At 44.7% G+C, this 576,716-nt stretch overlaps 2 protein-coding genes and 1 long non-coding RNA gene across 4 annotated transcripts; 2 read left to right on the forward strand and 1 right to left on the reverse strand.

Annotated features, from left to right (window-relative positions):
* The first annotated feature begins 74,110 nt into the window (after nucleotides 1–74,110).
* MSH6 (mutS homolog 6) lies at nucleotides 74,111–145,456 on the forward strand. The gene is made up of 10 exons (XM_030195825.1): nucleotides 74,111–74,527; nucleotides 87,247–87,449; nucleotides 91,605–91,777; nucleotides 104,252–106,802; nucleotides 112,795–113,063; nucleotides 113,473–113,590; nucleotides 122,968–123,057; nucleotides 124,602–124,756; nucleotides 137,153–137,352; nucleotides 145,298–145,456. Exons 1-10 carry the CDS (start codon nucleotides 74,271–74,273, stop codon nucleotides 145,368–145,370), a joined length of 4,089 nt encoding a protein of 1,362 aa, XP_030051685.1. The 5' UTR covers nucleotides 74,111–74,270; the 3' UTR covers nucleotides 145,371–145,456.
* FBXO11 (F-box protein 11) lies at nucleotides 145,439–409,021 on the reverse strand. Of its 2 annotated transcripts, none has more exons than XM_030195827.1 (23): nucleotides 408,576–409,021; nucleotides 292,085–292,212; nucleotides 291,684–291,765; nucleotides 291,160–291,301; nucleotides 269,541–269,670; nucleotides 261,171–261,254; nucleotides 260,682–260,814; nucleotides 260,154–260,260; nucleotides 259,955–260,066; nucleotides 240,782–240,888; nucleotides 233,107–233,244; nucleotides 208,085–208,302; nucleotides 190,398–190,483; nucleotides 190,213–190,307; nucleotides 180,659–180,781; nucleotides 180,466–180,551; nucleotides 158,762–158,838; nucleotides 158,525–158,668; nucleotides 152,251–152,361; nucleotides 149,050–149,157; nucleotides 148,447–148,555; nucleotides 146,900–146,998; nucleotides 145,439–146,809 (listed from the first exon to the last, which is right to left on the reverse strand). In XM_030195827.1, the coding sequence occupies exons 1-23, from the start codon at nucleotides 408,661–408,663 to the stop codon at nucleotides 146,680–146,682; spliced, it is 2,637 nt and encodes an 878-aa protein (XP_030051687.1). In that variant the 5' UTR covers nucleotides 408,664–409,021; the 3' UTR covers nucleotides 145,439–146,679. The 2 variants fall into 2 exon arrangements, with proteins under 2 accessions (XP_030051687.1, XP_030051686.1); XM_030195826.1 differs by having other exon boundaries at nucleotides 291,160–291,304; nucleotides 408,576–409,020.
* A 135-nt stretch (nucleotides 409,022–409,156) lies between these two features.
* LOC115465389 lies at nucleotides 409,157–450,211 on the forward strand. Its single transcript, XR_003941405.1, has 3 exons — nucleotides 409,157–409,441; nucleotides 418,427–418,479; nucleotides 450,069–450,211. It is a non-coding gene; the product is annotated as an uncharacterized LOC115465389 (long non-coding RNA).
* The last annotated feature ends 126,505 nt before the right edge of the window (nucleotides 450,212–576,716 follow it).

Below are 576,716 nucleotides of genomic sequence, written 5' to 3' on the forward strand. Positions count from 1 at the left end.
AGTCGCACATTGCCTGCCTATGCTCCGCCCACATGAATGCCCCCCTTTCACACACATGCTAAAGAGAATATGCATGCATTTTATAGAATCACGGCTAGCACATATGTGGCAATTAGTGGTATGGGGGCCCAGGGCAATCGCCATGTTTTCCAACCCCTAATGCCGGCCCTGAAATTTATTTAAAACCCAATAGAGATGAGCACTCAGTTTACAGATCTTATACAAGGGAAATGTGCCAGAATATAAATATTGCTATAAAGTCTATATTACTGATTGTACTGGATAAGGATGAACTCACCCTGATTGGGATCCAGATGTATCCTTTCTTCTTTCAGTTATTAGTTGAAGTAGTGAAGGAAGCTCTTGTTTCTGTGTGTGTGTGGTGGGTTGCTAGATGATGATCCTTTGCTGGCAGAGATGGTCTTCTATTTGCAGAGTGCAAAATGGAGAAGGTCTTATCTTGGGTGTAGATGAGTAGTCCAGTGAAGGTCCAGAGAGAGAGGAAAAGTCTGCTTTTATAATTCTTGTTGGGCTTTAGGAACTGAGATCACCTGGTACGTAGTAACCCAATCACAACTCAGGGATAGTTGAAACCGATTCTCTCTGGGTTTGGAAACAGAGGCCTAGAAAAGTTGGTTTGAGCTGGTTTAGCTGGTCACATGTTTCCTGGCTTGCCAGGTACTGAGATACACCTCCCAGAATGCACTTGAAGAGGGCTATTTCCTGGAAGTTGCAGGTTCTTTTGTAACACCCAGGCTCCTTTTGATTGCTATCATTTGCACATCCTGTCCTTGGAGAATGGTGGTAAGTAGCTCTTCTTTACCAACCCAGGCAGTGGTTGACCACTTAACAGTATTGTTTCAGGCTTTCAGGGGCCCTTTTGCTAAGACGCGGTAGGCTCTAAGCATGCGCAGCGTGCGCCCAAATGAGACTACCGCCAAGCCAGTGCACCCCCCCTTGCAGTAATTTCAGATTTGGTGCATGCCCATAATGCCTGAATGAATTATTTATTTATTTCCTCCCATGCGCCCCACTTCCAGCGGTAATCGGCAATTGCAGGGCACTGACCGGTCAACGCATGTGTAGCGCGTGAGCCCTTACCGCTAGATCAATGGGTGGCGTTAAGGGCTCAAGTTTTAGACATGCACTGGCTTCAGTTTTACCGCATGCCCTTTTCCTGTCAGATGTGGTAAAAACCGGCCCGGCGCGTCCCCAATACATGCACCTACACTGCCACAGGCCACTTTTTACCATGGCTTAGTAAAAGGGTCCCTCAATAAATAATTTGAAGGAGGAGGAGGCTAGATCTGCTTTATTAGAGCTGGGCTAGTTATAACCACAAAGTTTTGCAAACCATTTAAAAAAAAAAAATTTTTATTTATCAAGTTTCATTTTTTACAAACAAATATCCATTTGTAAGGCAATACAGAGAAATTATTTGAAGAAAAAATAAACAGAGAATTTCAGCTGAAATAAAAAATTTTTTTAACTCTTCCTCAGACCACAATATTACTGGGGGGGGGGGGGGGGAAGTATTCTGGAAATACAATTAAGGAGATTGTAACTTAAAAGAAACTTTAATTAAAGTTCAAATTGGCATAGTCCTGATCTTTATCTATATCATTCAGCTAGATGGTTTTTTAGAGTCCAGAAATGTCCTTAAGTGGTTTGGCTCAAAACAAAAGCATATTTTATTCCTGACATACGAATCAAACATTTACAAGGATAAGCCAATGTAAACGTTGCACCTAATCCCTTAACTTCTTCTCTCAAAGATAAGAACTGTTTTCTTCTTTGTTGCGTCGTCTTTGTAACATCCGGGTACATCCAAACTTTCTGACCACAGTATAATACCGAAGAATATTTAAAACACAGTTTCATTAACATGTTTACATCCTGTTCAAAAACCAAAGTCATTATCAGGGTTCCTCTAGATGTTATTTCAGCCATAGAGTCATCGCAAACCATTTTCATATTTCTATATCCAGCACAATTAATAATTCTGTAAATTCATCACATCATGCTACAATACAATTGTCTTTTAAGATTATAGAATTAGAGGATGTGTGTTTGTTAAGTAGCAAGCCTGTATATCACTATTTTATTTTGTAGGATTTCACTGTATCTTTCTGCATATACATTATGTCCAGGAGCTAATTTGAACTGTCTTCTCCTTGTAAAGAAGTATTCGTGGGAAAGCTTTACTGTTGCCCTGGAGAGAATGGAAGATCTGGTTTTTTTTTTTTTTTTTTTTTATATTTAAATTTGTTTTATTTCAATATATATACAAGCATACAAACTTGTTTCAGAAATACAGCAAGAATATAAACAAAGTAAAGTTCCTATATAACTAAACAAATAAATTTCACGCTTCCTTAGACCACTAAGTTATACAAGTGGGAGGCGAAATGAATAGAGAAGTTTACATATACATAATAAGTATTGTGAAATTAAATAGGCAGCATGTCTCTCAATTTCTTTTAAACTTTCAGTTGTTTCATTTCTATAAATGATTTAAGTTGTTCCGGAGAATAAAACACATATACTTTAAAAATGCGAAATCCCTCTTTGGAGGGGAAAGGATATGGATTTATCCCGATGTTACAAAACAGACCCAGATAAAGAGGAAGATCTGGTTTTTTCCTTTTGCAAGATGAGCTGATCTGAGAAAGCACACAAAACTAATGACTCTGCTTGATCAACTGACAACTGCGCTGTATTTTGCTGGTGTGTCACTGGGGAGGTCAGAACAAAGTGTTCCAATTAGTCAGGGAACCATGGGAATGTGTGCAGAAAAGCCTGTGACAAATAAAAAGCTTGTGAGTTATCGGAGTGAATATATAGTTTAGCAGAAGTCAGAAAGGAATGAATCCTGTGATACCAGCCTGCAGGAAGCAGGTCAGGTACCAACAGCATTGTGATTGGTATACTGGAAGTGGAGCTTACTAGATGGACAGATGCAAAGCATTCTGGAATTTATGCTGTAATTTGTACTTCAAAACATATTTCAATTATAGACTGGTTTCCCCAAAGGAGGGAGGCTTGCCAGGTGCCCTTGGCCTGGATTGGCCGCTGTCGTGGACAGGATGCTGGTCTTTTCCCAGTGTGGCATTACTTATGTACTTATGTGTCCCCGTTTATTTGTTTGCATCTATGCTATTCCTTTGTGGGAAACGAACTTGTCTCTGAGGTGAGGTAAGCTCCGATGTATGGAATCAAGAATGGACACAGGAAATGGGCTGTGTGACCATTATCTGCCTTCGTTTTTCATATTTCAGACATGACAAGTCACACGCATTTGGTGTGTGACACACACATTTGGACCCCCTTCTCTAACTCATCCTTAAGGGGCCCAATCTCACGCATTGGCTCCCTGCTCCACAGCTAGGCCATTTTTTGCCGCTCTAAACTCCCTGCCCCCATGGTCAGGCAACTCTCCCTTCTTTGCCTCTCACGGGTCCAGCAGCTCTCCCTCTTCCTCCCTCCCCTCCAACTCCAGCAGCATCTCCTCTTCCCTCCCCTCCCACAATGGTCCTTGAAAACCAACAAGTCGTGGGCAGCGCTAAAGACGCACTGCTGCTTCCAGCTGCTCTGGTCTTTCTCTCTGTTTGATCCTGCCTTTTTTGATGAAACTTCCTGTGTGCGGGACCAAACAGGAACTGCACACAACTCACTGGTTTCCAAGGTTGTGGGGGGGCCAGATGCTGGACCAGTAGTGTGGGGAGGGGGAAGAGGGAGAGCTGCCAGACCTGCAGGATTGGGGTGGAGAGAGGAAAAAATGCTAGACCCATTGTAGGGGGCGGAGGGAGGGAGAAATGCCAGATCTGCAGGGGGGAGAGGAAATACCAGATCATATGGTGAGGGGGGAAGAAAGGGGGCGAGATGATGAGCTCTGGGGGGGGGGGACGGAGGGAAAAGAGTAAGAGACTGGACTGTAGAGGGGGAGAGATCCTGGACCCATGGTGGGGGGGGGGGGGGGGGGAAGTGGGGAGTGGAGGAAAAAGAAAGAAAGAGACTGAGTGAAAGAATCTGAACCAACGAAAAGCGATAGTTCCTCATTGCCTTCCTTATCAGCGCTTTTTGTATTGTGACATTTTATAACACGGACATTCCTATGCTGCGACAATGACATTCATGTCCCTCGTTTTGCCCTGTTTATAGTTTAGACATTTCAGTTTGTAAAATGGATGTTCATGCTGGATGTAAACAGCACATGGACGTCCATCTCTCATGAGTTTTAGAAAAGGCTGTACATTACCAGGGTCCTGTTCTAAGACATACCGACTTGGACGTTCTTTCTAAAATGCTGCTCCGCATCAACTGATATCAGCAGAGCAAAATTGTTATTTCCCACTTAAAGCAACTTAGGATTTTGCATCGGTTTTTTTGATGAAAAGCATTTTCTCTCTATTATCTATGCTACAACTTTATGTTTGGATTAATAAACTGTATTGCATTTGGGTTTACCCACCAAGGCAGTGAAAAAGTTGCAGTACCTCTGCACTTGGCCCCTCGCTTACATGGTAAGCTGTGTTGTAGAAAAGCATTAGCGTCATATCTATGTTATTTGAATGTTCTAATGTGTGCTTATTAGATGTTTCATTAGTATTATGCTGACATCGTATTACAGCTCTGTTATTTGAATTTCAGTGCTGTTAAATATGTATATTTTTGATACTGTTTCATGGTAATTCTATTATTAGGTTTTAATTTGCTGTTCTCAAGTTTACCTCATTTTTTTTTTTTTTTGTTACATTTGTACCCTGCGCTTTCCCACTCATGGCAGGCTCAATGCAGCTTACATGGGGCAATGGAGGGTTAAGTGACTTGCCCAGAGTCACACTGAGCTGCCTGTGCCTGAAGTGGGAATCGAACTCAGTTCCTCAGGACCAAAGTCCACCACCCTGACCACTAGGCCACTCCTCCACGATTAAATTCATGTTTATATTTGGCCATTTTTACTATCCTTAGGCTGTTAACTAAATTGTAAGTTCTATATTACACCATCTGAACACCGCCTTGGGTGAATCTCTACATGAAGGTGGTTAATAAATCCCAATAAATAAATAAATATGTGTGGTGCTTTCATTTTCTTCAGACACACGCACAGACCTCTTACTTCCCACTCTGTCTTGCAGGTACTTGCTATGGTTGCAGACAAAAAAGAAAAAAATGGAGGTAAATCACAAACACTGGCATTAAATCCTCTCGACTATCCCTTCTATGCTGCCTCGGACCTGGCGGTGAATTTCTTCTGTTGCATGCATGTTAAAATCCCTATTTACTTTTGTGCATTTCAGAGGAATACCTAATTGTGGGACGCACACAATCAATAACCTTTTTCGGCTGTTGTGTCAGTTTATTAAGCTGTGTGGCCATGTGTACTATGCAAGTCAACTTCTGTACTGAACCCCTTTGTGTATTGTGCGTCCAGTAACATGCATGTGCACCTCACAGTAATTGAGCGTTCTGTTCGAGGTGACTTTTTGCATCAGCTCCTTAGGACTAGATTCTGTTAATGATGCCCAAATTTGAGAACTGGAAAAAAAAATGAAATTTCTAAGCGGAATTAAAAAAAGGTTCAAAGAAGATAACGGGGATAGAACTCTTCCAATATGAAGAAAGGTTAAAGAGGTTAGGCCTCGTCAGCTTGGAAAAGAGATGGGTGAGGTGGGGTATGATTGAGCTCTATAAAATCCTGAGTGATGTAGAACAGGTAAAAGTATTTGATTTTTTACTTTTTCAAAAAGTATGCAAACCAGGGGCTACTCAATGAAATTACATGGAAATACTTTTAAAACAAATAGGAGGAAATATTTTTTCACTAATCAAATACCTAAGCTCTGGAACTTGTTGCTGGATGATGTGGAATTGGTGATTAGCATATCTGTGTTTAAAAAAGTTTGGACAAGTTCCTGGAGGAAAAGTCCATAGTCTATTATTAAGATGGAAATGGGGGAAGCCACTGCTTGCCCTGGGATTGGTAACATGGAATGTTGCTACTGATTTGGATTCAGTCAGATACTTGTGACCTAAATTGGCCACTACTGGAAGCAGGATACTGGGTTAGATGGACCATTGGTCTGACCCAGTATGGCTATTCTTATGCTCTTATATTCATATTGGCGCTATTCAATAAACAGCACTCTGAGTTAGGCGCCGCTTGTAGAATACCGCATAGCGCTGGGATCCATGCCAGACTTTTGGAGCAAGCAAATTAGGCATGGATCCCATCTTTAGTGAACACCCCTGACCCGCCTATGCTTCTCTCATGTCCACGCCCCCTTTTCAGTTGTGTGCTAAAAGCTTTACCTGTGCCTCTTTATTTTATTTATTAGGATTTAGCTGATACCGTTTTCAGTAGTAGCTCAAGGTGAGTTATATTCAGGTATGTTGGATATTTCCCTGTTGGGCTCATGATCAAAGTTTGTACCTGTGAAGCTGGAGGGTTAAGTTGCAACAGTGGAATTTAGAACTGACCACCTCTGGATATCAATGCCCATTGCTCTAACCACTAGGCCACTCCTCCACTCCCAAATACAGCTTAGCAAGCTGCACACATAGATCCAAATTGTTGCCAATTAACACAGTAATTGTTAGCACCAAGTTATTAGACCTAATTGACTTGTTACTCAATTAAATTGCACACACGATTTTGAGCACCATATAGAGATCCAAGGGTTAACGTTTACCTCTCCTTGGTGCTAAAATGTGTTCTGTTTCTCTCTCTGTAAATATTTTTGCTAAATGCATTAATATCCATAACTTCTCCTTGTTAGAAAGAAGACAAGGTATGAATCCTTTTTTTTTTATTAAACTTAGCATAGTCGCAAACCCTGACATTTCCAACCTGTAATTTTTGCCATTAAAAAACGTAAGTGTCTTAATTCCCACTACCTTTGGATGACAGCAGGCCAGCAAACATTTTAAAGGCTATATGGATCAAACACTGGAGGAACAGCACACCGCAGGCTGTGTGAAAAGATAATGAGCAGATATTTTTAAATCAACGTTACGATTTAACTCACAAGGAAGTAAATGTTTTACCACAGCAGAGGCGATAGTTATTAAAGTGCGATAAAAGCTTGGCTTTTACCACACCTTTGTTTACAGCGGGAATTACTAACCTGCAGTGTCTCAGTATCACTTATTAGTTATTTCCGCAGTACATGAATAATGCAGCTTGCAATCAATCTCACAATCTGTGTTATTCATACTGCCTGAGAGCATCATGAAAAGGCCAGGCATTAAGAGATGCTTTTTCCCATTCACTCTGAGACCTCTGTGAACACAACTTCCCCTTCCCTAAAGCCCTTTGTTCCAACATCACCTCTCCTGAAGTCCCCATCACAACCACATCAACAAGCCCTCAATCATAAACCCCACCCCTCCCAAAGCTCCCCATCACAAATCCTCCTCCCAGAGCCTCCAATCACAACACTATCAGCTGAGCTCTTCCTGGACTCCATGCTTTGGCTTCTACTTTGGTAGGTGTTACTAACTCTGTAGTCTGCTTCTTATCTACTTGTCCCTCATTACTGACTTTGCCTGTGCCTGAATTACTCTTCTGCCTGCCCCCTGCCTTCTGACTTTGCCTGAGCCTGGATTACTCTCTTGCCTGCCGCCTGCTTACTGACATTCGCCTGTACCTGGATTACTCTTCTGCCTGCTGCCTGCCTACTGACATATGCCTGTGCCTGGATTACTCTCTTGCCTGCCACCTGCCTACTGACTTCCGCCTGTACCTGGATTACTCTCTTGACCTGCTGCCTGCCTGGCCAATACGTCCACCACCCCGTTTCCAGCTCCATCCCGTAAGTCCTGCAGGCCGCCCGCACCTAGGGGCTCAACCTCTGGGGAACGGCGGTCAGCACAGGTGAAACCCGGGGTTGTCCAGCCGCCAAGCAGATCCTGGTCCGAGTACCGGTCTCAGCAGCGCTCTACTTGGTACAAGAATTCACAAGTCTGACACTTACCTACTTATATGTTACTTCTTTCCTTTATCCTTCACTATCAATTATAATGCTCAATTACATATTGTGTTGACATTGTAAGTAATATACTATACCATACTTTGCATTGTTTTTGAATGTTTTTACTGCTGTAATTGCCTATTCCTCGTGTTTGATCTATTCTTACTGTACACCGCCTTGAGTGAATTCCTTCAAAAAGGCGGTAAATAAATCCTAATAAATAAATAAATTCATCCACTGTGCAAATGGTTATGTGGCTTAATTTAGGACAGCTTTAATTCTATCCCAAATTAAACCACTTAGCTAAGAACATAACCATACTGGGTCAGACCAATGGTCCACGTAGCCCAGTTTCATGCTTCCAACAGTGGACAATTCAGGTCACAAGTACCTGGCAGAAACCCAAATAGTAGCAACATTCCATGCTACCAAACTCATGGCAAGCAGTGGCTTCCCCCATGTTTATTTCAATAGCAGACTATGGACGTTTCCTCCAGGAACTTGTCCAAACCTATTTTAAACCTAGATATTCTGACCACTGTTACCACGTCCTCTGGCAATGAGCTCCAACGCTTAAGTATTCTTTGAATGAAAAAATATTTCCTCCTATTTGTTTTAAAAGTATTTCCATGTAATTCCGTTGAGTGCCCCCTGGTCTTCATACTTTTTGAAAGAGTGAAAAATCGATTCACTTTTGCCCATTCTACACTACTCAGGATCTTGTAGCTTCAATCATATCCCCTCTCAGCTGCCTCTTTTCTAAACTGAAGAGCCCTAACCTCTTTAGCCTTTCCGCATATTGGAGGAGTTCCATCCCATTTATCATATGTATAGTAGCTGAATAGGGTCACTATTCATATAGGACCCCTTTTACAGAGGTGTGCTAGAATTTTTAGTGCACGCTAAAACTTAGCCTGTGCTAACCGTGTAGATGCCCATAGGAATAATATGGATGTCTACATGGTTAGCACACACTAATTTTAGCGTGCAATAAAAACACTAGTGTACATTTGTAAAAGATCCCTATAGTGGAGTGTTCTAGGCCCCCTCCACCTTAACTCCATTCATATAGTTCCACTATCCAATATAGTGCTGCAGCGGTTACATGGATTTTTCAGAGACTCTAAACACATCAGCCATTAAATATATGTGCACTTTGAATATTGACCCATAAAGTAATAACTAGCATCCAACACTAAGTGGCAGCCAATGCACTTTAACTAACAGCACCCAGGACATTACCTTCTGGAGCTCTCTGACTCAATATATGAAGGTCATAATAGCTCTTGAATAAGCTTGTTTTATCACAGCTTTGTTTTAGTAGTTCTCAGGGCTTTTTTTGAGCGGGTACTGAGTACCGGCACCTTTTCCATTATCTGCTAAAATTGACCCATGGTCCCCAAGTTTTAATGAAAGAGCTCAGGCTCTACACACCAATTCTGCCTTGTCATAGTTTCTGTGAGTGGTTGCAGAGGGTCTGGCTATTGTGGGGTGGGTCCCTCAATGATCACCCCATCCCTGAAGGGTGGCCTGGCATTTGAGTACCGGCACCTTTTTTGCTAGAAAAAAAATGCACTGGTAGTTCTCAACCCAGACCTTGGGACCTACCTAGCCAGTCAAACGTTTAAGATATGCATTTGATTACATTTGTATATATACTTCCATGGACACAAAGGATCCAAGCAGCAAATAAAGCATCTTTTAAAGCACCATCTTCTGTGTTGGATTGTCCTTGGCCAGCCTCTACTCTTTTACCCCTGTATCCCATGTGCATATCATGAAAACCACTAGGTAGATCCTGAGGACTTGGTTGAAAACCACTGCTCTACCTCACCTCGCTCACGAGCAATGACATAATAGAAACAGGTAATGTATTCAGAAGTGCCCGCTGCTCACAATTTGAATTATGAATTACTTAAAGCCTTGTTCTTTAAACCAGTCTGCTAAAAGAGCCTACAGCATACATTTACCTAATTAAGATGTAAAAAATGTAACAGACCCTTTATGTTGTAATTCTGCCTAATAAGTAGATATGCTAATCAAGGAATAAAGAGCCACAAAACCTCATGATTTGTTTCTTCCAAAATCTTCTGGAAAAAGCAGTGTAGGACTTTTCCTGAAAGTGCTAAGTTTAAGGTCTTGCGTCATTTTTCTATGTCATTTGTCAATCAAAAATTGCAGGAAGCTAACTTCTCGTGATGTCCTGAGTAAAAACAATAAAACGAGCACTGGGTAGGTGGGTTATTCTGGGTGCATGGGTTGGGGAGGAGGTTCCTTCTTTTTGGGCCTGGAGAAATCGTTTATATGCATTGATGCTGCTGGAACAAAGGCACGTTAAGTGTGCGCCCAAGCGTTTGAAACTCTTTCTTGCAGTGTGGGATATGTACATTCAGTCCCTTCCGCATAGGGCCGGGAGCTTAATTTTAAATTCTTCTTGAGCGGATGCTTATTTTGTGGAACAGTGAGACACCCCTGTTTTGCTTAGAGCCCTCACGCCGCACACGTTTCCCCCTTCCTCTCTTTTTCTCTCTATCACAAAATTTGTAGAATAGATTAGGTACAAATATGGGAGGTAAGAGCAAACCATCCTGGATGGTGCCGTGCCAGTTTCTATTTATCCACGATAAGGTTGTGGTCCTGGATTTAACTGATCTTGTGAGTTTACTTACTCTGTCATTTTTTAGGGGGAGGAGGAGCTAGTTGGAGGGGGAAAGGGTATAGGATAGGGGTTTCCTGTTCATGGTAGGATTCTGGTATCAATAATAACAAGCCACTTCTGTTGCTTTTTCTTTTACCAGTACGTTAGGCTGGCCTTGCTATGCGTTACACTTCCAGGTTGGGTGGATATTAGGTAGTCCACAATAATGGTGTTATATGCCCTATCGGATTTGTCAGAGGGGGGGGGGGGGGGTTAGGAGCGGGAATATTGATGCAACCTTATGGAAAGTTTGATGACAGATTTATTTCATGGTTGTCTTGTTCACTTTATGAACGTTGAGTTATGACTGTTTCTAAATTTATCCTGCCTGTTCTGTTTTCTGCATTGTATCATCAATAAAATTGTTGAAACATAAAAACAATAAAATGCTTCCAGTGGCACTGCACTCATCATTGTTTGTCTCATCTTCCACTTCTAGATAAACTGTATATGCTGGTAATATTCACGTTCACCTGACTCCACAGCCTGCTTGGGCACAGCGGAATAATGGGCCACTGCTTGTTCTTTATCTTCTTTCCCACCAATATTCAACACTATTTAGCCAGCCAGGAATGGCTCCTGGCCAGCTAAACAGCACTTAACTGGCTATATGTGATATTTGACAGGGATAGCTGGCTATCTCCCACTGAATATTTGCAGCCAGCGCATACCTCAGATTCTATATAGTGCGCCTAGAGATCTGCATCAAAATCGGCACAGCCAATGATGATCCTTGAGCAGGGATGTGACCTGGTCTGATCTTTTGCCATGGCAAAATAAGCAAATAGCAGTGTTTTGTAGTAATTGTAATTTCTTGAAGGAAAAATTAGGCAAGGCAGAATAGATAATAGTGCAGTAAACGAGCTTCAAAGCCAATACGGCCAATAAAACAGCATGAAAAGAATCATGGGTAAAATGTTGCCTAATAGAACATAGTTATCAGAGTGTAAAGAACCCAGATTTTAGGAGAGAGGAAATTTGAGAGATAAACGAGAGCCGGGAATCAAGAATGACTCCAAGATGGCAGAAAGAGTCATCAGATGTTATAGAAGATTCTGAGGTTAAACGGTAAAGTCGGTTTTGAACATTTCCCAGTGATCCAACAAACAATGGTTTTATCTACATTAAGGAGAAGTTGATTGGAAGAGAGCCAGTAGGTGAAAAGTGTCGAGACAGTTCTGAAGTGGTGTTAAAACAGGAGCATCGGGATCAGTATAATAAAGAAACAGAATGTCATCGGCGTAGATATATGAAGAAATGGAATAGGATTGTAGTACTGTAGCAAGCAAGCAAAAGGTGGAGAGTTCCTGCTCCTCTGTTGAGGCTGTATCCCTGTCACCCGATGGCATTGTTCTGATTTACCCAACTTCATTTTATCTCCGGCCCTTGGGCAACTTCAATCTTGCTTGATGGATCTGTCTGGATGGCTAGCTAAGCACCAACTGGTTCTTAACCCTTCTAAAACTGTAGCATTGTAGATCACTGGTACACATCCTTCTCCTGCATCTATTCCAGTTCTCTTTGAAAGGCCCATTATACCGGTTCTCAGTTTTCGCTATCTGGCATTCAACTTGACTCCTAAGGTTGCACAGGTCATTAAACAAGGCTTTCTGACTGTGCAAACACAGGTCCATTTGCAGTTACCTTGACACCTCTTCTCTACAAACCCTTATAGGTGCTTTTTTGGTCTAGCGATTAGACTACTGCAATGTGGTCTATTCTGGTATTTTTAGTTCTCCACGTTATCAATTACAAACTCTGCAGAATGCTGCAGCTCGTTTACTCTTCAGAGTGCATAAATTTGTTCATGTTACACTGCTTCTTGCATCCCTGCACTGGCTCCCAATCCTATATCGTCCTCAGTTTAAAATTCCTTGTCTAACTCACAGAGCTTTTCTCACTGGCTCCCTTTCTTATCTATCCTCTCTCAATATACCCTACACCCCCAACTCATACCCTGAGGTCACTTAACTCAAATCACCTTATTTACCCTTGCCCTGAATAGCTCACTATGAATCAACAAGGTCTTCTGAGTTTTTCTTTCTGTCCCCTAATCTCTGGAACGGCCTCTGTCCTGTTATTAGAGGGGAACCTTCATTTGCGAAATCCAAGTCACTTTTAAAAAATGCATTTTGTTTTCGCCTTGCCTTTGGTCACGACCCAATCGTGGCCTGGCATTGACCTTGGCATCCTACATGCACAATCCCTAGCTTCTCAGCGATTCCTTCTTCTACGAATGGCCTTTTGGTATGTGTGACCCTGTCCCATCAAATTATGGTATTCCTTTCTTTTATGTTTTGACTAGCCGTTGAGCCCGTAAAAACGAGCTGGTATAGAGGTTTTCCTCCCCCCGCGGTCACCACCGCTCCCCTCCCCCCTGCGAAGTCGCCACCGCTCCCCCCCCCCCTCGAAGTCGTCGCCGCCGCCACCCCTCCACCTGGTCCGGGCCCTCTCTTCACTTCTGAACTTACAGATCCATTCGCCGAACGCAGCAACGCACATCAGCTGAGCTGCCCCTTCCTCCTCTGCCTGTGTGTGTCCCGCCCTCGCTGACGTTACCTCACAGGAGGGCGGGGCCACAGGCAAAGAAGGAAGGGCTCACTGCAGCTCAGCTGATGTGCGTTGCTGCGTTCGGCGAATGGATCTGTAAGTTCAGAAGGGAAGAGAGGGCCCGGGCCGGGTGGAGGGGTGGCGGCGGCGACTCCGAGTGTGGGGGGGAGCGGTAGCAACGTCGGCGGCGCAGTTTCCCTCTCTGTCCCGCCCCCCCCCCCCCGTCATCACGTATTGACGCGGGGGCGGGACAGAGAGGGAAGTCTCTACTGCGCATTTGCAGTGAGTACGGTCACTCGCCGTTTATATATATTGATGTTATTTTAGTTATATGTAAACTGTTGTGACCAACGGTGTTGCAACAGCGGTATATCAAGTTTTTATAAACTATAATGGATGCCTCCTCAACTACTGGCAATGGAGTGATTCTACCGGTTGACATAGCACTTCCTGCAGATGCAGTGCTTGGGGCCATTATGTAGATGGAGAGATCAGGCGGCTGTTCAGCAACACCACCAGACACTGCTGTCAATAGCTTGAGTAATGTTGGGAGACCTCTGGTGGACCATCCAGCTGAGTACAGATGAGGGTCACTGAAACAGGACATGGACAGAGCAACTGTGAATGCTTCTCCTTTTTCTTCCTCTGGTTCTGATGGTATAAGAGCCATAGAATAGCAGGTAGTGTTCTATTGTGGAGTAAATACTGGCTAAAAGATAAGAAAACAGAGAGTAGGGTTAAATGGTCAGTATTCTCAATGGAGAAGGGTAGATAGTGGGGCTCCCAAGGGATTTGTGCTGGGACCGCTGCTTTTTAATATTTTTATAATAATCTAGAGATAGGAGGAAACTATTTATCTTTTTATTTATTTGGACTTTGCTCACACCTTTTCAGTAGTAGTCCAAGGTGAGTTACATTCAGATACACTCTATATTTCCCTGTCCCTGGAGGAATCACAATCTAATTTGTACCTGAGGCAAGAGAGGGTTAAGTGATTTGCCCAAGATCACAAAGAGCAGCAGTGGCATTTAAACGAGGCACCTCTGGGTGTCAAGGCTGGTGCTCTAACCACTAGGTTACTCCTCCTCTCCCAGTGAGGTAATTAAAATTGACAATGGCACAAAGTTATTCAAAGTTGTTAAATCGCAAGAGGATTGTGAAAAATTACAAGAGGATCTTACGAGATTGGGAGACTAGGCATCTAAATGGCAGATGAAGTTTAATGTGAGCAAGTGCAACATGATGCATGTGGGAAAGGTGAACCCGAATGATAGCTACATGATGCAAGGTTCCACATTAGAAGTCACTGACCAGGAAAGGGATCTAGGTTTCATCATTGATGATATGTTGAAACTCTCTGCTCAGTGTGCAGAGGCGGCTAACAAAGCAAATAGAATATTAGGTATCATTAGGAAAGGAATGGAAAACAAAAATGAGGACATTATAATGCCTTTGTATTGCTTCATGGTGCGACCGTACCTCAAATACTGTGTGCAATTTTGGTCACTGCAACTCAAAAAAGATATAGTGGAATTAGAAAAGGTACAGAGAAAGGTGACAAAATGATAAAGAGATGGGATGACTTCCCTATGAGAAAAGGCTAAGTGGCTAGAGCTCTTCAGCTTGGAGAAAAGATGGCTGAGGGGAGATATGATAGAGGTCTATACAATAGTGAGTGGAGTGGAACAGGTAGATGTGAAACACTTATTTACTCTTACCAAAAATACTAGGAGTAGGGGGCACTCAATGAAGCTACAATGTAATAAATTTAAAACATATCAGAGAAAATATTTTTCACTCAATGTGTAGCTAAACTCTGGAATTTGTTGCCAGACAATGTGGTAAAAGCAGTTAGCTTAGCGGGGTTTAAAAAAGGTTTGGATGGCTTCCTAAAAGAAAAGTCCAAAAGCCGTTATTAAGATAGATTTGGGAAAAATCCTCCGCTTATTTCTAGGATAAGCAGCATAAAATGTATTGTACTGTTTTTGGGATCTTGCCAGGTACTTGTAACCTGGATTGGCCACTGATGAAACATGATGCTGGGCTTGATGGACCTTTGGTCTGTCCCAGTATGGCAACGCTTATGTTCTTAAGCAGAAAAGTGGCCTCTTGTTTTCAATACGGAAGTCATTTGGGAAACAAATCAAGTTATGTAGCTGTTCCTCTCTGTTCAAGTTCAATCTGTTTCCTCTCAGATTAACAAGATTTCTGGGGATTCTACTCAAATCAGATTGTATGTGAGGAGATTTGAGAAAAGGCAGTAGGAAAGTGAAGAGAGTCGCTACATTGGAAATTAATGATTCTTTGCGGATGAAGGACACTATGAATAAGTACATAAGTACATAAGTAGTGCCATACTGGGAAAGACCAAAGGTCCATCTAGCCCAGCATCCTGTCACCGACAGTGGCCAATCCAGGTCAAGGGCACCTGGCACGCTCCCCAAACGTAAAAACATTCCAGACAAGTTATACCTAAAAATGCGGAATTTTTCCAAGTCCATTTAATAGCGGTCTATGGACTTGTCCCTTTAGGAATCTATCTAACCCCTTTTTAAACTCCGTCAAGCTAACCGCCCGTACCACGTTCTCCGGCAATGAATTCCAGAGTCTAATTACACGTTGGGTGAAGAAAAATTTTCTCCGATTCGTTTAAATTTACCACACTGTAGCTTCAACTCGTGCCCTCTAGTCCTAGTATTTTTGGATAGCGTGAACAGTCGCTTCACATCCACCCGATCCATTCCACTCATTATTTTATACACTTCTATCATATCTCCCCTCAGCCGTCTCTTCTCCAAGCTGAAAAGCCCTAGTCTTCTCAGCCTCTCTTCATAGGAAAGTCGTCCCATCCCCACTATCATTTTCGTCGCCCTTCGCTGTACCTTTTCCAATTCTACTATATGGAGAAAATAATATATTAGAGCAGTGGCTCCCGAACCTGGTCCTGGAGGCACCCCAGCCAGTCAAGTTTTCAGTATATCTACAATGAATATTCATGAGATACATTTGTATGCAATGGAGGCAGTGCATGCAAATCGCTCTCTCAAGAATTTTCATTGTGGGCATCCTGAAAACCTAACTGGCTGGAGTGCCTCCAGGACCAGGTTTGGGAACCACTGCATTAGAGAAATCTTTGTATTATTAACTTTCCAAAATCACTTGTGGTCTCACTGTATATGTTCAAAAACTTCTTCTTGAGGTGGTTAAGTGTTGGAGTCTTCTTTTCCTTCTATTACAAAAATGTATTACCTCCCTCAGGGGAAGAAGTGGCTGCTTGTGGATGAGCAACCCTTTCATTCTCTGGAACTAACCAATCTCTTGGAAAGGTCATGCAAAGACACCGTGACACACTCTACATTGATTAAATTGTTGGCTTTCGACTCTGACAGGGAATGGCTTTTGACATTGTACTTTAAAATACAAAATGTGTTCTTGAATTCTAAAATAAGGATTTTTCCAGATGTTTGTTATGACATTTAAAAGAAAAGGAGGCAGCTTTTATTGTTAAGACCAATGTAACCAGATGAGGTTACATTTATCCTTCATTCCCAAGTGTTCTCTCTTAGAAGGGGGCTAGATATGTTTATTTTGTTTTTTAGCCTTCTTAGTCACCTGTATTTATTTTTGTTACATTTGTACCCCGCACTTTCCCACTCATGGCAGGCTCAATGCAGCTTACATGGGGCAATGGAGGGTTAAGTGACTTGCCCAGAGTCACAAGGAGCTGCCTGTGCCTGAAGTGGGAATCAAACTCAGTTCCTCAGGACCAAAGTCCACCACCCTAACCATTAGGCCACTCCTCCACTATTGCTACTATTCCACTAGCAACATTCCATGTAGAATCTCCAATAGTAGCAACATTCCATGTAGAATGTCCAATAGTAGCAACATTCCATGAGAATCTCCAATAGTACTATTTATTTTTGTTACATTTGTACCCTGTGCTTTCCCACTCATGGCAGGCTCAATGCGGCTTACATGGGGCAATGGAGAGTTAAGTGATTTGCCCAGAGTCACAAGGAGCTGCCTGTGCCTGAAGTGGGAATCAAACTCAGTTCCTCAGGACCAAAGTCCACCACCCTAACCACTAGGCCACTCCTCCACTGTTGCTACTATTTGAGATTCTACATGGAATGTTGCTATTCCAATATTCCATGTAGAAGTCGGCCCTTGCAGATCACCAATGTGGCCGCGCAGGCTTCTGCTTCTGTGAGTCTGACGTCCTGCACGTATGTGCAGGACGTCAGACTCACAGAAACAGAAGCCTGCGCAGCCTTCTACATGGAATGTTGCCAGTGGAATAGCAACATTCCATGTAGAATCTCCAATAGTAGCAACATTCCATGTAGAATCTCAAGTAATAGCAACATTCCAGAATCTCAAATAGTAACTACATTCCATGTAGAATCTCCAATAGTATCTATTTTATTTTTGTTACATTTGTACCCTGTGCTTTCCCACTCATGGCAGGCTCAATGCGGCTTACATGGGGCAATGGAGGGTTAAGTGACTTGCCCAGAGTCACAAGGAGCTGCCTGTGCCTGAAGTGGGAATCAAACTCAGTTCCTCAGGACCAAAGTCCACCACCCTAACCACTAGGCCACTTCTCCACTCTAATGAAATAGTATTTACTACTCTTGTGTCCCAGCCAAATTCAAGTCCTCCAGTACCTTCAGAATAATTCAATGTGACTATACTTGCTAGCATTTAGACATCTATTTCCTATATATTATAGTTAGAGCAATTTCCCACCTCTTAATTTTGGTTTGCGTCAAGGATGTTCTTAAATGTACCCTCCTCAAACTATTTTATTTTGTATCATTTATGTGCCTTCCTTGTATTTCTGTACAGTAATGTTTTACTTGTGATACAAACTGAAAGGAATCCAGACCATGGAGGAATAATTTGAATGGAGGGATTTACGCACTACAAGGGTTATGGTAGGGAAAATATGGTGGTCCTGGTGGGAAGATGGAGGCGACTGCCCCAATGCCCTCGATGGTTGACTGGCACCAAGAAAACTCTTCACACTCTTTCCAAAAATCGGTCCAAAACAGTTCTATCAGCTTCTACTCCCACCTCTCCAGTGGTCCTAGCTGGGTGTCTGTCACTAATCCTGCAACTCAAGTGAAGGTTCCTGTATTGATTGTTTTTTTTTTCTGATTTGGACTTACTTCCCAGTGGGGACGCTCTCAGGGAGGATTCTCTTGGAGCATTGGTTTTGGTGGATTTTCTCCATGACATGCTGTAGTTCTAAGATGAACAGATCCTGTCCAAGGTACAAGGTCAATAAAAATAAGAGTTCTATGATTTGAGAAGGAATTTCATGGGCAGTTGTTAATCAAGCTGAGCTGAAACATAGAAATAGTGGCAATATATTGAGCTTATTTTGAAGTTCATGATCCATTTGACAGTTGTGATTTTTGAGAACAGTGGTAATTACAAAAGATTAATCTTTGTCAATGACAAATTGAAGATTGGTATAAAATTGTGCTTGGATAAACCCTGATGCAGATTTTTATTGAAATATGGCTATGTCATGTTTTTAATATAGAATCCAACACAGCAAAAGCAATGGACAACACTATTAAGAACCAACGCAGCGTTATTCCAAACAACCTTAAAGTACATGCAAGGCCTATCACATTGAAAATAGAATCATAGTAACATAGTAAATGACGGCAGAAAAGACCTGCACGGTCCATCAGTCTGCCCAACAAGATAAACTCATATGTGCTACTTTTTGTGTATACCTTACCTTGATTTGTATCTGTCATTTTCAGGGCACAGACCGTATAAGTCTGCCCAGCACTATCCTCGTCTCCCAACCACCAGCCCCGCCTCCCACCAACGGCTCTGCCACCCAATCTCGCTAAGCTTCTGAGGATCCATTCCCTCGGACAGGATTCCTTTATGTTTATCCCATGCATGCTTGAATTCCGTTACCGTTTTCCTCTCCACCACCTCCCGCGGGAGAGCATTCCAAGCAGCCACCACTCTCTCCGTGAAAAAATACTTCCTGACATTTTTCTTGAGTCTGCCCCCCTTCAATCTCATATCGTGCCCTCTAGTTCTACCGCCTTCCCAATCTCCAGAAAAGGTTCGTTTGCGGATTAATACCTTTCAGATATTTGAACGTCTGTATCATATCACCCTGTTTCTCCTTTCCTCCAGGGTATACATGGATTGCAAGTGAATATGTCGAAAAGAAGGTATCGTGAATAAATTTGATTTAATGCTGAGGCCTTTGCAACTACATTCAAAGTGGTTTACATATATTCAGGTACTTATTTTGTACCAGGAGCAATGGAGAGTTAAGTGACTTGCCCAGAGTCACAAGGTGCTGCAGTGGGAATTGAACTCAGTTCCCCAAGGTGAAAGTCTACTACACTAACCACTAGGCTACTCCTCTACTCAAGTAAATATAGATATATATCGATCCACACCTCAGTAAGATCATTTCACTGTTGCTCAACCCCATTGACTAGATAGAAAGATGGAAAGATGCCCACATCAAAATGAATGGCAGTTCTCAAATTTTTGCATACACTGAAAAAAGAGTGACGGATGTGTTGCTAACATGCCATATTATGGAAGAAACCTATTAAAGCACTCCTTGATCATTCATACACAAGAATTTGAACTGATGATCTGGAGAGAATGAAAATCATAGAACAGGGAGCAGGCCACAGATGAGTAGATTTTCAAATAATACAAATGTACCCCTCCCCTTTTACAAAATCACATGGCAATGCCGACACAGCCCATTCACCTTCAAATGGGCAGTGTCAGTATTACCGCACAAGCAACTGCTAGCATGACTTTGTAAAAGGGGTGGGGGGTGGGGGGGGGGCTAATTAGATGGCTGAGTCGGCTTGGTGGGAAGGGAGTACTACCAGCTTCCGTTGCATCGGTATAGCAAGGTATATTTAAGTCAACCATCCCTGCATACAGGGGCAGCTGTCTAATGTGCCTTCTAATACTGAAACTTAGTGCCACCTGGCTAAGTTTACTGTACGGATCCTATTCTATCTCCAGAATTGCCCAGAATTTGAACACTTCAATAACTCTCCATCAGTGGCAGAACAAAACAAACAAAAAAAAAAAACCAACCCATCACCACAATTTACTTCAGTTCAAAAGTAACACCCCTTCATTTCTTATAATAATTTTTAACAAAGTGAAATGCACATATCTAGAGTTATTGGCTCCAAAGATGTTCTACCTGGAGCTCTCTGAGGCTTTTACCACCCACTTTTCACTTCGTTTAAATTTATAGATTTACTTCACAGACTTAAATATTTATTGAGGATTGTATTGAGTAATTGTAGTTGGAAAGGTAAAGTGTTTGTCAAAGCAAGCACTTTTTAAAAACCTATACATGCCAGAGAGCAGCTGCAAATCCTGACATTGAAACAGTAAGTCATATATTGCATTTCCTTCCCAGTGGCGTTCCTAGCCAGGATGGCACCCGGGGCGGATCGCCGATGTGCCCCCCCCCACCCCCCCGGCGAAATGACACCCCCCCTGGGTGCACACCGCTGGGGGGGTGCCGCGGCGCGCGCCTGTCGGCTCCAAAAAGTTTGCTAACTTCGCTCGTTCGCTGCAGCTCCCTCTGCCCTGGAACAGGAAGTAACCTGCTCCGGGGCAGAGGGAGCTGCAGCGAACAAGCGAAGATAGCAAACTCGGAGCCAGGCGCGCGCTGCGGCACCCCCCAGCGGCGTGCACCCGGGGCGAACCGCCCTACCAGCCCCCCTCCCCCCCTTGGTACGCCACTGTTCCTTTCCTGGAATGGGAATTATACCGGGGAATTCTGTATATGGTACTGAATGTCAGGCACTATTTCCATGATAAAGTTTTAGCAACGAAAAGTGTTCTAATGGATGGAAGGTGCTGAAACGGGGCAGAAATGGCAGATCCATGTGAAAACACACTTATGTGCCTATTTACAGAATAACGCCTAAGTGTTTCCACGTGGATCTTCAAAGGGGGTGTTGCCACGGGAGGGGCATGGGTGGTCAGAGATGTTCCCTTAAAATGCACGCAGTGTTAGAGAATATTACGGATCTGCACCCAACTTCCACGCCAGGATTTACACCTGGTTTCAGTTGGTGTAACTCCTCACACCCAAAGTTGAGCGCGGATCCGAGCGCTTAACGCTAGTCTATAAAGAGTGCCAATCCAGAATGCCCGCTATAAGAATACCATTCACCGCCGATTTTTTTTTTTCAAGTACCGAATTTTGAGTGCCATTTGCTGAATCCAGCCTCATGTGCAGATTTTTTTCCCTGCCCCAGCGTTGCCCAAACCATGCCTCTAACAGGCCCCCTTCCTATTTCTATGTGTTATGGACATTCATGTGCAAATTGATCCCTTTTTAAAATCAACTTTATACATGAATATCATTTACACATGAAAATACCAGGATTTCCATATATAAATCACGAATAAGGCTTCTAAAATAAGGCCTGTTATATTCACCGTGCCTATCCATCAAAAGTTTGTATTTTAACGTCTTTGTGAGTGAGATTGGGAATCTCTACACTCTGAATCTCCATAGCATATGCGCAATATGTGCACCCTTTGCACCTATGATGACCCCATCGTTCCATATCTCTTATACCATTATTCATCTATTCAGGAAATCTAGACTGCCCCAATTTGATTGACTGCACTTTTTTGTCCTTTAGATTGTAAGCTCCTTTGAGCAGGGACTGTGTTAAATTGTACAGCGCTGCGTAACCCTGGTAGCGCTTTATAAATGTTAAGCAGTAGTAGTAGTGATATTGTGGAAGGGCTGTCTAGTAAGGTTTGTCTCTTTGCGGATGACACTAAACTCTGCAACAGGGTGGACACCCTGAAGAGTGTGAATGACATGAGGAAGGACCTAGCGGAGTTAGAGGAATGGTCCGATATTTGGCAACTAAGGTTTAATCACAAAAAATGCAGGGTTATGCACTTGGTTGCAAATTCCGAGGGAATGGTACAGTATAGGGGCCCGGGGGTGAAGTGCTTCAGTGTGTGAAGGAAGCGCAGGACTTAGGGGTGATTGTGTCTGATGACCTTAAAGCTTTCAAACAGGTAGAAAAAGCGACGGCCAAAGCCAGAAGGATGCTTGGGTGCATAAAGAGAGGCATGACCAGCAGAAAAAGGAAGTGATGGTGCTGTTGTATAAGTCTCTGGTGAGGCCTCATTTGGAGTACTGCGTGCAGTTCTGGAGACCGCACCTAAGAAAAGACATAAATAGGATGGAGTCGGTTCAGAGGGTGGCTACGAATTAGTAAGCGGTCTTGAATGCAAAAATTATAGGGACAGGCTTAGGTACCATCAGCATGTATACGCTGGAAGAGAGGAGGGAGAGAGGAGACATGATAGAAACGTTTAAATATCTCAAGGGCAATTTATGTACAGGAAGAGAGCCTTCTTCAAATGAAGGGAGAGCTCTGGAATGAGGGGGCATATGACCAAAGTTAAGGGGGGAATAGGCTTAGGAGTAACCTAAGGAAGTATTATTTCACAGAAAGGGTGGTGGAGGCGTGAATGGCCTCCCGGTAGAGGTGGTGGAGTCAAGGACTGTTTCAGAATTTATAAGGCAATGGGATAAGCATGTGGGATCGCTTAGGAACAGGAATAATTAGGGGTTACAAAGGATGGCAGACTGGATGGGTCATATGGCCTTAATCTGTCGTCATGTTTCTATGTTGCCTGTGAAGGAGCGTATCTCTTTTAAAATCTGCTCATTAACTCATAAAATCATTTATGGGCAAGCTCCGGAGTATATGCTTGGTCTTATTGACCTCCCGCCCAGAAACGCAGTAGCTACCTCGCGTTCGTATCTCAACCTGCACTTCCCAAGTTGTAAAGGCGTCAGATACAATCGATCTTCTCTTCATCTTTCCATTACTCCAGTGCTAAGAATTGGAATGCTTTGCTGAAATACTTAAAAATGCAAATGGATCACCAACGGTTCACGAAGCTGCTGAAAACTTACCTATTTGGATTAACCTACTCCCCCCATAGCCTTACCGAATAATGATTCCACTTGCTTATTCTCTGGTTCTGATATGCCTTTCCATGCTTACTGTCTCTTAACATAAATCTTACTGTATTGTATCGTTATTTAATTACTCCTATGTAAGCCACATTGTGCCTGCATGTGTGGGAAAATGTGGGGTAGAAATGTACTATAAATAAATAATAAATAAATCGAAAAGACGAAGTTTCATTGTTCATGCATATATTCTGCTGCAGTGATCCTGAACCAATCTATACTACTACTACTTAACATTTCTATAATCTAATCTATATATTATATATATATATATTATATATATATATATATATATATATATATATATATATATATATATATATATATAATATATATATATATATACATATATATATATATACATATATATGCCTCTCTTTATGCACCCAAGCATCCTTCTAGCTTTGGCCGTCGCTTTTTCTACCTGTTTGAAAGCTTTAAGGTCATCAGACACAATCACCCCTAAGTCCTGCGCTTCCTTCACACACTGAAGCACTTCACCCCCGGGCCCCTATACTGTACCATTCCCTGGGATTTATATATATATATATATATATATATATATATATATATATATATATATATATATAATATAATATATATATATACAGTAATATAGATTATAATATAATCTATAGCAGCACTATTTGAAAATAAAGTGCTACCTGTGGCTTAAAATCATTTTTTTTCTGAATAAAATGAATAAGTTTAACATGAAGATAGTAATCAGCATTATTAACTGAGCTCAAATTAAGCATTGGTAACTATGCCTGATAGCACTTGAAACAGAGAAACATGACAACATGAAAAGCTGAACACTACAGTCACAGGAAGGCATGCAGAAGAGAGCGGGATTCACAGAAGTGAAGAGAGGCCATGTTAATAACAGGCCCCTGAAAGCCGTTCCATTTACACAAACTGTCTAATGGAATCAGTGCATCACCTGGACGATCTTCACTTGTTTTTCTGAGAAAACGCAGCACAAAATAAATAAATAAATAATGCATTAAAAGGCAATGGGAGGGATATGCCATCACAGGAAAATCAATGGAGAACCATCAAACTACTCGATTTAAAATACCGAGACCGCTGTCAGCTTGATTTCACTTTTCCCAGACCAGTTTGGAAAAAGAACACAGCGATGAGTCTAGGACTTCAGAAAGAACTTAAGCCATGCTAAAAAGTGGCCAGTGCCTAGTGTAAACCCCCAGGGGTGCTCGTGTGTGCTGAGCGCCCTCTTGTGGCTCCTGTCCAGCCTCCCGTGCTCTCCGCCCGGCCTTACCAGCACTTTGCTTCGGGGAACAACCTTCACTTTCCCCTGCTGTCTTCAGGCTTCAGTCAGTCTGGGTCCCTCCATCTCCTCCTCCAGGCAATCTCCTTCAGCAGGCTTCAGGCTCTCCAGGTTCCCATCTCTTCTCCCCTTCCTCTTCTTGGAGGAAGCTATTTATGAGGTGGCCAATAAACCTCCCCACCTCTTTAGACCTCGCCCTGCTGGTTCCAGAAAGATCTGGGTCTAGAATTCTCTCTCAATACCCAGCTATCTCCCAGGAGCTCCCTCTAGTGACCAGAATGGGCATTTTCCCTGTTTTCAGTTGGAGAGCGCCCTCTGGTGGCCTCCTCAGGTTAGGGCAGTCACTGTGTTTATCACACTAGTTTTAGCACATGGGCTTCCCTTACGCTCTGGCCACTTTTTAGCGTGACTCTGAAATGGCCAAAATTCTATTTCTACCATTAATGACCACGTGCTAATTTCCAAATTAGCTCGTGGCCATTACTGCCTGATCCCTTAGCGCCACCTATTTAGTAGGCAGTAAGGGATCACGTGCTACTCATGAGGTAATGGGGCAGCGCATGGCAATGTGCCCACGCTGTCCGATTACCGCTGGGCATGCCTACTCCCTACCCCCTGCGCTAGAAAATAAAAATGATTCTCTAGCATGGGAAACGGCGCGTGGCAAAAGCAGAGCTACTGCAGGGCACCTGGGTGCGACCGGAGGTAGTGCTGTTTTGCCGCCTGCTACCCTACCGCATCTTCGTAAAAGGGACCCTAGATTTGCTGAGGTCAAAGTTCATATGCATTTCATATTCATCCTAAATTTGCATACGGTATCTAGATTGTATTGTATTGTATTGTATTGTATTTATTAAAGCCTCACTGCACCCAAATCCTTTTATGCAATAGGTATAACGCCATAAAAATATGTACATATATTTGGTGGCAAAAAAGAAAACCAGCTGGAAACTCCGCTCCAAAATCACCTCAATGGTAAAGCAAAAAAAAAAAGAGCGAGTTAAAGTTCTAGATGTGTTAAACACACCTCAAAGCACAAAGTGAAAAAAAAAAGGAAGAAAACAGGGGGAAAGACCTCATGACCTGCTACTGCAAGTCTGGAGCAGTCCGACCATCTTGGTCATATATATGCCATTTCTAATCATCGGTCAAAAACCCCCAACCAACCAAGAAGGTTGTCAATTTTACTTTGTTGTCTTCTTAAATTAATTCTGAAAAAATTTTTTTTTGTCAATTTGCCAAGTACAACAATACAAAATTGCAGCATTAGTAACTATAGCGTTGTTGTCACTGTTTTGTAAACTTTTACTGCTGGTAACTCAAAAAATAACAGCAATCTAAATAACTTAGCTTTGCTGGCTTGACCGTAAGTGATTCTACTACTACTACCATAGGAGCCAACTCTGTGAGTGCTGTGGGTGCTTGAGCACCCCCAATATTATAGTAACATAGTAACATAGTAGATGACGGCAGAAAAAGACCTGCACGGTCCATCTAGTCTGCCCAAGATAAACTCATATGTGTATACCTTACCTTGATTTGTACCTGTCTTTTTCAGGGCACAGACCGTATAAGTCTGTCTAGCAGTATTTCCCGCCTCCCAACCACCAGTCCCGCCTCCCATCACCGCTCTGGCACAGACCCCGTATAAGTCTGCCCTCCCCTATCCTAGCCTCTCAACCACCAACCCCTCTTCCCCCCGCCACCCAATTTCAGCTAAGCTTCTGTGGATCCATTCCTTCTGCACAGGATTCCTTTATGCCTATCCCACGCATGTTGAATTCCGTTACCGTTTTCATCTCCACCACCTCCCGCGGGAGGGCATTCCAAGCGTTCACCACCCTCTCTGTGAAGAAATACTTCCTGACATCTTTCCTGAGTCTGCCCCCCCCCCCCCCCCCTTCAATCTCATTTCATGTCCTCTCGTTCTACCGCCTTCCCATCTCCGGAAAAGATTCGTTTGCGGATTAATACTTTTCAAATATTTGAACGTCTGTATCATATCACCCCTGTTCCTCCTTTCCTCCAGAGTATACATGTTCAGGTCAGCAAGTCTCTCTTCATACGTCTTGGAACGCAACTCCCATACCATTCTCGTAGCTTTTCTTTGCACCTCTTCCATTTTTTAACATCCTTCGCAAGGTACGGCCTCCAAAACTGAACACAATACTCCAGGTGGGGCCTCACCAACGTCTTATACAGGGGCATTAAAACCTCCTTTGAGAAAATATTGAGAAAATTGCTTGAATGTGTCCAGGGAAGGATTGTTTCCATTAGGCTTAGCACCCCCAATAATTCTGAAAAGTTGGCTCCTATGACTACTACTACTATAAATCCCTTCTATAGCGCTACCAGTCGTACGCAGCGCTTTACAATTGAACATGAAGAGAAAGGCAGTCCCTGCTCAAAAGAGCTTACAATCTAAATCAGGACAAACAGACAGGACCAAAAAGGATAAGGGAAGGAAAGACAGACAGAAGGACACATAAGGATAAGATAAAAGTTACAAGTCAGGAGTCGAAAGCAGCATCAAACAGATAGGCCTTTAGCCCGGATTTGAACAGAGTCCGAGCCCAACGAACCGTTTCACCCAAAAGGGCTTCCTCCGGGGACACAGGATCACCAGTTCAGGCTCAACGCTCAGCAATATAACTTAACCAGTGTGCAACGCAGTGATGCTATACCGAAGCTTGATCCGCAGAGGCACCGGCACCTATTTTTGATGTGATCTGTCACGTTTAAATTAAGCACCAGTGCTGTCGGCAGTCCACTTTCGCTACCCCCCCCCCCCCCCACACCCTCAACCTGGTGGCAGCACAGGAGAAACTTCAGAGATGCCAATGATCGCCCTAGTGGCATAGCTACGGGTAGGCCTGGGTGGGCACAGGCCCGTCCATTCTTGGCTCAGGGCCCACCCAGCGGCAGCACCCCACATCAACATCTCTCCTCCTCCGCGGTGTCCCGGCATCTGCCTGCCCGTCACTGAACCCCCTTCCCTGGTGTACCTTACAGGCATCCCCGGCGCTTCAGTGATTCAGTTATTGCTGCCTGTGCCGGCCCTGCAGGCTTCCATTGGCTAGGTCCCGCCCTCGCTTTCATCATTTCCTGTCTGGCGGGACCTGGCCGATGGAAGCCTGCAGGGCCGGCACAGGCAACAATAATTGAATCACTGCAGGTGCGGGGACGCCTGTAAGGTACACCAGGGAGGGACAGGGTTCAGCGATGTGCAGGAAGATACCGGAATGCCGCGGATAAGGAGAGATGTTGATGTGGGGTAGGTGAAAAAAATCTCTATAAATATCTCCGGGGGGGGGGGGGGGGGCTGTGGAGTGCCAGGCTGTGGAAGGGCCCATCTAAATTAGCTCTGAGCCCATCCAAAATACTGGGTCTGGCTATGCCACTGCATGGCTTGTCCCAAAGAGTGAGATTTAACATTCTTTACCACATATGCCTATTCATCCTTTTCATTTCAGTCCCCTTTTCCATTTTCCTATTTGCACTTTTCCTGTGATTCCACCTAGTATGTGTTTTTGGTGTGAATGTAATTTTAATCTGTGGCATGATTGATTTAAGAGTAACAGTTTTGAGATTTTTCATTTCCTATATCTGCAGATATGTTTTCACAGCTAGTGATTTGTCTGATGAATTCTGTAATTTACTGTACTTTTTGCTCGGCTTACAGTTACTAGCCTTTACTTTCTATCTCTTTGGACATATTTTCTGATGTGCTGGCTGCTGATTATTGACTTCTGTAGCACAGCAGGTAAAGGTTACTCTAGGACACAAGGCAGCCTGCAAAGTTCAGATTTACCATGAGAATAGAGAAGGGAAAGGAAAGGATTTTGGATTTAGATTGTGTCTTCTTCAGTAGAGGCTCAACATGAGGAAAGTCTAGAACAACTAGGGCTGTTCAGCTTGGAGAAGAGACAGCTGAAGGGAGATATGATAGAAGTCTATAAAACAGTGGCGTTCCTAGGGTGGCTGACACCCGGGGCGGATCGCCGATGCGCCCCCCCCCGGGTGCAGCGCACCCCCCCCCCCCACCCCCGGCGAAAGGACGGACAATGCTGCTGCACTGTTTACTAATAGTACAACTGATGTCAACTCAATATACCAAACATACTCGGCACTTAACATGAGTTGAGTGAAAATTTCCTATATCCCTCCTGCGATATCGTCCCGATCAAAGTATACATTCTCATCTGTCACACTGTACATCGGGCGTGGTGCACAAAGTTCACATCGAAGCTATTACATCCATGCAGGAAACGCTTGAAAAAAAATGCCACTGCCCTGCCTTAACATAACAACGGGATACTGATATTAAATTTGCATTTTTAATATCTAGTTTTAGCACAGTGTGTTTTTTTTAAATATTTAAGTATACAGTTCACAGTTCACAGTTAGGAACTGATCAGTTCACGAAATCTACATCAAACAGTATTTAATCTCTAAGTTGCTTATCTTTTTGATTTCCAGATGGGCAGACATACATAACGGATATCGTCAGACTCCTCGATTTCATACATAAACATGACTCATTCGTGCAAGATTCTGCTTTCACTCTGCTGTATCCACTAGCAACATTCCATGTAGAAGCCTGCGCGGCCACATTGGTGATCTGCAAGGGCCGACTTCTACATGGAATGTTGGAATAGCAACATTCCATGTAGAATCTCCAATAGTAGCAACAGTGGAGGATTGGCCTAGTGGTTAGGGTGGTGGACTTTGGTCCTGAGGAACTGAGTTTGATTCCCACTTCAGGCACAGGCAGCTCCTTGTGACTCTGGGCAAGTCACTTAACCCTCCATTGCCCCATGTAAGCTGCATTGAGCCTTCCATGAGTGGGAAAGTGCGGGGTACAAATGTAACAAAAATAAAATAGATACTATTGGAGATTCTAAATGGAATGTTGCTACTATTGGAGATTCTACATGGAATGTTGCTATTCCACTAGCAACATTCCATGTAGAAGGCTGCGCATGTTTCTGTGAGTCTGACTCACAGAAGCAGAAGCCTGTGCAGCCACATTGGTGATCTGCAAGGGCCGACTTCTACATGGAATGTTGCTAGTGGAATAGCAACATTCCATGTAGAATCTCAAATAGTAGCAACAGTGGAGGAGTGGCCTAGTGGTTAGGGTGGTGGACTTTGGTCCTGAGGAACTGAGTTCGATTCCCGGCACAGGTAACTCCTTGTGACTCTGGGCAAGTCACTTAACCCTCCATTGCCCCATGTAAGCCGCATTGAGCCTGCCATGAGTGGGAAAGCATGGGGTACAAATGTAAGAAAAAAAAAAGATGGACTTAAGAAAATCCACTGCTTATTTCTAGGATAAGCAGCATAAAATCTGTTTTACTGTTCTGGGACCTTGCCAGGTACTTGTGACCTGGATTGGCCACTGATTGGAAACAGGATACTGGGCTTGATGGACCTTATGTTCTTATTCACATACAGTACGCATTTTTCCTGTTGCTGGAGGGGCTTACAGTCTAACCCCTCCCCTCCCCGTTCTTTATGGTGTGCCAAATGTTAAGTGTGAATTTAGTGCATAACTTCCGCAGTGCAACGAGAGTAACACACCAAAACTGGGGTGAAATAGCAGGTAGGCGTAAGTGCACATAGGCGCTATTCTGTAACTTGGTGCCTAAGAGGTTGATATTCAAAGTCATTTAAATGGCCAGAAATGTTCCTGGCTGTTTAAATTGCTGGTCTGAGCCTAACTGAGCATATTCAGTGGCAATTAACTGGATAGTGCCATTGAAAATGTTCAGTTAAGGTTGAATTCTATATATAGCGCCAAAAAATCGGTGCAAAAATGCTGTTCTGTAAGCCATGCTTACAGTTAGGCACAGTGTGTAGAATAGCGCTTATGCCCGGAAATCATGCCTAACTTAGGTGTGGCCATTTGCACCAACTGAAACGTGATGCAAATATACGCACCTACATTAGGCGCGTATCTCCCCTCTTTCTATACCAACGCGCATAAATGTTAGGAATGCCCCCCATTCCGCCTATGACCCTCCCATTTCCACACCCCCTTTTTCAACTCATGTGTAAAATGTAGGCGTGGATACCACGCCTAAATTTATACGCATAAATGCCAATTAAATCTAATTAGTGCCAATCATTGCTTGTTAAAAGGCCAATTATTGGTACTAATTAGCTCACTATTCAAATTAAATTGCACATGTAAATTTGGACACGCAACTTTTGGTGACTTTTGTAGAATCAGAGAGTTAGTGCCTACGCTGAAACTGGCTACTTTATGGGCATTCCGTGAGCAGAATCAGAACTTAGTCGATATTCAGCACCCCATCCAGCTTGATAACCACTTCAATAAGACCACATAAAACACAGTCCTAGCTTTATTTATTTATTTATTTATAGCATTTATATCCCACAATATTCCCACCCATGGGCAGGCTCAAAGTGGCGTACAACAGTCTACAAAAACATACAACAATTCTGCAAACAAACAATCAATATCGTAAGAGAGAAAGGGAAAGAGCAAGGTGAGAAAAGGGGAAAGAGTAGCGGTGATCAGTATGTCGCTACGACGGTTGTAATTCAGAAGGAAGAGACACCAGGCGGGTTTGGAGCGTATGCTCTACCAAAAAGGAAAGTCTTGAGGCGCTTCTTGAAGGTCGGGTGATCAGGAGTAAGTTTGACCAATTGAGGCAGCCCATTCCACAATTGAGAGCTAAGATAGGAGAAGGTGGATGCGTAGGTGGTCTTATACTTGAGGCCACAGAAAACTGGGTAATGGAGATTTAAGTACGAACGAGCTGATTCCTAGGAGGCAGGTTAATTAGGGTGTCCATATAAGCAGAGGTTAAGGTTATGAGGTTCACCTTAGCTGGTTGAGTGCTGAATATCGCACTTAACTCATAGGCGCCCCGTATAAGAGGCTTGGGGAAGCCCAGCTGTGACCTTCCCCGCCTGCCTCCTTCTCCAAATGTAGCCCCGACTCGAGTCTCGCTGATTCTACTGCCGCCGCTTCTGTTGAGCAGTGGCAGGAACAAGCACCGCACTGAACCGCTGCTGCTGCTCCTCTCCACAGCCAGCATAAGAACAAAAAGAAGTGCGGGGCCGCAGCAGCCTTCAGGCATGCGCTGTCTGCTCTGCCGTCCTCTGCCTCCGCTGACGACTTAACTGGCTAGGGGTGCGTTTTATCTGCCTGCGTATGCTAGATATTCAATGTTGGTGTCCGAACATGACCCGGCATTGAATAACTGGGAATAAAGCTGCTGCCAGCTGAACATCAGGCCCTAATTACTCTAGCACCTAATTGCAAGGGGGCGTTCACATAGGAAGGGAATGGGCAGGCCCTGCACAACTTCTAGAATACTGTCATTTGCATGTGCAGGATGTCACATTTAGGCTCATGCGTTTACAATTGATATTGACATGGCGTTAAGTGAGTGCACCTAAACATTGGTGCATAACTGCAGGCTTAAACAGTGGCAGCCCTACCATTAGGCCACCTGAGGCAGGGGCCTCGGGTGGCCCTCTTTTGGAGCAGCATCCACCCCCACGCCCGCCGCACTCTGGCATTGCACCCCGCCCTTCCTTCCCCAAATTTATCTTCTTTTCTTGCTTTCCAAAAGTCAATGCGGCAGCAGTTCCCATACGTTGCCCTGCCGCCGACCCCTTCGCTCTTACGGCTCACCTCTCTGACATACTTCCTGTTTCCTCTGAGGCAGGTTGGGGGCCGCAGTAGAGAGGAGAGGCCGGGGCTGGCGGCAGGGCAGCGTATGGGAACTGCTGCTACCCCAACTTTTGGAAAGCCAGAAAAAAGGTAATTTGGGGAGGGAAGGAAGGAAGGGGAACGATATCAGACTTGGGGGGGGGGGGGGGGGGAGCGGAGCTGGGGCAGCAGACCATCCCCTTGTGTCAGGCAGCAGACTGTTGGGCCACCCCTGGGCTTAACGCTAGTATTCTCTAACAGATGTGCTGGGCAAATTTGCCATTATATAATACTAACTTAGCACTCTGATTTTTGGCGCCTTACTTTTTGCGCCATTTATAGATTTGCCTCCTACGTTTGTATCTGAAGTCAAAGAGGGTTACTTACGTGCCTTGCCAAGATCACAAGGAGCTGCAGTGGGATTTGAACTGTACGTCCCTGGTTCTTAATCCACTGCTCTAACCATAGCTAAATCTAAAGCAAATTATTAAATTTGATACATCACTCGCCATATGCAGTGCATCAAAGCAGTCGCCAATAAATTAATTAAAAATGACAGTACATTCCACTTTTCCTCCTCATATCACAATTTTCCATCTCTCCTTATTTCCCTTTATTTTGTATTCTAATGAGCAGGGCCGGTATTAGGGAATGGCAAGCAGAGCCCTGGGCTCTTATGCCCCAGGGATCCCAAGCACGAGAGCCAACTTTTATTCCATTTATTCCATTTATCTGTCACATTCTCAACCTCTCACTTTCCACTGCGACTGTCCCTGCTGCCTTTAAACATGCTGTGGTCACACCTCTCCTTAAGAAGCCTTCACTTGACCCTACTTGTCCCTCTAATTACCGACCCATCTCCCTCCTTCCTTTTCTCTCCAAATTACTTGAGCGTGCTGTTCACCGCCGCTGCCTTGATTTTCTCTCCTCACATGCTATTCTTGACCCATTACAATCTGGTTTTCGCCCTCTCCACTCAACCGAAACTGCGCTTACTAAAGTCTCCAATGACCTATTACTGGCTAAATCCAGAGGTCAATATTCCATCCTCATTCTTCTTGATCTTTCCGCTGCTTTTGACACTGTCGATCACAGCATACTTCTCGATACCCTGTCCTCACTTGGATTCCAGGGCTCTGTCCTTTCCTGGTTCTCTTCCTCCCTCTCCCTCCGCACCTTTAGTGTTCACTCTGGTGGATCCTCTTCTACTTCTATCCCTCTGCCTGTCGGCGTACCCCAGGGTTCTGTTCTTGGTCCCCTCCTCTTTTCTATCTACACTTCTTCCCTTGGTTCATTAATCTCATCCCATGGCTTTTCCTACCACCTCTATGCTGATGACTCCCAAATCTACCTTTCTACCCCTGATATCTCACCTTGCATCCAAACCAAAGTTTCAGCGTGCTTGTCTGACATTGCTGCCTGGATGTCTCAACGCCACCTGAAATTAAATATGACCAAAACCGAGCTTCTCATTTTCCCCCCCCAAACCCACCTCCCCGCTCCCCCCGTTTTCTATTTCTGTTGATGGCTCTCTCATTCTCCCTGTCTCCTCAGCTCGAAACCTTGGGGTCATCTTTGACTCTTCTCTCTCCTTCTCTGCTCAATATCCAGCAGACCGCCAGACCTGTCGTTTCTTTCTTTACAACATCCGTAAAATCCGCCCCTTTCTTTCCGAGCACTCTACCAAAACCCTCATCCACACCCTTGTCACCTCTCGTTTAGACTACTGCAATCTGCTTCTTGCTGGCCCTCCCACTTAGTTCCACCTCTCCCCTCTCCAGTCGGTTCAAAACTCTGCTGCCCGTCTCATCTTCCGCCAGGGTCGCTTTACTCATACTACCCCTCTCCTCAAGACCCTTCACTGGCTCCCTATCCGTTTTCGCATCCTGTTCAAACTTCTTCTACTAACCTATAAATGTACTCACTCTGCTGCTCCCCAGTATCTCTCCACACTCGTCCTTCCCTACAACCCCTTCCCGTGCACTCCGCTCCATGGATAAATCCTTCTTATCTGTTCCCTTCTCCAGTACTGCCAACTCCAGACTTCGCGCCTTCTGTCTCGCTGCACCCTACGCCTGGAATAAACTTCTGAGCCCCTACGTCTTGCCCCATCCTTGGCCACCTTTAAATCTAGACTGAAAACCACCTCTTTAACATTGCTTTTGACTCGTAACCACTTGTAACCACTCGCCTCCACCTACCCTCCTCTCTTCCTTCCCGTTCACATTAATTGATTTGATTTGCTTACTTTATTTATTTTTTGTCTATTAGATTGTAAGCTCTTTGAGCAGGGGACTGTCTTTCTTCTATGTTTGTACAGCGCTGCGTATGCCTTGTAGCGCTATAGAAATGCTAAATAGTAGTAGTAGTAGTAGTAGGGTTCCTAAACTCAATACAAATGGCCCCTTATTGGAAACAGTGAAGGAATTTGCTCAACATTGGGGGTGCTCAAGCACCCACAGCGCTCACAGAGCTGGCTCCTATGGTCCCCAAGCCTTCTTTGGGCTGAAAGAGTCATATATACAGATGAGTTTTGGGACTCCTCTCCAATTTCTGCCCTGTGCTCCCGCATGTCCAACACCAGCCCTGCTGCTGAGCAGGAAAACGAAAGTGGGAAGTAGCACAACAATCACTTCCTAATGTATCTTTTCCACAAATGTGAAACCATTGTAAAGTTTAATAACGGAGATCACGTAATGCTATGGGTGAGAGCAGGACGTGAGAGGCCTATGCCCCCCCAACCTACTACTACTACTTATCATTTCTATAGCGCTACTAGCATTGGCGTAGCCAGACCTTCCGGTGGGAGGGGGCCAGAGGCCGAGGTGGGGGGCACATTTTGGTCTGCCACTCCGCCGCCTCGCCACCCCCCGCCACCCTGGCGCTCCCCACCCACTGCAGCAGCAAATACCTTGGCTGGTGGGGGTCCCCAACCCCAGCCATCTGAAGCGTTGTCTAGCGCCGCCACGTTCCCTACCCTGCTCTGTCTTCCCCTCACGTCCTGCACGCTTCTTTTAGTGAAATTGAGTATGCTCAGTTTCACTAAAAGGAGCGTGCTGGATGTGAAGGAAGACAGAGCAGGGCAGGCAATGCGGCGACGCTGGAGACCAGCGCTGGACAACACTTCAGCTAGCGGGGCTTGGTGACCCCCATCAGCAAAACCAGGGCCCAGAGGATATTTGGGGGGCCCAGGCCCCCGTGGTCCCACGTAGCTATGCCACTGGCTACTAGACGTACGCAGCGCTGTACACTGGGCATGAACAGACAGCCCCTGCTCAGCAGAGCTTACAATCTAATTAGGACAAACAGGACAAATAAGAGATAAGGGAATTACTAAGGTAGGAATGATAAAACATAGGTACTGAACAAGTGAGTAAGGGTTAGGAGTTAAAAGCAGCATCAAAAAGGTGGGCTTTTAGCCTAGATTTGAAGACGGCCAGAGATGGAGCTTGACATACTGGCTCACCTGCATTTATATTCCTTTCCTTGTCGATACCCACCGGTGGTCTGAGCTTTGGGAAAGGGCTCTGGGTGCTGGGCTGGGAAGTCTGAATCCTGCTAGTGAAGAGATGCATTTTTTTGAATTTGTATTTTATATTTATTTTCTTATATATCACCTGCAAGCCTGAAGGATATGTCCCAAAATTCCTATACAAAGGACAGAGAAGAAGGTGCACCTGGCTGAATCCAAGATGACCAGGATGCTAGGTCCCTCATGACTGAGCTCAGTGTACAATCTAGCCTCTGAAATCATGAGAATGCACTTGATAAGAAATTTGAACAAATTAGAAATTTTCCGTAGCCACCTAGAAACATTTGGCAAGGACTATGTGAAGCTGCCACACAGGACCCTTTCATGCCAAGGATGCAGCAAATGCAGCAGGATGTGAGAGGCAATTGCAAAATACGAACAGAAAACTGAAGACTTGTAGAGCCATTAACGAGAAACAACCTCCCCCTAGTGGACATCCTAGACAGCTTTGGTAATAAGATCTGTGGGGATTTGGGGAGACAACAATTAAAGAGTACTGTGGGTATATTATAAACGGACAGAGCACACTTTATAAACCCAAGATTGAGACAATAATGCAAGACTCAGAGTAGTCATCATGAGGAGTCTTAACTATTGGACCCTTTACCAAGCTGCAACAAAAGGGGGCCTGCGCTGGGGTGTTGTGTGTTTTTGATGTGCACCAAAGCCCAGTGCTGTAGAGAGGGCGGCTGACACACGGGACGGGTCGCCGCTGCGCACCCCCCCCCCCCCCCTACCCTGGGTGCAGCACGGCACCCCCCCCCCCCCCGGAGCGCATTCTTACTAGCATAGGAAAGCGGGGAGCGGGCGGGAGGAAGCGGGCTAGGACTTCTTCATCTAGGGCAAAAACCTCCTGGTGTAAATCGCTTGCCTTCTTATCAGAAATTGAACTTAGCATAAAGAGACATGCAAATCTTCCTCTATGTTAATCTTTTATAAAAGGTACTCAGCTTAAGGAAACACGGAGGACACTGAAGAAAGACACGTTTTCCTTAAGCTAAGTACCTTTTATAAAAGATTAGCATAGAGGAAGAGTCCTAGCCCTCTTTCGGCCTTGTTTATTTTTTTGTTACATTTGTACCCTGCGCTTTCCCACTCATGGCAGGCTCATGCGACTTACATGGGGCAATGGAGGGTTAAGTGACTTGCCCAGGAGTCACAAGGAGCTGCCTGTGCCAGGGAATTGAACTCAGTTCCTCAGTTCCCCAAGACCAAAGTCCCCACCCTAACCACTAGGCCACTCCTCCACTGTTGCTACTATTTGAGATTCTACATGGAATGTTGCTATTCTTCCATGTAGAAGTCGGCCCTTGCAGATCACCAATGTGGCCGCGCAGGCTTCTGCTTCTGTGCTTGACGGGCTGGGGAGCACACTGCCTGGGACGGACAGCACAGGGGCTCTGGTCTCCTGCAGAGACGAAATGGTCCATCAACCCTCCTGGAACTCCGAGCCATTCCGGTTGGCGCTTCTAGAGTTTCTGCCGGTACTGGTGCTGAGGCCTGTACGGGTCCTGTCGGACAATGCCACGGCTGTAGCCTATGTCAATCGCCAGGGAGGTATCAGGAGCGCCCCTCTAGCCAAGGAGGCCATGAGCTATGCCTGTGGGCGGAGCGAATCTGGAACAGCTGTCGGCGGCCCACATTGCGGGAGTCATGAATGTCAAGGCGGACTTTCTCAGTCGCCATACCTTGGATCCGGGGAGAGTGGCAACTGTCTTCTCGGGTGTTCTTGGACATCACAAAACGCTGGGGGCCGGCCGAGCCTGGATCTGATGGCATCCTCGGCCATTTGCCAAGTGCCGTGTTTTTCAGCAGGGACCCTCGATCTCTGGGAGTCGATGCTCTTCTCCAGCAGTGGCCGGCACAGGAGCTTCTCTACGTGTTCCCGCCCTGGCCCATGATGGCAGGGTGCTAGGCCGGGTGGCAAAGCATCCGGGCCGGGTGATCCTGGTAGGTCCGGATTGGCCCAGACGCCCCTGGTATGCGGACTTAGTCAGACGGGTGGACGGTCCTACTGTCGGGCTGCCAGCGGAACGGGGTCTCTTACATCAGGGTCCCGTGGTGATGGAGGATCCCTCTCCCTTTGGTCTTATGGCCTGGCTCTTGAGCGGAAGCGGCTGAAGAAGGGCTTCTCAAATAAGGTCATCGCCACTATGCTGAGAGCAAGGAAGCACTCTACTTCCACCACTTATGCCAGGGTTTGGCACACTTTTGCGTCGTGGTGCGAGGCAGGCTCTATATCGCCCTGCACTGCTCCAATATCTTCAGTGTTGGCGTTCCTGCAAGAGGGGCTGGAGAAAGGCTGAAAGTCCAGTGGCGGCTCTAGCTTGCCTTCAGGGGTCGTCTGAAGGGGGCTTCCCTGGCTTCACAGCCAGATGTGGTACGCTTTCTCAAAGGAGTTATCACCTGCGCCCCTCTCTGCACTCGATAGTGCCTACGTGGAATCAATCTGGTACTACGGGCCTTGCAGAAGCCGCCCTTCGAGCCCTTGCAAGGGCATCGCTGAAGGACCTGACGTTGGGAGGGGGGATTGAGGAAACACGGGGGGTACTGGCTGGAAAGGGTAGGGGAAGGGGGAAAGGGTGTCCAAAGGGAGGAAGGAATAAATGGAAAGAGCAGAGAGGAGAAAAAGAAAGAAGAGTGAGTATGCTGGAGGGTACAGAGAGAGAGAGAGATGGGGAGAGAAAGAGGGGACATGGAAAAGGGCACGGGAGAGACAGGCTGCTGAGAAGGAAGGGGAGCAAGGGGGAGACCCTGGCTGGTCAGATGGAGAGAGAAAGAGGAGAAATGATGGATGAAAAGAGGGAAAGAAAGAGGAAAAATGCTAGAAAGAGGGGGCAGAAAGAGGGAAGATGCTGGATGGAAGAGGGGTACAGACAGAGAGAGATATGAGTGAAAAAATGGGGAAAGAGGGGACATGGAAAAAGACAGGAGAGACAGACAGAAGCTGCCGGGAAGAAGCATGGGGAGAAACTGGGGGAGACCCTAGCTGGTCAGACGGAGAAATGCTGGATGAAAGAAGGAGAGAGAAGGAAAATGCTGGAAGGAGGGGGCAGAAAGAGGGAAGATGCTGGATGGAAGGGTAGGGAGAGAAAGAAAGAAAGAGGGAAGACACTGGAAGGATGGGGTGAGAGAGGACATGCTGAATGGAAAAGGGTAGAGAGAGAGAGAACTGTCTAGAAGGAAGGGGAGACAGGGAGACAGGGAGATGGAAGGATTAGGAGGGTAATGGGTGGAAGGATGGGGAGAGAAAGGGATGACACTGGATGGAAGGGTAGGAGAGAAAGAGGGAAGGTGTTGGATGGAAGGATAGGGAGAGAAAGAGGAGGCGTTAGATGGAAGGATGGGGAGAGAAAGAGGGGGAGACACTGGAAGAATGGGGAGAGAAAGAGGAGAGATGCTGGATGGAAAGGGGGAGAGGACAGAGTTAATGAAAAACTGTAGAATAAGAGAAAGGGACATGGGGAAAACAAAAGTGAGGAAAAGATGAAAAGCCATAGGTAGATGAAGTAAAAAGAGGGAAATTAAAGAATGGATAGTAAGAATGAATTAAATCTGGACAGAGAGACAGAAACATAAATTGAAGAAAACAAAGAAAAAAGGAGAGAAAAATGACAAATGGACAGGAAACCCTGGCAAGAGAGTTAAGAGAAGACAAAGGAAAGCAGAACCAAGAGACTGGGACCAACACAATTAGAAAATGTAAATGGACAGACACCAAAGGTACAGAAAATGTTATTTTTAATTTAGGATAAAGTAATGTGGTAGCTGTGTTAATAAAGGTTAATAAATGCAAATAAAACACAAAATAGAAAAGGTGATACTTTCACTGATTTTTAAAAACATTTTTGATTAGCCTTCAGAGACCAGCACTTCCTTCTCAGGTCAGGAGAGGATACCATAACAGCATTATACTGTCCTGACCCAAGGCTTTAGGTTTTGGTCTCTGAAAGCTCAGTAGATCAGCTTGGCAAGGGGCGCTACTCCATTTACTTTGTGGTGCCAAAGAAAGAAGGATCTGCTTGGCTTATTCTCGACCTCAAGGGAGTCAATCAGGCCTTGAAAGTGCGGCACTTCTGGATGGAGACCCTCCGCTCCGTAATAGCTGCGGTGAAAAGGGAGAATTCCTGGCCTCCCTGGACATCAAGGAAGCTTACCTACATATTCCCATCTGGCCGCCTCATCAGCGTTTTCTGCGCTTTGCAGTGCTGGGCCGACACTTCCAGTTCAGAGCCCTCCCGTTCGGGTTGGCTACGGCTCCGCGGACCTTCTCCAAGGTAATGGTGGTCATCGCGGCCTTCCTCCGCAAGGAGGGAGCGCAAGTCCATCCCTATCTGGACGACTGGCTGATCCGAGCCCCTTCCCATGCGGAGTGCGGGAGAGCTACAGACAGGGTCATTGCTCTTCTGAGCTCCCTGGGATGGATTCTCAACTGGGAGAAAAGCCAGCTGCGCCCGACTCAGTCCCTGGAGTATCTGGGAGTTCGATTCGACACCCAAGTGGGCAGAGTGTTCCTGCCGGACAACCGGAGCGTCAAGCTTCAGACCCAGGTAGGCCAGTTCCTAGCCTCCTCTACTCTTCGGGCTTGGGACTATGTGCAGCTGTTGGGCTCCATGACGGCCATGATGGAGGTAGTGCCCTGGGCCAGGGCTCATATGAGACCACTACAGCACTCTCTTCTGCAGCGGTGGACTCCAGTCTCGGAGGATTACGCCATACGCCTTCCTTTGGATCCAGCGGTGCGAAAGGCGCTGAGCTGGTGGCTGAGACCAGACAAGCTGTCCGCAAGAATGCCTCTTACGACCCCGGAGTGGGTTGTCGTCATGACGGACGCATGCTTGAGGAAAGTTGGTTAAAAAAAAAAGTAAAAATCCTTGGATAAAAAGTACACATACTCTTTTCCCACCAAAGGCTGTTTAGAAATTGTTCCAAAACAATTAAACAAAGACTTGTTTTTTTCTGAACTTAACATCAAATATAATTCTGCTGCCTCGGTTTCCTTTTGATCATTCTGCAAAGAGATCAGCATCTCCTTTCCTTCCACAGCACCGCTGTAATCTATGATTCACTTGTGTTTTCAGGCAACATCATCTTTGACTTTCATCTGCTCATTTTATTTTGACCTTGTGAAAAGCGTACGTCTCCCAAAAGCATATAGAGAAATGCATTTTTAGTCCAATAAAAATTTATCACCTTTTTTTCCTACACACTCAAATGAACTAACATGGCAATCGCTCTGCTCCAGAGCATAACACGGTCTTTTATTCTCACAAAGGCACCAATACAGTAAAGAGTGTTACCACTAATACATTAATATCCATTAAATGCAGTTTGAAGTGTATCAGCATGTGTAATGTTTAACCCAGTTTAGGGACATGTTTCCCCAAGTGTAGTAAAGTTGTGCATTTACTGTGCACTTGTTCCAAAAATTAACATGTTGTAACTGCAAAGTCGGTATAGCAGTGGTTGGGGGCATAGCCAGCATTTTAATTTGCACCTACCACACAACACACACTTTTACTACATGGTAATTCCCACTGCAGCTCCTTGTGACTCTGGGCAAGTCACTTAACCCTCCATTGCCCCTGGTACAAAATAAGTACCTGAATATATGTAAACCGCTTTTAATGTAGTTGCAAAAACCTCAGAAAGGCAGTATATCAAGTCCCATTTCCCTTTCCCTATTGGAGATTCTAGATGGAATGTTGCTACTATTGAGATTCTGTTGCTACTATTGGAGATTCTACATGGAATGTTAATGTTGCTATTCCACTAGCAACATTCCATGTAGAAGCCTGCCCTTGCAGATCAGCAACGCGGCCGCGCAGGCTTCTGTTTCTGTGAGTCTGGACGTAAGGCGTCAGAAACAGCTGATCGAAGCAGGAACTTCGTTGAACAAAGGCTCTACTCCGGCGCTGAAGAAGACTTTCTTCGGCTGGGGTTCGGGGACGCCCGCCAGCAAACAAGGTATCTGATGTGGCGGCGGGGTGGGCGGCGACGGCGGGGGAGGGTTGGTGGCGGGAGGGGGGTTCAAGGGGGTCGTCGGCAGGCCAGCAGGGGGGGTCCAATGTGGCGGCGGCTCGGGGGGGCAGCTAAACAGTGCCCCCCCACCTCGGGCTCTGGCCCTCCCTCCCAGCGAGGTCTGGTTACGCCCCTGCTCTTAACCCCCATGGAGTGAGAAGGGGTGGGCTACTAGCCCAGGATATACTGAGGCAAGGGCCAGCCAATAGGAAAAGTCCCATAAGGCATAGGGAACAGGGACATGTGCTTGGGAGGAGCAAACTTGCCAGGGTTGCGGTTAAGCCGCCCAATTGGGCGGCTTTTCGGAAACGGCTGCGGGGAATTTTCTAATCGCGTGGGTTGCGGGGATTTGGGCGGGTTTTCGAGCGGCCGCGGTGCGGGATTGGGTGGGTTTTCGCGGCCGCCGATTGGCCGGTTTTCCCGCTGCCGAGGCTTCTATTGGTCCAATTTGGTCCAATGGAAGCTTTTCCGGGGCTTCTATTGGTCCAATTTGGTCCAATAGAAGCCTTTCAGGGACGGGGTTGACGTTAGGGGTGACGTCGGGGGCGGGGCTAGTGATGCATGAGGCGGGGTTAGTGACGCGGGAGGCGGGGTTAGGTGACGCGGGGTTCGGTGATGCGGGAGACGGGGGTTGGCTGCGGGTGGTTTTTGGGCGGGTTTACGGCTGGTTTTGGGCTGGGAAAATTTTTCCCAGCTGGCAACCTTGGGGAGGAGCTTATCACAGAGCACTGCAGGAAGACTAAGTCCAAAGGCACTTACTGCCTTTCTTGAGGACACAAACACTGTAAACTGTTACAGGCAATGCAATCTGATATAAACAATGTCTAATGTACACCTATAAACAACAGGCAACCTGCCTCCATGTAAATGGGGGCAGAACACTAATGTTCCACCTAGTGTACGATATCTGCTAAGAGTTAACACTTTTAGGAGGCACTACGTACTCTGTATTAGCTCTGCATTAACCTGTTAAGACCAAATTCTATAATTGGTGCCTATAAAAATCAGCGTAGAAAAAAAAATGCACTTAGAATTATTCTATAAACCTCGCCTAAAGTTAGGCACAGTTTACAGAATACGCATAGCAGCACCTGTCCCCATGACTCAAATTTACGTGTGGCTATTTACACCAATGAAAACCTGATGTAAATGCCAACACCTAACTTAGGCGCAGATCGGGCGTTTGACAGTTAATATGCATGCACTTACCGTGCACTAATCCTGAGTTAATGTAGGATCACTTACTACTTCCTACCATTACTACCCCGCATTAACTGGGAGCAGGTACCATGTATTAATCTGAACGTTAATGTATGTCCTGCAATGGAAAATACTGAGAACTCTCTGAATAGGTGCTGCATTAAATTTGCAGCTACTGTGCAGTAAAATCCCATGTTAAGTTGCAGCAACTACAAATGTTATCACAATTTGACAAAAGGGCCCTTTTGTTTCAATTCTACCTGCTTATAACTGATGACAGTTAAATTTCTCTAAAGCGGAAACAGGGACAAAACCTCTACGAGAAACCAAAGGAAGCCAAAACAGAAGTAGAAGATGACACAATGACTGCCCATTGGGCAGTGGCAGCCCTACCAACTGAGGTGGGGGCCACAGGCAGCAGTCTCCAGGGAGCGGCACTTTCTCCTTCCCTCCTCAACCCTCTTCCCACGTTTACCTTATTTTATTCTTTTCCAAAAGGTGACAGCGGCAGCGATTCCCATACGCTGCCCTGCCGTGGTGCAACCGGCACCGGCCTCTTCTCCCTATTGCGGCCTGCCTCTTGATGAAACTTCCTGTTTCCTCAGAGGTGGGACACAGTAGAGCGAAGAGGCCGATACCGGTGGCACCACGGCAGGGCAGCGTATGGGAATCGCTGCTGCTGTCACCTTTTGGAAAAGAAGAAAATAAGGTAAACGTGGGGAAGAAGGATGAGGAGGGAAGAGAGGAGATGCCAGACTGGATGGGGCGGCAGCGCATCTCTGCCTCGGGTGGCAGATTGCCTTGGGCTGCTCCTGCCAATGGGGAGAACAAACTTGAAAATTCTTCACTGAAGCACCAGAAGACTCTACATGGGGCCATGTTTCGGCAGACACAGCCGCCTGCTTCAGGGGTCACAACCAAACACTCAGGGCCCCTTGCACAAAGCCCAATGCGGGCTTACTGCTCGCTAAAAGAAAGTACCGCCGGGCTGCTACGTTAGCCCGGCGGTAATTCCCACACCCAGCGTGCCGTCATATCTGGCGTTGGTGTGTATCCGGCGGTAATTGGGTAGTGCCTCACGCTGCCCAGTTACTTCTGGGTTAGCGCAGCAGCCCTTACCGCCACCTCAATACATGGCGGTATGGGCTCTACCTGAAATGGCCACGCGGCAAGTGCTTCACTTGCTCCATGGCAATTTCCTGAAGAAAAGAAAGACCACCAGTGCAGGCCCCCTTTTGCTACAGCTTGGTAAAAGGGGCCCTCTGGTAGCTAGAAAGTTGTTGATAGTGTCTGGTGCAACAGCTAAATTCCTTACAACGAGAGTTACAACCAGGGCTTTTTTTGAGGGGGTACTTGGGGGGTACTGAGTACCGGCACCTTTCCGTTGTCTGCTAAAATTGACCTATGGACCCCAAGTTTTAATGAAAGAGCTGAGGCTCTACACACCAATTCTGCCTTGTCATACATTCTGTGACCGGTTGCAGGGGACTTGGCTATTGTGGGATGGGTCCCTCAGTGATTACCCCACCTCTGAACAGTGGCCTAGCATTTGAGTACCAGCACCTTTTTCACTAGGAAATACGCACTGGTTACAACACTGTACAGAAACTGTGCAGTGTATAAAGCAAATGCAAATGCCGAAATCACCACCACAACTGGGTGAAAGAAAGAGTGTCGGGTCTTCTTCTGACGCTTCAATAAAGAATTTTCACGTTTCTACTCCCAGTTAAATTTCCCCAACATCCTCTTTAGCTTTAGATGTAAATACTGTTTAAATATACCTGATACACGAAAGCATTTCTGGCAAAAATACTAAAATCCCACTGTTCTAATTGTTGTATCATGGTGATATTGGTCATTTTGTTATTGATATGCTGTTACTACAATCTATGAGGTGCTTTACTAAGCACTAACGCATGCTTACAGCAGGTTAAAAATATCTACCGTGGGGGTGCGCTGAGGCATCCGTGGGAGTTTGGGGACCAGCGCTCGCTTCCCACATGCTAAAATATTGAAAATATTGTTTAGCGTTGGGGGCATGTTTAGGGGCGGAGAGTAGACGTGCCCAGCACTAATTGGGTAGCGCAGCTGCATCACCGCACACTAACCAATTCATACATGATTAGCGTGGGAGCCCTTACCGCCTAGTAAACTGGTGTTGGTAAGGGCTCCCGCGCTAATTGGGAAATTAGCACGTGGTCATTAGTTGAACAGATGGAAAATGTGACCTTTTTACAGCCACACTAAAAGTGGCCTCAGCACGTGGGAAACCCATGTGTTAGTAATAGCACAGGCCACGTTTTAGCTCAGCTTAGTAAAAGGACCCCTATGTTTATTTAAATTACAAGCAAAAAAGCCCGTTTCGGAACAAATGAAATGGGCCCTAGGAAGGCTGTCGTGTAAGCATTTTCTCGTCTCTCTCCCCTGCCCTCCCCTCCATGTCGAGCGATTCTCCCCTCCCATCCCATCTCATCCATGTCCAGCGATCCTCCCCTCCATACCTGAGGTTGCAGCAGCAGCAGGCTCGGCTCGCGTCGCCTCCAGCCTTCCCTTCCTCTCCCTCTCAGTGTCCCACCCTCCTCTGACGTCATTTCATCTTTCCACAAGGGCAGGACACAGAGGGAAGGGAACGCTGGAGGCGAGCTGATGTAACCTCATTAGCATACGGTTACAAACCCAGTGAGCCAGCCAGCCAGGGACGCAGATTGACCAATTAATATATAGAGAGATACCAGTTGTGTAACTTCTGGGGTGAATCTCTTCATAAAGGTGGCAAATAAATCTTAAATAAAGAAATACAATAGAAGGGTAAAAAAAGAGAAGCCTGAAAACATAGGAATTTGTGTGCTTATTTGAGGGAGGGAGATTTGTTATGGATAAAAGTTTCTGTTTTAGGCTTATAACATAACATCAGTCAAAAGAGTGGGGAAACGACCGTGGATTCCAGAGATAAGACGGAGAGCCTGAGTTCTTGAAAGGAAAATGTATTGATAAAAAGACTCGACACGGCACCGTGTTTCGGCCAATGGCCTGCTTCAGGAGTCTTTTGATAGAACTCTCCAACATAGGTATCTTATAGCAAGAAACGTAAAGTAGAGTTCTTGAAAAAGACCGTGTGATCACATTCAACATCAAAGTCTGATCTGGTCACATGAACCAATGCAACAAAACAAAACTCATATCATAACATAACATAACATAACATAACATAACATAACATAACAAAAAGTCTTGTAGACCAGTAATATCCTATAATTCTGAGCAGTTAACAGAGGAAAAACAGGAGCAGACTCCTGGAATAATCAAAATTAATTCAAAACAATGAATAATCTAATATAAACATAAAAGAAAAAAATATATACATAACCATATCAGGCATTGAAATTATATAAAGCCATTCCAAAAAAGACTTCATAATACAAATTGTCGAAATAAAAAGTTTTCAGATTTTCCAAAAGCCAAAATAAGAACATGATATCTGATAGATAGAAGAGAGATCTTTCCAAAATCTTGCCGCTTACAAATGCAGAGAGAGCTCAGCCTGTTTTTATAGCCAGCGCTTCTGCCAACACATTTGGAAAATCAGCAAAAGTTCAGCTAGTGTAGCAAAAAAATGGATGATAGCTGAACACTGAGTAATAAGGAAGAACGTAATTAGGCAGGCCAGTGCTGAATGTGTTAAAGATTTATAGATGATCCTCGTAGGCCACCGGAAGACAAGTTCAGGGAAATGATAACACACATTATTTATTGTAGAATTCGTTCTGCCTCATAAAGGTAGAAAAGAGCAAAGAGAAGGAAAATCTACGGGAACTACGAATTCACGCTGAAGGACAGTATGGTTGAGAACCGTTCAGCTGGAAAATCTGCTAGTGCAAGGATGGCATTTTACATGACTGCACAGGGGCAGGTAATTCAATTACTCTTCGTAATCCAGCTAATCTACTAGTGCAGTGCTTCCCAAACCTGGTCCTGGAGGCACCCCAGCCAGTCAGGTTTTTAGGCTATCCACTATGAATATTCACGAGAGAGATTTGCATGCATCACTTCTACAGCATGCAAATCTATCTCATGAAAATTTATTGATACCAATCGTCAGGAGTAAATCTACAATAATTAGTCCAATAGCATTTAAATATCCAATTTAGCGACTAATATGCTAATCTTAGCTTTTATATTATTTTACCAATAGTAAAAATCTCAAATACTTTGTTCAATTATTCAATTTATATTTTTCTCTATCATTTGAATACAAAAAATACAGAGCACACAAAAAACAAACACAAAATCAAAACAAATGATGTCCAACATTGCCTCTGTCCCGTTGCGGATTCCATATAAAAGTCTTGATCACAAGTAAGTTTGTTAGTTATATTCCAACCTTGTCTGTATCCATCATAAAATGTTCAACTGTTACTAGTTGTGATAATTATTCATTCCAAACTCCGTGTATGCAGAAACCATAAAGAATATACTTAAGATTTCACTTGCAGCTGATCAATTTCCAAACGCTCTGCATCTGGCAATGAAATGTTCAACAGCTGAGTCGGAAGTCCAATTTCAAATGATTATCTCAATGTCGCACATCGTCTGAGTAGATATCTCAAGCATTGTATTTTTTGTATTACTATGTCGAATAATAGAGAAAAATATAAATTGAATAATTGAACAAAGTATTTGAGATTTTTACTATTGGTAAAATAATATAAAAGCTAAGATTAGCATATTAGTCGCTAAATTGGATATTTAAATGCTATTGGACTAATTATTGTAGATTTACCCCTGACGATTGGTATCAATAAATATTCATGAGATAGATTTGCATGCTGTAGAAGTGGTGCATGCAAATCTCTCTCGTGAATATTCATAGTGGATAGCCTAAAAACCTGACTGGCTGGGGTGCCTCCAGGATCAGGTTTAGGAACTACTGTACTACTGCATTAACCAGAAGTTGTTTCCATGCTTTGTATCAGTGGCGAAGCTACATGGGGCCTGAGCCCCCGTAGATTTGGCCCTAGCCCCCCTGCGGACGATCCCCTTGAACCCCCCTCCCGCCCACCAACTCTCCCCCCGCCCCATCGCCGCATCAGATACCTTTTTTGCTGGCTGGGTCCCGAACCCCGCCAGCCGAAGAGAGTCTTCTTCAGCGCCGGAGTAACACCTTTGTTCAACAAAGTTCCTGCGATCATCTGTTTCGATGCCTTACGTCCTGCACCGTGCATGTAGCCCCGTGCAGGACGTAAGGCGTCGAAACAGCTGATCGCACCAGGAACTTTGTTGAACGAAGGCGCTACTCCGGCGCTGAAGAAGACTCTCTTCAGCTGGCGGAGTTCGGGGACCCTCGCCAGCAAAAAAGGTATCTGATGCGGCGGCGGGGCGGGCGGGCGACGTCGGGGGAGAGTTGGTGGTGGGAGGGGGGTTCAAGGGGATCGTCGGCAGCCCGGCAGGGGGGTCCAATGTGGTGGCGGCAGTGGCGGCTCGGGGGGGGGGGGCGGCTAAAAAGTGCCCCCAACTCGGGCTCTGGCCCCCCCTCCCGGCGAGGTCTGGCTACGCCCCTGCCTTGTATCAATACTGGACAAGGTGAAAGAAGTCTAAGGGCCCCTTTTACTGAACTGTGTTAAGAAGTTAACAAAGCAATTGGCACATGATGTTAATTGACAGACATACAATAGGATGGGGACTGGGTAAAGATGGTTCCTTTTACTTAACAGGGGGCATAGTACTTGTGCATTAACTTTTAATGCAGCAGATGATGAAAAGCACAAAAACAGACTCTGCAAATGTTTTGTTTTGTTTTTAGCAATTTTTATTGTCCTTCTGCTAAGATTTCTGTGGTGCAATTGATTTCTGTCCTTTGTTTAATGGAGTTCCTTTTCAATTCTGTGGCACAGTACTTATACGGTTCAAATCCTATTTGTTAGACAGAGAACAATCAGTTCTGTTCAGCAACAGCACATCATTACCTAGGGCACTAAACTGTGGAGTGCCACAGGGAGCCATACTGTCTCCCATTTTATTTAATATCTACCTCAAGCCTCTAGAGGACTGAGCTGCTTCGGTCAATGGACACAAAATTCTACATCAATACTGATGATGTGCAGCTACTCGTACCCATTGAACCAGATCTACCCACAGCTTCGACTAAACTGTTTGCCTGCCTAACTGCAACTCAGGAATGGGATAAACAACAACAAACTCTAACTGAACCCAAGCAAAACAGAGGTTCGTTAGGTACCTATCACAAGTGGATAAATACCTGACTTCAAAATACCTTTTGGGAAGTATGAACTCCCCCTAAAATCACAGGTTAGGAATCATGGGATACTGCTAGACTCATTACTCACTCTGATGCCGCAAATTCAAATAACCTTTAAAAATTGTCTGTATCACCTATGGCAGCTGCGAAATCTCTCTCCACATATTGGAAAGACGAGTCTGACCGCAGTGGTCCATGCCATGATATCATCACAACTAGACTACTGTAACACCCTGTACACTGGTCAAAAACCAAAAAGAGTTTGTATCAGCTCCAGCTAATTCAGAATGCTGCAAACGGCATGACCAGATCACACCCTTTCTGCAAAAACTACACTGGCTACCAGTACCCTCACAGGGCTAAATTTAAAACTCTATGTTTGATTTCAAGGCCTTCAGACAAAATGGGCCAGAGTACTTAAAGAATAAGTTAGCCCTCTACACACCTTTGAGACCTCTAAGATCCTTTCAAGAATCATCACTATCTGCCCCCTCATCAAAAGAAATTGTACAATGTGATACCCACCAGCGTGCCTTCTCAGGAGTAGCCCCCATGCTCTGGAATTTACTCCAGAGGGGCTACATATAACTTGAAGACTACCTCTACTTCAGGAAACAGGTAAGTGGAGTGAAGGAGTAGCTTAATGGTTAATGCAGCAGGCTTTGATCCTAGCAACCTGGGTTTCAATTCCCTCTGCAGCTCCTTGAGCAAGTCACTTAGGGGCCCTATTACTAAGCCGTGTAAGCGTCTACTTGCGCCCAACGCATGCCAAAATGGTGTTACCGCCTGGCTACCGCGTGGTTCTTGCGGTAATTTCATTTTTGTTGCACGTCCAAACTAATTGTTATTTTCGGACGCGTGTATCGGACGTGCGCCAAGTGGCATTTGACACGCGTAGTTCATTATCGCCCGGTTACTGCGCGAGACTTTACCGCTAGGTCAATGTCTCACGCCCAAAATGGACGCTCGGCAATTTTCATTTTGCTGCACATCCTTTTTCGGCAAACATTTTTAAAAGGCATTTTTTTTTTTGTAGGTGCGCTGAAAAATAATTCTTCGTGTGCCCAAAACATGCATCCACACTACCGCAGGCCATTTTTTCAGCGCACCTTAGTAAAAGGACTCCTTAACCCTTCATTGCCCCAGGTACAAAACTTAAATTGTGAGCCCTCTAGGGACAGAATAAGTAGCTACATATAATGAATACAGCATTGCATACATCTAGTAGCACTATAGAAATGATTAGTAGTAATAAAAGCCTGGATCTTCTCCCAAGCCTTTAATACATAGGGTGACTGACTATCACCTTGAGCTACTACTGAAAAAGGTGTGAGCAAAATCTAAATAAATAAATAAAATATACACCCATTCTGCACCTGGGCTAGCTTGCTTATACCTTGATCAACTGTATAAAGAACTTGCCTTTAGTTTAGCCACCCATTTATTTATTCCTACTGACCCTGTACCAAACATCTTGTCCCCATCTCTATATCTGCATTTGGCCCCTCAGCTATATGGTAAGCTGTATTGTAGAAAAGCATTAGTTATAATACAACATTAATTTTGCTCCAGACAGTAATGGCGGAGAAAATGCGCTCTATTAGTTAAATTAACAAATGAAACCTCAACTGCCTAGGAACATAGGAGCCAACTTTTCAAAATTATTGGGGGTGCTAAGCCCAATGGAAATTACCCCTCCCTAGACACATACAAGGAATTTTCTCAATATTGGGGGTGCTCAAGCACCCACAGAGTCGGCTCCAATGCCCAGGAATGCCTACAAAGATGGCCTTCCAACATAGGCTCTTATCACAAGTTTCTCACGGTGCCCTGAAAAAAAAGCCAAATAGAAAAACAACTCCCTCTCGGGAAGAAAAAACTGTTGTAACAAAAAACTTGGCACCCAACATTAAAATATAAAAGTAGCAACAAATCTCCTCTCAGTGCCTATCAATAAGCTGAAAAAAGTTGAATAATACTATGCACAGTAAATGTCACTTAGCTGTCATTGTAAACATCCAGGAACTTCAATAATAACTTCAAACTTCCATAAGCCATGAAACTCCAAAACCTTGTAACAATACTGTAGCACAGAAAACTTAATCCTTGACAAGAGACCACCCCCCCCCCCCCCCCCCCCCGTGTTGTTTTGATTTCTTCATCAGGAGGTATCCAACAACTAACAGTATGCCGCATCTCAAAACAGATATAAAGGAATTAGAGAAGGTGCAGAGAAAGGCGACGAAAATGATAAAGAGAGTGGAACGACTTCTCTATGAAGAGAGGCTGAGAAGGTTAGGGCTCTTCAGTTGGAGAAAAGGTGGCTGAGGGGTGATATGATAGACGTATACAAGATAATGAGCGGATTAGAGCGGACAGATGTGAAGCATCTGTTTACACTTTCAAACAACAAGAAAACCAGGGGACACAAGATGAAGCTAGAATATGGTAGATTTAAAACAAATAGGAGAAAGTTTTTCTTTACTCAGCATGTAGTTAGACTCTGGAACTCGTTGCCGGAGAATGTAGTGACAGCAGTTGGCCTTACGGAATTTAAAGGGGATTTGGACAGATTCCTGAGGGAAAAGTCCATTGAACATTATTAAAAATAATTTTTTTTTTTGGGGGGGGGGGGGGGGGGTTGCCGAGTTCTTGATGCCTGGATTGGCTGCTGTCGGAGACAGGATGCTGGGCTTGATGGACCCTTGGTCTTTTCCCAGTATGGCGGTGCTTATGTACTTACTAGTAAAAAAAGACCCGTTTCTGACAAAAATGAAACGGGCGCTAGCAAGGTTTTCCTTGTCTCCCCTGCAGCCACCCATGTCCAGCGACCCTCCTCTCCCCCTGCGCCAACTGCAGCCACCCATGTCCAGCGAACCTCCTCTCTCCCCTCCCCCCCCCTAGCCACCCATGTCCAGCGACCCTCCTCTCTCCCCTGCCCCCCCTCCAGCCACCATGTCCAGCAACCCTCCTCTCTCTCCTGCCCCTCCTCCAGCCACCCATGTCCAGCGACCCTCCTCTGGACATGGATCAGCTGTGAGGCACGTTTCCCCCCCCCCCCCGGGTTCTGAAGTTGACATCATAATGGCTACGGTGATGTCAGCCTGATCTACGGAGCCTAGCAGACCAACTCGGAATGAGCCTCGGTCCCAGGCAGCAAGTCAGAACGTTGGAGGCGAGAATTATTATATAGGCTATGTACTTATGTACTTATAAGCAGTGGCATGGTTAAGAAAAAATGTATTTTCATTAGCAAATAAGGAATAATTTTATAACAGGATGTCTCCATGAGAAGGCCAAAAATATGGCTATTTCATACAGACTCCACTGCTTGAAAATGATAATAATAGAGAACTGTTGGTGAATATTCAACCTCTGCTTATAAATCTATTTAAATATTTTAATAGTGAAGGAAAAAGTCTCAAAGAGCTCCAAATCCTTTAGATTTATAGAGCTGACTGGATGAAATGATCCGCTCTTCATCATCGTCAAAAAAACCTTCACCACAACAGTATCGCTTTCAACTTATCACTTTTTAAATATTTTTTTCACCTATCTTGAAACCAAAAGTATGTGCAGATATTCTGCTGAACACTTGTCTTAATAGGCACTTATAGTACTCATGCTACTTGTGGAAGATGGAGCATTGAGAGCTGTGGGTGACTGTGTTTCTTTTCTCGCAGAGAAGCCCCGATTACCAGGCCCCTGAAGCAATGGTCCGCATGCCTCCCCACCGCCGCCGACCCTCTTCTTCAGCGCCGGTCAACTCCGGTGCCGTCACTGATGATCTGTTTCTAACTCCTCACATCCTGCGTGCATATCCTGTATGCACGTCCTGTGCGGGGCAAAGGCGCCGGAGTCGACCGACGCTGAAAAAGACTCTTCGGCTGGTGGGGGTTTGGGACCCCCGCCAGCAAAGGTACCTGGCGGCGGCAGCTGGAGATCGGCGGCGGTGGCTGGTGGCTGGGGGGGGGGGGTCAAATGTAGAAGGGGCCAGGGCTTAATCTGTGGGGCCCATGCCCCCGTGGCCCCATGTAGCTACGCCTCTATCCCTACCCTCTTTAGCCTTTCCTCTTTATTGAATGGATGTTTGGTCTCTTATTCAACGTCTTATCCCCTGTAAGATGCTTCTTACATTTCAAACTGTGATCGGTAGGCGGGGCTGGTGGTTGGAGGCGGGGATAGTGCTGGGCAGACTTATACGGTCTGTGCCAGAGCCGGTGGTGGGAAGCGGGACTGGTGGTGGGAGACAGGGTTAGTGCTGGACAGACTTGTACGGTCTGTGCCAGAGACGGTGGTTGAGGGCAGGGCTGGTGGTTGAGAGGTGAGGATAGTGCTGGGCAGACTTATATGGTCTGTGCCAGAGCTGGTGGTTGGGAGGCGGGATAGTGCTGGGCAGACTTATACAGTCTGTGCCCTGAAGAGCACAGGTACAAATCAAAGTAGGGTATACACAAAAAAGCAGCAAATATAAGTTATCTTGTTGGGCAGACTGGATGGACCGTGCAGGTCTTTTTCTGCCATCATCTACTATGTTACTATGTTACTTTGTTCACTGGTACTTCCAAAACAGATATCGCTGGATCTTTGGAAATTCCTTTATATTCTTCTAGATGTAATGATTAAGATTGTAATGATACACTGGAAAGATTGTAGAAGCAGGGTTCTCAACCCAGTCCTCGGGACACACCTAGCCAGTCAGGTTTTCAAGATTCCCACAATAATATGCATTAGATTGATTTGCATACTACGGAGGTAGGGCATGCTGCGACCTCCTGCAACAATCTCACGAGGCTGCCGTGGGAAGTCACGGCAGCCTTTTGACTGTGGAGCAACTGGGAATCTCTCTTGGCCTGACGATGCCATTAGACCACCAGAACTTCTAAGGTAGCCTGGGGAGGTCATATAGGTAGTTGAGAGGGCAGTGCTTGTGGTCGGGGTGGGGGGACAGAGAGTGGTCACACTTGTGGTTGAGAGGTAAGTTTTGGTTTCAGCTGAAAATGCTCTAGAATTTCAGCTGAAACCAAAGCATGGCTGAATCCAGATTTTGGACTAGTTTGTCACCGAAGCCGAAGCCAAAGCCAAAACCTGAACTTTGGTCATCCTCTATATGCATTCTATACAAGCTCTTTTCTGTCTGTTTAATAGGTTCTAAAAAAAAGTCCATAAAACTATCCCCTAAGTAATGAATTTATGAAAACATCTGAATTGTGACAATTGAGATAGGAATGGGTATGCCCTTCCCTTATGGCTTCAAACATTTATCCTAAGACAACTTTCTAAAACCAATGGAACAACACTAACCGACACGTTAATTTTAGAACGTGTATTTTCTTCTTTATCCTCCTAAAGTATTTCCTATCTTTTCCCTCAAACTATTGTTAGTGCCTTGTGGTATAGATAAGACATAATGATGAAAGCAAAATTGGGAGTAGCATAATACATTGATGTGATCCCTGTCTCCAGCTTCCAGCATCTCATGTGGTGTTTGGTGTATCTTTAATAATAAATGTTATGTTACATGAACTGCTATTTTGTGTTATACTGCCCCCCTGTGGTTATATCAATTTGTACAGCATCCAGCACAGTTTAATCTGTGGTATAGGTCATGAAAGTTGTGCATTACTGTAGGGCCCATTCAGAAGTATTACAGTGGGTTTAACCTGCTTTAACACAGGTTTTACTAGCTGAAATGGATTCTGTGAAGGTGTGGAAACCATTATCACACACTCCATTAAAATGTGTGGTAATGCCATCATAACAATTCTGCTGTTATGCAAATAAACGTTTTTGACACACACTGTCGTGGGAAACATACTGTCAAGTCTGGGCAGAATAGTAGGGTTAGTTGAGAGGAGCAGGTGTATAGTACACCCTCTCTCTCTCTCTCCAACCCAATCGCTGCGTCTCAGATTGCTTTCTGCACTGGTCTCTGCCCCCCCCCCCCCCCCCCACCATATGACTGACCTCCCCAAAATATCCCTTGGTGTCTAGTTCAACCCACCCCTCTCCCAACATGACCGACCTCCATCCTGCCCTCATCCCCCCCCCCCCTCCAAAAGAAATATTCCTGTGTCGAGTGACACCCCTCCTTGAACTAAAAAATAAAATCCCTTATATGACAGACTGACCTCTGACCTGTGCATCCCAGGACTTCACTCTGTGGGCAGGGCAGGGCAGTGCCATTTTTCAAGATAGTGGCACCCGAGGAAGAAGCAAGCATACTCATTGCTTATAGCATACCATTGGGATTTTTTGAGTTAATTGTGTGGTAGAACCTGCACCCTGAGCCAGCTCTGTCGTGCGTCTTTTTGCATCAACCCCCGTGAGAGGGCTCTCCTTGTTTTCCGTGTCTTAACTTCAGACGTAGCCTTTACCCTGATTGGTAAAACCTAGAAACTGGAGCAGGACATTTTGAAAAGATAGCTTTAAGCTAACCAACTGCTTCAGTCCTTCTGAGATACCAATGGTGAACTAAGCCAGCTGCTTCAATTCCTCTGAGACACAATGCAAAGTACAAGTATTGGCTTTGTATTCTGATTTTGTACGTTTGGGAAGCTCGCCAGGTGCCCTTGGCCTGGATTGGCCGCTGTCGTGGACAGGATGCTGGTCTTTTCCCAGTGTGGCATTACTTATGTACTTATGTCCTCTACTTGGCTCACTTTTATTACATAGAGCAGTGATTTAACCTATTGTGATGTCATAGTGGCTCATTCCACCAATAAGAGCCAACCTCATTAGTGATGTCACAATGGCTTGATTGTATAGAATGTTTGTACGTTTGGGAAGCTTGCCAGGTGCCCTTGGCCTGGATTGGCCACTGTCGTGGACAGGATGCTGGGCTCGATGGACCCTTGGTCTTTTCCCAGTATGGCATTACTTATGTACTTATATGTACTTATGTATTCAAGTAAATATTCAAAGAAAGTTATATCTGTGACACAGCTCAAAGTTTTGGTTCCATTTGTTCTTGCCTCTATTTCCTGTTTTAGTAAGTGCTACATTTCCAATGATATTTTGAATAAAGGTTTATAGAATTTAATTAGCCTATCATTGTGTATACAGTTGAATGTGAGTTTAGCTATCCATGCAGTAGTGTGGTGTGACATGCAGTGAGGAAAGACCACTGAAAAAGCAATTCAGTAACATAGTAAACGTTGGCAAATAAAGACCTGCACCGTCCATCCAGCCCGCCCAACAAGATGGCCATGGTTGCATCCGGCACTCTGCACAGGTTCCACTTCTTCATGTTTAAACATTCGCATGTTTAACCTAGTACTACTACTACTACTTAACATTTCTAAAGCGCTACTAGGGTTACGCAGCGCTGTACAATTTAACATAAAAGGTCAGGCCCTGCTCAAAGAGCTTACAATCTAAAGGACAAGTGAGTAGTCAGTTCGATAGGGGCAGTCAAGTTGGGGCAGTCTGGATATCCTGAAGGTAAGAGTTAGGTGCCGAAGGCAGCATTGAAGAGGTGGGCTTTAAGCAGAGACTTGAAGATGGGCAGGGAGGGGTCTTGACGTAAGGGCTCGGGAAGGTTGTTCCAGGCATAGGGTGAGGCGAGGCAGAATGGCAGAATGCACCTCCAGTACTACTAGTAGCGCTATAGAAATGTTAAGTAGTAACCTCTGTCTCTCCCTAACAATTCTGGGGCGCAGACTGTAGAAGTCTGCCACTGATCCTACTTCCCTACTACCGGAGTGACATCAAAGCCAACTCCAGCCTTGATCCTGACCTGTCTTGGCCATTTATGAAACCCAGACTGCCCAGCTATGGACTTTCTTCTCAGTAGAAGTAGTGGCTGTTCAGTGGAGATAGCTCTGGGGTGCTTACCTGGGTCCTGTCTGCGGTTCCGATTCTCTTTGGGTCATTCTTGGTCCAGTTTTTCTATTTCATTGGTGGCAAGTGTTTTGGAGCCTGAGGAGGCCCTGATACTGCTGGGTTGGTGAGGTCATTCCATGGTGTTCTCAGGTTGGCCCGGGACTGGCCCCGGATCAGTTCCCACCTTGTTGGAACCCATTTTGGGTCCGGTTTGAAACCAGGGGCTGTGGGGTGTAAAAACGCAGAAGGTGCACTTAGGCGCACTGCCACGAAATGCTGCTGACAGGCTGAGGCCTGGCCTGCCGGAGCTCCTGCACATGTGCAGTGGTTCACACATGTCGAAGCTCCAGTAGGCCTCAGTACTGACATATTAACATTTAACACATCAGCGCATAAACATAGCACTCTTTCTTGAGAAGCCAGAGATATTTGGACATAGCACATTAATTAAAGCATGTGCTAATGAGGGTATATGTGTGTGTAACATAGTAACATAGTAGATGACGGCAGAGAAAGACCTGCACAGTCCATCCAGTCTGCCCAACAAGATAACTCATACCTGACCTTGATTAGTATCTACCATTTTCAAGGCACAGACCGTAGAAGTCTGCCCAGCACTAGCCCCGCCTCCCAACCACCAGCCCCGCCCCCACCACCGGTTCTGCCACCCAATCTCGGCTAAGCCTCAGAGGATCCATTCCTTCTGAGCAGGATTCCTTTATGTTTATTCCATGCATTTTTGAATTCCGTGTGTGTGTGTGAGTGTCAGGGGCATAGCCATAAGGGGGCCTTAGGGCCCTGTGCTCAAGCCCCCTCTAAAATTGCAGCACCAGTTTAGTGGCTGGCGGGGATGGCGAAGCCCCACCAACCAAACAGATCCACTGCCTGAGCCTCGGCCCTTGCTGCCAGAGTTGGCAGCAACGTGTTTCAGCTGCTGATGTTGGCTCTCCACACAAGCTCAGTTCAGCAACTGAACTGATCATGCACCAGAATGCCTGTGTCAGCAGCTGAAGCACGCCATCAATCTCCGCGCTGCTCGGGCAGTAAGGACGGGACACAGGCAGAGAAGGAAGCCCGACGGCAGCTTTGCTGATGTGCCTGCTGCGTCTGCGTGGTGCGATGTAAGTTCAATAACAGACAGTGCTCGGCCCGGGGGGGGGGGGGCACCGGCGGCGACTGGGGGGGCGGGGCACCGGCAACCTCGGGGGGGGGCCTCGGAACCCCCCCCCCCCATTCCAAAACTAGCCCGTTTACACGGGCTCAACAGCTAGTTCAAGTATAAAGAGTTCATGTTCGGATTTAGAGATAAGAGTGGTGTTATAAAATTAACTCTTTTTATTCAGTTGTTCTTTTGTTTTACTTATATTGTCCTCTACTTTATCTAAGGACTCTGGAAAAAATTCTAAAAATATTTGCCTTAGATGGCAAAGTGCTTCCCATGTAATTCTCTTCTTCTGAACAAACTGTTTTTTTTCAAAGAATTATAAGGACTAAATTTTTACAGCTAAAGAAAGGATTTTAGTTTCTGAATTTTTGTTCCGTCATTATGACCCCAAATCATTGAAGATTATGTTGAAAGACTTGAAGCCTGAAGAATTCAGGGGCCCTTTTACTAAGCAGCGTAGGTGCCTACATGCACCCAATGCACGCCAATTCGGAACTACCGCCTGGCTATTGCGTGGCCTGGCAGTAATTTTATTTTTTACGCGCATCCAGTACGTGCGCCGGAAAGTATATTTTATTTTCCGGCATGTGGCTCTAACTGGACAGTAATCAACATTGTACGCCCGCTGACGATTACTGCCCGGTTAATGCGTGAGACCATACCGCTAAGTGAATGGGTGGCGGTAAGGTTTCAGGCCCAAAATGGATGCATGACAATTTTCATTTTGCCGCACGTCCATTTTTGGCCAAAAAAATGCCTTTTTTGCAGGTGCACTGAAAAATGTTGCGCGCATCCAATACACACATCTACATCAGCGAGGGCCACTTTTCGGCGCACCTTAGTAAAAGGACCCCTCAGTTGCTAAACTGCTCTTTTCTACATATGTGATTCTCAACCCAGTCTTCAGGACACACCCAGTCAGTCTGTCTTTCAGGATATCCACAATGAATATATAAGAGCTAGATCTTAACGTACTGCCTCCACTGAATGTAGATATATCTCATGTATATTCATTATGGATATCCTGAAAATCAGACTGACTGGGTATGTACCAGGGTTAGCATTGCAAAGTATGGGAAAATTAGGTTCTTACCGTGATAATTTTCTTTCCTTTAGTCATAGCAGATGCAACCATTACAGATGGGTTATGTCCATCAACCAGCAGAGGGAGATAGAGAGCACACTTTTTTCAGTGCCTCATACTACTACTACTACTTAACATTTCTAAAGCGCTACTAGGGTTTTGCAGCGCTGTACAATTTAACATGGAAGGACAGTAACTGCTCAAGGAGCTTACAATCATACCAGCTTGCTCCACTGCCTCTCTCCAGTATTTGAAGCTTCCAAAGCAGTATGGCAAACCGCAATGGGATTAACATAAGCTTTCCTCACAGCGAACGATGGCCCTACAACAAAGGGCATTAACTCAGAATGGAGGGAATGAAACATCCTCCCGGAGGGCATAAACTCATCCTCCACTGAGACATAACTGGAGGGAATAAACTCATCCTCCCGGAGGGAATAAACTCATCCTCCAAAACATGAAACTGGAGGGAATTAAGTCATCCTCCTTTAATTGAACAAGAATCCTGAAGACTGTTTTCCGACTTTCTCCCAAGGACGGAATCTCCAGGAAACAGAACCTGAAATAGATTTACAGCAGATAGCATCAGACAGGGAGGGATCATGGCTGCATCTGCTATGACTAAAGGAAAGAAAATTATCACGATAAGAACCTAATTTTCCCTTCCTTGTCATCAAGCAGATCCAGACATTACAGATGGGATGTATCAAAGCAATCCCTAGATAGGGTGGGAACAAGCCACACCACGCGCCAGCACTTGCGCTCCAAAATGTGCGGCCCTCCTGGCAGCCACATCCAGCCTGTAATGTCGGGCAAAAGAGAGCTTAGAAGCCCATGTTGCTGCACTACAAATCTCTTGAAGAGAGAGTGCTCCAGTTTCAGCCCAAGAAGAGGAAATTCCTCTAGTGGAATGCGCCTTAAAGGCATCAGGCGGAGGCCAGACGGCAAGCAAATAAGCTGAAAAGATAGATTCTTTAAGCCAGCGGGCAATAGTGGCTTTAGACGCTGGAGACCCTCTGCGAGGACCTGATAGCAAAACAAACAGATGATCAGAGGTCCTGAAAGAGTTAGTAACTCGCAGATACTACAGCAGAGTCCTGCGCACGTCCAACAGGTGCAATTGCCCAAAAGATTCTGGAAACTCCTCCTCGACAAAGGAGGGCAAGAAAATAGGTTGGTTTAGGTGAAACGCTGAAACCACCTTAGGCAAGAAGGAAGGCACAGTCCGAACCATGACCCCGGACTCTGAAAACTGCAGAAAAGGGTCTCTACAGGACAGCGCCTGGAGCTCTGACACCCATCTCGCTGAAGTAAGGGCCACTAACAAGACGGCCTTCAGTGTCAAATCTTTCTCTGAAGCACGCCGAAGCGGTTCAAAGGGAGCACCCTGAAGGGCCTTCAGCACTAGCCCCAGGTTCCAAGCTGGACAAGGTGCACGCACGGGAGGACGGAGCCGAAGCACCCCTCTAAGAAACCGTGCCACATCCGGATGAGCAGCTAAAGACACGCCTTCAACCTTGCCACGCAGGGAGGCCAATGCTGCCACTTGCACCTGCAGGGAATTATAGGCCAAGCCTTTTTGTACACCATCCTGCAAAAAGTCCAGAATCGGCGAGACAGGAGCCCGCAGGGGTGTGATCTCTCTGGAAGCACACCAGACTTCAAACTGGCGCCAAATCCTGGCATAAGCCACGGAAGTGGAACGCTTGCGGGCTTGCAGGAGAGTGGTAATTACTTTATTGGAATAGCCTCTGCCTCTCAATTGCGCCCTCTCAATCGCCAGGCCATAAGACCAAATCGGCCGGCGTCCTCCATGGTCACCGGACCCTGTGACAACAGGTTGGGAACCAGAGGTAACTGAAGGGGATCCTCTACGAGCATCTGTCGGAGGTCCACATACCAAGACCTCCTGGGCCAATCCGGGGCGACGAGAACCACTTCTCCTGGATGCAGCCGAATCCGCAGGAGCACTTGCTAGGGGAGATAGAGAATACTGAAGAGAGGCAGTGGAGCAAGCTGGTATGAGGCACTGAAAAAAGTGTGCTCTCTATCTCCCTCTGCTGGTTGATGGACACAACCCATCTGTAATGGCTGCATCTGCTTGATGACAAGGAATGCTTTAGTTTACATGGAAGGGCATTTTTGAAAGAAACATGAATGTTTGGATTTGGACGTCTTTGTAAAATGTCCAGATCCGGAGGCGGGGAAAACCGTATTTTTGAAACAAAATGGACGTCCATCTTTCGTCCTTAAATTTGGACGTCTTTGACTTTCGGCGATTTTCGAAACCAAAGACGTCCAAGTCAAAAACGTCCAAATGCTGTTACCACTACATCCTCCAGCAAAGAGTGAGATCCGTGTTACACTACTATATACCTGAATATACAGCACTTTGCAGGCAGTATATAAGAAAGAAAATAAATAATAAGTCGAGTATCCTTGGGCAAACTCTGGTGACCATCTACACTGTCTTATGGGGTTAAGTTGGCCCTAATATATAAGTTAAACTAATCCCGCTAGAGAACACTGTTATTCACTTATTACCCTGTAAATAGGAGTGAACATAAAGCTTACCACTCTCCCCACTCCACATCCATACCTGTGAAGTCTCCCGCATTCAGCGGGTCATCTCCCACACTCCCGCCAAAGCAGGACAGTCTCCTGCTGAGATCTGCCGCCACCACCGCTGCTTCTCATCAGCAGAGGCAGAGGACAGCAGAGCTGACAGCGCATGTCTGAAGGCTGCGGCACCCCACACTTGTTTTTCTTCTTTTGCTGGGGCTGCTGTTGCAACAATGGGGGGGGGGGGGGGTGAGGAAACACGGGGCACTGGCTGGAAAGGGTAGGGGAAGGGGGAAATGGTGTCCAAAGTGAGGCAGGAATAAATGGAAAGAGCAGAGGGGAGAAAAAGAAAGAAGAGTGAGGATGCTGGAGGGTACAGAGAGAGAGAGAGAGATGGGGAGAGAGAGAGGGGACATGGAAAAGGGCACGGGAGAGACAGGCTGCTGAGAAGGAAGGGGAGCAAGGGGGAGACCCTGGCTGGTCAGATGGAGAGAGAAAGAGGAGAAACGATGGATGAAAGGAGGGAAAGAAAGAGGAAAAAGGCTAGAAAGAGGGGGCAGAAAGAGGGAAGACGCTGGATGGAAGAGGGGTACAGACAGAGAGAGATATGAGTGAAAAGATGGGGAAAGAGGGGACATGGAAAAAGGCAGGAGAGAGAGAGAAGCTGCTGGGGAGAAGCATGGGGAGAAAATGGGGGAGACCCTAGCTGGTTAGACGGAGAAATGCTGGATGAAAGAAGAAGAGAGAAGGAAAATGCTGGAAGGAGGGGGCAGAAAGAGGGAAGACGCTGGATGGAAGGGTAAGGAGAGAAAGAGGGAAGACACTGGAAGGATGGGGAGAGGACATGCTGAATGGAAAAGGGTAGAGAGAACAGTCTAGAAGGAAGGGGAGACAGAGGGAGACGATGGAAGGATTAGGAGGGTAATGGGTGGAAGGATGGGGAGAGAAAGAGGGATGTTACTGGATGGAAGGGTAGGAAAGAAAGAGGGAAGGTGCTGGATGGAAGGATAGGGAGAGAAAGAGGGGGAAACACTGGAAGAATGGGGAGAGAAAGAGGAGAGATGCTGCATGGAAAGGGGGAGAGGGCAGAGTTAATGAAAAACTGGAAATAAGAGAAAGGGACATGGGAAAAACAAAAGTGATGAAACGATGAAAAGCCATAGGTAGTTAAAGTAAAAAGAGGGAAATTACAGAATGGATAGTAAGAATGAATTAAATCTGGACAGAGAGACAGAAAAATAAATTGAAGAAAACAAAGAAAAAAGGAGAGAAAAATGACAAATGGACAGGAAACCCTGGCAAGAGAGTTAAGAGAAGACAAAGAAAAGCAGAACCAAGAGACTGGGCCCAACACAATTAGAAAATGTAAATGGACAGACACCAAAGGTACAGAAAATGTTATTTTTAATTTAGAATAAAGTAATGTGGTAGCTGTGTTAATGAAGGAGTGGAACGCTGGTACTACCTGAATACTACTGAGCAACAGGACAACCTCATGTTTTGTGCCTACTGATGGACTTTTACTTATGCACTCTACCTCTGCTTTTGGCTGTTTGGCCACACCTTATTACTGCACTGGACATTTGTGCCTTATCCAGTTTTACTGTTTACTAACAAGACAAGTTTGCTGTTTACTAATGTACAGACAGAATGCAGGGCTATTAGATATATAGCTTGTAACAGTAGTTCGCAAGGCCTATACAAGACCAGCTTGCACGTAGCAACGCCATCTGAATAGGCGACCTTGGAGGGTGCTGACACCCCCCTGCATTCCTGAGCCGCACCTTATCTCCTGTGCTAGAAAGGAGCATTGTGTGTGTGTAAAGAATAAGCTGCTAAGTTTCGTTTTTCTTGCCAGTATCATTTCAGTGTTATGACGTGTGTACGTACTGGGACTACAATTTTGTACTGTAAGAACTACAAATGTTTACTGCGCATGACAGTTGTGACGTGTAAGGGGCCAAATGCGCAGGCCCAGTAGGGAAGTATAAATGTAAGCGTCAGATGATTTATGACACACAGTGTCCCGAGGCTACTCGGTGCTGTTCACTTGCTAGCAATAAAGTTGCCTTATTTGGAACCAAAATTTGCCTTTCGTCTCCTGATTTCCCACCTGTTTCATTGGCGACCCAGATGGGACAGAAGTAGAAAGGGGAATCGGATTATATTCTTCCCCTCCCCCACTGCAGTCGGATCGGGTCATCGATTCCCACCCGAGGAGGTGGTGAGTGGCCACCGCTGATTTCAGCGTCCATCTCCCGGAGGAGGGCCGATCCACTCCGCCTGACTGTAGAGGGGGCTGTGTGGTTCCGACAAGGCACCTTTTTCATTTCAGGGAGAAGCGCACGACGGCGCGGCCTGCGACCCCGGCGGACAGGCGAGTATACTCTACGTAGTGACCGGCCCAGTAAGGACCGAAGAAGAGGCGTGATCACCCTCTTTTAGCCAGTGACTAATACGGACTATTGGTATCCGACTAGGTCCCGAAACTCACTAGGCTCCGGCGACGAAACCGAGCGGCGAACGAACGGGGGGGTTTCTTGTGGCGTATGAAAGTGTGTGAGTGGGCTTGCAGTTCCAGGCCGGGCGACCGCGTCCTGGTCAGGCCGAGTGTTGACCCTTCTGTGTCTGGTGGAACGAGACCCCTTACTCCTCCACCTCCCCTTTCCCCCTTTGTCCGTCACCTGTCCTTTGGCACTCAGGTTAGGATGGGCGGGGGTGGGTCTTCACCGTTAGATTTAATGACGGAACACTTTAGCGAAGTGTTCGACCTAGATAAATGTAGCAGGGCCGGGATGATACAGAGATGTCAATTTATGTGGCCAGGGCTAGGAATTGCTGGATGGCCCCCGGAAGGGTCATTCGAGTATGAAAAAGTGGCGGCGGTCATGAATATTGTTATAATTGAGGGAAACCCAGGCTGTCCCGAGGACATTCCATACATAGAAGCGTGGTTGGATGTAGTCCGGGATCCGCCGGCTTGGGCCCAACGGAAGGTAGAAAAGGCCGCCCTTATGTTGGTAAAGCAGAGAAAAGGCCGGAAAACCAAGCTTAGAACCCTGCCGACCCATGCCTTCGCTCTTCAAAGCTCGGCAACCGCTGCCGTCCCGAAGGCCGCAGGGACCGCCCCCATACGGCCTACCGCCCCTAGCACTGAAGCCACTGAGACCACGCCCCCTGCTACCAGAGTCAAGGCAGGAACTACGCCCAGTACTACCAACACACTTTCTAGGAAAAACCCCCCAAAGAAAACCGCAGGGAAAGTTCAGGGTTCGGCCGAGAAGAAGCCTCCAAAAGCCCCGATACTTGCTACGGCGGAAGCATACGAAGACGACATTGCGCCGCCGCCCTATGCTCCTATGTACCCTGACCTTACGGGCCTAGCAGAAGGCCCCGCTGACGCCGGGACTTCCGGGTCAGAGTCGGATGCCGGGGAGACGTCCCGCCCAGCCTCACCTGAGTCACCTGGCCTCGCAACCACACGGAAGAGTAAACGGGTTGTGAAGAATATTACTCGGTTTCCCCAATCGAGTCCGCAACAGGCCCTTCCGTCCAGCCGAAAAGGGGAAACCTCTCACTTATTCCCAGTCCGACAGTCCACCACCTATACCCCTAACCCGGCAGAAGGGGGGGGCCAGCCCATCGAATCGACAGTCTATAGCCACGTTCCCTTCTCAAGTGCCGACTTGTATAACTGGAAATTCCATGGGCCGTCCTACGACCAGAAACCCGAGCAGCTGATAGAGCTGGTGGAAGGCATTATATACAGTTATAATCCAACTTGGGCAGACCTTAGGCAGTTGAGCGCCCACATCCTGACCTCTGAAGAACGCCGCCTTTTACAACAAAATATGGAGCAAGCCATCCGGGATGCGAATCCGGCCCATGCCAATTTACAGAACCTACTAGAAACGGAGGCGCCCATCGCTGCCCCCACGTGGGATTACCGAACCGCCGAAGGCCAAACCTTTATCCGCCGATACAACAGGCGTACCTGGCCGCCTTAAAGAAGGGGAAAGCAGAAGGTTACCAACATGGGAAAATCCACAGTGTAGTCCAACAAAAGGACGAGAGTCCAGGGGACTTCCTTGAACGACTTATGGAAGCATTCAGAAGGCACAGCCGATAAATCCCTGAAGACCCCTAAGAACCTCCCAACCGTGGTTATGAGTTTTGTTAGCCAGTCAGCACCTGATATACGAAGAAAGCTACAGAGAACGGAGGGTTCGAAGGGATGAGCCTAAGCCAACTGAAAGCTATAGCTGATCGGTATTCGGATATCGCGACCAGGAGGAGAAGGTGGAGGCCGGAAGGGAATCCGACCAGACGGATGCGGGAGAGGCAGATGTCTTGGCCACGGTGCTGGAAGAACGAATGAGGTCTAGACCAAAGGGGAGGGGCAGGAGAACAAGAGGAACGCGGTCCCCCATAGGGCGGTAACCAGTGTGCAAATTGCCGACAAGAAGGACACTGGTGGGCTGATTGCCCAGAGGAGATACGGGACAAACCCGATGAGAAGAGGAATCATGGGACCGGCAGAGAGAGAGAGGAGACCGGCGACCGCACGGGGGCCCCTAGGCGAGGCCGTGGAAGGGGCCGAAGAGAGAGAGGACGGGATGACCGGAGGGAATGGCAGATGGCTGTGGACGCTACCCGAGACGGCACAGCATGAAGAGACCGGGAGGGCAGAGTCCCCACTGACCCTCTGGTGGAAATTCGGGTGGGGACAGAATCTATGAAGGCCTTACTAGACACAGGGGCCCAGCGATCTGTTATCACCACAGCCATAGCCCCAGCCACGAAAGAAACTATACCAATTGTGGGAGCCTCCGGGAAATCCCCTTGCGGCCCCCTCCTCAAAGAGCGCCAAGTCCAGATCGGAGGGACGATGGTGTCCCATCAGTTCATACACATCCCTGGATGCCCGGTCCCCTTGATTGGTCGAGACCTACTCTGTAAGCTCCAGGCCACCTTGAAGTTCAAGACTACGGGTGAAGTGGAAGCTCGCTTTGAAGATCGGCCAGTAACACTTATCTGTCCAGTAAGAGAAGAATGGAGACTACATGTTCCCCCAACTGTGGGACCCGGCGACTGCCGTTACGACCAGAACACCCCTTTCGCCCAGCAGAGGCGGGCCATAATGGATGAAGTGCCTGATGTATGGGCGGAATTGAACCCCGGCGGACTGGCCGTTAACGCTATCCCCATCTGGATTGAGCTCAAACCAAATGCTCAAGTTGTCAACCAAGGACAATACCACATCCCCTATGCAGCCCGGCATAGTATGCATACACATCTACAGAAACTCCTTCAACAGGGAGTCCTTAAACCAATCAGATCCGCATGGAATACCCCATTGTTTCCCGTTAAGAAACCAGGAACATCCGAGTACAGACCCGTCCAGGACCTGAGGAAAGTCAACAACCAGGTAGCCGACATAGTTGCCCTCGTACCAAATCCATACTCCATCCTAGCCCAAGTGCCATCTCAGACCAAGTGGTACAGTGTCATTGATTTGAAGGACGCCTTCTTTTCCATCCCTCTTGCTGTCGACAGCCAAAAGTTGTTTGCCTTCACGTGGGAAGACTTGCAGACGGGAACCAAGCAGCAATACACATGGACCCGTCTTCCCCAGGGGTTCAAGAACTCGCCTACCCTCTTCGGCGACCAACTCGCCCAGGACCTGAAGACGTATCAGGACGAGTATGGGCCGGTCGTCCAATACGTGGATGACCTGTTGGTGGCCCGTGAAACGTACACCGAATGTGCTGAAGCTACACTTTACCTCTTGAAGACCCTGGAAGCCCAGGGGTACCGGGCCAGTCGCAAGAAGGCACAGATATGCGAGATCGAAGTCGAGTATCTGGGGTTTCGCCTCCGAGAAGGAACCCGAAGGCTCGGTATCCCCCGAACCCAAGCCATCCGCAACCAACCCACTCCTGCAAATAAGAAGGAACTACGGGCACTCCTCGGAGCCGCTGGATATTGCCGCATTTGGATCATCAATTTTGCTGTCCTGACCCAAGACTTGTACGCCAAACTGAAAGGACCTGAACTCGAGGGCCAAGATCTCCGGTGGGAGAAAAGCGAACTGAAAGCCCTTCAGGACCTCAAGGAGGCCCTTGTGGCCCCACCAGCGCTCGGACTGCCAGATGTGACTAAGCCGTTCTACTTGTTCATCGACGAAAGAAGGGATTGGCACTTGGAGTCCTTACCCAACTGGTCGGTACCTGGCAACGCCCTGTAGCATACCTCTCCAAGAGCATGGACAACGTGGCACGAGGATGGCCGGGCTGTCTCCGAAGCATTGCAGCGGCCTGTCTCCTGATACACGAGGCCAATAAACTCACATTCGGCCAAACACTTTTTGTGACCACACCCCACACCATCCGCGGCCTACTCGAGAGCCACGGACCCAGATGGATGACCAACTCCCGATTGGTCAAATACCAAGCCCTCCTGTGCGAAAATCCGGAGGTGCGAATCCTGGACACGACCAACCTCAATCCTGCCACCCTCCTTCCGGCCCCTGAACCACCACTCCACGACTGTGAAGAGGTAATGGCCACTGTGCACTCGAGCAGACCTGACCTGAAGGATCAACCCTGGCAAGGGGGTATCACCCTTTTTACCGATGGAAGCAGCCAGGTGATAGAGGGAATTCGAAGAGCTGGCTATGCGGTGGTATCTGAGGACCATGTGATCGAGGCTATGGCTCTGACACCCGGAACATCAGCCCAGAAAGCGGAGCTAATCGCCCTCACCAGAGCCCTCCTGTGGGCTGAAGGAAAAGTTGTCAACATTTACACCGACTCCAAATACGCTTTCCTCACCCTCCAGGTGCACGGAGCCTTGTACAAGGAGAGGGGATTTCTGACGGCTGAAGGGAAAGGACTTGCAAATGCCGCTGAAATCTGCCAATTACTCGAGTCGGTATGGAAGCCGAAGAAGGTGGCCGTGATGCACTGCAGGGCCCATACTGGAAGAACGGACCCTATCGCCCGGGGAAATCAGCGGGCAGACGACGCTGCAAAAAGGGCAAGTCAGCTCCCCTACTCCTCTCACCCTTCTGACCCCGTACTCGTCGTCCAGCTCCCTACGGAGACCCCTATTTACACCCCCCAAGAAACGGAATGGGCCCAACAGGAGGGTCTACAGTCACGCAATGGCTGGTGGATACTACAGGATGGGCGCATATGGATCCCCGAAGCCTTGGCCTGGACGGTGGCCAAGGAGGCTCACGACCGCACACACCTGGGAAGGGACGCTCTGGGGCGCTTACTTGAGAAGACCTACTACATCAACAAACTATCCCTGTGGACCAAAAACGCTTCCAGCCGATGCGCGACTTGTGCCCGGAACAACCCTCGAACGGGGCCCGGCCCTATGCCAGGACATGTTCTCCGAGGCACCAGCCCTTTTCACGTGTGCCAGATTGACTTCACACACATGCCCCCGGCGCGCGGCTACAAAGCTATCCTCGTCGCCGTGTGTACCTACACCGGATGGATTGAAGCCCAGCCTACTAGAACGGAAATGGCTAAAGAAGTTACCTCCCTACTGCTTCATCAAATCCTACCCAGATACGGCCTCCCCAAGCAAATAACTCTGACAACGGTCCCGCCTTCGCTAGCGAAGTAACACAACAGCTCAGTACCAGACTGGGCCTCGATTGGAAGTTGCATTGTGCCTGGAGACCCCAAAGCAGTGGAGTAGTGGAGAGGGCTAACCGATCCCTGAAGAACCAGCTAGCCAAGCTATGCCAAGAAGCAAAAGCCAAATGGCCCGACCTGCTTCCACTGGCCTTGCTGCATCTTAGGTGTACCCCCAAGGCTACCGGCCTTACTCCCTACGAGATGATGTATGCTAGGCCACCACCACTACCCTCCTTTCCCGACTCCTTGCAGATACAGGGTGAGAGTTCCTTAGTGAAACAGATGAGAGCCTTACACCAGGTAGTGCAAGACATCCAGCAGTACACTGAAAGAGTAGCTCCCTTGGTCCTCACCAATCCTACGCACAGGTTCAGGGTGGGAGACGAGGTCTGGGTAAAAGAGTGGGATGAATCTGACTGCCTAAAGCCAAAATGGAAGGGGCCCTCCCTTGTTCTCCTAACGACCTCCACCGCTGTTAAAATTGCAGGAAGCCCAGTGTGGATACATTGGACCCGATTGAAGCCTGCTGCTCCCACTAGCAGCACCCTGAAGCGTTGGACTGCGCACCAACATCCTGACGCTCCATTACGGCTGACTCTAAGAAAGACGTAAACCACCAGATTCATGTCTGCCCAGCAACAGGAACTCAGTTTCTGGACCCACTGCGTTTTTGGCTCTCTCTTTATCGCAGCCATAATCGTGGGCCTTATCATCTTCTTGCTGCAAAGGCTCGGATACCTTCCACCGCATATATGATGCTGAGCCTACTACTCCTCCTTTGCTCAGTCCCGAGCTATTACCCCTTGAGCCAGAACTGTACTGAATGTTTGCGCCTCGTGCGCCACCGTATAGAGGGAGGATATCACCTAGTCACTACCCTCATTCACCAGACGCAGCCCCCGGAAGGCGATTGCCAGTTTCTCCCGACCTGCGCCCTCATCACTCCGAATGGCCTCCAACAGTTCCACAGATGCCTCCAAGGAAATCTCACTATCTGCCACAGCCCTACCAAACCAAGATACTACAATATCACCCTCAGCGTAGGACTACCTGCGTATGTGGCCGGACCTCCGGGAGTCGAGGGAGATGGCATTCTGTATTACATTAATTCTACTCGTATCCTTGTCGGAGGCATCCAAACTGTAGCAACCCTCACCTTCGACGTCTGTGCCGCCATGGACAAGCACCCTTGGTCTCGCAAGTGTGGTAGCCAGAGTTGGCGAGAGGCGTACGTTAAGGACCACAAGTATGTCTGCCCCTTCAGTCCAGACATGAGATGCTGCTCCCCGTGGGTGTGGCTCCCATGCGCCGGCGACACTCGAGCCTCGGGCTGGGACCGAGTATGTGCTTATACAGGAGGAGGATATGCCGGATGCGCCGGCCTGGGCGAATTTCGTCGAGGTTCTGGTAACTATGTGTCCCTAGACTGGCCCATCCGGGGACACGACATGCCCTGGAGAGGAACGTGGGGCCTCGGCATTGACGGCGGAGGAATGGATCCGTTGACATATATTACCATATATCAGAGTCTCGAAACGAAGCCTCCTACGCACTACCAGACTACTGTTGTCGGCTACCAAGACGTATTTGATGAAATTGCTCGTGCTGAGCAGACCGAGACTAAATTCCCCATTTCCCCAGAAGCCCGAAATATGTTCCTCAATTTGGCTGAAAACATCGCCCTCTCCCTCGGAATTGCCAACTGTTTCGTCTGTGGAGGCACCGACATGGGTGAACAATGGCCCTGGGAAGCGAGAGAGATCCGACAACACACATGGGATGCACTCAACACCACTAACATTACCTTTCCCCAACGGCCGAAGCCGTACGAATGGGCCCTGAGAACAAATATCATAGGTACCCTCTGCGCTAGTCGAGCGCCATCGAAGCGTTACTCTGTACCAGTGGGAGACTCTGCTTGTACGGGGGTTCTTCAGTATAATGGCAGCCGGACGACCTGGTGGCAAACGGACAACCTGCCCGCCCCCGGAGCCTATCTGGACAGAACCCACCTTGAACATGACATGGACATACGGAGGGAACGCTTCCCTCAAGTGGGTAGCCCCGGCGGGCTACTACTATATCTGCGGACGCAGGGCCTATGAACAACTCCCGACCCGCTGGTACGGTACCTGCCTCTTGGGCACGGTCCGACCTAGTTTTTTCCTTCTGCCCATACAAGTCGGCGAAACTTTGGGTATCCCCCTATACGTGGAAAAGGGGCCTGATAACCCTACCCGACGAAAACGGTCTTTCCCAATCATCAAGCCCAAAGTACAGATTGGAGACTGGAAGGACAACGAGTGGCCGCCTGAACGTATCATTCACTACTATGGACCGGCCACATGGGCTGAAGATGGTACATACGGGTACCGCACCCCTATCTACATGCTAAATCGCATTATTCGCCTACAGGCCGTACTCGAAATCCTCACTAACGATTCTGCCCTGGCCCTCAATATCCTAGCTCGACAAAACACTAAGCTCATTACCGCCGTCTACCAAAATCGCTTGGCTCTTGACTACCTCTTAGCCCAGGAGGGCGGGGTGTGTGGCAAGTTTAACCTCAGTAATTGCTGCTTACAGATTGATGACCAGAGCCATGTCATCAGGGAGATAACTGACCGGATGGTCAAACTAGCCCACGTCCCCGTCCAGACCTGGAACAGTGCGTGGGATTGGACTTCCTCCCTCACCAGCTGGCTCCCAACCTCCGGGAGCCTGCAAGGCCTCCTCGTCATGGGTGGCCTGTTCTTGCTGTCTTGCCTAATAATACCTTTGTCTCTTCCCTTAGTTTTCAGGTGTCTCCGCTCCACCATGGAAAGCATCGCTGACCGCCGTGCTGCTGCCCAACTTATGGCTCTCCAGATGTACTCCCCCATTCCCCAGTCTGATGAAGCTGACGATGAAGCACCTTGTGGCTGATGTGCACTTTGAACCCCCTGAGTCACTAAATGGGCCATCACCCTTGTGCCAGCAAAAGACCGGCTACAAAGGGGGGGGGGATTCCACTAGGGGCCCTCCGTCTCAACCCCGGCGAAGCAACCACCGGCTGCGCAAGGGCTTAGGGCTCGCTTGCTGCCTCCCTCGCTAACTATCCTTGTCCTTTCTTTCCTTTTCAGGGTTTATGGAGGTGATACTCTCCACCAGAATGGATGTTCAAGTATCAAAAGGGGGGAATGAAGGAGTGGAACGCTGGTACTACCTGAATACTACTGAGCAACAGGACAACCTCATGTTTTGTGCCTACTGATGGACTTTTACTTATGCACTCTACCTCTGCTTTTGGCTGTTTGGCCACACCTTATTACTGCACTGGACATTTGTGCCTTATCCAGTTTTACTGTTTACTAACAAGACAAGTTTGCTGTTTACTAATGTACAGACAGAATGCAGGGCTATTAGATATATAGCTTGTAACAGTAGTTCGCAAGGCCTATACAAGACCAGCTTGCACGTAGCAACGCCATCTGAATAGGCGACCTTGGAGGGTGCTGACACCCCCCTGCATTCCTGAGCCGCACCTTATCTCCTGTGCTAGAAAGGAGCATTGTGTGTGTGTAAAGAATAAGCTGCTAAGTTTCGTTTTTCTTGCCAGTATCATTTCAGTGTTATGACGTGTGTACGTACTGGGACTACAATTTTGTACTGTAAGAACTACAAATGTTTACTGCGCATGACAGTTGTGACGTGTAAGGGGCCAAATGCGCAGGCCCAGTAGGGAAGTATAAATGTAAGCGTCAGATGATTTATGACACACAGTGTCCCGAGGCTACTCGGTGCTGTTCACTTGCTAGCAATAAAGTTGCCTTATTTGGAACCAAAATTTGCCTTTCGTCTCCTGATTTCCCACCTGTTTCATTAATAAAGGTTAATAAATGCAAATAAAACATAAAATAGCAAAGGCGATACCTTCACTGATTTTTAAAAACATTTATGATTAGCCTTCAGAGACCAGCACTTCCTTCTCAAGTCAGGAGAGGATACCATAACAGCATTATACTGTCCTGACCCAATGCTTTAGGTTTTGGTCTCTGAAAGCTAATTGAAAAGGGTATTAGAATAAATAAAATATTTTCTGAAATGGCCTGGGATCATTGAGGTTGCCAGGGGGCGGAGCCAATGAAGAGTGGGGCCGGGCTGGGGGGGGGGCGTGTACTAAAATATCCTCTCAAAAATTGGGACCCCTTGGCTTCTCTGCATATCATATTTCAAGAAAAATCGAAAAAGGTTTAAATAGTAAAAGATTCTCAGCTTTAATTTAAAAAGTATTAAGTTATGTCCAATAAAAAAGGTATCATCTTATTTTCTTTTCCATGTTTTATTTTGTTTGATTTCTATTGATAACCTTAAGAGTGGACTAACACGGCTACCACACTCCTCTAATTTAAAAAGTAAAACACATCTCATCTCACAGAAATACTAGTCACAAGGAAAGCCAGAAAAACAAATCGGTAACACAAACAGACCTTCTCCTGTTGCACGTTGCAACCCGAAGAAGGCGCTCGCGCTCCACTTCCGTCACTGCGCCTCCCTCCGCCTTTCTTTATTTCGCGCCATCCCGGCATGCTCGCTGAGGCTTCTGATTGGTCGGGCCGTTGCAAGACGACCTTTCACCCTGTGGTGGAAGTTTCCCGCCAGCTCGGAACGGGCTGCGTTGGCTTTGGCTGTGTATTTGGGATTTGGTGGAAGAGAGACATTGCAGGTTGTGCGTCGCCATGTCCAAGCAGAGCAGTCTCTTCAGCTTCTTTACCAAGTCCCCGACCCTCTCCAGCACCACCCGCCGCAGCAGCTCCGCTTCCCCGCTCCAGGGAGATGTGCCCTCCGGTGGCAAGAGCGCAGAAGGCTCGTCCCCCCAGGAGGGAGCCAAGCAGCACACCCCCAGCCGAGGCCGAGCCTCCTCCGCCTTGAACGCAAAAGCGGCCACAGGCAAAAAAACGAAGGCTGAGAAAGCAGCAGCCATCGCCACCCCCAGGTACCTAACATGTCCCCGGCACCGAAATAGAATGAGGAACTGAATAATGCAGACTGCATGGACCGTGCAGCTCTTTTTCTGCCGTCATCTTCTATGTTACTATCTCTGCCGCCTACAGGCTATATGTGATACTGGGAGCTGTTCACTCCCATCTCTTTATAGAAGTTGTTACAGGTGAAGAAACCCATTACCCCCACCCCTAACCTCTTCAACAGAGCATACCACAACGATCCATCATATGAACTTTAGTGCATTACTGCTTCAACTGTCATTTTGGGTTTTTTTTTTTAAATCTCTTTACACCTAATGCTTTTTTCCACTATGTTACTCATGTTCTTAACTTATTATTATTGTATCTTTACTCTGTTATGGCAATAGCCATGGCGAAATATTGTAAGCCACATTGAGCCTGCAAATAAGGTGGGGAAATGTGGGATTCAAATGCAACAAATAATAAAACCAATCCCCCCCCAACCCCCCCCCCCCCCAAAAAAAAAAAACTAAACTAAAAGGCCCGGTTGCACTAGTCAGAAGATACTGTGTTGCATTTTCAAAAGCCTGGATGTAGTGATCCAAATTAATGGGTCCTGTTTATTAAGGGTCTCCCCCACCCAAAAAGGCGACAATCCGTACAGACATCTACGTTGTAGGGTGCTTTATCTTGTTATTCAATTAAAACCGAGGTATCACTGTATTTTCTTCTTGGAGTAGGGGACATGTGCCTGGCTTTCTAGTCAGGATTGTAGGAGTTCCTTTTCTAACTAGGGTCTCACCTCAGCTGCATTGCACAAAGTTCCAGAAATGCATAAATGGTCAAGTGCTTGGGGATAGTCTGCCTAGAACTGCAAAAAAAGCAAATTCTGGCCTGTTTTTGCCCTGCCCATATATTTACTCTTATAGGTTTTTTTTTTAAATTGTAGATTCTTACCAGGATGTGTAGACCTTGCTGATTTATGAACAGATATTTACAGATCTGTTTCTGGTGCTAATTCTTGCTTATTGAGTGAAGTTAGGCTAAGCATGGATTGATCTGTTCTCTTAGGATGTGTATAGAGTTGTTTTCTTGATAATGTGATTGTTTTTCTGCATAGTCATAAAGTTCATAAGCTGTGTTCAGTATAGAATGTTGTATTATGTTCTCTTCTACATCACTACTAAAAAAGCAAGTTTTATATTTCTGGGGAAATAACAAGATTGAGTCTCAAGTTGCCTGATCTGTTTGTCCTCTAGAAAAATTTTTTTTTTCATTCTAGGAATATGGTTTTGCTGGTCTTGCATTCAGGTTGCCCAGTTTAACCTTTTTATACATCTCTGGTTTGCCTCCGGCTGCTTACATTACAGTTAACTGTTACAATTATCAGTCCACTATTTTTATATGAGGGCCAGTTGTCAAAAAAAAAAAAAAAAAAAACTTCACTGTGAGAGGCAAGACCACCACAGTACCAAACTGACACCCATCCAACCTACACCATCCTGTCTGCACCCCCATCTACTTCAAACTGGCTCCTCCCCCTCCTGTTTTTAATCTTCCCCTATATAATTACTCTGGAAGGTTGATTATATAGTGCCACCTTTTTAACACATCCTGATTCTTTGGGGGGGTTTTTTTCCACCAGCACACATAGCTTGCTGTAAGTTTCAGCTGCACGGTGCTCTCTGCCTTGTGAGAACAAAGTGGGGTTTTGTGCAGCACATAACTCAAGATCACCAAGAGCTGTGTGGTACAGATAAACAAAACAACTGTTATGGAGGTGTAATACTAGCAGCAAGTCTGAGGAAAAGGCAGAGGAGTAATAGGGGGCCACATTTAGAGTTGATGGGGGCTGCCTCTGGCCCCTGGGTCTTGTGGTGGTGTGCAGTAATTCTGGTGGTGCTCACTACAATATTCTTGCTGAATAACAGCTATTGCAGTTGTTTGGAAAATGCTAAGATGCCTAATAATAAAAATCTGATTTCTTTTTGCCATGGTTGGCAAGTGATAAGAAATAACTTAATCCCAAAAAATAAACTAACTTGGCCCTTCTGACATTCAACTATAATACAGCAGCATTGTCTTGGCCCTAATGGTTTATTTATTTATTTTATATCATTTATACCCCACATTTTCCCACCACTGGCAGGCTCAATGTGGCTTACAACATTTAGGAAACATACAGTAAGTAAAGTACAATAAAGTGAAAGGGATATGAATGGCGTAAAGTTACAGGGGCAAGATAAAGTAATTGAGTTCACAAAATCTTGATAGGATTTGTAGTCCAGGAATCACGGATGCAGGACTGGATCTTTAGGGTAAGCTTGCCCAAATAAGTAGGTCTTGAGAGACTTCTAGGTTGTCTGTGGTCACTAGTTTACATATAGACATTTTTAAAGCACTTAGCCTTCCAAAGTTCCATAGAAACCTATGGAACTTAGCCTCCCAAAGTGCTTTGAAAATATGCCTCTATGCCTCTTAATGTCTTAGAAGACGACATAGTACCTACCTTGTCATTTTGTTTTCCTCTCCCCCCCCCCCCCCCCCCCCCGGCCAACTTAATATCACATTGTGTGGTTGCATCATCGTGTGTTCAGTGCCTTTTCTGTTTAGTTAGAGAGCTCCGTGAACAGAGCACACCCCTGCCTTTGATTAGGCTACTTGGCAAACCTTCAAGTTGCTGTATCTAACATTAGTTATACTACTACTACAAATCATTTCTATAGCGCTACCAGTCGTACGCAGCGCTTCACAATTTAACATGAAGAAAAGGCAGTCCCTGCTCAAAAGAGCTTACAATGTGCTCAATGTAAGCTCAGAGCAGATGACATAATAATAACATAGCAGAATTTGGTATCCTCAAGTTCTTTAGGACTGGCTTGTTGCATCAAGGTATAAATTTAGCCTGATAGTCACAATCTGGGTTGCAGTTGCTGCTCCCTGGCTAAGTGGTATGACCAGGGTCATCACTCGATTTTCAGCAATGTTACGGTGTCCAACCTTAGTCCTTGAGGGCTGCAATACAGCTGGGTTTTCAGGATATCCCCAATGAATATGCATATTAACCAACAATAATTATTGTGCCAATATAAATGTTTATCAAAAATTTTACATATTTGTATAAATTTTGTTTTGTCAAATCACAGTCACATTTTCCTCTTTCAATCACAACTACATTCATACTCCTCCTTCCTCAGCATTCACCCTTCAATTCCTTTGTAAATGAAGCCCTAAGTGTGTCGCTTCTCTTGCACACTGTACGTCAAAGTAGCAAAATACAGCTACAACAGCTGCTTTTGCTTAAGTTAGTGACTGTGTTCACGCGTCCTCATAATCCTACCTGTGAACATATTCCCAAACACAATGCAGTGTCAAAAACCTCAAAATGTGTCCTTAAAGCAAAAAAAAAAAAAGGGTATAAAATGCCCAGAATTTAAGCATCCACTAATCCCAGTAGTCACTTATGAAATGAGTCATTTAACGGTGGCATAAACTGCAGCTCTACGAGGTTTCCCATTTCATATCACTTCTTCAGGAGCTGTAATTGCAGTCAAAAAGTACTTCATTCACTAAACGCAACCAAACTCCATGATGCCAAAGATGCGGGCATCGTGTACAGATTTATGGCTTTTCAAGAATTTGGATATTCAGCACTGGCCACTATCCATACCTGCTCTGAATATCTGGGTACTTCTTTGTGGCTGCTGGCATTAAAATAAATAAAAATAAATAAATAAAAAAAGACCATCCCCCCCCCCCCCCCCCCCCCCAGGCTGAACTTTGACCCATAGATTTACATGTTAGCCTAAGGTACGAACAGTGCCACTGGATAAGGGATGTTAATAGTGCTGTTATTTTTATTATAAACAGTTCTTCCTGCCTTAGTCTAAAAGAGATTAACACCGTAATAGTTTAGCAGACCTTCATATAAAGACCCACTGGATTTAGCACCCTCAGTTTATTTTATTTACTACATTTCTAACCTGTCTATACCTAGGCACAGGTCTATTGAATTGGAGAGTTGGTCGGAAACAGTTTTGGGCGGCGTCAGTCAGTAAAAATGTACCAACTCTGACTCCAACTTCAAAATAAAAACTTACATCATTTATAATATATGGTTACATTTATCATTTTACATAATTTTTGGCCTGTTTAAAGCCTAATATGAATTCACTTTTTCCAGGGCCACTAATCAATAGGAATTCGTCAGCCCGATGGCTGGTATTTAAGACCATCACTACTACTACTACTACTTCTATAACGCTACTAGATATACGCAGCGCTGTACACTTGAACATGAAGAGACAGTCCCTGCTCGACAGAGCTTAAATCTAATTAGGACAGACAAACAGGACAAATAAGATAAGGGAATTACTAAGGTGGGGATGATAAAATAAGGGTTCTGAACAAGTGAACAAGGGTTAGGAGTTAAAAGCAGCATCAAAAAGGTGGGCTTTTAGCCTAGATTTGAAGATGGCCAGAGATGGAGCTTGATGCACCAGCTCAGGAAGTTTATTCCAGGCATACGGTGCAGCAAGATAAAAGGAATGGAGTCTGGCGTTAGCAGTGGAGGAGAAGGGTGCAGATAAGAGAGATTTACCCAGAGAACGGAGTTGCTGGGGTATAGGGAGAGATGAGTGGAGAGGTACTGAGGAGCTGCAGAGTGAATGCACTTACAAGTCAGTAAGAGGAGTTTGAACTGTATGCGGAAACGGATAGGGAGCCAGTGAAGTGACTTGAGGAGAGGGCTAATATGAGAATAGCAACACTGGCAGAATATATTTTGGTGATGCTATAGAGAAAGAAACGACAGGTTTTGCAGTCTGCTGAATATGTTCAGAAAAGGAGAGAGAGGAGTCGAAGATTACCCCAAGGTTACGAGCTGATGAAACAGGGAGGATGAGAGTGTTATCCACAGAAATACAGAATGGGGGAAGAGAAGAGGTTGGTTTAGGGGGAAAGATAAGCTCAGTCTTGGTCATGTTTAGTTTCAGATGGTGTTGAGACATCCAGGCGGCAGTGTCAGATAGGCAAACTGATACTTTGGCCAGAACACCTACCTCAGTCAGTCTCTAGCTTCTTCAGCTTGTAACTGAAAGGAAGGGAAGGAGACACATTTGGAACTTTGACAGTTCTTTAAAAAAAAATATATAAATTCAAAATGTCAAGCTTCCCATGAATTCAGCTGTATTTGAACATTTCATCATAATCTAAGATGGAAAATATTTTGTGTGTCCGTGTATGACACAGGATCCAGATGCTGTGATGCCAAGATCAGCACATACTCTGGTAGCGATTAAAATGCTCTTACAAGAACTTTCAATCTCAAAAAACATTTACAGCGCTTTCGTCCAGAAGCATTCAAAGCAATGAACCAATGCCCAGTACTTCCAGTCAGGCAAAGGTCCAGGAAACTTCAGACATCAGTTACAAGATATTTTGTCAGTGACAGTTATTGTAACAATGACAGCAGATACATTCAAAAACCATATCATACCACTTGTAAAGGATAATCATTATTTTCACAACCAGCTTTTATAGGTCTGAATGGAGAAATGGCCTGTAAACGTGCCCCCCTGTGTCAACATTAGTGCATGGCAGCCACTCGTGCGGCTTAGTAAATGGGGTTAGTGTTTCTCTGGAAAGAGACTGTGTTAGAAAAATGGTGTGTGAAGAAGCCCTTAACAAAAAGGAAGAACTTTAAAAAAAAAAAAAAACAACTCTCAAGGGGCGCTTTTGCATTTCTTAAAATGGATGCTTGCACACGCCACAGAGTGAACTACTTTGCCATCAGCGTCGTCGTTTGCAACAAGAATGAAATAGTTACCAAGACACTGGCAGTAAAAGACACAGCTCATCACACCAGTGAGTTTCTCCATTTCTTAGTGGGAAATGTTCTGCAAGATTATGAACTTAAAAAAAGAACAAGTTATTGTAGAATGCTTCGAGTATGTTAAGTACAATTATACTAATGAATGCAGACAATGAAAGTAACCAACTGGAAAGACACTTCAGAGATATAGGAATGTTTGAAATTGAGGAGCAAGCTGAAGTTGCGATAGAACAACAACAAAATGATATTTTAGATGATCTTGTAGTTGCCTCAAAACTCTCCCAAATTCACCACATAGTAACATAGTAGATGATGGCAGAAAAAAGACCTGCATGGTCCATCCAGTCTGCCCTACAAGATAAACTCATATGTGCTACTTTTTGTGTATACCTTACCTTGATTTGTACCTGTCTTTTTCAGGGCACAGACCATATAAGTCTGCCCAGCACCATCCCCGCCTCCCACCACCGGCTCTGCCACCCAATCTCAGCTAAGCTCCTTAGGATCCATTCCTTCTGAACAGGATTCCTTTATGATTATCCCATGCGTGTTTGAATTCCGTTACCGTTTTCATTTCCACCACCTCCCGCGGGGGGGGGGGGGGGTATTCCAAGCATCCACTACTCTCTCCGTGAAAAAATACTTCCTGACATTTTTCTTGAGTCTGCCCCCCTTCAATCTCATTTCATGTCCTCTCGTTCTACCGCCTTCGCACCTCCGGAAAAGGTTCGTTTACGGATTAATACCTTTCAAATATTTGAACGTCTGTATCATATCACCCCTGTTTCTCCTGTTACCTCACACAGAGTATGCAGGTCTTTTTCTGCCGTCATCTACTGTGTTACTATTCAGCGTTTAACCAGCTATGTTCAGTGTTGTGCACACACTGCAACTGGCGAGAAGGATATTCTGCTGTGATCGGCAAGGTGAGGAAAGTCATCATTGCTGCCAAATCACAAAACGTCTAAGAATTTGAATTCCGATTTAGACGTTCTATGGAAAATGCCCCTCCACGTAACTTTGTAAGTCTAAGTGCTTTGAAAATACGCCTGAATGTAACTTTGTAAGTCTAAGGGGGCCTTTTACTAAGGTGTGCTAGTGTTTTTAGCTCGCGCTAAACGCTAACAACCATTATATTCCTCTGGGCATCTCAGTGTTTAGTGCCAGCTGACTTTTTTTTGTGTGTGAGCTAAAAATACTAGTGCACCTTAGTAAAAGACCCCTGAGTGCTTTGAAAATACACTTCCGCATAGCCCCCCCCCCCCCCCCCCCCCCGTTTACTAAGCTGTGTTGGAATTGCTTAGTAAAAGGGGGGGGGGGGGGTAAGTGTGTAACAGTGTATTGCATATTTTTGACAGCATTTATTTCAGGTTCTTTGTTCAAACTTCAAATAAATATGTTGTGGTGTATTAGTCCTAATTTTGTACATAAAGAAATAACCTGTGTTTCTGTAATTAATAGAATTTCTCTTAGATTTAGGAGGGGATGGGATGGGTGGTGGAATAGTGAGGAAGAGGAAACCCAGTGAGGAGGGGATGGGGTGGCTGGTGGAATAGTGAGGAAGAGGGAACCCAATGAGGAGGGAAGGAGGGGATGGGGTGGCTGGTGGAATAGTGAGGAAGAGGGAACCCAATGAGGAGGGGAGGAGGGGATGGGGTGGCTGGTGGAATAGTGAGGAAGAGGGAACCCAATGAGGAGGGAATGGGATGGCTGGTGGAATAATGAGGAAGAGGTAACCCAATGAGGAGGGGATGGGGTGGCTGGTGGAATAGTGAGGAAGAGGGAACCCATTGAGGAAGGGAGGAGGGGATGACAAATCCCTCCTCTCAGTACCCTTCTCCACCACTGCCAACTCCAGGCTCCGCTCATTTTGCCTTGCCTCACCCTATGCCTGGAACAATCTTCCTGAACCCCTACGCCAAGCCCCCTCCTTACCCATCTTCAAATCCTTGCTTAAAGCTCACCTCTTCAATGCTGCTTTCGGAACCTAACCTTTCGAACATATAGACTGCCCCAATCTGCCTGACCTATCAGATTGACTGTACATTTGTCTCTTAGATTGTAAGCTCCTTGAGCAGGGACTGTCCTTCCATGTTAAATTGTACAGCGCTGCGTAACCCTAGTAGCGCTTTAGAAATGTTAAGTAGTAGTAGTACATAGTAGGAGTAGAATTCATTGTTGGAAAGTAGAAAAATAGAGGAGTCAGAGTTGGAGTCAAAGGTCTGGTGTATTGACGCCAAGGCAGGGGCACAACAAGAACGTACATAATCATATATGTATGTGTGTATGTAGATAAAATATTGTTACACACACAATTTTTTTAAAATTATTTTTATTATAGTTTTGAAATAATTACAAAGAAAATCTTTGTGGAAAAGTACAGCACAGAATACAACTAAGGCATAAGAAAAATAAATACTTCAATCAACTTAAGGAAATATTAAATGTGATTGTTAGCCCACCATTAGGAGAATCCAAGACAAAGGAAAAGTCTAGAAGAAGATAGAATACTTAACCAACAACTCTAAAAAGAGAGGATAGAACCTTGGTCCACGTGGGTGTTGTCTACAGACCCCCGACACAATTGGAGGAACTGGATAAAGATCTGATCGCTGATATTCACAAGTTGGGGAAGAAAAGAGAGGTTCTGTTGTTGGGAGATTTTAATCTGCCGGATGTAGATTGGAAGGTTCCTTCTGCGAAATCGGAAAGAAGTAGAGAGATTGTGGATGCTTTCCAAAGTGCTCTGCTCAGACAAATGGTGACGGAACCCACGAGGGAGGGAGCGACGCTGGATCTGGTGCTCACAAATGGGGATAGTGTGTCAAATGTCCGAGTGGCTGCGCACCTGGGAAACGGTGACCATCAAACGGTTTGTTTTGATATAACAGCTCATGTGGTTAGCGGTCACTCTAAACTCAAAGTCCTGGACTTCAAGCAAACTGACTTTAACAAAATGGGAGAATACCTGAGGAAGGAGCTGATGGGCTGCAAGAACGCACAACACGTGGAAGGACAGTGGTCCAAGCTGAAAGAAGTAATAAACAGGGCCACAGACCTTTATGTAAGGAGAGTAAATAAAAGCAAGAGAAAAAGGAAACCGATATGGTTTTCAAAGCAAGCGGCTGAGAAAATAAAGGCTAAAGAGTTAGCGTTCCAGAAATACAAAAAATCTCAAGTAGAGGAACACGGGGAGGAATACCGGATGAAACTGAAAGAAGCCAAGAGAGAGGTACGTCTGGCGAAGGCGCAAGGGGAAGAACAAATGGCTAGAAATGTACGGAGGGGAGACAAAAACTTCTTCAGGTATATTAGTGAAAGGAGAAAGACTAAAAAGGGGATTGTGAGACTAAAAGATACAGCAAAACACTATGTAGAAAATGATGAAGAAAAAGCCAATTTGCTAAATAGATACTTTTGTTCTGTTTTTACTGAAGAAAATCCTGGGGAAGGACCGAGGGACTGGCAAAAGTACACATGAAAACGAAGTGGATAGAGCACCGTTCACGGAAGAGAGTATATATGAACAACTTGGAAAGCTAAAGGTGGACAAAGCCATGGGGCCGGACGGGATCCACCCCAGAATACTGAGGGAACTCAGAGAGGTTCTGGCGGGTCCTCTTAAAGATTTGTTTAATAAATCCTTGGAGACGGGAGAGGTTCCGAGGGATTGGAGAACAGCGGAGGTGGTCCCTCTTCACAAAAGTGGGGATAGGGAAGAAGCTGGAAACTACAGGCCGGTAAGCCTCACTTCGGTTATTGGAAAAGTAATGAAAGCCATGCTGAAGGAAAGGATAGTGAATTTCCTGGAAGCCAATAAGTTGCAAGATCCGAGACAACATGGTTTCACCAAAGGGAAGTCGTGCCAAACAAATCTTATTGAATTCTTTGACTGGGTGACGGGAGAATTAAATCAAGGACATGCTATGGACGTCATCTACTTAGATTTCAGCAAGACTTTTGACACGGTTCCCCACAGGAGGCTCTTGAATAAACTAGAAGGGCTGAAGATAGGACCTGAAGTGGTGAACTGGATTAGGAACTGGTTGACGGGCAGACGCCAGAGGGTGGTAGTGAATGGAGTTCGCTCGGAGGAGGGAAAGGTGAGTAGTGGAGTGCCTCAGGGATCGGTGCTGGGGCCCATTCTGTTCAATATATTTGTGAGTGACATTGCCGAAGGGTTACAAGGTAAAGTTTGCCTTTTTGCGGATGACACCAAGATTTCCAACAGAGTGGACACCTCGGAGGGAGTGGAAAACATGAAAAAAGATCTGAAGAAGCTGGAAAAATGGTCTAACGTTTGGCAATTAAAATTCAATGCGAAGAAATGCAAAGTGATGCACTTAGGGAGTAGAAATCCAAGGGAGGCGTATGTGTTAGGTGGGGAGAGGGATCTTGGGGTGATAGTATCTGAGGACCTGAAGGCGATGAAACAGTGCGACAAGGCGGTGGCCGTAGCGAGAAGGTTGCTAGGCTGTATAGAGAGAGGTGTGACCAGCAGAAAAAAGGAGGTTTTAATGCCCCTGTATAAGACGTTGGTGAGGCCCCACCTGGAGTATTGTGTTCAGTTTTGGAGGCCGTACCTTGCGAAGGAGGTTTAAAAAATGGAAGCGGTACAAAGAAAAGCTACGAGGATGGTATGGGAGTTGCGTTCCAAGACGTATGAAGAGAGACTTGCTGACCTGAACATGTATACTCTGGAGGAAAGGAGGAACAGGGGTGATATGATACAGACGTTCAAATATTTGAAAGGTATTAATCCGAAAACGAATCTTTTCCGGAGATGGGAAGGCGGTAGAACGAGAGGACATGAAATGAGATTGAAGGGGGGCAGACTCAGGAAAGATGTCAGGAAGTATTTCTTCACGGAGAGGGTGGTGAACGCTTGGAATGCCCTCCCGCGGGAGGTGGTGGAGATGAAAACGGTAACGGAATTCAAGCATGCGTGGGACAGGCATAAAGGAATCTGTGCAGAAGGAATGGATCCACAGAAGCTTAGCTGAAATTGGGTGGCGGGGGGAAGAGGGGTTGGTGGTTGAGAGGCTAGGATGGGGGAGGGCAGACTTATACGGGGTCTGTGCCGGAGCCGGTGATGGGAGGCGGGACTGGTGGTTGGGAGGCGGGAAATACTGCTGGACAGACTTATACGGTCTGTGCCCTGAAAAAGACAGGTACAAATCAAGGTAAGGTATACACATATGAGTTTATCGTGGGCAGACTAGATGGACCGTGCAGGTCTTTTTCTGCCGTTATCTACTATGTTACTATGTAATACAAGAAAGTGTAAGGCCTGCATTATAACTCTAACTATCTTGATTTGATGAAGAATATCAACACGCTGTGGTCAAAGAGACTCAGACCCTTTCCCCTCTAAGAAGAATTGTAACTGGGAGGGCTCAAAGAAAACATAATTTCCATTATTTAAGAAATTAAACATTTACAGGGATATCATTTTTTATTTTTTTTTTTTTGGTTACATTTGTACCCTACGCTTCCCACTCATGGCAGGCTCAATGCGGCTTACATGGGGCAATGGAGGGTTAAGTGACTTGCCCAGAGTCACAAGGAGCTGCCTGTGCCTGAAGTGGGAATCGAACTCAGTTCCTCAGTTCCCCAGGACCAAAGTCCACCACCCTAACCACTAGGCCACTCCTCCACTGTTGCTACTATTTGAGATTCTACATGGAATGTTGCTATTCCAACATTCCATGCAGAAGTCGGCCCTTTCAGATCACCAATGTGGCCGCGCAGGCTTCTGCTTCTGTGAGTCTGACGTCCTGCACATACGTGCAGGACGTCAGACTCACAGAAACAGAAGCCTGCGCAGCCTTCTACATGGAATGTTGCTAGTGGAATAGCAACATTCCATGTAGAATGTCCAATAGTAGCAACATTCCATGTAGAATCTCCAACAGTAGCAACATTCCATGTAGAATGTCCAATAGTATCTATTTTATTTTTGTTACATTTGTACCCTGCGCTTTCCCACTCATGGCAGGCTCAATGCGGCTTACATGGGGCAATGGAGGGTTAAGTGACTTGCCCAGAGTCACAAGGAGCTGCCTGTGCCTGCAGTGGGAATCGAACTCAGTTCCTCAGTTCCCCAGGACCAAAGTCCACCACCCTAACCACTAGGCCACTCCTCCACTGTATAAATATTGAAATGTGACACCAATTGCCAAAGCCTTAGCAGGGTAAGAGAGAAAATTTCTCTTCCTGGTTTGAATCCATCTTGAAACATCACCGTTTTAATTTTTTACACGCTTTCCAAAATGAAAAAAATAATACCATCTACTTAGTTGTATATGTAGAAGCTGTCAAAGTTAGACATGGTTCTGTGTTTTGTTAACTGTCTCGGGTACTCAAGCTTATACCACATCCTGCTCTGTAGTATGATTCTTTGAAGCAGTTAGCAAAAAATAAGACTGACTGATATATTCAGTGAACTGCTAGATCTATGGATCACTGGGTATGATGAATAATATCCAGGCGTATTAAAAATTAAGGCATTGGTCCCCCCGGATTGAGGCAGGTGGGATCGTATGTACTTAGTAACTTTTTAACATTTTACCAGCTGGCCCAGTGAAAGAAGGATATGTTCTATTCGGTAATCCCATGTGAATGTGTGCATTACGTTAAGCACTGGTTTTAAGGTGAGCATTTCCTAGACAGATCTGAAACTTTAGTGTGGCTTTTTTTTCTTAGAAAAAGTGGGGGGGGGTTTTTTTATTTTTTTTTTAAAGAATTGTTTGTATAGTTGCTGATTAAGTTGTCAAAGAATGTGGTTGATGACCTAATAGAAACCCAACATACATATTTAGTAGCAGTACCCAGAAGTATTTTTTTTTCCTTTTAAGAACATTGTTTTTGCTACTACTTATTAGTAACTAAAACCGTTCTTCTCTTTCTTCCTAGCATCTCTTGTGATTTTACACCTGGAGACTTAGTCTGGGCCAAGATGGCAGGTTACCCTTGGTGGCCATGTCTTGTGTACAACCACCCGAAGGAAGGGACGCATCTCCGAGGAAAGGGCAAATCCCTTCTTGTCCATGTGCAGTTTTTTGATGACAGCCCAACAAGGGGTTGGATTGGTGTAAAATATTTAAAAGCTTATACAGGTGAGAATTTTTGTTGTTTGCTAGAGCTGTGAGTTTGAATTATAGAACCAGGTAATAATACTTGTATAGCAAAGCAGACCCAGCAATAACAATAATATGAAAAAAAAAAAAAAATTAAGGAAACTTGGGGGACATTTTATCACAGCCGGGTTTGGGCATGGCGAATCAGCCCTACCGACTGACTTGCCCAGGAGACCGGTGGTAGTTCCAGGTCTGCCATATGCAAATACTTATTTTCTAGCACCGGTGGTTATGCCTTGTGGTAATCAGCGTAGCCCGATAACTGCTGGGTTGCTGCCTGAGCCCTCACCATCTCCTAAATAGGAGGTAGTAAATGGCCGTGCAGCAATTTTTTAAATGCCACACAGCCATTTACTGCATCCTTAAACCCCCCCCCCCCCTCCAAAAAAAACAAACCCAAAAGGTGCCCTTGGCACGTGACAATCCCAGATACCGATGTCACCGCAGGCCACCTTTTACCAACACTTGGCAAAAGGGCCCCTAAAACTTTAGCTTCAAATGCTCAAGTCCAAAATTTTCAAGAGACTCCAATTTCAGAAGGGAGAGAGGAAAAAAAAAGTCAAATCCTCAAAATGCAATCCTAAAGAAAAAGACTGCTGACATGCTTAAGGTTAAAGATTACTTTAGAGGTAGGTGGCATTGCCACAGACAACTGTTTGGAAGCTAAGAAGACTGAAGAAATACTTTGCCAATTGGATTTTTATAATGTATTTACATGTAAATTTTAGTACGAAAAAAGCACCCAGTTGTAGCACCCCTGGGCACAGCAAGAGAAACGGTCTGCTCCTTTTCTGTGTTTCTTTGGAGACCTTGGGGAATATTATAACTTCACAGTTCAGGAACGGTTTTTGCTGGTATTTTAAAGTTTTAAAAAGCCGTTCCTGATCTGAGCTTAAGGCTTCTCTTATTGACCTATGTGCATTCACTTTGCCGCTCCCCAGTACCTCTCCACTCTTGTCTCTCCCTACGCCCCTCCCTCGGGTACTCCGTTCTGTACATAAATCTCTTGTCTGTCCCCTTCTCCTCTACTGCTAATTCCAGACTCTGTTCCTTTTATCCCGCTGCACCTCACGCCTGGAATAGACTTCCCGAGCCTGTACGTCTAGCCCCGTCTTTGGCCGTTTTCAAGTCCAGACTAAAAGCCCACCTCTTTGACGCTGCTTTTGACTCCTGACTCCTAACCTCTACTCACTTGCCCTGTCCTTTTATCCCCACCTCTTTAATTCCCTTACCTATCTTATTTAGATTGTAAGCTCTTTGAGCAGGGACTGTCTTTTCGTGTATGGTGTACAGTGCTGCGTATGCCTTGTAGCGCTATAGAAGTGATGATTAGTAGTAGTAGTAAGGCTAAAGCCAAAATCAAATTACCAGGGGTTGCCATATGAGAGAACATTCCAGAAATAGCTAATGCATCCAGTATACCCATTTCTTGAGTAGTTAGGAAAGATAATATACCAAAGTAAACAGTGGTAGATTCTCAACACTCCTATCACCTCATTAAGATATTTCCTTAATGTATCCCTTGGGGAAACAGTAGGAACCCATGGAAAGTTCAATAAATACAAATTGCAGTGTTTGATTTTCACACAATCTACCAACCCACCCATCACCACCCGTTTGAACAGATTGACCAGAATCTACCATTTCTAAGGTTCCAACCCATTCATCCCTTTTACTAATCCGCATAGGCGCCTACGTGCACCTAACGCGTACCAAAATAGACTTACCACCCGACTACCGCGTGGCTCTTGTGGTAATTTCATTTTTGGCGTGCGTCTGAAAAATATCTTTTCTGGCGCGCATAGTGGACGAGCACCAAGTGGCATCTGACATGCATAGGTCATTACTGCCCAAATTCTTTACCGCTAGGTCTATGGCTGGCGATAGGGGGGGTACTGTGAAGAAACAGTGTGTGTTAAACCTGTAAAATTGCTTTTATTATGTCCTGACGTGCATTTCTCTAGTTTGGCCAGCAGATGTTGCATGTTTATACTTAAAACGGTTATAAGAGGACTGAGTTCTTTTTCTTTTAGTTGGCACATAGATAATAGGAAGTGCCTGTAGTGATGTAACCAGTTTTTATTTGAAACTTGACTGTTCCTGGGCTCTGATTGACCTGGAGTTTGAAATTACCCAGCAGATGCTGGCTGTTGCTTCAATTTCAGTCTGGGAGAAGAGAGAGAGACACATCTTTGCTGAGGTTCTGTGAACAGGTATATATCCTGACCTTCCTATTAACTGTTTACAGTATATGGATGTTTAGTTAGTGTTATAATTGATCCATTTTTCAGTTACCTGTTGTTTGCCGATTGCACATTTTTTGTTCATTGTTTCAGTGTGAGAATAAACACGTTTGTTTGTTCTGCCTGTCTGGACTGATAAAGAATCCTGGTGGTTTGTGTGTTGGGTCTGTGAGTGCTTTCTGATTTTAATAAAGGACTCCTGTTGTCTCAGTCTTGAAGGTGCAGTTGTGCTTTTCTTCTTGGCTTTGCTATTTGTGTATACTGTTTTTCCCTCTCTGGTTACTTTGTGTTGTTTGTGGGACAGCAAAGAGGACAGCCAGCATCTATGGTCTCGATTGCTAGATGGATTAAAGAGGCGGTTTTGTCCGCTTACTTGCTGTGTGATAAGACTGCGCCGGTGGTGTTGCAGGCGCATTCTACAAGGGCATAGGCTACCACATGGGCGAAGCATTCACTTACACCTCCACTTGATACTTGCAGGGCTGCTACTTGTTCTTTTCTGCACTCTTTCGTCCGACATTATAGGTTTGACGTTTAGTCTCAGCAGGACACGTCTTTTGGTGCTTCCGTGTTGATCTGGGATCTTTCCCACCCTTGGTGAGTACTGCTTTGGTAGTTTCCATTCATCGGGAGTGGTCTAGAGTCTCCTTTAGTTTTTCCAGGAAGGTGTGTGTTTTCCTCGAGTGTCGCGGGGATATTTTGTTTATTTATTTTTGCTTATTTCTTTTCCCAGGGTTCTGTTGGTTATTCCACTGTTTTAGGTTTTTCTGCTCTTTATTACTGCTTGGCTATGTGAAATACTGAGCAGGTCAGGGTTGCATAGTTCCTTATACAGATATCACTAGTCAGTCGTTCTCACTCTCCCTCTACTGGTAGGAGAGCATATTACCCACTTGTTGGGAATTGTCTGGAGAGACTCAAGGAAAGTAGCAGGTAAGATCTAATTTCTCCAGTATCTACATATCTTAAAAACTTTTTTCAGAGGATATGGTACAACTTACCTTATCTGAAAGATTTGGACAAGGTCCTGGTGGAAGAGTCCATAAACCACTGTTAAACAATCTTGGGGGAAAAGCTACTGTTTAGGTTAAGCAGTATAGAATGTAGTTGCTTTTTCGGATCTCGGTCAAGTACTTGTGGAAATAGTATTGGGCTTGATGAATCTTTGGTCTGACCCAGTATGGCAGTTCTATGTTTTTATGACCTGCCAAAACTTCTCTGACTGGTCCTCTATCCTGGGATGTACCTTGTCTTGCCCCTTTGGCTTTGTCCACTTTTCAATTTGGCAAGGTCCTCATGTATCCCTTCTTCTGTGAACAGTGAGGTATGTAGAGACCACATTATCCACTCTTCTATGAACATATGAGGAACTTACACACTGAAAATGGACACCGCTTGGTGTCTTAATAAGGTGCTCAAAGGTTATGGCAGGTCAGCTGAAGGATATATTGAATAGATATTTGGAGATTGGCATGGTTTCACATGATGGGAGAAGAGCACGCATAGTTCCTCTCCATAAAAACAGTAGCAGAAGAGGTTTAGAACTACTATGGCTTCCCATTTTCAGGTTTTCTTTTTCCCTTCAGACATGTTAACAGCAAAAATACGATTCCCAGGGCTTGCCAAATCTGTCCTGGGGACCCCACATCCAATTAGGTTTTCAGACTGTCCACAATGAACGAGTGAGTTCATTCTGCATATGCGGTGGACAGATAAGAGGGGGATAATGTAGGGTTTCCCAAATCTGTCAACCATGTAAATGTTTGACTGTTTCCATGTAGTCTTACTATCTGACAGTGGATAAAAATGACATGCTTTTATTCATGATGGTTTACATGTTTTATATTGCCGTACCAGCTTTCATGATCAGTTTTGTGTGTATAATTTGTAGGCTCGGATCATAAGGATGCCATGAAGGGCGGAGTGTTTTTTAACAGTAAGCCCGAAATCCAGAATGCAATGAAAATGGCAGATGAGGCTGTGTGCAAAAGCCAAGCCCAGCGACTGGAGCTAGCAGTGTGCAGTGAGCCTTCAGAGGAGGAGGACGAGGAAGAGCAGATGGAGGTAACTACTACTATTCTGCTTATTAGCTTTCTTTGGATGGAGGGGAAGGAAAGAGAAAGCTGTGGTTAGATAACTCTGCTACATAATTTATTTTCCTTGAGCAGAGAGCTGTTATCACACGATAGATAAAGGTCAAAGCCAACTCCAGCCTATCCAAATCCATCTTGTCATTTGTGGGACCCAGACCGTAAAAGTCTGCCCAGCACTGTCCTTGGTTCCAGCTACTGAAGTTGCCATTGAAGCCCTTTCCAGACACGGACCTACAAAGACTGCCTGGCACCGGCCTTAGGGGCCCTTTTACAGAGCGGCGGTAAGCCCAACACAGGCTTACTGTTCGCTGTTCCGGAACTACCAATGCGGCCACCAGCGGTAGTCCCACCCCCAGTGCGCACCATTTCCGGGGGAAAATGAAAACCCCTGGAAATAGCTTGCACGGTGATAACCCGGTGGTAATCCAGGTTTTGCTGTGCACTTCCCGGTTGCTGGCGGGGTAGCGTGAGATACCTTATCGCCACCTCGGTGGGAGGCGGTAAGGGCTCCCTGCCGCATGGCCGTGCGGTTACTATTCTCTTACCGCATGGCCGTGTGTGTCTGGGGGGCTTTTTTTTTTTTTTTACCTGTTGTGATACAAAGGGCCCTGGCGCAGGAAAAACGGCCCCCCGCCACTAGTGCAGGGCCTTTTTTCCCCGCAGCTTGTTAAAGGACCCCTTAGTTCTTTACAGCCAGAGTAGCTGTCCAAACGTCACCCACACATCCACCCCCCCTGCAGCCAATTAAGTGTTTTTTTTTTTAATGTATTTTTGTTTTCTACCATCTGTTTTGTAAGTAGGGTTCCTCTGTGTTCATTCCACACCTTTTTGAATTCAGTCACTGTTTTTGTCTCTACCACCTCCTTTGGGAGGGCATTCCAGGCATCGACCACCCTTTCCGTGAAAAAGAACTTCCTGACATTACTCCTAAGTCTATCACCCTGCAACCTCAGCTCACGTCCTCTGCTTTTATCATTTCCCCTTCTCTGGAAGAGATTTGTTTCTTTATTAATACCTTTCAAGTATTTAAACGTATGTATATCTCCCCTGTCCCTCCATTTTCCCTGGTACAAAATAAGTACCTGAATATATGTAAACTGCTTTGAATGTGTATCTGGATTTTCAAAAGGCGTTTTGACAAGGTGCCTCATGAAAGGCTACAGAGGAAATTGGAGGGTCATGGGATAGGAGGTAATGTCCTATTGTGGATTAAAAACTGGTTGAAGGATAGGAAACAGAGAGTGGGGTTAAATGGGCAGTATTCACAATGGAAAAGGGTAGTTAGTGGGGTTCCTCAGGGGTCAGTGTTAGGACCGCTTCTCTTTAATATATTTATAAATGATTTAGAGATGGGAGTAACTAGCGAGGTAATTAAATTTGCTGATGACACAAAGTTATTCAGAGTTGTTAATTACAGAAGGACCTTACGAGACTGGGAGACTGGGCGGCTAAATGGCAGATGACGTTTAATGTGAGCAAGTGTAAGGTGATGCATGTGGGAAAAAAGAACCCGAATTATAACTACGTCATGCAAGGTTCCACGTTAGGAGTTACGGTTCAAGAAAGGGATCTGGGTGTCGTCGTTGATAGTACACTGAAACCTTCTGCTCAGTGTGCTGCTGCGGCTAGGAAAGCGAATAGAATGTGGACTCATCACCCATGATCCTTCCCTTTCAAGCAGTGCATCACGGGAACAGTGAAGGCACAGGATTGGAGCAGGACTGCACACATCACCCTCCCATGATTCTCCCAGTCCTCTTCCTGCACTTGATCCTAGGAGAATGAGAACTGATGTGTTCTGAGTGTGGTGCGCTCATTACAGCCTAAAAATCACTATTGATATAAGGTCTGTAGTGCTTTCTAAAATGGCGGAAGAGCAACAAGACAATTCAATCAGTGATTATAGATGGAAAATTATTTTCATTATCTAAGCAAGACGGTAAAAAGATTAATGTAAAATGCATGCTATGTCCAATCAAGACTTCAAATACGCAGATAGGTGCTACATCGAATTTACTAAAACATTTGAACGTAAGAGATCTAATTTATCTAATTCATTTAATGAACCAACATTAAAGTTTAATAAAGTTATGCATTCTTTTTGAAAGTGTCTGTTTATAATTCTTATTTCTTACGGTCCATAAAAGCAAGGTGAATGCTTACACCAAGCAAAGAAAAGGAATGCAGAAGACCAGCAGCATATACATCAATTGAAAAATTGGCCTCAGGAACCTCAAGGGACTAGGAAAATCTGCATTTGTGAAAAACAGTCATTGACATAATTTCAAACCATTCCTGTTACACAAAACAAAGTTGACAAACTGGTGATGAACTATACTATCAGTGAAATGAGATCGTTGTGCACAATGGAGAGGAAAGTCTTTGAAGACTTATTTGCTGATTTTTCACCATCACACACTGTTCTGTGTTGAAAAACGTTGACAAAACGACTGGAAGACAACTTTAGCTTCCTCTTGTGTGGTATTTGCCAGCAGATTGCAGAAAAACCCGAATTTTGACAACAGTAGATATATGGAGCTGTGCGGGGTTTTTTTTTTTTTTTTTAAGTTTTATTGATATAACAGCACACTGGATTAAAGATGACCTGAAGAGAGAGTCATTTACACTAGCATGTTCCTGCTTCGTGGATAGCCATACCTTTGATAGAATTACTGAACATATCATCAGTGTTCACTCAGACTTTGGACTGGACCGCAACAAGATTACTTATACTGTCGCAGATAATGGATCGAATTTGATTAAAGCATTCGCAGAGTATCAGGAAAAAGAAAGTGAAGTAGAAGAGACGGATTTGGATGAAGTTAGGACTGGACTTTCGAGGATGAGTGTTTTTGATCTTGACGTAGCAGATGAAGTAAAAAGAGTAGACATGGACAACATTTTGTCTGGAGAATCAGAACAAAATGATGGTGCGCAAGCCATATGCTTAATCTGATTACAACCACCAATTTCCAAAAGTTAATAGCCCCTGATAGAAGCAGTTACAAGCTCCAGTTATTAGCAGAGTGTTCCAAACTTTGGAACAGCTAAGTAGAAATACAAAGGCTTTAGAAGCTGTCGAGTCTATAATAGGTTTGTCTGTTTGCACTCCTGGTGAGACTAGATGGAATGCAACATACGATACTGTCCAGTGCCATATGGAACCACGTGCTCGTGACAAACTTTCAGCTGTAAGAGATACTCTGGATGTGTCTCAGTTCAAGAAGATCGAATTAGATATTCTTCAGGAATACCTAATGATTGTTATCTATTGCCATGGCCTTGGATAAACTTCAAAGAGAGAATGACTGTTAGGATTACACATGCTGACTGTTAGCAGGTAGGAAAGAATTTCTGACTATTGCATCTTCTGTTCTGTTTTGTTGCAGAAGAATTTAGTAACTGTGTTGAAATACACTTCCCTCATCTTTTTGAGTATTTTAGTAACTGTAAGGTTTATGCAGCAGCAGTCTGTCATCCTAATTTCATGTTGCAGTGGGAATCACCTGACAAAGATTGGGTGAAATCAACCTTTCTAGATGAAGCAAGAAAAATCAGTTCACATGTTGGTGAAACAAATCAAGGTGACTCCATGACTAGAGTAGATGATCTCTTTGGTTTTGATGATGGTGAAAATCCTGGCACTGAATCAGAAAACTCAGCTGCAAAGGTCTATCAATTAGCAACATGCATAAATTTCCTCATCACTATTAATATTATAATGACTAAATATTTGCACATTTAATGTAGAATATAAATAATTTAGAGGTCAAAATCTCTTATTGAGCTTGTTTTAACTCTCTAGACATTTAACTTTTTTAAATTGAAATTTGAAAATAAACTACAGTAGAAATGAAATCACAATACAATTAAATTGTACCATTATCATAATGGAAAGAAAAAACCGACTCATTCAATTCTCCACATTACGGAAGCTAACAATGTAGAGAAGAGAGAGAAAATGTACAAAACAATAAGGGTAATACAGTCTAACTCCCCCTCTACACATCCTTTCCCAGAGGAAAAATATCAAAGAAACAAGTTATATTTACTTATTCAAAAGGAAAGCCTTCAGTTGAGGAGGATCATTAAACACATAATTAGTCTGTTGATAAGAAAATAATGTCTACAAGGAAACCGTAAGAAAAGGTAGCTCCAACAACTAATGCTTTAGCTTTTAATTGAAGAAATGGTGTCCTCAGCTGGGTAGCTCTACAAACGTCATTTGTTAATTTTTTAATAACTACTTTGAGCTTTAAACATTTTGATTTTTAACAATGTTGCATTGTGTTTTTAAGGTGACAATAGATTGCCTGTGCCATCTGGGGGAGCCATGCTCAAATTCCCTCAACTGCTTGAATTAGTATCCAGTGGTCAAGCTGCTATTTTTCAAGATAAATGCAACATTGCCATCCACCTTGACTGCAGTTGTGGATGCGGAAGTGCATTGGAGGGTTATAGGTTTCAGGAAAAGAAACCCAGTGGTATGGGGGTTTAGGCCTGTTGTAACGGCAAGTGGAGAAAAACTAGGCTGCCTGCAGATAAGTTAGTTTTTCAGGAACAACAGCAATATTGTACAAACCAGGTTAAATTTGCAAAAGCGGAATATTTTAAATAGCCTGTCATGCAAGCCCCTTGTCCAGCTCGAATTGTATATCGAGTTTTGCGTGATTTTAATCTGGATGTGCGTGTTCGAGTCATTACTGAAGCTGAATGTGGAAGCATTGGCGAGATTTTCGGCTATGGTGATGAGTTTACAGGAAGATATAGAGAAGGATGTTAATGTAGGGAAATGTGTTAAGGAAAACTCGATTAGACTTGAGTTTGGGAGGGATAGAATAGAGCGATAAGGAAGGATAGGGTGTTTTTCTTTATCCTACTCGGGAAGAGTTTGCCTGTATAGCTTTTAATCTACATGAGGGATCGACTATGGGTCTGATTCCACTGTCCTGGTTGAGAAATCTGTCTTATGGTCTGTTGTGTTTTATTGCATTTCCTAGTGTGTAAGAGCTTGGAGGAAGAAGGGACTGTTCCTGCTGAATGGGGGGGAAAATCAGTGGTTCATCCTATTCAGAAGGATTTGAATAAGGATAGTAGGGAGGTCACTAATTAGAGGACTTTTTCAAATCTTTGTAGCGTAGCGAAATTAGTTGAGAAGATTGTGGTGGGCCATCTGGACAGGTTGGAGGCCCTTAATCCCTATCAATCAGGGTTTTGATTGGGTCATGGGATTGAAACATTCCTGACCCTTTTGCTTTCTAATGTTAGAGGGCAGGTGGACAGAGGTAGGGTTGCACTGGCTGACATCTTGCAGAACTAGCTCTCTATATAAAACGCACCTCCAACGTTCTAATGAAGCCTCACTTTCCCAACATTCTAAAAGTGAAGTGGCTGAGATCACTTTTCCTCCATGAGTGTCTGCCCTGCCCACGTGTCAAACGTGATGACGTTGAGGGCAGAGCACTGACACTGAACGAATGGCATCATCAACCCGTTGCTAAGCGACGAAACGCCACTGCTCCACCACCCCCACTCCCGTCCTACATCAGCTCAGCGACGCTACCCCCCCCCCCCCCCCTCCATCCGATACAAAAAAAAAATGAAACTGCAAAAATGCTTTTAAAAAGGAAGCGGGGCACCAAAGGCAGCCATCGGTTGTCAGCTGTGCATCCGCTCCTCCTCTCACCTCTCGCGTCGCTGCGCAGTGCTGTCCTCTGGGGTTCTTCTCAAGGGGCAGTGACGTCAAAGGTGAGAAGAGGAGCGGATGCACAGCTGACAAACGATGGCTGGCTGCAGGGCCCCGCTTCCTTTTTAAAACCATTTTTAAAGGTACAATTTGATTTTTTTTGGTTTTGTATCGGACGGAGGGGGGTGGGGGGGGAGTGGCGCTGAGCTGATGTAAGACGGGGGGGGGGGGGTGAGCGGTGGCAACCTGTTTGGGGGGGAGGGTGGAGCACTGGCTGGTGCGACCTTGGGGGGTGGAGGGTGGAGCACTGGCTTGTGCAACGTCGGGGGTGAGTAGAGGGGGGAGCGGTGGCAACGTGGGTGGGTGGAGGGTGGTGAGGTGGCAACTTGGGGGTGAGGGATGAGGGGCGGCGACTTTGGGGGGCGTGGCGGAGGGAGTATACTGCGCCTCCAACGTTGCAATGGGACGTCATCTGTCGTCCTGAGGCCAGAGGGGAGGGGGGAGGGAGACGGAAGGGGGAGGGGTCCTGAGACCACAGGGGGAAAGGGGGGCTCCTGAGAGGAGGGGGAAAGAAGGGGGGAGGGGTCCTGCGACCACACAGAGGGAGGGGGTGAGGTATCTCCAGTGCTTTTTTTGTAGAAAAAAAGGTGCCGGTACTCATTATGGGCGGGGTCACCGCATATGGCTCCACCCCTATGATAGCCACACCCACATTAACCACACCCCCTATACCAGCCATGGCGCATATAAACAGACATCATTGAAAATATTATAGTACTATAGGAGAAAAAAATAACGTGATTTTTTTTCATTATAAATAATCTCTGTAAGCTCTTACAGCTCCAGTATACCCAGTTCAAAATAAGACAGCCAATGTAAATTCTCAAATTGGACATATTAGAAAAAACTCTAAAATGAAAATAAAATGATTTTTTTCTACCTTTGTTGTCTGGTGACTGTTTTTCTTTCCATATTGGGCCCAGTCTGTGATTCTGCTTTCCTTTGTTTTCGCTTAACTCTTCTGTGCCATTTGTCATTTTTGTCTCCTTTTTCTTTGCTTTCTTCAATATTTTTCAGGCTCTCTCTCTGTCCAGATTTAATTCATTCTTACTATCCATTCTTTAATTTCCTTCATCTACCTGTGGCTTTTCATCTTTTCCTCACCCTTGTTCTCCCCATGCCCCTTCCTCTTATTCTCCAATCTTTCTCTATTCCCCTTTTCCATCCAGCAGCTCTGCTTTCTCTCCCCATCCTTCCAGTGTCTCCCCTATTTCTTTCTGCATTCTTCCATCCAGCGTCTTCCCTCTTTCTCTCCCCATCCTTCCGTTTTCCCTCTCTCTCTCCCCATTCTTCCATCTGTTTTTCCCTCTCTCTCTCCCCAATCCTTCCATCTGTTTTTCCCTCTCTCTCTCCCCAATCCTTCCATCTGTTTTTCCCTCTCTCTCTCCCCAATCCTTCCATCTGTGTTTTCCCTCTCTCTCCCCATCCTTCCATCTGTTTTTCCCCTCTCTCCCCAATCCTTCCCTCTGTTGGTTTCCCTCTCTCTCCCCAATCCTTCCCTCTGTTGGTTTCCCTCTCTCTCCCCAATCCTTCCCTCTGTTGGTTTCCCTCTTTCTCTCCCCAATCCTTCCCCCCCCCCCTTCCCCGCGACACTCCGGGCGAGTCCTGCACTTAGTTTTTTTTTTTTTAAGACTCAGAACGTGCGAACGATGCAGCCGGCAGCGATTGAAAGAGGCTGTCTGGGCTGGCGTCTGCGTCGGAGCTTCCCTCACCCTCTGCGAGTCCCGCCTTCGTTGTTACAACTTCCTGTTTTGCGGGACTCGCAGAGGGTGAGGGAAGCTCCAACGCAGACGCCAGCCCAGACAGCCTCTTTCAATCGCTGCCGGCTGCATCGTTCGCGTGTTCTGAGTCTTAAAAAAAAAAAAAACTAAGTGCAGGACTCGCCCGGAGTGTCGCGGGGGGCGGGGGCGGGCAAAAAAAGGTGCCGGTACGCCGTACCGTTGCGTACCGGCACAAAAAAAGCACTGGGTATCTCTGGCGCACACACAGTGTCTCTCTCACTCTCATACACTGTCCACCACACACTCTGTCTCACACTGTCACATTCACACACTCGCACACACTCTCTCACAGACACACTCGCACCCACAGTCACTCTCACACACACTCTCTCAAACATACACACACCGAGGAAAACCTTGCTAGCGCCCGTTTCATTTGTCAGAGACAGGCCTTTTTTACTAGTTTTTAATAATATATAATTTATCTTTAAAATCTAGAATGGTACCAGAATGTAACGCTGATTTTTTAAAAAGGTTCCAGAGGTAACATAGTAAATGATGGCAGATAAAGACCTGAACGGTCCATCCAGTCTGCCCAACAAGATAAACTCACTTTACATGGTATGTGATACTTTATACCCGAGTTTGATTTGTCCCTGCCTTTCTCAGGGCACAGACCATAAAAGTCCGCCCAGCACTGTTCCTGTACTAAACGTTCTGAAGCTAACGTCAAAACCCCTTAAAATTTACACTCCAGCCTCTCCGTATCTATTCAGTCACGATTAAGGCACAGACCGTAGAAGTCCGCCCTGTACTGGTTTTACTCTTCAAATACCGGTGTCGCCATCTAATCTCTGCTAAGATTCCGTAGATCCATTCCTTCTAAACAGGATTCCTTTGTGTTTATCCCACACGTTTGAATTCTTCTATTTGTTTCATTTCTGGCCATATGCTAATGTTACCGTTAGCTTACAGTCATTTAAAATATTAACGCGGGAGCTCACCCTTAGGGTAGTCTCCTATATCAGTATATAGGGCTATCCTAGGGGATGTGTGAGTTGTGCGGCTGCACAGAATGCAAGAGAAATATGGGTCCAAATGTACTGGTCTAGTCATCCACTGATGACTAGACTTGGGAAATATATGTTGGTTTATTATTTCTTAGACCCCTGATGCAGGCCGATTGGGCCGAAACACGAATCATGTCGGGTCGTGTTCCATGTTTTTAGAAGATTTCTGAATAAACTCTGGTTTGAACATCAGCTGTGAGGTGTTTTGTTACTCTACTTTTTTCCTTTTGGTCCAAATTCACTCCCATTGTCTCTCCTGAGTGGGCATGATTCCAGCTCAGGACACTCATGTCAGCATAGTCCGCTATATGACGGTTATTGGCTGGAGAAACACACTGTCCTAGCAGTCATGCACAGGGGCGTAGCCAGACTTCACAGTGGGAGGGGGCCAGAGCCCGAAGTTGGGAGCACATTTGAACCGGGAAATTATAGACGGGTGAGTCTGATGTCAGTGCCGGGCAAAATGGTAGATAACTATTATAAAGAACAAAATTACAAAGCATATTCAAAAGCATGGATTAAAGAGACAGCCAACATGGATTTAGTGAAGGAAAATCAATCTATTATATAAGACTTGAATTGAATTACATTTCTTTGAAGGAGTGAACAAACGTGGATAAAAGAGAGCCAGATATTGTGTAGGATTTTCTAAAAGCGTTTGACAAAGTACCTCATGAAAGACTCCAGAGGAAATTGGAGAGTCATGGGATGGGAGGTAGTGTTCTATTGTGGATTAAAAACTGGTTAAAAGATAGAAAACAGAGAGTAGGGTTAAATGGTCAGTATTCTCAATGGAGAAGGGTAGATTGTAAGCTCTTTGAGCAGGGACTGTCCTTCTTCTATGTTTGTGCAGCGCTGCGTATGCCTTGTAGCGCTATAGAAATGCTAAATAGTAGTAGTAATAGTAGATAGTGGGGTTCCATAGGGGTCAGTGCTGGGACCTCTGCTTTTTAGCATATTTATAAATGATCTAGAGATGAGTAACTAGTGAGGTAAATAAATTTGCTGACGACACAAAGTTATTCAAAGTTGTGAAATCACAAGAGGATTGTGAAAAATTACAAGAGGAAATTACGAGACTGGGAGACTGGGCATCCAAATGGCAGATGATGTTGCTCCTTGGTGTGACCGCACCTTGAATATTATGTGCAATTCTGTTCACCGCATCTAAAAAAAATATGTAGTGGAATTAGAAAAGGTACAGAGAAGGGCGACAAAAATGATAAAGGGGATGGGACGACTTCCCAATGAGGAAAAGCTAAAGTGGCTAGGGCTCTTCAGCTTGGAGAAAAGACGGCTGAGGGGGAGATATGATAGAGACCTATAAAATAATGAATGGAGTGGAACGGGTAGATGTGAATTGCTTGTTTACTCTTTCCAAAAATACTAGGACTAGGGTGCATGCAATGAAGCTACAAAGCAGTAAATTTAAAACAAATCAGATAAAATATTTCTTTACTTAACGTGTAATTAAACTCTGGAATTTGTTGCCAGAGAATGTAGTAAAAGCAAAAGCAGTTATCTTAGCGGGGTTTAAAAAAAGTTTTGAATAGCTTCCTACAAGAAAAGTCCATAAGTCATTATGAATGTGGACTTTGGGAAAATCCACTGCTTAATTCTAGGATAAGCAGCATAAAATGTACTGTTTTGGGATCTTAACGGGTACTTGTAACCTGGATTGGCCACTGTTGGAAACAGAATGTTGGACTTCAGGACCTTCGGTCTGTCCCAGTATGGCAATACTTATGTACTTATGTGTATGTACTTCTGGTTCAGTGTTGATCACAATAAAGAGACTGGTCATTTCCAGGAAATACATAAACGATTGATACAAAACAGACCTATTAAACCTTATAAATCGGGTATGATTCAATACAAATTTCTTAAATTGTTTATCTGTTTCTGGAATTGTCTATAATTGATTATCCTAGAAAATAATGTGCGTTGGATAAATTTATCCAAGCAAGCTGCCTGGTAGGAAAAGAGTTACCTAAAATTTAGTCCTTTTCGTTGAGTATTGTATTGATTGATAAACTAATAAAGCTAATGATCTAGTAATCCTAGATTTCTGCAGCAAAACAAAATGATGCATAAGAAATGAAAGGGCAAAACCATTCAATCTTGTACAGGAAACAGTAAAATTTAAATCTTATTCTGGGAAGCCAAAGCTAGAGGTCCTAAAAATTCAGTAGCACACGGTGCTCAATTTAGCTCTTTACTTGGCTGCAGATAGTAAAGACTTGCCTGCTTGGTGTGAAGATGGTGGACTTTGCCTACGTAGTATTTTAGACAGCGCAGGGGAGAAGCTGGCTGTCTGTGAATGGCTTCCAGTGACATAAACTGCAGGAGTGAGGTTTGGTTAACCAAATTTAGGCTTTTAAGTTTAAAATATAGAACATCAAGATTAGCATTCTAAGAAATGCTCCCATCTACAGGACCTAGGAGGCAGGCAGAGCTCTGGAGTCTCTGTGCATAGATGAGATGATATTACAGGGAGGAGAGATTTAAATTTCTTAGTAGCTGGGCAACATCCTGAGAAGGAGGAAGCTTTGGTTAATGGGTTAATGGCTGACTAAGAATTACAAGAACTTTTTGTTTAAGAGCAGATTTTTTTTCTTTGATTTGGGGGGGGGGGGGGGAGACTAGGGTTGCCTTTGGCTTGTGCCATTTCCTGATGCAGTACTGCATAGCTTGCCTGATCACAGGCTGTGATCTTACATTTTAAGAATTCCCTGTTTTTTCATATATTGGTACACAAATGAGCTGTAGAATCAGAACACAAGTGGTTCCTGCTCATAGCATAGCTGAGTCCGACTCCGGACCCTGCATTTCCTCAGAACATCTATCGGCTGTTTTGACCAGAATTGCAAATTATCTTGTGCTCAGTGGAGGTTCTAGATGACATAAATGACTATTCCTCTGTTCCAGAGGTTCTTTACGCTGTCCTTGAGGGCACAGCCAGCCAGTCAAGTTTGCAGGATATCCCCAATAAATATGCATGAGAGATTTGCATACAGTGCTAGTAGTGCATGAAAATCTCTCATGCATATTTATTGTGGATATCCTGAAAACCTGATTGGCTAGGTGTGTCCCAAAAACTAGGTTGAGAACCCCTGCTCTTTTCCATTGGTGATCACTTGAGATGTTGCTACATGAGTTCCCGGGCCAGCATTGCAAGTGTTTAAAGCAGGATTTCTGGAGACCAGATTTGTGTTGATAAATATTGCAGTAAACTGTTCTCACCTTTGTGTGTGTGAGATTTTAGCCAGTTGATGCTGCCAAAATACCAGCCCTGAGGGGGATGGGGATTGGGTATACTTATGGTACTTTGATAGAAATAACAATGCATGTTGCTGCATGTATAACATCACTGGGGAGGGTAGACTGACATCCCTGTTTCTGGAAATTTTTGCCCATCCTGCTTTGGAGAAAGTTACTGAAAGATCTCACACTCCCTTGCAGGAACAATGACTTAAATAGAGGGATGAGAAACAGTTTGATTTTTATATTAGCCCCTTGTTAATAATTTATCATTAAAATAAGATGATCGTAAGAATACAATATCATTATTATAAATACTTTGCCTGAAGAGGGAGGGGTAGAATGAAAACATCTTGTGTTCTCTTTTTCCCTACGTTGGTCATTCCATGTCAAGTGGTCTGGTGGTCCCTGCGCAACCATCACGGATTTCGATGAAATTTTCTGTGAACATTCATACATGCCCCCAGTGAACATTGGTAAAGTTTTACGTTCGCCGATGCAATACTTGCTGAGATACAGTAATCTGTTTGACCCCATACTGCAGCCTTTGCGCAGGGACCACCAGACCATTTGACATGGAATGACCGCTATAATGCACCCATACATGCTAAATTATGGCTACATTCATCTTTTTTGCTTTTCTATAGGTGGATGAGAGCTCTTCTGTGAGTGACACTGGTGAGAATGAAAGTGATGAGGAGATCAGAACAAATAAGAGACAAGCTCATGAGAGCAGGAGTGCCAGAAAGGCCAAAAAACGAAGAGTTAGGCTGGAATCTGACAGTGATGCTGAAGGTTCAGATGATGAGTTCAAACCAGACACTAAAGATAATAGGAGCAGCGATGAAGCCAGCAGTGGAGTAGATGAAGCAGAAGTGTCTGAGGAGGAGACTGAAACAGATTCTGAAAGTCCAGTCAAAATTCCATCTAAACGAAAGAAAGGGAGCCTTGGCACCCCTGCAGCAAGTAAACGTTCACAAAATGAACTGTCTAATACACCCAAGAGGGCAGTGAGCGTGTCCAGTGAAACAAAGTCCAAGCTGTCAACCTTCTCTGCTCCTGAAGCATTTGAGTCCCAGTCAATTGTGGGTGGTGGAGGAGACACTGGAGCTACTGTTTGGGACCATGAAAGGCTTGAATGGCTTAAAGATGGGAAAAGAAAGGATGCAAAGAGGAGAAAGCAAGATGATTTTGATTATGATCCATCTACCCTCTATGTTCCAGAGGATTTCCTCAATAAGTGCACCCCAGGAATGCGACGATGGTGGCAGCTGAAGTCTCAGAACTTTGATGCAGTTATCTTCTATAAAGTTGGGAAGTTTTATGAGTTGTATCACATGGATGCTGTCATTGCTGTAAACGAGATGGCGTTGATATTCATGAAAGGCACTTGGGCTCATTCTGGTTTCCCAGAGATTGCATTTGGACGGTTTTCCGATGTCCTAGTTCAGAAAGGGTTCAAAGTAGCCAGGGTTGAGCAGACAGAAACTCCTGAGATGATGGAGGTACGTTGCAAATCTGTGGCACATCCCACAAAATTTGACAAGGTTGTGCGAAGAGAAGTGTGCAGGATAATTACTAAAGGAACACAGACCTATAGTGTTCTGGATGGCAACCCTTCAGAAAGTCATAGCAAATATTTACTGTGTGTCAAGGAGAAAGTGGAGGACTCTTCAGGCCAGCATCATTTGTATGGCATTTGTTTTGTCGACACATCTGTAGGGAAATTTCACGTGGGTCAATTTCTGGATGACCGGCATTGCTCAAGGTTAAGGACCCTGGTGGCACATCACCCTCCAGTTCAGATCTTGTTTGAGAAAGGAAACCTCTCTGTAGATACAAAAAAGATCCTGAAAGGCTGCCTTGCATCTGCTATACAAGAAAGCTTGCTTCCTGGCTCCCAGTTCTGGGATGCATCCAAAACACTAAAAGTTCTTATTGAAGAGGGCTACTTTGAGGATGTCAAGAATGGAGAAAGTAGTGGCACACTGCCTCCAGTGATTAAACACATGGTGTCCGAGAGTGATGCACTTGGTCTCACTCCCAGTGACAACAGTGATCTCTCACTTTCCGCACTGGGTGCATGTGTGTATTATCTCAAGAAATGCCTTATTGACCAGGAGCTATTATCAATGAGAAACTTTGAGGAGTATATTCCTGCAGATATTGATATTGCAAACTCTAAAGATGTGAGCACTTATTTCGCTAAAACCAGTCAGCGAATGGTGCTAGATGGTGTGACACTGGCTAACCTGGAAATTCTGCAGAATGGGACAAATGGTTCCTTGGAAGGAACTTTGCTGGAAAGGCTTGACACTTGCCTGACTCCCTTTGGGAAACGCCTTTTGAAGCAGTGGTTATGTTCACCTCTCTGTAATCCTCATTCTATCAGTGATCGTCTAAATGCAGTTGAAGATATCATGGCTATACCTGACAAAGTCTCTGAAGTCGTTGAACTCCTAAAAAAGCTACCAGATCTTGAGAGGCTACTTAGCAAAATCCACAGTATTGGGTCACCACTGAAGAGCAAAAATCACCCAGATAGCAGGGCTGTCTTGTATGAGGAAACTACTTACAGTAAAAAGAAGATTGCTGACTTCCTATCTGCCCTGGAAGGATTTAAAGTGATGCAGGAGGTTATCAGGACTATGGAAAACGCTGTTGATAGCTTCCAGTCTAAAATACTGAAGCAGATAGTAACTCTAAAAACTAAAAATGCATGTGGACACTTTCCTGATCTGTCCAATGAACTTAGAAGGTGGGATACAGCTTTTGACCACGAAAAAGCTCGTAAGACTGGAGTTATCACTCCCAAAATTGGGTTTGATCCAGATTATGACCAAGCACTACAGGACATCAAAAGCCATGAACAGAGCCTTCAGGAGTATTTGGAAAAGCAACGCAAACGACTTGGGTGCAGAGGCATAGTATACTGGGGAACTGGGAAAAATCGTTGTCAGTTGGAGATCCCCGAAAACGTTACAGAGCGTAATGTGCCGGAAGAGTACGAACTGAAGTCGACTAAAAAGGGCTTTAAGCGGTATTGGACTAAAGCAATTGAGAGGATGCTGGGTGACTTAACCAACTCTGAAGAGCGAAGGGATGCAGCACTAAAAGACTGTATGAGGAGACTGTTCTACAACTTTGACAAAAATTACAGAGACTGGCAAACTGCAGTGGAATGCTTTGCTGTGCTAGGTAGGTGGTGGTTGCAGATCATCGGCAGGTTACAGGTTAGAGCCATTGCTGCACTTGGATACATTACATGTTCATTGGGTTCTTGTAATGCTTTTGTTTCTTAGACATTAGTAAGTTGTGGTCCTGTCTCACTGTGACAAATTTCCCACCCCTGCTTCACTGGTGCTTGCTTGTGAACAGGGCCAGCACATCCATTAGGCAAGCACCAAGATTCTGGAAATGTCAGAAGGCAGCATGCACAGGGGAGTAGCCAGACACCCAATTTTGGGTGGGCCTGGGCCCAAGATGGGTGGTCAGAAGAACTGTGCCTTGTCCCACAAGTGATTTGGTTTCTTCTTCTCTCACCTACATATACCATATGGTCTCTCAAACATCCTCTCCCCCCCCCCCCCCACCTGCATACCTTTTTAAATAGCAGATTCCCACAGCCTTCCCTCTGATTCAATTTCCTGTTTCCGCATAGGCGGGAATACATCAGAGGGAAGGCTGTGGGGCCGGTGTGAGCAGTATGTGTCAGTCGCTTCTCGCTGCAGGCGAAGATCTGCTGTTTACAAGATATGCAGGAGGGACAGTTGTTGGGAGGTTTTGGCTGGTGGGGCTTGGGGATAATTTACAAGATATAGTAATGCTCAACTTGAAGGGATAAATTTTTTTTTTTTTTGTCTTTTGTCTACTTTTAGAAAACTACTTTATCCTACTAGACCAGTCCCAGACCAGTGGGTTATTTTACCCTACCAGTAGGTGGGAAGCAGAGAATTTGAATTTTTCACAATGATATCACCGATACAAAGAGTAGTTCTGTCTCCAGCAGATGGTGCAGGTCAGATTGGTGCAGTAGGATTCGAAACGAGTCCGACTTTCTAGGGTGCAGATTCCGGCCTGCTGCGCTGAGGTAGACCGTGGCCAGTGCAGCCAGGAATTGGTCCAGACACCATCACCTGGTGGAGCTTGGAGTAGCAGTGCCCTCCACATAGATGTCAGAATGGAGTGAGGCACAGGGACCATGGCCTCACTAAAATATTGAGCCCCACTCATCACATAGCAACTGAATGTCTCCCAAACTCCACCTTAACACACACTGGCTTTAACAATCAACAGACAGACGTTATAGGACATGTAACCTCTGGCTGCCTACTGATTGCCATGTGTACTCAGCCTGCCTGATACAGCAACCGGCTCTCTCTCTCACCCTCACCTTTAGTGCCAATGCAGCTTTCTCTTCCACTCTGCTGCTGTTTTTATTTTCAGTGCTGGAGTGCCAGGAACCCCCACTTCTGCTACAGCAACTGGAGGACTGAGTATGCCATGTAACAGGTGGTTTGAAAGGGAGGTAGTCTCTAGAAGGTGATAATTTTTCCACATGGCTTTACTTGAGGGGAAGGGTATGGGGGAATATAATAGGTTGTATGTAGATAAAGGGGTGGGAATGGGGAGGGAGGGGGAAGGGTTTTGATGGATTGGGGGAAGGGAGCAGGCTGAGAAAGAGGATTAATACGAAGGATGGGGATGATTTGATGGTGATAGGAATAGTAGGGTAATATTGGGAACATGGAATGTCGTGGGTGCAAATAATCCAATGAAAGTGAAGATGTTCCAAATGTTGTATGGATGTGCCTTTCTTCCAAGAGAGATGCATTAGCCGAAATTGGGTGACGGAGCCGGTGATGGGAGGCGGGACTGGTGGTTGGGAGGCGGGGAATCCTGCTGGGCAGACTTATACGGTCTATGCCCTGAAAAAGACAGGTACAAATCAAGGTAAGGTATACACACATGAATTTATCTTGTGGGCAGACTGGATGGACCATGCAGGTCTTTTACTGCCGTCGTCTACTATGTTACTATGTGGATAGGTCTGGACAGATGGCACAGTATATAAGGGAGAAAAGCCTGGGTAAGGCTATCAAAAGGCAAATGAGTAAGTTGGGTTTGAGAGTCATGGCGATGACATTCAACATAGATTATACTTTTTTCTTTTTTTTTCCCCGCTGATCATGAATCCTACTCAAGGTTGGATGTGTGGTAGATAGGGACAGAGAATATGTGTCAGGTAAAGAGATGTGAAATTAGGTCGACTACTGTCTCTGGCTATGTCCTAGGCCTACTTGAATTGAACCGGGTGGGAAGAGGGTGGTGGACCGGAGAAAAGGAGAGATGTAAACTCGAGCCATTTTGAAAGATGAGCAGATTTCCCAGGGAATTAGGGGAAAATGGTGGACGTATTTGGAGTTTAGTGATGATGAAAGTATTAAAGTGGGAACTATGTGGGATGTAAGTAAAGTTGCACTGCGAGGTCATTTAATAATTGGTTTGTGCCTGTCGAGGAAAGAGGAGGAAGTGGGAGAGTTTGGAGCAAGGACACAGTAGGAAGGAGGAGGCATGGAAAGAATCATGCTTTTTGCAGGGGCAGCTTAATGAATTGCTGCAGGAGAAAATAGCATATGCAACGGCATGAAGATAACTATGAAAAGGGTGACGGACGTAGGTGTGGGGGGTGAGAGTACATGCTGAAGTGAAACATCCAAAAAGGGGACAAGTTGATAAAAGTATCTAAAGATGTTGCAAATGCTTTTTTCAGTATTATTCGGAGCTGTATATACTTCACAGGGGCAGGTGGCAGAGGAGGCCTTGGAAGCCACCTTAGCCAAGACAGGATTAGTGACAGTTCACACCAACGTGAGGGATTGACCATACTATCCAGTGCGGTGTGAAGAGATCCTTAAAGAACATAAGAACAGCTGTACTGGGTCAGACCAATGGTCCATCTAGCCCAGTATCCTGCTTCCAGCAATGGCCAATCCAGGCCACAAGTACCTGGCAGAAACCCAATTAGTAGCACAATTCCATGCTACCAATCCCAGGGCAAGCAGTGGCTTCCCCGTGTCCATTTCAATAACAGACTATAGACTTTTCCTTCAGGAACTCGTCCAACCCTTTTTTAAACCTAGATACAACAACAGCCATTACCATATCCTCCGGCAACAAGTTCCAGAGCTTAACTATTCTTTGAGTGAAAAAATATTTCCTCCTATTTTGTTTTAAAAGTATTTTCATGCAATTTCATTGAGTGTACCCTAATCTTTGTACTTTTTGAATGAGTGAAAAGTCAATTCACCTCTACCCGCGCTCCACACCACTCAGAATTTTGTAGACCTCAATCATATCCCCTGCAGCCATCTCTTTTCCAAGCTGAAGGGCCCTAACCAGTGGAGGAGTGGCCTAGTGGTTAGGGTGGTGGACTTTGGTCCTGGGGAACTGAGGAACTGAGTTTGATTCCCACTTCAGGCACAGGCAGCTCCTTTGTGACTCTGGGCAAGTCACTTAACCCTCCATTGCCCCATGTAAGCCGCATTGAGCCTGCCATGAGTGGGAAAGCACAGGGTACAAATGTAACAAAAATAAAATAGATACTATTGGAGATTCTACATGGAATGTTGCTACTATTAGACATTCTACATGGAATGTTGCTATTCCACCAGCAACATTCCATGTAGAAGCCTGCGTGGCCACATTGGTGATCTGCAAGGGCTGACTTCTACATGGAATGTTGGAATAGCAACATTCCATGTAGAATCTCAAATAGTAGCAACAGTGGAGGAGTGGCCTAGTGGTTAGGGTGGTGGACTTTGGTCCTGAGGAACTGAGTTTGATTCCCACTTCAGGCACAGACAGCTCCTTGTGACTCTTGGCAAGTCACTTAACCCTCCATTGCCCCATGTAAGCCGCATTGAGCCTGCCATGAGTGGGAAAGCGGGGGGTACAAATGTAACAAAAATAAATAAAATAAAAATAACCTCTTTAACCTTTTCTCATATGGGAGCAGTTCCGTCCCCTCTATCATTTTGGCCGCTCTTTGAACCTTTTCCAATTCCACTATTTCTTTTTTGAGATACGGTGACCAGAATTGATCACTACTAAAGGTGAGGTAGCACCATGGAGTGATACAGAGGTATTATAGTATTTTTGATCTATCCCTCTCCTAACAATTCCTAGCATCCTGTTTGCTTGGCCACTGCCGCACACTGGGTAGAAAATTTCAGCGTATTGTTTACAATGACACCTAGGTCTTTTTCTTGAGTACTGACACCTAAAGTGGACCCTAGCATCAGATAACTGATTTGGATTTTTCATCCCAATGTACATCACTTTGCACTTGTCTGCATTAAATTTCATCTGCTGTTTGGATGCCCAGTCTTCCAATTTCCTGAAGTCTTCCCAATTTCTCACAATCTGCATGTGTTTTGACAACTTTGAATAGTTTCACGTCATCTTCAGATTTAATCACCTCACTCGTTCCGATTTCCAGATCATTTATAAATATGTTAAATAGCACCGGTCCCAGTACAGGTCCCTGCAGCACTCCACTATTCACCCTCCTCCGTTGAGAAAAATGGCCATTTAACCCTAATCTCTGGTTTCTGTCCAGTAACCAATTCCTAATCCACAGAAGGACATTGCCTCCTATCCCGTGACTCATTAATTTTGTCAGGGGTCTCTCATGAGGTGCTTTGTCAAAAGCTTTCTGAAAATGTAGATAACACTACATCAACTGACTCACCGTTATCGACGTGTTTATTCACAGCTTCAAAGAAATGAAGCAAATTGGTTGAGGCAAGACCTCCCTTGGGTGAATCAATGCTGATTGTCCCATTAAACCATGTTTGTCTACATGTTCTGTAATTTATTCTTTATAATAGTTTCCACTATTTTGTCTGGCCCTGAAGTCGGGCTTACTAGTCTTTAATTATCCTTATCACACTGGAACCCTTTTTAAAAATTGGCATCACATTGGCCACTTTCCAGTCTTCAGGTACTATGGCTGATTTTAACGACAGTCACTAACAGCAGATCAGCAATTTCATGTTTCAGTTCTTTCAATAACTTGTCAGTTTGGCTCAGTACATCTTCCAAGTTCACCATTTCCTGTACAGGTAGATCTTTTACATCTTCTTCTGTAAAAACTGAAGCCAAGAATTCATTCAATCTCTCCACTATGGCCTTGTCCTCCCTGGGTGCCCCTTTTGCTCCTTCCTGATCTAATGGTTCCTCTTCCCTCGCAGGCTTCCTGCTTTTGATGTACCTGGAAAAAAAGTGTTTACTATGCATTTTTTTGTGTCCACAGCATGGGTGTAATTTGACTGCTTCAGTTGGGGGGGGGGGGCAAAGGATGGATATTAGCATATTTATCTAATATAGTAATTTGCTCCTCCAACATTCCAATGTGTCTCACTGGGATCGTAACCACCTGCTGACATCACTCCTCTAATGTTCACCTCCAACGTTCCAATGAATGTCACTGGAATTGTAACCACCTGCTTACGTCACTCCTCCAACGTTCTCCGTCCCCCCTCCCTCCCAGTTCCATGGGACCCTGGAACTGGGAGGGAGGGACAGAGGGAGGGGGACACTGGAACTCGGAGGGGGGCCTGGAACTCAGAGGGAGGGGGCAGGGGAGAGATGCTGCACATGGATGGATGGAGGGGGCAGGGCACAGAGAACGTTGCCTGCATATGGATGAATGCAGGGGAGAAAGCATAATGCAGGGGAGGGAGGGGACCCTGAAACTCGGAGGGAGGCAGGGAGGTGACGACCCTGGAACTCGGAGGGAGGGAGGGAGGGGACGACCCTGGAACTCAGAGGGAGGGGGGACAACAATCCTGGAACTCGGAGGGAGAGGGGTGTTGACCCTGGAACTCTGGGGGGGGGGGGGGCCCCCCCTGGCGCGCGCACACACACACACACACACACACACACACACACACACACACACACACACACACACACACACACACACACACACACACACACACACACACACACACACACACACACACACACACACACACACACACACACACACACACACACACACACACACCGAGGAACACCTTGCTAGCGTCCATTTCATTTGGGTCAGAAACGGGCCTTTTTTACTAGTTTGTATATAGACACTTCAAATTATGTGTTTTTGTTTTTTTTTCTTTTTGACAAACAGATGTTCTGATATGCCTAGCACGCTACAGTCAGGGAGGTGATGGACCAGTGTGCCGGCCCCTCATTGTGCTGCCAGATGGTACGAAACCATTCCTGGAACTCAGAAGTTCTCATCATCCTTGTATCGCAAAGACTTTTTTTGGCGATGATTTTATACCAAATGATATTTTGATTGGCTATGAGGATGAAGACAAAGAAAGCAATAATGGAGCCTCCTGCGTGCTGGTTACAGGCCCAAATATGGGGGGGAAATCTACCCTCATGAGACAGGTGACTGCATGTTGTCTGGGGAAGAGGGAGAGTTTCAAAATTCTCAAGAATAGCACTTGATAAGTAACCAAAGGACGCTAGGGGTTGTTTTGGGGCTTTTTTGTTTCACACTTTTGTGTGTGTGTGTGTGTGTGTGTGCTAAAATATGAATAATGTGTGTTAATTTAACATATAGTAAATTTAGGACATGCAAATTCATTTTCATATATGCTAATGAATGCATACTAATGGGGCACAACCCTAAAGGATTCATTTCCTTGTCTAGGTGAGTTCAGTTATTCGATTCAGAATGGGGAAAAAGGCTGGAAGAGGGGCAAGGGGTTGTAAGAACATGATTCAGGAATAGAGTAGGAAGCGTACGTTGAATTGTGTGCACTGAATTTCTCCTCCCTATTTTCACGTTCCACAGGCTGGTCTGTTGGTCATCATGGCCCAGATGGGTTGCTATGTACCTGCTGACACCTGTAGGCTGACTCCAGTTGACAGAGTGTTTACAAGACTAGGTGCTTCAGACAGAATCATGTCCGGTAAGGAGCATTTTTGTCATTTAGTTTCTCATAGTATGAAGGGATAAATGAAATCCTACTTCTGTTAGCAAGCTTCCCAACATGAAACCAGTGTACCTCACCTGCATTTGTCAAAATTAACTGATTTTTGACAGGTGACACACCCACTTCCAGGTTTTCAGCCAATCAGAAGCAAGAACATGCCCACTCCATGTCCCTTTGATGTCACCGCCCAAGCCATGCCCCAGGGGCGTGGCCAGACACCCCAGTTTGGGTGGACCTGGGCCCAAGATGGGTAGGCAGAAGAACTACGCTTTGTCCCACAAGTGATTTGGTCTCTCCCTCTCTCGTCTGCATTTCTTTTAAATAGCAGATTTTCACCAGCAGAGAGCAGCAACTAATACACACTGCTTATGTTGGCCCCACAGCATTCCCTCTGATGCAACTTTCTGTATAGGCAGGAATACATCAGAGGGAAGGCTGTGGGGCCGGTGCATGCAAAGATATGTAATTTACAAGGTACGCAGGAGGAACAGTTGTTGGGAGCTTTCGGCTGGTGGGGCTTGGGGATCCCTGCCAGCCACATCATAGGAGTGCTGCTACTGGGTGGACCTGAGCCCAAATTGGATGGGCCTGGGCCCACCCTTGGCTATGCCACTGCCACGCCCACTCCGTCATCTTGGATGACATTACCGGATATGATGTCTTGACCTCACCCAAGCCCATCCCATTTTGCATAACCATTCCCCTTGCCCTGCCTTATTTGCATAAGCCTGCCCCTTTTTAAAAATCTCACCCCTGAGCACCACACTTTATGGTGATGCCGCAGGAAAGGACAACACAGCCATGTCCCTTTTTCAAGATGGCAGCCACTACTGCATGCATCACGTCACTTCCTGTTTCCACTGCTAGCCACCATCTTGGATGGGGTGATGTGCTGGGAAGTGATGTTAAAAAAAACAAAAAACCGAACACTGCCTCCTACAGTCTCGACAGAATTTAGTTGCGCATGCTCAGCTTAACCTTTTTTTTACCATAAGAAAGAAAATAGACATTTTTGTTTTCTTTTTCTTGTAATTTTTTTTTCTTTCAAAAGGATACCTTGTGCTTACTTTTAAAGCTGTTTTTACTGAATGACAGCCATTTTAGGTTTCAAAATGAAAGAATAGGCTGTCTTCCTCTCTGCCTTTAGCTTATGTAAGAAACCGTAGGCGTCTGACTTTTTAGGCTTTTCAAATCTGTTCACACAGGGGCAGAAACCCATGGGCTGTGCCTGCAAGAGCTGCCCCCCTCCTGTTTTCAAGAGACAACTGTGTGAGAACGTACCCTGCTGCGCGCATATACACCCACCCACCCCGTATCCTGGTCTGTGAATTCTAAAACACAGGGATAGTATGAGCAGAAAAAGTGCTTTTTTTTATACAGGGGTTGCCTGTGAAGGTCAAACAGCCTGTTGCTGAGCTAATTGTTTCTGCAGCCCCTCCAAAACAAAATCCCCTCTCCAACTCACCTCTCAAAGCACAGCTTCTGCTTTGTGTGACAGACCCTCCCCCTCTCCCTACTCCCCCTCCTGTTTTCAAGACCTCTGTGTGAGCTCAAATCAGGCTTCCAGACTTCACACAGCTAGAAACATCCACCCACATCCCAGTGGCGTAGCCAGACAGCCAATTTTGGGTGGGCCTGAGCACAAAGTAGGTGGGCACAAAATTTTCTCTCTTCCCTCCCCCATTGTCCAGCATTTTCCCTTTCTCTTCCCTACCATCCACTGTCTATCTTCTCTCCCTGGATCCATCTTCCCTCTTTCTCCCCTCCCTCACTTGTGCATCTCTCCTTTCCTCTCCTCTTCTCCACCTTCATGTCCAACTTTTCTCCCTCTCCCTGCCTTGAGCCCCTGGTTTGACATCTCTCTCTGCCCCCCACCACCACCATCATCATCTCTCCATCCTTCCTTTCCCTCACTGCCATGTTCAACATTTCCCCTCTCACCTCTCCCTTCCACTTCCATGTCCAAAATGTTTTTTTCTCTTTCCCCTTGCAGCATCTTTCCGTCCCTCCCCAGCAATACCCTGTCTCACTCCCTCATCCCAACAGTGCTCCTGTCTCTCCCCGACCCCCCACCCACACACCACCACCACACACACACACGTTTTTCCCTACCTTTCCCCAGCGACAGTCTGGCACCTGGCTGCAGGCCTTCTTTCCCCTCCCCTTCGGGCAGCGCCGCAGTCTATCCCTACAGCTGAGCAAAGCTGCACCGCACCGGGTCTGTCTCCGTCTTGCCGCTACTTCCGCCCTCCGGCTCCGTTGTGGTCTTTGTTTGCTCTTCTGCAGCGGTTCCGGATCCGCGCGCTCCCAGGCCTGTCTGTATGCTGCCTGCGACTGCTTCCTCTGCGCTGGCCCCGCCTACTCTTCTGAAGAGGCGGGGCCCAGCGCAGAGGAAGCAGTCGCAGGCAACATACACAGACAGCCCTGGGAGCGCACAGATCCGGAACCGCTGCAGATAAGCAAACAAGATCACGGAACCAGAGGGCAGAAGTAGCGGCAGGACGGAGACGAACCCGGTGCGCTGCAGCTTTGCTCAGCTGTAGCGATAGACAGCGGCCGAAGGGGAGGGAGGGGAAAGAAGGCCTGCGTGCCGGCGGGGGATCAATTCTTTTGTCGTCGCACTGCATTGTCGCTGGGTGGGCCTGAGCCCAAAGTGGGTGGGCCCAGGCCCACCCGTGGCTACGCCCCTGCCACATCCCCTCTCCTTCTCCCTATCCATCCACCACAGAAAGAAAATAGGCATTTGTTTTCTTTTTCTTTCAAAAAGATACAAATCTGCTTTATTTTGCTTTTAGCAGTGTTCACCTGAGAAACATACAAGTTACAGTTAAGCAAACCTCTCTGCATCCTCCACCTGCCCTCACCTTGTTCTCTGTCTGTAGCCTTCTCCCACCCCTTTCCCCAAAAAGTTGTCAGAATAAATGCTTTTATATAGGGATTGTTTTGCCCCCTAACAGTATTGATCTAGAAAGCATACAATGTTTCTTTTTTTTTTTTTTTTTTAACTCAAGTAAAAGTGCCTAGTTCTGCATCCTCCATTGTGACCCCCCCCTCCCTTTTTTTTCCCTAGCCTTTAGCAAACTTACAAGAAGTCCAGGCTGTGCCTCTGCGTCTCTTTTAGCAAAACCATCAGCCCAACTGGCTGCAGTCAGGCCCTTGTACATAGCAAGATGCAACGTGTACTTGCGGCTAATCCTACCCCCCCCCCCCCCTTATATGGCTCCCCCACCCACCCAGCTCTAGTGTTGAAACGCGCGCCACCTTGTGAGGTCACGTACAAAAAAAAATTTGTAAGCGGAATTTACTTTGATCCGGAGGCAGTCAGGAATTTGCATTTTTGCTATGGCTACTGATGAGTTTGGCGTGCATTTTGCCACCCTTTCACATGCATTATAGGGGGGGGCCCTCTAATAGTGGTAAAAGTTTCTTTGTTAAAAAAATTTGTTAGAACACGCCGATCTTACATTCAGTGTGAAACCTGATTAAATCATATGGTGTTAACACATGGTGGCAACCTATGTATGAAGAATTGTCAAAACATTACTCATTTATACATTTTATGGATTTGCTGCCGGTGACATTTAACGATGACCTTTTTCCGCCTCATAAAGTAAACCTGGTCATCATCAGTGATTTTATCAAGACTGGTTGTAAAAATGATGAGATTGAAAAAGCCTTTACTAAATATACACGCCACAGAAATGGAAGCATTATATACATCATCCAAAACATTTTTTGTCAAGGCAGAACAAGCCACACCATCATCTTAAATACAAAATATATGGTGGTGATTAAAAATTTGGGAGATAAACAGCAGATAGCTGTTCTTTCCAGACAAATGTGCTCGGGCAAGACATGTTTCTTTCTCAAGACTTTTGAAGATGGTATCAGAAAACTGTATGGCTATCTCGTTATAGATTTGAATTTGTTGATGCCTGAGGCTTACAGATTGAGGACTGACATCTTTCCCCCCACTTTGACGGTTGTATACGGTGAGAAAACAGCGGGCGTCTATAAAAAGAAGTGACAAGCTTCCGCTTTTTCCACATGCTGTAAGCTTTCATAGGCAACAACATGTCTAGCCATCTGAAGAGGAACTTGGAGCTTTTAAAACTTATAGTTCAGGCTTTGCCTTGCCAGAGAAAGGCCGTCACTGGTATTGCTTCGGATGACTTAATAGCAGCTATAGCGGAGATGGCCCTAAACACTGTGAAAGGTAACATACTGTTACTGCAGCACCAGATTAGCTTCCTGAAAAGACAGAGGTGTTCAATAAAGAGTCTTGGGGGCAAAAGGATACTTCTTAAAACAAGAAGAAACTGGTGATGCAGTCTGGGGGTTTTATCGGACCCTTGCTAAGCTTCGCCTTACTGCTGATCACAAGCCTCATCAGTAATGCAGTATGCTGAAAAGATGTACTTGGTCCCTAGCCAGCAGTAAGAGGTCCACCAGATAATAATAGAATGGATGCCATTCAAAGGTTCGATGATGAAATGAGTGGTATTCTGCTACAAAGCCAGATGGCACAACTGAAGAATAAGATCAGGAGGCAGTGCAGCAACACTGTCTCTGCCTCTTCCTCTCGTTTGGCAAAACCATCAAAGCCCCACCTGTAAGCAACTGTGCGCGTTTTCCTATGGCCCTGCTTTTCAGCGCCTACTGACTTAATGCAGATGAGGCCCTAAAATATGCTGCACATATATCCCCACATCCATCCACATCCCTCATGCCACATCCCACATCCTGCCTAGTATGAAGGATAGAGCGGTTTATTAATTGTTAAATAAATCTTTGTTCCCCCCCTCAAGTTAGAAAACTACAATTTATGCCATACCCACCTCTTCTAGTATGCCCACCACTGATGCTGCCCCCTCTGCCTAATATTACTGCCTTAGGGTCTACCTATCCTGCAGATCACAGGTCACTACAAATATGAAATTATTAGCTAAATCTGTAGGAAGTTAACTACTTCTTTATTCTTAGATGATTGAATATATATTTTTAGGATGTTAAAACTTTGTTGGATTTTTTTTTTCTTCTTCTTAAGTTAATATAGGACCCACATCCATTTATTCTTCACTCTATGAATAGATACTAGAATGTGTTGAAAAGTAATTTCAGTTCCAGGCTCCAAATAAACTAATGGATTATCCTTTGTACCCCCCTCCCCCCCACCACCACAGTATGTCTCATAGAAACATAGATCACTCATATAAACTTACTGAATATTCCACTAAACTCTTCAGCGGCGGAGTGGAGTTGAACGGGTAGATGTGAAGCGTTTGTTTATGCTTACCAAAAATACTAGGACTAGGGGGCATGCGATGAAGCTACAATGTAGTAAATTTAAAACGAATCTGAGAAAATCTTTCTTCACTCAACATGTAATTAAACTCTGGAATTTGTTGCCAGAGAATGTGGTAAAGGCGGTTAGCTTAGCGGAGTTTAAAAAAGGTTTGGACGACTTCCTAAAGGAAAAGTCCATAGACTATTATTAAATGGACTTGGGGAAAATCCACTATTTCTGGGGTAAGCAGTATAAAATGTTTTGCACTTTTTTGGGATCTTGCCAGGCATTTGTGACCTGGATTGGCCATTGTTGGAAACAATATGGCTGGGCTTGATGGACCTTTGGTCTTTCCCAGTATGGCAATACTTATGTACTTATGTGTACCTATGACATGCTAAAGGGGCCAAAAATACATCCACCAACTTGCTCAATGGTTCCAGTATTGTCCCTTTCAGGGCTACAATCGGTCTCCCTGGAGGGGAAGTTGTCCCTTTATGAATCTTTGGTACCAAATATAAACGTGGTGTTTTCGGGTGCTGCGTTATGAGAAAAAAAAACATCTCTTGTTGAGTGATCATGTTGTCCAGGTGTGTCCCAGTGACTGTATCAGTTATAAGCTCATGTAAATATCCTACCGGGTCTTCAGAAAGAGCAAAATACGTATCCGTATCTGCTAACTGTCTTGCCACGTCCTGAAGGTATACTTGAACCAGTTGAACTGTAGTCGCTCCCCCCTTGTCCGCTTTTAATATGATCAACTGGCGATCATTCCTCAATGCTTCCAATGCCCTTTGTTGTCATTGTGTCGTTATCTTGAAACTTCGTTTGATGAGTGTTCTCAATTTTTACCAATTGTTGCATAATCAAATCGTAATACACCTGTATGGTGGGGTCCAACTGACCCTGAGGCATCCATGTTGATTTTGTGTGAAAAAGAGAGACATCCGCAGGAGTTTCTTTCCCAAAGAAAAATTTTCTTAATTGAAGCTTGCATATAAATTGCTGCAGCGCTATTCTCATCCGAAACGGATCATATCTTTTCAGTCGGAACAAAACCCAGTCCCAATTCCAGGACCTCATATTGATCCTCAGTCAAATTACAGTCAGCCAATATTGTCACCGTTGTTCTCTGGTTGTGGGAGCTCTCGTAATGGGGCCCATCTGTTGTTGTTGATGACGGTTCCTGAAACCTTACCTTGCCTCTCCCACGAAGGCGTCCTGTGTTCTGCATCCCCATGAAAAAGGGGCCTCAGTTTGATTAGGATCTCTCTGTACTTGTTCCTCACTATGATTCGAGTCTGATGAGGACGTGTCATAAGGTACTCAGGTAGATACCCTAGACCTGTATTCTGTGGAGTTCCAGTTATAAACATTCTGTGACTCATAGTCTTTCATCTCATTTTAGTTTTTTAATTTTCACAGCACGTAGCTCCTCCTTAAATGTACGTATCTTATTTGATAGATCAGTATAAGATTTATCATACTCCTCCTGGGTCCTGTCCTGTTTCAAGGCCTCAGAAATCCCTCCTATTCTAGTATTTAATTCCTTTTCCAACACTGAAGTGGACTCAACCACCAACAACATTAGATCTTTGCTACATTTATTAAGAATCACATTCCATTTATTAATAAATGTTGCGTCGTTTGTGAATAATTTCGGCGGTTTATATATACGGAGCCCCCTCGGTATCATATGGTTCTTCACGTAGTGCGCTAACGTATCAGCATGTAAAGTGGCCCTCGTTAGTCTTTTTAATTGAGTTTCCAATTCCATCCACGTGTTGCTACTAGTGGTGGTGGACTCTGTACCCCAAATGTAGGAATGCTGGAGCAGCGACGTTTCTTGTTCAGTAAAGAAAGCAAACTCAACAGGGACTGTAACGGACATCTTTCACAGTGACTCATATAAACTCACTGAATATTCCACTAAACTCTTCAGCGGCGGGGGCCATATAGTTCTAATAACATCCAATAGTTGCCCAGCGCCTAAAACTCTCCTAATCACAATATTTAATCAGGACATCATTTCTTTTCTATTTTTTTATATACTACCTGATGTATATTTAAACATCATTTTATATAGCTTGTATAGAGCTACACATGGGTGGACCGATGAGGAGCCAATGGCACTTTAAGAAGGGGGAGTAATCGGGTCTCCCGATTAATGAAATGTTGCCATCATTATATTGAGCTACTGAGGTCCTTAGATAGATATATAACAAATTTATATGTAAGCCACATTGAACCTGCCATATGGTGGGAAAATGTGGGATACAAATATAATAAATACATTTTTTGAAGAATTTGAAGATCTCTGTTCTGCATGTGACTGCAAGGCCATGTGTCTGAATAGGGATCTGTTCGTTAGGTTTTGAGATTTTGATAACATATTGTGTTTCAGATTTGGCAAGACTGTTCTCCTAATTCCTGGTCTGTATGCTAATTTGGTTTGTGTCATTTTTGGTATACTGGAACTGTAACAGCTTACAGAAGTTATTTATAATGGAAAAAGAACACATCATTTTTCTTCTCTTATACTGGTGTAATAGGCCTAGTGGTTAGGGTGGTGGACTTTGGTCCTGAGGAACTGAGTTCAATTCCCACTTCAGGCACAGGCAGCTCCTTGTGACTCTGGGCAAGTCACTTAACCCTCCATTGCCCCATGTAAGCCGCATTGAGCCTGCCATGAGTAGGAAAGCGCGGGGTACAAATGTAACAAAAATAAAAATAAAATATATGTGCCATGGCTGGTAAAAGGGTTGTGGCTACTGTAGGGGTGGAGCCATAGTGATCCCACCCCTAAGGTTACCCATAATGAGTACCAGTACCTTTTTTCCTACAAAAAAAAGCACTGGGGGCAGGTGTCTGATAGTGGAGGAGTTTGTGTTGCTCTCATTGAGGGGAGGGGAGAGAGAGATGATGCTAGATGGGGGGGAGGGGAGAAAGGAGAGAGAGGAGATGCTGGACCGGTAAGGAGGCACCGACTAATAGGCTGCGGGGGGGGGGGGGGGGGGGGGGGGGGCGCCAGAATCTCTAGCACTGGCCCTGCCCGTCCTGTGAGAATATTAGCCTGCTTGTCCTCGGAGAAAGCGAAAATTCTCTGAGGACAGCAGACTAGGGCAGGAAGGCACTCGCTCATGCGTAGTGGAACGTGACTCATGCTCCAAAGAGCTCTGTAAAAGCTTGATACAAGCTCTGGATTGGGCAACGCAGACCGCACTACCCACATGGAAGAATATATAGCCTGCTGTTCTTGGAGAATACCTGCTACTGGTAAGTATCTTTGCTCTTATGTTAAAGCTTTCCTACAATAAAGAATATAGTGGAAGTTTGTTTGAATTATGTATATGGATCTCCCACAGTACTGTTGATGGTTTTATACAGTTAATACAGGGACCCTTTTACTAAGGTGCACTGAAAATGGGCTGTGCTAGGGTAGGCACGCGTTTTGGGCACGCACAGATCCATTTTTCAGCGCACCTGTAGAAAAGGGCTTTTTTTAAAATTTTTGACCAAAATGAATGTGCGGCAAAATAAAAATTGGCACACGTCCATTTTGGGTTCGAGACCTTACCGCCAGCCATTGGCTTAGCAGTAAAGTCTGCGGTAATCATCTAAATGCGTAGAATGACGCTTTCCGCACTGTTTCTGCTGCACGCCAGAAAATAAAAATTATTTTCCGGCAAAATGAAATTACCGCAAGGGTCCCGCGGTAGCCGGGCAGTAACTCAAAATTGAGGCGCGTTGGGCGTATGTGGGCGCCTACACAGCTTAGTAAAAGGGCCCCTCAGTGAGTTAAGCCCACCAAGATCAGTCTAATTCTCGTAATGGTTAGGATTCTAAGTCGATGGACATACATTCAGCAAGACCCACCAATGTCACAAGAATTTCACTTAGTTTTCACAAGATTCTCTTTAACTTGATGTATTTATGGCATCCAGCGTTCCTTTTGCACCAATATTTCAATATAGGCACTGTTTCATGTACTTCCCTGTTCGCCAGAGTAGATCTGAAAACATGGTTTGACCTTTGATGATGATCTTTTTTTTTTTTTTCTTTTTAGGTGAGAGTACATTTTTTGTTGAGTTAAGTGAGACTTCAAGTATTCTCCAGCATGCAACGGAGCATTCTCTTGTACTTTTGGATGAGCTAGGTACGTGCTTTCATAGAACTGTAGTAAATGGACAAGTTTTTGATTTAGAAAAACTTGTACGATTAATTATGAGCCCAAGTTCTTCTTTGTCACTACTGTATGAACTTGGGCAAAGCATTTTATCTGCCTGTAGTATGATTTACACGGTCTGGGCTGGGGCAACAGGTAAAATCTGTAGCAGTGTCTTCAACTGGTATTCTTATAAAATGTATTATTAATATGTTCCAATACATTGCTAAAGATGCCTTTTATCTTATTATCTCCACCTCTCTGTACTATTTAACCTCTAATTCCCCAGTCTTCCTCTGTTTCTCATTCCTTTGGCCTTGTTGCTTATCTATCTACCCTTTCTCCCCATTCCCGTGTGATCGTGATGACAGGAGATTTGCATACCATGGAGGCAGTGCTTGCAAATCTATCTCCTGCGTATTCATTGTGGATATCCTGAAAACCTGACCGGAGTTGCCTACCCCTGGGTTAGCCGCTTGCTGCCCCACTGCCTCAGTATAAAAATTCTCAAATCAACAGCTTTTCTTTTGGGCTGCCATACCTAGGAAAGATGTCAGGTAGATTTCACCAACACGTATTTGTGATCTGGATTGGCCACTGTTGGAAACAGGATGCTGGGCTTGATGGACCTCTGGTCTTCCCCAGTATGGCAATACTACTACTACTTGACATTTCTAAAGCGCTACTAGGGTTACGCAGCGCTGTACAATATAACATAGAAGGACAGTCCCTGCTCAAAGAGCTTACAATCTAATGGACAAATGTACAGACAGTCAAGTAGTGGCAGTCAAATTGGGGCAGTCTAAGGTTAGGTGCCGAAGGCAACATTGAAGAGGTGGGCTTTGAGCAAGGATTTGAAGGATTTAATACTTATGTACTTATGTATGTTCCTTTGTGGTGGATCATGGCATCTACAGTTTGCACAATAAACCAATGCTTTTTGCAAAGGGTTCAACCAGATCCTCGAAGCTAAGCTGTTGTCCCTTTCTGTGACATCTCTTGAGTGTATGTATAATATTAGGTGATCGTTAAATCTAGTTCTAGTGTATCCTTGTGCAAAAAGTACTACCACATTTACCTGTGCTAATGCACGTTATTTTACTGTAGGACCCATTTTATGCAGTGGCACCTAGTTACTATTAACATGCACAAACTGTTAAGGGCTCATTACCTAGGGCTACACTATGCAAGAATATGTATGAATATGCATACATTCTGCATGCAAAACCACCCCATGTGATGATAAATAGATGCAAATAACAGATGTTATGAGGAATATATATATATAAATCTTAGGAGATGCAGCATACTATTTAGTGTTCTTTTTCCCTCACAACTGGTCAAGTAATAAGTAATGCCACTTTCCCAGTGATGTTCCATTGCCTGCTGCCGATGGTCAAGTTGAGATTTCACACTGCTGTCCTATTTTATAGGAGCATATGTGTTGCCATACTGGGACAGCTGCTTGGTTCTAGTGTCTGAAGCTGGACTATCCTTGTTGGTATTACCTTTTTGTTGTGCCTCTTGTATTTCAGGTAGAGGCACAGCTACATTTGATGGGACAGCTATAGCCAGTGCTGTTGTTAAAGAACTTGCTGAAAATATGAAGTGTCGCACACTGTTTTCTACTCACTACCATTCCTTGGTGGAGGACTACTCACACAGCCTTGCAGTACGCTTGGGCCATATGGTATGTGTAAATACTCCACTTCAACAGTGGACAATCCCTGCTGCTTTATCTGAAGCACACACAAGCTTACTCTTGTACAGTTCAGCTTCTTTCATACATTTCCCTTTAGATAGCTACCATGGTATAACAATTATACTTCACAGGCATTGCTTAAATAATTTTTTCTGCTGGTGTTATACATATGCTGCTAAATAGAACATGCAGTCAGAGTTATAGGATATTGCACTTTGGGTACAGTCTCCAGTTCTTATGCAATTCTTCAGAACTTTGGGCTAAATGCCAGCATGCGGCTTGACTTGTTAAGTTAGCTCTAGCACCTCTTCTGCATTCACTGTGACTTCCTTCAGTTCATCTAAACAAAACACCCAACTTCATCATCCTTCCAGACCAGTCTAAACACCTGGGTATATGTTTTCATGCCAGCAGGTAGAGACTGTATATAGTATCTTGTGCAAATCACTGCCAACCATTATACTCTCTCTCCTGCAGATGGTAGTGAGGTATCGTGTTCAAGTTGGTCACTTCAGGTACATTGAGAATTTTTTATTTTTTTATTAAGGGACTAAAGCAAAGTACCTTGGGCTTAGTATCAGTCTTTGAGCAGCTTAGTCTACAGGTTATTTCTGTGGTTTGGGCGGTGTTGCACCTAAGTGTTCCTGGACTGGAAAAGGATCTAACCTCAATGGCTCTCTGGATGATAAACTCTAGAAGGAGAGGGAACCAACGTTGACATGGCCTGTAGGAAGCAATTAGGATCATGGTCCCTTTCTAAATGAGGTAGTGGGGGAAAGGTATATACCCTGTTTCCCCGAAAATAAGACAGTGTCTTATATTAATTTTTGCTCCCAAAGATACGCTAGGTCTTATTTTCAGAGGATGTCTTATTTTTTCAAGAAGAAGAATTCACATTTATTGTTGAACAAAAAAATGAACATTTATTATATACTGTACAGTAAGTGTCATCACAAACCAGCATAACCAGACAAACTGTGAATCCTATCAAGAATTTCTTGTTACTACCATTATTTCCATGTACAACAATCTATGGTACATTTACCGATCCCGATATTTATGAACACAAAGCAAGATTTATTCAATGACGATCATACCCCTTTGTCGGGAAGCGGTGAGGAAGGGTTGTGCTCGTTTTTCGTCTTTTCTTTTGAGAGGGAGGGTCTCTGTGCACTGACTTGGCTCTGGATAATGCAGGGGGGGGGTTGTTCAGCTCTCTCCACCCCTACCCAGCTCTGCAGGCCTCCAAGCTTTCCAGCTCCACTGACACGCAGCATCAGCTACGGTATGTAAGAGCTGCCTTTAGCCTGCCCCAGAAGCTTTCTCTGTACAGCTTCCCGCGTAGGCGGGACGTTGTACAGAGGAGACTTCCGGGGCTGGCCAAAAGCAGCGCTTATGTCACTGATGCACGCTGCTGGAGGTCTGGAAGTTTAAAGGCCTGCAGAGTGGGCGGGCGGCGAGGAGGGAAAGCGATACATCGCAGTGATCGCACAGTAGTTGGAGGGACGCCGGAACAGAACCGTCATGGCAGGAACACCAACACCGAGGGATGTTGGGTGGGCGGGCGGGCCTGTTCTTCCGCCGAACTTGAAAGCTGTAAAAGATGAAGGAGGAAGACAGGCCAGAGAAGGGAGTGGGTCCGTAGCAAAAATAGGCGCCGTTTTTGTCCAGGTAAGCGGTGAGGGTAAGCATGGCGGGCGGCGCCCTCCAGAGGTCGGTGCCCCCTGCGGTGCTTACCCCGCTTACCATGTTGGCACAGCCCTGCCCATCGGGGCCAAACAAAAACTTTGCTAGGTCTTACTTTCGGGGGAGGCCTTATATTTAGCAATTCAGCAAAACCTCTACTAGGTCTTATTTTCAGGGGATGTCTTATTTTCAGGGAAACAGGGTAGATGATATGTTTTCTAGTAGAGCAGCAGGAAGGCATCTGGGGCTGCACGGTTGGGAGCATATATTCTGGAACAAAACTAGGGAAGCTTGTTCTGAGGAGGTCTGTTGCAGGGATTCACCACTGCTGAAATATTGGATGAGCCACAGGCATGCTGAAGGACTCTGCTCAGTTGGTCTGCCATGGCATTCTGTTTACCAGATAGATAAACAGCTTTTATAGAGTTGTTTTGAGAAGCTGCCAAAATCCAGATGGTAAGAAACTGTTCCTCCTTATTCAGGTAATTCATCCTCAATCAGGTTGCGAAGTAATCTTGGAAAGTTTTGAGAGTGTGCCAAACCATTCACAATTCCAGGAGATTGATATAGTGTCTCTCCTGTGAGGACCAAGAAACCTGTGTATGGAGACCAGCAAGATGAGCACCCCAACCCTACCATGGAGGCATCTGTCATGAGGGCTTTGTGATATGGAAGGGGCTGAAATGAAAGTCCCTGGGTGAGATTCTGTGGAGCCATACACCACTGTAGAGAAAGGGTTAGTGGAGGAGTAACTTGAATATGGCTTGAGACCAATGAGAAGAGTGCCCACTGCGGTATTTAGAAGTGGAGCTGAGTTACATGGACTGTTGAAGCCATGTGGCTGAGTAGGGCAGAGCATCTGAAGCGCAGACACTTGGGTGGATCTGGAACTCTGAGTGGAAAGATGCATTATGTTTTCCATTCAGAGCTGAGGGAGGAAGGCTTAACCCAGAGTAGAGTCCAAGAGAGCCCTGATGCACTGTAAGGTTTGAACTCACTGAAGATGTGACTTGGGGTAATTTATCACAAAACCAAGGAGTTCCAGGAGATTCTCTGGAGGGTGTATGCCCCGCTTGCGGAACTTTGCAGCTACCACTATGGCACATTTTGTGGAGACTTGAGCTGAATGGCAGTACTTTGTATTGATGATGCAGAGTCTTACAGTGGAAGCACAGGCACTTTCTATGCGCAGGGAGCATAGGCATGTGAGTGTAGGCATCCTTCAGAGCTAGAGAGCAAAGCCAATCATTGAGTTGGTTCATAGGAAGAAATAATACTAAGGAAAGTATGCAAAATATTTTGAGTAGGAATTTGTTTAAATCTCACAGGTCAAGAATTGGTCATCCCCCACCCCCAAACGTTTTTTTTTGGTATGAGAAAGTATCTGGAGTAAAACCCTCAATTCCTCTCAGGTGGAGAAACTGATTCTATTGCATTCTGCTAGAGGAGGACAGAGAGCTTCTCTTGAAGTACTATCCTGGTGGATGGTTTGGGAGGCCTTTTTTTCTCAAAGCAGAGCATAAACATGCTGGATAACACAGCACCCAGCAATCAGAGGTTATGAGTAGCTACCTCTGTTGAAAGAGGATCAGTCCGCCTGCTTACGATAACGTTGCTTGGCACGGACAACTGGATGGTGGCAGTGCTATCTAGGTAGGAGTCAAAAACTGGATGGTGGTTAGATTGAGAAGGGGAGTTGTGATTTCTGTACCCGCTGCTGTTTGGGGCTCAGTCTTGTGAGATGGAGTAGGAGTATAACAGTGCTTAGCTATATAGTAGTAACAGCATCTACATCCTCTCACAAATCTCCTAGAAGAAGAGGAGGCAGCAGAAGGCTGTGATTTGGATAAAGTTTTAATTGTATCTATATGCTGTTGAATTAGGTCGGCCATTTCCTCGAACTTCTCACAGTTGACTTCATGACAAGGGACACCCGCTAGATGTTCCTGGACAGCAGCATTGAGGTTGGAAGACGACGTCACATTGTTACTCCTAAGGTGGAAATGCAAGAAGAAATATCAAAGGCCTGTCTTACTAGATATTTACGACAATATAGACGTTTCATGTGAAGTTTGAAGAACTCATCTGTCTTTTCAGGAGGAAAGAGGTCTGCAAGAGAGAATATTCTGTATTACAGACTGCAAGTAAAACTGTGGAATAATGTTGATAATCTAATATGGAGGTGCTGGTTGGCATAGAAGCTTGAAATGTTCTCCTGCCCCAAGTCTAATGTTCTAGCTTCTGTGCCTGGAAGAGCAGAAACATGAGATCTCATACTGTAAGTACATTTCAAACCAGATTCCACAACTAAGGAATGATGGGGTAACTGTGGGTCCCCCCCCCCCCCCCCCCCAAACCCCATTGCAGTTCTGTATCTTGTACATTGTATTAATTTTCTTTAGAGCAACTTGAACTGTTAGGGGAGTCTCCTAGTTTTTGAATAGAGTATTATTCCTCATGACTGTGTGTAGAGGAACAGTGATTTCCTCCCTAGGAGGAGAGTTATAATGTAGAATCTCAAAGAGCTCTGAATAAGGTATGGCTTGCGTCATCTCACAGATAAAGACAAGAAAGGATATACTTTCTGGAGGAGACTTACATCGCTCAGGCAGCAGAGATGCCATAGGACTCAGCTGCGAGGTCTGATATGTATTAAAGTTGATCTTGTTAGAATTGTATGTTGTTTTTTATTATGTATATTACTTTTTTAAGCTGGCAAGAGCATTTTGAATTGTGTGGGTTAGTAAATGATGTAAATTAAATAAGATGGCATGGCATAGGACTCCTCAGCCGAGAGATCCTGTGGATGCTGCTCCCTCACCCAGGAGAGGTCCAATTCTGACTCTTCAAAGCATTCGTTTTGGAAAGTATGTCGACTCTGCGTGAAAACATTGACATAGATGAGTGTCTGCAGCTGGAGAAAGTTCCTCTATCAATATTGACCCATGCGTCAGTAGGGTTCATGGTGCACCCAACAAACGATGCCAAACTGTGTGCAGGACTTCTTGTGGCTCGCTATCTCTCTCCAGTAAATCTACATGCTGGGCTGAGGCTGGCGCAAGCACCCTGTAAGCTTAAATAGACTATGTAGCCCTGAGAGCTCCTCTTTGAGCATAGCCTGGATTTCCTTGAGTAGGCGTCAGTTCTGGCTGAGAAACCTGTCTGGAGGCAGCCTGCGTTATAGCCTGTATAGGTGTGGGAGATATCAAAGGCTGTTGTAGAGAAGGAGAGTGGTTACTGCAGCATGGATGGTTCCTGTGTACAAGAATGTTGACGTAGGGGAGGTGTTGGCAAAATGCCTAGAGGGAGAATGATGCCAATACTTCTTAGGTGGGTCTTTTTTTTTTTTTTTTTTTAATGCTGCAGGATCCTCGCACATAGCACTGGCAAGGACATGGAGTTCCTACATGGTTGCTGAACTAAGTCTGATGTCGGACATGCCTGATGTTGCATTGGTGCAGCCAATGTCGATGCAGGTTCCATGTCCAATGCTGAGTCCCCTGCCATGCTTGATGCAGAAAACATTTTTCATGCTGGATCGCTGTAGGCTGTGTCCTCGTTTGTATGTGTAGACAGAGGCCAAATAATGTATGACCCAATGCTCTGGACCCTAACACTGAACACACCAGTTATGGGGGGGGGGGGGGTTCTGTGCCTGAAGTAGTCCTATAGCATTGAGTACCCTCATTGACATGAAATGAAAAATAGCTGCTGCAATACCAAAAGGGTCAATGGCCCAGGGAGGTCAAGTAGTTGTGTACCTGAAAATGGTCAGTGCTTCCTAGCCAAAAGAATGGCTCAAAGGCTGAAGAAAAAAAAATGAAAAATGTATTTCAAATTGATTAAAACTAAAGAAAAAGAAGAAATGCCCAAAAAACGGAAGGCACCAAAATGGAAAAGTTTAATGCACTAAGAGATAAGAAACCTAACCTCTCTGCTTTGCAGAAAACGCTAAACTGCTGGTCCCACGCTTGAGCATCAGGCGGGGAGGCACCTGCACATGTGCAATGGGGGCACTGCCTTAAAGTTTTAAAGTGATGGAGCATTGTGGCAGTGTTCACACTGGACTCTGTGGATGACGTAACCCACGTGAGAATATTATTTCTGCTTGTCCTTGGAGAAATACGAGTGCATATAACTCCATGATTGTACCTGATGTATGGGAGATCATTCCGGAGGTGCGTCCTGAAGGGGAAAAAGAGGTTAAGAAACATTGGTCTAGAGGGAGGATAAAGAAGGTTAAATTGGATCTTACCTGGTAATTTTCTGTCCTTGAGTCCCTCCAGACCAGTCCAAAACATACCCTCATGCTGTTTGAGCTCGTCAAAAGAGTAAATGGAGGGGTTGGCTTATTAAGCGCAGTTCTCTCCTCCTGTAGTTTCACACTATTTTTCTACTCCGTTTTATGATTGGTCTGTTTGTTCTTCTGAATTTTAGCCTGGAGAGGTTGATAGGTCTGCTTTAAGAAAATACTGGCTGGCATTGGGCTGCACAGGATACTGTACATACTGGTACAAACAAGTAGTTTTTCAGTCTCCACCTACTGCCAGGAGAATATATATCAGTGCATTTGGACTGGTCTAAAGCAGCGCTTCTCAACCCAGTCCTTAGGGCACATCCAGCTAGTCAAGTTTACAGGATACCAACAGTGCATAGACAAATAAATTTGCATACAAATCTGTCATATGCATATGCAGTGTGAGTATCCTGAAACCTGACTGGCTAGGTGTGGACTGAGTTGAGAAGCACTGCTTTAAATTACCCCTAACCACTATACCATTTAAAGCCCAATACAGGATCACATTTAACAATGGTTGAAGACTAATATAAATGATTCTGGTTTCTTATAGAAGCATTAAAAGCAGGCACAGACTGACCATTGGAACAATAAATAGGGCAGTGCCCGAGGACCCACAGTAGTAGGGGGTCCAATCCCTCCTAGCGTCCATCTAATTTAATCACTTTTGAGTCATAGGGGTCCCTGACCCTTATTGCCCAAGGGCCCAGTTCACCATCAGTATGCCCCTGATTCAAAGGGTAATTAAAGTAGTTCTTTTGCACTGAATCTTCTGAAGATCAATGAAAAATCTTTCTACTTAAATGGATTTTCAATTGTATTTTGTAAACACCATGTGCATGCAGTGTAAGAAGACTTTTACAAGGCAATATAGATGATAAATCTTAATAGAACAGGCCAAAAGAATGACAGGAATCAGACAGAGGCAAAAACTAATACTACCAACTCAGATACATGAAGTACAAGAATCCTGTGACTCAGACTGAGCATTGGATAACCTAGGAGCAAAACTAGATCTTACCAGCTATTTTTCTTTCCTAGAGTCCCTTGCAACCAATACTTCTCAAACAAGTCCTTGGGGCACACGTCAGGTTTTCAGGATATGGATAATGAATATGCTTGAGAGATTTGTATACCAAGGAGGCTCTCATGCATATTCGTGGCTATCCTGAAAACCTGGCTGTCGGAGGACCACTGATTGAAATATACCCAATTGTAGTGTTTCATAACCTCTTTAAGCCAAACTTAGACCAGTCTGTAGAGCAGTTCCACTCAATGTGGAAACTTAAACGCGTAAAACAATTCTTCCCGAGGGAAACTTTTCGTAACCTGGTACAATCAATGGTAATAAGCCACTTAGATTACTGCAACGGAATCTATGCAGGATGCAAAGAACAAACCTTAAAGAAATTTCAGACCGCCCAAAACACAGCAGCTAGGCTTATAGTTGGAAAAACGAGATTTGAAAGTGCAAAACCCCTCCGCAAACAATTACACTGGCTCCCAATCAACGCATTGCCTTCAAAATCTGCACCCTGGTTCACAAAATAACCTACCAAGAAGCCCCTGGATACATGTCAGACTTAATCGACTTACCTACCAGAAACACGAACATATCTAAATCTACACTACCCAAGCTGCAAAGGTCTTAAATACAAATCCATCTACGCATCCAAATCAACACGAACATATCTAAATCTTCACTACCCAAGCTGCAAAGGACTTAAATACAAATCCATCTACGCATCCAACTTTTCCTACATAAGCACACAACTGTGGAATGCGTTACCAAAAGCCGTGAAAACAACGTACGCTTACCTAAACTTCCGTAAAATACTGAAAACCAACTTAAAACAATCCATGACCATATAAGCTTCAGGAAATCACTAAAAACCACCCTCCTCAAAAAGGCTTACCCCACCGATCCAACAAAGTCCTACACCCAGCAACACAACACAACCAATGAATGTACTGGACAATATACAATCTTCATTCCCTTCGATCCCCATGATGCCTGATACAAAAAAACTATTAAAAACTTGTTTACTAAAGCCTACCCCGATGTCAGCAATGCTGTTTAACCCCCTTTATTTTCCCGTATTGGCAGCTTACCTGCTCTTTACCCTCAGCCAGCTTCTCCTTGGTTGCTCCTGTTTTCCCTTCCGTATTCTCTTATTTTAGCAACTCTGTACTTATTTGTAAATCTATTACTGGAACAATTTTCTCCTGTTGTAGTATGTAATTTTCTTGTAACTTTTGTTTTAAAGCCCCTCCCTATGCCCCGGGGAGACCCTTCCCATGGGTATCGCTGTTGGGGAGGCATCAGAAGGCGCAGTTCAAGTCTAATTCCCATGACCACAGCTTTCTGTCTTTTTGGGTCTAAATGAATCTTTGGCCATTTGTGTTCCCACATATATGCTTATTAGAAATCACCCCTGATTAAATCAGTGTGGAATCTTACTTGTGTATGGAGTATTTTGTAGAACAAATGACAGGTATAGAATAAATAGAAATAAAGACAGAGATAGTTTACAGAAATAAGATTTTTATTCTTACCAAAATCAAGTCTTCAATTCGGTACATTCATCAGACAGATTTTAGGTTCAACTGCACAGAGCTCTGCCGTCAGAGAAGCGTTGGGGAAAGTTCCAACAATCTGCCTAATTCTCATCTCTTTTATAGGCGCAGGTCTCAATACAAGTCAATGGCAAGACACTTTTTTTTCTTAATATTGCACAACCTCTGAATCATACTTTTCTACCGGTCAGGTGCCCATTTGTACCCTCCTCTCCTTTCCGTTTTAGCTATTGCAAGTTATTGCGCAATTTCCCTTTTTGTAAACAACTTTTTTTCCTTTTATAAAGATATCTTAATATGGACATATCAGTGTCATATCATCTTGTAATCTGGGTGCCATCTTATAGAAAGACAAACTCCATTTTAAAAACCAAACTTTATCCATTTTTGTCCATTATTCCTACATCATAGGTGCTACATTCAATTTGAAAGTTGTACCAGGTTTTGTTAAGACTCATCATGCAGTCCTGCTTTTGCAGGTTCTCAACTATAAGGCCATTAGCTGGTTATCAGGCCTAGTCAGGGCTTCTCAGCTGGTTAAAGCCGTGTAACTTGGCCCACCACTATTCCAGTGGATAGGTCTCAAGCTAGAACACATATTAACTTGCAGGAAAAGCAAGTCCTTGCTCAGCCAGTCATAGATTTTTAAACCTAGCTGGTATTTTTACAGCCTGAGTCCTAAAATCTGGCCTTCCACCCTTCCGGTGGGCATCCAGTGAGGGCCTCTTGCTGTACTATAATTATACACTTTGTTAGCCACATTGAGCCCGCATAAGCTGGGAAAATGTGGGATACAAGTGGACCAAATAAATAAATTCACAACCACTTCATTTGACCACAATATAACCTTGTATCTGTTATCAACCGATTGGTGAACATTACGGTACAATGTAAGCCACATTGAGTATGCGAATAGGTGGGAAAATGTGGGGTACAAATGCAACAAATAAAATAAAAACCCAGTCCTTGGGACACGCCTAACAGTCAGGTGTGTAGGATACCCACAATGAATATGCATGGGATTTACACACACTACCTCCACTGTATAAGTCAACAAGGGTACTTGGTGTAGAGCTATGACAATAACATACATAGTAACATAGTAGATGACGGCAGAAAAAGCCCTGCACGGTCCATCCAGTCTGCCAACATGCGATCTCATATTAACTTAGTTGCTAAGTTTTGTTTTTCTTGTTGAAAAAATTGCACTGTATTTCACCACCTCTACCTTCTGATTAGTGGTTCAAATCTTTAATTCTTTCCAGGATCGATTATTGCAACAGTGTTTTCTCAGTTTGCACCAAAGCATCATTGCATAGTTTGAAGATAATACAAAATTCAGCGGTCAGGCTGATATAGTCTCTGAATCGATTTGATTCAGTTACGCCATATTTGTTTGATAGGCACTGGCTGCCGATGGAGCCGAGGGTACAGTTTAAACTTGGGATTCCTGTTTTTAGAGTATTGCATGGTGAGGCCCCTTACTATCTTGTAAAAATGGTTAATAGTTCAACTGGTTTTAAGTCTGATCATTTAAGAGGACAGTGTCTGTTGTGTTTCCCATCGGTACATGTTAGATTTAAGGGATTATGTCTGTTGTGTTGCCCATTGATATGTAATGTTATAGTTAAGGGATTATTTTCTATTTCTTATAAGGCAGTATCATTGGAACTCCCTGCCATTAGAACTTAGGTTGAAATGGAATTATCTATATTTTAAGGAAGTCACTTAAGACTTTATTTTAGAAGTATTTCAATGTATAGAAACTGGTCTTTAGCTGACGTTTTTTCATTTTTACTGTACTGAGTGATATGTAACATCTGAACATGTCGGTTCACTCTTGTTTAACATGTAACCCACTTAGAACTATTCAAGGTAGTAGCAGAATATAAGTCTAGTATATATAATGTATCTATCTCTCTCTCTCGTGCGTATTCATTGTGGGTATCATGAAATTCTAAGTGTATCCCAAGGACTGGGTTGAGAACCCCTGCTCTAGAGCAGGTTCTAAAAACAGAAGAGAGGACTCATGGCCAGAAAACACTAGAAAAGGACAAAATCCTACAGGGAGCATGAAGCAGGATGTAACAGGCAGTGGGGTAGGGTAGATAACCACGTACTCTCCACAATTCATGCTGTATCTAGGAATAACCTTTTGGAAATAACTAATCTAATCCTTATCTCAACTGAAGTACATTACATAAAGGAATCCTGTGCAGAAGGAAGGGATCCTCAGGAGCTTAGCCTAGAATGGGTGGCAGAGCTGGTGGTTGGGAGGCGGGGCTAGTGCTGGGCAGACATATACGGTCTGTGCTGGGGCTGGTGGTTGGGAGGCGGGACTAGTGCTGGGCAGACTTATACGGTCTGTGCCAGAGCCGGTGGTGGGAGGCAGGGCTAGTGCTGGGCAGACTTATAGGGTCTGTGCCAGAGCTGGTGGTTGGGAGGCGGGGTTGGTGGTTGGGAGGCGGGGCTAGTGCTGGGCAGACATATACGGTCTGTGCTGGGGCTGGTGGTTGGGAGGCGGGACTAGTGCTGGGCAGACTTATACGGTCTGTGCCAGAGCCGGTGGTGGGAGGCAGGGCTAGTGCTGGGCAGACTTATAGGGTCTGTGCCAGAGCTGGTAGTTGGGAGGCGGGGTTGGTGGTTGGGAGGCGGGGCTAGTGCTGGGCAGACATATAAGGTCTGTGCTGGGGCTGGTGGTTGGGAGGCGGGACTAGTGCTGGGCAGACTTATACGGTCTGTGCCAGAGCCGGTGGTGGGAGGCAGGGCTAGTGCTGGGCAGACTTATAGGGTCTGTGCCAGAGCTGGTAGTTGGGAGGCGGGGTTGGTGGTTGGGAGGCGGGGCTAGTGCTGGGCAGACATATAAGGTCTGTGCTGGCGCTGGTGGTTGGGAGGCGGGACTAGTGCTGGGCAGACTTATACGGTCTGTGCCAGAGCCGGTGGTGGGAGGCAGGGCTAGTGCTGGGCAGACTTATATGGTCTGTGCCGGGGCTGATGGTTGGGCGGCGGGGTTGGTGGTTGGGAGGCAGGGCTAGTGCTGGGGCTGGTGGTTGGGAGGCGAGACTAGTGCTGGGCAGACCTATACGGTCTGTGCCAGAGCTGGTGGTTGGGAGGTGGGGTTGGTGGTTGGGAGGCAGGGATAGGGCTGGCCAGACTTATACGATCTGTGCACTGAAGAGGACAGTACAAATAAAAAAAGTAGCACATATGAATTTATCTTCTTGGGCAGACTGGATGGGACCGTGCAGGTCTTTTTCTGCCGTCATCTACTATGTTACATAATTTATTTCAACTCTAGTGAGGCAATTTCCTTTTTTTTTTGTAGTACAAGTTACAATCAATACTTAATCTTCATTCCCCACCCCCAAAAAACCTACCCTTCCTAGTCTGAACCAGGCCTGGACCCTAGAGCTTTAAGCCTTCATTCAAAACAGCTTTGGGATTTTTTTTTCCTGATGTTGTGTTCTAACTTAATCCAGTTTGTGCATCAGTGCTTTGCTGGGAATCATGTACAAAGGCTTGTTTTCAGGTGGTTGTTTTTTTTTTTTTTTTTTTTTTTTTGGGGGGGGGGGGGGGGGGTAATACTGAAAAACTGTTCTAAATCTGGCCACTCAGTCTCCATGTGCACCTTACCAACACCCAAACTTGTGCCTTCTGAAGGGAATGTGAAGCTTTCAAACTATTGGTTTGCAAAGAGTCTGTACCTGTTACTATTCTCACTCCCATAATCTAGAAGTTTATATAGAATTTAGTTAAAACTTGTTTGCTGTTCAAGCCAGAATGAAGCTGCAATTTCTTCATTGTGATATTTTGATTGATCCTAGGCCTGCATGGTTGAAAACGAGTGTGAAGATCCAAGTCAGGAAACTATTACCTTTCTGTATAAGTTTATCAAAGGTGCATGCCCAAAAAGCTATGGCTTTAATGCAGCCAGGCTTGCAAACATTCCTGAGGATGTCATTCAGAAAGGGCACAAGAAAGCCAGAGAATTTGAGAAGATCACTCTCTCCTTGAGAATATTTAGGTAAGCGCTCCTGTCTACCTTCTGTTCAACTATGACATACTAGCTGGCTTTTGTCTGTTTGTGTATTTATATGAAGAAATTAAGAGCAAACACAGTGGGTGGGTGTACTGGACTGACTTAATACAGCTATGACTAGTTGACTAGCCAGCTTATTTTCAAAAGAGACGGACGCCCATCTTCGGACACAAATCGGGAGATAGACGTCCGTCTCAAAAACAGGTATAATCGAAAACTGAATTTGGACGGCCCCAACTGCTTTCCGTCATGGGGACGGGCGAAATTCTCGGGGCGTGGCCGAACAGTAGCGAAGGCGGGACAGGGGCGTTCTGGGGCGTGGTTAACAGATGGACCTCCGCGTCTGATAATGGAAAGAAGCAAGACGTCCCCGACGAGCATTTAGTCCACACAAAGTTGGTCCTGTTTTTTTTTCACGACCAAGTTCCAAAAAGTGCCCAAACTGACCAGATGACCACCGGAGGGAATCGGGGATTGTCTCCCCCAGTGGTCACTAACACCCTCCCACCCTAAAAAACAAACTGTTTAAATATTTTTTCCAGCCTCTGTCAGCCTCAAATACCATACCTAGCTCCATGACAGCAGTATGCAGGTCCCCCGAGCAATTTTAGTTTAGTTGGTGCTGCGCGGGACCCATGCAGAGAGCAAAAATCGGAAGAGAAAAAAACATGCAAGTGCAGTCAGGGACGTCCAAATTAAAACAATAGTAATAGGGGGATTCGAACCAGCCACCTTCTGATTACAAGACTTGTGCTCTAACCACTGCACCACTTATTCAGTTGCTTAGACATTCCTTCCCTTTCCATTAAGTCCCTCCAAGTTTCTGTCAGCCAATCACAGCTCATTTACCTGGCAGCTGAATAAGTGGTGCAGTGGTTAGAGCACAGGTCTTGTAATCAGAAGGTGGCTGGTTCAAATCCCACTATTGCTATTGTTTTAATTTGGACGTCCCTGACTGCACTTGCATGTTTTTTTTTTTTCTTCCGAGTTTTGCTCTCTGCATGGGTCCCGCGCAGCACCAACTAAACTAAAATTGCTCCGGGGACCTGCATACTGCTGTCATGGAGCTAGGTATGATATTTGAGGCTGGCATAGAGGCATCTCAGGGGGACCAGTGCACTATGAATGCTGGCCCCTCCCACGACCAAAATGTCTTGGATTAGGTCCGTTTTTGAGATGGCCGGCAGCGGTTTCGATTATTGCTGAAAACCGCGGACGGCCATCTCTAGGTCCAGCGATCTCACCATTTGTGTCGTCTATCTCTAGAGTCGACACAAATGATGGGATTTCAGCGGGCCGAACCATATAATCAAAACCGAAGATGGATGGCCATCTCGTTTCGATTTTACGGTTCACTCCGCCTCTTCGCGGAGCCGTTTCCAGAGATGGATGTTTTTACACATGGGCGTTCTCGTTCGATTATGCCCCTCTAGGTGACTGACCAGAATTGGATCAAGTGACAGCGCTAGATGTGGTGTATTTAGACAATAAATAAACTGAGTACCTTCAGTAGGGGCCCTAAAGTGACTGGGTTAGGAATGGCTGAGGGGACTGTGACAGATGGTAAATAGAGCTCATTGAGGAAAAGGATGTTAGTGGTATGCCACAAGGTTTGATTCTTGGGATGATTCTTTAACATTTTTGTGATATTGCTAAAGGGCTGTCTGGTAAGGTTAGCCTTTTTGCGGATGATACCAAAATCTGCAGTAGGGTAAACACCTCTGATGGTGTAGATAATATGCAGAAGGATCTAGCAAAGCTTGAAAAATGGTCCAGAATGTGGCAGCTAAGATTTAATGCTAAAAAATGCAGGGCCATGCATTTGAGTTGCAAAAACTTGAGGGAAAGGTACAGTTTAGGCTTAGGGGATGAAGAAAGGGAGCAGGATTTAAGTGTGGTCATATGTGATGATCTTAAGGTGACCAATCAAACATATAAACGGCGAGTGACCGTACTCACTCGCAAATGCGCAGTAGAGACCTTCTCTGCCCCGCCCCCACGTCAATACGTGATGACAGGGGGGCGGAACACAGAGGGTCTGTACTGCGCATTTGTGAGGGAGGGACACCGCCGTCTAACGTTCCCCCCACCCGAGTCGCCACCGCCACCCACCTTCTACCCGGTCGGGCCCTCGCTCCACTATTGAAACAGCGAGGGTCCGGGAACGCAGCACTGAGCTCTGCTGAGCTGCCGACATCACCCTTCCTTCTTCTTCTCTGTCTCTGTCCCGCCCTCGACGACGTTACGTCACACGAGGGCGGGACAGGCAGAGAAGAAGAATGAAGGCCGACGTCGGCAGCTCAGCAGAGCTCAGTGCTGCGTTCCCGGACCCTCGCTGTTTCAATAGCGGAGCGAGGGCCCGGCCGGGTGGAAAGGGGGTGGTGATGGCTCGGGGGGGGGGGGGGGGGGGGCGCGAATTTGGAGGGGGGAGGGGCAGCGGCAAACTCGGGGGCGGGCCTTTCAACCCCCCCTTCCTATAATAGCCTGTTTTTACGGGCTCAAAGTCTAGTAAGGTAGAAAAGGCAACGGCGAGAGCTAGAAGGATGCTTGGGTGCATAGGGACAGTAGGAAAAAGGAGATGATGATGCCCCTGTATAAGACTCTGGTGAGACCTCATTTAGAATGTTGTAAAAGTCTGGAGATCACACCTTCAAAAAGATATAAACAGGATTGAGTCAGTCCAGAGGGTAGCTTACCGTCTTCTAGGGTTCCCTGTGGGTTTGCTCAGGGTTCACCCCTCTCTCCTCTTTTATTAAACATATATATGGCTTGCTTTTGAGTCAGGTTTTTCTGCTGTCAAAGTATGGTTTTATTCCTATGCAGATATGATGTTTATTTTAGTCCCAAAAACTGATGATCATCTTACTACTTGTGTTGAAGGTTGCCTCCTGTATCTCACTCATTGATCATCACAGTGTAATTCATGATTTTAAATTAAGGGCAAGATAAAAATTAGTATGGATAGATACTGTAACATTCAATTCCAGAAAAAAAAACTTAAAATCTCCAGTGACTTGTCCTTAAAGGTTCAGGGCACTGTTGGGTAGTGAGCTTTATTCTGGACGTCAAGTCTTTCTTTTGTACCACAAATTAGTCATATTATTAAGACAACTAGTAAAAAAGGCCCATTTCTGAAGCCAAGGAACCAGGCCCTAGGCAGGCAAGTCCTCCCCCCCCCCTCCCCCCCCTGCCATTGTGTACTACCTGTGCTGACGGGGGACCTCCCCCCACCCCCCCCCGGTCAGCCGAAGTGTTGTTGTGCCCTTCACGTTCCTTCCTCATCTTCTCTGGAAGTTCCTCTGCGTGCGTCTGTCAGTTTCTTCTTTTTCAGGTTTAATATGTGATTAGTCTGTAACCTGCTTTAAATCACCATTTCATTTGGGATTTAACAGTATCATATCATATGCTATGTCAGTGGTCTTAGTCATAAACCATATGGGGACAGACATAAAAATCTTTGGCAGGAAGGCAGAGAGACGAGAGAGATCTTTAAATATGTGGCATAAATGTATAGGAGGCGAGTCTCTTTCAATTAAAAGGAGCTCTGTAATAAGGTGGCACAGGATGAAGGTGAAAGGGCAAACCAAAAGAAAAAAAGCAGATCAAAAAAGACGAAAAAAAAATGGAACAAGAGGGTAACAGAAGAAGTGGTTTATTACAAGGTTACCCGACGTGGCCACGTTTCGCCCTCAGGCTGCGTCAGGGGTACAAGAAACTACAAAATAAAAATACAAAATGAATAAAACATATCTAAAAACACAATCAAATCATAAGATAAAAACAGATCAAATCAAACATAATACAATAAAATATAATATCAAATCAATCAGTTAAAAACATTCATATTAAATATGCATGCAATAAAATAATTTTAATACAACACATAAGATAACAAAAAATAATAACATAATATATATCAACAAAACTGCATAAGACAGATAGGTGAAGATATACAACACTAAAATAACCGAATGACCGTACATACTAAATATCACCTAACCTAATAGGGGTAAAAAGCAAAGTGAACCCCTAAAAGTAGTCATACAACCACCTAAAAAATACAAAAAAAAATCTCACAATGCTTGACCTCAATTGCTGTCTCTTATGCACATTCAATGATCTAAAAACATTGAAATTAATATTCACTTTATATTTAGTAATTTTTTGTTAAAAGTAAGAATCAGTGAAACATGCCTATTAGATGTGTTTCCATCTTCTAATAGATAGCAACTCAATAGAAATTAACTTTAGTGTAAACACTACCTAAAATCATACTGTTCTGCGACAATCGCATTTACCCTGATGATAATATTAAAAAGAACTACACAGTGACCATGAAAAAAAAACTGATTCAGAAGCAGTAATTACAACTCATAGGGAATCCAGCACTCGTTACTGCTGTTTGAATGGGTGAATATACAAACATCAATTGAAATTGTTACTGTTGCAACGTACCAGATTTGCTTACTGTTCTGTTACAAACACATTTACCCTGATGATTGTGTCATTAGAAAAAACTTTGCGGTGGATGTAGCAATACTGATTCAGAAGCACTCGGCAAAACTCACAGGCAATCCAGTGCTCTATGCTGTTATTTGAATGGGTGGATATACATACATCTATTTAAATCATTACTGTTGCAACCACACATACCAACTGTATCATTAGAAAGAATTTAGCAATCCCAATTGAGAAACACTCAGCACAACTGGTTTGTAATTCAGTGCTCTTTACTGATACTTGAATAGGTAGATATACCATCATCTATTTCAATCATAACTGTTGCAACATATCAAACCCCCTTTAAATATTAAAGCTAACAACATTAGGCTGATCAGATTACACAAATTTCAATCAAACAGACATGGAGCATAGAGCAACTGACTTAGAAATTGCACTGATAAAACATATATTTAAACCAAGCCGTTTAAACAGTACACACCACAATCTAAATTCCACTATATCCTACCTTACATAAGTGCTTCCCAAGCTTAGCAGACTTCGCAATGCTATGATGACTGGCAGCATTATAACAGACACTCTGGTCCTTTAAATATTCCCTAATAGGCATGTTTCACTGGTTCTTACTAAATAAAGTGAATATTAATTTCAATGTTTTTAGATCATTGAATGTGCATACAGAGCAATTGAGGCCAAGCATTGTGAGATTTTATTTTGTATTTTTTAGGTGGTTGTATGACTACTTTTAGGGGTTCACTTTGCTTTTTACCCCTATTAGGTAGGTGATATTTAGTATGTACGGTCATTCAGTTATTTTAGTGTTGTATTTCTCCACTTATCTGTCTTATGCAGTTCTGTTGCTACATATTTTGTGTTGTTATTTTTTGTTGAGATATTATGTCTTGTATTTATGCATGCAATAAAATAATTTATCTGTTTTAACTGATATTATATTTTATTGTATTATGTTTTTAGATTTGATATGTTTTTATCTTGTACTAGTAAAAAAGGCCCGTTTCTGACACAAATGAAATGGGTGCTAGCAAGGTTTTCCTTGGAGTGTGTATGTTTGAGAGTGAGACTGGGTGCGAGTGTGTATGTGAGAATGAGTGTGTGCCATGCCCCCCCCCCCCCCTCGGAACACGATGTCACACGCATGAGGGTGTTGTTGTCCCTTCCTTCCTCCCTTCCAGGTCCCCTACCTCCAAATTTTAAGTCATCTTCACTTACGAACAGAACGCATCACACGCCTCCCTTCCAGTTCCAGGCCCCCTACCTCCAAATTTTAAAAGTCAACTTCACTTACGAAGTCGGGTTTACGGCGCCCGGCAGCAGCGGTAACAGGTATGCAGGCTCTACCCTTCTCTCTCAGCTCTGGTCCCGCCCTTGCGGAAACAGGAAATGAGGGCGGGACCAGAGCTGAGAGAGGGCGAAGGGTCAAGCCTGCATGACTGTTACCGCTGATGCCAGCAGCCGTAAACCCGACTTTGTAAGTGAAGTTGACTTTTAAAATTTGGAGGTAGGGGGCCTGGAACTGGAAGGGAGGCGTGTGATGCGTTCTGTTGCCTGGCAACTCTGCAGCGTTCCCTTCCAGTGATTGGTCTTTACGAACACGGAAGTATGTGACGTCATTTCAGGAGATGGATACAGCAGGAGCACGAATGCTTCACTTTCACAGAGTCAGCTTCAGAATGTTGGAGGTGCTTTTTATTATATAGGATGATTTGATTGTGGTTTTAGATATGTTTTATTATAAAACTAGTAAGAAAGGCCCGTTTCAGAGACTAATGAAACGGGCGCTAGCAGGGTTTTCATCCCTGGTACTGCAATGATCAAGCTGGCTCGCTCCCTCCGTTCCACCCACATTCAGGCTGGCTGGTTGTTGGGTCGCTTCGCTCCCTCCCTTCTTCAGAAGTTCAGGCTGCCTCCCTCTCACCTTTAGGTTGTGTCTGTTTTTTGCAGCAGCGGCCGGACAGTGAGGGAAGGGTGGTGAGGGGGTTGATGTGGGTGGGGGGGGGGGGGGGGGGGGGCGTGCGGGCAGAGCGTTTCAGAGCCTGGAAGGGGCGTCGCTTCGTCTGTGTCTCTCTCTCGTCGTTCCGTGGGTGGCAGGCTGGAGGGACGGCGTGGGACAGGCATTGCAGAGCGCAGTATGTTAGTTTTTTGCATGATCCGCCCTCGACGTCATGACGTGTAGACGCAAGGGTGAGGCTGCTGTGCGATGCGTTGATAGTCATAGCTCCGCCCTCCAGGTCACGACATCGTGACGCGAGGGCGGGGCAGACAGTCCTGTGTGAAAAATCCAAATTTTGATCTACATCACCATGCAAGAGCAGAAGTTGCAGCTTCATTTAGAACGTTGAGGTTGCAAATTATGTCCGGAAGGGGTGTGGCTGTGGGTGGGTCTCTGATGGAGAGTAAGTGGTGCTGACAGCCTAGCCTACCAACACTGCAGGGCTTCAGTGTGTCCCTGCCACAGAGTGAGCTGCAGACTGTTCAAGGTGAGAATTATTTATATAGATATACGGTGATGTTTGTTTTATTCATTATGTATTTTTATTTTGTAGTTTTTTGTACCCCTGACGCAGCCTGAGGGTGAAACGTGGCCACATCGGGTAACCTTGTAAATAAACCACTTCTGTTAACCTCTTGTTCCATTTGTCTTTTTTGATCTGCATTTTTTTTCTTTTGGTTTGCTAGTTCTGTGGCAGATCTTTGCCTTTTTTTGTTTCTGAAGGTGAAGGGGGACAGACTCAGAAGTAACCCGAAGAAATACTTCTTCACTGAAAGGGTGGTGAATTCTTGGAATAGCCTCCTGGTGATAGTAGTGGAGACAAACTATCTGAATTCAACAAAGCTTGGGATAAGTACCATAGGCTGTCTAATGGAGAGGAAGGGGATAATAGATGGTATGGATGGGTAGACTAGGCCCAGATGGTCGTCGTTGGCTGACATTTTTCCTTTGCCAAGTTAGTGACTTACACATGAGAAAGTTAACTCTTGTATTTTTACATTGGGCTAACAGTACGACAACAGAGGCTAAATGTTTTCACACACCTTTCTGAAGTAAAATATGACTTGACTGAGATCATGAACATACCCCTTAATTCTCTAATTGGAATAATTTTACTACAAAAACAATAGTGCTGGAGCTGTACAGCCTTTAAGGTGGAAATTATTAGCTTATGGAAAATTAATGTCTCTGCTGGAGAAATCTTAAAGTAGTGGTAGTTCAGTACTGTGATGCCCAAACCTGTCTTATTAACCTTAGTACATGCACAATGAATATGAATGAGATAGTTACATTTGGTCTCGTAAGTAATGTACACTTTAATATAAGGTTGAAACCTGAGTTGTCACTCATGTTTGGGAACCAGCATTTAGATTTTCCCAGTTGAGGTAAACTTTTATCGTACAAAAGTTTTAAGATTTAATATATTTCTAAGAAATGAAGAAACTTTTTATTTTTCAGGGAAATCTGCCTGGCAGTAGAGGATCCAGCTCCAGCTGTGCACAAGCTCCTCCCTCTGCTCACTGCTCTGTGAAGCAGCCTCATTGGGTGCTAGATTTAGGCACTTGGCAAGTATTGACACATGGTTATGATCTAATAAACTTTATTTTTTAAAAATGACCATTTTCCATTTTTTCTTCTTTCCTAGGAAATTAAACCCTTTTCATACCTACCCTCTACATAATGGTTATTTGAATACTCCACAATATATTAAGTCTAGATGTTATGGTACATGCATACACTTTCAGGCTGTTCGATTACCCACTGTCACCAATACACAAATGGGGGGAGGGGGTGTTAAGGGAAGCTGTGAAACTGCATTTGGGCTGTATAATATATCTGTTGGAGCTGGAAATTTAATTTCCAGCACATTACATAAACCTTATGTCCAAACTTCCAAAATAATAGCTGTAAAGGAGTGTTCTGAAGAGACTTCCTCTCCTCCCCCTCCCCCCCAGTCTTACAACTGTGGTAATACATGACATGTTTCAGACCCAGCTGTCATAGCATTGTCTTACAGTGCATTTCTTCCTCAGAAGTCTGATTAAAACACTCTTGCTTCAGCCAGAGTGAGTGGCGAATGCAGAATGAGCGGCAGGGAAGGAAACATTCTCAAATTTTCAAAAGGATACCAGAAAAATTGCTGGATATAATTAAGATTAGTGTTCTCTTTCATAGAAAGAACGTAGATACTGGGACATGAGTACAGTTACAGCAAGTCTAAGGGAAAGGGTGCTAACAAAACCAGACATTCAAATACAATAAGATTTTTGCTTGAAATTAAAAAAAACAACAAAAAAAAAAAACTACATGAAAGATTAAAGCGTTAAAATCATAGTTCTCCGTCTGAATACATGTTAAAAAAAAATCAAAAATGCAGAAGTGCTAGCTCACATTTTAACCATATTACAAAAGCAATTGGTACCCATGTCCACAAAGGCAGCAACCAAGGGTGCTGCTTGGCTACCAAAGAGTACAACTGCACATTAACTGCCTTTCAGTGCCATGTGTCCAACACCAGCTTATCAAAAGATGGGATCTGTACAAAAACGCAGCTTATTCTTCCCCACTTTGTCGCTCCAAGAGAGTCAGAGTCTTCCTTCTGCACAGTAATGCTAAAATGCCCAGTTCTCTCTTATCCTGAGTCATATTGCCTCTCCTTTTGTACTTTGTTTTTGGTAGGTTGAGCTCCATTATGTCACTTTAACACATCCATTTCTTTTGTGGTTATTTTCATATTGTCTTCCAACAGAAATGGGCTTCTTTTTTTTTTTTTTTCCATTTCCTTCCAAAAAAGTTTGTAATGTTTCTAGAATGGCAGGATTTCCTCCTCAGAATGGAGTTTAGTTATGCTGCAAAGTATTAGATTCTATAGGTGGCGCAGAGTCATATAATGTATCTGTATCATGTGTTGGCTCTCCAGCTAATGTACAAGGATTAGACAAAGTTCCAGCACCACAGTCACAGAAAAACCTTAAAAAAAAAAAAGTATAAGGTTAATATTTAATAGAATAGCCCATAAAGATATAAAGAGCGCAATAATAAACCCTAGTAGTTGCATACCTATCATGTCTAATAAATTCTACATCATGACCTTGATGACACTTCTTAATGCAGTTCACACAGATAGCATTGCGATCAGTGGTATTACAGGTGTGACATCTGGAAATAGAAGCATGAATTACATGAAAAGTATTAGAGCTAGACATTATCCTACTAATCTCTGGCTTTACAAGGTATCTTTTTAATATCTACAAAAAAAAAAAGGATGAGGTTTGTAACTAGCATTTTAGAAATCTGGTCCTATATATGCATCTCTTAAGTTGCATGCATTTAGAACACTGATTAGACATTTAGGATTAAATTCAATAAATGGTGCCAAAAAAAATAGTGCCTACTGCTATTCTAGAAATGGCCCTCAAATTTAGACACAGTTTACAGAAGAGAGCTTAGCACAGGGAAACAGACTACTTTTAGGTGTGACCATTTACACCAGTGAAACCCTGGTGTAAATTCCCACATCTAAATTAGGCATGGATCCCCTTTATTCTCTTAACAGTGCAGATATGGCCACATATATTTACATGTGTAAATTTTAATTAATGCCAATTAGCACCAATAATATATAGCATGCAATTATCAGTTAGCACTAGTTGGCTTTCTTTAAATTGCACATGCAAATTGGGCCACACACGATTTTTTGCAACTTATAGAACTCGGGGGTTAACCTTTGGTGTAAGCACATTACATATTTTTCTGATTTATGCTCAAAATGCCTCCTATTCACAAAATAATTGCTGCACATGGGAGAAAAATCCTGATTTAGAAGTCAACGCTATGTTAAAAAAAAAAAATTTACCTTTAACATAGAATTTTAGAATATTTTCAAAGTGCATCTACATTTTAGCCCCCTTCAACTGCACACATTGACATTTTCAAAAGCAAGCATGCTGTGAAAATCTGCGTGTACTTTTCAGCAAAAATGGGAGGGCAAATTATAGGCATATTAGATAATAGTTTTGAAATATGCTCGCATTATATTACTGCTTGAGATTAGTATGTTGGAAAAAAGATGTTCAGTTTTTACATTTCTCAAGATTATCAATGGACCAGGGAAGGGCAGAATGTTGTTAACCTGTGATGCACTACAAGCTGTGTTGAAGTTTCACAGACAAAAATACTACAGGCATGTACATCTTCTAAATTTAATCCATACTGTATTAGCGTTGCATATTCATAGGCTTTCATTCCTCCCAAGCATTCACATTTATTTAAAAGGTCTTTTATAAAGCTTTTATCAGCATGTTAAAGTACCAACAGTAAGCATAGTCTCTTTCCTCTAAGGTTTACTGGGTCTGAAGAGCTACACTGATGTACACCCTTTAAAAAAAAAAAGAAAAGAGCAACTGTACGCTGTATAACCTAGCGGGGATTCTACGGCAATAGCCAGGGCAGAGCAATGTAAGCCACATTGAGCCTGCAAATAGGTGGGAAAATGTGGGATACAAATGCAACAAATAAATAGATAGATATTCCCTGCTCTGAGAGCAACATTTAATAGAAAGTTACCCTTAAGTCACATACCAGTAGGAACTACCTACTGTTATTACCTGTAGAAGTCATGCATTGGATAGCTGGTATAACTTGATATCTTATACAGACATTGGCCTCTGCTGACAGCTTTTTCTATGGCATCTTGATTGTTCATTATTTTATTATCTGCATTTAAAAAAAAAATAAAAAAGTGAATATTTGAGCTTGTTAATGAGTTTGTCCAGCAGCTATGAAACAGTAAAACTACAGGCCAGAGTTTGTCTCAAATTTTAAGAAAAATAACCGCACTGGTGCTTTGCTGCTTAATAGGATGTAAACAGAGGATACGAGACTTCAGCTGTATCATGTGACAAAACTGCTCCCATCTGAGACAAGAGCTGAATCCAGGCTTGGCAAAGCAACTGGTAACACTAGCTCTTCAGCTGGCCCTCAGAGTAAGTTTTCAGATCTGGCACATGTACTGCTTTCACATTCCAGATCTCATGAGTTTGGCAGTATTTTCATGTAGACATTCCTTTCAGGCCAATTTACAAGAAAGTGCCAAACATGGTTTTATAAGAGAATACTCTTACCAAAATAGCTCATAAATGGTAGTAAAATCACATTGCCAATTGACCTTGAAGCAAGTGTGAAACAAATATTTATACAAGTAAGCATACCTTTCATTGTTACGTTAACACCAGATGCTAGAAATAAACCTCCAAAGCGGTTGTTGAAAATCTGATTGCCTTCAAGTGTTGCTGTTGCATGATTTGTAATTTCAATACCTTTTGTTGAAAAAATACATGTCACCACCAAACAAAAGTTGAATATTAGTATAATTTCAAATTACTATATATATATATATTATGAACATGTTTTATACTATTATCTTCTGTTATAAAGACAGAACACAATTTAATGGCACATTATGCCTCTGGAGAATTTAAATTAAAGGAATGAAACATGACTCTGCAGCATGCTAAGAATGCACCCTGTTAATGTTTCAGATCTTAGAAAGCTTTAACATCTGACAAGAGTCACCATCCTCAGTTATAAAGAGTAGGTTCAAACTATTTGAGTTTGTCATTTAGGTATTTATCCCACTAATCCAATAACATAGTTGTAGCCTATGGTAAACTGATGGACAATTTGTAAATATTTTGAAATAAACAGTCAACTTGAGATTTGCATTGATTAGGCTCCACCCAACTGTCTGTCAACTAGCAAACTATCCAAGTCATTTCAATAATTTAATATTTTTAATGATGACATTTGAATATCACACACTCAGCATAGGAAAGGTTAAAAATAAATTAGATATTCCTTGAAAGGTAAGTTGCACTGCTTGAAGTTTAATATGCTTCAACTGACAAGCAAAACCATGTCCTTCCAAGGGAGATAAAATACCGAGCCTGCTCTGCTATTTTTAAATCAAAAGTACTGATCTTCAGGGATACCCCACGTCATGCAAGCATTATTTATATGAAGAATTGGGAAGTGGGCACAATAGAAATTCTAAAATAAAAAGTGGTCCATAAATGGTGTTGCCAAGCTTGACTTTTTTTTTTTTCTTTCCAATCCAGTGAAAGAATTACATAAAAGAGGGTTAAGAATGTCTGCCTGGTGCCAACTCCCCAAAACGTTTTTTATGAATGGGATGAAATGTGCCATTAGGGAAACACCAGTAGAGAGCAGTGCTTCCAGAGATATAAGCCCCTCTCCAAAAACAAATGGCAGGCTTCCAGTTGCTGCAGCATAGAAACTTGAGTGCAATATCACAGCAAATTTAAAAGGTGAAGTTCCCCCCACACCCAACAACCCACAGGTAACAGACACATTCACCCACATAGTTGGTTACTGGGGTTGGGCTAAATTGCACTAGCCATGCACCACCTGCTTTTCACTTGTTTCATGTGAAAGGTAGCACATCTTACTATTTTAGTTAACTACTCTCCCCCCTGGTGTATTTATATTTTGGATGGATAACAGTAATGCCAGCAGATTTCAGCATACAGTATTTAAAACTGAAGAGTAGCTGCTTTCACAAATCAAACACATTTCTTCCTTCTTGGGGGGGAAATGGCAATGCTGCTGTTTTTTTGCATGCAAGTGAAGCAGAGAGAAAACTTTCACTAACGTATTAGTTGTCTATTTTTGTGATGGGATTTAATAAAGAAAAAAATATGTACAGCTCTGTGCAAAAGTTTAGGTAGCCCTGGTTAAATTGTATGTTTCAATGAATCTCTAAATGAAAAAGACGACACAACCTATTTCTGTAACTTCTAATACACATCTGATTTTACCAATTTTTGACAGATTGAAGAATTTTGTGAACACAGTAAGTTCAAACATTTGGACACCCTTCCAATTTGTACTGTGTAATAAATAACTCCTTTTGCAGAAATGCTTTCCTACAGCCAGTAGTGTTACTCACTTTTTGCTTTAGGAATTTTTTTTTTCACCATTCTTCCTTGCAGAACTCAAATATTAGCTCCCCTTATTTGAACTGCATCTTTGAAGTCTCCCCACAGGTTTCCTGTAGCATTCAAGGATGGGGACTATGAAGGCTGTTCAAATCCTTCTTCTTTCTGTATGTCACGGTTGATTGTGAGGTATATTTCAGCTTGTTGCCTTTGAAATATCCACCTTCGCTTTCAGGTTTTTTTTTTTTTACTGACTGTAGGGTATTAGCTGTTCAGATAGGTTTACTTAGTTGAATCCATTCTTCTTTCCATCCACACTATTTCCTGTGCCACTGGTTGCTACAGAACTGTAGCACATGGTGGGCTGATGCAATAAGAAGAGACACTACCATACTCCACCGATGTCTTTCTACTGAACCTTTCAGGGTTTGTTTGGAAGAATCTGGTGACTTCTGACAAAGGCAAAGCTGAAACTTGGCCAAGTTGGGTCCCTCTTCAATAAAACTGTTTTGGTGAGCTTGCTTCTGTTCTTCATTCCCTGGCTCACCTTTACTGTCGGCGCCGCTTGTGTTACTGCAGAGGTTTTTGTGCTGATTGTTTTGCTTCAGAACTACATCATAACAGAACCAACTCACACTATACAATTAGCAAGATTTTCTTAATTTCAAATATTCCCACCTTTTTTCCTGAATGGATTTTGTGTGGTTGTGGCCAAACAATTCAGTTTTCATGTAGGTAGTCTAAAACACAATGTGTCTAGTAGTTTCAAACTTTATTTTAGAAAATGACTTTTTTGATGAATTTATAGAGAAGGTTCCTTTTGACAAGTTGCCTGTACAGGTAACTATTGTGTGTAAATACAGCTATTTAAACTACTGAAAAGTCTGAATGTGATCTACAGTGATTTGTGGGTTGTTTTACCGAGCTGACCAGCTTTAGGGCAGTTTTATAAAATGTATTAAACAGTTTTATATGCTCTTCATTTTTTAGCAATATTTTTGAGATGAAATTGCTAGCTGGAAGTGTTAAGTAAACAGAATGATCTGAGTATCTGTTCAACAGGGAAGAAGGCCAGGTGATAGTTTACCATTTGGGATTTTTTTTTTTTTTTTGAAATGGTCATGAATCAACTGCAAAGGTGTAGAAATGTTTGCACAAACCATATTTAATTTGTAATCTTTTAAAATCAGCAACTAAAAACCTAGTATTTTGTATTAAATACTGCAGCTAGATGTTTCTTTGTAATATACAGAGGTAGTGTCGGCTTCTGTTCATTTAAGTATTTGTTGAAACATACCCAGATCGGACCTAGTATGCCTATAGTCTTGGGTTTTAAAAAAAAAAAAAAGAAAGGTTAGTTGCTAACAGAGCTGGTGACATTACAATTCTTTCTAACCATGGATGTTGCTAGAGAATTGTTTTCACCAGAATAATAGTTAAAACAATAATACATACCTGCTGCAAATCCATCAAATATTCTGTTTTTCCTTAAGACAGGGTGGCTGTTGGTGCTGATGAGCACACCAGCTTGAGCATTCCTGAAGATGTCATTCTCTTCAAGAAGCCCTATTGGAACACCAACCATAGCTGTTAAACCATTTCTGCTTTATACCAGCATTAGCACTATACAAAACACAATAATAATACCCAGCTCTACTGTTCACAGTGTCCTTTAACACTGGAATGATGCCTACAGTTTTTGACTGTATGAGACTTTTCCAATTTATGGAAAGTTGCAACAATCTTATGGGTTACTGCCATGCAGCAGGTGACATTCACTTGCAGTTTTACATTAGTGAACTTTAATGGAGATCAACTGATTCTATTGCTTTGGATGTTGTTGCAATAAGGAGGAAAAGTAAAGCTGCAGAGTGTGATGACATTACTATAAATACTTTGAAACAAAATAAATGTAATATACCTACTGTTATGAGTGCTTGAAATTTCCATTTCTACTTCTATTCTTATTTATGGAAATGTAATGATGCACATACTCAAGCAGCAGCACAGGCCCGTTCTGCCAACGGTATCCTGAATAAGCTATATGTGCTCCTTTATGGCAGTCATTCCACCTGTCAGTACCATGTCCCTTTCACCATTACTGTAAATCCCACAACAATAATGTCTAGGAAACTGCTAGCTAGCGCTTTTCCTGTGGCCAAGTGCAGAATGGAAGAAGGGAAGGCATATCTAATGGCAAGAGTTGACATTTGTACATATTTTAATTTTCCTTCAGAGAGCACTATAATAAAAGCAATACTGACCCTAAATAATAGTTATATTCATGTTTTTTAACTTATTTACACAGAGTACTGACATCAAATTACTTCAGAAGCAGATAAAATTAAAAACAAAATTTACCTGGCTCTATATATTCTGATTGTTAAATAGGCAGACTATCAAGTTTGAAGCAAAATTTTCTTAAGATGTCACAACTGAAAAACAAATCTCCTGTCTCTGGTGACCTCAACAAAGAAACCTCTGCATGCACTGTATCATTGTTACATTTGCTAGAAGGCCATGAAATACAAAAGCAGAGCTACTAACTAACTAACTAGCTGAGTGCCCAGGTATACACTTGTATTTTATTTATTTATTTATTTTTAGCTTCAAAAGGTCTTTGGCCCTGGGTGGCCGCCCCTCTTGCCCATCCTTAGTTTAGTCCTGCACATAAGCCAAACTAACCATTGATTTACATCTAAGGGACCAGGCTGAAGTTAGAAAACAGAACCTAACCAACATTCTTTTTAGAGGACACCATCAGCAGATTAATCCTTAGGTAATAAAAGCTAAATACAATTACTTGGTGCAATTACTTTGCTTATAGCTTTTCTCTCCTTTTTTTCCCCATGATGGGTAAGGAAAATTCCTTTCTTCAAGCGAAAGTACAATGGACACATATGATACCTTTCCAATTTGTATATTAGCTGTCATCTATTATAGAAAAAAAAAGTATTTAACAGCTTTTTCCAGCTCTACACTTGCTATTCTGTGTCCACACATCTTAGCTTTATTTAGCAGAAAATAGTCACATCAATGACTAAGCGATGGAGCAATTTTTTTTCCTGTCACCTCAAATACCAGTTACTTTGGTATGCAACAGTATTCTAGTAGAAATTGTCTTTGGATAGTTTACCTATAGTTTTACCAATTCTAGGATATCGTTTGGATGGTGATTTTCTTTCTAAAGATATGTTCCAAAGAGGATGGCGAGTAATGTCTGGTATTTATTTTGCTAATGTTAAAAAATTAAACTAAAAAATAAAATTAAGGGGCCCATTTACCAAACAGTGGTAAAAGTGGCCTTAGTGTACATTTATGTGGGTCATTGCTGTGCGCTAAGGCCATTTTTACCGCTGGAGTAAAATGGATAAAAGAGATACCTGATGCAGGTATTCTCCGAAGACAGCAAGCCTTATATTCTCACAAGTGGGTAACACAGGCCGTGTTGCCCAGTCCAGATTTTATGACAAGCATAAGAGCTTTGTGAAGCACAAGATGCTCCACCACGCATACGCAAGTGCCTTTCCGCTCACTGCGCGAACGTGGTCAACTCAGTTGAGTATAAAAGGAAAAATAATAAAGGAGACAACTCCAAGGGGAGGTGGGAGGGATTGTGAGAATATAAAGCCTGCTGTCCTTGGAGAATACCCACTATAGGTAAATACCTGTGCTTTCTCTGAGGACAAGCAGGCCTATCTTCACAAGTGGGGAATCCCTAGCACCCAGGCTCACTACAAATAAATATTGGACAACTGGTCCTTGCAACGATGAGGACGTAACTCAGAATAACCTGAAACTATATACAAACTGAGTGAGAGTGCAGCCTGGAACAGAATAAAACTGATCTAGACGAGTGGAGTTGGATTCTAGACCCTAAACAGATTCTGCAACAGTCTGCCTGAACTGACTGTCACATCGGGTATCTTGCTCAAGGCAGTAGTGTGATGTGAATGTGTGAACTGAAGACCACGTTGCAGCCTTGCAAATTTCTTCAATGGAGGCTGACTTCAAGTGGGCTACCGACAAAGCCATGGCTATGATATTATGAGCCATGACATTACCCTCTATGGCCAACCCAGCCTGGGCATAAGTGAAGGAAATGCAATCTGCCAGCCAAATTGAAATGGTGCATTTCCCGATGGGTGGACTGTCTGTGGGGCCTGGTCTGTTCCATGTAGTAGGCCAATGCTCTCTTGCAATCCAAGTGTGCAAGTGGGGAAAGAATTTGCCAAGACAATCAACTGGGTCAGATGAAACTCAGACACCACTTTCGGCAGGAACTTAGGGTGCGTGTAGAGGACTACTCAGTTGTGATGAAAATTAGTATAACATGCATCCACCACTAAGGCCTGAAGCTCACTGACCCTACGAACTGAAGTAACAGCCATCAAGAAAACGACCTTCCTGGTCAAGTACTTCAGATGCCAGGAATTCAGTGGCTCAAAGGGAGCTTTCATCAGCTGGGTGGGAACGACGTTGAGGTCCCATGACACAGGTGGAAATTTGACAGGGGGCTTTGACAAAAGCAAGCCTCTCATGAAACGAACTAGAGGCTGTCCAGAGATGGGCTTACCTTCTAGACACTGATGATAAGCATTAATTGCACTAAGGTGAACCCTTACAGAGTTGGTCTTGAGACCAGATTCTGATAAACGTAGAAGGTACATAAGTATTGCCATACTGGGACAGACCGAAGGTCCATCAGGTCCAGCATCCTGTTTCCAACAGTGGCCAATCCAGGTCACAAGTACCTGGCAAGGTCCCAAAACAGTGCAATACATTTTATGCTCTTTATCCTAGAAGTAAGCAGTGGATTTTCCCAAGTCCATTTTGATAATGGCTTATGGACTTTAACTTTAGGAAGATATCCAAACCTTTTTTAAACCCCACTAAGCTAACTGCTCTTACCACATTCTCTGGCAACGAATTCCAGAGTTTAATTACATGTTGAGTGAAGAATATTTTCTCTGATTTGTTTTCAATTTACTACTCTGTAGCTTCATTGCGTGCCCCCTAGTATTTTTGGAAACAGTAAACAAACAATTCATGTCTACCCTTTCCACGTTATTTTATAACCTCTATCATATCTCCCCTTAGTCATCTGCATAGACTCTTGAGCACCAGCCTCGGAGGTGCTCTTCATCAGCCATTCATTGAGATATGGAAACACAGACTCCTAGTCTGTGTAGTGACGCTGCAACTACTGCTAGACATTTCGTGAAGACACGAGGCTAAAGGGCAACACGCGGTACTGGAAGTGATGTGTTCCCAGCCGAAATTGAAGATACTTCTGGTGGGCTGGAAGTATCGGGATGTAAGTATATGCATCCTTTAAATCCAGAGAGCATAGCCAATTGTGTTCCTGAATCATGGGGAGAAGGTTGCCTAGGGAAACCATCCCGATCTTTTCTCCAATCAGGAACTTGTTCAGGGCCCCATCCCCCATGTTTTCTTTTGCAGAAGTACCTGAATAGAATCCCCGTCCTTTCTCCCCTAGTGGAACAGGCTCAACCGCATGGGCCTCAGAAGGGCTGAGAGTTCCTCTGCAAGCACCTGCCTGTGCTGAGAGCTGAATGAGTGAGCTCTCAGTGGGCAAACTTGGAGGTTTCTGACACCAAGTGAGGGCGTATCCAAGATGGACTATTTGAAGAACCCACCAGTCAGTTATAAAGGCAGCTTTCTTGAAAAGTTTCAGCCCCCCCCCCCCCCCCCCCTTTAACTGTGTCTGTGCTCTGCTGGATCCAGTCAAAAGCTTGTCCCTTGCTTTGTCTGGGGAGCAGCAGGGGCCTTAGTTACATGCTGTTAATATGAACAAGTGTGCTGGGACTGAGTCTGAGCAGGCTGGCAAGCCAAGGGGGTGTACCTCTGATAGTAATAGGGACTCCTCCTGGGCTTGCCAAAAAGTCCTCCTGGCTGAGGAGGTAGATGCAGAAGGTGCCTGGCGGGAGACAGAAGAGATGGCATCAGTATGTTTCTTGGTTTGGTGTCCAACCTCCTCAACCTTCTCTTCAGAAAGGTTATCCCCGCGGCATGGGGCATCCACCAACCACTGCTGAACAAAATGTTCCATGTCAGAAACACACAGCCATGAGTGTCTGCACATTGCTGTACTGTGGGCAGATATCCTGGATGCCACATCAAAAGTGTTGTATGTGCCCCTGGCAAAGTACTTTTGACACACCTTCTGCTGCTTGGCCAACTGGCAAAGTGTCTCAGCCAGGTCCATCAACTTGTGCACCGCATATTGCAAGTTGACGTTCGTGAAGAGCTGGTAGGATTGTATTTGGAAGATGAGCATTGAGGCCTGGAACATCTTTCTATCAAAAGAATCCAGTGTTCTAGCTTTTCTACCTAGGGGTGCCAAGGCATAGTCCCTTAAACTCCTAGCTCTTTTGAGAGCTGACTCCACTACCGTGGCGTACTGTGGATCTGGTACATGGAATCAATCTTCTTGGGCAGTACCAGGACTGACAGAGGGGACTCCCAATTCTGAACGAGCACTTCCTGGAATACCTTGTGGAGAGGGACAGTCACAGCCTCCCTAGAGGAGATGTGTAGTCCAGGACCTCGAGCATCTTGGCCCAGGGCTCGTCCTCCACTTCTAAAGGAAATGGAATGGCATCAGCCATTTCCTTTAAAAAAGATGGAAATGAAAGGATCTCCAGGGGGAGACGTTCTCCTTTCAGGTGGTGGGCAGAGCGTATCCCATAGGACTCATCTGAGGAAAAATACCTGGAATCTTCCTCTTGACTCCCATGAGCACAGCTCATCAGTGTCAAACAAAACCTCTCTATGGGAGGGTCGAGACCGAGCCTGCCTTTGATGCGGAGGAACCATGTCCTCGATGAATCAGTTCTCGACTCCGGTGAAGCTTCTTCCACTGACATCGAGGGGGCCACAGCTTGGGTGGCAGTCGACACTGGGTTATAAGCCCCTATCACCACCTATTTTATAGGCGGTGAGACCGAAATGCTCAAGCTGAGCTAACCAATAGCACAGAACACGCCCCCAGCACCAAAAAGTAAATTTTATGGCACCCCATTATATGCTGCAATAAGCATTTATTTATTTTAGTTACATTTGTACCCCGCGCTTTCCCACTCATGGCAGGCTCAATGCAATTTATTTTTTATTGCAATTTATTTTTTATTATTAGATGTTAATTGACTAATATTAGATGTTGACTTTTACTGTCGTCCATTGCGATTAAGTTTACATTAAGGGCTCTTATTTCAAATGTTTGATTACCAACTAGAACAGTTTGCAAATGGTGGGATATAAATGTTTTTAAAGAAAATAAGTGTTTTTAAAAAATTATACCCTGTGAGTCCATGATGAAATTCTTTCAAAACACTTGGGGGCCCTGTTTACCAAGGTGCGCTAATGTTTTTAGCATGTGCTAACCGTGTAGATGCCCATAGGAATAGTATGGGTGCCTACATGGTTAGCACACGTTAAAAACGCTAATGTGCCTCTACCACAGGTGGAGGAGTGGCCTAGTGGTTAGGGTGGTGGACTTTGGTCCTGGGGAACTGAGTTCAATTCCCACTTCAGGCACAGGCAGCTCCTTGTGACTCTGGGCAAGTCACATAACCCTCCATTGCCCCATGTAAGCCGCATTGAGCCTGCCATGAGTGGGAAAGCGCGGGGTACAAATGTAACAAAAAATAATAAAAATAAACAGGGCCCTTGATCCTCTAAACAACAACAAATAATAATAATTTACCTCGTCCTCCATTAAATATACAAATGCCTCCATCTCTTCCATCATGGATTTTATTTCTTCTTAACGTAGGGTTGCTGTCAGTCTTGATCCAAACCCCAGCCATTGCATTATCAAAAATCTCATTGTCTTCTATAAAACCAAGCCCTGAAAGGGAAAGAAAATCATTTAAAAATGGATGGAGTTCAGTAAGATTTTCTAAATTTCTAATCCCAAAACAAGCAAAAAAAACTGACATACCAGAATTGTAAACAAGAATGCCGCCATTTTGACCTCCCCAGATTTTATTACGCCTGATTTTGGGATTGCTTCCTGTTCTATTAAAAATGCATGGGAAAAAAAGAAAGTCAAAACAAATATATTTCATTCCAAACATTTATTGATTCAACAAATTAATGCCTGGCAGTTAAAGGAGATAGGCTAGAAAACCAAGTTCTTTAATCTCCCAATGCTCAAATTATAAAAGTACACTTTATAAGAAACTTGCTGTATGAATTACTAAAGAATCAAAGTATATGAGAAGAAACTACTATGATAAAAAATAATTTTACTTGCTAATTATTTTATGGTATCTTGGAAAATTGGTCCATATAGTACAGGCAGACCACCTGCTGGCTCAGCAGATCAAATGCTAGTCTTTTTTTATTTAATTTACAAACCACCTGAGAAGTGCTGAGAGAAGACGACATTTCTCTGGTAAAGTGAACATTATTTTGCTCTATACTTTGGGAACTTAAAGATTGGGGTTTAAAGGAGGAATTGTAGGTTACTGATAGGCAGAATAAAAAAAGCAAACTTTATCAACTAGTCTCCATACTTATTCCCCCCTAGTTTAAAACTTGAACTTTGTACTACAGCATTAACAGATAGCCTCAACAAGGCACAGTAGGCCTAGTTTAGTCTTAAATCCTCGCCTATCCATCCCTAGCATAGCTCTTCATTCATAGTCAGTTATTCTAATTAGAATAAGAAGGGAGGAATGCCTTACTTAGGCTTTACTTTAAAAATTCAGCAAAGCTTTTTTGCGGTCAAAAGATCTGGATATTTCCAGATGTGGTAAAAACAACACAAGATAAGCGGAAGAAATTTTTGGCTTTTAGGGAAGAAGTTAAGAATATGGGTGCTAAATTTTTACTTGCTTACCCTTGTAAGTGCTGTGTTAAATATTTAGGAAACAAATATGTTTTCTTTGATCCTAACCAATTACAAATTTTTTTGAATTCAAAACGTATGGGTAACTAGATGGTATTGTCAATGAGGGAACAACAGATTAAGATTTAAATAGTGATGGAACTTTTGGACAGGCCTATTTCCTTTAAAATGTATTTTGAACTATTTTCTCCTCAATTTGCATCCGCCCCCTCCCTCCATTATTGTGGTCTAAGAAGTGTTTATTTTTCTATCTGTTTAGACATTACTTATTGTAATGATTTCTTTTCATGTTACTGAATGCAAGTTGTCTTGTATAAACATATAAAAGCATAATTAAAAAAAAAAGAATAAGAAGGGAGGAGAGTTTTTACAGAATTTTAATTACATTTCACTACTTTCTAAGAAGAAAACACTAAATAAATCACACATTATACCATATAAGCTAAAGACTTCTTTTACATTAGACTAATATCCTTAATACCTTAGTAAGTTTTAAATTATTGAAAAACTCAAAAATACTAAGATGGAGACAGCAGTCCAGAAGGGAGGGGTGCTATCCAGTGTTTTGCACCGAGTGTCACATGTATGATCATCTTCCAGTTGGTGAGCGGTTATATGAGTGTGCCCGATGCACACTCATATAACCGTTCTCTTGAGGCTAGAATAGCAGACTTGGAGGAGCTGAGGGAGACAGAGAGGTACATAGATGAGACCTACAGAGTCATTGTAGAAAAGTCCCACCTCCAGTCTGGCAGCCCCTGTGCTACGCTGGAGGAGGGAGGTCTCCTAGAAGGAGAACATCACCCTGATGAAGTAGAAGTACTCCTGTAGCCAGGACCTGCCCACCACGGGATGTTAGGAACCGGGCGACATTCTGGGAAATGGAGAAACTGTTCTGAAAGGATGGGCTGCACTTTAACTGGGATAGAACCAGGCTTCTGGCGCTAACTTTTAAAAAGATAGAGCAGCTTTTAAACTGGAATAGGAGGGAAAGCAGACAGTTGCCCAGGAGTGCATGATTCGGAGTGGAGTATCTTTGAAGGATACTATTGAAACAGGACATTTAGGGAATCCCGGTAGAGAGGTTTCAACAATGCTGAAAGTAAGCCAGGTGTGCTTAATGAGAGCACGATATGGGATGCAAATTATTCCCTTCAACTTCTAAGCAGCTAGTAGATCAAAGGGAAAAAAAACACAAATACAAATGCTAGAAGCATCCTAAAAAGGTGGGAGGGTTAGAATATATAGCACTAAATGAGGTAGATATAACAGGCATCGCAGAGACTTGGTGGAAAGAGGACAATCAATGAGACACTGTGTTAACAGGGTACAAATTGTATCGCAATGATAGGATCAAAGGAGGAGGGCTTGTGCTATATGTTAAAGAGGGAAATGAGTCAAATAAACATTCCACATGAAACAGATAGCAGCGTGGAATCATTATGGATAGAAATTTCATGTGTGAAGGGAAGGAGTATTCTTGTAGGGCTGTACTACTGTTCGCTGGGACAGAACGAACAGACGGATGAAGAAATTTTTACAGAGATTAGGAAAGCTGGCAAATTGGGCAACACTATAATAATGGGTGATTTCAATTACCCTGATATTGACTGGATAAATGTTACATCAGGGAGATAAAATTCTAGATGTAACAAGCAACTGCTTCTTGGAGCAACTGATCCAGGAACTGATGAGAGGGGGGAGTCATTTTGGATCTGGTGCTTGGTGGCGTGCAGGGAATAGTGCGAGAAGTGGTGGTGTTGGATCCCCTGGGAAACAGTAATCATAACAGGATCAGTTTGAGCTACTATCTGGGATAAACCCGCAAAGGAAATCTACTATAGCTGCATTTGATTTTTGAAAGGATGACTATAATAAAATGAGGAAAATGGTTAAAAAGAAACTAAAAGGATTGGATGCTGAGGTTAGGACACTAACAAGCTCATTTTCAAAGCACTTAGCCTCCCAAAGTTCCATAGAAACCTATGGAACTTAGCCTCCCAAAGTGCTTTGAAAATATGCCCATAAATCCAGCATGGACGTTATTCAAAAATACCATCGTGAAAGCCCAGTCCAGATAAATTCTATGTATTTGCAAAGGTGGGAAAGAAGAGAAAACGACAGCATGTTTAAAGGGTGAAGTAAAAGAGGCTATTACAGCCAAAAGATATCCTTCAAAAAATGGGAAAAGGATCCAAATGAAGAAAATAAGATTCAACATAAGCACTGGCAAGTCAGATGAAAAGCATTAATAAAGAAGGCTAAAAGAGAATATGAAGAGAAACTTGCTGCAGAGACTAAAACTCTCAGTAACAACTTTTTCAGGTACATCAGAAGCAGAAAGCATGCGAGGGAATCCGTGGTACTGTTAGATCATGAAGGAGCAAAAGAGGCACTCAGGGAGGACAAGGTCATAGCTGAGAAACTGAATGAATTCTTTGCTTCTGTCTTTACAGAAGAAGATGTAAGAAATCTGCCTGTACCGGAAATAGTTTTCAAGAGGGATGACGCAGAGGAACAAAGAAATCTCAGTGAACCTGGGAGATGTACTGTGCCAAATTGACAAGTCTCTCCTCATACGTCTTGTAACGCAAATCCCACACCATTTTTGTAGCTTTTCTTCACACCGCTTCAATTCTTTTTACAGCAGGTGGGGCCTCACTAACGACTTATATAGGGTCATCAACACCTCCTTTCTTCTGCCGGTCACACCTCTCTCTATACAGCCTAGCAACCTTCTAGCTACGGTCACCGCCTTGTTACACTGTTTCGTCGCCTTCAGATCCTCAGATACTATCACCCCAAGATCCCTCTCCCCGTCTGTACATATCCGACTCTCACCGCCAAGAACTATCAGTTAAAAGAATTCCTTTTGCTACCCCTCTGCCTGTGTTGACCACACAGAGGACTTAATGTTCTACTTTGCAAATTGTACTAACTCAGCCAAGTTATTCTTCGGTATGTCACATCTACTCATTTGCACCTGTTAATATCAGAATGTTTATTAAAGGTATTGTACCACCATCCAAGTGATAGCCACTCACGTCCTGTAACCTCTGACAAACTAAAGATGTAGATATATCACCCCCCCCCCCCCCCCCCAACAAACACACACCACCTTATGAACCTTATTTTAGCCATCAGGCGATGAAAGTCTTAGAAACCAAATTAATCATTTTGTTTGTCACAAACAAAACCAACGGTCTGGTATCTGGATATTCACCTGCCCAAAATATTTTAAATATCTACAAATATCCAGAGACAGTAAAGTCCTCTAACAGATATTAATGTCAAGCATAGGGAAGGCAATAAATCCTACTTCAAATGAAGTAATGAAACTTTAAGGGTTATTCCTTATTACTAATGAATTGAAGAAAGAATTTGAAAGCCTGAACTGTCACAGCCTCTTCTCAATAAACCAACTACCATGAAGAAAGTTGTTTTGCCTATCAATACAAAGAAACAGAAGCCAAGAGTGCAAGAAGTGACTTAATTAGTGTCTTCAAAACTTTAGATTTAAATTAGACACCAAATTTGAGGATTACATAATTGTAATCCTCAAAAAAGCGAAGATACATACCTTTAGCAGGTGTTCTTCGAGGACAGCAGGCTGATTGTTCTCACGACTGGATTGACGTCCATGGTGGCCCCAAAATGGCAATTTTTCCCAAGCAAAATAGGCGAAGCTTTGCCAGAGCCTTCCAGAGCGCGAGGCGCATGTGCGGCCATCTTCTTGCCCGTCGCGTAAAGAGCCCCGCTTCAGTTTTTTTTTTCTGCGGTTGGAGAGTGGCTGCTTTTCCGTCTGTCTCCATTTAGCCCAAAGAAAGAGCCTTCGTTTTTTGCGCTTTGCTCCTTTATCTTAGTCCCCATTTTTTTCTTTAGAATACTTTGTTTCCTTTAAATTTAAAAAAAAAATTCCCTTATTTTCTAGTGTTTGTCCTCTTAAGTTTTTTTTTTGCTTCCTTCGCGGCCCTCTTAGGCCGCACATATGCGGTTTCTCATTTTTGTGACCTTTACTTTTGGCACCATCGAGAATTTTGACTTCGCCACCGCAATTTTTCCTTCCTTGTCATCGAGGACTCCCAGCGGCTTCAAGAAGTGTACTCGGTGCAACCGGACAATCTCAGGTACCGACCCCCACGCGTGGTGTCTTCAGTGCCTTGGGCCCGACCATCGCCCAGACGCATATAAGTTGTGTCTTAGCTTGAAAAAGCGGACACAGGCGTTGAGACAAGCTCTTCGGGACGTTGACCCAGTCGTGAGAACAAGCAGCCTGCTTGTCCTCAGAGAACTTAAGTTACCAACAGTGTTACTACTTGCATTTTTGGGAGTAATTTTATAAGAAAATGTGGGTATAGAACAATATCTTGCACACTTTCTTGTAATACTGCCCAGAGGTATACACATGTAAAAAGAAGGAGCATAGGAAGGAACACAACATCTACTTTAGCTGTTCATGGGACCAGACTGGAACTTATGCATGTATTTGAAAAAAATGTATGCACATGAGTTTATTCTTAGGCACACTGATGGGCAAAATCCAGATGGTGGCACTCCACTAAGTTGGAGTTTTTGAACATTGATTTCCACGGTATTTCTTTTCACTGTGGCTCTGAAACAATGAGGTAAAGTGCCTACTTAGCCAATGGCTCTCAACCCCAACTGACTCTTGAATCTTGAAGCATTGAAAGTGTCTCCTCTGCTTGCAACTCTTGGATGTAAAGAACCAGAGTCGCTTGGGGTGAGGTTTCTCTCTGCCTGCAAAATCACACATCTCCCCAAGCTGAGTCAGCTGCCTTGGAAGTGGAAACGGTGTCTGCTTAGCAGTAGCAGACACTGGACAGGGCTTTTTCAGTTTCAGTCATGTCAGCGTCTACAGAAGGCACTGTGACAAGAACTTTGAAGACGACTGATTCAATGCAACAACTAGATGGCTCAAGTACTGTATCATCTGAAACTCAAAGTAGTGCTCTGGAGAGTTTGAATAGAACTTCTGATATAGGGAGAACAGTATCATTTGGGCTGTGTTTTTGAAACTGGACATAGCTTTAACAACATGTTCTTCTGATCTGAATTCCCTAGTAACTACTGTTTGAGAACTAACTCATAAGCGAGAAAACCTTGGGAAAGATAAGCAAGAAAGGATTGGAGTCTTGAAGAAGGATGTTCAAGAATCAAAAACTTGTTATTAACACCTTAGTGCAGGATAAAATTGCTTTGCTTAGAAAATTAGAAAAAATGGGAAATCATGTAGATATCTTAACCAAAGCATTAAATTTTCCTAAAGCAGTGGTTCCAAAACCTGGCCCTGGAGATTTGCATGCACTTCCTCCACTGCATGCAAAGCTATCTCATGAATATTCATTTTGGATATACTGAAAACCTGACTGGCTGGGATGCCTCCAGGACAAGGTTTGGGAACCACTGTCCTAAAGTATTCAGCCAAATCCCATTAGAGACATGAAAGAAGTATTTAGTGGAGGTATTGGGGTTATGTACTTCAATAATATCTCCTTTTAACAAAGTGTATTTTTATCCCGTAAAAGGGAATCATGTTTCTCAAAGGAATGATAGGATATTTCTGCGATCTTAGTCATACAGTGGGAAGATCCAATACAGATCAATACTATTGATTTGTTATATTTTTGAATAAGATTTTAACTTGCTTATGCATCTCTATTTTAAGAAATCTACTATGCTCTTTCTGGAACAGAAAATATGGATTTACCCAGATGTTTTGTATGCAACCCAGGAGAAGTGTAAATTGTTTCTATGTGCCGAGAGACTTAGGAGCTGCTTTTTTTTTTTTTAACTATCCATGAAAATGTTTAGTTAATATCTGTTCTTTGTACCTGAGCAATTGCATTCTTTTCCTGATTTAAAGAAAGTGCTTCTTCAGCTACCTAAGTCCCTGTGTATGTGGAAAATGAGGGGTCATTTTACTAATGAGTGCTAGCGTTTTTAGTGCACGCTAAACACTAGGCACACCTATAGGAATATATGGGTGTTTCTAGCATTTAGCATGTGCTAAAACTTAGTGCATGCTAGCGCGCCTTTGTAAAAGACCCCTGAATGAATCTGGGAGGCTGTTCTGCTTTAAGTCCATTTGTTCTAATATTGTTTTCCTCGGTTTGATCTTCACTTTTTCTCTACTCCCTCTTAATATGGTCTATTTTTAATAGAGGAGATATACTCCATTCCTGTGATTTATATTCCACACTAACCTCACCAATAGATCCTAGACAGATAAACAATAAAAAAATTTCACCAAATGTAAATGCTCAATTACAATCAGAAAACAATTAAAATAAATAATCTTTAAAACTTAAAAAAAAAAAAAGTTAAGATGAAATTTGCCTTAATTCTAAGGGAAGCAATGCTTAAGTCCTTGATAACACAAAAGAACTTTCAAATGTTGATTTTAATCAAACAGATTTCACCAAAGGAAAAACAGGCTTTAAAGAAGATTGGTAACGAGAGTTAGCACATTTAACTGGAAATGAGAGATAGTGAACCAGGCCTTCTCAACTTATGCCTTAGAAAAAAAATATTTTTTTGTTTCACCCTTTTATTGAGATATTTCTTGAGTATATTGTTATCCAATTTTCTTCCCATTAATGTTGACGTACATGCACACAGTTACTTCTTCCTCCAAGTAGCTATAAATCTATGTTCCTTTTTTAACACCAGAAATAAAAAAAAAAAGGGGAAGCCCAATTCAAATCCTCTTGCTGCTCCTTCTGAGCTTGGGCAAGCCATCCATTGCCTTAAGTACACAAACTTACATTGTGAGACCTCAATGAACAGGGAAATAGCTAATGTACCTGAATGTAACTCACCATGAACTAGTATAAAAAAAAAAGAGGTATGAGCTAAATCCAAATAATAAAATAGATGTATAAATTAAAACCAATAAATAGGTACACTATATAAGTTTTAAAACAACTGAACTGACAGCATACTTTTACTACTGCTGGGATGACGGTGATTAAGAAGCATTACACTGAAGATTCCTCACCATCTAACAACTCACTATATACTGAGCCTTAACACGAGAGTGAAGTAGTAGTCACCACAATGTTTTTACATTCAGGCTATGCAACAATCAAAAGAAATTCCAGAAAAGATGAGAAAAAAATTGTTAAACTATATCATTCTGAAAAGGGTTACAAACACGTTTTAAAGCTCTGGGACTCCACTGAACCATACATAGTGAGAACCATTATGTCCAAGTACAGAAGACTTGCAACAATGGTGAATCTTCCCAGGAATGGTCGGCCTGCCACAACTACTCCATGGGTGCAGTGACAACTCAGCTAGGAGGTCACAAAAATTCCCAGATCATCATCCAAAGAAATTCAGGCCTAAGCTAAGGTGAGCATTCATGACTCCACAATAAGAGAGACTGGGTAAAAATGGGATTCATGGGAGAGCTGCAAGGCACAAGCTGATGCTCTGCAAGAGCAACATCAATGCTCATCTTACATTTGCAAAAACATAAAAGGATGATAGTCAAAGCCTTTTGGGATAACGTCTTGTTGATAAACTAAAAGTGGAAGACAACATAGTTCCCATTATGTTTAGTGTAAAGTAAATACAGCATACCAACAATCAACCATGCTGATCATAGTGAGAGTGTCTGGATGGACTGCTTCCTCAGGACCTGGAAAACTTGCCATTATTGAAGGAATCATGAATTCTGCACTGTACCCGAAAATTCCTAAGAAGCATGTCTAGTCATCTGTCCATGAGGTGACATGTAATTGGGTTATGCAGCAATGACCCAAAACACAAAAGCAAGTCTACATCTGAATGGCTGATGAGAAACAAAATTTAAGTTTTGGATTGGCCTAGTCAAAGTCCTGGCCTGAACCTATCAGAGATGCTCTGGCAGGACCTGAAACAAGCAGTTCATGCATGAAAACCTAGAAATGTGTCTGAATTAAAGCAGTCCTGCTAATAAGAGTGGACTAAGATTCCTCAACAGCAATGTTAAAGACTGATATCAAATTACAGGAAGCATGTGGTTCTATTATTGCTGGTAAAAGTGGTACAACCAGTTATTAAGTTTAGGGGATAGTTACTTTTTCACACAGGTGATATAGATGTTGGATAACCCTGGGACCTGAGTTATAAAACAGGCTATTTAGCATGTGCTAAACTTTAGAAAAAGGGCCCCTTTGCGCCTTAAATAACATAACGTAAAAACTGAGTTATGTGTTTACTCAGATTCCTTTTGTTTAAAAATCAGAAAACGTTCAATGTGACATATATGGAATAATAGGGGAAATAAGGAGGGGGTTAAAAATTTCACATGACTGTATATTACTGGTACAAAATTTCCTAATTTTATGCAAACATTCTTTTTGTTAAATTCTTTCCTGAAAGGCTATGTCAGCATTCTCAAACGCTCTCTTCCAAAATATTCTTAAAGTTGCTCATGAGACTTAAGCCCTTGGGCTGGAAATCCCAACATTAACTGCTCCTCACCCAAACAAACTCATCTGTTCAAATTAACAATTTATTTTTAAGGAAGATTTTTCTCCCTGGACAACTTCTTCAGTCACCTGAAAACTGTCTCAACAATTACTTTAACAATTACTTGCAAAAAATGTACAACTGAACACATTAATATAACAAGTTATACTTAAGAGTACTGACTGGTCCAGTCAGTAATGCTGACTCTCTCTGGGATTTTCATTTATGAGATACACTTTTTTCTTTGGAGTAGATTTGTGATTAAATTAGTGGGCTGAGAACCAAGTAGCCAAGGTTCAAACTTTTCTGACTTTTTTTGTGACCTTAGTTGGCCAAGTCACTTTCTGTTGCCTCAGGTACCAACACAGGTTGTAAGCCGTCTGGGGAAAAGGAAATGCCTAATGTGCCTTCACATTGAGCCTGCAAATAGGTGGGAAAATGTGGGATACAAATGCGACAAATAAATAAATAATTCATCTTGAGCTACAAAATGAAAAGTCATGAACTAAATACAAATTAAAGCAATAAATATAAGACTTAAGATACAAAACATGCCTACAGAATTCTCTATCACCTACACTCACATACCACTGTCAAATAAATATATTTATATGTAATTTAAGCTGTCATCTGCTATGAATTTAATCCGTGTTAAAGTGATGAGAGCTCTTCACCCATGCCTATTCTTTCCCTGCCATCGTGTTATTTTTCTTTCCAGCTTTGACTTTTCATAATAGTTCTATGTTAGCCCTATGATTTGAAGTCCACATCATCTTTCAGCAACCTAATCAGCTTGGAAAGACACTTCTGAATGATTCCCTTGGCTGTTCTTTCGTTAACATATACCTTTACTGATAGGTAAACAGGAAAATATAGGTTGGGTCTGCCTTTCTATTCTCTACAATTTCAAGTTTATTAATCAAATAATAATTTATTAAAAATCATATCTATGTTGGTTGTTCTAATAAATGCTTATCATGTTATTATTATTATGCTTATTAGGTGTATCATTAGTATTCAGCTAACATTGTATTATATCTCTGGCATTTGAATACCAGTACCGTTAAATGTGTTTATTTTTGATACTATTTCGCGGTAGCTCTATTATTAGGTTTCATTTTACTGTTTTCAAGTTTACCTCATTTATTGTAGTTATGTTTATTCTTGGTTAGTTTACTATTGTTATGCTGTTAACAAATTTGTAAGTTTTACGTTAAACTTGTTCCTGCTGTTCACTGTCTTGGGTGAATCTCTTTATAAAGGCAGTTAATAAATCCCAATAAATAAATAAATAAATAGTGAGTCTATCCTGGTGTTAAAGGTAAAGGAACCAGTTCTCTCTATTTTGTAAATAACTTAGGTTTTCCAGTATCCTTCACCTCTGCCAGCTACCAGAGAATACTGCAGATCCCTCTCTGGAGTCTGAAGTTGCAAGGAATCTGGAGAGGACATCAGAGCTAGTCCTCTTCTACTGGGAGTCTTGAAATTTTTTTTTAAAGAAAAACAAAGAAATATATTTAAAAAAAAGAAAAATGTATAAAATTGAGAGATTTTTTTTGCATCTGTCTGGAAGGTTTTTATGCCGATGAGGTTTCCTGTCCTTAGTCCATGAGAACATCTAAGATTCTGGACTTGGGTCTGAGGTTTTTCCTTCCATTTTTTGTTTAATAAAAATATTTCAGAGAATAAACATATGAACATTATTGAGAACTGTAAGCACTCAGAACTGAATGGTTCATTCACAGTGGTTTTGTTGAATTTGTGACTGACAGTGTAAACACCACCACAGTTTCTATCTTTTTTTTAAATATTGCTTTTAAATGTCCTAGAGGTTCTGGAATAGTGGGAAGCTACGTAATGGAAGGAGAAATTAGGTCCTACCTGATCATTTTCTTTCCACTTTCCTTTCCCACTATTCCAGAGGCCCACCCAAGTTTTCTGAGATGTCTAGTCAGTGCAAAGTAATAGGTCAAATAATGACTGTCACCTTGCTTCCTGCATACCTCTTGTTTTCTACAAGTTCTCCAGAGATGAGAGAGGTCTACATGTTTGCTCGTCTGGTTACTGTTAGGTTAGCGAGTTGTTTTAAGAATGTTGTGTTTATTTTGTTTATCTTTATTGCTTGTCTATATAAATGTAAGCCACATTGAGCCTGCAAATAGGTGGGAAAATGTGGGATACAAATGCAGCAAATAAATAAATAAATACTGAGGAGCTAGATGCCAAGAGAGATCTCTCTGCTCAGTTTTCAGTTCTCTATCTCCACCTGCTGGCTGATAAGACACAACTGTCCCACAGGTTCTGAGTGAGAAGGACTAATGGAAAGAAAATTATCAGATAAGATCTAATTTCTCCTTTTGCCTCATTACCCCTTATCATAGTAGCTAGTATAGGGCAATGTCTCTGCATACAGGCTCCTTCCAAATGCCACCATCATAGGAAATCTGGGGATAAAAGGGGCTATAATCTGACTTCAGGTCAGAGATTGCAGTCCCATGACCCCTTTAATATACTTGTCTGGCTTACTGCAAAATCACTACAGCTCTTCACAAGATCTCAGACTTATGGATAACACCAGCTCTAACTATGTACAAAATAAGCACAGCATTAGAATTCCACTTCTACATACAAGCAGGCCAACATGACCGAGGGAGAAGAAATAGTGGAAAAGATCATTAGAAGAAGATGGCAATCTAGGAGGTTTTTGGGTTTTTTTTTAAGTATAAAACTTGCACTGGTCTTCCCAGCCAACAGGTGATACTATACCCTATATGGTACAGACTAGCAGAGACACTACAAATGTTTTAAGATGCAAGCTCTGACTACAAAGGTCTCTTCCTTAAGCTATGTTAGGATGTCGCAACATTTTTCAGATTTATTTGTTCTCAGCCTTAACAAAAAGGCACCATCTCTATCCAACTACTATATATACTTGTCTAAAAGTTGACAAAGTTTGACTTCAAAATCCCATCAATACACCAGAGACATTTTATCTATGGGTCATTCCCATCAGTACCATAGCACTCTTGCTATTGCTAGCTTCATGCAAGCTGTATGGAGAGGAATAGAAGGGATAAGTGAACTGAAAGAGGTTACTGCCTAGGAGAGAGAATTCTGTTGTGAAAGGCTGGAAGAAACAAACAGACAAGAAATTAAGGGGAAGAGAGGCAAAGTGATAGAGACATGTGTTGGGAGTAGAGAGAGGAATAGAGAGGTCCAGGAAGGGATGAAGGTGACAGGGACTTATTGGCTGTGCTAAAAATTTCTTGAGAAGATACAACCAATGCTATATAAGCTTGTAGAGTGTTCAAATGAAAAAGAAGAGGTTTGAAGGGAGGTGTGCAGGTGAGACTGGGGAGAGTAAAATCTAAAGTTTGTATACACTGAGAGGATGGCATGCCTACAGGGAAGTGTGCATAATTATCAGATGACTTGGAGACAGCTACAGCTAAAAACCATTTGACTGGCTGATGGCTCAAGCTGTATGTTTAAAGAGGAAGTTTAGCCGAGACTGTTGACAGTGAAATTCTGGGTTTTTTTGGGTTTTTTTTAAATTAAAAACACACTGTCCATGGGTAGGAAGAGTTTGTCATTTGTAAAAATACATTTTACTTTAGTGAACTTGCCAATGTTTACAGTGAGAGCAGTGAGGCATAAATTTAAGATCTGATGATTTACCTGTTTCCTTCTAGTTTTAAGTCTGTTCTGACCCTGTTGAAATTTGTGATGCTGTGGGCCATGGAAAGGAGGGAGTGGATTTGGGAAAGGCAGGAGAGATGCTGGAGAAGAGGGAAGATAGAGAGGGAGCAATGTTGTACCTGGAGGTGGAGGGGAGAGAGACAGAGGGAGCAAATGGGGGATCTGACCTTGACTTATACACAGGTTACAGCACTTTTAGCCATTTTTTGGTCCTAAAACTGCTCTCGATTTATAGACAGGTATATATGGCACTTTATTAGCTCTCTGTTGACTTTTGACAGGCAAGAATGGTACTCCCCTTCAACATACTCTAATATTAAGTCATATAATAAATACACCTGCTGTATAGCGAAGATACTTACCTGTAGCAGGTATACTTCGAGGACAGCAGGCTTCATATTCTCACAAGTGGGTAGACACCGTTCCCACGTTGCCCAGTTTGGCAGTATGCCATAGAAAAAACAAGAGCTTTTTGTAGCGCCCGCTCAGTTTAATACAAAAGCGAAATGTCAAAAATGTAGAAGGAACAACTCCAAGGAGAGGTGGGTGGGATTGTGAGAATATGAAGCCTGCTGTCCTCGGAGAATACCTGCTACAGGTAAGTATCTTCACTTTCTCTTACGACAAGCAGGCTTACAACTCTCGCAAGTGGGGAATCCATAGCATCCAGGCTCACCCAAAACAACAAGCATTGACAATTGGGCCTCACAATGGCAAGGACTTAATGTAGATTAACCTGAAACTATATAAAACTAGATGACAGTTCAGCCTGGAGCAGAATAAAATGGGCCTAGGAGGGTGGAGTTGGATTCTAGACCCCAAACAGATTCTGCAACACTGACTGTCCAAACCAACTGTCGCATCAGGTATCCTGCTCAAGGCAGTAGTAAGATGTAAATGTGTGGATTGAAGACCACATCACTGCCTTGCAAATCTCTTCAATGGAGGCTGACTTCAAGTGGGCTCCTGAAGCGGCCATGGCTCTGACATTATGAGCTGTGACATGGCCCTCCAAATCAGCCCAGCCTGGGCATAAGTGAAGGAAATGCATTCTGCTAGCCAAATGGATATGGTGCGTTTTTCAATGGTGACCCTTATCTTGTTGGGATCAAAAGAAACAAACAATTGGGTGGACTGTAAAAGGCCAACACTCTCTTGCAATCCATGATGTGCAAGCTGCTTTTGGAAGGATGGGCATGAGGTCGGGGAAAGAATGTTGGCAAGACAATCGACTGGTTCAAATGGAACTCGACACCACCTTCAGCAGGAACTTGGGGTGCGTGTGGAGGACTACTCTGTTGTGATGAAACTTAGTATAAGGTACATCTACTACTAAGGCCTGAAGCTCACTGATCATATGAGCTGAAGTAACAGCCACCAAGAAAACGACCTTCCAGGTCAAGTACTTCAGATGGCAGGAACTCAGTGGTTTGAAAGGAGCTTTCATCAGCTGGGTGAGGACAACGTTGAGGTCACATGACAAGGGTGGAGGTTTGACAGGGGGCTTTGACAAAAGCAAACCTCTAATGAAGCGCACAACTAAAAGTTGTTCAGAGATAGGCTTACCTTCTACATGCTGATAAGCACTAATTGCACTAAGGGATGAACCCTTATGGAGTTGGTCTTAAGACCAGAATCTGATAAGTGTAGAAGGTATTCAAGCAGAGCCTGTGTAGGACAAGAAAGAGGATCTATGGCCTTGCCGTCACACCAGACAGCAAACCTCCTCCATTTGTAACACCTCTTAGTGGAATCTTTCCTGGAAGCCAGCAAGACTCAGGAGACACCCTCTGAAAGACCCAAGGAAGTGAATTCTAGGCTCTCAACATCCAGGCATCGAGAGCCAGAGACTGGAGGTTGAAATATAGAAGCGACCCCTCATTCTGCGTGATGAGGGTCGGAAAACACTCCAATCTCCACAGTTCTTCAGAGGACATTTCCAAAAGAAGAGGGAACCAAATTTGTTGCAGCCAGTAGGGCGCAATCAGAATCAGGTTCTGCGGTCTTGCTCGAGTTTCAACAAAGTCTTTCCCACTAGAGGTATCAGAGGATACGCATACAGAAGGCCTGTCCCCCAATGAGAGTGGTGTATCCGAGCAGGACTATTTGAAGAACCCACCGATCGGAGGTTACGAGAGGCCACCTTAGGTGAAAAAACGTTAACTTCCTCCCAACCGGCAAGTCGTTCAGGATGGACACTTTTAGTGTGGCTATGCTCTGCTGGAGCCAGTCAAAACCTCGTCCCTTGCTTTTGCTTGGGATCGGCAGGGGCCTTGGGTGCATGCTGTTGACGAGAACGAGTGCACTGGAGTTGAGCCTGAGCAGGCTGGCAAGCCACAGGAGTGTACCTATGCCTAGAGTAGGAATAGGGAGCATTCCGTGACTTACCAAAATACCTCCTGGGTGAGGAGGCAGTTGCAGAAGACGCCTGGAAGGAGAGAGAAGACATAGCATCAGTAGGCTTCTTGATATGGTCAGCAACCTCCTCGACCTTCTCTCCAAAAAGATTATACCCCTCAGCAAGGGGCATCCGCCAACCTCTGCTGAACAGAATGTTCCAGGTCAGAAACATGCAGCCATGAGAGTCTGCACATTGCTATGCCTTGGGAAGAGATCCTGGATGACACATCAAAAGTGTTGTAAGTGTCCCTGGCCAAGAACCTGCGACATGCCTTCTGCCGCTTGACCAACTGGAGAAACGGCTTGGCCTGCTCTGAAGGGAGAGCATTGACCAAGTCTGACAGCTGCCGCACTGAGTTCCGTAAGTATACGTTTGTGAAGAGCTGGTATGACTGGATACTGATGTGCATAGAGGCCTGATACATCTTTCTCCCAAAAACGTCCAGGGTTCTAGCTTCTCTGCCTGGGACAGCAAAGGCATAGTCTCTAGTACTCCTAGCTTTTTTTGAGAGCAGCATCCACCACCATGGAATCGTGAGGTAACTGAGACCTCACCAAACCAGGTTCCCTTTGGATCCGATACTGGGTGTCAATTTTGCGGGGGACCACAGGGACAGACAGAAAACTTCCATAGTTCCTGACGAGGACTTCCTTGAGTAACTCGTGGAAAGGAGGTGTAGTCCAGGACCTCGAGCATCTTGGCCCTGGGCTCATCCTCCACTTCTACAGGGAATGGAATGGCATAAGTCATTTCCCATACAAAGGAGGTGAAAGAGAGGCTCTCAGATGGAGACATCCTCCTCTCGGGTGGTGGGAAGGGCTCAGAAGGAATCCCTTAGGACTCAGAGGAAAAGTACCTGGGATCTTCTAACACCCATGAGCACTCCCTCCTCTATGTCGGATAGCAGTTCCCTAAGGGATGTCCAAGACCGGGCCCACCTCGACATCGAGTACCCATGTCGAGAGCAGCATTGAGAAACCAGCTCCCGTCTCGACTCCGACGAAGCTTCCTCCACCGACGTCGAGAGGGTGCGAGCCTGGGTGGCTGTCGACACTGGTGCTGCTAGCGGTGCCGGCGTTGGAGACCGCACTGCAGGCTGAGGGCCAGGCAAGGCCACAGTGGGAGGTATGGTAGGCACAGGCGCCTCTGATAACAACGCACACCGCTGCATCAGGCCAACCAGCAGCTCAGACAGCAAAGCCCGGATGCACTCATCGACGGTCGCCATGGAGAAAGACTGTGGTGTCAGCTGGTGCAGGCTGCAGAATCGCTGAGGCCGGTGCAGGAGCAGGATCTTGACTGCTTGGAGACATTCGTGTCTGCACCTCCTGGATAGAGGGGGAGCAGTCCCCCCCCCCCCCCCCCCCCCCCACCGGCATCGACACTTCTTGGGTGCCAACTCCCTCGGTGCCCCGGAGCTCCCAGTACCATGCATCGAAGGAGACTGGTGTCGGTGCTTCTTGGCCTTTGCCCGATGCACGTCACCCATGCTCCTCGGTGCCAAAGACGACATTGAATCCTCCCAGTCACCTCAGGGTTGGGTCTGACAATGGGCGGTCCCGGGGGGGCCTGCATAGCAGGCAGATGGAGACCCACTCGATACCTCACTGCTCCCAGTGTCACAGGGCCTCAAAGCAGCCATCCCTACCTGGGCTCCTGATGTCGGTGTGACACGATGTCCACGCCTCCGACCTCGATACTGATGTCGAGGGACCGGACCAGGTTCCAAAAATCTTGGCGCATTGAGCCTCTTTTTCATACAAAGACAGAGGACACAGTTGGCCAGGCTATGGGTTGTGCCCCAGGTACTGAAGACACCAAGAATGGGTGTCTTTTCCCAAGATGGTCCACTTGCACCGAGTGCAACACTAGGAGTCTTTGTGGACATGGAAGGAAGAAATGCAGCGGTCAAATTAAAAGACATGATGGTGCCTGAAAAAGGGGGAAAAGGCACAAAACAGTCCGACCGGGCAGGCCTAAAAGTGGCCTGCGTCGAAAAATAAAGGAAACAAACACAGGCCAAAAGAAAACTAAAGAAAAAGGGAAAACTTTTTTTTTTTTAATTATAAAACAAGAGATGAGCAAAAAGAGCGGGGTAGCAAAAAAAAACGCCGAAGGCACTTGAAAAAGAACAGAATGCTCTGACCAGGAGTGTGAGGAGCCACTACAGAAAGCAGCAGCAGCAGCTGCTCCTCACACGGAAAATGCGAAACTGAGCCGGCGCGTGCTGCGGGTGGTAAGGCAATCGTGCATGCGCACTGAAGCACTACTCGCACTCCAAAAAGCTCTCGTTTTTACTTTGGCATATTACCAAACCAGGTGACACGGGAATGGCATCAACCCACATGTGAGAATTGTAAGCCTACTTGTCCTCGCAGAATGCATTCTACAAGCTAATTCACATGGTCCACATGCAGCTCCAAACTAGGAGGATCAGTTTTAAACCAGGACATTTAGGTTGTGAATGCACATAGGCACAGTTGTTCTGCCTGTTTATAAACAAAATATATGAATCCATGTATTTCTATAAATAGCCCATCCCTAAGCTCACACACAAAATTACACCTGGTGAGAGTAACTCCGAGACTTCACGTGCTAACAGAGATCTGTGCATATGTATATATTTTATTTTTAAAAAACACATAAGTGCTGATCCTGCTCACTCTATATTCTGTTTCTACAGATGGCGCAGCCAGGACGTTGTCTGAGCACTTATTTCTAATCTCTTATACCATCAGGCCATTTTATAAGCACCTACTTCAATGTATAAAATGCTGTTCTACATGATCAAACTGCTTATAAAATTAGCCTTCAGCTTTTAAACACAAGGGGTCAAGCGATTTATTGTGTCTACACTGATGATACTCATAGGTGCCAACTTTTCAAAATGATTATAGGTGCTCAACTCAGCACATATCATGTCTGTAAAAAGAAAAACAAAGTATGGCACAGTCACAGGCACAACTGGCTATGCCATATTTAAATATACTGCATAGCAGGCAGTACACACACTAGGAGCACTTGCAGCTAAAAAGCAGCTAGGAAGCACTGAATGTCCCAACTCATCCCCACCAATTTACTCCACCTCATTTTTCTTCTCCTCCCTCTTCCCATCCACAGCTTTTCCGTTTCCAGCCCAGACTGGCCTATCCATACCATCCAAACTTAGACTGGATGACTGTGTTACTTTTATGATAAAAGGAACATGATGTTCCTCTCCATTTCTCTTTCAAATTTGAGACTTGATTATAGGTCATCTCCATTACAAAACGTTTTCAAACCACGGCATCACATACTGCCAAAACTCTCTCTGCTCTCTCATGTCCCTTCAGTAAAATAACTTATTATCCTGGTGACTGTATAGCTGGAAGAGAATGGCAAAATACCAGCTATTCCTCACCCTTGACCCAACCCAGCTAGCATAGCCTGTCTCTATCTTCTCTCACCACAGTTCCTTCCAGTCTCACCCCCTCATTCTTTTCATGTCTCTTCCCTCCATCACAACCTCTTTTCCCAATCCCACACAGCTTCTCTCCATTCTCTTTCAGCTCCTCTTTCATCTGCATCTTATGTACTCTCTGCCTGCTCTTCTTCCTCTCTCCCAAATCATGTCTCCTTCTCCCAGCTCCCTTCCTCCACTCACAGCCCATTCTTTCTTCCTTAGTTCCTTTCACCCTCACAGCCTGTTTCTTCTCCATCTACACTCCCGGTTGCTGTTCCCATCACTTAGTCTCTCTTCCCTTCAGAGCTTCCAGACACTTTCAGCTCTTTACAGCAACATTCTCTCTCCCAATCAATAAGCCCTTTCAATTCTCTTCACCCCTTCAAAAGCCCCCTGTATTCCGTTTCCCATACAGCTAATTTCTACCTCTTCCAGTGGAATTCTCCCTCCCTGTCAGTAACCCCTTTCAATCACCTCACCCCTTTGTAGGCCTCCCTCCACAGCTCCACTCCTAGCGCATGTCCCTATCACTCAACCTCTCTTCCCCTTACACCTCATTTCTGTTTCTTCTGACCTTTCACAGTAGAATTCTCACTCCTATGCAGTAACCCCTTTCAATTCACTTACATCTTCCTATTCCTCTACCTTACAGCTCCACTCTCACCTTGTCTCCATCACCCAGCCTCCCTTCCCCTTATAGCTTCTTTCTGCCTCTTTCAGCCCTTCACAGCAGAATTCTCTCAACTAGTCAGTTTACCAGTTGCTAAACTGTTTTTTGCTCTTCAGCACATAATGCCTTCAGCCTTAAGGTCACTGGATTTCTCTACATGTTCTCTCTAAGCTAACATTTAGCATGTTTTTAGGCCTGTCCTCACTTGGATTCCAGGGCTCTGTCCTTTCCTGGTTCTCTTCCTACCTCTCCCTCCGCACCTTTAGTGTTCACTCTGGTGGATCCTCTTCTACTTCTATCCCTCTGCCTGTCGGTGTACCTCAGGGTTCTGTTCTTGGTCCCCTCCTCTTTTCTATCTACACTTCTTCCCTTGGTTCATTAATCTCATCCCATGGCTTTTCCTACCACCTCTATGCTGATGACTCCCAAATCTACCTTTCTACCCCTGATATCTCACCTTGCATCCAAACCAAAGTTTCAGCGTGCTTGTCTGACATTGCTGCCTGGATGTCTCAACGCCACCTGAAATTAAATATGACCAAAACCGAGCTTCTCATTTTCCCCCCCAAACCCACCTCCCCGCTCCCCCCGTTTTCTATTTCTGTTGATGGCTCTCTCATTCTCCCTGTCTCCTCAGCTCGAAACCTTGGGGTCATCTTTGACTCTTCTCTCTCCTTCTCTGCTCATATCCAGCAGACCGCCAAGACCTGTCGTTTCTTTCTTTACAACATCCGTAAAATCCGCCCCTTTCTTTCCGAGCACTCTACCAAAACCCTCATCCACACCCTTGTCACCTCTCGTTTAGACTACTGCAATCTGCTTCTTGCTGGCCTCCCACTTAGTCACCTCTCCCCTCTCCAGTCGGTTCAAAACTCTGCTGCCCGTCTCATCTTCCGCCAGGGTCGCTTTACTCATACTACCCCTCTCCTCAAGACCCTTCACTGGCTCCCTATCCGTTTTCGCATCCTGTTCAAACTTCTTCTACTAACCTATAAATGTATTCACTCTGCTGCTCCCCAGTATCTCTCCACACTCGTCCTTCCCTACACCCCTTCCCGTGCACTCCGCTCCATGGATAAATCCTTCTTATCTGTTCCCTTCTCCACTACTGCCAACTCCAGACTTCGCGCCTTCTATCTCGCTGCACCCTACGCCTGGAATAAACTTCCTGAGCCCCTACGTCTTGCCCCATCCTTGGCCACCTTTAAATCTAGACTGAAAACCCACCTCTTTAACATTGCTTTTGACTCGTAACCACTTGTAACCACTCGCCTCCACCTACCCTCCTCTCTTCCTTCCCGTTCACATTAATTTGATTTGATTTGCTTACTTTATTTATTTTTTGTCTATTAGATTGTAAGCTCTTTGAGCAGGGACTGTCTTTCTTCTATGTTTGTACAGCGCTGCGTATGCCTTGTAGCGCTATAGAAATGCTAAATAGTAGTAGTAGTAGTAGTAGTTTTGCTATTATTCCACTGAAGTGATTTACGTACACTGGTAATATGGATTTTTTGAGCCCCATATATCTTATGTAAGCAATGGAGTATTTCTGACCTATGATAATGATTTTTTTCAGGATCCAAGTTCCCTCTTTTCCCTGTATAGATAGAGGTTTCCTCTTTTTTTACACAGTTTGGGTGGTTTATTGATTTGCATTATATAAAATATCTTTCCATACCATTTTAATACATCTCAGTATCAATGAGGAACATAAAAGTTTATGGTGTATGCCTACAGATGCTATTAATTTTGAATAAAATGCTCATGATATAACTATCTGGAGAGCAATATTAGTTAGCTTATACCTTAAGATAGAGACAGCTATAGGTCCAGGGAATCCGCAGGGACTGCTTTTTTGTATTGTGAGTTAGCTGGACATGCTGCTTTTGTGTATACTTACACTGCAAAATGCAATATAGCTACATCTCATCAGATATATTTACAAATAAAAGAGGGGGTTGGAAGAAACAAAGAGCTACATGACATATACTAAATGAACACATTTTTAAAAAGCTTTCCAAAAACATCTCAAATAATTTTGCAGCAACAACTGCAAGACAACATGGAAAAAATTAAATACGTATATATTTTTTAAAAGTTACCTTATTTGAACTCCAGAGTACATATGGTTATAAATGTCATTGTCTTCAAGTACTCCATGTCCATTGTCATAAAAATAGACACCAACCTAATATATATTCAAAGGAAATTTGTTAAAAGGTTAAAAGGTTAAAAAATACAAAATCAAAGTATTTGAAAAAGCATACATCATGTACTGTGCCTTATTTAACCAACCTGTTTACCACTGTGTATTCTGTTTCTCCTCAACACTGGAGTGCTTCCCGTTGTCACCCAAACACCAGCCAAAGTATTACTGTAAACTTCATTTTCTTCAATCACACCTTGCCCTTTTTCATGCTAAATTAAAATGAGAGATGACAATGTCATTCATGAGTATTCTTTATAATACATGATAGTCAAAAGAAATTGATAACTTTTGAGATCTCTATTCTGGTTGGATTTTTTTTTTTAAGCAGTAATGTAGATTTCCTCAAACAAAAATTCATCACAGCATAAACAAACAAAGTTGACTTAACACAAGCCAAACCTGTGAAAAGCACTAATCACCAAGGCTTCAACTTTAGCTACTGGGGGGGGGGGGGTGGGGGTAATTTTATAGGTGATTAGAGTTGTGTGTAACAACATTTTAAATGTTCAAGAAAGCTCTTATAAAAATTGCGTGTGTGAGGGAAGCAGGTTGCAGCTGAGAACAGACTACGATGTTTGTTTTGAGGTGTTTGCTCCCTCTGAACAACACTTTAAAATCTATCAAACTTCTTGATAAATCTCTCATACTTCAAGAGCCTATTGAAGAATTGGCTTCAAAATCCATCAAGCTCGACTTCAATATTGTGTCTCGGCAAAGGATCAAAATATCTAAGCAAGATCTCCCTTTGCTGCAAAATTTAGGCTCTTGCCACTACAAGGTAATGTTAAAGGTAGTCCTATGAAAGAACTCTTACAAACAGAAGATTTGCTAATAGAAAATTGACAGCAGAAATGGAGAAACAGCAAATCTTAAACATAAGCTTAATTCGAATGCGGAGCTCACCTCGATAACTGAGGTCAAAAGGGCAGCAAAAGAGTATAAATGGTAACAGTGCACTGGAAACTAGAAACAGTGACGCTTCTAGAACAAAATTTAGACTATGGACTTTTCCTCCAGGAATTTGTCCAAACCTTTTTTAAAGCGAATGATACATACCTGTAGCAGGTGTTCTCCGAGGACAGCAGGCTGATTGTTCTCACGACTGGGTTGACGTCCACGGCAGCCCCCACCAACCGGAACAAAACTTTGCGGGCGGTCCTGCACGCAGGGTACGCCCACCGCGCATGCGCGGCTGTCTTCCCGCCCGTACGCGACCGTTCCCGCTCAGTTGAATGACAAGCAAAAATGAGTAAAAACGCAACTCCAAAGGGGAGGAGGGAGGGTAGGTGAGAACAATCAGCCTGCTGTCCTCGGAGAACACCTGCTACAGGTATGTATCATTTGCTTTCTCCGAGGACAAGCAGGCTGCTTGTTCTCACGACTGGGGTATCCCTAGCTCTCAGGCTCACTCAAAACAAGAACCCAGGTCAATTGAACCTCGCAATGGTGAGGGCATAACAGAAATTGACCTACGAAGAACAACTAACTGAGAGTGCAGCCTGACCAGAATAAATGCGGGTTCTGGAGGATGGAGTTGGATTTAAATCCCAAACAGATTCTGCAGCACCGACTGCCCGAACCGACTGTCACGTCGGGTATCCTGCTGGAGGCAGTAATGTGATGTGAATGTGTGGACAGATGACCACGTCGCAGCCTTGCAAATCTCTTCAATAGCGGCTGACTTCAAGTGAGCCACCGACGCTGCCATGGCTCTGACACTATGAGCCGTGACATGACCCTCAAGAGTCAGCCCAGCCTGGGCGTAAGTGAAGGAAATGCAATCTGCTAGCCAATTGGAGATGGTGCGTTTCCCGACAGCGACCCCTTTCCTGTTGGGGTCGAAAGAAACAAACAATTGGGCGGACTGTCTGTGGGGCTGTGTCCACTCCAAATAGAAGGCCAGCGCTCGCTTGCAGTCCAATGTGTGCAACTGACGTTCAGCAGGGCGGGTATGCGGTCTGGGAAAGAATGTTGGCAAGACAATTGACTGGTTAAGATGGAACTCCGACACCACCTTTGGCAGGAACTTAGGGTGAGTGCAGAGTACTACTCTGTTATGATGAAATTTGGTATACGGAGCATGAGCTACCAGGGCTTGAAGCTCACTGACCCTACGAGCTGAAGTAACTGCCCCCAAGAAAATGACCTTCCAGGTCAAGTACTTCAGATGGCATGAATTCAGTGGCTCAAAAGGAGGTTTCATCAGCTGGGTGAGGACGACGTTGAGATCCCATGACACTGCAGGAGGCTTGACAGGGGGCTTTGACAAAAGCAAGCCTCTCATGAATCGAACGACTAAAGGCTCTCCAGAGATGGCTTTACCCTCTACACGGTAATGGTAAGCACTAATCGCACTAAGGTGATTCCTTACTGAGTTGGTCTTGAGGCCAGACTCTGATAAGTGCAGAAGGTATTCAAGCAGGTTCTGTGCAGGACAAGAACGAGGTTCTAGGGCCCTGCTCTCACACCAAACGACAAACCTCCTCCACTTGAAAAAGTAACTCTTTTTAGTGGAATCCTTCCTAGAGGCAAGCAAGACACGGGAGACACCCTCAGACAGACCCAACGAAGCGAAGTCTATGCCCTCAACATCCAGGCCGTGAGAGCCAGAGACTGAAGGTTGGGGTGCAGAAGCGCTCCGTCGTTCTGCGAAATGAGAGTCGGAAAAGAATCCAATCTCCACGGTTCTTCGGAGGACAACTCCAGAAGAAGAGGGAACCAGATCTGGCGGGGCCAAAAAGTCGCTATCAGAATCATGGTGCCGCGGTCTTGCTTGAGCTTCAGTAAGGTCTTCCCCACCAAAGGTATGGGAGGATAAGCATACAGGAGGCCGGTCCCCCAATGGAGGAGAAAGGCATCCGACGCTAGCCTGCCGTGTGCCTGTAGTCTGGAACAGAACAGAGGCAGCTTGTGGTTGGTCTAAGAGGCAAAAAGGTCCACCGAGGGAGTGCCCCACTCTCGGAAGATCTGGCGTACCACTCTGGAATGGAGCGACCACTCGTGCGGTTGCATGACTCTGCTCAGTCTGTCGGCCAGACTGTTGTTTACGCCTGCCAGGTATGTGGCTTGGAGCATGCCGAACTGGCAGGCCCACCGCCACATCCCGACGGCTTCCTGACACAGGGGGCGAGATCCGGTGCCCCCCTGCTTGTTGATGTAATACATTGCAACCTGATTGTCTGTCCGAATTTGGATAATTTGACAGGACAGCCGATCTCTGAAAGCCTTCAGTGCGTTCCAGACCGCTCGGAGCTCCAGGAGGTTGATCTGAAGATCTTTTTCCTGGAGGGACCACAGTCCCTAGGTGTGGAGCCCATCGACATGAGCTCCCCACCCCAGACGAGATGCATCCGTCGTGAGCACTTTCGTGGGCTGTGGAATTTGGAATGGGCGTCCCAGGGTCAAATTGGTCCGAAATGTCCACCAGTGCAGCGAATTGCGGCAACTGAGGGACAGGCGGATGACATCTTCTAGATTCCCGGTGGCCTGGCACCACTGGGAAGTTAGGGTCCATTGAGCAGATCTCACGTGAAGACGAGCCTTGGGAGTCACATGAACTGTAGAGGCCATATGACCAAGGAGTCTCAACATCTGCCGAGCTGTGACCTGCTGAGACGCTCTGGTCTGGGAAGCGAGGGACAGGAGGTTGTGGGCCCTCGCCTCGGGAAGAAAGGCCTGAGCCGTCTGTCAATTCAGCAGAGCTCCTATGAATTCCAGAGATTGGACTGGCTGGAGATGGGACTTTGGGTAATTTATCACAAACCCTAGCAGCTCCAGGAGGTGAATAGTGCACTGCATGGACCGGAGAGCTCCTGCCTCCGAGGTGTTCTTGACCAGCCAATCGTCGAGATATGGGAACACGTGCACTCCCAGCTTGCGTAGATACGCCGCCGCCACCACCACGAGGCACTTTGTGAACACCCGTGGGGCAGAGGCGAGCCCAAAGGGCAGCACACAATACTGAAAGTGCCGTGTCCCCAGGCGGAATCTGAGATACTGTCTGTGAGCTGGCAGTATCAGAATGTGAGTGTATGCGTCCTTTAAATCCAGGGAACATAGCCAATCGTTCTTCTGAATCATTGGCAGAAGGGTGCCCAAGGAAAGCATCCTGAACTTTTCTTTGACCAGATATTTGTTCAGGCCTCTCAGGTCTAGGATGGGGCGCATCCCCCCTGTTTTCTTTTCCACAAGGAAGTACCTGGAATAGAATCCCTGCCCTTCCTGCCCGGGCTCAACCGCATTGGCGCTGAGAAGGGCGGAGAGTTCCTCTGCAAGTACCTGCTTGTGCTGGAAGCTGAAGGATTGAGCTCCCGGAGGACAATTTGGAGGAGGGGAAGCCAAATTGAAGGCGTATCCGCACCGCACTATTTAGAGAACCCACTGGTCGGAGGTTATAAGAGGCCACCTTTGGTGAAAAAATTTTAACCTCCCCCCCCGACTGGCAGATCGTCCGGTACGGACACTTTGATGGCGGCTATGTTCCCATGGATCCAGTCAAAAGGCCGTCCCCGGCTTTTGCTGTGGAGGCGCAGGGGGCTGCTTAGGCGCACGCTGTTGACGGGAACGAGCGCGCTGGGACTGTCCCTGTGCCTGATGAGGCCTTCGGGCCGGCTGGGTGTACCTACGCTTGTTGTAGGCGTAGGGCGCAGCCTGCCTGGCCCGGGAAAAACGTCCACCAGCTGAGGTGGATGCTGAAGGCGCCCGGTGGGAGAGTTTGTCGAGGGCGGTTTCCCGCTGGTGTAGTTGGTCCACCAACTGCTCGACCTTCTCACCAAAAATATTATCCCCCCCGGCAAGGGACATCAGCCAGCCTCTGCTGGGTGCGGTTGTCCAGGTCAGAGGCACGCAGCCATGAGAGCCTGCGCATCACTATACCTTGGGCCGCAGCACGAGATGCCACATCGCAGGTATCATATATACCCCTGGACAGGAACTTTCTGCACGCCTTCAGCTGCCTGACCACCTCCTGAAAAGGCCTGGACTGCTCCGGGGGAAGCTTGTCGACCAGGTCCGCCAGTTGCTTCACATTATTCCGCATGTGTATGCTCGTGTAGAGCTGGTAAGACTGGATGCGGGTCACGAGCATGGAAGATTGGTAGGCCTTCCTCCCAAATGAGTCCAGAGTGCGAGACTCCCGCCCCGGGGGCGCCGAAGCGGTATCCCTCGAACTCCGTGCCCTCTTGAGAGCAGAGTCCACGACCACCGAGTCATGAGGCAATTGAGGCCGCATTAACTCTGGGTCCGAGTGGATCCTGTATTGGGGCTCCGCTTTCTTGGGGATGGTGGGATTAGATAATGGTCTCCACCAGTTCCGAAGCAGTGTCTCTTTGAGGACATTGTGCAACGGCACCGTGGAGGACTCTCTAGGTGGTGATGGATAGTCGAGGACCTCGAGCATCTCAGCCCTCGGCTCATCCACAGAGACCACGGGGAAGGGAATGCAAATCGACATATCCCTGACGAAGGAGGCAAATGAGAGGTTCTCAGGTGGCGAGAGCTTTCTCTCTGGTGAAGGAGTGGGGTCGGAGGGAAGGCCCACAGACTCCTCTGAGGAGAAATATCTGGGGTCCTCCTCCTCCCGCCACGAGGCCTCTTCCTCGGTGTCAGACATGAGCTCCTGCAGCTCAGTCCTCAACCGGGCCCGGCTCGACGTCGAGGCACCAAGGCCTCGGTGGCGTCGTCGAGCGGTGGACTCCCGCGCCGGCGGGGATGAAGCTCCCTCCATCGACTCCACCTGCGTGGCGGTCGAGACCAGCGCCGCAAGCGGCGTCGGCGTCGAAGGCCTCGGCACCGGGCTAGAGCACGCCGGCGCGAGGGCGCAAGCACCCCCGGCACCGGCACAGTCTGGCGGATCAGCCCTTCCAGGATCCCCGGAAGGATGGCTCGGAGGCACTCGTCTAGGCCCGCAGTCGGGAAAGGCGAGGGGGGCGGTAGAGGCGTCAGTGCCGGAAGCTGGTCGGGTCCAGGAGACGGCACCGAAGTGCTGGCACCCTGGCGTGACGATACCTCTACAACCGAGGGGGCCCTCTCCTCTCGGCGCTGCCGCTTCCTCGGTGTCGAATCATCCCTGGCACCGGGAGCCGGATGCGCCGTGGGCGACCGATGACGGTGCTTCTTTGCCTTTTTTCGGTGCCCGTCATCGGCGCTTGGTGGAATTGAAGAGGAGGAAGTAGATCCCCCTCGGCCTCGAGGGATCGGGTCTGACAGGGTTCGGTCCCGAGGGCCCTGGGTAGAGGGAGTGACCGGGGCCGATTGCCCACGCGGCCTCTCACCCCTGCCGTCTCCGGAGGACCGGCGGGCCGACGGGACCTGTGCTCCTGGGGTCGGTGCCGTCGGTGCCGATTTAGTGGACATCGGTACCGGTACCGAAGATCCGGCCGTCGACACCGATGCCGTCGACGTCGAGGGGCCGGTGCAAGTTCCAAAAAGACGGCCCCGTAGAACTTGCCTCGCTACCTGTGTCCGTTTCCGGAGACCGAGACACAAGGTGCACGTCTTGGTATCGTGCTCCGGCCCGAGGCACTGGAGGCACCAAGCGTGTCGGTCTGCGAGATATGCCGGCCGCACCGACCACACTTCTTAAATCCACTCGGGACCTTCGAGGACATCGATGGAAAAATCGCGTAGGCGAAGTCAAAGTCGTCGATGGTGGCGGTAAAATTCACACCTCGAAAAATAACTCGACCGCGCGGCCACAAGGCCGCAACGAGACGTCCTCTCTAAAAAGACGAGGGAAAACAAAGTTCTTTCTTTTTTTTTTTTGTAAAACAAAATAAAACAGAAAAAGTGAATAAAACAGAACGAAGAAAATCTCGCGGCGAACGCACGATCCGGTTTCCGGGGCTGACAGAGAGAGAGAGACGAACGCGGCTCTCTCCAGCGCGGAAAAGAAAAGACTGAGCGGGAACGGTTGCGCATGGGCGGGAAGACGGCCGCGCATGCACGGTGGGCGTACCCTGCGTGCGGGACCGCCCGCAAAGTTTTCTTCCGGTTGGTGGGGGCTGCCGTGGACGTCAACCCAGTCGTGAGAACAAGCAGCCTGCTTGTCCTCGGAGAAACCCAGATACGCTAACCGCTTTTACCACATTCTCTGGCAAAGAGTTCCAGAGCATAACTATTCCTTGAGTCTTCCAATTTCCTAAGGTCTTCCTGCAATATTTCACAACCTTGTTTAATAACCTTGAATAGTTTTGTATCATCTGCAAATCTGATCACCTCACTCGTCGTTCCAATTTCCATATCATTTATAAATATGTTAAATAGTACCGGTCCCAGTACAGATCCCTGCGGCACTCCACTGTTCACTCTCTTCCATTGAGAGAAATGACCATTTAACCCTACCTTCTGTTTTCTGTCCAATAACCAATTCCTAATCCACACCAGAACCTTGCCTCCTATCCCATGACTCTATTTTTCGCAGGAGTCTCTCATGAGGAACTTTATCAAAAGCTTTCCAAAAATCTAGATAAAATACATCAACCGGCTCACCTTTATCCACGTATTATTCATGCCTTCAAAGAAATGAAGCAAGTTGGTGAGGCAAGACTTCCCTCGGCTGAACCCATGCTGACTCTGTCCCATTAAGCTATGTTTGTGTACATGTTCTATAATTTTATTCTTTATAATAGTTTCCACTATAAAGAATAAAATTATAGAACACGTCCAGAAAGCACTATAATAGTCTGGCTAAGTAACTCCACATTACTAAAAGACTGGGTCTGTAACATTCCATCTCCACCTCCCCCACCAAAGTTCCAGCCCGCGGGCCCAGGTCAGGGAAGGAGAAACGTCCTCCTGAAGACTCGCAGCGATTAGATGATCTTCTTGCCTGTGCAGCGCCTTCACATAGAGGTGAGAGGCGCTGTGCGGGCCCGGTAAGGCGGAGGGGGGATCCGGTGGAGGAGGGGGGGGGGAGTGGCAGCGACCTCAGAGGGGCGGGGCCGTGGGAGAAGGAGAAAGAGAGAGACAGGAAGGGAGGGGGCCGGGGCTGCTAAACTTTTGATTTTTTTATTTAATATTCAGTGGCGACCTCGGGGGGGGGGGGGGGGGGGGGGGGGCAGCAAGGCCGTACATACAGGACGCTCCTGACGAGCGCCTTTGCCCCCTCCCAATCCTTTTTTTATTTTTGGTTTGATTTTATATTTTAAGCAGGGGGAAGCGGGGGACCACGTGTTTGTGGGGGGTTTTTTGGTGGTGGTTGTTTTGACATTTGTGGCATGCATAGAGCAGCCAGTATAACACTTGGCTGCTCTGCGCATGCTTTAGGGGCCGATTACCGACGGGGATTACAACAGTTTAACGAATCTGTAATGCATTGTACTTTACAATACCGCACCGAACATGTGCGACTTGTTTTTTTGGTGCATTCTTCGTTTTTTTCAAATTCGGTAAGCACTTTTACGTTTTAGATTTTTTTTACGTTATGGTTGATGCATCTGGGCCTAAGTCATTTAACCGTCTACTGCCTCAGGCACAAGCTTAGATTGTAAGGCCTCCGGGGATAGGAAAATATGTACTGTACCTGAGCAACAACTGAAAAAGGTGTGAGCTAAATCTCTAAATCCAAAAAAAAGCAAGATTTTTTCATAAGTACAATATAAGGAAAAGTTTTTTTTGTTTTTTTTTTTTAATAAAGCTCACAATTTAAACCACAGTGACAAAGTTCAGCTGATTCCTCATGTGTATTGCTCAGTTGTCAAATGGAAAGAAAATAAGCTGGTTTCCTTTCTGTACAGTAACATAGTAACATAGTAGATGACGGCAGAAAAAGACCTGCATGGTCCATCCAGTCTGCCCAACAAGACAACTCATGTGTGCTACTTTTTGTGTATACCCTACTTTGATTTGTACCTGTGCTCTTCAGGGCACAGACCATATAAGTCTGCCAAGCACTATCCCCGCCTCCCAACCACCGGCTCTGGCACAGTGGTCAGAAATAACAGAAGACTGCTGGCTTTTTTTAAAGTAACTTCAAATACAAATATGAAAACCAAAACCCTCGTCAGTGAATATGAACTACTGTATCTCCCTAATGTAATGAAGTATCATAAGTTCACAGCAACAAAAGCAGTTTTTCTGCATTAGCATTCATGTAATAAAATGGGCTACATATAATCAGCACAAAAAGCTGTTTCATCTTCTCTGGACAAATAGAATAAGGCTTTATTTGGGTCAATATTGAGCTGGCAGTGGTCAGTATTTTCTTAAACACTCGCCACCACTGGCAAAATCAGACCCAAATATTCAATGCCAGGCCTAATCTGGCACTGAATATCCAGGTTATAGCCAGCCACTGAACTTATCCGGGTACAAAAATATGCAGACCACTACTCGATTAAGTGCCTGCATAGTTAGGACAGCATTTGTTTTGTCCTATCTTTAACCTGGAACTCACTCGGTTAGCAGATTGAAAATCTTTGCTATCTGGGTAAATTCTGGTACTGCCCAACTCTGCCCTTGGACTGCCCAAGCACTAACCGCAGTGCCACACCAGTCACACCAGACTTTCAGTAGCAGCACTATCCGCCTCTACTGCCCATTAAATTGTTCACAACATCTATCTCATCATTAAAAAAAAAAAAAAACCTACAAGTTTACACCCATATTAAAGAAAGAAAGGAAGCTCTCCTTTACTACTTACCACATAAATTCCTCCATGTTGACCATCATGAATTTTATTGTGTCTGACAATAGGACAGCTATTTGTTCGAATCTGAATTCCTGCTAGTGCATTCCCTGATAAAAAAAAAAAAAAAAAATCTTGTTAAATAAAATGCCTAGTCCAGAAGTCAGAATGATAAAAATAGATAATAAACATTCTTGTACCATATATGTCATTTCCTTCAATAAGGCCTCTTCCATCACCAAAGATGTAAACGCCACCTTGATTCCCATTAAAAATTGCATTAGTCCTAAAGATTTAAAAAAAGAAAAGAATTTATAGTATCTGCCACAAAACTAAACAAAGTCCTATTTAATGGATCATCCCATGATTTATTCCAACATTAATACAATATGCATTCCCACCACATACTGGTTTTAATAGTTTCATGTAATATGCCATGCTGTAAAAAAATGTATTACATGGTCCTAAATATATAATTCCCTTAATCATGGTACAAATGATTTATGAGTGTATTCCAGTGTAAAACCACTGGATTGTTTCTGAACATTGCCACAATAAGAGAGACGTGGAAGACTTAGGTTCATTTCATTGGTCAGGACTTTACTCTCCAAATGTTAGTGTTCAAAACCTCTTGGTAGAGGAAGTAGTACATATTATACAACAGTGAGACCTAGGGGCTCATTTGCAAAGCACACTGACATCTCAAAATGGCAAAAAACCCAAAAAGTCCATCTGCCAGAGACATCCAAATTGTGTTTTTTCTTTAAATTGTGAGCCCTCTAGAAACAGATCTATGCCTACTGTACCAAAATATTTGCACCTGCAAGCCTGAAGACTACAGGTGGTGTACAGTCAGATACAGTAGGTACTAGGAGTAGAGGAGTAGCCTAGTGGTTAGCACAGCAGACTTTGATGCTGGGGAACTGGGTTCAATTCCCACTGCAGCTCTTTGACACTCTGGGCAAGTCACTTAAGCCTCTGTTGCCCCAGGTACAAAATAAAATGCCTGTATGTAAACTGCTTTGATTGTAACCACAGAAAGGCAGTATATCAAGTCCCCTTCCCTATTACATCTAATTTATTTTGTTTTTTTAAATAATCAGCAGGCCTTGAGAATTAAATCATAATGAACTACTGGTATTTTTCTCTTTTTGTAACATGTTAAAGAAGATACATACAACAGTAAACCAACTTTAAAGACCTATTTGAAACAATAGAAGCCCTATTTACACATGTATATTGAATAAACACTGAAAATCCAATTTACATCTGGCAAGTCTCTGAAGTACTCCTTAATAAATTTGAGCATCTTGAGGCTTTTATAATGGGTGCTGAAAGAGATGGAGACAATTCATCTGCTACTACAAGGATTAAAGCTGAAGACATTGGGGGTTGGACAACCAATCCCTTCACAGAGGAGGACAGGCTAAACTGGACAGTGCAATATTGGTGTGAAAAAGGTCCTATGTTGAATTCAACTGCAGATCAGAGCAGTGTAATGACTGTGCTGATCAGTGGTTCTCAAACCTGTCCTGGGAGAACCCCAACCAGTCAGGTATTCATGATACCTGCAATGAATATTCATGTAGATTTAACTCATGAATATTCAATGAAAATATCCTGAAAACCCGACTGGATGGGATTGCCCCGGGACAGGTTTGGGAATCACTGGTGCTGACAATGGCCAAAACATGTCAATTGTAGTATCTTGGCAATGTATTTTTGACTGATTGCACTGGAGAGAAATGTGCAGGTCTGTGCTTGGAGATACTCTTTCTAATGCCTCAGTACTGGTACACTTGTGCTTTTTGTGCACTTTTGAAGGAATTGTCAAAGATAACTTCACATCAGGCCTCTGCAGCATTCAGAGACCTCTGTGCTTTGGGCTCAGAAGCCTCCAAAGAATTTTATAATATTTTCATAGACCTCTGGTACTATTCCTTAGCATCTGGATAAGCAGTGATAAGGTAGACAGACCTTCCACTTAGGAGGCTCTGCTACAATGCACAAAATCAACAGATCTCTGCACAAAGTCCCCTTTTCTTCTTTTCAGGCAAAACAGAAGCATCTTCTCTACGTCATTGTTTCGAAGTAGGTTCACACTCATGGAACACTCATTTCAGCACACTCACGGAGAAATAGGACCACAGTAACATACAATCAACTAGTTATGGTTGGAGACAAGTCAAATAAAATATTTGAAGTAGGTATCAAACTTCTAGATCGTTCTCTTGCACTACAGACAAGGACAGAACCTGAATTCAGTTGGGAAATACCTTAGAAACAAAATAGTAAGAAAAAGATATACACACACAAACAGCTTTTTTTCCCCATAAGGATGAGACGACAAACATCTGATAACACAGAGGTTAGCCTCTTAAAACAGGATCGCTGGGATTTGTTTATTATTCTTTTTTGCATCTCCTCAACAGAATGGAACAAAAATAGAACTGAAGTGCTAAGAGGGTAGTAGTGTATGCTCAGAACTTCACACTCTGTTCTGAGCTCTAGAAGAGTTGTTTCATCTGGGCAACAAGAAATCTCACCCACTTACGTGCCTGACTCAGTCCTGCTTGTCAATGGAAAACTCCCTGTCATCCTTACAGGCATGCAGTCTTGGGAAACACAATGACAAGATAATTAAATGATTAAGAACATAAGAATAACCAGACTGGGTTAGACCAATAGTCCATCTAGCCCAGTATCCTGTTACAGTGGCTAATCCAGGTCACAAGTATCTGGAAGAAACCCAAATAGTAGCAACATTCCATGCTACCAACCCCAGGGCAAGCAGTGGCTTCCCCCATGTCTACCTCAATAGCAGACTATGGACTTTTCCTCCAGAAACGTGTCCAAACCTGACATGGTGTTTGCTGTTCTTTTGTTCTCTCTGTGGATTAACTTGCATACATAAAGGAATTATTCAAGCCTATCAGCTTCTTCTCAGAGAAAGTTGATTGTGACCCCTGAGGCAGGCACTTTGACGCCAAAACACGGACCGTGTCGGGTCCTTGATATGAATATTCTGAATAAACTGGTTTTTGATATTAACTCCCTATTGGATTGCGCATTTGTCAGTCTCTACTTTTGCTGTAAAGCTTATTTGAGCAACAGTTTGAAGTCCCCAGAAGCAGGTCTTTTGATCAAAACGCTGCATTTCATATGAGCATAAGCGTAGGGTGTCAGAAACCTCTAGACAGCACTGAGGCTACAAATACAGGATTAAGCAGTCGCTTATTTTCTTTTCTGTTCTCCTATTGCAATTTTATTGTAATTCTAGTGAGGCTTTACGTTTAATGTCTCAGCGCTCTAGAAATGTTAAGTAGTAGTAGTAGTGACTTTAGGAGCTACTTGTGTGGTTTGAGTTTTGTCTTTATATTTTCTAATATTTTTGAATTTGAAATGCATTCATAATAGAAGTTTAAATAAAAGTCATGAATAAAGAAGAGGCTTTGGCCTCTGGGGGCAAATGATTTGATAGGCTCGGGGGGGTTGGAATGGCTATGTGCTATGAGAGACCTGGTAGCCTTACCACTAATGGATATCTGATGCCCCTGGGTCCTTTTTCCTCTTTTTTCACTTCTCCCCCTTTTCGAGTATTATGTCCCAGTATTCTTTGTTCCCGTTGGGTATATAGTAATGTTTGAGGAGCAAGATTTTTTGGTTTGTTTTTGTTCCCCCCCCCCCCCCGCCCCCTTCCTTTTGTTTATTATTACTATTTGGGTTTCTGCCAGATATTTGTGACTTCGACTGGCCACTGTTGGAAGCAGTATAATGGGTTAGATGGACCACTAATCTATTTTTATGGCTATTCGTATGTTCTTATGTTGTAGAAGATGTAAACCAAGGAGGTTTTATTGAGAACAGGAGACGGCATGACGTCAAAAAACTGAAGTTACTTAGGTTAGTCTGTGTTTCCCCTTCCGCAGCCGTCGTTCTGCATACACTCAAAATAAAGCAAACAAACCTATGAGCTGCTGTATCCACGTTGTCGTTCTTTATTGTTGATAGCATTTAAATTTAATCTCACTTATATTTTCAAACATGCCAGCTTGTGCAAAATACAGAAGTACACAGAGGAAGTATAACAACAGAATAACTTTTCATAGGTAGAGTAATTTGTTATAAATCATAATCAGTGTGTCATTTGGCGGGGCTGGTTATAGGAACACCCTAGCATGTGTTATATTTGTGCAGAGATTTTTTTCTCCTGTTAAAGGGCCACTAAAAGAGACATATGAGAATCAGTAGCTCAACATTCAGAGTTTCTATCTATTTATTTACTTACTTATTTATGGCATTTATATCCCACATTAAACATGAATTAGATTGAAACCTGGGAGCATTTAAAATCTTTTTTTTTTTCCTGTGCATAGATCAAAAGAGAAAGATGGTTTGTGGGAACTTGCTCCTTTTGTTTTGTGGAATACAGTGGTATATTATAAAAAAATGCACTTACTACTATTTAAAAAACAGATATTCAATAATGAGGGCAGAGCTACCTTCATGCAGAAGTCCAGAGTCAGTCTAAATGTGCCAACATTTTCCATTTCTGTGATATATATTTCTTCTTCAAGTCATTTTTCAACAGCATTTTCTCTATTACCACCCAAATGCAAACACAATTATAACAATAGGTTTTGGATATTACTGAACTCTATTATTCTGTGTCTCAATGTATTTCCAGTTTTGGCACAGTACAAACTCATCACAAGGACAAAATATAAGAAAACCAATGCAGCGCATTAGGGGCTTATAGCCATTTTGGTTATATTTAAACAAATGAGAAATCTGCATGAAAGAAAATATATATTTTTATTATTTTGACATATGAAACCCACTTATCCCTAAAACATGCTCAAAACAGAATAATCCACTTGTACAAAAGAGATGAGGTGAAGATGTGATTCCATGTGCCCCAATGAAAGGAGAGTTTAATTTTACTTCCAATCTTCTCGCGGCAGATTACTATAGTTAAGATGAACCCATCAGTAAATAGGATATCCTCACTGAAATTTGGCCATGTATTGTGTGGAAAAATGAGTACAAAATACAGCCTATATTAGCTGTTTCCACCAGCTACAATCATTTTTGAAGCTGTTTTAGTGATATTCAGTTTTGACTTCATGATGTTTATATCTACATAGGGGAAGCTTTCAAATAAATTAAAAAGCTGTCAACTTAAAAAAAATTAAAATCTTTTGTCCTCCACCTTTTAAGGCACTGGAACATCTTTTGACTTTTTACAGATGGATCATGTATAAGCAGTCCCTTATTTCTAATAATCATTTACTATTGTTTATCAATAGCGTTTGCTATTGTTTTGGGTGAACCAGTGTGGTGGCATTCTCCTCCTACTGCCAGCAAGCTCCACCTACTGGCTTCAACCCACATAACAGGCGTATAGTCTCCTGTTCTCAATCTAATCTCCTTGATATAAACCAAGCACAGAGCACTTCAGCTATAAAATGACTTGTATTTCTAAGAAATCATGGGAAAGAAACATGCACAACAAATACAGTCCCACAAATATTCCTAGGCTGACTCAATACAGCATGTTGGTAAATGGCAACAGAGAGACCATGTTACTATGCACCATGACTGGTGCAGGCTGCAGTCACGCAAATAAAGTGAAGAAAAACCATAGTTTTATATATTTCTTCCTAGGACTAGAGAGGATGGATAAAGATATTCTAAGGCAAACAGCTTGCAATTGCAAAAAAGGTTACTCATTTTAAGAAAAATGAAATGACTGTGGTTCAGATATGCCCAATGTGCTCCACAGCAAAACAATCAATTGATAAAGAACTGAGGTAGCTCATTTGCAATAGATTTTTTACACACGTTTTGCCCCTCTGCTTAAGAGTATGAAATTGTTTGCTTCTCATCAGTCAAATTTTGCAGCATTTTCCTAAGTTACACATCATTATAATGCAGATATGTAAGAAGCTATGTGAGGCTGTACCACTGCATTTTGATCTTTTTTATTATTATTACACAGAGCCACAGTTGTTCACGATTGGCCTTCACGCCCTTTAAAGAGCAGATTTGATGTTTTGGTTGCAAATAGGAAGTCTCGCCAATATTTTAACTTATAAAGTAAGTCTTTGGAGGTCAGTTGTTCTGTTTCACTTAGTAACATAGTAACATAGTAGATGACGGCAGAAAAAGACCTGCACGGTCCATCCAGTCTGCCCAAGAAATGTGCCACTTTTTTGTGTATACCTTACCTTGATTTGTACCTGTCTTTTTCAGGGCACAGACCATACAAGTCTGCCCAGCACTATCCCCGCCTCCCACCATCGGCTCTGGCACAGACCGTATAAGTCTGCCCAGCACTATCCCCGCCTCCCAACCACCAGCCCCGCCTCCCACTACTGGCTCTGAAAGCAAAGCTTTTTTATTTGCTTATAGCATTGGCTATCCATTTAATTATCTCTGCTTGGAAAGACAATTACCAACCTCTCTATGCACACATGCTAGGTACCATTCCCTTTAAGCTGCATGGAAGTGAACCTATGGACTGTCATGCAGCAAAAGCAGCACGTCCCCTCCCCACCTTCACCGCTGCTGATGCTTCTCCTGCCCCTCTAATGTCACTTTCCTGTTGCAGACCAGATTTGGCAGTCACACATACAGAGGCTGCAGCCCAGGAGAATGATGTATGCTGTTTGGCTGCTGTTGCTCGTTTAGGGGAGAAGCAACAGTGCCTGGGATACTCAGGGGGGGAGGGGAGGGGGGAGACAGAAAGAGGTGGAAGATAGTGATGGAGGAGGGGGACAGAAGTGGGGGGGGGGAGAGAAGGAGAGAAGATGCTGGATGGAAGGAGTGGGGAAGAAAGAGCAAATGCTGGATAGTAAAAGGGAAAGAAAAAAAACAGAATTAGTGAAAGACTGGGAAATAAGGGGAAGGGGAATAAGGGCTAGCATGAGGGAAAGAGATGGAAAGCTGCAGGTAGATACAGAAAATAAAAGGGAGGGAACTGAAGTCTAGATGGCAAGAATGAATTAACTCTGGACAGAGAGGCAGAAAGGAGAAATTATGTCTTACCTGATAATTTTCTTTTGTTTAGTCAGCAACACTATTCTGAACCAGCAGGTGATATCCCTTCCCACCAGCATACGGAGGTACAGAAAACTGAATTCAGCCAGTGACAACACCAGCTATAATATGTGGTGCTCTCTGGAACAATCCAGTATACATCTGACCAAACAGTTAAAGGTCCCTTTTTTAATGCACCCGGCCCCATCAACCACTACAGCTGCAATATTAAGCGAGCAAGTAAAATACCAGAGTGGCGCTCACTACTCTGCATATATCAGGGAACAGCCATCTCACGGGAACCCCTTATGGCTACCAATCGTAATCCAATCTTTTTTTTTTTTTCATTTACTTCTAATAAGAAAAAATACAGCATACCCAGAACCCCGAGCCAAGGTTTTCCAAGGGCACGATTTCAGAACTGTGATGCTGACTAAAGAAACAAAAATGATCAGGTAAGACGTAATGTCTCCTTTCTTAGCATGAGCTTACACTGTTTCAAACCAGTGGGATGTATCAAAGCAGGCCTAATGGACGAAGACAATGCCCTCTGAATGACTGTTCTGCCAAAGTCCAAATGGAACCTGGCCAGAATATCCAACCTGTAGTGCTTAGCAAAGGAATGTAGCAAGGACCATATCTCCGCCCTGCAAATCTCCTCAGGCGAAATAGCCCAGGTCTCCACCCAGGATGTCACCTGAGCCCTGGTCGAGTGGGCCTTCAGTCCTTCAAGGACCAGATGACCGAAACCAAGGTAGGTGGACTCAATAGCACCCTCAATTCACTTCACAATAGAAACTTCAGAGGCTGCTAGATGAAAGAGCACAAAGGGATGATCAGAGAGATGAAACTCATTCGTCTCCTTCAGATACCAGAGAAAAGCCCTTCGGTCCGCAGGGGATGAAACACCCTCCACCCCACCACAAAGAGGGCAAACACACCTCCTGATTTACACAGAATGGAGACTGCATAAAAGGAAACCAAATCCTCCGCAAAGGACAGATACGGGACCCAACATGATAGGGCCTGAAGTTCCGAGACCCTTTGAGCAGAGGCTATCGTCACCAAATCGTTATCTTGAGTGTGAAGTCCTTGATGGAAGCAGAGCGCAAGGGTTCGAACGGAGCCCCTGACAATGCCCAGAGAACCAAACTGAGGTCCCACGAAGGAAAGGACAGACAACGCAGAGGGCGCAAGTGAGCCACCCCCTTCAATAACTGAGTCACCTCCTTATGCAGAGTCAGTGAGGTGCCCCTCACCTTTCCCCAGAATCTGAAAAGTGCAGCCACTTGGACCCTCAGGGAGCTCAATGCGAGCCCCTGCTCCAGGCCCTGCTGCAGGAACCCCAAGATATAGGGAACCTGAGCTCTTCAGGGGAATAGTGACTGTTCCTCGCACCAGGATTCAAAACCCCACCAGACCCTGGACCCCAGCAGAGTAGAAATCACTGCAGGGGAAAACCCACGCCTCTCTAAACATTGCCTTTCAATGACCACGCTGTAAGCCAGAAGAGATCCAAATCCTCCGTGTCTACCAGCCTCTGCCGAAGAAGCCCCTGACTATTGGGCAGAAGGAGGTTACCTACCAGCAAGTGCCCAAAATCCGCATACCAAAGTCTGTGAGGCCAATCCAGCACCACAAGCAAAACAAAATGAGGATGATGAGGAATCCTGCGCAACACTCAGCCCACCAGAGGCCATGGAGGAACCATACAGCAGCTCCACCACCGACCAAGGCTGAAACCAGGGAACTATCCCCTGAGAATCCGGTCCCTCCATCGAATGGAGAACTGCTCTGCCTTCGCATTGGCTCATGAAGCAGTCAGGTCGGACTGAGGAGGCCCCCAGCAGTCCAATATTATCTGAAAGGCCACAACTGTCCCAGCTCCCACTCTCCCAGATCCAGCAAAGCATGACTGAGACAGTTCGCGTGCACATTGTCCTTTCCTGCAATAAGGATTGCTGAAAGAGCCTGCAGATGCACTTCCGCCCAGTGGCAGAGGCTCGACACCTCCAGCGCCACCACCATTGTGTTGTCCATCATTCCCCTGACCATTTCCATTCCAGGAGCAGTTGAAACTCCAGCAGAGCCAAACAGACCACCCAGGTCTCTAGGTGGTTGACGGCTCAGTATGCACCCTGGCTGGGGAGACTTGCATCCGTGGTGACCAGCATCCATTGAAGAGGATCCAGAGGGACCCCCCCCCCCCCCTCAAAAGGTTCACCAGACTGTCCCACAACGCCAGACTAAGCCTGGCCTTGGGTGTGAGCAGAAGCTGCAGAGGACGTATATGAGCCCTCGCTCAAGACACCAACTCTAGAGTAGTTAACATAATGCCCAAGAGCTGCACGTAGACCCAGACCATGGGCTGCAGAAGCTTGCACAAGCAATGTTTCTGTGCTCACAGTTTCATTGCCCGCTTCTCCAGAGAAACACCATTTCCTGACTCGTGTAGAAGCGAACTCCCAGGTACTCCAAAACCTGAGACAGAAACAGATACTTTTTGGGCGAGTCACGACCCAACCCATGAACACCAGGAGGGAGAGGACCTGATCGGTGGCCTAACCGGCCTTTGCTGCTGAGTCCGCTCAAATCAACCAGTAGTCCAGGTACAGGCAAACCTGATCCCCCTGGCACTGAAGATGCGCTACCATCATCACCTTGGAAAATGTGCATAGTGCCATAGCCAGGCCAAAGGGCAAGGCCCAAAACTGAAAATGCTTGCCCAGCACACAAGCGCAGATATCTCCTCTAATGATCCACAATGGGGATATACAGATAAGACTCCATAAGGTCCAGGGAAGTAAGAACTCCCCCAGCTGCATCAATGCTATAACAGAGTAATGTCTCCATCCAAAAGTCCTGAATCTTGAGACAAGCATTGACCCCTTTGAGGTCCAAGATAGGACCAGAAGGAGCCACCTTTCTTCAGGACTACACCTCCGAGGAACTCTGGGAGTTGCTGCAACCAACACATCATGGCCCAATTTACCTGAATGTAACTCACCATGAGCTACAAATGAAAAAGGTGAGAACAAATCCAAATCCAAATAAATAACCACCACAAAGAGAATCCTGAATACTAGACATCCCCACAGAAAAGGCCAGGCAGAGCTGCTGCTCCTCCTCGTCATGAAGTTCCTTCAGAGTCAGCCCCCTTGGACTGGCACAGAAGTCGCCTTAGCGACCGCAATGACCAGAGCATCAACCTTACAAAAGGACCAATACTTTTCAACTTCCTTTGGAGCAAAGGTATAAAGGTGATCCAGAAACCTGGTACCTCTAAGGGGGCGATCCGGATTTTCCCACTCCATCATCTTCATGAGGATAAGAGCCTTCTAAAAAGGAAAATGCTTAGGGGGCCCAGTGAGCCCCTCTAGCACCAGATCCCTCTCAGCAGGGTCCACAGACGGAGTCTGAATCATAGAAAAGGGCCCTAGTAACCTTGTCAATAAGACGAGACAGCTTCTCTCACCAAAACAGATGGATCACATAGGACCGCTTGCCCCGAGCTTCTCGAGACAGGGGAGCCTCAGACTCAGAGTCCTCTGTGGACTGAGGATTTGACAAAGACTTGGAGTCCTCCTCTGCCTCCTCCAAGGGATCTGATGCCTCAAGCACCTTCTTCTTAGTTCTAAGGCTCTTATAACCCAAACTAGGCCCCTAATTGGGGCCCTACCAGAGGGGGGGGGGGGTTCCCTGTCTGACTGCAACTGCTGTCGGAGCAAGTGTGCTATGCTATGGAGCAAAACGCTCCAGGGGCCCCCCATCAAGATCCCCCAAACAGCCTTAGGAGGGTAGAAAAGATAGTCTCAGCCCCAAAAGCCAGCCCCCCCCCCCCACCCGAATCCTGCACCAGACCCCTCCCCCAACCAAGCCCTAAAGTGGAAGGAACAGGTTTCTGCTGCTGAGAAGCAACAGGAGAAGAAATCCCCAAGGGAGACAAAACAACTGCAGGTCCCAATGCCTCAGTTGGTGAGGGAGGGGGGGGGGGGCACACAACTCCAGAGGCCCTCCTGGGCAGTTTCCAAACGATACTGAGGGAGCTCAGAGAGGTTCTGGAGGGACCTCTTAAAGATTTGTTTAATAAATCTTTGGAGACAGGAGAGGTTCCGTGGGATTGGAGAAGAGTGGATGTGGTCCCTCTTCACAAAAAAGAGATGTAGTCCTGCTTCACAAAAGTGGTGAGCAGCTGGAAACTACAGGCTGGTAATCCTCACTTCGGTTATTGGGAAAGTAATGGAAGCGATGCTGAAAGAAAGGATACTGAATTTCCAGGAATCCAATGGGTTACAAGATCCAAGACAACATGGTTTCACCAAAGGTAAATTGTGCCAAACAAATCTGATTGAATTCTTTGACTGGGTGACCAGAGAACTGGATCAAGGATGTGAACTAGATGTAATCTACTTAGATTTCAGCAAAGCCTTTGACACTGTTCCTCATAAGGAGGCTCTTGAATAAATCTGACAGGCTGAAGTTAGGACCCAAAGTGGTAAACTGAATTAGGAACTGGTTGACAGATGCCAGAGGATGGTGGTTAATGGAATTCAATTGGAGGAAGGAAAGGTGAGTAGTGGAGTGCCTCAAGGATCGGTGCTGTGACAGATTCTGTCAATACATTTGTAAGCGACATTGCTGAGGCTTGGAAGATAAGGTTTGCCTTTTTGCAGATGATGATAATATTTATAACAGAGTAGACACCTTGGAGGGTGCGGAAAACATGAAAAAGGATCTGCAAAAGTTAGAAGAATGGTCTAATGTTTGGCAATTAAAATTCAATGCAAAGAAGTGCAGAGTGATGCACTTAGGGAGTAGAAATCCAAGGAAACTGTATATGTTAGATAGTGAGAGGTAGATGTGCACAGATAGGGAGAGGGATCTTGGCGTGACAGTTATCTGAGGATCTGAAGCTGATGAAAGTGTGACAAGGCAGTGGCCGTAGCCAGAAGGATGCTGGGCTGTAGAAAGAGGTGTAACCAGCAGAATAAAGGAGGTGATGACGCCCCTGTACAAAAATTTTGTAAGGCCCCACTTGGAGTATTGTGTTCAGTTTTGGAGGCGATTACCTTACTAAGGATGTAAAAAGACGAAGCGGTCCAGAAGAAAGTAATAAAAATGGTATGGGGCTTGCACCAAAAGATGTACGAGAAGAGACTGGAAGACCTGAATATGTATACCCTAGAGAAGAGAAAGAACAGGGGAGATATGATACAGACGTTTAAATACTTGAAATATATTAATATAAAAACAAATATTTTCCAGAGAAGGGAAAATGGTAAAACTAGAGGACATGAATTGAGGTTGTGAGGTGGTAGACTTAGGAGTAATGTCAGAAAATTCTTTTTCACAGAGAGGGTGGTTGCTACCTGGAATGCCAAGGTGGTGGAGAAAAAAATTGGTGGTAGAATTCAAAAAGGTGTGGGATGAACACAGCGGCTCTCTAATCAGAAAATGAATGGTATAAAAAGCAAAACGTGTGTGTTTGCATATCGAGTGGCACTTTAGATGGCAACTCTGGTTGAGAAGAACTAAGGTTGGTGCTGAGCAGGCTTATACAGTCTGAGTCCTGTATATGGTAATCTGGTTTAGAATGAAGTGGAAAGGGCTTCGACAGAACCTCCAGTAACCTGGAACGTTGAGGACAGTGCCAGGCAGACTTTTATGGTCTGTGTTCTGAAATTGTCAAGACAGTCTTAAATAGGCTGGAGTGGGCTTTGATGGCAACTTAAGTAGTTGGAAACTAAGGCCAAGGCCGGGCAGACTTCAATGGCCAATGTCCAAGAATACCAAAGAGAGACGAAGATCAAGTATTTTATATCACATTCATTGCTGGTTTAATCATGACTTGATAAATCAGTGTCACTGCTGGCCAGACTGGATATACCGTTCAGGTCTATCTGCCATCATTTACTACGTTAGGTAACTAAACAGTAAACTAATGGCTAGTAGACCTGAAGCCTGGTGGCCACTTGGCAATCTACCAAAACAGTGATAGGTAAACCATTTTATGATTTCCAAAAACATTGATAGGTAAACCATTTTATGAGTTCCAAAAATCTCAGGACTTCTACTGCAGTACTGCAGAACATCACTGTTTACAGGAAGATGCTGGACTGGGGATCTAGGGCTGACTGACAGCCAAGTGTTAAAGTACCTGCATGTATTTCCAAAATACTGCAAATACTACTGTTTAATATGCTGTATTATTTTGACTTTTTTGGTACATAATTCTCTGGAGTATATACGGTAGCAGAGGTACACAGGGGAGGCAGCTGTTAGACAGTGAAGGGAGTCCTTCCCTGTAGTGTTCAAAAGTGCCCCTTCTGTTCATTTAAAAAGAGTGGTACTTGTATAGGGGGAGCTAAACTACTGTAAACATCCAGTAGCTCTTAGAGTGAACATTGAGGCTAGGGCCAGGTATGCTGTCAATCGTAAATATGAGGAAGTGGTGGCTATAAAGAGGAGAAGTATTCTTCTATTCTGCAAAGTCTGAGCACTCATTGGAATTTTGTACAACTACTTAATACTATTAATTTGGGACTGTGTGATTAATAAGATTTTATACCTATGTTTGAAATTGATACAGTTATAACCCATTGTATGTTTAGTGTTATATTTTCTTTGATGTGATATTTATATCATAATCATTAGAAAAAAAGGAGCAGATTTGACAACCATAATGTTATGTGAAAATTGGAGCTTGTTGAATCCTTTTGCTCCTTGGACATGATACTATGTGTCCACCATTTTCCCCACCAGGAGTATGATATGTGCTGTTTTCCCATATGTTTTTATATACCGGTAATCCTAGGAGTGTGTGAATAGGAGTTTCCACCAACTACTTTGGGGCAGAACCATACTAAGGGCTATGCAAGTGGTGTGGCTGCACAGAGTGCAAATATGGAGGAGAGCAAAAATTGCTCCCAGCCCATCATCTCTTCTCACTAATGGCACTACTATAGCTATGTACAGCTCTGCTTTGTGGCACAGTTACGTACAACTCTGCTTTGAGGTATTTAGGTTCTTCAGAAGACCAAATAAAAAGTACCGTGGATTCTTCTACCACTTCTAAATTTTACCCTTAGCCATTGTTTGGTCAAAATTTGAAAAAAAGGTCTTTGGAGCAGATACTTCTTCCTGTTGTGCAGAAGGCTCCAAAGAAGGACCTGGAGAAAATTTTTCTTTACAACAGGATTCCTTGGACAAAGATTTCTCTACGAACTAACCCCCCCCTCCCCCAACACACATACAAATATTTAAACTCCGCAGACAGCTGTTGTTTCAAAACACTGACCGTGGTGCTTAAAGTTATAAAAAAACATTCAGCGCCAGGGTGTGCCCAGATATTATGGGTATAAAGTGGTCACCAGAAGTTATCTGGAAACCGCTGGTACCCAGGTAACTATCCAGACAAGTCAGGACACCTATTTTGCTCTCTCAACTTGTCCAGATAATTATCCAGGTACTGGTACTGAATACTGGTGTATACAAATAACTTCCAGTCCGACCTGGCTCCACCTCCGGACCATCCTTGCACTATCTGAAGAGTGCCATGTGGTCAATAAGGATTTTCAGCTCCATTATTTGAATAATGTTAATGAAAATCCCGTTCCGGCCCCACTGAATGGCACTTATCCAGATACAAACTGCATCTACCAGGATTAAGTGCACAATATCAGTGCCCCAAAGAACCAAGAAGCCTCAAGATAGCATCATGTGGAATTCATTAGCAGGTCAGATTTTCCTATGGCTAAGGCTGGAGAAAAAAAACAGGAAAAGCTTCCCAGGCTTTCATCCTTAGAGTGCCTGGTTCTGACAATGGCACACTGAGCTGAGTTACTGTCAGTACCAGAGCAATGGCTGTTAGCAACACATCAGTTGGCAGATCACTCAGTATATCCAATGAAGTCAAAACTTGACTTATCTTCAGCACCAATGAGTCAAGTATCAGTATAATTCTCTCCATCTTTTATCGAACAATAAGGAGGTAGGCCTTGTAATGAGGCTGCACATCCCAGATGTTTTTCGAAGGATGGCTCAAAGGCTTTGGGAAAGCATTTAGGAGTAGCACAAAGAAGGCCTCAGCAAAGAAAATTAACTTCTAGTTATGCCCACACTGGAACATGCAAAACTACTGCAATACACAGACCATCAAAGCCATGTTTCAAGAAGCTGTACCAACAAGAATTCTCCCTTCACAATTGCTTATCTGCTGCCTCTCATACTCAAAAACCAGTTTTCAAATGGGAGATTTAAACTAATTTCGACTGTTGATCTGTTTTTGAAGTGAGGTGCCAAAGAGGCTGAGAATCTCTTCAGCAAGATCTAGCTACCAGCACAATGGTGCTCAGCTTCCCAGGCCACATGTCAAGTTTTCTAGAAAGGAAGGCACACAACCTGTCTTTCCAGGACAAAACTGTTTAGGTTACATTCTAGAACAATTTCATAGTCATCAATATTGAGGCCCTACCCAAGGCAGATATATTATACTTTATCATCAACAAAAGATATTCTTCAGGGGCACTTGGGACAGAATCTGAAGCTGTTGACTTGCTTCTCTGACAAGGTAAGAAAAGATGCTGATGCAAAATTTAAAAAATGAAAAATTTCATTTCACAGAAGATATTCCTATACCCCATTTCCTGCACAAATATCAGACCTGAATAAAATATAATTGTGAAGCTATGAGTAAAATAAAGTTCCTAGCTGAAGCCAGGAAGAAATTAGTATGAACATTAAACACCACAAACCCTACTAAAACATCTAATTAGGCTGCTGAAAAACTGGAAATGGAGAAAAGCTGCAAGACTGCAGAAGTATACAAATTCAATACAGTAATATAGTAGATAGCACACAAAAAACCAAAACTCAGTCTACCCTGTTATTCCCATCTACACTGCTGAAGATACATCCGAGCTCCCAGACATAAAGCTTGCAGCCTAACACTTGTATATGTGCAGCAAATACAGGCAGGGCAATTCTACATTATACATTTAAATGCTTAATATAAGAACTTCTCAAATAACCACATTATTAGTACTTTCTAAATCATAAAAGACCTGGAAACTTAAGATCACATTAACAAAACACTATTGGAAAATATGTCATACATTTAAATACACTATACAGGAACTTCTCAAATAACCACATTTTTAGTGTTTTTCTATATTGTAAAAGACCAAACGATCTAAGAATTACAGAGACAGCATTCCAGAATTTAACTCCTGTAAAAGAAAATGAGGATTGAAATATTCTTTTATATCTCATAGATCTAAAATATGAAAGATGTAAAAATGAAGTGTTCTGCAATTGCACAGTAGTGTCCTGACAAGGAAAAATAAGCAACATATATTTTGGGGCAATCATATAATGTTTTAAAGTGCACAAACCTTAAAATAAACTCTAGCTTGAATAGACAGACAGTGGGTTTTAGTAAAAGGAGTCACCCTATCAAATTATTTTAGGGGCAGGCACAGATTAAAAATTTTAATCGCGATTGTGTGGTTGATCGTGACATGCATTTTGGACACATACTTTGCAATTTTTTTTTTTTTTTAATCTTAACCCAAACATCCATTTGAACAAATGCTCAGTGTGGCTGATTATCCCTTGCTAATTAATTTGGGGTGGAAAACAATTAAAAATTTTAATCAAAATTAATCATGGCATTACAATTTTTAATCACATGATTTGTCGAACCTCTGGACTTGATGGCTTGGTACTGGTAAATTCTCACTGCATGGAAATATTTTAAACCTGCTGAATATAATGAAAAGTTGCATACACACACTTCCTTCCCACAGCACATTGCTCCCCATCTCCTCCATACAGGTACTTACCTTTATCTTTTCCTGCTGCATCCTTCCCCTTCAGTTCCCCTTCTGCTGCTAAACCTGTTACCCCTGTCACATAGACATCCATTTCTCTCCTGTCCTACTGCTGATCACCCCAGTACACAAGACCACCCCCCCCCCTGCATATATCTTAACATTTATCTGGCTCTATATAGTGTCTCCAGCAGTGATTCCCACATGTTACTTGCAACTGACACCAATGTTGTCCCTCTGTTATGTTATGATATGCCAATGTGAAATAGGCAACAGGCAGGAGTTAAACGTCTCCATCACGATTAAAAAAAATTGAATCGTAGTTTGGGAGGGAAAAAAAGTGGTGAACTAAATGCCCACCCCTAATCTTCTAGCAGAATAAAACTAAACAAATTGCTACATTTTGTAGGGTTTGTAAATTCACGTTGCTCAAAATTAAGGCTTGAACAATTACTCTAAACCATAAAGGTTCAAAACAATGCCTGCTCCTTCCTAGTCTTTTCAAAGTACAGAAGACTCTTCTAGTAAACTGATCCACATGCTTCTCAAAGCATAACTGGGCACGTGTACTAACGCACACTAAATGCTGTAGCATGCAGCTGCATGGGGACATACCCAAAACAAGGATGGAGCATTGGGGAGGACACGGGTGTATCTCCTACCTATATATGTAACTTATAGTAAGTTGTGTGTAAATGCATGGTACACCAACTTATGCCTGTCATAGACCCGGCTTAAGTGGGTGCGCCTAAATGTAGGCACATCAATGCCTCTTATGCTAGTATTCAATAACAGAATCCTTTATAGAACTGGTACTCAGTACATGGTATTGAGGCAAAAAATTACAGAATTGCCTCTTTTTAGTCTTCATTAAAATGCTCAGAAAAATCTTGATACATTTGGTGCCATGTGCAGACTCATGACCTGCTTTGTGCAACAAGAAGAGAATCTACTTATTTTAGGATAAAATGTTTTCCTTATATGTACAATTAAAATAGAAGGAAAATAATCCTTACCGTATTGTGGGGTCACTATTCGAGGTGATCCATACACCTGCAAAATTGTTTGCATAGATTTTGTTTTCTAGGAATTGTCCTCTTCCTTTTTCATGGACATAGATTCCTCCAGTCTGGCCATGGTGTATTTCACACCTGACTACTGTGGGATTAGCATAGGCTTTGACTTCAAAGCCTGCTATTCTATTTCTATGTATATTGCAGCTTTCAAAGTAACCCTAGGAATAAAAAGTACATCCTTAATTAGAAAAACATATTCCCATAAAAAGTTTTTTTTTTGTTTAAAACTTCCCAAGAGTCAAAACATTTGAAATAGCAAAGCTCTAAAAGTACTCCATGTTTAACACACTGAAACCAAATTCAAACCTCTCCATTCAAGTATGCCTCACACAAAAGGGCTTCTACTTCTCTTAGAACAGTAAATGATGGCTAATAAAGATCAAATGGTCCTTCTAGTCGGCCCTGTACAGACTGAAATGTACCACCTAAGGAGGTAACTTTAGAAACATTTTATTAGAGATTAATTTGTAAACAAAAAGGAAATATAACTAGGGTCCAGGGCCAGAAGATATGAGAGAGATATATAAATACTTCCATGACAAGAGGCATGTCTCTTTCAGGTGAAAGGAAAATCTGGAATGAGCCAGCATAGAACGAACGTGAAAAGGGACATACTAAGAAGTAACCTGAGGAAATACTTCTTCACAGAAAGGGTGGTGAATTCATGGAATGGCCTCCCAGTTGACGTAGTGGAAATAAAAACTGTATCTGAATTCAAGAAAGCTTGGAACAAGTACATAGGATCTCTAAGGGAGAGGATGGAATAGTAGACTAATCAGTATTTTTCTCAACATTTATATTTTTGAAACCAATCATAACTATAGATGGTTGGTGACTCAGCTGTTTGGGAAGGCTAAAGTGGAACAGTGATCGGATCAGGGTGTGGAGTAATCGAGCAACTTAAAATTCTTGGTGTAGGAGGCAACACCTATGTCAGCAGTAAAGGGACAGTGCGGCAACACATAATAGAAGGAGAATGGCCCTGGTGCAGCTGTATTCCAACCCCCACCCCCCTCCCCAAGTACTTAAGAACATAAGAACAGCCATACTGGGTCAGACCAATGGTCCATCTAACCCAGTATCCTACATCTAGCAGTGGACAATCCAAGTCACAAATACCTGGTAGAAACTTAATTAGTAGTATCATTCCATGCTACCAATTCCAGGGCAAGCAGTGGCTTCCCCCATGTCTACCTCAATAACAGACTATGGACTTTTCCTCCAGGAACTTGTACAAACCTTTTTTTAACCCAGATACGCTAACCACCATTACCACATCCTCTGGCATCAAGTTCCAGAGCTTAACTATTGTTTGTGTGAAAAATATTTCCTCCTATTTGTTTTAAAAGTATTTCCATGCAATTTCATTGAGTGTTCCCTGGTCTTTGTACTTTTTGAATGAGTGAAAAATCAATTCACCTCCACCCGCTCCACACCATTCAGAATTTTGTACACCTCTATCATATCCCCACTCAGCTGTCTCTTTTCCAAGCTGAAGAGACCTAGCCTCTTTAGCCTTTCCTCATATGGCAGAGGTTCCACCCCTCTATCATTTTGGTTGCTCATCTTTGAACCTTTTCTAATTCCGCTATATCTTTTTTGAGGTACAGCGATGGCAATATGCACATTAATTTACTCCAGGAATTATGTGCCAGAAAATATCTAAATAATGTATCAAAATAATACAACAGAACATTATTTGCAGTACACTGAAAAATATATGTAGGTACTTTAACACTTGGCTCCTAGACAGCCCTAGCACCCCTGTCCAGCAACTTCCTGTTGGCCATGTGAATAATGTTCAGCAACATTAAAAGAAATTTTGTTGTTAATGGCAACTGTAAAATGATCTGCCTACCAGTCTTTATGGTAAGTTGCCAAATGACCACGAGACTTCAGATTTACTGTTCTTTATTAGCTATAACTGAAGCATAGTGCAGCTGAGAACTAGGGGCACCAGGGTTGAAATCCCACTGCTGCTCCTTCAGATCTTGGACAAGTCATTTAACCCTCCATTATAACAGGTACAAACAGACTAAGCCCTCCAGAGACAGGAAAATAACTACTGTATCTGAGCTGCAACTGAAACGTTTGTGAGCTAGATCCAAATCCAAAATGCAACAACGGAAGTAATACAATACTCTACAAAAGTCAATCAGATATATAATGTAATTCTACTATAACACCACCAACTTCCAAGAGTTGAACAACAAGGCCCTAGGAAGGAAAAAGGTAGCACCATAAACATTGCAGCTAACACTGGAACATCAATATACCTGCTGGAAAACGAAACACCTGGTCTCTTTCACAAACGCAGAACACACACAGGCACTCACTCACTAAGAATTGAATAAGTAATCAAAAACTAAAAATAGAAATAGACAAACATTAACTGAACCCCATAAAATGCCAGATGATGCGTACAGTACAAGACCACAGAAGCAGAAACAATGATGCATGCCCCCCTGTACTGTGCAAAATATATTGATGCAGATATACATTTTAAAAACTAATATTCCAACCACTATATTAAAAAATTAAATAAATCAAAAATGGAAATAAGGTAGTTATATAATACATTTTTTGACTAGCTTACAAAGGTCAAAACTTCCTTCCATAGGTAAGGATAGCACACCATAACAGCAATATACTGCCCCAACCTGAAAGTCATTTTGGCCTCTAAAAGCTTTAAAAAAAACAAAACAAAAAAAAAAACCTATTAAAAAAATTTATTTGGTCCAATAAAAAGGTATCACCACATTTTCTGGGGGGGGGGGGGGGGTCTTTTTATATATTTACCTTTAAAGTGGATTAACACAGCAGCCATATTATTTCATACTAAATTAAAAATAAATTTCTTTTTACGACCTTTGTTGTTTGGCCATTTAATTTTTCTGGGTTGGTCCCAGTCTCTGAGTACTGCTATCCTGTATTCTTTCAACTCGCTTTCCAAGGGTCTCCTGTTGATTTGCCATTTTTTCTCACTTTCTGTCTTCACCTCCTCCATTATATCCATCTCCAACACAGTTCCTTTCAGATTTTTTTCTGCCTATCCATTCAGATTTCATTCATTCTTACTACCAGTCTTCAATCTCCCTCTTTTTACAGTGTCTACCTACAGTTTTCTTGTGACACTGGACAAGTTATTTAACCCTCCACTGCCCTAGGTACAAAAAAATAGTACTTGCATGTAATATGCAACTGCTTTGATTGTAACCACAGAAAGTTAGTGTATCAAATCCCATCCCCCTGTCTCTCTCTGCTGTCCAGTATGTCTTCTCCGACTCTTTCTCCCTACCACCCACAACATTGCCCATTCTTTCTGTCTCTCTCTGATCCTGGCATGCAGCATTACCTGTGAGTGTGACTTTCTCTTTCTCTTCCCCCACCCACCAACCATTCAACATCGCCCTGTCTTTCTCTCCCCCAATGCAGCATTGCCCCTCAGGCACAGCCCAGCCCAGCCCACCCAAACATTGTCCCAGCCTCAGCCCAACCCACCCCAGTATTGCCTCAGGCCCACCCCATCCCCCACAACCCACCTCAGCCCAGCACTGACTTAGGCTCAGCCCAACCCAGCCTTGCCTTAGGCTCTCCCCATCCCCCACCCCAGCACTGCCTCAGGCTCTCCCCATCCCCCACCCCAGCACTGCCTCAGGCTCTCCCCATCCCCCACCCCAGCACTGCCTCAGGCTCTCCCCATACCCTACGCCCCAGCCCTGCATGGGGCAACTCCCTCTCTCTTCTCTCTCAAACCCCGCTGCCCTCCAATCAGCATCTTTTGTCTCCTCCTGTTGCCACCTCTGCTGGGCATGAAGCAGTTAAAAGCAAAAACGCGAAGGACCGGCTCTTTGTGCGCACTGCTGCTCCACCTCTACTGTTCTCCAATACAACTTTCTCTTTCAGAAGAGGATTGATGGAAACAATAGAGTGCACACAGAGCCGGTCCCACGCGTCTTTGCAGATTACAACTACGGGCTCAGCAAGGTGACAACGGGAGGGAACAAGATGCTAAATGAAGGATGGCAGGGTAAGAGAGAGAAACAGGGTATGTGGCGGATTGGGGGCGGGGGGAGAGAGAGAGAAAATACTTTGGCAGGCGAGAAGATGGGGCAATAAATTCACTCCCTGAGGCTTAAGAAGTGCCGGAACGCCGTTCCACCCTGTTCTGGCACAAATTAAGCCCTGGTTTTTACACATAGAAAGAGGCATTTCTAAAATAATGTGCCAGACATATGTACAAGAGTATGAGCAGGCTCCAGCCTAGTTAAATCATACCAAGTGAGTCAGGAGCAGAAATTCAGTGGCATCATCACACTTAATTGGATGGTGCCTCTGAATACTACTACTTAACATTTCTAAAGTGCTACTAGGGTTACGCAGCGCTGTACAATTTAACATAGAAGGACAGTCCCTGCTCAAAGAGCTTACAATCATCCACTCTGATCGCCATGGCACTTACCAGCTAGTGAAAGGCACAGCAAGGAGTAAGGCGGGCACTGGTGATAATCAATGTCAGTGCCCACACAGCTAATCAGGCAAGTTGGACCACTACTACTACTTAACACAAAAACAGCAGTTCTAACTTTGCCCATTTGCTATACATGCACAGCACTGAATATCAGCCAAACCAGAATAGCTTATGGGGATCACCAAGGACCCAGATATTCAGTGCCAATGCCAATCCATTCCGACTCTCCACTTATACTTCATACGATCACTATACAACTTTGTATTTGTTATCCACCGACTAGGCAAATGTCTTTGACGGTACTATGTAAGCCACATTGAGCCTGCAAATAGGTGGGAAAATGTGGGATACAAATGCAACAAATAAATAAATAGGACACAGTATTTAAAATACAGATCTAATTTAGCTAGCAGTAGTCAGCGTTAAAAAAAAAAACAAAAAAAAAAACCTATGATAGCCATTGCACACTGAATATTGACCCTAAAAATTTGGGGGACCATCAAAACCAGGAGAGTATTCGCAAAAAGAATGCCAATCTCAATATCTTCATAGGCTCTTATATCATTGTCCTATGTTTATATATAGTTTCAATGTTCCTCTATTGCCCAACTAATCAATAGCAAAAAGTAAACTTCAAAATTATCTGCAGAGGCATCCAACATGAAATCATGAGTGGAGGAATAGCCTAGAGGTTAGTGTAGCGGACTTTGATCCTGGGGAACTGGGTTCTATTCTCCTTGTGTCCCTGGGCAAGTCACTTAACCCTCCATTGCCTCAGGTACCAAAACTTAGACTGTGAGCTCTCTAGGGACAGAGAAAGTACACACATATAATGTGTACAGTGCTGCGTACATCTAGTAGCACTATACAAATGATTAGTAGTAGTAGTATATCATGTTTCAATATGTATCTGCATCAGGGAAACCTCCTCATTAATAACAGATCATTTGTGGACCCCATTCTGACAACACTGTAAAAGAAAATGGCATCAGTCCATAGTTTGCTATTGAGACAGACATGGGGGAAGCCACTGCTTGTTCCTGGGATCAGTTGCTACTATTTGGCTTTCTGCCAGGTACTTGTGACCTGGATTGGCCACTGTTGGAAGCAGGATACTGGGATAGATGGACTATCAGTCTGACCAAGTATGACTATTCTTACGTTCTTTAAAGCCATTGCACAAGATGTATGGAATCCAATCAAACAGCATTGTAAAACCAATCAAATGAAAGGAAACCATTCAACTTCTTTATTCAGACCTCTTAGGGTAACTGCTTCTAACACAAATCCAGAATTGTTCACAAAAATGTAATTGCTCATGATCTCTTTCCCATCAGTCAACTCTAATACTATGATTCTCCATTTCCAATCCACAAACGTGTTTCTTCAGTTGACAATGTTTTACCAGTGGTGCAGTCTCATTCCCAGAGTTTAAATGGCATTTATGGTGATTGAGCCAAAGGCTTAAACTAGGAGATTTCAATCTTTGTCTCACAAACAGGCAATTCCTCTTACTATATGGCTTACATTGTCTGCCCATGCCTTCTCGTATCTGTAGGCAAAATAAGAAGTGGAAGTATAGATGTGTGGACTATTTTATTTTATTTTTGTTACATTTGTACCCCGCGCTTTCCCACTCATGGCAGGCTCAATGCGGCTTACATAGGGCAATGGAGGGTTAAGTGACTTGCCCAGAGTCACAAGGAGCTGCCTGTGCCTGAAGTGGGAATCCAACTCAGTTCCTCAGTTCACCAGGACCAAGGTCCACCACCCTAACCACTAGGTCACTCCTCTACTCCACTATATGAAAATGGACCGACAACGATATAAGAGCTCAGGAAAACACAAACTAACATTGTTTTTCTAAATGCTCCCCCAGTTTTGATGGTCCAAAAAATGTTCATTTTTTAATGTTTCATATTCAGAGTGGTTAATAACAAGCTTTTGATATTCTCTCTGTGTAGTTTATATCACAGTGTTAGTTGGATTAAGTTCTTTTAGAAGTAAGCAATCCCAAGGTTGGAAACGTTAGGCTTTATAAGAATACACTGCAAAATACAAAATGTGTGTGTAAATCCCAACAGATATGCACAAGTACTTGCTCCATTTGTGTTGCCTGTTGCTAGACATGTGTAAGCAGCAATTGTAAAAGAGAAATTAGGATAGCAATTTTGTAACACTGTACCTATATTTATTTAGGGGTGCATTCTATAAAAGAAAGGTGGTGTGTATTTTCCTTTATGGAAAATTAGCCTAATAGATAAAATACACACCTATTTTTTAGGCACAAGCTCTTATGCAAGCCACAAAGCTGGTGTTAAGTGCTAGCACCTAAACTGCTGAAATAAATGCGCGAGCACTCAGGCTAACAACATGCCTAAAATCTGTTACGCGTGTATTCTGTATTTGAACCTAGGCTCCTTTATAGAATAGGACCCTGCTGTGCACCTAAGTATAGAATTATCCCTATATGAGTAAATGCTATTATGTACAACGGCCACTTATTTATGCAGCCAGTTCTAAAAGTGTCTCCCACATTATATAGCTTTAATCAACCTGAATCAGAACCAAAAAAAGGAGAAAAGTTTTGAACCATAGGAATGCTTAAATTACTTCTACACCTTTCATTCACTAAGAAACACCAGATCTAAATCTTCAGCTAAACCCTGCAGTACTGCTCAAGTTGAGATCATTTAAGTTTACACCTCTTTAGTAATAAAGAATACACAGAAATAAGAATTTAAAGGTGCATCCTCATTTGCTATCAATCACCAGTACAACTTTAAAGCCAAACAAACTCCTGGTACTGTATAGAGCTTTTAAGTCTAGCCCACTGTTCAAATTGCATTTTAACCTCGCTTATCTTCCTCCACATTTGAGTTTCTAGCCCAGTTCATGCAAATTATTTACAAATATAAATTTGCAATCTCCTGACCCAAAACAGTCAGTTGTACATCTTTTTTTACTTTAAAATACATACAAATAGAGATATGTTGGAAGCAACTTAACTTAAAAGGCCCTCTTACATGCTAAGAGAATACAACTCCTGTGAGAACACCGGCTACAGGTGAGTAACTTCACTTTCTCCAAGGACAAGCAGGACATCTTATTTTCACATGTAGGAATCCCTAGCCATAAGGTTTACCAAAACAAAAAAGGGAAAAACTGAGGCCTGAAACAGGTAAAGGTCTAGTACCTTTTTTTTGGGATCAGACTGAAACAAAAGCAAAAAGGTTCTAGGAGAGTGCAGATGGACAGATTCTGTAGGACTGCCTGCCAAACCAGTTGTTGCATCGGGTATTTTGCTCAATGCAGTTGTGAAATGTGAATGTGTGAACAGAGGACCATGTTCCACCCTTGCAGATCTCCTCCATAGAGGCTGATCTCAGGTGGTCTGCCAACACAGCCATGGCTCTGACATTACTTTCCAGAGTCAGCCCAGCCTGGGCATAAGTGAAGGAGATGCAATCGGCTAGCCAACTGGATAAAGTGTATTTCCCAATGGCAGCCCCCCATCCTGTTTGGGCCAAAACAAACAAAAAGCTGGTTGGACTTTACCTTCTATCTGAAGCAGACTGAAGTGTGTAGTGTGCTTTCACCAGGATGGGCATGAGGTTTGGGAAATATTGGCAGAATAACTGACTAGTTAAGATGGAACTGTTTTCAAATCCATGCTGAAAACCCACCTTTTCACTGCTGTTTTTGGCTCCTAGCCTCTACTCATTTGCCCTCCCCTTGCTCCTTCCTTCCTTCTCACCCTGTACTTCCCTCACCCGTAACTGTCTTGTCTGTCTGTATTATTTAGATTGTAAGCTCTTTTGAGCAGGGACTGTCTCTATGTGTCAGGTGTTCAGTGCTGTGTGCATCCGGTAGCGCTATACAAATGCTAATAATAATAATGGAACTATGACACTACCTTAGGAAGGAATTAGGATGAGTGCGGAGAACTATTCTGGTGTAATGAAATCTAGTGTAAGGTGGATCAGCTACTAGAACTAGCACTTCTCAAACCTTGCGTGCTGAAGTGACTGCCATCAAAAACAAGACCTCTCAGGTCTGGTACTTCAGGTGGCAAGTATCAAGTAGCTAAAAAAAGGAGTTTTCATCAGCTAGGTGAAAACAATGTTGAGGTACTATAGGAGATTTGATAGGGAGCTTCAACAAAATCATGCCTCTCATAAAGTGAACTAAAGTATGTACAGAGATTGGCTTACCATCAACATAGTAACACAGAAAGTGATAGCAGATAAAGACCTCAATGGTCCATCCAGTCTGTCCTACTGTCACACTGATTATCAATTCATGATTAAATCAATAATGAATTTGAAGCAAAATACTTGATCATTGAAATCTGCCCGGCCCTGTCCTTGCATTCCAACTACTGGAGTTGCTGTCGAAGCCCATTCCAGCCTGTCTTGCCATTTGTGGGACATATACCATAAGTCTGCCCAGCACTCTCAGGTTCCAGCCCTGTCCTTGCATTCCAACTACTGGAGTTGCTGCCGAAGCCCATTCCAGCCTGTCTTTGTGGGACAAATACTGTAAAAGTCTGCACACCACTCTCAGGTTCCAGCCACTGAAATTGCTATTGAAGCCCTTTCCAGGTCATCCACTGCCATATACAGCACACATACCACACAAGTCTGCCTGGTACCGGTCCTAGTTCATCACAGCTGGAATTGCCATCTAAGCATCACTCGACACATCCACACACATGCAGGCATTTAAGTTTAGATTTTTATACCACCATTTTCTAATTAGAGATCTGCTATGTTATCTTACACTATTTTCAATTCCGTCATCATTTTTGTCTCTACCCACCTCACCCCTCAGGACGGCATTCCAAGCTTCAACCACCCTTCTCTGTGAAAAAGAATTTCCTGACATTACTCCTAAGTCTACCACCCCACAACCTCAGTTCAAGTCCTGTAGTTTTACTGTTTCCCCTTCTCTGGAAAAGATTTGTTTCTATATTAATACCTTTCAAGTATTTAAATGTCTGAATCATATCATATCTCCCCTGTCTATTCTTTCCTCTAGGGTATATCTATTCAGGTCTTCCAGTATTTTCTCTTAAATCTTTTGGTACAAACCCCATACCATTTTTGTCATCTTCCTCTAGACTGCTTCCAGGTGGAGCTTCACTAAAGACTTGTACAGGGGAATCAGCACCTCCTTTCTTCTGCTAGTTACACCTCTCTCGATGCAACCTAGCATCCTTCTCGCTACGGCCATTGCCTTGTCACACTGCATTACTTTAAGATCCTCGGACACCACCACCCCAAGGTCCCTCTCCTTGTCTGTGCATATCACCCTCCTCAGTGAAACTGGTAAGAGCCAACTACACAGAGGTGAACCCTTACAGAGTTGATTTTGAGAACAGACTCGGAAAGGAGCAGAAGGCATTCAAGTAGTTTTTGTAAAGGACAGGAGAAAGGGTGATGGCCAGGAGACACACCTTGTCCTCACACCAGATAGCAAACCTCTTCTAAAACTGTATGACCTGTTAGTGGAATCATTCCTGGAGGCAAGCAACACACAGGAGACACCCTCATTAAAGTGGAGAGAGTCTAAGTCCAAGTCTAACCTCTCAACAACCAGACCATGACTGCTAGGGACTAGAGACTGGGATGCAGAAAAGACCCTTTGCTCTGTGTGATAAGGGTCAGAAAGCACTCCAGCCTCCACAGGCCTTTGAAGGATAACTCCAGAAGTAGAAGGAATCGTATCTGCCTCGGCCGGTAAGCAATTTTTCTTCGAAGGAATGGCCTGGTGTGTGCAAATTTATTTTTTGTGTGAGCAAAAAGTTTTAAAAACCAACAATTTTTGAGTGCCAGTATTAGCAATCTGTATGGTAAAATTATGTATCATACCTGATAATTTTCTTTCCATTAATCATAGCTGATCAATCCATAGACTGGTGGGTTGTGTCCATCTACCAGCAGGTGGAGATAGAGAGCAAACTTTTGCCTCCCTATATGTGGTCATGTGCTGCCGGAAACTCCTCAGTATGTCGATATCAAAGCTCCATCCGCAGGACTCAGCACTTAGAGAATTACACCCACGAAGGGACACTCTGCCCAGCTCACCACCGCCGAAACGGGGGAGGGGAATTAACCCAGCTCATCCCCACACAAGTGGGGGAGGGGAATCCGTCCAGCTCATCCCCGCGGAGCGGGGGAGGGACACCACACCCGCCGATGCGGGGGGATCTGGCTTATCCTGCAACCGCAACCGCGGGAGGAGCTGACTGACCCTAACACCGCCGAAGCGGGAGGGGTACAAAGCTGCCCTACAGCCGCACGAAGCGGGAGGGAGTGCCGGCAGAATTTAAATCTCAATCCAGCCCCGTAAAACGGAGGGGAGAAGAATGCAGCAGCTCACTGTAACACAAACTCGTCTCAACTCTTGAAGAATCCAAGTGAAAGAAGAACTTGAACACGAAGTCCTCCTGAAGTAACTGAAGGCTAAACTTGAACCTAAAATTCAACCAGAATATAAACAGTACAGATATCTGGGAGGGGCTATGGATTGATCAGCTATGATTAATGGAAAGAAAATTATCAGGTATGATACATAATTTTACCTTCCATATCATCAAGCTGATCAATCCATAGACTGGTGGGATGTACCGAAGCAGTACTCACCCAGGGCGGGACATAGAAATCCCTGACCGCAACACTGAAGCTCCAAACCGGGCCTCCGCCCGAGCAGCCACAGTCAAGCGGTAATGCCTGGCAAAGGTATGGGCCTTCCCCGCGGCCACCTAAGCCGCTGCAATGGCTTCCTCGCCCATCTTGCCACTGTAGGCTTAAGAATCCTGCAGACCCTTACGAGGACCTGTAAACAGGACAAACAGATGATCCGATTTCCGGAAATCATTGGTCACTTCCAAGCATCTGATGATGACTCGTCTCACATCCAGAAATTGAGAGCAGAGTATTCCTCTGGGTAGACCTCCCTACGAAAGGAAGGGAGACAGAGCTGCTGATTCACATGGAAGCGAAAAACAATCTTGGGCAGAAAGGAAGGCACTGTGCGAATAGACACTCCTGCCTCAGTGAACTGCAGAAAAGGCTCTCGACCTGAGAGTGCCTGGAGCTCGGAAACTCTTCTGGCTGAAGTGATAGCCACCAAAAAGACTGCTTTCAACGTCAGGTCTTTCAGAGATGCCCTCGACAAGGGTTCAAAAGGCGGCTTCTGCAATGCTCTTAGCACCAGGTTGAGATTCCACGCAGGCACCACTGAGTGCAGAGGAGGGCGCAGGTGATTAACTCCCTTGAGAAAGCGCACCACATCTGGCTGCGAAGCCAGGGAAGCACCCTTCAGGCGGCCCCTGAAGCAAGCCAGAGCCGCTACCTGAACTTTCAGGGAACTGAGCGACAGGCCTTTGTCCAGACCTTCTTGCAGGAACGCCAACACTGAAGAAATTGGAGCAGTGAAGGGAGAAAGTGAGCCTGCTTCACACCACGCTGCAAAGATACGCCAAACCCTGGCGTAAGCAGTAGAAGTAGAGCGCTTCCTCGCTCTCAGCATAGTGGCGATGACCTTGTCTGAGAAGCCCTTCTTTCTCAGACGCTGCCGCTCCATAGCCAGGCCGTAAGACCAAAGGGGGAGGGATCCTCCATCACCACGGGACCCTGATGTAACAGGCCCTGCTCCACTGACAGCCGCAGAGGATCGCCGACTGAGAGCCTGATCAAGTCCGCATACCAGGGACGTCTGGGCCAATCCGGACCCACCAGGATTACCCTGCCGGGATGCTTTGCCACCCGGTCTAGCACCCTGCCCAACATGGGCCAGGGCGGGAACACATAGAGAAGCTCTTGTGTCGGCCACCGTTGGAGAAGAGCATCTACTCCCAGGGATAGAGGGTCCCGTCCTCTGCTGAAAAAGCGCGGCACTTGGCAATTGGCCGATGACGCCATCAGATCTAGGCTCGGCTGGCCCCAGCGCTTCGTGATGCCCAAGAACGCCTGAGCAGATAGCTGCCACTCTCCGGGCTCCAAGGTATGGCGACTGAGAAGGTCCGCCTTGACATTCATGACTCCGGCAATGTGGGCCGCTGACAGCTGTTCCAGGTTCGCTTCCGCCCACTGGCATAGATTCATGGCCTCCTTGGCTAGAGGGGCGCTCTTGGTACCTCCCTGGCGGTTGACATAGGCCACAGCCGTGGCATTGTCCGACAGGACCCGTACAGGCTTCAACACCAGTACCGGGATGAACTCCAACAACACCAACCGAATGGCTCTGAGTTCCAGGAGGTTGATAGACCACTTGCCTCTGCAGGAGACCAGAGCCCCTGCGCTGTCCTTCCCAAGCAGTGGGCTCCCCAGCCCATCAAAGAGGCGTCTGTCGTGACGACAATCCACTCCGGGGTCACCAGAGGCATTCCTGCAGACAACTTGTCTGTCTGCGTCCACCAGCTCAGCGCCTTGCGCACTGCTGGGTCCAAGGGAAGGCGCACAGCATAATCCTCCGACATCGGAGTCCAGCGCAGCAGCAGAGATTGTTGTAGTGGTCTCATATGAGCCCTGGCCCAGGGCACTACTTCCATCGTGGCCGTCATAGAGCCCAACAGCTGCACGTAGTCCCAAGCCCGAATAGGAGAGGCTACTAGGAACTAGTCCACCTGAGCCTGAAACTTGACAATCCGATTGTCTGGCAGGAACACTCTGCCCACTTGGGTGTCGAATCGAACTCCCAGATACTCCAGGGACTGAGTCGGGCGCAGCTGGCTTTACTCCCAGTTGATGATCCACCCCAGGGAGCTCAAAAGAGCAACCACCCGGTTCACAGCTTTGCCGCACTCTGCATAAGAGGGGGCTTGGATCAACCAGTCGTCCAGATAAGGATGGACTTGAACTCCTTCCTTCCTCAGGAAGGCCGCGAAGACCACCATTACTTTGGAGAAGGTCCGCGGAGCAGTAGCCAACCCGAACGGGAGGGCTCTGAACTGAAGTGTCGGCCCAGTACAGCAAAACGCAGAAAGCGTTGATGAGGAGGCCAGATGGGAATATGCAAGTACGCTTCCTTGATGTCCAAGGATGCCAGGAACTCTCCTGCCTTCACTGTCGCTATAACAGAGCGGAGGGTCTCCATGCGAAAGTGCCGAACTTTCAAGGCCCAATTGACCCCTTTGAGGTCGAGGATAGGCCGTACAGAACCTCCTTTCTTTGGTATCACAAAGAAAAAGGAGTAACATCCCTTGCCAAGCTGATTTTCTGGCACCGGAACGACCGCCCCCAGGCGGATCAGATTGTTCAAGGTCTGCTGCACTACCACAGCTTTGACCGGAGACTTGCAGGGAGAGAGTACAAACCCGTCTTTTAAGGGTCGGCAGAACTCTAGCTTGTAACCGTCTCTTCTGACTTCCAGCGCCCAAGCGTCTGAAGTTATTGTGGTCCACTCGCCCATAAACGAGGACAGCCGTCCTCCAATCTGCACTGGGGAGTGGACCAAGGCCCCGTCATTGGGTACGAGACCCTGGGGGAGGACCGGAGGGAGCACCTCCGGGACGGCGGTCTCTGCGAAAGAAATGCTGCTTGGGGGAGAAGTTCCTCTTGAAGGAAGAGGGGGCAGAGGAGCCCGACCTGCCCGGGCGGTACCGACGGGCTTCCTGAAACCGTCCTCTGGAGGTACCAGGGCGAGTACTAGCTCGAGCCCTGACCTCTGGTAACTTCTTGCCCTTAGACGTGCCGAGATCGGTCACGATTTTGTCCAGCTCGACCCCAAAGAGCAGCTTGCCTTTAAAAGGCAATCTAGCCAGGCGGGATTTAGAGGCGTGGTCAGCAGACCAATGTTTCAGCCAAAGCCACCGCCGCGCAGAGATTGTCTGAGCCATGCCTTTCGCTGAGGCCCTCAAGACATCATACAGCAAGTCTGCCAAATAGGCTAAGCCCGATTCCAGGGCCGGCCAATCAGCCCTCAAGGAAAGATCCGAGGGGAAAGCCCGCTGCACCATAGTCAGGCACGCCCTGGCCACATAGGAGCCGCAAATTGAGGCCTGCAAACTTAAAGCAGCTGCCTCAAAGGACGACCTTAAGGCCGCCTCCAATCTTCTGTCTTGGGCGTCCTTTAGGGCCGTGCCACCTTCCACCGGCAACGCCGTTTTCTTAGTCACCGCAGTGATTAAAGAATCCACGGTAGGCCACAGATAGGCCTCACGTTCACCTTCAGTCAAAGGATAGAGGCGGGACATAGCCCTAGCCACTTTAAGGCTCGCTTCCGGGACATCCCATTGAGCCGCAATTAAGGCGTGCATGGCATCATGCACGTGGAAGGATCTAGGCGGGCGCTTCATCCCCAGCATAATGGCAGAGCCAACAGGGGCTGAGGGAGAGACGTCCTCCGGAGAGGAAATCTTCAAAGTGTCCATGGCCTGTACCAACAGGTTGGACAAATCCTCTGAGCTAAAAAGCCGCGCTGCAGAGGGATCATCCGCTCCATCCGAGCGGGGATCCGTCTCCTCCAAGGAATCCGCAAAGGACCGTTGGGAGACCTCAGATACGCTGCCCTCATCTACATCGGAGGAGACAAAGTCCTCCAAGGCCTGGGAATCAACCCGAGGGCGTTTACCTCTGGGAACCTCAACCTCTTTACCAGACGAGGGAGCAGGGGCAGCGTTTTGCATAAGGAAGGCCTGATGCAGCAGGAAAACAAACTCGGGGGAGAAACCCCCCAGACTGTGTACTTCCGCAGCCTGGGCAACAGCCCTAGACGCACCCTCAACCGGCGCTCGCAAGAGCGGGGGAGAGACATGCTGCGCATCCAATATGGCGTCCAGCGCGACACTCCGCGAAGGAGCCGCGCGGGAAGAACGGCGCTTAACTTTAGCCGCTTTTGTGCCGTCGCCCAAATTAAGGGCGTACATGGCATTAATGTCTCCAACCTCAAGGGCGGCCCAAGAAGAAGCCGTCCGAGCCGCGTGGCCGGCCAAGATGGCGGAGGCGAGGAGCGGGGGATGGGCGTTTATGGCGGGAAAAATCGCCACGCCGGAGGAAGGACCGGGACATTCATCGGCCATGAAACTGTCACCCAACAAGGGCGAATCAGGCTTTAAGACCCCCGCATCCCCTCTAGAAGCGCCCAAGCGATCCGGGGAGTGACTCTTTACGCCCTCGCCCTCCGACGCCATATGCCACGTGGAGATAAATCAGGGAACCCCCTGCCCGCTATAAAAATGTAAAAATTACCTGCTGTCCGCTCCGAGCTGTAACGACCTGGTGTCTCAGTGAGTAGCTGCAATAAACGTTTAAATAAACGTCGAAATAAACGCCTTTAAGGACGTTCAAAATTTTTTTTTTTTTTTAACGGAGCCAGCGGGAGGGGGGAGAAAAGGAGGGACCTGGCACCACCAGGTTTGCACTTGCTCAAAAGAGCCCTCAACCCCAGGCACTCAACAAAACCTAAAAATTAGGCTTGGAGGCCTAGCCAGAGCTGCTGCTGTGTGTGACCACCACCTGCTGAGATAGAGAACATACTGGGGAGTTTCCGGCAGCACATGACCACATATAGGGAGGCAAAAGTTTGCTCTCTATCTCCACCTGCTGGTAGATGGACACAACCCACCAGTCTATGGATTGATCAGCTTGATGATATGGAAATAACACACACAAAAAAAAAACATTTTTGTGAGCAACCATATAAAATCTGTGAGTGACACTCCTAAAATGTATAAGCAATCACTCATCCGCTCCACTTAGAAGGAACATTGCCAGTAAGGTGTGATAAGGATCACAGTTCCCCAGTCCTGCTCAAGTTTCAGCAAGGGTTTTTCCTATTAGGAGTATGAGAGGATACGCATAGAAAGGACCCACCCCATAATGCAGGATGAAGACATCCGAGGCTAATTTGTCTTGTGATCCCAGTCGAGCAAAATTGAGGAACTCTGTTATTCAGATGAGTGGCAAAGAGATCTACCAAAGGTTTTGCAGGCTATGTCTATACAGGCTATGTCTATATTAAGAGACCAATAATGCGATTGCATTTCCATGCTAGGTAAGTGGCTTTCAGCAGCATGCCAAACCTGATCACCCAACACCACATTCTGACTGATTCCTCACTCAAGAGGTACAAGACCATTCATCCCTGCTTGTTAACACAGTACATTGTAACAGTTCGCTAGCCAATCCCTGAAAACCTTTAGAACATTCCTGATTGCCCGAAGCTCCAGGAGGTTGATATGAAAGTGTTCCTCTTGGCAAGACCAACCACTACCCCTGGGTGTGAAGTCTATCTACATGAGCTCCCCAACCCAGGCTGGATGCATCTATGGTTAAAATCTTGTCAGGTAGTGTAATTTGGAATGGAAGTCCCTCCATCATATTAGATCAAATTTTCCACCACAAGAGTGACTCCATGAGAGATGAACAGATGATAGTGACAACATCCACTAGGTTCCCTGTGGCAGGGGATCACTGGGAAGCTAGGGTCTACTGGGCTGGTCTCAAATGGAGATGTGCAATGCACAGTAGAGTCCATATGACCTATCAACCTCAACATCTGCCGAGCTATAACCCGCTGGCTAGGCCGAACGTGCAGCATGTGTCAACTAATGCATCGGCACTGTGATGGAAGGATGGCTTGGGCCTGAGTCTTGTCTAGGAGGACTCCTATGAATTCTAAATTCTGTACAAGTTTGAGATGGGACTTTGGGTAGTTGATCATGAACCCTAGTAGCTCTAACATCCAAACAATTCTGTGCATCAATTCCTGAACTCCTTTCTTCAATGTGCTCTTAATCAGCAAATCATTCAGGTAGGGAAACACATGCACTACTATCTGAGTAGCGATGTTGCACGAAAGACATTTTTTTAAAAACTCTGAGAGCTGATGCGAGCCCAAAGGGCAGGATGCAATACTGGTAATGGTGTTTCCCTACTCATAATCTGAGATACATCCTGTGGCTGGGATGTTTCTGGATGTGGGTATAATAATTCTTTAAGTCCAGAGAGCATAGCTAATTGTTTACCTGAATCATGGGGATTAAGATGCCCAGGGAAGTCATTATTAACTTTTCTTTGGCCAGACACTTGTTCAGAGACCTTATTCCTAGGGTTACTTGGAAAACTGTAGTATAGGTATTGAATATCAGGCTTTGAGGTGAAAGCATATGCTAATCCCACAGTAGTCAGGTGGGAAATACACCATGGCCAGACTGTAGGTTTTTGGAACATGGTCAGAAAAACAGCCACAACAAAATCAAACACCTCAATAGTGGTAAACAAAATAGAAAAATCTAAGTTGGGCCCGACCAGAGTGCTCAGGTCTAAGGGGACAAAGTGAGCCACAGTAAAATATAAAAAAAAAAAAAAAAAACCCCAACAACTTACAAATGTTGAAGATTCTAATTAAACTAGTAGGAAGGGAAAAATGGAATGTCCTGCGCCACTTACAGAAGAAAATGGCAGAACAATGACTGAAAATCATGAGGAAGGTCACCAATGAGGGCTCTGTCAGGAGAAAAAAAAAAACTCCTCAGGGTTCCACGGTGTGGGGAGGGGGGTGAGACTGCCTTGGTCCCGCGCAGCACATGCAGGTGGAAAGGTGAGCGCATGCGCAATGCAACTTCCAAAAGCTTCTATTATTAGAAGCTGGGGAGCACATTTGTGCTGGGCTTTGTCAGATGTCATCACCCACAAATGAAAATAAGGCGTCCTCCCTGTCCTTGGCGAAAGCTTTTAACCTGGAGCAACTTTCCTCTCTCACTCATAGATGGGTCTTTTGCAGCATAACTATTGCAATTCTTTAAATACCTTATGCCTTTGAATTATTCATCCCATTAACATTCCATGAATATGTGCAAATGAACTCTTTACTCCCATCGCCCTCCTTCTACCACCTTCCCCTATACCCCCCTCTCTCCCCCTCCCTCCAGTCCACTGGTGTCCATATAAAGGAGGAATGAGCCTCATCACAGGTTGCATTTCTCCTCTATCCAGCACCCTGGTCTCTCACTCCTTTCAACTTGTTCCCAGATCATCAGCCCAGTCGCACCTACTCCATACTCATTTCATACTAATGCTCCACACCCTGGGCAGTCTATTTCCACAAGCATCCCAATTTCACATCTTTCATACAGTTTCCTCATGTCAGACCACAAAACTGTTATCTTCCCTACTGATTATGAAGTTCTCTCATCTCTAACTTACTGAGCTGCCTTTATCTTTCACCTCCTCCTGCACATGGAGCCCCTCTGCTGTGGCACCTGGGCTGGCAAAAACCAGCCCTTTTGTTTGTTGTTTTAAAAGCCTCAGGACAGGGTTGAAAACCCCTGACATATGTGTATTTTGTTTTTCTAAATTTACAATGCAATCATCAACTTCCTACAGAGAAAGAGAAATTCAGAACTTACTCCTGATTATTATAAGAAAGGGAAATCCTCTATAAGTCCTCAAGCTACTGGGAAACAAAGATACAAATCAAAGGAAAATGTCCTGAAGAAAATTAAGTAGCTGTAAACAATTAGTATGAGATATTTTACACCTGTGATGTTAAAGGAGTGCTAGACCCCACTATAACTGTACAAACAATATGCCTCTTCTTTGATCTACTACTTCACATCATCATTTTTATTATATTTTCAAAGGCATTCAGGATAGTGAAAATGCTTGTTTGAATAACCAAGCAACTGCTTCTTTAATTCTGACACATTCAGTTCTTAACTCCTATGGCAGTCAAAGAATTCTATTCTGTCAAGTCCACTACTGAGAAGGCACAAGCACATGTTTCAAACAAATATATTACCTGAAAGATGGAATATGGAGTTATGACAGTCTTCTAATCTTAATAATCATGCAAGCCTATGATCTTCAGAGTAGCATTTATGTAGTGGAGAGCACCCCCACTCTTGTGGATCAAAGTCAAGATTTTAAATTTGATCCTCCTGGATATCAGAAGTCAATACAATGAATCCAGGTGAGCCATAATGGGTTAGATTCTATATATGGTGCCTAGAAAATCCGTGAAGAAAACATTTCCGCTTAAGTGTATTCTATAAGGGGTGTCTATATTTAGGCATAGTATATAGGATGCATTTGATACCCTATTGCCTAAAACTACGTGCCTCCATTTACACCAACGAAAATATGGCGCAAATCCCAGCATGTAGTTTTAGGCGCAGTGGGCCATATTCTATAACTACACACGTAAATTTTGGAAAGCCCATGAAACGCCCATTTCCCAACCTAATTTCCCAACCTATAACCACATCCCTTTTGCCTGCATACATTAGAATTTAGGCGCAGTGCTTTACAGAATATGCTTAGCAAGCTAAGTGCGTAAATTCCAATTATTGCCAATTCATGCTTATTATTGCTTTTTAAGTGCTGTTAATAACGCTGATTATTAAGCCAACTAAGTTACGCCCATTGTTAAAGAATACATTTGGATTTCGGCACGGAATGCTAGGCATGCTATATAGAATCCGGGGGAATGTGTTCAAAGCAAGACATTTCCAATAACAAGCAGGTTGCTACGTTCTGAACTGTCTGCAATATATGCAATGGGTAACCCCCAAATACAAAATTGTAATAGTCCAGTTTAATGATCATCAGTGCATACAAAACAGATTACTACTACTACTATTTAGCATTTCTATAGCGCTACAAAGCGTAAAAATCATCTGTAGATTTAAAAAAAAAAAAAAATCTCAAAAGCCTCCAAAGCATGTGCAGCCTATAGAAGGCAAAACATGTACCTCTTTATGTGCATTTTCAAACACAAATGATCAAGAATGACCCCTAAGCTGCACACCTGAGAAGTCACCTCAAATCTGATGCATTTCTAATGGAACTATTGCTGAATGCTCTGAGTTTCTAGATCTGCCCAAGACCATCAATTCAGTTTTATCCAGAATAACAGGCAGACGATTTTCATTCATCTACTCCCCTAGAGCAGTGAAACATCTTGCTGCCTTCAATAAAGTAGCAGCCAAACTAGATGATATGGAATTCTTTATACCAGTCACATCTGTATATATTTTATAATATACATCACTGCTGGCTAACCTGCAGATTAGAGCTATGCATCACTTAAACACTGCAGACAAAGCAGACACTTGTAGAGAAAAATGCAAGGACGTGTTCCCTAGTGTTTGTACTTTTTGAAAAACAGTAACCATTAGATTCACGTTTACCCGTTCCACTCCACTCTATCATATGAACCCCCCCCCCCCCCCCCACAGCCATTACTTCTCTAAGCTGAAGAACCCTAACCTCTTTCACCTTTCCTCCTGAGAACTGTTCAACCTCCTTGATAATTCTGGTTGCTCTTCTCTATACCTTTTCTAAGTCTACTATGTCATTTCTGAGATGCAGTGAACAGAAATGCACACAATACTCAAGTCTCACCATGAATTGATTCAGAGGCATATTTTTATATTATTCCCTATTCCTTTCCTAAAAATTGCTAAAATTCCATTATTTTTTTGGCCAACACCGTTCCACACAGACCAGAATATTTGAATGTACTGTCCACAGTGACATCTACATTTCTTGCCTTTTTTTGGATGACACGAAAGAGAGCCAATAGAGTGGATACCCTGGAGGAAGTAGAAACTATGAAAAGAGATTTCCAAAAATAAGAATGGTCAAAGGTCTGGCATTTAAAATTTAACTATTAATGACAAGAAGTGCGGAGTGATGCACCAGATAGGAGGAGAGAGATTGATAAGCAAAAGCTCATGAGAGCTTAGGGTGATGGGTGTCCATGGATCTCAAGATGATGAAACAATGCAACAAGGCTTGGTGGTCGTGGCCAGAACGATACTAGACTGCATAGAGAGGGGTATAACCAGAAGAAGAAAGGAGGTTGGCGAGGCCCCACTTGTGTTCAGTTTTGGAGGCCATATCTTGCTAAGGACATAAAGAGATTAAGCTGTTCAGAGAAAAGCAACGAAAATGGTGTGGGATTTGTGTCATAAGACATACGAGGAGAGATTTGAGGACCTGAACATGTACACCCTGGAGAAAAAAAGAGACAAGGGCAATATGATACTGACATTCAAATATTTGAAAGATATTAATTTACAAACAAACTCTTTCCAGAAATGGCAAGGTGGCAGAACTAGAGAACATGAATTGAAGTTGCAGAGGGGTTGGCTCAGGAATAATATCAGGAAGTACTTTTTCAAGGAGAGGGTGGTAGATGCCTGGAATGCCCTCCCGTGGGAAGTGGTGGAGATGAAAACAGTAACAAAATTAAAAAATATATGGGACAAACACAAAGGAATCTTGTATAGAATGCATGGAACCAAACAAGCTTAGCTGTGGTTAGATGGCAAAACCAGTAATTGGGAAGCAAAGCTAGTGCTGGGTAGACTTCTATGGACTGTGCCCTGATCGTGGCTGGACAGATTCAGCTTCAGTAACTGGGGAACAAGCCAGTGCTGGGCAGACTTCTATGGTCTGTGCCCCAAAAATGGCAAGAAAAAATCAAGATCAAAGTATACGCATGTAGTATCACATCATTCCTTATGAGTTTATCTTGATGGGCAGACTGGATGGATCGAACAGGTTTTCATCTGCAGTCATCTACTAAGGAGCCTCATATGTTGCTATAATTTGGGTTAGTCTTCCTAATATGCATCACATTCTACTTGTCTATATTAAATTTCATCCGTCACTTGATGCAGTCTTCCAGTGTCGTAAGGTCCTTTTGCAGTTTCCTACAGGCTGCATGTGAATTAATAACTGCAAATTTGATCACCTCACTCATCGTTCCCAATCCTAGATCATTTATAAGTATGTTGAAAAGCACCAGTCCCAGCATGGAACTCTGTGGCATGCCACTATTCATCTTCCTCCATGAACAAAACCAGAACATGTAGAAAGTTAAAAAAAAATGTACATTTTTTATTTGCTGAGAATTTAATAGAGCTTCCAATTTCCTATAGATTACTAAAGTGTTTAATAAAAAGCTCTCTCTGAAATCTGAGGCACCTTAACTGTCTCTTCTAGGTAGAGACCTGATGTTTAACCACTGTCATCTCATGTTGTAAGGCTGATACAACCATTAAACAAGGCTGTGAACTGGTCAAAAATTTTTAGTTCCTTTTTGACCTGGTTTGAATTTTTTTTTCATGTGTTAAATTAGGATGTACCAATTTTTTTTCTTAAGGAATGCTAACAAATGCACATCCCTTATTAAAACAACAACAATAATAATCATCTCCCATAGCTCATGAGAAAAGAAGTGATGTCACCCCATAGCACATAGCCACTTAAGAGAAAAAGTTTCAAATTAAATTTAGACATTTCAAGCCTCTAGATTGGAAGGATACTTAGAGGTGTACTTTCAAAGTACCTAGGACTTACAAAGTTCCACACTAACCTAAGTGCTTTGAAAATGGGCCCCTAAGTATGTGTACAGGTAAAAATAATTTTAGTCGTCATCAGTCCTTATCACCATACAATGGAGGGGGTCAGAGTACACAGCAAAAGCAGTCCAGAAAAAAGCACAAAGGGTTCTCAAGAGTGGAATCGGTGCACTTTATTAATGACCCAACACGGGCCGTGTTTCAGCATAAACTAACATCTGCCTCAGAGATCAAGTCAACCAAGCAACATTCAAGTGCATGGATTGTTGCATTAAAAAATAACAGCTCTGTACAATAAAAGTCCACTCTCAAAATCGGAGAAAGAGTTCCTAATGCAGAGCCTTTTCTTGGCATTCTGTTCTACATCAGGAAATTGTACCTGCTGTACACCGCCTTGGGTGAATCTCTTCATAAAGGTGGTCAATAAATCCAAATAAATAAATAGGGTCTTCAAGTTTCCTCTTCTAGCCTTGTAACTCGAGAGACTTAAGGGTCCTTTTACTAAGGTGAACTAGAAAGTGGCCAGAGCTTCGATTAATACATGGGTTTGCTGTGCACTCTAGCCACTTTCTAGCATGGCTGAAAAATGGACATGGCCACAGTTGGCTTTTTTTATTTTTTAATGACCATGCACTAATTTCCCCATTAGCGTATTGCCATTACCGCCGGGAGTCCTTACCACCACCTATTTAGGAGACAGTAAGGGTTCCCGTACTACTCCTGCGCTAATCAGGTAGCATATGGTAATGTGCTCACGCTACACAATTAGCACAGGCATACCTACTCTTCATCCCCAGACACACCTCCCATAGCAAAAAATGAATTTTTTTTTTTTTAACCACGGGAGTAGCATGCACTGCTGCCCAAACTACCATGGGATGCCTCAGGACATCCCGCGGTAGCTTTTACTGCACACAGTAGGCCCATGATAGGCCTATAATGCCTTAGTAAAAGGGCCCCTTAGTGCATTTCAATCCCAATAAACACACCAAAATAATTTGCAAGTCAAAATGTTCGAGCCTCACCAGAACATAACTTGTTAGAAGAGAGGTTTCCTCTTGCTGGGAAGGCTAATACCAATGACACTCCAGAAGGTGTGACCATGAAGCTACCATCCAGATCTGCTTGCACCATCGCCACAGCCTGTACATCAACTGATTCACTCCAGCTATTCCCCATCTCCACTTCCTCCACAGCAAGTACAGTTGCTGCCACAAATGACTATGATCGGGAGGTGCTGAAGTAGACATTCCCAGTGACCTCTCTTCCCAGTGGTATGTTGGAGAGCTAAAACCTCAAAACTAAGGATCACATTGAGCCTGAGGGATCGTGCAGAGTCTCCTTCCAAAGTTGCCAACCCCAGCAAGCCTCCGAAAGATTCACCAAATGCCACAGGCAGGGACACAAATGAGCAAATTGGAATCCACAAACAGAAGTTCCTGCCAAAATGTAAGTAATTGCTGCTTTCCCTTTTATCTGTCCCTCAAGCGATTAAAATAATTGTTTTTAAAAAGGAAATCCAGTGGCAACAGCGATGTCAGCTATCCAACTTGGTTCACTCTCTCACTTTGGCAATTTTTTTTTTTTTTTTAAAAGAACAGTTTTAAAAATAAAGGACTTTAAAAAAAATCTGGTGAGGTTGATTGTTTTGTTTTACACACATAGATACACACAAAATGTGCAGTACAATCTCAAAAGCTGTGTTGCACTCCTCTAACCCTTACTAAAGGATCTACCCAGAACTTCGACAAAGATCAAAGAAATCTATAACACCAGTAATTCATACAGAACAAACCATTCCAAAATTAGGAACGTGTGCTGTGTGCAATACTAATGTCACACTGACATATGGTTCTTCTAGAAACTAAAGCAGATTCCTTAACATTACTACATATATTTTTTTTTGTTACATTTGTACCCCGCGCTTTCCCACTCATGGCAGGCTCAATGCAGCTTACCTTAGTATTTAAAAAATGTAGCTTTTCCCCAAAAGGGTCAGGAGATAGTACATACTAGAATAAGCCAAATAAATTAGCTGTTCTATAACTAAATTAAACGGCATCTGTTATCACCTATTTTAAGCACTTTGCAAACATTCAAAGTACATCACAAAACTTTCAAAACTTAGTTGACATATTAGAAAATATTATGCAAAAGAAAAATAAACTTTACCATGCCATGGTCAAATGTGAAAACACCAACATCACGTCCATGATGAATGTGATTCCGTCTAATAATAGGGTTTCCGTGGTTTTTAACCCAAATGCCAGCTAATGCATTATTAGAAATCTCATTGTCTTCATAAATTCCCTGTGGGAAGCGTTACAAGGCAGCACTTAGTAAAATAAGCAAATATATTAAACCAGGATAATTCTGAGAGAGAAAGGAAATATGAAAAGAAAATTAAGGGGCTGACCCAATCACAATACTGTACATTGTGACACAAAAGAACCTTTTTTTGGCCCTGACTCAGGTCTTTCGCTGTCCAGGTTGGCTAAGGATGGAGATGATGCAAAAAGTGAAGATACATACCTGTAGCAGGTATTATCCGAGGACAGCAGGCTGATTGTTCTCACGATTGGGTCGTCGTCCGTGACGGCCCAGGAGATTGGCAAATCTTTTAAGCAAACAAAAAAACTTTCTAGAGCGAACCATGCATGCGCGAACGGCTTCCCGCCCAAGGCGCGAGCGTGCCTCCTCAGTTTAATAAAAAGCAAAACAGAGAACTAGACGAACTCCAAAGGGGAGGAGGGTGGGTTTGTGAGATCAGCCTGCTGTCCTCGGAGAATACCTGCTGCAGGTATGTATCTTCACTTTCTCCGAGGACAAGCAGGCTCCTTGTTCTCACGATTGGGGTATCCCTAGCACCCAGGCTCTCTCAAAACAATGAACATTGGTCAATTGGGCCTCGCAACAGCGTGGACATAACAGAGATTCACCTGAAAAGAAACACAACTAAGTGAGAGTGCAGCCTGGAACAGAACAGAAATGGGCCTAGGGGGTGGAGTTGGATCCTAAACCCCGAACAGATTCTGCAGCACTGACTGCCCAAACCGACTGTCGCATCGGGTATCCTGCTGAAGGCAGTAGTGAGATGTGAATGTGTGGACTGATGACCACGTTGCAGCCTTGCAAATCTCTTCAATAGAAGCTGACTTCAAGTGAGCCACTGACACAGCCATGACTCTGACATTATGAGCCGTGACATGGCCCTCTAGAATCAGCCCTGCTTGGGCATAAGTAAAGGATATGCAATCCGCTAACCAATTAGAGATTGTGCGTTTTCCGATGGCGACTCCTCTCCTGTTGGGATCGAAAGAAACAAACAATTGGGCGGACTGTCTGTAGGGCTTTGTCCGCTCCACGTAAAACAGTCCAAGGTGTGCAACTTGTCTTCACCAGGGCGGGTATGAGGACGGGGAAAAATGTTGGCAAGACAATTGACTGGTTCAGATGGAACTCAGACACCACCTTCGGCAAGAACTTAGGGTGAGTGCGGAGGACTACTCTGTTATGATGAAACTTGATATAAGGTGCATGCACTACCAGGGCCTGGAGCTCGCTGACTCTACGAGCTGAAGTAACAGCCACCAAGAAAATGACCTTCCAGGTCAAGTACTTCAGATGGCAGGAATTCAGTGGCTCAAAAGGAGCTTTCATCAGCTGGGTGAGAACGACGTTGAGATCCCATGACACTGGTGGAGGTCTGACAGGGGGCTTTGACAAAAGCAAACCTCTCATGAAGTGAACAACTGAAGGCTGTCCAGAGATAGGCTTACCGTCTACATGATAATGGAAAGCACTAATTGCACTAAGATGAACTCTTACGGAGTTGGTCTTCAGACCAGACTCTGATAAGTGTAGAAGGTATTCAAGCAAGGTCCATGTAGGACAATTAAAAGGATCTAGGGCTTTGCTGTCACACCAGAAGGCAAACCTCCTCCATTTGAAAGAATAACACTTTTTCGTGGAATCTTTCCTGGAAGCAAGCAAGACTCGGGAGACACCCTCTGAAAGACCCAAGGAGGCAACTTCTAAGCTCTCAACATCCAGGCCGTGAAAGCCAGAAACTGGAGGTTGGAATGTAGAAGCGACCCCTCGTTCTGGGTGATGAGGGTCTGAAAACACTCCAATCTCCATGGTTCATCGGAGGACAACTCCAGAAGAAGAGGAAACCAGATCTGACGAGGCCAGAAGGGAGCAATCAGAATCATTGTTCCGCGGTCTTGCTTGAATTTCAGCAAAGTCTTCCCTACTATAGATATGGGAGGATACGCAAACAGAAGGCCTGTCCCCCAATGTAGGATAAAGGCATCTGACGCTAGTCCGTCGTGGGCCTGAAATCTGGAACAGAATTGAGGGACTTTGTGATTGATCTGAGTGCCAAAAAGATCCACCGAGGGGGTGCCCCACACTCGGAAGATCTTGTGGACAACGCACATGTTTAGCGACCACTCATGAGGTTGCATGATCCTGCTCAATCTGTTGGCCAGACTGTTGTTTACGCCTGCCAGATATGTGGCTTGAAGAAACATGCCGTGACGGCATGCCAAACGCCACATCTGAACGGCTTCCCGACACAGAGGGCGAGATCTGGTGTGCCCCTGCTTGCTGGTGTAGTACATAGCAACCTGATTGTCTGAATCAAAATGATGTGGTTGGACAGCCAAACTCTGAAAGCCTTTAGAGTGTTCCAGATCGCTCGTAATTCCAGGAGGTTGATCTGAAGACCCTTTTCCTGAAAGGACCAAGCTTCTTGAGTGTGAAGTCCATCTACATGAGCTCCCCACCCCAGGAGGGATGCATCCATCGTCAGCACTTTTTGTGGCTGAGAAATTTGGAATGGGCGTCCCAAGGTCAAATTGGATCGAATGGTCCACCACTGAAGGGAACTGCAAAAATCGGTGGAGAGATGGATCACATCCTCTAGATCCCCTGTGGCCTTGCACCACTGGGAAGCAAGAATCCATTGAGCTGATCTCATATGTAGGTGTGCCATGGGAGTTACATGAACTGTGGAAGTCATGTGTCCTAAAAGTCTCAACATCTGCCGAGCTGTGATCTGATGAGAAGTTCGAGCCATGGACACTAGGACCAGGAGACTGTCTGCCCTTGCCCGGGGAAGATAAGCTTGAGACGTCCGTGTGTCCAAAAGAGCTCCAATGAACTCCAATTTATGAACCGGGACCAGATGGGACTTGGGATAATTGATCACGAACCCCAGTAATTCTAGCACTCGAATAGTCATCCGCATGGACCGTAGAGCACCTGCCTCTGAAGTGCTCTTCATCAGCAGATCGTCGAGATAAGTGAACACATGCACTCCCAGTCTGCGTAGCGATGCTGCGACAACTGCCAGGCACTTTGTGAAAACCCTGGGCGCAGACGCGAGACCAAAGGGCAGTACACAGTACTGAAAATTCCCAACCGAAATCGAAGATACTTCCTGTGAGCTGGGAGTATCGAGATGTGGGTATAGGCATCCTTTAAGTCCAGAGAGCATAGCCAATCGTTTTCCTGAATCATGGGAAGAAGGGTGCCCAGGGAAACCATCCTGAACTTTTCTCAGACTAGGAATTCGTTCAAGGCCTTTAGGTCTAGGACGGGACGCATCCCTCGTTTTCTTTTGTACAAGGAAGTACCTGGAATAGAATCCCAGCCCTTCTTCTCCTGATGGTATGGGTTCGACTGCATCGGCCTTTAGAAGGGCGGAGAGTTCCTCTGCAAGTACCTGCTTGTGCTGGGAGCTGTAAGAATGAGCTCCCAGTGGGCAATTCGGAGGTTTGGATACCAGATTCAGGGTGTATCCTGACCAAACTATTTGAAGAACCCACCGACTGGAGGTTAAGAGAGGCCACCTTTGGTGAAAAAATATCAACCTCCCTCCGACCAGCAAGTCGTCCGGCATGGATACTTTTTCTGAGGCTATGCTGCACTGGAGCCAGTCAAAAGCCCGTCCCTTATTTTATTTATTTGTACCCCACGCTTTCCCACTCATGGCAGGCTCAATGTGGCAGGCAATGGAGGGTTAATTGACTTGCCCAGAGTCACAAGGAGCTGCCTGTGCTGGGAATCGAACTCAGTTCCCCAGGACCAAAGTCCACCACCCTAACCACTAGGCCATGGAGAGAGCGCAGGTAATGGCTTTTGCTGGGGAGCCGCAGGGGCCTTAGGTGCAAGCCGTTGACGAGAACGAGCGTGCTGGGACTGAGCCTGAACAGGCTGCCGAGAAGCAGGAGTGTACCTACGCCTATTGTAGGAATAGGAAGCACTCCTCTTCCTTCCAAAAAACCTCCTAGATGAGGAGGTGGTAGCAGAAGACACCCGGCGGGAGAGAAAGAATCCATAGCATCATGGTGCTTTTTGATCTGATCGACCATGTTCTCTACTTTTTCTCCAAAAAGGTTATCACCCCGGCAAGGAACATCCGCCATTCGCTGCTGGGTCTTATGATCCAGCCCATGAGAGTCTGCGCACCTGGCGAAAAGGTTCGGCGAACTCCGGAGGAAGTGCTTCAACCAAACTGGATAGTTGCCTCACTGAGTTCCGCAAGTGAATGCTCGTGTAGAGCTGGTATGTTTCAATCTTGGCTGCGAGCATAGCGGCCTGATACATTTTCCTCCCAAAAGAATCCAAGGTCCTAGACTCTCTGCCTGGGGGCGCCGAGGCATAGTCTCTAGTACTCTTGGCTCTTTTGAGAGCAGAATCCACCACCATGGACTCTGTATTGGGACTCAGTTTTCTTGGGAACCACTGGATTAGAAAGAGGGAACGACCAGTTTCACATAAGAACTTCCCTGAGCGTGTTATGCAAGGGAGCCATTGCAACCTCTGTAGGTGGAGGAGGATAATCCAAGACCTCGAGCATCTCGGCCCTGGGCTCATCCACAACCTCCATAGGGAAGGGAATGTCCTTAGACATTTCCCGAACAATGGAGGAAAAAGAAAGACTTTCAGGTGGAGATAACCTTCTTTCAATTGGCGGAGTAGGATCAGAGGGAACCCCACAAGACTCTTCATCAGAAAAGTATCTGGGATCTTCCTCTTCCTCCCACGAGCGCTCATCATCGGTATTGGACAAAAGCTCCCTAAGAGCAGCCTGAACCCGAGCCTGCCTCAACATCGAGGAACAATAACCTCGCGGGGGATGTCGAGAAGTCGATCCCTGCCTGGTCTGCAGCGAAGCTTCCTCCGCCAACGTCGAATCGATCCGGGTGGCAACCAATGCCGCAAGCGGCACCGAGGACGGGGACCTCACCACAGGCGAAGGACCAGATGCCGCTTCCACAGTCGGTGCAGAAGTGGACTGCCGCAGCAACCCCTCCAGAAGCTCTGGAAGAAGGGCCCCGATACGCATGTCGAGAGCTTCCATCGGAAAAGGCTGGGGAGTCGGTACAGCAGCCGGTGGCAGAATCTGAGGGGGCTCGAGAGCCGGTACCGGGCTGCCAGAAGACCGACGCAACGGCACCTCCTGTATAGAGGGTGAGCGGTCATCCAAGCGCCAACGCTTCTCAGGTGCCAAATCCCTCGGCTCCCCGGATCTCTCGGTACCACACATGGAAGGAGAACGATGACGGTGCTTCTTAGCCTTCGCACGACGCCCATCATTGAGACTTCTCGGTACTGAAGAGGCCAGGTCCGACGAGGGTCGGTCCCGGGGGGCCTGCATAGCAGAAAGCCTCGAGATAGGTGGAGACCCACTCGATGCCTCGCTGCTCCCAGTACAATGTGGTGGTTCGGCAGCCATTACCTGCGCTCTCGAAGTCGATGCTTCCCTCGACGACCTCGGTACCGATGTGTATGCAGACGTCGAAGGACCGGACCGATCCGCAAAATGTTTTTCACGTTGAGCCTCCCGAGACACGTGGGTCTGTTTTTATATTAAAGAACTCAGCTTACAAGCAGCTGGCAGATGATCGGGCCCAAAGCACTGGAGACACCACGCGTGGGGGTCGGTACCCGAGATGGTCCATTTGCACCGAGTACAACGCTTGAAGCCGCTGGGTGTCCTCGATGACATGGATGGAAAACAGCGGCTGTGAAATTAAAGGAGTCGATTGTGCCAGTAAAAAGGCACAAAAAAGGAAAATAAAACCCGGCCAAGCAGCCTAAAAACCGGCCGCAACGAAAAAAGGAAACAAACAAATGTGAAAAAACTAAGAAATAAAGGGAAAAGTTATTATTATATATATTTTTTTAGTATTTTGTGAAACACAAAGAGAAAGAAAGAAAGAAAGAAAGAAAGAAAGAAAGAAAGAAAGAAGGGAAACGGTGACGCTTGAAGAAGTCTCCTGGGCCAAAAAAGCGCAGCGGAATACCGTGTCACTCCAGACGTGGATAAAAAAAAGAACTGAGGGCACACTCACGCTGCGGGCGGGAAGCCATTTGCGCATGCGCACTTCGCTCTGCCCGCGCGCCAGTACGTTCTCAGTCTCCACCTGCTGGAAGGCGTACACAACCCATCAGTCCAATCCTGGTCCGGTCCAGAGGGACGCTAAAAAAAGTTTTTTTGTTTGCTTAAAAGATTTGCCAATCTCGTGGGCCGTCGCGGACAACGACCCAATCATGAGAACAAGCAGCCTGCTTGTCCTCGGAGAAACACCATGCACGAGAGGCAGTAGGTCATCAAGGCATCATCTAACAGCCTAATTTAGTGCCAATGATTGCAAGGTTCTTGAAGCAGCTGTGATGAAAAGGGTCCTGGCCCAGAACTATCACTGCAATAAATGGACTAAAATCTGGATATATGAAGGGACATTTTCAATATGACATCCAAATTTGTTTTGAATGTTTTGCTGAAAACATCCAAAAATCAAATGGCAAACATGGCCATTTTCGAACCAGAAAAACGTTTTTCTTTTTGTTTAGAAAATGACCATTTCTTAGACATTCTGAAGACGTTTTGTGCTCAGTGCATTTTACTTTTGTACCATTTTCAAACACGCAAGGGAAAAACGCACAAAAACAAGCCATTGGGCACATATAGGGGGCCAGCATTCTTAGCAGACTGGCACCACAAACATCCCAGCAGAGCAGTGAGGCACCCTAAGGAGTGCTGCAGTGAACTTCACATAAAAGGTTCCAGGTACACATCTCACCGTTACACCCCCCTTATATTGTATGGTGAGCCCTCCAAACCCCACCAAAAACCTACTGTACTCAACTGTACACCACTACAAAAGCTCTTCTGTCTGAAGGGTTAACCTATATGTGGGTACAGTACGTTTTGGGTGGGTTTTGAGGGCTCACACTTTTCACCACAACTGTAAGAGTGAGATATGGACCTGGGTTCCTTTCTCTACAGTGCACTGCACCGACCACTAGGCTACTCCAAAGACCTGCTTGCTGCTCTAATAGGTCTGGTCATAACATCTGAAGCTGTCAGAGGCTGGTATTTATTATTTCTTTCACATCTTTGGGAATGGGACAGGGTCATGCCTTAATTCTTCCAGTGGTCAACTGGTCATTTAGGGCACCTTTTTGTGACTTAGTTGTGATTAAAACGGGTCTAGACCAAAACGTCTAACTTTTAACCCTGGATGTTTTTGCTTTGTTCCACTATGGCAGAAAAATGTCCAAGTTCTGAGAATGCCCAAATTCCACCCCTTTGTGATCTGGATGCAACGCAGACGAACTGCATAGAAAAAGTCTTTAAAATATGTTTCAAAAACAGAGTTTTGGACAAAAAAAGGTCCATCTGCCACTTTGTACTTTTTGGACATTTTTCTGTTATAAAAAGAAAAAGACCCAGGGTTGTTGGAATTAAGGCTCCACAGCTGAACTGAAAGCCTAAGGAACAGAAGACAACTGCTGCTTTGAAGAGGGGGGAGGAAAAAAAAAAGTGCACCTGTGCATGATCGGTTATATACAATCCAACGTTTTCACAGTCACTGATGTTACAGTGTTTGATAGTGGGACAAGCTCCCTGGCCGCTAACACACACTGCAGAGCCAACTGCAAGGGAAAAAAAAAATAAAGACATAGCTCAATTATAAAGACAATCACACAAAATAAAACTTTACACAAAGGAGAAATTAGATCTTACCTGCTAATTTTCTCTTTTAGTCCCTCCAGACAGGCACAGACAAATGTGTTATGCATCTCTACCAGCAGGTGGAGACTGAGAACTACTGACTTCTAAGTTACCTAAAAAGTGGGCTGTGCAGTCCCCCTAAAGCCAGTCCTTGAACAGCCAAACAGACCTTTCCGCGACTATAGATGATCCATTCCCTCTCAGAACTGAAGGTCCACCTGCTAACCCAGAGGACCAAGTGTTGCTGCCCATAGTAAGAACGCAAACAAGTGAGAAGTTTGGAATCTCATATCTATATCTATATCTATATATATGTATATAGTGAGCCGAAACCAAACCACATTCATATCCTGCAGACTCAACCGCCAGAAACATCACGAATCTCTTCCACAAACAAGATAAAAGCACTGAATATAAAGCACGGGTGGGTTCTGTGGCCGGTCTGGAGGGACTAAAAGAAAGAAAATTAGCAGGTAAGATCTAACTTCTTTTTCTATAGCGTTCCCACAGATTGGCACAGACAAATGGGAAATATCAAAGCAGTGACCATTTAAGGCTGGAACCCAGCAAGCCCCACCTGAAGCACGCATGCCCCAAAATTTGCATCTTGTCTCACCTGGACATCAACTCAGTAGTAACGAACAAATGAACATAAGGACGATCACACCACTGCCTTACAAATCTACACAGGCAAAAATCAAAGAACATTCTGCCCATGATGCTGCTTGTCCCCTGGTGGAATGAACCTTAAGGAAAGCAGGAACCATTTTCTTCTTTAACAGATAGGCTGATGTCATAATCTCCTTAATCCAATGAGCAATGTGGCCTTGGATGCTGCTTGTCCTCTCCAATGACCCCACCAAAACAAAGAGGCAGTCTGAATGACAAACTCTTGAATCCTCCTCATGTACATGCATGACTCTTCGAACATGCAGCTTCCTTAACCGCTGTTTTCAGAAGAACAGTTGCACTGACCCAACACCGGTAGGGAAATGGACATGAAAAGGTGAGATCACATTGGGAAAAGAAGGCTGGAACCGGTCTCAACACCACACACTCCTTAGTGAACACAAGAAAAGGAGCCCAACAGGAAAATGCTTGACGCTCCAAAATATGACGGGCAGACATGATGGCAACCTAAAAGACCGTCTTCTGGGGAGCTGTACGCACATGGACCTTACCCTAAGGCTCAGAAGGAGGAGATATCAAGATCAATAAGACGAGGATGAAATCCCAGGAGGACAGTGTCAAATGAACTGGAGATCAAAGGAGACGAACCACCTGTAAGAAACAAACGATATCTGGATGAGAAGCTGCTTGCCTTGAATAAAGTTGGGAAAGGTCACCAATGCTGCCATTTGGACAGCAAAGCCAGGTGGTTAGGGTGGTGGACTTTGGTCCTGGGGAACTGAGGAACCGAGTTCGATTCCCACTTCAGGCACAGGCAGCTCCTTGTGACTCTGGGCAAGTCACTTAACCCTCCATTGCTCCATGTAAGCCGCATTGAGCCTGCCATGAGTGGGAAAGCGCGGGGTACAAATGTAACAAAAAAACAAACAAAAAAAAAAGCCATCCTGCAAAAACTTCAAAATCAGTAGTAAGGACGCATGAAGAGGAACAATGGACCAATCACTGCACCAGCCTTCGAAAACTCGCCAAACTTGAATATGCCCCAGTGATGTAGAAAAATTCCTGAAACTGAAAGTCTAAATCACCAGACCAGAGTAACCTCTCTTCCACTGGTCCGACCTCTCAAGAGCCCAGCCATAAGACAAACCAAGTCTCTGTACCACAGCCTGCAGTGACAATCCAGAACAACCAACACCCCAGGACCCTCATGTCAACTGATTCAATGGAGATCTCTGCTAATCAGAGACCATGGTGGAAATACATAAAGGAGCCTTCCGTCGGCCAAGACTGTACCAATATATTTAGGCCCTCTGAGAATCCCTACGATGACTGAAAAAGTGTGTAGCCTTGGCATTGGAAAAGGTGGCCATCAGATCCAAGACCGGCCCCATGTGTGGACAAATCATATCGAAGGCAGTGGCTCCCAGAAACCACTCTCTGGGATCTATTACATGTCTACTTAGAAAGTCAGTCTGAAAATTTTCAACTCTCATGACATGAGCTGCAGACAGGTCCTGAAGATGAGCTTCTACCCATTCCATCAGCAAAGTTTCTCCGGTGCCAATAAATGATTCTTATTGCCTACCTGCCGGTTTACATATGCCATCATTGTCACATTGTTTGAAAAGACCCGCACTGCCTTGCCCTGGATCAAATCAAGAAAGGCCTCCAACGCTAGCCGAATTGCTCTGGTTTCTAATCAATTGATCAACCAATGAGACTCCTCATAGGACCACTGAACCAGAGCTGAACGATGCTCCCCCAAGCATGAAAGACTGGAATCCACCGTGCAGGAGTGGCCTAGTGGTTAGGGTGGTGGACTTTGGTCCTGGGGAACTGAGGAACTGAGTTCGATTCCCACTTCAGGCACAGGCAGCTCCTTGTGACTCTGGGCAAGTCACTTAGCCCTCCATTGCCCCATGTAAGCCGCATTGAGCCTGCCATGAGTGGGAAAGCGCGGGGTACAAATGTAAGAATTTAAAAAAAAAAAAAAAAAATAGTCCTTAGTGGCGGATCCAGCTCCACACTCTGCATGAGATTACGCCGTGCAAGGCCTCGAAGAAGAAAGGGGATTTCTAGAGAATGAGACCGGGGAAACCATTTGGCTAGGACAGCATACAGTAATGGTTGCACGTGAGCCCTGGCCCACTGAACTACCTCCAAGGTCGCCGCCACCATGGAACTCAGCACCAGGAGGAAATCATGTGTCTGAGGATACAGAGAAAGCAAGAGAGCAGATCCAGTTCTGATGCTTCTGAATTCTTGCCTCCCAGAAGAACACCCATTCCGGACACGGGTCAAAACAAACTCTGAGATACTCCAACTGCTGAAAGGGGATGAGATGGCTCTTAGCCAGGTTGACTACCCAGCCTAATGATTGTAGATTTTGCTTGAATCACCCAATCTTCCAAATATGGATGAACCAGGATACCCTCCTGATGCAACGTGGCTGCTACCACCACCACAACCTTGGAGAAGGTAAAACAGGAAACGCACAGAACTGATAATGCCTTCCTAAAACCACAAAGCGCAGAAACCTCTGATGGCTGGGTCAAATCAGAATGTGCAGGTATGCTTCTGTGAGATCGATGGATGTAAGGAATTTGCCTGGCTGAACTGCAACTATTACCAATTGCAAAGTCGCAATTCGAAAGGATGATACATGGCCAGCCCGATACACCCCCATGAGATCCACAATGGGATAGAATGAGCCCTCTTTTTTGGGTACTATAGAATAGATAGAATAATGACCCATGCCTAGCTCGTCAGACAACACTGGAACAGCAGCCCTGAGTTTGATCAACCTCTGCAAAGTTTGGTGGACTGCCTTTACCTGCCAAAGGGAAAACAAAAAAGCGCCCTACAGAGGCCGGGCAAACTCCAAGGTGTATCCATCACAAATGACTTCCAGGACCCACTGATCCGAAGTCATCTGGGTCCACCCCTGATACAACTCCTGAAGTCGCCCCCAATCTTTTTCCTAGTGTAAGCGTTCTTCTTACCTGTGTGCCTAAGAGGCGGGGTAAGCAGCGTGTTGGACCCGCAACACCTGCTGCACTGAGGGTTGGACCGATGGACCGCTACACTGCAACTGGACGAATCTCAGAGCAAGATTCTTCGCTGCTGGAGGCAGTGGTGGAAGGAGACCCACGGCGTGCGCTGGAGCCCCGTGTGATGACGCTCGTGGACTCCGCTCAGTGGGGGCAGGTTGCAACGAAGGAGCGTTTGCATTTTCCAGCCAGGAAGCTGAGATACAGGCAGAACCCAGAGTTAAGCTGGATTCTAAATCGGTAGGAGAGGAACAATCCTTAGAGGGGAAGGAGTTTGAAACTACAGCTCTCAGTAAGTCTTATTTGCCTCAAAAACCTCAGAAGATTACTCTTCATACTATATGGGAAGCCCTTCTGGGTTTGGAAACCCCTTTCTCACAAAAACTGATTTCAGTAAGCCAATGTTCTATGGCTCCTATATGAAAAATAGGTGTGCTTGAAACAAAAGTTAAAACTGTTGAAAAAAAATATTGAATCCAATAAGGGTAAAATAGAAAATCTTCAGCAAGCTTAGATGAGTCTTATGAAAGAAAATAAACTTTTGCAATATAAAATATAAAACTGAAAATTTGGAAAACAAAGAGCTAATACTCTACGTTTGATAAATTTTCCTAAAAGGCCAGCAATAGCTCCGTTTATTACCTTTAAAAAATATCTACAAGAGATATTGAAGATTACTGAAAATGCATATCCACCAGTTTCTAAGATATATTTTGTTACCATATAAAAAGAAAGATACTAATCAACCTATGGTGGAAGGAGGTGATGTCTCTTTTGATACCTTAAATCTTACACAATTGATTGAAAAGGATGAGCAGGGTGATAAACCGGCGACATTAATAGTAACATTTGTGTTGCAGCCCGATTAAGATTGGGTTCTAAAGCAGTTTTTCCGATACAGAGAAGAACTTTTCATGACCTGTAAGATTAGAGTGTTTCCAGATGTGGCAATAACAACCCAAAAGCGGCGGCAACTATTTCTTAAGCTTCGCCCTAGGGTATTACAATTGGGAGGTCTTTTTTTGTTAAATTTTCCTTGTAAATGTGTTCTGAAAGTTAATTTGGTTAAATATGTATTTTTTTGACCCAACACATATAACCTCCTTTCTAGACTCAAGGACTCAAGGTATATTAGTGACAGGAGAAAGACTATAAAGGGAATTGTGAGACTAAAAGATACAACAAAACGCTATGTAGAAAATGATGAAGAAAAAGCCAATTTGCTAAATAGATACTTTTGTTCTGTTTTCACTGAAGAAAACCCTGGGGAAGGACCGAGAGGGACTGGCAAAAGTACACCTGAGAATGAGGTGGATAGAGCGCCGTTCACAGAAGAGAGTGTGTATCAACAACTTGGAAAGCTAAAGGTAGACAAAGCCATGGGACCGGACGGGATCCACCCCAGAATATTGAGGGAGCTCAGAGAGGTGCTGGCGGCTCCTCTTAAAGACTTGTTTAATAAATCCTTGGAGACGGGAGAGGTTCCGAGGGATTGGAGAACGGCGGAGGTGGTCCCTCTTCGCAAAAGTGGGGATAGGGAAGAAGCTGGAAACTACAGGCCGGTAAGCCTCACTTCGGTTATTGGAAAAGTAATGGAAGCCATGCTGAAGGAAAGAATAGTGAATTTCCTGGAAGCCAATAAGTTGCAAGATCCGAGACAACATGGTTTCACCAAAGGGAAATCGTGCCAAACGAATCTCATTGAATTCTTTGACTGGGTGACAGGAGAATTAAATCAAGGACGTGCTATGGACGTCATCTACTTAGATTTCAGCAAGGCTTTTGACACGGTTCCCCACAGGAGGCTCTTAAATAAACTAGACGGCCTGAAGATAGGACCCGAAGTGGTGAACTGGATTAGGAACTGGTTGACGGACAGACGCCAGAGGGTGGTGGTGAATGGAGTTCGCTCGGAGGAGGGAAAGGTGAGTAGTGGAGTGCCTCAGGGATCGGTGCTGGGGCCGATTCTGTTCAATATATTTGTGAGTGACATTGCCGAAGGGTTACAAGGTAAAGTTTGCCTTTTTGCGGATGACACCAAGATTTCCAACAGAGTGGACACCCCGGAGGGAGTGGAAAACATGAAAAAAGATCTGAAGAAGCTAGAAGAATGGTCTAACGTTTGGCAATTAAAATTCAATGTGAAGAAATGCAAAGTGATGCACTTAGGGAGTAGAAATCCAAGGGAGACGTATGTGTTAGGCGGGGAGAGTCTGATAGGCAAGGACGGGGAGAGGGATCTTGGGGTGATAGTATCTGAGGACCTGAAGGCGACGGCCATAGCTAGAAGATTGCTAGGCTGTATAGAGAGAGGAGTGACCAACAGAAGAAAGGAGGTTTTAATGCCCCTGTATAAGACGTTGGTGAGGCCCCACCTGGAGTATTGTGTTCAGTTTTGGAGGCCGTACCTTGCGAAGGATGTTAAAAAAAATGGAAGCGGTGCAAAGAAAAGCTACGAGGATGGTATGGGATTTACATTCCAAGACGTATGAAGAGAGGCTTGCTGACCTGAACATGTACACCCTGGAGGAAAGGAGGAACAGGGGTGATATGATACAGACGTTCAAATATTTGAAAGGTATTAATCCGCAAACGAATCTTTTCCGGAGATGGGAAGGCGGTAGAACGAGAGGACATGAAATGAGATTGAAGGGGGGGCAGACTCAGGAAAGATGTCAGGAAGTATTTTTTCACGGAGAGGGTGGTGGACGCTTGGAATGCCCTCCTGCAGGAGGTGGTGGAGATGAAAACGGTAACAGAGTTCAAACATGCGTGGGATATGCATAGAGGAATCCTGTGCAGAAGGAATGGATCCTCAGAAGCTTAGCTGAAATTGGGTGGAGGAGAGGATAGTGGAGGGCAGACTTATACGGTCTGTACCAGAGCCGGTGATGGGAAGCGGGACTGGTGGTTGGGAGGCGGGAAATACTGCTGGGCAGACTTATATGGTCTGTGCCCTGAAAAGGACAGGTACAAATTCAAGGTAAGGTATACACATATGAGTTTGTCTTGGGCAGACTGGATGGACCATGCAGGTCTTTTTCTGCCGTCATCTACTATGTTACTATGACTGTGGTGTCTCCATCCGTGCAACCTGTTATAATAACATCATCTACTCTGTAGCAAGTATAAAGGGTCTAGTTTCTCTTCTATTTTTCTTACTTAAGTGAATAGTTTTCATGGAATTGTGCCTTGTCCCTCATACTATTAGTGGACTAGAGATCAGAAAGATTACTTATTTCCTTTTTATATAACGTTGTAATATGATGAATATATTGTTGATCTTTTTCTTTCTTTTTTCTGTATCTTTTCTTTATCAAGAGTATTCTTGATTATTATGTGAAAATATAAACATAAAAACCTCCTGAAGTCTCAATCCCACTGGAACCAGTGGTTGACCTGAACACCTTCACTGGGAAGTGCGTATGGAGCCCCGAGGTGCAAGGCTGGAGTCACGACCCCCTCTATGGCCCCTGCAAAAGGGCCGAGTGTGCTGGAAATAAAAGTCCCGTAAAGTCGGACTGACCCTGTAAGACCTATAACGACAAATGTCTCAAATACAACTTCTGGCAGACACACCTCTCTGCCTGCCGACCTGGGCTTTTCCTCAGGTAGTCTAGGCACTTTGGTTTCACCAACTTATCTAATTCTTCTCAAAACAATAAGGAGCCCTTGAAAGGAAACCAACTGAGCTTAGATTTGGAAGCTGCATCAGCAGACCAGCCCCTAAGCCACAGGGACCTCTGGGTTGCCATCCAGAGTGCCATGACTCAGCAGAAAAGTGCAACAAATCATACACAGCATCTGAAAGGTAGGAGTGCCCATTTCTAGCTTAGGTAGCTCCTGATCCATCATAGCCCAGCTGTCAACCTCCCTAACACGGGCTCTGTCCAATGGAAACGGTAGCAAGACCACCACAAATAGCAGCCTGAACCTCTAAGGCCACATCAAAACTCTACTTCAAAAGGGACTCCATTTTGCAATCCTGATGATCCTTGGGAGCCGTACCATCATTAACCGGGACAGTATTCTACTTGGTAACAGCTGAAACCACGATCCACCACAGGCAGCTATGAGGTTTCTCTATCCCATTCAGGGATGGGATACAGACACACCATAGACCAAGCAACCCTAAAGGGGGCATCAGGAGACTTCCACTGCGTCTGAATCACCTCCCTGATATCCTTGTGCATAGGGAAGGAATTAGTAGCCTGAATCAACCCCCTGATATCTTGGTGCATAGGGAAGAATTTAATAGCCTATTTCCTTTCAACAAAGGATCCACCACTTGCGGAGCCTCCTTAGGATCCTCCTCAAAACAGAGAACTGCAGATACTTGATCAATCAGCTCCTGGAGCTCATCCTGTTGGAAAATTCACACTACCGAGTCCTCCCCTGGAGGCAGATCCTCCAGCCAACCCTCAGTGGGCCCCTGAACCCTCCAGCACCAAAGGGCCTTTTTCAGGCAAATCCCTCTCTTCCTCAGACAAAGGAGCACCATCTCCTATATCCTCCCTATCCCAAGCCAGTTTTTGCCACTTGGGAGGAGGAGGAGAGAAGGAGAGGAGGAAGATGTGGAGAAGAGGAAGAAACACCACTAGGACCCCCTCCCCAAACCTAAGCACCCAACTTGCGAAGGCCCGGTACTTGGCCAAAATAAAATCAGGAGAAAATTCCAGCTCCTAGGTTCCCAGAAGAGAGCCAGCATTCTGCTCAGTCACAGCAGCTAGTCTGGGGCCAATGTGTATGATGATGCGGGAAACCTGGTGGCGATTCCCACCAAAGATAGAACCGTCGCCATTAAAGAATCACTGGCATTCGCAGACAAAGAGATCCCCGGGAGGAAGGCTCCCCTGATGGTCCTGGCTCCTGATCAGTCCCCAATTCACCTCCTGTCAGATCAATGCAGTACTTAAAGGTTTCCACTGCATCTAAATAAGAATAGAACACACCTGGCACCTTTTAAGCCTCTTACCCAGTGGTTCCCAAACTTTCTAAGGTCACAGCACCCCTAGGATACACATTTCCTCTCAGGTCTCCCTCCCTCCCCCACCCACAAACAGCGTTGAATCCTACCTTTGCCCCACCAGCCAAAAAGGTCCACTGTCCAAGGCCCGAGCTCCATGCTGCCTGTGCAGCGAACAAATTAGTGGCATGCTTCAGCCACCAATGCCTCCCTTCTCTCCCCACTTCCATCTCAGCCTCTACTCCTTCCACTCAGCTTCTGCCCTATCTCTCCCTTCCATCAAACCTAACACTCTTCTCTGTTTCTCCTCCCAATCCAGCATCTGACTCCTCTGTCCCCCCTTCGCCCAAACATTCTCAATCCCTGCTGCTTCTCTAGACCAGCATCAGCAAAGCAAGCTACAGCCACCACAAGGCAGGACTCTTCATTAACATGTTGCCGACTGTGCTCCGGAATAGAAGTGACATCTGAGGGGGCAGGACCATCAGCCATGTGTATGGAGTGTCCAGCCCAGAGGTGGCTGCAGCTACTTTTGCCACTGCTGCTGCTCATCAAAAGAAGCAGCAGTAGCGGCTTGGGTGGCGGCAGGAGGGATGTGGGGAAAATATGATGTGGAACCATTGAGAGTTCGCTGTGGCGCCCTGGAGTGCCATGGAACACAGTTTGGGAACCGCTGCTTTTACCAATCGTACCAACTTGAGTAGCTAGTACAGGAGCTGACAAGAGAAAGAAAAATTCTAGACCTAGTCCTTAGTGGAGCGCATGATCTGGTGCGGGAGGTAATGGTGCTGGGGCCACTTGATAACAGTGATCATAATATGATCGGATTTGATATTAGCTTTGAAGCAAGTATATATAGGAAATCAAATACATTAGCATTTAACTTTAAAAAAAGAAGACAATGATAAAATGAGAAGAATAGTGAAAAAAAAACTTAAGGAGGAGCGGCTGCGAGGGTCAAAAATTTACATCAGGCGTGGATGCTGTTCAAAAACACCATCCTGGAAGCCCAGTCCAAATATATTCCGCGTATTAAAAAAGAAGGACAGAAGACCAAATGACAGCCAGCATGGTTAAAAAGTGAGGTGAAGGAAGCTATTAGAGCTAAAAGAAAATCCTTCGGAAAATGGAAGAAGGAACCAACTGAAAATAATAAGAAACAGCATAAGGAATGTCAAGTCAAATGCAAAGCGCTGATAAGGAAGGCTAAGAGGGACTTTAAAAAAAAATGATTGTGTTGGAGGCAAAAACACAAAGTAAAAATTTTTTAAGGTATATTAAAAAGCAGGAAGCTGGCAAAAGAATCGGTTGGACCACTAGATGACCAAGGGGTAAAAGGGGTGATCAGGAAAGACAAAGCCATAGTGGAGAGATTGAATGAATTCTCTGCTTAGGTCTTCACCAAGGAAGATTTGGGAGAGATACCGGTGCCAGAAATGATATTCGAAGCTGACGAGTTGGAGAAACTTAATGAACTCTCTGTAAACCTGGAGGATGTAATGGGGCAGTTCTACAAATTGAAGAGTAGCAAATCTCCTGGACCGGATGGTATTCATCCCAGAGTACTGATAGAACTGAAAAATGAACTTGCGGAGCTATTGTTAATAATATGTAATATATCCTTAAGATCGAGCGTGGTACCGGAAGATTAGAGGGTGGCCAATGTAACGCCGATTTTTAAAAAAAGGTTCCAGAGGAAATCCGGGAAATTATAGTCCGGCAAAAGCCTGATGTCGGTGCCGGGCAAAATGGTAGAGACTATTATAAAGAACAAAATTACGGAGCATATTCAAAAGCATTACTGAGACAAAGCCAACATAGATTTAGTGACGGGAAATCTTGCCTCACCAATCTATTACATTTCTTTGAAGGGGTACACAAACATGTGGATAAAGGTGAGCTGGTTGATGTTGTGTATCTGGATTTTCAGAAGGCGTTTGACAAAGTACCTCATGAAAGACTCCAGAGGAAACTGGAGAGTCATGGGATAGGAGGTACTGTCCTATTGTGGATTAAAAACTGGTTAAAAGATAGAAAACAAAGAGTAGGTTTAAATGGTCAGTATTCTCAATGGAGAAGGGTAGATAGTGGGGTTCCCCATGGGTGTGTGCTGGAACCGCTGCTTTTTAACATATTTATAAATGACCTAAAGATGGGAGTAACAAATGAGGTAATTAAATTTGCTGACGACACAAAGTTATTCAAAGTTGTTAAATTGCAAGAGAATTGTGAAAAATTACAGAAGGACCCTACGAGACTGGCAGACTGGGCATCTAAATGGCAGATGACATTTAATGTGAGCAAGTACAAAGTGATGCATGTGGGAAAGAGGACCCGAATTATAGCTAAGTAATGCAAGGTTCCACGTTAGGAGTCACCGACCAAGAAAGGGATCTCGGCATCGTTGCGGATGATTCATTGAAATGCTCTGCACACTGTGCTGCGGTGGCTAAGAAAGTAAATAGAATGTTAGGTATTATTAGGAAAGGAATGGAAAACAAAAATGAGGAAGTTATAATGCCTTTATATCGCTCCATGGTGCGACCGCACCTCGAATATTGTGTTCAATTCTGGTCGCCGCATCTCAAAAAAGATATAGTGGAAGGTAAAATTATGTATAATCATACCTGATAATTTTCTTTCCATTAATCATAGCTGATCAATCCATAGACTGGTGGGTTGTGTCCATCTACCAGCAGGTGGAGATAGAGAGCAAACTTTTGCCTCCCTATATGTGGTCATGTGCTGCCGGAAACTCCTCAGTATGTCGATATCAAAGCTCCATCCGCAGGACTCAGCACTTAGAGAATTACACCCACGAAGGGACACTCTGCCCAGCTCATCACCGCCGAAACGGGGGAGGGGAATTAACCCAGCTCATCCCCACACAAGTGGGGGAGGGGAATCCGTCCAGCTCATCCCCGCGGAGCGGGGGAGGGACACCACACCCGCCGATGCGGGGGGATCTGGCTTATCCTGCAACCGCAACCGCGGGAGGAGCTGACTGACCCTAACACCGCCGAAGCGGGAGGGGTACAAAGCTGCCCTACAGCCGCACGAAGCGGGAGGGAGTGCCGGCAGAATTTATGTCTCAATCCAGCCCCGTAAAACGGAGGGGAGAGGAATGCAGCAGCTCACTGTAACACAAAGTCGTCTCAACTCTTGAAGAATCCAAGTGAAAGAAGAACTTGAACACGAAGTCCTCCTGAAGTAACTGAAGGCTAAACTTGAACCTAAAATTCAACCAGAATATAAACAGTACAGATATCTGGGAGGGGCTATGGATTGATCAGCTATGATTAATGGAAAGAAAATTATCAGGTATGATTATACATAATTTTACCTTCCATATCATCAAGCTGATCAATCCATAGACTGGTGGGATGTACCGAAGCAGTACTCACCCAGGGCGGGACATAGAAATCCCTGACCTCAACACTGAAGCTCCAAACCGGGCCTCCGCCCGTGCAGCCACAGTCAAACGGTAATGCTTGGAGAATGTATGAGCCGAAGCCCACGTTGCCGCCTTGCATATCTCTTCCAAGGAGACGGATCCGGCCTCTGCCATCGAGGCCGCCTGAGCTCTCGTAGAGTGAGCCTTCAGCTGGATAGGCGGCACCTTCCCCGCGGCCACATAAGCCGCTGCAATGGCTTCCTGGACCCATCTTGCCACTGTAGGCTTAGCAGCCTGCAGACCCTTACGAGGACCTGCAAACAGGACAAACAGATGATCCGATTTCCGGAAATCATTGGTCACTTCCAAGTATCTGATGATGACTCGTCTCACATCCAGATATTCAAGAGCGGAGTACTCCTCTGGGTAGTCCTCCCTACGAAAGGAAGGGAGACAGAGCTGCTGATTCACATGGAAGCGAGAACCAATCTTGGGCAGGAAGGAAGGCACTGTGCGAATAGTCACTCCTGCCTCAGTGAACTGCAGAAAAGGCTCTCGACATGAGAGCGCCTGGAGCTCGGAAACTCTTCTGTCTGAAGTGATAGCCACCAAAAAGACTGCTTTCAACGTCAGGTCTTTCAGAGATGCCCTCGACAAGGGTTCCAAAGGCGCTTCTGCAATGCTCTTAGCACCAGGTTGAGATTCCACGCAGGCACCACTGAGTGCAGAGGAGGGCGCAGGTGATTAACTCCCTTGAGAAAGCGCACCACATCTGGCTGCGAAGCCAGGGAAGCACCCTTCAGGCGGCCCCTGAAGCAAGCCAGAGCCGCTACCTGGACTTTAAGGGAACTGAGCGACAGGCCTTTCTCCAGACCTTCTTGCAGGAACGCCAACACTGAAGAAATTGGAGCAGTGAAGGGAGAAAGTGAGCCTGCTTCACACCATGCTGCAAAGATACGCCAAACCCTGGCGTAAGCAGTAGAAGTAGAGCGCTTCCTCGCTCTCAGCATAGTGGCGATGACCTTGTCTGAGAAGCCCTTCTTCCTCAGACGCTGCCGCTCAATAGCCAGGCCGTAAGACCAAAGGGAGAGGGATCCTCCATCACCACGGGACCCTGATGTAACAGGCCCTGCTCCACTGACAGCCGCAGAGGATCGTCGACTGAGAGCCTGATCAAGTCCGCATACCAGGGACGTCTGGGCCAATCCGGACCCACCAGGATTACCCTGCCGGGATGCTTTGCCACCCGGTCTAGCACCCTGCCCAACATGGGCCAGGGCGGGAACACATAGAGAAGCTCTTGTGTCGGCCACTGTTGGAGAAGAGCATCTACTCCCAGGGATCGAGGGTCCCGTCCTCTGCTGAAAAAGCGCGGCACTTGGCCATTGGCCGATGACGCCATCAGATCTAGGCTCGGCTGGCCCCAGCGCTTCGTGATGTCCAAGAACGCCTGAGCAGATAGTTGCCACTCTCCGGGCTCCAAGGTATGGCGACTGAGAAAGTCCGCCTTGACATTCATGACTCCGGCAATGTGGGCCGCTGAAAGCTGCTCCAGGTTCGCTTCCGCCCACTGGCAAAGACTCATAGCCTCCTTGGCTAGAGGGGCGCTCTGGTACCTCCCTGGCGGTTGATATAGGCCACAGCCGTAGCATTGTCCGACAGGACCCGTACAGGCTTCAACACGAGTACCGGGATGAACTCCAATAACACCAAGCGAATGGCTCTGAGTTCCAGGAGGTTGATAGACCACTTGCCTCTGCAGGAGACTAGAGCCCCTGCGCTGTCCTTCCCAAGCAGTGGGCTCCCCAGCCCATCAAAGAGGCGTCTGTCGTGACGACAATCCACTCCGGGGTCACCAGAGGCAATCCTGCAGACAACTTGTCTGTCTGCGTCCACCAGCTCAGCGCCTTGCGCACTGCTGGGTCCACGGGAAGGCGCACAGCATAATCCTCCGACATCGGAGTCCAGCGCAGCAGCAGAGATAGCTGTAGTGGTCTCATATGAACCCTGGCCCAGGGCACTACTTCCATCGTGGCCGTCATAGAGCCCAACAGCTGCACGTAGTCCCAAGCCCGAATAGGAGAGGCTACTAGGAACTAGTCCACCTGAGCCTGAAGCTTGACAATCCGATTGTCTGGCAGGAACACTCTGCCCACTTGGGTGTCGAATCGAACTCCCAGATACACCAGGGACTGAGCCGGGCGCAGCTGGCTCTTCTTCCAGTTGATGATCCATCCCAGGGAGCTCAAAAGAGCAACTACCTGGTCCATAGCTTTGCCGCACTCTGCATAAGAGGGGGCTCGGATCAACCAGTCGTCCAGATAAGGATGGACTTGTACTCCTTCCTTTAGCAGGAAGGCCGCTATGACCCCCATTACTTTGGAAAAGGTCCGCGGAGCAGTAGCCAACCCGAAAGGGAGGGCTCTGAACTGGAAGTGTCGTCTCAGGACTGTAAAACGCAGAAAGCGTTGGAGAGGAGGCCAGATGGGAATATGCAGGTACGCTTCCTTGATGTCCAAGGAAGCCAAGAACTCTCCTGCCTTCACTGCCGCTATAACAGAGCGGAGAGTCTCCATGCGAAAGTGCCTCACTTTCCAGGCCCGATTGACCCCTTTGAGGTCGAGGATAGGCCGGACAGAACCTCCTTTCTTTGGAACCACAAAGTAAATGGAGTAACGTCCCTTGCCAATCTGATTTTTTGGCACCGGAACGACCGCACCCAGGCGGATCAGGTTGTCCAAGGTCTGCTGCACTACCACAGCTTGACCGGAGACTTGCAGGGAGAGAGTACAAACCCGTCTCTTAAGGGTTGGCAGAACTCTAGCTTGTAGCCGTCTCTGATGACTTCCAGCACCCACGCGTCTGAAGTTATAGTGGTCCACTCGCCCAGAAACGAGGACAGCCGTCCTCCAATCTGCACTGGGGCGTGGACCAAGGCCCCGTCATTGGGTACGAGACCCTGGGGGAGGACCGGAGGGAGCACCTCCGGGACGGCGGTCTCTGCGAAAGGAATGCTGCTTGGGGGAGAAATTCCTCTTGAAGGAAGAGGGGGCAGAGGAACCCGACTTGCCCGGGCGGTATGGAGGTATCGGGACGAGTACTAACCCGAGCCCTGACCTCTGGTAATTTCTTGCCCTTAGACGTGCCGAGATCGGTCACGATTTTGTCCAGCTCGACCCCAAAGAGCAGCTTGCCTTTAAAAGGCAATCTAGCCAGGCGGGATTTAGAGGCGTGGTCAGCAGACCAATGTTTCAGCCAAAGCCACCGCCGCGCAGAGACTGTCTGAGCCATGCCTTTAGCTGAGGCTCTCCAGACATCATACAGCAAGACTGCCAAATAGGCTAAGCCCGATTCCAGGGCCGGCCAATCAGTCCTCAAGGAATGATCCGAGGGGGAAGCCCGCTGCACCATAGTCCGGCACGCCCTGGCCACATAGGAGCCGCAAACTGAGGCCTGCAAACTTAAAGCAGCTGCCTCCAAGGACGACCTTAAGGCCGCCTCCAATCTTCTGTCTTGGGCGTCCTTTAGGGCCGTGCCACCTTCCACCGGCAACGCCATTTTCTTAGTCACCGCAGTGATTAAAGAATCCACGGTAGGCCACAGATAGGCCTCACGTTCACTCACAGCCAAAGGATAGAGGCGGGACATAGCCCTAGCCACTTTAAGGCTCGTTTCCGGGACATCCCATTGAGCCGCAATTAAGGTGTGCATGGCATCATGCACGTGGAAGGTTCTAGGCGGGCGCTTCGTCCCCAGCATAATGGCAGAGCCAACAGGGGCTGAGGGAGAGACGTCCTCCGGAGAGGAAATCTTCAAAGTGTCCATGGCCTGTAACAACAGGTTGGGCAAATCCTCTGGGCTAAAAAGCCGCGCTGCAGAGGGGTCATCCGCTCCATCCGAGCGGGGATCTATCTCCTCCAAGGAATCCGCAAAGGATCGTTGGGAGACCTCAGACACGCTGCCCTCATCTACATCGGAGGAGACAAAGTCCTCCAAGGCCTGGAAATCAACCCAAGGGCGTTTACCTCTGGGAACCTCAACCTCTTTATCAGAAGAGGGAGCAGGGGCAGCGTTTTGCATGAGGAAAGCCTGATGCAGCAGCAAAACAAACTCGGGGGAGAAACCCCCCAGACTGTGCACTTCCGCAGCCTGGGCAACAGCCCTAGACGCACTCTCAACCGGCGCTCGCAATAGCGGGGGAGAGACATGCTGCGCATCCAAAATGGCGTCCGGCGCGAAACTCCGTGAAGGAGCCGCGCGGGAAGAACGGCGCTTAACTTTAGCCGCTTTTGTGCCGTCGCCCAAATTAAGGGCGTTCATGGCATTAATGTCTCCAACCTCAAGGGCGGCCCACGAAGAAGCCGTCCGAGCCGCGTGGCCGGCCAAGATGGCGGAGGCGAGGAGCGGGGGATGGGCGTTTATGGCGGGAAAAAACCGCCACGCCGGAGGAACGACCGGGACATTCATCGGTCACTAAACTATCACCCATCAAGGGCGAATCAGGTTGTAAAACCCCCGCATCCCCTCTAGAAGCGCTCCAGCGATCCGGGGAGCGACCCTTTGCGCCCTCGCCCTCCGACGCCATTGCCACGAGGAGAAGAATCGGGGAACCCCCTGCCCGCTATAAAAAGGTAAAATTACCTGCTTGCCGCTCCGAGCTGTAACGAACTGGTGTCCCAGTGAGTAGCTGCAATGAACGTTTAAAGAAACGTCGAATTAAACGCCTTTAAAGACGTTTAAAAATATTTTTTTTTTTTTTTTTTTAAACGGAGCCAGCGGGAGGGGGGAGAAAAGGAGGGACCTGGCACCACCAGGTTTGCACTTGCTCAAAAGAGCCCTCAACCCCAGGCCTCAACAAAACCTAAGGATTAGGCTTGGAGGCCTAGCCAGAGCTGCTGCTGTGTGTGACCACCACCTGCTGAGATAGAGAACATACTGAGGAGTTTCCGGCAGCACATGACCACATATAGGGAGGCAAAAGTTTGCTCTCTATCTCCACCTGCTGGTAGATGGACACAACCCACCAGTCTATGGATTGATCAGCTTGATGATATGGAATTAGAAAAGGTGCCTAGAATGGACTTGGGGAAACTCCACTGCTTATTTCTGGGATAAGCAGCATAAATGTTTTGTACTTTTTGGGATCGTGCCAGGTATTTCTGACCTGGATCGGCCACTGTTGGAAACAGGATGCTGGGCTTGATGGACCTTTGGTCTGTGTCCCAGTATGGCAATATTTATGTACTTATAAACAAAAACAAAAGCAAAACCAGCAAAACAAACCAAGCCCTGAAATGCATGCATAGAGCAAAAGTAAGGGCTAAGGTTGCAGAAAGCACCACCAGAACAGTAACAGCTGTAAGTACTCTTTTGGGTTTTTTTGTTATTTTTTTTTTTTTAATTGGCAGTATTCTACCAAAGACCTCACAAAAGACCAGAGGAGAAGGAACCCCTTTTCCTCATCTACGGCCTATCTCCTGACTGGTACTACACAAACTTACCATCTCCACCTGCTGGAGACTAAAACAGACTGACTCTAGAGGGACTGCACAACCCACTTATGGATAACTTAGAAGTCAGTATTTCTCAGTCTCCACCTGCTGGTACATATATATAACCCATTTGTCTGTGCCGGTCTGGCGGTGTGCTATGGAAATGCCAACACACTTTAATCTGAAAGCACAGAAAATTATGCCTCCCTCTCCCCTCCCCCCCACCACCATCAAACAAACAAAAATCACACACAACTCCTTATGGTATGAAACTTTAAACATGTGAAAGAATGAAAGTTATTTTAAGCATGCACAATGCAGCAAAAATAATATTTTTATGACAAAGCTTGCATATTTTAATATTGCTATCCTGTCAAACCACAGAATCAATATCCTATATAATAATTTGCACCTCCAACGTTCTACGTCTGGATGCCTGGGTTCGTAACAAAATTCCCATTGGTCCGCCCTCGCGTCGGAATGTGATGACATCAGAGGGCGGATCAATGAGAGGGAAGGGAAACCAGCACCAGCCAGCACAGAACGTTGGAGGTGAGGATTCAATTGCGGGAGAATCGCCCCCCCCCCCCCTCCCTCCCCCCTGTCCTCCAAGTTCCAGGCCCCCCCTCTCCTCCGAGTTCCAGGCCCGCCCCCCTCCCTCCCTCTCCTCCGAGTTCCATGCCCCCCTCTCCTCCCTCCCTCTCTCTCTCTCCCCGAGTGGCAGCCCAACCTGCGTTGTCCGCCCTCTTCTCCCAATCCTCCACCTGCCCCTCGCCTCCACCTGGAATTCTTACCTCAGGGTCCGCCAGCAGCAGTAAAAGACAAGCCTCCGGAAACAGGAAATGAGGGCGGGACCAGAGGCAGAGCTGAGACAGAAGGGAAGGCAGGCGGAAGAGCTGTGCCTGCTCACCTTTTACTGCTGCCGACGGACCCCGAGGTAAGAATTTTTAAATTCAGGCCGGCATGCAGGAAGGCGAGGGGCAGGCAGAGGACTGGGAGAAGAGGGCGGGCAACGCAGATCGGGCTGCCACTCGGAGGGGGGGAGAGAGAGAGAGGGAGGGAGGCGCGGGGGTCTGGAACTCGGATAAGAGAGGGAGGGAGGGGTTAAGAGAGAGGGAGGGGAGGAGAGGGAGGGGGGCCTGGAACTCGGAAGGAAGGGGGGTCTGGAACTCAGAGGGGAGGTGAGAGAGGGAGGGAGGCGCGGGGGTCTGCAACTCAAAGGAGAGGAGGGCATGGAACTCGGGAGGGGGGGGAGAGGAGGAGAGGGGGATAAGCTGGAACTCTGAGGATAACCTTGCTAGCGCCCGTTTCATTTATGTCAGAAACGGGCATGTTTTACTAGTTGTTATATATTTTGATGTAAGATTATATATCAAGCCTAATAAACCATAAACCATTGGGTTACTGTAATTCTATACCTGAGAGTATTAAGATTAAATTGGAGAAGATACTAACCTGTGCAAGTACTGCGAATAATACAATGATCTATTATAGGACTGCAGTTTACTGTGATCTCTAAGCAGTGGTGTGCATTATGGTGCTGAGCAGATTTATCATCAGGATTGAACTGAAGGAAAAAAAATGAATAGTTTGCTAGCACAAAGCATTACAACCATATGCTTAAATCAAAGACAGCACAGCTCAGATCTCTTACCCTGATGGTCATATATCCAACATAAGCATCTTCTGAGCCCTCCATAAAAACAAAGGTAGAATCTCTAGTGTTTTCAATTATGACTTTATCAGCTACTTTTCCAGGTGCTGTAAACAAACAATTTTAATATTATTACAAAATGTATAAAGTCTCTTCATAGCAGCAGCAGCAATAGGAAAGAAAAATCAAACATATTAAAACGTTATATACCTCAAATCTTAACCAAACATGTACATTAAGTAATAGTTCCTTAACTATGAACAAAAACGCACACCAATAAGTGTCAATGACGCACATTACACAATTTTTATGTTCTTGCACATTAATCTCTGCTGCCTTGTGTTGGAAAAAGGAAGTTTCATATGAGACAATTCAATAATTTGTTTCCCAAATAAAGCACTTCTATCTTCACATATTAAGTTACAGTATCAAATAATTTAGATCACTGAATTTTTTAATCAAATCTACATCTGTAAACCTAAAGATAAAATACAAATTCTGATAAAAGATTATTTGCAAATCAAGTACCTGCACCAATCATGGTGATGGGGGATTCAATGTATATCCATTCATCCGTGTAAATACCAGAATGGACAAAGATAAGTCCATCAAAATGAGCTTCTTGGACTCCTCCCAAAGCATCCTCAATAGTGTCATAATACTACAGTAGAATGAAAAACAATATCTTACTGTGAAACATCCTTGTGTAACATCTAACACTAAAATACATACATGCAACACTGATTAAGCATAAGTCATCAATTTGTAAAGCATTGCTTTCTTTTCTTTATTTGTACATTTAAGTATACACATTCTACCACCATGACAAGATCCGTAATTACTAGTTACACTGTGTATATATTACATGCCTCACTTCTAGAGTCACACAAGAAATTTTCAAAATATAGGACATCTATCCACCACTTATAAAAACATGTCCATTTATTTGGTTCAGACATATTTCCTGTAAGCAGCTTTGAGATATGTTTCATACGCAATGTACATTCAAGAACTTACCAACATATTTTCTCTTCCTTTGTACCTTGCAGGGCTACTGTAGAAATGTTCTGCAAACCCTGGTTTCACATGTGCTCCTTTGTACTAAAATATAAAACAAGGTATATTTTAATGTATATATTTGAAATCCTGATTGTTTTCTGAAACAACAACTGAATTACGAGTTTTGGAGTCTACCTACGAGCAAACATAGAGGGTATCCCAAGTAATCTTCCAAGAAGGAAAGCAGTAGGAAACTACTTAAATACAAATCAACCTAAGCATCCAGTTTTTCCTACATAAGCACACAACTGTAGAACGCACTACCAAAAGCCTTGAAAACGACATACAACCACCTAAGCTTCCGGAAAACACTAAAAACTTACCACATGAATTTTATCTTACCATAACATCACCCTGTATTTGTTCACACCAGAGTCTGCAAACGCCTCTCTGGTACTATGTAAGCCACATTGAGCCTACTAATAGGTGGGAAAATATGGGATACAAATGTAACAAATAAAGACAACGCTGCTTTGGGGGGGGGAGAGGGGGGCCAAAACTCTAAGACCACATTCTGACATGCTATATGACAGACAGGCAAGTTTAAAAAGGACAAGGCAGGGAAGAGGAGGGAGAGCTAGACAGCCTGTCTGCAGTTTGGTGTTATGTCTCTTCCTAACAAGGTGATAACAAAGGACTACAAGAATCCCACTAGAAGAGCTGAGAGCCCCATAAGAATCACTGAACTGTTTTCAATTCACTGGAGCAGACCCATAGCTTCAAGACCTGCCAACTCACAAAACTGAGGCCCTGATGCTCAGAAGTAGACGCGGGCGACAGAGGCAATTAGCGCCAGACTAGAGCCCACATTTGCTAGTGCCAGATGCTTAGAGGCCCTTACCGCCAGAAACAACTACTTGCCCACTGTCACGCAAGTAGCATGCTCAGAGAACAGAACGAGGAAGAAGGGTGCCCGTATCGCTGCAAAACTTACACCAGCTCAAGCTGGTGTTAGGGTGTCCAGCAGTCCTTATTCTATTAAAAAAAAAAAAAAAGAAGCAAGCCCAGCCTGGCCCCAGTAGACCCCCAAGACCTCCCCCCTCCCCCCCCAAATATCAACTCTTGAGTGCATGTGCCTAATCTTCAACACTATGAGTGTGCTGTATTTGCATCTCATTAGCATTGAGCATTAGGGAGATTTTCTTCAGCACTGTTCCAGCGCTATTTCTCCAGCACTGTTCAGTACAGCACCAGAGTTTTGAGCATCTGGGCCTGAGATCTGGAGGGGAAAGCTAGCCTTTGCCCAATACAGACAGGAGCTACCAGATTAAAAGTACAGTTGGACACAACCATATTTTCCATTTGTTTCTCCCAGCTGGGGAAGTTTTTCCTTTGGATGAAGCACCCTGCTTTAAGTGTAGCTTGCACTGCCTATGAAACTAACTGCATAAGCCATTTTCTATTAAAATGACAGATACCACCCCCTTGATCAAGGAGAATCAGTAAAGCCAAAATCCTGACAAATTAGGGTAACTACAGCCTACGGTTACAGAGCAGTCTAGTGTGGGGTTCCTTAAGGTCTAATTCTTCCTAATGGTCCTTGATTATTTGAGATACAGGGGTGCTGTTTCAATATCACATTTTCAACAGTGAAAACCAGGCAAGCTCTGCAGGACTTCGGGGAACCTGCCTGTCCCTAGAGATTAAAAAGATGATATTGAAGAATCATCCTCCACTGGCAGAAATATGGTTGGAGGACACTCACATTGCCTAAAGGGAACATTGGACCCAATAATAAAATTGAACAGCGTCTCTTAAAAAAAAAAAAAAAAAAAGAACATTCAGCAAACCTGCACAAATCACTAAGCAAGTTACAAAAGACAGTGAGTAAACATTTTCTTATCCACCCATGTTCCAATATCATCATACTGGGTTTCGTTTCTATCTAAGCCACATTGATCCAATGACTGTTCCCTAATGATTGCTTTAAATTGGAGGTTCTCAACCCAGCCCTCAAGACACACCTAGCCAGTCAGGTTTTCAGGATAGCCACAATAAATATGCATGAACTACCTCCACCCCATGCAAATCTCTCTCATACATATTCATTGTGAATATCCTGAAAACCTGATTGGCTAGGTGTGTCCAGAGAACTGGGTTTGAGAACCCCCGCTTTAGATCTTTGTATCAAGTCCATTTGCTGACCAATGTTCTGCCCTAGGTGTACTCCCCCCCCCCCCCCCCCCCCCCATGATCTCTCTCTTTAGATAATACTAACATATTTAATACCCTATGAATTATATCCTACTCTTTCTACAGCAAGCATATGTTAAAGTAATACCCTTGTCCTTCTGCATAATTAATTGCTAGACTCTTTCAGGCTCTGGCAGTACAGCGAAGATACTTTCCTGTAGCAAGTATTCTCCGGGGACAGCAGGCCTTATTATTCTCACAAGTGGGATAACAGGACCCGAACTGTCCAGTTCGGAGCTTATTCCAAGCTTGAAAGAGCTTTGTGGAGCGAGAGTCATGCTCCAGTGCGCATGGAAAAGTGGTTTCCTACACACTGCGAGAGCACGGTACCCGCAGTACAATACTATAGCATAATAAAAAAATAAAACAGGAGACAACTGCAAGGTGAAGTGGGAGGGTTTGTGAGAACGTAAGGTTTGCTGTCCTCAGAAAATACCTACTACAGGTACATATCTTCACTTTCTCCAAGGACAAGCAGGCCATAAATTCTCTCAAATGGGGAATCCATAGCTACCAGACTCGCAGAAAACAACCACCATAGGTCACCTGGGCATAGCAACAGTGAGGAAACAATACACATCAATCTGAAACTATATACAAACTATGTGAGAGTAAAGCCTGAAACAGATCAAAACATGCCTAGGAGGGCGGAGTTGGATTCCAGACCTCAAATAGATTCTGCAGTACTGTTTGTCCAAACCAACTGTCACATCGGGTGTCCTACTCAAAGCAGTAATGAGATATGAATGTATGGACTGAAGACCAAATTGCAGCCTTGCAAATTTCTTCAACGGAGGTTGACCACAAGTGGGCTACTGACGCAGCCATGGCTCAGACATTGTGAGCATTGACAATCTTACAGGGTCAGCCCAGCCTGGGAATAAGTGAAAAATTGCAATCTGCCAGCCAATTACAGATTTTGCATTTCCCGATGGCAAACCCATTCTGTTGGGATCAAAAGAAACAAAAAGTTCGGCGGACTGTCTTTGGGGATTAGTCCGCTCCAAATGAAAGGCCAATGTTCACTTGCAGTCCAAGGCGTACAAAGAGCTCTCACCAAGGATGGGCATGAGGATGGGGAAAGAATGTTGGCAAGACAATCGACTGATTCAGATGAAACTCTAACACAACCATAGGCAGGAACTTAAGGTGCATGCAGAGTGATTAAACTTTGTGTAAGGTGCATCCATCACTAAGGACTGAAGCTCACCAACCCTGAGAGCTGAAGCAACAGCCATCAAGAAAATTACCTTCCACATCAAGTACTTCAGATGACAGGAATCCAGTGGTTCGAAAGGAGCTTTCATCAGCTGGGTGAGGAGAGTGTTGAGGTCCCATGACACAGGTAGAGGTTTGACAGGGGGCTTTGACAAAAGCAAACCTCTCATGAACAACCAACTAGAGGTTGTCCAGAGATGGGCTTACCCTCTACATGTTAAGCACTAATTGCACTGAGGTGAACTCTTATAGAGTTGGTCTAAGACCAAACTCAGAAAGGTGTAGAAGATATTCAAGAGGGTCTATGTAAGGCATGAACTAGGACCTAAAGCCTTGCCCTCACACCAGACGGCAAACTTCCTCCATTTGAAAAAAGAGAAATACCTCTTGGTGGAATCTTTCCTGAAAGCCAGCAAGACCCGGGAGACACCCTCAGGAAGAGACAGGGAAGCAAATTCTAGGCTCTCAACATCCAGGCCGTGAGGGCCAGTGACTGGCAGTTGGGATGTAGAAGAGATCCCTCGTTCTGAGTGTTGGAAAATACGCCAATCCCTATGGTTCTTCAGAGGATAACTCCAGAAGAAGAGGGAACCACATCTATTGAGGTCAGTAAGGGGTGATCATAGACCCACAGGCTCACTCGAGTTTCAGCAAAGTCTTCCCCATGAGGGGTATGGGAGGATACGCATACAGATGTCCTGCCCCTCCCCCCCCCCCCCCCCCCCCCCCAATGATGGAGGAAGGCATCAGACGCTGGTCTGTCGTGGGCCTGGAGCCTGGAACAGAACTGATGGACTTTATAACTGATCTAAGTGGCAAAGAGATCAACTGAGGGGGTGCCCACACTCAGAAGATCTCCCGGGCAACACCCATGTTGAGAGACCACTCATGTGGTTGCATGACCCTGCTCAGTCTGTCAGCCAGGCTGCTGAGTTTGCCCACCAGATAAGTGGTGCAGAGGTGATACTATGCTGTTGCGCCTAACTCCACATCCGAACCTCCTGACAGAGAGGCCATGATCCGGTGCCCCCCTGATTGTTTGTTTGATTGTCTGTTTGATTGAGTATAATTTGGTTAGACAGACGATCTCTGAAAGCCTTTAGAGCATGCCAGATAGCACAAAGCTCCATGAGATTGATCTGGAGATCTGTTTCCTGGGTGGAACAAGCACCTTGAGTGTGGAACCCACCTATATGAGCTCCCCACCCCAGGCAAGATGCACCCATCCTCAGCAATTTGGAATGGAAGTCCCAGAGTCAAATTGGAACCAATGGTCACCACAACAGAGCGAGCAAGCTCTGGAGGCACTCTCATGACATCTTCCAAACTCCCTGTGGCTTGGTACCAGTGAGAAGCCAGGGTCCACTTAACAGTTCTCATGTGAAGATGTGTCATGGGTATCACAAACTGTGGGCGCCATGTAGACCAACAACCTCAACATCTGCCAAGCCGTTATCTGCTGAGAGGATCAAATCCGAGAAGCCAGTGTGACTAGAGCGTCCGCTCTTGTCCCTGGGAGAAAGGCTCGAACCTTCTGTGTATCAAACAGGGCTCCTATGAATTTCAGTTGCTGGACAGGATGAAGATGGGACTTTGGGAAGTAGTACCCGAATAGTTCTCCACATGAATTCCCAAGCACCCTCCTTCGACATGTTCTTCACCAGCCAATTATCCAGATAAGGAAGCACAGACTCCCAGTCTGCATAGCAATGCTGCAACTACTGCTAGACATTTGGTAAAAACCCTGGAAGCTGACGCAAAGCCAAAAGGCAACACGCGGTACTGGAAGTGCTGTGTTCCCAGCTGAAATCATAGATACTTCCAGTGGGCTGGGAGTATCAGCATGTGAGTGTAAGCGTCCTTGAAGTTCAGAGAGCATTGCCAATCGTTTCCCTGAATCATGGGGAGAAGGATGTCCAGGGAAACCATACTGAACTTTTCTTTGACCAGGAATTTGTTCAGGGCTCTTAGGTCTAGGATAGAACACAACCCCCTGTCTTCTTTTGCACAAAGAAATACCTCTGCCCTTCCTCCTCTGGTGGAATGGGTTTGATCACATTGGCCTTCAGAAGTCCTCTGCAAGTACCTGCTCATGCTGAAAGCTGAAGTTATGAGCTCTCGTGGGCAATTTGGTAGTCTTTGTCGCCAATGCAGGGCGTAACTGAGATGGACTATTTGAAGAACCCACCGGTCAGAGGTTACAAGGGCCACCCTTTCGTGGAAAAACTTCAGCCTCCCCCCCGACCAGCAAGTCAACCAGTACAGTCACTGTTACTGTGGTTATGTTCTGTAGCAGCCAGTCAAAAGCTCGCCTCCTGCTTCAACTGGTGAGCTGCTGGGGCCTTAGGTGCACACTGTTGACAGGAATGAGCATGCTGGGGTTGAGCCTGCTGAAACAGGTCAGAGGAGGCAGCATATCTATATCTCTGCCTCAACTTGCCAAAATACCTCCTAGAGCAGAAGGCAGATGCTTAAGGTGCCCAAGCAGGAGAGAGAATGGATTGTATCAGTGTGTTTCTTGATTTGGTCAGCAACCTCCTCAACCTTCTCTCCAAAAAGATTATCCCCCCAGCATGGAGCATCCATCAACCTCTGCTGAACTGCCGGTTCCAAGTCATAGACATGAAGCCATGAGAGTCTGCACATCACTATACTTTGGGCAGAGATCCTGGATGCCACATCAAAAGTGTCATAGGCATCCCTGGATAAGAACTTACGATATGCCTTCTGCTGCTTGATCAACTGGCAAAGTGATTTGGCCTCTTTTCCAGAGGGAGAGCATCTGTCAAATCTAACAGCTTGTGCACTTAGTCCTGCAAGTATATGCTCATGAAGAGCTGGTAAGATTGAATATGTGATACAAGTATAGAGGCCAGAAACATCTTACGCCCAAAAGAGTTCAAGGTTCTTGCTTCCCTGCCTGGAGGCGCCAAGGCTTGGTCTCTAGAACTCTTGGCCCTTTTGTGGGCAGATTTAAATACTAGGGAATGATGAGGCAGCTGCGGCTTATCAAACCCCAAGGTACTCTGAATCCAGTATATGGTGTCTATCTTTATGGGGAGTACTGGGACAGACAGCAGGGACTCCCAATTCAACACAAGAACATCCTGCCAGATACTATGAAGTGGGACAATCACAGCCTCTCTAGGAAGGGACTCAGTCCAGGACCTCAAGCATCTTAGCCCTGGGCTCGTCCTCCACTTCTAAAGGAAATGAAATGGCAGCCGCCATTTCCTTAATAAAAGAGGGGTAGGAAAGGATCTCTGGGGGAGACTTTCTCTTTTCCTGTAGAGGGAGGAGTCAGATGGTATCCCATAAGACTCTTCCTCTGAGAAGTATCAAGGGTCACCATCTGACTTCCAAGAGCACTCCTCATCGGTGTCAGCTAAGACCTCCTGTGGAGAAGGCTGAGACCGAGCCTACCTTGACCTAGAGGAGCCATGTTCTCAAGATGGGCGCTGAGGAGTCAGCTCCTGCATCGCTCTGGCAAGGCTTCCTCCACCGACATCAAGCGAATGTCAACTTGGACGACACTTGCGTCGGAGGCCTCACCACAGGCTGAGGGCCAAGTAGGGTTGCAACTGGAGGCATGGTTGTGCAAGCACCCTCGACACCGATGCACTCTGTTGTATAAAGACAGCCAGCAGCCCAAGGAGCAAGGCCCAGATGCTATCATCGAGGGCCGACACCAAGAAAGGCTGGGGCATCGGCTCAGAGACATGCTGCAGAACTGCTGGGGTCAAAACAGGAGGCTGGACCTGGCTGCATGGAGACCTCCACACTGGCACCTCTTGTATGGAGGGGGAGCAGTCCAACCTAGCACCAACACTTCTCAGGTGACAAATCCCTCGGTGCCCTCAAGCTCCTGGCATCGTGAGTCGAGGGGGATTGATGCTAATGCTTCTTGGCCTTCGCTTTAAGCCGGTCATCAAGGCTCCTCGGTGCCAACGAGAGTGATGTTGAATCCTCCTTTTGCCTTGGGGTTAGGTCTGATACAAGTCGGTCCCAAGGGCCCTGCACAGCAGTTGGCATTGAGGCAGGTGGAGACCCACTCGATGCACAACTGCTCACAGTGTCAGCAGGTCTAGCAGTTGTGTGGACCGATGCTCCTGATGCAAGACACGATGCAGTCAATGACGACGCAGACGTTGAGGATTCGGACCAAGCTCCAAAAATCATCTCACTGAGTTTCTCTGGCCAACCGAGTCCTTTTCTTCATATGAAAACACAAGACAATGGGTGTCTGTACCAGAGATGGCCCTATTGCACCGGGAACACAGCGCTTAAAGCGACTGAGAACTTTCATGGACATGGAAGGAAAAACTTCCACGGCCAAATCAAACAATGGTGCCAAAAAGAAGGGCAAAGCACCCGAGAAAAAATAAAGGGGGACCAAAGCGAAGTCAAAGCCTAAACGCAGCCTAGTGGCATGGAAAAATAAAGGAAGCTTAAAAGCGGGGGATAAAAAAATCACTACAATAAATAAGGGAAGAGAAAAGGACAAAATCCGAACACAGGGAAAGCAGAAAAACACAGCGTAAAATGCAAAAAAAAGCAATCAAGCTCTTTCTCTAACCAGGCTCTGAGAAGCAGAGATAAAAATGGCACCTACTCCCCTCCACAGTAAAAAAAAAAAAAAAGAATAGCAGTTATCGCGCTCTCACGGCAGTCTAGAAGGAATGCACGTGCACAGTGAAGTATGACTTATGCTCCACAAATCCCTTTCAAGATTGGAATAAGCTCCAGACTGGGCAAGGCGGGTTGCATTACCCTACTTGTGAGTATTATGGCCTGCTTGTCCTCAGAGAATAAGCTGCTGTAAATGTAAAACATTTAAAATGAATTTAAAAAGTGTATTACATTGAGTAAACAAGTAAAACAAAATATTGCTTTGTTTCTCAAATCAAATATTCATACCAATTGTTGGAAACTCTCTTTCCAGGGATTCGGATGCTCATACTCTTCTGGATTGATTTGATAGAATTTGCCAGGTTCAGGATGCATCATGGGACGTGTATATTCAAATACTTCCATATATAATCGTTTCCTAAGGGAAATATGGGAGGAAAAAAAAACTACTATATCCTTACACGTGAATCTCTATTTCTAGCTAATCATTAGAAAGCAGAACTGGAACAGGAGAGCAAAAAACAAACTGCTTGTGCCATGGCTGTATCTGGTTTTGTAACACTGTCAAATAAAAATCTTGGGTTCCATGTTCAGAGTATTTTATCTATTTAAAACCACATATGGCAAAGTATTCATTTTTAGGTACATTTCACAATAGCAAGAGCACCTGATGCTGACAATCCATTCATCCAAACGGAAGCCAAAGGATGGACAGTGTATTAATTTAACTTCCACCTCTAACTTTTATAGTTAAAGGTGGAAGTTAAACATGAAATGTATTTTACCTACTAATTTCCTCCCTTAAGTCCTGCTAGACCAGTCCAGACAAGTAGGTTATGAAACTCAACAAGCAAATGAAGGCAAACACCACCGAGATTTCAGGCGACATCACCAGTAGACGTAGGGCAGCCCTGGAACACAGCAGTATACCACTGCCAAAGCAGACCTGAAAAACGCTAGCATATCGTGAGCAAACCTCAGAAAGTTAACCTTCACAAAAAGCAAAACAAAATCCTTTATCACTTCAAGGACCAACTGAGGGCCCATCCCAAACACTGGACATAACAAAGAATAACCTGAACCCCGGATAAACACCAGTAGAACCATTCATACACAGGACAAGATGGACTGAACTGCAAGAAATTGGGCAGTCCCTGAAAGACCCTGGACCAAAGAGGCAAAGGGAAAGTACCTCTACTGGCTGGAATCTTCAAAAATCAACCCAGAATCCCAGAAGAAATATATATATATATATATATATATATATATATATATATATATATATATATATATATATATATATATATAAGATACTGGACACCTGTCAGCCCCGACTTAAACCAGGATACCCAGAATCTCTAGCTCCAATTTCTCTCACCTTAGCCAAAGAACTTGCTAGTCTTGAAAGGTTGCCATGCAATATGAGGCCCACTAAATGAGGACCCCTCCACATACCCACTGTCATTGTACTCCAGGGTCCCAGATGTTGGCTCAGAATTCTCACTAAATGAAAATGGTGCCTTTCATGTGTGCTGCTTCTAGAACCTGTGAGGAAACTCCATCCCCAACCAACACTGCTACATCTACCAGAGTACCTAACGGCTATTAGCCCTTTCACACATCAGCGAAAGTAGCTGGCCTGCCTGGAGGCCAGAATGCTGGAGTGCTGGACAACTGGCTGGCTCTGGCCCTTGCCTAGACTTGGACCTACTGACTCTCCACCAGGATCAATGTCCCCATTTCAACCACTCCAGAGAACAAAACCCTTCCCAATCTACCACATTCACGTCTATAATACAAACAAATAGGACACGTAAATTCCCGATTCATTTCCTGCCGGAAATAACTTTGGAGTCATCAGCTCAGGCTTCTTCCAGCTCCCTAGAGAGAGAAAGAAAGCAAACCTCCTGGCTTTGAGCTAGTGGGCTAGGGAAACCACTCAGAGAGACACCTGTGAGACTAACACACAGTATCCAGCATTCTGTAGCACAGGACCCACAGATGGATCAGTCTCAAGCAAGACACAAAAGCAAGAGATCTGGACACAGGAGGAGGCCAAGAACCCCTCATGACCAAGGTCAAAAGACCCCGAGCTTCTCAGAAGACAAGAGTTCCGCCTACGCTCCAGAAACTAGAAGGGCTAAACCGATACCCCAGACAACGATCAGAGTAGGATTTCCCCATCAGCTGAACCTCGACTTATCACCCAACTCTCCTGTGCCAATCCAGTCTTAAACATCCAGAACTCTGAAATACTACCTCAACATCAACAAGTATTCAGGGTACTGAAGCTACCAGACAGGGAACCAAGATACTGAATTTTTAAGATATCCCTTGGAGGAAATGTCCACGTGAAAATGTGTGGGAACTACCAGAAAAGAGGCCTGTCATTCTGTCTGGGGAATCCAAGAACAGGTAGACTATCAGCCTTCTATTAGCCCAAAGCATATGGCTTAGCGCCCCCGCCTAACACGTCCCACAGGGTTACCCAGTAGCAGAAGGAAGTCTTCCCAGTAGAAGCCTACCTCCCTCCCAGGAGAAGACTGGCTTATTTATCGATTCTGTCAAGAAGCTAGGTTTCATTCATATTGCTCACTCCCCTACGCATCAGTTAAGGAATATTTTGGATGTTTTTTTGTATCTCAGACTTTAGACCAGGATTAAAAATCATTAACTACTGATCCAATATCTGGTCTGATCTTTTTAAATTTTTTATTCTCTTATTTTAGATATGTCTCTCAGTCAAAGAAAATCACAATGCAATAAGTTACATCATCAGTTAACTGATATTGATTTAAAAGCTGTAGTTCTGTCTCATTTACCATCTACTTTGAATTTTGATTTACAGAAAGATTTACAGAAAGGTGTCGATAATTGGTTTAATTGTGTCCTGAACTAAGTCATAGAAGCAAATGGGAACAAGAGTTGGGTGTGACCTATCTTAATGAGAAGTGGGATTCCATGTAACAGTCTTTAGCTAAAATTACGATAGCTTCCAATGTCAAAGAGAATAATGTAAAAATACTGTATCATTAGTATTTAACTCCAGATTGTCTTCGCCGCTGGTTCCCTCGGTCCTCTCCATTGTGTTGGAGGGATTGTGGAGTCAGGGGTATAATGGGACATATTTGGTTGTCCTGTCCGAAGGTGACAGTCTTTTGGAATATAATTCATTTTCAGATTAAATGGATTACTGGCTTTACAATTCCATGGGATCCACGAATTTATCTACTGAACCGGCACATTCCAGGATTGTGAAAATATCAAGGTATCTTGGGTCGTCATCTGCTGCACGCAGCTGAACTGACCTTGGCTTCTAAGTGGAAGAGCCCTACAGTTCCCTTGTTATCTAAGTGGAGAGCCACACTGTATTAAGTTTACAAGCTGGAGAAATTGACTGCCATAAGGTGTAATAGCTTTGATAAATGGGAAAAAATATGGGGCTTGGATCACAATTTAGATTTTGTGGGTGAATTAGGTCATTTCTCATTTCCTTTGGAGCACTAGATTGGTGTGGTTTGTTAGGCTCTCTCTCCTTCCCCCCCCCCCCCCCCTTTCTTTTAATGTTTTGCTTCCGGGGTTTTGTCTTATAAAACTGATAAATTGAGGAGTTCTCTGTTTCTATGAGGACATGGATCTGCTGATATTGATGTTTTTTCATAATACTATTTTGATATGATAGTATGGGTTGTATGCTGTTCTGTTGCAATTATTTAATAAATACTTCTCATTAAATATTAAAAAAAAAAAAAAACTTTTATAAAGTCAAAAATCCTTTTATAAAGTCAAATCCTGTGCCAAAATCTGTTCAGAACCTTTGGTCTCAATTCCATTCAGTTACAGACTGAGGTAGTTAAACATTTTAGGAGTTTGTATTCCTCAGCTCTAGGTTAGAGAGCTACACAGGAGCGGGGACAGCGGGAATCCCACGGGGATGGACTGGGGTCCACAGGGATCCCGCGGGGATGGACCCAGGTCTCCCGTGAGGATGGACCCAGGTCTCACAGAACCACACAATTGAACCGACCTATGCCACACAATTGAACCGACCTATGCTTTCCCTCCCTGCACATACCTGAAGTCACCCTGGTGGTCTAGCTGCTTGCTTCGGGGCAAGAAAGATCCCCACTCTTTCCTGCCCGCTACCACTCATCCGTCTTGCTGTCGCCACTTGTTTAAAATGGCTACTGAGATTTCAAGCAGCAGCCTCACAAGACTTTGTAGTCTCGGCAGCCATTTTAAACAAGCAGTAGCAGTGAGACAGATCAGTGGCAGTGGGCAGAAAAGAGTGGGGATCTTTCCTGCCCTGAAGCAAGCCACTAGACCACCAGGGTGACTTCAGGTTGGTGTAGGGAGGGGTGGATGCAGGGTGTGTGTGCAAAGAGGAGGGAAAAAATGGGGCAAGCAGGTTAGATTGAGAACAGGAGACAGTACGAGGCTATCTAGCCCAACGGGTTGAAGCCAGTAGGTAGAGACTGCCACCACACTGGTTCACTCAAAACAATAGCAAACGCTATAGAAGAGAATAGCAAAAGACTTTTAGAAATAAAGAACTGCCTACACATGGTCCATCTATAAAAAGTCAAAAACTGTTCCAGTTGATAGGCAGTAGCTTAAAAGGTGGAGGACAAAAGATTTTTTTTTTTAATTTGACATCTTTATAATTTGAAAGCTTCCCATATGTAGATATAAATAGAATGAAATAAAAAATATCACTAAAACAGCTTCAAAAATTATTGCTAGTAGAAACAGCACTAAGAAAGGATGCGTTTTGTGCTCATTTTTCTACATTGTTCTACACAATATAGTAATACATGGCCAAATTTCAGTAAGGATATCCTATTTCCTGCCCTATGGCGTGGAGGAGTGGCCTAGTGGTTAGAGCAAAGGTCTTGCAATCCAGAGGTGGCCGGTTCAAATCCCGCTGCTGCTCCTTGTGATCTTGGGCAAGCCACTTAACCCTCCATTGCCTCAGGTACAAACTTAGATTGTGAGCCCTCCTGGGACAGAGAAATAACCTGTATACCTGAATGTAATTCACCTTGAGCTACTACTGAAAAAGGTGTGAGCAAAATCTAAATAAATACAGTGGGGGAAATAAGTATTTGATCCCTTGCTGATTTTGTAAGTTTGCCCACTGACAAAGACATGAGCAGCCCATAATTGAAGGGTAGGTTATTGGTAACAGTGAGAGATAGCACATCACAAATTAAATCCGGAAAATCACATTGTGGAAAGTATATGAATTTATTTGCATTCTGCAGAGGGAAATAAGTATTTGATCCCTCTGGCAAATAAGACCTAATACTTGGTGGCAAAACCCTTGTTGGCAAGCACAGCGGTCAGACGTCTTCTGTAGTTGATGATGAGGTTTGCACACATGTCAGGAGGAATTTTGGTCCACTCCTCTTTGCAGATCATCTCTAAATCATTAAGAGTTCTGGGCTGTCGCTTGGCAACTCGCAGCTTCAGCTCCCTCCATAAGTTTTCAATGGGATTAAGGTCTGGTGACTGGCTAGGCCACTCCATGACCCTAATGTGCTTCTTCCTGAGCCACTCCTTTGTTGCCTTGGCTGTATGTTTTGGGTCATTGTCGTGCTGGAAGACCCAGCCACGACCCATTTTTAAGGCCCTGGCGGAGGGAAGGAGGTTGTCACTCAGAATTGTACAGTACATGGCCCCATCCATTCTCCCATTGATGCGGTGAAGTAGTCCTGTGCCCTTAGCAGAGAAACACCCCCAAAACATAACATTTCCACCTCCATGCTTGACAGTGGGGACGGTGTTCTTTGGGTCATAGGCAGCGTTTCTCTTCCTCCAAACACGGCGAGTTGAGTTCATGCCAAAGAGCTCAATTTTTGTCTCATCTGACCACAGCACCTTCTCCCAATCACTCTCGGCATCATTCAGGTGTTCACTGGCAAACTTCAGACGGGCCGTCACATGTGCCTTCCGGAGCAGGGGGACCTTGCGGGCACTGCAGGATTGCAATCCGTTATGTCGTAATGTGTTACCAATGGTTTTCGTGGTGACAGTGGTCCCAGCTGCCTTGAGATCATTGACAAGTTCCCCCCTTGTAGTTGTAGGCTGATTTCTAACCTTCCTCATGATCAAGGATACCCCACGAGGTGAGATTTTGCGTGGAGCCCCAGATCTTTGTCGATTGACAGTCATTTTGTACTTCTTCCATTTTCTTACTATGGCACCAACAGTTGTCTCCTTCTCGCCCAGCGTCTTACTGATGGTTTTGTAGCCCATTCCAGCCTTGTGCAGGTGTATGATCTTGTCCCTGACATCCTTAGACAGCTCCTTGCTCTTGGCCATTTTGTAGAGGTTAGAGTCTGACTGATTCACTGAGTCTGTGGACAGGTGTCTTTCATACAGGTGACCATTGCCGACAGCTGTCTGTCATGCAGGTAACGAGTTGATTTGGAGCATCTACCTGGTCTGTAGGGGCCAGATCTCTTACTGGTTGGTGGGGGATCAAATACTTATTTCCCTCTGCAGAATGCAAATAAATTCATATACTTTCCACAATGTGATTTTCCGGATTTAATTTGTGATGTGCTATCTCTCACTGTTACCAATAACCTACCCTTCAATTATGGGCTGCTCATGTCTTTGTCAGTGGGCAAACTTACAAAATCAGCAAGGGATCAAATACTTATTTCCCCCACTGTATTTACTGATGGGTTCATCTTAACTGCTGTAATCTGCCTTGGGAAGCCTAATGTTATCAAGATTGGAAGTAAAATTAAACTCTCCATTCATTGGGGCACATGGAATCACATCTTCACCTCACCGCTTTTGTACAAATGGATTATATTATTTTGAGCATGTTTTAGGGACAAGTGATTTTCATAAGCCAAAATAATAAAATAAATATTTCATGCAGATTTCTTTCTTGGGGGGAAGCAAGGTGACTGCAGAGCAGCAGGGGCTGGGTGGGTCGAGGTCTGAGATGGAGAAGATTACGTGCAGCTGGGATGGGTTAGATTTCTGTCCCCGTGCAACTCTCTACTCTAGTTTTGGATTCAATTCCCTTTCTATCCTGTTTATTATTATTTATTTATTACATTTGTACCCCCACGCTCTCTCACATGTTGCAGGCTCAATGTGGCTTACATAGTAAATACATACAATTACAAAGTCTGGCAAAGAATAATACAATTGTAGTAAATGAGTTAAAGATGGGATAATGAAAGGAAAAGAGATAGGGAAGGAATGGTAAGGAAAGATAGAGGGAAGTGGTAAGGAGTAGGATCAAGTAGCTGGTTTGAAATTTAATTACAGTCATTCGGGTAAGCTTTTTAAAGAAGTGGGTCTTCAACATTTTTTTGTTGTGTTGTGGTGCAAGGAAGAGCTTTTACCAGCGGGCAGCCTATTCAGTAATTTTTTTTTTCCAGACTGGGATTGTTCCTGATGATTTCAAAAAAAGCTGTCATCATTCCTACTATGAAACAAACAGGAAGATTGGTATTCTAAAATTTCGTCCCATTTTACATCTTTCATTCCTGACCAAATTGTTGGAAAAGAATGTTTTGAGCAACTGGGTGATATTGTGGAGAAAAAGCAAATCTTGTATAAATGTCAATCTGATTATAGCAACATCATAGAACAGAATCTCTTCTGTTGACTATTGTCGAAGATGTGCTGGTTATGGCTTATCACAGGTACAATGCGATGTGAATTCAACTGGATTGAAGAGTTGCCTTTAACCCTTTAATGTCCAATGTTCCCATCATTTTGTTCCCATATGGCTTATTATAGGAACATTGGATACTAAAGTGTTAATACCGTACCTCATTCTAAATTGCTTGACTTGCTGCACAAAACTGTATCACCTCTATTGTTTTGCAGTGGTTTAAATCTGATCTTTCTAATTACGTACAATTAGTATGTTGGAATCAAGAACATTCTGAGAAGTTCTGAGAGAAGAGGACATCTCTGTGGGTAAGTGGCATTATTTTATTCTGTGCTTAGTAACTAAAGATTAGGGTTTAAAAGAGGAATTGTAGGATATTGATAAATACAGTTAAAATTAAAAAAAAAAAAAAAGCAAACTTTATTAGCTAGTCTCCATACCCTTTTCCCTATAGTTTTAAAACTTGTATTTTCTGCTACAGGATTAACAGATAGCCTCTAGAAGGCACAGTAGAGCCCAGGTCAGTCTTAGAAAAAAAATAAGAGAGAGAGAAGCAAGCATTATTAACTAGATTCCATAGTGTACAATCCCTTTTCCCTACAGTTTTAAACTGAAACTTTCTTAAGAGGTAGAAACTTAACAACGAAGAGCTTAAAAAGGATAGTACCAAGGCATAAACTGTCCAAAAAGAAAAGTTCCCCATAGTTTTAAAACTTGAATTTTCTGCCACACAGCATTAACAGAGAAGGGCCCAGTTCAGTCTTAGAAAAAAAAAATGAAAGAGAAACAAGCATAATTAACTAGTTTCCACAGTGTGCAATCCCTTTTCCCGATAGTTTTAAACAGAAACTTTAGAGGTAGAAACTTAACAGCCAAGAGTATAAAAAGGAAAGTAGCAAGGCTTACACTGTCTTAAAAGAAAGTTATTTTCTGTTCTCAACTGCAGGAGAGGTAGCACTGCTACTGACCTGAATTAAGTGAAGAAGTAGAATATTTGCAAAGGTAACTAAGGGCAACCTTATTACTGGGCTAGCTTCAAAGGGTTTACTTGAAACAGTCTCCTTGGAATCCAAACTACATAGAGAGCAAAGGCCCATTTAACTTTCTTTCTGAGAATTCTGAGAGAAGAGGACATCTCTGTGGGTGACATTATTTTATTCTGTGCTTGGTAACTTAAAAATTAGGGTTTAAAAGAGGAATTGTAGGATATTGATAAACACAGAATTAAAAAAAAAAAAAGCAAACTTTATTAGCTAGTCTCCATACCCTTTTCCCTATAGTTTTAAAACTCCAATTTTCTGCCACAGCATTAATAGATGGTCTCTAGACTGCACAGAAGGGCCCAGTTCAGTCCTCATTCCCACCAACCTTTGACAACTCCCACCCACCCCTAGCTCAACTCTTCATTTATAAATTATTCTAATTAGGACAACAAGAGGAGAGTTTTCATTACAGTTTTAATTATATGTAATTAGTTTCTAAGAGGCAAACCCTAAATAAATTACACCAATCTTGAGGCTCTTTATATTCATCTGATATTCCCTAGTACCTTAAGAAGTTTTTAAATAAACTCTATACTACTAAGATGTAACAGCAGTCCAGCAGCAAGAGGGGTGCTATCCAGTCTTTTCCACTGAGCGTCACATGTATGATTATCTCACACTTGGAGAGTGATATAATATGCTTGTGCCCGATGCAAAGAGCTCCTATCTCTCAGAGAACGAGTCCGTTCTTTTGAGGCTAGAGTAGCAGATGGAGGAGCTGACGGAGACAGAGGGCTACATAGAGGATCCCCTACAGGGAAGCTGTAGAGAAGTCCCACTTCCAATCTGGCAACCCCTGTGCTGCCTTGGAGGAGGGATGCATTCTAAAAGAAGTGCATCACCCTGGTACAGCTGAAAGTGATCCTGTAGACAAGACCAGCCCACCAGGTGAAGTAATATCCTCTCGCACTGAGGATGTGTCTCCGAGAGTTACTGCCCAGGTGGGAAGGGTTAGGACGGCTGCTGCAGTTGGTGATTCGATTATTAGGCATGTAGAAAGCTGGGTGGCTGGTGGACTTGAGGATCGCCTGGTCACTTGCCTACCTGTTACAAAGGAGGTGCCCCTCACACATCACCTAGACAGGATTTTAGATAGTGCTGGGGAGGAGCCGGCTGTCTTGGTACATGTGGGAACCAATGATATATGAAAATGTGGGAGAGAAGTTCTGGATGCCAAATTTAGGCTCTTAGATAGGAAGCTCAAATCCAGAACATCTAGGGAAGCATCTTCTGAAGTGCTACCTGTTCCATGCATAGGGCCCAAGAGACAGGCAGAGCTCCAGAGCCTCAATACGTGGACGAGGCGATGGTGCAGGGAGGAGGGTTTTAGATTTGTAAGGAATTAGGCAACATTCTGGGGAAGGGGGAGCCTATTCCGGAAGGATGGACTCCACCTTAACCAGGGTGGGACCAGGCTGCTGGCATCGGCAATTAAAAAGGAGATCGAGCAGCTTTTAAACTAGAACCTGGGGGAAGGCCGACAGTCATAAAAAAGATGGTTCGAAACAAGGTATCTTTCAAAGATAATCGCCAAAACACGTAAATAGGGTATCCCGATAGCGAGGTTGCCATAGTAGATCAAGTGTCCTTAAATAACAACCAGACAAACGATCGCAAATTAACACTTTCAACTATTGAGCAAGATGTAAATAGGAACAAACGTAGTTTGAAGTGTCTATATGTGAATGCCAGAAGCCTAAGAAATAAGATGGGAGAGTTAGAATATAATGAACTAAAAGAAAAAATAGATATAATAGGCATCTCTGAGACCTGGTGGAAGGAGGATAACCAGTTGGACACTGTCATACCAGGGTACAAATTATATCGTAGTGATAGGGTGGATGGAATCGGTGGAGGGGTAGCACTGGATGATAAGGAGGGCCTTGAAACAAATAGTTTGAACATTCTGCAGGAAATAAAACATATCTTGGAATCCCTATGGATTGAAATTCCATGTGTTAAGGAGAAAAGGATAGTGATAGAAATGTACTACCGTCCACCAGGCCAGGATGAACAGATGGATGTAGAAATGTTATCGGAAATTAGGGAGGCTAACATACTGGCCAACAAGATAATGGGTGATTTCAATTACCCCAATATTGACTGGGTGAATGTAACATCAGGGCATGCTAAGGAGATAAAAATCCTTAACGAAATCAAGGACTGCTTCATGGAGCAGCTGGTACAGAAGCTGACAAGAGAAGGAAAAATTCTAGACCTAGTCCTTAGTGGAGCACATGATCTGGTGCGGGAGGTAATGGTGATGGGGCCGCTAGATAACAGTGATCATAATATGATCAGATTTCATATTGGCTTTGAAGTACACACAGGAAATCCAATACGTTAGCGTTTAACTTTCAAAAAGGAAACTATTATAAAATGAGAAGAATGGTGAAAAAACAACTTAGAGGAGCGGCTGCGAGGGTCAAAAATTTACATCAGGCATGGATGCTGTTCAAAAACACAATCCTGGAAGCCCAAGCCAAATATATTCCATGTATTCAAAAAGGAGGAAGAAGACCAAACGACAGCCAGCATGGTTAAAAAGTGAGTTGAAGGAAGCTATTACAGCTAAAAGAAAATCCTTCAGAACATGGAAGAAGGATACAACTGAAAATAATAAGAAACAGCATAAGGAATGGCAAGTCAAATGCAAAGCACTAATAAGAAAGGCAAAGAGGGACTTTGAAAAAAAAATGATTGCGTTGGAGGCAACACACACATAGTAAAAAAAAATTTTTAGGTATATTAAAAGCAAGAAGCCAGCAAAAGAATCGGTTGGACCGCTAGATGAACGAGGGATAAAAGGGTCAGGGAAGACAAAGCCACAGTGGAGAGATTAAATTAATTCTTAGCTTCGGTCTTTACTGAGGAACATCTGGAGAAGATACCAGTGCCAGAAATGGTATTCAAAGCTGACGAGTCGGAGAAACTGAATGAAATCTCTATAAACCTTGAGGGGGCAATTTGACAAATTGAAGAGTAGCAAATCTCCTGGACTGGATGGTATTCATCCCTGAGTACTGATAAAATTGAAAAATGAACTTGTGGTACTATTGTTAGTAATATGTAATTTATCTTTAAAATCGAGCATAGTACCGGAAGATTGCAGGTTGGCCAATGTAACGCCAATTTTTTTAAAACGTTCCAAAGGAGATCTGAGAAATTATAGACCGGTGATCCTAAAATGTTAGAACTATTTTACAGTAAAGAACAAAATTACAGAGTATATTCAAAAGCATGGATTAATAAAGCCAACATGGATTTAGTGAAAGGAAATCTTGCCTCACCAATCTATTGCATTTCTCTGACGGGGTGAACAAACATGTGGATAAAGGTGAGCCGGTCGATACTGTGTATCTGAATTTTCAAAAGGCGTTTGACAAAGTACCTCATGAAAGACTCCACAGAAAACAGAGAGTAGGGTTAAATGGTCAGTATTCTCAATGGAGAAGGGTAGATAATGGGGTTCTTCAGGGGTCTGTGCTGGGACCGCTGCTTTTTAATGTATTTATAAATGAACTAAAAATGGGAGTAACAAAGTGACGACACAAAGTTATTCAAAGTTGTTAAATCGCAAGAGGATTGTGAAAAATTACAAGAGGACCCTACGAGACTGGCAGACTGGACATCTAAATGGCAGATGACGTTTAATGTGAGCAAGTGCAAAGTGATGCACGTGGCAAAGAGGAACCCAAATTATAGCTACGTAATACAAGGTTCCATGTTAGGAGTCACACGACCAGGAAAGGGATCTAGGCGGTGGCGTTGATGATACATTTAAACCCTCTGCTCAGTATGCGGTGGCGGCTAAGAAAGCAAATACGTTAGGTATTATTAGCAAAGGAATGGAAAACAAAAATGAGGACATTATAATGCCTTTGCATTGCTCTATGGTACCACTGGACCTCGAATATTATGTTCAATTCTGGTTGCCGCATCTCAAAAAAGATATAGTGGAATTAGAAACGGTACAGAGAAAGGAGACGAAAATGATGAAGGGGAGGGGAAGATTTCTCTAAGAGGAAAGGCTGAAGTAGCTAGGGCTCTTCAGGTTGGATAAAATTCAGATACTGTTTTCATCTTCACCACTTCCACTGGGAGGCCATTCTGCAAATTCACTACCCTTTCACCTTCATTTTATGGCCCCTCAGTCCATAGCATCCTTTCAACGGAAAGAGACTCGCCTCTTGTGCATTTATACCACACAGATATTTAAATGTCTCTATCATATCTCCCCTCTACCGCCTTTTTTTCCAAAGTATACATATTGATATCTAAGTCTGTCCATATACGCTTTATGACTAAGACCACTCACCATTTTAGTAGTCGTCCTCTGGACCAACTCCATCCTTTTATATCTTTTTGAAGTGAGGTCTCCAGAACTGCACACAATCTTCTAAGATTAAATAATTTTTTACTGATGACATATTAAACACAACCAATGTGCAAGATAGAGTAACAACTGGTTAGATTCAACTAATATGAAAAACACTGACACTTTGGTAAAGACTATAAACCGTCATCATACTTATTATATTTTATATCTAAAACCCAAACCCCAATACCCTCCCATGCACACAAAGGACTCATCGGAGGAAAAGTACCTGGGATCCTCCTCTGACTCCCATGAGCGTTCCTCCTTGGTATCGGAGAGCACTTCCCTCAGTGACTTACGAGACCGGACCCGCCTTGACACCGAAGACCCGTGGTCTTGATGGCGATGTCGAGTGGCTGACTCCTGCACAGACTGCGGTGAAGCTTCCTCCAGCGACGTTGATCGGGAGGTCGACCTGGGTGGCAGCTGATACTGGAGGCACAAGCGGCATAGAGCTCGGGGACTTCACCGTGGGTGGAGGGCCAGACACAGCTGCAGCAGACGGCAAGGTAGGCACAAGCACCCCCGACGTTGGTGCACATTGACGAAGCATTCCTTCCAGAAGCTCTGGAAGCAAAGCCCGAATGCGCTCGTCGAGAGCTGCCATCGGAAGAGGCTGTGGGGCCAGTGCAGCAGTCGATGACAGAGCTGCCTGGGGCTTGGGAGCAGGAACCAGGTTGCTGAGAGACCAACGCACTGGCACCTCTTATATGAAGGGGGAGCGGTCCTCCCGGCATCAACGCTTCTCGGGTGCCGATTCCCTCGGCGCCCCAGAGCTCCCGGTACCATGTGTTGAGGGAGAATGGTGTCGGTGCTTCTTAGCCTTCGCTCAATGCACCTCACCAAGGCTCCTCAGTGCAGACAAGGAATACGTCGAATCCCCTAGTCGCCTCGGGGTTGGGTCCAATCTGCATAGTAGGAGGCCTCGAGGCAGCAGCAGCCATGCTTACTTCCACTCCCGAAGTCGATGTGACCCTCGATATTGACAACCTCAGTACCGAACTCAATGCAGACATCGAAGGACTGGACCGAGCCCTAAAAAGTTTTTCTCTCTGAGCTTCTCGAGCCACTTGAGTCCTTGTTCTTCATACGAAGACAAAGGTCACAACAAGCTAAGCTATGGTCAAGCCCAAAGCACTGAATACATCACGAACGGGTATCAGTACCTGAGATGGTCCGGTTGCACCAAGATCACCGTTTGAAGCCACTGGGAGTCTTCGATGACATGGAAGGGAATACTGCCCATAGCCAAATCAAAGAACTTGATGGTGCTGAAAAAAAGTGCACCAAAAAAAGGGGAAATTTCCAGCCAGGCCGGCCTAAGGACGGCCACAACTAAAATAAAAGAAACTTATGTGTGGGTCCGAGAAACTAAGACTTTAAAAAAAAAATTCCGCTTATAAACAACAAAATAAAGAAAATGAATAGAAATAAAGCAAAACAAGCCGAGAAAAAAGGCACCACGGCTCTTCTGGGCGACGAAGCAGAGCCAGATAAATTAGCTGCTGCTCCTCACGCAGAAAAAAAATAAATGAGGAGCATGGCTGCGCAGTGGGCAGGAAGGCACTCGGTGCATGTGCAGTTGGACGCGTGGCGCGCTCAGAAGGCTCCAGCAAAAGTTTTTGCTATTTCAAATGTCAGTTCCCGGGCCAGCGCGGATCACCGATCCACTTGTGAGGATTATTCAGCCTGTTTTTCCTCAGAGAAAAGAGATCTACCTGTACTAGAAATGGTTTTCAAGGGTAATGATGCGGAGGAACTGAAACAAAGTCTCGGCGAACCTGGAAGTCATACTGAGTCAAATCGTCATGTTAAAGAGTGATACATCACCTGGACCGGATGGTGTAAACCCCAGGGTACTGAAACAACGCCAAGATCTGCTGTTAGCCATTTGTAACCTGTCGATAAAACCATCCATAGTTCAAGAAGATTGGAGGATGGCCAATATATCGCCGATTTTTAAAAAGGATTCCACAGGTGATCTTGGAAATTATAGACCAGTAAGCCTGACTTCAGTGCCGGGCAAAATAGTGAAAACTATTATTAATAATTAAATTACGGAACAAACATGATTTAATGGGACAGAGTTAGCATGGGTTCAGGTAAGGGAAGTCTTGTCTCACCAATCTGCTTCACTTATTTGAAGGCGTGAACAAGCATGTAGATAAAAAGGTGAGGCAGTTAATGTAGTGTATCTAGATTTTCAGAAAGCTCTTGACAAAATTCCTCATGAGAGACATCTAAGTCAAGGATAAGAGGCAATGACCTTCTGTGGATTACAAATTGGATAGAAAACAGGATAGGATTAAATTGCCATTTTTCTCAATGGAGGAGGGTGAATAGTAGAGTGTCGCAGGGATATGTACTGGGACTAGTGCTATTTAACATATTTACTAATGATTTATTTATTTTTTATTTGTTGCATTTGTATCCCACCTTATCCCACCTCTTTGCAGGCTCAAAGTGGCTTACAATACATCATGAGTAATGGAAGAATGTTAGTAAATAAACATTTAGTATTGCAGGATCTTGGTCATCATGATGATAATAAAACAAAGTAATAGTATACAAGCAGATATTGTGAAACAGTTCTAAGTATAGATGGGCGAGTTGTGCATATTCACATTGGTTGATCTTTGTGGTACGCTTTATTAAAGAGATGGGTCTTCAGTAATATGCAGAAGTTCGTTCTTTCGTAGATCAATTTTAAGCTGCGCGGCAGTGCGTTCCATAATTGTGTGCTCAGGTAGGTAAAGTCTGACGCATGCATTAGTTTGTATTTCATTCCTTTGCAGCTTGGGAAGTGTAGATCACGGAATGTGCGGGATGATCTTTCGGCATTCCTAGGTGGTAGGTCTATCAGGTCTGACATGTAAGCTGGTGCGTCTCCTTGGATAATTTTGTGAACTAGTGAGCATACTTTGAATGTGATGCGTTCCTTAAGTGGGAGCCAGTGTAATTTTTCTCGTAAGGGCTTGGCACTTTCAAATTTTGGTTTGCCAAATATGAGTCTAGCTGCAGTGTTCTGGGCTGTCTGGAGTTTCTTGATTATTTGTTCTTTGCAGCCGGCATATAGTGCGTTGCAATAGTCTAGATGACTGAGCACCATTGATTGTACCAGGTTGCAGAAAACACTCCTTGGGAAGAAAGGTCTTATTCTTTTTAATTTCCACATTGAGTGGAACATCTTCTTGGTTGTGTTTTTCGCGTCGTTCTCTAGTGTTAGGTGTCGCTCAATGGTGACTCCAAGAATTTTTAGGGTTTCTGAAATAGGAAGGTTTAGAGTTGGTGTGTTAATGGCGGTGAATTCTTTCTTGTTGTGTTGGGAGGCGAGTATTAGGCACTGGGTTTTTTCTGCATTGAGTTTTAGCCGAAATGCGTCCGCCCAGTAATGCATGATATTGAGACTTTGGTTGATGTAACTGGAAATTTCTTTTAGGACTTGTTTGAATGGGATGTAGATCGTTACGTCATCTGCATAAATGTATGGATTAAGGTTTTGATTTGATAGTAATTTTGCCAAGGGTATCATCATTAAGTTGAATGAGTCAGTGAGAGGGGGGATCCTTGTGGTACTCCGCATTCAGGTACCCATGCGGCTGAAATAATCAAGTTAGATGTTACTTGGTATGATCTTGTGGTTAGGAATCCCTTGAACCAATTGAGGACGTTGCCTCCGATTCCAAAGTATTCAAGGATGTGTAATAAAATTCTGTGGTCAACCATGTCGAAAGTTCTGGAAATCATAAGTAGTCAGGTAATTAAATTTGCAGATGAGACAAAACTACTCAAAGTTGTCAAAACACTCGCTGCTGTGAAAAACTGCAGAAAGACCAGACCTTAGGAAACTATAAGACTGGATCCAAATGACAGATGAAATGTAATGCGGACAAATTATTATTATTATTAGCATTTATATAACACTACCAGACGCACGCAGCACTGAACACCTGATACAAAGAGACAGTCCCTGCTCAAAAGAGCTTACAATCTAAATAATACAGACAGACAAGACAGTTACGGGTGAGGGAAGTAATGGGTGAAAAGGAACAAGGGGAGTTCAACTGAGTAGTGGCTAGGAGCTAAAAAGCAGTAGTGAAAAGGTGGAGCTAGACGTTTAGGTCCAGAAAGTCTATTCCAGGCATAAGGTGCCACGAGAGAAAAGGAGCGAAGCCTGAAGTTAGCAGTGGGGGGGGGGGGGGGGGGGGGGGGCTAAAATGTGCCCACTCCCTCTGGCTCTGTCCCCCCCCCCCTACTGCCGGAGTCCAGATACGCCCCTGGTCTGGTATAGATGACAAGGAACCTTTGTTACTGAAGAGATGGAGAGAAAATGGCAAATCTTTATTTGCGCTCTCCCCATTTCAGGCTTTGTAAGAAGCATTTCTTCAACTCCAAGTTTTTTTATAAACACTTTCAATACATGCCTGCTGCCTGTGTACAAAGCCTGGAACAAAGAGCAGGCACCTCCACAGTCCCACTCTCACAAAAGGGGGGGGGGGAGAGAGAAGGGGGGAGAGAAGGCAGGAGAAATTAGGGGATAGGGGAAGAGCATAGACCAAGGGATCCCAACTAGGTCCAACCCCAGTCCAGAAGGAACCAAGGAACCCCTAAACCCAAGATCCATAGGCCAAGACAGACAAACCAGTCAACCGGGGAAGGACCACAGCCCGATCTCCAAAAGCACCAGTGGAGGAGTGGGACCTCCAGTACCCACCCCTGCTAGCAGTGACCCTGCAGGACTACTGCCAGCCAACTCTTTGAGAGACAGGGATGATCCCTGGCCACAAAACAGACTACAACTGCTCAAATAAGGGAGACCCATGGACCAATCTCCAGAGAACCCAGGGGGAGGAGGTGCCTCAGGAGCGTTGCCAGCCAATGCCTCACCAAGCTAGAGTCCATATGTCAAGGCATGGGGCTCTTGAACGGAAACCTACTCCAGCTCTATCAGGACAAAGTCTATATGCCAATATCTGAGAGCTTCCTTTGGCCAGAGATTCCTCGGGAAGTCAGGCCCAACAAAGAAACACATACTGCTACACCAGCTCATCCACACCATCTGCTGGAGGCAGAGAAATACTGGTGAGTTTGAAGGCTGTACTATTTCTTACACTGGTGATGTCACCGAAAGCTCAGTGTTCTCTGCATAACCCACTTGTCTAGACTGCTTTAGCAGGATAAGGAGGAATATTCTAACTTCACTAATACATTTGAGTTCATGCTTTTGGTTGGTGCACTAAGTCAGAAGTTACAGAAAGCCCAAGCACCACCACTGAGGACCACAGGCAGTAACTGCCACCAGAAGCTCCTCTAATCCACAGTCCCTGCCCATTAGACATATGCTTACTACAAAACAAGGACCAAATTCAGAGATCGAGAAAAGAAATGCTGGGCATTGGGGGGAGGGGGGAGAATTAATTATAGGCCGGGGGAAACAAAAAGAGATGGAAAGCTATATAGACAAATGAAGTAAAGAGTGAGCTTTTTAAGACTGAATAGTGTCAAGGAGAGGTGTATACAAATGAGAGAAAATATTTCTTCACTCAACATGCAATTAAGCTCTGAAATTCATTGCCAGAGAATGTGGTAAAAACAGTTAGAACAGAATGGTTTAACAAAAAGATTGGATAAGATCCTAAAAGAAAGGTCCCTAAACCATTATTAACATAGACTTAGGGAAGTCCACTGCTTATTCCTGGATAAGCCAGAAAATAATAGTGAAAACCATATGCATATAGATAGAAGGTTGATAGCACTTTAGGAATGAATGACCAACAAGTTATTGATAAATTTTGGAGAGTTCTCAGAGAATTAACTCATCCAAGCGAGAAACAGATGGCAGAGGCACCTTTCTTTGCATCCTTTGTGCGATAAGAAATCATATTGGAGTTCCTGAGGAAGTTTTTTACGAAACCCTGCAGAGTTGGACTCATTATGATTTAAGGAGAGAACACTATCATACCTTAGTTAGGTTGACAGACAGTCCTTACCCGATGCCGTGGGACAGTTGAGATCGGAGAGATAATGCTTTTGAAATCCTCATGGCAAAAAAGATGGAGAGATAAAACAAGAGCAACCCATGGCAAATCTGGAAGGAAAGCCATTCGACACAATAAGATAAGTGCTTCATGGTGTATTAGAAGGTTATTGGACCTCCATGGATTAAGCAATCCTTGATGATATTTGAGATTGAGGTTGAGTGAAACTATAGATAGAAGTGATTGACTTTTGTATTAATAATATACTTTTTGTTAAAAAAAAATTTCCCTTTTGGGTCATTTTGGAAATCTTTTTATTAAGTTATTCACTATTTTGTGTTTAGAGCACATTTGAGTGGTTTGTGTCAAAGATTTGAAAAAAACTATTAAAAAAAAAAACACAGAGACCACGGAGTAGCTCTATGATTGAGAAGCTCAACCACACTTAGAGATATAAATCACCTGTGTGTAGTCTCGCTTGGGTGAGTTAATACTCTGAGAACTCTCCAACATTTATCAATAACTTGTTGGTCATTCGTTCCTAAAGTGTTGTCAACCTTCTATCTAAATGCATATGTTTTTCACTATTATTCTCTGGTTTTTCTTTGGACATTTGATGTTTTACCAGGGATCTAACTTTGGGATCTATTTTTGATATTCCTGGATAAGCAGCATGAAATCTATTTAACTTTTTATGGGATTGCCAGGTACTTGTGACATGGCTTGGCCACTGTTGGAAGCAGGATACTAGGCTTGATAGACCTTTGGTCTGTCTCAGTACAGCAATGCTTATGTACTTATCAGTGTGGACAATTTATTTATTTTCCACAGGATCTCAAATTCTCAGTAGATAATAAAAACCATGGAAACAATGGAAAATTTACTAAAATTGGTGCACTTCTGATGCACTAAAACACTTACCACATCTGAAGTAATTTTAACACACCAGAAATGAGCGCTAAAGTGGTAGTAATTTGTATGCTAAGCTTAGCATGCCTTTTTACAAAACTCATTAATCGTTATGTTCAGATGAAAATGTAAAAGTAAGGACTATACTAAGATTAGATGAGGCTAAGGAGATAAGAAATTCTGGTACGCATTGTATTTATGCATTCCCTTTGTAAGGCCCACAGTCCACTATTTGCCACAGAACTAAAGTTTGGGAAAATGTATTACATTCTGAAGTAAACAGAAATTCCAAACACAATCTAGGTTAACAGTAAACAGTACTCTCATACCCACCTGAAGGAATGGATGCATGCATTCTTAACACATTCTGTTACACAGAGAGGGTAATTCTATACAGTATGTGCTAACAGTTACGCACTGATTTTGTGTGTAAATCGTTAGAATGGCACATATGTATGTAAATACTGAAGTTCTACTTAAGCATTACGCTATAAATAGACATTTTTCTTGCATAGCATGTACCTAAACAGGTGAGTGTACATATGGGAGGGACCGACACTTATGTGTATAATTTATAGTTACATGCATATTTCCAGAACCTAAGCTCACACATTTATGCCAGCTCTAAGGCTGGTTTAAGTGCTCTCATCTAACTTGTAGGTGTATACTTGTATTGTTAGGCTCGTATTCTATAACAGAATATAGGCACCTAAGTTCCTTTATAGAGCAGGCTCCTAACAGGTACTTTGTTATAGGCGCTCAGTTATAGAATTACCTCCAGAATGCATTACATATCCTAGACTATTACATATTGTTTGTTGTTCAAAAAAACAAGCAAATAGATACAGCATGGTAAATATGCAATAATCCTATCCTATATAATAATTCTCACCTGGAACATTCTGAAGCTCACTCTGTGAGAGGGAAACACTGAAGGCTAGGCTGTCAGCAACACTCTCACTCATGCACCACTCACTGTCACTCAGGACCCGCCCTCAGCCACGCCCCTTCCAGACATAATTCGCAACCCCAACGTTCTAAATGAAGCCTCAAAACCCCCTCAAAACCGGAACTGTGAGGCGCCAGAGATATCCTGTTTGCCCATGCCTGGAAACCAGAAGTCAGAACTGTGACGCATCGTGTGCCCCACCCTCGCGTCACAACATCATGACGACGAGGGCGGACTACACTGCAGGAAACAAACGCGATCTCCGGCGGACCACACTGCAGGAAACAAACGCGCGATCTCCCGGCTGGGTGCCGAGGCTGCAAACGCAATCTACCCACGGAAACAGCATCACCTGTGAAGCGTCGTGTGCCCCGCCCTTGCGTCACAACGTCATGACGACGAGGGCGGACCACACTGCAGGAAACAAACGCGATCTCCAGCGGACCACATTGCAGGAAACAAACGCGGAAACAGCATCACAGAACGCGCAGGTGCCTCGGGGAGGGTTGGGGGACAGCTGACGGTGGGTGGCGAGGCTGCAAACACTATCTCCCCGTGCCTGCAGGGGGCTTCGGGGACAGCTGGGTCGCCGACCATGGCTCTAGAGGCTGCAAACCCCATCTCCCCCTGCCCCAAAACCTTGCTAGCGCCCGTTTCATCTCTCCCAGAAACGGGCCTTTTTTTACTAGTAATTATAGAAAGCAGCTCTGAGTCTAAATATGCAGCAGGAACTTCACGAAATATTTTGAATTAGGCTATTTACTGAGAATTAAACAACCATAGGTAAGTTCTTAGCACACAGAGAAGCCAAGTAAGAAAAAGACAGCCTGGCTGCTACTGCTCAAATAAATCTGATTCATTAAAACACACAGAGGCACACTACTAATGTTCTAATTACATATACTTAATTAGAACTGCAAACAGGCATTTTGATTTTCTGATTGTACTTGGCACTTTATGCAACACACTGTATATCAAGATAATAAGAAATAGCTTTTCACTTACCACAAAATTGGATCATTAGCTAACTCACTGAAGCGTTTACACACGTAAGCTGCTCTACAAAGATCCTGCTCCAGCAGGTAGGAGAAGATTTTCAGAACCACTTCATCTGGCAATTTCTCCTGTAGATATTGTTCTGCAGGTGCTGCTATTAAAAAGAACACTACACTTAATTACTGCTGCTCTAACTCACCCCAGGTTTAACTGGGAGATCACAATCATTTGTACACTACTGATTGAAGTGGCTTTTACATAGGATTATCATCATTTTCATTCAACATATCCCTTCCAGAGAGCACTGCTAAGTGACAGTTAAGCCAATTTCACAGCTTACCTCAACACTCAGTAGTAGAAGTTAACCTGATTTTAAAATTTAACTTGAACTTGAAAACTAAGGGAGATTTTTTGTTAAAGAGAATAGTAAAAATGGCAGTAAAATGCAACAAACACAGGGTTTCAAATCCAGGAATAGTAAGTCACAGCACCATCCACTAGTTTCAATAATTATAGCAATAAAAGTAAAGTACCTGGTATATCTTGTGATTTCCCAGATACTCTGGCACGTTTTGCTCGATGACCGAAGTTGTCAGTAGTTGAAGTGGAAGCACCCTTTAAAGAAAAAAAAAAAAAGTGAAAAACAGAGAAACAGAAAATAATGGCAGCATATGGCCTGCTCAAGTCTACTCATGCATGCCAATGTCTAATCCCTACTATCCCTTCCTCTTCCTTACCGATTCTTTGTGCTTCTCCTATACTTTCCTGAATTCAAACACAGTCATCTCCACCAACTTCAATAGAGAGTCATTCCATGCACCTACTACCCTTTCCATAAAGAAGTTGGTCATTTCAGATAGGAGCAGCTCACATAAAATCTACTGGAACATGAAAAAACACAAAACTGCAATCAATTAACATATGCAGTTTTTACCTCCATACTGCTCTTTGTAGGGCAAGCTGTTCTTTTAGGTAACAGAGTTTTTCTGCGAAGTTGGTATGGACTATTCTGTGCCCCTGGACCTGATTCTTCTGCAACCATGTCTGCAGGCACATCATCACCTATAAGAGAAAAGAAAGGTGAAAACTAGTAACTTTATACTTGCTCTGTATCAGCATTAGTCACCAACTATCCAAACAAATGTTATAACCAGATTTTCTCTTATCCAGATTAATTTACCAGCAAACCAATATTTAATACTATATTCTTACCAACTTTGCAATATTTATCTTAATGCACAGATCAACTGGGAATTTTAACAATTCATTTGCATGCTTTTTATCACAACTGTTTCATGAACTATCTACCTGAGTTAAAAACACAAGGCCTCCTTACAATCTAGATAAGTGCTTCTCCATTCAGCCAGTTGGGTTTTCAGATTACCATAATAGGCACGAGAGACATTTAGAGGGCACGTAGGGTGCCAATCTCTCTTATGCGCTATAGAAATGCTAAGTACTAGTAGTATTGTAGCAATCCAGAAAATATGACTAGCTATGTGTTCCTCTAGGAGATGGTTGAGAAGCACGTGGATCTAGAGTATGAACAGCTTTTTCTCTTCAGGATGTGAATGTGATTTAGGGTAAAACACTGGTAAGTTTATAGACTGATTTAGATGAAAGGTTCTCAACTCTGTCCTCAGGACATACCCAGCCTGTCCACAGCCATTATACATGAAATAGATCTGCCTACAATGGAAGCAAGAGTCAGTGATGAACATGAAAAGCTGATGCTACCTTAGAATTTATCCAATTCTGTCTAAGAGTTACTGTGTTTAAAACAATATTGAGTGTAAGGTGACAGACAAGTATTTGGAGTTTGCTGACACTTTTCACTAAGGTAACTGCTGTTGGAAATTCCACTTTCAAAGTAATGTGTGTGAATGATGACAATTCCACTAGTTCAAAAGGAGCCTTCATCGGTTCAGTTATGACTGATTAAGCATCATAGAACTAATGGCTTTCAAACAGGTGACAATCTACAGAATACCTTTTATAAATCTCAATATTATTGGGCACATGGAAATTGGAAAGACTCTTACCCCATCATAACAAGCTAACATGGCACTAATATACTCTTACTGAAGACCTTACTAAGAAATATGAAAAGGTTGTGGATCAGAGTAATTGGTGAACATGTGAATAGATTTTAGTGCCTCCTGTTATACCAGAGATTCTTTTCTATTTGAAACCAAAAGATCAATAGTCTTGTAGCCGCCGTGATAATCTGTTTAATATGAGCAGGTAAAATCACGAATGCTATCAGGCAATGCTCAGCATTCATACTGTCTGTGCTAGGCCCAGAGGTCATGATGAAGTAGAACCCTCAATTCTGAATGCTCAATTCTGGGAAAATCTCTAGCATTATGGATTTTTGAACTGAAAACTCTGAGAGAGACCATCTGGCTTGGCCAGTATGATGCTATTAGAATCACTGAGCTTCTATGCTTCTTGAACTTGAATGAAGGTTCTAACAATTATCAGCGCCAGAAGATAAGCATATATGAATCCCACTGCCAGAGAATGGCTAGTGTGACATGAGAATGCTTTGCTAGTGCTGTGGAACAGAAGCAAAAAAGTCCACTTGAGGTGTTCTCCATTTCTCAAAGAGTCTGTGCAGAATGCCCTTGTCCACTTATACAGCTGTAACATTCAACTGAGTTTGCCCGCTAAGTGATTCTGTTTCTCCTGGTAAGTAAACAGTTTCCATGAACACTATGGAAGTCGTTAGATCCTGCATATATTTTCACCACCTCTCTGCATAGAGATAGGAAGCCCATAATTCCTTGCTTACTGATACAGTACATTGTAACTTAATTGTTATTCTGTATTATAACTCTTACCTTGCAGATGAACAGTAAAATCATTAAGAGATAGCTAACAGATATAAATTTTCTATTATCAATTATATAACTTGGGTGTATATGCTTTTGAGATGTGTCTACCCCTCATCTTTCTTGGAGACATCTGCAGTGATATAGAGTTCGTGGAATGGATGTCTTTTCAGAAGACTGAATTCAAGAATCCACCAGTGAAGAGACTGGAGAAGGTGAGATGAACTTATTTTTTGAAATAAACTGATCTGAAGGTAAAATTATACCTTACCTGATAATTTTCTTTCCTTTAGCCACAGCAGATGAATCCAAGAACTGGTGGGGTTAAGTCCGCCTACCAGCAGGTGGAGATAGAGATAAACAAACTGAAGGCAGTAATGCCCGACGGCCAGCCCCTTTCTCATTTAATATATATCATTTGTAAGCAGTAACCAAGGCAAAAAGAAGAACATCAAGTAGAACTCAATAACCATCCTCACTATGAAAAACAGAGAACCAAATAACAAAACTCGAACCAGATTTCTCTTGCCATATGAATTGAAATCCACACAGTGTTCCCTTGTCTGTCTGAATTCTGTAAAAGAGGACACAGAGCGAAAAGACCACAATACGCTCGGGGGAAAAAATACACATAAAGTCGGCTGAGCTAGGGAGGGATTCTGGATTCATCTGCTGTGGTTAAAGGAAAGAAAATTATCAGGTAAGGCATAATTTTACCTTCCTTGTCACCAGCACCAGATGAATCCAGGAACTGGTGGAATGTACCAAAGCAATCCCTAAGTAGGGCGAGAAGCTGACGCTCCCCTAGCCAACACCTCCGCCCCGAATCGCGCATCTTCTCAAGCCGCTACATCCAATCTGTAATGCTTCACAAAAGTATGACGGGACGTCCAAGTTGCTGTGCGACAGATCTCATCGAGAGATAACACAGACAAGACGTCGCCTGCGCCCGAGTCGAATGGGCTCTCAAATCCATCGGAGGCCACCGGCCGTGTAAGATGTATGCCGACACAATGGCCTCCTTAATCCACCAAGAAATGGAAGCCTTGGAGGCCGCTTCCCCTCTCTTCGGCCCAGCAAAAAGGACAAAAAGATGATCAGAGCGACGAAATTCATTACAAACTTGCAGATACCTGAAGAGCACCCTCCAAACATCCAAAAAGCGAAGGAATGCAAATTCATCCTGATAATCTTCTCTTCGAAACGAAGGAAGATAAAGAGACTGATTGAGGTGAAAACTGAGACCACCTTAGGCAAAAACGACGGCACCGTTCTAAATAGAGACCCCAGCCTCAGAAAACTGCAAAAAAGGATCTCTGCAAGACAAGGCCTGAATTTCTGATATCCGCCGAGCCGAAGTAATGGCCACCAAAAACACCGTTTTAAGTGTAAGATCCTTTTCTGAGATCTTGTTTAGGGGCTCAAATGGAGGAGCCTGCAGAGAACGAAGTACGAGGTTCAGATGCCAAGAAGGACACGGTCACCACACAGGGGGCTGGAGATGCTCCACGAAGAAAACGAACGACATCCGGGTGAGCTGCCAGAGAAGAGCCAGCTACCCGACCCCTAAAACAGGCCAGAGCAGCAACCTGGACTCTAAGGGAATTATAAGCTAATCCCTTCTGAAGACCCTCCTGAAGGAAAGCCAAAATGATCGAAATGGGAGCCTGAAAAGGTGACTCAGCACACTGATCACACCACGCTGAAAAGGTCTTCCACACCTGAGCATAAGCAGTAGAAGTGGATTGCTTCCTATCTCTCAAAAGAGTAGTAATAACAGGTTCAGAAAACCCCTTCTTCCTCAACTGTCGCCTCTCAATAGCCAGGCTGTAAGACCAAAGCAGGAGGGATCTTTCATCTGGACTGGGCCTTGATGCAGACGATCCGGAGACACCAGTAACCTCAACGGGGAATTTCTTGAGCAACCGAATCAGATCCATGTACCAAAGGCGCTGTGGCCAATCCGGAGCCACCAGAACTACGGACTCCCGATGAAGATGCAAAATAGAATTCTCCCTATCAAGGGCCACGAAGGGAACACGTACAACAGCTCCCCCTCTGGCCACGGCTGGAGAAGAGCGTCTAGCCCTGAGAATCCAGGCTGCCATTTTCTGCTGAAGAAGCGGGGAACTTTGGCATTGTGCGCCGTGGCCATGAGATCCATCCCCAGTGTCCCCCAACGCTGACAGATCAGCTGAAACGCCAAGTCTGACAATGCCCATTCTGCCACATCCAAAAGGTTCCTGCTGAGAAAATCCGCCTGAGAATTGTGCTGACCCACAATGTGCACCGCTGACAGACAAAGAACATGAGCTTCCGCCCACTCTAGCAGTCTCGACGCCTCCTCTGCCAGAAGATGACTGCCCCCCTGCTGACTGACATATGCCACTGTCGTGTTGTCTGAAAACACTCGAACTGCTCAACCGTGCAGGAGAACCTGAAAACTCATTAACGCATTCACGACTGCTCTCAACTCCAGACGATTTATAGGCCAAGTCACTTCGAGCAGGGTACAAGAACCGAGTCACCCGACCCAGGCAATGGGGCCCCCACCCCGAAAGACTGGCATCCGTCACCACCACCACCACCCAACTGGGTGAGGCTAAAGGCATGCCCCTCCACAAATTGGAAGGACGGAGCCACCACGCCAAGCTGTCCCTGGCTCGACCCGACCAAGGGAGACGCTGCTGATAATCAAGAAAAGTCGGTGACCATCTGCTCAGCAGGAAGATCTGAAGAGGTCGCATGTGAGCCCTTGCCCAAGGGATGACTTCCAAGGTGGCCACCATGGAACCGACGAGCTGCACAAAGTCCCACACCTGTGGGGAGTGGAGACCCAGCAAGGATCGGACTTGGGAAAGTAACTTGACTCGCTGACGATCGGGTAGAAACACTTTTCTCTGTTTCATATCGAACCGCACTCCGAGGTATTCCAGATTCTGCGAAGGAAGAAGATGACTCTTGTCTCTGTTGATGACCCAACCCAAGGATTGAAGAAGCGCCAACACTCGGTCGGTGACCGACTCTCCTGCTCCGTAGACGCCCGAATTAGCCAGTCATCGAGATAGGGATGAACCGGAATCCCTTCCTTCCATAAAAAGGCCGCCACCACAATCATGACCTTGGAGAAAGTGCATGGGGTAGTGGCCATTCGAAAAGGAAGAGCCCAAACTGGAAGTGCCGCCCTAGAACAGCAAACCTGAGAAACTGCTGATGCAGTTGCCAAATGGGAATGTGCAAGTAAGCCTCTTTCAGATCGAGAGCGGTCAAGAACTCGCCCGGTTGTACTGCAGCAATAACTGCTCACAACGTTTCCATGTGGAAATGGCGAACTTGCAAAAACTTGTTCACTTCCCTCAGATCGAGAATAGGCCGAAAGGTCCTTCCCTTCTTTGGAACCACAAAGATGGAATAGCGGCCTGAGCACATTTCCAGAGGGGGAACGGGCACAATCGCCCCTATTTGAAGCAGATCTCACAAGACTTTCAACACTGCTGTCCATTTGGACCGTGAAAGACAGCGGGACTCCAGAAAAAAGTCTGTGATGGGAGAGAAAAATTTTAACTTGTAACCCTCTCGCACCACATCGAGGACCTATTGGTCTCACGTAATTTTGGCCCACTCCAGAAGAAATAACGAAAGATAACCCCCCAATCTGCTCTCCTACAAAGTGGACCTGTGCCCCATCACTGAGGGGCTCAAGAAGCCGCTCCCTGCCTAGCAGGGGCTCCGGTCGGCCATTTGTCAGATCGAAAGGAAGAGCGCTGATTAAAGCGGGGACGCTGAAAGGCAGTGGTAGAACGCCCTGGGCGATACCGCCGTGCCTCCCGAAAACGAGCTTTTGAAGATCCCTGCCTGGAACTAGGCTTGGTTCTATCCTCGGGAAGACGCTGAGATTTGGAATCTCCCAAATCCTTAACGATCTTCTCCAAATCCTCACCCAACTGCAACTTCCCCCGAAAAGGCAACTTGATGAGTTGCTGCTTAGAAGCCATATCAGCTGCCCAATGCCGAAGCCACAAAACGCATCAGGAGGAAAACAGCCAGGCCCATGAGCTTGGCTGAAGCCCGAACCAAATCATACAAAGCATCCGCCAAATACTCGAGGCGTATATCCATTTGAGACAACTGTGGAGCTCTAGAACGATCCACCTCCAGATCAGCTTCCATAACAGAATGGAGCCAACTGAGACAGGCCCTGGCCGCATACGAACTGCACACGGATGCCTGAAGAGCCAAGGTGGCCATTTCAAAGGCCCACTTCAAGGAAGATTCTAGACGTCTATCTTGCATATCCTCGAGCACCACACCACCTTCCACCGGCAGCGTAGTTTTCTTAGTGACAGCCGTCACACTAAGGCATCCACCTTAGGCAGAGCAAACTGCTCCACCCGATCCACTGAAACCAGATACAGACAGGACATAGCCCTGGCCACTTTAAGCACCCCATCTGGGTCTGCCCATTGAGCTGAAATCAACTCCTCAATAGCCTCATGTACCGGAAAAGCCTTAGAAGGGCATCTGGTACTGGCCATTTTGGGATTAACCGCCTGAGAGGCAGCCACATCCGGGTCTTCAATATTTAAAGTTTCTAAGGCCTGGGAAATAAAGGAGGACAATTCCTCCCTATGAAAAACGCGCACAGCTGAGGTGTCATCTGTCTGATCAGTAAGGACACTGTCGTCCCCCTCATCCAGAGCTGTCTGTCTCCCTTCAGAAAGAGCCCCTAGCGACGGGGCCGTAGTCACAGGAACAAAAGACCCCTCCTCGGCCACTGAAGAGACCTTCCGTCTCTTAAGGGAGGAAATCTCCTCCAGAGACGAACTCAAACCTCCCTGGCCATCCCCAGAAACCTCCGAGGCAGGAGCTGGGACAGAAGGGGGAAGGGACCGCTTCAGCATATAAGCCTGATGTAAAAGCAAAACAAACTCAGGAGAAAACAGGTCTCCTGAAGAAGATAACCCTGTAGCCATGCTCCCAGGATTAAAAGCAAACGTATCAGGCACTGCTAAGAGCTCTCCCAACGAAGGAGAAGAAACAGGGTCAGAAGGCGCTCCAGAAACTGCCTCCACGGCGTTCTTCAAAATGACGCACGACTCGCGAGCCTCAGCGCAGGAAAGCACTGCTTCGGAAGAAAGCAAAGGCCCCTCCAACCCCGCCATGTCAGCGCACCCAGCGCTACAGAGACCCGCAGCTGACCACCGATTTCCACATCGGGAACAGTGTTTAACCGCCTCTGCTGCCATATGACCCGTATGAACCCAGAAATAACCCCAGCACATACCTACTGTTGTGAGAAGCGCGGGACCTGCACTCAGAAGTCGAGGAAAACGCTCTGACTCCGCAGTAAGACAGGACTCAGGCAGGCAACTGCAAACACAAATTCCCTTCGCTTCGTGAAGAACCCTCTCTTCCCCTGTACTTTTTTTTTTTTTAAGTGAGGAGGTAGGAAAGGAGAAGAGAGTAGCAGAAGCCTGTAGAAAGGGAATATGGGGTGAAGCAGGGACTCAGAGACTGAGTATGCTCCCAAAGCTGACACCCTCAGTTAGGCACCCCCTGCTCAAACTGGCCAGTGGCCCAGGAGCCCCTCAGTAGCCTTGGATCCCGGAGCTGAAGAGAAGCCGTTCACCACCTGCTGGAGATAGAGATATACTAACTGAGAAAGGGGCTGGCCGTTGGGCATCACTGCCTTCAGTTTATCTCCATCTCCACCTGCTGGTGGGCAGACTTAACCCCCCAGTTCCTGGATTCATCTGCTGCTGGTGACAAGGAAGCAAAGATCTAAATGTGCAGAAAGAACATGGAGCTGCTAAAAAGAACTCTGGGATAAAACTATTCAAAGTACAGGCTGGGGGAAAGCTATAAGAAAATTTCGCTGTGTGTGTATATCTCCTGGGGCTTAGTCAGGTCCATTATTAGTAAGCAAAACCAGTATAGAACCACCAACATATTGCATCAATCAGCCCATCCCTCCAAAGTCAATAAGGAAACTGCTGAAGGAGACCTAAGATTAATTAAAAAGATATAGAGAGGTTGATGCTGGAGAAAATGTTAACTTTAAACAAATTCACACTATTCCACAAACATAGCCTATATGGAAAGGTGACAAGAAGCAGCCACTGCTGCAGAAAAGCCATAAGGTATTTGGGTGTGAGAAAGAAAGTTTTGCAGTTTAATCAGACCAAAGTGGAACTTTCTGATCTCAGTGCTAAGTGATATGGATGACACAAAAATGAAGACATCACATCAACCTGGCAAAACATATTATGGGAATGATTTTCAGCAGAAGGAACAGGCAAGTTATGGGAATGATTTTCAGCAGCAGGAACAGGGAGGCTTGTGAAGAAAGAGGAAAAAATAGATGGTACACGCAGAACCTAAAGGAAAATCTGTTCATCTGATCCTAAGCACAAAGCAAAAGTTAACAATGAGATTGCTCAGCAAAAAGAAGGTGAACGCTTGTTTGTAGCCCAATCAAAGTCCAAACTCAAATCCAAGAGAAAATGAGGAAAGTCTTGAAGACTGAATATTCTAAAATAATTCTTGTTATAAAGCAATTGCAAGAATTACTCCTGAGGAATTCTGTGCAACTGTGCAGCACAGAATTCCCCAACCCCGCACTTTTCTGCAAAGCTGCTGCCATCAGATCTCTCCCTAGTCTGTCTCTCTGTTCCACCCCCCCCCCCCCCCCCCACACACACACACACACACACACTCTTTTCCCAGCTTAGACTAGAACATTTATGTGCAATCAAACAATTGATACCTATTTATCTGTTTGACTCCGTTCAGGATTTTAGAGACCTCTATTATATCTTCTCTCAGCCATCTCTTCTCCAAGCTGAAAAACCCTAACCTCTTTAGAACTTCCTCATATGAGAGTCATTCTCCAAGCTGAAAAGCTCTAACCCCTTTAGCACTTCCTCATATGAGAGTCATTCTATCACCTTAATCATTTTGGTCATCCTTCTCTATATCTTTTCCAGTTCTATATCTTTTTTGACATGTGGAGACTAGAACTGCACAAAGTACTCCAGATGTGGTCTCACTATGGAGCGATAGAGGCATTATGATATTCTTTGTTTCACTCTCTATTCCTTTCCTAATAATTCCTAACATTCTGTTTGCTCTTTTGACCACCAATACAACACTGAGCAGAAGATTTCATTGACATCTAAATCATTTTCCTCAGTAGTAACTCCTAATGTGAGAGAGTTAATGTTACCTTTTTTTAAAATACATTGACATGCAGAGCTGTTTTAGTTTTCCATTCCCTAGAACAGGTTTCCATCCTCTCCCCAATGAAAATTAAAACAATCCATGCTGCACTAATTAAGAAGTCACATCAATTCTTTAGCTTTTACAAATACACAAGTTAAATATTTCAGCTTCAATGAAAACTCTTTTGAAAGTAATATGGTCACAAAAAGGGAAGCATTTTTCTAGTTTCTTAATTTTCCAGTTCAACCACTTCAGTGCACATTAATGGTCCCCCCGTGTTTCTTGCTGAGCTTGTCTAAAGCAGGCTCTGCTCGCACTTTTCTACGACCAAAAACATTTCTATGAAGTCCATGAGCCTATTAACAAGTCAGCAAAGGATTACCGCGTGAGTGAGCCCTCATCGCCTACAAAATGGGTGGTGCTAAGAGCTCATGCAATAATTTATTTTTTTTAATAAACGCATGTTAATGGCAGCATTAGCATATGCAAGCACACAAAAGAGTCTCTCAAAAAAGTGCAAAAAAGCTATCAAAATTTATTCAATTAATCAAGGAAATTAATCCACATATATGCATCAGAAATGCAGTTATAAAAATGTAAAGCGCCTGTGGTTACCAAAACTTAAAGCAAAAGCAGTGTACTCAACACTGCTATGCATGAACCTTTGATCGACAGGATTTTGACAATATGGGTTTGAGTGGCTTTTACCAGAGGACGAAATCTAAAGGAGCTTTTATGCCCATCATTAGACCATCCACAGAACATGGTTGATTTCAGTGGGGGTCATTCCAAATGTGGCAATTCCTCTATTTGTAATATCACAGAAGAAACTACTCAATTTAAAATCCTGTCGATCAAAGGACATATATGTTGAAGTATGAGACTATCTGTTTGAGTAACTATGTATTATACATAATTTGGTGCCATTGTTATAAGTTTTATATTGGAAAAACAGAAAGATCACTAAAAACAAGGGTCACTGAACACAGATCCTATATCCTACCCTATATAATAATTTGCACCTCCATCTGGATGCCTGGGTTCGTAACACACTTCCCATTGGTCCACCCTGGCGATGATGTCAGAGGGCAGATCAGTGAGAGGGAAGGGAACCCAGCACCAGCCAGCGGAGGTGAGTAGAGAATCGCCCCCTCCCTCCGAGTTGCAGGCCCCTGTCTCCTCCTCCCCCTCTCCTCCGAGTTCCAGCCCCCTCCCCTCCGAGTTCCATGCTTCCCTACCTCCCTCCCCCCCCCCTCCGAGTTCCAGCCCCCCCCCCCCCTCCGAGTTCCACACCCCCGCGCCTCCCTCCCTCTTTCTCTCTCCCATCCGAGTGCAAGCACGACCTGTCCTCCAGCAGCCCCTCCTCGCCTTCCTGCATGCAGGCTGTAATTTTAAAATTTTTACCTCGGGGTCCGGCGTCTGCAGTGAAGGTGAGCGGCGCTTCAGACTACCTTCCCATGTATCTCAGCTCTGTCTCTGGTCCCGTATTCATTTCCCGATACCGGAAGGGTGGGACCAGAGGCAGAGCTGAGACACATGGGAAGGCAGTCTGAAGCACCGCTCGCCTTCACTGCTGATGCCGGACCCAGAGGGAAGAATTTTTAAATTACAGCCGGCACGCAGGAAGGCGACGGGCTGCGGAAGGCCAGGTCGTGCTTGCACTCAGAAGGGACAGAGAGAGAGGGAGGGAGGCGCGGGGGTCTGGAACTCAGAGGAGAGGGGGTCCAGGAACTTGAAGGGGAGGGGTACCTGGAACTCAGAGGAGAGGGAGGGAGGGAGGGAGGAAGGGGGGGAATGGAACTTGGAGGGAAGGGGGGAATGGAACACGGAGGGGAGTGGGGCTGGAGCACAGAGGGAGGGAGGGGGGGTGTGGAACCTTGCTAGCGCCCGTTTCATTTCTTTCGGAAACGGGCCTCTTTTACTAGTCTTCTCTTAAATATAAAAAACAACATGCCCCAATGGTACGACATTGTCTATGAATCATAAAACATCTGATTTGAGCTGTGGACCAGATTAAGGATATGATAAGAGGAAGGGGATAGGTAAAAAAAAAAAAAAAACTGCACCAATTTGAACAACGCTAGATTAATAGATTACATACGGTTTAGCACAGGGTTTAAATGCCACTATTGAATGGCAGGCATTTTTTTGAGGTTCCGGGTTGTTTTTTTGTTTTAAATACTTCGGTTCTTTTGAGCTAGCGTTCACTATCACTATGAGCACCATCTTGGAAATCAGGAATGTAAAGTAGTCATTAGCTTGTAGTAAGTTAATATGACTACAATTCCATATACTGTTTCCAGAACAATGTTTTGTTAAAAGGTTATTTTTTCAAGTGTTAAAAACTACGATACAGAAACCATGCTGCTTTGCAGTGGGTTTCAGCTCTCCAGTCCATTATTAAAGTGTGGATGGATTTGCTCTCGAGGAAGCTGTTAATGGTGAAACGGACAGCTCCGTTGAGATTGAGAGCAGTAGTTTCATAAGTGAATTATTGATGAGGTTTATGTTTAAATGAAACTAAACCATGTTAAATCATTTGTTTTTAGAAACACATGGATATAAGATACACTAATGAGAAAACGTCATATATTGCACAATTCATTTGCAAAACAGAAGGATTGAGAAAACGTTATATATTGCACAATTTATTTAGAAAATAGAAGGTATTTTATTTATTTATTTAGATTTTGCTCACACCTTTTTCAGTAGTAGCTCAAGGTGAGTTACATTCAGGTACACTGGATATTTCTCTGTCCCAGGAGGGCTCACAATCTAAGTTTGTACCTGAGGCAATGGAGGGTTAAGTGGCTTGCCCAAGATCACAAGAAGCAGTAGCGGGATTTGACCCGGCCACCTCTGGATTGCAAGACCAGTGCTCTAACTACTACTACTACTTATCATTTCTAAAGCGCTACTAGACGTACGCAGCGCTGTACACTTGAACATGAAGAGACAGTCCCTGCTCCACAGAGCTTACAATCTAATTAGGACAGACAGACACAACAAACAGGAGATAAGGGAATATTAAAGTGAGGATGATAAAATAAGGGTTCTGAACAAAGTGAATAAGGGTTAGGAGTTAAAAGCAGCATCAAAAAGGTGGGCTTTTAGCTTAGATTTGAAGACAGCCAGAGATGGAGCTTGACGTACTGGCTCAGGAAGTCTATTCCAGGCATATGGTGCAGCAAGATAAAAGGAACGGAGTCTGGAGTTAGCAGTGGAGGAGAAGGGTGCAGATAAGAGAGATTTACCCAGTGAATGGAGTTCCCAGGGAGGAATGTAGGAAAGATGAGAGTGGAGAGGTACTGAGGAGCTGCAGAGTGAATGCAATTATAGGTCAATAAGAGGAGTTTGAACTGTATGCGGAAACGGATAGGAAGCCAGTGAAGTGACTTGAGGAGAGGGCTAATATATGAGCATAACGACACTGGCGGAATATTAGTCGTGCAGCAGAATTTTGAACAGATTGAAGAGGAGAGAGATGGCTAAGTGGGAGACCTGTAAGAAGCAAGTTGCAATAGTCTAAGCGAGAGGTGAACCACTAGGCCACTCCTCCACTCCAGATGATGGTGGTTTGAATGTAAGGTTCTTCTATAGACTCCTTATTATGGAACCATGAGAGCCACTATGAACTTTTTCCTTCTACTTTAGAATTATATTGTATAAAAAAAAACAGTGCTTTTCTTGTGCCGGTACGCACTGGTACGGCATACCAGCACCTTTTTTCCCCCCCGGCGAGTCCTCCCCCTTCCTCTCACTCCCCTATTTACTACTATGTCAGACTCAGCAGCGCAAACGGTGCAGGCAGCAATTGAGAGAGGCTGGCGTCGGAGCTTCCCTCTGTGAGACCCGCCTACGTTGTTTCAAATTCCTGTTTCCGCATAGGCGGGACTCGCAGAGGGAAGCTCCAACGCTGCCAGCCTCTCTCAATCGCTGCACCATTTGCGCTGCTGAGTCCCACGCTGGCAGCCTTTCTATCGCTTCGGTGGCAGGCAGTGGGCTGGGGGAAGAAGAATCACTAGACATGGGAGAGGGGAGGGCAGGGAAGAGAGAATCGGTGGACATGGAGGAGAGAGAGGAGAATCGCTGGACATGGAGGGGAAGGCAGGGCAGGGAAGAAACAATTGCTGGACATGGATGGGAGGGCAGGGAAGAGACAATTGCTGGACATGGAGGGGCGGGAACGGCAGGGCAGGGAAGAGAGAATTGCTGGACATGGATGGGATGGGAGGGCAGGGCAGGGAAGAGAGAATTGCTGGACAGGGAAGGGAGGGAACGGCAGGGCAGGGAAGAGAGAATTGCTGAACATGGATGGGATGGGAGGGGAGGGCAGGGAAGAGAGAATTGCTGGACATGGATGAGAGGGGAGGGAAGGGGAGAGAGGAGAATTGCTGGACATGGATGGCAGGAGAGGACAGGGGATACAGGAAAATCGCTGGACAGGGGAGGGGAGGGCAGGGGAGAGGCGACATGCCGGACATGGATGGAGGGGAGGGAAGAGAGGAAGGAGATGCACATGGATGGGAGGGCAGGGAAGAGAGGAGAAATGCTGGAAATGGATGGAGAGGAGAGCAGGAGATAGAAGAGAATTGCTGGGCATGGATGGATGGAGGGGTTGGCGGGGAGAGAGGAGAAATGCTGGACTTGGATGGAGGAGAAGGGAGAATTATTGCTTTATATGGATACAGGGGAGGGAAGAGAGGAGAAGTGCTGGACATGGACGGAGGGCAGGGGAGAGGAGAAGTGCTGGACATGGACGGAGGGGAGGAAAGAAAAAAGAAGACGCACATGGATGGAGGGGAGGAAAGAAAAAAGAAGACGCACATGGATGGAGGGGAGGAAAGAAAAAAAGAAGACGCACGTGGATGGAGATGAGGGAAAGAGAAGAGAGGAGAAAAACTGCACATGGATGGAGAAAATAGGCAAAAGCTGGATCCACGTTATACCTCCTCCAGTCAATTCCACGGAGGAGGACTCTGCTTTTACTTATGGATGTAGGGCAAGAAATGAAGGAGGAGGAAAGTAAAGACATATATGGAAAGGAAGCCCTGGAAACGGAGTTAAGGGAACAGATAGAGAGCAGCAGAATCAGAGACTGGGACCAATATGGATAGAAAAACAAAGTCACCAGACAACAAAGGTAGAAAAAAATCATTTTATTTTCATTTTAGTGTTTGAAATATGTCCAATTTGAGAATTTACATCTGCTGTCTTATTTTGCACTGGGTATACTGGAGCTGTAACAGCTTACAGAAATAATTTATAATGGAAAAAAAATCACATTATTTTTTTCTCCTATACTAGTATAGTATTTTCAATGATGTCTGTTTATATGCGCCATGGCTGGTATAAGGGGTGTGGCTAATGTGGATGTGGCTATCATAGGGGTGGGGCCATATGTGGTGACCCCGCCCATAATGAGTACTACCAGCACCTCTTTTTCTACAAAAAAAGCACTGAAAAAAACAATTAGATATACATTTTTGGGCTTTAACAGGCATTACATTTTGGAATCAGTTTGTGTGTAGTAATTTTTGACATTTATCTTTTGAAAACCAAGAACATGCAATTATAGCAAAGGTAAGACATTACAGAAACTAAAATGGGTTAAAGCTTATTTTAAACCAAACTCTGACCCTTTCACAACTGGACTACCGTAATGCAATCTACATAGGCAGCTATATGCTCAAATTGCTCCACACTGCAGAGAATACAGCAGATCGACTAATTAGCGGGGTACCTAAGTTTAAGAAGGCATCTCCTTTACTCATTGCATTACACTGGCTCCCTATAAGAGCCCGTATACCTAGGGATTCTATATATTGCACCTCTATTTCCTTCTATAACAAGGTGCACAACAATTAGTTAACAAGCTAACCAGCACTGATAGTTGGATGTTAACAAGCAAATATCAGCACTAATTGGTATTAATCAGAATTTATGCGCCCCACTTGTAATGTGGATAAACAGCATAAAATGTATTGTACTATTTTGGGATCTTGCCAGATACTTGTAACCTTGATTGGCCACTGTTGGAAACAGGATGCTGGGCTTGATGGACCTTAGGTCTGTCCCAGTATGGCAACACTTAAGCACTTTATGTATTTATGATACTCAAAAGACAGGCAGAAGTCTCAACGTATGGTTGAGATGATGGTGCAGAGATGAGGGATTTAGATTTGTTAGGAACTGGGTGACATTCTGGGAAAGGAGGAGACTGTTCCAAAAGGATGGGCTCCACCTTAACCGGGATGGAAACAGGCTGTTGGCGTTAACTTTTAAAAAGGAAATAGAGCAGCTTTTAAACTAGAATGGAGGAGAAAGCACAGTCGCCCAGGAGCGCATGGTTTGGTGTGGGAATCCCAGTAGAGAGGTTTCAGCAACGCTGAATGTAAGCCAGGTGTGCTTAATGAGAGACCAGGATAAGGGAAGCCTAAAAAATAAGATGGGAGAATTACAGTATATAGCACTAAAATGATGAGGTAGATATAAAAGGCATCTCAGAAACTTGGTTGAAAGAGGACAATCGATGTGACACTATGTTAACTGGGTACAAACTGAATCACAATGATTGAGAGGATCAAATTGGAGAGGGGATTGCACTATAGGGAATTGAGTCAGATAAAATAAACATTCCATATGAAACGCAGCGTGGAATCATTATGGATAAAAATTCCATGTGTGAAGGGAAGGAGTATTCTTGTAGGGCTGTGCTACTGTCCGCCGGGACAGAACAGACAGACGGATGAAGAAGTGTTTACAGAGATTAGGTTATCAATAGAAATCAAACAAAATAAAACATGGAAAAGAAAATAAGATGATACCTTTTTTATTGGACATAACTTAATACATTTCTTGATTAGCTTTCGAAGGTTGCCCTTCTTCCTCAGATCGGAAATAAGCAAATGTGCTAGCTGACAGTGTATATAAGTGAAAACATTCAAGCATTACTATGACAGTCTGACAGGGTGGGAGGAGGGGGGTGGGTAGGAAGTATGCATGGGGACATCAAAGCATATCATTGATATTCTAACAGGATGGGTGTGGATAGGTGAGGGGAGGGTGATCAACAGAGACATACAGCTTTATGGTTTATAATGGGCTAGGAACCCCAGATCCTTGTTATCTTATCTTATTTTCTTTTCCATGTTTTATTTTGTTTGATTTCTATTGATAACCGTAAGAGTGGACTAACACGGCTACCACACTCCTCTACTTACAGAGATTAGGAAAGCTGACAAATTGGGCAACGCTTATAATAATGGGTGATTTCAACTGCCCCAATATTACATCAGGGAGTGCCAGGGAAATAAAATTTCTAGATATAATAAACGACTGCTTTTTGGAGCAACTGGTCCAGGAACCGACGAGAGGGGCAGCCATTTTGGATCTGGTCTTTGGTGGCGTGCAGGCATAGTGCGAGAGGTGGCAGTGTTGGGGTCCCCTGGGAAATAGTGATCATAAAATGATCAAGTTTGAGATACTATATGGGATGAACCCGTAAAGGAAATCTACTATAGCTGCATTTAAGTTTTGAAAGGGCGACTATAATGAAATGAGGGAAATGGTTAAAAGAAACTAAACAGATCGACTGCTAAGGTTAGGCCACTAAATCAGGTATGGACATTATTCAAAAATATCATCTTGGAAGCCCAGACCAGATGCATTCCACGTATTTACAAAGGTGGAAAGAGAAGAAAAGGACAGCCAGCATGGTTAAAAGGAGAAGTAAAAGAGACTATTTAGAGCCAAAAGATTGTCCTTTAAATAATGGAAAAAGGACACAAATGAAGAAAATAAAAAGCAACATAAGCACTAGCAAATCAGATGCAAAGCATTAATAAAGAAGGCTAAAAGAGAATATGAAGAGAAACTTGCCAGAGAGGCTAAAACCCACAGTAACCTTTTCAGGTACATCAGAAGCAGAAAGCCTGTGAGGGAATCTGTGGGACTGATACATCATGAAGGACCAAAAGGGGTACTCAGAGAGGACAAGGCCATAGCGGAGAAACTGAATGAATTCTTTGCTTCTGTCTTTACAGAAGATGATGTAAGAGATTTGCCTGCACCGGAAATGGTTTTCAAGATGATGATGCGGAGGAACAAAGAAATCTCAGTGAACCTAGAAGATGTACTGAGCCAAATTGACAAATTAAAGAGTAGTAAATCACCTGGACCGGATGGCATACATCCAAGGGTACTCAAAGAACTCAAGCATGAAACTGCTATTCTACTGTTAGTAATACATAACCTGTCATTAAAATCATTCATAGTAGCTGAAGACTGGAGGATGGCCAATGTGATGCCGATTTTTAAAAAGGTTCTAAGGGTGATCCAGGAAATTATAGACCGGTAAGCTGACATCAGTGCAGGGAAAAATAATGGAAATTATTATAAAGAATAAAATTATAGAACATAATGACAAACATGGTTTAATGGGACAGAGTCAGCATGGGTTCAGCCGAGGTACGTCTTGCCTCACCAATTTGCTTCATTTCTTTGAAGGAGTGAATCAACATGTGGATAAGCTGGTTGATGTAGTGTATCTAGATTTTCTGAAAGCATTTGATAAAGTTCTTCATGCGAGACTCCTGAGAAAATTAAAGAGTCATAGGGTAAGAGGCAAGTTTCTGGTGTAGGTAGGAATTGGTCATTGGACAGAAAACAGAGAGTAGAGTTAAAAGGTCATTTATCTCAATGGAGAAGGGTGAACAGTGGTGTGCCGCAGGGATCAGTGCTGGGACCTGTGCTATTTAACATATTTATGATGATATGGAAATCAAACGACGAGTGAGGTGATTAAATCTGCAGATGATACAAAACTATTCAAGGTTGTTAAAACACATGCGGACTGTGAAATACTGGAGGAAGACCTTATGAAATTGGAAGACTGGGCATCCAAATGGCAGAAGAAAAAGATCTACATGTCGTAATAGATAATACACAAATCTTCTGCTCAGTGTGCAGTGACAGCCAAAAAAGCAAACAAGATTCTAGGAATTATTAGGAAAGGGATGGTGAATAAGACCACACCTTGAGTATTGCATTCAGTTCTCAGTGCCGTATCTCAAAAAAAAAAAAAAAAAAAAAAGACATAGTGGAATTAAAAAAAGGTTCAAAAAGGAACAACCAAAATGATATAAGCACATAAGTATTGCCATACTGGGAAAGACCAAAGTTCCAGCAAGACCAGCATCCTGTTTCCAACAGTGGCCAATCCAGGTCACAAACACCTGGCAAGATCCCAAAAAAGTACAAAACATTTTATGCTGCTTATCCTAGAAATAGTGGATTTTCCCCAAGTCCATTTAATAATGGTCTATGGACTTTTCCTTTAAAAAAGGTTTGGACGGCTTCCTAAACTCCGCTAAGTTAACTGCCTTTACCACATTCTCTGGCAACGAATGCCAGAGTTTAATTACATGTTGAGTGAAGAAAAATTTTATCAGATTCGTTTTAAATTTACTACATTGTAGCTTCATCGCATGCCCCTAGTCCTAGTATTTTTGGAAAGCGTAAACAGACGCTTCACATCTACCCATTCAACTCCACTCATTATTTTATAGACCTCTATCATATCTCCCCTCAGCCGCCTTTTCTCCAAGTTGAAGAGCCCTAGCCGCTTTAGCCTTTCCTCATAGGGAAGTCGTCCCATCCCCTTTATCATTTTCGTCGCCCTTCTCAGCACCTTTTCTAATTCCACAATATCTTTTTTGAGATGCGGTGAACAGAATTGAACACAATATTCAAGGTGCCTTTCCTCGTATGAGGAAAGGCTAAAGAAGTTAGGGCTCTTCAGCTTGGAAAAGAGAGATGAAGGGAGATATGATTGAGGTCTACAAAATCCTGAGTGGTGTAGAACAAGTAGAAATAAATTGATTTTTACTCATTCCAAAAGTATAAAGTCTAGGGGACACTCAAGGAAGTTACATGGAAATATTTTAAAAACAAATAGGAGGAAATATTTATTCACTCAACGAATAGTTAAGCTCTGGAACTCTTTGCCAGAGGATGTAGTAACAGTGGTTAGCATACCTGGGTTTAACAAAGTTTGGACAAATTCTTGGATGAAAAGTCCATAGTCTGCTATTGAGAGAGACATGGGGAAGCAACTGCTTGCTCTGGAATTGGTAGCATGGAAAGTTATTGCTAACTGGGTTTCTGACAGGTACTTGTGACCTGGCCTGGCCACTGTTTGGAAAATAGGATACTGGGCTAGATGGACCATTAGTCTGATCCAGTATGGCTAATCTTATGTTTAATAGTCAATTTGACTCATGATTGTTGCCAAAAGTTGGGAGGATTCCAGGAATGGTTTAATTTGATATAATAATTTTAATTCGGCAAAAGATTTCCTGATTAGAGTTGAATCTAGTATCAGTTCCAGAATTTTAATATCAGATCATGTAGATACTTCAGTATACTGGGACAGATCTTTACCCTTTCCCCCAATTCATAAAATATTAGTTTGCCAACTTTATCAAACACACTTGACATCACATCAAAAGTTTTTTGTAGGTTAGATGTCACCGAAAATAATAGGGAGATATTATCCAGATATAAGAAGTACTTAATTTTTAAAAGGTTTAAGTACTTGTTGAAATCACTCAGATAAATATTGAAAAGTACTAAGGAGAACAGTGAGCCTTGCTGTACCCCCCTGCAACATATGACAAGAATCAGAAAGAGTTATTCCAAACTACTTATAAAAACCTTTGAACCACTACAACACTATCTGAAATGCCGATGTGATTGTGTGAGCAAGCTAGGCTCAAGGTCCGGGCAGATCGAACAGTGCAGACAAATCTAACTGCATTATCAGTTGAAATGCCCTTATCCTGATTATTTCATGTTATACTTGATAACATGCAACAAGTGGGGAAAGAATGCGACCGCACCTGGAGTATTGTGTTCAGTACTGGTCTCCGTATCTCAAAAAAGATATAGTAGAATTGGAAAAGGTACAGCGAAGGGCGACGAAAATGATAGTGGGGATGGGACGACTTTCCTATGAAGAGAGGCTGAGAAGGCTAGGGCTTTTCAGCTTGGAGAAGAGACGACTGAGGGGAGATATGATAGAAGTGTATAAAATAATGAGTGGAATGGATCGGGTGGATGTGAAGCGACTGTTCACGCTATCCAAAAATACTAGGACTAGAGGGCATGAGTTGAAGCTACAGTGTGGTAAATTTAAAACGAATCGGAGAAAATTTTTCTTCACCCAACGTGTAATTAGACTCTGGAATTCATTGCCGGAGAACGTGGTACGGGCGGTTAGCTTGACGGAGTTTAAAAGGGGGTTGGATAGATTCCTAAAGGACAGGTCCATAGACCGCTATTAAATGGACTTGGAAAAATTCCGCATTTTTAGGTATAACTTGTCTGGAATGTTTTTACGTTTGGGGAGCGTGCCAGGTGCCCTTGACCTGGATTGGCCGCTGTCGGTGACAGGATGCTGGGCTAGATGGACCTTTGGTCTTTCCCAGTATGGCACTACTTATGTACTTATGTACTTAACATGGCTTTTGGAATACTTTCCAGCCCCTGTGTATGTGTTACGCAAACAGTGTTTGTATGGGCTGCAGTAGTTGGACCTGCTTCTCCTAATTGGGGGTGGCTTCATTTCTCGTCCATCTCACACCACCTGCAGAAGTTTTACTTCTAAAGCAGGTTAATGTAACCCAGCTCACCACCCCTTCAAGTGCTCTGCTCAGAGCCACATTTATGCGTATTGTAGCTCCTAAAGCTATAACGTTTAAGGGAAAGCGAAAGGGAATGAGATTTGATATACTGTCTTTCTGTGGTTAATCAAATTGATTTACATCTTATATACAGGTAGGTACTTATTTTATACCTGGGGCAATGGAAGGTTAAGTGACTTGCCAGAGTCACAAGGACCTACAGTGGGAATCAAACCCAGTTCCACTTGTTCTCAGGCCACTGCACTAACCATTAGGCTAGCCTCCTTCGATAAGTAGGAAGTAAATTTTAGGTTTAATAGGCAATAAATAAAAAGCTAAATAAAAACAACAGTCAATAATAAAAATAGGTTTGGATTATTTTATACTGTAGTTTTCATTATTTGCAAATGCCAGTGTCCTCTCCCCAGAAATTTGTGTCAGCCAGATGGCATGGAGTAGTCACGTAGGGGCAGGGGAATACTGTGCAGTATTATAAAAGATTCTGTTATTTATAAATGCAAACCCTCCATCTCTGCAAACACACAGGGGGGCCCTTTTACTAAGCTGTGGTATAAAGGGCCCTGTGCTGGCGGACATTTTTGACATGCACTAAGGCCCTTTTTACCACAGTGGGTAAAAAGTCTGAAAAATTCAATGGCCATGCGGTAAAACTGAACTTACCATGTCGTGTTTTCGGGAAGAAGCACTTATAGCCACCCTTGGCAGTGCCATGGGCTCTCATGCTAACCTGGCAGTAAATGGACAGCACACAGTGCTGCCCAATTATCATTGGGTAACCCCCTGCAGAAAGTTTTTAAATATTTCCACTAGCACCGGAAACGTCACGCGCTGGGTGTTGAACTACCTACCACTGCCTCCCACTTTAATTCCGGATTAGCATGCAGTAAGCCCGCATTGGACCTACCACCGCTTAGTAAAAGGGCTTAGTTCTCATTTTTTAACATTGTTGGAAGCGTTGCAGGTGCAGGAAGGAACAGATATTCTTTTGGTGACACTAGACGTCTGCGTCAATACCCCAAGATGAGGCAATAAGAGTTTTGGAACAGATTTTGGAATCTAGACCTCGTCCTCAGATGGTTCCTATGGAATTTGTTATTGATTTGATTTATATCACCGTATCAAAGAATTATTTCACGTGGAACAAGAAGTTTTATTTTCAAAAGACAGGTGTCTCTATGGGTGCTGCATGTTCTCCCACCATCGCCAACCTCTTTATGGAGTATTTTGAGAAGCGATGGATCTACACGTCCACTTTATTTGTGCATACCAAATGTTGGTTCAGATATATCGACGACATTTTTATGGCATGGAGGGGTACAGTGGACCAACTGAATCACTTTGTGAATGAACTAAATGCATGTCATAAGACGATAAAGTTTGAAGCCAAACACAGCTTTTCAGCCATTGCGTTTTTGGATATTTGGGTGAGTTTAACACATCAGCGGGTGGAAACTTCAGTATATATTAAGCCCACGGATCGGAATACTACCTTACAGTATATGAGTAAGCATCCACATCACTGTAGAATGAATATCCCCTATGCGCAATTTTTGAGATATAGGAGGATTTGTTCTTCTACTATGGGTTATCAACAACAGGCTAACCAGATGGAATTAAAATTGATTGATAGAGGTTAACCTAAGAAATTGGTGGCTAAAGCCAAGAAGAGAGCCAGGAATAATCAAAGAGAGTGGCTTTTACATCCTAGTCAGAAGACCCAGGATTCAGAAGAGGTGTTAACATTTGTAACACGTTTTAATGCTCATTCAGATAAAATGTCTAAAATTATCAAGCGTCATCTACCTTTGCTGCAAGTGCATCCCTGTTTTCGAGATTTGAGAGTGATCTTTGCGTTTCAATGTAATAATAATCTTAATGATACCTTATGTCCGGCGGAAGTTTGGAATCGTGATGTGGCCAGAAGACGTGAAGAGGGGTTTCATAGAGCTTGTGGTCATTGTTCTGTGTGTAACATTATGATAGAATCCAATGAATTTATTGATCCTCACTCTGAGAAGGTGTACAAGTTGCATTCTATTACAGTCTATTTTTCAGCGAATGTAATATACATCATAATGTGCCCATGTGCATTATGTTATGTGGGACAGACTTCCCGAGGTTTAAAGACTCGGTTAATAGAACACAGACACTGTATCCAAGCGGAGAAATTATATGAACCCATGGTATCACATTGTTTACAATATCATCATCAGTTTTCAGAATTGAGATGCATTGTATTGGAGCAAATGAGAGTTATAGAAAGAAGAGGGGACATTAGACGACTTTTAAGACAAAGAGAGCAGCGTTGGATATTTGAGTTACAGACTGTCATACCTAGGGGTTTAAATGTAGCTACTGAATGGAAAGCTTTTCTTTGACGGCTGAGACATACGATTGGAAGATTTAGGAGTGACGTCAGACGCCGAGTATATAAGCTTTTTGTGGGAGTGTAGAAGCCGTCCGCCATTTTTTGTACCAGAGTGAATTGGAGACGGAGAGACGTGAAGAGCTTGAACTGACTTTAATTTATGGAAATGTTCCCCTGAAGCAGCTATACTGTAGCGAAACAGGGTTTTCCCTGTCGGAAGTGTGGAGTGCATCATGTAAGAGGCTGGATTTAGATTATATCGGAGAGTTCGTCAGCTGAGATAAGTACTCTGGCCAAGCTTTGGAATATGTGAAATTTATGTCTCCTTGACAAGTGTTTGTGGAGTACGTTGCTAAGCCAGTGTGAAATTTGTTTGAGTGGAGTTTTTTTTGAAGATACATGACTGATACGGTTCCCTCATTATACAAAAGGCGTGGCCTTTAAGAACGAGGAGTTTCCGAGTGATCTGATGTCATTTTTCTCCACATTTTTTTAGTTTTTTTCACCTGTTGTGTGCCATTGTTACTCTCAAACACGTTGTATACAAGGTAGGAAGGTGTGATTTTGTTTGATAACATTTCCTCCTATCCCATGACCCCTCCAATTTCCTCTGTAGCCTTTCATGAGGTACCTTGTCAAACGCCTTTTGAAAATCCAGATACACAATATCAACCGGCTCCCCTTTGTCCACATTTTTGTTTACTCCTTCAAAGAATTGAAGTAAATTGGTCAGGCAAGATTTCCTCACACAAAAGCCGTGCTAACTTGGTCTCAGTAATCCATATCCTTGGATGTGCTCTGTAATTTTGTTTTTAATAATAGCCTCTACCATTTTCCCCGGCACCAACATCAGACTCACCCGGTCTATAATTTCCCGGATCTCCCCTGGAACCTTTGACCATCCTCCAATCTTCCGGTACCTCGCTCGATTTTAAGGCTAAATTGCATATCACTAACAGTACTCCACAAGTTCATTTTTCAGTTCTATCAGTACTCTAGGATGAATACCATCCGGTCCAGGAGATTTGCTACTCTTCAGTTTGCCGAACTGCCCCATTACGTCCTCCAGGTTTACCGTGAAGTCAGTAAGTTTCTCTGACTCGTCCACTTGAAATACCGTTTCTGACACCGGTATCCCACCCAAATCTTCCTCGGTGAAGACCGAAGCAAAGAATTCACTCAATCTCTCCGCTACGTCTTTATCTTCCTTGATCGCCCCTTTTACCCCTCTGTCATCCAGCAGCCCAACCGATTCTTTTGCCTGCTTCCTGCTTTTAATATACCAAAAAAAAATTTTGCTATGTTTCTTTGCCTCTAATTTATTTATTTTATTGCATTTGTATCCCACGTTTTCCCACCTCTTTGCAGGCTCAATGTGGCTTACAATATATTATGATTAGTGGAGATATAATAGAAAATAGACAATTAGTGTTATAGAAGGAGCATGAGCAATATGATTAAAGAAGGAATGTAATCGTAGTGTATCAAGAAGGATATTGAGTAACATGATAATGATGAAACATGATATTAGTATAGCAAGCAGGTATTATGAGACAGTTCTGTATGTTTGTGAAGGAGCTGTGTGTATTCATATCGGTTGATCTTTGTGGTATGCCTTGATGAAGAGATGGATCATCAGTAGTTTGCGGAAGTTCATTAATTCGTAGATCGTTTTTAAGTTGCGCAGCAGTGCGTTCCAAAATTGAGTGCTCAAGTAAGTAAAGTTTGATGTGTGTATTAATTTGTATTTTAGACCTTTGCAGTTAGAGAAGTGCTGATCAAGGAATTTGCAGGATGATCTCTTGGCATTTCTGGGTGGCAGGTCTATCAGATCTGATATGTAGGCTGGTGCATCTCTGTGGACTATTTTGTGAACTAGGGTACAGATTTTGAATGTGATGCGCTCTTTTAGTGGTAGCCAGTATAGTTTTTCTCGTAGGGATTTAGCACTTTCATATTTTGTTTTGCCGAATATGAGTCTAGCTGCTGTGTTTTGGGCTGTCTGAAGTTTTTTTGATTATCTGATCTTTCCAGCCGGCATAAAGTGCGTTACAGTAATCCAGATGACTGAGCACCATTGACTGTACCAGGTTGCGGAAAACATTTCTTGGGAAGAAAGGTCTTATTCTTTTTAATTTCCACATTGAGTGGAACATCTTCTTGGTTGTGTTTTTCACATGGCTCTCGAGTATTAGGTTTCGATCGATGGTAACTCCAAGAATTTTCAGGGTGTCCGAAATTGGAAGGTTCAGATTTGGTGTGTTAATGGCTGTGAATTTGTTCTTGTTATGTCGAGAGGTAAGTATTAGGCATTGGGTTTTTTCTGCATTAAGTTTCAGCCGAAATGCATCTGCCCATGAATGCATGATGTGGAGACTTTGGTTGATGTCATCGGAAATTTCCTTTAGATCTTGTCTAAATGGGATGTAAATCGTTACATCATCTGCGTATATGTATGGGTTGAGATTTTGGGTTGATAATAGTTTGGCCAAGGGTATCATTAAGTTGAATAAAGCCGGCAAGAGGGGGGATCCCTGTGGGACTCCGCATTCGGGTGTCCATGTGGCTGAGGTAGTCAAGTTGGATGTCACTTGGTATGATCGTGTGGTTAGGAATCCTTTGAACCAGTTGAGAACATTACCTCCAATTCCAAAATACTCCAGGATATGTAGTAGTATTCCATGGTCAACCATGTCGAATGCGCTTGACATGTCAAACTGTAGGAGTAGTATGTTTTTTCCATTTGCGATTATTTGTTTGAAGTTAGACATGAGAGTGACTAGTACTGTTTCAGTGCTGTGATTGGACCGAAATCCTGACTGGGAGTCATCGAGTATTGAGAATTTATTTAAATAGTTTGTGAGTTGTTTGGTCACCAACCCTTCCATTAGTTTGGTTATTAATGGAATGGATGCTACTGGTCTGTAGTTGGTTAGTTCACTGGCACTTTTCTTTGCATCTTTAGGTATGGGGGTGAGTAGAATGTTTCCTTTCTCCTTCAGGAAGAGTCCATTTTGTAACATATAGTTTAGGTGTTTCATTATGTCTGTTATGAATTGTTTAGGGGCAGATATCATAAGGTTGTTTGGGCATATATCTAGTTTGCAATGGGATCTGGCATATCTTTTAAGCGTTTGGGAAATGATATCCTCTGATAGTGTCTCGAAGTTGGTCCAGGTTCTGTCTACTGGGTAGATGTCAGGGTCTGGGTCTAGACAGTCAAGGAGTTCAACATAGTCGATGGTGCTGGCAGGTATCTTAAGTCGTAGGTGTACAATTTTCTCGTTGAAATATCTCACGAGATTGTCTGCTCCTGGTGCGTCTTTGCTGTTGGTTGTGATTGGTGTAGTATCTAGTAATTTATTCATGAGTTGGAAGAGTTTATGTGTGTCACTGTAGTTTGATCCAATTACAGTTTTGTAATATAATCTCTTAGTTTGTCTTATAGTGTTCTTGTATTTTCTTTGGAGTTGTTTCCATGCGTTACGTGTGGGGTCGTCTTTCTTTTTATTCCATGATCGTTCTAACCTTCTAACTTGTGTTTTCAGTTTTTTCAGCTCTTCATTGAACCAAGGTATTGAATTCTTTCTACGTGAGGTTCTGGTTTGGATTGGAGCAATATTGTTTAATATGGATCTACATCTGTCGTCCCATTCTAAGAGAAATTGGATTGTGTCTGTTTTTATTGTCCAGTCGTAGTGGTAGATCTGTTGCCAGAATGTTACTGGGTCTATTTTTCCTCTTGTGGTGTAGGTTTTCCATTCTTGTTTATTCGGTGAGTTTTTCGTATGCCATTGGAGGGAGATGTTTGCTTTATAGTGGTCAGTCCATGGTATGGGTGTCCATTTTGTGTCTGTTAGTATCAGGTTTGAGTCGGTATCGAATTTGTGTGTGACAATGTCAAGTGTGTGTCCTTTGTTGTGAGTTGGTTGCGTGTTTGTCCTGTGAAGATCCCATAATTGTAGGAACTCTACGCATTCTTGGGTGCTTGTTGAGTTGACATCTTCGAGGTGTAGGTTGATATCTCCTATTACGATTAGATTTGAGGTAGAAACACAAGTGTTCGAGATAAAGTCCATGAAGTGTGTTTGGGAGTCTTGGCGGTCTGTAAAGCAGGACTGCGTTAAGGTGTTCCCGCAAGTTAGGGTGATTAATTCTTACAGAGGCAATTTCGAGTTGTGGTAGAATGGATTCGGCTGTGGTTGTGATGGTGAACTCAGATTTGTATATTATGGCTATTCCTCCTCCTCTTTTTCTGTTTCTTGTCCAGTGGGTGATTTTGTATCCTGGTAAGTATAAGTCTAAGATTACGGGATCTTTTAGGTCATGAATCCAGGTTTAAGTGATGAATAAGAGATCAAGATTGTCTGTGGTGATCCAGTCTGTTATGGTCTCTGTTTTATTTACTACTGATCTGGCGTTTACGTATCCCATTTGGATTGGTCGGTAAGGTTCAGTTTGGGACGTGGTTGTGTTTATTTTTATTATTTGCCTGCTTTCTTGGTATCTGGTTTTGTTGTGTCCGTTCTTCCCTTTCTGTTGGTTATTTCCGAATGTATTTGTTTTTCCTCTTTGTTGGTTGTTATTCTTTTGGACTGGTGAGCTGTAGTTGGGTTCTCTGTAGGGTTTATGTGTTGTGGGTAAATTGTTATTTATGTTGGGAGTGGTCCATGCGTGGTATATTAGGGGGAGGAAGTAGATTATCATGAGCAATTTGTTGGTATTCATGTTGGCTATGTTTAGTAGTGGTTGGTGATGTCTGGCGGTGTTAGTGAGTGGAATTTTGTGTGAACATCAAGCAATGTCAACATTAAGCGTGGAATTTTGTGTGAACATCAGCAATGTGAACATTAAGCGTACCTAAGCATAGATAAGCATATCTTAAGCAGTTTTGTGTGAACATCAGGCAGTAACCACATTAAGCATGTATAGCATTTGTAAGCATATCTTAAATAAATATTAAGCCATTATGTGTGAACATCAAGCATTATCACAATTAAGCTATTTGTGTGAGCCGTTTCAATGTTAGGCAGTCTCTTTGAAAGCTGCGGTCCTGGCTCCAGTCCGCTTTTCAGTTATCTGTCGCTCTCTTTTGCAGTCACACGGTGCCCTACGGTTGGTAATTGGCTTCTTACTCACAATAGTTTGGATAGGCTCCCTTTCACTCCTGTCACTTACACCTCCTTGTCGCAGCTCGTAGGTTTGCTTGTTATGAGATAAAGAAGGCCCTCTTGGCCTTCTTTATCTGCGCCTTGCATTTGCTTTGACACTCCTTATGCTGCTTCATGTTATTTTCAGACGGTTCCTTCTTCCATTTTCTGAAGGCATTTCTTTTAGCCCTAATAGCTTTCTTCACCTCACTTTTCAACCACAACGGCTGTCTTTTGGACCTCCGTCCGTCTTTCTTTTCTAATTTGTGGAATATGTTTGGCCTGGGCCTCAGGATGGTATTTTTGAACAGCGTCCATGCCTGTTGTACAGTTTTCACCCTCTCAGTTGCCCCCTTAAGTTTTTTTTTAACCGTTCTTCTCATTTTATCATAGTCTCTTTTTTTAAAGTTAAACGCTAACGTATTTGACTTCCTGTGTATTGTTACTTCAAGGTTGATATCAAAACTGATCATATTATGATCACTGTTATCAAGCGGCCCCAGTACCATAACGTCCCTCACCAGACCATGCGCTCCACTAAGGACCAAGCCTAGAATTTTTCCTTCTCTCGTCGGCTCCTGCACCATAAAGCTGTCCTTGATTTCATCAAGGAATTGTACCTCTCTAGCGTGTTCAGATGTTATTTACCCAGTCTATATTTGGATAATTGCAGTCACCCATTATTATCACACTGTCCATTTTGTTTGCACCTCTGATTTCTTTTATCATTTCTATGTCTACCTGCTCATCCTGGCGAGGCGGACGGGAATACACTCCTATCACCGTCCTTTTCCCTTTTATACATGGAATTTCAACCCACAATTCAAAGGTGTGATTTGTGTCCTGCTGAATTTATAATCTGAGTCAAGGCTCTCGTTAATATACAATGCTACCCCTCCACCAGTCCAGTCCACCCTATCACTACGATATACTTTGTACCCCGGTATGACAGTGTCCCACTGGTTAACCCCCTTCCACCAGGTCTCAGTAATGCCTATTATATCCAATTTTTCGTTTAGTGCAATATATTCCAACTCTCCCATCTTATTTCTTAGACTTCTAGCATTTGCATATAGACATTTCAGAGTATGTTTGTTGTTCCTATTTGCATGATTGCTTAGTACTTGACACTAATGATTTGCCATCTTTTGTCTGCTCTTTGGTTGTATTTAAGGGCACCTGGCCCACCACGGTCTGTAGTGCAACCTCACTATCCAGAAACCCTATCTTCCCTGTTTGTGAGGTACCTTATCCCGAACCATGCGCTTTTGAGCGACTGTCGGCCTTCCCCCATTTCTAGTTTAAAAGCAGCTCTATCTCCTTTTTAAATGCCGATGCCAGCAGCCTGGTCCCACCCTGGTTAAGGTGGAACCCATCCTTTCGGAATAGGCTCCCCCTTCCCCAGAATGTTGCCCAGTTCCTAATAAATCTAAAACCCTCCTCCCTGCACCATCATCTCAACCACGCATTGAGACTCCGGAGTTCTGCCTGTCTCTTTGGCCCTGCGCGTGGAACAGGTAGCATTTCAGAAAATGCTACCCTAGAGGATCTGGATTTGAGCTTTCTACCTAAGAGCCTAAATTTGGCTTCCAGAACCTCTCTCCCACAATTTCCTACGTCACTGGTACCCACATGTACCAAGACAGCCGACTCCTCCCCCAGCACTATCTAAAATCCTATCTAGGTGACGCGCGAGGTCCGCCACCTTCGCACGAAGCAGGCAAGTCACCAGGCGATCCTCACGTCCACCAGCCACCCCAGCTATCTATATGCCTAATGATCGAATCACCAACTACAACGGCTGTCCTAACCTTTCCCTCCCGGGCAGCACTTGGAGACATATCCTCGGTACGAGAGGATAGTACATCCCCTGGTGGGCAGGTCCTGGCTACAGGAGTACTTCCTACTTCACCAGGTGGGACATCTCTACAACATCCCTGTAGGTCTCCTCTATGTACCTCTCTGTCTCCCTCAGCTCCACCAAGTCTGCTACTCTAGCCTCAAGAGAACGGACACGTTCTCTAAGAGCTAGGAGCTCTTTGCATCGGGCACACACATATGACATCTCACCAACTGTGAGATAATCATAACCCACCCCCTCTTCCCAAGTCAGGCAGCATCTCCTCTTTCTCCCCCGCCATGCAGCACTTCTTCTGTCCCTCGCTCCACCTTGCCGAACAGCATTGCCCTGTCACCCTTCCAACCCCATCCCTCTATTCTCCCATCCAGGATGATCTTATCTCTCAATTCTGTTCCCCCCATCTAACATGACCCTGTTTCGCACTATGTCCCCCCCAGTATGAACCTCTCACACACACACACACACACACGCTCGCCCCTCCCAAGCATCGCCCACTTTCTTTCTCCTGCTCTGTTTTCCCGGGTCTATAGTAATGGTGGTAGTGGTAAAAACAACAGGAAAACATACAGGACCATTTTCCTGTGCATGTCTCTGCTAGTCCCACCCCTCTGACATAGAAAGTTTACATTAGAGCGGGTGGGACCTTCAAATCTAGCAGCTGCACACACAAGGATATGATCCAGCATATATTCCTGTTTTTACCATTTTTAACTGTGTCAGTGTAATATGTTTGTAATTTTTGAATTTGTATACATGTTTTTAGTGACTCCTGAAGAAGGCCCATGTGGGCTGAAACATGGATCGTGTCGAGTCCTAGATGTTCAATAAAGTACATCACCTGCTGCCCCTCCCTTCTTTTCATCACCCTTGTTATGCCTCTGCTCAAACCATACCCTCCTCTTCTCCTATTCTCTATTTCTATGGATAACACTCATCTTCCATGTCTCATCAGCTTATAACCTTGGTGTTATCTCTGACTCCTCTCTGTTACCTTTACTGCACATATCTAACACACTGCTAAAAAAAAAAAAAAAAAAAAAAGCTGTTATTTCTCTCTAATCCCCACTAAAATCTGTCCCTTCCTTTCTGAGTACACTATCAAAATCCTTATCTACACTCTCATCACCTCCTGCTTAGATTACTGCAATGTTCTTCTCACATGTCTCCCATTAAATCACCTCTCTCCTCTTCATTCATATCAAAATTCTGCTGCACAACTTCTCTTTCGCCAGTGTCGCTACACTCAAATAACCCTTCTCTTCAAGTCACTCTTTGGCTCCCTGTCTCTGTATATACCGTAAATCAAACTCCTCTTGCTGACTTACAAGGGCATTCATTCTGCAACTCCTCAGTATCTGTCCTCTTTCATCTCTCCCTACACCACCACCACTACTACTCATTTCTATAGTGCTACTAGATGTACACAGCACTGTACACATTATATAAGCCACACTGAGCCCGCAAAAAGGTGGGAAAATGTGGGATACAAATGCAATAAATAATAATAATAAAATAATGTAGGTACTTTCTCTGTCCGTAGAGGGTTCACAATCTAAGTTTTTGTACCTACGGCAACGGAGGGTTAACTGATTTATCCAAGGCCGCAAGGAGTTGAAGTGGGAATAGAACCCAGGTTGGCAGGATCAAAGCCTGCTGCACTAACCATTGGGCCACTCATCCATTCCACACCCCTTCCCAGAAACTCCATTCATCTGGTAAGTCACTTAACTGTACTGTTCTCCGCCACTATCAACTCCAGACTCTGATCAACCTGCTGTGCCATACTTCCTGAGTCAGTATGTCATGCTCCACCTCTGGCTCTATTCAAATCTCAGCTAAAAGCCTACTTTTGAAGCTGCTTTTAACTCTTAACCCCTTTATTCACCTATTCAGTACCCATGTTTGTTTTAATCATTCCCATAACTCCGTAATCCCCTATTTCACCTGTTTTTCTGTCTTAAATTGTAAGTGGGAAAGAGGTAGACCAGGTGTGATAGCAAGACAGTGGTGACAAAGGAGCTGGTCTCTTTTAACATCTATTTGAAGATCCTGAAGCCTGGAACATTATGAGGTACAGCGTCCGACATCGTTTACCCACGACCTCCCACTATAAAATCTAATAAGCCTTGCAATGGGCAGCCGCAGGGCATGCCCAAAGAGTCACAACTGCCCCTAGGGAGCAACAAAGGACCAATGCAAGGAGTGGTGGGCATTTGTTATATCTTAGAGTAACCTAACCTAATACATTACTTATGGAGAAAATGAGGAAGGGAAAACTGACTAAAATTTCTCTTACTACATCTACTCCTAGGGATCCAATGGACAAACATGTTAGGTCTATTGCTTTGGCTTCACCTGGTTTGGAAGCTCCTTTGTCTGATGAAGCTTCTTTGAGCTCTACTGATAGAACTCCCCATCCCTCCTCAGCCTGTGATCTTCAATTTGATACAGTCATTACCTTCACCTAGCAAGACGGACCACCAGTTATCAATGCAAGAGCTATCCTTAAAACTTTACATTTTGCCTGCTTATTTTTTTAGGTCTTTCTTCCCCATGATATAAGCTTTTAATATTTTTCTTTATTCTTCTCTATGGAAATGTTCTGTTTGCCTTGTAATTTTTTCTGATAATTACTTGTTCCATTATTTGGATATAAAATTATAAAATAAATAGATTATAAAGCTCTGTCAAGCAGGGACTATCTCTTAATATGTTTTGTGAACAGTGCAATCTATATCTAGCAGCACTATAGAAACGACTGGGGTTAGTAGTAGAAGTAGCCAAATAGCATCTAGATTCAGTTTAAAACGTTAACCATAGTTTTTGAGGTTTTGTTGACAGGTCATCCTACTTTATCTTGCCAATTTATTGATCCCCTTCATTGCTTCTTGAACCAACAAACAGAATTTGTTAGTTATACCATTTAATAACAAAACATATTTGAATCCAGTCAGCATTTGGCCATCAGGCACCATACATGCGGAATGGATTTCCCCAACATATTAAATCCAATAATACATACTCAATATTTAGAAAAAATAGTCAAGACCTGGATGTTTTAGAATGTATTTAATCTCTAAAGGGCCTTTATACTAAAGCTTAACACACACTAACAGACATTAGTGTGCGCCGAATACCATGTGGCCCACAGGTATAAAATAGGACATGCAAACAATTCCACTAGCATGCACTAAGCTTTAGTAAAAGGCCCCTTAAATTAACATTTGTTTTATGTTTAGTTCACTGAACGTTTTCTGCGTGTTTTTTAGAGGTTTCTTTTTTAATTAGATTCTTCTCAATTGTAATTTTTGTCTAGTATGCCCTATCTCTGAGTGCTTAGTCTATGATGTTTTATTGAGGCTTCACTAATTTATCATGTAAACCACTCTAACTTATAGAAGAATGAAGGATATATTATTAAACTAAACTATAAACTTCAATATAACTGATGGGTCAAGTGAGATTTAGGGTAACTTACAACAAACACCAATGTCCCCAATACCCTGATAGTAGTATTGATTGATCAACGGCACCTTCCCATAAAGCGAAGATACTTAACTGTAGCAGGTATTCGCCGAAGACAGCAGGATAATTATTCTCACAGTTGGGTCGGCGAAAATCGGTAGATAGAAGGATGACATCTTCTAGATTCCCTGTGGCCTGATACCACTGAGAAGCTAGGATCCATTGAACAGACCTCATGTGCAGACATGCCATGAGCGTAACACGAACTGTGGAGGCCATGTGCCCCAAGAGTCTCAACATCTGCTGAGTTGTGCCGCTCGAACCTTGGACACTAGGGACAGAAGGTTGTCTGCCTGCGCTTCGAACTGTTCTCATGTCGAGCAATGCTCCAATGAACTCCAATTTCTGAACCACAGTGAGATGGGACTTGGGATAATTTATTACAAACCCTAGTAGTTCCAGCACCTGAATAGTCTTCCACATGGACGTCCAAAGCCTGGAGTTATAAAACTTGAAAGTAAAATTAAACTCTCCTCTCAGTGGGGCACATGGAATCACATCTTCACCTCATCTCTTTTGTACAAATGGATTATTCTGTTTTGAGCATGACTCTAGACCCTGATCCTGAAAGTGAGACCTGCGGGGAGGAAGATGGGAAGGGAGGAAAGGATTTCCTTACTGCGGGAACAAAACTTCATACCATTCCCACAGGGCAGTAAGAAGTTTTGTTCCTCCATCCCTCTGAAGTGAGCGCACATTGATCCTAAGTGAGCGACACTCCCGATTCGTATGAGCGATCGCATACGCGCTCACCTTAGTTTGCACTTAGAGGGAACACTGGTTAAAAGGCGCTCCGCAGTGGGCATTTGTGTGGCTGGGTGCTTGGAGGCCTTGGCGGGAAACGGAGATGCTCTTTCACGAACAGCCTGTTTCCTGCACTGACGAGGCAGAAGCATCTACCATCTTGCAGATGCCTGCCAACCCAGTTCTCACCTCTCAGCTGGTTTAAGCTCCCCAATGTTTCTCAGCCTTCAGTGTTTTCAGATACAGCTGCGGGGGGGGGGGGGGGGGGTTCTGTCCTTGGGGCTTCTCTAGGGTTTGTTTCTGACTCTGCTGGTCTGGGGGAGTTGAGTTTTGTTTTTTTTCAAAGCTGACGAGTCCGAGAAACTGAATGAAATCTCTATAAACATGGAAGATGTAATGACACAATTTGACAAATTGCATAACTATTGTTTAGTAGTATGTAATTTATCTTTAAAACCAAGCATAGTACCGGAAGTTTGGAGGGTGGTCCATGTAACACCGATTTATTTTTTAAAAGGTTCCAGAGGAGATCCGGGAAATTATACACCGGTGAACCTTAACTTGGTGCTGGGCAAAATGGTAAAGACTATTATAAAGAACAAAATTACAGAGCATATTCAAAAGCATGGATTAATGAGACAAAGCCAATATAGATTTAGTGATGGGAAATTTTGCCTCACCAAGCTATTACATTTCTTTGAAAGGGTGAAAAAAATGTGGATAAAGGTGGGCCGGTTGATATAGTGTATCTGGATTTTCAAAAGGCATTTTACAAAGTATCTCATGAAAGGCTCCACAGGAAATTGGAGAGTCATGGGATAGGAGGTAGTGTGCTATTGTGAATTTAAAAAACAGGTTAAAAGATAGAAAACAGAAACTAGGATCAGTATTCTAATTGGAAAAGGGACAATAGTGGGGTTCCTCAGGGGTCTGTGCTGGGACTGCTGCTTTTTAACATATTTATAAATGATCTAGAAATGGGAGTAACTAGTGAGGTAATTAAATTTGCTGACAACATAAAATTATTCAAAGTTGTTAAATTGCAAGAGGATTGTGAAAAATTACAAGAGGACCTGATGAGACTGGGCATCCAAATGGCAGATGACGTTTAATGTAAGCAAGTGCATGTGGGAAAGAGGAACCCTAACTATAGCTACGTAATGCAAGGTTCCACACTAGGAGTACCTGACCAGGAAAGGGATCAAGGTGTCATCGTTGATGATATGTTGAAACCCTCTGCTCAGTGTGCGGCGGAGGCAGCTAAGAAAGTAAATAGGTATTATTAGGAAAGAAATGAAAAACAAAAATGAGGACATTATAATGTCTTTGTATCATTCCATGGTGCGACTGCACCTCAAATACTGTGTGAAATTCTGGTTGTCACATCTCAAAAAAAGATACAAGGGAATTAGAAAAGATACAGAGAAGGGAGATGAAAATGATAAATCAGATGGGATGACTTCCCTATGAGGAAAGGCTAAAGCAGCTGGGGCTCTTCAGCTTGAAGAAGATGGCTGAGGGGAGATATAATAGAGGTCTATAAAATAATGAGTGGAGAAGAATGGGTAGACGCGAGTTCCTTGTTTACTCTTTCCAAAAATGCTAGGACTAGGGGACATGCAATGAAGCTACAAAGTAGTACATTTAAAACAAATCAGAGAAAAGATTTCTTCACTCAACATACAATTAAACTCTGGAATTTGTTGCCAGAGAATGTAGCAAAAGCAGTTAGCTTAGTGGGGTTTCAAAAAGGTTTGGCTAGCTTCCTAAAAGAAAACTCCATAAGCCATTATTAAAATGGACTTGGGGAAAAGCAGCATAAAATGTATTGTACTGTTTTGGGATCTTGCCAGGTACTTGAATCCTGGATTGGCCACTTTTAGAAACAGGATGCTGGGCTTGATGGACCTTTGGTCTGTTCTAGTATGGCAATATTTATGTTCTTATATACTCATGCACCAGGCTCATTTACTTAAGAAAGCCTCGTCTCAACACCCTTTCTCTGGTGTTCCTCTCCAGGGGTCTTCTGCGCCGAATTTAGGATTTTTGGTCCATTCTTCCATCCAGGATCCAGCCCTTAAAAGGCAGCACCTAGGCGCCATTTCTGAAGTGGGATCATTGGGGCCTGTCTCAGTCGTCCCCCTCGCTGGCTAGTCTTTGCACCCTTCCTGTGTGGATAAGCTGGAGAAGAGCAAGGTGGCCAGGAGGAATCTGGTGATCCTTCTCTGGTGTGCCTCCTTCATAGGGATGAGCTTCCTGCGCTCATCTCTACCGCCTTGGGGGCCTTGAATATTGCCGACTCTGAGGCACAAGCTGCGGCTACGGTCAACCTCAACATGGCCAGTGTAAGAAAGCTATGCAAGTCCTTTTCCGTTCTTGAGGCCATTCAGGAACTTATCACAGCCCAATGGGCTCATCCTGAAGGGGGTCTGAAGATGGCCAAGGCGACAGCTCGCCTGTACCCTGTGGCTACGGAGTACGGAGAGAAGTTTCTCCTTCCTAAGGTGGATGCCTTGATAACGGCAGTTATTTGTGTATTTGGATTTACTGCCTTTTTGAAGGAATTCACTCAAGGCAGTGTACAGTATGTTACCAAGAAGGCCACTCTCCCAGTTGAGGAAGGGGTAGCACTGAAGCACATGCAAGATCGGCATCTGGAAGCCTCTCAAAGGCGCTTCTGAGGTGTCGGTGCTGGTCCTCCAGGCCTCTAGCTGCAGTTCTTATGCCACCACAAAATGCCTTAGCTGGTTGCAGCAAACACTCAAGCAGGACCAGGGCCTCTCTAGGACTCTGGAGTAGCTTCTGCCCCTGATGGGCTGGAGAGGGTCACCACATCATTTGGTACCAGCTCTGATGCGCAGTGAGACACCAGCATTAACAACCACCTAACAGGCAAGACATAGGTCTCCAAGATGGGATGGAGTTATTCCACAGTTGGTGCAAGCACCCTCAATGCCTAGGCATTGCACCACCTTATGATGTGCACCAACTCCTCTTGTAGCATGACCCGGAACCACTACTCAAGGGCAGGCACTGGTAAAGACAGGGCTGCTGTCAATATGGAAACAACCTGCAAAGATGTCAGTGTCAGTGCCAAATCAAAAGTGGTATCCCGGCTTCAGCGAGATTGGCACATCGGCACCACTTCAGAGAGGGAGCAATTCTCCCAGCACCGACCCTTCTCAGGCACCAACCCTTCACTGGTAACAGCACCGTGCTTTGAGGAGGACCAATACACCAGTGCTTATTCGCACACCTTCTTGATGCTGATGCATCACGTGTCTCCAATGCAGCTCCAAAAGGCATGGGGACCAATGCTCTCTATACCAACATATTGGACTTTGGCGTGCTGAAAAGCCTCTCATGCATAGCCTCTCTAGTTTCCAGGTTCTCTTCTGCATTTAAATACAAAAAGGGCAAACAGAGGTTGTCTTATGCTCACAGCCTAGATATTTTAGGTATACGTTATGCGGGTCAAAGACATGGTCCTATTACCATCCGTGCACTACTTAAATCCATTAGCAAGTTTTTGGGACAGCACAGGGAAACAGCTCAATGATAAAAAGAGAGGGGGAGGATTTTTTTTCTTTGAGAACCCAGACAGGAGCTCAAACCTAAAACAGCCATGAGCAGTGAAAAAAAAAATCAAAGAAATCAAAAGCACAAAAAAAAAATACTTAGGAAAAAAAAAAAAAAAAAGGACAGAAAGGTAGTTAAACTAAAATTAAAAGAAATCCTGTGCTACTCACAAAGCCCAGAAAGGCAAAAAGTTGCAAAAACAAAGTTTACTTGCTGTCGCAACAGAAGACACATCTTCTCAGCTCCACTGAGAAAGTGAAACTGTGAGTCCCGCACAATTTGGGCAGGCAGGAAGGCACTCAAAAGTTTCTTGATTACTAGGAACGCTGGATAGCATCTGCATCAGAGTTCCATCGGGGGACATCACCCACTTATGAGATCCTATGTCCTGCTTCTCCTCAGAGAAAGTAAACTACAGTGTGTGCTTTGGTAGCCAGTACTACCTATATGTTAACTATCATAAACCCAGGAGATCATTGTAGCTCTCCAATAGTTTGACTACCTAGGCTACTAAAAATGTTGGATGCATGCACGTCACCTTTCAAACATTTAACTTTTTCTATCATAGAGAAATACAATACTGCTGTCAAAGTTTGCTTGTATAATAAGCAAATTATACAATGACTGTTTGGCAAGAGCAATTTTCTATCCTACACAGTAGTGGGTGGGTGTGAGATGAGAAAGCACTGGAATAAAAAGCTTCTATACTTGCATGCCCAGGCTGTCTGTTGTTCATTACGCCAGATTTTGTCTAACAGTCTGAAAAAGCTGCATTTTTCTTTATAGCATAACATATATCAATGTTCAGACAATAGTGTTTGAGTCCAAGATCTTCTCAGATAATTTACTCCTGGGGTAATTCTATCCCATGGCACCCCTTACTCTATTCTTACTTCCCCTCTCCATGGAATCTAGTCAGCACAGGTGGAGGAGGAAATCAGCTTCATGCATATCATATCCCCAAAAAATCCTACAGTTCAAATTCTGCAGTTGGCTCTGAGCAGCAGAGGAGGCAACCTGACATGCAGGTGTTTTCCTTCTTCTCCACAGGTGCTGATTAGACTCCAGAGAAAGGGGTAAGTAAGAATAGGGGGAGCTATTACAAACTGATTCTGATCAAGGGGAGGGATCCTGGGGTGGTGGTGAGGGAATTCAAGAGAAAAGGCTATAGTGGAGTGAGCACAGGAATTGAGAGCTATTGGGGCAATTGTAATATTGTAGATAATGACAAAGACCTGCACACAATCCATCCAATCTGCCCAACAAGATAAACTCATAGCATATGGCATGATGCGATATAACATATGCATACTTGATTGTGATCTGTCCTTTCCATTTTCTGGGAACAGACTACAGAAATTTGCCCAGCACTGGTCTTATTCCCCAACTACTGGAGTAGCTGTCAAAGCCCCACTCCAGCCCATCCAGATTAGTCTAAACACAAATCAGGGCACAGGCCGTAAGTCTGCCCAGCACTTCAGTTTGGAATAAATAATTCTGTGATCAGGATAACAATTTTTCTGTTGTGTGGATGTGATACATTAAATGAGAAAATAATACCTTCAAGTTTTGTTTAGCCTTGGACCAACACAGTTTTTATATCAGTTTTGAAGTATATTGTCCACTACAGGTAATTCCATTACTGCTGGTAACTATTTCAATTAGTTATGTGCAAATAAACGTTTATATAAGCTTCTATTATTTTACTTATAGGTATTACTAATAGGTATTGATAGTACATTGATCTAGATATGTACTGCATTCAAAAAGCACATTTTACAAATCTTATGCTTGCTGTGTGTGAACTGTAATTCCTTTACCATGAAATTACTCTAATGGCACAGACAGTGCAGGAGAGGTCTGCACAGGTCTGCACTTAGAAGCACCTAAGAGATACCTGTGCTAAGATGTCAAAAACATTTATCTTACCTGTTAATTTTCTTTCCTTTAGTCGCAGCAGATGCATCCAGAGACATGTGGGTTGTGACCCTACCAGAAGATGGAGATAGAGAGCACTGAATTGAACTCTGCCTTATAGGACGGGCTGCTCCTTGGTTATTCAGTATTTTTTCATAAGTACAGGAAGCAACAGTGAAAACATACCTCCTTCTCTAGTGACCCCCCCCCCCCCCCCACCAAGTTAAACATCTAGAAGAAATGAGCCCAACAAAACCACAAAAACAAACATCTGCTGCAACTAAAGGAAAGAAAATTATCAGGTAACATAACATTTTTTGTGCCTTAGCATCAGCAGCAGATGAAATCAGAAACTTGTGAGATATAGCAAAGCAGTTCCTAAATAAGGTAGGGAACAAACCCCGCAGAAAGCACCAACACTCCAAACAACACCATGCCCAAGCAATAATGCTTGACAAAAACATAGTAAAATAGTAACATAGATGATGTTGGCAGAAAAAGACCTGCACAGTCCACTCAGTCTGCCCAACAAGATAAACTCACATGTGCCATTTTTTGTGTATACCTTACCTTGATTTGTACCTGTCTTTTTTAGGGCACAGACCGTATAAGTCTGCCCAGCACTATCCCCGCCTCTCAACCAACAGCCCTGCCTCCCACCACCAGCTAAGCTTCTGGGGATCCCTTCCTTCTGAGCAGGATTCCTTTATGTTTATCCCACGCATGTTTGAATTCCGTTACCGTTTTCCTCTCCACCACCTCCCGCGGGACGGCATTCCAAGCATCCACCACTCTTTCCGTGAAAAAATACTTCCTGACATTTTTCTTGAGTCTGCCCCCCTTCAATTTCATTTCATGTCCTCTCGTTCTACCGCCTTCCCATCTCCGGAAAAGGTTCGTTTGCGGATTCATACCTTTCAAATATTTGAACGTCTGTATCATATCACCCCTGTTTCTCCTTTCCTCCGGGGTATACATGTTCAAGTCAACAAGTCTCTCCTCATACGTCTTGTAACGCAAATCCCATACCATTCTCGTAGCTTTTCTTTGCACCGCTTCCATTTTTTTAACATCCTTCACAAGATACGGCCTCCAAAACTGAACATAATACTCCAGGTGGGGCCTCACCAACGTCTTATACAGGGGTATTAAAACCTCTTTTCTTCTGCTGGTCACACCTCTCTCTATACAGCCTAGCAATCTTCTAGCTACGGCCACCGCCTTTTCACACAGTTTCGTCGCCTTCAGGTCCTCAGATACTATCACCCCAAGATCCCTTTCCCCGTCCGTACCTATCAGACTCTCACCGCCAAACACATACGTCTCCCGTGGATTTCTACTCCCTAAGTGCATCACTTTGCATTTCTTCGCATTGAATTTTAATTGCCAAATGTTAGACCATTCTAGCTTCTGCAGATCTTTTTTCATGCTTTCCACTCCCTCCCACTCTGTTGCAAATCTTGGTGTCATCTGCAGAAGGGCAAACTTTACCTTCTAACCCTTCGGCAATATCACTCACAAATATATTGAATAGAATCAGCCCCAGCACCGATCCCTGGGGCACTCCACTACTCACCTTTCTCTCCTCCAAGCGAACTCCATTTACCACCACCCTCTGGCGTCTACCTGTCACAATTGTGTGAGAGGAAGCCCAGGTCGCCGCCCTACAAATCTCAAGAGCAACCACCCAAGTCTCCACCCAGGACATCGCCAGCACCCTTGTAGAATGTGACCTAAAGCGAGTCAGTGGTGTGCAACCAGCCAGGACATACGCCAAGGTGAAAGCCTCCTTCACCCACCGGGCACTGGTTGCCTTGGAAGCTGCCTTATCCTTGTGTGGACCCAAAAAAAGGACAAAAAGGTGATCCAAACAACGGAAATCATTTGTAGCATCAAATACTGCATGAGAATATTTTTCACATCCAGAAAGAGCAAGCGAACAAAGTCCATCAGATACTGGTCCCTCTGAAACGATGGAAGGAACAACAACTGATTCAGATGAAATGTCGACACCACCTTCGGAAGAAATGATGGCACGGTACGAACAGTGACCCCCCCCCCCCCCCCCCACCTCTGAAAAGCAGAGGAAACGTTCTCTGCAAGAAAATGACTGCAGCTTGGATCGCCACGAGGAACACAGACCTGAGAGTAAGATCTTTAAGTGTGGCCTTCCACAATGACTCAAGGAGCCCCTGCAGTGAACGGAGCACCAGATTAAGATTCCATTCAGGCCATGGTTGAGACACTGAAAGGCAAAGGCGGGTCACTCCCTTGAGAAATCGAACAATATCCTGATGAAACACCAGGGAGTAATTAGAAATCCTACTGTGATAACAGGCAAGAGCCACCACCTGCACCCGAAGAGAGCTGACTGCCAACCCCTCTTGCAAAAATGCCCAAATCCGTGAAAGGGAGGCCCTCTTGGAGCAGAAAGTTTCAAAAACATGCCACACACGTGCGTAAGCCACCAAAGTAGACCACTTCTTTGCTTGAAGCAGCATTGTTATCACTGCCTCCAAATACCCCTTTTTCCTCAATTTTGCCCTCACAAGAGCCAGGCTATAAGACCAAAGGGGAAGAGATCCTCCAGGACTAGATGACCCTGACATAGGAGGCCTGGTGAACTGAGAAACCAAAACAGCTGATCCATCAACAGTGTCAATAGATCCATGTATCACTGCCACCTGGGCCAATCCAGAGCAATCAACAGCGCTAGGACCGGGTGCCCCCGAATGCGGTGAAGCACCCCTGCCAATCATCAGCCATGGGGAAAAAACGTACAGCAACGCGGACTCCAGCCAAGGTTGAAGCAGGACGTCCATGCCCTCGGGACAGGATCTGAAGCTCCTTTTCCTACTGAAAAACCAGGGAGCCTTGACATTGCAGTAGATCACCATGAGATCCATGGTCAGAGTCCTCACTTCCTCGTGACCAACCAAAAAGGCCGTAAGCCATCAGCTCCCACTCTCCTGCATCCAAATTGTTTCAACTCAAAAAGTTCACCTAAACATTCAACATCGCTGCTATGTGGGTCACCAAAATTTGTGGCAAATGAACCTCTGTCCATCGCAGGAGCAAATCTGCCTTCCATGCCGGAAAGGAACTATGAGAGCTCCTCTGCCTGTTGATGTAGACCACAGTGGTCATGTTGTCAGAGAGCACCCGATCTGGCACCTCCTCCACCAGGGACTGAAATGTCAGTACACCATGCAAATGGACCTGAGCTCCAGTCAGCATATCAGCCACTAGGACTCTGTTGTAGACCAGAGACCCTGTGTATACTGTGCCACCCCACCCCCACCCGATCAAACTGGCATCCGTGATTACCACTGTCCAATCGGGGGATGCTATCAAACACCCCCCCCCCCCCCCCCTTTAGTGCAGGTTGGCTGCCTGCAGCCACCAGGCTATACTACACTTTGCCAGTGGCTGCCACTGGAGGCAACGCTCGTTAGACCAACAGCTCAGAATGGACTATTGAAGGGGCCTCATGTGGACTCACGCCCAGTGCACCACCTCCAGAGTCGCCACCATAGATCCCAGCACCTGCACGTAGTCCCAACTAGAGAGTTACATGGGGACAGAAATCGCACCCATCCCCGCCCATCCCTGCTGAAATCTTATCCGTTCCCACCCATCCCTGCTGGAATCTTACTCGTTCCCACCCATCCCAACAAGAATTTAACCCATCCCCACCCATCCCCGTAAGAATTTAATGGTACATAAAAGAAAGTTCCGATCAGCTCCCTCAGTCTCTCTCTGGATTTGAGCCACTGCACTGTAGGCAAGGAAGGAATGGAAGTTGAAACTTGGAACACTCTGGTGTGCACATCTAAGATTTGTCTCTGATTTACTGGCACTGTGTGCTGAGAGGTCACCACATGTACGCCCCAGTAGGTCAGGTGACATCCGATACTCATGCCTGTGTCAGAGCTGAGGTCTGCGCATCAGCCCGGGAACAAAGAGGATTAATTGTAACATAGTAAGTGACAGCAAATAAAGACCTGAACAGTCCATCTAGTCTGCCCAAAATGTTACACTCATTATCAATTCATGATTAAATCAACGGTATACTTGATTATAGTCTTTTGTGTTTCTGGAACATTATTATTATTATTACATTTGAATCCCACATTTTCCCACCTATTTGCAGGCTCAATGTGGCTTACATAATACCGTGAAGGCGTTTGCCCAGTCCGGTAGGGAGACAGGTACAAAGTGATGTTGTGGTAGAATAAGGTACTTGTGTTTCGGTACTATGGGGGTTGTAGAGAGGAAGGTTATATAGTGTCCAGTACGATCTTTGGTTTTGCTGTGTTGCAGAGATTAGGCATTTACGTTGGGTCGGTAGGGTATGCCTTTATGAACAGGTTGGTGTTTAGTGATTTCCTGAAATTTAGATGGTCGTATATTGTTTTCACGGCTTTTGGCAGTGCGTTCCATAGTTGTGTGCTTATATAGGAGAAGCTGGATGCATAGGTTGCTTTGTATTATAGACCATAGAAGTCTATCTGCCCTATCCTTATGTTCCAACTACTGGAGTTGCCGTTGATAGTAGAGAAGGTGTAGAAGGTTAGGTTTAACTGTATTTTTAATCTGTAGATCGTATTAGTTATGTCCTTCTTTGTCATTTTTGGTTTGCTATTCTTTTCTGTCAATGATTGGAGTTCTTAATTATTTATTTATTTATTTATTTGTATGTATGTATGAGTTGTATTTTTTAAATGTAAACCGTTCTGTTTTGCAGTTACAATAAGAAACGGTACATAAAATTAATAAATGATAAATGATGAAGCCCACTCCAGTCTATTCGTCTTCTCATTTGTGGGACACAGACTGTAAAACTCTGTCCAGCACTGTCCTTATGTTCCAGCCACTGAAGTTGCTGTCTAAGCCCTTTCCAGCCCACCCTAAACCAGATTGCTATGTATGAGACACAGACCATACAAGTCTGCCCGGTATCAGCCCTAGTTCATCACAGCCAGTCGCCAACTAAGCATCACTTGACACATCTACACACATGCAGTCATTTAAGGTTAGGTTTTTTATAACTTCTATTTTCTAATTAGAGATCCTCTGTGTTCATCCCACGTCTTTTTGAATTCCGTCATCATTTGTGTCTCTACCACCTCCTTAATGGAAGACTTTCCACATTTGTGCTGTCAAAGCAAGGAAGAAGAGGAGGAGGAGACAGCACTCAAAGAACTTGGTACTCGGTAGATAAGAGGCTGGTGCAGGTGCAGCTTACACTTCCACGGGAACCCCGCGGAACTGCTTCCATCCCCTCGGGAACCCTGCAGAACTGCTTCCATCTCCGTGGGATTCCCATGAACCCCGTTCCCATGCAGCTCTCTAGTCCCAACCCTAAAAATTGGAGACTGGAGCAAAAGAAAAATCTGCATTTGCAGCTTTTCCACATCTGCTCCGGCAAAATACTTTGTCCTGTGCAGTTGGATACAAACTTATTCCAGTGCCTGAGTGGGAACCAGATGATTCATCCAAAACACTCTCCTGCGGCAATGAGACTCTGGCAAGCCAATCGTCCAGATACAGATGCACTTTGATGACCTCCTTCCGCAACCACCACTACCCTTGGAAAAGGTGCAAGAAGCTACTTGAAACTGAAAATGTCATCCGAGAACCACAAAGGGAGAAACCATTGGTGGGGAGGCCAAATGGGTATATGCAAGAAGGCTTCCTTGAGATCCAGAGCCATGAGAAACTCCCCCTGCTGCACCGTCGCAATGACCCAACACATGGTCTCCATGTGAAAATGCCTGACCTTGAGAAAATGATCAACTGTTTTTAGGTCTAAAACCGGCCAAAAGGAATCTCCCTTTTTGGGAACTACAAAGTAGATGGAATAGCGACCAAGGTCCTGTTCCTTAGGCGGCATGAGAACAACCGCTCCGAAATGGAGCAACAGCTGAAGTGTGTCCCGCACCGCCACCTGTTTGCGGATGGCAGCACATGGGGCGACCAAGAAAAATTCTGTGATGGGAGAGAACTCCCATTTGTATTTGTCACACATCCGCCTGCAGAGCCAGTGCTGAGATTTCGAAGGAATACTTCAAAGCAGACTCCAGTTTGCGGTCCTGCACATCCTTGAGTGCTATACCCCCTTACAACGGTAAAGTTGTAGTCTTCATGACCACAGCCACCAAGGAATCAACCTATCCAGCTCTTCCTGAGCCACTGGACAGAAACATGACATCACTTTGGCCACTCTGATGCTAGCATCGGGAGTAGCCCACTGAGCTGAAATAAGCTCCTGCATAGCCTCTTGCACCGGAAAGGCCTTTAGAGACCTCCTGATTCTAGCCATTTTGGGATTAGAAGCCATCCAAGCTGGCGCCTCCAGAAAAGAAATGTTTAAAGCCTGCAAAGCTTTGGTAATAATAGCTTGCAGTTCCTCTTTATGGAACACCCGAACTACAGTGGGATGGTCCGCCTCATCCATTGGAACCTCTTGGTCCTCCAGAATGTGAGATGCCAGAGAGGGTGCAGCCAACTCTCCCTCAGAGGGGACAGGAGAACCCAGAAAATGGCTGCACTGGCTGGGACACAAGAGAGGGGCAGGCAAAAGATGTTGTTGGAGCCTTCTGAGCGCACCACGCGTCGTACTGCGCATGCACCGAGTGCTTTCCTTCCCGCCACGTGGCCACGCTCCTCAGTTAGGTAAAAAGTAAAAAGAGATATAGAGAAGACAACTCCAAGGGGAAGTGGGTGGGTTTGTGAAGATTATCTCAGAGAATACCTGCTACAGGTAAGTATCTTTGCTTTCTCAGAAGACAAGCAGACTGAATAATCCTCACAAGTGGGGTATCCCTAGCATCCAGGATCACTCAAAACAACAACCGTTGGTCAATTGGGCCTCGCAACGGCAAGGACGTAATGTAGATTAACTTGAAACTATATACAACTAACAGAGTGCAGCCTGGAACAGAATAAAAGGGGCCTAGAGGGGGTGGAGTTGGATTCTAAACCCCAAACAGATTCTGCAGCACCGACTGCTCAAACTGACTGTCGCATCGGGTATCCTGCTCAAGGCAGAAATGAGATTTCAATGTGTGGACTGAAGACCACGTTGCAGCCTTGCAAATCTCTTCAATGGAGGCCGACTTTAAGTGAGCCACCGACGCAGCCATGCCTCAGATATTGTGAGCTGTGACATGGCCCTCCAGAGTCAGCCCAACCTGGGCATAAACAAAGGAGGAGGAGTGGCCTAGTGGTTAGGGTGGTGGACTTCAGTCCTGGGGAACTAAGGAACTGAGTTCGATTCCCAGCACAGGCAGGTCCTTGTGACTCTGGGCAAGTCACTTAACCCTGCATTGCCCCATGTAAGCCGCATTGAGCCTGCCATGAGTGGGAAAGCGCGGGGTACAAATGTAACAAAAATAAATAAAAGAAATGCAATCTGCTAGCCAATTGGAAATTGTGCGTTTACCGAAGGCGACTCCCCTCCTGTTGGGTTCAAAAGCAACAAACAACTGGGCGGAATGTCTGAAGGGCTTCATCCGCTCCATGTAAAAGGCCAATGCTCTCTTGCAGTCCAAGGTGTGCAAGCTGCTTTCGCCAGGGTGGGCATGAGGGCAGAGAAAAAAAATGTTGGCAACACAATCCACTGGTTCAGATGGAACTCCGACACCACCTTTGGCAGGAACTTAGGGTGCGAGCGGAGGACTAATCTGTTGTGATGAAACTTAGTATAAGGTGCATCCACTACTAAGGCCTGAAGCTCACTGACCCTACGAACTGAAGTAACAGCCACCAAGAAACAACAATCCAAGTAAAGTACTTCAGGTGCAGGAATTCAGTGCTCAAAAGGAGCTTTCATCAGCTGGGTGACAACGACGTTCCCATGACATTGGCGGAGGTTTGACAGGGGGCTTTGAGAAAAACAAACCTTTCATGAAGCGAACAGCTAAAGGCTGTCCAGAAATAGGCTTACCTTCTACACGCTGATAAGCACTAATTGCACTAAGGTGAACCCTTACGGAGTTGGTCTTGAGACCAGACTCTGATAAGTGTAGAAGGTATTCAAGCAGAGTCTGTGTAGGACAAGAAAGGGGATATATGGCCTTGCTGTCACACCACACAGCAAACCTCTTCCATTTAAAAGAGTAACACCTCTTAGTGGAATCTTTCCTGGAAGCATGCAGACTCGGGAGACACCCTCAGAAATTTTATGCTCTCAACATCTAGGCCATGAGAGCCAGAGACTGGAGATTGGGATGCAGAAGTGACCCCTCGTTCCGAGTAATGAGGGTTGGGAAACACTCCAATCTCCACGGTTCTTTGGAGTACAATTCCAGAAGAAGAGGGAACCAAATCTGATGCGGCCAGGACTGCGCAATTAGAATCATGGTTCCACGGTCTTGCTTGAGTTTCAGCAAAGTCTTCCCCACCAGAAGTATGGGAGGATGCGCATACAGAAGTCCTGTTCCCTAATGTAGGAGAAAGGCATCTGACACTAGTCTGCCGTGTGCCTGAAGCTTGGAACAGAACTGAGGGGCCTTGTGATTTAGTTGACCACTCGTGAGGTTGCATAACCCTGCTCAGCCTGTTGGACAGACTGTTAACGCCTACCAGATAAGTTGCTTGGAGAAACATGCTGTGACGGCAGACCCGCCACATCTGGACAGTCTCCTGACACAGAGGGCGAGATCCGGTACCCCCCTGCTTGTTGGTGTAGTACATCGCAACCGGATTGCTTGTTTGAATCAAGATAATTTGGTTGGACAGTCGATCTCTGAAAACCTTCAGAGAGTTCCAGATCGCTCAGAGCTCCAGAAGGTTGATCTGAAGATCTGTTTTCTGGGGGGACCAGGCTCGAACTGCCGCACCAATATCACCCAACACATCACTTGTGGCCTCAGAGCCCAAACAGCCCCAGGCACGCTCCCGATGCTGATCTTCCAGCAGCAGGACCAGTGTTTTACAAGTTCAGCCACAACCAAATGAAATTTGAAAGAAAAACTGTGAGGGAGTCTCGATGTAACAGGATAATTTATAAGAGACTAGCCGTTAAGCCCGTTAAAACGGGCGAGTTTTTTTAATTTCACCTCCATGTGTAGCAAGTCTGCTCTGTCCCCTGTCCTCCCCCCATGTCCAGCAACCCTCCTCTGTCCTCTTCCCTCACCCCATGTCAAGCCACAGTCCTCTGTTCCCTGCCCTCCCAAAGAGACAGAGTGTGAGAGTGAGCAGCTAGTGTGTGTGTGCTTGGGTGTCTCTGTGTGTGTGTGTGTGTGAGTGAGTGAATGAGAGAGAGTGTGTGAGTGAGTGAAAGAGAGTGCTTGTGAGCTGTTAGTACTCCCTGTCTCAGTGGAGGTTCAGTGTCTCCTTGTAGTCAGTTGTTGGAGCTGTGTGTCAGTGGAGTTTCAGTGTCTCCTTGTAGTCAGTTGTTAGAGCTGTGTGGCAGTGGAGGTTCAGTGTCTCCTTGTAGTCAGTTGTTGGAGCTGTGTGGCAGTGGAGGTTCAGTGTCTCCCTGTAGTCAGTTGTTGTAGCTGTGTGGCAGTGGAGGTTCAGTGTCTCCTTGTAGTCAGTTGTTGGAGCTGTGTGGCAGTGGAGGTTCAGTGTCTCCCTGTAGTCAGTTGTTGTAGCTGTGTGGCAGTGGAGGTTCAGTGTCTCCTTGTAGTCAGTTGTTGGAGCTGTGTGGCAGTGGAGGTTCAGTGTCTCCTTGTAGTCAGTTGTTAGAGCTGTGTGGCAGTGGAGGTTCAGTGTCTCCTTGTAGTCAGTTGTTGGAGCTGTGTGGCAGTGGAGGTTCAGTGTCTCCTTGTAGTCAGTTGTTGGAGCTGTGTGGCAGTGGAGGTTCAGTGTCTCCTTGTAGTCAGTTGTTGGAGCTGTGTGTCAGTGGAGGTTCAGTGTCTCCTTGTAGTCAGTTGTTGGAGCTGTGTGTCAGTGGAGGTTCAGTGTCTCCTTGTAGTCAGTTGTTGGATCTGTGTGGCAGTGGAGGTTCAGTGTCTCCTTGTAGTCAGTTGTTGGATCTGTGTGGCAGTGGAGGTTCAGTGTCTCCTTGTAGTCAGTTGTTGGAGCTTTGTGGCAGTGGAGGTTCAGTGTCTCCTTTTAGGCAGTTGTTAGAGCAGTTTGAAACGCAGGCTCATTTTTCAGTCGTGTGCCGGTCTCCCTCCCCCCTTCCCAGCATACATGTTGTTGTTCCGCCCCTTCTGCCGACTCCTGCTGTTCAGTGAGGCACAGGGGCGGGACAGCTATGTCTTTGCTTCATGCTGCAAAGCAGGACGTGTGTGTGTGTGTGCGTGTGCGTGTGCGTGTGCGTGTGTGTGTGTGTTGAGTGAATACACCTGTTTACCTTTTTCTGTTGGCCCCAGAACGTTTTTTGATCCCTGCTTGGTTTCTGCTGCAGGTTTTTTTAGTTGCCTCGGCCACTTCGTCGTTCCTGTTGGCTGCATTACATCTTCCTCCGTTTTCCACGCCCCCTCCCCTCCCTATTGGCTGCATTACGTCCTCCTCCAATTTCCACGCCCCCTCCTTCCCTCCCTATTGGCTGCATTACGTCCTCCTTCGTTTTCCACGCCCCCTCCCCTCCCTATTGGCTGCATTATGTCCTCTTCCGTTTTCCACGCCCCCTCCCCTCCCTATTGGCTGCATTATGTCCTCCTCCGATTTCCACGCCCCCTCCTCCCCTCCCTATTGGCTGCATTACGTCCTCCTCCAATTTCCACGCCCCCTCCTTCCCTCCCTATTGGCTGCATTACATCCTCCTTCATTTTCCACACCCCCTCCCCTCCCTATTGGCTGCATTATGTCCTCCTCCGATTTCCACGCCCCCTCCTTCCCTCCCTATTGGCTGCATTACGTCCTCTTCCATTTTCCACGCCCCTCCCCTCCCTATTGGCTGCATTACGTCCTCCTCCAATTTCCACGCCCCCTCCTTCCCTCCCTATTGGCTGCATTACATCCTCCTTCATTTTCCACGCCCCCTCCCCTCCCTATTGGCTGCATTATGTCCTCCTCCGATTTCCACGCCCCCTCCTTCCCTCCCTATTGGCTGCATTACGTCCTCTTCCGTTTTCCACGCCCCTCCCCTCCCTATTGGCTGCATTATGTCCTCCTCCAATTTCCACGCCCCCTCCTAACCTCCCTATTGGCTGCATTACGTTCGGTACAGGAGCTGCTGGTGGAGGCGGGGTTTGGAGTGTTGCTCCTTGAATGTTGGTCTCTACTGCGCATTTGCGGTGAGTACGGTCACTCACAATTTATATGTTTGATACTCACCCTCAGCTTGAACAGCAGCCAGAAACTATGCCCAGGGAGGAACAGTGCTGAATGTAGCTTACCCTCACCTCACTCTCCCAAACTTAGTCCACTAGCACCGAAGAGGTGTGACTGCCCACCTGACAGAGAGGATTCTACTTTTTATTTTATTTTTATACTCTAATTCAATTAAGAACATCAAAAAATAACAGCCAATAACAAAAAAAATAAAATTTATAATTAGGGCCCAAGATCCCACCACATAGAAACACAAAGCAGCCCACATTACAGGGGAGAGGATAATTTTAAAAAAAAACCCCAAATCAACAAAAATAAGAGGCTGAAGGACAAACCTACTAACAAACTAACAATAACCCTTATTATTCTCAGCAACACTATCAACAATTTTTTCCCAACAGAAATTCTTCCAAGTGCCCAGGATCCTGAAATACATAGCTGCCACTTTTTTTTTCGGAATCAAGATGGCGTCAAGAGCAGACGTCGGGTTTCTCAGCTCCTGAACGCCCACAAAGCGATTTGACGAGCGACTATTTTCCCCGATTTGAAATGGGGAAAAGAAAAGGAAAAACGGCGATAACTACCACCAAAGTACCGCCGTCGACTCCTGTCCTTCGCCAGACAACATTGCAGGGTGCTTGGGCTGGAATCCCTGGAGTGCAGATGTCCACTTCGATTGGTTCGACGCTATCTAGCGCCGAACACAGCACTGAGGGAGCGACGCTTAGCCCCCCGTCTCTTGCTACACCTCCACAACCCGGAAACGATTTTTTAGTTACGGGAGATCAGCGCTTGGAGGCCTTGGAGCAGCCTAGAGCCTCAGCGCTGGTGAAAGGTGGTCCCATGACTACTTCAACCCCGGGCAAGGAGTCATCACTGCAGGAACCCATTCGGGGAAGCGTGCAGACTGCCTCGGAGATCGGAACTGTGAGTACTGGAGGATTACTGAGACCAAACGTAGTGACAATGGATTCACTATGGGAAGCTATCCAAAGTGTGAACAGCACATTGCTTTTGATTAATGTTTCCTTCAAAAAAGAAATAACTGAATTAAAAAATATGGATCAGGTACTGAACGCTCAGATTCAGGAACAGAGTACTAAAGATTTGAAAACTCAAGAAGAAATTACAAAATTAAATCATGTAACGGAAGCTTTGATCAAAGAACGTGAAGTTTATGAAAGGAAGATAGAATACTTGGAAAACAATATTCGTAGAAATAATCTAAGATTTCTTAACTTCCCGAAATCTTCTCTGATCAACGCCTTGGATATGCTTAAAAAGTATTTTAAGGAAGTTCTGCGAATCCCAGAAGAGGCTTATCCTCCCATAACACGGACACAATATATAACGGGAATATTTAGTGGGCCTCAAGATAAGAAGCAATTAACTATACCCCAAGATCTAAATTTGACTGAATTTTTGGAGTCTTCTCTGGAAGTGATCACGGAACAGACGACATTACTGGTTACATTTGCTCTTGAGTGTGACCGTAACAGTATCTTAAAATCTTACTTCAGACATATTCATGAGATTTTTTTGGGACAAAAAATACAAGTGTTTCCGGATTTAGCGCGAACCACTCAAAAGAAAAGGAAGGAATTCTTAATGTGTAAATCTAGAATTTTGAATTTGGGTGGTTCATTTAATTTAAAATTTCCTTGTCGATGCTGTATTTCTTTTCAATCGGTGAATTATCTTTTCTTTAGTCCTAAAAAATTACTTGAATTTATTGAATCAAAAGAAAAGGCTGTAACACCAATAGAGATAGGCTCATAGTTAAGGAGAGTGCTGTAAATTGGCTGTGGATATTTTGCTTTCTCGTCTGCTGAACCTTAAGTGTTATTTCCAAATGATTTATTTCTTAGTTCTTGATTCAACTTATTGTGGACAAAATGAATGTTTTCTTTTTCTTCTTTTTTTGTTATTTGAGGTATATAGTAATGCCGTATTATATTGCTGATATTTCCATACATTTATGTTGTTATTAATATAAATGAAACCAATAAATAAGAAATTAAAAAAAAAATACATAGCTGCCATTATGGTAGGTAATAAGGCAATTGATAGCCACCTAAGAAACAAAGTGACTCTCACAGCATGAATCTCTCCCTTAAAATTTAGAAACACTTTCCTCCATAATTGGGTAGCCTTAGCAGCATCAAGAAAATACCTGATTACACTATCCACAGAAGGTCTTTTTTTTTTTTTTTTTTAATAAATTTCTCTTTCAGGTGTAAATAAGACTAGGAGGGTTACTGTTACTGCTTGTTCATCTTAGATTAAATCAGAACTCATCTTTTTATTTGAGGGGCAATCTCCATTGGTATGTACCATTGAGACCTCTGTGGTCTCTGCATGACTGTACACCTGAAATGCCTATCAGCATTTACGACTTGGTCAAATGTGAAAGGGCAAGTTTTCAATCCCTGGTCCTCATGAATGGAATAAATTGCCTCTGGCACTGAGACAGCAAAAGGAAGGTTACTTCTTTTAAGTTGATGCTGAAGCACCATGGAGGTTTATGACTTGCTTTGATCTCACTGTCATCTGAACCGATGCTGTGACATTTTTTGTTGTCTTTATTTTGTATTGTATGATTTACTTATATATGTTGCATTATTCCCCGCCTTGGATAAAGGTAGGTTATAAATGAATAAACAAACATTGATTGAGGAGCCTCAAGAAAGCCTATTTTATTAGGAAACTAGTAAAAAAGGCCCGTTTCTCAAAGAAATGAAACGGGCGCTAGCAAGGTTTTCCTCAGAGTGTGTATGTTTCAGAGAGTGTGTGTGAGAGAGAGAGAGAGAGGGAGAGAGTGAGTGTGTGTGTGTGACAGAGAGTGAGACTGGGTGCGACTGTGTCTGTGAGAGAGAGAGTGTGTGTGTGTGTGAGAATGAGAGTGTGTGCCAGGGTTCCCCCCTCCCTCCGAGTGCCAGGGTTCCCCCCCTCCCTCCGAGTGCCAGGGTCGTCCCCCTCCCTTCCTCCCTCCCTCAGAGTTCCAGGGTCCCCCCTCCCTCCAAGTTCCAGGGTCCCCCCTCCCTCCGAGTTCCAGGGTCGTCCCCTCCCTCCCTCCGAGTTCCAGGGTCCCCCCCTCCTCCCTCCCACCCAATTCCAGGGTACTCCCTCCCAGTTCCAGGGTCCCCCCTCCCTCCCTCCCTCCCAGTTCCACGCCCCCTCCGTACGAATTTTAAAATTCAGACAGGTCTCTGCCGAGGTGCTGGGGGGGGGGAGGTGCTAATCCCTGTCAATCTAATGACAAACAGCTTCTCCCGTCCACCAGCTGACAGGCAATGGCGAGGGGCTTACGCAGCCATGGGCAGTCACCAGGATAAACTTCGCCTCCTGGTCTTGTCTCTGTCCGTCATGCGTGTGACGTGGCGTAACCCTTCACTCTCACTGCTCCGCCCTCGACATCATCACGTTTTGACGCGAGGGCGGGGCAGAGATGTGACAGACTTACGAACGTTACGAACCCTTCACTGAAGCCACAGAGTCAGCTTCAGAACGTTGGAGGTGCTTTTTATTATAGTAGATACAGCCACATCTGATTCATCCTCCTGCTCATCAGCTTTTATCGGAACATTTTTTAGATACTTAACAATAGGTCACAATAAAGTCAGCTACACTAATGATATTCAACACCTCTTTGAGATTTCCCAAAAGCAAAATATCAGCTGAAAGTAATCTTATAAATGGAAAATTAAGGAAACACATTCTTCCCTCTCTGCAAGTTTTCTAAGAATTCCAAATTTATGATAGAGCAGATTATCCTAGATACCACACCATCCCAGGCCCCTGCAGCCTGACTGGAACTCCAAGACCTTACGTCTAGCATCCACTAAAGCCACCTTACTGTCAAGATCCTCCAACTTGCTATCAGTTGAGTAATAGCTTCTTGCACCATCTCCTCAGTCCTGGACACCACATTCCAAATATCTATGAGACGTTTTGACCTTCACATCCATTCTTTCTTGTACTTATAGGTTTAAAAGGTAAACAGATTTCACGGCAGTGTGCCAAGATCATAGGATGGAGCCATAATCCAAACGATGATGTGATTGCAACAGTAGTCCTGGAACAGCAAGTTTAGAGCTAAGGTGGTCATAGGAGGTACAGGAGAAGTTAGCCCACCAGAGCTTAAGATGCACCCAACTCTGAAGATACCAAGTTATCAACTGCGTACTCTAAACCCCAGGCAACTGCAACATGATGATCCATAGGGTCACTCACCTTGGATGCAGAAGCAGGCATTACACTCTTATTTTTCCTTTACTTCATAGTGCTCCAACATATGTTTAGTTTATTAAAAACTTTAATATACCGCTTAGCTTTGGTAAATCTCAGCAGTTTACAATTTCACTCAATCCTGCTGGTCAAAGAAAAATAAGCACCAATATCTCAGGCTGAGCAATCACTGATCAAAGTCTGAAAGCTGAGATTTGGTAGTCTGCTCTTTATGAGCATGTTCCATTTGGTTTTATGAAGATTTAGTGGTGTGTGAGCATAAATATTAAATCTGAACACTATAATATAGGTATGGATAACGGAACCATTCTTAATTGAATATATGTACTAATGATTTGAGGAGAGGGGAGTAGTGCTGTGCATATATACTCTGGAGTCAGCGCTTACTCTCAACATATGGTGCTCCAAATATATTACTTTTGCAATCTGAACCTGACAGACGAGATGTTTGCTAGAACTGCAGCAAATACAGAGAACGTCAGTTATCCATCATCAGAAAACTAAGAATGTTTGCCGATTACAGAACAGTGTAGTCTGGGGTCCATTTAAGGGAAAGGATGTGAAATTTCCAAGACAAACAGTGGATAAAGCCAACAAAGCTCTGTATAACTGCCAAAAAACAATCTTGGTTGTATCATATTTCTAGCTGTAAGCACTTCTCTACCATTTAAGTTCAGCTAGTAGTACAGTAACTTTAAGCAGATTAAAGAATATATTAGTAACATATCAGAGAAAGATAAATGCCAACATTAAACGTCCATCTTATATCATGCTTGCATTAAACACCCATCTTATATCATGCCTGCTTCAAAAACACAGTACCTGTCCAATTTTACCTAAATCTATTTAACCAAGATACAACAAATGTGACTAGGATACCACCCTCAAGCCACACGGCAATGCTGACATAGCCCATTCAAAGTGAATGGGCCTTGTCAGCATTAGCACACGGCAGCCACTAGTGCTCAAACTGAAACCAAAAATTCAAATTTGATTGTGTAAATGTGAACCACTGAGGGCCACTGAGGATTGTCAGAGCTCTGCTAGAGGGCAGACAGCAAAAAAGAAAGGGCCCAAAAGTACACAAACCAAAGTAGCAAACAAAGCACAAAAGGGCCTCCAGAAATAGAACAATGGTACAATCTTTAATGAAATAGACCCGACACGGGCCGTGTTTTGGCAGACAAAAGCACTTGCCTCAGGGGTCTGCTATAAATGATATCAAAGCCAGGAGCAACTTCTTTTGGATCTTGGTGCTTGAGGAGTACTACTAGCTAGTGAGCACTGTTAATGTTACTGCCCCTTCCGCTGCCCCGTTCTGTTGGCTCTGCTAAATCCAGTTATCTAAACCAGCATTTAATAATTTAAATAACGAAAGACCCATATTTTACCTCCAAGCAAAATGCTTCCATAAACTTAAGATCACAGCTAATGAAAACAAACTAAATGCCACAGAGCTTTTACCGTGGCTGACTTTGTGCCACAAACAGCTGACATCAAAACTCCACAGCAATGTTAATTTTTTTATGTTTCAACTATTTTTATTGATGAGTTCACATGGTAAACAAATCCGTATCAATCAATATAAAACTGAGCACAAATAATTCTATCACATATTAATAAGCCTGAGATTTCTATCATCAAAGTTTTTCAATCTTATCTCCCCTATCCCTTCCCTCTTGTCTTCTTATATTTTTGTAAATGTGTACTTGTACAATTACAGGACAATTGCATAACTATTAACAATAAACTTTTATCTTAAACTCTAATAATTATGTCCCGTGTATAACTCTGTTTGCTATCCCAACAGTGTGTGCAGGTGAATCCTCATTAATGTATTCTATAAAAGGATTGCTCTCCTGGCTAATAATACACATGTCCCTCCAATTTCCATGGAATATAACCCTCCCCAAAACTGTGCCCCCCTCTCCACCTCCCTCCCCCACTACTCTGATGAAAACTTCTACTTACTTCATGGTTGAGCTACCTCTCCCTCTCCACGTGTTAAACTACCAGAGTGTAGGTTATTATTTACTGCTTCATTTGGCACTTTACGGTTCCTTCTGTGCGGACCACCCCATCTATGTATTCCCCCACTGGCCACCACCCATCTAAAATTACTTAACTTCCCCCCACCTTCCCCTTTATAGTACGGACAGAGTATTGAGCACTGCACTTCTCGCTTTAAGGGAAATACTTTGCAAATATCTGTTCCAGATAGAAATAAATGCTTTTCTTTTCTTTGGGGATCCCTTTGCTGCTCTAGCCTCCCATAGCATCAACTCGTGAAATTTATTCCTCCAAAACCAGATGGTGGGTGGCTCCTCTTGCATCCAATGCCTCAATATACATTTTTTCCCCACTGCATATGCTTTACCCAGTAACAGATCCATGTTCTTGTCTGAGAGCTCATAGGCCCCCTTTTTGTTTAATAACACCCCTCTCCAAGAGGGAATTAGTCTGTGACCTATGAGTGTCTCAAAATAATTGTGGAGCCTTTTCCAAAAGATTTTCACTTTGGCACAACTCCAAAATGCATGCAAAAATGTATTTCTCCCTCGTTTACACTTTACACATTGAGCATCCAGTGCCCAACCAGCTCTTGCTGCTTGCGTTTGTGCTATATACGTAAGTACGTAAGTAATGCCACACTGGGAAAAGACCAAGGGTCCATCAAGCCCAGCATCCTGTCCACGACAGCGGCCAATCCAGGCCAAGGGCACCTGGCAAGCTTCCCAACGTACAAACATTCTATACATGTTATTCCCGGAATTGTGGATTTTTCCCAAGTCCATTTAGTAGCGGTTTATGGACTTCTCCTTTAGGAAACCGTCTAACCCCCTTTTAAACTCTGCCAAGCTAACCGCCTTCACCACGTTCTCCGGCAATGAATTCCAGAGTTTAATTACGCGTTGGGTGAAGAAAAATTTTCTCCAATTTGTTTTAAATTATCTACACTGTAGTTTCATCGCATGCCCCCTAGTCCTAGTATTTTTGGAAAGTGTGAACAGACGCTTCACATCCATCTGTTCCACTGCACTCATTATTTTATATACCTCTATCATGTCTCCCCTCAGCCATCTCTTCTCCAAGCTGAAAAGCCCTAGCCTCCTTAGTCTTTCTTCATAGGGAAGTCGTCCCATCCCTGCTATCATTTTAGTCGCCCTTTGCTGCACCTTTTCCAATTCCACTATATCTTTCTTGAGATGCGGCGACCAGAATTGGACACAATACTCAAGGTGCAGTCGCACCATGGAGTGATATAACGGCATTATAAAATCCTCACACCTGTTTTCCATACCTTTCCTAATAATACCCAACATTCTATTCGCTTTCCGAACCACAGCAGCACACTGAGCAGAAGGTTTCAGTGTATTATCGACGACACCCAGATCCCTTTCTTGGTCCGTAACTCCTAACGTGGAACCTTGCATGACGTAGCTATAATTCGGGTTCTTTTTTCCCATATGCATCACCTTGCACTTGCTCACATTAAACGTCATCTGCCATTTAGCCGCCCAGTCTCCCAGTCTCATAAGGTCCTTCTGTAATTTTTCACAATCCTGTCGCGAGTTAACGACTTTGAATAACTGTGTCATCAGCAAATTTAATTACCTCGCTAGTTATTCCCATCTCTAAATCATTTACAAATATATTAAAAAGCAGTATCCCCTATGTAATATCCTATACTGGCTCTCCTGTAGCTCCACCCCGCCTACTTGCCTGGGGATATCTTTTATCAATTTTGCAAAATTTACTCCCTTCAATTCATATCCCAGGTCTTTACTCCATGCCTCTGTAAGTGCTCCATAGTTTCGGGGTGGACAGAGCGACATCAAAGCTCGGTGCAAACTGGATATGGAAACGTGACCATGTGCATCCCCTTTTAAAAATTCTCTGAGTTTTTGTCCCAGTTTTGTGCCCAAAGCCTCCTGATCTAAGCTGTACCAATAGTGATGTAACTGTCTATATGTATAGTGATCCTTGTTGGTTAAGGAAAGCCTCTGCCGCAGGTCTGGAAATGTATACAAACCTCCCTCCTCATTTACTATGTGTTCCATTAGGGTGATTCCCATACTTGCTATCCACTTTTTAGTGCTCATGATTGGATGCTAATGATGAGTAATAGTAAGGTCCAGGAATTCCGACCTGTTTAAGGATTCTGAATACCTACAACCTAAAACAACCTGCAATCTGAGTACTAACCATATATTTGTTGAGCCACCATAACAATGCTTAATCAAAACCACTATTCCTTCCGAGGACCACTGAGATAGATACATTAGATTATCTCTCCATGCACTATGCAACAGATATAATAGAAGCCATGGAAAGACCTGAAAGTGTTTATTAGTATGATCCACCTGAAATTGCTATTACCTCAAGAGGGGTAACATCAGGATTAAGGCCCAAGGGATTAGGTAATATAAAGGGAATTCCATATGCCCAAATAATATATCACCTGAGAATGAAGTTTCCTGTCTCGCACCATACCTTCTAGCAATTTGTAAGACCAAAACTCCCCCTCTAGTTTGATAGCTTGCCACCTTCTGGAATGGATGATGACAAGCTTGACGAGCTTTGTGTCACCCCTCCTCAGAGGGGGTGACAAGTGGGGAATGTATAATTATAGTACAGCAAGAGGCCCTCACTGGATGCCCACCGGAAGGGTGGAAGGCCAGATTTTAGGACTCAGGCTGTAAAAATACCAGCTAGGTTTAAAAATCTATGACTGGCTGAGCAAGGACTTGCTTTTCCTGCAGGTTAATATGTGTTCTACTTTGAGACCTATCCACTGGAATAGTGGTGGGCCAAGCTACATAGCTTTAAACAGCTGAAAAGCACTGACTAGGCCTGATAACAAGATGATGGCCTTATAGCAGAGAGCCTGCAAGAGCAAGGATTGCTTGGTGAGTTCTAATGAAACCTGGTGCAACTTCCAAATTGAGTGTAACACACATGATGTAGAAATTAAAGACAGAAATGATAAGAAGTTTGGTTCATAACACGGAGTCTGTCTTTAATAAGTTGGCACCCAGATCACAAGATGATATGAACCTGATATATCCAAATTTAGATATCTTCATAACAAGAGTTGTTTTGTTCTTGTTTGGATGTTTGGATACCCGTATCTAAGGAAATGTTTACAAAAAGGGAAATGTCTCAATCTCTCAAAATAGCTAGAACAGGAAAGGAGATGGTACAGATGGACACCTGGCCGGAAAGCAAAGTATGATTCATAGATTGAGCAAGATTAGAAAAAAGTCCCTCTCAATAGACTTGTATGGGGACCAGATGGTATATAAGGACTGGTCTCCCAAGCATATTTCGGAGGTTCTCCCCAACGTATCTAGGACGCAGAGCTCCAGTCAGCTGAATCCAGAATTTGTCTGATGAATGTATCTGATTAAAGTCTGATTTGCAAATAAACTCTTCATTCCAAATGATGATTTGTGGGCTTCACTTAATGATGAAAGGCTGTAAGTATAAATGCTTTTGCTACATCAGGCTATCATTCGCTGCATTGTATAACCTGTAGTCTCAATCCGGTTTGTCATAAGGCTGGTATCTTTTCCTTAGATCTAACGTCTCCCTTAGAGGCAATAACTCCTTGATTACCCCAGTACTAGTGCTATTTAGAGATGGAGTCAGATTTAAGGTCACTCCAGCCTTCCTGGAGGGGCTGGGGACCCCTAAATTCTCTACACTGCCCAGCTCTTGATTAACCTAGCCTCCAGTCCTGGTGGAAAATCTCTATTCCCCCGGAGTGGAAGCTGATCACTAACATTTGGGTTTTGATTCCAAGCTGTCATGAGAAAGCGCCAGACCTGTCTTAAGGGTTGTAATAGTATAGTTTTTTTACACGTTGGCGGCAAACTTTCTGAGTGGACCTGTAAGAGAAAGTTGACATGCCAAGGTTTATATAGTGCCTGTTCCCACCTAACCGGAGTAAATTGTTCTGTGTCCAGTATCCAATCCCAGAGGTGCCGCATGAGACATGCTTGATTATACCGTCGGAGATTGGGTAGGCCCCGACCTCCCTGTTCCCAATTATCATATAAATACTCTAATCGCACCTTTGATTCCACACCCCCCCCCCCCCCCCACACACACACACACACACACAGAAATTTCCTACATATTCTATTCAATTTTCGTATGTCTCTTCGTAACAAATGTACTGGCATGACTTGTAGGATATAAAGCCATCTTGGGAATATGATCATTTTATATAAGTTAATTCTACCCAACAGTGACAAAGGCAGATGATTCCGCTGCTCCAAGGAGCATCCTGTGTGTCCTGTAACAACTTCTCTATATTCAATTGGTATAATTTAGAAACATCAATGGACAGTCTCACTCCTAAATAACGAAAAGAGTCATCTGCCCATTTTAGTGGAATCCTTTCTTGCCAATCCCCCTCTTGCCCCTCCTGTCGTTGTTGTGCTTCAGACTTCTCTAAATTTAATTTGAAGCCGGAAAAGTCTCCATACTCTTCCATACATTCTAAAAGAGCAGGCAGTGAGGTGTTGGGTTGGGTCATATGAACTAGTAAATCATCGGCGAAGGCTGCAATTTTGAAAATATCTGTGCCAAGTGTAACCCCCTGTATATCTGGTGTCCGCTGAATATTTCTGATCAGGGGGGTCTAATATTAAAACAAACAATAAAGGTGATAATGGGCATCCCTGCCTGGTACCACGAAATATAGAAAAGGGGGAAGATAGTATACCATTGGCCCATATCTGCGCTTGTGGTTGATAGTATAGCGCCCTTATCGCCTCTTGAAAGAACCCACGTATCCCATAGGCTTCTAGCGTCCCAAACAAAAAGGCCCAGACCACTTTATCAAAAGCCTTCTCAGCATCAAAACTGACTAACACTGATGGGATGGCCTGATTTGACACTGCCTCTAATGTTGTAAGTATCTTTCGTACGTTTTCGTAATATTTCTGCCCTGTACAAAGCCTACATGAGACTCCTCTATAATATCTAGCAATATCCTAGAGAGTTGATTTGCTAGAACCTTGGCATATAGCTTAGCTTCATAATTAAGCAACGAAATCGGTCTGTATGACTCTGGCTTCATTGCATCTCTACCCAGCTTTGGTAATACTACGATCTGCGCCAGTCGTAGTGATGGAGGCATTTGTTGCTCCTGCACTATAACATTGAACACATCTGTCAAAGATGGTACCACCTCATCCCGCAGCATTCTATAAAACTCCCCTCTGAAACCGTCTGGGCCCGGGGCATTTCCCAAGGGGCTCTGCTGTATTGCCCATGACACTTCTCCTTCCGTTATAGGAGCATTTAACATGGCCAAGCTCCTCTGGTCCACTCGCCTTACATCTTGGCCACTGAAATACATCTTACTGTCTAGCGGGGGCAGGTTTGGGGCCAAGTATAGGTGTTTATAAAATTCTAGCATGACTTTATTAATTTGGGCATTCGCATTCACTAGTGTTCCATCAAAGGAATATAGGGCAGCTATTTTAGACGGGCATTGTCTTGGTTTTGACAGTCGTACTAACATCCTACTATTTTTATTGGCATATTTGTATAATTGGTATCTATAGTATACGTAATTTTTCTGAGCTTGATGCTGAATCTTTTCATTTAAAGTCTGTTGCAGTTCTAACAGTTGGGCTTTTAACTGTATACTATGCCTGCAGCCGTATGCTCTCCTCAACCTTGTTACTTCTTTTTCCAGTCTCTGCATCTCCTTTTCCCTTGTTCTTTTTTGATGGCTTGTGTATGCTATTATCTCCCCCCGTAGTACTGCTTTAGCCGTGTCCCAGAACAATATTGGGGTGTCTCTATGCTCCTGATTGGTTTCCTGGAACTGCTTGTATTTTTGTAATATATAGTCTAGAAATGTTTCATCCTTGTATAGTCGGGTTGGAAATTTCCATTGAAAATGGCTCGTGTCGGACCTTAAGGGCCTCAAAGTGGCTATTACCATCGCGTGATCCAACATTTTTATGGGGCCTATTTCAGTCTCTTGAATCCTTGTGAACAGATCTCTAGATATAAAGATGTAATCAATGCGAGACATGGTGGCATGCGCACGGGACAAATGGGTATAATCCCTTTCCAATGGGTGCATAGTTCGCTACACATCCACCATGTCCAGCACCTCACTGAGTATCCTGATTCCCCGCGAGTCCGATTCCGACCCCCTCTGCTCCCCATGGGACCTGTCCAGACTAGGATCATCCACTGCATTGAAATCCCCTCCTATCACTAATGGGAGCCCATTAAACCCCGTTAGGTGTTGTAAAAGTTGTTTATAGAAAGCCTTATTGTATGTATTAGGGGCATACAGATTGCACAATACTACTGGTTGACGCTCTATTGTTAAATGTACTATCACAAATATTCCCGCTGTGTCTGCTATGATGTTATGTGTAAGAACATGGATCCCCTTCTTGATTAATATTATAACTCCTGCTTTTTTGGCCCGCGCCGGGGATTCATAATAGGATCCCACCCACCACCTACAGAGTTTCTCATGTTCCTTAGCATTCAAATGCATTTCTTGCAATAACGCTATACAAAATCTTTTGTTTGTGAACTGCTTGTAGTATCTTTTGATCGGTGAGGAAATACCTCCCACATTCCAAGTCACTATCTTAAGTGCCATTATGTAATATCATCCATCATTAGGTAAGCAGAATTAATATCGTCTCTTAAGGAGCATTGGGGGCATCCCAACCCGTACCCCCCCCCCCGCTTGACTTTACTTGTCACTCTGTGATTTAGCTCCTCCTTTGCAGTCTTTAGGCTTCTGCCTATGTGCAGTCCCTCCTGCTGTATCCTTACTCGTCCACCTATTCCCTTCTGCTCCTTCCTGACCATGAAGATATATACTCTCGATTGACCCCGCCCTAATCCCACCCCTACCCTGCCCCTCCCCTGACGTCCCCCACTCCTAACCAGTACCTAGGGTGCTCAACTTCCGTGTCAACAATCGGGGACTCCCTGTAACAAGTATGTTCCCTGATTATGTTTCTGCCACTCCCCCACCACGAAACAGAACATCTTGAACAGCATCAACCATTTCAAAGAGCATTAACTATCTCTTAACATAAGACATTTGCATCTCTTCCATCCGCTTACACATCTTTACGCATCTCATCCAGCTCACCAACTGCGTCTACTTATTTTTAGAAGGGCTCGATCTGTCTCTTTCCAGCTGGTCTACAAACGCCTGTGCCGCTTCTACTGTTTCATAAAACCTCACAGCTCCATTATGTTGAATTTGTAGTTTTGCAGGGTATAATAGACCAAAACGGATTTGCAATTTATGCAGTCTCCCACAGACCTATGAGTATTGTCTACGCTGAAGAGAAACTTTAGTAGAATAGTCTTGAAAGCATATCATCTTGCGACCTTCTATCTCCAGGGATTCGCCCCTCCGAATGGCTGCGAGTATCTCCATTTTATGTTGGTAGTGGAGCAAGCGCGAAATGACCACTCTCTTGTTTGGAGTGCGCACTATCTTCGCGAGCCAGGTTTACAGAAAATCTCTCAGATCTCCCTCCTTTATAGATTCTGGTATTCCTACCAGTCTTATGTTATTCCATCTCGAGCGGTTCTCCAAATCATCCACTTTATCTTCTAAGACTGCTACCATCTTTTTAAGTCCTTCTATTGCTGTGGAGGTTTCCTGCGTCGATGTTTCCACTTCACCTAGTCTCTGCTGGACCTCCTGCAAGTCTTTCGTGAAAGTAGTGAATCGTTGATCCATACCATCCAGCTTGTCTATTATTTGTTGAAGTTGGTGACTCATAGCTTCTTCTACCGCCATCTTTACTTCCGTCACAATTTCCGAGGCCCAAGCCGAGCTCACTGAGGGTGACGAGGGCGAGCTCTTCTCCCCCATCTTGGGTCCTCCGCCTTTGGCTTTTTCCGACTCTTTTTTAGATCCCCGGGTCGCCATGCACGGTATAATAGAATAACTTTATGATGGTGTCTGATTTTTGAACTTAAGTGCGTCACCAAAGCTCTGACTTCCTCAATGAGTCTGGAGGCTGATTATACGCTCTAATTTCGACAGTCCTTTGTGAATTTAGGCAGATTTAGCCCTCTTGTAATTCTCCCTCAGCTGAGCTGAACTTATTGGAAGAAAGTCGCCACTGTTTCTTTAAATTTTCAAGCTCCACTCTGGACGCAAGTGTGCCCTGCTATCCTCAGCTCCTCTTACTATTTTATAGCGGTGTGGCTTTGCTTTACCCGCTATTGCATCCATTACTAATAACTGATAAAGTCCTTGTTGCTGCTGTTTTCACCCTTTAGGCTAGCGGACCCTCTCTTCCGGTCCTACGTACAGTGATGCCACCGCTCTCGTTTTTCCCCCCTTCCTGGGGTCACCTTCCCTTACCGGCTCCTCTCACTCTACAAGGCAGACACTCTGCCTGCTTGCGGAGTATCTCCCCGTTCTTGTTCTGCCTTCCGGCCAGCCGTTGTATTCTAGTCGGGTCGCTCTCCGGTGCCTGCCGCTCCCCGCGTGGTGTGGGGGATGGGAGGTTGGTTCGCTGTGGTTGCTTCTCGCCGTTCCACTAGCACTAATTTTGTTGATACAGGAGCCTGATCGCCCTCGTGTTCTTCCTGGTCACTTATCTTCGATCTGTTTGATTTGTGGAGCCCCCAATCCCGACTTTGCGGAGCTCAATATGCAGCAGCCATCTTGGCCGGCAGCTCCACTGGAAGTCCCACAGCGAGGTTAATTTTTAAGGAGCTTATCCCAAATTTACAAATTCCTGCTAAAATTATTATCAAAAGCATTTATTTGCAGCACTCTATTTACCATATAAACTATTGTGCAAGATCATAACTGCCTTACTTGCAGTTACAGTAAAAAAAAAAAAAAAACACAGGGTAGCACCCCTACCACTACCTTACAATCTAGTGGTATAGAGGTGTAGGAGAACAAAAAGTAGGAATGGACAAGTAGCCTTCCAATAAAATCGAAAACAAGGCTTTACAGTTTGTCTCAATGCTTATTAAGTACCAAAAGATTCAACATTGAGCCATGTTTAGCATACATACGCCTGCCTCAGGAGTCATACAATCTTATTGAATCCTTCATTATCAATGGATATTTGGAACTGCCCATAGAGAAACAGCAATTGATAGGGTGAATGAATGTCATATAGACAAGCACCATGGCAAACAGAATTGGTGGGACCAGCGGAGCTCCAGCTACTACAGGCCACTAGCTTCAGTTTATAAATGCAGAGCAGCAGCTACAGCTGCAGAGATAATGGTGTAGTCAGGGCAGGAGCAATGTTCCAGTCGCACAGCCATTTTAAGAAAAGAACAGAAAAGGGAAGGAGTAACTAGGGAAAACGCCTGCCCCAACTACACCTCTAGACCACCAGAGATTGTAAGATAGGCCTGGGGACTTAAAGGTGGAAGGGGGGAGAGAAATGAGAAAGCATAAATTTTCAGCTTCCAGCGAAAACAAATGGTCATTTCTTTTTTCAGCCGAAACCAAAAATATGGCCGAAAATTACATTAAACATGCGGCCGAAACCAGGCAGAAAAGGATTTTGGTCCAGTTTCAGTGCCATAAGCAAAAAACTCTGTTGCCCTCTACAAGGCCTCTCGTCTCTATCGCCCCCCCCCCCCTTCCCCTCCCCAACTAGGTCTACCACAGTTCCTCTAGAGCCCAATTTACCAAAGCTGTGCTGTGTGTATGAGAAGAATGCTTAATATAATCAGGTCCTTAACATTACAATGCATGGTTCAGGCAGAAGCCAACAGCCTCTTCTCCCCAACACCCCACTTCCATCCACAACCACCACCAAGAATACTGTCAGCAGCACTTCAGTGATCTCTAATAGTAACAGATAAGATTACTGCATTTAGCACCATGCCCCCAGTCTTCACTCTTTTATTCTCTGCACTCTGCTCTCAGCCAGTCTCTCTCTCTCTCTCTTTCATAAGAACATAAGAATAGTCATACTGAATCAAGTACCTGGCAGAAACCCAATTAGTAGTAACATTCCATGATACCAAACCCAGGACAAGCAGTGGTTTCCTTCATGTCCAACTCAATAACAGACAACGGTGCCTACAAACTGCATCTTGGCTCCTAGGATTTCATGTCCCCAGTATTTTAAGCCCGACTGGCCAGCCACAAAAGAAACAGAGCACTCCTATACCTGCATATGCAGCACTTATTAGATTTTAAGCTGCTTGGTGCAGAACCCCAGTGGGTCATTCCATGTCAATTTAACCAAAATTTGGAAACCTCCCCACCTAACCATTCCAGAAATTGATAACATATTTACCAGAATATAAACCAGTTTATAAGATGAAAAACTGCAAAATTTCAGATTTCTATCTTCAATGGTTTGTGGTCGACTGAAAGTTTGGGCACCTTTTAGGTCTTAACTCTGCCATTGAGGCCTAGATGAACAAAGGTACCTGTAGAGAATTGCTCTGTATTTCCACCTCGGTAAAAATTATCGATTTGGAAATACAGAGTGATTCCCAAAGCGAATCGCACGCATTTGAGCTGCTTACTGCTTCTGCAAACAGCTCATTTGAATGTGAAAGGGGGGAAGCAAGTCAGTCAGCTGAGAATGCGCAGAACAGCCAATCGCTAAGGGTGGCTGCTCTGCGCATGCTCAGAGCAGCGCTTGTATACGGTTTTCATAAACGAAAAAAGCTCCGTGTATGAAAACTGACATAGCCTCTTTTTCTTCTATTTTGTGGGGTGTGTTTGGGGGTGCGCTTCCAGGGTTAGAGCAACGACAGACAGATAGACCAGTGTTGGGACTTCAGCATCTTCCCTGCCTCTCCACAGCTGGAAAAAACAGCAAAAAGGTCCGTTGGATGGAAAAAACGTGCCAGGGCTCAAGTATGCAATGATCTCTCCACTATGGCACGTCTTGTTTCTGTCCTTCTCCTACTTGCGACAATGAAGAACAGTCAGGACCGACAGCTCCAGACCTCCTTTTAAAATATTCCACGGTAAATGTAGGGGCTGCTTCTGGTCATCGCTCGAAAAACGGCTGTGCATCGCTTTGCATGCATATTTGTATAGTAATTACTTCATAATAACTTTGCATACAATTTTTGTTAGCTGCTACGTGACAGGAAAAGAGTTCACAAAACCCTTCTGTGCATGTCTCGCTGTACTCCGTGCTCACTAAACCAGATAGAGCCAGTGTAAAACCCATGTTGCTGGCTTGCTAGGTTTTGTGCATCTCGCCCTAAGTGTCCCACAGATGTGAAATGTGCACCACTTATTTGGAATTTTGTGTAGATTCAGAAACCACAACCCAGTCTGAGCTGGGACACATGGGTTCTGAGATATTGTCAAAAATGGGATTTTATTCAATCTCGCATAACAAAATGCCACTTTCAGCAAACCACTGTGACAAAGATATTAAAGGAACAGTTTTCATACTTTAATCTTTCAGTAGCACTGGTTAAAATGAGCAATACATGTTAATTTTGTGCAGCTGGAAGATATAATTTTCCTGCTATGCCTCACTGAAAATTGTCATACTCCGAGTCCACTTCAGAGGCAATTTTCATCATGTAGGACAGATAATATAAAAATGAGCTTTACATTATTAGAAAGTGCAAAAAAAAAAAATCTTTTCATTTGATGCTAGTTTCATTTTGCTTCTCCCAAACTATCCATAACAAAGATAATGGCAAAAGTTCGAAATTCTGATCAATTGTAGTCAGCAACATCTTTGCAGACAGGTTTACTACTACTACTTATCACTTCTATAGCACTACCAGACGTGCTCACTGCTGTACACTTGAATATGTAAGAGACAGTCCCTGCTCGACAGAGCTTATAGTCTAATCAGAACAAACAGGACAAACAAGGGATAAGGGAATTACTTATGGTAGGATGACACAACAGACATGGGTACTGAACAAGTGAATAGGGGATTAGGATTTAAAAAGAGCTTCAAAAAGTTGGGCTTTTAACCTAGATTTGAACACGGCCAGAGATGGAGCTTTATTTTAAGAGACATCATGAGCAAACTGCATCAATTCAAGAATCCATAAAGACTAAAAGTGTTCAGCTTTAAAAGTTGTATACATTTTAAAAACTTTTTCTTTATCTCCCTTTTTCAGATGTACTGACGACTGGTTGCAGTCAGAACAACAGTCATGAGCAAGTGGATAACAGGTACCCAGCACTCAACTCTACAGCTCGGCCAGGAAAGTGACAATGCAGGACCCTTTGGCTGCATACATTTAACCAATATATCTGCATTTTCTTGAAAAAGTTCCAAGATGGTTCCAATAAATTATTATGTCCAAATTATTATGTCCAATAAAAAAGGTATCATCTTATTTTCTTTTCCATGTTTTATTTTGTTTGATTTCTATTGATAACCTTTAAGAGTGGACTAACACGGCTACCACACCTCTCTACTCAAGATGGTTCCCAAATATCATGCCGATCATAAACAGCAAGATATTGACCACACTTGAGTTGTTATAAAGAAATGTCATTCTGGTAGCAGAGTACGTCAAAGTTCTCCACTGACTATTCTTTTGTCAATATTGTTTTTGCAATCTGTGTAGCCCGAATAAGATTTCATCACTTTTTTCTAAGTCAAAGCACTGTGCAACTTGAAGTAGGTAACTGTGGAGAGCTGCTTTGCATGAACAGTTCTGGCACCGATGAATCATACAATCTCATGATTCCATATACATCAGCAATCTGTAATCTAACTTTACTTCACTGATGGCTGACAACAGTTGTTTGACATTTTGATGATCTGGCAAAAATATACTAAACTAGTAAAAAAGCCCCGTTTCTGATGCAAATGAAACGGGGGCTAGCAATGTTTTCTTCTGTGTGCATGTGGGAGTGTGTGTGTCCCTGCCCTCTGGCCTCTCTCCCCTCCCCCCTCTGAGTCCTTCACTGTTACAGAGCCAGCAATTTGATTTTGTGCTCTGCTGTTTTCCTTCACTGACTGTGTTACAGAGAGGGCGGGGCAGACACTCATAGGGAAACCGGATATCTCGCCCCCTTCACACTTCCGGCTGGAGGCTTCATAGAACGTTGGTGTTGCCTTTTATATAGAGAGATGAGCTCCTTTAGCACCAACAGTAATGCATCAAAGTGGTCACAATTCACAGAATTTAAATAATCTTGTACATTCCGTTAACCTTCTGTTTAAATATTTTGTATAGTTCATGAAGATTTGCTAGGAGCAGGCTTTTCTGCTTATGGATGTGCTCACCATCGATCTTCACAGAGACAAAGTCTTTCTTTCCAGAGCAGATTCAGTAAATACCTTTATCCTCTTAAAATTCAGCCACTTTAGACAACACTTCAGATGACAGTTCTTAACCTTTACTGCATTCAGGCTCAGCCACGAAACCAGTAAACTTTCAAGCTTTAACTATATGTTTCAAAACTCCAAATTCTTCAGCAGTTTGCTCTATTGTCCAGCTTGAAGGTACCACTGTCAGTATCTGAATCCTCCTGTTTTTAGAGGACTTAGCAACTCTATCCTTCATGTTTTTAATTATTTCATCCAGTGCAGTTTCATACCAACTCTGGTTGCAGATCCTCTGTTTCAGCTCCCAGTGCACAAGCAAATTTTGTCTTTTGCTCACTCAAGTTTTCTCTTGTCATAGCCAACACAACTTCTTCTGCTTACTTTTCCAGGTTTCATCGGACTGCACCCAAGAGCAGTCCGATGAAACTCATGTTAATATAAGTCTTCAAATTTACTTCAAGTTTCTTCTTCATATTCTGATAACAGTACCACAGGCGCCCAAAGAACTTGCTGCACAAGCTGATGTAAACACCTGGGATAAAGTTCCTGGCCAGGTTTAATTTCTTCTTCACATCTACTGCAATTTTCCTAGCAAGATCAATGGACACTGCTCTCAGAGTACCCTTTATTACAGAAGCATGAACTGAAATTGGAACAGCACATGACTTCTGCCTGAATTCATACTTGTACAAGTAAGCTTTTTTGTGACAGTAGCATAATGTAGCATCTGAAGATGAAACTGTCTCTCCTAATCCATCGATTCTTGCAGATAGTTGATCCCTCTCATTCACAGTTAAAGATGACAGATTCAACAGACCAGCCTTCCTACAGTAAGTTTTCAGGTAACAACTGTCCTCATAATGAATTCCAAGAGACCAAGAACATAATTTCTCAGCCATATTGTAACTACATATCCAAAGAGCTTAAAAATCACATTAAATTTGTTAAAACAAAATTGTCCAGAGATCACACAAAAGCAATTTTACTGCACTGACTTCTAAAATATTGTAAAACAAATCACTGTTGAACAGAGTCCATATGAAGTCTGAAATGTAATCATGTGACCTGTTGTCCAGTTATTCTCATTGATCGAATAAATTTGTGCTAAACATCTCGCTGGTCAGAATTTTGTACTTGTCAAGCTCTAACTGGCTAGAAACTTTATTGGCTTGACCTATTTGCCAAAACAAATCCAAAGATACTTGTAATAATTTTTTTTACCCATGGATTCTATGTTTATAACACTGTTTTACCTTTAGAAACTTTAAATAGTTAACTGTAAATTGAAGATATGGTTGTTAAATTAAGTGAACCTTTTTTATTCAATATTGAGATGCATTTTTATGATATTGTCATAATTTAGCTATTTTAAAATATAAATCAGACAAGCTTTCTGCTGTAAAGTTCTCTCCCAGACCAGTTTTTTTGCACAAAAGGTCCAAAATTATTTTTGTCCAAGTTCCACATATCTACAGGTCTGTCTACAGACTTTCAGTAACTTCTAAATAATTGCCAGATTACTCATGATACACACATAGTTCTACAAGATTTTCAAGACTGCACATTATCACTGTCATCTAAGAGGTAACTACGAACCAGAAACAGTTTGAAATGTCTAAATGAAAATGCCAGAAGCCTAAGAAATAAAATGGGCGAGTTAGAATACATTGTACTAAATGAAAAAATAGATATAATAAGCATTTCTGAGACCTGGTGGAAGGAGGATAACCAATGGATACTGTCTATCAGGATACAAACTTATATCGCAGTGATAGGATTGATCGAATTGGTGAAGGGGTAGCATTGTATGTTAAGGAGGGACTTCAAAAATTCCACAGAACACAAAACACATCTCGGAATCCCTATGGATTGAAATTCCATGTGTAAAGGGAAAAATGATAGTGATAAGAGTGTACTACCGTCCACTTGTCCAAGATGAAGAGACATGTAGAAATGTTAACAGAAATGAGGGAGGCTAAGAAACTGGGGAACACAATAATAATGGGCGATTTCAATTACCCTGATATTGATTGGATAAATGTAACATGAGCTAAAGAGGTGAAATTCCTTGATGGAATCAAGGACTGCTTTATGGAGCAGCTGGTTCAGGTGCCAAAAAAGAGGAGGAACAATTCTAAACCTAGTCCTTAGTGGAGTGAATGATTTGGTGCAGGAAGTAATGGTGCTAGGGCCTCTTGATAACAGTGATCATAACATGATCAGATTTAATATAAGCTCTGGAGAAAGTACACACATGTAATCCAATACTTTAGAATTTAACTTTCAAAAAGGAAGCTATGATAAAATGAGAAAAACAGCGAAAAGAAAACTTTAGAGGAGCAGCTGCGAGGGTCAAAAATTTATATCAGGCATGGATGCTGTTCAAAAATACCATCCTGGAAGCCCAGGACAAACATATCCCATGTTTTAAAATAGGAGGAAGGAAGACCAGACGACAGCCGGCATGGTTATAAAGTGAGGTGACTGAAGGTATTAGAGCTAAAAGAAAATCCTTCAGAAAATGGAAGAAGGATCCAACTGAAAATAGGAAATTGCATAAAGAATGGCAAGTCAAATGCAAAGTGCTGATAAGAAAGGCAAAGAGATTTTGAAAAGAAGATTGCGTTGGAGGCAAAAACGCATAGTAAAAACTTTTTTAGGTATATTAAAAGTAAGAAGCTGTCAAAATAATTGGTTGGAACACTAGACAGTGGCGTTCCTGGCCTGGATGGCACCCAGGGCGGAGTGCAGATGCGCCCTCCCCCCCCCCCCCCCCCGCTAGATGACACCTCCCCCCCCGGGTGCACGCCTTTGGGGGGGGGGTGCCGTGGCGCGCACCTGCTCCTCTGAGTTTGCTAAACTTCGTTTGTTCGCTGCAGCTCCCTCTACCCCGGAACAGGAAGTAACCTGTTCCGGGGCAGAGGGAGCTGCAGCTAACGAACGAAGTTTAGCGAACTCGGAGCAGGCGCGCGCCGCAGCACCCCCCAGCGGCGTGCACCCGGGGCGGACCACCCCCCTCCCCCCTTGGTACGCCACTGACGCTAGATGACCGAGGTGTGAAAGGGGCAATGAAGGAAGACAAAGCCATAGTGGAGATATTAAATGAATTCTTTGCTTCGGTCTTCACCGAGGAAGATTTGGGAGATACTGGTGCCAGAAATGGTATTCAAAGCTGAAGAGTCAGAAAAACTGAATGAAATCTCTATAATCCTGGAGGATGTAATGGCACACTTTGACAAACTGAAGAGTAGCAAATTGCCTGGACTGGATGGTATTCAAACCAGAGTAACATACTAAATGTATATTCTCTTATATACATTCCACTTTTCATGATGTATTGTAAGCCACATTGAGCCTGCAAAGAGGTGAGAAAATGTGGGATACAAATGCAATAAATAAAATAAAATAAACATAGTAAAGGACGGCAGATAAACACATGTACAGTCCATCCAGTCTGCCCAACAAGATAATTTTACTTGGTATGTGATACTTTATATGTATACCCGAGTTTGATTTGTCCTTGCCATTCTCAGGGCACAGACTGTAGAAGTATGCCTAGCATCCTTCTTGTAATGAAAGTTCTGATGCTAACGTCTTCAGTACTGATAGAATTGAAAAATGAACTGAAGAACTATTGTTAGTAATTTGCAATTTATCTTTAAAATCGAGCGTGGTACCGGAAGATTGGAGTGTGGTCAATGTAACGCTGATTTTTTAAAAAGGTTCCAGAGATGATCTGGGAAGTTATAGACCGGCAAAAGCCTGATGTCGGTGCCAGACAAAATAGTAGAGACTATTATAAAGAACAAAATTACACAACATATTCAAAAGCATGGACTAATGAGACAAAGCCAACATGGATTTAGTGAATGGAAATCTTGCCTCACCAATCTATTACATTTATTTGAAGGGGTGAACAAACATGTGGATAAAGGTGAGCCGGTTGATATTAAGTATCTGGATTTTCAAAAGGCGTCTGACAAAGTACCCCATGAAAGACTCCAGAGGAAATTGGAGAGTCATGGGATAGGAGGTAGTGTTCTACTGTGGATTAAAAACTGGTTAAAAGGTAGAAAACAGAGTAGGGTTAAAATGGTCAGTATTCTCAATGGAGAAGGGTAGATAGTGAGGTTCCCCAGGGGTCTGTGCTAGAACCGCTGCTTTTTAACATATTTATAAATGATCTACAGATGGGAGTGAGATAATTCAATCTGCTGACAACAAAAAGTTATTCAAAGTTGTTAAATCACAAGGTGATTGTGAAAAATTACAAGACCTTATGAGACAGAGACTGGGCATCCAAATGGCAGATGATGTTCAATGTAAGCAAGTGCAAAGTGATGCATGTGAGAAAGAGGAACCCGAACTATAGCTACGTAATGGAAGGGTCCAGATTAGGAGTCACAGACCAGGAAAGCGATCTAGGTGTCATCGTTGATGATACGTTGAAACCCTCTGCTCAGTGTGCAGCGGCAGCTAGGAAAGCAAAATATTAGGTATTATCAGGAAAGGAATGGAAAACAAAATTGAGGATGTTATAATACTTTTATATCACTCCATGGTGTGACTGCACCTCTAATAGTGGTGCAATTCTGGTCACTGAATCTCAGAAAAGATATAGTGGAATTAAAAAAGGTGCAGAGAAGGGCGACAAAAATGATAAAACGGATGGGATGACTTCCTTATGAGAAAAGGCTAAAGCGGCAACAGCTCTTCAGCTTGGAGAAAAGACAGCTGAGAGGAGATATGATAGAGGTCTATAAAATAATGAATAGAGTGGAACGAGTACACGTGAATCAATTGTTTACTCTTTCCAAAAATACTGAGACCAGGGGGGCACACAATGAATCTACAAAGTGGTAAATTTAGAACATAAGAATAGTCATACTGGGTCAGACCAATGGTCCATCTAGCCAAGTATCCTGTTTTCCAAACAGTGGCCAAGAAAGGTCACAAGTACCTGGCAGAAACCCAAATCCCAGGGCAAGCAGTTGCTTCCCATGTCTGTCTCAATAGCAGACTTTGGACTTTTAATCCAGGAATTTGTCCAAACCTTTTTTAAACCCAGATATGCTAACCGCTGTTACCACCTCCTCCAGCAAAGAGTACCAGCAAAGAGTTCCAGAGCTTGACTATCCGTTGAGTGAAAAAAGGGAAAATTAGGTTCTTACCTTGGTAATTTTTTTTCCTTTAGTCACAGCAAATGAATCCATTATGAATGGCTGTGTCCACCTACCAGCAAGGGGAGATAGAGCACATTGAAAACCATAGTGCCTCTAGGACGGCTAGCTCCATCTGCCTCTCAGTATTTTGAAGCTTCCAAAGCAGTGTTAAACCGCAAAGTACCATAACATGAACTTTCCTCACAGCGAACAAACGCCCCAGAACAGGAGTAATAACACAAAGGAGGGACGAACTCAACCTCCTGTAGTAGAACAGAAATCCTGAAGACTGTTTTCCAACTTCTCCCAATGAGGGAACATATCTGCAGGAAAAACTGAACACAAAACAGAGTCAATCAGGGAGGGATCATGGATTCATCTGCTTTGACTAAAGGAAAGAAAATTACCAAGGTAAGAACCTAATTTTCCCTTCCTTGTCATCAGCAGCAGATGAATCCATTACGAATGGGATGTATCAAAGCAATCCCTAGATAGAGCGGGAACAAGCCACACCACGCACAAGCACTTGTGCTCCAAAAAGCGTATGCCTCCTGGCAGCCACATCCAGCCTGTAATGTCGGGCAAAAGAGAGCTTAGAAGCCCAAGTAGCTGCACTACATATCTCTTGAAGAGAGAGTGCTCCCGTCTCAGCCCAAGAGGAGGAAATCGCTCTTGTGGAATGTGCCTTAAAGGCATCAGGCGGAGGCAAGCCAGATAGCAGATATGCAGAAAAAATGGCTTCCTTAAGCCAACAGGCTATAGTGGCTTTAGATGCTGGAGACCCTCTGCAAGGACCTGACAACAATACAAAAAGACGATCAGAGGTCCTGAAAGCATTTGACATCTGCAGATACTGCAACAGAGCCCTGCGCATATCCAGAAGGTGCAACTGCCCAAAAGATTCCGGAAACTCCTCCTTAGTAAAGGAGGGCAGATAAATAGGCTGGTTTAAGTGAAACACTGAAACCACCTTAGGCAGGAAGGAAGGCACAGTACGTACCGTAACTCCGGACTCTGATAATTGCAGAAATGGGTCTCGACAGGACAGCACCTGGAGCTCAGACACCCATCTCGCCGATGTAATGGCCACCAAAAAGACCGTCTTTAGAGTCACATCCTTCTCCGAAGCTCGCCTCAGCGGCTCGAAGGGCGAACACTGAAGAGCCTTTAATACTAGCCCCAGGTTCCAAGCCGGACAAGGGGCCCGCAAGGGAGGCCGGAGCCAAAGCACCCTCTAAGAACCCGTGCAATGTCCTGATGCACAGCCAAGGAGAGGCCCGAGACCTTCCCCCGAAAACATGCTAAGGCTGCCATTTGAACACGCAGGGAATTATAGGCCAAGCCTTTTGTAAACCATCCTGCAAAAAGTCAAGTATCGGCGAGACAGAAGACCGCATGGATGTGATCGCTTTAGAAGCACACCAAGCCTCAAACTAGTGCCAGATCCGATCATAGGCAACGGAAGTGGAACGCTTGCAGGCCTGTAAGAGAGTGGCGATGACCTTGTTAAAATAGCCCTTGTCTCTCAATTGCGCCCTCTCAATAGCCATGCCGTAAGACCAAAGCGGCATGGATCCTCCATGGTCACCGGGCCCTGCGTCAACAGATTCGGTACCAGAGGCAAGGGAAGGAGAGCCTCCACCAGCATCCGCCGGAGGTCCGCATACCACGGCCGCCTGGGCCAATCCGGGGCAATGAAGATCACCACTCCTTGATGCAGTCGAATTCGCAGGAGGAGACGCCCTATTAAGGGCCAAGGAGGGAACACGTACAGGAGGGCCAGAGGCCAGGGTTGAGCCAAGGAATCCAACCCCGCCGAGCGAGGCTCTCTCTATCTGCTGAAAAAGGAAGGGACTTTGGCATTTGTGCTTGAGGCCGTAAGATCCGCTATGGGCGTTCCCCATTTGGCACAGATCTGAAGGAACACTTCGTCTGCCAGTTCCCACTCCGCATGGTCAATTTGATACCTGCTTACAAAATCGGCTTGCACGTTGCTCTGACCTGCTATGTGAGCTGCTGACAGAAGCTACAGATGTAGCTCAGCCTAGTGGCATATCTGAGTGGCCTCTGCAGCCAGTGCTTGGCACTGAGCACCGCCTTGACGATTTATGTAGGCCACTGCTGTCGTGTTGTCCGACAGAACTCTGACAGCCAGTCCTTCCAGAGTCTTGTGAAAGGCCAAGAGCCTGGAAAATCGCTCAGTTCCAAGCGATTGATGGACCACCCTGTTTCCTCGGGTGTCCACAGACCCTGGGCATAGCTTCCCTTGCAATGTGCTCCCCAGCCCTGCAGGCTGGCATCCATTACCATCAGGCACCAATCGGGAAGCGCTAGCGGCATTCCTCGCAGCAGCATGCTGTCTGAGATCCACCACTCCATACTGAGTCGGGACGCAGGGAGCCACGTGAGTCTGCGTTGATATTCCTGGGACACAGGAGACCATCGTTGAAGCAGGGCAATCTGCAGATGTCTCATGTGCACTCTCGCCCATGGCACCACTTCCAAGGTGGCCGTCATCGACCCCAACAGCTGGACAAAGTCCCAAGCTCGCGGGCGAGGCATCCACAGGAGCAGATGGACCTGATTCTGAAGCTTGCACTGCCTTTGCTCGGGTAGAAAGACAAACCCCGAGGCCGTGTCAAACCGGACCCCAAATATTCTAGAGATTGAGAGGGGGTCAGGTGACTTTTGGGTATATTGACGACCCAGCCCAGAGATTGCAGTACTGAGACCACTCTGGCTGTTACATGACGACTCTTCTGCAGAGTCTGCTCTGATGAGCCAGTCGTCGAGGTACGGGTGAACCAGGATACCCTCTCGCCTGAGAAAGGCAGCTACTACCACCATTACCTTGGAAAAGGTTCGGGGAGCTGTGGCGAGGCCAAAAGGCAAGGCCCGAAAATGGAAATGTTTTCCCAAAACCGCAAACCGGCAGAACTGTTGGTGCGGGGGCCATATAGGAATGTGCAAGTAAGCTTCTTTCAGGTCCAGAGACGTGAGGAACTCTCCTAGCTGAACCGCCGCAATGATGGAGCGCAGGGTTTCCATTTGAAAATGCTGCACTCTTAGTGACTTGTTGACTTACTTTAAGTCGAGAATGGGACGATAAGACCTGCCTTTTCACGGCACCACAAAATAAATGGAGTAACGACCGCAGCCAAGTTCGGCAGGAGGCACAGGGATCACCGCTCCAAGATGCAACAAAACTTGTAAGGTCTCCTCTACCACCGCCCGTTTGACGGCAGTGCCGCATCGGGACTCCACAAACATGTCTCTCATCGGGGCACCGAATACCAATCGGTAACCTTCTCTGATCAGGTCCAGGACCCACTGATCTGAGGTAATCTTGGTCCACTCCTCGAGAAAGAGGGAAAGGCGTCCTCCTACAGCTATAAAGGAGGAGTGGACCGGCGTCCCATCATTGTGGAGGACGGCCCTGAACTCCTGGCCTTGAGCCTGCCATTGCAGAGCGTTTGTCCGAGCGAAAGGAGTTCCTCTGCTGAAAACGGGCACGTTGAGTAAACCCAGCACAGCGCCCCGGGCGATACCTTCGAGCTTCACAGAAGTGAGGTCTGGAGGAGGAGGGAACCACCTGACCCTTGGAAGAAGGCCGTGGCCTATCCTCAGGTAACTTCTGGAGTTTAGCATCCCCCAGGTCTTTAACAATCCTCTTCAACTCCTCTCCAAATAACAGAAGGCCCCGAAAGGGCAACTTCACCAGCCTTTGCTTAGAGGCCATGTCAGCCGCCCAATGCCGTAGCCATAGAAGGTGGCGGGCGGACACCGCCACAGACATCTGTTTAGCCGAAGCTCTGACCAGATCATAGAGGGTGTCAGCTAAAAATGACAAGGCCGACTCCATTCGCGGTGCAACCTCAGCAAGGGACTCCGCACCATCTACGGGCTGTTCCACTGCCTGTTGCAACCAAAAGAGGCAGGCTCGAGCAGCATAAGAACTGCAGACGCCCTTAAGGCTAGGCCCGAAATCTCAAAGGACCGTTTTAGTGCTGATTCAAGCCGCCGGTCCTGAATGTCCTTCAGGGCGACCCCTCCCTCTACTGGGAGGGTGGTCTTTTTTGTCACCGCCGTAACTAAGGCATTCACTTTAGGCATCCCAAAACGGGCTAAGTGCTCCCCACTCAGAAGGGAAAGATGCCCCATCGCCCTGGTCACTTTCAAGGGCCCCTCAGGGTCAGCCCATTGAGCAGAAATAAGCTCTTGGATGGAGTCATGCAAAAGAAAGGCTCGAGCAGGCTTCTTAGTACTCGCCATCCTCGGATTACCAGAGGAGGCCTCGCCTTTAACAGGCTCATCAATAGAGAGGGCCTGTAAGGCATCAGAGATAAGTGCTGGCAGCTCATCGCGATGGAAAATCCGAACTGCAGTGGAATCATCCAGATCCAGTGGCAAACCGGCACCTTCCTCTGGCTCCTCAGACCATGAAGGCCTGCCAGATCCCTCAGAGTCCCCACAGCCCGACAACGGGGGGAGGGGGGGTGCGCCACTCTCCGACGAGGAATTTACCCGTCTATGCTTAGCGTGCATCCAACGCTCAGAGGAATCCACGTCTGACATCAGCCCCGGGCCATCATCAGTTGGAGGGGGAGAAGGTAACAACGCAGTGTCAGTCACTTGCGGCACAGCTCTTTTCAGCATGAAGGCTTTATGTAAAACTAGTAAAAAAAGCCCCGTTTCTGATGCAAATGAAACGGGGGCTAGCAATGTTTTCTTCTGTGTGCATGTGGGAGTGTGTGTGTCCCTGCCCTCTCTCCCCTCCCCCCTCTGAGTCCTTCACTGTTACAGAGCCAGTGATTTGATTTCGTGCTCTGCTGTTTTCCTTCACTGACTGTGTTACAGAGAGGGCGGGGCAGACACTCATAGGGAAACCGGATATCTCGCCCCCTTCACACTTCCGGCTGGAGGCTTCATAGAACGTTGGTCTTGCCTTTTATATAGAGAGATAAGCACAAACTCGGGGAAGAAAAACTCACCCTGACCTCCCGTCTCCGAATTAGGAGCCACGGGGAACGGAGCTCCTCTGGTAGTCTCGGCCTGAGGTGCCCCTCTGCTCTCAGCAAGGAAAAGCCTCAGAAATAGTAGCGCTGTCAAATGCTGTGAGGAAAGTTGGAGGCAAACAGCTACAGAGGTACTCCGGAGGCAGAAGAGGGTGGGAAAGGCAGGGGAAAGGGCGAACCTATATGCCTGCATCCACACAGGGGGAAGGGTAAGGCAGGGAAAGGGCGAACCTATGTGCCTTTAAAGTGGGCTCCACTTAGCCACAACACCCCTGCTACAACTGGCAAAAGCACAGGAGCCACCCCAGGCAGAATCTTCAAGGAGCTGAACAAGCTGCGTCCCACCCTGCTGGGAGATAGAGAAATACTGAGAGGCAGGTGGAGCTAGCCGTCCTAGAGGCACTATGGTTTTCAGTGTTCTCTATCTCCCCCTGCTGGTAGGTGGCCACAACCATTCGTAATTGATTCATCTGCTGCTGATGACAAGGAATATTTCCTCCTATTGAAAACAAATCAGAGAAAATATTTATTTATTCAATGTGTAATTAAACTCTGGAATTCATTGCCAGAGAATGTAGTAAAAGCAGTTAGCTTACCGGGGTTTTAAAAAGGTTTGGATAGCTTCTTAAAAGAGAAGTCCATAAGCCATTATTAAAATGGACTTGGGGAAAATCCACTGCTCATTTCTAGGATAAGTAGCATAAAATGTATTACATAAGTATTGCCATACTGGGAAAGACCAAAGGTCCATCAAGCCCAGCATCATGTTTTCAACAGTGGCCAATCCAGGTCACAAATACCTGGCAAGATCCCCAAAAAGTATAAAACATTCTATACTGCTTATCCCAGAAATAGTGGATTTTCCTCAAGTCCTTTTAATAATGGTCTATGCACTTTTTCTTTAGGAAGCCGTCCAAACCTTTTTTTAAACTCCGCTAAGCTAACCGCCTTTAAAACATTCTCTGGCAACAATTCCAGAGTACTTGAAATCTAGGTTGGCCACTTTTGGAAACAGGATGCTAGGCTTGATAGCCTTTGGTCTGACCCAGTATGGCAAAACTTGTGTACTTTTGACTTATAAGATTAACATTGCACTTTCAACTGACGTAAAGCTAGTTTTTATTCTACCTGTTCCACATGATGAAAACTGCCTCCGAAGTGAACTTACAGAGTATGACAATTTTCAGTGAGACATATCAAGAAAACCATAACTTCCAGCTGCACAAAATTAACTCATATTGCTCATTTTAACCAGTGCTAATAAAAGATAAAATATGAAATCTTTTCCTTTAATATCTTTTGAACAGTGGTTTATTGAAAGTGGCATTTTGTTGTGCGAAACTCAATAAAATCCCATTTTTGTCAATTAATATCTCAGAACCCATGTGTCCCAGCTCAAACTGGGCTGCAGTTTCTGAATCTACACAAACTTCTGAATAAGTGATGCAAATTTCACACTTAATGACAGCGTTATTAAGACCTAAAAAGTGCCCGAACTTTCAGCTGGCTGCGAACTATGCCCACCCCCCACCCGATTAGATAAAAGGCCAATATCTCGACAAACCATTGAAGATAGAAGTCTGAAATTTTGCAGTGTTCCATATTGGTCTCCATTCTGGTTGATTATCGTCAATTTCTGAAATGGTGAGGCGGGGAGGGGGCATTGGTTTGAACTGACATGAAATGACCCCAGTGCTAGTATCAGTCTCAAGTCTCAGTGTTCTACTGTGAATCAGATTATGGGATCTTATGGCTCACCATGAGACCGGTCCTGCATAGAAGACAAAACTGATGCACTATTATGCACCATTGCTCTGCTAGATGGAAGCAAAGGAAGGGGCAACCTGGCTGAGAGAAAAATTATGGTTGAGCCACCAGGGGATGGGATGGGAAAAAGAAAATGTTAAGTACCAGGAACAGGGTGAGGAGTTGGTAGGGTGAGAGACAGGTTGGGGGGAGCAAGAAAGCCTATATGGGGCAGAAAGATGAAGACCCACATGGTGAGGTAATAGACAATGAAACTAAGATATAAATGGAGAGGCACAGTGAGAAGAACCACATAGGATGGATAAGGGAGATAAAGCAAGAGGGGCCTTTCAGGAAATCTAGACTGCCCCAATTTGACTGCCCCTTCTTGATTGACTGTACACTTGTCCTTTAGATTGTAAGCTCTTTGAGCAGGGACTGTTCTTCTATGTTAACTGTACAGTGCTGCGTAACCCTAGTAGCGCTTTAGAAATGTTAAATAGTAGTAGTAGTAGTAAGAGGGGGCAGGGTGAGGGAAGCCTAACATGGGGAGTATGAGAAGACAGGAAGAGTAAGAGAAACTATACTCAAGACAGGGCAAACAGAATGGACTGGAGAGATAGTGGGAGAGAAAGGCTCTGGGTGACGTAGCACAAAGTGGGAGAGGACCCAGGATGGCAAACAAAAGGGATGGGAGATAAATGAGTGGAGAAGTAAAAGGGAAAGAGCTTGAACTGGTAAGGGGATTACGAGCAGAAGAAAGTAGATGAAATCTCAGAAAAAGGCAAGTGTGTGGGGTGGAAATTGAAGACCAGGAAAGGAGAGAATGGCGAACAGAGACTGTCGACAAGGCTGTCTCTACTTACAATGCCACTCTCTCCTCTGCTCTGGACACCCTTGCACCATCCATCTCCCGTCCCACAAGGCATACTAATCCCCAGCCCTGGCTGACCCCTTGCATCTGATACCTTCGCTCCTCCGCCGATCTGCTGAACGCCTCTGGAGGAAATCTCGCACCCATAGCAACTTCATTCATTACAAATTCATGCTATCCTCCTTCCAGTCATCCCTATTCTTTGCCAAACAGGACTATTACACCCAATTGACTAATTCTCTTGGCTCCAACCCTCGTCGTCTCTTCGCCACCCTTAACTCCCTCATCAAAGTGCCCTCCGTCCCACCCCACCCCCTCACTCTCTCCTCAATCACTGGCTGACTACTTCCGCGACAAGGTGCAGAAGATCAACCTCGAATTCACTACCAAGCCACCTCTTCCTCTTCACCCTTTAACCCACTCCCTCAACCAACCAAACCCAAGCCTCCTCCTCTTTTCCTGATATCACCGAGGAGGAAACCACCCACCTTCTTTCCTCCTCAAAATGCACCACCTGTTCCTCTGATCCCATCCCCACTAACTTATTAAACACCATCTCTCCTACTGTCACCCCCCCCCCCCCCCCCATCTGTCATATCCTTGACCTCTCTCTCTCCACTGCAACTGTCCCTGACTCCTTCAAGCATGCTGTAGTCACACCACTCCTCAAAAAACCATCACTAGACCCTACCTGCCCTTCCAACTACCGCCCCATCTCCCTCCTACCCTTCCTCTCCAAGATACTTGAATGCGCCATTCACAGCCGCTGCCTTGATTTTCTTTCCTCTCATGCCATCCTTGATCCACTTTGAATACAGTTTTCGCCGTCTACACTCGACAGAAACGGCACTCACTAAAGTCTGTAATGACCTGTTCCTTGCCAAATCCAAAGGTCACTACTCCATCCTCATCCTCCTCGACCTATCCGCCGCTTTTGACACTGTCAATCAAAATTTACTTCTTGCTACACTATCCTCATTTGGGTTCCAGGGCTCTGTCCTCTCCTGGTTCTCCTCTTATCTCTCCCACCGTACCTTCAGAGTACATTCTCATGGATCTTCCTCCACCCCCATCCCGCTCTCTGTTGGAGTTCCTCAGGGATCTGTCCTTGGACCCCTTCTTTTTTCAATCTACACCTCTTCCCTGGGCTCACTGATCTCATCTCATGGTTTCCAATATCATCTTTATGCTGACGACACCCAGCTTTATCTCTCCACACCAGACATCACTGCGGAAACCCAGGCCAAAGTATCGGCCTGCTTATCCGACATTGCTGCCTGGATGTCCAACTGCCACCTGAAACTGAACATGGCCAAGACCGAGCTCATTGTCTTTCCACCCAAACCCACTTCTCCTCTCCCTCCACTCTCTATTTCAGTCAATAACACCCTCATTCTCCCCGTCTCATCTGCCCGCAACCTCGGAGTCATCTTCGACTCCTCCCTCTCCTTCTCTGCCCATATTTATTTATTTATTACATTTGTACCCCACATTATCCCACCTATTTGCAGGCTCAATGTGGCTTACAGAGTGTTATGACATATTCATGAGAGGATAATAGATATAGTCAGTGGTAGGACGAAGATATTTGAAGAAAGAGAAGGGGGTGTTAAATAGGGTGATGTAGGAGGTGTAATTGGTTGTGTAGGTGGGTTGTGTGGTGATTTGTGTCTTTAGAGGTTCTTTTTGTAGGCTCTGTTGAAGAGCCAAGACCTGTCACTTCTCTCTCTATAACATCAGCAAAATTCACCCTTTCCTCCCTGAGCGCACCACCCAAACTCTCATCCACTCTCTCATTACCTCTCGCCTTGACTACTGCAATCTACTCCTCACTGGCCTCCCACTTAACCATCTATCCCCCCCTTCAATCTGTTCAGAACTCTGCTGAGCGTCTTATCTTCCGCCTAGACCGATATGCTCATATCACCCCTCTCCTCAAGTCACTTCACTGGCTTCCGATCAGGTACCGCATACAGTTCAAGCATCTCCTACAAACCTACAAATGTACTCAATCTGCAGCCCCTCATTACCTCTCTACCCTCATCTCCCCTTACGCTCCTACCCGTAACCTCCGCTCACAGGACAAATCCCTCCTCTCAGTACCCTTCTCCACCACCGCCAACTCCAGACTCCACCCTTTCTGCCTCGCCTCACCCTATTCTTGGAATAAACTCCCTGAGCCCATACGCCAAGCCCCCTCCCTACCCATCTTCAAATCCTTGCTCAAAGCCCACCTCTTCAATGTCGCTTTTGGCACCTAACCATTGTACCTCTATCCAGGAAATCTAGACTGCCTCAATCCTGATTGACTGCACTTTTTGTCCTTTAGATTGTAAGCTCCTTTGAGCAGGTACTGTCCTTCTTTGTTAATTGTACAGCGCAGCAGAAATGTTAAATAGTAGTAGTAGTAGTAGTAAGAAGAGATTTTGTACAGGGAGATATCCAAGATGGTAGCAGCAGGCTGATGTCTTCTACGAGCAATCATAAATAAAGGGTCTAACTCATCCTCCCCAGCCGGGCTCTGGAGCAATGTTTGGACCAATGGAAAATCTGGGAATTCTGTCTTTGAAAGTACCCCATTGAATGTTACAGTGGATAAGGAAGATTCATACTATAAATCTGGGGAATGCTGTCACCTTAAACCCCAAAGAGATAGCCTCTCTCTGCAGCAGTGCGTTCTGAGTTTGCCAGTAGCAGTAGTGGTGTTTCTGACCAAAGTTGGGGCAAGGGGTGTCCAGAACTGTGGGACAGCAGAAACACTGACAGACACTTGCAGCAGATCAAGCAATGCCAGAGCCTTGGACCTAATTTTGCAAGGCGGTGGAGTAAGAATACCAACACTAGCAACTGCAGCATCATCGACGCAGATCATAGAAAGCAGCAACATGTCAATGGGCATGGGAGACTCAGTTGTTTCTGGAGGTACCATGTTGCCTAATTTTTTGCAATTTCATCCTTCTGTAGTGACATCATGTGATATGACAGGTTATTGTGGTGAAAGAAATGTAGCTAAATCCACAAGTCAACATTTTGGTTAAAAGCATCCAGTCTGTCCAGATAAGGGTGGAGGTATGAGCAATAGAAGTGAAAAATGTGACAGAACACACTAAAATCCGTTTCTAAAACAGCAACGCTGAAATTCAGTGGGAACAATGTTGGAGGAGTGGGAAAGGAAAACAATTCTCAGCTGCTGGCTCCTAGATTTAATGAAAGAAAGCAATAAAAGAGGGGGTGGGGTGGACAGTCTCCCTAACATGAAAAACTGCATAGCCTGTACAAAAAGAGCATGCTAGAAACCAAGTGCAAGCCAATAGAATGTTGGGTATTATTAGGAAAGGTATGGAAAACAGATGTGAGGATGTTATAATGTCGTTGTATCGCTCCATGGTGCGACCGCAACTTAAGTATCGTGTTCAATTCTGGTCGCCGCATCTCAAGAAAGATACAGTAGAATTGGAAAAGGTGCAGCGAAGGGCGACTAAAATGATAGCGAGGATGGGACGACTTCCCTATGAAGAAAGACTAAGGAGGCTAGGGCTTTTCAGCTTGTAGAAGAGACGGCTGAGGGGAGACATGATAGAGGTATATAAAATAATGAGTGGAGTGGAACAGGTGGATATAAAGCATCTCTTCACGCTTTCCAAAAATACTAGGACTAGGGGGCATGCGATGAAACTACAGTGTAGTAAATTTAAAACAAATCGGAGGAAATGTTTCTTCACCCAACGCATAATTAAACTCTGGAATTCGTTGCCGGAGAACGTGGTGAAGGCGGTTAGCTTGGCAGAGTTTAAAAAGGGGTTAGACGGTTTCCTAAAGGACAAGTCCATAAACACTACTAAATGGACTTGGGAAAAATCCACAATTCCAGGAATACCATGTATAGAATGTTTGTACGTTTGGGAAGCTTGCCAGGTGCCCTTGGCCTGGATTGGCCGCTGACGTGAACAGGATGCTGGGCTCAATGGACCCTTGGTCTTTTCCCAGTGTGGCATTACTTATGTACTAACTTAAGACTCTTTGGTTCATGCTGGCAAATACTTAACATTAACACTTTACTTAACTATTTAACCATTTAATATATTACATTCCTATTTAATGAAAGACTATTTTCACAGGATGATGCACACCATTTTTGCAATTACAGAGAATATAAACGGAATTCAAAGTTCCAGCAGTCCTACAACCCAATTTGATAAGCAATTAAACCAGCAAACCTAATGGACACAGATAATTTACATTTACATTCTGAAATATGAACACACATACAAAATATCTTTAAAAATGCATGGTATTCACCAGCACTTCCATACAGTAATTAAAAAGATGCAAATCAGACAATGAATTGACTTAGCAATTTACGCTCCAGTCATACTATTATTACAAAGACCTGAAGAACCACAAGAAACAGGTTCCACGCCCTGCTGACATATTAGCACAGAACTCCAATGAAGAAGTCAATGAAACCTACTGCTGTCTTATCCTTTACACAAGGGCACTAAAGGGGCAGAACACTATTTGACATACACAGTTTTCTCCTACCTAACCTTTAAATTAAAATAATGTAACAATATTTTCATCCATACATACTAAGGCAGTGCTCATCAAGCTTTCTGTGACTGCAACCCCATTATTGTAGCCCAAAAAGCATATAACCCCAGGCAGCCTATCTTTATATCCACACCGCTGCTCTCAGCCCTTCTATAGCATCACAGATGATGCTGCCATCACCCTCACTTTCCATGGAGCCTGTGCAAGGCCAGTTATAGTGTGGACTTATCAGAGGGCACAGGCAAGTGATGAGTTTTTATTTTTCAGTCATAACCCCAAATGTGGATTTTGCAACCCATTTGAGGTCACAACCTGCTGTTTGGGAAGCCCTGTGGTAAGGCCTTAAAGCCTCTCATTATCTGCAACCTCAAGAATTCTAACACCAGATTCCCTACCATCTCCCCAAACACACAAGTATAACTGTGAAGCCTGGACATTGCTGGATTTGCAGGGGGGAGGGGAACAGAAGAACAATCCCTAACAGAAGTAACAGGGAAAAGAAAACAGAAGTAACAGGGAAAAGAAAACAGTAGAGGTGGCAAACAAAACCAAGACAAAAAGAAGCCAACAATTTCAACAAGAGACAACTCTGGCTGGATGTACTAGCCAGTGGACTAACCTTGAAAAACAGAGACAGACCAAAGCTCTAGGGGGCCTCAAAGACTCAGGCCCTGAAAAACCTGAATGGTTGTAAGATAAATGAAAATTTGTTACCAGGAATAAGGAGGCATTCCCAGTGACTTGATAGCTGCTGAGCTTGTCACAGAGCTTTGGTCCTGTGTTCCAGTTCTAGAATTATCAGCTTGCCTGTAGCTCTACACTTGCCTGGGCCTATCTGCTGCCCTACAGACTAGATCAAAGCTAACCTGTTGGTATCGGTTACCCAGTATAACCTGGTAGTAAACACCTAGATCTGTACATCTGTGTCTAACTGAACTTCAAAATACATGAGTGTGTGAATAGCACAAACACACACTCATGTGATTGGTCTATCCCTAAAATAAAAGTAGCAGATGCCATAGGATTTGTGTTTGAAATACCACAGTTGCTTGCATGCAGCAGGTGCTTTCTGAGGACAAGCAGGATATCAATCCTCACATATGGGTGCTATCAAACAAAGCTTGAGTTGAAGTAGTCACTATAAAAAGTCTTCAGTGCTTTCTGGCATGCTCTATTAAGCATGAGCTGGACTTCTTGCATCACAGTGCTCACAGAAGTCCCCTGTAAGTTTAAAACGTAGTGCAGCTTCAAGAATACAGAATCCTTGTAGAACAAAGTTTTGAGAGGATCGAAAAAAAAGATTGTGTTGGAGGCAAAAACACATAGTAAACATTTTTTTATGTATATTAAAAGCAGGAAGCCAGCAAAAGAATCGGTTGGACCGCTAGATGACGGAGGAGTAAAAGGGGTGATCAAGGAAGACAAAGCTGTAGCAGAGAGATTAAATGAATTCTTTGCTTCGGTCTTCACCGAGGAAGATTTAGGTGGGATACCGGTGCCGGAAATGGTATTCGAAGCTGACGAATCAGAGAAACTTAATGAATTCTCTGTAAAGCTGGAGGATGTAATGGGGCAGTTCTACAAACTGAAGAGTAGCAAATCTCCTGGACCGGATGGTATTCATCCCAGAGTACTGATAGAACTGAAAAATGAGCTTACAGAGCTATTGTTAGAAAATATGTAATTTATCCTTAAAATCGAGCGTGGTACGGAAGATTGGAGGGTGGCCAATGTAACGCCAATTTTTTGAAAAGGTTCCAGAGGAGATCCGGGAAATTATAGACTGGTGAGTCTGAAGTCGGTGCCGGGCAAAATGGTAGAGACTATTATTAAGAACAATATTACAGAGTATATTCAAAAGAATGGATTAATGAGACAAAGCCAACATGGATTTAGTGAAGGGAAATCTTGCCACACCAATCTACTACATTTCTTTGAAGGGGTGGACAAACGTGGATAAAGGTGAGCCGGTTGATATTGTGCATCTGGATTTTCAGAAGGCAGTTGACAAAGTACCTCATGAAAGACTCCAGATGAAATTGGAGAGTCATGGGATGGGAGGTATTGCTCTATTGTGGATTAAAAACTAGTTAAAAGACAGAAAACAGAGAGTAGGATTAAATGGTCAGTATTCTCAATGGAGAAGGGTAGTTAGTGGGGTTCCCCGGGGATCTGTGCTCGGACTGCTGCTTGCTAACATATTTATAAATGACCTAGAGATGGGAGTAACTAGTGAGGTAATTAAATTTGCTGATGACACAAAGTTATTCAAAGTCATTAAATCGCGGGAGGATTGTGAAAAATTACAAGAGGACCTTACGAGACTGGGCGTCTAAATGGCAGATGACATTTAATGTGAACAAGTGCAAAGTGATGCATTGTCACGGTTGTGCCCAGGTCCCTGGCTCGCAGTCACCTTGGTCCCCAGGGTTTTTCCCGTGTTCCAGACGATATGCTGGTCCGGTCCGGTCCGGATCTTCCAGCTCTCCAGATTGTTTTTGGAGTTTTCTGGAACCAAGCAGCACCCATACCTGGTGAACTCCCTTGTGACCTGCCTTTATTAACCACCTGGTAAGGTTCCTAGTTGTCTTGCAACAGTGTTCTTCAGAGGCGTTCCTTTGGTGTGAAGTGTTGCAGTACCTTTGTGCTTTTCGTGTTGGTGACTTTTACTCTGCTTTTCTTCTACCTGCCGCCTGCCCAGACCCGGATTGTTTATTGGACTATTTTTCTGTCTACAGCCTGCCCTGACCCGGCTTGTTTCTGGATTGTTCGTTTGCCTGCTGTTTTTCCTGAAACCCAGCGTGTTTCTAGTGTTCCTGGTATTTGTCAGCTTGCTGCTGTGTCCTGCCTTGTCCTGCAAGACCTACCGGCCGCCTGAAGCCCAGAGCTCAACTCTTGGTGAAAGGTGGCCAAGTGTAGGTGAAGCCTTACTCCAGTCCACTGTGTTCCAGTTCCGGTCTGCCTTATCTGGTGTTGGGGTGATTCTCCTGCCGCTGCCGCTCCTCGGCAGTGGCCTAAGGGCTCACAAACCCAGGTTCCTGCTGTGTATACGTGACATGCATGTGGGAAAGAGGAACTCGAATTATAGCTACGTCATGCTACGTTCTTCGTTAGGAGTCACAGACCAAGAAAGGGATCTAGGTGTCGTCGTTGATGATACGTTGAAACCTTCTGCTCAGTGTGCTGCTGCAGCTAAGAAAGCAAATAGAATGTAAGGTATTATTAGGAAAGGAATGGAAAACAAAATGAGGATGGTATAATGCCTTAGAATCGCTCCATGGTGCGACCGCACCTCGAATATTGTGTTCAATTCTGGTTGCCGCATCTCAAAAAAAATACAGTGACATTAGAAAAGGTATGAAGAAGGGTGACGAAAATGATAAAGGAGATGAGACAACTTCCCTATGAGGAAAGGCTAAAGTGGCTAGGGCTCTTCAGCTTGGAGAAAAGGAGGCTGAGGGGAGATATGATTGAGATCTATAAAATAATGAGTGGAGCTGAACGGGTAGATGTGAAGCGTCTGTTTACGCTTTCCAAAAATACTAAGACTAGGGGCATGCGATGAAGCTACAATGTAGTAAATTTAAAACGAATCTGAGAAACTTTTTCTTCACTCAAAGTGTAATTAAACTCTGGAATTCGTTGCCAGAGAATATGGTAAAGGCGGTTAGCTTAGCGGAGTTTAAAAAAAGGTTTGGACGGCTTCCTAAAAGAAGAGTTTAAAAAAGGTTTGGACGGCTTCCCAAAAGAAAAGTCCATAGACCATTATTAAATGGACGGGGGAAATCCACTATTTCTGGGATAAGCAGTATAAAATGTTTTGTACTTTTTGGGGATCTTGCCAGGTATTTGTGACCTGGATTGGCCACTATTGGAAACAGGATGCTGAGCTTGATGGACCTTTGGTCTTTCCCAGTATGGCAATACTTATGTATATCTTCACATTACCATTTGTCAAGCTCATCATTGCTTCTTACGGTTTGCAGGATTGGGCAAACAGGTTCAGTATTGTACTATGCTGTTCGGGCTGGCAACAGCGCCATGAACCTCTGGTGTCTACCTTCAACAAAAGCACAACTCCCAGGGTTGCGAAGTCTCTGTGCAATGGGCAACGTGTCCGATCACCAAACCGTGAGTAAGGGAAAATTAGGTTCTTACCTTGGTAATTTTCTTTCCTTTAGTCATAGCAGATGAATCCATTACGAATGTGTTGTGTCCACCTACCAGTAGGGGGAGATAGAGAGCACTGAAAAACCATAGTGCCTCTTGGCCTCTTGGCCAGCTAGCTCCATCTGCCTCTCAGTATTTGAAGCTTCCAAAGCAGTGTTACACCACAAAGTAGAATAACATGAACTTTCCTCACAGCGAACGAACGCCCCAGAACAGGAGCAGTAATTCAAAGGAGGGACGAACTCAACCTCCTGTAACAGATCAGAAATCCTGAAGACTATTTTCCAACTTCTCCTGTAGGCTGGCATCTGTTACCACCAGGCACCAATCGGGAAGCGCTAGCGGCATTCCTCACCACAGCATGCTGTCCGAGAGCCACCACTCCATACTGAGCCGGGCCGCAGGGAGCCACGCGAGTCTGCGCTGGTAATCCTGAGATATTGGAGACCATCATTGAAGCAGGGAGCACTGCAGAGGTCTCAGGCGCACTCTCGCCCATGGCACCACTTCCAAGGTGGCAGTCATCGACCCCCCAACAGCTGGACTATGTCCCAAGCTCGCGGGCGAGGCATCCTCAGGAGCAGACGGACCTGATTCTGAAGCTTGCACCGCCTTTGCTCGGGTAGAAAGACAAACCCCAAGGCTGTGTCCAACCGGACCCCCAAATATTCTAGAGATTGAGAAGGGGTCAGGTGACTTTTGGGTATATTGACGACCCAGCCCAGAGATTGAAGTACTGAGACCACTCTGGCTGTTACATGACGACTCTGTTCTGCAGAGTCCACTCTGATGAGCCAGTCGTCTAGGTACGGGTGAACCAGGATACCCTCTCGCCTGAGAAAGGCAGCTACTACCACCATTGCCTTGGAAAAGGTTCGGGGAGCTATGGCGAGGCCAAAAGGCAAGGCCCGAAAATGGAAATGTTTTCCCAACACCACAAACCGGAGGTGCGGGGCCAAATAGGAATGTGCAAATAAGCTTCTTTCAGGTCCAGAGACGTAAGAAACTCTCCTGGCTGTACCGCTGCGATGACGGAGCGCAGGGTTTCCATGCGAAAATGCCGCACTCTTAGTGACTTGTTGACTTCCTTTAAGTCGAGGATGGGCCGAAAAGACCCTCCTTTTCGCGGCACCACAAAATAAATGGAGTAACGACCGTAGCCGATCTCGGCGGGAGGCACAGGGACAACCACCCCGAGGTGCAACAAACCTTGCAAGGTCTCCTCTACCGCCACCCGTTTGACGGCTGAGCTGCATCAGGACTCCACAAACACGACTCTCACCGGGGCATTGAATTCTAATCTGTAGCCATCTCTGATCAGGTTCAAAAACCCACTGATCTGAGGTAATCTTGACCCATTCCTCGAGAAAGAGGGAAAGACGTCCTCCCACTGCAGGGATCGAGGAGTGGGCCGGCGCATCATCATTGAGAGGGTCGCCCATAAACTCCAGGCCTTGAGCCGGCCGCTGCGGGACGTTTGTCCGAGCAAAAGGAGTTCCTCTGCTTAAAGCGGGCACGTGAAGTAAACCCAGCAGAACGCCCCGGGCGGTACCTTCTAGCTTCACGGAAGCGAGGTCTGGAAGAGGAAGGAACCGCCTGACCCTTGGAAGAAGGCCGTGGCCTATCCTCGGGTAAGCGCTGGGGTTTAGCATCCCCCAGGCCCTTGACAATTTTCTCCAACTCCTCACCAAATAGGAGAAGGCCTTGAAAGGGCAACTTCACCAACCTTTGCTTAGAGGCCATGTCAGCCGCCCAATGCCGTAGCCATAGAAGGCAGCGAGCGGCCAACTGCCACAGCCATCTGTTTAGCCAAAGCTCTGACCAGATCATAGAGGGCGTCAGACAAAAATGACAAGGCCGACTCCATCCGTGGTGCCACCTCCGCAAGGGGCTCCACTCCATCCCCGGGCTGTTCCACTGCCTGTTGCAACCAAGCGAGGCAGGCTCGAGCAGAATAACAACTGCACACAGATGCCCGTAAGGCTGGCCTGAAATCTCAAAGGACCGTTTGATTGCTGATTCCAGAGTCGGTCCTGCATGTCTTTCAGGGCGACCCCTCCCTCTACTGGCAGGGTACTCTTTTTCGTCACAGCCATGACTAGGGCATCCACTTTAGGCACGGCCAAGCGTGCCAAGTGCTCCTCACTAAGAGGGTATAAGTGCCCCATTGCCCTGGCAACTTTCAAAGGCCACTCAGGGTCAGCCCATTGAGCCGAAATAAGCTCTTGGATGGAGTCATGCAAAGGAAAGGCTCGAGCTGGCTTCTTAGTACTTGCCATCCTCGGATTACCAGAGGAGGCTTCGCCCATCACAGGATCTTCAATAGAGAGGGCCTGTAAGGCATCAGAAACAAGCGCTGGCAGCTCCTCGCAGTGGAAAATCCTAACCGCAGTGAGATCATCTGGATCCAGTGGCAATCCTACACCTTCCTCTGGCTCTTTGGACCACGAAGGCCTGCCAGACCCCTCAGAATCCCCACAGCCCGACCACGGGGGGGGGGGGGGGGGGGGGGGGGGGGAAGGGGGGTGCCCACTCTCTGAAGGGGAATTTACCCCTCTGTGCTTGTCTTGCGGCCCAACCGTCTGGGGAAAAAAACGCCTGACGGCAATCCCAGGCCGGTTTCCACCGGAGGGGAACCAGGTAGCAACGCAGAGACAGACATCTGCAGCAGAGCTCTTTTTAACATGAACGCTTTATGTAAAAGCGAGACAAACTCAGGGGAGAAAGGCTCACCCTGGCCTCCCAGTTCCAATCCGGGGTAAGCAGCTCCTCCGGTAGCCTCCATCCGAGGCTCCCCTCTGGCCTCAGACCCCTCCGCTCCTGCGCGGCTTGAGCCATGCGGCACATCCAAGATGGCGCCAGCTCCACCGAGCGGGAGGAAACATCGCTTGCCATGCTCGCTCTGACGTCTGAAGAGCACGATTTACAGGGCCCCGCTGCGGATCTGCGCTTGCCACAATGTGAGCAGCGCTGAACAACCTTTCGCAGCCATCGCCGAAAACGGCGGAAAATTTCAAAATAGCGGATTCGCGCCAAAAACGTCCCGATCGCGGGCCCTCCCCGGAGGAGCTACAAGACTCTCTTACCTCACCAGACTGAGTCCCAGAGCTCCGGTCACGCTGTACAAACAGAAGGAAGCATCAGAATCGCAGCGCTAACAAGCGCGTTGCGTTTTGGTTTTTTTTTAACGCTGTGAGGAAAGTTAGAGGCAACAGCTACAGAAGCACTCCGGAGGTTCAGGAGAGTGGGAAAGGCAGGGAAAGGACGAATCAATGTGTCTGCATCCACATAGAAGAGTGTGGGAAAGGCAGGGAACGGGCAAACCTATATGCCTGCATCCACATAGGGGGCCGGGTAAGGCAGGGAAAGGGCGAACCTATGTGCCTTTAAAGTGGGCACCACCAGCCACAACACCCCTGCTACAACTGGCCAAAGCACAGGAGCCACCCCAGGCAGATTTCTGAAGGAGCTGAATAAGCTGCGTCCACCCTGCTGGGGAGATAGAGAATACTGAGAGGCAGATGGAGCTAGCTGGCCAAGAGGCACTATGGTTTTCAGTGCTCTCTATCTCCCCCTGCTGGAAGGTGGACACAACCCATTCGTAATGGATTCATCTGCTTGATGACAAGGAAAGTGGATGTTTAAATCTTCTTCCTAAAATCTTAAAGACTGTTGAACCCATAAATACTTTTTGTCTTCCTAAAAGTACAGAGACCCTACAACTTTCTATAGTTAAGAGAGCAGCTGCATCAATTTTAAGTTATTTTGCTGCTTTTATGAAGATGATCTATCACTACTGATTTAAGCAAATTTGCTAAACCCTAAAAGACTACATGTTGTTTAGCAAAAGGTAGTCTTACTAATTTATATTAATCTCCCTCCCTTTGACCAGCAAGCTAGATAACACTGACCAGTTGACCAAACTTAAAGATAATCCACACTGAGATGCTTCCTTCATCCATGCTGTACACAACCATAAACTCTCCCTCCCAACAAGTTCATCTCATCAGTCCCAAAAAGCCATTAAAAAGGAACACACATCTTTTAACACAAACCAGACTTATAATGGCACAATGTTAGTTTTACTCTCAAAGTCCTGTTGCATACATATTTCTGTACAGTAAAAACGAAGTTTAGTATGATGTAATTGGAAAGTTACTGTAAACATGCTACATTTGCAAAGCATCTACAGATGTACCAAAAACCTGGGAAAATCTCCAAAGAAAAATGTATGCACAAAATATAACTTTAGAAAATTACTGTTGTACAGTCACCAACACAGCAGTGGGGGAAAACAACATTACACTGATTCATTAAAACTATATATTACCAGAGGAATAAAGATTCACAAACCTAAGCACCCACCCCTAGTTTCACTTTCATTTCTATTCTTAGCAGCAGCACCCCTTCACTGTTCCACAACTGTTACTACTACATGCAGTTAAATCATGTGATAACCCAGAACTGAAGAAACAAACCCCATCCATTCAAGCACTTCCTTCCCTTACTAGTGGCACACAATCTAACTTCTTCCCCAGTAAAATCATCTTTAATTCTGCTGCAGGCCCAGTGGAAGAAAATGACAAGTTACTGGCAGTGTCTGAACATGTTGAGACCTACATATGGGCTCTTTACCTGCTCCTCCCACGTCCCCATTTAGAAAAGTTAAAACATTCTAGAGGGTGAAAGAGCAGACACAAGGCCCAGCAGCAATGCACTCATTCTATCCAAGTGCTGTGGGAGATGCTGCACCACTGTAGAGGTGGAAGAGAACAGCAAGCAGGTCATCAGCAGCCAGAAGTGGGGACTTATATCCAACATTTACTTGCTAAGACTTGTATATAACCTCCCATCATTTAATAATAAAATCAATACATTTCATCACCAGTTAAAAATAATATAATACAAAACTCTCATATTTTAAAAATTAAAGACCATAAATTTCAGAATACTTGAAATCAGGGCCGTGCTAACACGGTAAGCAAGGTAAGCACCGCAGGGGGGTGCCGACCTCTGGAGGGCGCCTACCGTTTCCTGAGGTCAGCTCACTTGCAAAATGTTTTACCTGAAGCTGTGATTCTCCTCTCTCCTTCGACCACAGTGCTCACTGAGGCAGGCAGGCTCTGCTGAAGCTGTTTGAAATAATACAACCAGTGCTATTTATGTCTTTGGTGTGGGACAAACTCCTTATTCAGGGTGAGCTTTGAACAACATTCAAATTAAAGAGAACAGCTGGGTTTGGAGGGAGGTGTGCAAGTGAGAATGGGGAGAAATAAAAACTAAATAGTGTAATTGTTAAAATCTGTAAGTGGTTCAAAGTTTTGTTTTGTTTTTTCTCTGAGCTTGTACACCAAGAGGAGAGCATGACTGCAATAATGTTTGCATAATTGTCAGGTAACCCGATAGCTACAGCTAAAAGCCATTTCATTGGCTGATGGTTCCAACAGTAGTTTCAGAGGAAGTTTAGCTGACGTAGTGTAGAGCAGGTAAGTGAAAATCTGATTGGTTTTTTTGGTGTTTGTTTTTATATAAAAGATTCTCCTTGGATAGGGAAGAGTCTGTGATATGTGAAAATATATTTTGCTTTAATGAAATTGCTAAACTTTAGAGTCAGAGACTTATCAATGATCAGAAAAAGAAAGTCACCAGACAACAAAGGTAGACAAAAATCATTTTATTTTCATTTTAGTGTTTGGAATATGTCCACTTTGAGAATTTACATCTGCTATCTTATTTTGCAATGTATAACAATTTGTTTCTAAGAATACTGCTGACAATTCCTGTCAGTGTGGCAAGTGGTGAGCGATCATTTTCACGGTTAAAAATCATTAAAAAACTAGTAAAAAATGCCCATTTCAAAAGGGAAGGAAACAGGCGCTAGCAAGGCCATCCCCCACCCTCCCTCCCTCGCTGTTCTAGCCTCTGCCGTCCCTCCATTTTCACCCCCCCCCTTTCCGCGACCCAGTCGACCCCCCCTTCTCGGCGAAAACCATCCCCCGCCGCTGTCCAGTACCTGTGCAGACGGGGGACCCCAACCCCCGTCAGCCAAAGTCCTGTGCTGGCCTTCGAGGCGTTGCTTCTTCAATTATTTTGTGTCCAAGTTGCTCTGCGTGCATCTGACATCAGACGCACGCAGAGGAACTTGAACCGAAGATCACTGAAGCAACGGCGCGAAGGCCAGCACAGGACTTCGGCTGATGGGGGTTGGGGTCCCCCGTCAGCACAGGTACTGGACGGAGGCGGAGGATGGTTTTTGCCGAAAAGGGGGGGGGGGTCGACTGGGTTGCGGAAGGGGAGTGCAGTGGACTGTAACACAGGGGGAGGAGTACTCCTCCCCTTGCTTTGGTATCAGCTGTCACTGACGTCAGTGCGTGCTTGCCTAGCAGACCACCTCCGAAGGAGGCACGGTCCCAGGCACATCCTGTTGGAGGTGAGAATTATTATATAGGATTATTTGCGATCAAGTATTTCGCAAGAAAGGCTTGTAAGCCTTGTCATGATTGCTACTGAGAATGATATATGTGCCCAGTTAGATATCAAAGATTTAATTACTAATTTCGTGAACATGAAAGCACGAAAAGCTAAGTGGTTGTAAACCCTCTATTTTTTTTTTTTTTTTTTTTTGTTACATTTGTACCCCGCGCTTTCCCACTCATGGCAGGCTCAATGCGGCTTACATGGGGCAATGGAGGGTTAAGTGACTTGCCCTGAGTCACAAGGAGCTGCCTGTGCCTGAAGTGGGAATCGAACTCAGTTCCTCAGTTCCCCAGGACCAAAGTCGACCACCCTAACCACTAGGCCACTCCTCCACAAAATCCCACAAAGATGCACTCCATCTTTCAGCTATTTCCTTTGCATCCTGTGCCACACGGGGGGGGGGGGGGGGGGGGCAACTGATAGTCTGCAGGGGGGCACCAGAGACCCTAGGCAGTTTACAATATAAAATATAAGTAAAGCAGGAGAGGAAGTTACATCAATGATAGGAAAGATTAATGAGAAAAGAAGAGAATATTTAATACCTTAACAGGCCCTATTTTTACTCCAGATTCCACTTATGCCTAGTTAACAATGTGTTAAATAGCTGGTCAAATAACCTACGTTTTAACCTTATTCCTGATTATATGATAAATTCTAACAACCTAATCTGGCAAGCCATTCCAAACTTGAAGAACAGCTCCTGAAACAGTACAATCTGAGGTGGCCATGTACTTAATCTCTTCAGTTTGTGATTGCAATGCCCTAGTAGGGACATACCTAACTACATATGGAAAACAAGACAACTGACCCAAATCTCATGCAGAAATCCTAAAAAGTAAGAATTAAAACATTTAAAAACAATTCTTAAATAAATTGGAAGCCTGTGCGAACCAATAAGCACAAGCAAAGCTCTTCCCCCTTTTTCCCACAAATTAATTTTGCTGTATTTAGAAATAATAATGTTTTCATTAATATCATTTATAACCTGCCTATAACTAAGTTAGGAAATAGTTTAAAAGTCTCACTCTCTTCCCACCACAAAAGTGGGCAAAGAATAAGTAGACATGGATAAATCCTTCTTATCTGTTCCCTTCTCCACTACTGCCAACTCCAGACTTCGCGCCTTCTGTCTCGCTGCACCCTACGCCTGGAATAAACTTCCTGAGCCCCTACGTCTTGCCCCATCCTTGGCCACCTTTAAATCTAGGCTGAAAGCCCACCTCTTTAAGATTGCTTTTGACTAGTAACCACTTGTAACCACTCGCCTCCACCTACCCTCCTCTCTTCCTTCCCGTTCACATTAATTGATTTGATTTGCTTACTTTATTTTTTTTTTTGTCTATTAGATTGTAAGCTCTTTGAGCAGGGACTGTCTTTCTTCTATGTTTGTGCAGCGCTGCGTACGCCTTGTAGCGCTATAGAAGGGAAAATTAGGTTCTTACCTTGGTAATTTTCTTTCCTTTAGTCATAGCAGATGAAGCCATTACGTATGGGTTATGTCCATCAACCAGCAGGGGAGATAGAGAGCACTCAAACTTTCACAGTGCCCTCTTGGCCAGCTAGCTCCACTGCCTCTTCAGTATTTGAAGCTTCCAAAGCAGTATGGCAAACCGCAATGGGAATCACAAGAGCTTTCCTCACAGCGAACGATGGCCCATCACAAGGGCATGAACTCATAAAGGAGGGAATAAACTCATCCTCCTTATTGTATAAGTGGAGGGGAACACACGTGCCTCCTGGAGGGAATCACACATCCTCCCAACACACTGGAGGGAATGAACTCATCCTCCTATTTATAGAACTGGAGGGGAACACACGCGCCTCCTGGAGAGAATCAACACATCCTCCAAAAAAAAAACATGCTGGAGGGAATGAACACATCCTCCTAAATTTAAACTGAACATGAATCCTGAAGATTGTTTTCCAACTTTCTCCCAAGGAAGGAACTTCAGGAAATTAGAACAGAACCTGAAAAACAGATTCACAGCATACAGACAATCATACAGGGAGGGCTCATGGCTTCATCTGCTATGACTAAAGGAAAGAAAATTACCAAGGTAAGAACCTAATTTTCCCTTCCTTGTCATCAAGCAGATGAAGCCATTACGTATGGGATGTAACAAAGCAATCCCTAGATAGGGTGGGAACAAGCCACACCACGCACTAGCACTTGTGCACCAAAACGCGCATCCCTCCTGGCAGCCACATCCAGCCTGTAATGTCGGGCAAAGGAGAGCTTAGAAGCCCATGTTGCTGCACTGCATATCTCTTGAAGAGAGAGTGCTCCAGTTTCAGCCCAAGAGGAAGAAATCGCTCTAGTAGAATGTGCCTTAAAGGCTACAGGCGGAACCCTGCCGGCCAGCAGATAAGCTGAAAAGATAGTTTCTTTGAGCCAGCGGGCAATAGTGGCTTTAGACGCTGGAGACCCTCTGCGAGAACCGGATAGCAAAACAAACAGATGATCAGAAGTCCTGAAAGAGTTAGTAACTCGCAGATACTGCAGCAGAGTCCTGCGCACATCCAAAAGGTGCAGCTGCCCAAAGATTCTGGAAACTCTTCCTCTGAAAAAGAGGGCAAGAAAATAGGCTGGTTTAAGTGAAAGGCTGAAACCACCTTAGGCATAAAGGAAGGCACGGTCCGAACCGTGACTCCGGACTCTGAAAATTGCAGAAATGGGTCTCTACAGGACAGCGCCTGGAGCTCTGACACCCGTCTCGCCGAGGTAATGGCCACCAGAAAAACGGCCTTCAGTGTCAAGTCTTTCTCCGATGCTCGCCGAAGCGGCTCAAAAGGAGATGCCTGCAGGGTTTTCAAAACTAGCCCCAGGTTCCAAGCTGGACAGGGTGCTCGCACTGGAGGTCAGAGCCGAAGCACCCCTCTAAGAAACCGTGCCACATCTGGGTGAGCAGCCAAAGACACGCCTTCCACCTTACCACGAAGGGAGGCCAACGCTGCCACCTGCACCCGCAGGGAATTATAGGCCAAGCCTTTTTGTACACCTTCCTGCAAAAAGTCCAGAATCGGCGAGACAGGAGCCCGCATTGGAACAATGGCTCTGGAAGCACACCAAGACTCAAACAGGCACCAAATCCTGGCATAAGCCACGGAAGTGGACCGCTTGCGGGCTTGCAGGAGAGTGGAAATAACTTTATTGGAATAACCTTTATCCCTCAATTGCGCCCTCTCAATAGCCATGCCGTAAGACCAAAGCGGCCGGCGTCCTCCATGGCTACCGGTCCCTGAGTCAACAGGTTCGGTACCAGAGGTAACGGCAGAGGAGCCTCCAGGAGCATCTGTCGGAGGTCTGCATACCAAGGTCTCCTTGGCCAATCCGGGGCGATGAGGACCACTTCTCCTGGGTGTAGCCGAATCCGCAAGAGCAGGCGCCCTATCAAGGGCCATGGGGGAAACACATAAAGTAGACCCGGAGGCCAGGGTTGAGCCAAGGCATCCAACCCCGCCGAGCGAGGATCTCTCCCGTCTGCTGAAGAAGCACGGGACTTTGGTATTGGCACTTGTCGCCATTAGATCCATCACGGGCTTGCCCCATTTGGCACAGATCTGCAGGAATACTTCGTCTGCCAGATTCCATTCTGCTGGATCGATCTGATGCCTGCTCAGATAATCGGCCTGCACATTGCTCTGACCTGCAATATGAGCTGCCGACAGACACTGAAGATGCAGCTCGGCCCAGTGGCAAATCACTTCGGCCTGCGCAGCTAGTGCTCTGCACCTTGTTCCGCCTTGTCGATTTATATAGGCCACCGTTGTCGTGTTGTCCGACATCACTCTGACAGCTAAACCTTCCAGGGTCACTTGAAAGGCCAGAAGCGCCTGAAACACCGCTTTCAACTCTAGGCGGTTGATGGACCACTCCGACTCCTCGGGTGTCCATAGACCCAGGGCATGCTTCCCCTTGCAGTGTGCGCCCCAGCCCTTCAGGCTGGCATCTGTTACCACTAGGCACCAAACGGGGAGCGTCAGCGGCATTCCTCGCAGCAGCATGCTGTCCGAGAGCCACCACTCCATGCTGAGACGGGCCACAGGGAGCCAAGTAAGTCTGCATTGGTAATCCTGAGAAATAGGAGACCATCTCCGGAGTAGGGAATACTGTAGAGGTCTCAGGTGCGCTCTCGCCCAGGGTACCACTTCCATCGTGGCTCTCATCGATCCCAGCAGCTGGACAATGTCCCAAGCTCGCGGGCGGGGCATCCTCAGGAGCAGACGGACCTGATTCTGAAGCTTGCAGCGCCTTAGCTCGGGTAGGAACACATAGCCTGAGACTGTGTCGAACCTGGCCCCCAAAAACTCTAGAGATTGTGAAGGGGACAGGTGACTTTTGGCCATATTGACGACCCAGCCTAGAGATTGCAGTACTGAGACCACTCTGGCTGTAGCTTGTAAGCTCTCTGTTGCAGAGTCTGCTCTGATGAGCCAGTCGTCTAGGTATGGGTGAACCCTGATACCTTCTCGCCTGAGAAAAGCAGCTACTACCACCATTACCTTCGAAAAGGTTCGGGGAGCTGTGGCGAGGCCAAAAGGCAAGGCCCTGAACTGGAAATGTTTTCCCAACACCGCAAACCTCAAAAACTTCTGGTGCGGGGGCCAAATCGGTATGTGCACTTTCAGGTCTAGAGACGTGAGAAACTCTCCTGGCTGAACCGCCGCAATGACGGAGCGCAGGGATTCCATGTGGAAATGCCGCACTCTCAGGGACTTGTTCACTTCTTTTAAGTCCAGAATAGGGCGAAAGGACCCACCTTTTCGCGGCACCACAAAATAGATGGAGCATCGGCCGCAGCCTTGCTCGGCGGGAGGCACCGTGGTCACTGCCCCTAACTGAATCAGACCTTGTAAAGTCTCCTCCACCGCCGTTTGACGGCAGAACCGCATCACGTCTCTTACTGGGGCGTTGAATTCTATTCTGTATCCATCTCTGATCAGGTCCAGAACCCACTGATCTGAGGAAATCTTGGCCCACTCCTCGACAAAGAGGGAAAGCCGTCCTCCAATGACAGGCATCGAGGAGAGGGCCGGCGCACCATCATTGAGAGGGTCGCCCCTGAACTCCTGGTCTTGAGCCACCGGCTGCGGAACGCTTGTCCGAGCGAAAGGAGTTCCTCTGCTGACCACGGGCACGTGAAGTGAACCCAGAACGCCCCGGGCGGTACCTTCTAGCTTCACGGAAGCGAGGTCTGTACGAGGAGTGGACCGCCTGGCCCTTAGAGGAAGGCCTCTGCCTATCTTCGGGCAAGCGCTGGGGTTTTGGATCACCCAGGCCTTTCACAATTTTCTCTAACTCCTCACCAAATAGGAGAAGTCCTTGAAAAGGCAACTTCACCAACCTTTGCTTAGAGGCCATGTCCGCTGCCCAGTGTCGTAGCCACAGACGACGGCGAGCCGCCACTGCTATTGCCATTTGTTTAGCCGAAGCTCTGACAAGGTCATAAAGGGCATCAGCCAGAAAGGACAAGGCCACCTCCATCCGCGGAGCCACATCCAAGAAGGGCTCCACTCCATCTCCGGGCTGAGCCACTGCCTGTTGCAGCCAAGCTAGGCAGGCTCTCACAGCATAACAGCTGCATGCAGACGCCCGAACAGTGAGACCTGCAATTTCAAAGGACCGTTTCAACGCTGTTTCCAGCCTACGGTCTTGAACATCCTTCAGGGCAACACCTCCTTCAACAGGGAGGGTAGTTCTCTTTGTCACCGCAGTGACTAGGGCATCCACTGTAGGCATTTGAAAACGAGCCATATGGCCCTCACGCAGAGGGTATAACTGCCCCATAGCCCTGGAAACTCTCAAAGGTCCCTCGGGGTCAGCCCACTGAGCCGAAACAAGCTCTAGGATGGAGTCATGCAAAGGGAAGGCCCGAGCAGCTTTCTTGGTACTAGCCATCCTGGGATTACCCGAGGAGGCCATGCCACTGTCAGGATCTTCAATCGAGAGGGCCTGCAGGGTATCTGAAATAAGCGCTGGCAGCTCATCACGGTGGAAAATCCTCACCGCAGAGGGATCATCCAGATCCTGTGGTAAATCCGCACCTGACTTTGGTTCCTCAGACCAAGAACGTCTGTCAGAGTTCTCCGAATCCTCACACCCCGACCACGGGGGGGAAAAAGGTGCACCACAATCTGAAGGGGAATTAACCCTTCTGCGCTTATCTTTAGGCCAAGCATCCGGGAAAAAAGCCTCACTGGGCAGTCCCAGGCCAGAATCCATCGGGGGGGCAATCAGAGGAGCCTCAGGCGACCCTTGAGGAAGGGCTCTTTTTCATCATGTATGCTTTATGCAGCAAAAGCACAAAATCCGGGGAGAAAATCTCACCCTGAGCACCCAAATCCTGTCCGGTGCTAGCCACTCCTGAAATAACCTCATCTCGAGGTGCCCCACCCGGCTCAAGTCTCTCCGTGTCCACGGAGGCCGCGCCATGCAGTGTAAGCAAAATGGCGCCCGCTGCCAGCTCAGAGCGGGAAGAAACATCGCTCGCCATGCTCGGGCCGGCTCCTACGCCAATACAGCACGATTTACAGAGCCCTGCTGCTGATTTGCGCTTGCCACAAGTGGAACAGCGCTTTACATTGTCCGCAGCCATCGCCGAAAAACGGCGGTAAAATCCAAAATGGCGGTTTCGCGCCAAAATCGCCCCGATCGCGGGCCCACCCCGGAGGAGTTGGAAAACACTCTTACCTCAAAGGATCTAGTGTACAACTACGATCCTGCTGAAAATCAGGTCAAAAACCTCTGTTCCAGCGTCTCTGTGTTTAAAAACGCGACTTTTTTTTTTTTTTTTTAAGCTGTGAGGAAAGCAGAGGTATTGAAGACTCCGGAGGCTCAGATGAGTGGGAAAGGCAGGGAAAGGGCGAACCTATATGCCTGCATCCACTGTTGGTGGGTAAGGACAGGGAAAGCAAGGCAATATGTCCACATCCACAGAGGTATGGGTAAGGCAGGGAAAGGGCTAACCTATGTGCCTTTAAAGTGAAGCTGCTTTAGCCTCCAACACCCCGGTTAACAACTGGCAAGCCAGGAACCACCTCCCGGCAGATTTTTCTGGAGCTCGAACAAGCTGCAGCCACCCTGCTAAGGGAGATAGAGAATACTGAAGAGGCAGTGGAGCTAGCTGGCCAAGAGGGCACTGTGAAAGTTTGAGTGCTCTCTATCTCCCCTGCTGGTTGATGGACATAACCCATACGTAATGGCTTCATCTGCTTGATGACAAGGAAATGGGCTTAGCACATTTTAACATAGTACTTTCCTCGCACTAAATCCATATTTAAGGTGGCAGAACTGCAGTCTGAGACCAAGAAAATATGGTAGAAAAATACAAAAATATTTCCTATCATTTTAGGTGCCACAAGCTTATCAAAAAGAACTTCCAAGTGCACTTAAATAAGTTGCCTATACATGTTATATCCTATGAACTCCAGAAATAAGCTCTCTTTGGCACAATGCAAGTGATACAGCAAGTGTTCGCAGTAAATTAGACAAGACTGAGAACATGCTCCACTTACCCTGGCTTAGAAGTGAGAAATTGCCCCTGTAAGATTCTGTCAGCCATTTTTCACATATTTATGACAGTTTATCCTACAAAAAATTCTGATGCAACACTAGTGCAAAAAGAAAGATTTGCCATAAGTCATTCCCTATGTTTTAGAAACACAGCAACAGTTAAAGGCCAAAAGGCCCACCCAAAGCATCCACTATCTCCTCCTCTCCCTAAGCAATCCCAGGTGCCTGTCCCCCACTTTCTTAATCAGACACAGTCCTTGTCTCCACGAAGAGGCTATTCCATGCATCTACCACCCTTTCGGCAAAAAAGTATTTCCTTAGATTACTCCAGTGTCTATAACCTCTTAACTTCATCTTATGCCCTCTCATTCCGGAGTTTTCCTTCATTTAAAAAAGGCTCACCTCCTGTACATTAATGCCACAGAGATATTTAAAAGTCTCTATCATATCCCCTCTCTCCTGCCTTTCTTGCAGAGTATAAGTATTGAGGTCTATAAGTCTGACCCCATACACTTTATGACAGAGACCACTGACCAATTTTGTAGCTGCCCTCTGGACCGACTCCATCCTGTTTATATCTTTCTGAAGGTGCAGTCTCCAGAATTGGACACAGTATTCTAAATGGGCCTCAACAGAGACTTATACAAGGGTACTATCCCCTCTTTTTTCCTGCTGGCCATTCCTCTCTCTATGCACCTGAGCATCCTTCTGGCTTTGGCCATCGCCTTTTCTACCTGTTTAGCCACTGTAAGATCATAAGATACTATCACTGATGAGTCCCACTCTTCTTCGTACACAGAAGTACTTCATCCCTATACTATACTGTTCCTTTGGATTTTTTCAGCCCAACTGCTCATATGTATTTATATATATTAGACCTGCAATGTTAACATATCACTTATCAATTACTACTACAGTAATTTTAAATCTTGCAGAATTTCTTCTTCTGAGATCATTCTGATTTGTACATAAACCCTTCTTTACAAAACAACCAAACCAAAAGTTTACATTGAAATGATTAATATGTGACTAAAGGACTGATATGCAGGTGCATTTCACTACTACTAAAGCTACGTTATTAGATAAGTGTAAACTGCTATTATTTTTTCACAGCCACACAAGTGTATCCATTTTATTCATTCAGTGGTAGCATTTAGTACCAAGATACTAGTCATATATTCACTATTTCACAAATGTAGGCCATTCAAGTTAAAGTGAATAGGAATCTCTGAGGAAGACATCATCACCCCACTAATCCTTTAGTACTATACTATCAAACAAAAAGGAAAAGAAAGAAATTCTCTTAGATTTCTAGTGACTAAAAATAATATATTGACAGCCATTTTGTAATCCAACTAAACCTTTTTGCCATCATTGAAGCCTCATTTCCTTCTAGACAAGGTAGCCCATTTTACTTTCAAAATAATTAATAGCAGATTCTAAAATTATACTTACTGCTTGTTTCCAGCTTAATTTCAAAGTAACAGAGGACATGGGCCTAAGACAACAGTTCTAAATGATGCTACTCATTAAAAGACGTGTATGAAAACTAGTCTATAAATACTCACACGTGATTCTAACAAAAATAAAGGTTCAGATTCTACTGAAAAACAGGCAACGGCCAAATGTTAATTTACTGAACTTCACAGACTCAATGCTTATCAACTGGAGCACTCAAACATTAACCTCCCTGTTTACAGGTGCGCTAGAGGCTGATGATGCGGTAATGCCGACATAGACAATTCACGCTGAATGGGCTGTGTCAGCATTGCTTTAGCCAAGATAAGTGCACCATTCATTTGATGGTGAATTATTGTGTTTAAATTATTTAAGGTGAAAGGAATCACTAATATGGAAATATTGTAGGTTTAAAAAAATAATAATATTTTTACCTATGACGATTAAGGTGAAACGTGAGTTGTGGTACTGATATGAAACGAGTCACCACTGAAGTCTTTGATATCATTCACATATCATAGAGTTACATTTTTGAAACAATGCATATAATGCATTCATGGGCGGATGCATTCCGGCTGAAACTCAATGCAGAAAAAACCCAGTGCCTAATACTTACCTCTCAACACAACACGAACAAATTCACAACCATCAACACACCAAAACTGAAACTTCCAATTTCGGGCACCCTAAAAATTCTTGGAGTTATCACTGACCGTCACCTTGCACTTGAGAATCACGCGAAAAGCACAACCAAGAAGATGTTCTACTCAATGTGGAAATTAAAAAGAGTAAGACCTTTCCTCCCAAGGACCGTCTTCCGTAACCTGGTACAATCAATGGTACTCAGTCATCTAGACTATTGCAACGCACTCTATGCTGGCTGCAAAGAGCAAATAATCAAGAAACTTCAGACGGCCCAGAACACAGCAGCTAGACTTATATTCGGTAAAACAAAATATGAAAGTGCTAAACCCCTACGAAAAAAGCTACACTGGCTACCACTTAAAGAACGTATCACGTTCAAAATATGTACCCTAGTTCACAAAATCATTCACGGAGATGCCCCAGCCTACATGTCAGACCTGATAGACCTACCACCCAGGAACGCCAAAAAATCATCCCGCACATTCCTTAATCTTCACCTCCCCAACAGCAAAGGTCTAAAATACAAACTAACGCATGCGTCAACCTTTTCCTATTTGAGCACACAATTCTGGAACGCACTGCCACACAACTTAAAAATGATCTACAAACTAACCAACTTCTGCAAATTACTAAAGACCCATCTCTTTGACAAGATATACCACAAAGACCAACAAATGTGAACTCCTACACATATGGGAAAATTAGGTTCTTACCATGATAATTTTCTTTCCTTTAGTCATAGCAGATGAAGCCATTACGTATGGGTTGTGTCCATCAACCAGCAGGGGGAGATAGAGAGCACTCAACTTTTCACAGTGCCTCGTGGCCAGCTAGCTCCACTTCCTCTTCAGTATTTGAAGCTTCCAAAGCAGTATGGCAAACCGCAATGGGAATAACATGAACTTTCCTCACAGCGAACGATGGCCCCTTAACAAGGGCATAAACTCAACAAAAGGAGGGAATGAACTCATCCTCCTGGAGGGAATAAACTCATCCTCCCAAAACATGAACTGGAGAGAATGAACTCATCCTCCCATCACTGTAACAAGAATCCTGAAGACTGTTTTCCGACTCCCCAAGGAAGGAATATAACTTCAGGAAACAAGAACAGCACCTAAAATCAGAATCACGGCAATACAGACAATCATACAGGGAGGGCTCATGCCTTCATCTGCTATGACTAAAGGAAAGAAAATTTTCATGGTAAGAACTTAATTTTCCCTTCCTTGTCATCAAGCAGATGAAGCCATTACGTATGGGATGTAACAAAGCAATCCCTAAATAGGGTGGGAACAAGCCACACCACGCGCTAGCACCTGTGCTCCAAAACGCGCATCCCTCCTGGTACCCACATCCAGCCTGTAATGTCGGGCGAAAGAGAGCTTAGAAGCCCATGTTGCAGCACTGCAAATCTCATGAAGAGATAGTGTTCCAGTTTCCACCCAGGAAGAGGAAATCGCTCTTGTGGAATGTGCTTTATAGGCTTCAGGCGGAGCCCGGCCAGACAGCAGATATGCTGAAAGCTTCTTTGAGCCAACGGGCAATAGTGGATTTAGACGCTGAAGACCCTCTGCGAGGACCTGCAAACAGCACAAAAAGATGATCAGAGGTCCTGAAAGAATTTCTAATTCGCAGATACTGCAACAGAGTCCTGCGCATACCCAAAAGGTGCAACTGCCCAAATGAATCTGGAAACTCCTCCACAACAAAGGAGGGAAGAAAAACAGGCTGGTTTATGTGAAACGCTGAAACCACCTTAGGCATGAAGGAAGGCACGGTCCGAACTGTGACCCCGGACTCTGAGAATTGCAGAAAAGGGTCTCTACAGGACAGCGCCTGGAGCTCTGCCACCCGTCTCGCCGAGGTAATGGCCACTAAAAAGACGGCCTTCAGTGTCACGTCTTTCTCTGAAGCACGACGAAGCGGTTCAAATGGAGCCCCCTGAAGGGCCTTCAATACTAACCCCAGGTTCCAAGCTGGACAAGGTGCCCGCACGGGAGGACGGAGCCGAAGCACCCCTCTAAGAAACCATGCCACATCTGGATGAGCAGCTAAGGACACGCCTTCAATCTTGCCACGCAGGGAGGCCAATGCTGCCACTTGCACCCGCAGGGAATTATAGGCCAAGCCTTTGTGTACACCATCCTGCAAAAAGTCCAGAATCGGCGAGACAGGAGCCCGCAACGGAGAAAGCGCTCTTGAAACACACCAGACTTCAAACTGGCGCCAAATCCTGGCATAAGCCACGGAAGTGGAGCGCTTACGGGCCTGCAGGAGAGTGGAAATTACCTTATTTGAGTAGCCTTTATCTCTCAATTGCGCCCTCTCAATCGCCATGCCATAAGACCAAAGCGGCAGGCGTCCTCCATGGCCACCGGACCCTGTGACAACAGGTGCGGAACCAGAGGTAACGGAAAGGGAGCCTCCAACAGCATCTGTCGGAGGTCCGCATACCAAGGCCTCCTGGGCCAATCCGGGGCGATGAGCACCACTTCTCCTGGATGCAGCCGAATCTGCAGGAGCACTCGCCATATCAAGGGCCACGGAGGGAACACATACAGCAAGCCCCAGGGCCAGGGTTGAGCCAAGGCATCCAACCCGGCAGAGCGAGGATCCCTCCGTCTGCTGAAGAAGCACGGGACTTTGGCATTGGAACTGGTCGCCATAAGATCCATCACTGGCTTGCCCCATTTGGCACATATCTGCAGGAATACATCGTCTGCCAGTTCCCACTCCGCTGGATCGATCTGATGCCTGCTTAGATAGTCGGCTTGCACGTTGCTCTGCCCTGCAATGTGAGCTGCTGACAGGGACTGTAGATGCAGCTCGGCCCAGTGGCAAATTTATTCGGCCTGCGCGGCTAGAGCTCTGCACTGAGTGCCGCCTTGTTGATTTATGTAGGCCACTGCTGTCCTGTTGTCCGACATCACTCGGACAGCCAATCCTTCCAGGGTCACTTGAAAGGCCAGAAGAGCCAGAAACACCGCTTTCAACTCCAGGAGGTTGATAGACCACTCCGACTCGTCGGGCGTCCACAGACCCTGGGCATGCTTCCCCTGGCAATGTGCGCCCCAGCCCTTCAGGCTGGCACTTGTCACCACTAGGCACCAATCAGGGAGCGCCAGCGGCATTCCTTGCCGCAACATGCTGTCCGAGAGCCACCACTCCATACTGAGGCGGGCCGCAGGGAGCCAAGAAATCTGCACTGATAATCCTGAGATACTGGAGACCATCATTGAACTTGAGAATACTGTAGAGGTCTCAGGTGCGCTCTCGCCCATGGCACCACTTCCAAGGTGGCCGTCATCGATCCCAACAGCTGGACAATGTCCCAAGCTCGCGGGCGGGGCATCCTCAGGAGCAGACGGACCTGATTCTGAAGCTTGCACTGCCTTTGCTCGGGAAGAAACACTGCTTGGGGAGATAGAGAATACTGAAGAGGCAGTGGAGCTAGCTTAGCTGGCCATGAGGCACTGTGAAAAGTTGAGTGCTCTCTATCTCCCCCCTGCTGGTTGATGGACACAACCCATAAGTAATGGCTTCATCTCCTTGATGACAAGAAAATCCAGAATTGTCTTACGATAACTGCTTGTTTTCCACTGTCATGCTTTATCATTATCATGTAACCCAAGATCCTTATGCAATACTAATTGTCTATTTTCTTATGTATTTCCACTATTCATGATGTAATGTAAGCCACATTGAGCCTGCAAAGAGGTGGGAAAATGTGGGATACAAATGCAATAAATAAATAAATAAAAGTTTTATTAGCAGCATCAAGCTTTTTGTGATCAACTGTTAAACATGGTTTTTAAAATGAAACTCTCCAAGAGAGGAAAAGGTCAATACTATCATTCATATATGCTTTGTGGTACCAAGCAAGAGGCTTTGCTGATTTACCATTCAAACTTTGCAGATTTCCTAGTACTGAACAACCCACTGAATTAACACTCACAGCCTCCAAGGGAAAATAACCAGGCCATGTACGTTGCTGCAGCATTTGACTTATAGAGACTGGCAATCAAAAAAAAAAAAAAAAAAAATCACAGGAAAACATTCTAAACGGTACATTATATGTACAATGAGGACAGACTATTGGGCTCATTTTCAAAAGAGAAGGGCGCCCATCTTTCAACACAAATCGGAAGATGGGCGTCCTTCTCCCAGGGTCGCCCAAATCGGCATAATTGAAAGCCGATTTTGGGCGCCCTCAAATGCTTTCTGTCACAGGGACGACCAAAGGTCCCAAGGGCATGTCAGAAGCATAGCGAAAGCATGACTGGGGCGTGCCTAACACATGGGCGTCCTTGGCCGATAATGGAAAAAAGAAGGGTGTCCCTGACAAACACTTGGCCAACTTTACTTGGTCCTTTTTTTTTTTTTTATGAACAAGCCACAAAAATGTGCCTTAAATGACCAGATGACCACCGGAGGGAATCAGGGATGACCTCCCCCTACCCCCCCCCAGTGGTCACTAACCCCCTCCCACCCTAAAAAAAATGTTAAAATATTTTTTCCAGCCTCTATGCCAGCCTAAAATATCATACCCAGCTCCCATGACAGCAGTATGCAGGTCCCTGGAGCAGTTTTAGTGGGTACTGCAGTGCACTTCAGGCAGGCGGACCCAGGCCCCCCCCCCCCGTTAAACTTGTGGTGGTAAATGTGAGCCCTCCAAAACCCAGCACAAACCCACTGTACCCACATCTAGGTGCCCCCCTTCATCCCTAAGGGCTATGGTAGTGGTGTACAGTTGTGGGGAGTGGGGTTTGGGGGGTTCAGCACACAAGGTAAGGGAGCTATGTACATGGGAGCTTTTTATGAAGTCCACTGCAGTGCCCCCTAGGGTGCCCAGCTGGTGTCCTGGCATGTGAGGGGGACCAGTACACTACGAATTCTGGCTCCTCTCACGACCAAAGGGCTTGGATTTGGTCATTTCTGAGATGAGCGGACTCGGGTTCCATTATCACCAAAAATTGGGGACGGCCATCTCTTTAAGATCAACCTAAATGTGGAGATTTGGGCGTCCCTGACTGTATTATCGAAATGAAAAATGGCCGCCCATCTTGTTTCGATAATATGGGTTTCCCCGCCCCTTTGCGGGGACATCCTGCGAGGACGACCTCAGAAAAACTTGGGGCCCTGTTCGATTATGCCCCTCCACGTAATTAAACATGTAAATTTTATTCTCACCAGTAAAGACGCTGTAAGGTAAATATGAAATGTGTTTACCGCGGTAATTGGGAAACAAAATGGGAGCTGGGCAGACTTCTACGGTCTACGCCCTGATCATGACTGAATAGACAGAGATGGGCTGGAGTGTAAATTTTAAAAGGCTTCGATGTTAGCTTCAGAACTTAGTACGGTCTGTGCCCTGAGACTGGCAAGGACAAATCAAACTCGGGTATACATATAAAAAATCACATACCATGTAAAATGAGTTTATCTTGTTGGGCAGACTGGATGGGCCGTACAGGTCTTTATCTGCTGTCATTTACTATGTTATTATGTTTACACAAATGCTAATGTATATACTTGTATTTAAAAGAAATCCCAGGTGAACACAACAGTTGAAAATTTGAGAGATCAGATGATAAGTAGCTAAAAATGGTTTATAACCAGCAGCAAAACTGAACATAAATTTAACCCCCAAATTTAATCTGCTCGACAAGATTGGATTTGAAACTTGTCAGCCATATGACATGAAAAAAAAAATCTAAATAGCACAAAATTTAGAATAGGCTAGTAGTAGTCACAGCAGTGGGCCGAAAACAAAAAAAGTCAGGGTTCGAATCCTCCACCGAGACCGTCAGTAAATCACTTTACAAGAATCTTAGTTTTATTGTATTTAAATTTAGTTGCTCAGAATGAGTTACAGTTTATTTTATTTAGCTCATGCTTTCCAGTAGTAGTTTAAGGCCAGTTACATCCAGGTAAAGTAAGGATGTTCCTATCTCCAGAAGGTTTAAAATCATAGGAACCTATTTAATGAAGGTTTTTTTCCCCATTTTTGTGTCTATAGGAAAAATGGTTAGTAACAAAGGTTATGAGATTCCTGTACTAGGGAAACCCCAGCCAGTCAGGTTTTCAGGATAACCACAATGAATATGCAAGGGGATACAACAGAACCAACTTGGGAAACACTAACCTGGGGGTGTACAACCTCAGCTCTTGACAGGTCAGGTTTTCAGGATTTCCTCAATGAATATGCATGAAATCTATTTGCACACAATGGAGGCAGTGTATGCAAATAAATCTCATGCTTATTCACTGGGGAAATCCTGAAAACTCGAGTGGATTGCAGCTCTCGAGGACCAAGGCTGAACAACTTTGCACTAGCCTAAGTCCTCTTTAATATTGCTAATCCTTGGAGCAGTGATTCTCAAACCTGTCCTGGGAGAAGAGAAGCCTAGCCAGTCAGATTTTCCAGATACCCACAATGAATATTCATAACACCATTTACATACACTGCCTCCTTGGTAGGCAAATCTCTCATGTGCATTCATTGTGGATATCCTGAAAACATGACTCACAAAGCGATACTCCAGAACCAACTTGGGAAACACTGACTTAGGCGGTCAACATGCATTATTACAGTTTTCTCTTCAGGACCTTTTGAATGGGTGTACTGAACTACTAATTTGACTGACTACTCAATTAACTGAACAGAAAGTTTAATGATACTGTGCAATACTCCCTGCTTCTACTAGGCTACTCATCCTCCATGCCATCCAGCTAGCTAACATTTCTAGAGAGAACACTGCATTATTAACAAAGAAATCCCACTGCATAATATGGAACGTGAAATAAAATAATGTGTGCTAATATGGTAGCACCTATTAATAAATATGATCCTAGGTTTGTACCTGAGGCAACCAAGGGTGAAGTGTCTTACCCAGTCAGCAGGAGCAGAGTCAGTAGAACTGGAATCATTTGAAATTGCTGTGACCTCACTGCTCTATCACTAGACTACTTCTACTGTACCACAATGCAATATTGATAATTTTCTAGGAATTAGCTGATGTCTGAGCCTTTGGTTACAGGCAAAATAGTAGTGTCTGATCATGGAACGTTTTTTTTTTTACTTATTAATATGAAAATTTTGACTAGAAAAAAAACTGACTAAAATTTCAATTAATTTCATAGATTCACTGTTTGAGATTTTCTGCAGAAACAAAAAGGGCAAATAATCACAAGAGTAATAGATAAATCTGTGTTTAGCAATTCTGGCCATTTGGAAAACTGCAATATAGAGAGCAGGTCCATGCCATGCTGAAGTGACAGGAATACATAAAAATAACAAAGCAAAGACAAAACATGCAAAACGCCTCTTGCAGTTTCCCCACCCATCACCAAATTACACGCAAATCGCAAAAATGATGCGAGTCACCACCAATGAGACACTCTCTCTGCCCAGTTCCGTGACCGGCAGATACGATGATGGTGATGGTTGTGGTGGAGGGGAAGGGGGAAAGGGGGGGGGGGGTGAGAACGTCTTCTTTTCTAATTTCAATTTAAAACTCCATTACATTGTAAATGCAGCCCATAATTCCCAGCCCTTTTTAAACAATGGTTCTTGATTGAGCTACAGCCCAGTTGGTGAAAATGACACACGGCAAGGCCCCACCAACGAAAAAAAATAAAAAAAAGAGAGAGAAAATGAATCCTCCTGACCTAATAAGTCATCGTATAACAACAGCAACACCGAGAAGCGATAGGGGGGGGGAGAGAGGTTCAGCCCTTGTTTTAAAAAAAGGCCCCGAAGAGCTCCATTTTTCTTTTTTTTTTTTTTGCTTTGCTGGACCAGGATTCGTCCTCTCATCTCCCCCTTCGGTGTGTACTGTCTGCCCTACCGGGACCCGTAACCAAGTGCTACTAAAAAGCCAAACTGCGCAGCAAACATTGGCCAAAGAGGAGCCGCCGCCGCTCAGAGCGCACGAACACACAAGTTTTTCCTCCCAGCTCCCCCACTACTCCTCCACCACCAGCACCCTTTCTCCTCCACCTCCTCCTCCTTAAGTTCCTAGGCCCCGAGGGGCTTCCTCAAGCAGACAGCCCGGCCAAGTCGAACAAAGCGCGGCCTGACCCTAGCCTGGGCTTTTTCCTGCCCGCCTCCCTCCCTTCCTTCCCTCCTTGGCTTCTGGCGCTTCCTTACCCCGTTCCCCGTTGTTTCTCTCCGGCTGCACCGGGCGCGGCCTGGACACTCGCCTGGGTCTCCTGTTCGTTGCTCTGACGGAGTTCATTTGCCGACTGGACTGTGGTTGGTGGTGGGGCCGCCGATTGATTCCTCGTTTGCCCGACACACTGTGCACGCGCGCGGGGGGTGACGGCGGCGGCGTGCCTCCGGCCCTCTCTCACGCTCTCATAGGGCAGCGGCGGCAGCCGCCTCGCGGGCCCCCGGGTTCAAGGGCTAAGAACACTCCGGGCTTTCCCTCACACACACTTTCTCGTTTGCTCTTTTATTTTTTTTCTCCTCCCCCCTCTCCTTTCTTTCTCTGTTGTTTTGTTTCCTTCTCTCTCTCTCTTCCTTCCTCCTTTGTCAGGCCGGCTCTTAAAGCAACCCCAACAGCCGCTTCGAACCCCGTCGCTCCGTGGTGGCAGGAGGAGCCATTGACACTACCAGAGACACATTCAGTGGGGGAGGGGGAAACCTACACATACACACACCGCGCTGACGCCCAATCGCTGGCTCTCAGACAAGAGGGTGCTGGTTCGCAGCCAATCGGCGTTACCCTTGCAGATGCCGTAGACTGCTGAGCTGAAGGAGGGGATGAAGAGACGGTGCGCGAGCGGGTGGGGTAAAGGTTGGATCAGGCTTTTAGAGTAAGAGGTTTTCGATATGAAATGTGCTGTGTGTATGTTTGGATGATACTAAAGGGCCTTTTCCTGGCCAAGTTTTGGTTTTAGAAAACAATTGTCTTCGAATAATATTCACTGTCTCAACTTCCGGTACTGCTAAATGGGTCTCTACTTTTTCACGTTTGCTGCTGGATTGTACGGATAGAGGAGGAGGAGGAGAAGGTATGTCGGGACGAGTCTTGTACTGGAACTGATGATTGTTTCATCCAGCTTTGCCACTGAACAAAACTTGACAGAAGATAATGGTTTGTTCTCACTTCAGATGTTTCGTGGGGCTGTGAATTGAAATTTTACTAGTATAGAAAATAAGGGCTGTGGTAGAAATGACAAAATAGTAATAGGAGGAGGAGACCAGAAATTTGCAGTATTGTACCTTTTTATTATTTCTAATTTCGAACCAAAGTGCAAGGTAAGATGTGAACTTTTAAAACCCACTTAGCCGGTCCAGTTTATGTTCTTGTGCACTTCATAGACCTAGTTTTCCCGTCACTTTATTTAGAAATGTTACTACTACTACTTAACATTTCTAAAGCGCTGCCAGGGTTACGCAGCGCTGTACAATTTTAACACAGAAGGACAATCCCTGCTCAAAGAGCTTACAATTGTATAATTATACTACTTAATTTGAGAACTACTGTTGCTGTTTATGGACATTATAGATTCATATTATGTTTTATTTTCAGTTTAGCAACAATCCTGTCTAGATATTGAAAAGGTTTTATTTTTATTTTCCTATTATTTCCTTTATTGTTCTAATTGTTTTTCTAAGAGTTTCCCAGTTATTTCTGTTTTTCTAATTTAAATTGAAGTCGATATTGCTCAGATACAAGGGTAACATCAAACCCTAATACTGGCTATGATATCATAATGTATGTGTAAACCCTGTTAGTATCAACCAGTTATGCAATTGTTTAACTTTGGTGTAGGTTTGACTAAGCTCCAAGTGGGGTAACGGATATATACAATGCTTCCCATACTTCCAGGTCATTATGCATATGTCAAGATCCATGCATGACCTTGGTTAATATAAATTTTCCTAGGATTGACCATTTTTGCTGTATGAGGCAACCTCATGCTTACTATCCACTTATTAGTGCTCATGATTGGATGCCAATGATGAGTACTAGTAAGGTCCAGGAATCCCGACCTATTTAAGGATTCTGAATACCTACAAACCTTAACCAGCCTGCAATCTGAATACTAACCACATATTTGTTGAGCCCATAACAATGTTTAATCGAAACCACTGTCCCTTCTCAAGACCACTGAGATAGATACATTAGATTATCTCCCCATGTACTAAGTCATAACAAGACCTGAAAGTATTTATTAGTATGATCCACCTGAAATTGCTATTACCCGTATAGATGAACTCATGGTTTTGTCCCATTCATAAAACCTCTCTCACTACAGGTTTGAGTACACCTCAAGAGAGGTAACATCAAGATTAAGGTCCAAGGGGTTGGGTAATATAAAGGGAATTCCATATGCCCAGAAATATACCACCTAACAATGAAGTTTTCTGTCTGGCATAATATCTGCTAGCAACCCATAAGAGCAAAACTCCCCCTCTCGTTTAATAGCTTGCCACCTTCTGGAATAGATGATGACACGCTTGACGAGTTTTGTGTCACCCCTCTCCAGAGGGGGTGACAAGTGGGGAATGTATAATTATACTACAGCAAGAGACCCTCACTGGATCCACCGGAAGGGTGGAAGGCCAGATTTTAGGACTCAGGCTGTAAAAATACCAGCTAGGTTTAAAAATCTATGACTGGCTGCGCAAGGACTTGCTTTTCCTGTAAGTTAATATGTGTCCCCGCTTGGGATCCATCCACTGGAATAGTGGTGGGTCAATTTACATACCTTAAATAGCTAAAACAACTGAAAAAGTACTGACTAGGCCAAACAACAAGAAAGTGATTTAATATTTGAGAATCTGCAAAAAGCAGGTCTGAACAATGAGTCCTGACACAAACTGGTACAACTGTCACTTTAAATCAGATGAACAAAATGGAGTTTATTAGTTTTGTATAGAAGGCTACAGAGGTTATACAGAGTTCTCAAGATGGTGTGAAAAGTATTGCGACACAGACAGATGTGGAACTGTTATCTCAACGCTTCCCAAAACATGCTGATAAGACTGTGTGGGAAAGTATCATCTCAGAAATTGAGAGCTAGGTATCTCACCATAGACTTCTATGGAGAGGTTTGTGTATAAAAGAGGGGACAAATTGCCATAGCTTTGGAATTTTCCCCAACGCTTCTGTCAGACGGCAGGGCTCTGTCCGGATGTACCCAGAATCTGTCTGCTGAATGTACCTGATTAAAGTCTGATGTGCAAATAAAATCCTTATTCCAAATGATGATTTGTGGGCTTAACTTAATGATGAAAGGCTGTAAGTATAAATGCTTCTGCTGTATCAGGCTATCACTCGCTGCATTATATAACTTGTAACCTAAATCCAGTTTGTCATAAGGCTGGTATCTGTTTCTTGCCAGTGCTGAGAGGCGGACTAATGCGGGTCTCTTAGGTCTAACGTCTCTCTCAGTGGCAACTCCTCTTAGAACTTCACAACCCCCTGATTGCCCCAGTTCTAGGGCTATTCAGAGATGGAGTCAGATTAAGGTCATTTAAGCCTTCTTGGGGGGGCTCGGGACCCCTTAATTCTGAACACAATCTAATGAACAAGTGTAGGGGTAGTCTATTTGGGGCATTCACGATTACATGAAAGGTACAAAGTTATAAAGGTTAGGTGCCGAAAGCAATATTGAAGAGGTGGGCTTTGAGCAATGATTTGAAGATGAGTAAGGAGGGGGCTTGTTCTTTCATGAATTTTATTACCTTTCACCTTCGCCAGCTTCTTAAGAGATTAATTCATGTGTCTGTCAGCGATATTGCTCATAACTACTTTAGTGTTTATGCATTTGAAGCCTAATCATAACTTGTTACCAGTCTATATGGGATACTTATTTAAACAACATTGAAGTGAATTTCAACTGGCTATATTCCAGGAATGAAACTAGGTAAGTTAGACAAGCATTATAGCCCTTTACATCTTTTTCTGAAACTTTCAAGCAGCAAGTGCATGTTAAGAGTTTAGTTATATTCAGTGCATTTTTTTCTAGCAAAAAAGGTGTCGGTACTCAAATGCTATGCCACCCTTCAGGAGTGGGGTAATCACTGAGGGACCCACCCCATAATAGCCAGACCCCCTGCAACCAGTCACAGAATCTATGACAAGGCAGAATTGGTGTTTAGAACCTGAGCTCTATCATTAAAACTTGGGTTCCATGGGTCAATTTTAGCAGACAATGGAAAAGGTTCCGGTACTCAGTACCCCCTCAAAAAAAGCCCTGGTTATGTTGCTGTTTTTTATATAATTTATTTTCAGTACAAAGCCCAGAAAAAAAATATAGTCTATATAAAAAAAAAAAAAGGGTGAAAGAAGGCCAACTAATGAACAGAATGGTTTAATGTTGAGGTGGAAAAGATATTGAAAGTCAAAAGGATGGCTTTCAGAAAATGGAAGTATTGGTGAGGTAGATGTAAAGAAATGGGCTTTATCTATGGCCAAGTCTGCCCAACCATACTGTCTACTATCCCTTCCTTGGGGCTGCTACTCAAAGCTAGGCACTAAAGCCCACAATGCAAGAACAGTGCAAAAAAATAACTATGTGATACTTGAAGGAAAACATGTGCAAACGATATTGACCGGTAATAGCCTAATGGTTAATGCAGTAGTCTGAGACCAGGGGAACTGGGTTCAATTCCCACTGCAGCTCCTTGTGACTCTGGGCAAGTCACTCAACCCTCAAATTGTTCTGATCCAATACGTAAACCACAGAAAGGGGTTATATCGTCCCCTTTCCTTTCCCTTTAGAGGAATATGTCTATCATATGCGCAGAAAGCTATAGAAGTAAGCATGGCTCTTCTGCTCATGCCCAGATAATACACGGAAGAGCAAGCACTCATCAGTGCTGTTCGTCAGTGCTTTTAATATGAGCTTTTCAAAACTTGTTTGCACTTCAAATTTTTGAAAGGCTCATATTTAAGCACAGAAAACCAGGCACTGTTGTGTGCTTTCACTTTCAGTTTTGATTGGGCATGCATACTTTGTTTCTCACAATCTGCACTTCAGACTTCCACGGGTTTCCTTCGGCTTGTGAAATAAGAGAAAACCAGCAGCTCAATGTGAGATTTTGCCGAGAAATCCTGTCCTTAAAACCTTCTATGCAACCTCTGAGCTGGCAGTAAGTTTTCAGTGTTATAGGCCATTGTTTCCTTCTGAGCATTGAGAGGGAATAGCTACTGACTTCATTAGCATCCATTTAAATACATTAGAATGCAATTTTCAGCTCTGGGGTGCACACATTAGCACCAGCACTCAAGCCATCGGCACATTCAGTGCTGTATAACGTGCGTGCAAATCCAGCGCTAACTGATGTTAGGATCTCTTAAGGGGACTGATGCTCAAAACTATGTGCCTGTCCCACACTTTCTTAAATTGACATACAGTCTTTGTCCATCTATCCCCTTTGACCTTTATCATATGCCCCCTTGTTCCATAGCTTCCTTTCAATTGAAAGAGACTTACCGCCTATGCATATATGCCATGGAGGTATTTAAATGTTTCTGTATCTCCCCTTTCCCTCCTTTCTTCCAAAGTATACGTATTGAGTTTATAATGAAGACCACTGACCATTTTAGTAGCTGTCCTCTGGCCAAACTCCATCCTGTTTATCTTAAGAACATAAGAATAGCTATACTGGGTCAGACCAATGGTCCATGAAGTCCAATATCCTGCTTCTAGCAGTGGCCAATCCAGGTCACAAGTACTTGGCAGAAACCCAAATAGTGGCAACATTCCATACTACTAATCCTGGGTCAAGCAGTGACTTCTCCCATGTCCATCTCAATAGTAGATTACTGACTTTTCCTCCTGGAAATTGTCAAAACGTTTTTTAAACCCAGATATGCTAACTGCCATTACCACATTCTCCGGCAACATGTTAAAAGCTTAACTATTCTTCGAGTGAAAAAAATATTTCCTCCTATTTGTTTTAAAAGTATTTCAATGTAATTTCATTGAGTGTCCCCTGGTCTTTGTACTTTTTGAAAAAAAATGAAAAATCAATTCATTTTTACCCATTCTATACCACTCGGGATTTTGTAGGCCTCAATCATATTCCTCCTCAGCCATCTCTTTTCCAAGTTGAAGAGCCCTAACCCCTTTAGCATTTCCTCAGATGAGAGGAGTTCCATCCCCTTTGTCATTTTGGGTGCTCTTCTTTGAACCTTTTGTAATTCCGCTACATCTTTTTTGTGATACGGTGACCAGAATTGAATGCAATACTCAAGGTGAAGTCGCACCATGGAGCGATACAGTGGTATTATTATATTCTTGGTCTCATTTTCCTATTAATTCCTAACGTCCTATTTGCTTTTTTGGCTGCCTCATACTAACATTGTTGGCTTTTGTCTCACCTAGAATGTTAACCGCACTGAACCTTGGAAAGGGGATATTAGCTTTATACAAGAATTTACTTGAGGTGTTTAATAATTCCTAGCATTCTGTTTGCTTTTTTGAAGGTGCAGTCTCCAGGTTTGCACACAGTACTCCCTAGATAAGGACTTGCCAGAAATTTATACAGGGGCACTATCGCCTTCTTTAGGCTGTTCCTGTCCCTATGCACCTAAGCATCCTTTTAGCTTTTGCTATTGCCCTACCTGTTTGACCACCTTTAGATCATCAAATACGATCACCTTCAGGACGTGCTGTTCTTTTGTGCACAGAAGTACTTCCCTTCCCCCCCCCCCCCCCCCCCCCAAATAAGGCACCTCTCCCTAGGGTTTTTGCAGCCAAAATGCATGACCCTGCATTTAGCATTAAATCTTAGAAGCCAAATTATAGAGCATTCTTCAAGCTTCACCAGATCCCTCATGTTATCCACACCAACTAGGGAGTCCACTCTTGCAGATCTTGGTATCAGCAAAGAGGCAAACCTTAAAGACAGCCATTTCTCGATGTTGCTTACAAAAACATTAAAAAGAATCAAAGAAGCCCACGATTCCAGGGGTACACACAGTCCGGGAAAGATTGGATAAAATACAACTGATGTCAAAACTTACAGCCATAAGAAATGGTCGAATTATACATTACCATAAAATATGGGATCCATATATTAAATGGAAAGCAACTACTGCTATATAAGACCTGTTGCACACCCAGTATGACGGGGGGTGGGAGGGTTTAAAGGGAGGGGGACATGGTTAATCTAAGCAGAGGTGTATAATAGTTCAGCTGATGTTTTTAAATGATGTTTGAAATCTTTATGCTGTTTTTTGAAGCCATGTATCTACAGAATTAATATACAGTTGTGTACTGTGTTTCAAAATGTTAAAACTATAAATAAATATTAAAAAAAAAAAAAAAAAGAATCAAAGAACTGATCCTTGTGGCACACCACTGGTAATGTCCTTTTCCTCAGTCTGGGAGGGAGTCATTTGGACTATTGTATGACCAAGGAGTACTCAGGGAATAGCAGAGAAATTAAAATTATTTCCTTGCATCGATCTTTACTGGGGAAAATGTTGGTCAGTCATACCAACACCACAAACTATTTTTGATGGTGACAGTTCAAAGTAAATAAAGCACATTGTTGTAAGTTTAGAAGGTGTAATAGATCAAACTGGAAAAACAAACAGCAAATTGCTAGGACAGGACAGCGTGCACTTCAATGTTCTTAAAGAACTCAAACATGAAATTTCTATTCTGTCACTAGTTATATCTAGCCTATCATAGATAGAAACATAGAAAATGATGATTGCTATTGACATGCTTCTCTACTTTGGCTCTTTGTTAGCACTTTTTGGATGCTGTATCTTTAGAGGTTTTTGCTCTCACATTTGCATTTTGTCATCTGTAGCTGAAATAATTTGACTCCTGAATCAGGTTCACGTGGTGTCGAAATGCAGGACTGCATCAAGCCATTTTATTGTTTTTCTTCACTAAACCACCTGTTTTGGAATCACATTGGCCTGCCCCCTTCTCATTTTCATTGCTACATTGTGGACCATGGTTAGGGTGGACACTTCTGCTGTTCGTTGGCTTTGCTGATAGAGACCACATTTCCTGTCATTTCTGCCCAGCCTAAGAGATCCTATGTGCTTGTCCTACACTTTTCATCTCTACCACCTCCACTGGGAAGCCATGCCACACATCCACCACCTTTTCCATAAAGAAGTATTTCCTTAGATTACTCCTGTCCCCTTTCAACTTCATCTGATGTCCCCTCATTCCAGAGCTTCCTTTCAGTTTAAAGAGATTTGTCTTCTGACCTATTTAAATGTGTCTATAAATGTGTCTATGATATCTTCTCTCTGTTGCTTTTCTTCCAAACAGGTTGTTAAATCTGGTCCCATATACTCTATGACAAATACCCCTGACCATTTTAGTTGTTGCCCCGTGGACCGACTCCATCTTGTTTTTATCTCTTTGAAGGTGTGATTTCCAGAGTTGTACACAGTACTCAAAATAGGGTCTCACCAGAAACATGTATAGAGGTGCTATCACCTCCTCCATACTGGCCATTCCTCCAACTGTGCACCCAAGCATTCTTCTGGCTTTTGCCATCACCTTTTCTACATGTTTGGCTCCCTGAAGATCATCAGTCACGATCGCCCCAAAGTTCCACTTTTGTTTCGCGTTCAGAAGTACTTCACCCCCCTATACTGTATCGCTCCCTTGAGTTTTTGCAGCCGAACTGCATAACTCTGCATTTTTTTAGCATTAAATTTTATGTACAAAATTCTAGACTATTTGTCAAGTTTTCTAGATCCCTTCTAATGCTATCCAGTCAATCAGGAGTGTCTACCCTATTGCAGGTTTGGTTTCATTCGCAAAAAGGCAAACCTTTCTAGACAGCTCTGCCATAATATCATTCACAAAAATGTTAAAAAGAGCCATACCAAGGACCAATCCCTGTAGAACACACAAGTCTATCATCTGTTTCCTCCAATTGAACTACATTTATCGCTTCCGTTTGTCATCTTCTACTCAACCCGTTTCTAACTCAAGTCACTTTAGGCCCCATAACCAAGGGAACTCAGTTTATTAAGTCATCTGTGTGGATCATTTCAAAGCCTTTGCTAAAATCAAAGTACAGCACATCTAGCTCTCCTTTGATCCAAATGTGTGGTTACCCGGTCAAAGAAATAAACAAGATTTACCTCTGGTGAAAATATTCTGCATTGGGTCCAGCAATCCATTGGCTTCCAGAAACCTTACTACCTTCTGTTTTAGAAATATTTCCATTAATTTACTCACTATGGAGGTCAGACTAGGCAGCCCATAATTCCCACCCTCCTCCTCCCATGTGGAGAGGGACCACTCCAGGCTATAAAGAAGACTGAAAAGATCAAACAATTGAGCTGCCAGAACTTACCTAAGTTACTACTACTTGACATTTCTAAAGCGCTGCTAGGGTTACGCAGCGCTGTACAATTTAACATAGAAAGACAATCCCTGCTCAAAGAGCTTACAATCTAAAGGACAAATGAACAGTCCTTCAGTTCCTTCAGTACCCTTAAATGTATCCTATCTGGCCTTGTTGTTTTGTCTACCTTTAGTTTAGCTAGCTCCTCAGAAACATAGTCTTCTGAAAATCATTCAAGGTCTGCCAAACTTTCATTCCTATTTGTGTTTGTCTTCTGTGGTCCTCTTGGCCCCATCTGTAAACACTTTTATTTTTGTATATTATTGTATGCTGTTGTAGACTGTTCCCCCTGCTCTGTGTTTCAGGTCCCGGGCTGTCATTTTTGCTGCTCCTGCCTCAGTAGCCACTACGGCAGCCCAAACTCCCGCCTCCTGGAAGTGACGTTAGGTACTAGCTAGATATTAACTCGCTCTCTAGCGGCGCGCATCATTATGCTCCTTCATGCGCATCCTGAGTGTGCACCCCATAGAGGTGTATTTTCAAAGCAATTAGACTTACAAAATTCCATAGGTTACTATGGAAATTTGTAAGTCTAAGTGCTTTGAAAATGAGCCCCATAATGGTCTTTCAGTTTAAAATTCAGGCGTCTGTTTGGCCAAAATACCTCATTATGTTTCTCCTTTTCATGATGTCTTTCAACATTCCAGTTCGCTGGGGACATCGATCGTTACCATCTCAACCCACTACAACCAAACCTCAGGTAAGACATCTTGTTCCAGTAATCACCTGTCATCCTATGTATGCTGTTTCCTATTTTAATCTTGTCATATTACTGTGGGCCTATTAAATTGCAGATCCCTCATGGAAAATAAAGGTAAAATTATGTATCATACCTGATAATTTTCTTTCCATTAATCATAGCTGATCAATCCATAGACTGGTGGGTTGTGTCTATCTACCAGCAGGTGGAGATAGAGAGCAATCCTTTTGCCTCCCTATATGTGGTCATGTGCTGCCGGAAACTCCTCAGTATGTCGATATCCAAGCTCCATCCGCAGGACTCAACACTTAGAGAATTACACCCACAAAGGGACACTCTGCCCAGCTCACCACCGCCGAAACGGGGGAGGGGAATTAACCCAGCTCATCCCCACACAAGTGGGGGAGAGGAATCCGTCCAGCTCATCCCCGCGGAGCGGGGGAGGGACACCACCCCGCCGATGCGGGGGGATCTGGTTTATCCTGCAACCGCAACCACGGGAGGAGCTGACTGACCCTAACACCGCCGAAGCGGGAGGGGTACAAAGCTGCCCTACAGCCGCACGAAGCGGGAGGGAGCGCCGGCAGAATTTATGTCTCAATCCAGCCCCGTAAAACGGAGGGGAGAGGAATGCAGCAGCTCACTGTAACACAAACTCGTCTCAACTCTTGAAGAATCCAATTGAAAAAACTTGAACACGAAGTCCTCCTGAACAGGAACTGAAGACTAAACTTGAACCTGAAATGCAACCAGAATATAAACAGTACAGATATCTGGGAGGGGCTATGGATTGATCAGCTATGATTAATGGAAAGAAAATTATCAGGTATGATACATAATTTTACCTTCCATATCATCATGCTGATCAATCCATAGACTGGTGGGATGTACCGAAGCAGTACTCACCCAGGGCGGGACATTGAAATCCCTGACCACAACACTGAAGCTCCAAACCGGGCCTCCGCCCGAGCAGCCACAGTCAAGCGGTAATGCCTGGAGAAGGTATGGGCCGATGCCCAAGTTGCCGCCTTGCAAATCTCCTCCAAGGAGACGGACCCGGCCTCTGCCATCGAGGCCGCCTGAGCTCTAGTAGAGTGAGCCTTCAGCTGGATAGGCGGCACCTTCCCCATGGCCACATAAGCCGCTGCAATGGCTTCCTTGACCCATCTTGCCACTGTAGGCTTAGCAGCCTGCAGACCCTTATGAGGACCTGCAAACAGGACAAACAGATGATCCGATTTCCGGAAATCATTGGTCACTTCCAAGTATCTGATGATGACTCGTCTCACATCCAGATATTTGAGAGCAGAGTATTCCTCTGGGTAGTCCTCCCTACGAAAGGAAGGGAGACAGAGCTGCTGATTCACATGGAAGCGAGAAACAATCTTGGGCAGGAAGGAAGGCACTGTGCGAATAGTCACTCCTGCCTCAGTGAACTGCAGAAAAGGCTCTCGACATGAGAGTGCCTGGAGCTCGGAAACTCTTCTGGCTGAAGTGATAGCCACCAAAAAGACTGCTTTCAATGTCGGGTCTTTCAGAGATGCCCTCGACAAGGGTTCAAAAGGCGGCTTCTGCAAGGCTCTTAGCACCAGATTGAGATTCCACGCAGGCACCACTGAGTGCAGAGGAGGGCGCAGGTGATTAACTCCCTTGAGAAAACGTACCACATCTGGCTGCGAAGCCAGGGAAGCACCTTTCAGGCGGCCCCTGAAGCAAGCCAGAGCCGCTACCTGGACTTTAAGGGAACTGAGCGACAGGCCTTTCTCCAGACCCTCTTGCAGGAACGCCAGCACTGAAGAAATTGGAGCAGTGAAGGGAGAAAGTGAGCCTGCTTCACACCACGCTGCAAAGGTACGCCAAACCCTGGCGTAAGCAGTAGAAGTAGAGCGCTTCCTCGCTCTCAGCATAGTGGCGATGACCTTGTCTGAGAAGCCCTTCTTCCTCAGACGCTGCCGCTCAATAGCCAGGCCGTAAGACCAAAGGGGGAGGGATCCTCCATCACCACGGGACCCTGATGCAACAGGCCCTGCTCCACTGGCAGCCGCAGAGGGTCGTCCACTGAGAGCCTGATCAAGTCCGCATACCAGGGACGTCTGGGCCAGTCTGGACCCACCAGGATTATCCGGCCCGGATGCTTTGCCACCCGGTCTAGTACCCTGCCCAACATGGGCCAGGGCGGGAACACATAGAGAAGCTCTTGTGTCGGCCACTGTTGGAGAAGAGCATCTACTCACAGAGATCGAGGGTCCCGTCCTCTGCTGAAAAAGCGCGGCACTTGGCAATTGGCCGATGATGGCTTCAGATCTAGGCTCGGCTGGCCCCAGCGCTTCGTGATGTCCAAGAATGCCTGAGCCGATAACTGCCACTCTCCGGGATCCAAGGTATGGCGACTGAGAAAGTCCGCCTTGACATTCATGACTCCGGCAATGTGGGCCGCTGACAGCTGTTCCAGGTTCGCTTCCACCCACTGGCATAGATTCATGGCTTCCTTGGCTAGAGGGGCGCTCTTGGTACCTCCCTGGCGGTTGACATAGGCCACGGCCGTGGCATTGTCCGACAGAACCCGTACTGGCTTCAACTCCAAAAGCGCCAACCGAATGGCTCTGAGTTCCAGGAGGTTGATAGAACACTTTGCCTCTGCAGGAGACCAGAGCCCCTGCGCTGTCCTTCCCATGCAGTGGGCTCCCCAGCCCGTCAAAGAGGCGTCCGTCGTGACGACAATCCACTCCGGGGTCACAAGAGGCATCCCTGCAGACAACTTGTCTGTCTTCAGCCACCAGCTCAGCTCCTTGCGCACTGCTGGGTCCAAGGGAAGGCGCACAGCATAATCCTCCGACACCGGAGTCCAGCGCTGCAGCAGAGAGTGTTGTAGTGGTCTCATATGAGCCCTGGCCCAGGGCACTACTTCCATCGTGGCCGTCATAGAGCCCAACAGCTGCACATAGTCCCAAGCCCGAAGCGGAGAGGCTACTAGGAACTGGTCCACCTGAGCCTGAAGTTTGACAATCCGATTGTCCGGCAGGAACACTCTGCCCACTTGGGTGTCGAATCGAACTCCCAGATACTCCAGGGACTGAGTCGGGCGCAGCTGGCTTTTCTCCCAGTTGATGATCCAACCCAGGGAGCTCAAAAGAGCAATCACCCGGTCCACAGCTTTGCCGCACTCTGCATAAGAGGGGGCTCGGATCAACCAGTCGTCCAGATAAGGATGGACTTGTACTCCTTCCTTTCGCAGGAAGGCCGCGATGACCACCATTACTTTGGAGAAGGTCCGCGGAGCAGTAGCCAACCCGAACGGGAGGGCTCTGAACTGGAAGTGTCGGCCCAGGACTGCAAAACGCAGAAAGCGTTGATGAGGAGGCCAGATGGGAATATGCAAGTACGCTTCCTTGATGTCCAAGGATGCCAGGAACTCCCCTGCCTTCACTGCCGCTATAACAGAGCGGAGAGTCTCCATGTGAAAGTGCCGAACTTTCAAGGCCCGATTGACCCCTTTGAGGTCGAGGATAGGCCGTACAGAACCTCCTTTCTTTGGTACCACAAAGTAAATGGAGTAACGTCCCTTGCCAAGCTGATTTTCTGGCACCGGAACGACCGCACCCAGGCGGATCAGATTGTCCAAGGTCTGCTGCACTGCCACAGCTTTGACCGGAGACTTGCAGGGAGAGAGTACAAATCCGTCTCTTAAGGGTCGGCAGAACTCTAGCTTGTAGCCGTCTCTGATGACTTCCAGCACCCAAGCGTCTGAAGATACCCTGGTCCACTTGCCCAGAAACGAGGACAGGCGTCCTCCAATCTGCACTGGGCCATGGACCAGGACCCCGTCATTGGGTACGAGACTCTGGGGGAGGACCGGAGGGCGCACCTCCGGGATGGCGGTCTCTGCGAAAGGAATGCTGCTTGGGGGAGAAGTTCCTCTTGAAGGAAGAGGGAGCAGAGGAGCCCGACTTGCCCAGGCGGTACCGACGGGCTTCCTGAAACTGTCCTCTGGAGTTACCGGGGCGAGCACTGGCCCGAGCCCTGACCTCTGGTAACCTCTTGCCCTTAGACGTGCCGAGATCGGTCACAATTTTGTCCAGCTTGACCCCAAAGAGCAGCTTGCCTTTAAAAGGCAACTTAGCCAGGCGGGACTTAGAGGCGTGGTCCGCAGACCAATGTTTCAGCCAAAGCCACCGCCGCGCAGAGACTGTCTGAGCCATACCTTTAGCCGAGGCTCTCAAGACATCATACAGTAAGTCTGCCAAATAAGCCAAGCCCGATTCCAGGGCCGGCCAGTCAGCCCTCAAGGAAGGATCCGAGGGGGAAGCCCGCTGCACAATCGTCAGGCACGCCCTGGCCACGTAGGAGCCGCAAACTGAGGCCTGCAAACTTAAGGCAGCAGCCTCAAAGGACGACCTTAAGGCCGCCTCCAATCTTCTGTCTTGGGCGTCCTTTAGGGCCGTGCCACCTTCCACCGGCAACGCCGTTTTCTTAGTCACCGCAGTGATTAAAGAATCCACGGTAGGCCAAAGAAAGGCCTCCCGTTCACTTTCAGGCAAAGGATAGAGGCGGGACATAGCCCTAGCCACTTTGAGGCTCGCTTCCGGGACATCCCATTGAGCCGAAATTAAGGTGTGCATGGCATCATGCACGTGGAAGGTTCTAGGCGGGCGCTTCGTCCCCAGCATAATGGCGGAGCCAACAGGGGCTGAGGGAGAGACGTCCTCTGGAGAGGAAATCTTCAAAATGCTCATGGCCTGCACTAACAGGTTGGGCAAATCCTCTGAGCGAAAGATCCGCGCTGCAGAGGTGTCATCCGCTCCATCCGAGCGGGAATCCGTCTCCTCCAAGGAATCCCCAAAGGACCGTTGGGAGAACTCAGATACGCTGCCCTCATCTACATCAGAGGAAACAGCGTCCTCTAAGGCCTGGGAATCCACCTGAGGGCGTTTACTTCCGGGGGCCTCAACCCCTTTATCGGACAAGGGAGAAGGGGCAGCGTTTTGCATAAGGAAGGCCTGATGCAGCAGCAAAATAAACTCGGGGGAGAAACCCCCCAGACTGTGCAGCAGCCTGGGCCACAGCCCTAGACGCACCCTCAACCGGCGCTCGCAAGAGCGGGGGAGAAACATGCTGCGCATCCAAGATGGCGTCCGGCGTGACACTCCGCGAAGGAGCCGCGCGGGAAGAACGGCGCTTAACTTTAGCCGCTTTTTTGCCGTCGCCCAGCTCAAGGGCGGCCATGGCATTAACGTCTCCCAGCTCAAGGGCGGCCCAAGAAGAAGCCGTCCGAGCAGAGTGGCCGGCCAAGATGGCGGAGGCGAGCAGCGGGGGATGGGCATTTATGGCGGGAAAAACCGCCGCACCGGAGGAAGACCTGGGACACTGACCGGCCTCCGAACTGACACCCAACAAGGGCGAATCAGACTTTAAGACCCCCGCATCCCCGCTAGAAGCGCACGCGCGGTCTGGGGAGCGATTCTTCGCGCCCTCGCCCTCCGACGCCATAGGCCACGTGGAGATCGATCGGGGAACCCCCCTGCCCACTATAAAAAGGTAAAAATTACCTGCTTCTCGCTCCGAGCTGTAACGACCTGGTGTCCCAGTGAGTAGCTGCAATAAACGTTTAAATAAACGCCCTTAAGGACGCCCAAAAATTTTTTTTTTTTTTTTTTAATGGAGCCAGAGGGAGGGGGGAGAAAAGGAGGGACCTGGCGCCACCAGGTTTGCACTTGCTCAAGAAGAGCCCTCAACCCCAGGTACTCAACAAAACCTAAAAATTAGGCTTGGAGACCTAGCCAGAGCTGCTGCTGTGTGTGACCACCACCTGCTGAGATAGAGAACATACTGAGGAGTTTCCGGCAGCACATGACCACATATAGGGAGGCAAAAGGATTGCTCTCTATCTCCACCTGCTGGTAGATGGACACAACCCACCAGTCTATGGATTGATCAGCATGATGATATGGAATATATACATAGTAACATAGTAGATGATGGCAGAAAAAGACCTGCACGGTCCATCCATTCTGCCCAACAAGATAAACTCATATGTGCTACGTTATGTGTTTACCTGACCTTGATTTGTATCTGTCATTTTCAGGGCACAGACTGTATAAGCCTGCCCAGCACTATCCCTGCCTCCCAACCACCGGCTCTGGCACAGACCGTATAAATCTGCCCAGCACTATCCCCGCCTCCCAACCACCGGCTCTGGCACAGACCGTATAAGTCTGCCCAGCACTATCCCCGCCTCCCCACCAGCCCCGCCTCCCACCACCAGCTCTGCCACCCAATCTCGGCTAAGCTTCTGAGGATCCATTCCTTTGGAACAGGATTCCTTTATGTTTATCCCACGCATGTTTGAATTCCATTACCGTTTTCCTCTACACCACCTCCCGTGGGAAAGCATTCCAAGCATCTGCAAGTCTCTTCTCATACGTCTTGTAACGCAAATCCCATACCATTCTCGTAGCTTTTCTTTGCACCGCTTCAATTCTTTTTACATCCTTAGCAAGATACGCCTCCAGAACTGAACACAATACTCCAGGTGGAGCCTCACCAACGACTTATACAGGGGCATTAAAACCTCTCTTCTGCTGGTCACTCCCCTCTCTATATAGCCTAGCAACCTTCTACTTATGGCCACCGCCTTGTCACACTATTTCGTTTTGAATTTGATCACACCTTTTTAGACTTGCATTCAGGTACACTGGGTATTTATCACATTTGTGACCTTATTATGCCCCACAACAGAAACCTGGTTGTCAGATTCTGACGTTGCCTATCTGAATCAGGCTGTCATTACCTTTACCATAAATGAGTTCTTCATAAAGGGGGCGGTGTGACTCTGATTTACACAGACAAGCTACTAATTTCTCATATACAATGTGACTCAACCCTCTCGGTTGACCATCTTTCTTTCCATCTCCACACCTCCCCTTCCATTGACTTCCTACTCCTTTACCATCGACCTCCTTCCGTTGCAGCATCTTACAATGTTTTGCAAACTCTCATTACTGATCACTGTTTCTCTACAGAAGACCGGATGATTTTAGGTGATTTTAATGTTCATTTTGATGACTTTGCTGCACCTTTCTCTGACAGTCTTCATACACTCATTTCTGATTTACACCTTTCACAGCATATTCGGTCTCCTACTCACGCAAGAGGGCATGTCTTAGATCTAATTTTTCTACAGCTTCCTATACGCTATACTACACATCCATTTATTCTTTGTCATAGACCTATCATTCTTTCATTATAACTCATTGCCAGTTCCTTAAATCTCTTGCCAAGCCCTTTAACTGCACCTATCATTCTCATGATTTTAAAACTTTAACTGCTACCAATTTGATCCAAAGTTCTACACTCAGTATAGATTCATAGTAACATAGTAGATGACAGCAGAAATGATTCTTTCTCATTACTTTCTCTAGAGGTTCAAATAGCTCAATGGTTATAAGCTTCTTTCAGGGAATTGTTCCATCTGCCCCCCCCCCCCCTTACATCCCATTCTATATCCTCAGTCCGCACACACCTCTATAAACGCCAGCTGCGTCAAATTATGCCGCTGGCATAAATATCCTTCTTCCTTTACGATGGCCAACTTTAAAGGGAAATGGGACTTGATATACCACCTTTCTGAGGTTTTTGCAACTACATTCAAAGCGGTTTACATATATTCAGGTACTTATTTTGTACCAGGGGCAATGGAGGGTTAAGTGACTTGCCCAGGGTCACAAGGAGCTGCAGTGGGAATCGAGCTCGGTTCCCCAGGATCAAAGTCCACTGCACTAACCACTAGGCTACTCCTCCACTCCTAAAGCTGCTGCTGCTTCATAAAAACAAAAATCCTACAAGCCAAGCAACTTTATTACACCAATAAAATTACAAAAGCTCCTAACTCAATTATCTTATATAAAATTTTGAAGGCGTTAATTACTTTTCCTTGTCGTCTATACCAGACCAGTCTAGACTAATGGGTTGTGTCCATCTACCAGTGGAAGGAGACAGAGAAAATAGTTCCAAGTAAACCACCCCTTAAGGGTATCGTGCAGCCTGGAACGTTCAGTATTTTCTCTGTCTCCTAGTGGATGGTGGACAGATCGTTCAGCTGCTCTGGATTGCTGGCTGGTAGCTCCTGTCCCAGATTCTTCTGGTGACAGTGGAGCCAGGGGTGTGCTGGTAGCCGTGTTGGGGCTAGTTTTAGATGATAACTCGGTGGTCCTGAGTTCCTCATCTGCCTGCTAGGGTGATATCCAGTGACCCTGGTTCCCTCCTTTCCCCTACCTCCCCTGGCTGTCTTTCTAGCAGGGTGATGGTTGATTGTGGCATGGAGTAACTTGTCTCCCCTGTGGTGATAGGTATATCTGAATTTCTGCCTCTGAGGTAAGCCTTTTATTTATTCCTGTCGCTAGTGAAGAAGGTTGTTTAAAAAAAAAAAAAAGGAGACTTTGTTTTTCCCTCCTTTTCTGCCTCTGAGGGAAACCTTTATTTATTCCTGTCACTAGTGAAGGAGGTTGTTTAAAAAAAAAAGAAGAAACTTTGTTTTTCCTTCTTTCTGTTGTCTGTTACCTGATTTATTTTCCCGCCTTTGGCAATGTATTCTAGGGGGCTGCTTGCGAAGTTTCTTTGAATTTCGCTGGCTGGCGTCTGATCCTGATCTTGGACCCTTCCGAGCTGGTACCAGTTGGCAGCAGTTTTTCCTTCCTTAGGGAGGTTCTGGTTCTCTCGTCCCTGTGGAGCCCTCCTATCTGCTGTGGTTTGTCTACAGTGGCGGGGGTCTGAGTTGTCCTTGGTGTGCAATTGCTAGCTCATATCCCTCTTCTGAGTACCCTCGGGAGCGCCATTCTTGCTAGTCTTTTGCTTGGCCTCAGTTCCATGTCTCTTTACGGGAATGTACCTTTAGGACTAGTTTGCCACAGCTGTTCCTTGCTTTCGGGCGGGAATTTTATCCTGGCACAGGTGGATTTTGCCGTTTCTATTTTCAGGCGCCTCTCTCCTGGCACATCTGACACTCCTCTTCCTTTTTGTGTAAGGGGCGCAGTTCTTTCCTGCTGAGCAGATCTGTTGCTGTGCATCTGGATTATCGCCTCTTAGCTCTGTGCTTTTCTCTACTTTTCTGCAGTGAAGTGGCTGTGTTCAGGGTCTGGAGTTTGACTCTCCCTTAGCTGGTTTTTCCTCGGTTTGGTGTTAGTGGCCAGTTTCCTCTTTGTTCCTGGTGAGAGTTGTTTCTTCTACACTGCCTTATGGCTGCATTTTGCTCCCTATGGTCTGAGGATTCCAGATTTGTGGTGCTTACCTCCCTCTTGGCGGGAGTTCTTTCTCTACATTGACTGCTGCTCCACCTCAGTTACCCAGGAGGGTGGTCATTGTGGCTCAGAGATCACTTGGGGGTTAAGTGTCTCTTGGGGCATGGGGCCTTCTCTTCTTATAGTTTTAGTCCCTCTGGGCCAGGAGAATGCAGCCAGGTCTGCATTTCTCTTTGTCTGTATGTGGCATGCAGCTCTCTCTGCGTATGGAACGCAGCTCCCTGTCGGCGTGCGGCATGCAGCTCTCTGCTTATGGAACGCAGCTCCCTGTCGGCATGCAGTGCACAGCTCCACCCCCTGTTGAGTGTAGCTCCATCTCTGTTTAGCACAACTCTTTTTTTTTTTTTTTTTCTGCAGATTGAGCGCAGTTCCAGGGTGGTATGTTTAGCACAGCTATGTGACTGCAAGTGCTGCGCAGCTCCTTGTTTGCGTGTGGAAAGCAGCTCCTTGTCTGCGTTTTATACACGGTTCCATTGCTACCGCAGCTTCAGTTCTGCAGGTACCTCTAATATCCAGCTCTTTCAGTGGGGGCACTGCTTATCCTCTAACTCTCAGCTTCTTCTCTGCTTGTTCAGTGCATTTCTGTCTTTGCCAGAGGTGTGCAACTCCTTCTCTGCCCGCGGTGCATGGCTCAGTTTGTGTGCAAATCCGTTTGTTCTTATTGAGCATGGATCCTACGCTGCCTGATGAGCTCAGCTTCGTTTCTCTCCCTTGAGTACAGTTCAGTCTCTTGACTGTGGCGCGTATTTTCCTTTGCCTGTTGGGCACTGTTTCACCTTGTTGGTCAACCCCAGCTCTTTTCTGTGGGTTGGATATAGTAACTTCTCAGCAGCTGTGGCTTACTGCAGTTAGATTGCTAGACGAGGCTGCCATTCCTGTGGCATCTTTTCTTGCCATAGCCTCTTGTTGGCTGGCGAGAAGCTTCTCCATTTCTGGAGTTTGAATTCGTCTCTGTACCTTTTGTGTCTTCTTGGGCACCTTGGGGGCCTTTTCTCTGCAGTGTGACTCACGACTCTTTCTTCTTGTCTCCTTTTGTTCTGTTGGCTCTGTTCTTCGTCCCTAAGTCCAGAGCGAGCTGGTTTAGGAGTACTCTTTCTACGGTTGTATCTTGGTATGCTGCTGCCCTTTTCTTCATGGTTCTCCTGGAGAGACTAGCACTCCACTTAGTTGGTTCTCTGGAGTCTCTTCTTCTGTGGAGTTTGATTCTCTCACTAGGCGTGGGTCTGGGTGGTTCCCGGGCCTTTCTTCCTTTCTTCTATGAAGTGTGGCACACTGTTTGGGGTTGCATACTCCTAATACTTGTTAGAGTCGCTTCCTCCGACCATCTTGTACTCAAGGCTACTCAAGGCAGACCTGCAGGTTTGGGAGTTAGCCTTTCTCCTGCCAGGGTTCAGAGAAGTGGATCCTGGTCTAGGAGAGACAGTTCTTCTCCTTGTTGCTCGAATACGACTGTTGCTTCCCTTCCAAGGGGGGGTCCTTTGACATGAGTATCTTTGCTGCTTCTTTTGCTACTCTCGGGGTATGTAGTTTTTCCTTTGCTCAGGGCGTTTGTTTTACGTCCTAAAGCTTCAGTTCCTTTTCTAGTGTCTAACTCTGTTCCATTTTGGTAGCCTGGTGGTTCGGATATTCGAATCCTTTTCTGCTGATCAGTTTTTGCTGTGTGTATAGTTTATTTTTCAACTTTCTGCATTCTTCTTTTCTCTCCCCCCCCCCCCCCCCTTTTGAGAAACTGCTTTGCTACATCCCATTAGGAATGAAAAATTATGTTCTTACCTGATCATTTTCTTTCCTTTAATCATACCAGAGCAGTCCAGTTGCCCTCCTTGGCTAATGTCTGTCAGTGTTGTTTCGTTTAGGTTTCCCTGGCTGTTCCACGACGCTTCAATATGGTGGGATGTCCTACAGCACTGCCTACTTCATCTTCTCTATTCAATCTCCTGCCACTTGTTGTGCCAGCTCTGTATGACTCCTGTTATTTGAGATCATGGAGTTCTTTCCTCAGATTCAGGGGTAGATCTCTATGTGCTTGGGTTTGGACCATTCCCTCCTGCTTACTTTACTGTGAGGGGAGGTTGCAGTTGCCTTCGGCCAAGCAGGAACAGTGAGGTTCTGCATATTGGCTCCAAGATTTTGCCTGTTTGTAAACTGTGTTTTCTTCTAGACTTCAGAGCACCATTGCTTGGCTATTCGAAATACTGAACATTCCAGGCTGCACGATACCCTTAAGGGGTGGTTTACTTGGAACTATTTTCTCTGTCTCCTTCCGCTGGTAGATGGACACAACCCATTAGTCTGGACTGGTCTGGTATGATTAAAGGAAAGGAAATTATCAGGTAAGAACATAATTTTTCCATCACACATCTCCGGTTACTATTTCACCATCCTTGCAATGCAAGCACAACCGTTAGCAGACGGTGTCAGAACAGGTTGATATCTTGAATACACGCTTAGCGCTCGCATTAGGAAAAAACAGGCCCTAACACCAGTTCTGAAATATACACAGAAATGGGAACAAGATACAGGGGTGAAACATGATACACAGAGCTGGGAGCGAGCGATAGGCTCATTGGTGAGAGTGTCGGTCAGCAGTGCAATGATAGAAAATGGATATAAGATATTGTACCGCTGGTATTATACACCGGACCGTATAGCTAAAATGTTTAGAGGGGCCTCAAACCACTGTTGGAGAGGCTGCTCTGCGGTGGGTGATATGCTACATATATGGTGGTCTTGCCCAAAGATAAAGGTATATTGGGAGGAACTGATTAAATTACTTGAGCAAATATTAGGGAAAAGGTACCCAATGACAGCTGACCACTGCCTACTACACTTCGACCACAAGGAATACCACCAACAATACACCGATTCGCCTCTACTTTTTTGGTGGCGAGCAAAATAACACTGGCATCAGCATGGACGACTCAATCTGCTCCACCAGTGATAAAACTGATACACAAACTGGATTATTTATATCAGATGTCCAAAATGACAGCAATCAAAAATGGACAAGTAGGACACTTCTCCAAAATTTGGGACAAATATAAAAAATGGAGGAGTCAGGCAGGGGTGGAGCTAGATGCCCCCCAACTGGTGATACCACCTGCATGAACAAGGACACTAAAAAAAAAAAAAAATAACTCTCTCTGTGTTTGTATGTATATGAAGGGGGAGATGGTATAATTGGGATACCCATGCTATAAAGTAGAGGAGATGAGGGGTTGGGGAGAGGGGGAAACTGAGGGAAGGTCACAATTATAACGAGGAATAGTACGACTTTTGTTAAAAGACATGTTAAAATAATGCAAAAGTGTTACCTGTTGATGTGAATTTCAGATCTCAAATAAAAATTTAAAAAAAAAAAAAAACCAGGCCCTCTAACAAAGGTCCTATGCTCTACTCACAGTGCCCTATTGTTCTTCCCAGAAATACAGGTCCTTAAGCATCGAGGACATCAACTTAAAAATGGCAAAAATGTCACCTAGATGAAGACAGGCTTAACTGTAAGAAGCATATTGAAATGTACCGCCAGGCCTTAGCAGCCAAAAAAACTATATTTTTTCAACACATTGAACAAGCTGAAAATTCAACCAAGCAACTAAAATAGTAAACAGCCTTCTGCAAACCCTACAATAGAACCAGCCTTCCCAGTCACAACTAACCAGTGATGATTTTGCCACATACTTTGCCAACAAAATTAAAGGTCTCCATCAGGACCTACAGACAGTCCTATCAAACCTCCCACCTGCTAATGAGAACACTCCCTCTCCCCCACCATGCACAGCCATCTGGGACTCATTCAACCAGGTCCTAAAGGAAGCTCTTGAAAAAAATACTGAAAGATCTATGACCGACAACCTCTTCATTTTACCCCTGTTCAACAGAAATAGTAAAGCTAGCAAGCATAGGCCTCGTGGAAGGAGTCACTAAAACTGTTAACTCTTCCTTTGTGGAAGGAAGTGCCAACAGCAATAAAAAGAGCTGTGGTATGCCCCCTACTAAAAAAAAAAAGAGGTCCCTTGACCAGAACAGCTCAAACTACTGACCTGTCTCTAACAGTCCTTTCCTGGTTAAAAAAAAAAAAAGACCGTCTGTATTCAACTCGATGACTGCCTAAATGAAAGTAACTGGCTAGACCATTGTCAATTTGGCTTCAGAAACTGTGACACGGGCTCTGCCTCAATACTACTGTTGGATTTCTTAGCAACCTGTGACACTGTGGATCATAGTGTCATGCTTACAAAGCTGGCAGAAACAGGTAGTAGTGGCACGGTATTCACATAGTTCAAATCCTATTTGTCAGATAGACAGCAGTCTGTTCTCTTCAGCAACAACGTTGGGCACTGAGTCTCCCGTTTTATTTAATAACTACCTCAAGCATTTGACTGAGCTACTTCAGTTAATGGACACAAAATTCTATGTCTATGCTGCTGATGTTCAATTACTCATACCCATTGAACTAGATTATTAGTTATTGCATTTGTATCCCACATTTTCCCACCTGTTTGCAGGCTCAATGTGGCTTTACAGAGTTTTGTTATGACATAGTCATTACAAGATATCAGATACAATTGGTAGTGTACAAAGATTAAGTAATGGCAGAGAGAAGGAAGGCGTTAGGGAGGATAGTATAGAAGGGGACTATCATAGCTGGGTGGGTTAGTGGTGATCTAACTGCAACTCAGGAATGGGCCAAAAATAAAAAAAAACTCTGCCTGAACCCAAGCGTAACAGAGATTCTTTGGGTACCTAACACAAATGGATAAATACTTCACTTCAAAATACCATTTGGAAATTATGAACTCCCTCTATCATCACAGGTTAGGAATCTTTGGATACTGCTAGACTCATTCCTCACTTGGTCCTTCAAATTCAAACAACCTTTAAAGATTCTCTCTATCTCCTGTGGAAGCTATGAAATCTCTCGCCATATATTGAACAGATGAGTCTGAGCACAGTGGTCCATGCCATGCTAACACTACAACTGGACTACTGTAATCCCCTGTACACTGGTCAAACCAAAAACTGTGTGCACTAGTTCCAACTAATTCATAATGCTGCAGTATGACTGACAGAAGGCTGCAAGTGGTGTGACCACATCACACCCTTCCTGCAGAAATGACACTGGCTACTATTATCTTACAAGTTTAAATTTAAAACTCTGATTTTCAAGGTCCTCAGACAAAATGGACCAGAGTACATGAAGAATAGGTTAGCCTTCTACACACCTTTGAAATATCTTAAGGTCCTCTCAAGGGTGGACCTTAAGAGGTGTGACCAGCAGAAGAAAAGAGGTTTTAATGCCCCTGTATAAGTCGTTGGTGAGGCCCCACCTGGAGCATTGTGTTCATTGCTGACCTGAACATGTATACCCTGGAGGAAAGGAGAAACGGGGGTGATATGAAACAGACGTTCAAATATTTGAAAGGTATTAATCCGCAAACGAACCTTTTCCGGAGATGGGAAGCCGGTAGAACTAGAGGACATGAAATGAGATTGAAGGGGGGCAGACTCAAGAAAAATGTCAGGAAGTATTTTTTCACGGAGAGAGTGGTGGATACTTGGAATGCCCTCCCACGGGAGGTGGTGGAGATGAAAATAGTAACGGAATTCAAACATGCATGGGATAAACATAAAGGAATCCTGTTCAGAAGGAATGGATCCTCAGGAGCTTAGCTGAGATTGGGTGGCGGGGCTGGTGGTTGGGAGGCATGGCTAGTGCTGGGCAGACTTCTACGGTCTGTACCCTGAAAATGGCAGGTACAAATCAAGGTAAGGTATACACAAAAAGTAGCACATACAAGTTTATCTGGTTGGGCAGACTGGATGGACTGTGCAGGTCTTTTTCTGCTGTCATCTACTGTGTTACTATTAACTCTATCCTCATGAAACGAAATTGCACATTATACCTGCCAGTGAGCCTTCTCAGGAATTGCCCCCATACTCTGGAACATAGTCCCAGAGGGGCTACATCTAACTTGAGACTACCTCTACTTCAGAAAGCAAGTGAAAGCATAGCTCTTCTCCCAAGCCTTTAATACATGTGGTGATTGCTCATACATTTACTCCAGAGCTGGAGTAGCTTGCTGCATACCCCATAAATTAGACCAGTTCCTCATATCTTATTTAACTGTGCATAGAACATGCCTTGAGTTGAGCCACTCATCTGTTTATCTTAGTTGACTATGTACTACCCATCTTGTTCCCATCTCTATATATCTGCACTTGGCCCTGGCTACACAGTACAATGTCTATTGTAGGGACAGCATTAGCATTGTATCTTTTTCTAATATGTGTTTATCAGGCGTTCCTACTGCTAATGTGCTGACATTGCATTGCATTGTATCTATGTTATTTAAATGTTCCTCCATGCTGTCTATTATGGTTTTGTTTGTATTGTACTGATATTTATCATATTTCAGTTGTATAATTGTTCTACAGTGATGTAATGTGTATATATCTGATACTGTTTCATGTTAGTCCTATTATTAAGTTTCAGTTTGCCATACCTTCTTGATTGTATTTATGCTTATATTTGGTCATTTTAATTATTGTTATGCTGTTAACAAAATTTGTAATTTTAATATAAAACGGTACCTTCTGTACACTGCTTTGGGTGAATCTGTTCATAAAGGTGATCAATAAATCCCAATAAATAAATAATGACCTTCCAGCTCTCCAGTGTAAAGCCTGAAGCCTTCTTTGTTTGAAACAGTCTGTTGCAGTCCCTGCTTCACGGATGCATGGTGAGAGAGTACCTGTTCTTGAAGAGCATCTTCTCTGCTCTCCTGCCTCTCTTTCACCACTGATGCTCCAAAAACTATCACTTCCTACAATAGTGAACCACACCTTCTCCATGTCTTTCTTGCCCACTTCAGTGGCTCCTATGATATCACCTGATGTCACTCTAATCCAAGGTGTAGGTGGCTTGGACTAAAGCAGTATCTAACATAGTAACATAGTAGATGACGACAGAAAAAGACCTGCACAGTCCATCCAGTCTGCCCAACAAGATAAACTCACATGTGTATCCTTACCTTGATTTGTACCTGCCTTTTTCAGGGCATAGACCGTACAAGTCTGCCCAGCAGTATTTCCCGCCTCCCAACCACCAGTCCCACCTCCCATCACCGGCTCTGGCACAGACCGTATAAGTCTGCCCTCCACTATCCTCACCTCCCAACCACCAACCCCTCTTCCCCCACCTGCTCCACTACCCAATTTCGGCTAAGCTGCTGAGGATCCAATCCTACTGCACAGGATTCCTTTATGCATATCCCACGCATGTTTGAATTCCGTTACCGTTTTCATCTCCACCACCTCCCGCGGGAGGGCATTCCAAGCGTCCACCACCCTCTCTGTGAAAAAATACTTCCTGACATCTTTCCTGAGTCTGCCCCCCTTCAATCTCATTTCGTGTCCTCTCGTTCTACCGCCTTCCCATCTCCGGAAAAGATTCGTTTGCAGATTAATACCTTTCAAATATTTGAACGTCTGTATCATATCACCCCTGTTCCTCCTTTCCTCCAGGGTATACATGTTCAGGTCAGCAAGTCTCTCTTCATACATCTTGGAACGCAAATCCCATACCATTCTCGTAGCTTTTCTTTGCACCGCTTCCATTTTTTTCACATCCTTCGCAAGGTACGGCCTCCAAAACTGAACACAATACTCCATGTGGGGCCTCACCAACGACTTGTACAGGGGCATCAACACTTCCTTTCTTCTGCTGATCACACCTCTCTCTATACAGCCTAGCAACCTTCTCGCTACGGCCACCGCTTTGTCACACTGTTTCGTCGCCTTCAGATCCTCGGATACTATCACCCCAAGATCCCTCTCCCCCTCAGTACCTATCAGATTCTCACCGCCTAACACATAAGTCTCTCGTGGGTTTCTACTCCCTAAATGCATCACTTTTTTTTTTTTTTTTGTTACATTTGTAGCCCGCGCTTTCCCACTCATGGCAGGGTCAATGCGGCTTACATGGGGCAATGGAGGGTTAAGTGACTTGCCCAGAGTCACAAGGAGCTGCCTGAAGTGGGAATCGAACTCAGTTCCTCAGTTTCCCAGGACCAAAGTCCACCACCCTAACCACTAGGCCACTCCTCCACTCCACTTTGCATTTCTTCGCATTGAATTTTAATTGCCAAACCTTAGACCATTCTTCTAGCTTCCTCAGGTCCTTTTTCATGCTTTCCACTCCCTCCCGGGTGTCCACTCTGTTGCAAATCTTAGTATCATCCGCAAATAGGCAAACTTTACCTTCTAACCCTTCGGCAATGTCACTCATAAATATATTGAACAGAATAGGCCCCAGCACCGATCCCTGAGGCACTCCACTACTCACCTTTCCCTCCTCCGAGCGAACTCCATTTACCACCACCCTCTGGCTTCTGTCCGTCAACCAGTTCCTAATCCAGTTCACCACTTCGGGACCTATCTTCAGCCCATCGAGTTTATTTAAGAGCCTCCTGTGGGGTACCGTGTCAAAAGCTTTGCTAAAATCTAAGTAGATTACGTCTATAGCACATCGATGATGCAATTCTCCAGTTACCCAATCAAAGAATTCAATGAGATTCGTTTGGCACGATTTCCCTCTGGTAAAACCATGTTGTCTCGGATCTTGCAACTTATTGGCTTCCAGGAAATTCACTATCCTTTCCTTCAGCATGGCTTCCATTACTTTTCCAATAACCGAAGTGAGGCTTACCGGCCTGTAGTTTCCAGCTTCTTCCCTATCACCACTTTTGTGAAGAGGGACCACCTCCGCCGTTTTCCAATCCCTCGGAACCTCTCCCGTCTCCAAGGATTTATTAAACAAATCTTTAAGAGGACCCGCCAGAACCTCTCTGAGCTCCCTCAATATTCTGGGGTGGATCCCGTCCGGTCCCATGGCTTTGTCCACCTTTAGCTTTCCAAGTTGTTGATACACACTGTCTTCCGTGAACGGTGCTATATCCATTCCATTCTCAGGTGTACTTTTGCCAGTCCCTCGCAGTCCTTCCCCAGGATTTTCTTCAGTGAAAACAGAACAAAAGTATCTATTTAGCAAATTGGCTTTTTCTTCATCATTATCTACATAGCGGTTTGCAGTATCTTTTAGTCTCACAATTCCCTTTTTAGTCATTCTCCTTTCACTAATATACCTGAAAAAATTTTTGTCGCCCCTCCTTACATTTCTAGCCATTTGTTCTTCCGCTTGCGCCTTCGCCAGACGTACCTCTCTCTTGGCTTCTTTCAGTTTCATCTGGTATTCCTCCCCGTGTTCCTGTTCTTGAGATTTTCTATATTTCTGGAACGCTAATTCTTTAGCCTTTATTTTGTCAGCCACTTGCTTGGAGAACCATATCGGTTTCCTTTTTCTCTTGCTTTTATTTACTGTCCTTACATATCTGTCAGATGTACTTCATCAGGGCTGAGTGAAGCACTCAGATCTGGGGGGAGATGAAAGCACACCTTCCCTCTCTCTTCCCTGAACTTCCCAATGATCCATCCTGTTATTAAATGACAAGCGTACAGCATCAGCATCTATGTGGCTGGCCACAGGTTGCAGCCCAGGATCTGCAGGATAAGTCCTGACTCTGCCCATGTGTTTCTTCACCATATAGCATGTAAGAAAAACAGAGGGAAACAAAAACTGTAAGCCAGAAGCAAGAGCAGGATCTATCTTCTGAGGAGCCATCTTGAATCCCTCATGGACCTAATTTCCAAAGATGTCCCACTTTATTGCAGCAATATGTCTCCCCCTTATTACAGGAAATAGCAGAGATGTTGATAAGAAAGATGTGCCCTCATTCGAAATTTCTTTTAATTTTTGCTTCATTTCCAAAACAAAAGAAATGAACAAAATGTAATTTGCTTATATATATACTAGTAAAAAAAGGCCCGTTTCCGAAACAAATGAAACGGGCGCTAGCATGTAGTTTTTTTTTCTCCTGTAGTTTTTCCTTTGAAGAGAAAAGCACTGTATGAAGCGGCACTGTCTTTTCCCGGGGTGATTGAGGTCGGGGAATCCTTGAGGTGGGTTAGGGGTTGCCTTAAGCCGGGAATGTTTTTTGTTGGTTGGCGGGAGAGCAGCACTGTCTGGGGCCGTCGGTTTTAATGGTATTTTTGGTCCTTGTGGCAAGCAGCGACGTCTTGTTTTGGGTGGTGTGGTTTGCGGAAGGGAGGGTACGCCACTCGGTTTGTTATAGGGCAGCAGCGTAGGAACGATGCAGGAGGAATGCAGGACGGATGCGCAGCGGGAAGCAGCGCAGTGTGTGCATCCTCGAGGTGGGTGACGGGTTTTTTGAGGCGGAGGATGGTTTTGTATGTCCTGGGTTGCTTGATTCGTGAGAAGGTGAAGGGGGGGAGGTGTTCCAGTTATGTGCACGTGCGTGATAATGTTTTTTTTTTCTTTGTTGCCTCCGGTTTTGTATATTGAAGGAGTTAGCGGTTTTGTATATTCAAGCAGTTTGCCAGCCAGTCTGTACCGAATCCTAGGCTGGGGAGGAGTAGAGAAACACGCTCTGCGTGTTTCCCTACTCCTCCCCCCGCCTGAGTCAGTCTGTGATGCAGGCTAGGTCGGGTTTAATTTTTGCAGGTGGCGGCACACGTCGCAGATGGCGAGGGGCACGCTTCTTTTTTTTTTCTTTGTTGCCTCCGGTTTTGTATATTGAAAGAGCTAGCGGTTTTGTACATTCAAGCAGTTTGCCAGCCAGTCTCTACCGAATCCTAGGCTGGGGAGGAGTACTCCTCCCCCCCGCCTGGGTCAGTCTGTGATGCAGGCTAGGTCGGGTTTAATTTTTGCAGGTGGTGGCGCACGTTGCAGATGGCGAGGGGCACGCTGTACTCCTGTTTCCCCGGGTCCAACAACAATATTTGTGTACATACCCAGTGCTGGGATATTCTCCGTTTCCAGCGGCATTCATCTGCTCTCTGTGCTGCTCAGACAATGAGGCATTCTACAGCTGAATGCTCCTCCCTTCTTTTGTTTTTTTTTCTTCTGATAGGTGAGTTCTATGTCGCATTCCGTTGCCTGGTACCAGTTCTGCTTTGTTAGTGGGCAAGCCCCTTCTGATAGGTCCCTTCTGATAGGTCCGTGTTATGTCGGATGGCTTCACCACCATGAACCCTTTATCGTGTGCTGTGACTTCAGAATCTTTGTCCTCAGAATGATCATGGTGCGTTTTATTATATTAGATATCACCCGTATCTGGTTCCCCTCTCCTAAGGTGTTGCTGCCACTAGTTATTTAAAAAAAAAGGTGGGGGAGACAATACTCTCCCTATACTCCCTTCTACTACCATCTGATTTATTCTAAGAGAAAGAAGCTATATAGCTTGAGGTTTTTACCCTGCTACTACTTTTTTTCAAAACAGCGGTGGCTGACCCAGAAGTAGTGCATTTTGTTGAGTGGTAGATGTGGTACAGCAAAATAGTGCTGGCCATGGGTCGCCACCGTTTTGCGACATAACAGTGGGGCAGAAGTGACAGGGGATTGTTAGTACTATAAAAATGGCAATTCATATAATATGGAGACACCCAGCACTGTATGCAGGTATGATATGTCCCTGCCCCAAGGAGCTTATAACCTAAGTGGATAATACTGGGAGGTAAGATGACTTGCCCAAGGTAACAAGGAGAGTTGGTGGCAGAAGAAGAGTTTGAACTGTGGCTTCCCTCATTGGCGGACCATTATTATAATCACTAGTCCATCTCCTCTTGCCCTTAGATAGCAAATGTGACAAAGGTGGAGAGTATGGGGACTAAAACGATAGGCAGAGGAGCTTATTTTAAATAACGTGGTGGCAGCAACAGTTTAGGGGTGAGAGAGGCCAGATATTTTTTTCCCATTTTATTTTCAGGGTCTTGTGTCTATTTTTTCCCCATTTATTTCATTTTTTTTTCCTAGTTTAATTTCTTTTATTGATTTTCGTGGCTAAACAGTAAGATAAAGGAAATCATTAGAGCCAAAAAACAATCCTTCAGAAAGTGGAGAAGAGAACCAACTGAAAGTAACAGGATAGATCATAAGGAATGCCAAGCCAAATGCAAAGCGGAGATAAGGAGGGCAAAAAAGGACTTTGAGAAGAAATTAGCGTTGGAAGCAAAAATACATAGTCAAAAATTTTTTAGATACATTAAAAGCAGGAAACCGGCCAAAGAGTCGGTTGGGCCGCTGGACGAAAATGGTGTTAAAGGGGCGATCAAGGAGGACAAAGCCGTAGCGGAGAAATTAAATGAATTCTTTGCTTCGGTCTTCACCGAGGAGGATTTGGGGGGGACACCGGTGCCGGAAAGAATATTTGAAGCGGGGGAGTCGGAGAAACTAAACAAATTCTCTGTAACCTTGGAGGATGTAATGGGTCAGTTCAGCAAGCTGAAGAGTAGTAAATCACCGGGACCTGATGGTATTCATCCCAGAGTATTAATAGAACTAAAAAATGAACTTGCGGAGCTACTGTTAGAAATATGCAATCTGTCCCTAAAATCGAGTGTAGTACCGGAAGACTGGAGGGTAGCCAATGTTACTCCGATTTTTAAGAAGGGTTCCAGAGGAGATCCGGGAAATTATAGACCGGTGAGTCTGACGTCGGTGCCGGGCAAGATGGTGGAGGCTATTATTAAGAATAAAATTGCAGAGCATATACAAAAACATGGACTGATGAGACAAAGTCAGCACGGATTTAGTGAAGGGAAGTCTTGCCTCACCAATCTAATGCATTTTTTTGAGGGGGTAAGCAAACATGTGGACAATGGGGAGCCGGTTGATATTGTATATCTGGATTTTCAGAAGGCGTTTGACAAAGTGCCGCACGAAAGACTCCTGAAGAAATTGCAGAGTCATGGAATCGGAGGTAGGGTATTATTATGGATTAAGAACTGGTTGAAAGATAGGAAGCAGAGAGTAGGATTGCGTGGCCAGTATTCTCAGTGGAGGAGGGTAGTTAGTGGGGTCCCGCAGGGGTCTGTGCTGGGTCCGTTGCTTTTTAATGTATTTATAAATGACCTAGAGATGGGAATAACTAGTGAGGTAATTAAATTCGCCGATGACACAAAATTATTCAGGGTCGTCAAGTCGCAGGAGGAATGTGAACGATTACAGGAGGACCTTGCGAGACTGGGAGAATGGGCGTGCAAGTGGCAGATGAAGTTCAATGTTGACAAGTGCAAAGTGATGCATGTGGGTAAGAGGAACCCGAATTATAGCTACGTCTTGCAAGGTTCCGCGTTAGGAGTTACGGATCAAGAAAGGGATCTGGGTGTCGTCGTCGATGATACGCTGAAACCTTCTGCTCAGTGTGCTGCTGCGGCTAGGAAAGCGAATAGAATGTTGGGTGTTATTAGGAAGGGTATGGAGTCCAGGTGTGCGGATGTTATAATGCCGTTGTATCGCTCCATGGTGCGACCGCACCTGGAGTATTGTGTTCAGTACTGGTCTCCGTATCTCAAAAAAGATATAGTAGAATTGGAAAAGGTACAGCGAAGGGCGACGAAAATGATAGTGGGGATGGGACGACTTTCCTATGAAGAGAGGCTGAGAAGGCTAGGGCTTTTCAGCTTGGAGAAGAGACGGCTGAGGGGAGATATGATAGAAGTGTATAAAATAATGAGTGGAATGGATCGGGTGGATGTGAAGCGACTGTTCACGCTATCCAAAAATACTAGGACTAGAGGGCATGAGTTGAAGCTACAGTGTGGTAAATTTAAAACGAATCGGAGAAAATTTTTCTTCACCCAACGTGTAATTAGACTCTGGAATTCGTTGCCGGAGAACGTGGTACGGGCGGTTAGCTTGACGGAGTTTAAAAAGGGGTTAGATAGATTCCTAAAGGACAAGTCCATAGACCGCTATTAAATGGACTTGGAAAAAGTCCGCATTTTTAGGTATAACTTGTCTGGAATGTTTTTACGTTTGGGGAGCGTGCCAGGTGCCCTTGACCTGGATTGGCCACTGTCGGTGACAGGATGCTGGGCTAGATGGACCTTTGGTCTTTCCCAGTATGGCACTACTTATGTACTTATGTACTTAATACAATCAAGAGCTCACAACATAACGATAAGTAACATTTTACAAAGTAAGGCAATACCGGAGCTCACATGTATGAAGTAACTATCCATATCTAGGGTTAAATTTAAGTTAAGAAAAGAGGCAGAAAAGAGAAAAAGAAGGGAAGGGGGGGGGCTGGAGGGTACAGATCAAAGTATAAAACATGGATAGGCTATAAAATACATCTAATTTAGTGGTTATTGCTGTACAATGCCAAAATATGATACAAGTGGTAGCCATTTCTCCCTATATGCAGCAAAGCGAGAAGATGTCTTTGCAAGGTACGATTCGTATTTGTAGATTTGGAGCACTAAGTTCCACCATTCTTGGAAGGTGGCTTGGTGCAAGGATTTCCAATGCGAGAAAATTACTTTCAATGCTAAAGATACCATGGTGCTAACAAGAGACCCTTCACTATGAGTCAGCAAACTTCTATAGCACTGATCCCTAAGAATCACAAATTTATAAGTCATTGAGCCAGGAAAATGAAAGATATCTACCAGTTGTGACCATATTTCTAGCCAGTATTTACGAAGGCACAAACAATCAAATATAAGGTGCTTTATATTACCCACTGGAGAGTGGCAAGACCAGCATACATTAGAATTAGAGGGAGAAATAACATGTAACTTATGTGGCGTCCATAGAGATCTATGCATGAAGAAATACATAGACTATGTAGTAGTAGAAAAGTTAGAGCATCCCACAGTTTATCGGATGTAGGGTGCTGTATGTCTTCCTCCCAACATCTACGTAATCCTGTACATTTAGTGCGGGATTTGCTGAGAAGGTATTTGTAAATGTGGGAAGCAGCGTGACCAGTATGCTGAAGCTTCAAATTAAAATCTATAAGCTCAGGGATTTGGGTCAGGAACTGTGGTTGTAATCTACCTTTAATTTTCTTTTTTTAACATGGAGCTAACTTGAAGCCACTGGTAAAATTGGGTGTCTGATACTGCAAATTCTGTTTTCAGATCTGAGAAAGTTCCATGTCTGTCCACTCACGTGGATCATATCTTTTAAGGACCAAATTCCTATACGCTGCCACTGAGCCCATGAAACTTGCTTATTGCCAATTTTAAAGTTAGGGTTATTCTATATAGGGGTGAGTGGCGTGGCAGACCAAGGGATATCCATCGATTTATCTAAGGATACCATTAATTTATATGTAGTGTGAATTATCAGATTAGAAACAATGCTTTTGGTAAGGCGCATGCCAATTATATGGGAATGCTCCAACTGGTCGATAAGGACTTGTTCAAAGGTGAACCATCTGGGCAGGGAGGTAACATTTACAGGAGCAATCCATTCCATACCCTGCCACATAATGAAGGCTTTGTGATAAAGCAGGAGGTCAGGAAATTTCACTCCTCCATGCCTTTTTGGAAGCTTAAGCTTACTCAGAGAGATTCTGGGTAACCTAAAATTCCATAAGAAGTTGGTGAGCATCTTTTCCAGATGCCTATAAAAAGCACAAGGGAAGAGAAGAGGGATCATACTCAATTTGTATGTGATTTTAAGGACTATCATCATTTTAATAGTATCTAGTCTTCCCCACCAAGTGAGGTGTAATGGGGACCATTTATTTCATTTTAAAGGGGGAAATGGGACTTGATAAACCTTTCTGAGGTTTTTTGCAGCTACATTCAAAGCAGTTTACATATATTCAGGTATTTATTTTGTACGAGGGGCAATGGAGAGTTAAGTGACTTGCCCAGAGTCACAAAGAGCTGAAGTGGGAATTGAACTCAGTTCCCCAGGATCAAAAGTCCACTGCACTAACCGCTAGGCTACTCCTCCACAAAGAGGATAGAATTTGATATGTCACCTTTCTGTGGTTACAATCAGAATGGTTTACATATTAAGTACAGATACTTATTTTTTATTTAATTCATGCCTGGTTCTGCAGTCTTACTTCCATGATCAGCTTTGCATCTAAAGTAGATTCCTTCCATGCCTGTCCTGCTTCTCCTGATCATCCAGCCTCTACAGATAGACCATCTCTTAGGATACCATTGGATATACCCTGACACATAGGAGCCTGCTCTGTGGGTACTTGATTACCTCCAATATTGAGAATATTCCTTGTATGTGTTCAAGGAGGGGTTATTTCCACTGGGCTTAGCATCCCCGATAATTTTGAAAAGTTGTCTCCTATGGCCTGACACTAGGAGATAAGTGTTCATGTTTGAGTTTCTGGTCTTTGTTGAGACAGATACTTATACTAGGGCTCAGAAGAGGGAAAGGCTACCAAAATTAAATCAGATGGCAACAGCTATAAAACATGATAAAATCAACAAAACCATAACTTAAATGTAGAGCATGATGGCAGAAAAAGACCATGTGGCCTTTCCAGTCTGCCATCCCACCCAACAGCACAGCCTTTACAATCTCTTCTCTCTCGCTTATCCTATACTTTCTGAATTCAGAAACTTGTTTCTTGTTTCTCCACTGGAAGGCTGTTCCAAGCATTCACCACTCTTTGGGTAAAGAAATAGCTCCTTAGATTGCACCCGAATCTGCCCCCCTTAGCCTAACTCTCGTGTAAAGAGATCATTTATTAGCATCCTAGAAATAAATCAGATACAGTTTTGTGCAGCCAAAATCATTACTGAGAGAGTACTACAAGCAAAGACAGAAGGCCAAAGGCGAGGGGAAAAGATAATAATACCTCCTTTGAAAAATCCTATATAGATTGAAATAGAAACACTGCATGCATAGTGATGTCGCTGATTAGAAAAGTACCTCAAAGGACTGAGAATGCTAAAAATAATGAGAGAGCTCCCAGGCTGAAACAAGCTGTCGTAACAGGAGACATTACATATATTTATTTATTTATGTATGTATGTATTTGCAGCATTTGTATCCCCCATTTTCCCACACATTAGCAGGCTCAATGTGGCTTACAAGTCACCGTATTTGGGAGCTCCAATACGGTCGATGTTAAACAATTACAAATAGAATCAGGGTAAGGGAAGGTAGGAGTAAATGGGAACAATAAATGACAAAGATATAAGAAATAACATTGTCTTTTAAATCAGTGCAGAGTTGAAGTTGCTAATCAGAAACAGCAGGGTAAGCCTCACAGCCTAGTGTGGAGGAGTGGCCTAGTGGTTAGGGTGGTGGACTTTGGTCCTGAGGAACTGAGTTCAATTCCCACTTCAGGCACAGGCAGCTCCTTGTGACTCTGGGCAAGTCACTTAACCCTCCATTGCCCCTTATAAGCCACATTGAGCCTGCCATGAGTGGGAAACTGCAGGGTACAAATGTAACAAAAATAAAATAGATACTATTGGAGATTCTACATGGAATGTTGCTATTCCACTAGCAGCGTTCCATGTAGAAGGCTGCGCAGGCTTCTGTGAGTCAGAAGCAGAAGCCTGTGCGGCCACATTGGTGATCTGCAAGGGCTGACTTCTACATGGAATGTTGCTAGTGGAATATTCCATGTAGAATCTCAAATAGTAGCAACAGTGGAGGAGTGGCCTAGTGGTTAGGGTGGTGAACTTTGGTCCTGAGGAACTGAGTTCAATTCCCACTTCAGGCACAGCAGCTCCTTGTGACTCTGGGCAAGTCATTTAACCCTCCATTACCCCATGTAAGCCGCATTGAGCCTGCCATGAGTGGGAAAGCGTGGGGTACAAATGTAACAAAAAAAAAACAGATAGGTCTTCAAAGTTCGCCTGAATTGTAAATGGTCATGTATCATTTTCACTGCTGTTGGTAATGCATTCCACATTTGCGCCAATGATAAATTGAAAGTAACAGCAGAAGAACAAATGTAGGCAAATATGAGGCAAACAGAAAGGAGAGAAAATACATTTAAACAGAACTCAAAGCAATTATAAAGAGAATTAGGGAAAATATTAGTACAGATAACACTGTTATTCAAACCTAAAACAGAAAAGTTCTGAATAAACTTATGTGAGGGTCCTCTAGTGCAGTGTTTCCCAACACATGGTACACGTACCACCCTCAGGGGGCATGCAGCAATCGACAGAAAAGATGAACTTTCTTGTTCCCTCTCCCTTTTGTGTGTCCTTCAGGGGTGGCAGTTCAATTTGGAGCAGGCACCGAAGTTACATGGGGCCATAGGAGCCAACTTTTCAAAATTATTGGGGGGTGCTAAGCCCAATGGAAATAATCCCTCCCTGGACACATACAAGGAATTTTCTAAATATTGGGGGTGCTCATGGGGCATGTGTAAAGGAGCTCTCTGAAGTGAGACAACTGCAGGATGTATGCAGCAGAAAGAAAACTGATCTCTGTTGCTCCCTCCCCCTTTTGCACAGTCCTTCAATGGTAGCACTTGAATTTGGAGCAGACGCAGAAACTACATGTGGCATGTGCAGAGGGCTCTTTTAGTTTAACATACTGCATGCCTCTGCAACGTCCGTACAGCAATCTGATTCTGACCCGCTAAACTGCCAGAAAGTCGCACCTTTCTCTTGCCTTCTCTGAAACCTGGGGACATGCGAGTTGCGTCAGGAGACCCCATTTAAAAAAATTTTTTTTATCATTTTACTTAATTACATTCACATTTATCACGTAAATGTAAGGAAAAACAGAAATCAATATAAGGAAAAAGAAAAAAACATTTTCTCTCAACAATATATATAATTGTCCACAATTGGGGGAATCCAAGATCAGGAAAACAATCTCAAAGAAAATAAGAAAAACACCAAGTGGTTAATCTTACAAATTAATATTTTCTGAGGGAGGAAGGTTAATAGGTAATTGCAGTCGGTACAGTGGTAACTAAAGGAAGTTGCTACACAGGGTTCTTCATCTGTTCTTTTAACTCCACAAACTCTTGTAATTTCTTGGGTTCAACAAATAAGTAATAAGGAAATAAAACACTTACAAGGGAATCGCTCTAGGAAGGTCCCACCTAGGGCAATGATTCTTGGCTTAAAAGCCAAGAGTTCACACCTCCTAGTCTGCGATTCCCTTGATATTTCAGGAAATATATTTATTTTTGAACCCAACAAACTATCAGCCATGTATCGGAAATACAATTTCAAAACATTGTTCCTATCTAAATCAAAGGCAAAAGTCACTAGTAATATAACTCTATATATAGGGTATTTTAGGAAGATTTATCATTCTCAAGTTATTTTTCCTTAATTGGTTCTCCAGAAGCTCCACTTTTTTACAAGAAACATGACTGTCCTTCATTACCAGATTAACTGATTTTCGTAGAGAAACCATTTCCGTAATCAAAGTCTCTATTTTTATTTCTTGGACTTCCACTTTGTTAGATAAGTATTGATATAATCATATATTTATTCCTGAAAAATGTTTGACATCTGAAGAAGAGAATTATTCACACTCTGCAGCACTTCCCATAGTGCATCCATTATTACATTTTTTGGCTTCACCAGGTCCAATTTCTCCACAGAAACCGCTCCAGATATCTTTGGGGGGAAGAGCTCACTCTCCAATCGCCCAGTTGGTTTATTATCCGGAGTCAATGCTGCGCCAGGACCTCCTCGGATCACGTGAGAATCCTAACCCACTTTGGGCGTTTCCACTGTCGACCTCCATAGAGGAGACCCCATTTTATCATGTCTGCTGTCTTGTTCCTTGGCCTGCCACTGTTGGACTCAGAGCTCTGCTCCATGGTTATCCACCACCAACAAAAAGCCACAACTTTTTCTTGCATCTGAACCACCCTGGAGCGGTGCAAATTGAGTCTGGAGACCCTAATCTATTGTGGCTGCAGCCTTGTTCCTGAGCCTGCCACAACCCAAGTAAAGCTCCATGCTGTAGCGCTATAGAAATGTTTAGTAGTAGTAGTGATCCATTACCACCTGAAATCAGCACCTTCCCATGTTCCTCCTTCAATCCCCTGGCCATACAGTCGGATCAGGAGATGTAATCACTTTGCAGCTGCAGCCTTGCTCCAGTTCCTCAGCCCAGAATGTCAACTTCAGCTCTATGTAAGGAAAAAACAAAACTTTACTAGGAGGTTGGATGAGTGGGTACAGAAAGGTAAAAGAAAATGTGGTGGGGTGAGAAAAAGGTGGATTGCAAGAGGGGAAGAAGCGGAATGGGAAAAGAGGTGAATGGGTATACATTTGTAAAAAGGGACAGGAGGAGAGAGAACAAAGTAAAGTGTACAGTGAAGGAAGTTTGGGGAAACAAGAACTCAACAGGGAAGGCATGATGAGGGAGAGCAGGGAGTGTGTGGGAGGTAGGCAGGTGTCATTAGAAAGTTGAATTGAGCTGCAAAGCTCCTCTTGTTGTTTCTTTGAGGGTGGGAGTTGATATCCTGGGGCTGCTGAGTGCTTCCTATGTCTCGGGGGGGGGGGGGGCTCCTACCTCCCACCCTGAGAGAAAAACAGCAAGAGGAGCATGGCAACCCCAACCTATAAGCTCCCACTGAGAGGTAGTATGATGGAGCTGTTGAGCACCTCTCCTTATTGCTCTGGGTTTGAGTGCTGATTATGTTGGGGCTGAAAAGCCCCTCTTGCTTTTTTTTTCTGGGTTTGGAAGGTGATGTGTTGGGTCTGCTGAGCCCTTCATCCTGTTTGTCTAGGGGTGGAAGCTTCCCAGCCCCAGAGAAACAGCAAGAGAGGTTTGGCGGCCCTAACCTGTAAGCTCCTACTTATAGAGTTAATATGATGGAGCTGCCGAACCTCTCACTGTTTTCTGGGGCTTAGAGGTGATATGTTGGGGCCGCTGTGCTCCTCTTCTTGTTGTTCTGGGGGGTGATATGTTGGTGCTGCTGAGCTCTTCTTGCTATGTCTTGGGGGGAGGGGGATCCTCCCAGCTTCAGAGAAACAGCAAGAGGGGGTTGACAGAGGAAAGCATAACCCAGAGACTGGGAGAAACATGATTAGAAAAATGACCAGTCAACAAAGCTAGAAAAAGTAATTTTATTTTTTATGTTGGGATTAGAATATGTAAAATTTTGGAATATATATCTGCCAGTGCTGATGTTGCCCATGAGCATGAAATATAACAAACCAGTAAAAAAGGCCCGTTTCTTAACGCAATGAAACGGGCGCTAGCAATGTAATGAGTTCCTGCCATTAATGTTTCCACGGTTGTATTCTGAATATAATTGTTGTTTACATGTGTAAGATTTGTTTATATACAATATTTTTTGTGTAAACTGTGTTACAATGTGGTAAAAGTTTTCCTTGTTCAGGCCCTTCAATCAGTTTAACAATCACATCAGAAGAGCTCCTTACTCGTGAGAATGCAACATACAGTTGCCCATGTGAGAGACTGAGAGTGACAGTGTGTTTTACAGACAGTGTAAGAGAGAGATACACAGAGTGATTGAGTGTGTGTGTGTGTGTGTGATGTGTGTGAGTGACAAAGTGATTAAATGTTTGTCTTCCCTTCTGTTCGGTGCACTTGCCTCCACTGATGTTCGTATCTCCCTGTATATGATTGTTTGTTAGAGATTCAATACACTCCACTTCCCTCCTCCAAGTTCCGTTCTGTCTGATTGGTGCTTCGTTGACAGTGAGAGCCAATGAAACGCTGAACTACAGACTTATGGACCCTACAGTGCCACGTAGTCAGCTTCAGAATGTTGGAGGTGCTTTTTATTATATAGGATCATGCTAACAGTGCTAATTTCCACATTTTCTAAGCACAGAATGCTAAAAGGAGCAACAGGCTACCCTTTGAGTTTAAGTGACTGTGGTTGCATTCTTTGTATATTCTGAAAATAGTTTGCACTTCTGTGTCATTACTACGTGCTATTTATTTTTATTTTTCATTTGATATGTGCATAGAAAGGTGCCTTGGTTCACTGAGGCCTATTTGTTAAAAAAAAAAAAAAAAAAGCAACCCCCCCCCACACACACACACACACACACACACAAATAATTCTTCATAAAAGTGGAGAAACTGCTCATAGTGACCAGTCAAGTTTCACCTTTTCTTCTCTGGGAAAATGAAACAAGGAATCTGATTGGCCACTGTGGGCAGGTTCTTGACTTTTGTAGAGAGCTTTCTTTTCTCCTGTCTTTATAAATAGGCTCCATCTGTAAGTCTTATTGCTTGTTTTTACTCAGTTTGTAAGGACATTACACCACCGGTTAAGGGGCCAAACAGTTTATATTGGAGTGAAATATAACACATCATACCAACTTTCCATATCATGATGTTTCGTTCGTTGGTGTGTCAGGAGCTGGTTTCTCCAGAACGGAAGAAACTTTTGGATATTTTATTCACAATCACCTTTAAAAGCTGTCATGAGTGATTGGAGGGATAATAGTAAAGTTACCTTTTCTTTTTGGTAGAACTCTGATATACAAATATGAAGCTAAGGTTACAGAAAAATCTAATTGACTTGCCGCTTCCTGCAAATTTGGAAACCTCTGGAACTTTTCAGCTCTACAATGTCTTCATCAGATGGCCCTCCTGTTAAGTAATGTTTGTATTTTATACAACCCTCATGTTAATGTTGCATATCTTTTTCCTTGCTTATGATAACGGGATGTCTTGATATAGATACTGGTGTTGTGTATCTTTTCCCTATTTGTTCATGTTCTTGCTGTTTCTGTATCACTTTTGTTAAAAAAAAAAATACAACAACTTTTTCAATAAAAATTACTTGAACTTAAAAAAAATCTTGTATCCTGCCTATGTACAATTCAAGGTGGTTTACAATTTAAAACATGCATAATCAAATACATAAAAACAAAATGCAAACAAAGCAATAAAAACATGCAAAATAAAAATTAGACCTACCATCACAAAATGGAGTCGCAAATAAAGCAATTGCTGCATCTACCTAAAATCATCAATGAAATATTTGCAGATAAATGGCAGATGAAATTTAGGCCCCTGTTTACAAAGCCGCGATAGCAACTGGTGGTACGGTACTGCCAACACAGACCATTCACTTTGAATGGGCTGCGTCAGCAATGCCACGTGGATTTGTAAACTGGGGGGGGGGGTTAATGTGGGCAATGCAAAAGTGATGCACATGAGTAAAGTAATCCCAACTTCAGGTACAAAATGTTGCATTCCAAGTTAGACATTGCCTCCAAAAAATAGATCCGGGGAGTCATTTGGGCAATGCGTTGACATTTTCTGCCTAATGTGCAATAGTTGGCAAAAAAAAGTGAAAAAATAGAATTAGGCATTGTTTAAACAGAAATATAGCACAAATTTTAGAATAGAATTATGCCTCTGTAACAGTCCATGGTGTGACTCGGTACAGTGTGCAGTTCTGGTTTTCCCATCTCAAAAAGGATATAGTAGAACTAGAAAAGATTCAGAAAAGGTCAATTAAAATTTTTAAAGAGGATGGAACCTCTATCATATAAAAGGGTAAACATAAGAGCATAAGAATAGCTATACTGGGTCAAACCAATGGTCCATCTGGCCTGGTATTCGGCTTCCAACAGTGGCCAATCCAGGTCACAAGTAACTGGCAGAAACCCAATTAGCAACATTCCATGCCAGCATTCCTGGGGCAAGCAGTGGCTTCCCCCATGCCCATCTCAATAACAGACTGTGGACTTTTCCTCCAGGAACTTGGCCAAACCATTTTTAAACCCAGAAACACTAACCGCTGTTATCACATCCTCCAGCAGCGAGTTCCAGAGCTTAACTATTCTTTGAGTGAAAAACATATTTCCTCCTATTTGTTTTAAAAGTATTTCCATGAAATTTCATTGTGTCCCCTGGTCTTTGTACTTTTTGAAAGAGTGAAAAATCGATTCACTTTTACCCGTTCCACACCACTGAGGATTTTATAGAGCTCAATCATACCCCCACTTGGCCGTCTCTTTTTCCAAGCTGAAGAGCCCTAACCTCTTTAGTCTTTCCTCATACGGGAGGTGTTCCATCCCCTTTAGCATTTTGGTCGCTAGTCTTTGAACCTTTTCTAATTCCGCTATATCTTTTTTGAGATACAGCGACCAGAATTGAATGCAGTACTCTAAGTGAGGTCGCACCATGGAGCGACACAGAGGCATTATAATATTCTTGGTCTTATTTTGCATCCCTTTCCTAATAATTTCTAGCATCCTGTTTGCTTTTTTGGCTGCCGCACACTGAGCAGATTTCAGCATATTGTCTACAATGACACCTAGATCTTTTTCTTGAACGCTGACTTCTAAGGTGGACCCTAGCATTAGATAACTATGATTCAGATTATTCTTTCTAGTGTGCATCACTTTGCATTTGTCCACATTAAATTTCATCTGCCATTTGGATGCTCAGTCTTCCAGTTTCTTAAGGTCTTCCTGCAATTTTTCCTAATACGGTTAGTGCTCTTCGGTTTGGCAAAGAAGCAACTGAGAGAAGATATCACAGAAGTTTATAAAATCATGAATGTGGTGAAATGGTTAAATAGGAAACAGTTATTAACCTTTCAAACAACACAAAAACAAGAAGATACTCAATGAACTAATAGCCAGCAGATGGAAATCAAGTTGTGCAAAGTTTTTTTTTTTCATGCAGTACATAATTAGGCTGCAGTACCTGTTGCCAGATGACAGTCAAGGGGACTAATGTAGTGGTGGCTCAAAACAGATTTGGATAAGTTTCTGGAGGAAATGTCAATACAAATTTTGAGCCAGACTTGGGGAAAACCATCATTTTGTCCCCTGAAATGAACTGTGAGAAACAGATTTCCTTTTTGGTATCAGCTGGGTAGTGTCCTGGACTGGCCACTGATGGAGACAGGATGCTGGGTTCAGTGAACCTTAGCCTGACTCCGTATGGCTTTTCTTATGTTTTAATGTTTTCTGATGGGCAGTACTGAACTTAAATAATGCAGTGGTTTTGTAAATGGTATTTCACATCAATGTGTTTGGTGCAAGAGTTCACTTTCTCAGTCTGTGCCAACTTTATGCATCTCTGGTTGTCTTCCACAATAGGAATAATTGAAAGAGCCAGATCCCTTCTTGGCAGGCTTGGGCTGCTACAATATACTTTACTAGATGAAAGTGCCACTGTTTGTTTTCTGGTAGCCTAGCTAATTGTCCCATCTGCAATTTGTAAAGATGCCCAATTCTGGGTTTTTTTTTTTAAGAGTAAATGTTTATTAAGTTTATCAAAATGAACAAACAAAAGCCAAAATGCTCCATCTGGAGGAACAATAGTAGAGTATAAACTGTATGAACCATTCTGATCAAATACAACAGGACAGTCCCTCAACATACTTTTTAACATTCCCCATACCCACATCCCCTGCCCAACTCATCTCCCACCCATCTTGTACCCAACTCCAACTAAGTCCCCAACGAAAATGACTCCACAACCACTGAGCACTCTGTGGCTCTTCAGAGCATTCAGCCAGCAACCTCAAGACCCCTGTTCCCTCCCCACCCCAACCCTGTCTCTCCCCCCACCATGGACTCTCACGTAACTTTAACCAGTTGATCAAGGTGGACCCATTCTTCATCCATAGGGATATAACACCCAAGATGATGGTCCATGAGTTTGTCCAATTTCCCAATAATAGTCAACTTCAGAAGCTAATCCAGTAATGTAGGACCCACTGCTTGCTTCTAATGAGCAGCAGTAACACTTAGCCACTGCCAAGCACATGCGCTTAAGATGACTTTGCCACTTAAGACCCCGTCTATTCCTCAACCCCAGCAGACACCAATTAAGCTCACATAGTCCAAAAGTCATGAATCTTCTCACATGTCCACCAAATGTGAAAAAGTCCACTCGTTCCAACTCACATCGCCAATATGTGTCCGAAACTGTGGGAAACATAACTTTTGGTTTAGAAAGAGTATAATACCAATGTATAAATACTTTATAAGCATTTCCTTTAACAGTACATATATAAAGCTTGCTTAACTTCCAAGCACACAGCCTTCCACTCACTCACACTCAACTCAAACCCCCAACTCCTGTTCCCAATGGTGCATACAGTGGTGGAAATAAGTATTTGATCCCTTGCTGATTTTGTAAGTTTGCCCACTGACAAAGACATGAGCAGCCCATAATTGAAGGGTAGGTTATTGGTAACAGTGAGAGATAGCACATCACAAATTAAATCCGGAAAATCACATTGTGGAAAGTATATGAATTTATTTGCATTCTGCAGAGGGAAATAAGTATTTGATCCCTCTGGCAAACAAGACCTAATACTTAGTGGCAAAACCCTTGTTGGCAAGCACAGCGGTCAGACGTCTTCTGTAGTTGATGATGAGGTTTGCACACATGTCAGGAGGAATTTTGGTCCACTCCTCTTTGCAGATCATCTCTAAATCATTAAGAGTTCTGGGCTGTCGCTTGGCAACTCGCAGCTTCAGCTCCCTCCATAAGTTTTCAATGGGATTAAGGTCTGGTGACTGGCTAGGCCACTCCATGACCCTAATGTGCTTCTTCCTGAGCCACTCCTTTGTTGCCTTGGCTGTATGTTTTGGGTCATTGTCGTGCTGGAAGACCCAGCCACGACCCATTTTTAAGGCCCTGGCGGAGGGAAGGAGGTTGTCACTCAGAATTGTACGGTACATGGCCCCATCCATTCTCCCATTGATGCGGTGAAGTAGTCCTGTGCCCTTAGCAGAGAAACACCCCCAAAACATAACATTTCCACCTCCATGCTTGACAGTGGGGACGGTGTTCTTTGGGTCATAGGCAGCATTTCTCTTCCTCCAAACACGGCGAGTTGAGTTCATGCCAAAGAGCTCAATTTTTGTCTCATCTGACCACAGCACCTTCTCCCAATCACTCTCGGCATCATCCAGGTGTTCACTGGCAAACTTCAGACGGGCCGTCACATGTGCCTTCCGGAGCAGGGGGACCTTGCGGGCACTGCAGGATTGCAATCCGTTATGTCGTAATGTGTTACCAATGGTTTTCGTGGTGACAGTGGTCCCAGCTGCCTTGAGATCATTGACAAGTTCCCCCCTTGTAGTTGTAGGCTGATTTCTAACCTTCCTCATGATCAAGGATACCCCACGAGGTGAGATTTTGCGTGGAGCCCCAGATCTTTGTCGATTGACAGTCATTTTGTGCTACTTCCATTTTCTTACTATGGCACCAACAGTTGTCTCCTTCTCGCCCAGCGTCTTACTGATGGTTTTGTAGCCCATTCCAGCCTTGTGCAGGTGTATGATCTTGTCCCTGACATCCTTAGACAGCTCCTTGCTCTTGGCCATTTTTTAGAGGTTAGAGTCTGACTGATTCACTGAGTCTGTGGACAGGTGTCTTTCATACAGGTGACCATTGCCGACAGCTGTCTGTCATGCAGGTAACGAGTTGATTTGGAGCATCTACCTGGTCTGTAGGGGCCAGATCTCTTACTGGTTGGTGGGGGATCAAATACTTATTTCCCTCTGCAGAATGCAAATAAATTCATATACTTTCCACAATGTGATTTTCCGGATTTAATTTGTGATGTACTATCTCTCACTGTTACCAATAACCTACCCTTCAATTATGGGCTGCTCATGTCTTTGTCAGTGGGCAAACTTACAAAATCAGCAAGGGATCAAATACTTATTTCCACCACTGTATATGATGCTTATGGAACCCAGTGCCCCAAATAAAGTGATATAGAATAGAAATAAAACCTTAAAGCTTCCCCAAAGAACCCCAAAGATTTTCAAAGTGCTCAGTGTAATCAGGATCTACTCTAAACCATCCCTTTCGGCACATACAATGTTTGACTTGCAAATAAGAGAAAAAATCTGAGCTGGGTAGCCCATATGTGTCTTGTAGCTCCTGGAAAGAAATTAACTCCCTCACATCAGAGAGTTCCTGGAAGCAGACTAGTCTGCGCTGCGCCCATAGCACCAAATTATCTCTCCCAAACCCCATCAGAAACCCAGGATCTGGGCTAATATGTGGAAAGGAAGAAGTCCTATAAGAGCCACACAGCTTAGGCTTAAGGTAATTCCACAAGGAGAGCAGGTGAATAACAAAAGGATTGTTAGAAAGCTGTTTGTAAGCCTTGGGAATGAGAGATGCCCAAAGAGTAGCCCCAAGACTAACCCACAACACCGTCTGTTGCTCCATCCCAGCAGCCACAGAGTCTGTACCCAAGTTGTAAATCGAGATAAGCTTCAGCTGGGATGCCCAATAATACCAAAGATTTGAAACACCATGGCCCCCCACCCCATTCAGCAGCTTGCCACATCATCCGTTTACCCAACTGAGAGGGGCGGACCCCCTCCCCATATAAAGTAGAGATCTCCGCCTGGAACCACAATATTTCTGCCTCGGGCACCAACATTGGTAGGGTCTGGAAGAAAAACAATAGATGTGGGAGCAAATTCATCTTTACAGTCGTGATTCAACCCCACCAGGATAGCCATCCTCCAGTCCAACTTCGCAAATCCCTACCTTCACTGGTTATTTCACAACTGGACCACTGTAACTTCTGCTGCTTACAATTAGTTCAAAATACTGCTATTAGAGTCCTCTATCACTTTTACTAAGCCATGGCAAAAAGTGGCCTGCAGCAGTGCAAGCTCAACTTATGGGTGCACACTGGGCCATTTTTTTGCTGCATCCTGGAAAAAGGGCCTTTTTTAAGGGGCCAGAAAATGGACGTGCGGCAAAATAAAAAACAGCGCACGTCCATTTTTGGCCTGAGACCTTACCACCACCCGGTAAGGTCTCATATGCTAACCAGGTGGTAGGCATGCAGCGTGTGCACATTGCAATTTACCACAATTTTCTATTGCATGTTTTTGGCATGTGCCAAATTCAGAATTATCGCCCAGGGCACAAGGTAGCCAGGTGGTAATGCCAATTTGGCATGCGCTGGACGCACATAAGCCCTTACGCACTTTTGTTAAAGGGCCCCTTAAAGCCTTAAGAAATATGGATGAATTTAAAAAGGCCTTAAAAACTGTTTTGTTTCAGCAAGCGTTTGATAGTGCTTCCTATTGACAGGTTTGAGATTGACGTGGAGGGGCATTTTTGAAAGAAACGTCTAAGTAAAACGTCCAAATCCGGAGGCGGGGAAAAGCATATTTTTGAAAAAAGATGGACGTCCATCTTTCTTTTTGAAAATACTAAGAACGTCCTTAGATTTGGACGTCTTTGAGTTTTAGCAATTTTCGAAACCAAAGATGTCCAAGTCAAAAGCGTCCAAATGCAAGCCATTTGGATGTGGGAGGAGCCAGCATTTCTAGTGCACTGGTCCCCCTGACATGCAGGGACAGCAATTGGGCACCCTTGGGGGCCCTGCAGAGGACTTCTTAAAATGCTCGAAGGTACATAGCTCCCTTACTTTGTGTGCTGAGTCCCCCAAAACCCACTACCCCCAACTGTACACCACTACCATAGCCCTTACGGGTGAAGGGGGGCACCTATATGTGGGTACAGAGGGTTTCTGGTGGGTTTGGGAGGGCTCGCTGTTTCCTCCACAAATATAACAGGTAGGGAGGGTATGGGCCTGGGTCCACCTATCTGAAGTGCACTGCACCCACTAAAACTGCTCCAGGGACTTGTATGCGCTGTCATGGACCTGAGTATGACATCTGAGGCTGGCATAGAAGCTGGCATGTAATATTTTTAATTATGTTTTTTGAGGGTGGGAGGGGGTTAGTGACCACCAGGGGAGTAACGGGAGGTCATCCCCGATTCCCTCCAGTGGTCATCTGGTCATTTTGGGCACCTTTTTGTGCCTTATTCGTAATAAAAACACGTCCGGGTGAAAACGTCCTAGTCATGGACGTCTCTGCTTTTTTCCATTATGGCTCAAAGATGTCCAAGTCTTAGGAACGCCCAAGTCCCGCCTTCACCACGCCTCCAATATGTCCCCTTGAGATTTGGACGTCCTTGCGACGGACTTTCGCTAGAGACGTCCAAAATCGGGTTTCGATTATACCGATTTGAACGACTCTGAGATATGGACGTCCAAGTACCGATTTATGTCGGAAGATGGACATCCATCTCTTTCGAAAATGAGCCTGTTAATATCTGTTAGATTTTGATGTTTTAGAAAATAACATGGTTATGTTGTGTGTCTTGTGATTTGTGCACCCATTATTATGAAAGCAGATTGTTCCCTGCTCAGAATTGTAGATGTGCGGGATAAAAATATTTTAAATAAATAAAAAATAAATCTGCCTGGAGCCTACTCACTCTCAGAGAGACTGCTACCAAACTACTACTACTACTATTTAGCATTTCTATAGCGCTACAAGGCGTACGCAGCGCTGCACAAACATAGAAGAGAGACAGTCCCTGCTCAAAGAGCTTACAATCTAATAGACAAAAAAAAAAAACTAGGCACATGTTCCTTTAAGGGCCAGAAACAGTGCCTCTTTCATCTCAGGGAGCATCTTGAAGCTAAAAACCGACTCTTGAAGGTAAAGATGAAATCCTTGGCACAGAAGTTGACTGATTGCACAGTCTAGCACAGCGGTTCCCAAACTGTGGGTTCTGACTCCAGCTGAGATTGCAAAATCCTTATTTGGGGTTACAACTCATCCCAGTAAAAAACTAAAGAAATGCATATATAGCTGGTATCATGTGATCATCTGACTCGCACAACAAGCCTGTGTTTTCTTTTCACTAGCTTCTCCTTGCTTTACTGCACACATGTGGCTGGAGCTGCAAGACACATGGTGACATCAAGCATCAATTCTCATGACCCTTCCACTGTTCCCTGTCAACTGAGGGTCCAGCTCTGGTAGCAACATAAGAAGGGGAAGAAGAAAAAAAAATTCTCTTTTGGCTTCTGTAAAATGCAGCTTCAGCAGCATATTAAGAAATGGCAGAGAAGAACATACAGTGGTGGAAATAAGTATTTGATCCCTTGCTGATTTTGTAAGTTTGCCCACTGACAAAGACATGAGCAGCCCATAATTGAAGGGTAGGTTATTGGTAACAGTGAGAGATAGCACATCACAAATTAAATCCGGAAAATCACATTGTGGAAAGTATATGAATTTATTTGCATTCTGCAGAGGGAAATAAGTATTTGATCCCCCACCAACCAGTAAGAGATCTGGCCCCTACAGACCAGGTAGATGCTCCAAATCAACTCGTTACCTGCATGACAGACAGCTGTCGACAATGGTCACCTGTATGAAAGACACCTGTCCACAGACTCAGTGAATCAGTCAGACTCTAACCTCTAAAAAATGGCCAAGAGCAAGGAGCTGTCTAAGGATGTCAGGGACAAGATCATACACCTGCACAAGGCTGGAATGGGCTACAAAACCATCAGTAAGACGCTGGGCGAGAAGGAGACAACTGTTGGTGCCATAGTAAGAAAATGGAAGAAGTACAAAATGACTGTCAATCGACAAAGATCTGGGGCTCCACGCAAAATCTCACCTCGTGGGGTATCCTTGATCATGAGGAAGGTTAGAAATCAGCCTACAACTACAAGGGGGGAACTTGTCAATGATCTCAAGGCAGCTGGGACCACTGTCACCACGAAAACCATTGGTAACACATTACGACATAACGGATTGCAATCCTGCAGTGCCCGCAAGGTCCCCCTGCTCCGGAAGGCACATGTGACGGCCCGTCTGAAGTTTGCCAGTGAACACCTGGATGATGCCGAGAGTGATTGGGAGAAGGTGCTGTGGTCAGATGAGACAAAAATTGAGCTCTTTGGCATGAACTCAACTCGCCGTGTTTGGAGGAAGAGAAATGCTGCCTATGACCCAAAGAACACCGTCCCCACTGTCAAGCATGGAGGTGGAAATGTTATGTTTTGGGGGTGTTTCTCTGCTAAGGGCACAGGACTACTTCACCGCATCAATGGGAGAATGGATGGGGCCATGTACCGTACAATTCTGAGTGACAACCTCCTTCCCTCCGCCAGGGCCTTAAAAATGGGTCGTGGCTGGGTCTTCCAGCACGACAATGACCCAAAACATACAGCCAAGGCAACAACGGAGTGGCTCAGGAAGAAGCACATTAGGGTCATGGAGTGGCCTAGCCAGTCACCAGACCTTAATCCCATTGAAAACTTATGGAGGGAGCTGAAGCTGCGAGTTGCCAAGCGACAGCCCAGAACTCTTAATGATTTAGAGATGATCTGCAAAGAGGAGTGGACCAAAATTCCTCCTGACATGTGTGCAAACCTCATCATCAACTACAGAAGACGTCTGACCGCTGTGCTTGCCAACAAGGGTTTTGCCACCAAGTATTAGGTCTTGTTTGCCAGAGGGATCAAATACTTATTTCCCTCTGCAGAATGCAAATAAATTCATATACTTTCCACAATGTGATTTTCCGGATTTAATTTGTGATGTGCTATCTCTCACTGTTACCAATAACCTACCCTTCAATTATGGGCTGCTCATGTCTTTGTCAGTGGGCAAACTTACAAAATCAGCAAGGGATCAAATACTTATTTCCACCACTGTACCTGACGTCGTCTCAGTAGGAATGACATCAGGGACACCTGACATCATTCTGGGATAGAGTGGAGTGGGGAATCACAATTCCTTCCCCAAACCTTCCCTCCAAAATGTGTGAGAGAGAGTAGTCTTCTTTCACCACAGACGAGCTAGAGGGTAAAGTGCACCATTTTAAAAGATGGAGAGGAGGCAGGGGTGTGCTGGTAAATTGTTAACAGGGGGCTCTCTCTCACCAGCAAAGTAAAAGAGAATTCAGGAGGGGCCCAAGCCCACATTTTGGGATCCATTTGTTAAAGTAGCCATGGAGAACCGGCTCCCAAAATTCTTAACAACTTAACAAACGGCTCTCGAGAGCCTGTGAGAGGCCTGCTCCAGCACACCACTGAGAGGAGGGATCTCCCCGGGCTATCAGAACACAAGCCAAGAGGGAGATAGGGGAGGGAGGGATAGGGGGAAGGAGGGGTGAAGGGTAAAACAATCGGATGGTATCACTGGAAAGAAGAGGGGAGGAGGGGTGGGGGGAGGAGGGTGAAAAGGGGGGAAAAATAATGTTAGATTATGATAATGATCGCAGACGACAATTGCTTTTGTAGATTCATGTGTGCAAATTTTATTTCTGTATTGGTTGGTCAATAAAAATGTTGAAACATAAAAGATGGAGAGGAAAGAAAACAGCATCTGTAGCACCTAGGTTCAGAAAGGAGGGTACCAGAAGATTCTCGGATGAGAGAGAGATTGAAAGAGACAAGGGATGGTGCTGGTGGGAGAAGAAAAAAAAGTGGTAAGCCTGGAGAAAGAGAGAGAGAGTGTTAACCTTGGAGGGGAGGAGAGAGATATAGAGTGCCCTGATTTGTGGAACCTCAGTGTGGGGTGGAGCTGGTAGAATTTGTCTTTGGTAGCCTGTGTTTGAGAACTTCTATACCCCCGCCAAGTGACCTGGTGGAAAGAGAGAGAGGGGTAACTGCTGAGCCAACCCTGACAGTAGAGCAGGATCAGGGTCATTGCTGTTAATCTCCTTAACCAACAGAGGAGCCGAGATTTGGGAGTCTCGCCACAACCCGGGCTCAAGGGTAGGGCGGTGTCTGCCCATGGCTGCTGATTTCTTTCAGGGTAAATCCCTGGAAGATTGGGATGGTAATGCTGGATCCAAATCTCCAGTGGTAATGGTGTTACATCAGAGAAACTGACTGTGGGGTGTTATCTGGTTACAGGTCAAGCGTAAGGGTTTTGCACACTTGTAAACACCCTCCCACCTCTATCCACAGCTCCCAACTCCAACCTACCCTCAACCCATGCATCCTACCTACATCCACTACTAATGAAAGAATTAGTTTGTAAACTTGAGAATGAGAGGATGAACCCAAGGGAGCAAACTTGAGGAATGACAATGGATGGGTGACTGAGTCTGGTGTCAGGTGAGCCTATGGTGGGAGGGTTAGAAAGAAAGGTGGTGCCCTTAGAGGAGGGCAAAAGGGAGGTGATGAACCTTAGGGAATATAAGGAAAACGGAAGGAAGGTAGATACATATATTGGAAGGAAAAGAAGGTGGAATGAGTGAGGGAAGGAAGGGAAAGAAAAGACAAAAAGCTTTCCAAACAGTTAACATCATGTCTTGTATATCAAGCACCTTTAATTTGGAATACACTACCTCAAGCTATAAGAATGATTAGTGATTATATGACATTCAGAAAAGCATTGAAGACACATTTATTTAACAAGTTTGGGTTAGATAAACATTGATTGGTCATTTGGAATATGTTATGTTTTGATAATGAGAATATTTTAAAGTTTGTATGGATGTCATTGTAATTTTCCTAGGAATACCTAGTGATTGACTGTGATCCGCTATGAACCAAGTAGGTAATTGCAGAATATAAATATAAATAGAATGATCCTCTACACACTGCCAAGGATACTAAGGTCCTCTCAAGGACTCTCATTAACTACACCCTCTCCAAAAGACATTACACGATGTGATACCCGCAAACGAGCCCTTCCGGAGTAGCCCCCACACTCTGGACTGCACTTCCTAAAAGGCTCCGCTTAACAGAAGACTATCTCTACTTCAGGAAGCAGGTGAAAGCTTGGCTCTTCAACCAGGCCTTTAATGGAAGAAATAACTAACTTGTTAGTCTCACTCACACACTCAAGGAGTGACACAGTTTGCTCATACTGCAGCAGGACATATTTATCCACTCCACCCAAGCTGAGATAATATTTAACCATGTGCAGTTTTCTTTAAGTCAGTTGCCTTGCTTTCTAACTCTTCTTACTCTCTTACCTATCTATATGTTCCATCTTTGCTTTACCCTTCACTATCAATTAAAATGTTCTGTTATATATTGTGTTTTTTTTTGTTACATTTGTACCCTGCACTTTCCCACTCATGGCAGGCTCAATGTGGCTTACATGGGGCAATGGAGGGTTAAGTGACTTGTCCAGAGTCACAAGGAGCTGCCTGTGCCTGAAGTGAGAATCGAACTCAGTTCCTCAGGACCAAAGTCCACCACCCTAACCACTAGGCCACATTGTAAGTAGTATACTATCCACCTTATAATTGAAAGAGAAAACGCCTAGATTTCGATCCAAATCGGGAGATAGACGTTTATCTCACAAAAACGAATAAATCGGTATAATGGAAAGCCGATTTTGGACGTTTTCAACTGCACTCCATCGCGGAAGCGTAAAAAAGTTGACAGGGGCGTGTCGGAGGCATGGTGAAGGTGGAACTGGGGCGTGGTTATCGGCCGAGGAGAGATGGACGCCTTTCGCCGATAATGGAAAAAAAGTATGCGTTTATAGCTAGAATTTAGGGCACTTTTCCTGGACCCTGTTTTTTCCACGAATAAGGCCCCAAAAAGTGCCCTAAATGACCAGATTACCCCCAGAGGGAATCGGGGATGACCTCCCCTGACTCCCCCAGTGGTCACTAACCCCCTCCCACCACAAAAAACGATGTTTCACAACTTTTTATTTTCACCCTCAAATGTCATACCCACCTCCCTGGCAGCAGTATGCAGGTCCCTGGAGCAGTTGTTAGGGGGTGCTGTGGACTTCAGGCAGGTGGACCCAGGCCCATCCCCCCCCCTACCTGTTACAATTGTGCTGCTTAATGCTTAGTTGTCCAACCCCCCCAAACCCACTGTACCCACATGTAGGTGCCCCCCCTTCACCCCTTAGGGCTAGAGTAATGGTGTAGACTTGTGGGCAGTGGGTTTTGAGGGGGATTTGGGGGGCTCAACACACAAGGGAAGGGTGCTATGCACCTGGGAGCTCTTTTACCTTTTTTTTTGTTTTTGTAAAAGTGCCCCCTAGGGTGCCCGGTTGGTGTCCTGGCATGTGAGGGGGACCAGTGCACTACGAATCCTGGCCCTTCCCACGAACAAATGCCTTGGATTTATTCGTTTTTGAGCTGGGCGCGTTCATTTTCCATTATCACTGAAAAACAAAAACGCCCAGCTCACAATTTGTCGAATAAAACATGGACGTCTATTTTTTTCGAAAATACGGTTCAGTCCGCCCCTTCACGGACCCGTTCTCGGAGATAAACCCCATGGAGATAGACGTTTTCATTCAATTATGCCCCTCCAAGTCATCCTTTGTATTGTTATTTGAATATTTTTACTGCTGTAATTGCCTATTGCTCATGTTTGATCTATTCTTACTGTACACTGCCATGACTGAATTCCTTTAAAAAGGCAGTAAATAAATAAATGTTTTAATGTAATGTAAGGGAGGGAAGAAGAGTGAAAGAAACAGGGACGAGAGGAGAGGGAAGGGAATGGATGGCATCATTCATTATGCAATCAAAAGAAACTTATTTACTACCAGTGTAGACACACACGTGGAAGGGCATAATCGAAAGGGACGCTCAAGTTCTGCTGAAGACGTCCTCGCAAAACGTCCCGGTGGAGGGGCGTTATCGAAACAAGATGGATGTCCATCTTTCGTTTCAATAATACGGTCGGTGCCGCCCAAATCTTGACATTTAGGTCGTCCTTAGAGATGGTCTTCCCTAGACTTGGTCGTTTCTGATTTTCGGCGATAATATAACCCAATTTCGGCGATAATGGAACCCAAGGACGCCCATCTCAGAAATGACCAAATGCAAGCCCTTTGGTCGTGGAAGGAGCCAGCATTCATAGTGCACTGACATGCCATGACACCAACCGGGCACCCTAGGGGGCACTGCAGTGGACTTCAGAAATTGCTCCCAAGTAAATAGCTCCCTTACCTTGTGTGCTGAGCCCCCCAACCCCCCCCCCCCCCAAAAAAAAAACCACTACCCACAACTGTACACCAGTACCATAGCCCTTACGGGTGAAGGGGGGCACCTAGATGTGGGTACAGTGGGTTTTGGAGGACTCACATTTACCACCACAAGTGTAGCAGGTGTTAGGGATGGGCCTGGGTCCGCCTGCCTGAAGTGCACTGCACCCACTAAAACTGCTCCAGGGACCTGAATACTGCTGTGATGGACCTGAGTATGACATCTGAGGCTGGCATAGAGGCTGGTACAAAATATTTTTGAAGATGTTTTTTGAGGGTGGGAGGGGGTTAGTGACCACTGGGGGAGTAAGGGGAAGTGATCGTCGATTCTCTCCAGTGGTCATCTGATCAGTTCGGGCACCTTTTTGTGGCTTGGTTGTAAGAAAAACAGAACCAAGTAAAGTCGTCCAAGTGCTCGTCAGGGACGCTTTTTTTTTTCCATTATGGGTCGAGGACGTCCATGTGTTAGGCACGTCCAAGTCCCGCCTTCGCTATGCCCTCATGAACTTTGGTCATCCCCACGGCAGCAAGCAGTTGGGGATGCCCAAAATCGGCTTTTGATTATGCCGATTTGGGCAACCCTGTGAGAAGGACGCCCATCTTCCGATTTGTGTCGAAAGATGGGTATCCTTCTCTTTCGAAAATGAGCCTGTTAGTTACCCCCCTCCATTTACTCAAGCACATACAGATCCCAACTACACACGTAGAAACCTAATAATGTCATCTCTAACCTCCCTTCTCCACTAAAATGCCCATTCCTCCCCAGTCCCATAGTTGCTAACCAAACCTTCCTGCCCCCTACTCCCAACAGTATCACCAATGGAAACTAAACTCCTCCTACTACTACTACTACTACTTAACATTTTTAAAGCGCTACTAGGGTTACGCAGCGCTGTACAATTTAACATGGAAGGACAGTCCCTGCTCAAGGAGCTTACAATCTAAAAGACAAATGTACAGTCAATCTGATAGGGCATATTATATTTCTCGAAAGGTTAGGTGCCGAAGGCAGCATTGAAGCGGTGAGTTTTAAGCAGAGATATGAAGATGGGTAGGGAGGGGGCTTGGCGTAGGGGTTGAGGAAGATTGTTTCAGGCATAGGGTGAGGTAAGGCAGAATGAGCAGAGCCTGGAGTTGGCAGTGGTGGAGAAGGGTACTAAAAGGAGGGATTTGTCCTGTGAGCGGAGGTTACGGGTGGGAACATAGGGGGAGATGAGGGTAGAGAGGTAGTGAGGAGCCGCAGACTGGGTGCATTTGTAGGTAAGGAGTAGAAGCTTGAATTGTGTGCGGTATCTGATCGGAAGCCAGTGAAGTGACTTGAGGAGAGGGGTGATATGAGTATATCAGTTCTGGCGGAATATAAGACGTGCGGCAGCGTTCTGAATGGATTGAAGGGGGGAATAGATGGCCAAGTGGGAGGCCGGTGAGGTAGTAGTCAAGGCGAGAGGTAATGAGAGCATGGACGAGAGTTTGTGTGGTATGCTCAGAGAGGAAAGGGCAAATTTTGCTGATGTTGAAGAGGAAGAAGCGACAGGTCTTGGCAGTCTATTGGATATGCGCAGAGAAGGAGAGGGAGGAGTCAAAGATGACTCCGAGGTTGCGGGCAGATGAGACGGGGAGGATGAGGGTATTATCAACTGAGATAGAAAGTGGAGGAAGAGGAGAAGTGGGTGTAGGTGGAAAGACGAGGAGCTCGGTTTTGGACATGTTCAGCTTCAGGTGGCGGTTGGACATCCAGGCAGCAATGTTGGATAAGCAGGCTGATACCTTGGCCTGGGTCTCGGCGGTGATGTCTGGTGTGGAGAGATATAGCTGGGTGTCATCAGCATAAAGATGATACTGAAAACCATGAGATGAGATCAGTGAGCCTAGGGAAGAGGTGTAGATTGAGAAGAGAAGGGGTCCTCCCTCCTTTCCTGGTGGACGAGGGTTGTCCCTTACCCCCTAATGCAACCAGTAACAAAGTGAAATAACTTAAAGGAGGAAGAGAGGACTCTTATGCTGCTCCCTAACTTACAGGATAGCGGGACATAACAACAACAACAAAATTTGTTCCTGAATCTTGAGCATGAAAGGAAGATTTCACACTTCAACCCTCTAAAGACCTTAAAGTGTATTAAAGGTCATACTATGAGCTCATGGGGAAAGTGAATTGATGTATGTCCCCCCAACCTCCAGAAATAACTTTCTCCTCCTTGCAGTGCTGTAGCGAGGGTTAATGGCACCCGGGACGGGTCGCCGCTGCGCACCCCCCCCCCCCCGGGTGCAGCACGGCATGGCCCCCCCCCCCCCTCTGTGGCACCCCCCCCACCCCTGGACCGCATTCTTACCTGCGGGAGGGCCGATCCGCCCCGAGTGCACGTCACTCGGAGCTGCGTCGGCCCTGCTGGTTCCCTGCTCTCTGTGCCCCGGAACAGGAAGTAACCTGTTCCGGGGCAGAGAGAGCAGGGAACCAGTGGGGCTAGCACACCCCCCCCCCCCAAGCGCGTGCACCCGGGCAGACCGCCCCTCCCGCCCCCCCCCCCTTCCTTCCCTTGGGAGGAGCCCACTGCACATTTAAACAGTCAGTTTTATATCATTCCTAATAGGTCATAAAACCAGACAGATGAGTGATAGAAAGCTTACTATATTGGAAAAGGAAAAATTAGTTCTCGCCTGATAATTTTCTTTCCATTAGTCCCAACAGATCAATCAATAGCCTCTACCAGCAGGTGGAGATAGAGAACTTCAGAGATTTGCTATACGTGGTCATGTGCAGCTGGCTTAACCTCAGTATGGTCGATAACCAAAGCAGTGGAAGAAAAAGAAATTCCAACCAAATAAACACTCTCCTACCTCTAGGAAACTCAATTAGATAGCTCAACTGCCACAGTGGGAATTATGACATTACTAGGAAAAAATGCCCGTTTGAGCACAATGAAATGGGCGCTAGCAAGGGGCCCCCTCCCTCCGTCCCTCTGAGCTACTTGCCTTGTTCGGGGTTCGTCTCGCTGTGTGTGGGGAGGGTTTTGTTTTTCTTTTTTTTGCTGAGCCTCCGTGGTTGTGCCTGTGGCGTTTCCATTTCGGCCCTCGAGTGTCATAGCTCCGCCCTCAACGTCATGACGTTTTGACGCGAGGGCGGTGCAGACACTCCAGGGCACACCGGATATCTCGGGCGCCTCAACTTCCGTGGAGGCTTCATAGAACGTTGGGGTTGCCTTTTATATAGAGAGATAACATTATTCTGTCATAACCTCACTTTGTATTTGTTCATGCCGGTATTGGCGACTGCCCCTACTGCACTATGTAAGCCACATTGAGTCTGCAAATAGGTGGGAAAATGTGGGATACAAATGCAACAAATAAATAAATATTATTCCATTCACTCAAATACATTGCACCCGTTCCCTCCTGCACACTGACAAACAGCCCCACCTAAATGCAATCAGTTGCACACACTTTTTCACTCATTCACATAGACACACTTGCACAGAGATCTCACTTATACATTCTCACCACCTCCCTCCATCCCCATCGGTTTTGCCTAAAAAAAGGAAAGCTAATCAAAAAAGTTTCATCTTGATTTCTTTTCTATGTTTTATTTCTATTTGTAACCCGTAGTATGGGAAGCTCTAACCTAGGGCTCTGTTTACTAAGCCGCGCTAGAGGCGAGTTAGTGCTTTTAGTGCACTCTAACCATTAGCGCGCACTAAAAATGCTAGCGCACCTTAGTAAACAGGGCCCCTAGAGTCTGGCTAAAACAGAGAAGGCTAAGGCTGGAAATGGAAGTGGGGCCAAGACTAGAACCCAGGGCTAGAAGTGAATTTATTCCGATACATCCAATACTCTGGATAAAAGGAAGCTGGTATGTGCATTGTGAAGGATCCCCCCACTCCTTTAATGGAAACTCTGGCCTCCAGCCTAAGTTTTATATTCGATAATCCACCGGGATACAACACCCTGTAATCCCCCAGATGTGCCCTCTGACCTGGGGTACGTCAGTAGCACTATTTCAGCACAGCTCCCGAAATATACAATCAGGAGAATAACTCCAGCAGTTTCAAGAATGTAGTTCCAAGAACAAACAGTTAAAAAAAAACAGTAGTTTTTAATAATGCAGTTCCAAAAGCAAAACAGTTCAGGAATCTCAACAGCTTAAAAAATGCAGTTCATAAACATCCAGCTCAGAAATCCCCCATCAGCTTCAATACTGCAGTTCAACACAAACAGGACATGAATCTCAGCAGCCACAATGATGCATTCAAAATAAGCAATTCCAAAAACAAAACCGTTCCAGAAAACAAGCACTTCCAAACAGGCAGTTCAAAAATAAGCAGTTTAAAAATCCCACCAGCAGTTCAGAGGGAGAGAGCCTCCAGGGGTCCCACCCTTCTCTGGCCAGCTCTATCTCCTGGCTTCCTCCCACTTGACCCCATCGCTTCCTGGCTCCTCCACGATAGCCACTGCCTTCCTTTTTTTACCAAGACCCTGCACCAAGTGGTTACCTGCTGTTTGACCTTTTCACCTTTGGATCTTGCCAGAGCTGCAATATCCTCTTGCCTCCCTTCCTCCTCCTTTTCTTCCCCCTTCCATTCCATGGGCTCCTCGCCCCACCCATTCTCCAGCTGATCCTCCTCCCCCTGATTAGTTCTGCTTAGAGGCTCCCCCTCCATTCCTGGCTTCCCAGCCGTGTCTTGGATTTCACCTTTACCTGCCTTTCCCTTGGGCTCCACTGGGGGCTGCTGGGATAGGAAGTCTTTGATTCTACTACTTAACATTTCTAAAGCGCTACTAGGGTTACGCAGCACTGTACAATTTAACAAAGAGGGACAGTCCCTGCTCAAAGAGCTTAAGACCTCCTCAAGGGCTGCTGGGAATCGTAGTTTTTACCCTGCCTCCAGCCCTCTGGGGAAAATAATCTATGCCTTCTCCTGACACGTGGAACTCCTTGAGCTAAGAATCTGGGTTGTCCCCTCCTCTGGGCCTTATCTTCTCCTCCGCCGGTACCCCCCCCCCCCCCCTCTCTGTTCCCTTATCCCCTTCTTCACAGCATATACTTGGAAAATTAATATATTTAACAAAACTATTTTGAAAATATCACCAATAGTAACACAAATTTGCACCATTATGAACAAAATCTAGGAATAATCAGTGTTTCCTCAACATTTACACATTTGATAAAACAGTGTTCTCCCCAGAAAGTTTTCACAGCCTGATGGCATGAAGGAGGAACTGGGTAGGGATGGAGGAATACTGCACAGTATTATAGAATTTTCAGTTATTTATAAATGCAACCATTCTATCTCTGCAAACATGTAGCTATTTAAAGTAAATGCTTAATCCAGTGCAAAAATTAATTGTGCAATTTAATATTAACTGATGAAGGAGGGAAGTTACCAGCATGGGCTACCATTAAGAAGGGTTATATATTTCCATAAGTCACACTGATAACTTCCCTCCTTAATGATAATTTTTGTTTTACAAATAATATTGAAAACAAAAATTCCATACTGGCCAATGATTTTTAAATAATAAAAATATAGATACACATATATGAAAAATGAAAACAATACATATTTCCCCAAACTAACATATTTCAGTTCATAAATTCAGAATAAAAACAGCCATCAATCCAACATCTCTTTCTTACCTATCAGCCCTCCCCTGCGTACCTTTTAAGAGCCAGATGCACAAAACCTAACGAGCCCACAACTTGCATTTTAAACTGGTTCCAGGCAGTTTAAAACGCAAGTAGTTTACCGGGGCATGCACCAAGGGCATTTTTCCTGTCACGGTAGCAGGCAACGAAAACGGAATGCAAATTATCCAAAGGCTATTATAATGAGCTGCAGTACCGTTGCAGCTCATTATAATGAGATGCACTACCGTTTTTCCGATTCCCTTACCGTGGAAACCCTAACGTGAGGTCTGCACCTCTCGTTAGGGCTCCTGTGAGGGAATCGGAAAGGAAAAGAGCCCCAAAAAAAGGTAAAAAAGGAAAACAAAAAGCAGCGAGCGCACGTGAGGGACATCCTTTATGGACGTACTCTGCCTGCGCTTGTGAGGGATGTCTTTTCGCCGTTTTTTTTTATTTTTTAGTTTTGTCTCCCCTGCGCTGCTCACCTTCTGTAGCAGCGAGGAGAAGGGATTAGGGAATCGACCTGCGAGTCGATCCAGAGTTCGGGACATCCCTTTCCATATGCTCCTCTTCCAGGTCTCTTCAGCCAATCAGAGTGCGTGTAGCTGACACCAGCAAGCTAGATGCGCTTTGATTGGCTGAAGAGACCCAAGAAGAGGAGCATAACCGAATGGGACGTCCCGATTCTCCGACTGGCTACCGAGGTAATGGTGAATGCAACAGAGCTACAACGAGTAGCTCATTTGCATTCCCTTTCCTTAGTGAATTCCCGTTCCCTACCAATTCGCTATGGAATCGGTAGGGAACAGGAATTACCGACGACTTTAATGAATCTTCCTCTAAAAGTGGTCTTCCCTGCTGGAGGCAGCCGGCATTGAACAGCAATTCAGACGTGTGGTTAGTGCCCACCCCACAGCCTTCTCTCTGATACTTCCCACCTCTGACGAAACAGGAAGTGCCTCAGAGAGAAGGTTCTGAGGTCAGCATGAACAGCGCATCTGAATTGCTGTTCATTGCCAGCTGCCTCCAGCAATGAAACCCACTTTTTAAAAGGTATACTTGGGTGTTAAGAAGCAAGGAAAGATGCCAGGTTGCTGGCTGGGGAGGGGGCAGGAGGGAGTAGGCAGGGAGAACAGGTTGGTGACGTCCCTTCCATCTACAAAAAAGTGACAGCGCATTCCACCCATTTCGGCACAAATTAAGCCTTGCTGTCAGGCCAAAGATCCTGTTTTCAGCATTGGCCAATCCAAATACCTGGCTATCTGGATCTCAAAAAGTAAATAGATGCTATGTTGCTTACTCCCAAGGACAAGCAGTGGCTTTAGAAACATAGATAGAAACATGATGACAGATAAGGGCCACTAATTCCTTTTCCTAAGGGATCCCACATGCCTGTCCCATGCTTTTTAATATTCTGACACACTTTTTCTCCACGACCTCCACTGGGAGGTCATTCTGCGCATCCACCACCCTCTCAGTGAAAGAGTATTTTCTTAGAATCCTCCTAAGCCTATTTCCTCTTAACTTCATCCTATGCCCTCTCATTGCAGAGCTTTCCTTCATTTGACAAAGGCTCTCCTCCTGTACATTACTGCCACTGAGGTATTTAAATGTTGTAACCCCTCTCTCCTGCCTCTCTTCCAGCGTATACATGTTGAGGTTCATAAGCCTGTCCTTATATGTTTTATGACTGAAACCGCTTACCAATTTTGTAGGCGCCCTCTGGACAGACTCCATCCTGTTTATATCTTTTTGTAGTAAGTGCAGGCTCCCACTTAAGGAATGCATTGCGTTCAAGATCTGCACGATTGTACACAAAATCATTCAAGCAGATGCCCCAATCTACATGCTAAACCTCGTGTACCTACCTCCCAGAAACGCCATAAGATCATCCCACAAACTTCTCAATCTGCACTTCCCCAGCTGTAAAGGACTAAAATACAAACTGATGCATGCCACTACCTTCTCCTACATAAGCATGTAGTTGTGGAATGCATTACCTACAGGCCTGAAAACTATTGACGAAATAACTAACTTTCGCAAATCTTTGAAGACATATCTCTTCAACAAGGCCTACAAAGAGAACCTATAGCCTTACTAAACTACCACGCCAAAACGAAAGGTCACCTTCTATACTTACCTGCCTAACACTTTCCTTTTTCTCTTCCCATACTTAATCTCTGTGCATTACTAATTGTATCTGATATCCTGGAATGACTAATGTCATAACAAAACTCTGTAAGCCATATTGAGCCTGCAAATAGGTGGGAAAATGTGGGATACAAATGCAATAAATAAATAAATGGGGCCTCACTAGAGACTTATACAAGGGCACTATCACCTCTTTTCTTCCAGCTGGTCATCCCTCTCCTTAGGCACCCAAGCATCCTTCCAGCTTTGACTGTTACCTTTTCTACCTGTCTGGCCACTTTAAGGTCATCAGACACAATCACCCCCAAGTCTCCTTCTTCTGTACACAGAAGCACCTCACCCCTTATATTGTACCATTCCCTTGGATTCTTGTAACCCAAGTGCATGACCCTGCATTTCTTAGCATTAAATCTTAGATGACAATTCTTAGACCATTCGTCAAGCTTCGTTAGATCCTTCCTCATGTCAACTACACCCTCCGGGGTGTCCACCCTATTACAGAGTTTGGTATCATCCACAAAGAGGCAAACCTTACCAGACAGCCCTTCCGCAATATCATTCACAAAGATGTTAAAGAGAGCCGATCCCTGTGACACACGACTGATAACAACCCTTTCCTCAGAGCAAGATCCAGAGAATTAAGTTGAAAAGACAATTAAACTTCAGGGAACAACGTTAGATTTTTCATCTTAATTCTGTAGCACGGAGGGGGTCAAAGTTAGAAATTGAATGGGTCACTTTATTTTGAATCAAGATCCAGTGGGAGGAGCCAGTATGATGTGTATTCAATATGTGATATTTAAGTTTAAAAAAACGCCACTGCCATGTTTATCGGGGAGATAACAATAAAGTTTGGTAAACCTGGCACTATGATGCAAACAGTATGTAGAATTAATTTAGTATTATGATTGTCTAACATAAGTATGTGACAGGGTAGATATAATTCTTTGTCTCTTGGAGGAGTGGCCTAGTGGTTAGGGTGGTGGACTTTGGTCCTGAGGAACTGAGTTCGATTCCCACTTCAGGCACAGGCAGCTCCTTGTGACTCTGGGCAAGTCACTTAACCCTCCATTGCCCCATGTAAGCCGCATTGAGCCTGCCATGAGTGGGAAAGCGCAGGGTACAAATGTAACAAAAATAAAATAGATACTATTGGAGATTCTACATGGAATGTTGCTACTATTGGAGATTCTACTTGGAATGTTGCTACTATTGCAGATTCTACATGGAATGTTGCTATTCCACTAGCAACATTCCATCCACGTAGAAGGCTGCGCAGGCTTCTGTTTCTGTGAGTCTGACGTCCTGCACATACGTGCAGGACGTCAGACTCACAGAAGCAGAAGCCTGCGCGGCCACATTGGTGATCTGCAAGGGCCGACTTCTACATGGAATGTTGCTGAGGAACTGAGTTCGATTCCACTTCAGGCACAGGCAGCTCCTTGTGACTCTGGGCAAGTCACTTAACCCTCCATTGCCCCATGTAAGCCGCATTGAGCCTGCCATGAGTGGGAAATCGCGGGGGTACAAATGTAACAAAAATAAATAAATACTCATTTTTTAGGGGGATATTCCTTGAAAAAAGCTGTTATAGCGAAGCATGCATGTTGGATTATGAACCCCCCCTGTCCAGCATTTTTCATCTGTAGATGATTTATTCTAGGAGAAGATAAGTAATGTATGGAAACATTTTCTAGTAATACTGTGTGATTGACACTTAGAGATAAAAAAAATTAATGAAAAATTTCGTATTGGTCTACCAACGAGGAGGTTGGTACTGTCAAATCTCACTGAACTAATAAATGTTCAATGAGTTGGCATCGCTGAGGTGACCAATATTTATTTTTGTAGTCTTATAATTCCTGGTGGCTTGTTTGATTTGACTCAATTTATAGATAACAGTTAAGTGACAATAATGTCTTGATTATCCTTTCGACAATGCTACTACTGCTTACAGTTCCAAAAGGGAGAAATCTCTATGAGTATGGCTTCTCGCTCCCTTTTGAAATGGGAGCAAAAGGAAAAGCCTGTAGTAAGGTGATGAACAAATTTAAGGGAAAGAGAAGGTAAGTTAATATCCTGTTATTGGTTTATAAAAGAGTAACAAGCCTGTGTATATATATATATTGTGATTTCTTTAATCTAATACAGGAAAAGCACCTGCTACAAGGCCAGAAAGCTGGAGAATTACTGCAATCAGAGGCGTGGCCTAGTGGTTAGGGTGGTGGACTTTGGTCCTGAGGAACTGAGTTCGATTCCCACTTCAGGCACAGGCAGCTCCTTGTGACTCTGGGCAAGTCATGTAACCCTCCATTGCCCCATGTAAGCCGCATTGAGCCTGCCATGAGTGGGAAAGCGCAGGGTACAAATGTAACAAAAATAAAATAGATACTATTGGAGATTCTACATGGAATGTTGCTATTCCACTAGCAACATTCCATGTAGAAGGCTGTGCAGGCTTCTGTTTCTGTGAGTCTGATGTCCTGCATGTATGTACAGGACATCAGACTTACAGAAGCAGAAGCCTGCATGGCCACATTGGTGATCTGCAAGGGCCGACTTCTACATGGAATGTTGCTAGTGGTTAGGGTGGTGGACTTTGGTCCTGGGGAAATGAGTTTGATTCCCACTTCAGGCACAGGAGGCTCCTTGTGACTCTGGGCAAGTCACTTAACCCTCTATTTCCCCATGTAAACTGCATTGAGCCTGCCATGAGTGGGAAAGTGCGGGGTACAAATGTAATAAATATATATATTGTGATTTCTTTAATCTAATACAGGAAAAGCACCTGATACAAAGCAGAAAACTGGAGAGTTACTGCAATCAGAAATTATTTGTTTTCACAAAACAGCTTTCCCCAAGTCTACCTGGTTAATTGTGGTTCATGAATTTTTCTTTTAGGAACATTTATTGAAATGACTATTTACATGTTTATTGGGGTCACAGATAATTTTTCTCCTGCTAATCCCCTAAAGGGAGAAAAAGACCAGCAAAACATGGAGCAGCTTCTAGAGTCTAGCTATAACAGGAATGGTTAGAGTCTGAAAATGTTATTATAGTTGATAATGGTGAAAGATTATATGAAAGCATTTCACTCTAGCTGACGTTTGACTCAGGTAAAGTGTTGTCTAAACAAAAACAACAACAACAACAACAAAAGCATCAAAGAAGGTTAAGGGAGAAGGAACAGTCACATTTATTTCTACCACTAGAGGGCAACATTTTATTGCAAATTTTGTATATGTGTTGCAAAGCAGCATCTTTCTAGTAATGCCGAAAATGAGGCCATCAGAGCAAGGGAATGAGCAGAAGAAAAAAAAAACGAATTTCCAAGAGCAACTGCTCATTAAGAATCCCTCTGCAGTGCTTTAAAACCCAAATTACTAATGTATAATGGACTTAACTGAACAAAGAAGAGAACATTTCTTGTCCCATACAAGAACCGCTACTGTGTATTTTCAAAGTGTTGGTGACTGGACAGTGAACATGGATGCTGATAGAAAAATTTTCAACCAAGAAAAAAAGGCATAAAATAATTCATGGCAGTAAGTACTAAGCAGAAAGAGAATTTGAATTTTATTACCAGGTTTTTTTTTCTTTGGCTTCTATGACAGTAGATCAAACTGCTAACCCAAGGGAGGTATTTATTTTATTTTCTATTTCGTTTCATTCAATTTATCACAGTTTTGAATATAGCAGGAGGAGAGGTAAATGAAATGGGATTGGTTAAAGGTAGAGCAGAGAATGAACTGTGAGTTGAGGTGATGAACAATCAGAATTTGGAGCAGAAGAAAGGAGTGATAAATTAAGTAGCAGAACAGTAATTGGTGGAAACTGAGGCATTAGAAGAGATGACCCCATGGAAAGCCAAATTAGTTTGTCTGGCCATACAAATACATTGTTATATAAAGGACTTACAAGAGCAGAAATGTAGACTAAGTACATTGGAATTAATATCGTTGAAGTTAAGAACTAGAGAAGATAAGCACAGGTGGAGGAAGGAAACCAGTGGGTATTCAGTGAATTTTCAAAGGGAAAAGAGAAAAGTCTTTGGAAGTTGGGAATACAGTAGGCAAAAAAATAAAGCATGTGAATTATTAGAGCAATGAGAAGATTTCTGAATGCTGGGAATTTAGGGAAGCATGTGGAGGATAAGCTTCTAAAGAATTAGTTGATTTATTTGTGTTAATGGTAGATATGAGGAAAAAAGGAAACTGGTGGAAATGAGTAATGGGTTAAGAGTGAATAGAAGGTTGGAAGATTGAATATGACTACAGTGATCAGAACTAAACAAATAATACAGTGAATGCCACCTTTTCAAAATTAGATCCTGCCCTCATTATTTTGATTAAGAGCTGTCCAGTGGAGATGATGGAATGGATAACTGAATTAATAAATATTTTGTTAAAACAAGGCTTGGTTCCAATATGATTGAAGGAGGCAGTGGTTACATTTGTATTAACTGGACTGGAAAAGGTGATTTGTGCCAACTGTCTCAGCCAAGTCAACCAAGTCAACATAGCAGTCAGCTGAGTCAACCTAGTCAGCAGACTCAGTACAGTTGGCCCAGCCCAGTTAACCTAGTCAACCCAGTAAGATGAGTCAAAGCAGTCAACTGAGTGAGTCCACCCAATCAGCAAAATCAAGCATGTTAACCAATTCAATCCAGTCAACCCAGTCAGTCAAGTCAACCAAGTGAACCCAGTCAACAGAATTAACTGTGTCAGCCTAGTCAACCCAGTCAACCAACTCGACCTAGTCAGCAGAGTAAGCCAAGACAACCTAATCAGATAAGTCAGCTGAGTCAATCCAGGCAGCCAAATCAACCCAGTCAGCCAAGTCATCCCAGTCAGCTAGTCCACTCAGTCAGCCAATTCATCACAGTCAACTCAGTCAGCTGAGTCAGCCAATTCAACCTGGTCAACTGAGCCCAGTTATCTGAATCAACGTAGTCAGCAAAGTCAACCCAGTCAGCTTAGTCAACTGAATCAACCGAGTCAACCAAGTCAACCTAGTCAGAAGAGTCAGCCAAGTCAACCCAGTCAGCTGAGTCAACCCAGTTAACTGAGTCATCCCAGTCAGTCGAGTCAACCCAGTGAGTTGAATCAACACAGTCAAATGAGTCAGCTGAATCAGCCCAGTCAACCACATCAACCTGGTCTACTTATAGGCTCATTTTCAAAAGAGAAGGACATCCATTTTTCGACATAAATCGGAAGATGGATGTCCTTCTCCCAGAGACATCCAAATTGGTATAATCGAAACCCGATTTTGGACGTCTCCAACTGCAGTCCATCGCAAGGACATCCAAATTTCAAGGGGGCATGTCGGAGGCATAGCGAAGGCGGGACTTGGGTGTGCCTAACACTTGGACATCTTTGACCCATAATCGAAAAAAGCAAGGGCGTCCCTGACGAACACTTGGACTTTTTCACCCGGATGTGTTTTTTTTATGAATAAGGCACAAAAAGGTGCCCGAAATGACCAGATGACCACCGGAAAGAATCGGGGATGACCTCCTGTTACTCTCCTAGTGGTCACTAACCCCCTCCCACCCTCAAAAAACATCTTTAAAAATATGTCGTGTCAGCCTCAGATGTCATACTCAGGTGCATGACAGCGCATGCAGGTCCCAGGAGCAGTTTTAGTGGGTACTGCAGTACACTTCAGACAGGCGGACCCAGGCCCATACCCCCCTACCTGTTACATTTGTAGAGGAAACAGCGAGCTCTACAAAACCCACCACAAACCCACTGTACCCATATATAGGTGCCCCCTTCACCCGGAAGGGCTATGGTAGTGGTGTACAGTTGTGGGTAGTGGGTTTTGGGGGGCTCAGCACACAAGGTAAGGGAGCTGTGTTCCTGGGAGCATGTTATGAAGTCCACTGCAGTGCCCCCTAGAGTGCCTGGTTGGTGTCCTGGCATGTCAGGGGGGCCAGTGCACTACAAATGCTGGCTCCTCCCACATCCAAATGGCTTGCATTTGGACGTTTTTGACATGGACATCTTTGGTTTCGAAAATCGCAGAAAGTCAGAAACATCCATGTCTAGGGATGTCTAAATCTAGGGATGTCCAAATTTAAGGATTTGGACGTCACTGATGGTATTTTCGAATTGAAATATGGACATTCGTCTTTTTTTGAAAATACGGTTTTTCCCGCCCCTGGATTTTGATGTTTGGCAAAGACCTCCAAATGGCAACTTGGACGTTTCTTTCAAAAATGCCCCTCTTAGTCACTCAGTCAGCCAAGTCAACCCCAAAGCAACAAGAAGCATCACTATTTTCAATTCAGAAAAGAACTGAAAACATACCTCTTCAAAAAATTCTATAGTTAACCAGATAAGCTATTGAATTCCAACCTCTTCAAAAAAGAAACTACTAAACACATAAGCTACTAATGTTCTCCCCAAATCTTGAATTTAAAAAAAGAAAATTGATTGTAACTGCACCACCTGTAAACTATAAACTGTAAGCCACTTTGAACCAAATTTGTTTTTGGATAACAATGGAATACAAGAATAAATAAACAAATAAATAAATAAATTCAGTCAGCCGGGAGCAGATTTATTTTCTATTGAACATAATTAACTTTGTATGAACTTGGCTGCTAATAGTGTGCTGAAATGGACAATGTTGGCATATTTTTAGACTACCCCTGCATAAAGGAAGTCCCTACCTCATTATTCAATATATATCTGTGAAACAGTAGTAATAAAAAAAGTGCATTTTTATAATGTACCACTGCATTCCACAAAACAAAAAGGAGCAAGTTTATTTATTTATTTATTTATTTTATTTATTTGTTACATTTGTATCCCACATTTTCCCACCTATTTGTAGGCTCAATGTGGCTTACATAGTACCGGAGAGGCGTTTGCAGACTCTGGTGTAAACAAATATAAAGTGATATTGTGGTAAGATAAAGTTCATGTGGCACAGCCACATTAGGGAATCGTACAACTGAAGCATTGTGTTATGTCCATTACATACTTTAGTTTTGTTGTGTTGCAGAGATCAGGCATTTATGTTGGATTGGTAGGGTATGCCTTTTTAAACAGGTTAGTTTTTAGTTTTTTTCCGGAAGTTTAGGTGGTCGTACATAGTTTTCAAGGCTTTTGGTAATGCGTTCCACAGTTGTGTGCTTATGTAGGAGAAACTGGATATGTAAGTTGATTTGTATTTGAGTCCTTTGCAGCTTGGGTAGTGCAGATTTAGGTACGTTTGTGTTGATTCAGACATGTTTCTAAGTTGGTAGGTTGATCAGGTCTGTCATGTATCCCGGGGCTTCACTGTAGATAATTTTGTGAACCAGAGTGCATATTTTGAAAGCAATGCGTTCTTTGATTGGGAGCCAGTGTAGATTTTCGCGGAGGGCTTTTGACCTTTAAAATCACGTTTTTCCAAAGATAAGTCTAGCTGCCGTGTTTTGAGCAGTCTGAAGTTTCTTTAATGTTTGTTCTTTGCATCCCGCATAAATTCCATTGCAGTAGTCTACATGGCTTAGTACCATTGATTGTATCAGGTTGCAAAATATTTCCCTTGGGAAGAATTGTTTCACGCGTTTGAGTTTCCACATTGAAGTGGAACATTTTCTTTGTTGTGGATGTCACTTGGCTCTCTAGTGTTAGGTGTAACGCCGAGGATTTTGAGGCTGTCTGAGATAGGGAGGGTGTAATCTGGGGTGTTGATAATTGTGGGGTTGTCCACGCTGTGTTGGGATGAGAGGATAAGACAGTGTGTTTTTTCTTTGTTGAGTTTTAGTTGAAATGCATTTGCCCAAGAGTCCATGATGTTCAAGCTGATCTTGATTTCGTTAGTGATTTCTATCAGTTTAGATTTGTAAGGAATGTATATTGTGACATCGTGTGCATAGATGAAGGGTTTTTTTTGTTGTTGTTGTTTTTTTGTTACATTTGTACCCCGCGCTTTCCCACTCATGGCAGGCTCAATGCGGCGATGGAGGGTTAAGTGACTTGCCCAGAGTCACAAGGAACTGCCTGAAGTGGGAATCAAACTCAGTTCCTCAGGACCAAAGTCCACCACCCTAACCACTAGGCCACTCCTCCACTTGGTTGGATAAGGACTTGGCTAGTGGGGTCATCATTAGGTTGAAGAGGATCGGAGATAGCAGTGATCCTTGTGGTACTCTGCAGTCTGCTTTCCATAGTGATGATATGTTTGAGTTTGATTTTACTTGATATGTTCTTGTGGTTAGGAAACACTTGATCCAGCTAAGTATGTTTCCACCAATCCCGAATTTATCTAGTACTCTTATTAATATATTGTGGTTTACCATGTCGAATGCACTAGACATGTCGGATTGGAGGAGGAGGATATTTTTGCCTATTGCTATTTCCTAGTTGAATTTAGCTAGGAGAGTGAGTAGTATTGTTTCTGTGCTGTGGAGGGGGCGAAAACCTGACTGTGATTCGTGTAATATTGAGAATTTGTTTATATAATCTGTAAGTTGTTTGGCTAAATGCTTTCCATCAGTTTGACTAACAGCGGGATGGATGCTACTGGATGGTAGTTAGTGAATTCATTTGTCTTTTTCTTGGTGTCTTTTGGTATTGGGGTGAGTAGGATATTGCCATTTTCCTTAGGGAAGAGACCTTGCTGTAGCATGTAATTTAGGTGGGATGTGAGGTCTACTATGAAGCGGTCAGGGGCAGATTTTATTAGATAGTTGGGGCAGGTATCTAGTTTACAGTGGTTGTTGGAGAACCCGGTGTTGCCCGTGCAACTGTATCGACAGTCAGGAGGGCAAAATTTAACCAGGTTCGGTCAGCCGGGTATTCTCCAGTGGTTGGGTACAACCAGTGGTGTGCTGGTAAATGTTTAACAACAGGCTCTCTCCCAGGTCCCCCTCTGCGCCCCCCCCCGGTCCCCCTCTGCTCCCCCCCTGTCCCCCTCTGTGCCCCCCCCCCCCCACAAATTGCAGAGCTGGCTATAGCCGGGGAGAGAGCCTGGGGGGGTGGCAATGTATTACTCCAGGAAAAAAAATTAAATGATCCCAGGTTCCAATCTAATTCATGTTTAATGTGCGATAAAATGCCATAAATAAGTAAATAAATATAAACTTTTAATGTTGAGCACCTGATTCTCAAAGTGAACATATTCCAAGCACTATAATGAAAATAAAATGATTTTTTTTCTACCTTTGTTGTCTGGTGATTGTTTTGCTTATCATGCTGGCCCAGTATCTGATTCTGCTGCTATCTGTCCTCTTAACTCCATTTCCAGGGCTTCCTTTCCATTTATTTCTTTCCTTTCCTCCTTTCTTCTTCATTTCTGGTCCTCAGCTTCTGCCTATTTTCTTCATCCATGTGCAGTTTTTCTCCTCTCTTCCTTTTCCCTCATCTCATCTCCTTCCTCACTCTTCCCTCCCCTCCATCCATGTCCAGCATTTCTTCTCTCTCCCCTCCTCTCCCCTGCCCTCCATCCACCCATGTCCAGCGACCCTTCTCTCCCCTGCCCTGCATGCACCCATACCCAGTGACCCTCCTCTCCCCTGCCCTGCATGCACCCATACCCAGCGACCCTTCTCTCCCCTCCATCCACCCATGCCCAGCAACTCCCTACTTTCACCTGCCACCCCCTCCCGAGTTGTTCAGCGAATTCTCCTCCCTTCCTCCCTCCTTCCCTCCCTCCGGATCCGGTCCCTCACCGACTCCTTGTCCTTCGAATTCTTTGGGGCAGGCAGTCTTGCCTGCCCGCTGCCAGCGCTGACTCTCCCCCGCTGCCAGATCGTGCTTCAAAATGGCTGCTGAGACTTCAGCAGAAGTCTCGGCGGCCATTTTTAAAGCACGAACCAGCAGCGGGGGAGAGTCAGTGCTGGCAGTGGGCAGGCAAGACTGCCTGCACTGAAGAATTTGAAGGACAAGGAGTCAGTGAGGGACAGGATCCGGAGGGAGGAGAGAGGGAGGAGAGCCAGAGCCGGCTCGTGGTTTTTTAACAACCGGCTCGCAAGTCGGAAGAAAATTTAACAACCGGCTCTTGCAAGCTGGTGCGAGCCGGCTCCAGCACACCACTGGGTACAACTCATTAAGGAAGTTTTCGATGTCAGTGTTGTCCTGAGGTAGTGTGTTGTGTAGGTTTACAACTTTTTCATTGAAATACTTAGCAAGTTCATCCGCAGATGGGAGGTCTGTATTCGATGTAGTGACCAGGTTGGTGTCTAGGAGTTTGTTCACGAGTTGGTATAATTTCTTCTTGTCTTTGTAATCTGTCCCTATTTTAGTTTTATAGTATGATCTTTTGGTCTGTCTTATAGCGTATTTGTACTTTCTTTGTGATTGTTTCCATGTGTTGAGTGTGTGTTCATCTTTTGTTTTTTTCCATGCTCGTTCGAGTTTTCTGGATTGTGTTTTTAGCTTTTTCAGTTAATCGTTGAACCATGGTATCGAGATGCTTACGTGAAGATCTTGTTCTTAAGGCTGCTATTTCATCTAGTATACATTTGCATCTTTTATCCCATTCCATGAGGTAGTGTATGGAGTCTGTTTGTGCTGTCCATTCATTGTTATATATATGTTGCCAGAATGTTTTCGTGTCTACTTGACCTCTTGTTCTGTAGGATGTGTGTTCTTGTATTTGGTGTACTCCCTTCTTCTGCCAGTGTAGGGATAAGTTTAGTTTGTAGTGATCAGTCCAGGGTGTTTCTGTCCATTTAATATCTGTTATTATTAAGTTCTGGTCTGTTGAAAGTTTGTGTGAGATGAGATCAAGTGTGTGCTCTTTGACGTGGGTGGCTTGCATTTGTGGCCATTTGAGATCCCATAATTGGAGGAATTCCTTACATTCTCGTGCATTGATTGAGTTTGGGTCTTCTAAGTGAAGGTTGATGTCTCCTATTACTAGTACATTGGAGTTGGTTACACATGTGCTTGAAATGAAGTCCATGAAGTTAGTCTGGCCTTCGTTCCAATTACCTGGAGGTCTGTAAAACAGGACACAATTCAAATGATCGCAAAGGGTTTTGTTGTGGATTCTGATTGAGGCCATTTCAAGTTGAGGTGTCATGGGCTCGGCAGTGGTTTCGGTGGTAAAGTGGGATGGATAGATTAGTGCTATGCCTCCGCCTTTCTTTTCCTTTCTGGTCCAGTGTGTGATTTTGTATCCTGGAGGGCATAGGTCTAGGATTATGGGGTCCTTTTGGTCATGGATCCAGATTTCGTTGATGAAGGGTAGGTCAAGTTCCTACATGCCATCTTTTTCTTTTGATGTAAGCACAGGAAAAAAAGATGTTAAATGCTCCCAGTTTCAACCTAATTAATGTTTGTTTTTTAAATTGTACTTAGAAATAGTAAGTCTGATTGTTAGGTACGTGATTCTCATGATGTCTGTTTTGATGGCCCTTTACTAGGTGAAAACAACTCTGCATGAATACAGGGAGTCCCTATAGCCAGCCCCTCCAAATGACACAATGATTTAAAATGTAGACCAAACGAGTATGCTAACCAATGAAACCAACACTTCCTCTGTGTACATCCGTATGCTGCACAAGCCAGCACGTTTGAAAATATAAGTGAGATTAAATAAAAGTGCTACCAACCATAAAGAACGACAGCGAGGATGCAACAGCTCATAGGTTTGCTTGCTTTGTTTTCAGTGTACTAGATGACGACTGAGCGCAGGGAATGGGAAACAGCGACTAACCAAATTGGCTTCAATTTTTTTACGTCATCCTGTCTCCTGCTTTTTTTCAACCTCCTTCGTTCACATTCACATAACCAAACAGTAGTTTTCAGTTTCAGTTTTGACTGAAACCAGGAGATGAGTTTCAACTGCAGTTTCAGTTTCGCTGAGCCTGCTTGTGCTACCCTCACACGGCATACATAGGCAGGTCCGCCCGCGCTTGCTGAGGAGTAGCTGCAGTGAGAGGAAACGAGAGGAGCACGTGGGCCAAGTCAGAGGATGGAGGTAGAGTACATTGGTGAGCAGGCTGAGGGGGGACACCCCTCCCCCTTCACTCCTCAGATCAGTGGTGTTCCTAGCCTCGACGGCACCCGGGGCGGATCGCCGATGCGCCCCCCCCCCCGGGTGCAGCGCCCCCCCTGTGAAATGACACCTCCCCCGGGTGCACGCCACTGGGGGGGGGGTGCCGCAGCGCGTGCCTGTCTGCTCCCAGTTCGCTACACTCGCTAAATTCTCTCGTTCGCTGCAGCTCCCTCCCTCTGCCCCGGAACAGGAAGTAACCTGTTCCGGGGCAGAAGAAAGGAGCTGCTGCAGCGAACGAGAGAATTTAGCAAGCGTAGCGAACTGGGAGCAGACAGGTGTGCGCTGCGGCACCCCCCCAGCGGCGTGCACCTGGGGCGGACCGCCCCCACCGCCCCCCCCCCCCCCCTTGGTACGCCACTGTCTCAGCCCTTTGGGCAGCTTGGGGTATTTTGGGCCAACTTTTGGGTGCGTGTTCAGCTGGGAACTTTTTTTCCATCTGGCAATCCTGGTTTTGGTCTAAAGCATTTAGATAGTTTCACTGACAGTTTTGGTTTCAGGTAAAACTGAAAAAAGCAGTTTCAGTCGGGCTTTACTCTTCATTCTCTATAATTCTCTTTTGGGTCATGATGCCAATGCTTTTCCGGTACAGCGATGTGGTCATGATTACAAAGTTTCCAGTTGCTGAGATGAGCCACAGTATGGTGCCTTTTTGAACAGAAATATTCAGCCATCAGAGCTTGACCCTTGACAGTGGAGAAGTAGCCTAGTGATTAGTGCAGTGGTCTTTGATCCTGGGGAACTGGGTTCAATTCCCACTACAGCTCCTTGTGACGGTGGGCAAGTCACTTAACCCTCCATTGCCCCAGGTACAAAATAAGTACCTGTATATATGTAGACTGCTTTGAATGTAGTTGGAAAATACCACAGAAAGGCAGTATATCAAGTCCCATTTCCCTAAGAGTTGGTATTTATTGTACCAGTTTTTTAAATGTTTGCTGTGATCCATCTTGTCACAATCCTCTGTCCTGAGCTGCAGCAATCGATCACTCATTGCTAGGTTTCCATTCACCTCTCCTTAACCGTTCATGAGTCCAGTTTTGATCAATAAATATTTCCTGGAGTAACACTTCATATTTCCCCCTGTACTTACGCACTTACCAGTTGATTTTCCTCATTTAGGGCCCCTTTTACTAAGCTGCATAAGCGTCTACGCACGCCCAATGCACGCCAAAATGGACTTACCGCTCAATTACTGTTTGGCTCTTGCGGTAATTTCATTTTCGGCGTGCATCCGCTACCGCGCGTCTGAAAAATATTTTTTATTTTCTGGCACACGTAGCAGATGTGCACCAAGTGGCATCTGCCATGCTTAGGTCATTACCGCACAAATTCTTTACCTATAGGTCTATGCCTGGCTGTAAGGTCTGAGACTCAAAATGGACAATTTTGATTTTGCCACACGTACATTTTTTGGGGGGGGGGGGGAAGAGGCCTTTTTTTACAGGCGCGCTGAAAAATAATTCTGCGTGCGCCCATAACCCGCGCCTTCACTACCGCAGGCCACTTTTTACCACGGCCTAGTAAAAGGACCTCTTACTGATCTAACTTTTTGAAGAAAAATTTTTTTTTCAGTGGAGTGAAGCAGACCATTGCTGTTTGGCAGTTAGGCAGTGAGAGCTATGGAGGAGTTGGCCTCACCCCTTCCACCAGGTGCATCCTTTTCACAAAAGTAGCTGACATTGCATTACCCCAAAACTCCACTTGTGAGTGGTTAACATTTATTTAACTAAATAAGTCTTTCTGCTTTGGTATTCTTTGATATTAACTTGCTAAATGATATCTCTACTATAATAAAAGGCACCTTCAACGTTCTGAAGCTGACTCCGTGGCTTCACTGAAGTGAAGGGTTCGTAAGGATCGTAAGGTTCGTTGCTCTGTAACCATCTCTCTCTGCCCCACCCTCGAGGGTGGCGGACCTATCAGAGACGCGAGGTGACAGACTGACGAATCTGACGAACCTTATGAACCCTTCACTTCAATGAAGCCACGGAGTCAGCTTCACAACGTTGCAGGTGCGTTTTATTACACTACACAGCTCCCTAATTTTTCACTTAAACATCGCAGGGTGGCTGGAGGGGGGGGAGGGGGCAACTACCCTGGAACTGGGAGGGAGGGAGAGAGGGGGGGCAACGACCCTGGAACTGGGTGGGTGGGTGGGAGGGAGGGCAGACCCTGGAACTTGGAGGGGGGCCAGACGGACCCTGAAACTGGGGGGGGGGGAGACCCTGAAACTGTGAGGGAGGGGGAGAGGGGGGCAATGACCCTGGAACTGGGTGGATGGGAGGGAGGGCGGACCCTGGAACTTGGAGGGGGGCGGGTGGACCCTGAAACTGGGAGGGAAGGAGGGAGGGGGCCCCTGGCACACACGCTCATTCTCACACACACACTCACAGCTCCCTAATTTTTCACTTAAACATCGGAGGGTGGCTGGAGGGGGGGGGGGAAGAGGGGGGGCAACTACCCTGGAACTGAGAGAGAGGGGGGGGGCAACAACCCTGGAACTTAGAGGGGGGTGGGTGGACCCTGAAACGGGGAGGGAGGGGGCCCCTGGCACACACTCTCATTCTCACACACACACACACACACACACACACACTCTCGCACACAATCTCACTCTCTCTGTCACACACACTCACACATTCACTCTCTCTCTGTCACACACACTCACACATTCACTCTCTCTCTATCACACACTCACTCTCACACACACTCCGAGGAAAACCTTGCTAGCGCCCGTTTCATTTGTGTCAGAAATGGGCCTTTTTTCCTAGTTAATTTAATAATGTTATAGCTGTAAAGGTTTCTCAGGCTTGACCTCTGATGTGCTTAGGAAAAGTCAGCCATGACTTCAATGCCTCTCACTGGTGATATGTTCTCACATGTCTGTGCTGGAAAAAGATGAAAGCAGTTGTATCCTCTCCCAGATGTTCATTTAATTTAATTACAGTTCACTGTAGGGAACCTTTATACCCACATTCCACACTAAAAGAGGGGCTGGTTTTCACACCAGCTAGTTAAACTTTTGCAACTCTTCAATCCATCCACCTCAATTAACTATTGTGCTGCATTCACATGTAAGGTTTGCCCTGTTACTTTCTTAATAGATTCAGATTCATATAACTTTATTAGCATGATAATTTTACATGTTTTCAAAGCAATATATATAAAAGTACATAGATTTATAAGATCTCCTTGAGTACTGCGTTCTGATCTAGTAACTTTATCTCAAAAAAAATATAGTGGACTTAGAAAGGTTCAAAAAGGAGTGTCCATCAACCAGCAGGGGAGATAGAGAGCACTCAAACTTTCACAGTGCCCTCTTGGCCAGCTAGCTCCACTGCCTCTTCAGTATTTGAAGCTTCCAAAGCAGTATGGCAAACCGCAATGGGAATCACAAGAGCTTTCCTCACAGCGAACGATGGCCCATCACAAGGGCATGAACTCATAAAGGAGGGAATGCACATCCTCCTGGAGGGAATAAACTCATCCTCCTTATTGTATAAGTGGAGGGGAACACACGTGCCTCCTGGAGGGAATCACACATCCTCCCAACACACTGACGGGAATGAACTCATCCTCCTATTTATAGAACTGGAGGGGAACACACGCGATCAAAATGATAAAGGGGATGGAGCTCCTCTCATATGAGGAAAGGCTAAAGAGGTTAGGGCTCTTCAGCTTGGAAAAGAGATGGCTGAGGGAAGATATGACTGATGTCTACAAAATCGTGAGTGGTGTAGAACGAGTAGAAGTGACTTGATTTCTTACTCTTTCAAAATACAAAGACTAGGGGAAACTCAAGGAAGTTGCATGGCAATACTTTTAAAAAAATAGGAGGAACTATTTTTTCACTCAACAAATAGTTAAGCTCTAGAATTCATTGCCAGAGGATGTGGTAACAGTGGTTAGCGTATCTGGGATTAAAAAAAGACTTGGGCATGTTTCTGGAGGAAAAGTCCATACTCTGCTGTTGAGTTAGCCCTTGGGGAAACCACTGCTTGTCCTGGGATTGGTAGCATTTGGGTTTCTGTCAGGTACTTGTAACCTGGATTGGCCACTGTTGGAAGCAAGACACTGGGCTAGATGGACCATTGGTCTGACTCAGTGTGGCTGTTCTTATGTTCTTATATTCTCTCTCATACCCTTCCACAGCACCCCCATCCTTTTTCAATGCATCTCATCAGCCCTCTAGTCAATCAAATTATTCACAAACCCCCAAATTCTATATATCGCGCCTTCATTTGTGCACGGAAATTGAAGAGTGTTCTGTAACAATGTGTGTACCTTAATTAGTTAACTAGCTAATCAGTGCAGTTAATTGAATGATAACAAGCAATTATCTCTCTTCCTTCTGTCCTTTCCACATCCTCATGTCTCTCCATTCTCCACCCCTCCCTGCTGCCCTGCAGCCCTCCAACCTTTTGCATAAGAACATAATTTTTATTTTATTTGTTGCATTTCTATCCCACATTTCCCACATATTTGCCGGCTCAGTGTGACTTACATGGTACCGTTAGGCGTTTGCCCAGTCAGTTGATAACAAATACAAGGTTGTATAGTGATCGAATGAGGTATATGTGGAGGGTCGGAAGTGATGAAGGTTGTGTGTTGTCCAGTGCGATCATTAGGCATGCTGTACTTTGGGTGAAGAGGTTTACGTAGGGTCGTTGGGGTAGGCCTTTTTGGAGAAGTTGGTTTTTAGTGATTTCCTGAAGTTCAAGTGGTCATGGATTGTTTTCACAGCATTTGGGAGGCCATTCCATAGTTGTGCGCTTATGTAGGAGAAGCCGGATGCGTAGGTTGTTTTGTATTTCAGTCCTTTGCAATTTGGGTAGTGTAGGTTTAGGTATGATCTTGCAGACCCGACTCTGTTTCTTGTTGGTAGATCTATGAGGTCTGTCATGCATCCTGGGACTATGCCATATATGATTTTGTGGACTAGAGTGCAGATTTTGAAGATGATCCGTTCTTTGATTGGGAGCCAGTGCAATTTTACTCAAAGGGGTTTGGCACTTTCGAAGCGTGTTTTGCTGAATATCAACCTGGCTACTGTATTTTGGGCGGTCTGGAGTTTTTTTGTTAGTTGTTCTTTGCATCCCGCGTAGATACTGTTACAGTAATCTGCATGACAGGGCCATTGATTGTATTAGGTTTCGAAAGGTTTCCCTTGGGAAGAAAGGTTTTAGCCGTTTGAGCTTCCACATTGCTTAGAACATTTTCTTTATAACAGAGTTTACTTGGCTCTCGAGAGTAAGGTTGCGATCAAGTGTGACGCTGAGTATTTTCAAACTGTCTGAGGTAGGGAAGGTGTGTCCTGGGGTAGTTATAGTTGTGAGTTTGTATTTGTTATGTTGAGAAGTGAGGATGAGACAGTGTGTTTTTTCAGTGTTCAGTTTCAGTTGGAATGAGTTTGCCCAGGAGTCCATAATGTTCATGCCATCGTTGATTTTGTTGGTTATTTCTTTCAGGTCATGTCTGAAGGGGATATAGATTGTAACATCATCTGCATAAATGAATGGGTTGAGGCCTCGATTGGATAGGGACTGTGCCAGTGGAATCATCATCATGTTGAAGAGTATTGGTGATAGTGGTGATCCTTGAGGTACTCCACATACTGCTTTCCACGGTGGTGGTATGTTTGAGTTTGATTTTACTTGATAAGTTCTGGTGGTTAGAAAACCTTTAATTCAATTAAGTATGTTTCCTTCAATCCCGAAGTGGCTGAGTATTCTTAGTAGTATATTGTGGTTTACCATGTCGAATGCGCTCGACATGTCGAACTGGAGGAGGAGTATGCTTTTACCTATGGCTATCTCCTGCTTGAATTTGGCCAGGAGGGTGACTAGTACAGTTTCGGTACTATGGTGGGAGCGGAATCCTGATTGTGAATTATGTAGTATTGAGAATTTGTCCCGGTATTCAGTGAGCTGTTTAGTCACCAGACTCTCCATCATTTTTACAACTAGTGGGATAGACGCAACTGGGCGGTAGTTGGTGAGATCGTTCGTGCTTTTCTTGGCGTCTTTTGCTATTGGGGTGAGTAGGATGTTGCCATATTCCTCGGGGAAGAGACCTTGTTGTAACATGAAATTTAGGTGGGATGTGAGGTCTAATATGAAGCGATCAGGGGCGGATTTTAGTAGATAACTGGGACATGTGTCCAGTTTGCAATGGGTCTTGGCAAATCTGTGAGTCACTTGTGTAACTGATTCGATGTTGATGAGATTAAATGTTGAACAGATACGGTCAGCTGGGTATCCGTCGGAGGTTAGGTCTAGTTCGTTGAAGAAGTTTTCGATGTCAGTGTTGTGATGAGGAAGTGTGCTGCGTAGTTTTACTATTTTTTCATTGAAGTAGTTAGCAAGTTTTTCTGCGGGTGGGATGTTTGTGTTGGTTGTGGTGACAGGGGTGGTGTCCAGTAGCTTATTTACGAGTTCGAATAGCCATACTGAGTCAGACCAATGGTCCATCTAGCCAGCATCCTGCTTCCAGCAGTGGTGAATCCAGGTCACAAGAACCTGGCAGAAGCCTAAATAGTAGGAATATTCCATGCTACCAATCCCAGGGCAAGCTGTGGCTTCCTCATGCAGCTTCTCCTATCAAGGCAGCCTCACCTCCTGCCAGCCCTGGAAGCTTTCTCTCTGCACAACCTCCTGTTCCTGCATAGGTAGGATGCTACAGATGGAAAACTGAGACTGGCAGGAGGTCAGACTGCCTTGATAGCTGACTTTTCTGCCAGAAGGTTAAAGGAGGGAAGGAAGAGATATACTGGACCGTGCAGGTTGGGGATGCTAGTTATGTACACACACACTAAAACTGGGAGGAGGATGCATCAGCCAAGAATGGGGAAGGGAGTGCTGGGCTCTCAAAGCCTTCCCGTGGCCCCCTGTGGCTACACCCCTGGAAATCTAGGTTTGTGCAGTCAGCTATCCATTATCCGATTAAGTGCAATATTCAGCACTTAACCACCTAAGTGAAACCAGATGAAAAGTTTTATATGGTCCAATTTGGTTAACCAAGGTGGTTAAGTGCCGAATATGGGCACTTAAATGCATAAATGCTGATTCTGCCCTAGACCGCCCACAAAATATCCAGCTAAGCTAACTGGTTAAGTGCTGCTGAATATCAGCAGAAGGCTCCACACAAGTGATTTAACTGGCCAGGAAATCACTTTGAATGAATATTGACCCCTGTGTGCCTAAGTGCAAGCTCCTCCTCAGCCACGCCACTGGGAACACTTCTCACTGCAGGTAAACTTACATGTTTAGTGGCATTATCCACCTACGTTTACCTGCACAAAGGGTAGGCAATTTTCTAAAAGCCTCTTTCCATAGGTAAAAAACTGTTTCACGTATATAAATAACTTAAAAAATTATTGCACCCCATTTCATCTGTTTCTTAACATCACTTTTTACAACTGCAATATTACATCTATTTATCTTTCTTTTACTGGCAACTGTTTTGTACATAATATTCAGGTACATGCTAAACCATCCTGTGAGGGCCATGGAACACAACGAAACCAAAGCTCATAATGGACATATAATAACTCTTCCTCTCTACGATTCCCTAATGTGTCTGTACACACAAACCTTATTCTATCACAACATTACTGTATTTGTTCATACCGGAATTGGCGAACGCCTTTACGGGTACTATGTGAGCCACATTGAGCCTGCAAATAGGTGGGAAAATGTGGGATACAAATGTAACAAATAACTAAATAAATGGATTGGTTCAGTTTCTATAAAGTTTCTATAAAAAAATAAAATATGAAAATTAACCTGGTACATAGACCCATGCATGTAAATACATCTGATATATCTGATGAATATTCATTGCAGATAACCTGGGGGAAAAAAACCCATAGACCCTTTTGTAGCCTGGATTAGCCTAATACGCACGCGTGTGCGCTCACACACATGCGTGCACACATACACACACACACACATCATTCTTTCTGTTTGCTGTTGTGTAAAGATTTTGAATAAATAAATGTATAGAGATCACGTCCCTGTTGTCCTTGTAGCAAATTGCTGAAATATTGTATAAACATGAATGTCTTTTTTTTTTTTTTAAAGGCCTGGCTATGTTTCAGTGCTGTGCTGCTATAAATGATATATTGCAGCTTTATACAAGCAAACAAAACACCCTGTTCTTTTGCCTGCCAAATGAACTTGGCATCACAGAAAGTGGTTAGCTGCTAGACAGCCATGAAAGTATTGGGATGTTGTGATTCCTATCATGGTGACAAGCAAAGCTGAGGGATTATGTTTCCATATTTTCTCCCTCCCCCCCCCCCCCCCCCAAACCTCCAACAAGAAATGAGCAGGAGGCAGCTGGTTCCTGGTGCGGCCAGAAGTCACACACCAGGTGCCAGGGAGAGGAAGGGGAAGCCTGGCCCTCTGATGGCGGAACAACCCTAGACACTTTTCCCAGCAAAGTGACACGCTCAGATTTTCAAGGCTTATGTTTGAGGAGGGACATGGAAAACAATACGTAGCATATAATGGTATTTTATGAAATGCCTCAAGGTTAAGTACCATCTATACCATACTTACATAGTCAAAAATAACATTCTGCGTCTTGTTGCCATGACTACAGCCTACATATAACACATTAAGCTGATTCATGGCTTTGCTCACCTCTGTGTTAATAAATTATAGCAGCTGATGAGATTTACGCCTTCAGGAATGGCCTGCGTTGTGCAAGAAATTGATTTGTGACATAACACTAGAAAACCTTTTTTATTTTCCTAAAATCTGGTATTTGTGTGTGGAAATTTTTTAGATATTTATAGTTTTTAAAAATTGATGCGATCAAAATTCAGCTGGACTTATCTGGGTAGGAAGAGCTCACTTGGGGGCCTCTGTTACTAAGCTGCGTTAGGCGCTAACGGACGCCTAACTCTGCTAAAAATGGAGTACTGTGGGACACATTCAGGCATCCTACGGTAACTCTGAAATATTGGCGTGCTAAACAGTATCTTGAAATTTTTATGAGGGGGTGTGACATGGGCAGAGAGTGGGGGTGTTCCTGTGCTAACCAGTTAGTGGCATCTCTAGAGCCCTTAGGACGAGATTCAGTACATGGTGCTCAAAAATGGCGCCAAAAAATCTGGGTCCTAGGAAACAACAGGGCAAACGATCTGCAAACTCCAAAATGATGGCACAAACCGAGCAGATCAGATAAAAAGTCAAACCAAATATTTATTAGAATAACATAAATTCAAACTGCATGACACAGGCCGTGTTTCATCCACATCAGGGCTGCGTCAGGGGCTCTAAAGCATACTAATAAATATAAAATATAAAATATCTAATTCCATATCATCAAGCTGATCAATCCATAGACTGGTGGGTTGTGTCCATCTACCAGCAGGTGGAGATAGAGAGCAAACTTTTGCCTCCCTATATGTGGTCATGTGCTGCCGGAAACTCCTCAGTATGTTCTCTATCTCAGCAGGTGGTGGTCACACACAGCAGCAGCTCTGGCTAGGCCTCCAAGCCTAATCCTTAGGTTTTGTTGAGGCCTGGGGTTGAGGGCTCTTTTGAGCAAGTGCAAACCTGGTGGTGCCAGGTCCCTCCTTTTCTCCCCCCTCCCGCTGGCTCCGTTTAAAAAAAAAAAAAAAAAATTTTAAACGTCCTTAAAGGCGTTTAATTCGACGTTTCTTTAAACGTTCATTGCAGCTACTCACTGGGACACCAGTTCGTTACAGCTCGGAGCGGCAAGCAGGTAATTTTACCTTTTTATAGCGGGCAGGGGGTTCCCCGATTCTTCTCCTCGTGGCATATGGCGTCGGAAGGCGAGGGCGCAAAGGGTCGCTCCCCGGATCGCTGGAGCGCTTCTAGAGGGGATGCGGGGGTTTTACAACCTGATTCGCCCTTGATGGGTGACAGTTTAGTGACCGATGAATGTCCCGGTCGTTCCTCCGGCGTGGCGGTTTTTTCCCGCCATAAACGCCCATCCCCCGCTCCTCGCCTCCGCCATCTTGGCCGGCCACGCGGCTCGGACGGCTTCTTCGTGGGCCGCCCTTGAGGTTGGAGACATTAATGCCATGAACGCCCCTTAATTTGGGCGACGGCACAAGCGGCTAAAGTTAAGCGCCGTTCTTCCCGCGCGGCTCCTTCGCGGAGTTTCGCGCCGGACGCCATTTTGGATGCGCAGCATGTCTCTCCCCCGCTATTGCGAGCGCCGGTTGAGAGTGCGTCTAGGGCTGTTGCCCAGGCTGCGGAAGTGCACAGTCTGGGGGGTTTCTCCCCCGAGTTTGTTTTGCTGCTGCATCAGGCTTTCCTCATGCAAAACGCTGCCCCTGCTCCCTCTTCTGATAAAGAGGTTGAGGTTCCCAGAGGTAAACGCCCTCGGGTTGATTTCCAGGCCTTGGAGGACTTTGTCTCCTCCGATGTAGATGAGGGCAGCGTGTCTGAGGTCTCCCAACGGTCCTTTGCGGATTCCTTGGAGGAGATAGATCCCCGCTCGGATGGAGCGGATGACCCCTCTGCAGCGCGGCTTTTTAGCCCAGAGGATTTGCCCAACCTGTTTTTACAGGCCATGGACACTTTGAAGATTTCCTCTCCGGAGGACGTCTCTCCCTCAGCCCCTGTTGGCTCTGCCATTATGCTGGGGACGAAGCGCCCGCCTAGATCCTTTCACGTTCATGATGCCATGCACACCTTAATTGCGGCTCAATGGGATGTCCCGGAAACGAGCCTTAAAGTGGCTAGGGCTATGTCCCGCCTCTATCCTTTGGCTGTGAGTGAACGTGAGGCCTATCTGTGGCCTACCGTGGATTCTTTAATCACTGCGGTGACTAAGAAAACGGCGTTGCCGGTGGAAGGTGGCACGGCCCTAAAGGACGCCCAAGACAGAAGATTGGAGGCGGCCTTAAGGTCGTCCTTTGAGGCAGCTGCTTTAAGTTTGCAGGCCTCAGTTTGCGGCTCCTATGTGGCCAGGGCGTGCCTGACTATGATGCAGCGGGCTTCCCCCTCGGATCTTTCCTTGAGGGCTGATTGGCCGGCCCTGGAATCAGGCTTAGCCTATTTGGCAGACTTGCTGTATGATGTCTTGAGAGCCTCAGCTAAAGGCATGGCTCAGACAGTCTCTGCGCGGCGGTGGCTTTGGCTGAAACATTGGTCTGCTGACCACGCCTCTAAATCCCGCCTGGCTAGATTGCCTTTTAAAGGCAAGCTGCTCTTGGGGTCGAGCTGGACAAAATCGTGACCTATCTCGGCACGTCTAAGGGCAAGAAATTACCAGAGGTCAGGGCTCGGGCTAGTACTCGTCCCGGTACCTCCAGAGGACGGTTGCTGGAAGCCCGTCGGTACCGCCCGGGCAAGTCGGGTTCCTCTGCCCCCTCTTCCTTCAAGAGGAATTTCTCCCCCAAGCAGCATTCCTTTCGCAGAGACCGCCGTCCCGGAGGTGCTCCCTCCGGTCCTCCCCCAGGGTCTCGTACCCAATGACGGGGCCTTGGTCCACGCCCCAGTGCAGATTGGAGGACGGCTGTCCTCGTTTCTGGGCGAGTGGACCACTATAACTTCAGACGCGTGGGTGCTGGAAGTCATCAGAGACGGCTACAAGCTAGAGTTCTGCCAACCCTTAAGAGACGGGTTTGTACTCTCTCCCTGCAAGTCTCCGGTCAAGCTGTGGCAGTGCAGCAGACCTTGGACAACCTGATCCGCCTGGGTGCGGTCGTTCCGGTGCCAAAAAATCAGATTGGCAAGGGACGTTACTCCATTTACTTTGTGGTTCCAAAGAAAGGAGGTTCTGTCCGGCCTATCCTCGACCTCAAAGGGGTCAATCGGGCCTGGAAAGTGAGGCACTTTCGCATGGAGACTCTCCGCTCTGTTATAGCGGCAGTGAAGGCAGGAGAGTTCTTGGCTTCCTTGGACATCAAGGAAGCGTACCTGCATATTCCCATCTGGCCTCCTCTCCAACGCTTTCTGCGTTTTTCAGTCCTGAGACGACACTTCCAGTTCAGAGCCCTCCCTTTCGGGTTGGCTACTGCTCCGCGGACCTTTTCCAAGTAATGGGGGTCATAGCGGCCTTCCTGCTAAAGGAAGGAGTACAAGTCCATCCTTATCTGGACGACTGGTTGATCCGAGCCCCCTCTTATGCAGAGTGCGGCAAAGCTATGGACCGGGTAGTTGCTCTTGTGAGCTCCCTGGGATGGATCATCAACTGGAAGAAGAGCCAGCTGCGCCCGACTCAGTCCCTGGAGTATCTGGGAGTTCGATTCGACACCCAAGTGGGCAGAGTGTTCCTGCCAGACAATCGGATTGTCAAGCTTCAGGCTCAGGTGGACTAGTTCCTAGTAGCCTCTCCTATTCGGGCTTGGGACTACGTGCAGCTGTTGGGATCTATGACGGCCACGATGGAAGTAGTGCCCTGGGCCAGGGCTCATATGAGACCACTACAGCTATCTCTGCTGCTGCGCTGGACTCCGATATCGGAGGATTATGCTGTGCGCCTTCCCGTGGACCCAGCAGTGCGCAAGGCGCTGAGCTGGTGGACGCAGACAGACAAGTTGTCTGCAGGATTGCCTCTGGTGACCCCGGAGTGGATTGTCGTCACGACAGACGCCTCTTTGATGGGCTGGGGAGCCCACTGCTTGGGAAGGACAGCGCAGGGGCTCTAGTCTCCTGCAGAGGCAAGTGGTCTATCAACCTCCTGGAACTCAGAGCCATTTGGTGGGTGTTATTGGAGTTCATCCCGGTACTGGTGTTGTAGCCTGTACGGGTCCTGTCGGACAATGCCACGGCTGTGGCCTATATCAACCGCCAGGGAGGTACCAAGAGCGCCCCTCTAGCCAAGGAGGCTATGAGTCTTTGCCAGTGGGCGGAAGCGAACCTGGAGCAGCTTTCAGCGGCCCACATTGCCGGAGTCATGAATGTCAAGGCGGACTTTCTCAGTCGCCATACCTTGGAGCCCGGAGAGTGGCAACTATCTGCTCAGGCGTTCTTGGACATCAAGAAGCGCTGGGGCCAGCCGAGCCTAGATCTGATGGCGTCATCGGCCAATTGCCAAGTGCCGCGCTTTTTCAGCAGAGGACGGGACCCTCAATTCCTGGGAGTAGATGCTCTTCTCCAACAGTGGCCGACACAAGAGCTCCTCTATGTGTTCCCGCCCTGGCCCATGTTGGGCAGGGTGCTAGACCGGGTGGCAAAGCATCCCGGCAGGGTAATCCTGGTGGGTCCGGATTGGCCCAGACGTCCCTGGTATGCGGACTTGATCAGGCTCTCAGTCGACGATCCTCTGCGGCTGTCAGTGGAGCAGGGCCGGTTACATCAGGGTCCCGTGGTGATGGAGGATCCCTCTCCCTTTGGTCTTACGGCCTGGCTATTGAGCGGCAGCGTCTGAGGAAGAAGGGCTTCTCAGACAAGGTCATCGCCACTATGCTGAGAGCGAGGAAACGCTCTACTTCTACTGCTTACGCCAGGGTTTGGCGTATCTTTGCAGCATGGTGTGAAGCAGGCTCACTTTCCTCCCTTCACTGCTCCAATTTCTTCAGTGTTGGCGTTCCTGCAAGAAGGTCTGGAGAAAGGCCTGTCGCTCAGTTCCCTTAAAGTCCAGGTAGCGGCTCTGGCTTGCTTCAGGGGCCGCCTGAAGGGTGCTTCCCTGGCTTCGCAGCCAGATGTGGTGCGCTTTCTCAAGGGAGTTAATCACCTGCGCCCTCCTCTGCACTCAGTGGTGCCTGCGTGGAATCTCAACCTGGTGCTAAGAGCATTGCAGAAGCCGCCTTTTGAACCCTTGTCGAGGGCATCTCTGAAAGACCTGACGTTGAAAGCAGTCTTTTTGGTGGCTATCACTTCAGCCAGAAGAGTTTCCGAGCTCCAGGCGCTCTCATGTTGAGAGCCTTTTCTGCAGTTCACTGAGGCAGGAGTGACTATTCGCACAGTGCCTTCCTTCCTGCCCAAGATTGTTTCTCGCTTCCATGTGAATCAGCAGCTCTGTCTCCCTTCCTTTCGTAGGGAGGACTACCCAGAGGAGTACTCTGCTCTTAAATATCTGGATGTGAGACGAGTCATCTTCAGATACTTGGAAGTGACCAATGATTTCCGGATATCGGATCATCTGTTTGTCCTGTTTGCAGGTCCTCGTAAGGATCTGCAGGCTGCTAAGCTTACAGTGGCAAGATGGGTCAAGGAAGCCATTGCAGCGGCTTATGTGGCCGCGGGGAAGGTGCCGCCTATCCAGCTGAAGGCTCACTCCACGAGAGCTCAGGCGGCCTCGATGGCAGAGGCCGGATCCGTCTCCTTGGAAGAGATATGCAAGGCGGCAACTTGGGCTTCGGCTCATACATTCTCCAAGCATTACCGTTTGACTGTGGCTGCACGGGCGGAGGCCCGGTTTGGAGCTTCAGTGTTGAGGTCAGGGATTTCAATGTCCCGCCCTGGGTGAGTACTGCTTCGGTACATCCCACCAGTCTATGGATTGATCAGCTTGATGATATGGAAGGTAAAATTATGTATAATCATACCTGATAATTTTCTTTCCATTAATCATAGCTGATCAATCCATAGCCCCTCCCAGATATCTGTTCTGTTTTTATTCTGGTTGCATTTCAGGTTCAAGTTTAGTCTTCAGTTATTTCAGAAAGACTTCGTGTTCAAGTTCTTTCACTTGGATTCTTCAAGAGTTGAGACGAGTTTGTGTTACAGTGAGCTGCTGCATTCCTCTCCCCTCCGTTTTACGGGGCTGGATTGAGACATAAATTCTGCCGGCACTCCCTCCCGCTTCGTGCGGCTGTAGGGCAGCTTTGTACCCCTCCCGCTTTGGCGGTGTTAGGGTCAGTCAGCTTCTCCCGCGGTTGCGGTTGCAGGATAAGCCAGATCCCCCCGCATCGGCGGGTGTGGTGTCCCTCCCCCGCTCCGCGGGGATGAGCTGGACGGATTCCCCTCCCCCACTTGTGTGGGGATGAGCTGGGTTAATTCCCCTCCCCCGTTTCGGCGGTGGTGAGCTGGGCAGAGTGTCCCTTCGTGGGTGTAATTCTCTAAGTGCTGAGTCCTGAGGATGGAGCTTTGATATCGACATACTGAGGAGTTTCCGGCAGCACATGACCACATATAGGGAGGCAAAAGTTTGCTCTCTATCTCCACCTGCTGGTAGATGGACACAACCCACCAGTCTATGGATTGATCAGCTATGATTAATGGAAAGAAAATTATCAGGTATGATTATACATAATTTTACCATACATAACCAAAAGTATTTGACAATAAAACCATGATATATATTACATAAAAAGTGGAAAGTCACCAAAAACAATATATGTATGTTTTAGAGCCCTTGACGCAGCCCTGTGTCGGGCAGTTTGAAGTTATGTTACTCTAATAAATATTTACATAAGTACATAAGTAATGCCACACTGGGAAAAGACCAAGGGTTCATCGAGCCCAGCATCCTGTCCACGACAGCGGCCAATCCAGGCCAAGGGCAGCTGGCAAGCTTCCCAAACGTACAAACATTCTATACATGTTATTCCCGGAATTGTGGATTTTTCCCAAGTCCATTTAATAGCGGTTTATGGACTTGTCCTTTAGGAAACCGTCTAACCCCCTTTTAAACTCTGCCAAGCTAACCGCCTTCACCACGTTCTCTGGCAATGAATTCCAGAGTTTAATTAGGCGTTGGGTGAAGAAATATTTTCTCCGATTTGTTTTAAATTTACTACACTGTAGTTTCATCGCATGCCCCCTAGTCCTAGTATTTTTGGAAAGCGTGAACAGATGCTTCACATCCACCTGTTCCACTCCACTCATAATTTTATATACCTCTATCATGTCTCCCCTCAGCCATCTCTTCTCCAAGCTGAATAGCCCTAGCCTCCTTAGTCTTTCTTCAGAGGGAAGTCGTCCCATCCCCGCTATCATTTTCGTCGCCGTTCGCTGCACCTTTTCCAAGTCCACTATATCTTTCTTGAGATGCGGCGACCAGAATTGAACACAATACTCAAGGTGCGGTCGCACCATGGAGCGATATAACGGTATTATAACATCTTCACACCTGTTTTCCATACCTGGTTTGGTTTGACTTGTTATCTGATCAGCTTGGTTTGTGCCAAAAAAATCAATGTATAGCACTATTCTATAAATGGCACTCCAAGTTGCTCTTATCTATACCAGAAAAAAATAGATTATTACAAATGTTTTTATTAGAGCATCATTTTAACATCTCTTATGTGCAATCCTATAAAATATACATAAAATATCTCTCAAAGCTATTATCTTCCAACAAGACTGTTAATTCTCCCAGTTAATAGTCCACAAGAGAAGTAATGATTCTTTAAAGAAGAATTCAAAAATGTTGCTCATTTATGAAAGTGTTGGAAAATAGTCAAATACTCCTGTGTTGATGAATCCAATGGTCTCCTCAGGCAATCTCAAATCGCCATAAAAAAAATCCTTTTTGGAAAATCCAAACCATAAAACAGTTATAATCCACAATGTAGTTTTCGATGTAACCAACCTCTTCTAAAATTCGCAAAATCAATCATCCACGAAGAGATAGTTGAAAACAGCTCTATACAAGACTGTGTTTCGTCAACAGGCGTCTTCAGAAGCCATTCAAATTGCACCGCAAAGCGATGGATTTCTATCAACAAAAATAATACAATACAGGAGTAAATTTATTAATATACCTATCAGCCCTAGCCAATTACATTTTAAGAGTATAGCTTATACTTACATCTTTCATGTATTTCATGCAGATTTCTTTTGTTTAAACATAAATAAATGGGCTATAAGCCCCTAATGCAGTCCATTGGTTTTCTTATATTTTGTTCTTGTGATGACTTATACTTTGCCAAAATAAAAACTCTTATCTCTTTTATCTGGTCAATAATAAAAGGAGCTCATTCTGAACACTATCCACCCTAAAAGCTTGTTTTCTTGCTGTGCATGAGGAATTGTGATATTGAACAAATTAGTATATGTTTTTATTCCTAGTTATGCATCCAAAGGTTATATAATCTTTTCAAAATGCCAGTTAATCATTCAACTTATTAGTGTAACATAACCACAGAGGTATGGTATAGTTGCATTTTCAATATGGTAGTACTGGAGCCCAGCTAAAGAACAGGTTATTTTGAGTTAGTCTTCACTGGACCAAACTTGCTTTCTTTATACCATCACCATCCAGATGGATAGGCAGTCAGGGCCGGTCTTAGCAAGTGCGGGGCCCTGTGCAGACCAATTTGATGGGGCCCCACCCCAGCTCCACCCCCACCCTAGCGCCACCCAAGCTCCACCGCCACCCTAGCTGCATCCCCACCCTAGCTCCAGGGCCGGCCATCCCCTCCAAGCTCCAGGACCATCCCGCCTCCCTCCGAGCTCCAGGGCCCTCCCTCCCTCCCAGCTCCAGGGCCCAGCCCCCCTCCAAACTCCAGGGCTCCTCCCTCCTTCCCAGCTCCAAGTCCTCCCTCCCTGCCAGCTCCAAGGCCTGCCTCCCTCCCTCCCTCCCTCCCTCCCTCCCTGCCAGCTCCAAGGCTCCCCACCTTCCGAGGCCTCCCTCCCCTCCCTCTGAATTTTAAAAGTTACCTCGTCGGGTTACAGGCAGTGGCAGGATTGAAAAGCGTGCGAGCTGCTCGGCACTACAGGAGCCTTCCTTTCCCTCTCTCAGCTCTGGTCCCGCCCTCGTGAGGCTCCTGAAGCGCCGAGCAGCTCGCACGCTTTTCACTTCTGCCGCTGCCTGTAACCCGACGAGGTAACTTTTAAAATTCAGAGGGAGGGGGACTGGAACTCGGGCGGTCGGGGGTGGAGGCACGCTGTGCGGGGCCCCCTTGAGCGCGAGGTCCTATGCGGTCGCCTCGGTCGCCTCGCCCTAAGACCGGCCCTGTAGGCAGTGTCTTAAAAGGTAGAAGATAAAGTATTGTTTTTAGATATTTATATCCCACATTATCTCAAGCAAACTCAAGTTCAATGGGGTTTATATTTGAAAATGAGACAGAATAATATAATTCAGTTATATCATAGGAGCAAGTAAATGGATATGTCAGAAACATTTAACAAAGTTAAGATTAGCATATATACCCAACTGGGCATTTAAAAGTCTGTCCTTTAATGATGCTGCCATGTTCAGAAATCTTAGCCTTAGTATAAACATTATCATATGCATATACCAGAACAGGCATCCATACACACATTGCAAAAGTAAACAACAACTTCTACAGAGTACATCCAAAACTTAATTTTTATTTTTTCATTTCCATCTTCCAAAATTCTAGACAGGACATGCCCAAAGCAGTCCAAAACAAGTAAAGTCAGAAACAATACAGTTTATACCTAATTGTTCAACCACCCTTAGAATTCACCTATGGGTTTAAAAAAGCAAAACCATATGCATGTAAGGACTGGATCAATGAATTAAAATAAAGTAAAGCAAATGCTCTTAATATGTAATACTTGGTAGCAATAATGAAACAATGGTAGAATATTCACATAGCAAGCAGCCTGAGCCAACAGATTTATTTTCCACTGAACATAATTAATTTTGTATGAACTTGGTGGCTAATAGTGTACTGAACTGGACCATGTCACATGTAGACAGACTCTGGACAGAACTTCTGCATGAAGGAAGCCCTTCCATCATTATTTAATACCTCTCTGTGAAATAGTAGTAATAAAAAAGGCAAGTGTGTTTTTATAATATACCACTGAATTCCACAAAACAAAATGAGCAATATACTGATTAATAAAGTTTGGTTCATCTTTACTCTGGAACTCCTGGTTTTTTACCCACTGTTTTGTTATATTGTGACTATCCTTGGGATTTTGTTGAGTTCTCCACGTTTGTGGATTCTCTACAAGTTCCCACATGCCATCTTTTTCTTTTGATGTAGGCACAGTTAAAACGAGATGTTAAATGCTCCCATGTTTCAACCTAATTAATATGTTTTTAAAAAATTGTACTTATAAATAGTAAGTCTGATTGTTAAGCACCTGATTCTCATAACATGATGTTTGTTTTGGTGGCCCTTTACTAGATGAAAACATCACTGTACAAATACAGGGAGCCCTATAGCCAGCCCCTCCAAATAACATGATGATTTGCAATTTAGAACTAATTACTATACTAACCGATGAAACCAGTACTTGCTCTGTGTACATCCTTATGCTGCACAAGCCAGCATTTTTGAAAATATAAGTGAGATCAAATAAAAATGCTACCAACAATAAAGAATGGCAATGTGGATAGAGCAGCTCATAGCTTTGCTTGTGAGCAGGGATGATGGCTGTGGGGAGAAGAGGGAAAAGGGGAAATGGGACTTGATATACCGCCTTTCTGAGGTTTTTGCAACTACATTCAAAGTGGTTTACATATATTCAGGTACTTATTTTGTACCAGGGGCAATGGAGGGTTAAGTGACTTGCCCAGAGTCACAAGGAGCTGCAGTGGGAATTGAACTCAGTTCCTCAGGATCAAAGTCCACTGCACTAACCACTAGGCTACTCCTCAGAGTAACCTAATTGGCTTCAACTTTTTGATGTCATGCCATCTCCTGTTCTCAATCCAACCTCCTTGCTCTCACTTTCTCTGGGCCCACAAACTCTTAGAACTGGGTTTACAAACATCCAAATGAAAAGGTTGGCTTACCTCAGCCACGTCATAGTAACTGGACATACTTAATGAAGGCATATCCTGGAGATCACTTCTTCCACCACAGGGCCTCCTTAACCCCATTCTAGCCCTGCTTTTTCTAGTACCTGGTTCCTGTCCTTTCAGTTCCACCCCTCCCATCTCACTTCCTTTCTGGGCTGGACTGAGGGACTATTCTTAAGGGTGAGGGGCAGTGTTTTACATACCCCCTCACAGTATGCCTCTCTTGAAGTTAATCAAGCATTTGGAGATTTCTGAGAACTCTTTCAAAATGGCTGTTATGGGCTAGGTCCATGCACGGCTGCTGGTGTTGTTCTATCACCTTCAGTCAAGTCATATCTCCAATGAGATAGGCTCAGTTTAAGCACATTCTTCAAAGGAGACCTACTGCAGGTTTATTTAAGAACATTACTGTGGCTGAACACTCTAATCGCCATGTGAGGCTTTAATTTTAGAAACAGCATCTGTTAAAAATCCCCACAGTCTGTCTTTTTCTTTTTAATTTCAATGTAATAGTACAATAGTGGACACTTGGCATGAAATTCCTGCAGCGACACCACTGCAGTTCCGTATTTGAAGCCACATTCCAAGAGTTGTATTGTTGCATTTTCCTATGTGGAGAGCAAATAAATCCTAATGATTAATAAATAACTGGGTGCCTGCTAGAAGCTTATTCTATAAAGAAACGTAGGTGCTTATTTTCCCTTTAGTATATTAGTGTAACGGCTTAGATTAGGGTTACCATATGTCTGGATTTACCCGGCCTTGTCCTCTTTTTAAGGACATGTCCGGGCAACCGGACGGATTTTGCCAATCTGCTCGTTTGTCCGGATTTCTGGACAAACAGGCAGATTGTTAGCCTCCCCTCCCCTTACTTACTACTGCCCTGGTGGTCTAGTGACCTCTTCCGCCTTCAGGGCAAGAAAGAGCCCCCTCTTTCCTGCCCGGAGCGCTGCCCTGCATTCATCCTTCCTGTTCGTGATCTCGGCGCCGATTCAAAATGGCCGCCGAGAGTTGAAGTGACCCCGCGAGACTTCAACTCTCGGCGACCATTTTGAATCAGCGCCGAGATCACAAACAGGAAGGATACATGCAGGGCAGCACTCCGAGCAGGAAAGAGGGGGCTCTTTCCTGCCCTGAAGAGGTCACTAGACCACCAGGGCAGTAGTAAGGTAAGGGGAGGGGGGTGACGGGGAGGGGGAGTGACGGGGTGTGTGACGGGGAAGGGGAAAATGTGGCAGGGGGCGGAACGAGGGTATGGAAGGGGGTGGGGTGTGAAAGGGGTGGGGTGTAAAAGGGGCGGGGCATGTGTCCTCCTTTTGGGGGGACAAAATATGGTAACCCTAGCTTAGATACACATGCAAAAGTTAGGCACAAGTATTTACACCAGCCATAGAGCTGGTGTAAGTGCATGTACCTAAATGCCAGAGTTATGCACATAATTTATAGTATTCCATGAGTTATGTGCATAAGTGGGAGTTCTGTCCAGGTTCCTCCCATGTGTATGCCCACCTGACAAATACGCACCTATAAAGGCAATTCTATAAAGGGCACCTAAATTTAGGCATCAAGGTCCAGGTTCATGCCTAAAAAATCGGCACTGAAACAAAATACGCCCAGGCGTATTCTATAAAGTATGCCTAAATTTAGATGTACTTTATAGAATATGCCAAGCACCTATCCAAGCGATTAAGTTTAGTCGTGGGCAGCTATGCCAAGTGTATTCTATAACAACATACATAAATTTTTGAAGCATTCATGACCCACCCATTCCATGCCCATGGCCATGCCCCCTTTTCAACTATGCAACTTAGAATTTACATGCATCACATTACAGAATACGCTTAGGCAGTTCTGTATGTAAATTCTAATTAATGCCAATTAGTGTCAACAATTGCTTGTTAATTGGCAATTATCAGATTTGTGCACGCAACTTAAGACATGCAATATAGAATCCAGCGGCAATTGTGTGTACTAATCGATAGAGTAGAGGCACTTACACACATGAATGATGTTACAAATTGGCATAGAGGGGCAAAATCGAATGGGGGCGCCCATCTCTAAGGATGGCCCCGTAAAGTGGCGTCCCCGACCGTATTATCGAAACAAGATGGGCAGCCATCTTTCGTTTCGATAATACGGTCGGGGACGGCCAAATCTCAACATTTGGGCCGCCCTTAGAGATGGCCGCTATTGGTTTTCGCCAATAATGGAAACTAAGGACGGCCGTCTGAAACCCGGCCAAATCCAAGCCATTTGGTCATGGGAGGAGCCAGCATTTGTAGTGTACTGGTCCCCCTCACATGCCAGGACACCAACCGGGCACCCGAGAGGGCACTGCAGTGGATTTCATATATTGCTCCCAGGAACATAGCTCCCTTACCTTGTGTGCTGAGCCCCCCAAACCACCACCAAAACTCACTACCCTCAACTGTACACCACTACCATAGCCCTTACGGATGAAGGGGAGCACCTATATATGGGTACAGTGGGTTTGTGGTGGGTTTTGGAGAGCTCGCTGTTCTCTCCACAAATGTAACAGGTAGGAGGGGGATGGGCCTGGGTCCGCCTGCCTGAAGTGCACTGCAGTACCCATTAAAACTGCTCCAGGGATCTGCATAGTGCTGTGATGGAGCTGGGTATGACATTTGAGGCTGGCATAGCGGCTGGCAAAAAAATGTTTTTACATTTTTTTGGGGTGGGAGGGGGTTGGTGACCACTGGGGGAGAAATGGGAGGTGATCCCCGATTCCTTCCAATGGTCATCTGGTCAGTTCGGGCACCTTTTTGAGGCTTGGTCGTGAACAAAAAGGGACCAAGTAAAGTTGGCCAAATGCTCGTCAGGGCCGCCCTTCTTTTTTCCATTATTGGCCAAGGACGGTCATCTGTTAACCACGCCCTGTCCTGGCTTCGGTACACTGCCGACACGCCCCCTTGAACTTTGGCCGTCCCTGCGACGGAAAGCAGTTGAGGCCAGCCAAAATCGGCTCTCGATTATGCCGATTTGGCCAGCCCTGAGTGAAGGCCGCCCATCTTCCGATTTGTGTCGGAAGATGATTTGTGTCGGAAGATGGGCGCCCTTCTCGTTCGAAAATAAGCCAGATAGTAACATAGCAGATGACGGCAGATAAAGACCTGTTTGGTCCATCCAGTCTGCCCAACAAGATAAACTCATAGTATGAGGTATGATGTGAAACTACATATGTATACTTAATCTTGATTTGTCTTTGACATTTTCAGGGAGCAGACTGTCGAAGTCTGCCTGGCACTGGTCTCCAAATTCTGAAGTTGCCATCGAAGCCCCACTCCAGCCCATCCAAATCTGGCCAGCTACGATTACAGCACAGACCGTAGAAATCTGCCTAGCACTGATTTGTTCTCCAGCTACTGAAGCTGACTCTGTCCAACCTCAATCAGGGCACAGACCGAAGAAGCCTGCCCAGCACTGGCTTCCTTTCCTAATTACTGGTGTTGCCATTTAATTTCTGCTAAGCTCGTATGGTACCATCACCATACCTTTTATACAGGATTCTTTCGTGTTTATCCCACACATTTTTGAATTACGTTGTCGTTTTCATCTCCACCACCTCCCACAGGAGGGCATTGCAGGTATCTACCACTATCTCTGTGAGAAAGTAATTCCTGATGTTATTCCTGAGTTGTCCACCCCAACCTCAATTCATGTCCTGTAGTTCTACCACCTTCTCATCGTATGTGCTCGGCACTATTCTATAAAATTGTTACACTAGTGACGTGGTGCATAATAGCAAATGGACTCTATCAGTGGACGGAAAATGGATGTGTCATGGGCTTCCATCTGTCAGGTTCTCAGGTTCAGAGCCCGCGGGGCTGGGCTCTGGAGCAAACGTGAGCCCTTGGGCTGCTGACGAGGAGCGACAGCAGCAGGCAAAACCCACCAACCAACACTGGGTAAGCACACCGGCAGGGACTGCAGGCACTGCCCAGCGAACCGGAACACATGGACTGGAATCCCCCGGACTGGGGAACACAGGACTGGAACACTGGACTGCAATCCCCCAGACTGGAACACACACTGGACCGGAACACACTGGACTGGAGCACACCCGACTGGAACACACACCGGACCGGAACACACTGGACTGGAGCACACTGGACTGGTCCCCCGGACTGGAGCACACTGGACTGGTCCACACAGCTTCACCTGCACTTAGCTACTAAGCCCCCCAAGAGTTGAGCTCATGGGTTCGAGTAGCCGACAGGACTTACTGGACGACACAGGGACCAGGAATAGAAACAGAAGTGCTCCTAAACCTAAACTGAACTAAAGTGTTCCTAAGCCCAGCACCAACAGAAAAGCTCCTAAGCCCTCCACTAACAGCAGTGCTCCCAACAGAAAGTAACAGGGGTGCCCCTACGCCCTACACTAACAGAAGAGCAGGGAAACCACAAGGGAAAAGGAAGGGAAGACAAATGCCAGACCTTAACACTGGTACTTCCTAAGCACCAAGCTGCAGCAGCTAAACATGGGTTCTCACCCTGGTGCTTCCAAAGCACCCAGCTACAGCAGCTAACCACAGGTCATGAGGAAAATGGGACAAGCACAAGGAAACAAGCAGGAAAGCCAAATACCCCAACAACAAAAGGTGCTTCCTAAACCCTTACTCACAAGGGAGCTCCCAGCACCAAACTCCAGCACTGCACTAACAGCAGTGCTACCCACTGAACAAAATGGAAAAACAGGGAAGACAAACACACAAGTCTCAAGTGCACACTGCACTAAACTAACCTGGACCTAAAGCAAGTAGCCATGAAGCAGCCATGGGCATAATCATATATAAGAAATCATATGAAGGGTTAATTCTGTTAAAAGCTTGAAGTTAGAATTCTAACTTTTTACTTTGCAACTAAAGTGAAGGTATGCCAGATGGTTCATATTATTTCAATGTCTAGCTTGGCCGAGCTAAGGTTAGGAAAGGTCAGTGAGAAATGAAACTCTGTCCCTTGTGAATTGCCAATGCTAGCTGGCACAGCTGTAAACTATTATGAATGAATAAAGGAATGAGCCAGACATATGATTAATTGTAGTTTAAAATGCTTAGATAGAAAATACTATTTAGAGAGAGAGAGGCAATAGATTAGTATTTACAAGTTTTTGATATTTAGAATATGTCTTATAAGAAATACTGATTCTGTGTAAATTAATAAGGTTTGTGTCTGTGTAGAATATCTGTTAAATTCTGTATTACTCTTTGTCTGCTGTTTAAGAGGTCAAGCAAGGACTGCATTGAGGAGATCAACATGTGGTTTGACTTAGCCATAGTTCTGGCTGGTTCAATGTATAAGCTGATAGGTGAAGAGGTCAGAACTAGTCAGCTCTCTTCTCCTTGATTAATTATAGCTAAGTGTAGGACTGGCCTCCTGGAAGTAATAACCTGATATGTATGCTATTAAGTAAGATTGACTTTTGACCTCTTTAATGAATGCCAGAGTTTAGTTAGCAGTTAGTACTAGGAATATGAGAAATCAATCATAATAACATGTAAGAGACTGGAGACCAAATGTCTGGCTTAAGGGGCCCCAGGTCAGAGGTCAGTTTAGGATGTCTGGAACCTATGTAACTGATATTTCAAAAGTAATGATTGGTTGAGGCAAGGTAGCCAATCAATTTCTTAACCAATTGGGAGTAAAGGGGGCTAGGCTAGGAGGAGGGCTTAGGACCCTATTTAAGTAGGAGCAGAAGCAGTTTACGTCAGAAGGAGCTCAGAAGAAAGAGAAGGACAGAAGGAACAGACAGAGGAAGGAGAAGACAGCATAAGAAGAGAGCTGAGAGAAAGACACAAAGAGGAGAAGAGAGCTAGAACTGATGTCTTGCTTTGTTTGCTGGCAAATAAAGAAGATTTTTCTCTCATACTGGTGTGTGCTGTCTGACTCCTGAAGTATCACAAATTCATGCATCCATTCCTGCAACAATTCTTGGTGGCAGCGGTGGGATGAATCCTGCATTAATCCCAGTACCCAACTGACTGGAGAACATTCGCCGGGTATGTATTCTGTATTTTGTATTGTAATTCTAGCTAGAAAATTGTAAATCAGCCCCTCAAACAAATTGAGGAAGGAGAGCCTGATCAACTCTCAGCGAAGGCCCTAGTACCTTCTAATCTAGAGGAGATTAGAAGCGAAAACGCTTGAGCTTATCTGTATCTGAGAAATCTGAAATTGTTGGGTGGGATTTTCTGTACTGAATGAATGTGTGATGCCTGAATGTTAATGAGTGCGGACTTCTTATAGCTGCATTTCCAATTAACGCGAGTTCAATTGGTCAGCAACGGAAGGAAGCGATTGTTGTCTGTCTACCTAGTGTCTCGAGAGTGCAGACCCCTTACTGCATTCTCAAAAATTCCCCCCCTCTTTGTGTGTTGTAACTGTAAGCATTATGGGTGGGACATCATCTAGACAAATTGATACCCCCCTAGATTGTATGCTTAAGAACTTTAGAAAAGGATTTTTAATTAATGACTATGGACAGACTTTAAGCTCAAGTACTCTAAGAACCTTGTGTGAAGTTGAGTGGCCATCTATGGGAGTGGGGTGGCCCCCTAGTGGCAGCTTAGATATTGAAGTAATCCGGAAGGTCTACAGCATAGTTGTAGGAGAACCAGAATATTCTGAACAACTCCCTTATATAGATTCCTGGGACAGCCTTGTGACTGACCCTCCCTCCTGGTTAAAAACTTATATGGGATCCCCAGTAAAATTTATGTTAGGCCGTGTTCAAAGAAAGATTAGAAAATCTAAATTAGAAGAGGGAAAGAGCCCTAGGAAGCCTACCACCCAATCGGTGGCTTCCGCCCCTACCCTGTCCGAGAAACCCATACTCTCTGATGACCCCTCAGACCTTGAGCCACCACCTTATGGCCCATTGTTGGGGTTCCGTGCTACCCCCAGAGATCCACGCCGTCCAGCCCAAGCTTCTCCAGCACAGGCTTCTCCGGATAGTTCTTCCCCTCCTGTGCCAAACCTGCCACACCCTAGGTTGGACTTTTCACCCGGCCTCTACCCTTCTGTGCCACATCCTCTCCTGTTAACCTCTGAAGACCCGCTTTGGGTTCCACTCCCTGACTCCTCAACTCCTGACAGCCCAGCCTCTCCTTCTAATACCCCTACCCACTCATCAGGGGCCCGGCATCCCTTTCAATGGACTGACTCACCTGTGACCACCTCTCAGTCTATGAGTACCCCTCCCCATCCCTCAGGGGTTCAACACACCTCCACTGAATGGGTTAGACCCGCTGCAATCACCTTTGAGCATGATAGGAGGGTGGCTCCTAGCTCTACCTCAGGTTCCATTCCCACCTCCTCGAGAGTTCTGCCCCTCCGCCAGGTAACTACCACTCGACCAGATCCTAATAATCAGGGTCAGGTTATACAGGCACAGGCCTATCAGTATGTACCCTTCACAACCACCGATCTCCTGAATTGGAAGACTCATTACCCCTCTTATACTGAAAAGCCTCAGGCAGTGGTGGACCTAGTGGCTAGCATTATGGCCACCCATAACCCAACCTGGACTGATTGTCAACAACTTCTCCTGACCCTCTTCACAACTGAGGAGAGGCGGAAGATTTTGCAAAATGCTGAGGCCATCACGCGAGAGCGTGTCCCCGGGGGGACACAGGACCCAGAGGGATGGGTTAGAGCTCGGTTTCCTCGCGCAGCTCCAGATTGGGATCCAAATGATGGGCAGCACTATGAACTGTTGTCTGGCTATTGCCGGGACTTGCTGGAAGGTATGAGGAAAGGCATAAAGAGGCCCATTAATCTGGCAAAGGTCTCTGAAATTCTCCAAGGGGCAACTGAATCCCCTGGGGCCTTTTTAGAGCGACTAATTGAAGCCTACAGAACATACACCCCATTTGACCCTGAAGCCCAAGAAAACCAGAGAATGGTGAATAGTGCATTGGTGGCCCAGAGTATGCCAGATATCCGGAAGAAGTTGCAGCGTCAGGAGGGATTCGCAGGGATGAATACCACCCAGCTAATTGAGATCGCAACCAAGGTTTTCATTAATAGAGATCAGGAGGTGCGCCGAGAGGCTGACCGGAAGATGCAGAAGAAGGCCGACCTTTTAGCGGCAGCCATTACTAATTCCACCCTTAACCGAGGTCGACCTCTAGCTAATGGGAAGCCAAAGTGGGACCCCGGACCACCAGCCAGGCCCCGAGATTCCTTCAATCAATCCCGGCCAAGGGGGGAGAATCCCAGACCAAGATTGGAGAGGGACCAGTGTGCCTATTGTAAGGAAAGAGGGCACTGGAAAGATGAATGCCCCCAGAGGCGCCAGGGACTGAGAAGGGGACCAGGAGATCGAGGAAGCCGAGGCCGAGTTCGAGAGGGAAGATATGAGCCTCCTGAATCTGACATCATCGGGATAGCCGAGATGGCAGAATGGGATGAATAGGACAGACCGGGTTCCTACAAACTGGGCTCCCAGGAACCTATGGTCAAGCTAACTATAGGGAGCCGCTCAATTCCATTCATGATTGATACAGGAGCTGAACATTCTGTTGTGACGGAGCGATTAGCGCCTGTGTCTGGAAAAACTGTCCGAGTGGTGGGAGCCACGGGGGTGCAGAACCGGAGGCCTTTCCTGACAACCCGTAGATGCCAATTAGGCTCACACATAGTCACTCATGAATTCCTTTATATGCCAGACTGTCCAATCCCTTTGTTAGGCCGAGACCTGCTGTCCAAGCTTAGGGCCCAAATTTCCTTTGACTCTGATGGCCAGACTTCAGTCTCCTTTCGGCCCCCGACATCCAGCCCTAAGGGTATATTGAGTTTCTGCTGCCCCCTTGAAGAAGAATGGCGGCTGCATCAGTCGCATGGCCAAGTTGACCTACCCCTGGCAGACAGCTTTCAGGTCAGTGGGGTATGGGCAGAAGATAATCCCCCAGGGTTGGCCCGAAATATTCCTCCTGTACATGTAGATTTACTTCCAAATGCCCGGCCAATCCATCTTCGCCAATACCCAATTCCCAGAAAGGCTCTGGAAGGGATTCAAGCACATTTGAATCGTCTGTTATCCCATGGAATTATTCGTCCTTGCCAGTCTCCATGGAATACGCCACTATTGCCAGTTCAGAAGCCAGGGACTGAGGACTACCGGCCAGTCCAAGACTTACGAGTGGTCAACAAATCCACTATCTCATTACACCCTGTAGTGCCTAATCCATATGTCCTGCTAGGATTGATACCTTCTGGAGCTACCCATTTCACGACACTAGACCTAAAAGATGCCTTCTTTTGTATTCGGGTGGCCCCCGCCAGTCAATTGCTTTTCGCCTTTCAATGGGAAAACCCAGTAACAGGAAGGAAGCTTCAGTATACATGGACCCGCCTGCCACAGGGGTTCAAGAATTCCCCCACCATTTTTGGGACTGCCCTAGGGCAAGACCTTAAGACTTTTAAATCTGAGCCTTCCAGGCGAGTTTTACTCCAGTATGTAGATGACCTCCTGATTGCAGCAGTGACCCAGGAAGAGTGTTTTGAGGCTACTAGAGAATTGCTGGAGCTACTCTTGGATGCAGGCTATAAGGTCTCACGCTCAAAGGCCCAACTTTGTCAGTCAGAAGTGAAGTATCTGGGCTTTTGCATTTCCCAGGGAAGTCGGAGACTGGATGCTAGTAGGAAGCAAGCGGTAGCTGCAATTCCCCAACCCAAGTCCAGAAGAGAAGTTAGGGAATTCCTGGGAGCAGCTGGATTCTGCAGAATTTGGATTCCAAATTTTGCATTGATGGCGAAACCCCTTTACCAAGCCACAAAGGGGGGTGAAAAGGAACCATTTGAATGGGGACCTACTGCTCAACAATCCTTCATTGCCATAAAGAAAGCCCTACTCCAAGCCCCTGCGTTAGGCCTTCCTGATGTGGAGAAACCTTTCTCACTGTATGTCCATGAGCGACAGGGGGTTGCTCTAGGTGTGCTGACCCAGATGATGGGATCCTGGCAGAGGCCTGTTGCATACCTGTCTAAACAGCTGGATGGAGTGGCTAAAGGATGGCCAGCCTGCATGAGGGCCATTGCAGCAACAGCCTTACTGGTCCAGGAAGCTGATAAGTTGACCTTGGGGCAAGAACTGGTTGTTAAAGTCCCCCATGCAGTTCTCACCCTCATGGAGTATAAGGGCAATCACTGGTTTACAAATAACCGCATGGTTAAGTACCAAGCCAGCTTGTGTGAGAATCCACGGATACACCTGGAAACAGTGGCTACATTCAATCCTGCTACTCTTTTGCCAGCATCTGAGGGACCACCGGATCATGACTGTATCCAAACCATGGATGAAGTGTACTCCAGTCGACCAGATCTTAAAGATGTTCCGTGGAGGGACCCAGATGTAATTTATTTTACAGATGGAAGCAGTTATGTGGAGAACTCCAAGCGACTGGCAGGCTATGCTGTGGTGACAGAGGACAAGGTGATAGAAGCGAGAGCCCTGCCCCAAGGAACTTCAGCCCAGAAAGCAGAACTTGTGGCCCTCATACGAGCTCTGGAGTTAGCAGCAGGACTGGTGACCAACATTTATACTGATTCTAAGTATGCCTTCACAACCCTACATGCTCATGGAGCTTTGTATAAGGAAAAGGGACTCATAAATGCTGCAGGCCAACCTGTTAAGTATGGACCTGAAATACTTCAGCTGCTAGAGGCTGTGTGGGCCCCTAAGAAGGTAGCTGTTATTCACTGCAGGGGACACCAAAGAATAGATACTCCAGTGGCCCGAGGGAACCGCCATGCTGATCGGGTGGCCAAAGAAGCTGCTCGAGGACCCCCAGCAAGTACTGTGACTCCCCTGTTCCAAATCCGATTGCAAGAATGGACACCTATGTATACCCAAATGGAAGAGAAATGGGCTCAAGAAGAAGGTGCAGTAAGGAGACCTGATGGCTGGTTACATCTCCCTGATACCAGAGTTCTGGTGCCACGCCACCTAGCTTGGCCTGTAGTGTCTCAAGCTCATGACCTATCACACTTAGGGAAAACAGCACTAGCCCGCCTACTCAATCGAGTAGTGGTGCTGGAAGGATTGGATAGTCTGGTTGCCACTGCCTCTGCCCGATGTACTCTCTGTGCCCAGAATAATGCTCGTCAGGGACCCCGTATTCCACCAGGAGTTCAGTCTAGAGGACTAACACCCTTTGAGTCCCTAGTTATAGACTTCACAGAAATGCCCAGGAGTGGTAGGTTCCGATACCTCTTAGTCATGGTCTGTACCTTTTCTGGGTGGGTGGAAGCATATCCTACAGTCACTGAGAAAGCCACAGAAGTAGCTCGAGCTCTCCTTAGGGATGTCATCCCCAGGTATGGACTGCCCCTTGCCATAGGTTCAGATAATGGTCCCGCCTTTGTTGAAGCTACACTTCAGGCCCTGTCCCGCGCATTGCGCATTACCTGGAAATTGCATTGTGCCTATCGTCCCCAGAGTTCAGGGCAGGTTGAGCGGGCAAACAGAACCTTGAAAAATAGCCTAGCAAAGATTTGTCAGGAAACCCAATTGAAATGGCCACAGGCATTGCCACTAGCCCTCTTTCGCCTCCGATGCACCCCAACTAAAGGAACAGCCCTCTCTCCCTTTGAAATTGTGTATGGGAAGCCCCCAGCCATTTTACAGGGAATTAAGGGAGACATAGGGATTTTAGGGTCTGCCCAGGTGCAGGAGCAGGTAGCCCTCCTGGGTAAGATAATTTCTGAGCTTCAGTCTTATGTGAGAGAAATAAACCCTGTCCCCTTCCAGGCTCAGGTACATTCCTTCCTGCCAGGGGATAGAGTTTGGGTGAAAGATTGGAAGCTCCAGCCTTTGGGGCCCCGATGGAAAGGACCTTTTACTGTTTTGCTTTCTACCCCTGCAGCTGTGAAGGTCGCAGGGATTACTCCATGGGTCCATTGGTCTCGAATTAAGTCTGCTGACCAGACTGAGCCCAGCACGGATCAGACGGAGCCTAGACAGTGGAGAGCAGAAAGTGATCCAGCGGAGCCATTGAAGTTGCGCCTGACCCGAACCAAAGAATCTACTAGCTGAAAAGAAGGGTCAACTGCATACTGCAGGAACGGCTGAACTTCGGCTTCACACTGAGACTCTTCCTTGCCCTGATTCTGGCTTTCTTGGAATTTGAAAGCTTGATCCTTGTCAGTTGAGGGTCTATCCCAACTGGTATAAGAACTCAAAGACTGAGAACACTATATGAGAATAATCTGTGATTAGCACAGACTGTTGAAATATTATTGCTTAATTAGTTTGCTGTATTTGTTTTAGATTAGGAAGAAAGAAAATGTTAGTAGTTTGGATGCTTTTGTTGTTTTCTACTCCTTGCCTCCTTGTTCCTAATACCCCAACTCGCTCCAACCTTTGGTTACACTCAGTCCAGGAACTAATTAGCCAGGCAAAGATTACTTCCCCTTGTATTGTGTGTTCCCGATTTTCTCCTTATACTACAGATGTCCCAGCTGTACCTGTCCCTGTGCAACTCCCAGCTCTTATACCTCCCTATTTTTCGAGTTCAGGCCCTTGGAGCCAGGATTATACTTGGTGGTCCTTTTATAATGCTACTTCCCCCTCTGAATCTTCTCTAAGGCCAGTTTTTACGTCTCCCTATCCAGCCTCTGGAGTGTTTTGTTTAACAAGAAGCATCTCAACTGTTCTTCCCATTCCCTGTAACTATACTAATGTTCTCCCAGAAAAAGGAGAATCTGTGTGGGTAGTTTCTCCAGGTACTCCTATGTGCCCTGCTACCATACCTGTAGATTATGACCCAGGTGATTATCTGGCTCCTAAGCGTACCACTGAGAAGACTATAGTGTCCAAGCTTATTTTCTACTTTCATAAGTCCCCGCGGTATGAAGAGTTACTAACAAATGAGCAGCCTGTCACAATTGGGGATTGGCGCCTATGGTGTGCAAAGTCTCCATTTCGTCTTCGTTCCCCCTGGGATAGGGGCTCGCATTATGGGCACCCTAAGTACCCTGTCCAGCCTGAGCCAACATTTATTGGGAACTTTCCTCACCCTCTCCTTGGTCATTACTGGCTCTGTGATAATGTCCTCCACATGATTCTTCCCTCTACATATGATTTTTGTGTATTGGTAACCTTGAATTATTTTCCTAAAGTTATTCCTCTTAAGCCACTATCCCCGCACCGCTCTAAGCGAGAGGCTTTGTCCTTACCCTCCTCCGTTGCCACAGAGGATGAGGCGATTGAATTAGCCCTCCAGTATATTAATTCTACTTATCCTCTGACTAAAAAGAGACTTGTAGCCCTTTCTGCCACGGCCTGGATTCCAATTGGAGGCCCGGTAGCGGGTATTACTGAACTAGGTATGGCTACCCGGAGACTTCAATCCCTACTCCATGTTTTAGTTCATGAGCTGAACGTGGTAGTCAATGCATTGCAGGATCAAATTAATGAATTAAGTATAGTTTCTAGGTATAATCGTATGGGCCTTGACTATCTCTTTGCAGCTCAGGGTGGTCTCTGCACAGTGTTAAATTCTTCAGAGTGCTGTACTATTGTCATAAATAGGACGCATGTAGTTAGGCATGCCATGGATAAAGTCCTACAGTTGGCTAGCCTTAATGTGGAGGATTACCGAGGAGGATTAGACCTTACCTCCTGGTGGTGGTCATTGACCTCCTGGATACGTCCTTTGTTCATTTCCCTAATAGTCTTAGTTTTAGCAGGGTTGTTGTTTTGTTTCCTGGCCTCATGTGCCTCGGCAGTATGCCGTCGGACCTTAACAAGTAGGGTAATGGTGATTCACAAGTCTATTCCCAGTTAGGATCACTATAATCTCCAGAGTTTGAGTTGTGAGACTTATCTCTGCATAAGCTGATTTTAGTCTCAAAGGGGGGAATGAAGCAGCCATGGGCATAATCATATATAAGAAATCATATGAAGGGTTAATTCTGTTAAAAGCTTGAAGTTAGAATTCTAACTTTTTACTTTGCAACTAAAGTGAAGGTATGCCAGATGGTTCATATTATTTCAATGTCTAGCTTGGCCGAGCTAAGGTTAGGAAAGGTCAGTGAGAAATGAAACTCTGTCCCTTGTGAATTGCCAATGCTAGCTGGCACAGCTGTAAACTATTATGAATGAATAAAGGAATGAGCCAGACATAGTTGTAAAATTGTAGTTTAAAATGCTTAGATAGAAAATACTATTTAGAGAGAGAGAGGCAATAGATTAGTATTTACAAGTTTTTGATATTTAGAATATGTCTTATAAGAAATACTGATTCTGTGTAAATTAATAAGGTTTGTGTCCGTGTAGAATATCTGTTAAATTCTGTATTACTCTTTGTCTGCTGTTTAAGAGGTCAAGCAAGGACTGCATTGAGGAGATCAACATGTGGTTTGACTTAGCCATAGTTCTGGCTGGTTCAATGTATAAGCTGATAGGTGAAGAGGTCAGAACTAGTCAGCTCTCTTCTCCTTGATTAATTATAGCTAAGTGTAGGACTGGCCTCCTGGAAGTAATAACCTGATATGTATGCTATTAAGTAAGATTGACTTTTGACCTCTTTAATGAATGCCAGAGTTTAGTTAGCAGTTAGTACTAGGAATATGAGAAATCAATCATAATAACATGTAAGAGACTGGAGACCAAATGTCTGGCTTAAGGGGCCCCAGGTCAGAGGTCAGTTTAGGATGTCTGGAACCTATGTAACTGATATTTCAAAAGTAATGATTGGTTGAGGCAAGGTAGCCAATCAATTTCTTAACCAATTGGGAGTAAAGGGGGCTAGGCTAGGAGGAGGGCTTAGGACCCTATTTAAGTAGGAGCAGAAGCAGTTTACGTCAGAAGGAGCTCAGAAGAAAGAGAAGGACAGAAGGAACAGACAGAGGAAGGAGAAGACAGCATAAGAAGAGAGCTGAGAGAAAGACACAAAGAGGAGAAGAGAGCTAGAACTGATGTCTTGCTTTGTTTGCTGGCAAATAAAGAAGATTTTTCTCTCATACTGGTGTGTGCTGTCTGACTCCTGAAGTATCACAAATTCATGCATCCATTCCTGCAACAGCCAGAAGCAAACGTTGGGAAGGCCCTGAAGGAAAGAACCCACTTCCTTATCAAGGCCCTCCCAGATGATGTCACTCTCCCTAGAGCCAGGCAGAACACATTCAAACCCCGAGAGGCCCAACCCACATCAATGCAGCACCGAGAAGCTCTTGAAGCCAGTACACCCAGGGAGAGGTAGAGCAACTCAGACCACACCCCCCAGCTGTAGTAAAGTAAAACAATTAACCCCATGCTGCTGGAAGCTGCCAGCACAGAGAGACAGAGCCAGCTCAGAAAGGACAGAGAAAAGAAACAGAAGCTAGCTAAGAAGCTGACCCCCAGGAAAGAGGTAAGTTTGAGAGGGGTTCAGACCCCAATCATAACACCATCTAGCAATGCACACACATTATAGAACAAAATTAGATGTGTGCATTGCAAGGTGCATTTAGACACTCCATCTTATGGCTGCCATTGACTTGATGTAAGCTATTGTGCCTACGTTTTGGCGTGCCAAAGCAGCATTGTGCTACTATTCTATGACAGACTAGGCATGCCTTAATAGTGTTATAGAACTGGCGCTACTTGTGCTTCCTTATCTTGCCTACATTTAGTAACATGGTAAAATAGTAGATGACTGCAGAAAAAGACCTGCATGGTCCATCCAGTCTGCCCAACAAGATACTACTTACTGCTACTACTAGTTAACATTTCTAGAGCGCTACTAGGGTTACGCAGCGCTGTACAACCTCATATGTGCTACTTTTTGTGTATACCTGACCTTGATTAGTATCTGCCATTTTCATGGCACAGACCGTAGAAGACTGCCCAGCACTAACCCCGCCTCCCAACCACCAGCCCCCCCCCCCCCCCCCCCCCCACCGGCTCTGCCACCCAATCTCCGCTAAGCTTCTGAGGATCCATTCCTTCTGAACAGGATTGGATCCTCAGAAGTGCCACTTCATAGAATTTTCCCCTTTGTAACTTCTGCGCATATTTACAGAACAACACATAGGTGGAATTTTGGCATTTGTGTGCATATGTGCAGATACGCTAACTCGCCATAACCATATACTCCAGCAATGACTCCCAGAACTTAACTATTCTTTGAGTGAAAAAAATATTTCCTCCTATAAGTATTTTCATGTAATTTCATTGAGTGTCCCCTGGTCTTTGTACCTTTTGAAAGCGTGAAAAATTGATTCATGTTTACCTGCTGTTCACAACTCAGGATTTTATAGACCTCAATCATATCCCCCCTCAGCGGTCTCTTTTCCAAGCTGAAGCGTCCTAACCTCTTTAGCCTTTCCTCATATGGGAGGAGTTCCATCCCCTTTATTATTTTGGTTACTCTTCTTTGAAACTTTTCTAACTCCACCATATCTTCTTTGAGATACGGTGACCAGAATTGCACACGGTATTTGAGGTGTGGTCACGCCACAGAGCGATACAAAGGCATTATAACATTCTTTGTTTTCCTTTCCTTTCCTTTCCTAATAATTCCTAATATTCTATTTGCTTGCTTAGCCACCACTGCACACTGAACAGAGGGTTTCAACATATCATCAATTTTGACTCCTAGGTCTTTTTCCTGGGTGGTGATTCCTAGTGTGGAACTTTGAATCACATAGCTATAGTTTGGGTTCCTCTTTCTTACATGCATTACTGTGTATTTGCTCACATTAAATGTCATGTGCCATTTGGATTCACAAACTCATAAGGTCCTCTTGTAATTTTGGGACAAAGATACAGGGGCTTTCCTCGTCCTTTCTATTTTCCTCTATAAATTATGTAATTTTACCACTCTTTTTTTCTAATTTATATGATTCTTTCTTTTTTCACTGCTTTTACTTTAATCCTATATGAACCGCCTAGATGTGGGCACGATGGGCAGTACATCAAGAACTGAATAACTTTGAAACTTGATAACGTACCACTAGTATTATGCTACAAATCTTGTATTTACAAAGAGAGTGTATACAAAGAGAACCCAACAAACACTGGAAGAATGAGCAAAAAATCAATGGAAAAGTTGCAAAAGGCAACGGATGTAAAAAGCAATTTACAAGCCCATTTCTTGAGGCCTCTTTTCCATTTGTTGGAGCTAGATCATGGAATAAGCTTCCTTTGGATTCGAGATCTGTATCTTCTCGTTTTCCTTTTAGGAAATTCCTAAAGACCTATTTATTTGAACAACAATGTTGAAGTTGGTTCTGTTTTAGACTGATTTTTGGTTTTAGTGCTGTGCTGTTCTGATATTTGTCATTTCCTCCATTATTATTGGAGTTTATTTTTTCAATATGTAAACGGCTTTGAATCCTTTGGGAATACTAGCGGTACAGAAAACTCTAATAGAATAGAATAGAAGTTGGTCAGAGTCAAAAATAAAATTTCTAAAAGTTTAAAAAGTGGGAATTTTGGGGGCAAAAGTCAAGTTCAAGGGTAGCATACCTGAATTCTTGAACTTTAATTAGAAAATGAAGTTTTGGAATGTGTGTGTACTAATATACAGATGTAAGCAGGTAGCTGATTGTCTGCACCGCTCCAGAAAGTAACCTGACTGAGGGGCCCTTTTACTAAGGCGCGTGGAGGGCCATAATCGAACGGGGCCAGCCATCTATAAGGGCGGCCATCTCTAATGACGGCCCCGTAAACCGGCGTACCCGACCGTATTATCGAAACAAGATGGCCGGCCATCTTTCATTTCGATAATACGGTCAGGGCCGGCCAAATCTCAACATTTGGGCCGCCCTTAGAGATCGCCGGCGTTAGAGATGGCCGCCATTGGTTTTCACTATCATAGCCCTTAGGGATGAAGCGGGGCATCTACATGTGGGTACAGTGGGTTTTGGGGGGGGGGGGGGTTGGAGGGCTCTCATTTACCACCACAAGTGTAACAGGTAGGGGGGCGATGAGCCTGGGTCCGCCTGCCTGAAGTGAACTGCACCCACTAAAAACTGCTCCAGGGACCTGCATAGTGCTGTGATGGAACTGGGTATGACATTTGAGGCTGGCATACAGGCTGGCAAAAAAATTTTTTTTTTGGGTGGGAGGGGGTTGGTGATCACTGGGGGAGTAAGGGGAGGTTATCCCCCATTCCCTCCGGTGGTCATCTGGTGAGTTGGGGCACCTTTTTGAGGCTTGGTCGTGAACAAAAAGGGACCAAGTAAAGTTGGCCAAATGCTCGTCAGGGCCGGCTTTTTTTTTTCCATTATCGTCCGAAGTCCGCCATCTCTTAACCAAGCCCCCCGTCCCGCCTTCGGTTCACTACCGACATGCCCCCTTGAACTTTTGCTGGCTCCGCAACGGAAAGCAGTTGAAGCCGGCCAAAATCGACTTTCGAATATACCGATTTGGCTGGCTTTAGGAGAAGGTTGGCCATCTCCCGATTTGTGTCAGAAGATGGCCAGCCTTCTCATTCGAAAATAAGCAGAATAGGCGCCTACGCACGTACAATGTGCATCAAATTAGAACTACCGCCTGGCTACCATGTGCCCTGGGTGGTAGCCAGGTGGAGGTTCTAAATGCACAGCAGAAAATAATTTCTATTTTCTACTGTGTAGCTCTAATGTAGGTCCACCCCACGCCTGGGCACGATGTAAATATTGAGCTGAATTCTGGACAGCTTGTCATTGGTAGTCGTGGCCACTATCCAGAAACTCGGTACCCAGGGATGGGGTAAGGACAACAAAAACTAACCTCGTCCCCCACTTCTGAAGCGGGAGAGGAATATAAACTAATTACAAGATTTTCCCCTTGTCGAGAACAAGAAACACCAACACCATTTGAAAATGAATTTAACTAATTATTTAATTTAACATTCTGGAATTTAAACAAAACATTGAATAAAGTTTGCAATGCAAATTATGCGGTTAACTTTCTTTCACTTTTCTTTCACAGGTTACTTTCCCACATCACCCAAAATCAGATAAGTATACCTTCTCTTTCTCTCTATTCCATCACCCTTCAAGATGACAGAACATTACCAAATTTCTTTTCAGGAATTTGTTGCATCTATAAGGATTTTGATCCTTTGTGTGATATTTATGTCTTACAGGATTCCCTCGCCCACCTTCTCTGGATCCAGGTAAGTATTACTCCCTTCCTTTTATTTTACGCCCTCCCTTTCCTCTTTCCAATGTCCCGTTTTTTTAGTGTGCTGCAACGCAGTCTCTCTCTTACACTTCCCTTGGAAAGTTGCTGATCTTTCTTGCATGGGGCCCGTGCTCTCAGTTGCTTTGCTTCTCCGGCATGTCTTCACCCTAAACCTCGCTCTTAAATAACCAAACAGGAAGCAAAACACTCTCTCCCTCTCAATGACTTCCACTTAGTGTCATTACCCTTTCATACTATCAAAACTTTGGATACTTCTAACTTAAAATAAATATAAATATAATTCCCTAGTTTAATGAACCTAACTTTGTTTTTATAATCCCTAGACTAGAAAGGAGCGTTCCGGTGACATGCAGGAATCCACTCAACTCCCAACAATCACTTTTCCCCCCTCAATCCCAATGATCACACTTAACCCTATGTATTTATTCCTTACATCCAGTATGAACACACATTTTTCACCAACTCACTCTTAATTCACTTTCTTTTGCCAAATCATTCACCTTCCCAAATCTTGAACTGAACCACTCACCCTTTAACCATCTATCACCATCAGCCACACCAGAACACAACCTCTCCTCACCAGAGCCCAACTCCTTCTGCCAACCGCCAGTGACTCCGTATCCTAGGATTCGGAGTTTTCGGCTGGATTCCGGGAACCCCTCAGCCAATCATCTGCTTCCCTCAAAATTCCAAATTTCACTGCTGACCAACGGAATGTTGGACAGCAGTGCAAAATCTCCATTTTTTTCCATTACTTCCCATAGAAAATAATGGAAAAAATGAAAAAATGAATCAAAAACGCACTCAAACCTTAACCTAATTACCCCCAAATTTCCAAAATAATAAAACTTCCCATTCCCTATTAACCTATATTTTTCAAATTTAAAAATACCCAAATTTACCACCCGTCCCACTAATTCCCTCTCGGAACCCCTTTAAAAATTCCAAATTAATTTTAAAAATATCCCAAAAATTCAAACTCCCCTCTCTAAACCTATCCCATCGAATTAAACAATTTAACCCTTAATTAACCCCTTAGAATTAGCACCCCTCCAAAAACACCCATTAAAAATATTCAAATTTAAAATCCAACTCGACAGAAAAAATCTAAAAAATTCCCTGACCCCAGATCCAAAAACCAAATTTAAAAAACTTAAATCCCCGAATTTTTAAAAATAAAAGTTCCAATATCCGCAATTTAAAATTAAATTAATTAAAATTTTGGGTCAAGCGACCCCTTACCTGGAAACTGATTTTCTCCCTTCACGAAGACCCCCGCCAGTTCCGGTCCCAAAATGGAGTTAAAACAAAAAAACTTCCGAGTCCGGGCCCAAAATTTAGGCCCAGGCTTCGGCCTAACCGGAAAAATGCATGCCCCCGATTCGTGCATGAGGCACGCCGCCTCATGCACACACACGCACAACTCTCCCCCTCTCGCCGGCCATGCTCACTTTCACACGAACTTCGCCGCTCCGTCTCTTCCTCCCGGCAAGTTCCTCTCCTGCCGGGAACCCGTCAGTTTTCTTCTTCGGTGTTCCCGCTTCATTGCAGGGAACGCCAGCCAATCGCCTCCCGCTGCCGGCCCCGGAGCAATCGCAACGCTGTCCCTTCACTCCCGGGGACGTGCCCAACCATCCTGGGAGTCCAAAAAATGTGGCGCTCACCACTGGAGCAGGCCCAAAATAAAAAACAAACCGCGCTGCTCTTCACCGCCGTCCGGTCCTCTTCACAAAACCCGAGGACGCTCCCACCCGTCCCTGGGCCACAGAAACGGCAGTGCTGCCCCCCAGAACGCCGCGAGAAGCGGCCACAGCCTCCCCCACTTCCCGAACGGGCCTAAACATCGGAGATCCCAAAACAGACCCCAGGTAAGTATTTTTTTCTTTTTTTTCCCTCTTTAACCCCCTGTGTTACATTCGCCTGGTCTTAAAATCAATATTGTCCCCAATATTACTTCTTCCTCCCCTCTTTCTTCCAACCCAAACACTTCCACTGCTATCACATTCCCCCTTCCCACATTCAAGCAGCCAGCCACTCTATAATACCATTCATTTCCGGATTGCTCCTCTACTTTAAAATAAAATTCTTGCTTAAGAATGAAGGACATATCCCCTTGTTAGGCCTATTTGAACTTCTTACATTTCCCGGTTTCCCACACTCTGACTCAGCAGGAGTGATTATTACATCCGTACAAATAGTGTACCAACCACATTTTTTGACCCCAAGTCAGGAGCTGTACACAAGTCATTTCTCAGCTCTACAGCAACATTCTGTATTTGACCATTCCCAGACATATCATCATCCAAGACATATTTTTTCACCAAATCCCTATGGATCACTTTTTCTCCACATTTTTTATTTTTTATTCTTAATACATTGTCAGTATTCCCAAGTATTTCCATTACCTGATACGGTTGATGTTCCCAAATGTCTTGAATTTTATGATGTCCCGGGAACCTCTGTCTCATCAACAAAACCCAATCTCCCAATTGAAGAGGATTCACGTCATACTTCCAGTCATAGTACCTTCTCATCTTTTCATTTTGCTGTTCGTCTGCTTCCCGGGCTAAGTGCTGGGCAAATTCCATTCTTTCCTTGTGATTTTGCACCCAATCATCTAAATTTTTCCCAGGTGCATCTTCTTCCCAAGGTTCCTCCCACTCCTCCACCAACATTCTTTGTGGCATCAAGCTTTCCTTCCCCAAGAACAGAGATGCCGGTGTATAGCCGGTGGCATGATGTATAGAACTGTTATATATCTGGTTCACTTCTGGGAGATATTTGGACCAGCTTTTCTTCTTTTCCTCAGGGAAAGTGCGGATAATCTGGTGAAAAGTTCGGTTAAACCTTTCACACCTTCCGTTGCCTTGGGGATGGTACGGTGTCGTTCTGGTTTTCTTAATGCCATACCAATTGCACAACTCTTTGATGACGGTGGATTCAAAATTAGGCCCCTGGTCGGAATGAAGTCTCTCTGGAATTCCATAGACAGAAAACCACCTATTTACCAACTCCCTTGCGGTTGTTCCAGCGGTCTGGTTCCTTGTCGGCACAGCAATTGTAAATCTGGAGAACATATCAATCATTACAATTACATGTTCAAACCCTCTGCTGTCTCCAGGACGGTGAAGTCGACGGCCAGCACTTCATGAGGCCTAGTCACATTGAAGCACGCCATTCTGGCTCTTTCCCTTGGAAACAACTCCTTCGAATAACAGCACCTCTTGCAGTTTTGAATCCATTTCTCCACATCTGCTCTCATATTCATCCAAAAGTAGCTTCTCCTTAAATTTTTGAAAGTGGTCTCTGCTGCGAAGTGCCCTCTCTGATCGTGGAACATCTCCAGAAGTTCCTTCCGCAATGCCTCCAGGACCACCACTTGGGATACATCTCCCCCATGACGACAATCTTCATACATTCTAAATAAAATACCTTTTTTCACACTTAATCTGGATCTTATCTTCCATAATGCCTTCACCTCCGAAGAAGTCAACTCCTCCAGTACTGGAACATGTTGGGATTCTAGCCATAGTATGATTTTGCATAGTATCTCATCCTCCCTTTGCAACTTCTCAATTTCTGTCTCTTGAGCCTCAGTCAGGATTCCATCACAGTTTCTTTTAAAAGCTTTTCCCCTCCTGTTCGCTTTCACCGTAATTGCGGAGCATGACAACTTCAAAAAGTCTTTTCCAGACTCCTCTTCACTCAACTCCGGCTCCTCCATCCCCGGCAATCGGGATAATACATCCACCACCAGATTATTTCTTCCAGGTTTATACTCAACCTCAAAATCCAACTCGGCCAGCTGCGCGAGCCACCGTTGTTCCACCGCCTGAATCTTAGCCGTCTCCAGGTATTTTAGAGGGTTGTGATCAGTTCTTACTATGAACTTTTGGTATAGCAGGTATTCCCTGAATTTTTCCGTAGCCGCCCACTTCAACGCAAGGAGCTCCAGTTTAAACGCGGAGTAGTTGCTTGAATTCCTCTCAGACTTTCTCAACCCCCTGCTGGCGAACGCGATGACCTTTTCGCAACCTTCCTGAACTTGGCTCAGGATTGCCCCTAAGCCCTTGCAGCTAGCATCTGTTGTCAAAATAAACGGTTCAGTGAAGATCGGATACGACATACCCCAGGAAACGAACCTCCTGGCAAACAATTTTACACTTGGAAGGCTTCAGCTTCAAGCCCACTTCTTTAATTCGCTGAAACACCATATCCAGCCTTCTCAGATAATCTTCAAAACTTGGAGCATATACCAGAATGTCATCCAAATACAGCAGAAGGATTTGAAACACATAATCACTCAGGACTGTCTCCATGAGGCGCTGAAAACTCGCCGGCGCATTGCACAAGCCGAAAGGCATCCTAGTCCACTCAAACAACCCAAAGGGAGTGGTAACGGCGGTTTTCTCTATGTCTTCCCGAGACATCCCCAGTTGGAAGTAGCCAGAGGTCATATCTAATGATGAAAACCACAGAGAGGCTCCCAGAGCGTCCAAGGATTCATCAATGCGCGGTAGAGGATATGTGTCTCGTACTGTCATCGCATTAAGTTTGCAATAATCGCAACAAAAGCAAAGACTCCCGTCTTTCTTTCTTATTACAACCGCAGGTGATGCCCACAGACTGAAACTTCTTTGCAATATTCCCTGCTGTACTAAATCCTGGACATGTGCCTTGAACTGGTCAAACAGGTGCGGGGATACTCTCCGGAACGGTTGCTTGATCGGGTGTACGTTCCCCGTGTTTATTTTGTGAGTGATCAGGTCCGTATACCCGATGTCAGTGTCATTTATAGAAAACACACTTCTGTGCTTCCATAATAGCTCTTTCAGCATTTGCGCCTGTTCTGTTGACAGTTTTTCCCACTCCACCTTGACATTAGGGAGCAACTCTTCCCAATCTTCCATCGAAACCTCAGCTGGATCCATCTCTAGCTCAGGTGCTACCAACTCGGCTGAATTTACCTCGGCGATCTGAGCTCTCCCCGGTATGATGACATCTCTGTTTCCAATATTTATCATCCGGACCGGAGCATTCCCTCTACGCTGCTTTACCAGGGTGTTAGCCACCATAATCTTGTCCGGTAAGTTCACTCTTCTTGACGCTGACACCATTAGAACTCCAGAGGTTTTCCGGACCTGTTGGCATTTTCCCATAATTATCTTCTCCGACATGGCTGGGATTACTTCGCCCGAACTCCCTTGCAACTTCACCCAACCTTCATTCTCTCTGGAGTTGGACTTTCTCTGGGAGATCTTGGATAGTATTCTCGCTATCTTTACCAGTTCCAGTGTGAAGCAGGATAGGTCCTTGAATAGTCCTTCCAAGTGTTGAAGGATGTTCATCCCAACAATGCCCTGGGTGGAGGTTTTGTCCACTCGCCCATCCTGAAAGTTGTCCTTCACGATAAAGATGCACCTCTCGGGCACCAGCTGCCCCAAATACTGCACATCCGCATCGATGTAATTTGCATTGTACGCACATTGATGATTACCGTCCAGTTAACGCGTGAGACCTTACCGCTAAGTCAATGGGTGGCGGTAAGGTCTTAAGCCCAAAATGGAGCCACACCAATTTTTATTTTGCTGCAAGTGCATTTTTGGTTTTAAAAGAAGGCCTTTTTTGAAGGTCGCTGAAAAATGGACCTGCACGCATCCAATACATGCGCCTATACCAGCGCAGGCCATTTTTTTGGTGTGTCTTAGTAAAAGGGCCCCCTGAAATGGCCATTGGGGAGTCCACCAGCTGAACCTGGAGGGAGAAGAAGTGCTGCAGGGCTGTGTGAGAGAAAGTGAATGAGGAAATTAATTTTGAGATGAAAGCTGAAAAGTCTGAAAGAAAAATAAAATTAGAGTGACTGTTACAAGTGTAGAAGAAAACTAGGATTTTTTTTTAAGAAATGTAGCTAATTTTAGTGAAAAGTGCTTTCTATCAGGAAGTGCTTACTGAAGACAAGTAAGAGAATAAACTGATTTTGACAGTAAGGAATTTTTAAAAATTATATAATCTGTGTCTGTCAGATTTAGAAGAAAATATTTTCTAATTAAAAGAAATTTGAAGTAAGAAGTAATCTTAACTGACAATTCAGCTTGATTACTAAAGAATAGAAACTTGGAAAAAAACCCAGAAATGTTGAAAATCTTATTGAAAGCAGTAAAAGAAAGAGAGAGAGAAAGTGAAGCTAACTTTGAATTAAGGAATAAAAGAACCTGAGCAGTTAGCTCCTGATATTAAAAGCTATCTAATACACAAACATCCAGTTTTCTCTGCTATTTAGAGGGAGAAAAACAACATTTATTTTGACAGGTTTTTTTTCCTCAGAATTCTGAGTGAGTGTAAATTTGTGTATCAGCAATGCTGCAGCTGAAGAGCCTTCAGAAGAAAAAAAAAGATTCCCTCATAGCTAATATAGGGGCCTTTTACAATGCCATGGTAGAGCTACTATGGAAATAGCGTGTGCCAATGTGGCACTATTGTGGGAGCCAGCAGTAGTGCTGCCCCCAGTATGTGCCATTTCTGGCATGACAGAATATTTATTTATTTATTTATTTATTTGTTGCATTTGTATCCCACATTTTCCCACCTATTTGCAGACTCAGTGTGGCTTACATATTACCGTGATGGCGATCGCCAATTCCGGTATGAGAAATACAGAGTGATTTTGCGTTAAGGTTCATAAGTGACAGAGAGGGGCATAATCGAACGGAAACGTCTATCTCCATGGGCGTTTATCTCCGAGAACGGGTCCGTGACGGGGCGGACCGAACCGTATTTTTGAAAAACATGGACGTTTATCTTTTTTGAGCTGGGCGTTTTTGTTTTTCAGCGATAATGGAAACCGAAAGCGCCCAGCTCAAAAACGAATAACTCCAAGACATTTATTCGTGGGAGGGGCCAGGATTCGTAGTGCACTGGTCCCCCTCACATGCCAGGACACCAACCGGGCACCCTAGGGGGCACTTTTACAAAAAAAAAAAAAGGTAGAACAGCTCCCAGGTGCATAGCACCCTTCCCTTGGATGTTGAGCCCCCCAAATCCCCCTCAAAACCCACTGCCCACAAGTCTACACCATTACTATAGCCCTAAGGGGTGAAGGGGGGCACCTACATGTGGGTACAGTGGGTTTGGGGGCGGTTTGGAGGACTCCCATTTACCAGCACAAGTGTAACAGGTGGGGGGGGGGATGGGCCTGGGTCCACCTGCCTGAAGTCCACTGCACCCCCTAATAACTGCTCCAGTGACCTGCATACTGCTGCCAGGGAGGTGGGTATGACATTTGAGGGTGAAAATAAAAAGTTGTGAAACGGCATATTTTGTGGTGGGAGGGGGTTTGTGACCACTGGGGGAGTCAGGGGAGGTCATCCCCGATTCCCTCCAGTGGTCATCTGGTCATTTAGGGCACTTTTTGGGGCCTTATTCGTGGAAAAACAGGGTCCAGGAAAAGTGCCCTAAATTCTCGCTAAAAACGCATATTTTTTTTCCATTATCGGCGAAAGGCACCCATCTCTGATCAGCCGATAACCACGCCCCAGTTCCGCCTTCACCACGCCTTCAACACGCCCCCATCAACTTTGTCCGCATCCGCGACGGAGTGCAGTTGAAAACGTCCAAATTCGGCTTTCGATTATACCACTTTATTCGTTTTTGTGAGATAAACGTCTATCTCCCGATTTGGGTCACAATATAGGCGTTTTTCTAGTTCGATTATAAGCAGGAGAGTAAATTAAGTAGTCAAGGAGAAAGAGTTAAGTTTTGTCCAGTTCATTTGTCCAGTTCTGGTATGAGTTTCATTGTGTAGCAGGATTCAGGAGTTTAGGTTGGATCTTTATGGTATGCCTTTTTCAACAGGGTGGTTTTTAATGATTTCCGGAAGTTTGTTAGGTCGTGCATTGTTTTTATGACGTTTGAAAGTGCATTCCATAGTTGCTTGCTTATATAAGAGAAGCTGGATGCATATGTTGATTTATATTTTAGTCCTTTGCAGCTAGGGTAGTGAAGGTTTAGGTATGTGCGTGTTGACCTTTTTGTGTTCCTGGATGGTAAGTCTATGAGGTCTGCCATGTAGACTGGGGCCTCGTCGTGAATAATTTTATGAACCAGGGTGCCTCGCCGGCGAAAGTTCAAGGGGGCGTGTCACCGGCATAGCGAAGGCGGAACATGGGCGGGCATGGGCGTGGCTACCAGATGGCCGGCTTTCGCGGATAATGGGAAAAAAGCGGCATTAAGCAGTATTTCGCCGGGTTTACTTGGTCCTTTTATTTTCACGACCAAGCCTCAAAAAGGTGCCCCAACTGTTCATTGGAGGGAATGGGGGATGAACTCCCCGTAGTCCCCCAGTGGTCACCAACCCCCTCCCAAACTAAAAAAATACAAATCAAAACCTTTTTTTACCAGCCTGTATGCCAGCCTCAAATGTCATACCCAGCTCCCTGACAGCAGTATGCAAGTCCCTGGAGCAGTTTTTAATGGGTGCAGTGCACTTCAGGCAGGCAGACCCAGGTCCATCCCCCCCCTACCTGTTACACTTGTGGTGGTAAATGTTAAGCCCTCCAAAATCCCCCGAAAACCCACTGTACCCACATGTAGGTGCCCCCCTTCACCCATAAGAGCTATGGTAATGGTGTAGAGTTGTGGGGAGTGGGTTTGGGGGGGATTTGGGGGGTTCAGGAGCTATGCACCTGGGAGCTTTTTTTGTATTTTTTAAACATTTTTAGAAGTGCCCCCTAGGGTGCCCGGTTGGTGTCCTGGCATGTGAGGGGGATCAGTGCACTACAAATGCTGGCTCCTCCCATGACCAAATGCCTTGGATTTCACCGGGTTTGAGATGGCCAGCATTTTTTTCCATTATCACTGAAAAACAAAACCGGCGATCTCAAACCCGGCGAACTCTGGCATTTGGCCGGGCTAAACCGTATTATTGAAAAAAAAGATGGCCGACCATCTTTTTCAATAATACGGTTCCAGCCAGCTGTTGTGCCGCCGCCAAAATACATCGCTGGCGATCTATTTCGCTGGTGACGTTCGATTATGCCCCTCCACGTGGCTTAGTAAAAGGGCCCCATAATTCCTTAATACCATCATCAACTGAGTTCTCAATCCTAAAAAAGAACAGGATGTCATCGGTATATATTGTGTATTGTAATCCAAGGCCACCTAGTAATTCGCATAGTGCCAAATTCTATAAACAATGCCTAAAAAAATTGGTGCTGAAAACTATGCGGCTAGCGTGATTCTATAAACTACACTTAAAGTTATGCATAGTTTAAGGAAATATGCTCACACGCCATTCTTGTGACTAAAATTTAGGCCACCTAACCAGCCCTAAATACCTGCGCCTAACTTAGGCGCAGATCGGGTGTATTCCATAATAGTGCGCATAGTTTTTTGAAATGCCCACAATCCGCCCATTCCAGGCCCATGGCCATGCCCCCTTTTTGACTGCGCATATTAGAATTTATATGCACCTCATTATAGAATATGCTTAGAAAGTTGTGTGAAGAAATTCTAATTAAAGCCAATTAGTGCTGCTAATTGGTTGTTAAGTACTAATTATTGGCACTGATTGATTTGTTAATCAGTTAGGCTATGTACGCAATTTGACCATACAGCCAATTTAGCACTCACAACTTAAGGCGCCGTATATAGAATTTGGGGGATAGAGGACATAAATAGATTGGATTTGGATTATTATTTTTATTATTAGCATTTGTATAGCGCTACCAGACACACGCAGCGCTGAACACCTGACACAGAGAGACAATCCCTGCTCAATAGAGCTTACAATCTAAAAATACAGACAGACAAGACAATTAAGGGTGAGGGAAGTACTGAGTGATAAGGAACAAGGATAGGGGAATTGAGTAGTGGTTAGGAGCCAAAACATTCCGTGTAGAATCTCCAATAGTAGCAACATTCCATGTAGAATCTCAATAGTAGCAACATTCCATGTTCCACTGCACTGACCACTAGGCTACTCCTCCATTAGCAACATTCCAACTAGAAGCCTGCCCTTGCAGATCAGCAACGCGGCCGCGCAGGCTTCTGTTTCTGTGAGTCTGACGTCCTGCACGTACGTGCAGGACGTCAGACTCACAGAAACAGAAGCCTGCGCGGCCGCGTTGCTGATCTGCAAGGGCAGGCTTCTACATGGAATGTTATTATTATTAACATTTGTATAGCGCTACCAGATGCATGCAGCGCTGAACACCTGACACAGAGAGACAGTCCCTGCTCGATAGAGCTTACAATCTAAAAATACAGACAGACAAGACAATTAAGGGTGAGGGAAGTACTGGGTGAGAAGGAACAAGGGGAGGGCAATTGAGCTGAGGCTAGGAGCCAAAAGCAGTAGTGAAAAGGTGGGTTTTCAGAATAGATTTGAAAACAGGTAGAGATGGAGCTAGACGTACAGGCTCAGGAAGTCTATTCCAGGCATAAGGTGCCGCGAGGGAAAAGGAACGTAGCCTGGAATTAGCAGTGGAGGAGAAGGGGGACGACAAGAGAGATTTGTCCAGTGAGCGGAGTTCACGGGGAGGAATGTAGGGAGAGATGAGAGTGGAGAGGTAATGGGGGGCAGCAGAATGGATGCATTTACGTTCCCGCCCGAAACCTCCGCTCACAGGACAAATCCCTCCACTCAGTACCCTTCTCCACCACCGCCAACTCCAGGCTCCGCCCATTCTGCCTCGCCTCACCCTATGCTTGGAATAAACTTCCTGAGCCCTTACGCCAAGCCCCCTCCCTACCCATCTTCAAATTCTTACTCAAAGCCCACCTCTTCAATGTTGCTTTCGGCACCTAACCTCTATACCTTTCAGGAAATCTAGACTGCCCCAATTTGATGACCCCTACTTGTCTGACTGTACATTTTATCCTTTAGATTGTAAGCTCTTTGAGCAGGGACTGTCCTTCTATGTTGAATTGTACAGCGCTGCGTAACCCTAGTAGCGCTTTAGAAATGTTAAATAGTAGTAGTAGTAGTATTTAAAGGTCAGTATGAGAAGTTTGAACTGTATGCGGAATGGATTGAATTGGATTTATTACTTATAACCTGCCCTTATCTAGGGTGGCGAACAAAGTACGTATAAAAAATCACATAAAAGCAAACAAATAAATAAAGAGGCTGATAATGCACAACTAATTCTCTAAGGGGCCCTTTTACTAAGGTGCGCCTAAAAGTGGCCTGTACTGGTGTAGGCATGTGTTTTGGGTGCGCGCAGGTCAATTTTTCAGCGTGCTTGGAAAAAGGCGGGGGTTTTTGTGGAAAAAAATGGACGCATGGCAAAATGTAAACCAGCGCACGTCCATTTTCAGCCTGAGACCTTACCACCACCCATTGACTTAACGGTAAGGTCTCACGCACTAACCAGGTGTAAACTGCTGATTACCGCCAGGTAAGCGCCATGCAATAGAAAATAGAAAATATTTTCTACCACGTGTTTTGGGCACACGACAAAAATGGAATTACCACCTGGGCCACGCGATAGCCAGATGGTACTTCCATGATTATTTTGAATATCAGTCAGTTTATTTCTGTCTCTACTTTGCAAGCCGTCATATTCCTCAAATACCTAAAACAAACAAAACAACAAAATGGTGGCAGTTTTTTTTTTTTTTACCTTAGACATGGCTATCTGTATGCATGTGTCTGAGAAATATTTCATTGTAAAGTACTTTGGGATCATGTTTTTATGATAGGAGCTTTGGTAATCAACACAAATACATAAGTATTGTCACACTGGGACAGACCAAAGTTCCATCAAGCCCAGCGTCCTGTTTCCAACAGTGGCCAATCCAGGTCACAAATAGCTGGCAAGATCCCAAAAAAGTTCAATACATTTTATGCTGCTTATCCCAGAAATAAGCAGTGGATTTTCCTCAAGTCAATTTAATAATGGTCTATGGATTTTTCCTTTAGGAAGCCATCCAGACCTTTTTCAAATCCCGCTAAGCTAGCTGCCTTTACAACATTCTGTGGCAACGAATTCCAGAGTTTAATTACACGTTGAGTGAAGAAACATTTTCTCAGATTCGTATTAAATTTACTACTTTGTAGCTTTATCACATGCCCTCTAGTCCTAGTATTTTTGGAAAGAGTAAACAAACGATTCACATCTACCTGTTCCACTCCACTCATTTTATAGACCTCTATCATATCTCCCTTCGGTCGTCTTTTCTCCAAGCTGAATAGCCCTAGACGCTTCAGCCTTTCCTCATAGGGAATCAATCAAGTACAAATAAATACACGGGATGGGATGTGAACTAGGATCTGGGTCTCTGATCCTTCAGATTGAGTTCTTACACCTTAGGTTACAACCGGCAGCAATTTCCCTTTATTCTGTCCTGAGCCACTGCTATTTCCTTCTTTCTTCTTTTTCCCCCATCTGCTTTCCCTATTTTTTTTTTTCGTTATGTCTGTTCCTATTCCAAGGACAAACAGTACTGCTGAAGTAAAGCCTTTTCTATAAGAGGAAAAAACCCCGCAGACTGATCATGATTGCATGCTTGCAGGTCTGACACTTTGCTGGTTGCCTCGTGACTCCACCTAAATCCCGTCCATTGCAGGACATCTGAAATGAGGCTCCATTCCAGCCTGTGTTTTGTTAGGAATCTTTTTTTCCCGGAAGCCTCAACAAGAGCCATACTGTTGTTTACATTTTCTCACAGGACCTTAGACAAAAAAGCCTACAATTGTCTGAAACACAGACATGTTGATTTTCCCTATTTACTTATTTGAACAGCTTGGCATGTCAAGCACAAGTGGAGATGTCTTTGTTCAAGAGGATGTGTCCCTAACTATCCTTCTTTCTTTTTACCCACCAATGTATACCAGAGGGATTAGAGCAAACAGATAGCTGCTTTGTACTGTGTTGGTGACACCAGCTATTAGTCTCCATATTGCTAAAGAGAGGAAAATAAGGCCATGTTTGTAAGCATGAAGTGAATTGTTGAAAAAGGTATCTTTGTCAACGTACTTGAGCAAATATTTGAAGGTCAGATTGAGAACTTGCAGTGTGGCTGCACCTGCTGTGAAACAATTTTACTGAGACTGAGGAAGGACGGAGGGAAGATGGTGCGGATGTGGTCAGTCACCATGTGCACTGATTAATACTCCCTAATTCTGTATGAGGCACTCAAACTGAAGTTAGGTGCCCAAATGGAGATTAAATGGGAAGTTAGGCACCCAAATGGAGGTTAAATGGAAGTTAGGTGCCTAAATTTAACTGTACTTAGGTGCTATTCTATAAATTAGCCCTTACAGGAGGAGATTCTATATATGACACCTAAAAAATTGGCATGGAAATCAATGCAGACCTGGATTGGCCATTGTTGGCTATTCTTATGTTCTTATGATCTTGATCTGGCTAATCATTTGTGGTGCAAAAATGTGCACTAATTTAGTTTCCCAGCGTCTACAGAAGGCACCGAGATGATAACTTATCTGCATATCTTTATCCAACAGATCCTTGGCACATGCTACAGAGTGTGCCCCAGGTGCCCTCCCAGGTGCTTCCTAATGTGGGTGGGTCAGCCTAGATAATCAAGGTCTTCCAATATCCACACACCTCACAAATAATCCAAGCATCTAGATCCAAAGCTCCACTCACTTACTCTAGGAGGATAAGAAGCTTCTTCTTGTGTTGGATCTAGCAAAGTCTACTGCTCATCAGAGAAAGATTTTCCTTGAACTGCAGCCATATTTGAAAGCCATCAGAGCACAATTCAACCTGATGTACCTGGCTGAAATGTGGGTCACTTATTGTAATGACATAGCAGCAAACAGGACAAAGACCTCTATGGAAAGGTCAGTCAGAACAAAGTAGAGTAGAGGTTGACCCAATGACAAACCAATGTAGGAAGTGTTGCTTAGGAAATGTTATTGAAGGCCCCAGACACTTGACCTGACATATACACTAGAGCTTCAAAAATTTCTGGAGGAGCACACCAGCTTTATGACCTAGGATCACCATGGTCTTGTGTGATCAAGATTCTGCTCCTTGTTTTCCACAGAAGAGAGTCTGGTTGGGAGGTCTCTAGTGATCATTCTTGACGAGCCTTATGAATCTGAAGGTTTTTCTTTACCTCCCTGATGGAGGTGTTTATAATGTTTAAAGTTCTGTACGGATGGTTCGAGAGCAGAAGTGGGTACACTTCTAATATTGCTTGGAGTAGGGGGCTCCTCTTTGTTACCTTCCTAGCATGTGTAATAGCTGCTAGATTAAGTGAACTCCAATTTAATGGCTTCTTTTCATATCATCTTTGGGAATAGTGTGCCCTCATTGCGAAAAGAGTGTGCGCTTTCAAAAGAGCATGTACTGTTAATGACATTGCTCATATAATTCAAAATTACCCAAAAAACCCTGAACAAAGCAAACATTCCTGGAAATGATATGAAACAAAAAAAATTTTGGTTGCACCTTCCCCCCCCCCCCCCCCCCCCAGCAGATATTTGTGTTTTGCCGGAAACGCATGTAAGTGCCAAAGAGGCCCAGAACTTGTGTGTGTGATGGGGGGGGGGGGGGGTAGAATATTGTTACTGCGCACCAGCAAAGGAGAAGAAGAACAGAGTAATAACTTTATCTGGAAGAGTCTTGGGCTTCAAATAGCATCTCAACTAAATGATGTTGACAGGAGGGGGCTATAATTAGAAGGCAAGCTTAGTAGCAAGACTCCAACTCCAGGCTCCGCCCCTTCTGTCTCGCCTCACCCCACGCCTGGAACAAACTCCCTGAGCCCATACGCCGTGCCCCCTCCCTACCCATCTTCAAATCAATGCTCAAAGCCCACCTCTTCAATATCGCCTTCGGCACCTAACCACTTCACCTCTTCTCAGGACAACTTATCTACCCCAACTTGACATTTCGTCCTTTAGATTGTAAGCTCTTCCGAGCAGGGACCGTCCTTAATTGTTAATTTGTACAGCGCTGCGTAACCCTAGTAGCGCTCTAGAAATGTTAAGTAGTAGTAGTAGTAGTATATTGTTTAATGTATGTGCCCTGAATCTGAACAATCCTAAGTTTTTTTTAAGGATCTTAATTTAGTAGGGGAAAGCAGCACATAATGCTACAGGGAGATTTTAATCTTCCCCCCTGGATCCTTTTATAGGCAGAACCTCCATCCATTGATAGTTCAGACTTCACTCTCGTTCTGATTTGGCTGCCTTAAAGAAGAGCAACGGATGGGTTAACCCAGGGAAGCTCTTACACCTAGTGGAAAAAAATTATAGTTTTTATTCGGCTAGCTATCAAATACTTATACTTGTTTGATTAATCTACTCACGTCACTCATGATCTTTATGTAATACCACTTGTATCTCTCACTCTGGAATGGCGATCGCCATGACGGAACAATGTAAGCCACATTGAGCCTGCAAATAGGTCGGAAAATATGGGATACAAATGCAGCAAATAAATAAATAAATATACTCCTGCATAGGTATGGTACAAATGGACGCGCATAAAGTTAGGTGCAATTCCCGGGTATAAGCGCTATTCTGTGAACCGTACCTAACTTTAAGAATGGCTTATAGAACAGTGCTGGGTTTTTTTTGACGCCATATATATAATTCACCCCTATAGGAGACTAACTTTAGGCGATCTTTTGAGAATTACCCCCTGTATGTACTTTGGGCGAGTAGTTTGCACCTGTTTCACTGCATGCTAAGTACACGTGAACTTTATACCTGCGGTGTATACACCAGACCAGATTTTCAAACAGAGATTTCATTGGGTAATTTCCTTTTGCAGATGAGTCTGCAGACCTCAAACAGCCTCTCTGGCCAATTTGATCATTGTACCCTGTTTGTAAAGAGCGTGACTGACAAGAATCCTGTTATGAATGATGGGCTTTGAATTCCTAGTAATCAGAACGTGATCAATGCTGTTTTCCCAGCAGAGGATGAAGAGTTCAATATAATAGATTTTCACCAAATTAAACAAGTTGAGAAATGCAGATGAGAGGCTAAGGATCAATCTTGAATATTTGGTGTCAGAGTGGGGAATGGAAATGTATGGAAGAATGAGCGACGATCTGTCATAAGGAATACCATTCATTAAAGGCTCTTATTTACTATAAAAAAAAAACAAACAAACAGACCTGGGCTCTCTTCTCATTGGTTTACAAAGACTGAGGTCATCTTCTACTGACTCGTTTTACCTAGAACATCATGCTACTTGTTCTCTATAACAATTGTTAACCATTTGTTAATCAAACATGTAGTAATTTCCAGATTCTATGAATATTCAAATGAAGTTCTATTAGTCACAGCTGCTACTTATTTGCAAGTCTCTTCTAGCTTTTCTCAGGCTTCAAAATAGCTCATTATAAATAGATTGAAGAAAAGACTTTAAGCAAAAGACAGTCGCTTGGAGAATAGAAGCCGTTAGGGACACTGAGGCATGTTTTTACATGTCCAACCATCCTTGATACAGAGATAATCACTGCCTTTGGAAACAAGGCAGAAGAACTGAAACAAATATCCATTCTTGTAGTCGTAGGAAACCATAAGAAGGAAAAAAAAACTTAGTTTTTGAGTAGAAAAATAGAGGTGTACAATATATTTAGCTGTCTTTTTAAATATATTTACATCCCAGTGACTGACCCAAGAAACACCATGACGACTTACACATAAAGGTCCCAAGTTTGGTGTCTCTGACACCTGCATCTCTGATCCTATTGGCCATGGAGTCTTTTTACCCTGATATTCCAATGGAATCCTACCAAGGAATTAGGGCAAATTTACCACAAGACATGGCAAGCACCATAGCAGCTGGTGAGAAAGATGAAGTAAGGATAGAAGAATCCTGGACCAATGCTCTGGTCCTTCTCAGCAGAGAGAGTTGGAAGTATCCTTGGAAGATGGTTAAGGACAGCGCTTTTTTTGAGGGGGTACTTGGGGGTACAGAGTACCGGCACCTTTTCCACTGTCTGCTAAAATTGACCCATGGACCCCAAGTGTTAATGAAAGAGCTCAGGCTCTACACACCAATTCAGTCTTGTCATAGATTCTATGACTGGTTGCAGGTGGCCTGGCTATCATGGGGTAGGTCCCTCAGTGATCATCCCACTCCTGAAGGGTGGCCTAGCCAGGGGCATAGCCAGACAACAGATTTTGGGTGGGCCTAGGTAAGAAGTGAGTGGGCACCAAGTGTTCTCCCTCTCCACCACCACCACCACCACCAAAAAAATATCTCAGCTGGTGGGAAAGCACTTCTTTCCTCCTTGGCAGTCTGCAGCAGGCATGTGCTGAAAACTGAGAATGTGCAGATGCCGGTATCATGGAGAGTAGCGTTTTCATTACCATCAGGGGGAAGTCTTCAGCTGGTGGAGCTTGGGATCCCCACCAGCTACCGCTAAACATGTGCTACTGTTGGGTGGGCCTGAACCCTAAGTGGGAGGGCCCTGGCCCACCCAAGCCCACCTGTGGCTACACCACTGGGCCTAGCATTTGAGTACCGACACCTTTTTTGCTAGAAAAAAATGCACTGGTTAAGGAGACAAAAGGGGAGAGAAGGGGAGAAGGAACTGAAACAGATTGCAGAAAAAAATAAAAGAATGTAAAGTCCAGGAAAAGGAGGGACAAGAGGAGGCACAGTGAAATGTCTGAGTATTTTTACTGCTGCAATTGTCTATTGCCTATATTCAACTTATTTGTGCTGCACGTCACCTTGGGTAAATGTCTTCAAAAAGACAGTAAATAAATCTTACTAAATAAATAAAAATAAATATTCTGGGAGGAAGAAGCTGATGGCAGGGAAGGTATTTTGAAAACCAGAGCAGTTGGCAGTATTCAAAAATCAAAGCATTGTGCATCCCTTCTTTATACACTTTGGGGGGAATTCTATAAATTGCGCTCAAAAACAGGCGCCAGAAAAGATCGGTGCGCACCCTTTACAGAACTGCAGCTAGCACTAATTCTCTGAGCACCAGACTGATGCCTGTTGAAACCTGGTGTAAATCCTGGCACTCAAGTGAGCACGCTGACCCATTATTCTGTAACATTGCACGCAACGTTTTGGAATGTCCCAGCCTCGCCCATGCCCCCTCCCATAGCCACACCCCCTTTTGGATTGTGCACTATGGGATTTAGGCACCCGGCATTATAGAATAGTGCGTAGCCAGATGTATGTGCAAATCCTAGCTGGTGCCAATTAATGCCACTAATTGGTTTTTAGCGTCCAGTTATTGATGATTAACAGCCTGCTAGCCAATTAAGTTGCACATGCATCTCTGGAGTGCATCCAAATTTGGGCGCCATATAGAAAATCCAGGGGTTTGAGCCTAATTTAAGGTTAAATGCATAGGCATTGGCAACAGACAGAAGAAGCGGTCTTTTTCAATCTGAAATTCTGCAATTGATTTTAAAATTACTATTTTGTAAGAAAACAAAAATGAAGTAGTACCCAGAAAAGTGTAAATTTCTGTTGTGCATTATCCTATTTGTTGAATTTCTAGCCATGCACTAATTTAGCATTAGTGCACTGTCATTTAAAAAAAAAATTAGGGCTCCTTTTACTAAGCTGTGGTAGAAAGTGGCCTTAGAGTGCCCTTATGTGGATGTTTTCCGCACACTAAGGACATTTTTACTGCAGCTGGAAAATGGCCAATTTTTTCCTATGAATAGTGATGCGCTAATGTTCTCATTAGTATGTCCATTTAAAATTAGCATATTAGAACTTACTTGACACTTATTTTGTAGGTTCATGCACTAATCCTGCACTAATCAGACAGCATGTGGTCATGTGTCTGTGCTAACTGATTAGTGCAGGAATGCTCGTGATTAGTGCAGGAATGCTCACTCTCCACCCCCCCCCCCCCCCGAGATGCCCCCTCCACGGAAAAACTTGTAAATGTTTTCAGCAAATGGTTTCTGCCTGCAAATTAGGAACTTACTGCAGGACACCTGAGTGCGTCCTGCAGTAAGCCCTTTTAAGTTGCGGTAAGCATGCACTAGTGCTTAATAAAAGAGCCCCTTGGGAGCACTTTCACCCCCTATTTAAGAGGTGCTAAGGGTTCCCATGTTATGGACACACTAACAGTTAGTAACATAGTAACATAGTAGATGATGGCAGAAAAAGACCTGTACGGTCCACCCAGTCTGCCCAACAAGATAAACTCATATGTGCTACTTTTTGTGTATACCTTACCTTGATTTGTACCTGTCCTTTTCAGGGCACAGACCATGTAAGTCTGCCCAGCACTATCCCCACCTCCCAACCACCAGCCCCGCTTCCCACCTCTGGTTCTGGCACAGATCGTACAACAGTTAGTACACTGGCAACGTCAAAATGCTAGCTGAATGGTGCTTCCATGACCATTCTCTACCCTTGACATGCCCTTTCCTATATATGTGTATATTATTTATTTATTACATTTGTACCCCGCGCTTTCCCGCTCATCGCAGGCTCAATGTGGCACATCTACCACATGCTCAGTGTGAACAAATAGCAAAATTAACCCAGAATGATTTAATGCATCCTGTTTAAGTTCATGTTGGCACTTAGCACAGCATAGCAAAAGGTCCCCTTAGATACTAATATCACACCAATAGCAGTAGTGCATACTGACAACTCTAGCTGTATAACCTCTGTTTACATAAAAACATGGAAGTAGTCATGGGTCTTTTATTTTGAACATAATGAGCGCAAGTTAGCAATAGAAAATATTGTATCTAAGGTATTCCCTAAGGTACTTTGAGTCAGATATACTAAAGAGCTTATTCCATTTTACTATCTGTTGGGAAAAGGCTTACTCCTAAATTCTATATAGGGTGATGCATGTGTCCAGTTTGCACGTGCAATTTAATTAAACAATGAGCCAATTAGCGCCAATATTTGGGTGCTAACAATCAATTATTGGCCTTAATTAGCAACAATTAGAATTTATGTGCATCTTCTTAGTTGGGATTCTATAAAGATGTGTGTGCAAATTTTCTATGTGGATCTGAAAAGAAGCCAGGGCCATGGAAGGGGCATGGGCAGATGATGGGTGTTTCACGGCCACCCTGGACCTATCTCTGGACCGCTGGCAGGATGGGAGCCAACGCCGACAGATTCTTGCACATTGGCGTGTGCATGTGTTTCCACAAACCTGGTTGGTAGGGCTGTACCAGGCTGCCTAGATGACATCACTCTAGGGTGCTACTTTAGCCCACCAGTGGTGGCATTCTCCGCCTTCGCAAAGCCCCTGTAAGCTCCACTTCAGTCAAACTCCAGCCAAGCTTCAGCCAAGTTCCAGCCTCGCTTCAGCCAAGCTCCAGCCAAGCTCAGCCTTGCTTCAGCCAAGTTCCAGCCTCACCTCAGCAAAGATCCAGTCAAGCTTCTGCCAAGCTCCAGCTTCACTCCAGCCAAGCTTCAGCTAAGCCTCAGCCAAGCTTCTGCCTAGTGTCAGTCCTTCCTCTCTGCTCTTGCCAGGTCCTGCTCCTGTTTCCAGCCCACAATCCCGTACTGCTCAGCTTCCTGGTGACTCATCAGTCATTGCCTGGAGCTCCCCTACTCTCTGGAGCAGGACCCATACGACTGCCCAAGAGCTCACTCTCCAGGACATAACAGGGTGTTCCTAGAATTTGCATGCAGTGTTATAGAATATGATAGATCCATGCCTAATTTAGGTGTGAAGACATACCAAGTTTCGGTTGCTGTAAATCCTCATGCCCAAAATTGGGTGTGAATCCTGGTGCTAAGCACAAATCTATAAATGATGGGTGCCATTTATAGAACAGTGCTTAGCACTCATTTTTTTCGGTACCAAAATTTGGACATCATTTCCAGAATCTAGTCCTTGGTACACTTGGTGCATACTGTAAACTGTGTGTAGGGGGGGGGGGGGAGGGGGTTACTAATACCTTCTGACTGATGATATTCAATGCATTTATTGGTCTGATATGAAGGTGATTATTTGGGCAACATCTCTAGTGTAACAAAAATCATTATTATGAAACCTAGAAAGATAACAGCATTTACAAATGATTACTTCTTTTTTGCTTGCTGTATTTGCAGTTTTCTCAAGTTATATTTAGTGTTAATAGGATTTGATTTTTTTGTAAAGAGAGCCATGCAGCAACTCTATAAAAGGTATAAATGATGCAATGATTTTTCCTGAGAACCATTTTTCTTGGTAAGATGCTATTCTCATGCCCACACTTACAAAAGCTATGTTTTTGCTCAGGCATGCTTTCTAAAAATCAAAAGTATGTCTGCCTGTCTGCATTTATTTATTTACATTTATCAACTGTTTAACAAACAGCTCAAAGTGATGTACAGTTAAAAAGAGAATATATTTGTCCATACACTAACAGGCTTATTTTCGAAAGAGAAGGGCGCCCATCTTTCAACACAAATTGCAAGATGGGCATCCTTCTCACAGGGTCGCCCAAATCGGCATAATTGAAAGCTGATTTTAGGTGTCCTCAACTGCTTACCGTCGCGGGGATGACCAAAGTTCACGGGGGGGGGGGGTGTCGGAGGCATAGCGAAGGCGGGACTGGGGCGTGCCTAACACATGGGTGTCCTCGATCGATAATGGAAAAAAGAAGGGCGTCCCTGACGAACACTTGGATGACTTTACCTGGTCCTTTTTTTTTTACAACCAAGTCACAAAAATGTGCCCTAAATGACCAGATGACCACCGGAGGGAATCGGGAATGACCTCCCCTTACTCCCCCAGTGGTCACTAACCCCCTCCCACCCTCAAAAAAAAATTTTTAAAATATTTTTTCCAGCCTCTATGCCAGCCACAAATGTCATACCCAGCTCCATGACAGCAGTATGCATGTCCCTGGAGCAGTTTTAGTGGGTGCAGTGCACTTCAGGCAGGCAGACCCAGGCCCATCCTCCCCTACCTGTTACACTTGTGGTGGTAAATGTGAGCCCTTCAAAACCTACCACAAACCCACTGTACCCACATTTAGGTGCCCCCCTTCACCCATAAGGGCTATGGTAGTGGTGTACAGTTTTAGGGAGTGGGTTTTGGGGGGCTCAGCACACAAGGTAAGGGAGCTATGCACCTGGGAGCAATTTCTGAAGTCCACTGCAGTGCCCCCTACAGTGCCCGGTTGGTGTCCTGGCATGTCAGGGGGACCAGTGCACTACTAATGCTGGCTCCTCCCACGACCAAAGGGCTTGGATTTGGTCGTTTCTGAGATGGGTGTCCTCAGTTTCCATTACTGCTGAAAATCGGGAACGACCATCTCTAAGGACGACCATCTCTAATGTCAACCTAAATTTCGAAATGTTGTGTCCCCGACCATATTATCGAAACGAAAGATGGACGCCCATCTTGTTTCGATAATACGGGTTTCCCCGCCCCTTCGCCGGGACGTCCTGCGAGGACGTCCTCGGGAAAACTTGGGCAGCCCTTTCGATTATGCCCCTCTATGTGAACTAAAATATAACCAAGAAATAGTTTGATGCTGAAAGGATGCTTAGAGATTAGGCAAGAAGGCCTAGGAGCAAAGAAGAGACATGTCCTGCTGCTCCTACTGCATCACGTGATCCCCTTAATGCAGTTTTTATATATACAATCAAGGATAAACACTTGCGTGGGATAAACATAAAGGAATCCTGTTCAGAAGGAATGGATCCTCAGAAGCTTAGCCGAGATTGGGAGGCGGGGCTGGTGTTTGGGTGGTGGGGCTATTTCTGGGCAAGACTTCTACGGTCTGTGTCCTGAAAATGGCAGAAACAAATCAAGGTAAGGTATACACAAGAAGTAGCACATATGAGTTTATCTTGTTGGGCAGACTAGATGGACCGTGCAGGTCTTTTTCTGCCATCATCTACTATGTTACGTTACAGAAATATTGTAAAATAATAAAAATGAAAAATGGATAATGCAGCATCAATTAAGAAAAATGAAAGCAAAAATTATAGTCCACAATCAGTGGGGAAGGACATCAAAGGAAAAGATCTATATATATAAAACTCACCCCCAACGTTCTATTTGCACTGACGTCACTGAAGCCAGGTTCGTAAGTTCGAAGCTCTGAAGCCACACAAAATCACAGTCTGTGGGCCCCGCCCTTGCGTCAAACGTTATGATGTTGAGGGCGGAGCACATTCTCAGCTCCAACGTTGTACTGCACTGTAGCTCTCGCACGGAGGCTGCAGGGGGGCCGGCGACACACGGAGACACAAAGGGACAGAGGGGAGCCTTGCTAGCGCCCGTTTCATTGCGATTTGAAATGGGCCTTCGTTACTAGTAATAAATAAACCGTATTCTAACAGCATCAACAGAAAACTGGTAACTGCCCTCTTGCTGCTAATGAAAGACAAAAGTTAAGAAGGTTCAAAAGATATATATTTAATCAATACTTTATAATGCATTTACATGGATATTTAAGGGAAAAAAGGGCTCCCAATTGCAGGGCCCGTTGTTTAAACAAAAGAAAACTTTTACTCCATTTTTGAGTCTCCTTAGTCAGATCAGGAAACATCCTGACCTGAGAACCCAGAAAGGGGGAATCATGTTTAAAAAAAAAAAAAAAAAGTGAAGTAGCCAATCACGATCTGAAGACAAAGCAAACCCAGCAACTAAAGTTGCAAACATCACTGAATCTGATTGAGGTCTCAAGTATGTCAGAAACATTTAAGACGTCAACATCTGTAGCCAAGCCCCCTTGAAAAAACAATAACTCTTTTTTTCCAACTGGTAGATAATAAATACGTTTCAAAGGAGGAAATGTTTTCTCTGGTATATGTAAAATTTCCTTTAAATAACATTTTAAACATCTCTCTGTAGTATATTGCACCTTAAGGAAGTTAATTATCCAGAGATTAGTACACCTGAATTCTCCAGATTCTCAATTTTCTGATGTAATAGTTCATTTTCAGTCATTAAAGTCAAATTAACCTGTTGAATACTCTTTATCTGAACCTGATGATCTTCCATCGAAGATTTCAGTTGTTCAGTTTGAGTTTGCAACTTCTTAATGTCAGAGACAGTACCTTTAATGGATTGGTTCATTATAGCAAGTTGGCTTGAAAGCCCCTGAGACCACATTCCAGATCGATTCCAACATAAAAATCTAAGGCCTTTGTAGGGTAAACTCAGGGATGCTTACAGCCAATCCTGAATCAACTTGTTGACCTGCAGCTCCAGCTTCCAGCTCCAGAACAAGTTGCACAGTGCCCGCCATAGTTGACTTCAGATGACTCGGAGGGGAATCCATCAACCTCTCCACTGCTCCGGTAGCCTTCCCTCAAGCTGAGGAAGTATCCTACGCTATCCACTGGGCCTTCTTGGCAGGTTCCATGAAGCTCGCTAAAAAAGACTGAGGCAGGGGACACCACATATCTAGCTCCACGCTAAAGTCTGATGCCACTCCTTCTGGTAGCAGCATCGAAACAGTTGGCTGCATACCGACATTTGCTGAACATTGGGCCTTGCACTGAACAAAAACATCCATAGGACCCTGAACAAACACCAAAGGTGAATACTGGGGCTCAGAGGGATAAACCCGCAGTATACCCTTCTTTTTCACCCTGCTTGCAAGATGAAATGAGAGCAGCTCTACACCACAACCGCCATCTTGATTCATCCCTTTGCCACTGTTTTTTATGATAAAATGGCACTTCTCAGACAGTCCCAAACTGCTCACCCTGTTACTTCTACAACCCCAATATGAGACTCCTCCTCCCTTGTACCCATCATCCCTACAGTCTCCCTCTCTTCCTTTTAAGCTCTAATCTCTGGCTTTTCTCAATATGCTTTAAAATTTATACCCCACACTCATCCGAGTCATACACTTAGTTCTGTGTGGCTTACATAAGTAGTCGATGAACAATTACAGGTAATGGGTGCATGGGTGTAGGGAGAGCAGAATGATAAGAAGCAGAGGGTAGGGGGTGGGGGGAATGGTAAGCAGCTCCCAGAAGACAGGCGCAAGAAATGTAGGTAGCATAATCAGGTATAGCTTATCGGGATGTCTTGTAGCTTGGAGTTAAGTTGCATCAATCAGCAGGAATTTCTTATACAAAAATGTTTTCAGTTTTTTGTGAAAGCTGTTGTAGGCAGTGTTGTGTCATGTGTCTTTGGGCAATGTGTTCCACCACCTGGTCACATTGTATGAGAAGCCTGCAGTGTGGACTGATTTGTAGATCACCCCTTTGCAGCTGAGAAAGTGGACCATGAGGTAGTCTCTTAGTTTCTCCATGAAGTTTGGTAGCAGTAGTTCTACTAGTGATGTCATGTAGCTTGGTGCAGAGCGCCATATATAACCTGATAGGCGACGGTATAGATTTTGAAGATCACTTTCGCTCTTATTGGTAGCCAGTGCAGATATTGCAGCAGCGGCATAGCATGGTTGTATCTGGATACACTGCACATCAGGCAAGCAGAGCTATTTTGAGCCGTTGTAGCTTTTTAAATATGTAATCTCTGCATCCCGCATATACTGTATTGCAATAGTCTATCTGGGACAGGACAAAACTTTGGACTAGGATGCATAAGGTGTTTTTTTTTGGAAAGTAGGCTCTTAGTCTCCACAGTTTCCAGAGTGATCTGAAAACTTTCAACGTTAGGGAGGACACATGTGGTACTAGTGTTAGGTGCTGGTCAAGGAGTATTCCTACCACTTTGATGTTAGTGTCTAGAGAATATTCTGTCTGATCGAAGTAGAATTTATTGCTTATTAATGGTTTGAAAGGGCTGGTTATCATCACGAATTTAGTTTTGTCTCTGCTAAGTTTCAGCTTCAAAGCAGTGGCCCAGTTATTGATCAGGTCAAGCACTGGGCCACTGCTTTGAAGCTGAAACTTAGCAGAGACAAAACTAAATTCGGTCAGGTCAAGCACTCATTTGATGTCTCATAGTACACCTGTGATGTCATCAGCAAAGGAGATGCATATGGTTACGTTATCTGCATAGATGTATGTTCTAAATTCATTTGTTTCTAGTTTGTGGCCTAGGGGGCCATCTGAAATATAAATAATGATGGAGAGATGGTACTCCATATTCTGGGATCCATTCTATAGATAAGGATCCTGACATCTTCACTTTGTATGATCTGTTGCTCAGGAATCCTTCTAACCAAGAAAGGACCTTGCCCCCTATTTCTATGTGGTCTAGCATGTTTAGCAACAATCCATGGTCTACCAAGTTGAATACTGATGACATGTCGAACTGGAGGATCATGATCCTTCTGCCCATGTTGATCTCTTTTCTCAGCTCTGACACCAGAGATGTTAGGGCGGTTTCTGTGCTGTGGCTTGGGTGGAAGCCTGATTGAGAACTGTGTAATATAACGAAACTAGTGGAACCATGCCTGTTTCCTCAACAATGAAACGGGCCCTAGGAAAGCGGTCATGTAAGCTTTTTTTTCTCCCTCCCCTCCCCTCCATGTCCAGCAATTCTTCCCTCCCCTCCCCTCCATGTACAGCAATTCTCCTCTTCCCTGCCCTCCCATCCGTGTCCCGCGATTTTTTCCTCTACTGTCCTCCCATCCCATCCATGTCCATCAATTCTCCTCTGCCCTGCCCTCCCCCTCCCCTTCCTCCCTCCTTCCCCTCGATGTCCTGCGATTCTCTCCTTCCCTCGATTTGTACCTGAATGTTCTCTGGCTGGCTGGCGCTGGCTTCCGTTCTGTTCGTAACATCCCTCCTGACATCAGCTCGCCTCCAGAGTTCACTTCCCTCTCACTGTTCTGCCCTCTGACGTCATTAAGTCTTGACGCGAGGGAGGGACACTGAGGGGGAATGGAACGCTGGAGGCTGGCTGATGTCAGGAGATGTTACGAACCCAGGCAGCCAGACATGGAACATTGGAGGTGTAAATTATTATATAGGATGTGTCATATAGTCCATAAGTTGTTTTGCAACTATGCCTTCCATCACCTTGGTAAGTAGGGGGATGGAGGCCACAGGTTTGTAGTTGGATACTACATCGAACGTGATCTTTCTATTTTGGGGGACGGGGGTTAGATTGATGTTCCCTTTCTCTTTTGGGAATTTGTCCTGGTAGAACATAGAAGTGATGTACTTGGTTAGGCTGGGTATGAACGTATTGGGGTATCCCTCAGTAGGAAATTCAGACAGGTATTTATTTATTTATTTATTTATTTGTTGCATTTGTATCTAGTATGCATTGTGATTTAGCATATCTCCTCACAAGATGTCTGACCATGTCGTTGGAGGGTGGAGTGAAGGATGACCATGATCTATCTGCCAGTAAGGGGTCCTCCTTGTTTCTTGTCATGTCTAGGTATTCTCCTTAGAGATGAACAGGCCTTGTCTGATAGTGGTAATTTTCTACACAAAGTAGTTAGCCAGCTCTTGGGCTTTGGCCTTCATCTCCTTTCAATGACCCGATTCTGGCATTCCTTTTGTTGCAGTTCCTCCAGCCTCTTCTCCTTTTTCTTTTTTCAATAGTTACTACCAATCTATCTTCTGAGTTTACCCTTCATCGTGGAAACAGGTAATTGTTACCCCTCTTCTTAAGGATCCTAAATCGGATATCTGTTTAGTGAATAATTATAGACCAATTTCCAACATGCCATTTGTATCCAAGATTGTGGGAAAACTTGTATCCATTCACCTCTCAGACCTCCTTGATTATGCTAACTGGCTTCCACTCTCATCACTCCACAGAACACACCCTTTTAGGGCTCACAAATTATATCAAGCTGACTCTAGATAGTGAGAAGGATGTTTTTCTATTCTCCTTGGATATGTTGCCAGCTTTTGACCTGGTGGATCATTCCATTCTTCTTAGCCACCTTAGAGATCTGACTCGTGGCAGATAGAATCCTGGAATTGAGAGCTGAACTGGTGCTACAGGCAGTTAAGGGGACGATCCTTGAAGCAGTCCTACAGGTGAAACATGATCATACAGGACGCTGAGTCTCCCATCTGACTGATAATTGTTACATCATTAACATGAGTACTTTTTAAATATTTGAGAAATGAGAATTTATTCTTTGAAAATAATATAGTCTGAAGACAAGATATATTCGTTAAAAAACTTACAGTTTATTATTCTTACTTCTGAAATTCCTGTGAAGAGGTTGCTGTTGTAAATCCTTGCATCCTGAAAGTTAGCTAGCGAGTTACACTGCTGAGGGTTTCAGTGTAGTGAAAGTAATTGGAGGGTGGGATAGTATTTTTGGATTGTGAGATCATTGCCTGGAATATTTTGTTGATCCCTCCAGTGGTCACCTCCTCATTTAGGGAACATTTTTGTGACTTAGGTGTGATTGAAACAGGTCTAGACCAAAACATCTAACTTTTATCCCTGCACATTTTTGCTCAATTCCGTTATGGCACAAAAACATCCAAGTTTGGGGAACACACAAATCCCACCCCTAACATGCCCCCTTGTGTTTTGGATGCACTGCAGAGAAAAATGACTCAAATCTGAGTTTCAAAAATCTGAGTTTTTTGGAAAAAAATGTCCAAATGCCACTTTACGCCTTTTTTGAGACATTTTTCTCTGTTGAAAATGAGCCCCTAAATCAATGAAGTCATTATCCATGTGGCAACTGTTCAGTATGTGTTGTGACTACTCCTATTAAATTTGTTGCACCCTGTGACTGGGAAGAAATTTATACTGAGACAAATTTCTAATTGCAAAACCAAAAAAGTAATTTATGCTGGCCAACCTTCATGGAGTGGATGAGCAGCTTAGTGGTTAGTGCAGCAGACTTTGATCCTGGGGAATTGGGTTGAATTCCCACTGCCTCTCATTGTGACCTTGGGCAAGTCACTTAACTTTCCATTGCCCCAGGTACAAATAAGCACCTGTATATACCATGTAAACCACTTTGAAAGTGGTTGCAAAAACCACAGAAAGGCAATATATCAATTCCCTTTTCTTTCTCTATTGCCCTTGTAATCTTGTGTATATTGGCAAGACCAAGCACTCATTGAATAAATGGTTCAGCATAAAAGCACAATTAATAGAAAGCTAGTTGAGAGACATCTTGTGGAACACAATTTATATGCATCATAAGTTTGAGGATTATAGATCTTTTTGTATTGCAGAGACCTAGGTTGCCTTGGAGAGGAGGGGATATAGATAGTATCCTTATTAAAACTGAACAAAGGATGATTTTTGAATTTAAAACTGTTTTTCTGGGACATCTAAACAACGGCAAAAGGCAAGAGAGAAGGCACGTACACACAGGCAGAGGTCTGACAAGAAAAGAACAAACACAAGAAGGCTGAACACACACAAGCAGCAAGGCTGCACTGGAACCCACACAAACACAAGGGCTGAAGGCAAGCCCAGGCTTCCACAAGCACATAAATAAGAACCAAGGCAGAAGTGCTACAAGCACACTAGCAAATAAACAATTAACAAGTGTTAACCTAGCACACTAGCAAACCAACAAGTAACAAGGCAGAAGTGCTAACCAAGCACACAGGAAACCCTGGAGACCTTTGAAGTTGCAAAGGCCCTGTTTGAATGTCCTCACTTTCCTTATGAGAGCCTTCACTGATGATGTCATGACTTTAGGAAAGTGGCTTAAAACACACAGAATACCAGAGTGAGGCTTGAAACACAGAAGAAGTGGTAGCAGATGCAACAATGCAAGGAAAAAACAATCTGGAGCTGCCACTGAGGCTAACCACCTGAAGGCAAGGTGATTCTGAAAGTGGGGGCACAACCACAGTCGTGACAGCCCCCAATACAAATATTTCAAATTTCACCATTAAAATTAATTCTTTTCCTTACTCCACATCAACAAAAATCTTGGATGTCACCTTGGATAATATCTTTTTCTTCCACTCCCACATCCCTCATTCTTGGTGGTCCCTGCGCGAGGGCTGCAGTATGGGGTCAAACAGATTACTATATCTCAGCAAGTATTGCATCGGCGAACGTAAAACTTTACCAATGTTCATTGGGGACATGTATGAATGTTCACAGAAAATTCAATCAAAATCCATGATTGTCGCGCAGGGACCACCAGACCACTTGACATGGAATGACCCTACACCACAGTAAAACCTCTTCACAGCTGCAAGAAATTCGACCATGTCACTCCACTTCTTACCTCTGAATACATACTCCCAGTAGCCTATAGGATTCCTTATAAACTTAACATCTTGTGTCTTCAGATTCATTCCTCAGGTCTTTCTGGACAGTCTCTTGATTCCTTACTCCCCAACAAGGACATTCCCGTCCTCAAAGCAAGGCCTCCTAACAGTCCCATCCTTCTGCTAGTTTTTTCTGGACACCATTAGAAGTTTATGCTTTAGTGTGGTCCGTTTGACTCTCTGGAGTGCCCTTCCACTCTACATGAGACTTGAAATATCTTTTAGTAAGTTCAAGTGTCAGCTTAAAGCTTACTACTTTTCTCTGGAATTCCCAAATAATTAGCTGATCTGCGCATTATCTTATCTCTGTAGTTTTTCAAATTTTTGAGGTCTGTGAAATAATGGAGATAGTTAATTAATCACCCCATTTGTATCTCCCTCCCCGTTACTGTTCAAATTGTGACCTTTCTAGCCCCCATCACCCTTGTGTATCTCACTTTGGCCCAGATGCACTAAACGTTTTTCATCGTTAAATGAGCCCTTAAGGAAGAATTTCCGATCCTTTCCATGCACTAAAGCCTATTTTTCGACGGTAGTAGCAGCTAACGAAAACGGAATGTAGATGAGCAATTAGTGTGAAAACCCCATTGAAACGACATGCACTAACCTTTTCCGATTGCCTTTACGCAGGAAAAAGGCAGGAAAACTAACGAGAGGTCTGGACCTCTCGTTAGGACAGCTCTATGCCAGGAAAAAGTGTTAAGTGAAAAAATAAACAAACTTTGAGCCAATCCCAGCGCATTAGCAGAGCTAAAAGCGCTGTGATTGGTCCAAAGGACCTCAGAAAACACATAAAAAAATAAAAATAAAAAAGGATCGGGAGGGGGCAAGGGCGCTCATCAGGAGCGTCCTGTACGGACGGCCTTGCCCCCCCCCGCTGCTCCCCGCTGCTCCCCCCACCCCGAAAAAGCAAACTTCTAGAAGCCCCTGCCCCCCTCCCTTCCTCACTACTCTGTCACCTCAGCTCCGCCTCCCGACATCCTCCGTCCGCGCCCCGCCCCCTTTTGGGGTCGTCGCCGCCATTCCCCTCCTCCATCGAGCCCCCCTTCCTCTTACCGGGCCCGTGCAGCGCCTCTCTCCTCTGTCCGAAGGCGCTGCACGGGCAAGAAGAACGCTGAATCAGCTGATGCCTGCCTTCGCGATGGCGCGTCTTTCTCCTGCTGCGCCCGCCCCTGTCTGACGTCAGTAACCTACGTAGGTTACTGACGTCAGACAGGGGCGGGCCCAGCAGGAGAAAGACGCTCTATCGAAGCTAGGCGAAGGCAGGCATCAGCTGATTCAGCGTTCTTCTTGCCCGTGCAGCGCCTTCGGACAGAGGAGAGAGGCGCTGCACGGGCCCGGTAAGAGGAAGGGGGGCCCGATGGAGGAGGGGAATGGCGGCGACGACCCCAAAAGGGGGCGGGGCACGGACGGAGGATGTCGGGAGGCGGAGCTTAGGTGAGAGTAGTGAGGAAGGGAGGGGGGCAGGGGCTTCTAGAAGTTTGCTTTTTCGGGGTGGGGGGAGCGGCGGAAAGTGGGGAGCAGCGGGGGGGGGCAAGGCCGTCCGTACAGGACGCTCCTGATGAGCGCCCTTGCCCCCTCCCGATCCTTTTTTTATTTTTATTTTGATTTGGGAGCCATGTGCTTGCGATTTGACTGTGTTTTGAACGTTTCTGGCATGCGCAGAGCAGCCAGCATAACGCTTGGCTGCTTTGCGCATGCTTTACGAGCCGATTACCGACGGGGATTGGTGCATCGTTCTTTCCAATACCGCACCAAACTTTTTGGGGCTGTGTTTTTGGAGCATGCTTCGTTATTTTAAATTCGGTAAAGGTTTTAACGTTTCTGATTTTTTTACGTTTGCTTGATGCATCTACCCCTTTGTGCTGTTGTTCAGTTAAATATGTCCTGTTGTTTTGTTTGCTGCTCCCCTTTCCCCTTATTGCTTTAAGCTTGTGAACTTCTTAGATTTCCTTTTGTAAAAATTGTGGTATACTAAATAAATTGAAACGTGAACTTTGAACCTGCTCTGTCTATCCTGACTCTTGCTTGTTCCTGGACTTCCCCTCTGCCTGCTGTTTTGGATTTGTTTCTGCCAGGAACTTTCCCTGCCTTCTCATTCTTCTGGACATCCAGCATCTACTCCTTCAGGGAGCACCTTAGGCCTGTGCCTGAAGCCCTGGCAACCTCTAAGCACTAGAGGTCACAATCTGAAGGGAAAGGAGGCTTTCATAGGTGAAGAGAAGCACATCTCCAGTCCCCAGGGGTTCGAGAGTGGAACCAGTCATGACACAAAGGGGTATGATAAATATCATACAAAGTAAGTAACAAAACAGCCTCTTGTGAAATACCAAAATCTACCTGAACTGGGATGGGGGAGGATTTGCCTTGTCAAACCAAAGACTGCGTTCTATTTGAAAAAAACAAACAAACAAACAAACAAACAAACCTGAATGTCTTTGTGCCCAACACCAATATGGCTCAACCTTGAGATCAAAAGTATGTGATTAATTATGTGGGAGGCAGGCCTCAAATCCACTAATAGTAGCAAGAAATATTGACTCCAAGCCAAAGTTAGCCTTAGATCGTCTATTTAAATAAAATAATATTGTCGTCTGTTTAATCCATGCTGAAAACCCAACTGACAAGCATCTAAGTACTTGCACTGCATAAACAAAAAAAAATCCAGCTGTTTAAGCAATGCACATTTCAACCAATATTGATAGAAATGAAAGAGTGGCCACCAGCCTGTAATTTTCCAACACGCTAGCACTGAGTGAGGGTTTTTAAAGCAGTGGGTTGACTAAAGTACATTTCAGTGTCTGGAAAAATAGCATCAGACAATGAAAAATTAACAAATGGTGAGAGCACAGGGATTTAAAAAATCTCTAAATGGCTTTACCAAGAATGATGGCCAAGTATCTAATACACAGAAAGAAGTATGAGCTTCCCCAAAAAATATGGTCTTCTCATCCATACTCAGAGACCCCAAATTTGGTCATCCTATTAGACGAATTTCTCAAAAACTAGGGTTTTAGTCTTATCATAATCTACCACAGAATAATTATATCCTTACAAATTTAGCAGAATCAACACACATACATATGACACCTGGATATGTCTGCCTAAATTTGCGCATGTGCCCAAGATGCGCATGCAAATTAATTGTTACGAGCCCTTAATTGGCATGCTCATTGTTGATTTAATCTAGAACTGAGAACGAATGTGACTGTTGGGCAGGCTGGATGGATGATCTGCCAGCACTTACTATGTTACAGTTAGGATTTGGGCACACATCTGGCTGCACGCTATTGTCCGTTCATTAAATAACCAGAGATTGGTCCTGCTGAGGCCATCACTTGCCTATTTAGAATCTACAAGACATTCAGCATTTTATTTTGTTACCCCTTTCACTCGGAACAACTTGCCATTGTACATTAGAGGAAAACTGTTTTTAAAGAAATTTAAGAAGGCATACTTCAATTGCCGTTGTATTGTAAACTGCTTTGATGCCTACTGGTGTAAATGCAGTATATCAAATCAAATTAATCACATCAATAAAAACTTGGCTGTTCAAGCAGGCATTTAGGGATATCAGCAGATGGCACGTTTATGGGATATGACACGTCTGTAAATTACTACTACTACTTATTTCTATAGCACTACAAGGCATACGCAGCGCTGTACACCATACACAAAAAAGACAGTCCCTGCTCAAAGAGCTCACAATCTAAATATGGAATGTTGCTAGTGGAATAGCAACATTCCATGTAGAATCTCCAATAGTAGCAACATTCCATGTAGAATCTCAAGTAATAGCAACATTCCAGAATCTCAAATAGTAACAACATCCCATGTTCCACTGCACTAACCACTAGACTTCTCCTCCACGACCAACATTCCATGTAGAAGTCTGCCCTTGCAGATCAGCAACGCGGCCACGCAGGCTTCTGTTTCTGTGAGTCTGACGTCCTGCACGTACGTGCAGGACGTCAGACTCACAGAAACAGAAGCCTGCGCGGCCGCGTTGCTGATCTGCAAGGGCAGACTTCTACATTACCACTACTACTTATCATTTCTATAGCGCTACTAGGCATACGCAACACTGTACACCATACACAAAAAGACAGTCCCTGCTCAAAGAGCTTACAATCTAGATAAGACAGGTAACAGACAGAACAATTAAGGGTAAGGGAATAAAGGAGAATAAAAGGACAGGGCAAGTGAGTACTGGTTAGGAGTCAAAAGGAGTGGTAAAGAGGTGAGCTTTAAGTTTGGACTTGAAAACGGCCAAAGACTGGGCTAGACGTACAGGCTCGGGAAGTCAATTCCAGGCGTGAGGTGCAGCAAGATAAAAGGAACGGATTCTGGAATTAGCAGTAGAGGAGAAGGGGACAGATAAGAGAGATTTATCTACGGAACGGAGTACCCGAGGGGGGGCGTAGGGAGAGACAAGACTGGAGAGGTACTGAGGAGCGGCAGAGTGAATGCACTTATCCTATATAATAAAACTCACCCTCAACGTTCTGAGGACACTGACGTCACTGTCAGGTCCTCCGGGCATTTCCTTGTGGTTCGAAGTCTTCGTGGTGGTGAAGCCACCGAAAACACTGTGTTGGGGCCCCGCCCTCGCATCAAACGTGATGACGTCAAGGGCGGAGCAATGGCGTCAGTGGCTTCACAACCAACGACGCAGCTGATTGAAGGTGGCGTGCCGAGGTCCGCAACAATGGCGGCCAGTGCCATCAGAACGCCGAAAGGGGTGAGTAGGGAGGGGGGGAGGTTCGGAAGGAAACCGTGCTAGCGCCCGTTTCATTAACGCAAGAAACGGGCATGTTTTACTAGTAGGTCAGTAAGAGAAGCTTGAATTGAATGCGGAAACGGATAGGGAGCCAGTGAAGTGACTTAAGGAGAGGGTTAATTGTGTGTATTTGATCTATTTTATTCTTGTGTGAGTGATATAGTTTATGTTTCTTTTTCTATTTTACACTGGAGCTCCTTTTTTGTCCTTTTTATTTAAATTGTAAACCGCTTTGACCTGCAAGTTAGTAAAGGTAGTATAGAAAATGCAAATAAACTATAAACTATATAAGCTGTAAGGTATGGCACCTAATTCTACTCGCATTTAACTCAAAAGGGAGTGTGGCCATAGGTGTGTCAGGGGCACTCCAAAAAGGTTGTATGCATAGTTACAGTGCACCTAACAGCAGGTTTCAGCAGGTGTAAGTCTGGCACCTACAGTTAGGCACAGGAATCAGCACTAAGTGTTATTTCATAAGGTAGTGTTTCCCAAGTTGGTCCTGGAGTACCCCTTGCTAGTCAGGTTTTCAGGATATCCACCATGAATATGCAGGAAAGAGATTTGCTTATAATGGAGGCAGTGTATGCAAATCAAGTTCATGCATATTCATCGTGGGTATCCTGAAAACCTGACTGGCAAGGGGTACTCCAGGACTGGACTTGGGGAAACTGCTATAAGGGGTGCGTACCCCGTATAGAATATCACATAGCGTCGATTTTTCTCAGCCCCCCATTTTTGAGCAAATTCTCAGCAGTGTAGAGATCTTAGTAGTTGGTATGGATGGACAGGCTCACTGGATAGGCCGTATGAGGCCAGATTCTATATATGGTGCCTGAAACTTCCGTGCAGAATAAACTTCTGCCTAAGTGTATTCTGTAAGTAGTGCCTATATTTAGGCGCAGTGTATAGAATACACTTAGTCGATATCACAATGCTTAAAATTACGCGCATCCATTTACACCACAAGGGAAATGTGACGTAGATTTAAGCATACAGGAGCACATTCTATAACAGTGTGCATAAAGTTTGGAACGCCCACAAAACGTCCATTTCCCCACCCATTACTATGCCCCTTTTTGGCTGCCCGCATTAGAATTTAAGTGCCCTGTGTTACAGAATACACTTGGCTCATTATTGATTATTAAGTGCTGTTATCTACGCTCATTAGCTTGTTAAGCCAATTAAGTTGCATGCATTGTTATAGAATGCACTTGGATTTTGGCATGGAACACTAGGCGTGATAGATAGAATCTGGAGGATGGTGTTTATCTTCCCAGTTGATGAGTGGCAGTGTTGTGGGTTCAATTCCCAGTTCAACTTTTTGCTCCATGGTTAGTTGGGCTGAGGACAATGCAGTGGCACTACTCACAGGTCCTGGTGAGAAAGAGAGTTAGAGCTATCATGTAATAGTGAAACCTAGTTGACAGATTTAGAGCCCTGTTTACAAAGGTGCGCTAGCATTTTTAGCATGCGCTAAAAATTAGTGCGCACTAACCATGTAGACGCTGATAGGGAATATTATGGGCATCCACAATTGTAGGGTTCTGGAAAGACTGTTGCAGCAGAGATGAGACTAAAGCAGGTTGGGAGGAGATATAAAACAGGAAAAACTGTGAATGGGTTCAAAATTTTTAAAATCTTTCCACATATCTAGTAAGTCCAAGGGATTTGATTTTGCACTCTTTGCTTAGAAAATTAGGGGGCCCTTTTACTAAGCCGCATAAGAGTCTATGCATGCCCAATGCACGACAAAATGGAGTTACCACCCGGCTACCGCGTGATTCTTGCGGTAATTTCATTTTTGGCACGCATCCGATACGTGCTCCAAGTGGCATTTGATGTGCGTAGGTCATTACCACCCGGTTACCGCGTGAGTCTTTACCACTAGATCAACGGCTGGTGCTAAGATTGCAGACCCAAAATGGACGTGCGGCAATTTTGATTTTGCCGCACGTCCATTTTCGGCAAAAATTTTAAAAAGGCCTTTTTTGCAGGCGTGCTGAAAATGGATCGGCATGCACCCAAAACCCGCGCCTACGCTACCGCAAGTCATTTTTCAGCGCACCTTAGTAAAAGGACCCTTAAGTCAATCCTTAACAAAAAATGTCTATTCACTCACCAGTTTGATCTAAGATCAGTGAATCTTAAAGATGTTTGGTGAGGCACAAATCATGGGGCTCAGGTTTTGCTCCTTTGTTTTATTTCTTGTACTTTGCTATCTAAGTCATCCTGAGTAACTTTAATGATTTTATTCAATTTCTATATAATTATCAACTATATGGAGCCAAAATAATGTTTGAATCTTCCATAAGGTAATGAGTTGATTATATTAAGAAGATATCAGTAGGGGGATGGTGGTACAGTGATGGCATCAGGGCATCCTCTAAGCTCTTTTCTTTTTATGTTAAACCCCTGACGACGCATTTGGTGAAATGCAGCAACTGCATCAGGTTTGACGTCAGATTTGACAAATGGTAGACTCAAAACAGAAGCCAAAAAGAACGCTGTATGGATATAAGTTTATGAACATCCCTCGCCATTGAAGGAATTGATGATTACTGGATTATTATATGGACAAGCAAGTTATTACGAACAAGTTATTTGGACAAGCAAGTTACTATTGAAACTCATGGGGTATGTTTACTAAGGTGCGTTAGCATTTTTAACGCGCCTTTAAAGTTAAGGCATGTTAAACGCTAACATGCCAATACATTCCTATAGGCGCGTTAGCGTTTGACGCGTGTTAGAGTTTAATGCGCATTAAAACCGCCTGACATGCCTATAGCACACCTTTGTAAACACAATCATTAGTTTGCTGTTATAACTAGCAACCTATGCTAATGTCAGCCGAGAATGATTTATAAATGGTGTTAATATATGACAAGTAGAAGATACGGAATAAGGCTGCAGAAGAAAATCATTTATTGGTATATTGAGTGTAGCTTCATTTATGTATATATTTATTTATTTATTTATTGCATTTGTATCCCACATTTTCCCATTATATGGCAGGTTCAATGCGGCTTACATATTGCTAAAAAGGCGGTTAAGAAATTTAGATTTGTAGAAGTCTAGTACATAATACAGAAGTACAATAAACGCTTAGATTGACATATTAGCATATTGTGAGAGAGGTTAATTTTTTGTTTTCCATTTCTGAACTTTTCGTGATGTATGGTGGGATTATTTTTATTTTATTTATTTGTAGCATTTGTATCCCACATTTTCCCACCAACTTGCAGGCTCAATGTGGCTTACATTTGCCGTAATGGCGGTTGCCATTTCCGGGTAACAGAATTACATATGGTAATGTGTTAAGTTGCATACATACATGGTAGCATACATGTAACATAACATACGTGAACGACAATTAGGCAGATCCAGGGGGGAAAGACTTCTTGAAAAGATGTATTTTCAGGTTTTTTTCTGAATTGTAAACATCATTACTTCAGGACAACGAGTGAGAAATCATTTTAATGTTAGTATGGTGTGCGAGTGGTCATTGTGAGCATGTATGCATTTATGTGGTAAAATTAACAAGGGGAGGTATAATTGGATCTATCACTCAGAAGATTTTTTTAAAGTGTTTTCTAAGCAAATAAAGTTGTATAAGAAAACAGTATATGTAGTTGCTTTTGGGGGGAGATAATGAAAACGCATGAGAGAGATTTGCATATGATGAAAGTGACGGACATGCAAATCTGTCTCAAGCATATTCATTAGGGATATTTCGAGAACCAAGTGTTTATACTTATTTATAAACTATACAATTTACTATTCTTGGCGGTGTGCACTCATGGAGTACGTGCACATATTTTAATCTGCTCCAGAGCACTTATACCTGCCTCGGCACTGTTATGAAATTACCTCCAATGTGCATTTTATATGCGCCTAATTTTAAATTAGGCCTTTTTCAGAGTGCTAGCTGCTAGCTTCTGGCTGCTGAGACGCCAAGTCTTTATTTTCAAGGTTGCCATGGCAATGAAAGATTAGTTTCATTAAAGACAATGTAGCCATGGCAACCCCTGGTGTATAAGCAGCACCATCATGTATTGGTGGTAACTTGAAGTGCACAATACTACATCTTTGGCAGGTTACTTCTTCAGAATATTATTTTAGCATGTTGAGCATCTGTTCTTTAGTCTTGGTCTTCATTCTCAAACAACTGGTCTCAAGCACAAGTCTTTAAAACTCCTTCGAAGAACTTGTTTGTAGGTTTATTCAACTTGGAAATGCTGATTTTGTCTTTCAAAAATAGCTTACTAATATTCGGGTTCATAGTTCTAAAACACATATTGTAATTTACAATTTATAAGTCCCATTTTGCAAAGAGTCTCTATAGGTGGGAAATAGGATGTCCACTTTGGGATGTTTACATTTTCTGAAAGTGAAAGTACACATTGGTGCCTGTTTTCTGCACTTAAATGTAAGCATTTCAGGCAAAATAAAAAGGTGAAAAGCTTATATTTAACGGCGCAGAACTTTGCTTCCAAGTTTCTCTGGTGCATGCCTATAAGAGCTCTGCTTACCTCGAAACTCTTGTGCGCTTGCACCAGGCATGTTCCTCCCCCTTGCTTTCAGTCAAACATCGCACGTATCATTTGCATCTTTTTTACGGTTGAGCATTGGGGAGCTACTTTTCTGCGCTGCTCCCGCGGCAGTGGTTGAGCGTTGTTCCATATAGCACCAGAATGCTGAGCATCGGCCTGCCAAATGGGTTTAAGAAAATGCCAGGGAACAGAAGGTACCGAGAACTCAGCTTAGGAACATCAGAGGGTCCATCTGACCTAGGAGTGTTTTTTTTTTTCCTTCAGGCAAGTGGAGCCAACAAGGTGCATCCCATCTCCAATACAGACAGAATTAGTAATAGCAGAGAGACAGGGCTGTGAGAGAAAACAAGAAGTGCACCTCGAATGTTGTGTTCAATCCCGGTCGCCGCATCTCAAAAAAGATATAGCAGAATTAGAAAAGGTGCAGAGAAGGGCGACGAAAATGATAAAGGGGATGGGACGACTTCCCTATGAGGAAAGGCTAAAGCGGCTGGGGCTCTTCAGCTTGGAGAAAAGGCGGCTGAGGGGAGATATGATAGAGGTCTATAAAATAATGAGTGGAGTTGAATGGGTAGATGTGAAGCGTCTGTTTACGCTTTCCAAAAATACTAGGACTAGGGGCATGCGATGAAGCTACAATGTAGTAAATTTAAAATGAATCAAAGAAAATATTTCTTCACTGAATGTGTAATTAAACTCTGGAATTCGTTGCAGGAGAATGTGGTAAAGGCGGTTAGCTTAGCAGAGTTTAAAAAAGGTTTGGATGGCTTCCTAAAGGAAAAGTTCATAGACCATTATTAAATTGGACTTGGGGAAAATCCACTATTTCTGGGATAAGCAGTATAAAATGTTTAGTAGTTTTTGAGGATCTTGCCAGGTATTTGTGATCTGGATTGGCCACTGTTGGAAACAGGATGTTGGGCCTGATGGACCTTTGGTCTGTCCCAGTATGGCAATACTTATGTACTTATAATATCATAGAGACTGGTGAAGAGTGACAGAGAGAGGATCAGTGACCACAACCATTTACAAGGTTATGATTATGGTTACATTCTTTTTTATATACCACCATTTATGTAGCATTTGTTATCCGCTTTGGTCAAATGTGGGTTTGGATTTGCAGAATCTACATTTTTAACATAAATAAATAAATAATGTTAACAAGGAAGAAAGAGACCAGTGTAAGGCATGGGGCAAGCTTGTAACTACACCCAGTTAGTTCTTGTGAGTCATTGCATTCCTTCTGTGTGTGACGTATAAATATCCAATATGTCTGTATCCTGTCCACAATAAAAGAAGAAATCAAAGGTCTTCATTTCTAGGCAATTCTGATTCAAAGAATTTCTGTGGCTGCTTCCTTAAAGCCTGGGGGAGGGGCGTCACATTTCTTTAGGGAACTGTAGACTCCATTTAGAGCTTGGCTTGAAGCTATGTATACTCTTGATACTAGCCTGCTGCTAGACAAGAAATCACACCTTTTGTGTCATTAATTCTTACAGAGTGGCTTGGCTTGGTTTTGGCCCTGTCTTTGGTAAAACGAAGGATGGCAGATGGCTAATTACCATAAACTAGATAGAGTTTGTTCTGGTAGTCTTATGCATATCCCCGGGCCTAACTAAGTAAGTGCAGCTGTATGTAAGCATCTGAAAGCAGCATTAGGCTTTCTGCATAAACTAATGTTGACCTTTAAATGGGGAAAAACTGTCAGCATCAGTTTGCACAGATGGCCAAGAGTGACATGCAATTTTTGTCCCAGAATGCTTCACAACTGCCTGATTCACAAGGCAAGTCCTCAGGAGAATCAGAAGCTTATAGGATATGTTAACGCTTGCACACAGTATTTTAGATTTATTCATGAAAACTATTACGACACTCCCAAGGAACCTGATTGGGACGATGGCTTTGAAAAGGGGTTTCATAACCATTAAGCTATTTCTGGAAACTTAAAGGCTACCTGGCTTTAGAATTTCGAGCTCACCTCTTGCTCTTCGTAGAGAAGTGTGAGGGAGTCTTGGCCTGGATTGGCCGCTGTCGTGGACAGGATGCAGGGCTCAATGGACCCTTGGTCTTTTCCCAGTGTGGCATTACTTATGTACTTATGTCTATAGGACACTACCACTTCCCCTTAAGTATACTCCCTCACAGCATCAGAACCACCTTAAAACTCATAGTCCCGCCCAAGGGGGAAGTGACACCGGAGGGGTGGAGCCGGGAAAACATGGTCTAGGTCTCTAGGAAGTATAAAAGACCAGGGCATAGCTAGGTTAAGGAGGCCCAGAGGGAAGCAGTGACACCTGACTGCACATGCCTCCATCACATCTGTGAAAGTCAGGTAGGCCAAATTTGACTTAGAACCTTGCAATTTGGTACCTTTGACCTGATCTGACACAAGCCGGCCTAGCTGAACTGCTAACAGTTGTTTTGTGTTTCATGTCTTCCCTTACCTGTGAATTGAACAGGAGGACCCCTACCTGACACTTTCAATAAATATTATTTTGTTCACCTTAACCCACTGTGTGGCTCCATTTTGTCTTGGCTCCAGGCCCACCCTTGTTCACAGTATCACAAGGAGGCTTATTTTAGAAAGCAAAATAACAAACCTTTTACCTATACTTTGATTTGGACTGGACGGACCTAAACTTATCTGTTATACTTTACAAATCCTAGACTAGCTGTCATGAAAGGCCCAGAACTATTTTTGATCCCCTACACTCTTGGAGAGGCCTTGGACAGGGAACCTGACAACTAAACATATACACCCCAGATATCTGCCAGGGAGATAGGGAAGAGGAGAAGGTAAGTGCAGACTATCAGACAGACCCAGTTGTTAATTTTTCTGCTCTTCATTTTTTTTTAACTAAAGATTCTCTAAGCTTATCCTGTATCCTCTTCAGTGCTTGGAGAGTCATTGGTTGCAAAAAATGTGAAGAGAGCCCAGAACATTTTATAGCAATGGCTATCTGGCAGGCTGCATTTTTATCTTTTTCCTCTGCTAGCATTTGAATGCCCGTGGCGTGAACAATACATTTTTTTGTTGAGGCCAAGCTCCATTCCTTGGCTAGTCACAAAAGCAGAGGCACTCCCTCCAGAAGCAAATGACTAGACAGTGGGATCCTTCATCCTTCACTACCCCACCTCCCATCCAATGTGAAAAGAAAGTGGAAGAAGGAACATGGAAGAAAGGTAGAGAGCGAAGGAAAGAAGGCAGTGACTGAGGAAACACATTTGAGCACTTCAAAATAAATCTATCCGTCTCGACACAAGGCAAATTTATATCAAAGCAATAGGTTCCCAGAAGACACCTTCAATAATCATTGGATAACTGATATATGCTGGCACGTTATTGATTCCGTAAAATGTGGGTGGGAGGGAGGGGACTACGAGAGATTACTGAATTATAAAGAGTAGCATTGGATTTTTGAATTACAAACAGTGTCGCCTATTAGATTAAATGAAGAACTTGAATGGATGTCATTAGTATAATCCTATTGGTTAATTCTTTTTTTTTGGGGTGAAGTCATTTAAATTGATGTCAGAAGCTGTCACCATCTTAGGTACGTAGCACAGTGTAATAATCATGATGTGCCTGAAGACCCATGAAGATCTGTAAGTTGTGGATTGTCTATGTGAAGATCTATTTAGAAGGGATAGTTATGATGTTGATGTTTTTAAAATGCTCTTATCTCCTAGATCCTGACTAGTGCTGTTCAAAGTACCAGGTCAAAGTACTTAAGTAAAAGTAAAAATAAATGTGAATGTTAATAATTCTGTAAAAGTAAAAGTACAGTGAAGAGCACATTTAAAAATGTACTTAAAAAAGTTATTACCTAATATAATACTTTTTGAGTAATAATAAGTAAAAGTACTGCAGCTACAATTAATTTAACTCTTGCTAATGTTTTTATCCAACAACTTAATTCAATCCACTTTGCTTTTAGTAAAACTGAATTTTGAAAATGATTGTCAATCATGTGAGTGCGCTTGTGAGTCATTAATTCAGCACAGCTATAAAGCTGTTCAAGAACTGCACTAGCAGGAAGTGGATTGTTCATTCTGATTAAAAAAAAAAAAAAAAAAAAACAGTTCCTTCAAATCTGGTCAGGCTGCAGTATTATTTATTTATTTATTTATTTGTAGCATTTATACCCCGCTCGATGGCAGGCTCAGTGCGGCTTACAATAAAAGGGAATAAGGTGTATCAGAGATAACAAAAGATATGGACACATCATTTTACAGAGATACAAATTGTGTGGAGAATGAGAAAACGAAGGGATATGGGGGCAGGATGAGGTGTGGTTAATGCTAGTGGTTTGGTTTAGAGATGTGGTTTAGGTAATTAGATTAAGTTGGGTCGTTCTAATATTACTAATATCTCCTGATTGGGTCCACTACTAAATGGACTTGGGAAAACTCCACAATTCCAGGAATAACATGTATGGAATGTTTGTATGTTTGGGAAGCTCGCCAGGTGCCCTTGGGCTGGATTGGCTGCTCTCGTGGACAGGATGCTGGACTCGATGGACCCTTGGTCTTTTCCCAGTGTGGTATTACTTATGTACTTATGTAGGTATTGCTCAAGGGAATCTCTGTCTGAAACACTTGGGGGTCCTTTTACAAAGGCACATTGAAAAATGGCTTGTGGTAGTGTAGTCATGGGTTTTGGGCGTGTGCCGATCCATTTTGTAGCGCACCTGTAAAAAAGACCTTTTTAAAACATTTTTGCCGAAAATGCACGTGCGGCAAAATGAAAATTTCCGCGTGTCCATTTTGAGTCTGAGACCTTATCGCCAGCCATCTCGTAATGATGGCTTCTTTGTTTCTTTCTGTGTTCAGTGTTGATTTCCATTTCCATTTAATACTTGACATTCCGTAGATCAGTACAAAAGAGATTTACAAAACGTGGTTTACAAAAAGATGAAATTTAACAAAATAGGGGATAGGTAGATGTGTAAAGTGGAAGACATAAAAACACTTGAGAGGCACATCAAGGCAAAGATACAATATTATCCAAAATTTGAGGAGGAAGAACATACGTGGTAAAGAACTGCAATTACCAGCTTCATCAGACTGCTCCAACCTGGGGAAAAGCCTGAGCAAAAGTAATGTCTTAAGGGCTCTTTGAAATTTATGAAAATACAATTCCACGCTAATAGCCAAAGGGAGGTCATTCTATCATTTAGGATCCACAACACTGAAACAGGTAGACCTGTTAGGAATGGAGTTTATAAGAACTTCATTGGGATAACAGGGGAACCATAGGCTAAAATAGAGTCAAAATGGAAGTTAGGGGAAAATTTCTCTCTGTCTCTGAAACAGTGGCGTAGCTACGTGGAGCCAGGGGGGCCTGGGCCCCCGTAGGTTTGGCCCTGGATCCCCCCTGCTGATGACCCACCCGACCCCCCTCCTGCCGCCAACCCGCCGTCGCCATCGCCTCCCTTTGCTGGCGGGGGGCCCCAACCCCCGCCAGCCGAGGTCCTCTTCTCGCAAAAGGCTTCCTTCTGTTTCTGACGACCTGCACGTACAATGTGCAGGACGTCAGAAACAGAAGGAAGCCTTTTGCAAGAAGAAGAGGACCTCAGCTGGTGGGGGTTGGGGTCTCCTGTCAGCAAAGGTAGGCGACGGCAGGTTGGCAGCGGGAGGGGGGGTTGAGAGGGTCGGTGGCAGGGGGGCAAAGGGGCAATGGCGGGGGGGTCAGTGGCAGGGGGGGCAATGGCGGGGGGGTCAGTGGCAGGGGGGGCAATGGCGGGGGGGGGTTTGGCGGCACCGGGGGGGGGGGGCTAATAAAACAGGCCCATGTATGATACAAGCCTAAGCTGATTCTTTGCAACTCTCCTTTGGATGTTATTTTCAAGCCACCCTCCCTGCCCATTTTCAAATCTCTGCTTAAAGCCCACCTCTTCAACGTCGCCTTCGGCACCTAACCTCTACACCTCTACCCAGGAAATGTAGACTGCCCAACTTGACATTTCGTTCTTTAGATTGTAAGCTCCTTTGAGCAGGGACCGTCCTTCTTTGTTTATTTTGTACAGCGCTGCGTAACCCTAGTAGCGCTCTAGAAATGTTAAGTAGTAGTAGCCACAATGTTTAAATTCGACTCAGGATAGAAAAACCAGGGCATTTGAAAGGACATATTTGGACATGTTCTGGGTTGAGCTGACACGTGCTATCCCAGGAAAATATGGATAAATGGCTAAAGAGTGACCCAGATAACCTAATGAAGGGTGATGAGCTGGACAAATGAAGGCCTCCTTTTACTAAGCAGTGCTAAGCCCAATGATAACGGATGATAATGGAACTCAAAAAGGCGTGGGATGAACACAGAGGATCTCTAATTATTTATTTATTTGATACATTTGTATCCCACATTTCCCCACCTATTTGTAGGCTCAATGTGGCTTACATAGTACCGGAGAGGCGTTTGCAGACTCCAGTGTAAACAAATACAAAGTGATGTTGTGGTAAGATAAAGTTCACGTAGCACAGCCACATTAGGGAATCATATAACTAGGAAATGGAAGTTATAAAAAATGAAAGTTATAAAAAAGCCTAACCTTAAATGGCTAACAAAACAAAAATAATCAAAAAATTAAAAACAAGAAAATATCAAAAATACAAATACATAAAAAAGTAAAAAATGAAAAGGACGACACTTGTTCATAAAAAAATTAAAACACTTTATTAGCCAAAGGATGGCAGGGAGAAAGGGACTCGACACAGCTGTGTTTCGGCCATACAGGCCTGCGTCAGGAGTCTTCTCACCGTGTGTTGATTTTTAACTCTATCCAATTGTAAAGGGAATATCTGTGTCTTTTTTTTAACTATAGCGTTAAATAATCCTTGAAAACAAAGTCAAGCATAAACCATCAGAGCTAATAAAGTGTTTTAATTTTTTTATGAACAAATGTCGTCCTTTTCATTTTTTACTTTTTTATGTATTTGTATTTTTAAATACAAATTTGATATTTTCTTGTTTTTAATTTTTTGATTATGTTTGTTTTGTTAGTCAACTTCGCTGTTTTGCTTTTTTGTGGGGGTTTTTTTGCGAAGACTGGTTTCTTCTGTTTTTTGTATAACCTTAAATGGCTGCATGTGTGTGGATGTATCAAGTAACGCTTAGATGGCAACTCTGGCTGTGATGAACTAGGGCTGATACTGGGCAGACTTGTATGGTCTGTGTCTCATACATGACAATCTGGTTTAGGATGGGCTGGAAAGGGCTTAGCAACTTCAGTGGCTGGAACATGAGGACAGTGCTGGACAGACTTTTATGGTCTGTGTCCCACAAATGAGAAGACGAATAGACTGGAGTGGGCTTCAATGGCAACTCCAGCAGTTGACAGTTCAATTATTTGCAACAGTGTAAAGTTTCATTGGCAGACAGCCTTCAGCCACAAGCAGAGCATCTTGAATTATTCCTGTTTGAACTCTTGTTTGACTAAACAGCAGGGGGGGAAATGACACCAAGAGAGCAGAATTGTCCAAGGAAAATGAACAGCTCCAGCACGAGGCCATTCATCTCCGAGAAGAAGCAAGCAAAGTCCCGGTGGTGATGTCACTAGTTCGTGAGTGGGACCAGAGGGGTAGAGTCCATGGTAAGAAATGTAATTATTCTGGGGAGTTTGAGCAGGAAGTTCAGTCAGAACAGAGAAAGGTTGTCCCTAGAAAAAGAGGGGCAGATTATGGGATTCAGATGAGGACAAATATGTAAATGCTGTAAAGACACAGATGAGGGATGAGGGGAGACATGATTGAGGTCTACAAAATCCTGAGTGATGTAGAATGAGTAGAAGTAAATCGATTTTTTTTTTACTCGTTCTTAAAGTATAAAGACTAGGGGACACTCAAGGAAGTTACATGGAAATACTTTTGAAACAAATAGGAGGAAACATTTTTTTTTACTCAACAAATAGTTAAGCTCTGGAACTCTGCCAGAGGATGTGGTGACGGCGGTTAGCATATCTGGGTTTAAAAAAGGTTTGGACAAGTTCCTGGAGGAAAAGTCCATAGTCTGCTTTTGAGAGAGGCATGAGGAAGCAACTGCTTGCCCTGGGATTTATAGCATGGAATGTTGCCACAATTTGGGTTTCTGCCAGGTACTTGTGAGCTGGCTTGGCCACTGTTGGAAACAGGATACTGGGCTGGATGGACCATTGGTCTGACCCAGTATGGCTACTTGTAAAGTTAATTGTGAACGTCAGTGGACTGACTCTGTATATTTTGCGCTATTTAGACTGCATGCTGCTACTCGATTACCCTTTTTGGTTCAACATTTACAGTATCATTAGGACTTCAGAAATCAAACCATAGGGACTCCTGAAGCAGGCCTTCATGGCCGAAACACGATTCATAGTAACATTGTAAGTGATGGCAGAAAAAAACCTGTATGGTCCATCCAGTCTGCCCAACAAGATAAACTCGTATGTGCTACTTTATATGTATACCTGATCCTGATTTGTATCTGCCATTTTCAGGGCACAGACCGTAGAAGTCTGCCCAGCACTACCCCCGCCTCCCAACCACTAGCTCCACCTCCTAACCACCGGTGCTGCCACCAAATCTCTGCTAAGCTTCTGAGGATCCATTTCTTCTGAACAGGATTCCTTTATGTTTATCACACGCATTTTTTAATTCCATTACCGTTTTCATCTGCACCACCTCCCTTGGGAGGGCATTCCAAGTATCCACCACTCTCTCCGTGAAAAAATACTTCCTGACATTTTTCTGGAGTCTGCCCCCCTTCAACCTCATTTCATGTCCTCTAGTTCTACCGCCTTCCCGTCTCCGGAAAAGGTTCATTTGCGGATTAATACCTTTCATTAGCCTAGAATGGGTGGCAGAGCTGGTGGTTGGGAGGCGGAGCTAGTGTGGGCAGACATATACGGTCTGTGCTGGGGCTGGTGGTTGGGAGGGGGGACTAGTGCTGGGCAGACTTATACGGTCTGTGCCAGAGCCGGTGGTGGGTGGCAGGGATAGTGCTGGGCAGACTTATACGGTCTGTGCCAGAGCTGGTGGTTGTGAGGCGGGGATAGTGCTGGGCAGACTTATACGGTCTGTGCCAGAGCCGGTGGTGGGTGGCAGGGATAGTGCTGGGCAGACTTATATGGTCTGTGCCAGAGCTGGTGGTTGGGAGGCGGGGTTGGTGGTTGGGAGGCGGGGATAGGGCTGGCCAGACTTATACGGTCTGTGCACTGAAGAGGACAGTACAAATAAAAAAAGTAGCACATATGAATTTATCTTCTTGGGCAGACTGGATGGACCGTGCAGGTCTTTTTCTGCCGTCATCTACTATGTTACTATGTATATCACCCCTGTTCCTCCTTTCCTCCAGGGTATACATGTTCAGGTCAGCAAGTCTCTCCTCATACATCTTGTAACGCAAATCCCATACCAATTTTATAGCTTTTCTTTGCACCACTTCAATTCTTTATACATCCTTAGCAAGATATGGCCTCCAAAACTGAACACAATACTCCAGGTGGGGCTTCACTAACGACTTATACAGGGGCATTAAAACCTCTTTTCTTCTGCTGGTCACACCTCTCTCTATACAGCCTAGCAACCTTCTGGCTATGGCCACCACCTTGTCACACTGTTTCGTCGCCTTCAGATCCTCAGATACTATCACCCCCAAGATCCATCTCCCTGCCTATACATATCAGATTCTCACCACCTAACAAATACGTCTCCCAGGGGCGTAGCTACGGGTGGGCCTGGGTGGGCCCAGGCCCGCCCAATCTCAGCTCAGGCCCACCCAGGCAGCCGGCAGCTGTCCGGTCCTCCTCTGCCTAATTTTGTTTTTAGTGCAGCGGCTTCAGCCATTGTACTCTTAGACGCTGGCGCCGCTACTCTGTCGCTCACCTCACTCCCTGAGCTCTGCTCCTCCCCTCCCTCATGCGCAATGGCAGTGGCACCGCAGTGCTGCATGGGAGGGGAGTCTGTGCCGGCTATCGTCGCTTAGCGGTTGCGGTTCCTGTTCCTCCACTCTGCCGGTCTGCCCTGCCTCAGCAGCACTCCCCCGTGGCCCCACAACAAAACACATGGAGCAAGAGCACAATTATTGCGCTCTGAGTCTGCTCCACTATCTGCTACCACCACCAATGCCCAGCTGCCCAGGCCAGGTAAAACAAATATTTTTTTTTTAATTTTAACATCCTATACAGTGTAATGGTGGGTGGGGGTGTGCTCTTCACTGCCTAGGTAAAAAAAAAAAGGCATATTTAATAATTTTCATATACCTTTTTTCACTAGGCAGAGAAGAGCCCACCCCCACCCAGAAGCCCACCAACAATAAATTTGTTATAATGCTCAGGTTGCAATCTAAAAAAGGTTGTATATATATTTTTTTTTTTATGTTTTAACGGTTTTTATTGATGATACAATGCTTAGCAGAAACGTAAAATTTTACATGTTACAGTGAAGCCTCACATTGGACTTATGCTCAAACATCCAAATTGCCATCATCAATATTTTGTCAATTTCTCCCACCCTCCCCCCATCATCCTCCCTGCCCCCTCCTCCCCCCTCCTTCGAACAACCCACTGACCTTAATGTACCATATCTTGACCTCTAAACTTCGTAACCCCTCTTCCCTCTCCTTCCACCCTTTGATCTTAATAAGTATTCACTCTGCCATTTTCGTTCAGACTTTCCAGGGCAACCCTATTATCCATGATATCCTATGCTATGTTAACTATGGTCCTTTTCCCTTTAGGACTGTTGATAGGGTACCCTGGAACCAGGATCTGCAACCGAATCGGGGGCGGCTTTCCCTGCTCGCCCCCCGCTCGTCTGCGTCACCCTTTGAGTGAGTCCCTCTGTTCCCGAAAGGCCCCCATACTTCATATAATGAACTAAATCCCCCTTATAGAGAAACTTGGGAAACTTGGGAAACTTGGGAAACTTGTTATAAGCTATTCAGTATTAAGCTTCGCGCACGCGGCGCCAGGGACTGGATGTAAGGTCTCCAAATCTCCAGGAACTGTGTTCTCTTCTTCGGGGAAGTTCCCACCGCCCTACGCTCATGCATTAAGAGCTCGTGAACTCTGTTTCTCCAATGCCAAAAATCTGGTGGGTCCACACTCAACCACTCAGTCATAATCAATTTTTTTCCCAGCAGGCAGGCTTTGCGTACCAGTGTCTTCTGACTTCCTCGTTGAAGGGCAAAGAGCTCATGTTTATCCAGGATAATCCCCATAAAAGAACAATTAATTCGAGATTCCACTAAGCCCTCCAGATATTGTATTATATTGTGCCAGAACCTTTGCACTCCGGGGCATTCCCACAGGCAATGATAAAATGTGCTGTCACGTTGCCGGCACTTAGAACATAGTGGGTCCGGCACTCCTCCCATCTTAAATACCTGTAGTTTGGTCATGTATGCTCGATGTAAAATTCGATATTGACATTCCCGTAATGTCGCATTGATCGAGATCTCAGGTATACGAGATGTCAACTTATTATAATCCAGCGCCAAGCTGGGCTTCTGCATATCTCGTGCCCAACGTGCGGTAATTGCTTCAGTTTTTTTCTGTGGACCCATCGCCCATAGAGCCTTATGCAGTCCCGATACTGTAAGCCGCTCCTCAGTTACTGTTTTGAAAAATTCCCTGATTTTCTTCCCATGTCCCCTAGTAAGCTTTTCAATGTTTAGGGATCTAACATAGTGAGCTAATTGCTGATGAGCAAATGTGTGGCTAATAGTGAAGCCAACCCCCAGAGCACCCAAATTTAACAGACCTCCTCTGGTCCCTAATACGTGTTCCAACCTCGTAATCCCCTGTGCGGCCCACCTTTGAAACACCCTGTTTTCTGACCCAGGTGAGAAGTTTGGGTTGCCTTGTAACGGCAATACATCCGACATATCCCCTTCCAGCCCCCAATAACTATTGAGATCTCGCCAGATCGCCCTCATTGGTTCCAATAGCAAACTTCCCTTAAATTTAGTTGGTAATTTGTTCTCTGCCTCATGAAGTAGATAATGTGGGTGAAATGGCAAGAAATAAACCTGTTCCAATTTCCACGGGGTGAAGTCTTGTTTATCTAATAACCAGTCCCCCAGATGCCTCAACAAACACGCTTAGTTGTATTTTTTAATATCTGGGAGCCCTATGCCTCCTAATTTCCAAGAGCCTACCAGTAAGTCTAAAGGTATTTTAGGCTTTTTCCCCCCCCAAATAAACTGTCGTAAGTATTTATGGAACTGCTTAATATCTTTATTTTTTAATCGCAACGGTAAAACCTGTAGTGTGTAAAGCCATCGGGGAAACTCCACCATGCGGAATAGCTGGACCCTCCCGTGTAACGTCAGCGGCAAGGCCTCCCATTGCTTCAGCCGACATCTCATGTTATCCAGTAGTTTAGTAAAGTTAAGAGTGTAAAAGGCCTTTGTGCTCATGGCCACCTGTACTCCTAAGTATTTGAGGCACTCCCTGGCCCACTTTAAAGGAAAATCATTCCCCCACTCCATTCTCACGCTATCTGTATCTGTTAATGCCAGAGATTTGGAATAGTTTATTTTAAAACCAGCAAAGTCTCCATACTCTTGAAACAATTCCAACAGGGCTCCCAGTGACCTCTTGGGTTCTGTGAGATGCACTAATAAGTCATCCGCAAATGCAGATATTTTAAAGCCAACAGAACCCCAAGTAACCCCCACGATCTCCGGGTGAGACTCGATCTCTCGTATTAATGGGTCTAAAGACAGAACAAATAGTAGCGGAGAGAGAGGACACCCCTGTCTCACTCCCCTCCTTATTGAAAACGGTTGCGACCCTACCCCATTTATCCACATGTACGCTTGGGGGTCTGAGTAAAGAGCCCCCACTGCATTCCTAAAAAATCCCCCAATACCTACTCTCTGCAAAACTTTAAACATGAAGTGCCATACCACTCGATCAAAGGCCTTCTCTGCATCAAAACTTATTAGCAGAGAAGGCCGTTGCTGCTCCTTCACTTTCTCCAAGGAAGCGATAAGAGCTCTGACATTGCTTACCACCGACCTGCCCTTCACAAACCCAACTTGTGGAGAGGCCACCAAGTCTGGTAGCACTCGGGCCAATCTATTTGCCAATATTTTTGCGTAAAGTTTGACGTCACAGTTTAATAGGGAGATCGGTCTATATGATCCCATGTCCCCTGGATCTTTACCGGGCTTAGGCAGAACAATAATTTTTGCTAGTCCAAGGGTCTCTGGAATCGTGGCAGTATTAGCCATGTGGTTAAATAAATTTAATAGAGGTAAAGTCACCTGTTCCTGTAGAATCTTATAAAAACCCATACTAAAACCATCTGGTCCTGGTGCCTTATGCACCTCACTCTGTTGCAGGGCCAACATTAACTCCCCTTCCCCAATAGGGGCGTCAAGGATTTCCTCCTGTTTCGTCGATATCTGTGGCAGGTCAATATTATCCAAAAACAATGTGCTATCTGGTATTATCCCCGATGGCTCCCCATACAGGTCTGCATAGTATCTGCGGAAACTCTCTACTATGTCCTTTTCACGTCTGACTACTGTGCCATCCTGACGTTTTACTTGTAAAAGTCGAGTCGTCCCTTTTTTCCCTTTTGCCATTCGACTCAGCAACGCTCCTGCCTTGTTTCCATACTGGAATAACTGGTGTTTATAATACAGTATAGATTTCTTAGCCCTCTCATGCAGGAGCTCATTTAACTCTCTCTGGGTTGTCAGATAGACTAATTTCTGTGCTTCTGTCTGTTTAGCCCCATATTTCTGCCGGTGTGTTCGGACTTCTTTTTCTAAGCGTAATATTTCTTTATCCCTTCGCTTCCGCGTCCAAGCCCTATAATTAATAATTTCTCCTCTCAGGACTGCCTTTGCCGTTTCCCAGTACAACCCATATTGGTCTTTATGTTCTTTGTTGTTGTATTCGTATTCTTAAAAAGGTTGTATATTTTTAATGTTGATGAGTTCGGGGGGGGGGGGGGGGTTGTTCTCTGCAGGGCCCAGGTTACAAATTTTAAAAAAAAAATGTTTTAAATTTAATATAGGCAGGTTTCTGGGTGGAGGTGGGCTCTGCAGTGCCCAGGACATAAAAAAAAGTCTTATATTTAATACAGCTGTCCTTCATGGTTGGGGGAAGAGATCCCAGACCGTGGGAGGATGGGTAGGGGGTAGGACAAGGCTGATGCTAGGCTAAAGGGCGGGGTTGGGGGTTATGGTAGGGCTTATCTATGGGATGAATGATTGGGAAGGGCTGATGCTGGGCTATGGAGATGGATGGTGGGGTGGGGTAGGGAAGGGAAAAGCCGATGCCAGGCTGAAGGGCAGGGATGGACTGATGCCAGTCTACAGGACAATTGCTAATGTTTGGTCCTCTATTCTGTAATTGATGAAAGTTGGTATGTGCTCTGCATGTGACCAAGGTGAGAGATTCTGCTGGCATGTAGGTTGTGTCGGGTTGTATGAGTCTGACTTTTCCAATGGGAAGTGTATTGCTGTTATGTATATGCACTGCTGCATTTATAAAAGTACTGTTA

This window comes from Microcaecilia unicolor, chromosome 3 (genome assembly GCF_901765095.1).
Source record: "Microcaecilia unicolor chromosome 3, aMicUni1.1, whole genome shotgun sequence".
NCBI lineage: Eukaryota > Metazoa > Chordata > Amphibia > Gymnophiona > Siphonopidae > Microcaecilia > Microcaecilia unicolor.

Bases quoted from the DNA above. Each gene is read 5' to 3' on its own strand.
- MSH6 (XM_030195825.1), top strand. From the start codon at position 74,271: ATGTCCAAGCAGAGCAGTCTCTTCAGCTTCTTTACCAAGTCCCCGACC. The intron at 106,803-112,794 runs GTAGGTGGTGGT...TTTGACAAACAG, and splicing joins GGAATGCTTTGCTGTGCTAG to ATGTTCTGATATGCCTAGCA. The intron at 113,064-113,472 runs GTGACTGCATGT...CACGTTCCACAG, and splicing joins AATCTACCCTCATGAGACAG to GCTGGTCTGTTGGTCATCAT.
- FBXO11 (XM_030195826.1), bottom strand. From the start codon at position 408,663: ATGAACTCCGTCAGAGCAACGAACAGGAGACCCAGGCGAGTGTCCAGG. The intron at 190,308-190,397 runs GTACAAGAATGT...TTTTTTTATCAG, and splicing joins TGAAGGAAATGACATATATG to GGAATGCACTAGCAGGAATT. The intron at 149,158-152,250 runs GTATGTATTATT...TTTCAACAAAAG, and splicing joins ATTTGATGGATTTGCAGCAG to GTATTGAAATTACAAATCAT.